Source organism: Colossoma macropomum, unplaced genomic scaffold (genome assembly GCF_904425465.1).
Source record: "Colossoma macropomum unplaced genomic scaffold, Colossoma_macropomum, whole genome shotgun sequence".
Lineage (NCBI taxonomy): Eukaryota > Metazoa > Chordata > Actinopteri > Characiformes > Serrasalmidae > Colossoma > Colossoma macropomum.
The window spans coordinates 27,118,737-27,695,452 of NW_023494787.1; the positions used below are offsets into that span (position 1 = coordinate 27,118,737).

The 576,716-nt window shown below is 39.8% G+C and overlaps 11 protein-coding genes across 15 annotated transcripts; 6 read left to right on the plus strand and 5 right to left on the minus strand.

Annotated features, from left to right (window-relative positions):
- The first annotated feature begins 1,097 nt into the window (after positions 1-1,097).
- mmd2a (monocyte to macrophage differentiation-associated 2a) lies at positions 1,098-19,188 on the plus strand. Its single transcript, XM_036566733.1, has 7 exons — positions 1,098-1,393; positions 10,120-10,201; positions 12,443-12,603; positions 15,326-15,400; positions 15,579-15,680; positions 17,537-17,606; positions 17,899-19,188. Exons 1-7 carry the CDS (start codon positions 1,365-1,367, stop codon positions 18,097-18,099), a joined length of 720 nt encoding a protein of 239 aa, XP_036422626.1. The 5' UTR covers positions 1,098-1,364; the 3' UTR covers positions 18,100-19,188.
- A 157-nt stretch (positions 19,189-19,345) lies between these two features.
- ap5z1 (adaptor related protein complex 5 subunit zeta 1) lies at positions 19,346-31,819 on the minus strand. 2 transcript variants are annotated; one of them, XM_036566730.1, is made up of 18 exons: positions 31,624-31,819; positions 31,033-31,173; positions 29,752-29,938; positions 29,526-29,670; positions 29,279-29,391; positions 28,185-28,353; positions 27,874-27,915; positions 27,225-27,365; positions 27,092-27,129; positions 25,037-25,199; positions 23,876-24,054; positions 23,641-23,783; positions 22,773-22,925; positions 22,015-22,126; positions 21,447-21,544; positions 21,193-21,325; positions 20,876-21,090; positions 19,346-19,807 (listed from the first exon to the last, which is right to left on the minus strand). In XM_036566730.1, the coding sequence occupies exons 1-18, from the start codon at positions 31,662-31,664 to the stop codon at positions 19,537-19,539; spliced, it is 2,484 nt and encodes an 827-aa protein (XP_036422623.1). In that variant the 5' UTR covers positions 31,665-31,819; the 3' UTR covers positions 19,346-19,536. The 2 variants fall into 2 exon arrangements, with proteins under 2 accessions (XP_036422623.1, XP_036422624.1); XM_036566731.1 differs by lacking the exon at positions 27,874-27,915 and having other exon boundaries at positions 19,537-19,807.
- An 11,398-nt stretch (positions 31,820-43,217) lies between these two features.
- Positions 43,218-68,678, minus strand: foxk1 (forkhead box K1). The gene is made up of 9 exons (XM_036566734.1): positions 67,812-68,678; positions 62,200-62,397; positions 52,323-52,479; positions 52,022-52,168; positions 49,835-50,028; positions 49,228-49,394; positions 48,047-48,304; positions 47,722-47,940; positions 43,218-46,612 (listed from the first exon to the last, which is right to left on the minus strand). Exons 1-9 carry the CDS (start codon positions 68,210-68,212, stop codon positions 46,413-46,415), a joined length of 1,941 nt encoding a protein of 646 aa, XP_036422627.1. The 5' UTR covers positions 68,213-68,678; the 3' UTR covers positions 43,218-46,412.
- A 13,111-nt stretch (positions 68,679-81,789) lies between these two features.
- On the minus strand, positions 81,790-90,468 carry LOC118805726 (cytochrome P450 3A27-like). Its single transcript, XM_036566738.1, has 13 exons — positions 90,340-90,468; positions 90,099-90,192; positions 89,953-90,005; positions 89,022-89,121; positions 88,562-88,681; positions 87,056-87,141; positions 85,512-85,660; positions 84,426-84,550; positions 84,236-84,323; positions 83,946-84,106; positions 83,521-83,747; positions 82,283-82,439; positions 81,790-81,873 (listed from the first exon to the last, which is right to left on the minus strand). Exons 1-13 carry the CDS (start codon positions 90,405-90,407, stop codon positions 81,790-81,792), a joined length of 1,512 nt encoding a protein of 503 aa, XP_036422631.1. The 5' UTR covers positions 90,408-90,468.
- Positions 90,387-99,717, plus strand: LOC118805727. 2 transcript variants are annotated; one of them, XM_036566741.1, is made up of 2 exons: positions 90,387-90,545; positions 93,361-99,717. In XM_036566741.1, exon 2 carries the CDS (start codon positions 94,066-94,068, stop codon positions 95,023-95,025), a length of 960 nt encoding a protein of 319 aa, XP_036422634.1. In that variant the 5' UTR covers positions 90,387-90,545; positions 93,361-94,065; the 3' UTR covers positions 95,026-99,717. The 2 variants fall into 2 exon arrangements, with proteins under 2 accessions (XP_036422634.1, XP_036422632.1); XM_036566739.1 differs by lacking the exon at positions 90,387-90,545 and adding an exon at positions 90,698-93,263.
- A 143-nt stretch (positions 99,718-99,860) lies between these two features.
- LOC118805725 (cytochrome P450 3A27-like) lies at positions 99,861-109,088 on the minus strand. The gene is made up of 13 exons (XM_036566737.1): positions 108,938-109,088; positions 108,694-108,787; positions 108,548-108,600; positions 107,632-107,731; positions 107,207-107,326; positions 106,821-106,906; positions 106,406-106,554; positions 105,010-105,134; positions 104,820-104,907; positions 104,530-104,690; positions 103,706-103,932; positions 100,870-101,026; positions 99,861-100,427 (listed from the first exon to the last, which is right to left on the minus strand). Exons 1-13 carry the CDS (start codon positions 109,003-109,005, stop codon positions 100,344-100,346), a joined length of 1,512 nt encoding a protein of 503 aa, XP_036422630.1. The 5' UTR covers positions 109,006-109,088; the 3' UTR covers positions 99,861-100,343.
- A 3,850-nt stretch (positions 109,089-112,938) lies between these two features.
- sdk1a (sidekick cell adhesion molecule 1a) lies at positions 112,939-418,139 on the minus strand. 2 transcript variants are annotated; one of them, XM_036566735.1, is made up of 45 exons: positions 416,361-418,139; positions 307,003-307,162; positions 305,390-305,496; positions 303,490-303,637; positions 260,015-260,148; positions 228,449-228,560; positions 227,901-228,091; positions 225,443-225,526; positions 221,680-221,874; positions 217,555-217,671; positions 216,781-216,948; positions 213,799-213,901; positions 213,351-213,524; positions 210,226-210,362; positions 203,324-203,471; positions 195,118-195,258; positions 191,444-191,625; positions 187,355-187,470; positions 186,114-186,309; positions 185,469-185,567; positions 182,562-182,753; positions 180,220-180,341; positions 174,672-174,781; positions 174,149-174,299; positions 170,209-170,446; positions 168,390-168,505; positions 161,774-161,963; positions 156,230-156,328; positions 151,158-151,352; positions 149,676-149,877; positions 144,310-144,413; positions 144,051-144,121; positions 142,275-142,407; positions 140,202-140,258; positions 139,641-139,742; positions 132,987-133,102; positions 132,300-132,486; positions 126,789-126,926; positions 126,097-126,258; positions 124,585-124,710; positions 123,977-124,141; positions 120,143-120,280; positions 119,733-119,853; positions 117,177-117,306; positions 112,939-115,354 (listed from the first exon to the last, which is right to left on the minus strand). In XM_036566735.1, exons 1-45 carry the CDS (start codon positions 416,674-416,676, stop codon positions 115,082-115,084), a joined length of 6,666 nt encoding a protein of 2,221 aa, XP_036422628.1. In that variant the 5' UTR covers positions 416,677-418,139; the 3' UTR covers positions 112,939-115,081. The 2 variants fall into 2 exon arrangements, with proteins under 2 accessions (XP_036422628.1, XP_036422629.1); XM_036566736.1 differs by having other exon boundaries at positions 119,733-119,847; positions 416,361-418,137.
- A 35,504-nt stretch (positions 418,140-453,643) lies between these two features.
- Positions 453,644-481,452, plus strand: card11 (caspase recruitment domain family, member 11). Of its 2 annotated transcripts, none has more exons than XM_036566742.1 (24): positions 453,644-453,789; positions 467,820-468,033; positions 468,787-468,924; positions 469,094-469,419; positions 469,559-469,738; positions 469,880-470,026; positions 470,680-470,805; positions 470,893-471,093; positions 471,361-471,510; positions 471,597-471,663; positions 471,760-471,836; positions 471,947-472,053; positions 472,148-472,191; positions 472,298-472,427; positions 472,795-472,993; positions 473,112-473,238; positions 473,959-474,199; positions 474,439-474,523; positions 474,677-474,772; positions 474,868-474,988; positions 475,725-475,910; positions 478,643-478,767; positions 479,633-479,748; positions 479,939-481,452. In XM_036566742.1, exons 2-24 carry the CDS (start codon positions 467,832-467,834, stop codon positions 480,141-480,143), a joined length of 3,396 nt encoding a protein of 1,131 aa, XP_036422635.1. In that variant the 5' UTR covers positions 453,644-453,789; positions 467,820-467,831; the 3' UTR covers positions 480,144-481,452. The 2 variants fall into 2 exon arrangements, with proteins under 2 accessions (XP_036422635.1, XP_036422636.1); XM_036566743.1 differs by having other exon boundaries at positions 471,615-471,663.
- A 6,080-nt stretch (positions 481,453-487,532) lies between these two features.
- gna12a (guanine nucleotide binding protein (G protein) alpha 12a) lies at positions 487,533-533,451 on the plus strand. Its single transcript, XM_036566744.1, has 4 exons — positions 487,533-488,329; positions 503,185-503,400; positions 530,081-530,131; positions 531,900-533,451. The coding sequence occupies exons 1-4, from the start codon at positions 488,012-488,014 to the stop codon at positions 532,467-532,469; spliced, it is 1,155 nt and encodes a 384-aa protein (XP_036422637.1). The 5' UTR covers positions 487,533-488,011; the 3' UTR covers positions 532,470-533,451.
- A 7,137-nt stretch (positions 533,452-540,588) lies between these two features.
- On the plus strand, positions 540,589-547,564 carry eif3ba (eukaryotic translation initiation factor 3, subunit Ba). The gene is made up of 20 exons (XM_036566745.1): positions 540,589-540,692; positions 540,853-541,069; positions 542,055-542,247; positions 542,724-542,843; positions 542,948-543,005; positions 543,665-543,793; positions 543,877-544,034; positions 544,284-544,415; positions 544,500-544,566; positions 544,675-544,721; positions 544,855-545,065; positions 545,176-545,248; positions 545,328-545,450; positions 545,563-545,641; positions 545,726-545,864; positions 545,966-546,091; positions 546,187-546,264; positions 546,368-546,476; positions 546,890-547,002; positions 547,103-547,564. The coding sequence occupies exons 2-19, from the start codon at positions 540,967-540,969 to the stop codon at positions 546,988-546,990; spliced, it is 2,046 nt and encodes a 681-aa protein (XP_036422638.1). The 5' UTR covers positions 540,589-540,692; positions 540,853-540,966; the 3' UTR covers positions 546,991-547,002; positions 547,103-547,564.
- Positions 547,565-551,885: 4,321 nt separating this feature from the next.
- Positions 551,886-557,302, plus strand: chst12a (carbohydrate (chondroitin 4) sulfotransferase 12a). Its single transcript, XM_036566746.1, has 2 exons — positions 551,886-551,973; positions 553,439-557,302. The coding sequence occupies exon 2, from the start codon at positions 553,492-553,494 to the stop codon at positions 554,800-554,802; it is 1,311 nt and encodes a 436-aa protein (XP_036422639.1). The 5' UTR covers positions 551,886-551,973; positions 553,439-553,491; the 3' UTR covers positions 554,803-557,302.
- Positions 557,303-576,716: the final 19,414 nt, after the last annotated feature.

A 576,716-nucleotide genomic window follows, 5' to 3' on the forward strand; every position in this document is an offset into this window, starting at 1 on the left:
GGTGTTCTCAGAACAAGACTGACCACTCCTCATCACTGAATGAGTGTGGGATTTTTTGTATTGTCAAAAGCAGAAAATGCAACCAATTTCGAAGACTGAACTTTGGGGTTGTGGACAAATATCCCTGCAGATTAAAAAAATAGAAAGCAAGTCTCCTGAAAAGAATGGAAAAAGAATGGAAGGTAAAGAATGGACACTCTAAATACTAAAACAAAATGTATTATATTTAGTTGTGGGGGCTGCTGTGTAATTATCTGTAAAATATGTGATTTCTGCTTTTGCCCCTAATGCTGAAAACCGAAACACTTAATTAATACTTTATTATGTGAAAATGAAATAAGTGGTCTCTGTCTTTTGCACAATACTGTACGTGCTATTACATATGTACATGAAAAATGCCGAATATATGAGAGGTGGCAAGCGTTTTTAACGAAACATTTGATTTCGCAGAATGCCTTGGTTGAATCTTAGGTCGAATTTTGTTTTGCTATTTTATACTACTGTACTGTGCGTTCACATGTCGATGTTTGGCTTTGGCCAACAGGGGGCGCGTCTGCTTTAATCAGTCCATCATCTGCACCTTTAACAGTTATGTAGATCTAATTATTGTCTGTGCGACATAGAATTGATTTCTAATAAATGTCTGTGAAACACTGACTCCAGAAAGGCTAAAGATCTCTTCTCTCCCAGTTTCTGTGGAGGGAGACGCTGAGTCCTAACTCCAACATCCAAACACAGCAAAGGTTCAACGTTTGAACCGCACAGTGTACAAATGGGACTCATCCTCAGAAGGGTTTGGAATCTCGAGGAAAGCAAGTGATTATAAAAGTGAAAAATAAACACATAAACGAATAGCCAGGTAAACAAATAGCCTTGCCAAACGTAAAACTTTCTCCATCCAGATCAATATCACCTAGATCACTGTGTCCCAGGGCTTTATGCGCTGTGCAGTTTGCTGAAACTTCGCCTTTGGTCAGTTGATAGTGTTTGATGTGAAGTGCCGGCTGTTTGCGCTGCGCTGTGATGATGGAGAGCATGTTTGCTGTGAGGACTTCACTGTTTGACCTGGGGAGGAGGGGGGAGGTAGGTGGTGGGTGCGGAGGGGCGGGAGGCGACTCACTACAGCCTTATCTATCAACCCTGCTCAAGACGGCGCTCGCGAAATGGAGCGGATAGTATCGCTGCCGGGCATTAGCGTTTCTTTACGACCGTGTTCAGGTAGTTTGAGACGAAAGAAAGTCTTCTCGTGTGGCAGCTTTCCGTCCGGCGGCTGGACGGAGTGAACATCCGGAGCTAAGTCGCCTTTTCAGAAACAACCAGCAGACAGACTCGACAGAGAGCTAACATGTTCAAATGTACACAGTATGGATTTTAAGAAGACCAAGTATGGAAGGTAAATTGGATTCTGAGAGCTAAAGGTGTCTTCTTTTTCTTCTTCATTTTCTTTTTTTGTGTTCTTCTTCGTCAGTCACGATAGTGGCTATAACCCGTCTTGTGTGAATTGTAGTGTCTTGAGTGAAGTTAGCATCACTTTTACTCAGTGGTGTCTGCTCGCCGCTGTAGGTTATTTATGAACACCTCATGTCGTCAGGTAATAAAACTGTTTCCAGAAGCTCTAACTAAGGACACAGAGTGTTGTCTGCAGTCCTAACCGCTTATTCCTCAATTATAACATCACGACGACAGGTTTATTGCTTGTTGATGATGTTTCAGTCCGTTTCCAGGAGGGGACTCCACTACAGTACTCCATAAAAAAGTCATTCAGTGAAAAATGTGAAGAATCTGCTCTGTAGAACTGAGGGCCATATATCAGAGTGGACAAAAGCAGAGAAACAAGAAAGAAATCAGGTTTCCAGATAGCTCAGATACACATGGGATTGTCTTCTGTCAGAATAAATGCTCCTTTTTTGAAAAGACTAGTTCTCTTAACTTGAAGACATTTTGTGATACTGTATGAGACAATGGAATAGTAATATTACTGTAAATAGCCTATGTATGATTCAGTGGGTTGAAGAATACTGATCTCTAATAGGCTAGTAAAACTGAATAATCTGGCTGGTTGTGAGTGGATTTATTTTGCTTGAGATCCAGTCCCTGTAGAGGATGTTGACAGGATGGGGGAAGCTTCCTTCAGGACAAGCAACACTTTATTTTTATTGCCAAAGGCAATTTTCCCTTCTTGGTCTGACAATGGGTTGAGAAAGTTGTCATTTCTTTCAGTAGTGGCCTCGATGTGATCTTTCAGAGGCACTTTTCAGGTGTGTTAACGTTTAAAACTTTGTTGATTGTTCCACTTTCTCCAGTTTCTTTTCCTCTGTGCAGGGCTTTAGAGTAGGTGTAATGCACTGATATCTGAAGGATCCATTTTTTATTTTAATTACATTTTTTTTAATGAAAAAATAACTTTTTAATAGTCAGTTGGGGAAAAAGTAACCAAAAAGCCATCCATGTCAGTCTGACATTTAGTGCATCGTATGAAGTTGTGAAACAAATTTAATTTGACCTTCAGCTCAGACCTTTGAATCAGTTTGTTTAGATAAATACCTCAGAGGTCAAGTAACTAAAGTTGTTGAATCCTGCGTTTTCCGTTCAGTAACATCAGATTACCTGAGATTTACTTTCTCATTGTTTACGCTACCTTTAAAAGTCTTTCAGGGGTGGCCATGCAAAGGTCTTTATAGTCCTTCTGTTACTCCCTTTAGACCTTTGACATCATCTGTGTGTATGTATTTGCATGTATGTGTTTTAGTGGCCTATAAAACCTACAGCTGGTTTCAAATACATGGATTAAAAGGGAACTTCACCAACTGTTCAAAATTTTTGCATAATTCAGGTGTAGACAATGTCATTCAGAGTGGTTTGATGTGAAATGGTGCACTGTAGAAACGTATGATGATGGAAACCACGGTCGCTATGTGTACAACATAAACATAGCCATTTCATTTACAATCCAGAACAATGACTAAACCTACGTGTGTGTTGTGATTTTTTATGTAATGTTAACAGTGATAAATTAGTGGGAAATTTTAAAAAATAAGTTGTCTGGGGAGTATTTTTTTCCTTACAACACCAATCAGTGCAGTTCAATCAAATGAATGGATTTAAAAAATATGTTTTAGACCAAAATCTTGTCTCAGAACTATCATAAAACAATATCTCAGGTATCAGGTAACATTTGCAACCATTTCATGTTACAGCTTTCTGTCAGGAAGCTTTTAGAGACATTAAACTCTTTAGACGTCTGGTTCCTATCCCCATTACTGTGAACAAGTCTGACTCAGCAGGCTTCCCTAGAACAGAGCATTTCACATAAACCATTCTGTATGGCTTTGTTTACATCTTAACTATTTAATTTTCCTGAAATGAAGAAAAATGGGTGGAATTAGCCATTAAGTCTCATCTTTGGACTAAATTGTAATGCAGATGGTGATTCACCACTGCAAATCCTTTTCAGTCCAGACTTAGATCTTATCTGGTCGGGGACACTGGCCCCCAGTTCCACTACTCGTGATTTAAGCACAAATGCATATTTTTGTGTTCTAAATATGTATATGGTGCCCAAGATGTACCACTGCACTGTGAGCATATTAGACTCCTCACCTTATTTGTTAACACTGGTTCATTGTGTGTGGTATTGTAGCTCATTAGTAAGCTGGCGAGCGCAGATGTTGCCATTGTGCGCAGCTTAGCACACAGAGTCCTGCTCATGCTGATCAGGATGGCCTGGTCCTCATCATGTCTGATTAAACTAATTAACTAATGTGGCTGGGCCTTCAGGGGCTGAGACTGGGTTCAGTAACAGAACAGGACGGGAGAGTGGAAATGTTTCAGCTGGAGGCCCAGGACTGGGGCATTTCCCGCTTTACATAACTTCAGCTGCCATACTGTGGCATAGTACCACATTGGTAACTGACCCTAAGGTTTGAAAATGTAAAATGTTGCAAATGACAGTTTAATGCATTTGTCCACCCTGTGCAAGAATGGGTAGTTGCAAAGGTTAAAGAAACAAAACTCATATAACAATGTTTAACTACTCAATTATTACATAAGTACAAGTGCAAATGCTTTCAGAAATAACAATGAAGCTGAATTTAGCTCTGAGATTGAGCTCTGTAACTGGGACTTGTGATTGCAGAGGCAGTGATTATGTGTGATTAGGTAACTCAACTGGACTATTCTTGAAAGGAAACTTTTGGCTCAAACCCCAGGCCAGCTCTATTAATCGTCTATGGAGGCACAGTGAGGCACAAACAGCCAGATTGTTCTGCATCACTAGCCACTACTGAGCCAGTTCAGTGCTCACTGTGTATCATATTGACACAGACACAGCCTTGAACCTGACACTGCTCATACTGCTTTCATTTTAATGCATTCTTATACTGAAGCCAAGGCAGATATCAATGCATTACAGATAGATTTTTTAAACATCTGTAACTTGTTGTGGTTAATTTTAGCAACCTTACTTTTTGGCCAGTCCATCAAAGATGTGTGCTGTCCTACAGAGGGTACATGAAAGCACATCTGTGTGGTTTTGTACATATCACTGTCAACTGTTTATACATAACAATAGGCAAGGGCGTATTGTACACTGTGTGAACATTTCATGGCGAATGCACCAATAGAAATGCTCCACAAACTTGTTGTCCTAATATACCTTGCAGGTAGGGCTGGGTACCAAAATTCAATACTTTTGAGGTACCAACAAAATGACTTTAGTACTACCGGGTTTCCAAAATCATATTAGCCTTCATGAGTCAGTGAGCATGCTTATTCCAAAATATTGTTCCAGCAAATGTATGAATCTTCTCACAGTGGTACATCTGTATAATGAGAACTATAATAGTGTATAAGTTAAGTAGAATAGTGGCAAATTAACGGAACAGTCATACACTCTATCCTATATATCACATTTTCTTTTGCATCATATAGCCAGTTCTTAGACTAGCAGTAAAGCTATGCCTTAGGTCTAGTTTTTATATCTCAGGTGTCCTGACATAAATATTCAGATTGGACACCATCATGTACAACCTTCAGTTCCAGAAAAGTTGAGACAGTATGTGAAATGCTAATACAAACAGAAAGCATTGATTAGTAAATTCTGTTTGATCTGTATTAAAAGGAAAACAGTACAAAAACACAATAATGTTTGCGTTACTTTATGATCTTTGTTGTTTTGTTTTGTAAATATGCACTTATTCCAAATATAGTGCTTGCAACTGTACAACTGTACAAATCTTCAAATAACTGTAAATAATTGTTGATTTTATGTTTCCACAGACCCCACACATATGTACATATTCACATATTCATCTCTTTTGGATCCTTTCACACAGGCTCTTCATGTCTACTCTCTTCTCTCATTAATCTATTTCATTTTAATTATCTGTTTATTATTCATTTGATTTGATTTGAGTTTTATTTATTATAATATCTCATTTTCTTTTGAATATTTGTTAATAGTCTGTTTAGACTTGTCTGGTCTGTTTTAATATGTTACATGTCATAGATATGTGCACTCACCAAGACAGATTCCTCTTCTGTGGAAAATACTCAGTGAAATAAAATTATTCAGATTTTGAAGATGTTACAAAACATTTTGACAGGGGCATTGTGTTCCATCACCTTTCCTTTTAACAACAACTACTCATTTAATTCAATTCAATGAAAGATGGATCTGGACTTCAGGCAGACATGTTGAAATAAGCATGGGTGTCCCTGAAAAAGATGTTGTCTAGAAGGCAACAAATCTTCCTTTAAAATGTGTGTGTATCTTTTAGCATTAATGGTGTCTTCACAGATGTGGAAGTTACTCATGCCATGGGCACTAATACACCTGCGTACCACGACAGAAGCCCTGGCTTTTGAACTTTTCACTGGTAACTGTGAAGACAGTCCTTTTCCTCTTTGGCCCAGAGATTACAATATCCATTAGTTCCATAAACAGTCTGAAAGGTTGGCACGTGAGACCACAGTACATGTTTCCATTATGTATCAGTCTATTTCAGAGGAGCTTGAGCCAAGAGAAGTCAGTGGAATTTATGGATATTGTTAATATATGGCTTTTGCTGTGCATAGTGCACCTTTAACTTGCATTTGTGGGTGAAGCAACAATCGTTCTTTATTGACAATTAGTTAAAATATTCCCAAGCGCATGCGATGGCATCTGTCACCAAAGCATGTTTGGTTTTAATGCAGGGCATTCAGTTGTGCTTTTCGGCCTTGCACTTTATGCACAGAGATTTCTCCAAATTCCATGAATCTTTTGATGATATTATGCGCTGAAGAGGATGAAATGCCTAAAATGATTGCAGTTGCTCATTGAAAATTACTGTTCTTTAAACTCAGTGAGGAAAAAAAATCCCAAATGAATTTCTTCCCTTCACACCAAAGAGCAACTGACCCAAACATTTAAAGCAAAGATTTTTTTATATAGAGCATGCCTACAACTATCTTTCTAAAACTGTTCTTTAAACTGTTAGATTATGTGCTGACACTTTTTTTGGCAAAGTGGCGAGCCTTGACCCATCCTTGCTCATAAAAGGATTAGCCTTTCAATAATGCTCCTTTTATATCTGAGCATGATTGCATCGCCTGTTTAAGGTGTGTTTGAACATTTCCCAGTGTTCCTAGACTTAAATTTGATCATTTCACCGTCTTCCTAGGTTGAATTTTTTTGGAATGTGTTCTGTTTTGTCAAAATAATATTTTTACCATATTTTCATTTCATTTGGTAAGGTAAAAGATTAAATATACTATTTTCAAACTCTTTTCATTTAATACAGGTCACATACAGTGATTTACAAATCACCACTCTTTGTTTTTTTGGGGTTTTGGAATTGGGTTTAGTAGATGTAATCTTCTTAATACAGATCGCACAGTGGTCACAAACTCTTGCCAATGCCTAGTATTTACTTTATGAATACATCCATTTTAAAAGGCACAAAATGTTGTCTTCTAGGGTATTTAGTGTTGAGAACGACAGACACAAGCTGATGGTGTGAAAACCGTAACGCAGGAATATGCCCTGTAATTACGCTCTTCAGCCTTCTGCATGAGAAATTCCTCTCTCATGTTTATTCAGTTAGCATGATTAAATTATTCACATTCACTTCACACCACACACCTGGATCAGCGCTGTGTTTTTTAATTGCAATCCACATTCTGGAGCAGATGTTTCTGGGCAGTGATGCTCTTTTTCAGGGTATAATTTAAACACAGGTAAAAAGTGACTGACAGTTGTTACAAAAGCATGTTTCATAATAGCCCCAGATATATGCTAGCTCTTTATATAACCCTGTCTTTGTCTTTGGGAAAGAGATTTGTTGTTTGATTAGATTGCATCAGAGACTAAACAGTCTGGCTTGAGCTACCACCACCAGAAATTCAATTCATTCTCCCAGTTTTCTGAGTGCCTCATTTGAGACTCTTGTTAGTGTGAGTTATTATTTGCTGTAAACCTCATCTGGTCTTGCCCACCTCGTGTCACAATGACAACCCAAGCATAGTAATTAAATCATGCTGATAAAAGGGCGTTTTGACAGAAAATACAAAGAAAATCCCCAAGCTCCTGGTTGGCATGGCAACCATGACATCACTGCTCAATACATCAGTGGCTCGATTTGAGTGGCATGAAAGAGCACGGATTCCAGACAGGATTAGGTCTGCTATTACCGGTCGCTGCGACTGCTAGGCAACCGTGAAGCTTGGAAAAAATTCCTATAACGTGATCAGGATTCGAATAATGTTACGCATCGGCATCATACGGAGACTTGCTTTTGCTCTTGGCATCATGTATTACTGTTTACCTCTATATTTCTCACAGAACACATCTCTATTTGAAATAATGACTAATATTGAAAGGGCTGTACTCTTTAGGGAGAAACAGCGCTTCGCAGTCTCCTTTAATATGCAGTCACTCATGTAATTCAAATGAGACATTAAATCAATGATTCAGGGAGGATACACATGACTCATTAGATGAGACTGGAGGCGATCTGCCCCTGCAGGTCAATAATCACTTATACTTGCACCACCTGAGAACCAGTGGCGCCGCCTCAGCTGCAGCTGCAGCTTTGTCTGGAAATTTCAGGCCCTCCAGGCCTTCCAGAGTTCCCACATTTTTGTCCTTCGGAAAAAGCCTGCTTCGCTGATTCTCGCTGCAGGGCCTGATGCTCGTGCCTCTTTTTGTCAGTCTGATTATGTTCCGAGTTGTGTGTGATGTTCACGACTGTACACAGTCAGAGCACAAAGCTTCCAAAGTGTTTGGCACAGGATTTCTGTTTAGTTTGGCACTGAAATGGTATGGCTGGTTTACAAATGAGATTTGTGATGTTGTAATGTTGGAATGTGTGGGGGCAGATAACTGTACTGCAAGTAGCATCCTTCTCTTGAGCTTAATTATAGAGAATAAGACCTGAGAGACATGTTTTCCTTAAAACACTTATAACATTTGTGTGGGTTTATGTACTAAAAATGCTCATAATTCATTTTTATATGACCGTTTTCCAACCTCTCTTTATCACAAATAAACAGGCTGTTTACTGTTTTTGTTACTGTAATTTTGTATATAATATATAAACACTGTTAAAGTTTGAAAACATACCATTCATACAGTCCACATATGGAAACTATGCTGCAAAAATCAGCCTGTTTTGAGATCATTGTTTTTGTGATGTCACGAGAACAAAGTCTACATATATCCTATAACCTATTCAGTCTACAGCAGTTCAGCTCATATTGAAGTTCTAGGGAGTGGCAGCCAATTAGAACAGACTCATTATCATATATGAGTCTTTAATTCACAGTAACAAAAACAGCCTGTTTAATTCTAAAGGATAAAGAGAGGTTAGAAAATGGTCATTTTAAAATGTATTCTCAATGGAAAAAATACAAGAAAATGTAGGATATAAGCCCTTTAAAAAGTGAGAAATATTCAGTTTTCCTTGGTCAGAGCCCTTTAATCTGAAAGCTATAATACATATCGGGGGGTTTAAATATCTAATCTCACAACAGTCTAATTTCACCATGATTCAATTGGATTTAATAACAAAACACACTTTATAACACTTTATATTTACTTGTGTATCCTTAGCTACAACAAAGAAGTCCACAAATACCCTTGAGCTAAGATGTGAAGTGTCAGTTCTGATATCTAATCAGAACAATATAGAAATAAGACATTTCATTGAAGTGCAAATACTTTTCAAGGAAATGGGTCTTCAGTCAGTGTTTATAGAAAGCGAGAGACTCTTGTTTGTACAGCCAGTGGAAGTTCCTTCCATCGCAGGACAGAGAAGAGTCGTGGTGCTTGTCTTCCATGAGTCTTGAAGGATAGAGGGACTAACCAAGCTGCACTTGAAGCACGGACCCGGAGGAAAAGTGTACTGTTGCTCTTTGGGGGCTCAGAAGACCTAACGCTGAATCTAAAATTCCTGAGGAGAAACAGCATTAGACTGAAAGGAAACATGAGATGCAGGAGAGATAGTGAAGAGATGAGTGTTTAGTTGCAGATAAAGATGAGTAGCAGGAGAGACTTAAGCTAAAGTCTTTGTCAATCCATCTGATCTCGTTGTTTAGGAGAAACTACAGAAATATTAAGGAGAGCTTTTTATATATATATTTTTTTTCCAATGGGGAGGGTTCTGGGTACAGGAAGTTTTAACCGTTGCCATCAGATTTGGAGGAGTTCCATTTCTGGCAAGCATCAGAGTTTTCAATCTATGACTGAAGTTCCTGTTCATGCAGGATTGCCACATTGACAATAAAAAGAGTATACCTAGCTTTTATTTTGGCTTTGAACATTTGAAAATAGCTCAATAATTTACCGTGGCCAAAAGTAAAGGTGCAAAGGGAGGAACACACAAGATACAAGTCAAATCAATTGAAGAAAAATTGTATTTAATAATGTTATAATTTATTATAATATTCCAAAATTGATGCAGTTGAGTCACCATCTTCAGACTGATGTATAATGATGCAACAATGCAGTTTACACCCCTTTTAGATTATTCAGTTAGCATACTGGCAAATCTTAAATGATGAATAGTATAAAATATAACATGATCATGAGCTCAACCGCTGTGAGATGAGTACAAATGCATTTGTTCTTTGTTGTTTCAGATTCATGAACAACCGTGTCCCATCCAGCAAAAGATATCAGCCAACTGAGTACGAGCATGCAGCTAACTGTGCCACTCATGGAGTAAGTAGCCAGTGCTCTTATCATCTGCTTTGCATGTAGGTGGGTTTGCTGATGGTGGTGGTAGTGGAGGGAATTGCGCAGGCACAGAGAAAAGGTCATAGAGATCAAGTCTGCCACAGGATTAGTGGATATACTGAAGCCCTGAAGTGCTATCTGTCAAATCTGCTGTGATCATCTGATTATAAAATACTCACATTACAGAATCTAGTAGAAATGTCTGACGATGAAGATACAAATTCACTCTCAGGAACAGGTCAAATTCAGAGATTATTTCCTCTTGACTCTGCTGGAGCTTGGTGAGTTGTTTTTATGGGCATGTTTCTGTGATCTTGGTGCAGTGCTGCCGTTTGGAGAGCATCCTACTCTCTAATCCTCCCCGCGCGTTACTGTCGCACATCTGGCATGGCTGGCGCACAGAGCTCACCGACCACACAGCAAATCCTCTCTGACCTCTTTTATCAACATGCCAAGCTTCTGAGTTTATGTATGACAAATGTTCACTTCTGTTGCTGGTGTTATAGTCGAGGGAGTGATTCAGATACGCTCTCTTTAGAAGTTTGAAATTTGGAATGAGGAAATGGTGCTTTGTTCACCTTGCAGTGTAGATGTCTGTGGAGATTATGAGTCAGATATTTAATTAACTTGTTTCAAATGTAGCCTAGTTAGTTTCTGTCAAAACAAATAGGAAATGAAGTGTACCTCTAGACTCAAGAACATGCAAAGCAACAGACTCAATATTAAAAATATAACACTTTTGAATTTTACATTAAAATGATGTAATGAAAATAAGCTACAGCAACAAAGCACTGACAGATCATCCATATATACACTCTGCCAACTGCACATTTTTTCGATATACACATCAAGAAATTGGAGTAAATGTGTTAAAATGAAGTACTTAGAGCATCCACTAGCACTGTGACCGATGTGCTTTGCATCAGTCATCATAGTGCAAAAACGTCCAGCATCTGTATTACTACAAAAGGCTCAGTCACAGCACATAGAGCAACTTCTTGCAAAAGACTCAAAGGAGCGTTCACACGGACGTGCAATCAGAATTGAACTGACAGTCACGATAAATGTGGCCAGCTCAGCTTAGACATCAGACTGCAGCTTCCCGTAGCATAGAATTTGCACACTTCATTTTGAAAGCACTTCACACATTTACACATTTAGCACTGAAATAATGCAGTGATTAGACAAAATTGCGAGCTCTTGCAAAGACTGTACGGATTGGTTGAATTTGAATTCTTGCGATCACAGTTGTTGAGAGTCCCATTTTCTCTAGAGCTTTTAATACATTTTTGTTTGCTGGGGTGTATTGTTCAGTAAATTTAAATTTCAGTACACTGTTTTGAACATTTCACTTTTTGATACTGTATTGAAATTGTTACACCCTTAAGTTGTAGTTTTACCAAATATGCTAAGATGGTAAATTTGCTAATAATTGATTGACAAGTTTTTTATGCTACATGATGTCACAGTATTTATTTTTTCTGACATCTGATAAGTCAGAACAGACAAAGTAGTGCTACATTTTAAAAATACTGTTAAAAACTATGAATCCAATTACTTAGATTCAGCATTTCACACACTGTGCTGCAGTAAATCCAATTAAACATGACAAATTATGCATGTTATTTTTTTCCAGTTGTGCAAATTTGCACTTGCAAAGTGATTTTTAAGTACTGATATTGATATATTGATAGGCTCAGAAAAGCATATTGTGACATATTATAAAGAAATTCATCACAACAGTGATTAGTATATTTAACAGAATAGTACTAGGTTTATTGGTTTTATAAAAACTTTCTTTGCAAAACATTTATGGTCGAATGCAAAGTTGTGGGCACCCCGGTCAAATTATGTTTTGTTGATTAAAATAAGTGAACGTCCTCTATAGAGAACACACTTCTGTACATTTTAATGTACAATTACTGTTTATTTGCTGAGTTTAAGATACTGGGAAAAAAAAACAAAAATGTGACCTGTGTAAAAGTATTGTTACATAATATTGTTATGTTTTATTTTTTTCCAATGCAAATGGCATGTTTAAGATTGTTCTTTGTAGTGGATGTGCCCATGGGTGTTCAGACTACACCAGCACCAGTGGATGGAACCTTTTTGTTTTCCCTGTTGTGAAATGAGGAACACAGTTTGTAAATTATATTCAAATGATATTGGGCTTTGTGGTATTCCTTTTACAATCCATGAAACCTGATGAACATTTTTTTGTTTTAGCTCTGGATCATTCCCAGCATCCTAGGCAGCTCACTGTTATACTTCCTGTCTGATGACCAATGGGAGAGCATCACAGCGTGGCTATACGGCACTGGACTGTCTGGCTTGTTCATCATGTCCACAATGTTCCATACCGTGAGCTGGAAGAAGAGTCACCTGCAGTGAGTTTTTGCATAATATACAGCTGTGAATGCTGGAACACTTCATAAACAAACTTATTTTGGACAATAGATCTCAACTAGCATCAGCTTTCAGTTCCTGAGAATGTGCAAACAGAGGGGCCATGGCCTGTTTGTGCATACCTAGGGGGATCTACGAATGATTGTGCGTCCACACACAGACATTCTCACAAACACATGTTCATTATAAACTGCCTTCAGACATGAAGGTGCAATGAACTAACTAAAAGCTCTCTTGTGTTTTATTTTACTGGATGTTCTTTATTTAGAGCCACATCCTGGAATTTATTTGTTCTTGACATTAAATGTGTGATTTATCTACTGTATTTGGATGATAACACGTTTGTAGATGTGATATTTGCCACATTAAGTAGCTGGTCCACCACTTTGTTCCAAAAACCCTAATTGGGACCTAACAATTAATATTTTGACATGGTAGGATGACTGAACAGTCTATACATTTCTCCTTGTACTCATGTTCAGTCATACAGTCTTTCTAGGAATATGAGTACAGGTGCCAATCGGCATTTCCACCGAGCGTGTTTGACCACTTCGCAAATGTGTGTACTGAAAACAAAGAAGTCATATGACACTGGTGAGGAGATAGCTGTAAGGGTATTTATTTTAGGCTGTGTTTAAATGTCAAGGTAACAGTGTCGCAGTAAACAGAAGAAAACTTGAATTTTAATGTACCCTTGCTTTGAGAAATAGCATGGCACAATTTTCTCATAGTAGTGGTTTCACTCTGTGGTTGAACAGTTCATTGTTTCTCATGCATCATACTAGAATGACTGCTGTGACACACAGCCTACTGTATATGCACCGGTGCTATGAAATACAATACGGAAAAATACCTATACACGTATCTGGGCCTCCAGCTCCAGAGAAAGTCTGCTACACAGTAAAGCACATGCTAAAAAAAGTTGTCCCAACCTAGTTAAAAAGAGTCAGCAAGTGCAAAAATCATGCAATACAAGTTATTCATTTTTCAGGCGAGATTTCTGAGGAGATTAGGGATAAGATAATCCACTTGCATAAGGAAGGAAATTAAGAACGTCCAAGGAAAATAGGCTAAACTGGAGTTCCAAAAAGATTAAAAGCTGTAGAGAAAGTGAGACCCCTAACAACTGTGCAAGACCGGGTAGACCACCGAAACTGTCACCATCTGATAAACAGGACTTGAGAAAATGACAGGAGAAAATCAAGCTCCATTTTTGCTTCAGATCTTAAAAAAATCCACAGGTGTTTCTGACCATCCTGCCACTGTGAGAAGGCAACTCAACACTATGAGTCTGAAAGGATGTGTAGCTGACAAGAAGCTGTTACTGACAAAAGGAAATAGACCAATGAAGAATAACATTTGCAAATCAAACAAAGAAGCTGCTGCTGTTCTCAGAACAATTGACTGGCCAGCCCAGAGTCCAGACCTCAACATCCCTGTATTTGGGATTACTCGGTTTGTGAGAAGCAGGAAATGCAACGAATGCGACCGAACTTTGGAGGTGTGGAAAAATATCTGTAGATTTTTATTGAAAAACTGAAGCCTTTCAAAGGAAAAGCAAGTCTCCCGAAATGGATAAATGCTGTAATAAAGGCAAAGGGTTGATACACTGAATACTGAAAATTCTTATATTATATTTAGTTGTTGAATTTTCTGTTAAACATGTGTTTTCCGATTTTCTATTAACACTAAAAAAATTAATAACTTGAACATAATGGCTGTTTTGGCTGGAAATCAAATAAATGAAGAGTGAATTCTTGGACAGTAGTGTATAAGTTAATAAAAAAAGTTTAAAGTTTTTTTAATATATAAAATAAACATATTCATGTCTCTTTAAAAATACAAGGATATTCACATAAACTCAAGCTGTTTTTATGTACTTGAGTTTGTTGATTATTATACGTTCTCCCAACTTATATATATCAAAACTGGAGTTATTTTTAAGTTGTTGCTACAGGGCTCCTTAAAATCTGACTCGTCACAGTTTGCATACTTTCTCATCCATTATGCGGTTTACAGCCTTCATTTGAACGCCCACAGCAGGCAGGCAATGGGGTTGAAGTAGTTAATGCCCTCCTCCAGACATAAACCAGTGCTATTTTGTTTAGGGTGTGCTGTGCCACCACGATACCACCCTTCACTATATTTCAGTGTTCCTTGATTTTATGCTTTTTACAATGATTTATTTGTTATGGAGAGACACATTAGCTGGGAAAGCCGTGGGAAGTTTGTAGGACTTCACTTGTCAAGTTGCATCAGAGCAGCCACCCGAGACGGTTCCTTTGACTCTCCATTTACGATGCAGATTGACTGACTCACATGGGCCTGTCAGGTCTTGTTGGGCTTCTCAGATATATTCCTCATGCAGATCAGATCTGTCTCTTGCATGCGAGAAAATAACCGTCTGCTGCACCATGCCGTTGTTTGACTTGTCTGCTTGCCAAGAGAAACGGACAGAAATCCAGAGAAGTGAGTGCTGGTCTGGTTTTCACTTTATGGGGTGCAATGTTTTTGGATACAGCCCAGCCCTTTTTTTTGTATTGTGTGGTTTGTACTACTGTTCAGTCTGTGGCTTAAAACCAGAGCCAGAGATTTTGATCATTTCATTAGACCAGCAGCACAGATGCGAAAAACTGGTGAAGGCTGTGCTCCTGCCAGCAAGGCCATAACTGAAATCCTCCCTTTATGCTTTTCCTTTGGCAGGAGGGTTGAACAGCGCTTCCACATGTGCGACCGGATGGTGATTTATTTCTTCATAGCTGCCTCTTACGCCCCCTGGTGAGTACAAGTGGTATCAGTGCCTCAGTAGGCTTGTTTTCAGCTTCTCAGAGCAACCTGTTGTTACATCAAGGCATTATGATGGGTCCTTTGATCACTGGGATGGCCAAAGGAAGAAAGGCATTCTGCATGTGAGTGTTTGTTGTGAGGTTGTAATTGATGTCTGTGCTGTGTGCAGGTTGAACCTGAGGGAGCTGGGCCCCTGGGCGGCCCACATGCGCTGGCTGGTGTGGATCATGGCCTGTGTGGGCTCTGCTTATGTCTTCTTTTTCCATGAAAAGTATGTTGTTTCCTATATAAAGGCACGGACACAGTAGTGATATAGGTCTATGCAAAAGTTTAAACATCCCCATCAAGTTACATGTTTTGTTGATTTTCAAAGTGAAAATAAGTTAACATATCCTCTACAGTGAACAGACTTGAAAATGGCATTTTTCTGCACATTTTAGTGCACAATTTCTGTTTATTTGCTAAGTTTAACGTATTGGAAATAAATAAAACATAAAATATTATGTATGATTACTTTTGCACAGACTACATGTTGTTTAATTGTTTTCCTAATATGACAAATTCAGCAAATAAACAGTAACTGTACGTTAAATGTGCAAAAGTCTGTTCCTTGTAGAGGATGCGTTAACTTTTTTTCACTTAGAAAATCCAAAAAGAATTTAATTTAACCAGGGACCTTTTGCATACGACTGTATCTGATCAAATCTTCATCAACAGAATAAACCCAGTACTATACCCTTAAAGAGACAATTGCACAAACAGTGCACTTGTACTGACAAGAAAAAGGAAAACACAAGAGAAACTTGTCCTCTACACATACAGCATTTTTCAGCAAATGTTAGGGCACAATTTTTATAAATAAATTTTATAATTTTATAAATTTTTAATATTTATTTGCTGAATTTATCGTAATGGAAATAAATAAAACATAAAATATTATGTGCCATTATTTTGCACAGTCTAAATTTTGTTTTACCATTGAGAAAGGTTTGGTTTAAAACGGTTAATTGTAGAGAAACGTACTTAATTTCTTTACAGTGGTTGTGATTACAGTGTTTACAATATAAATATAATAATAATAATAAATATAATTTTTTTGACTATCCAACAAAACCACCAGTGAGGCTACACGTGTCTTCAGATATTATTTTGGGGACTATTTTACCCTACAGTGTCTTGCATGTACCTCTTCACCATTAATGTATTTGAAAAAATAAACATTTTAGGCCCAAACTTCTCAAAGCTAATGTAAAACAGCATCTCAATCCTCAAGACATGTATCCATAATTATTTTATAATCATATTTCATGTAAGCTCTGTGAGGGAGCTTTTACAGGCATCAAAAGCTTTGAATGTCTGGTTCCCACGACCACCACTGTGAACAGTTCTGAGTTAGTTTCTCTAGTATGAAGCATTCCACATCAAACCACTCGGAATGACTGAATTAATGATGGAATTATGCAGAAATTTTGAAAAATCAGTGGAATTTTATTTTTATTTATTTTTTATTAATTTTATTTAGTAATCCACATTGGTGATGTTTGTTTTGATATTCCTAAAGGTGGCCAGATGTAAAAATACATGTAGCTCAGAAGATGCACATAGTGGTCTCTCCATTATTTCCACCTAATATGCTGCCATAGCTTTTACACTTTATTTTAATTTGATGCACATATTTTGGCACCAAAGCTGTTCCAGCCTATTAGATACAGCCAGCAGGCAAACTAATAAAGTAATAATCTTTCATTTTATTCTGTAATTAGAATGCCAATTTATTTATGTAGAACAAAGTTCTACATTTGCCCTAATTAAGTTGTTTGGGTTTGACATTAAGAACTCCAGTACAGCCATCTCTAACTGATCTCAGCTGTTCAACTGAAATATTGATAATAGAAATCTAAAAGGGGGATGGGAATGTGAGATTTCTTTTTTTTCTGACCCTGAGGGATGACCCTCCTGTGAATGCTCTGTATGTGTAGTAGGTGTATTTATTAAGTGACCACTGAGTATTACGGGTTTTGCACTGGACTTTAGAGTCCTATTGTCTTTTGTTTCTCTAGTAAATTAGCCGTGGCTTTGCATGAAAACCTTTGTGCAGATACAATCTAAATCCAACATGTTTCCTAGGAACAAGATCCTGGACCTGCTTTGCTACACTGTCATGGGAGCCATTCCTGCACTTGTACTCCTGTCAATGGTAAGAGAGAAGGCATTTCTGTATGTATTGGCCATGATGTTCATACTGTAGCAGTCCATTTACACAACTAAGCAGTTGTCTAAAAAAACGTTTTGATAACCTGCACAGTGCATACAGTACTGTTACGTACTCTATTGTATCTAATAAAGGGAACGTACAAACGTTTATTAGCTTTTGTATCACAAAAAGGAGTAGTCAAAAATGCTGAAATGACTAATAATGAAAGCAAAAACCAGTGAGCATTATGGAAATGATGTAGGATGATGCTTTCTATTCTTTTCTATGCTGTCAGCCTAACAGAGAGGGCGTGCTGGAGCTGTCGATGGGTGGAGTGTTCTACTGCTTGGGAGTGGTCTTCTTCAAGAGCGATGGCCTCATCCCTTTCGCTCATGCCATCTGGCACGTCTTTGTGGCTGTAGGAGCTGGCATACACTACTACGCCATCTGGAGGTACCTGTATGCAACAGGGAGCCACATGAAGACGTCCAGGTGACGGACTGAGGCCCTGGGGAACAGCGCTAGCTCATCCTCATATCGGGTCTCATATAGTATATTTAGATTTAGGTTGTTGACAACCAGCCAGTAATTTAATTTACAAAAATATAATTATATCTGATCACAAGTTGCCTTTGCAGTTTTTAACAGAATTGTGGTGTTTTGACAGTAGCTATTTTTGTATAGAGGAATTTGCTGCAAAATGTAATTTGAAAATTGAAAAAAAAAGTTTCACAACTCAGTTTATTAATATATATTTTGATTTTTCCTACAAATTTTTCAAGAGTTCAGTGTTTACAGAAAGTGTAGTAAGTGACTGAGGACAAATTTTTGTGACTGATTTCATTCCATTCTTCATAGCATTTACTTAAGTAACTGTTATTGAATCAGTTCATGAAGTCGGATTAGAATTTTAACTATGCATTTAAGTACTTTAATTTATTGAAATCTTGTAAGCAACTTATGTTGAAGAATTTCATCTTTCTTTTGCACTACATGCTGTATGAAATTGTGTTGTTAAATTACTTGCCAACTCTGAATATTTTTGAAATTTGAATTTTGAATATTATGTGAAAAAATGTGCATTCTGAAGAACAAACCCAATCTTGCAGTTCAGTGACCAATCTACAAGGATGCTTCTCAAAACTTCATAATTACAAACATCTCAAAACCTTAAAATTAGTGCTTGGTGTTGAGCTGATTACTGTTGTGCTTGTCACTTTGTCACTTTTTCAGTGTCCTAACTGCTAATATGAAAGATATAGAGGACCAAACTGCAGCTCCCTTTACACTCTTATAGGTCAGGACTATGTTATAGTTTGAAATAAAGTGTGAGACGAATGTTCGGCATCCCAAAAACTTTGGCACTTTAAAGCTCAATCATTTACAGAACATTTCTGATACCCTCTATGAATGATCTTGTCCAATTTCCTGAATGATACTATTTGAATGACTATAACATTTGAATGACTTATCATACAGATGGTGTTTGTAAAGATTGTGGTCCTGAATGTTAAGAAAAAGTCTATTTGTTTTATCCATCGTATCACCACATTGGGACAATAAGTAAACATTGCACTGTGTCAAAGGTGCTTCAATTGATTTTCCTTTCATGTTGGACTTTCGGCTGTTGCACAGCTTAACTTGCCGTCTCGTGTAAATGCATTGCATTGAGTTAATTTTGACAGCATTAGTTCCTCATCAAATCAAGGGCCGTGTTAAATCAATACAGACACACTCTCTCGTCCTGCATTGTGAATGTTTAATGAATGATTGGAGGTTTCATGATCGCTCTCCCAAAATCTCAGTAAATTACTTTGATTGAGCTTCATTGTGTTTATAATTGCAATTGAGTGCACAGTGCACATGATCAACACGTCTACTGTGCACGCTTCCTTTGTCCAGCTCCCGTTAGCTCTCTGTGCTGGGCCGTGATCTATGCAGGCAGGAAGTTGGAGTGGTTGTGCAGGAGGCCACTGATGGCTCTCATGCGCTGGGGCAGGCCAGCGTTAGTGTCTCTGTGCCAGCGGGGGCTGTCTCCATGGGTCGACGGGGCCAGTACAAATTGGGCCACATTGGGCAGCTTGAGCAGGTTGATGAGCTCATGGGCTCGTGTGATGATCTCCTCAGTGTCCTCCTCACTAAAGCACACAGCTACAGGCCCACTGCGCGCAAACGAACGCATCTTAGACAGCAAGAGTGATGCCCTGAGAGACAGAGAGAGAATTGTGTTGCAGTACAGAATGAGATGATTTGAGCTATACTGCCCAAAGTTTTTAAATTTTCAATGGAATATTTGATATTCATGGTCACTTTTTAATTAACTTAACAAATTACCTTAACAAATTAAGTACTAAATGAAATAAAGGGTGTTTGTTAGCATAAAAAAACTTTTTACTAATTCTTTGTGTATATACAGATTCAAGTTTATTAAAGTGTTGATGAGCAAGTTTTGCTTTAAAGTTTAGACGGTTCTCTTTTGCAAAGTATTGTAAATGGTGGTTTAAATGCCTGCACAGTCTGAGTGCTGATGAGTGTGGTCATCACAAAAAGGCATCAAACGTCTGGGGAATGGCATTATTTCCGAAATAGTACAGTCACAAATATACACGACATTGTTTTCCTCAAAATAAACATAGCTAGTATTTAATAAGTTCATAAGTTCCAAAACAAGGTATTAGCAAACTTTTGATGGCCAGAGCAGTGGTGCAAAGAAGTTTGTGAACCTTTAGAATTCTATTTGTTTCTGCATAAATGTGACTATAAAACAGACAAACAACCCAATAAAACAGACTCAAACATAATCTGTTTAATTCACTTACTGAACAAAGTGATTCAACATTAAATGTATTTGTTGGAAGACGTGAACCTATGCTTTCAGTAACTGGTGACACCAATGACACTTTCTGAGGTTCTCAGAGATCTCCTTTGACCAAGGCACCCACAAATATATATGGTGAAGACCAGACTTTGATGCTGAAGAGGATGATGTAAATGGGTCCTAATGGGTCTATGCACCTCCTGACTCTTAATTATCTTCTATGCTAAACTCAATCCTACATATATTTTTTTCTAACACAGACATTTAACCTTGTATCAGTGTGTTCAATAGATTAATGAAAAGGTTTGTTTCATTGGTTATTTTTACTACTAAGATGATGTCAAAAGACATGCAGAAATTCTCAGAAATTTAAAAGGTTCACAAACTTTCCAGCCCCACTGTCAGCGCAGATGACATACATGAGTAATACTGAAAAAGGGCTAAACAGTCCTACCGAGGGATGAGGTCCTGACTGCGGGAGGCCAGCTTGGCCAGTGCGGTCATCAGCACAGTGAGGAGGCGTGGAGAGTAGCATGGGGGGCTGGAAGACTGACGCACCTGTGTGATCTCAAACAGCACTGCTTCCAGCCCCTCAAAAAAAGAGGTGATCAGCTCCACAGTACAGCGAGAGTCATAGGACACTGACAGATACTCTCCTATTACCCACACCTGCACATTTGCACACATAGACATCCTATTACCACCTCAAGGCAAGCAATATAGAATGCTTAAATAGACAGAATGAATGAACAGGGCTTGATTTTCACTCACCGCATGTGTGTAGAAGTTCTCTTTACTGTAGATGCTGGTAGTTGTGCTGACAAAGTCCAGCAGCTCCTTGTACTGATCCACAATCAGCGGAGGGTGCAGTTTGCACAGGGTCTGCAGGTGTGTGCTGAACACTCTACAACAAATATTCAGCAGTCAGAGAACTACAAAAAAACTCACTATGACAAGATAAATCCAGAAAATCCATCCACGATGGGGCCAAAGCCTCATATTATTTGAACCATGAACTGACTAACCTCTGCACTTCAGTGCTGAAGTTCTTTATATTGAAAAGGAGGCTGCTTCTCTCCAGCAGGACCAGCAGCAACTGATTTATCAGCTTCTCATCGGCCGTCTAAGCACATAAACAAGAAGACGAAAGAACAACTCTAGGTGGGCGATATGATGAAAATCATCATTTCAATATCATCATTATGACAAATTACCTGACTTAGCTTGACTTAGTAAGGGGTCACTACCTTGGTAGCACAGTGAATGTTGTGCCCATGCTTAAAACAATGTGCGCTTTTCAAAAGAAAGCCAAGCCATGGCATAACATCCTCTCAATGCCAAACTCTGACAGTATAATGTTTGCTATGCACATCTTAGCCAGGACATATAGATTTTCTCATTTTCCATCGGCTTTCCATAACTGAAAAGCAGTCAATAAAAAATTCTGCTTTGTCAAGTTTTTTGAGAACCACTAAATATCAGAGGAGTAAAGCATTACAAGATGCAGATCACAGGCACAAATAAAATAGTGGTAGTGTTGAACTGGCCTGCTTGTGAAAGGTTGGTTCTTATGAGGTTTGTGGTGTTTGTTACCTGAGTGACTGTGTTGAAGTAGACGTGCAGTAGCACAGGAACGATCTGGGCACAGCGCACGACCCGTGGACTCTCCACCATGCCCTCCAAAGCTTCATGAAGTGTGCTCAACCTGTATAGCAGCACAGAGCAAATGGAGAAGAGCACAAATAAGAAAGCAGCAACAGTCAGAGGTTAGAAGTCAGAGGGCAGCAGAAAGCAGCCACAGAACTACACTAAATGCTATATGAGTAACATTTCTTGACACCATTGGCTCATTTGAGTGACAACATTGTACAAGTATTTAAACAGCATACAAGCAAGCAATTACAGGTGTAAAAATCTTGATTAAATATTTTAAATATATTGATTCTTTAGGAACCCATTTACCATATCATGAAATCGAAAAACATGACCATATAAGATTATTTTGATAAGATTCAGAATTATTTTAAAAAAATGCACAGAGGCAAGTTTAATTCTTGGTGTTGCCATGGCCAAGTGTGTTGAATGCTGTTCAACTATTTACACAGTGGTGGGAAACAGACAACAAAAAAATACATTAAGACTTTTTCTTATTAAGAAAACACAAAAGAGAACTTCATTTTGTCCTAAAAATGAATGCATATTTTATTGAATCTTATTAAAGCTGATTCTAGCACTCCAAAATCTATGTAGTTGAATAACCACTTTCAGACTGATGCATCACTATGTATACTATGTATTTTAATAACCCTATAGGCAGTGAATATCTTAAATAAGTGATCAGTAGGAATTACCTATCAATGGTGTCCCCAGTCCCTGCTTCAGGTCTGAGGATGTACAGAAACAGTCCTCTGTAAGAGGGCTGGCGGAAGGCATCTAGGGAAGCAGTGATCTTGGAACCCTGCTGGTCCCACACAGCACGATCTTGAGCTGGGTAACATGATGACCTGCAACGGGATTCCACACATGCTTATTTAAACAGCTAGAATGCAGTGATATTTCGATGCAAAACTGTGGAGGTGTGATAATGCATCATGAAGAATGGACATTTCATTGATTTTACCCTCTATAGTAACTACACTGTTTGAACACTTAAGTATGCAAATGATCAAATTCACAGGGCTGAATGATCAACTAATGACCTGAACGAGGTGCATCTGGTCGCAGAGTGAAAGCTAAACTGCACAGTGAGGCATTCTCCTAAGGGGGTATTTCATAAAGCAGGATTTCTCAGCTGGATAACCTAAACCAAAAGTTTCCAATATGAACGTCCCTTATTTCTTGTCTTATTGTACAAGCTTGATTTTTGGCTTATCAGGCTAACTGAGAAATTCTGTTCTGTGAAATAGAGCTTCAATAGTGTAAACCAGGGGTGCGCAGCTCTGGTTCTGGGCCAGTGTCCAGCACAGTTTGATAATCTTCCTGCTCAAACACACCTGATTCAGATCCCCTGTTAATTGCCAGATGGGTTTGAGTAGGGAAACTCCCAAATTGTGCTGGACACCATCCCTCCAGGACCGCAGTCTAACCCCTAGTATAAACCGGCTGTGCATTTTCAAGTCACATCATGAGGCACAAAAAAAGAAGACATAAGATCACAAGCATCACACCAAATCACTCTTTTATTTTTAGTGTGTTTGATTATCTATGCATGCAGCTTACCTGTGCTGTAGGTCCAGGGCAGCAGCCAGGCAGGGCAGATCCAGCAGCGAGTGGAGTAGCTCGATCGCTGTCTCAGGCGCCAACAGAGAGGGCAGCAGCTCCACATACTCAGAGATCAGACCTGGGCTGTTCCACGCCAAGAACTAAAGGACAGAATGGAGGGAAAGTGTTGCACAACACTCTACCCACTGTTAAAGTTTTGGATCAGCTGTGTTTATTGGAGAAGAGAGCTCACCTTGAGCAGGTTGGGGAAGCTATGCCTGTAGATCGCCACTTTCTCCTGCAGGACGCTCACATTGTGGAGACAGAAGTGCACAAACTCAAAGGCCAGCATTGGTTCATTGAAGAGCTCCGCGGGGAACCGGGTAAACACTTGGTGGAAAACAGCCTCGGAATCCACAGCAGCAGTTTCACCTGAAAACACACACATTCTCTCAGTTACACACAATAGTCGAGTTGTAAAAAACACTTTCAGGGTGGGTGGTGGGTTCAACAGACAACTGAAAAACACCCTTTACAAACATGCTGTCTTATAGTGCCATTAGCCTGCCATTTTGTATTTCTTTACGTAGGACAAAGAATAGTTTGTTATATAAAATAATGTCTTCCATTTGTATAATCATGTATTCGTTTTATCAGAACTGTCTTATGTGTATTTTAGGATACACACAAAATGTTTCAGCCTTGGATTTTGAATTACACCACTTTTATTCAGAGCTATTTTTTTGGTTTCTGACAAAATGCTTCTACCCTCAACACTGTAAGACATGCTGTGTTTTTAGTGTTCCTTACAGTGGGCAGGCTTGCCAGGTCCAGCAAACACCTCCAGGCCAAAGTTTGCTTAAAATCCACCAGACAGTCGCTGAAATTCATCATTTTCTTCTGCAACAGCAAATTAGGCCAGTTTGGCAGGAAAACGCAAACTTGGCAAGGCGATGGCACTACATGGCACACGCTGCGCTTCACAGCATAACCAATGCAAAGTGAAAGCATGTGATTCTACGTCCACCTCTTCTGTAGGTGCGCAGGCTCTGCCCTGATCAGAACTTGTTTCTTTGACATGAAGAACTGGAGTAGTGTATAAATCTCACAGATGGATGGAAAGAAATTATAAAGATCTTAAAACAATAAAGATCTTAAAACAATAAAGATCTCAAGAGACCCAAACAGGATGGAAAAGGGGGCATAGTTTTTGTCATTTTTTTTGACTGCAGGGATGGCATCCCATCGTTTTCCCCCAAAACCAAGTCCTGGTTACATATAATACATAAACAAACTTACTGTGTGAAGTCTCTAGATCCACATTCAAACATAATCAAACTGTAATTTTTTGTGCTGATACTGTCAAATCCCTAGTTTTCAGAAAAAAAGCTCTTTCAGACTGCAGGACACTCACTGTGGTTGAGGTAGAACTGAGCTATGGGCAGCAGTGCTCGGGCAAAGGCCAGGTCCGCACTCAGCCTGCCGTACAGTGCTTTGATACAGGGGAAGGCACGATACACGTAGGAGGCATCCTCACTACAGATGATGTCCATTATGGCCACTGACTCCACAAGGCACTGGACAAAGGACAACATCATTCATCAAACAAACATAATACACATTACATCTGTTCTAATGAAAAACAAGAGCATTCATAGTTCAGCATGATATTAGGGGGATGATGATGCTTAATTATTAATAAATAAATACATAAATAGATAAATTTAGATAAAAAATCTTTTGAAGAAGACTTGGTTTATATGATCTTCCAACTCCCAAAGAATTCAAGAGGGAAAGGAAAAAGCAAGGGAAAAAATAATGTTATAAATAATAAATAAATATTATTTTCCCTTCTGTGTAACCCCAGCAAGAATTTGAGCTAGCTTATCACTTATGTATTAACCCCTGACAGCAGTTCTTGTGTGCACCCTTTGCAAATTTAAAAGAAACAGAATTAACACTTTTTTAAATTTTGTTCTTACCATATTGGGAATGTTATATTGGGGTTGGAACACTGAAATGGAGAGCTTCATTTTGTTATTTCTGTTTCTGAGCATTGATTGTCAGGGTTTCTAGAAAACTGATCAAAAAATACTTTAATCAAATATAGAAAGTCTGTAAACAATGTTAACCAGTGAATGTACACTATATGGACAAAAATATTGGGGCACCTACACATTACATCTACAGGAGCTTTTAAGACATCCCACTCTAAATCCATAGGCATTAATATGGAGTTGGTTCCCTTTTTGCAACTATAACAGCTTCCACTCTTCTGGGAAGCTTTCTACAAGAATTTTTGTTAGATGTGGTTGAGGTCAGGGCTCCATGAGGGCCAGTCAAGTTCTTCCACATCAAACTCACCCAGCCATGTCTTTATAGTCCTTGCTTTGTGCACTGGGGCACAGTCATGCCAAACGAAAAAGTGTCCCCAAACTGTTCCCACTGTTCCAGGGGTTCTGGGCCAACCCCTGAAAAACAACCCAATAGCATTATCCCTCCTCCATTGAACTTTACATTTGGCACAAGGCAGTCAGGTAACGTAACATTCTCCTGGCATTCGCCAAATCCAGACTCGTCCATCAGACTGCCAGATACAGAAGCGTGATTTGTCACTCCACAGAAGTTTCCATTGCTCCAGTCCAGTGGCGGTGTGCTTTATACTACTCCATCCAACGCTTCGCATTGCGCTTGAGGATATAAGGCCTGCATGCAGCTGCTTGGCCATGGAAACCAATGCCATTAAGCTTCTGGCACACAATTTTTGTACTGATGTTAATGCCGTGCTTTAGAAAGAAAGTCTGTAAACAGTTATTGAATCAGCAGAGTGTTGGCGACTTTCATGCACTATGCGCCTCAGCACTTGGTGACCCCGCTCTGTAACTTTACGTGGAGTTTCTTTGGTTCCTAAACACTTATTTTTCAATAACAGCACTCACAGTTGATCGTGGAATATCTAGGAGGGAAGACATTTCACAAACTGACTTGTTGCAACGGTGGTGTCCTATTACATGCTCAAACTCAGTGAGCTCTTTAGAATGACCCTTTCTTTCACAAAAGTTTGTAAAGGCAGACTGCATGGCTAGGTGCTTGATTTTTAACACCTGTGGCAATGGGACTGAATGAAACACCTGAATTCAATGATTAAGAGGTGTGTCCCAATACTTCTGTCCACATAGAGTATATTAACAAAAATCTGACTGGATGTCATTCCATCATGCTATGATTTTTCCCCTGCTACTTCTTAATAGTTTATTTTTGCAGATGTTAAATGTAAATATGACACTACTGTTTTGCTGGTGCATTTTGTATAGTCCAGCCTGTTCGCCAAGAAAAACTAATAACGTGCTGTGAGGCATCATAATACTACATTTGTTCTGTATCATCCTGTACCATTAGTTTCATGTAACCAGACTGTGGAAGAAGTTGTGATTGAAAAGCAAAAACAAGGTGCTTTGATCTGGCTTACTGCTTTCTGTAGCTCTGCATCAGTTCTCTTCAGAGCCTCTGTAATGAAACATTAAATGATTATCAAAGTGATTGCACAAATTTGATTCAAAACTATAAAATTATCTTTATTAGAGATGTGTTGGGTAACTCACTCCGGTCACTTTGCTCAATCAGGCGGTGGCAGTACTCAAAAGCTTTCTCTCTGAGCCGCTCCTTTGGGGGAAGGAGTCGGCTAGACGAGGAGGTGGCTGATACCATGGACATCACTGAGCTGTCCACTTCAGAGCGGTCATCTGCACCAACAGTACAATCCAGTACATCAACTTTCATCACAAACATCATGCTTAACACAAAATGGGAGTATTCACGCTTCTTAGCTAGACACAGAATTGCAAGTGAAGAATTAAAAAGTCAAATCTGACATGCCTTGCGATCAAGCAACTAGTTCTAAAAACAACTGGTGGAAGTGCAGCCCTTAGTTATTCGCTGATTGTGGTGCTTGGTTATTAATTTATTGGAAGAAAAACAAGGGTTAATCGCACAGCACAGACAAGGTCTCAATGTGAGTAGAATATGGATGCCCAATCCAGCAACTGGAGATTACCCAGCAGAGTTTAGCTGCAACCATAATCTAACACACCTCGCTCTAACAGTAAGATGCTCCTAAAGCTAGCTTGATCAGGTGTATTAGTTTTAGAATTGGAACTAAACTCTCCAGGAACAGGGCTGGGCAGGCCAAGAGTAGAAAGAAAGGAGTTCCGGCTGTGGTTTTAAGTCGGGCGAACCAAACCTGCGGCTTACCTTGGTGTGAAGTTTGAATGACCTGTGTTCTTTTTAGCTGAGCTAGCAAAAGTGAAAACCCAATCCTCAGTTATTTTGCACGCCATAAATGGCACTGACAGTGTGCAGTGTGGGGTGCTGTCAACAACACATCTATCAAATTCAGTCAAATCTACATGATGTAACAGGAATTGCTCTCAAACATTATGAAGGTTGAAAAGAAGTTCAACTAAATTCTTGATGGTCTAAAATTCACAACTGAAACTAAAGCAACAGAATATCACAACTCAACTTTCTAGCTTAGCCAAATGACCCTTTCTTATTCTTGTTACCTGATTCTGCAGTGGAGGTTCCTTCTGTGTCATAAGTGAGCAGCCAGTTCTTGATCATGGAAAAGGTGTACATGTTCATCCACTGGTCTTCAGTATAGCTCTGGCCCACACAGAGAACAGTGAAGAAGTCTCCGGCCACTGCACCGTCCACTTCAGTCATTGGGGCTGGCTGGTGAGAAAACAAATCATCGGTTTAGAAGGCAAACTGTAATGCAAAAAATGTTTTACTTTATCTATTTCCATTAAGTCCTGCTTTGTTTTGCAAGTTTGAACTTCCTAGGTCAAATAATACATTTGTTTGATTTGTCAAGTGAAAATGAGTTAACTCGTCCTTTACAGGGAACAAATTAAATATGGCATTTTTCTGCACATTTAACTGAACAATAATAAAACAACAGTTTACATTATTAACAAAAAAAGCCCTAAAATATAGATTGTGTCATAACCTTTACACAGGCCACGTTATTTATTTTCCACTATGTTAAACAAAACAGTAATTGTACATTAAAATTTGCAAACGTGTTTTCTCTGTAGAGAATGTGTTAACTTATTTTTACTTAGAAAAACAACAACACATTTATTCTGACCAAATTTTGTATATGACTGCATTGGTCTACATAACTTTTGGGGCTTGTGACTATTTGATGAAATGAATACAAATTTGTTCCAGAATGATCAGACTCTGCTCATTCTAAATGTAACCTACATAATTTAGGTCTGTTTTCATAGCAGGAATAGTTTACTGAAAAATCTACTAAATTTTCCCTTTTCTCCAAACATACAACAAACGGCAGAGACACGTTTGGTATCAAAAGTTTGCTTCACTGGAACTGCAAGGCTTCTGTACCTTCTGTACCTAACAAGTAACATAAGTCCATTTCTCAAAACATTTTAGATTGTATAGACTATTCTTTCATATAAGTAGCATTTTATCATATAAGCAGCTGCTTTGGTTGATTAACTACATTTGGAGTAAAGCAAACATTTCGTACCTTTAATTTTCAATGAACAATTCCTTTAATTTTGCCATTTAGTTTGATAGTTTGAAGATTTGCTTTTTATTAATGAATATACCAGGCGTATTTGTGCTGTACCTGACGTATTCTAGGACTGGTGAAAAATCCCCCAGAGGACATGGAGGCTCCCTGATGGACACTGGCATACCGCAACCAATCAGTCAACTTCCGACTGACCAAATTCACCTGATCTAGATTCAAACACATTCATATTTACACCTGAATTTCTGCAGAAACTCACATTAAAAACATATGGCAAATGATTACAATGAGGAAGATTGACTTGGTGATGCACATCTGCCAACATCTGTCAGTACAAACTCACCTTCACTGAGGATCTGTGGGGAGAAGCTGAAAATTTTGGAGAGAATGGGGAGCATATGTTTAGGAACCTGCACCTCAGATTGTCTTGACTCCAGACTCTTCAGCAAATGCTGACAGAGAGGAAGCAGATCCTCTTTGCTCCCAGCCTGACCAACAAGAACCACAGCTCAAGCAGGGTGACCATAAACACACAGAAAATGTATGAAGGGTGGTACCAGTGACAGTACCTGGGAGAGCACCACACTGGCCATATAGCTGAGTGCTCTGCTATCCTGGCTGAGCTCTGTGGAGAGGACGTGCAAACTGAGGGGCAGGCTTTCTCTCAGGATGGCAGAGGACAGAATCTGAAACTGCTCTGGACATGATGGAGAGCGGAGCAGGGTCTGGAGTTTCTTAATGAGGTCTGGCGGAAGCCTAGTGGTGAACGGAGAATAAGTCAACAGATATGTCAAACAAATGGAGACTAAGTGCAGACTCACACGTCAAACAAGTAGTCACTACTACTGCATTTACAACACTAAAACATTCCAAACAGGACAGGAAATCTGCACTCTTACATCAGAATCTTTAGGATTTGTTTCACAAGATCTTACAAAAATCTGAAAGATTATTGTGAAGATTATTTAATTATGTGGCAAAATAACCTCAACAGTGTGATCCGGGAGGATGGACATTGAATTCCTTTTGATTTTTGGAAGGCTGAAACAAGTTATTCATTTATTAACACGTTTCTCCTCTGAATGCAGGTGAAAAACTGCTCCCAATATATTAAAAAATATGTTTCAAAATCTGCATAATTTAACTGCAGTGATGTAAACAAAGTCAGCCAGAGTGGACTGATGTGAAATGATGCATTATTAAAAAACTTACTGACTCTTGTGTCTAAGTTTCTATATGAAATCTCGATCAAATTTTCTTTAGGTACTACTTTGTCTTAGAACACCCTGCATGTAATGCACCATGTTCGGATTTAAAAAAAAAAGTGACAAAACTTTTTCTCAAATATAACATAAAATAATGTCCCAGGCATCTGGCAACACATCTGTAATCATTTCACGCAATAAGTTTTTGTGAGGGAACTTTTGGAGGCATTCAGTGCTTCAGACGTCTGGTTCATATCAACACCACTGTGAGCAATTCTGGCTCTCTAAAACAGAGCACTTCATATCAAACTCTGAATGACTGTTTATATCTTAACAATTCGATCATGCAGGAATTTCGAAATATCAGTGAAATTTCCCTTTAACTGAGAGTCTGATCTGGTCAGCCAGGGCTCCAGAGTTGAGTACACCTCAGTGCATTCCTCCGAACAATGCTGGCTTTCTTTTACACAAAGAGACAGTTTTCCAGACCTAGACTGCGCCTAATCGTGGACTAAAACGTATTTCCAAAGTTGATTTACTTTTAGTGCTGCAATTTAGTCCAAGACCAGGCTTAGTCTGGGAGCCGGATGAAAATGTTCAAGCCCATGTTAAGCCTTGGTTACAAAGCACCTTTTATAAACTTACGTTTTGGCATATTTTGTGGCAGAAACGATCAAATGAAGCCTCTGCAGAGAATCGACCACCTCCACTGCAACTTCTTTATTGGACGGAAGATGTTTAGATATACGGCCATAAAACCTCTGCAGCTCTTCTTCCTGTATTTCTCTGAAAGGTATGATAACTGCATAGTCATTGAGTCTGCACAAGGATGCAACAGTATCTAATCAAAGAAATGGACAGCTAAAACCTGTCAAATAACGATCTTCTCCACTTTGGAAGGTGACACTTATTTAGAGATGTGACACAGCTGGGCTGTTACCCGCACTCACTTCTAACCAGATCACATGTCATGCTATTCTAAACACAGAAGAGGAAACATGTACGCGGTCTTACTATGAATTAACATATATGCCTTTTCATGTGCTTATGCCTTCAATCCTGTTCAGCTAGACGGTCTGGCAGAGCTGAAGAAAGAGACATGACTTGCTGGCATGTCGTTAATTAAAAACGACAGTTTTGAGAAAGAGTATCGCAGTTAAGCGATGAAGTGATTCTGAACGCCGAATAAAAGCTCACACAGCTGATTCGCGCTAGCAAACTCGCTAAACTTCTTACCTTGCCTGTTTTACCAGGCTCTCTGTTCCCGGAGCGTACATACTGAAGTACGTATCCTAACTAAATGTAAACACACGAGAGACGCCTAATGTCTGAATATCTGTATTACTCAAAGTTTCCCCGTTACAAACAGCTTCTTCTGCTCTGTTTACATGCTAAGTCCTGACTGAACCACATGACCACAGTTGTTCCCGTCGCGCTGCTTAGTCACGTGGACTGTACTGCTCCGCTCATTGGTGGCTTCATATAGACCGCTGTAGTCGTGTCAGAGCCGGTTTCTCTGGTCGTGTCGTCATTTTGTAGTCCGCTCCATGCTCTCATACCCGTATTAGGAACGCCGGGTCTAAGCTCCATTTGTCCATGGCCAGAATAAATAGGGTTTTCGAAAAATCGCCTCTATCGCCCCCTGTGTTAAATAAAAATGTTCAGAACCCGATACGTTTTGTCCTGTGAACATTCGTCTCTCGAATAACACTGGATCCTCTGAATTACGAGGTCGTTAAAGAGCCGTAATGCTAATATTGCTACATGTAAGCTAAAGCTACTGCGCACTGCATTCACGTCATTAGACTGGCAGCCTCCTTAATCAGGCTTTATCAGAGTACGTTTCCATGTACAGACTGAGGGCAGATGAAAATGAGTCACAACAAAATAGGTTTCCGTGCAGTTCTCTGTTCTTCATCTGATGCTCACTGAAACACGATAGATCTTTCCTTTTAGCTTGATTTGAAAGGATTTACAAACGCACCTGCACTCAGGCTAATTCAGTACAGACTCAGCTCAATATCACTGCTCACCCCTGATAAACTGATTTAGGCTCTCAGAATATCCTATTATTTTAATGCTGGTAACATTTTTCTGAGGACATTTTCTCAGGACATTCGCCAGCTTTTTGGAGATTGTCGTCGCTGCAGAACCAGAAGTCCAGGGGGTACGGCTGAATCTGATCCAACTCCTCCTACGTCGTGTTTTAATTTGTCTGACTCCACCCCGCCCCGCTATACTTGCCCGTCAGATTGAAGTAAAACGTAATCAAGTGCATGTTAAAGTACATAACACACATTTTCTCTCTCTTATGAAATTCCAGGATGTAGTTGATAAAACATAGTTATGTGGATTATTTTGACCTGTCATAAGTGGATTCTAGTGTTTAAAAACGTTCAGTGTTTTCAACTAGAACTCGTCTATCATAAGTGCACTTGAGATGTAGGCCTACAGAACGGACTTGTACCGGAATGTGAAAAAAGCTTTTCGAGTTTTGACAAATGAGTGTGAACGTGGTGAATCATGAGCGATTATAAAGGCTGTGTTGTGGCCTTCAGGACGGAGCAACATCGAGAAAAAAAAAACAAAAACACCAGCAACACCTGCGGGTTTCCCACAGATAAAAATGCGACAGGATAGACCAATGAAATAAATTGAAGTCTAAAAACGTTAGCGACACATACTAATTTACAGACCAGTAGAAATGTGATGATTTTAGATCAATGAAAAGAAGACGTGAGCGGAGTTGGATCTGGTCCGGCTCCATCCCTTTGGACTTGTGGTTCTGCAGCGAGTGATAGTTTTTGTTCGACTTTTCCCGTTCCACCTTAAATGGCGCAGCAGTCACGTTCTGACCAAATATGAGCAAATATGAAGAAGCAGCCGGCGAAAAAGAAGCTGACTTCAGCTTCATGGAGGGTTGAAAGGCATGATATGAGGAGGTTTATCTATTTCCGCTTAACAGCTAATCTTAACTTGTTTTTGCTGTTTCACAGAACCAACAGGTCAGTATTTTGTCTCGTTTGCTAATGTTTGTGATAGCTAGTCACAGCTGCTGTACTGTTTAAGGTGGAACGGGAACATTCAACCAAGAAGCTGCGAAAAAAGCTTAAATTTAGCCTGGTAGTTTTAACACGGGTAGTGTTTTTGATAAGGAGTTTTCGCATATCAGAATATCCCACCCATAAGTTTTATTTACGGGTATGCCTGTAATCATGCGCTACGGCACATTTTGATAGCACAGCTCGTCACAGCACCGGCACAGCCCGCCTTAGTTTCTTGTAGCTTAGGCTAACCATACACTAGAAGACTTTCAGAAGACTTTGTAAAGACTTTTGAAAGACTAAAGTCTGACACCCTCTCACACCTAAAGACAGTGTCACGGTTTTTAGTCTCAGACTATGATGTTGCAAAGACAAGAAACCTTGCAGTGTCACTATTTACAAGACTGCAACTAGATTTTTGAGATTATTCCCCATCATGCACCTGGTGGAAATTTACAAGCAGATAAACACTTGGGGAAGATACGTTGGCTCAGCACGGCTCAGAGCAGTTCACTGTAGAGCTGTATACTCTGGCAGATCATCACCCAGAATCTTTTTAGTTAACCTGTAAAATGTGCAGATACTCTTTAAATTTGATATAAAGATTTACATATCAACACAACATACAGCGATCCAGCACTGTTGATTGGATATTATGAACTAAACCATAAAAACAAATTGTAACAGAAAGCAAGGGAAAAAAATCGATGATTCTTGAATAATGCCGTTCTTAAAGTCCTCTGCACATTTCCTTACATCACTGTTACGCTTAGTGAACTTGAAATATTAAAGCAGTCAGTTTACATTTTGAATAAATATGATTTTTGTATTAATGTGGAGCAGATTTGCCTTTTTAACAGAGATTTCAGGGAGGCACACGTACATTTTCACTATCTCTCTCTCTCTTTCTACCGCGCCGCACGCACGCGCTCGCCCGTAAGCTCTCACGCGCGCCCCTGGCGCGTCACTATTTGCATGAGCCAAGACTTAAAACTTACGACAATATTGAACACGGTTGATTTTGTCGTAGCGTCAAGACGAGAAAAAGACTGACTTAAGACCGCCATCTTGACCACCTTACACTAACCGATCGAGATGACGCGAGCGCGACGCGACTCTAACAAGACTCTCATGATTTTATTCCGACATTGGTTGTTTGTCTGCGACAGTGAAATCGCTTGAAAAGTCGTTTGGTGTAAGGCCAGCATTAGTGACATCAAATTGATGCCCAGTAGCTTTGGCTCGCATGTAGCAATATTAGCATTACGGCTCTTTAACGACCTCGTAATTCGGAGGATCCAGTGTTATTCGGGAGAAAAATGTACACAGGACAAAACGTATCGGGTTCTGAACATTTTTATTTAACACAGGGGGCGATAGAGGTGATTGTTCGAAAGCCTTATTCATTCTGGCCATAGAGAAATGGGGCTTAGACCCGGAGTTCCTGATATGGGCATAACGAGGACTACAGAGTGACGCACGACTACAGTGGTCTATACACACTTGAATGTAACGTTCATAGCTAGCTAGTTTGTCTAATATAATATAATTGTCTAAAAATATAAATATATAAGAATATAACTTTGTAAGAATATAATTTTGTCACTGCTCAATGCAGCACCTTTTCCATCACTGTTTTTTCAATAGATTTGCTTTTAACCAATCGCACCATAGTTACCGCCCTCTTCTGGAGGAACTGTAAAATCAGCCGAAAAAATGATGGACAGAAAACTCCAGTTGGTGATTGGGTAAAGAAAAGTGATTGACATCGAAAGTGTTGTATTTGATTGTTTGGACTGGAAAATGATTGACAGGTGCCCCGCCCACTTATGCCCCGGTCTGAGGAGAATCGCGGCTGATTGCCTTATTCGGTCATTATGTAATCAATGACTCATGCGGCGTGTCCAACTATGACGTCATAATGGGAAAGCCGGGGTATTTAAATGTTCACTCTGCACATTCCAGAGCATTTCGCATTTGACTCTTCATCAGAGCGGACCGTTATCACTGTTTACAGCTCGTTCTTTAAAACGCATTTTTTTCACAACAGATTTTTCTTCTTTTAAAAAAAGAATCAAACAGAAATTGAACTTGCACACCTGAAAGCAAGTTTTTTGTTTCCCCAGAATTCTTTTTCTTGATTCTCCTGAGGAAAAAAAGGTACAGTAATGGAGAAGAACTACCAGAAGAGCAGCTATGCACACCTGCTGTATAGAGAAGTTTCTCATGGGCCAATAACAGTGATACCGCATGCTCATGATGGCCCTCCGGTTGTGTATGCACCTGCTGGTGGACAGGACAGCGGTTCTTTTTTCCCCGACATTTGGGAGAAGGAACAGAAAACCGTGAAGAACCCTCCAAAGAAGCCAGGGTCCACCAAGTTTCCACCACTGCCTGTAAAGAGTGGAGCTGGAAACTCGTTTGTTTGTCAAGGCATCGGCATCAACGCTGGTCCTCCTGCGAAATGCCATGTGTTGCAAACGGCAGGTGAAACGCTCGCTGGTGAGGCTGTTAGGAAGCCCCAGCTATCAAGAAGCTCCATGAAGTCCATCTTCATCCAGGCTGCAGCTCCTGTGCCCAGACCACAAGTGAGCTCACTGGACTTTTCAATACAGGGTGCGACCGTTCCACTGAAGCCACGTTCCATTCCTGCTGAAGATGAAGATATGAAGATCCCCCCGGCTCCTCCTCCATCACCCGTCCTTCAGCCGAGCCCTCCTCCTCAGCCGTGTCCCCACCGCGCCAGACAGCGGGCTGCACCAGCCAGCAGACCAAGAGTGCAGATTGGTCAGCTGCGGACCTTCAGACCGATGCCATACACCTGGTCCAAGTGGTGCAGCTAAGCTCCTCCACTGTGCAGCAGAGTGACAAGAGCCCCAAAATTCTCAGGGGACACTCAGCTGACCCCATCTGCTGACTTTGCGAAAGCATTTAAGAAGGCTGAGCTGGAAGGTGAAAATCAGCAGGAGAACCAGCACAAACAAAACATACCAGCAGGAGAACACGAGGCTCAAACTTTGAAAAGAGGTGCAGAATGAATGAAGACCAAAAGCAGGAAGAGATACAACTCCTTCACTGAGGATGATGATGGTTCTTACAGGCCTGATGTTGCTCCCTCACGGAATGAGCAGGAAGTCATCTGCTTCCTGTGTGTGTCCCATCTCCTCAAGCTTGTCTGAGGAAGAGGAGGAGGACCAAGAAGAGTGAGAGTTGAAGTAGCAGATTTGAGACTGTAAGGATGGAGATCATCTTCTAGAATGGACTTCAAGACAACAAGCACCAAAGTACAGGACACCACCGACCACCCTGATGCCCAAGACAGACACTTTCCCCTTTCCTTTACAATAAAATAAAACGTTCAGTTTTCTCTTCTGAAGCAGGACAGTTTAATCTCATGTAGTCTGTTATAGTGGACATTAGACTTTGATTGTCTGAATATCATAACGTCCTCTTAAGTAGCTTCTCACAAAATGTGTAGGTTCTTTAAAAAGTACCAGAATTCAAATGTAGTAAATTCCATCAGTATTACCCTGTGTATGAAATGTTTGATATAATAAAGACTCACCAAGTGTAAACAGTGTTTCTGTAGAAAATACCATTATACCATTTTACATTCTATTTTAATAAATAAATAAACATATAACAACAGAACAGGAAACAAAAATGTAGTTCTGGCTTTAAAATTGCCTCATTGGAAAATTGGAATAAAAAAGTGTAACATAAATTAAGTTTATTTAAAAACAAACATTTGTACAATATTTTTATAATCCCTGCTTGGAAGACCAGCATAGATCAGCTTAGACAAGTTTAGACCAGCGTGGAATTCATGCTGGTCTTAGTTCTTTTTTTCAGCAAGGATAGCTGTTTAATAGATAACAGATTCGTATGATTCTTATTTGTCCCTGCAGACCTTCAAGTTTCTGCTCAGGAAACAGGCAATGGGAGGATTTAGAATATGGAAAGTGATCTCTGTCAGGTTCAAACAGACAGTGGTCACTGTGCCCTTCAGTCTGTAAAGGTAATGTGTCATTGCATTAGTCCTTTATACAGAAGTAAATCATCAGGGGTGTGATGCCTTGACGAATATTAAAGTGTGTCCATTTTCTTTAAGTGTCATAGTTGGTCCTGGTGCTGTGCTGGACAGTCATGCTGTAGTCCATGTTTCATGAAGTCTCTTTTTCTATAAAGGACAGTGCTGCAAAAGCCACATCAGTGCTGGGCCTCTAGAAGGAGAGAAGAAAGACAAAAAGAAATAAAACTATCATTTGTATACAGGTATGCGAACAAGTAATCACATCAGAAACACAGGGTGGAAAAGAACTACAAAGTACACTCAGCAAAAAGGGTTCGAGATAGTACTACAAAAAGGTTCTTTAGCTTGTAAGAATAGTGGAACATTTATATAGCATCTATATAGAACCCTGTTTTGCTTCGTCGAAATTTATTTTGCTCTTTTTTAAATTTGATAGAAAATCCTTGTAAAAATTAAATGTTACTGCATAAACTCCTTCATAAAATAACTGATGACCATATTATACTTGCAAATAATTGTATTTATTGAGTTAATTCATATAAACAGTTCAGCCTTACTATCTAAAACCTTACTATCACATACAGAAAATGAATCAGCGTGTTCAACTGTGAGAACTCCTTCATCCTTAACAGCACCACAAGTAAATATTTCAACAACATACCCATTTAAGTAATACCAGCTGATACAAAACAAAGTTTTACTCACAGAGAGAACTGAATACTTGTTTCAGTGTGAATGGAAGGAATCCCTCCTCCTTCATTTTAAATACAAATGCTTCATGGTACATAAGGGTTTTTGTAAGACCCCTAGGGTTCTCCACCCCAAAGACAAAGTAGGTCCTGAACAGCACACCGAGGGCAAGAGAGATGTCTGTGCACTCTTTCACTATGATCTCCTTGTCCATGGTAACTTTCACCGAACTGTACTGCGAGGGCACGCCCTCCTTACAACCACTTAAAATACTCTGTGGTGTGAACATCTCCAATGTGGCAGACTAGACAGAAGCAGAAAATGATTTTCAGTGTCACAATAAATAAATTAATTAATAAATCAGAATGTTAGATGTTTGAGTTTTTAAAGATACTTACTTCCTCAACTGTGAAGAGAAGTGAGGCATCCTTACTGAAAAGAGACTGAAGGCACAGGATGGTTGTCGCTAATTGTAGACCTATATTCAATGAAAGTTATTTTAAAATCTTCAACCAAAAATACCATTCTGTAGATTGTACTGAAGGGTATCAGGCTGATATCAGTAGAAAATGCTAAATCGGATACTGAAGGGAAAAAAAGTCAATCTGAGCCATCCTATAACAAATCTAGCCTGAAATAGCACACACTCACACTGTGATGTCATTAGCTGTGTGTTTATTTCTGTGGGGTAACAGAATGTTTGAGTAGTTTAAGCTTGACAGCCAACTTTTACTTTATAAAGAAAAAATATTGTGTCAGTATCAGCTGGTACTCAGTACTTCAGTACTGATACCTGTGTCTGAAATGAAAAAATATCATGCCATACAGTTAACAGACTAGCCTGTCAGCATCCACACTGCTCTTGCTTTTCTTACACTGTCACTGCAAAACCAAGAAAAAATACTTCAGGAAAGAAGAAGTCATTATAAAAGAAGTAAAATAAATCCAGTGTAATTCCCTGAGCAGGAGATGGACTGTGTGTGTCGCTCCATCATCACCTGACCTCCTCTTACAGCTAGCGTTGCCAACTTCCAGAAATTGAAATAAGGAACTGGGGGCGGGGGTGGTGGGTGGACTCAGGATCTCAGACTACGCCTCAGTGGCAGACTTACTGCATCTACAGATATAACATTCAAATTCCCCGGTGGGGAGCTTAACCAATAACCAGGCATGTATCTATAGGCCCATGTATTATCATGAGAAAACACATAATCCTGAATTTGATCGGTTTTGTATATTTGAGCAAAAGGAACACGTCTGATCATTATTAAAGAATTTTATTTGGGCTGTGCAAAACAACAGTTTTAATATTATTTATGGTATGTATTATTATGAGGAATAAAATAGTAAATATTAGTTGCTACTCAGTTGTTACTGTTTACATTATATGAGCCTTAATTATGATGCACTTTCACTTTTATAGTAAAAATAATCACAGTGTATCTATCAGTGTTGGGGAGTAGTGAACTACTGACACAGGACAAAACGTATCGGGTTGTAAACATTTTCATTTAACACTGGGCGATAGAGGCGATTTTTCGAAAGCCCTATTCATTCTGGCCATAGAGAAAAGGAGCTTAGACCCGGAGTTCCTAATATGGGCATAGCGAGGACTACAGAGTGACGCACGACTACAGTGGTCTATTAACATATCGGCGCCAAACTGGCAGTGAACATATGGAAAATGCGTTTTTTCTGTTTAGATTTAGAATAGAAGGCCACAGTTCTCAAGTCATCACCAGAGAATGTGTAATGAGGAAAAAAACACTGGCTCTGTCCTCACCTCTGCATACTAACAGAGCCGGTTGATGGGGGACTCTGCCGACTTCCTATTTCTCCCGTTATATCAGAAACATGTATTGAACACCAGAGGGCACTCGCGAGCGAGTCTTTAAATGAATGAAGTGAATGGAGCTAAACAGCTAAAAACGAGTTAAACAGTTTCTAAGTTCTTGTTCAGGACCTTCCTTTAATTTTAAAAAGTAGAAAGATGTATTTCACTAAAAAGCAATGACAACTTACCTGTATGCTTCCTTTTTTCTACAGCTAACAGGTTTTGGGCAGTAGGACATTAGCATTACTGCTACTGAGTGCTGAATGGTTAGCATTACTGCTACTGAGTGCTGATTGGTTAGCAAGTGCTGCTGCTGATTGGCTAAGTGAAGCAGTTTGTGCTTACTGACGTCACAAGTGTACATGAGGCAACTTTATATAAGTCACATACCTCAAAAGTGCTCAAAAATATAACAGCTGTGTTAAAATGTTTTATGCTGTTCTGTGTTCAGGAAATAAATGAATTCTTATATCTAAAAATGTTTAAGCATTTACAAACTATTATTTTGCGCAAATGCTCTGTATAAACCCATTCATTTTGGACCGGCTCGGGAGCGCCCTCTAATGATTTACAAGCCCGGAAGACACTGCTGAGCAGTATTTCTCCTCTCTAGTCATGTCGTCATTTTGTAGTCGGCACCATGCTCTTATGCACATATTAGGAACTCTGGGTCTAAGCTCGATTTCTTTATGGCCAGAACAAATGGGGTTTTCGAAAAGTCACCTCCATCGCACCCTGTGGTAACTAAGAATGTTCAGGACCTGATACGCTTTGTCCTGTGAACATTTTTCTCCCGAATATCCGAATATCTCTCTACATGGCTCTGCTACTCCCTAAGTAAGAATGCACATGACGTGTAGATGCATGCTACATTCTAAATACAAATGTTTACTACATATTACAGATACATTTACAGATATTACATACATTTTATAGATGCATATTACCAGAGGTGGGTACTAGTTACATTTACTCAGATGTTCTCATGTAAAATTTTGATTGTACCTTTGAGAACATTTTCAATAAATCCCGAAAAAAGAGAAAAGAAATAAGGGAACAAAATGTTAGGCCGAAAAACATTCTGCTGTTTTATAGCCTCTCATCTGTAGTTGAATAACAACAAGCTGTAGCAGAGGTTCTTAACATTCAGACCTTAAATCTAGTTTCCAGTCTGGGATTTTGCAATCGCTGATATAACTTTTGATGTTAACTATCTTTACCACAATAATATTTGAACCAATAACAGACCCCTGTTATAGTTCTGGTCCTATAACTAGCTGGAATACAGTACAGTTTAGTGTAGAGCTGCACAAACTTCTTGTCTTGGGAAGCCAAGGTGCATGTTTGTGGTGGGCCGAGACCCAAAAAGACAGAACAATATACAAATGAAAAAGATTAACACTACACCATTTTTGTAACTAAAATCAGAATTATATATGGTATAAACTTTGCTTGTTATCTCATTCGGTTAGGGATGGGGTTACGGTAACGTTTTGGTGGGCCAGACTTGGTGCAGCCCTGGTTTAGTTATTTCCCTGATTAATCACATCTGCTAAACTTGTACCTTTAGGTACAAATAAACACTGTGTGCCTACTTACCAAGGCTTTCATAATTCATGTTTTTTCTGTGCTGGCATGTGTTTTCAGGTTGCAAAGAACATTTAGGACCTCATGGAGGACAAACTGTTTTTCTCATTTAGTCAGATGCACAATGCTTTCAAGAACACTCAAGAGAGCTGATCATCATGAAATCTGGATAGGATCTTCATAGCATGCCACGTTTTCAGTGCGTGACAGCTCTGAACTAAGGTAGGCCAGTTCAGCACCTGGACTCTTTAACTAAGGAGCCATGCTGTTGTATTACGTGCAGAATGTGGTTTGACATTGTCTTGCTGAAGTAAGCAAGGCCTTCCCTGAAAAACACATTATCTAGATGGCAGCATATGTTGCTCCATGGTAGAGCTATAACTTGCATTTGTGGATGCAGCAATGAACTGTGTTCCATGCAGAGCCCATGCAGTGATTTCCACTACAGAATCATGTCTGGTTTATGCAGTGCTGTCTGTAGGCCTGAAGATCACAGCCAGCCAATATCATTTTTCTGCCTTGTCCCTTGCACAGAGATTTCTACCGATTCTCTGAATCTTTTAATGATATTATGTGCTGTAGATGATGAAACCCCCGAGTTTGTTGCAGTTTTATGAAACTCAGTGTTGAACCCCTCCACATCGTTACTTCTGAAGGACTCAGTCTCTCTGGGATGCTTTTTTTTATACCTAATCATGTTACTGATTAACCTAATTAGTTGTGAGATGTTTCACCAGGTGTTTTTTTTAGCATTACTCAACTTTAGCAGTCTTTTGTTGCCCCATCCCAACTTTTTTAAAATGTACTTCTAGCATCAAATTCAAAATGGGCATATATTTTTCAAAAAACAAAATTTCTCAGTTTCAACATTTAATATGTTGTCTTTGTTTTATTTTCAATTGAATATAGAATTTAAATGATTTGCACATCATTGCATTTTGTTTTTATTTACATTTTGCACAGCGTCCCAACTTTTTTGGACATAGGGCTGTGGAAGGAAATGGAGATTTGACAGCCTGAAATGACAAACTGCTTCACATCTGATTCATGAAAGTGTCGTGATTTGATTAACAATGTTTAAACTGATCTACCCATCATGTTACTGCATGGTTTCCTCTGTGTAGTAATTATTATGAGTGATATTTTGATTTTGTATCATTATTATTGATATTAGGTATGTTGATGTTATTGACCTGTTCAAATCAAGCATTTTTCAGATTGTATGCTCAAATGTACACATTTTTTAACCAATGATGAATCTAACCATGGCAATAAAACATGCCAAAGAAGAAACAGATCAATAGGGTTCAATTTGACGGGGGATGGGGGCTCCCAGATGTCCCATAAACGTTTAGTTTTCTCTCTCTTAACATTATGAATTTAGGACGTTTGGTATCAGCTCACTCTGAAAAATATGAGGTAAAAAGGAACGGGGTGTAACGCTGGCTGAGGTAACAGATCGTTATCATTTGTTGAGTTTACTGTCGTTCTGTGAGCCCCAAAAATTAAGTTGTCATAAAAGCAAAGGTCATATTTAGTCATACTTAGTTTTGACCGTTAAACACAGTTTTACTCAATCCTAATGAGAAATCTACAAATGTGTTTGTGTTCTGGTCTAGAGAAATGATGACTGAACAGGATGCAGTTGACAGCTCAAACCTTTTTAATAGGCTGTCGTCACATTTTCAGCATGTTCTAGAGCTTTCCACAAGGCAGTGAGAGGACAGATGGAGCTGCACATGTGCACAGAGAAACATTACATTAAAACAGTTTTAATGTAATCAAGATGAGAGGCAAATCCAAACTAAACTACAGAATGAGACAAAATACCAGGCAATACAATACAGACAAGTAGGACTGCAAGAGTTAAACGTTTCAAATGAAATTACATGAATGAAAAAAAACAAAAAAAAACCAGACAAAAATAGGTAAAAAAGAAAGGAGACGATGCCCTTTTCAAAACTGCTTTTCAGCCAATGTATATTCTTTCAGTTTCAGCCAATCATGAGGAATCTCTGCAACTTGTAGGCTGGCATTTTGTGCAGCAGCAGAATATGTAGAACAGCGATAGAACAAAAGGCCCTTTATGATCACACTGATTAAATATACAATGCAAGTTTATCATCCTCTCTGCTAGTAAACAGAGAACTGATGGTGACATGGGCATGCCCTTGTTTCAGCTTTTCCTGTTTAGGTCTTTAAATGCATTTCAGAAATAAGAAAGAAACAAAACATCCTATGCTCCTTCACCACTTCTCATGGGGTTGTGCGAAAATGTCAGACAATTATTAATGAACACATGACAGTCTTTATAACAAAGGTTTATAAAGACTACGCTTCTGAGCAAGGACTAACACAGGCTGCTTTGTACACAGTGGGCAGAGATCAAACCCAGAGCAAGAACTAATAACAGAAGTGAAAGAAAACGTGCATCAGTTCATTAGACTTGATTTTAAATTATAAATGTTTAGTGTATAAACACTTGCATAAGCTAATATGCAAAAACACCAAAAAGCACACAAATCGAATACATCAGATTAGTTGACAAAAATACTTTATATTTATCTTATAACTCGCTGATTGAGACACTTATAGATTGTTAAAAAATGTATGCAAAATATTTTTAGGCAGTGAAAAGTTCATTCAATGGGTTTAAAGAGAAATGCAACTTAACTCTACAAACCAAGTGCTTGTTTTTTTTTTATTCATATCATTTCTCTTTCACTTTCATGAGAGGTTTAAAAACCTAAAAATCCCCCCTCTCCCACCTCGAATACTTAAATTACAGCTGTTAATGCTTAGCCATTGTAATCAAATGGCTGAATTTAACATTGAGGTAAATTAATAACTAAACTTAAAATGGAGTTTCAGTGGTTTAAGCGTGTGATCTATCTCTAATTACGTCATTTTAACTACAGCGTGTAACATTTCAGAATACATTATAAGCTAAAAAGAGGAGGAAAAATATTACATTAGAAATTTGATTTCTTGACTATTTTCTTCTCACTCTTTCTTCGCTATGTGGGACGTTATATGTATTTTTTTTATATTTATCTGTTAAATTTGCCCCTTTTAGACAGGTTTATGCAGCCTGATTAAATACATATGGCAGCATGATTTATTACTGATTAAATTATTTTCTTCATCACAATACATGGATCCAGAGCCGACCGAAGTATGGCTCTATTTTTAGTTTAAACCTGATAGAAAGTACAGTGTAAAATTGTCTTTCTAAACCTGAAGAGGGAAAAAACCTTCAGTGTTCCAACTTCCAAGTAGCAAGTAGTAGAGCATGAAGCTTTACTACAAACCTCCAAGGCACTAATGAAGAGGATATGCATTTGGTCTTTTACGTTGTTCTATCTCTGTTAATATTACAAGCAACCTGAAGTGCTTCTTCGCATCCATAAAGTGGTAAACGAAAAACCACCTGGTTAGTGATTGTCTTGAAAACTACCTTCAAGGATTCAAACACTATATATTTGCTCTGTTGTGTTAATAAAAATATAAAGTTTGATTAATACTTTGCAAATGTTACCAAAATAATTTTTTTTTTGTGGAAAGAACAACTGCAAAGTCTTGAGAACTTTTAGAAAAGGTTTAACATTCATTTAGTACGTCCCACCATCATCACAGGTGGCCGACAGTGGAAATCTAGCCTCTCTGATGGTGAATATTAAAAGGTTACATTCCTGGGTCTTAGAAATAAACAGATTTGGTTGTCAGTAGCCCCTCTTAATAGTTAAATAATCCAGCATATACAATTTGCTTGCGGCTTAATCATCACTGAATAATGCAAATCTGATTAGGTTCTGCAAATCTCAGCCATACATGAACTTCTGGCTAAGCGCACAGAGGATGGATAGGCGTGTGTCTGCGCTACATTAAATACAGAATTTCACTTCAAAAAATATGGTTATTCCTTTTTTTCTTTTTTTTTTTATAAACAGAACATTCAAAGTTAACGACAGCACATTCTAATTTCTTAACAGGTGTTTAGGTCAAAAAGGGAGCCACGAACCATAACAAATGAACAAAAATACATACATTCATCAAGTTCGTTTTAAATTTGCACTATACACAGACCAATCCAAAAAGTGACACGAGCTAGACATTCCTCTTTATAACATCTACGTAAGCAAGGTAATAGCCCTCCATAGAAAAATACTTTATACTACCATGTTAAAGAGCTCCCGCTAGACAAAATGGGGCCTTTAAGTTCATGTACTAAGTTTTCTTTTTTATGTGATTTTAGTTATAACAATCTAATTTCTGTAGAGATGGTGTCAAGTTGACAAAGAACGATAAATAAATCCTCACTAAGTGACACTGAAACCCAGGATAACTCCCAGCTTCCAATGAGCTTAAAACATAATGCTTCAATTCTGAGAGACCTGTGCTCCCAAATAGAAATAGCTGCTTTGTTATTGGTCCCACCCCAACTCAAAGTAAGTACTAGCTCAACTGTACCTTGTGAGGAACTACATGGCAGCACATGCGCACGCTTGCTCTCCAATATCTCTGAGGGACCTTTCCAATCCTCTTTAAAGAAACGCACAAAATTAAAACCATGTCAGCATTTGCTTTTAAGGCTTAATAGGATAATGCATTTTTAGCTCATATCAGAACACACTGTTGATCCTCTTGCGAGAGATACGATTACATTACCCGTGATGGACTTGTTCTCTCACAAAAAAAAGTTCTTTGTAAAAGGAAAAAAAAGAAGAAAACAGACAGAACAATAACCTTTTCCCCTCAATAACCTTGGCACCTTGGGCTAACACTATTGTGGGGGTTCACTTTAAGGTTCTTCTCTTTCGTTTGCTCCTCCACTCACTCAGTCGCTGGTTTCCTGGTTCATTGCAACAATGACAGGCTGGGGGACTGAAGCCACACTGTCCTCCTCCATCTTGGGCCTTTTGGCCTCAGGCTCCCGTGGGCCAGGTTCCTCCATCTCCACGCTTGGGGGTCTGTTCACCAGGACTGGAGGAGAGGTAGAGGCCTGGGCAGCCAAGATCTGAAGAGGGTTGGTGAGAGCTGATGGAAACACAAAGGAAGAGAACGGGAAGGGACACAGTTGAAATGGGACTTTTTAAAATTTACTACTTATACACTTTTTTCCAGGAACTTTGAGACAGGCCCCAACACTGAAGTGGATGCAGAAGAAAAGAGTTATATAGTGTGAGCTGAAGCTTAATCCTTGTCCAACAAAAAAACAAAACCAAACTGCAGTTTGGGCAGCCAACTGTAAATGCTTTATGCTTATCTTGCATTTAACTTACATTCTACTGCTTCTCTATGACCTCTATTACCTAAGCCAAACCATGGTACTCTTCCTAACCGTAATGAGAATCAACTGACTTTCAACATGTATTAATATTATTAATAAACTGAACATCTACAGATAATCCATTAGGGTATATGCAAATAATTCATTTTGAGTTTTGCCACAAAACTGTTTTCAATCTAGTAAGAAAACACAAAACTGAGAATGTCAAACTTTACTGTCTGAGGCTGTGGTGTCTAGGTCCTCTTAGTCTTATGCCTTTTTGTACGAGGTCATTTCACCCAAGTCTGTTTCGCCTGATGTCCAGCTGTACGAGATCTGAGACATGACGGTTTCTTTCCCCAAGACTCAAAACCATTGTGTCTGATGTCTGAATCGCGGTGCTGTGGTCCTAGGATGTCCTATAGTGTATAGCATACCAGAGGCCACTTTTTGTACCGGCCTGACATAACAGCATACGGCGGCCCAGCATGCTCAAGCAGCACAGTCGCATTTCAAGAACCACTTCATCTCCGCTAGTTACAACAGCTGTGTTACCAATGTAAGATATCAATTCACCCAACATGTTTAAAAGTTAAATTGTGTTTATGAGTGTAAATACAAGGGTCTTGCTATGGGTTGCAAGAAATAAATTAACAATGTTTTTGGTGGTTTTTGTCATCACTGCGGGCTGCAGTAAACTCAGTGACTTTGAGTGGTTTGAGGCAAGTGTGTGATGATTTAGGCATGCAGTTTGCTTGATGATAATTGGTGGTTAGCTACAGGACAAAGCTAAAACAGGAAATTATAGACACCACGTATGTGATCTGATCCACTAAATTTGATGTAAAGAATAAAAATTGTGTATAAATGTATGTACCATAAGCATTGGGTGAGACACTGGCCGTGGGGAGAGCATGCTTGCCGTTCTGAGTGATGGGCTGAACCGGGAGTTGGTGCTGGCCCAATGGCAAGGAGCCCTGCTGCAGAACGTAACTTTGCTGCCCTCTAGTGGCTGAGCTTAGGTGGCTTCCCACAGCCTGGATGACTCGGCTGCCTGCAGGGATGGATGTAGGAGCCCCCATCTCTTCCACAGTGCCTTAAAAAGAGAGAGAGGAATAACTATACAGTCTCACATTTAAGCAGTGTAAATAAATCCAACTCCCACTCAAGTTGAAACTGGTTAGAACTGCTGAAACCGGTACCTCTGAGGTCTCCGGAGCCTTCTCCAGCCATTGCGGCGGCAGTGCTGGCCAGGACGTAGCCATTGGGGGAGCTGGTGGAGGTGGTAACCACACGCACCATGGTGACTGCCGGGGCCTGCTGCACTACATGGACGGCCTGAGCCATGGGCTGCTGGGAGCTGATGATGGAGGCGGGCATGTAGGCCACAGGTTTGGGCAACCCTGCTGAAGGCTGAGGAGGCACAGCCATGATCACGGGCTGGGCACTCACTGGGGAGCCTGGGGTCCATACAGAGACACAAGAACTTTCACAACTGAGGACACTCAGCGAATACACAGCAGTGAATTTATTTGTGCTGAGAACGGGTATGGACATTTGACAATTGTTCCTCTTTGAATATCCACATTGTTAAATGAATAATACTCTAAATCCCAATTAGAAATCGGTTTATACTGTACTTTAATTAAAATAAAAAATAATTTATTGCATGCAGCTAGTACAAGAGGTGATCTGTATCTGACTGTTTGGTTGATTTAGTGTTTTTTTTATATTTTAGCCAAATGTCATTTAACACACTAAGAGTCAACCTACAGAATGATTACTCTAAATTGGATAACTGGCATCGTAGAAATTTGTCATCTTTTTGTTAGAAATATTTCTGTATGTTACATACAGCTTCACTTGACATTTTATTTAACATGAGTAGCAAAGACAGTTGTTTTTGTCCCAAAATCCCCTGTAGTTCTACATTGTGCTTTCAGCAAAACAATCTTACAATAAACCACAACCCATTTTTTAATTACAAACCACAGACTTATTCGCATACCTGATTAAGTAAACAAGCAATAAGATGAGTTCTGTATACTCTGCATATTCATATAATCATGCAGCTCCCTAGTTGAGATGCTCTGCATGCATCTTAAACAGTGTACAAAAATCCATCTACAAGTCAGATTCTTGCATAGCCAATCATTATTAGTGTTAAGCCTACAAACATAAACACACTTTAAACCATCACCGGTTGCTGTAGGAAACTATTCAAACACAATTGTGTGGCCATACTGTAAAAAGCAGATTTCTAAAGGAGCCAAATACATTGATAATCTATGAAACTTTTTTATACATCTCTTTTTTGAATGTGAATGATAATGTGGTTTCCCTGTATATTTAATCAGCAGTGAAAAGGCTACGCGAGACTCACCCGGGGCGCTCTGAGAGTATCTGTACTCGGGCACAGAGGCCAGCTTAGAGCCAAACTCATGCTCATGGGACACGGGCGAGCCCTCTCGAGACAGGCACTCAGGGGTCTGCAGGCCGCTCGAGTGAGGCGAGAGGAGGCCTGAGTGAGTGGGCGAGGCTGGTGCGCTCCTGAAAACAGCAAAACAGAATCAAATCGGACACATTCCCTTACTGCTCTGACGCACAGCCCGCTACGCCTCTGAAAGCTTTTACTGAGACTAAAACAACCACCACAGCCTGCTTCACCAAGCCTGACATCAAACACACACATTTGCACTCACATTTCAGCAGAAGGCCAGCAGACAGCAGATTAGAAACTGCTGCACAACATGACACCTTAAAAAAGCCTTAAACAGATCGCTTGGGAATGACCAGCTTACACTGATGGGACTTACTTTGTTCTGCCAAGCAAAAAAGACCAGCAGCAAGAGAAGAAAAAGAAGAGGGAAAACAGAATGAACTGAGCAGTCGCTCCTTCACAAAGGCTGTGTGTGTGTGTGTGTATGTGTGTGTACTAAGAGAGCAGGGCAGAGAGGTGTGTATGGCCACACTGGGGCGAGGTGCCTCACCTGGAGGAGAGCGGGCCGAAGGGCGTGCGGAAGCAGGACACACCCCTTTGGCGGCGCTTGCGGAAGGCCTGCTCCACCAGTTTGGCCTCGGATGACGGATCCACTCTCCAGAACGAGCCTTTACCCGGCTCCTCCTGCGAGCGTGGCACTTTGATGAAGTAGCGGTTCAGGGACAGATTGTGTCTGATGGAGTTCTGCAATCACCACAGAGTGGGACAGGTCAATCAACACAGGCCAATGATCAGTAAAGTGATGAAGTATTCAGTATTATAGTTTCATCATGATTTTCTAAGTGAAAATAAGTTAACACATCCTCTACAGGTAACAGACTATGTAAAGAGTCACTCAAAGCACTCTGTGTTAGTGTTTTCTATTTCCCACTCCTTGCTCTCACTGACAAAGAAAGTGTGGAAAATAAGCACTGACTCGCAGGATGGAGCAGTATTTGAACTATTTCGGAGTAAGAGAGAGCACCAACGCTCAACTTTCTGAAAAGCCGCTCCACACTCTGGGCATAATCCCACTGCTCTGCTACCACTACACACCACTCACATACTCTGACATGGAACAAAGGTAAACATGGCATTTTTCTACAAATTTTAATGTACAATTTCTATTTATTTGCTGTGTTTAACATATAGGAAAATAAACATAAAATAGAAAATGTTCTATAACTTTTGCATAGGCCACATTTATTTTTTCCAATATGTTAAATTCAGCAAATAAACAGTAATTGTGCATTAAAATGTGCAGAAGTGTATTCTCTGTAGAGGATGTGTTATTTACTTATTTTCACTTAAAAATGCAACCAACCTCCTTTTCTACCTACATCTAACATGCTGCATCTGATCCAGCCAGAAGTTTATTAGCAGTATCAAGTGTGGCAGATTGTGTAATATAAATATAACATAAGTAATATACACAACTATTAAAAAACGTTTAGAATAACTATCGTTATTTTATATATAAAATAATAACAACCTACATTTTAGATTTAAATATTATAACCTAACACCCTGTTTACATCTGTTCACTTCATGTGACTGGTATCGTGATTGTTTCCTGCTAAGATTTTAGCCACATGCATTTACATTTGGTAGTCCAATGCATCTTCGGTTAGTTGGACTGAAATATGATTGCTGTGTGGGACGGAATATGCAAATCCACTTCTTACACAGCAACCAATTACCAATTAAATTATCCATTCAGCATCTTCCTGTGCTAAGCTAACGATTGTTTCTGCCTCGAAATTTGTAAGTTTGCATGCTGTCATGCATTTCTTCAAACTTAGGGGAACCTTGCACACTCGGATCACATGCTCAGTGACAAATTGCATGGGGAGGAGTTTTGGTTGTACTAGGAGGGGTTTGGGTTGTCGAAAGTGTCTTGGAGAGATGGATGTGTGTAGATTGCTATAACATGGCTCAAACGCGTTTCAGACCACCTCCTGAAGTGGTTTGAGTGACTGGATTTGTATCTGTTTTAAATGAGTCTTTGAAGTGCATTTACACTTGCATTTTTATGTGGCTTGGCCTTATCCAGATATAGTCTTGTTGCTCAAGACGCATTAAGTTATAGTATATAGTGTAAATGGGGGGTAAATGGGGTATAAAAGGTATTTTATTCAATATTTGTAAAGTATTTTGGGAATAAGAGATTAATAAATGATAAACAATACACAAATAATATAATGAAAAAGTAATAACAACACAGAGACATACACCAATACAGGAATTGTGGGATGATACCTATACCTAATATTTTTCATACATCTGCTGACAACGACGGCGATTAAAAACTTAGAAAATGGGAATAAATCTACTTGGATTAGCATTACAGAGAAATATACCATTCATTGATTACAAATAAAGTAAAATGAGCAAAATGCAGACATTTTAGCCCAGCAACGTCTAAACATTCTGCTTTTGTGAGTAAAATAAACACATCATGAAACACCAGTTTAAAATATCATCCAAATCTAAACATCTGTTTGATGCAGATATACTTTTCTAAGCAAGTATCCACTGATGATCCTGATAAAACTGTCAGGAATTTTTTTAACAGTACATAACAAAAGAGGGAAGAGAACATAGGAATGAAGAATTACACCAAAAGCAGAAGTGATCAACAGCGGTAAAACTAGTAGAGAGAGAGAGAGAGATAAAGAGAGAGAGATCTAAAACTGACCTGCCAGCCCTTATCCGCAGTCCTGTAGTAGGGGTAATGCTTAGTGATGTGGGCATAGATGCCACTTAGTGTCAGCTGTCGGTCTGGAGCAGATGATATGGCCTGCACAATCAGCTGTGCGTATGAGTATGGGGGCTTAGACTCATCCTACAAGACAAACAAGCAGGTCCACTGAACCAAACCGAACCATATTTACATTAAGATATATTGTTAATATAATTCCAACAGCATAAATGACTTAAGATCTCAAGAGAGTGAATCTGAAGTGAGCATATCTGGAGTGAGCGAATTAGACCCTCACCTTGGGGCTGTCTCCCCCCGACGGTTCAGTGCGCTGCTCTGACACGGCCTTGGCGGCGTACTCAGCGGCCAGCTGCAGGTCTGAGGTAATGTTGCGTCCGTAGCGGTATCCCGAGGAACCTGCACCCCGAGGACTTGCTGGACAGGAGTTGGGCACACTGGGGGGGAGGTGGCAGAGTGTAAGAACCTTTAACAGGTATGCAGTGATAAGACTGCAGACCAATGCTGATGCTGATACTTCCATGTCTACGTACTGTTACTGTCAAAACAAGATCTTGCAGATTTGAAATGGTTAATTTATATAAGAAAGAAAAAATCTTAACTGTCATGTAGGCTGAAGGAATAGTTCAGCAAAAATTTAATTTACAAAGTTTTCCCCTTACCCCAGATGTAGTCGATCATTTAGCTTCTTTAGTTTAGCGCGGGAGCTATGAACTTAACATTGTTAACAACCAGTAGTACCCAATAGCCACCCAAATCTTTTTTTAAAAATATTGCCAAAAATTCCATCAATCTGCTCAAACAGCAACTAGGTCTTCCTTAAGGTCATGCAGACTTAGCAGTCTTGAACTTTTGAACTACAGATGTGTTTATAAATAGAAACAACAGAAATTGTACATGTATTCTAGCATTCATACGCCTGTGTAACACGTATGCACAAAAAGGGGAGGCAGACAACAACGGAAAAGATTTGGGTGACTACTGACTCCACTGTCAGAGCTTGATTTAATGGGGCACCTGAGGGGGATGCCACTTCCACAGTCCAAAAAAAACACAACAAAAAACCCTTGTAAAACGACCATCCCCCCCTTTTCATCGGCTTTGGAACAATGTGATTTCACTTAAGATATTTATTATCGATATTTTCATCCCATGCAGAGATGAGATTTATGCACATTTGTTTTGCACTGGTTAGGCTGTGGAGTTTGGGTACAGCTTGCACGCCTTCTGTCAGGGTTGCCAGGTTGCCATTTCTCCCACCAATGTGAGTTAGTTTAAAACTGCTGCTGCAGGACAAAACGATAGTCTCAGCTTCAGACAGGTGACTTAAGGAAACTTTTAGGAAACACTAGGGAAGGTAAAAAATAAAATAAAAATACGGCATTGCCAGCTGCATGCACAGAACAAGACTTGTTAACCAACCTGGTGACATTACTGCCAGAGGTACTGCTAACTTTGTTCAGTTAAATCCATCATCCTCCCTGAAATTTGTTTACAACTCGACCACTGTCCAGAGCTACAGCCCTGTTTCCAAAAAGGCTGGGACACTGTACAAAATTTAAACCGATACAGAAAGCAATGATGTGCAAATCAATTAAACCCAATATTTAATTGTACAAGGACAACATATCAAATGTTGAAACTGAGATAAATATATGCCCATTTTGAATTTTATGTCAGAAACATGTTTCAAAAAAGTTGGGACATGGGCATGTTTACCACTGTGTTGCATCACTTCTCCTTTTAACAACACTCTGGCTGCTGAGTGGTGCAACTGTCTAAGCGTTGGCCCTCTCATCAGGAGATTGCAAGTTGGATCCCCGGTGATGCTACACTGTTAGAAATAAAGGTTCTGTGCTGGTACATTTTTTTGTTCATCATGGTACAAACAATGTAAATGTTCCCTCAAAGGTATAACAGTGGTTTTAAGGTCCAGTTTTGCACCTTAAATAAGTTTTTCCAGGTGAAAAGTACGTATTTGTACCTTTACATAACAGTGTTTTAAAACAGAACAATAAAATAAGTCTGGAGACGAGACGGGGTGTGTGGAGTCAATACAACTTAGAAAATACCATTTCAATGGATTATGGTACAATTACTTTCCCTGCTAAAGGTACTGAGATGTACCCTTGAGGGTACTACCCCAGTGACAAGAGGGGTACTGCCCCAGTGACAGTTTCAGACCTTTATTTCTGAGAGTGTACAGCCATCCGTGGCCAGGAGTCCAAGAGAGCACAACAGGCCTAGCTATCTCTGGGTGAGTAGGATGGCCCTCCTTCTCCCCCATAACTCGGCGCAATGCTAGCCAGCACAGGCGTCTGTTAGCTGACGTAACAGACTTGGCGGTTAGTGTTCCCCTTCAAGCACGTTCAGCTGTCCAATGATGATGCATTAGCAGCAGTTCAAAAAGATGTGGTGGCTGGCTTCACGACTTGGAGGAAACTTGTGTTTGCCTTCGCCCTCCTAGAGCAGGTGGGACTGGGGGAGTCCTAACTAGTGGGTGGAACTGGGGAAATGTTCTTGCTTGATACAGGATTTCAGCTGCTCAACAGTTCTGGGTCTCCTTGGTCATATTTTTTGCTTCATAATGTGCCAAATGTTTTCAGTGGTGACAGGTTTAGATTGCAGGTAGGCCAGTTTAGCACCCAGTAGGGGTGGGAATCTCTAGGCACCTCATGATTCGATTACAATTCAGAGGGCTGCGATGCGATTATAAAACGATTATCAATGCATCTTGATGCATCTTTTTTCTATACAGGATTTCTTTTTTCTCACTGTGTGACAACTTGGTACTTTTAAAGCAAAGTATTTATAATAGTCCATAATGAATTTACTTCCAATATCTTTTAGTAATAAACCAAACAGAAGCGATGTGGCAAGTCAGCTGGACGGTTCTTATTCACCACGCTTGTTTGGAGCACATGAGACGCAAGCTGCCACTCATCCGCGATAAAATGCACAGTTATGGTGAAATAAGATCTTGTGGCAAATGTCCACACAGCAGATTACAGCCATTCTATGTGTTTTCTTTAGTGATTTCATAACTTAGGTCTTGGTGTTGTTGTAGAGAATGGGGGTCGCTGTGTGAGTAAAATATGTTTGAGACGGGACGCTGAATCTCGTCTCGAAAGTGTGCAACATAGCGCGAAAGCCCTGGTTCTCAATGATGAGAATGGATGCAAGTCCTTGGCAATAAAAGATGTGATAGAGTTCACTTCGTCCTTTCCGAGTTGGGTGGAAGCTTTGACATCGCCTGCTCCATGGTCTTCTGGTTGGCAGCAAGAACAACCAGACAGAAAACGGGTGGAAATGTAATGGTTTTACCCTTCAGCTCCTCCTTTGCAGTAAAATAAAGCTCTGCTGATCGTTCAAACATAGTTTTAACAATAAATGATCTTAAACGCTGGAGTTAATTTAGCCTATAACTATAGTTCACCTAGACAGTAGCTAACAAAAAGGCAAAAAGAAAGATTTGAGACGAACATAGATCATCTGGAGACAAACAGACATTTATAATCACTCCAGCTGGTTTCCTGATATGTTTAATCTGCGACGAAAAACTGTTAAACACTAAAAAAAACGTGAAGCCGAAGTCAGTTTCTCATTCACCTGACTCTTATGACTCTTATTAACATTTGGGTTGCGACCCCTGCACTAGCTTTTAATGTAGTGTGCATGCCACAAACTGTCTGGCCGCTGCACTTCTGCACTTTGCAGCGCTGCCTGAGGGCAGGAAAATCACGGCCAGCTAGTATTGGTTTTTGCCCTTGTCCTTTGCACGCAGAGATTTCTCCAGATTCTCTGAGTTATTTAATGATATTATGTACCGTAGATGAGGAGTTCTTTGCTATTTTATGTTGAGAAACGTTATTCATGAATTATTGCACTATTTACCCGTGCAGTCTTTCATAGGGTGGTGAGCCCCTCCTCATATTTATTTTTGAAAGGCTCGGCCTCTCTGGAATGCTCTTTTTATACCCAATCATGTTACTGACATGTTGCCAATTAATTAGCTGTGAGATGTTCCGCCAGGTGATTTTTTTTTTTTTTGCATTACACAACTTTACTAGTCTTTCGTCACCCCGTCCCAACTTTTTTGAAACGTGTTGCTGGCATCAATTTCAAAATGGGCATATATTTTTCAAAAAACAATAAAACTTCCCATTTCATTTTTGATATGTTGTTGATATGTTGTCTTTCTACTATTTTGAATTAAATCTAGGGTTTAAATGATTTGCACATCATTGCATTCTGATTAACTTTTTTTGGAAAAGAGGTTGTAAATTGAGGAAACAAATTTGGAATACATCTGGGGTAAGTGGACAATTATGTGCATTTTATTTTGTAACCATTCTTTAATGTAACAAAATTTTATTCCAAGTAATTTTGGGCCACTTCTATTAGTCCATTTATCATCAAATGTTTGCACAATGCAAACAGAAGATACTGTTTTCAAATAGTGTTTAAAAAATAACAAATTAAAAAATACAGTTTTGATATATAAAACGTATGCTCATATAAGTGGGAATGGTACTTCAGATATACTACATTTATCAGTATGAATCACAGCACATAAGATCAAACAAATGAATTATCTTGGCTGTGAAAGTAATTCTGCATGAAATATGCCTCCAATTCAACAAAAGGTTAAAAAAATGAGCTCTTTGCACTTCTTTGCCAAGCCTGCTTGCTCATCTCAAACATGAGCTAATGCACCATCCAACTGGCACCAAATATTGGCCAAAGGCTATAAACAACCCAAAACTAATTAGATGTTAAGCAGTTATATCCAGTTCCAGGCATTCCAGGCATATTTTCCATTCAGACATCCCACAGATCTTTTGTTGCATCAGTGAAAACATTATTTTATCTGCAAGAACATTCTAGATGGTTAGTAATTTCTGTCTTTTTAATTATTGGCATTCATGGAAAAAAAGTGCTCAAATGGCCAGTAGATGTCTCTGCAGCCATTAAAATTGTAGGATTTTATAAGCCAACTGGTAACAGGGAGCCCTGGAACATTCTCCAAGTGCTTGAGATCATCATTTTCATTTCAGCTCAGGAGAACAGTGGGATCTGGACACATTCTGCCAGATACTATCTTCAGACTGCTGTTCACTGTCAACAGTTTAGCGATTTCTCCATAACGCAGGCGTACCCTTGTGTTGTGAACGAAACGGTAGACTCCACTCTTAGAAATGGAGGGGTTCCAGCTCAAGCCATTTGCCGTATACCAAGGGATGTCGGTTATGTCCCTGCCCTTCCTCTTACCACTGCTATTGGATCTGTGAGCAAATCATTTAACTCTTAACTCACTCTAGAGATTCTGTAACAGTTCCCACCAGTGTGTGCTTTTAATGTATGCTCTTAATCCACTTCCTCTGGTAGAAAAAAGCCCCTCCTCCATTATTTTATGGCTGGCATCCTGAGAGCAGCAGACTGTAATGGAGTGCAGGGTCAGAGTTGTTGTGCTGCTGCCTCTATTGTTGGCTGTGGGTGGAGAGCAGAGCTCCATGGGGAAGGCCATTGTCTGGAGGAAGGCACAGCCAGCATGGGGGGTTGAAGTCCAGACCTGAGGCAGCACTTTCATAACAACTGGCCCTGATTGTAATAAGCTCTTACAAAGACTCCAGACAAAATAAACACCCTTTTACTGATGAAAAATGTTACAGTAGATTAACACTAAAGTCTGATCTAAATTGCCAATATCTACAGTAACAGTCAAAAGTTTGGACACACTAGATAGAATGTATTTCCTTTGAAGGCAACTCATTTTAACGCACAGTCATTGATGGATTTAACATGAGGGCTATGTGTTGGCAAGAACTTGGTAATACAAGACGCATCATGTTACAGGGGTTACGATTCAATATAGTGCAATATACTGCGATACTGTAAGCAAGGCAATATACTGCGATTTTTTAAACTCTAATTTTAAGAAAACTGTCAAAGTATAAAAACACACTACTATGTGCATAAAACCGGAGTAAAAAAAAAGGCTAATGGTTGAAGACAAACTACAACACTGCTTTCTAGCGGTCAGGGGTTTAAACACAACACAAAATGAACTACTGTCTGCCATGAATCTTTGCAAGTAATTGTAATTACTATTAATTGTATATTTTATGTTTTGTTTTTTTACATGCTTTTATTTATGCTACACACAGCAAATAAATAGAAGCTCTGCACTAAAATGTGCAGAAAAAATACATATTTAAGTTTGCTCTCTGCAGAGGATGTGTTAACTTATTTTCACTTAGAAAATTAACAAAACATAATTTCACATAATAAAGACAAAGAGAAGTATATATATATATATATATATATATATATATATATATATATATATATATGCACATTTTAAAATGCTCTCCCAACATTTTTAAATGTAAACATTTTGCTTTAGAAATAAATTCTTTCATATGCACAGTCAACTTAACTATTAATATTTTTTAGAAACTATTTTTTCAAACCATTTCACAATAAGCCTTTAGACTGTATGCCTGTGACAGTTACCATGGTGCCCCCAGTAATTGTAAGAAGCCATTTTCCACCAGTATAAAAAAAAAATTATTCACTTGTTGATTTATTTAATGCAAACCACTAGTATACAGCATGAGTTAACTGAACTGATTTATGCTGAGTGATGAGACTATTCTACACGTTTATTGTACCTAACGCAAGGATGAGATTGTTTCAGAAACACAGCTGTTGAGCTCTGCTGGTTAAACACACTCGGGGGATGGTTTTCAGGGGGCGGGGGTTGGTGCGGATATCATGCCCATACCACAGACCTCAGACCACAGTGTCAGATTTCAGACATCAGACAAAACAGCTTCAGGTCTTGGGGGAAACACAGTCATGTTTCAACTCTTGTACAACTGGACATCAGGCAAAAACAGACAAAAAAGCATCTGGGTAAGCAGCCACAGACACCATGGCTTCAGAAGAAAATGTCTGTGTGACATTTACAGTTAATTACAGTTTCAATTACAGCTTCATGGCCAAATTAAAGATGACCACCACAAATTTTACCAAATTTCACTTTTATCATGTCCTTTATTTGACAAAGATTATGCTCCAACTCAGACACAATCACTGTGGTTGCTCCTGCATCTGCTTCGTGGTTAGGGCCTGTCTCAAAATGGCCGGAAGAAAACCCGGTTTAGCCCTTTACCACACGGTTACCCGATCAGTGGATTATGTTACCAGCATAGGCCTGTTAGGCTACACTTAAGACTACAAAAGCATATATTCACACAGACATGTCCAAAGATTTGACTGGTACCACATACTGCCAAAAGGGGGGAAAACACTATTAAAGTAAACCAACAGCAAAGAAATACACAAAGTCTTGACTCTGAGTCATTTGAGGAAGTCCCCCATATGACCTCTGTGTGTGAGAATCATACAGCCATTCACAGCACATGCACCTCACTGAATGGAGCTCTGGGACTTTTCATAGTAGAATCACTCTTATTGCAATATTATTAATACTGCATGCAGGCTACTATACAAGGTAATATGAGGTAAGGTTCAATAACTGCAGAGTTCCAAAAGGTCATTTCAACTAATGATTTACAGAGGAGACCATTTTAATGGTTTAATGATTAACTCATTCAATAGAACAAAATCACAGAGTAATTTGCTCCAAATATTTGGTTCTGACTATAGATACTGTGAAGTGCCAAATACGTCATGCATGAAATTTAACTGCTTAAAAACAACATCTACTGGTAGAATGAGCCCCAAATTAATAAAAAGAAGGCAAATGTGTACAAAAGGAGGGATCATAAGTCATTGAATTTACTGTAAATGGGAGTTGTTCAAAGCCAGCTTGTACTATTCATGAGATGACTTGCACATGTCCACGAGTGTGGAATTTGAAGCCTTCAGCACATCTGCTGTTTGTCCAACAGGCAGAAGGTCCAGGAAGTGTTCCTACACTCCCTACTGTCCGTGAAAAACTCTAACCCTACTAGCACGTCTCGAGCAGGAAAAACACTGAAAAGCACATGCTCAGCAGTGGAAAACTAGTTAGACAGGCTGAATAAAAGCAAAGCTTCGCTCTGGCCCGAGGGGGGTGGAAGAGGATTCAGGAAGGATAGTGAGCATGCATGCTGTTTGTTTTGGGTGTAGAAGCTGGCCAAGAAGGGGAGGGTAGGGGCAGGCTAGTAGGAGCCCTCAGAAAAAGGAAACTATCCGTGGCTCAAAACACCAAACCACAACACTTTCCATCCCACCAATCAGAGAGCTCAGAGCTCAGCGCACGCCATATATGGCACGCATGCACACATGGGCCGCTCACATTCACAGCCACACGCGGTGCAGGGCCGCAGAGGGGCCGCCGGGGGCAGACTTCCCTTCTGCACACTCTCATGGGTAAACTAAACACTGCAAACACGTGGAGAAACAACAGTACATTTATTGCAGAGTCACTTCCTTCACCATGTGGAGCCGAACAACTAAAAAAAAAGCCCTTAAAGTCACAATCTGCAATCTGTTTGCGTCAAAAATGAATGATCCCCAAAAGAGAGCACATTTTAAATACAAATGCCTTACTTTGAAAATACATCTATGATAGGGATGCACTACTATGGGAATAGTGGGCCGAAGCTGATATCCAGTGTTTTTTATGCACAAATCTGCCAATGCCGATGCAGGCACACAAACATTAATAAAATGCAGAAATTGGGAATACATCTAACTGGGGTAGCATTAAAGAGAAATGTAACACATAGGAGGCCTCCCAAAAAAAATAAACCGATGGTCACCCAGCTATATTTTGTTCCATTTTAACAACATCCAATTTCCATTTTATTCTGTTTCAAGTCCAAAAAGTAACTATTTTTTATTGTTATGAACAAACAAGGGCACGCTGTGCCACTGAAGCAAAAGCTTCACTCTTCATCCCTGTGGTCATTTCCACAACTTGAATCGTCACTTGAGACTTCAATTGAGACAAGTCTATGAGGTACTTAGCATCTCAAAACAAAAAAATATGGAAAGTTCAACATATACTTATTGATGTCTTACTTGAATACTCAAATACATTAACAAAAGCTATATTCGGAGTTTGGATATCCCACCGTTCAAAGAAATTCCCCCACTTCCCCACGGTGTCCCCCCCCAGATTTTTTTTCCTGTGGGAAACTCTGAGATTTATTTGTAGAGAATTATCAAAGCAGTAAAATTAATTAAGTTTAGCACAGTAGTTTAACATCAGCTAAGCATTCTGTTCTTCTCGTGTATAATAAATAAGGCATCATATATTGGTCTAAAATAGTGGTCAAATCTAAACATCTGTCTGAATGCTGGTAATGTGTTTATTATTATTTGCCAATATTGATATGCATCCAATATCATTGTGCATTTCTCATCCATTTTGTCTTATTAGGGACCAACACTGGGCCTCATTCACCAATGTCTTTCTAAATGTTTGCTTAAATTTGTTTTTGAAAAAGGTCTTAAGAAAAAGTCTGTCAGATTTATGACGTGTTTTTAAACTGCAGAATTGTTTGAACCTTAGCGCTCAAGAGTGTGTAGATTCTGTTCTTACCCAAGAACAAACCCCAAATAAGAAAACACTGGTGAATGTCAGAATCTTCATGAAAACTGCATAAGTGGGTTTTAAGGTTGGTGAATGAGGCCCAATGTGTACAAAAAGGACAAAAATGAACAAAGTGCGAGAATAATTGTTTATGTTTGAGACTACAAAGATCACAAATGCATTTACATTACATTAGTCAGTCAGATGAGCCATATTTACAATAAATGCAATTTAATAATTGACGTCTTTATCTGAGATGTACCATTCTGAGATAACATACACTAACAGATCAGCTGATAAATATGAGACTACCGCAATCACATCATCATGTACATAAATATTAAAAATGCTATGTTATATGGAAACAAATTAAGTGCACACTGAATGGTGCAATATCTGTCTTTATGAATGCAAAAATGAATAAAAATCATGAATTTGCACTGCCCTTATGCTCTGGCAATTGGCCACTACACTGTACATATGCAGTGTAAGGAGTGGATTAGACTTCACGTTCAGAAAACATTAGCGACCACAAGTCTATTCCGCTTTATAAGTAAACCAAAACATGGCAAGTCTAACCCTGGTTAATTCTCAAGTTCAGTCATACCTGATGGTTCCTGTTGGTGAAGGCAGGGGGCTCATCATATTTCTGAAGTCGTTCTCAGGAATGTTGATTTTCAGTGGGGAAATCTGTGGGTAGAGGGGTCTCACGGGGGAAATGGGAGCCTCCTCCTTCAGTGTCTCCTTGAGGTACAGCGCAGTAAACTGAATCTTTATCGCCGTACTGGGAAAACGAAACGTGCACCTGGCAAGAGAAACAATGAAATGTCATTAAACTCACAATTATTTCTAGTTACAAAGACAAAGACTATAGTCTAGTTACACAGTCAAGAAAAATGGAGTAATGTGCTTTCTTTGTCTGTGTAACTAGAAATAATTTTGATCACATACATAACCTCACGAATAACCAAATCTAAAAATTCCTACATGTTTTGATCCTCTCACATCTTTTATGGTGGTTTACAACATGCACAATATGCCACAATGGGTCAGTTTCCCTATCCTAGATTAGGCCTACGCCTAGACTATAAAGGTTTTTCAATTGTGAATCACAATTGGCATTGCAATTTATTCCAAGACTAGACTTAATCCATGCATGAGAAACCAGCTTAACACATGTAGACTCATAGCTATTAAGACAAAACTCAAAGAGCTAGCATAAAGAACATACAGCATTAACAGTGACTGAACTCCCTGCATAACTAAAGGACCATTTTAAAAAGGACTAAAACTTTTGTGCTTCCCAAAGTTGTTTATATAAAACTACCTATAATAAAGCATCAAGATGACTGTCTTTCTCTCACAAAATCAAGCTTTTATTAAAATTTAGATTCCACCAATTTCTCCACCAGTTAGCTCTCCAATATGACATGACGCTAGCAAGGTGAAGGCTAGCACATGCTTCCTCTGTGACATTATGTGCCACCACAACTTTTCACTAACACATCACTGAACAGCTCAACACGCTTGGAGGATATGCTACATAACTAGCAGACATTCGCACTGGCTAGTATTGCGCTGTGATGGAGCAGAGGGTGGGCCATCCACCCAGAGAGAGGAAGGCCCCTTACGCTCTCTTGGAATCGCAACCACGGACTGCTGTAGCATCGCTGCGGATTGTCTCGCAGAGACAGGGTCAACACTTTGATGGGTGCGCCACTCAGGCGCTCTCAAGATCAAGCATTTGTATTAGTTACTGCATGTTGTTGCAGTGGTCATATCTTGTCATGGAATACAGAAAGAACAAATATCATGCTATGTATCCATGTTTTTTGTCACATCACAGGTCACATGCAGCCCTTCAGAAAGTTCTACTACTCTCTGAACAACCTTCTCAGCTATCACTGACTTAAGCTTTACGTAGTGTTAATAATCCATATAGTGTTAATAGTCCACCTCAAGAAACTCTGCGGAGGCTCTAAGAAAGGTAAATCAATACATGGCATTGATTTGTGACTGGACAAGAGTGTGCATACTTCCTAAACATCTGAGAAAGACTGCACTTACCCTAAATACCACTCTACAGAAAACAGCACTGATCCTATGGACACCACACTGGCTATGTTTCATATTCCTTCATACCCACCAAGAGACAAACCAAATGACAGATTTCTGGTTTCTGACAAAAACAATGCAATGCATAAAATGACTGTACACATGATCCTCTGGCTTTCATAGACCGACACACACCCAAACTTTCCCTAAACAATTTTACTCTGTGGTTTACTTCACATGATTTTTAAAAAATGGCTAAAGGCTTCTCACGCACATGCAGAGTGTTCAGAACATGGCAGTGACTGCTGATAATCTGAATTAGATGTTGTGAAGGCATAAGTACATAGTTGATGTCCAGCACTGCTTTTAAAAGGATTTAGCTCAAGCAAAGCACATTCTTGCAAACGTACACGTTTTGACAAGTTTACTAAAAGCTGTTCTGAGCTAGTGTTGCACATTTAATCAAAGGTGTACATACACACACACACATATACTTTATATATATATATATATATATATATATATATATATATATATATATATATTACTACTTTTTTGTGATTTAAAGCTAACACTACGTTGTTGTCTACAGGTGAATTAAATTGTGCATGCTAATTTGACTCAGATGGGCGAAAAAGGACGGTCATTAGCCTTAATAAATAATAAAGGTGAAGAGTTTTAAAAGACAAAAACAGAGATATAGCATTTTGTAGTTATGATACGGGACTTCATACTTATAGAATTAACATTCTGTATTTATATTTTCTTTACACTTTACCGTGTGGCTATATTGTTCTTCTTTGGCTCACTTAATTTTTAAATGATCTAGTTATGCATTTGATTTGTTTAATATGTGAAGAGTTTTGTATTGATGTAAAGAAGAAATCAAATTAGAAATTCAGGGACATTAATTAATTTGTAACAATTTGAAAATTTTTCAGTGTTTAATCCAACAAGCAATGTGTTCAGATCATAAGGGTATAACTTTTTCCTTAGCATTGTTTGGTATTAACCACTGTAATGATATCAGTATCAAAGTATACAGATTTATCATATCCTGACAGCCCTGTCTGGAACTGCATAGAGAGTACCCCCACCCCCAACATCCCCCTCACCAACAAAACTGAGCAGGAAAAGTAATAAATCTGCACCACTACCAATGGCTTATTTAGAAAACTGCTGGACCAGGAAGCCACATTTAATGCTGCAGTGTGCACAGTACAGTTGTTTTGAAGGGCCTGTTGGCATGCACCCAACACGGGTCGAGTCTGTCAGACCATGTTTTCATAGCCGTCTGTTGGAACAGCCATTGCAACCTCCATGACAACAAGCTCCATGATCTGTTCCCTGCACTGATAAAGCAGACGGAACATGCCAAAAGCTATTAAAGGCATCCGTCAGAGAGTATTTCAGTCCAACACTGATTCTATTTAAGTTTGTGTTCAATCAGAACATCTGGTTAGCCTGCGGAAACTGCAAGAGTAATTTAGATCATCAACGCATTACAATAATTAAAAAAATACTATTCCATAAATTTATGAAGACTGCTGTGTCATTGTACAGTCCAAAAATGGAAGACTTACAATGTATAACCACCACCACAACATTTCTACTGAAAATAAGTCAGAACACTATATGTATATTTGTGTTATACAGGTTTTAAATACAACACCGTGATAATATCATAAACTAGTAATGGGTTAGACAGTTACCTTAAATTTTCATTTTCTTTTAAAACTGAATTTACATTCATCGTTTGTAACGTATTTTCTTTATGTCTTACAAAACATTTGAATTACATATTTGCACCACATTTCTGCCAATCAATATTGTGGTACATTCATATTAACAACATAGTAAGATTGTTATGATGGTCACAATGTAAGAACTGTCCGTTTTAGACCATGAAAGGTTATCCACTGTTTTGACTGTTACTTGTCTGCCATCAGAAATGCCTATCAGCTGTAAAATACAGACTGGAAGACCACCTCTTTTACAGTGGTGCACCGGTACATTTACCACAGGTATTAATCTCTGCTTCAACTGTTGTTCAGTACATTTCACACCACACAGAATCAAGCACGTGTTGAATGACACCTCCAGCTGTGTTGTGAAATTCTAAATCTAAATCAAGACAAACACTTCTTCACCTCATTACGTGCATCTTTCTTGAAGTCAAACATGTCATAGTGTGATGAAGCCTCTTATTATAATTCAGATCCTGAGTAGAGCTGACTCTGATCTGATAAGTATATCAGCAGGAAAATGCTGGAACGGAAACTGAATTACAAAAAAGAGTAATAAAACTCAATCCTGTAGCAAATCTACCCTGAAATAGCAGGAGGCACACTGTATGATGCCATGTGTTTTAGCTGTGTATTTCCTCCTGTGGCACGATCACCTACTTCTAGATGATCATCTTAAGTGAAGGGCTTTAGTGAAAAATAGCTCATTTTAAAGTTCAGCAGTTTGTTACGAAGAAATATCCAGTTGCTTCCATATCAGCAGATACTTAAGGATTCAGTATCAGTATAATGCAATCTCTAATGCTAAAATCTTTTCTGATAGGATGAAATTCTGACTTTAAATGCTAACACTGTTATCCCAATGATTCATTAATGCTTCTGAGGCTTTTTTTTTTAAGATTACTTCAAAGTGTAATCTGGTTATGGCTGCCATTTATCCAGTAAAAGGCAGTTACTCTGATTTTTCTCAAATATGGAAAATACTCAATTATAACTGTTATCCTAGGATTAAACAACTCTGCTGCAGGTGAAATGCTAGCAATGTTATGGCACAGACTAATTAATACATTCCAGGTGATTTTCCTCACTTACACTACTGGAAAAGACTTGAGTAATATGGTCTAGTGTGCTTTTTATTTTTTTGTTTTTCTTATTTTATTTTAGACATTTAAGCACTTTAATTTCCAACTGGTGTTTTTTTTTTCTCTTTATTCACGTAAAGTACACTGAACTGGCCTTGTGTATGAAATGTGCTTTATAATTAAACTTGCCCTGCCTTGATTCTGTATCGGAAGACTTCTTAGTGACACTGATCTATTGTAAGAAACACAGTTTTCAAAAGATTATACCTAGTGTTCACTGCAGTTTTGCAAATCAGTGCCTAATTGTAATGCTCTTAAAAAACAGATGTTGTGTCTTTGGCTTTGAAAAACAGCTTTTGCACCAAAGGGTCACAACCACATGCAAATCGAGCTTCTTTCTCTGGGTCTAGTATGTGCTGGTTACAGGTGTAGCATGTGTACGTTACTGCTGCCATTGTTCCTTTATTTGGTTTGTTTTCTAAAGCCCATAAGGTGGTTAGGCCACTCCAGAAAGGTGTCATGTCTAGGGCTTGTGGGGCTTGTCTAACCACACCATGCTGAGGTGGATCTCTGCTGCAGGCTCCAATCAGAGCACTACACACCCCTCACAGCCTTGTTGACAAAGTACGCGGCGTTTACGCTTAGTAATCATGTTTTTTGTTTTGGGCGCATATCGACCTCTGGTGTACGCTTATCTGCATACGCGCTACGATCTTTATTTAGCGTTTCACAACATGCTAAAGCTGCAACAGTTAAGAAAATAACATCTTAAGCAAATCGGCTTTTAATCCGGCCCATCCGAGGCTTAACTAGCTAACGTAGCTGGCCATCTTTAAGCCTGCTTTGAAAAGGCATTAGGAAGGCAACGGCTGGGCCCCAATCTTTTGAGTCTGCCCTTTAATTTGAGTCATGATAACCCAGTTTTACTCTACAGTTAAACGTTTAGCCTTTAAACGTACACAAGAATTAAACTTATGTTTGTACAGTAACTACCCCTAGTTAGAGTAAATTACAGCCCTGAAGGGATCAAGGGTTTGCTGGGCGTATTGGAACAGAAACTCTTGTCAGGCGAGCAGAGGGACGACTTTAAATACTACTTTAAGGCAAACACGACAGGAATAAGAGAGTTGGTGTCAACTTCTCAAGATAAGCCATCTTAGAGTGCACAAATATGACGTAAAATTTAACCACATCTAACCCGGAGAGTTGTCACGTCACATTTGTGGACGTTACGGTCTCGCTGCCTTGTACACTAGACAGCAGGACAGCTAGCCAACTCGCTAGCTAGCTAACTAATTTAGCAGCCGACACGTTTTCGTAACGGTAACTTAACTCACTCTCTCGGTAACTGAATCGGAGGAGCGCCTCTCCTCTGGAAAACACCGTCCACAAACACGCCGTTCTTGCCGAGACAGCGCAAGTAGAAGTTGGGCTCTTCGAAGGTTATCTGGAGGTGCCGTCTCGATATGAAGCTGGAGTGGCCCATGTTGACGTCTACCGAGCCGTGCGAGGAGTTGCGGCCCACAGTCACGGTCCTCTGGCGCATGACGAACTCGAAGTCCCGGCCTTCCAGGCGGGCGAGGGCCTGCGGCGGAGGACTCAGCGCCACGGCCGCGACCCCGGGCGCGCTCGACGGCAGCGTGTAGGCCGGGGGAACCGCGACTCTGACCGGGCTACACGGCGCAGACTTCAGGGCTAACAGGGCTCTGGCCCCGGTGTCGTCCCCAAAATCGGCCATCTTTCTTGCAAACTTCAACGGGAATTTTTCAACGCGGTGGCAGAGCGCTGGCAGGCTTCGCTCTGTTGCTGTTGGTGCTAGTCACAACATGGAGATGGTGAGCGCCAATACGCGGCCTGGATCAGCGCTGGAGCTCGCCGGGCCGCACGGAGGACTGCAAAGTCACCAACTGGATCTCGAAGATTCTAATCGACCCAATAAAAATACCATGGTATCCAGCTAAGTCTCCGTCCACATAACCTTAGCTGTCTCAGGCTGATTTTGCTCTTTAAGCGGAGCTCGTTAAGTTCCCCCTACAGCCCGACTTTGACTGCTGTGGTAAACAAACGGTTAACGGTGTTGCAGTTCCTGGAACAGGACGACACGTGCGTTACATGTGGCAACGAAAATATAACTAATAGATGTTACATTAGCATAATGTGGCTACAGGTGCAACTTTACGTTTGTCACATGTAACATTAAGTACTTTTTGTTCAAAAATAAATGCTATTTGAAAACTCGCATTTACTTATAGCGTGTTCAAAAGTGACGTCACGTCCCACTGACCATTCCCCGCTTTCTCTGTTTATAAACAGAGAAAGAACAAGAAAGGCCCAAAACACGGTGGTGGAGTTTCACCGCGGATTACGTGGTTTCAGTTAAACTCAAACCTGGAAGTTCCCACTCAGTCCGCAGTCAGTAGTGAGCTGAGTAACAACATTGTGTCTTATAGTTTCGTTACTTCCTGCAGACCAACCACATCAGAAGTAAATGGTGGGCGTATGATACTGTATCGTTACATATTGTGGACTGTGTACATCGCTTTGAGAATTCAGGAACTCAAACATTAAACACTTTTCATTTTTAGGTTCCTGATGTGTTCTGTACAATAATTCGCGAATTGTATATTTTGTATTGTATGAATATAAATGATCTGTTTGTTTTTCTTTGAACAGCAATAAAAAGTGATATCATCCTTTCAATGTTTGTTCATTGTGATACAAAAATACAGAATCAGCAATTTGTGTATAGTATGAATGTATTGTGCAGATTGCCCAAAGTCAAATTGTAGTAGCTAGTAATTTCTAGTCAGGCGGAACTCTCAGTCAGTTTCCATACAGAAATCTGACGAATGACAATATGTGGATTTCAAATTTATCGCATGTATTAGCACATATATATATATATATATATATATATATATATATATATATATATATATATATATATATATATATAAATAACAAAAATGTTACATAATGCTATACCTATTATTTAAAGGTTTTATGCATATTTTTTCATCCACATAGTGAAAATTTGTATAATAGCTGCGTAACTAAACTCTAAACCATGCATATTGCAATAAAAACATTATAACATTAAAACATGAAAAAAGGAAATGTTGTTTCCTCGCACATTTAAATGATTTAACATTGATTAAACATAAAGCAAACAGATAGTAAAAATGATAACTGTACAGGGATGTTTGTCCAATATTTGATATTTACATATATGTATATACATATACTTTAAAATATATGCCTGACCTTTTATGATATATGTGCATATATGGTCATATATCAGATTTCCAAATGGGTGAACTCTTTTGCACTAAGAGGGCACTCTCAAGACAGTCCAAAATGTATGAACCCTATGAAACTTTTGTGCAAAAATGTAATTTGTAAACAGTCAAAGTTCTTTTTTAATACTATTTTTTCTCAACACAGAATACTATGAATTTTTCAACACCAATGTCAGATTTTTAATGCTTTACAACTACATTTATGTGACTTGTTGTTTTTTTGGTATTGACAGAATCAGTGAGTGTGAACTGCTCAGTGACTGTATTACCATATGTGATGCAGAGTTTTGGACTTCATGTGCAGGAGAAAGTCTATGGGACTATAGGGCTTTCTGACTAGCATTTATATAGTCTGCAATGTAGATTTCTTGCTGATTTCCAGAGAGGCCACTTGGGATGCAGACTTCAGCAGTTTGTTTCACAAATTACCCTGAACTGACAGTTAAACAGAGGTGACAGCAAAAATAAACAGCTCTTCCAATGTAAGAAATTTACATGTACAGTTTTATGTAGGAATAAGCAAAGTGCTTATTTTCAGACATTTATTGATCGATTGTTTGCTTAATTACTTAATTAATTAAAGTCTCCTCTCATTAGAGCATTTTATACTCTTGTAGCTCTTTGGCCTGGCATTGGACACTTCAATGAATGCAGTCCTGTAGTTTAATCTTGTTTTCTGAATGGCTGTTTCAAACTGAAGTCTTACTGGTTGCCATATGCTGTGTTCTGATTGGCTAATTGAATGCTGTGTTCAGATGGGCTAGTTGAATGCTATGATCTGATTAGCAGGATTGATATAACAATGGCATTGCACTCAGACAAACCCATTATCTAAATAGCAAGCACTGAACAAAGCCAGGCAGTGATCAGTCTGCCCAGGGCTGAGTTAAGTTGAACAAGCCTATTGGACTTGTTCGAGTTAAACCGGGCTTTGCCTTGGTGGTCAGCAAGAGTAGTCAGACGAGGAGTTGAAAAACCAGCTGTCAGGCCAAATGGTTTTACCGGCTGCAACCCACAGTAGCTATGGTTGATTTCACAGCATTTGAGTATCAGATGTTTCTTTGAAGAAGTCTTTTCTAGATTGGTAATGCGCTCTTCTACACATCAATTGGGATCTTACAAATCTCCTCTTTTGTCTTTGGTTTGAGGAATGAGTAACACTTCACTCTTTCCACCAAAACCTTGGAAATCTGGGCAAGTTTTTAGATTTACAAATATGCTGTGGCATACTGTAAAGTTTTTTTCAGAGATATCCCGAGCATAGTTGCTAGGCTATGAAAAGCCAGCTAAGTGATCCAGTTTGCTACAGCACCACCCTGAGGCAGATCAGTGCTGCATTTCTAGTTAGTTAAGAATATTAACACAGAGTTTTCTGTTCATAGTAAAGCAGGTTAAACCTGCTGATCATTCACTGAAATTGTGTTTGAGCGGCCTTTTTTTTATAATGGATAACAGTAAAAAGTTCATGTTCAGGTACCCCCCAGGACCCCCTGTATTTTGCACCTTGATGGCCTCTGTTATAGTGATGCACCAGTGATGGTGATGTAGTAGGACAAAAAATCTAACTGGTAGCTCTGTACCAAGCCAGGCCTGATTGATCTGTGCAGATATGTGTTTAATCAAACCCAACTCAAGTTTCACTGTAGATAAACAGAAAGAGATTAGTACACTTTCATTGATTTTTTTTTTTATTTAGTGCATCTTTCTACTTTCCCCAAAACAAAGCAGAATCAAAATTAAAATACCTGCATGAAAGACTAGAAACTGATTCATTGAGGACACATCATGTGCCCTCTAGCCTTTTTGCTATATAGGAATACATAGGAAGTGGGCAGGATCTCCACAAACTGCTCTTAGCATCACCAGTCTGGACAAGTCTGTGTTTGTTTACATAATTTTCTTGGCTTGTATTCATGTGATTTGAGGGATTTGCAGTTATGGACTAACACATCTATAAAAAAGGAGAAACATAATGTAGAAACCCATCTTACTGTTTGAATCCCCTTTGGTCAGAAAACTCATTTTGGTGGAAATTGTTTTAAAACTGGTGAACAGAATTTTCCTGCACAGTTGAAAATCCTTTCCTCAGTCTGGTTTAGGTTTTCCTTATGGACATTTGTATTGTTTTGCCTCCAGCATCATGTCTTCCCAACACAGGGGCTGGGCTGGCCTTGAGAGACAGGATAAAGCTGGCAATAGAATCCAAACAAACACCAGGCAAGAGATAGTGGGCAAACAGATAACATGAGCTCCATGATTTGTCTGAATTCTTTAGACATTAACAGTAACTTAATGAAAAAATGGTCACATTTTCATGTCTACAATATCATATATGATGCATGTTCAAAGTCAAAGCAAAATCAAAGTTAAAGGCATAATTTTATAACTCTGCTCTACTGGAAAGGCTTTAGGTGTTGGAATATTGCTGTGAGGATTTGATTGCATTCAGTCCCCTGCAGAAAAAGGACTATACAAAACCGTAAGGATTAAAACCTAATGGTTTTGCTTTCTAATTGGAATTGGCTTAATGGTTTCCAGTTTAGACCACTAGTTCCCTGTAAAATACCTTTAGAACCCATTGGAAAACCACCAAATACATTTAGATTCAGCCATTGGTCACCTGTTAAACCATTAAGATCCTTAACATTGTGATATTAACTCATTATAAAAGCCAAAACACACTACAAAACCATTGGGAACCAACAGAAACACATAATTGCTTCAATGGGTTTATTCAGTAGGGCCACAAGAGCATAAGTGACATCAGCTACTGATGTTCTGGATTACAAACGTCACTTCGACTCATCCCAAAGGTGTTGGATGGAGCTTCATCACTCCAGAGAACACATTTCCACTGCTCCACAGCCCAATGCTATGGGGCTTTATACCCCTCTAGCTGGTTCTTGGCACTGAGCATGATGACTTTAGGCTTGTGTGCAGCTGCTGCAGAGCACCCCATTCTATTGGCATGTTTTTCTATTGCTGTGCAATGGCTGCACCTTAATATACTAATTAGAGGGGAGGTCTGGATACCTTTGAACAAACAGTGTGCTAATTGACATCAGAACAATAATCATTCTTTAGGAGTGATAAATCAAGTTACGCATTCACATCATTTCTGTAATGTATCCAGCTTTTAGTAAATTAATTATTATTATAGACACACAATTGTTATTATAGACACACTATGATTGTTACTCAGACTGAAGCTCCCTTTGCCATACACCTACAGTATTCATTAAGCTGTTTTTTTTTAAGTTGTTGTTATAAGAGGCTCAGTGAGTTCAGAGTTCATTTATATGGCACAAACAGGGATTGCTCTGTTCAAAGCCAAAACAGTCAATAAAAACTCAGTAATCAGGTGATGGTCATTCTGCTGTTATTTACATGTTGATGTCACTTGTATAAATAACATATAGGCATATTCTACACGTATACTGTGTTGTGCGGAAATCAGAGGCCACCTTTCTGTTTATATAGACTTCACTCACAGCCTTCAAGGTCAAGTTACTCATTTTTCAGTGTCAGAAAAAGCAAGAAACATACTGAACAGGAAATTACACAGCAGCTCCAACACTAAGTGTGCTGTGAATCTATAAGTATTTAATTTGTGCACTTAATGTCACTTTAACTCTACCCAAATACACCTTATGTGCCTTACAAATATCTTTCTCATGTGCATCTAAAACGCCTAAAGGAGATATTTCTGAGATGAGATATAATGCAATCCACTTGCAGACACTGTCAGAAAAAAGGTACTTCACAGGTACATTTCATGTTCATGAAGGTACAAACAATGTAAATGCACCCTCAAAGGTACAACAAAGGTTTTAAGGTCCATCTGTGTACCTAAAATAAGTTTGTATGTATTTATACCTTTTCATAACCTGGTGTTTCAATATGGAACAAGCTGAAGACAAGACAGGGTGTATGGACTCACACACACACACACACACACACACACACACACACACACACACACACACACACACACACCCACACATTTTCTAAGCCGCTTATCCTTCTGGAGCCTATCCCAGAGGTCAATGGGCAGAAGGCAGGAAACACCCTGGACAGGCCGCCAGTCCATTGCAGGGCAGTGTGTACAATTAAAAAATATAACCGCAATGGAATACAGTACAGTTATGTTTCCTTACTAAAGGTACTGAAGACGGTGATTAAAATTAATGATTAAAATGTAAAAAGAAAAACGAACTCCAAACAAGACCTGGTAGACCAACAAAACCGTCACCATCAGACAAACAGCACTTAAAGCTTTCTTCTTTGAGAGAGAGGAGAAAATAAAGCTTCGTTCTCACTTCAGATCTGAACAAACCTACAAGTGTTTCTTCCACTGTAAGAAGACAACTTAGAGCTATGAGTCTGAAAGGATGTGTAGCTGACAAGAAGCTGATACTGAGAAAAATTTGCACTTGAACATCAAAACCGGACATCTGACATGAGTGAAGTAAAGTTTATAGACTGATGAGTCTATATTTGAAATTGGGACCATCCAGACTGTAAGAAGCAAAAAAATGCAACCAACCTTTAAGACTGAACTTTGGAGATGTGGAAAAATATCTCTGCAGATTTCCTTAAAAAACTGAAAGCAAGTCACACATAAAGAATGGAAGCTGTAATAAAGGTAAAGGGTGAACACACTAAATACTGAAAAAATATATTTTATTCAATTGTTGAGACCTTTCTGTAATTTTTATTAAATATGTGTTCTGTTTTTCCCCTGACACTGAAAAATGAATGACTTGTACTTATTTCATTAAATAAATGTAAGGGTGGTCTCTGACATTTACACAGTACTGTAAAAATTGCACTTAACGTTTTTCTAAATGGTTTACAAAGCTTCTGTGATAGTCACTACCATTAATAAACTATGATTTTATGGTTATGATACTTGATGAGCTAGATCATCTTGATGATTTGATCTGACAAATCACAAAACTCAGCACAAAACAAAAAAAAGATGATTTGAAAAGTTCAGTATGTTTGCAACACAGAGCTTCAGATCTAAACATGCTTTGCATGTAAAGGTGAGAATATGCTTTTCACAGTGCTTGAGACAGAAGGCCAAGCAGAGAAGAAAGATACATATTTATAGTCCCTCTTATTAGCACATGATCATACAGATTGCATGAAAACATTTCTTAAGCAGTGTGAACACTGTGCTCAGAATGCTCAACTCACACAATGACTGATCAGAGCAATCACAACATACATTGGCATGTGATCTGTAGGAGCTTATTTGAGAAAGTGCTGCTAACAAAACTATGAAATGCTTGACTGTGAAGCAGCAGACATGCTATATATCAAAAGGAATGCCTGAACTTTTGCAAAGTTTTTCAGTGTTATGACAGCCCCTGTTGGTCTGTTTGAGTAATGCAGATTTCACGCCCAGATACAGTATGTTGACATTTCATAGTTCCAGGAAATGCTGGGTGAATCATCTATAGATTTTAAGCTGGAAAACTGGTTTGTAAGGACACCAATATGACCTTATGGGTTTATGTCTACTCTCTAAGTGTAACAACCACGTACTCTGAGTAACATTAACGGAACATTCTATGTTACATGATCTTGACAAAAGTTCCTACAATGTTAGTATTTTATGATGTTGTCTGAACCCTTTGTTAATAGAGGTTGATGAGGTGTACTTATTCCAGCTCACAAATGTTTTCACTATGGTATCATTTTAACAAACACCTGCCCACACATGATGGAAAACAAATCAAAAGGCCAGACTGTTCTACACTGATCAATGGAGTCTGGAGTCTCTAAAGATCAGCTAGCTCTGAGACCCTCCCTGATACCATGTTTCACTCGGAAATACATCAAATGTATCAGAATAATAATTAATCATTATATTAAAACATGACATCTATTTTGACAACTCTACATTGTAGATAATACAGAAGAATAGATGTTTCTATTGGTAGAAGAAGCTGAAACAGGTGCTCTCAGACAGTCCTAACAAAAAAGAGATGAATTTGCATCTTCAACTCTTACAGTGGGCCATGTTTTAATTTGCCTCTATAAAGCTTTGAAGGAGTCCATAAATACGGAAGTATTTTAAAGGCCATACGTCTAGTCCATAACTCTGCAGACAGCTTATATAGCAGGTCATTCCTAGACTAGAAATTAAATGTTAAGATCAGATTCCCAGAGAGGCCTCAAGGTGTTTTGAAGAGAATACTAATAGGAGTCTGCTATGACCCCAGCTATTCAGCTAATGGGCTTCCAGTATGGAGGTGTGAGTAGGCCAACATCATGCTAGAGCTTGTCAAAAGTCTTGATGTTGCTACCATCAGATAATTATGAAAATAGCTTTACTAGTTTTTAAGGTACATGTAAACATGGGAAGCTGTTTTGGCAAAAACGTCAATCTCAGCCAGTGTGAATTCAGTAGAGGATTAAAAAATAATTTTATCCTTGATGGATTTGCTTAAAGGAACAGTTAGAAGAATTTCAGACAGAAAAAAGTGATGTTAAACAAACAAAGTCATTCAGAGTGGTTTAGTGTGAAATGCTCTGTTCTAGAGCAACCACACTAGTGGGGATAGAAACCAGACGTCTAAAGTGTTTAATGCTTCTAGAAGCTAGATCACAGAAAGTAATGAAATGACATGATTATAAATATGAACAGAGCAGGGTTTGGGGGTTGCAAGATAAAGTAGCATTCAAACATTTTTTTTTCATATTGATCACTATTTTAACATTGTCAACATTGCATTACATCACATAATATTACATAAGAAAGTCTATCAGAAGTCATGTGTAGGCTCGCTGGCTATTTTGTATAGCAACTAATATATACAGTACTCTGCAAACATTTTAGGTACATGAGAAAAGCGATTTATCTGTGAAGTAAGGGTTTGTTTGCCCAGAAAAACTCTAATATGAGAATAAATACAAATAACATTCATACAAATGGTAGTGGGTTGATGTATATCAGTTTGTTTGTTTAACAAACAGGCCACTGACATGTTTGGGGCAGTCATGGGCTGGAGGTTAAGGAACCAGCTTTGCGACCAGAAGGTCACCAGTTTGATCCCTGAGCCGACAGTATGTGACTGAGGTGCTCGTGAGCAAGGCACCCAAGCCCCCCCAACTGCTCCCCGGGTGCTGCAGATAGGGCTGCCCACCGTGTGTGCCCACTGCCCCCTAGTGCATGTCTTCACTAGTTTGTATGTGGTGTTTCACTGCACGGATGGGGTCGATTGCAGAGGTGAAATTTCCCCATTGTGGGACTAATAATGGTCTCTTAATTAGTTAACCATTTCCAAACCTCTCCTCATGGCTGCCCAATATTATTTGTAGGTATCATCCAATATACAGTTAATCGGTGCTTCATTATGTTAAATCAGGGGTGCTGATAGAAATGAATAAGACTATGGGATGATTAAGTTCGTATTAATTCTAATGATGTAACTGTGCAAGCTGTCTTTATACTGTGCAAAAGCCTTAGGCAAATATATATATATATATATATATATATATATATATATATATATATAGAGAGAGAGAGAGAGAGAGAGAGAGAGAGAGAGAAAGAGAGAGAGATATGAAAACCCATTTTATGAAGCTCCCTAGGCACAGTTATTATGCTAGTGTTGCTTCCAGATGCAGTTTGGAACTCTGTAGTGAGAGATGCAAAAGAAGACAGGTGATTTTTATGCCTTACATGCTTCAACACTTGGCAGCCCTATTCAGTGTCTACTGCTTCAAGACTGAGCTGTTGTTGGCTCTAGATGCTTCCATTTTACAATAATAGCACTTACAGTTGACCAGGGTAGATCTAGCAAGGCAGAAATGTCATAAATGGACTTGTGGCAAAGTGGCATCATGTTGACAGTGCCATGAAAGTCACTCTTCATTACGACCCATTCTACTGTCAGTGTTTGTCTATCTTCATGACTCAACTCAAAAATGCTAGCCTGTACATCACACATGCACACATACAATCCATCTTTTTAAATATACACAAAGTTTACTTAATTGCAAAAAATATGTGTTTCGGTGACAAATTTCTATGTTACACACTGATTTCAGGACTTTAAAAGAAGTCAAAAGGAACTTTAAAAACATGGAAAAATAAAAATTGTAAGTATTATTTTCACAAGTTGAATTTTAGGGGTTAGGGTTTGGGACAGCCATCTCCCAATAGATATAAATGATGATTTTGTATACATTTTTTGCTGTGGGGCATCAGTTTGACCAATTCGGTAAATGGTTAATTTACTGTGTATTACTTTTAATTAACATGTTCCAAAATATCAACAGATAGATGTTATTTGCTATTATAGCAAGTTTTCAGTACCATCAGTGCAGCCTACACCATGTTGTTATGTGAAGAGAGATGGGTACAAGCGGGACAATGAAGTGACAAACTACAGTGTGGAGAGGAGGTTCTATGTGGTTTTCTGAGCGCTGAGGAGGAAAAAAGCAGAAAAAGCTTATTTATTTCAGTCAGAACAGAGTGCTGCACAGGCTCAGCAGACCGTACATAATGCTGGCGTTAATGTTAGTACAGATAACCCTGACTGTCACACCCGTTACAGCTTACAACAGATGATCACGATGTTCATGATGGCACCACTTCTGACACTCCTGATAGCAGTGACCATAACGACAAGGATGACCACCAAATCGATTGATCTCCCTAATCAGCATGACTCACTATCAGATGACCTGGCTCTGTGGACAAAAAGACAAACATACAAACTCACTTCTAAAAAAAAGTAGAGGCAATAGGAAAAAGTATAGAAAAAATCAGACAGCAATGATTTGCAAATCTTTTTGACCTGTAGTCATTTGAAAACAGTACAAGATATTTAATGTTACCATGCTTCAGCCCACTCCAGGGTCTTTGTTGTTGTATATTTTGCTTCATAACACCCTATGCGTTTTCGAAAGGAGACAGATCTGGACTGCAAACAGGTAAGTCTAGCACCTGCACTCTCTTACTACAAAGCTGTTGTAATACAAGGAGGATGTGGCTTGCCATTGTCTTGCTAAAACAAGCAGGGACATCACTGAAAAAGACGTCATCTGGATGGCAGCCAGATACTGTAACAGATGCTGGCTTCTTTGCCTTGCATTGGCAACAATCTGGATGGTCCTTTTGTTCTTTGGCCCAGAGAACATGACGTCCATTATTTCCAAAAGAAATAGAATGGTGAACTTGTCAGACCACAGCACACGTTTTCAATTTGCGTCAGTCCAACTCGGATAAGCTTTGGCCCAGAAAGGTGGGCAGCATTTCTGGATGATGTTCATATATGGCTTCTGCTTTGCACAGCATTGTCTTAACTTGTATTTGTAGATGCAGCGACCGACTGTGTTTACTCACAAGGGTCTTTCAACTAAACTGTAAAAGACAGTTTAAAAATCAATGCTTTCTGTTTTCATTTGGATTTTACTTATTTGTCTCAACTCTATTGGAAATGTGTTTGCAGACAGTAAGAGGGCAGGGCAGACAGGAGCACGCTGGTTCAGAAAAAAAAAATAGTGTACAGACATGAATCTTTGACTTGTGTCTTAATTTGAGCTCTGTGACCCCTGCTCACACCCCATGTGACACGGGCTTCCGGTAAGAGTTTTTTTTCTCTGAAGTAACTAAAAACAGACCTGAAGTCAACTGTTTCACAGGAAAGGCTGTGTGCACTAGAATTTCTCACAACTGAGCATGAAATCAGGAAGTCAACTGATGGATAGTCTTTGATAACAAGCTTTGCTGGAGTCAAGGCTCACAGGGTCAAGTTTTAGCCAATTAGTCCACACTATGCCTGTTAGGAGGAGGTTGGGTTACAGTGTGTTGAAAGTGTCTGCGCTCCTTGTATGTCGTGTCCTCCTGTGATACCCCTTCCCGTGTTTTGTGTTGGGGTAGCACAGGGCTGGGCAGGTCTCCTGCTGCTGTTCATAATAAAAGAGCACTTGCCTGAATGTGCAATGTTATCTGTATCTTCTATGCTGAGGCTATAATACAGTTCATACTCAAATGTTTTAAGATTGTACAGAACACACAACCCACAGACGTGCCACTGGTATCTTTCTTTCTTGGACGTGTTTAGAGTGTAAAGCCAAAATTGAGCTGACACTACTCTGAAACCGTGGGGAGCAGACCCCAAAAGTCAAACTTTTCATTTCTTTTTCAAACTCTGAAACACATCCTTTCACTCTTATAAATTCTGCAAATGTGGAAGTGTGCTTAAATGCATTTTGACTTCAGTCTCTTTTTTTTATGTTATTAGGTATGAGGCAGGACCCTGCATAGCACTCTGTATAAAAGCTCTTCTACATTAGCACTCAAGAGCCATTAAAACTCTATGAAACCATTCTGATGGCAGCAGTGTCAAGACTTCGACATAATTGCGGCCCACCGACACCTCAATAAAGAAAGCACAGGTAACGTCAGAAACACCCATTAGCTGTACATAGCTGGGGTCACAACAGACACCTCAAAGTCTCTCTGGGAACCTGATCTTAATGTTTAATTTCCAGTCTAGGAATGACCTGCTATATAAGCTGTCTGCTGAGTTACTGACCAGACTTATGGCCTTTAAAACACTCTGAGATCGCTGGGCTCTTCCAAAGCTTTATAGAACCAAATTAGAAGACAGTCCAGCAAGGGTTTTGGGTGTAAATTAATCTTTTAGTTGGGAGGATAGTCTGCCAGCACCCAACTCAGCTGTACAAAATGTGAGCTGTTCTTCTTCACTAGGGGGCTCATCCCACAGTAACGTTAGCTAAGGGTGGGGTTTGCTTTCAAAAGTATGGGATCAGATAAGGTGTCCTCAATGGGTCACAGGTATTTTGTGTTGCAGAGTTGCCTCTTTTCTATGGATATTCTATTCACTGATCAGCTTGACAAACATCCAGATTCAATTCAAATTTAATTTCAATTAAGCCCTTAAAATCTCAGGCTTATTACATAGTAAGACTTATTATTCAGTAACAACAGGGACTTCAATGCCAAGTAGGTGAGCTATTCTTAGGTTCTAGAAGTGTGTAATGGGCCCATCTTTGGGGCCACCGGTGGTCCCTGGCCATTTAAGTGGTTAATCTGCATGGTGCTTTTTCCAATCAAGATGGTCACAAAGCACTACGTAGGGATTGGATCAGAACCCATATTAGGGAACTGAGTGGTAGAAACATAAAGAGAATGTGAAGAGCTGGAGTTGTTAGAGAGGAGCTGGAAAAGTATGTTCATGTTAATAAAGAATATGGGATCATGGGATCAGTTTCTGTTCCTCCTTGGAAATGCTGTGACAGCGAGAACAGATCAATCACGTAAACATTTAGAATGAGAACTGCTAAACTTACAACTCTGCAAAACTGCCTTCATTAAATTGTACATCTGGTGCTCATAGTCCCAATGGATGATTTTTCACATTTCCTCTTTTCTCTTACCTGTAATATGTTGTTTTTATTCTACTGATATTTTTATGCAGTACAAAAAAATTATACATTTTAAAAACAAATATTCAAACTACACACAGCAATGATCAAGAATCAGTAATGTAATTTCAAGTTTCAAATTTCATTGTCAAAAGGACAGTTATTTCTTCCAGACTCTTGAAATGAAAGATCTGAAAAAGTGTTCAACCCTAAACAACAGATGTTTCACTCCACTGTTTACACACAGTACAAACATGAGCTTTTCAGTCGAGCCAGAGATGAGTCTGAAATTATTATTAAAAATATATTTCTCCTCTCACATTTTAAAATCCCTGACTGTGGTTTTACAGAGGCAGAATAAACAATGCTGACTACAGTAACAATAAGCTTTGGTCCATATACTGCAGTTTTAACCATAATATATGCTGAGTATCATTTACAAAATGTCACTAAAAAGAGAGTTAAGCTGAAAGCTGAGAGAGTATTAATGCAACAAATAGGTAAATGTTCCCATTATATAAAATCAATAAATATTGATCAGAATATTGATTAGAATCATGATTTATGAAAAAATATCTTGCTGGCTGTTCTGTCTGTAATTGAACTATTCCTCTTTGTGAGATCTTGGTACAAACTTTAGGGTCACAGGAACTGTTGGCTGAAAGAGGCCATTGAGCTGAATGGGAATCTGAAAAAAAAAAAATAAAAAAGGTCAAGAAAAAGTCATTCAGAATAGTGTTCAGCCAAAAGGTGAAAAAAACGCTAACACAATATGCCCTGAAGATAGTGCTGGAAATCATTTACTGTGTATCTACACTGAATGCCTAAGAAAAGCATTAAAGCAATATTTTTACTTTTTTAATTTTCAGTGTCCTCCAGAAGAGCCCATTTAAATCATCACACATTTGACTTGCATATGTGATTATTTAGACATGCCGTTTGCATGATGCCAATCTGTGACGAAAAGCTTCCATTATTTGTTAGCTATATTGGCCTTAGAATCAAACTTCAGTCACCAAGCATGTCTACATTTTGGATTACTGTGTAAATGAGATTTTCTTGCCAAACTATTGCTTTCAAGGAAAGAGCGCTCTTACCTGTGTCTCTCTGCATGTCTCTATGCTGAAGTTCTGCAGCAGCTTCACCACCACCAGTTTCATGATCATCAAAGCAAACCTCATTCCTACGCAGTTGCGAGGCCCGAGGCCAAATGGCATGAAAATGTACTGGTTGATGTCATTCTCTGAACTAAACCTTCAGTAATCAGAAGAAATCAGAGAGACACCCTTGTTAGCAGCACAGCTTCACCTCATAAAAATAAAAGCATGAAATATGAGCTGTCACATATTCTAGTGGTTTTAGTTTTGTTATAGCGAAGCAGCAAACCACTATATACATGATGTTAAAAACAGTGTTGGGGTACAGTATCCATTACAAGTTACTGATTACACAGCCACCATGAAATCAGTTAATGCGTCCTAACGGGTCTTAGCATCAAAGGTGGGTAGAAACATTTACTCTGCTACATGTTCTAGGTAAAGCAAAAAAAAGAGATGGATTAAATAATAATAGTTTTAATTCTGTTCAAGCATATTTGTGAGAAACTGCTTTGCGATTGGTCACAGTGTTGACTTTGGAGCTTTAGCATTTTATTTTAGATCAAGAGTGTATTAAGTAGAAAAGAACTGAGTCTAACAAACTTCAGTTCCTATGCAGACAGATGATGGATTTAATAAGATGTTCCACTACGGCTGGGCAATATGACAATATATATCGGTGTCATGATAAATTATGTCACAACACAATACAATATGCTTTTCTGTAAATATTGTGCATATCATCAGTTCTTTTAGAACACTGACCAACTGCATGTTTCATTATAAAGAAAGCAAAATCAGTCCTGTTTAACTGGATTAAGTACAACACACTAGGCCAAATATTGAATTAAAAACATTGTATTCACAGTTTTTATAATATTTTTTTTAAATGTAGCATTATCAGTTCTCACAGCACTTTTTCTGTTTATCGTTTTTCTTTGAAACTGATCAGATGTCTGAAAAAATAAATATTGTGACATAGCATGTATCTTAAAGAAATTATATAATGTCTTGACATATCGCAATAATATTCAATTGCAATTCTGTTATTTTGCATAATTTTTTAGAAAAGCACTTTTACTTCTGTTATTATTTCACCAAAGTAACAATGCTTTTACTTGAGTGTGGGTTTAGTCTACTCGCTACACCTCTGCTTAGCATACACTTCTCTAGGTCATTCTACAGAAAGATACCAGCTGGAGCAGAAGGGCAGTATGACGGGGATGCAGTGACATTACCTCTCAGGCCTGAACTCTTCAGGAGATTCCCACAGCTGTGGATCTCTGTACAGAACATAAGTTGGGATTGTAACAAGAATGTCTTTAGGTATCGTGATCCCATTGAGCTCTATGGTCTTCTTGCACATTCTCTCCAAACGTGGGGCAGTAGGGAGGAGACGCATCGACTCATTGATGACCATGTCCATATACTCCAACTTCATCAGCGCATCGTAGGTCACTGGAGCCTGACAATATGGAAATGGGATTCTATTAAACTGCCCTCAAAGAGTTGATGTGTTCTCTTAATTTGACTTGGCAAATCAACAAGATGATTAATTTCACTCAAGCTTTTACATAAGATTATGCAAAAAAAAAAAACATATATCAAATTTTAATAGCATTCTTGTTGAGTTTATGTGGATTTTGTAAAGTCTTGTGCTCACATTATGAGGAAAGGCTTCATCAATCTCTTCGACCAGTTTGCTCAGGCAGTCTGGATTAGTTGCGAGATTATACAGTAGAAAAGTGAGGGTGGTGCTGGTGGTCTCATATCCTGCCAGGACAAAAATGAAGGACTGGGAAAGAATCTCATGGTCAGTCAACCCTGGGAAAGAAAACACAAAGCCACACTTCTCACTGAAAGAGCACCAAACTCGAAAAGAACAAAGACTTCAGGTGAAGCATTCAATTTCCACAGTGTTTGCTATTGTTCTTACACAGGGAGTTTGCTTACCTTTGACTGGTTGCTCACTCGAGGCTTTCTCAGCTTGCTCATCCAAAATCTGGTTCTGAATCATCAGGTGCAGAAAGTCCACTCGTTTCTAAAAGGAGAGAGTCTGACTGTAACATACATATTTGCAATACAGGTAAATACAGTGGCTCTTTGCTAAGAGGTACACATTCAGTAGTTATTTCACACATACATTATTACTTGTGTTATGCTGGTCTTTTATCTTCTTCAGGGAACTGTAGAAAAAGTCCATACTTGATTTTGAAAACAGAGTAATTCCCAATTTCCCTAAAAGTGAAGCAGTGAAGGGAAACAGAGCTGCAATACAAAAGGACATGAATCAATAAATTATTTCAGACATTTTCTCCCTGTCAGTCTGTGTCACTATTCACCAGTAGGATATCATGAGTCAGTTTTTCACCGTTAATGTTAGCTAATTTTCCTCACTAATAAGAGACTTGCAATGCACTTTGGTACACGTTCAGCTGATGTTGTTATTTTTAGTTTTCACATTAAATTACGAGTGCACTGTGGGAGACTGTAGTGCTCTCAGAATCACTCTGGAATTCCTTTTTATGACACTACAGGGCAGATTTACTAAGAGAGGCACTAATTACCATCAGTGTCTAGTAGTTTAACACACGACCAGCGCAATATAAACTCAATTAGCTCTCATACTTTTTGTATAAAAGCCTATATAACACTTTTTTATTCCCTCCCCATTGTTTCCAGTTCAAACTTTTACTCATTCGGTTGCAATAATGACTTCTTTTTTCAATATTTTGACTTTGTTTGTTAGAATAATGAATAATGCAAAAAAAGAATTATTACTAAAAAAGAATTATTATTAAAGTATGTGATTATGTCAATATCACAGATAATTATTTTGAGAAAATAAGACATTCATTTTTCAGAGTTTCAATATATGCTTTGAACAGTTGTTTGGAAAATTTTCAACAAAAATAAATGTGAAAAACACTCTTTTCTCTGAGCACAAACGTAGCGTCATTGCACCTGTTTAATAAATCACAACAGCCATTTTTAAATACCAAAATGGAGTTCACGACGATAAAAACGTTAGTATACCAGCCCTAAAAGAAAAATGGCCAACATACTCAAAAGTGCCCTAAAACACAAATAGGGATCCACTCTCATATTCATAGATTAGTCACTGTCACTGTCATAGACTAGTTACAGACTTCGACTGTGACAGAATTCCCAACAGTACTGAATTATTTTAACTAAATATAATAAGCTAATAACAGTGAATAGTACATACTCAGTATCAGGAAAATGGGGCTGAAAAAGTTGAAGCTAAACATCTTCTTGATGTGGGCAACGAAAGGATCATTCGGGTTGTTTATAGAATCGATTTCCACACTAAAGGAGGCGCTGGCAACAACATCCATAGAGTAGGGAGCGAGGACACTGCAGAAACAGATATTTAATATTATCTCAATGGATATGGAATAATAATACGGCATTTATAGCAAGTGTGTGGTTGAACAGTGCAAACTGAATTAAATTAGATCATTAGAGTGTGATGGCACTTTAACTTTTAAGTAAGTGAAATTGTTTGCAATTTTTCAGCTTCCTATTTTTAGCCTGCTACACTGTATTGCCAAAAGTATTCGCTCATCTGCCTTCACACGCATATGATCTTGAGTGACATCCCGTTCTTAATCCACAGGGTTTAATATGATGTTGGCCCACCCTTTGCAGCTATAACAGCTTCAACTCTTCTGGGTTCCACTCTAATTCATCCCAAAAGTGTTCTATCAGGTGGAGGTCAGGACTGTGTGCAGGCCAGTCAAGTTCTTCCACACCAAACTCGCTCATCCATGTCTTTATGGACCTTGCTTGTGCACTGGTGCGCAGTCATACTGGAACAGGAAAGGGCCGTCCCCAAACTGTTCCCACAAAGTTGGGAGCATGAAATTGTCCAAAATCTCTTGGTCTGCTGAAGCATTAAGAGTTCCTTTCACTGGAACTAAGGGGCCGAGCCCAACTCCAGAAAAACAACCCCACACCATAATCCCCCCTCCACCAAACTTTACACTTGGCACAATGCAGTCAGACAAGTACCCTTCTCCTGGCAACCACCAAACCCAGACTCGTCCATCGGATTGCCAGACGGAGAAGTGTGATTCGTCACTCCAGAGAACACGTCTCCACTGCTCTAGAGTCCAGTGGCGGTGCTTTACACCACTGCATTCGATGCTTTGCATTGCGCTTGGTGATGTAAGGCTGGGATGCAGCTGCTCGGCCATGGAAACCCATTCCATGAAGCTCTCTCCACTGTTCTTGAGCTAATCTGAAGGCCACATGAAGCTTGGAGGTCTGTAGCGTTCGACTCTGAAGAAAGTTGGCGACCACTGCGCACTATGCGCCTCAGCATCCGCTGACCCTGCTCTGTCATTTTACGTGGTCTACCACTTCGTGGCTGAGTTGCTGTCGTTCCCAATCGCTTCCACTTTGTTATAATACCACTGACAGTTGATATTTAGTAGCGAGGAAATTTCATGACTGGACTTGTTGCACAGGTGGCATCCTATCACGGTACCAGGCTAGAATTCACTGAGCTCCTGAGAGCGACCCATTCTTTCACAAATGTTTGTAGAAGCAGTCTGCATGCCTAGCTGCTTGGTTTTATACACCTGTGGCCATGAAAGTGATTGGAACACCTGAATTCATTAATTTGGATAGGTGAGTGAATACTTTTGGCAGTATAGTGTATTTAATGAATGCTTGTTAACACAATTCTGAATAAGTACCGATTTGTGAAGTATTATAAAGCCTTCTGCAGTGTTTTTACACACATACTCTTTAATTTTAATTCCATCTTCTGGGTTCTTCTTCTTCAAGTTCTCAATGAAGCAATCTCCATACTTGTCAGCTATTGGAAAAATCTGTAATATTTAAAAAAAAAAAATTCAACAAGGAAACAATAATGGTTACACAACTAATCAACAAGAATGACTGACTAGAAAAGCTCCATGTCATTGTAATGCAAGATTCAAAATATTCAAGATTTAAGTTTTAACAGGTTACTGATTTGTGATCTGTAGAATTCTGCAGAATTTTCAAATGAGGATGATTAGACACCTAATTTAATAATTGTTTACAACCCATTTCCAAAAGTTGGGATCCTGTGCAAAATGTAAATAAAAACAGAATGCAATGATATGCAAATCATTTGAACCCTATATTTAATTGAAAATAGTACAAAGACAATGTATCAAATATTCAAACTTTCAATGTAGCACTGCATTAAAACAGACACAATTCTGTAGTGGAAATCACTGCATGGGCTCAAGAGCACTTCTGAAAACCACTGTCTGTGAACACAGTTCATCACTGCATCCACAAATGCAAGTTAAAACTCTACCATGCAAAGAAAAAACCATATATAAACAGGATCCAAAAACACCGCCACCTTTTCTGGGCCTCAGCTCATTTAAGATGGACTGAGGTGAAATGGAAAAATGTCCTGTGGTCCGATAAATTAAAATTTGAAAATCTTTTCAGAAATTATGGACTCCAGAGGGGGATTATCCAGATTGTTATCAGCGCACAGTTCAAAAGCCAGCATCCATGATGGTATAGGGGTGAATTTTTGAACATGGCATGGGCGACTTGCACATCTGTAAATGCACCATTAATGCTGAACAATATATAGGAAAGGCCACTACATACTGCATGTATTACAGCATGGCTCAGTAGTAAAAGATTCTGGGTGCTAATGTGTCCTACCTGCAGTCCAGACCTGTCACCTTTTGAAAAATATTGCCACATTATCAAGTAAAAAATACAACAAAAGAGACCCCGAACTGTTGACCAGCTGAAATCCTGTATCAAGCAAGTATAAAGAAAACATTTCACCTTAAAACCTACAGCAACTGGTCTCTACAGTTCCCAAACACTTACAGAGTGTTGTTAAAAGAAGTGATGTAGCACAGGGGGTAACCATGCCACTACCCCAACTTCTTAGAAATGTGTTGTTGACATCAAATTCAAAATAGGCATATATTTTTTCAAAAAAACAATACAATTTCTCAGTTTATATAGGGTTTAACACCTTAAAATCACAGACTTATTACATACTAAGGCTTATTATTCAGTAACTACAGGGACTTCAATACAAACTGGCAGAGCTATTCTTAGATAATAGAAGTGTGTAATACAATTTTGGGCCCATTGGGCCATTCAAGGGGTTAAATGATTGGCACATTATTGCATTCTGTTTCTGCATCCCAACTTTTTTTGGGAATGGTGTTGTAATATTCTAACTGGGATAGATTGTTTTGGTTATTAAATTAGGGTCTGCACCTCCTTCAGTCGTCCACTCGTGAACAATGGTGAGAGCGAACCACGGATTCGCTTCCATTTCTCATCTTTTACAACACTTATTCCATCAGCAAAGGCGCCGGCCAAATCCAGGTTTGTTTCCTGAACACATAAAAAATTGAACAACATCTTGTTTAACACCTTAAAATCCCATATTACATACTAAGGCTTGCTATTCAGTAACTACATGGGCAACAATGCAAATTGGTTAGTTACAGAGTTATTTCTAGGTTATAGAAGTGTGTAGTTATTTCTAGGTTATAGAAGTGTGTAGTAAAGCCTTGGACCTGCTGCCGGGTCCTGGCCATCTAAAAGGTTAATCCTAATTACATTTAGGCATATTTGACCAATGCATCCTAATTGTGGTGGAAGTATTTATGAAGGAATTAACATGTGGGTTTCAGGTACATGAAGATTCATGTGACCAAGAACATTGACTTACCCTTCTGTTAGTGAAGACAGAATAACACTCTTTCACCAAAATGGATTTGATCATTTCAATGTCTAAGACCATTAGAATTGGTAACCTTCCATCATATATCCTTAGTAAAAAAAGAAATGTACATTTAAGCATGATGGCTTTAAACAGCTGTTGTTGCTGAAATACTACATGGTGAAGCTTTTTGCAACAAAACCTGAAATTAAATATTTGCCTAATTTACCTGCAAATATCTGTCTGCCACAGAATGTATAAAATATCTGAGAATGCCTGGTTGATCTTTTATTCTTACAAAGTATTTTCATGATATTTAGTATAACTACAGTACTGTGCAAAAATCGTAGGGACCTAAGCAAATGTTTTAATGGTTTAAGCAAACTGTTTTATTGTTTAAGTAAATTAAGCAAATTACCCCTATTTGTGTGAGCAGTGGGCAGTTTTTGCCTGTAAATACACTATATGACATTAGAATGAATACAAATAAGCATGAATACAGTAAAAACTAAAGACCTGAAAAAGTAGTAGATATCTTTGGTAGGTTTGGTATCAGATTTCTCCTCAAAGACATCAGCCATTGCATGATTTTGCTCAGTTCCGTCAGCGGCACACTTCATTTAAGTTAATGAAGCACTGATTAGCCAAATCAGGTATTGGATGATAACTATAAATAATACCGGACTTTACTTGAGGGGAGGTTTGGAAGTGGTTAAACAAACACATTAACGTACATAAAATCACTACTTGTTAAAATTATTTGTATTTATTCTAATTTTTTTGTTTCTTTCTGAACAAATAAATGCTTCCTGTTCAATAATTTTTTAACATAACTTTTTGGGCGCCTAAGCTTTTTGCACAGTACTGTATGTGTATTCATTTCATATCCAAAATGCTTTTAAAAACTGCAGTCAAAGACTGTGACCTGAATCTTACTCACCCCCAAATCTTTCCATATTTCTTGTAACACTCAGTGTCAAATTTGTAGAAACCCTAAAATGGATTTCAAACACATGTGCATCAGTGACAAAAGCATTACTCAGTATCTACGTCTATGTGCTCTGTTACGTCTGTGGAGTTACACACCTTTCTGTAAGCTAGAAAAGTTCCAAAGAAAGGCCAAGGCCTTGGTCCTGGGACCCCCAGCTTTTTAAACAATCCATACGGCCACACACCATAACTGCAGATAAAATAACAGTCCATACTGAACACTGCTTACCGACATGGAACCACAACATATTTCAAAAACCCCACGGTGGCAGCAGACAGGTGGAACCTGGTCCACATGTAGCTCCTGTTAAACTTTAACAAGAGTGGACATACTTACATAAACAGAAGAGTGACCACCAGTACGACTAGACTCCATGTCACAGACAGAGATGACAGAATGCTCATTTTCTTCTTGCTCAACACAACGAATGCTCAGGAACTGTCCAGTTGTCCAGTTTCACTGTGGCTCCGTGCTAAAGAAAACTCTGCTCATGGTTTTTATTGAGGTCTAAGTAAGGTTCAAGTTCAGGGCAGAAGAAGTAGGTGAGTAACATGACTAAATAAGGTAAGGAAGAAAGGTTCTTATCCCTTATTTGGCCCGAGGACCATCTAGATAACCTTATTAAGCATATACCTGGCCTTTCAAGGTGTCAACTTGCTGCAGTGACATCACTAAAGGCTACAACAGATCTGCTTTTCCTTATTGTAAAAAAACTGACCTACATATGTAACAGGACTGATTAAACAAAGTAAGCTAGGTCCTAAGTTAGTCCTGTGTAAACACATTACATAATACGGTTTTATGACTGGCTATTCATAAGGTGTTGTGCTTGCCATACTACAGCTTTTCTTCATTCATTTATCATTATATTTCTTTATATTTATGAATATAATACATTATATTTATGTGCTTTTGATTGTGACATACAGATTTATTAATAACAAGTTATGAATGAAGCTTTAAAAAGCACTACAGTAATACCATAACAAACAGTAAGATTTCTATATATGCCATATAACACTGTTATTATAATTTATAATACGTTCACCACTGTCTTAAAGTCACACACACAATCCGCGCAGTGACCGCTGGGATAGCATCCAGCTTATCCTTTCTAAGGATAAGCGCCTTAGAAAATGTGTGTGTATGTGTGTGTGTGTGTGTGTGTGTGTCTTAATGTGTGTATCTTAATTTACTATAAGATTCCTGTAGTATTGATATTTCTTTTTCTCAAGAGAAAAAATAATTAGCAGTCAAAAACTGTCACGACGTCATGAAGCTCCTGTGTTTACAGTCTATGTGTGGAATATATATGGATATTATATATTATTTCTTCACCTCTGGTAAAACTCGAAGTGCTTCGTTCTCTGTGTAACTGGCGACTCTTTGCACCTTGTTCACTTCAGAAGAAGACCGAGTTTCCTCAAATGTCGAACGAAGTTTGTTTTTATTTTCTGTTTTTACAGTTTAACATTAAAAATGACGTTTTTCCCCTCACGGCAACAGCAGCAGCAGCAGCAGTCACGAAACCATAAGCACTTAACATCACGTTTCGTAGCCACGCCCACGAATACGTTTAACCAATCAGCGACAGCCTCCGACAGGACTGGTTCACCGAGATCAAGAACAGCTGAAAAATGAGATTTCTCAGTTATCCAGATAAGTGAAGCCCGAATGAGACGCCAGTCTAATAAGAGAAAAAGGGGAACTCCACCAGTCTTTTAAAATTTCCACAGTGGTGATGATAGGAACCAGACGTCTGAAGAGTTCAAAGTCTCTAAAAGCTCCCTCACAGAAAATTATTACACAAAATGGTTATGAATACTCTGGTGTCTGAGACATTGTTTTACAATAGTTTTGTGATAAAGTTTTGGCCTAAAAAGTCTTAATACATTTATTTGAATCCATTTAAGGTGGGATACATGCAGTTCGTTGTAAAGCAGAATAGTCCCCAAACAAAACATATTTTTTCAGATTTTCCACTATTCTACCATTGTAAACATTACATATAAAACTCAGAAGACACGTAGGTTCACTGGTGGTTTTGGATAGTAAATAAAATGGCTATATTTGTGTTGTAGACATGGTGACCCCTGGTTCCTATCACCACCCTTGTAAAGAAATCAGAGTCTGCAAGTTTCTCTACAATGAACCATTTCACATCAAACCACTCTGAATGAATCTGTTTACATCTTAAATTATACAAAATTTGAAAAATCGGTGGAATTCCCCTTTACGTTCTCCAGCTGTTCTAAGACGTCCTGCTTTGTGAAGCAGAGGTGGGTAAATCTATTTTCAAATAAAATGATTACTTCTGTGAAAATAATGACTCAAAAGGATTACAAAAAAAACAACAACCTGAGTAGACATACATAAGTAGCAGGCCCAAAACGTTACAATTCAGTAACTTGTACTTCCTAGTACAGTGCTGTAAAAAGTATTTACCCCAGTTTCTTCTATTTTTGCTAATTTGTCAGATTTAAATGTTTCAGATCATCCAACTCATTTCAATATAAGATAAAGACAACACAGGTAAACACAAAATGCAGCTTTTAAATTAGCATTCTATTTATTGAAGATAAAGATTTATTTAAAACCTTTATCACTCATATGAAAAAGTAATTGTCCCCTAATCCGAATAACTGATTGCGCCTCCCTTGGCAGTAACAACTGCAGTCAAATGTTTGCGATAACTTGTCTTTTACATCACTGCAGAGCAATTCTGGCCCACTCTTCTTTACAGAATTGTTTAATTCCAGCTACATTGGAGGGTTTTCAAGCATGAACTGCCCGTTTAAGGTCTTGCCACAGCATCTCAATGGGATTCAAGTTAGGACTTTAAATCGGCCACTCCAAAACCTTAATTTTGTTTCTTTTGAGCCATTCAGAGTTCTTTAAAATGTTCTTCTGGGTTGTTTTGTGACCTCCTGGAAGAGTCGTTAATGCGCTCTTGAGGAATTTTTTTTAGGCCAGCCACTCCTGGCATTTCGATCTATGAGATTTGCAAATCATTGCATTCTGTTTGTATTTACATTTATTTACATTTTACAGTGTCCCAATTTTTTTCGCACTGGGGTTGTATAAAGTGCACCTATATGGTAAGTGGAGCTAATAAAATGGACAATGAGAGTAGAAACAAGGAGGTGGTTTTAATGAAGTGGCTATTCAGTATATGTTTCTATTGGTAGAAGAAGCAGACGTAGCTGCTATCAGACAGCCCTACCAAAAAAAGAGATGAATTTGCATCTTCAACTCTCACAGTGGGTCAGGTTTTAATTTGTCTCTAACTATGAGTTAAACCAGTTCTTTGTGCAGTTTGACAATGGCTCCTCTCCTTTGTGTCTGTCTCCTACACAGATTAACACACCTACACAATCATGCCATGGGCCATCCACAGCCTCACCTTCCTCCACCACAGCCATTCACACCTGTGACCATCAGCAACCAATGTCTGCAATGGATGCCTCTCACCCACCATCCACAGCTGGAATGTCCAGTGATGATACATTCACCGCTAATCAGGTGAAGATTGAACTTGAAAAACTCAAGCAGAGCAAAGCAGCGGGACCTGATCGCACTGAACCTAGTGTGCGAAACTGTGTGCGGAGCAGCTGTGTGGAGTTCTTCAGCACTTCAGCATCTTCAATCTGAGCTGCAGCCTGAAGAGAGTCCCAATTATGTGGAAAACATCTTGTGTGGGTGTCCCCAAGAAAAGGCAACCGACAGCACTGAATGATTATCGACCGGTGGCACTGACATCCCACTTAATGAAGACACTTGAAAAGCTGATGCTAGCTCATCTGAGACCTCTGGTCAGAACAGCTCTCGACCCTCTGCAGTTTGCATACCAGGATGCCATTGGAGTGGATGATGCAGTTATCTACCTGCTGGACAGAACATACTCTCACCTGGACACATCAGGCAGCACTGTGAGGATCACGTTCTTCGATTTCTCCAGTGCATTCAACACCATACAGTCCGTGCTGTTAGGGGAGAAGCTACGGCTGATGCAGGTGGATGAATCTGTCATCTCAATGGACTATCTGACTGGACGACCCCAGTATGTGGGACTGCAGGGCTGTGTCTCAGACATGGCTGTGTGCAGTGTTGGGGCACCCCAGGGGGGCTGTGTTAGCTCCATTCCTGTTCAACCTGTACACCTCTGACTTCAGGTACATCACAGAGTCATGTCATCTGCAGAAATTCTCGGATGACATGGCCATTGTGGGGTGCATGAGAAATGGACAGGAGGAGGAATACAGGAAGCTGGTGAAGGCCTTTGTTGACTGGTGTAAGCTGAACCAACTGCAGCTAAACATCAGTAAGACTAAGGAGATGGTGCTGGACTTTAGGAAGTCCAAACCTGCCTTGTCACCAGTCACCACTGATGGAGTTGATGTGGAGGGGGTTGGGACCTACAGATATCTAGGTGTGCACTTGGACAATAAGCTGGACTGGAGCTGTAACACTCTCACAGTGTACAAGAGAGGCCAAAGCCGTCTCTACTTCCTGAGGAGACTGAGGACTTTTGGTGTGTGCACTAAGCTCCTATGGACATTCTACCAGTCTGTTACAGCGAGTGCTTTATTCTATGCTGTTGTGTGCTGGGGCAGTAGCATTAACAAAAGTGCTCTGAACAAAAGAAACAAACTTATTAGGAAGGCTGGCTCTGTTGTAGGAGTCAAGCTGGACTCTTTGGAGGTTGTGGCAGAACAGAGGATGCTCAACAAGCTGTTAGCCATATTGGATAACACCTCACACCCTCTGCATGCTACACTGGATAAACAGAGAAGCACATTCAGAGGCAGACTATTACAGCTGCGCTGTGTTAAAGAGCGCCGTGTGAGATCTTTCTTACGCACTGCTATACGGCTCTACAACGTGTCTTCTTACTGCAGAGATAGTACTGACATCCTGCAGTCTGAACCACATCACTGTATCTCCTCGCCAATTAATACACACTGTGCAATATATTATAACTGCTACTGTAATGATACTTTCACTATGCACTTTACACTGTAATATTGATGCAACTCCAAGTTAGTTATGTCTATACTCACTGTGCTTTTAGTTTACCTCATACCACTTAGTGCCTGCTTTCATGTAAATACAACAAATCTGTCTCATACGCCATGTAAATATGCAAATAGATATACTTTTATTTTATTTCTCTTGTACTTTAACTTACGTCTAGTTTATTTCAATTTTTTTATTTTCTGCGTAGTATATCTATCTATCTATGTATCTCTCTGTCTGTCTATCTATCTATCTAAACCTTTGAAGAAGTCCATAAATACGGAAGTAAAGGTTTTAAAGGCCATATGTCTAGTCCACAACTCTGCAGACAGCTTATATAGCACTTCATTCCTAGATTGGAAATTAAATGTTAAGATCAGGTTCCCAGAGAGAGAATTATGAAAATGGTTAATGGTTTGTTAAGGTACATGTAAACATGGGAAGCTATTTTGGCAAAAACGTCGATGTCAGCCAGTGTGAATTCAGTAATAGATTATAATTACATCACATGTATAAATACATTATAATTACATCACAGTTGACACTCAAATATTTTATGAATGAACAGAACATGCAGCCCATTGACCTGCCACTAATCTTTCTTTCTTGGATGTGTTTTAGAGCTTAAAGCCAAAATTGAGCTGACACTGCTCTGAAACAAACTGCTCTGGGAGCAGACCCCAAAAGCACCTCTCAAACTTTTCATTTCTTTTTCAAACTCTAAAACACATCCTGCCACTCTTATAAATTCTGCAGATTTGTAAGGATGCTTAAATGTATTTTGAATTCAGTCTCTTTTTTTGAATGTTATAAAGTATGAGGCAGGACTCTGCATAGCACTCTGTATAAAAGCTCTTCTTCACTGGGACATGATGAAATCTCTTTGATGGCCACAGTGTCAAGACTATAACATAATTGTGGCCATTCAACACCCAGGGGTGTCACTAGAGGTTTATGGCTAGGGAGGCTAAGCCTGTACTAGGGGGCTCTGGGGGCATGGTCCTTCAGGAGAAGTGGGGTCAAGTGGCATGGTCCCCCAGGAGAATTTTTTTAATAGCCCCAAAATGTCTGGTCAACATGACTTTTAATGTAGCAATAGCCAGAAAAAAACAGCCATTTGGTCGAATTAGCACACAGTAGATCTGTCTCTTGAATTTTCTAGTTATTATGACTTAAACACTATATCCATCCACTTACAGCAGGGACAGATCACGCAAAGGTACTGAAGTCAAGCAATGCGATCTACTCTTTCTTAGATAAGCTAAATAAGCAAGGCCCTAAATATATTATTCCAATACACAGATTATAGATCAGTTCAGTTTCAATGTAATCAGCTTTAGACATGTTTAACAAGCTATAGGCATGCTTAATAAGCTGGGTGACTAATTTCATACTCATAGTAACAAATATTTTCTCAGATAAGTTCAATTAAATATAGTATTCATTTTAACCAAAAGCTTAAACCACTCTCCGATGCTTTCTTCTTGACAACTAACCTGCTCCCTCAGCTCTGTCAGTCTCCATCAGCATCTTCCTCTCTCATTTCCTGTGTTTAGTAATACATTTTTTATTAATCTCAGATTAATAAAAGCAATCTGTTTTTGTTTCTAAACTGTTAAAAGTCCTCTCATCTGACTGACTTTTGATGAAGCTGCCACCTCAAAATTTCATAGCCCTTAATTGAGGAATTAAGGGCTAAGAAAGTGTTTTATGATCAACACTGTGTGACATTTTCACTGACATTAATTTACTTACTGTAAACCCTAATATATGGCAAATACTGGTGTCACAGTTTCCTACTAACTACCAAGCTAGCTACCAAGCAACTGAGTAAAAACCCAACAGCTATACTCACCATAATTTGCTACAAATCCATACTGTAGTTGGGCATCTTTGTATATTTTATTTAATATACTCTGTATATTAAAGCAATAAGCCACGAGAGGCCGTTTATTACTGCGATTTTAAGGGTAAGGGTGTTCTTAGAGCTGAACTAAAACTCCCTTCCCTGTGGCCAACATAAAATATGATAAAATACACAAATTTTCAGAAAATAATTTGTTATTTTTAAAATAACTGACATATTCAAGTATTCCACCAAGAAATGTAGCTAGTTCCTTTATAGTATGATATCGTTGCTAAGCAACCATGGGCCACTGAATGAAGAGAAGAAAGTTCGGTCACCCATCGCTGTATACCGCGGTCATTTCATGAATTTTTTTAACTTTTTAATCATATAACAATGAACATACGATAACACAGCACTGTTTAATGCAACAACTTTCACTTTATAAGTACCTTTTGGTCAGCAAATTACCACTGAGTCTTATTTAGCATCTACCCAGCGGCACCCTCTTCTCATGCTTGGCTATCTATTCCCTACATAATGGACCATTAATTTAAATTTAAACACTGGATCCTGCACCCCAACAGTGTAAAATATATCTAAGAAACAGTCATTTGCGACTCTGCCCCATTCATACTCAATAAATGATGCACTATTTGGCTGTAGAGGCTAGAATTTCTTTCATAGGTAGCACACTATTTAGGGAGTACAGAGCCGTTTGGGATCCGGTCTGGGTTTGATGCTACTTCTGACTGAAACATGAACATTTAAAGCATACAATCCATTCAAGTGACATTTTTAGACTTTTATACTGCTGTTTTACAGTTAATCACATGGTAAGCACTTTAATTCAACCATGTCATATTAATGATGGAGTTGTTTAGGCTGTCAGTTACCTTTTAGCCTGTTAGCTAGCTGACCAGCCTAGTTCTAGTTAAGTGCATAAGTTGCCAGCCCCTCAGTTTAAACAAAAAACAGCTTCAAAGATTATTCCATTAACAACACAAGGGTTTTTTTCATGCCGTTGCATAGTAATATACAATTCAGTTGGTGTGATGCGGTCATAGGTGTGCGTATATCGTGGATTTTACAACAGCTTCAAACGGCGGCTCAGCCAATCAGATTTTAGGACCAGTGTCCTACCCATCGAGTGGTCCTACTGAGCATGCGCATATCATTACTATAGTGTGGTAACTTAATGTTTCAAAGGTTTTATTGTGTTTTAAATGTTAATCCAGGACACACTATCAAAATTATTCTACCCATATATTATTCTACCCTAATCCTATCAAATTATTCTACCTATAGATTTCAGGGCTGGTATTACTGAATATTAAGTTACCCTTTATTAATCCCACAACAAGGAAATTTCAAACACCCACAATACACACTAGTGAATGCACACACTAGGGGGCAGCAAGCACACTGGCCCAGAGTGGTGGGCACCTTATACACAGTGTCCGGGGTGCAGTTGGGGATAAGTGCCTTGCTCAACGGCACTTCAGTTATGTCTTGTCAGGTCAGGGGATCGAACTGGCGACTTTATGGTCACAAGGCTCGGTTCGACAAGGTAGCACAACTGGTCAGAACATTGGAACGATCTGTTTTATAATACAAATTTAATAATGTCTACAGTTTACTCAACTTCAGCAGTTGCTGGCAGAGTGAGTAAAAGCAGAGACCCTCCCCCAGGTCTGATATGACTGGCGTACAACTAACAAGGTCTGATATGATTGGACGAGCTGCATCCCACTTTTCACGTTATGTTAAATCTCTGGCAGCACAAGCAGAGGCAGCGCCTCCTCCAGGTCGCGCCCTGCTATCATAGTATATTGTGAGACGGTTGAATAATAAATTTGTACTAATAATGTACTTTTACTTGGGAAGGAGGCTTTATAACATTTAAATAACATTCAATCTAAAACTGGCCTAGTGATGCCAATGTCAACACCTCAGTAAAGGAAGCACAGGTGATGTCAGAAACACCCATTTGCTGTATATCGTTGGGGTCACAGCAGACTTCTATTAGTATTCTCTTCTCAAGTTGTTAAAACACCTCAAGGTCTCTCTGGGAACCTGATCTTAATGTTTAATTTCCACTCTAGGAATGACCTGCTATATAAGCTCTCTGGTGAGTTACTCACCAGACTCATGGCCTGTAAAATACTCTGGGATTTGTGGGCTCATTCAAAGCTTTATAGAACCAAATTAAAAGATAGTCCAGTGAGGGTTTTGGATGCAAATTAACACAGTAATGTTAACTAAGGGTGGGGTTTCATGTACAAGAATGGACATCAGATGAGGGGTCCTCAATAGGTTGCTGGTATTTTGTGTTGCAGAGAATACCTCTTTCCTATGGATTCACTGATGAGCCTGAAATACATTCAGATTCAATTCAAATTTATTTTCAATTAAGTCCTTAAAATCTCAGGCTTTTCACATACTAAGGCTTATTATTATTAACTACTGGTTCTTCAATGCAAACTGGCTGAGCTATTCTTAGGTTATGGAAGTATGTAACAAAACTTTGGGCCCACTGATGGGCCACTGGGGTTAATCTGCATTGTGCTTTTTTTCAACCAAGATGGTCACAAAGCACTATGTAGGGATTGGATCGGAACCCATATTAGGGAACTGAGTGGTAGAAACATAAAGAGAATGTGAAGAGCTGGAGTTGTTAGAGAGGAGCTGGAAAAGTATGTTCATGTTAATAAAGAATATGGGATCATGGGATCAGTTTCTGTTCCTCCTTGGAAATGCTGTGACAGCGAGAACAGATCAATCATGTAAACATTTTGAATGAGGACTGCTAAACTTACAACCCTACAAAACTGCCTTCATTAAATTGTACATCTGGTGCTCATAGTCCCAATGGATGATTTTTTACATTCCATCTTTTCTCTTCCCTTTAATATTTTGTTTTTATTCTACTGACATTTTTATGCAGTACAAAAAAAATTAAATTTTAAAAACAAATATTCAAACTACACACAGCAATGATCAAGAATCAGTAATGTAATTTCAAGTTTCAAATTTCATTGTCAAAAGGACAGTTATTTCTGCCAGACTCTTGAAATGAAAGATCTGAAAAAGTGTTCAACCCTAAACAACAGATGTTTCACTCCACTGTTTACACACAGTACAAACATGAGCTTTTCAGTCGAGCCAGAGATGAGTCTGAAATTATTATTAAAAATATATTTCTCCTCTCACATTTTAAAATCCCTGACTGTGGTTTTACAGAGGCAGAATAAACAATGCTGACTACAGCAACAATAAGCTTTGGTCCATATACTGCAGTTTTAACCATAATATATGCTGAGTATCATTTACAAAATGTCACTAAAAAGAGAGTTAAGCTGAAAGAGTATTAATGCAACAAATAGGTAAATGTTCCCATTATATAAAATCACTAAATATTGATCAAAATCATGATTTCTAATAATATTTCTTGTTGGCGGTTCTGTCTGTGATTGAACTATTCCTCTTTGTGAGATCTTGGTACAAACTTTAGAGTCACAGGAACTGTCGGCTGAAAGAGGCTATTGAGCTGAATGGGAATCTGAAAAAAAAACAAGAAAGGTCAAGAAAAAGTCATTCAGAATAGTGTTCAGCCAAAAGGTGAAAAAAACTCAGATATATCAAACACAGCTAATATGCCCTGAAAATGATGCTGGAAATCATTTACTGTGTATCTACACTGAATGCCTAAGAAAAGCATTAAAGCAATATTTTTTTCATTTTCAATGTCCTCCAGCTAGCACCATGCAAGAGCCCATTTAAATCATCACACATTTGACTCATATCACGCAATGTGATTATTGTCATGTGATTATTTAGACATGCCGTTTGTATGATGCCAATCTGTGACGAAAAGCTTCCATTACTTGTTAGCTATATTAGCCACGGAAGCAAACGGGTACCAAGCATGTCTACATTTCGGATTACTGTGTAAATGAGATTTTCTTGCCAAACTATTGCTTTCAAGGAAAGAGCGCTCTTACCTGTGTCTCTCTGCATGTCTCTATGCTGAAGTTCTGCAGCAGCTTCACCACCACCAGTTTCATGATCATCAAAGCAAACCTCATTCCTACGCAGTTGCGAGGCCCGAGGCCAAATGGCATGAAAATGTACTGGTTGATGTCATTCTCTGAACTAAACCTTCAGTAATCAGAAGAAATCAGAGAGACACCCTTGTTAGCAGCACAGCTTCACCTCATAAAATAAAAGCATGAAATATGAGATGTCACATATTCTAGTTTTAGTTTTTTATTATAGCAAAGAAGCAAACCACTATATACATGGTGTTAAAAACAGTGTTGGGGTACAGTGACTAGATACTGATTACTTCTTTCAAAAAAAACTCGCATGTACCAACAGTACAAGGGAAAACCCAACAGTCCTTTTCAGTGATTCATCAGAAAGAATCAGTTGATTACAGTAAACCATTTTCAAGACATCTCAGTATTCCTGCTTTTGAAAAAGACACAGCCAGTTATGAAGATTAAAATTATGAATGGCTGATTCTGTTTGAAAGTAGAAACAGTTCAAAAATACCCATCTTGAAGTAAACTTAGCTCACAGTGCTGTTCCTGACTGAATATCAAGTCTGGCATGTAATTTATTTTGTTCTCTTAAAGACATATGAGTAACACAAGTATATCAGCTCTTATGAAGTCAGTGACTGTAACGAGATTACAACAATTTAATGGGTAATGTGTTACTTCATAACAGGTAAGAGTAAACACATGACTGGAACGTGCTATTCTGTACCATTTTACACCCAAAACTGGTTACAAAACTAATCAACCAAAAAGACTAAGAAGATGCATCCAGTCCTCATCCTTACATTCCACTTCTGACCCTTTGCTAAAGCTAATCAAAAGCCACCATAAAATCAGTTAATGCGTCCTAACAGGTCTTAGCATCAGAGGTAGGTAGAAACATTTACTCTGGTACATGAACTAGGTAAAGCAAAAAAAAGACAGATTTGTTCATTCCTAAGTATTTCAAATAATAATACTTTTACTTCTATTCAAGCATATTTGTGAGAAAAGGAATCTAGTTTGTCATTAATGTTTAGATACTAATTCCAATTTGTGTTTAATTTCATTATGTTGTGTTATGTTCATTATGTAACAGCATCTGCACTGCTTTGCAATTGGTCACACTGTTGACTTTGGAGCTTTAGCATTTTATTTAAGATCAAGAATGTATTAAATAGAGATATTAAACGGAGTCTAACAAACTTCAGTTCCTATGCAGACAGATGCTGGATTTACTAAGTTGTTTCACTAGGGCTGAGCAATATGACAATATACATTGTTATATACAACCCCATTTCCAAAATAGTTGGGACACTGTGCAAAATGTAATTAAAAACAAAATGCAATGATAAGCAAATCATTTAAACCCTATGTTTCATTGAAAATAGTACAAAGACAACATATCAAAAGTTGAAACTGAGAAATTCTATTGTTTTTTGAAAAATATTTTCCCATTTTGAAACTGATGCCAACAACACATTCCAAAAAAGTTTGGATGGGGGCAACAAAAGGCCGGTAATGTTGTGTAATGCTAAAAACACCCGGAGGTTGAGTGGCAACAGGACAATAACATGATTGGAGAAAACTCTGTATGCAGTGGACAAGGCCAAAAACCAGTATTTGCTGTCCATGACTTTGGGCCCTCAGGCGGTACTGCATTAAAAACAGACAGGATTCTGTAGTGGAAATCACTGCATGGGCTCAGGAACATTTCTGAAAAACACTGTCTGTGAACACAGTTTGTCGCTGCATCCACAAATGCAAGTTAAAACTCTAAAACACAAAGAAGTAACCATATATAAAAAGGATCCAGGAATGCTGCCACCTTCTCTGGGCCGGAGCTCATTTAAAATGGACTGAGGGGAAGTGGAAAAGTGTCCTGTGGTCTGACAAATTGACATTTTAAATTCTTTTTGAAATCATGGACACTGCGTACAATGTCAACCCACATTCTGCATGTATTACAACAGCATTGTTCCGTATTAAAAGAATCAGAGCACTAAACTGGCCTGCCTGCAGTCCAGACCGGTCACTCACTGATAACATTTGGTGCATTGAAAAAAATGACAAAGGAGACGCCGAACTATTGAGCAGCTGAAATGCTATATCAACAAGAAAGAGAAAAATTTCTCTTTCAAAACTACAGCAATTGGTCTCCTCAGTTCCCAAACACTTATAGTATTGTTGAAAGAAGAGATAATGAAACACAGTGGTAAACATGTCCCCATTTCAAACTTTTTTGGAACGTGTTGTTGGCATCAAATTCAAAATGGGCACATATTTTTCAAGTCACAATACAATACAGTATGCTTTTTTCTGTAAATACTGTGCAAATCATCAGTACTTTAAAACACTGAAAAGTGCATGTTTCATTATAAAGGAAGCAAAATTAGTCCTATTTAACTGGATTAAGTACAACACAGTAGGCCAAATACTGAATAAAAACCACTGTGTTCACAGTTTTTGATAGTATTTTTTAAATGTAGCATTACTGGTTCTTTTTCTCTGTTTATCTTTTTTCTCTGAAACCGATCAGATGTCTGAAAAAATAAATATTGACATACTGTGAATCTTTAAGAAATTTAATAAGTTATTTAACATTTAAATTGTTTTTTAGAAAAGCACTTTTCCTTCTGTTTGAGTCATTATTTGACCAAAGTAACAATACTTTTACTTGAGTGTGGATTAAGTCTACTCGCTACACCTCTGCTTAGCATACACTTCTCTAGGTCATTCTACAGAAAGATACCAGCTGGAGCAGAAGGGCAGTATGACAGGGATGCAGTGACATTACCTCTCAGGCCTGAACTCTTCAGGAGATTCCCACAGCTGTGGATCTCTGTACAGAACATAAGTCGGGATTGTAACAAGAGTGTCTTTAGGTATCGTGATCCCATTGAGCTCTATGGTCTTCTTACACACTCTCTCCAGACGTGGGGCAGTAGGGAGGAGACGCATCGACTCATTGATGACCATGTCCATGTACTCCAACTTCATCAGCGCATCGTAGGTCACTGGAGCCTGACAATATGGAAATGGGATTCTATTAAACTGCTCAAAGCTCACTGCTGAATATTTTTATTATTTGCTATTTCTATGGTTCTATTTCCTTCCATTTCTTCTCTTCATTCAATATAGATGCAGTCTTATGCAAAAGTTTGAACACCCCCTGTCAAACTACATGTTTTGTTGAGTATTGTTAAGTGAAAATAATTTAGCATATTCTAAGGGAACAAACTTAAATACGACTTTTCTTGCAAATGTAGTGCACAATTTCTTTGTATTTCTATTTCTTTCTATTTATGAGTTTAACGTAATGGAAAAAATAAAAGATAAAATATGAACAGCAGTATTACTTTGGCACAGGCTACATTTTATGTTTTTTTCCCCCAATATGTTAAATTCAGAAAAAAACAGTAGTTGTGCATTAAAATTGGGAGAAGTTTGTTTCCTGTAGAGGATGTGTTCACTTAATTTGACTTAGTAAATCAGCAAGAGGATTAATCTGACCATGGGTGCCCACACTTTTGCATACGATTATACAAATAATCCTTACTTCAAAGGTTTTAACAGCGTTCTTGTTGAGTTTATGTGGATTTTGTAAAGTCTTGTGCTCACATTATGAGGAAAGGCTTCATCAATCTCTTCGACCAGTTTGCTCAGGCAGTCTGGATTAGTTGCGAGATTATACAGTAGAAAAGTGAGGGTGGTGCTGGTGGTCTCATATCCTGCCAGGACAAAAATGAAGGACTGGGAAAGAATCTCATGGTCAGTCAACCCTAGGAAAGAAAACACAAAGCCACACTTCTCACTGAAAGAGCACCAAACTCAAAAAGAACAAAGACTTCAGGTGAAGCATTCAATTTCCACAGTGTTTGCTATTGTTCTTACACAGGGAGTTTGCTTACCTTTGACTGGTTGCTCACTCGAGGCTTTCTCAGCTTGCTCATCCAAAATCTGGTTCTGGATCATCAGGTGCAGAAAGTCCACTCGTTTCTAAAAGGAGAGAGTCTGACTGTAACATACATATTTGCAATACAGGTAAATACAGTGGCTCTTTGCTAAGAGGTACACATTCAGTAGTTATTTCACACATACATTATTACTTGTGTTATGCTGGTCTTTTATCTTCTTCAGGGAACTGTAGAAAAAGTCCATACTTGATTTTGAAAACAGAGTAATTCCCAATTTCCCTAAAAGTGAAGCAGTGAAGGGAAACAGAGCTGCAACAAAAAAGACAAAATTAATTAATAGCAGGAAAAACACATGAATCAATTAATGAATTCAGACATTTTCTCCTCATCAGCCTGTGTCACTACTCACCAGTAGGATAAACAAACCAACATGAGTTTGCGAGGCTGAAGTCACCAGCTAATGTTCCTCTGTATGTTTATTAGTAACGAGAGACTTGCAATGCACTTTGGTACATGTTGTTATCTTCAGTTTTCACTAGAAATTACGAGTGCACTGTGGGAGACTGTACTGCTCTCAGAATCACTCTAGAATTCCCTTTTATGATTTAGACACTAAGGGGCAGATTTACTAGGAGAGACACTAATTACCGTCAGTGTCTAGTAGTTTAACACATGACCAGCGCAACAGAAACTTGTTTAGCTCACATACTTTTTGTATGAAAGCCTGTTTCTACCAGACAGGAGAAAAAATCTTTTTATTCCCTCTAAAAACTTTGATTGGTTAGATTTCAATAATGACTTATATTCTCAATATTTTTACTTACATATAAATATATGAATAATGACTAACTTGAAAAAAATGTTATTACTCACTGAGAAAGTAATGAGATTTTTTCAACAAAAAAACAAGAAAACAATACACTAATTTCCCAGAAATTTGAGAAAATAAATGATTATTTTGACTTGCCTTATTGCTTCTGCCATGCACACATAAACCACAGCGCACAGAAGCCACAGGACACAAGAATAATGAGTCGGGAGTACGAACTAGCTTTAGTAAAGCAGAGTTTCAATAAGTGCTTTTAACAACTGTGAAACTGTCAGATCATTATTTAGGTAAAATGTGCTCTTTGATAATGTTGTACAAAATACCAAAAATATTAGGAAAAACTTTATTTAAAAAAACCTTTCAAATATTTTTCTTAAACTGTTTGGTTCATTTCTTATTTCCTTCATCAAATCAAGGATAATGTGGCATGCACGGCAAGCGTTGACAAGTGTTTTTTCTTCCTATCAAAATAAATGTGTTCGAAAAACTCTCTCTTTTCTCTGAGCACAAACACAGTAGCATTGGACCTGATTAGTAAATCGCAGACATTGTTTAAACACCAAAATGGCCAACATACTTACACATGACCAAAAATGCCCTAAAACACAAATAGGGATCCACTCTCATATTCATAGATTAGTCACTGTCACTGTCATAGACTAGTTACAGACTTCGACTGTGACAGAATTCCCAACAGTACTGAATTATTTTAACTAAATACAATAAGCTGATAACAGTGAATAGTACATACTCAGTATCAGGAAAATGGGGCTGAAAAAGTTGAAGCTAAACATCTTCTTGATGTGGGCAACAAAAGGATCATTCTGGTTGTTTATAGAATCGATTTCCACACTAAAGGAGGCGCTGGCAACAACATCCATAGAGTAGGGAGCGAGGACACTGCAGAAACAGATATTTAATATTATCTCAATGGATATGGAATAATAATGTGGAGTTTGTAGCAAGTGTGTGGTTGAACAGTGCAAACTGAATTAAATTAGATCATCACAGTGTGATGGCAATTTAACTTTTAAGTGAAATTGTGTGCAATTTTTCAGCTTCCTGTTTTTAGCCTGCTATTTACTGAATGCTTGTTAACACAATTCTGAATAAGTACCGATTTGTGAAATATTATAAAGCCTTCTGCAGTGTTTTTACACACATACTCTTTAATTTTAATTCCATCTTCTGGGTTCTTCTTCTTCAAGTTCTCAATGAAGCAATCTCCATACTTGTCAGCTATTGGAAAAATCTGTAATATATCAAAAAGCTTGATATTGCAATTCAAGATTCAAGAGACTCAAGATTCAATTCATCCTTTTCCAAGTAACAATTTTAACAGGTTACTGTTCTGTAGAGTTCTGTGGGATTTTCACATCAGGATGATCAGCAAATTACACGTGATTGGACACCTGATTTAATCAGATTTCATCAAATGCATTTTTGATGGGAGAGTGGTGTGATGCTGATCATATAAGCTGAGATTTTGTGCAAGTTTAACTAGTAAGCGTATGTTATTCAAAACAGGATAACTTGAAATTAGGCTCTGTACCTCCTTCAGTCGTCCACTTGTGAAGAATGGTGAGAGCGAACCACGGATTCGCTTCCATTTCTCATCTTTTACGACAGTTATCCCATCAGAAAAGGGGCCGACCAAATCCAGGTTTGTTTCCTGAACACATAAAAAATCTAACAACATCTTGTTTAACACCTTAAAATCCCATATTATATACTAAGGCTTGCTATTCAGCAGCTACATGGGCTACAATGCAAATTGGCTGAGTTATTTCTAGGTTATAGAAGTGTGTAGTGAAGCCTTGGACCTGCTGCCGGGTCCTGGCCATTTAAAAGCTTAATCCTAATTACACTTAAGCATATTTGACATGGAAAAAACCCAATGCACCCTAATTGTGGTGGAAGTATTTATGAAGGAATTAACATGTGGGTTTCAGGTATGTGAAGCTTCATGCGACTTACCCTTCTGTTAGTGAAGACAGAATAACAGTCTTTCACCATAATGGATTTGATCATTTCAATGTCTAAGACCATTAGAATTGGTAACCTTCCATCATAGATCCTTAGTAAAAAAAAGAAATGTGCATACGATCATATTAGAGCAGGGCAGTACTCCATTAAAGTCTTGCAGAGCCTCACAAAACAAGCAGAGTTAAGATCTAAGTGTCTTAAACTGCTGAAACAGGTCTGCAGTTGTTGCTGAAACCGCCACATGGTAAAGCTTTTGCATAAAAACTTTTAATAAAATATCTGCCTAATTTGCCTGCAAATATCTGTCTGTCTGAATGTCTGAAATATCTAAGAATGCCTGGCTGATCTTTCATTCTTACAACGTATTTTCATGATATTTAGTATAGCTACAGTACTGTGTAAAAGTCTTAGGCACCTAAGGCACCACAGGGCGCTGTGCCTGTAAAAACACTATATGACATTAGAATGAATACAAATAAACATAAATACAGTCAAAAGTAACAAGACAGGTTTGGTATCAGATTTCTCCTCAATGACTTCAGCCATTGCATGGATTTGTTCAGTTCCACCAGCGGCTTCATTTAAGTTAATGAAGCACTGATTAGCCAAATCAGGTATTGGATGATAACTATAAATAATACCAGGCTTTACTTGAGGAGAGTTTGGAAATGGTTAAACAAACACATTAACGTACATAAAATCACTACTTCTTGTGTAAACATTATTTGTATTTATTCTAATTTTTTTGTTTCTTTCTGAACAAATAAATGCTTCCTGTTCAATATTTTTTTAACATAACTTTTTTGGGAGCCTAAGCTTTTTGCACAGTACTGTATGTGTATTCATTTCATATCCAAAATGCTTTTTAAAAACTGCAGTCAAAGACTGTGACCTGAATCTTACTCACCCCCAAATCTTTCCATATTTCTTGTAACACTCAGTGTCAAATTTGTAGAAACCCTAAAATGGATTTCAAACACATGTGCATCAGTGACAAAAGCATTACTCAGTATCTACGTCTATGTGCTCTGTTACATCTGTGGAGTTACACACCTTTCTGTAAGCTAGAAAAGTTCCAAAGAAAGGCCAAGGCCTTGGTCCTGGGACCCCCAGCTTTTTAAACAATCCATACGGCCACACACCATAACTGCAGATAAAAAAAACACAGTCCATACTGAACACTGCTTACCGACATGGAACCACAACATATTTCAAAAACCCCATGGTGGCAGCAGACAGGTGGAACCTGGTCCACATGTAGCTCCTGTTAAACTTTTACAAGAGTGGACATACTTACATAAACAGAAGAGTGACCACCAGTACGACTAGACTCCATGTCACAGACAGAGATGACAGAATGCTCATTTTCTTCTCGCTCAACACAACAAACGCTCAGGAACTGTCCAGCCGATAGTTGAGTTTCGCTGTGGCTCTGAGCTAAAGAAAATCCTGCTGAGAGATGGTTTTTATTGAGGTCTAAGTAGGGTTCAAGTTCAGGGCAGAGGAAGTAGGTGAGTAACATGCCTAAATAAGGAAGACGGGTTTTATCTCATATTTGGCCGAAGGATCATCTAGATAACTTAATTAAGCATATACCTGGTCTTTCAGAGTGTTGAGTTGACCTGTTGCAGTAACATTTCTTAAGGCTATATCAGATCTGTTTTTACATATGTAACAGGACTGATTAAACAAAGTCAGCTAGTCTTAGTCCTGTGTAAACACGTTGCATAATACTGTTTTATGACTAGCTTATCATAAGGTGATATATTTTTTGCATTATTACAGCTTATCTTCACATTATATTTCTTATTTATGTGCTTTTGATTGTGACAAAGAGATTTATTAATAGCAAGTTATGAATGAAGCTTTAAAAAGAACTACAGTAATACCATAACAAACAGTAAGATTTCTGTAGTGCCGTATAATACTGTTATTATAATTTATAAGACGTTCATCACCGTCTTAAAGTGACACACACAATCCGCCCAATGACCGCAGGGACAGACTCCAGCTCCCCCCGTGTATTTATATGTATACATATCTGTAATACTTGTATAGTATCCAAAATATATTAATCTTTTGCCTGAATTTACTATATTTCTGTGGTATTGATATTTCTTTTTCACAGTGAGAATAATTTGCAGCCAAAAACTGTCACGACGTCATGAAACTCCTGTGTCTATGTGTGGAATATGAACAGAGAATCGCTTTACTTTTCTTCACCTCTGGTAAAACTCGCAGTGCTTCGTTCTCTGTGTAACTGGCGACTCTCCGCACCTTGTTCACTTCAGCAGACCGAGGTTCCTCAAATGAAGTCGAGTGAAGTTCGTTTTTTTCCCCTGTTTTTACGGTTTAACGTAAAAAAGACTGCGGCAGCAGTCACGAGACCATAAGCCCTGAACGTCACGTTTCATAGCCACGCCACTTCTGGCTTAAAGGGGAACTCCACCAGTCCTTTGAAAGTTCCACATAATTAAATGGGTAAGATTTCAACAAAGTAATTCAGAGTGGTTTGATGTGAAATGCTCCGTTCTAGAGAAACCTGTCAGAATTGTTCACAGTGGTGATGATAGGAACCAGAGGTCTGCAAGTTATTACATAAAATGGTTATGAACTGCCTGGTGTCTGACACTGTTTTATGATAGTTTTGTGGTAAAGGTTTGGCCTGAAACGTCTTAATCAATTTATTTTTATCCATTCATGGCGTTGTAAGGCAGAATAGTCCCCGAATAAACATATTTTTTTAGATTTTCCACTATTCTACCGTCGCAAACATTACATATAAAAACTCAGAAGACACGTAATGTCACTGGTGGTTTTGGATAGTAAATAAAATGGCTATACTTGCATAGATAGATGTGTAGATTATAGTTGCGTAGACACAGCAACCCCTGGTTCCTATCACCACCACTGTAAAGAAATCAGAGTCTGCAAGTTTCTCTACAATGAACCATTTCACATCAAACCACTCTGAATGAATCTGTTTACATCTCGAATTATTCAAAATCTGAAAAATCGGTGGAATTCCCCTTTTTGTTCTCCAGCTGTTCTAAGACGTCCTGCTTTGTGAAGCAGAGGTGGGTAAATCTATTCTCAAATAAAATGATTACTTCTGTGAAAATAATGACTCAAATGGATTCCAGTACTCCTTATACTACAATCTTAGAAGCAACTTATGAATTCCTAATATATCCAGCATCAACAGAAACCAGTCTCAAAGCAGTACGGATGCTTTAATGTAAAACGTACAGTGATATTAAACACAACTTCATGTTAATGACTAAACAGTAGAAGCTAGATTGCATTCCTCACAAGTATACTTCAGTCCAATTCCTTAAATTGTTGTAGGAGCACATGTAAGTGAGCAAATGTGACTGGTTTTATTTAACTGGTCATTACCTTGTAAGCGAATTAAAAGTCACATCAGTGTGGCCTCTTCCTATTTACGCTGTTATATCAAAACAGGCCTACAAAACGAGCCCGCGAGCGAGTTCTCAATGAATAGGGTTGAATGGAGTTAAAAAACTAAAAGTTAAAATAGTTTCTAATCACTTGCCCAGAACTTTCTTTTAATTTTAGAAAGTAGAAGCTTATATTTAACTAAAAAAAGCAAAGAAAACGTACCTGTGTCTATGTACTTTGTTTCTACAGCAAACGGGTTTTGGGCAGCAGGACGCTAGCATTACTGCTACTGAGTGCCGATTGGTTGGTGGGCAGAGCAGCTCATTGGCTGTTCGCGCTCACTGAAGTCATGAACGTACATGAGGCGCCGTTTTAAACTCCTAAAAGTCGAGTTCAAAAGCTCATATATAACATATATAATATATATAACAGCGAATACATTTAAATGTGACGTAAAAATGTTTTATGCGGTTCTGTGTTCAGGAAATGAATGTATTCTTTTATATTAAAAATGTTTAAGCATTTATAAACTATGATTTTGCTGAAATGCTCCATATCAACCCATTTTGGAATCGCTGAGCAGCGCCCTCTAGCGTTTGAGAAACCCAGAAGACATTACAGAGTGGTAATCCTCCTCTTTACAAGTTATCTTGTCACATCCGCTTCTGGGTGATTAGAGAAAAGAGGACAAGGCTGCCACCCGATTGGGCAGAGTTACCCAAACAGCTCACAGTCAGCGCCCGCCTGAACTGCACAGCCTGAACCAGAAGCGAAGAGAGGAGCTCGAACTCCGCATTAACTCTGTCAGCCAACACAAAACCAGCTGAGCCTCTGCTGTCTGTTATTTTTAGCACTCGTCCTTTCACGTAAGATGACTCTTTATCATCTTTAATGTATAAACCAAAGTCTCAGATTCTTGGCAACATGAATTCTGAATGTTCTCTTTATGTAAGAAATGAAAAAGTTCTTTCACCTTCCTGAGAGAATCTCAGACAGAGGGGACAACCGAGCGCGCTTCCTTGTTTTTCAGCTGTTTTTTTTTTACATCTTTTACATCACTCTGAGGGTGTACAGCGCCACATACTGGACACTGTGTTTGGATCTCAGTGGGAGTCGTTTTGCTTCATGTTCCGTATTCATCTTACAGAGAGCTTCTGTACTAAATATGGACAGCTGTTTTCGCTATTATTGACATTTTGATATATATTCAATAAGAGCAAATAAAATCAATACTATTAAAATTTAGCATGTAAAATCGAAATCTAATATGGTGACAATGTAATTGGACTGCTTTAAATAAAAAAATTCAAATAATTTCTTCCTAGAGACAGTTTTACATGCTGACATTTTGTATTTACATGTAAAAATAAAATGTTCTATTTGTACATGTAATCAATTTAAACAAAGTTGTCAAATTTGAATTTTTACTTGAGAAAATAGTGTTTACCATGTTTCATTTGTAAAATATAATTCATTCTACTAAAAATGGTTCCTCCTATTAAATAAATTGGGAGAGCAAAAATCCTACAATCCTAACAAAATATGTTACAATTGTATATTTGATACCAAATTTCTATATTTTCTTAAGTATTTATCATATTTTACTTGTTCTAATTGAATTTCTTATATCAAAAATTTCTGGATTAAAAGCCAAAATGTCATCCCAAAATTCCAGCCCTGTAATCCATCACTTTCAACCATAGGACAGACATGGGCCGCGATCCTGTCAGCTGTAGTCTCATAGAAGGCAGATGCAAGCACTCAAAGTAAGAGCCCAAAATATTACACTCATGTAGAGTGGATTGGAGATGTGTATGATTGTGCATTTGATCTAGAGAACGTCTATGGCATGGTGTATGTAGTGTCTGTGGATGGCAACAAAACAGTAGTTTGTCATTTACGTGAACAGCAAACATTTAATTTCTCTAAAAAAGTGGGAAATAGTCTTTACTTCATGAATGTCCATGACATTACACTCGTGCTGGGACAGATATGGCAGGCATAAACCATAAACATTTCCTTTTCCTTTACAGTTAATTCTTCTGTCCACCACTGTGATTGGCAATTTCAAGAACTGAAGAAAAATACACTGAAATGAACTGACGAATGACGCAGCATCACTCTGTAATAACATTACAGTAAAAAAAGAAAGAAATCATGAACACAAACAAATCCTAAATCACATTTACACCATTCAAGCATATAAAATGGAAAAAAGGCAAAGATTCAGTCGCTCTGTGATGAGTGAATCTGAAAAAAAGAAAAAGAACAGAAAATGATGTCCTTATGGCTTAAGAGTGCTGGAATAACAGGGTTCTCACTCCATCTCTATCACATCCAAGGACTTTTTGAGAATCATTCAGCTCCCATTCCAAGAAAAAAAAATCAGAAAGAAATGGTTATCCTTGTAACGTGAGACACAAAATGAAAGATTACAGAAATCTGAAAAAGTCTGAAAATGTATTTTTACCAAATGTACCAAATGTCCTTGCTGATGGAGTTTGGATATGGAACAGCTTCCTGAAAGTGGTGACTAAAATTCTTTTGTCTTGTGCTGAAATTTCACAGTGTCAAAAACATGAATTTTCTTAAAATTCTTTCTTTAAATGAAATAATCACTCCCACATCCAGAACTGTGGGAACCCTAGAAATCGGGTGCACACCTCCGGTCCTGGAGGGCCGCTGTCCAGCACATTTTGGTGGCTCCCCTACTCAAAGATGAGCTGAATCAGGTGTGTTTGAGCAGGAAGATGACCGAACTGTGCTGAACACCGGCCCTCCAGGACCGGAGTTGTGCACCCCTGCTATAAATAATGTGCCAAAGGCCATCAAGTTTCACCTCTCACACAATGCTTCAACTATTTCCCAACTCCAGTCCCTGCACTGCACTGTTTATGTGTCCCTCCTATCACACCATTTCTGTGGCTACTTCTTAGTCCTTCATGAGCGGAATATGGAGATTTAGAACAGGGAAAACATGAAAGTATGCAGTGAAGGGAACGACTGGTATTGGGAAAAATGCTCTTCATTCATCCAGCATAAAGAGACCTGCTTTCCAGATACAGATGTAAAGTAGCCTTGGAGTAAGTTTTAAAGGCAACTGGGATTTCTCTGAAAATATGCTTTGGTCCAGGACTAGGCTTTGACCTGCACCTGGAAAACTGGACTCAGCTCTTAAGCCTGGTAACCAAACAGTAGAATTTTAATGGCAAAGGTCCACGTGAGGATAATGTGACACTCAAAGAATCACTGCACGACGGATGCTCCGTCTCGCCGCCCCTGTGAGGAATACGAGTAGACGCTGTCTGCTCACTGCTAAATGACTCCACTGCTGACTTGCTGCTTGAGGCAGTAACAGTACTCCTTCATCATTTCCATTACAATTTCATGACTGCTCCGCTTTCCGCTCGCGAGTGGAACATGTATATATAGAGACACTGAAGGTGAGTGACGGATTATTCAGACTTGACATTAGAGTATATAATAATTACAGAGCGCGTGTTCCATGTAAAATCCTCCTGGCGGTTGGTCATAAAGGGAACAGTGTCAGGAATGCTTTCATGGTCATTTGGACTGTGAGAGTGTGCCACCATGTAGAGTCAAGTGTGGGAATGTAGTGCTGATCATCACTTCTGTAGATTGAGAACAGGACTTCCCTGTTGTACCCTGCTTTATCCCCATCTGATAAAACAAAATGGCTTTCAATCGTCTTTCGCAGCCAAGGCTGTGCCTGTGAAAACACGTACAAGTAACATTCACTGCAAACTGTGTGATTATCTCCAGGTCTGTGATTAGTGATTTTCCATGTTGCCGACTCTTGTTTCTCGCTAATCGCCACGCTCGTTGATCGGCACGAGAGTACATTCAAGTTAAATCGAAATGGGTCGGTCAAATACGTCTCTTGTAGTGCTCATGGTGAAAGTACTGCTGAAATGTCCTGAATACCCCCCACCCTAAGTCTTGTGCCTTTCCCCAAGCCCACCGTTGCCTGAACAAAGGGCCTGCAGAGGGGTCCCGCTCCTCCGAGCCCCGCAGGGCGTCACACGAAGGACGAGAAGCCTGTGACGGGAGTCCGTGAGCCAGTGGCTGGCTGGCCAGCAGGCGTGTACACACCCCCAACGCTGTGCTGGGTCACCACTGTCTGATAGTAGCCCTCGCCCTCCCTGCTGGCGCACTCCTCGTAGGCGCAGGCCAGCGTCTGCTTCAGGCCCTTCTGCTGCCGCTTCCACGAGTTGAAGTAGGACGGGTCACTCATGTAGTGGTTCACAAACGAATGCTTGATCTGTTCCTCCTCGCAGTCGCTGTCTGTGGCCTGGAATAAATCACAAGAGCAGAAACATGTTATAATCGCACATAACAAAATTCTCAACCAGTGTGATATGGTCTAGAGCAGGGGTGTTCAATTAGTTTCAGAGGTCCAGTTACATCAAATTTATAACAGTTATTTGTACATACTTAACAATTAATGATTAGTGCATGCAACTAATAAAATCAAACAAAATACATCAAATACAACTGGATAGACTGTGTTATTTTGAACATATTTTTAAAATTTAAAATTGTGGCTCTTGTTTGTAAAAACAAACAGAAAAAAAACATTCTTTACAACAGTAAAACAGCTTTAAAGAATATCTGTTCACAGAAGAAAAACATCCTGTCTTTTCATAAGGTAAAATAAATAAAATTAATAAAATAACAAATTCTGTTAGACAACAATAAAGACTATTCTTAATGAGCATTTCACACTTTTGTGCTGTCAGGGATGGACAAGCACTCTGGTGGACCTTTCATGTTGAGCTTTGATTTGATGTGATTTGTTCTCAGAAATGAATTCTGTAGATAAATAAAAAGTAGTAGACAAAATAAAATGTCTAAAAAAATATGTAAAATTATTAATTTTCTGATCTGATACTGTTCTGTTGATCTCAATGACACTGAAGTAAATAAGTAAATAAAGTAAAAAATAAAGTAAATAAACTGCAGCACAGGAATGCTCCAGAAGCTGCACTCGTTCATGTTAATGTATAACGCTGAAACAGGATCATTTTTTTACATACATTAACTGGCTTTGCTAGAGAAGTTAGTTGATGAGCCCTGGTCTATAGGTTACTTTGCTCATTCAATGCAGGAAACTGGGGTTGGATTGCCCACCCAGACGAAACATCTTGTTATATGAATAAGGGTCCTCTGGCAAGAGTCTTAAAGCTACTATCACCTAGAATCTCAAAAAGCTGTCACTGGAGTGGTAGTCACTCAAGGGTACGTTTTCATTACCTTTAATTAGGGAACTCTTGAAGTGAAGGCAGTGTACCTTTAAAACTTACTTAAGGTACACAATTAGACCCTAAGGACCACTGCTGTACCTTTCGGAGTATATTCAAATTGTACCTGTACAGTACAGTGTACTGCGGCTGGCAAATGCTATAAATGTAATAATCTATAATCTATTAATTTAACCTAACGTGACATTTTGAACATTTACAGTGGTCTGCCATGAGTGTTTGTTGGGTATTTCCAGTGAACACAGCCTTTTTTAATGAGCCTTCATTGCAATTGTTTATAAACCTACATCATTTTTTAACCATTTGTGACTGATTCTCTGAAAAACCTAGGAAATAAAACATGTATCATCAGATTTTGCATATTTTATCATCAGAGTTTCCTATCTAAAGCTTCAGTCTTAAGGGCCATGACACCTTGGTATAGCAAATCCTGTTTATCAAAGTTTTTGGTGCCCCCTTTTTTTTAATTTAAAATATATGCTGCATATACTTTATAAAAAGTATCCAGATACTGCAGATACTGCAGGCCACAGTCATCACATGTCATGGGCACCAATACACCTGCTTGCATGTTCTTGTGGAGCGCTGCCTTGAGTCACATTGCTTAACAGTTTTCACAACAAGCATTTTTAGGCTGCTGTGTATCTGAATGTTTACTATACTGAACAACGCTGAAGTCCTTTATTGCAGGTTTAACAATTTTGTGACCCTATTTTTATCAGTGCTTATCACACAGTGCTGCCTTGTGTTGGGCATACGCATGCGCAGAAGGAGGCAGACTGTCTGTTTGAAGGTGTGTGTGTGTGTGTGTGTGTGTGTGTGTGTGTGTGAGAGTTTGAGCCAGGACTCTACCTCAGACTCGGATAATTCTGCAGGCCTCTCTGTAAGCGCTGTGGACTCCGTGGAGACTGCACCATTGTAGTTGTTGCAGATATCTTCATCTGAGTATCGCAGACCTGCAGGGTTGGGCCGAGGGGGCGACCTGCCATAGGAGAGAGATGGGACAGTAGAAGGTGGGATGACATAGTGCATATCACCTCCTTAGAGAACCAGCAATGGAAAGGCATCACTCCAAAGAACCCTTTTTGACACCTTTATTTATATAAGACTGATACATAAGATAAAAAATATAAAGTTGGTGTGAACAAAGTTTACGCCAGTGGTTCCCAAGCCTGATCCTGGAGTAGGGGAGAACAGGGCACACACGGGGTGAAATATAACATAGATGTATATTTTAAAAGTTTAAAAGTCTCATGTAGAACAAGCATCTGTTCATCTTGTTTTAGATCCATAAAATTAATATAATTAATATAAATAATTTTACAAGTAGTGTTTTTTAATGACTGATTTGAGCATGTCAAAGAATACACTTCCATATAATTGTAATGACTCTCTCACTGGCAGTACCACTGTAAAGCATGTAAATAATTCAAGTGAGTTATAACCAGGCTAAAGTACAGCCTCCAGACAGCAGGTTTAGTTTTAACACAGGTTTACAACTAAGCCTCCCCAAATAAACAATGAGAGAAGCCCATGTTCCCCTTATACAAATTTAAGAGAGTCAATTTGTTAGAAGTTTTTACTCACAGATTTATCAAAAACAGACTACAGGTATCATGTAAACAAAGCCTCGGCCTATAAAGAGTCCTATGGGCTCGTTGGCTAGTCCCTTTTTTTACTCAGTCTCTCTCTGGCGTGTGGTGTGTACTTCAGAGTTCTCTCTTCTCTCTCCATGCATTAGACAAACGGTCTTTAAAGTGTCCCTGCTCTGCCCCTGATTTGCCACAGCTGTCTTGAATCAGGGACAGGAGCAGCGTGTGTGAGTGTGGGGAAGTGGTTATGGTGGCGTTACCTCTCCACTGCCACTATTTACATATGTGTGTGTGTGTGTACTAATCATAATTACTATGATGAATATTAGGTTGGAAAGCTCACCTGGTAAGACCTTTATTTACTGGTTTTACATAGACTTACCAGACATTTTAACAACTGTCAATCTGCCTCCTAAGTCTGTACATTTAACACTGCTTATGGGGTAAAGTTGTAATATTTGCACTCACTTTTTCTTTTGGCTGAATTGTTTATAAAAGACAGGTGCTGAAAACAATGTTTACATGTATGATGTATGACAGTAATATTAATCTTGCTCAAATACTTTTAAAATTTGTAGCAGTATGATTTTAATTTGGGGAGAGAACTTCTCTCTCTGTGGAAAAGGAATCTTAGTTAAAGTTTAATTCAGTCCTTAATTAAGGTCACGGTTCAACCTGGGGACAAGGATCTCAACCCTGAAGAGATAAAACATCCTCACACTGTATGGTTTACAAATAACTGGCTTGTTTAGTAATTGGTATAAATGAACACAACAAATAAAGCATTCAATAATAAGTCTAATCAGCGGGTGGGCATATATGAATCAAAAGACATGAAATTAGTCGAAGGATACTCTAGTTATTTAGGAGCAGATGGTAGAGGGGTCTCTGGTAAGAACTGGAACAGACTGTTAGCTTAAAGAGCACAGCTGAAGGCTTTATATGAATTAAATTTAAAAATTTCTAAAACCATGATTAAATGGAGAAAAGAATTAATATTTGACCAAATTGATTACAGCTTTAAGAAGAGAAAGACAAAGGAAGATGTCGCTTTAACCAGACATTATCCATTTTGGCATGATTCAATGCATCACGTAAGACAAATTAACAAGACAGCAAAATGAAATCTCCATGATAAAACCATATAGAGTTAGAATTGTATCACAGTCTTTAATGAAAAGGTTGAGTTCTGGTGGGTGGTAGGGGTAGGAGTACCCATGATGCTGAAAAACAGATTTCCACAAAGTTCATGAAATTCAGATCGTTTAAACAGATTACAGTCTGGCTTACTGGGGTGCAGGCTCCTGAAACACCTCAGTTTATGGCTTGAAATAAGAAAGAAGAAGAGGTCCGGAAGCTCAGCCATAAGTGTCCGAGTCCTATCCAGTGGGATCCAGATTTAACAACTTTGGAAATAGATGTCCATTACCTCTGGGGAATCTGGCTGTTATCAATCCTTTGAACTTTGGTGAGCAAACCAGGCTGCCTTTGGAGGACAACCAGGTTGGCTGTAAATTATTCAGCCAAAAAATATACAGGACTAGGGTACTCCAGGACCAGATTTGGAAAACAGCAATTTACACCAATATAATTTCATAACTGTTGCTATGGGTAAGTGATAAAGATATGGACCTGGAATAATGAACCAGAAAGAACAGTAGGAGATTTAAAAATAAAAAATAAAATGAAAGATTAAAAATAAAAAAATGCCAACTGATCACTGTTGATTCATTGAGAAGGTAAAGTTTAATCCATTTTTAAAAAATTGACTATATAGTCAACAAATTGTGACATGAGATGGGCATTGGGTTCTCACCTGGTGCCGTTTTTCCTCAGGAAGGAGCTCTTGACGTGGATGGGTCTGCTGTTCAACTCCAAAGCTGTGAAGCCTCCATTGTCCAGTGTGACAGATTCCTCCACCGTGGAGACAGCTGCACCTGTAGCGGTTGGCAAATCATCATCACGGCAACAACAGCACCTGGATCAACACCTAACGTACAGCTAATGCTAATGCAAAGACACCTTAAAAGGGTCATTCAATTAGAACAACTCTCGAGGCAAACAGGACAGCAGATCAACAAGCAGCAGCTGGAGCATGAGAACAGATTGTGAGTGTGTAAGTGGATGGGTTTTCAGCTGGCTCTGTAAGCTGTGCAGTGCTTGTATGTGGTGAGATTGGTGGATGGATAGGAGGTTGATGACCGAATGATGTGGTTTTGAACACACCTGTGCCACAGCTCTTATACTTCTTGTTCTGTCCATGCAAGACGAGCCCAAAAATCACCACCAGCAGCAAAATCAGTCCACACAGTGCTAGGACGATCAGGAACCACCACTCCTCATAAAAGGGGGTCTCCAGTTGGGCTGTGCAAGGGGACAGGAGACACAATACAGAACAACTCTTTAAGAACAACACAAAAAAGCAGCTATTTATGCCATTTAATCTACTTTTAATGGTTAATAATGTGACTTCACTGCATTTCATTACATGTATTTCATACAGAAAGAACATGACAGAAATAAAGAAAATTCTTCACAGTTCAGTCACTTTTTACTGTTACACAGTGCTTCCAACAATAAATGGCAGCCTTGTGTGATTGTTATACAATGATAGAGCACACAAAGAAAGCTCCAGCCCCACATGCTGATACATTTTTTACCTCCAATGTGGACATGCAATGTGTAAAGTGCCGTTATCTGTTATCAAATTCAAAGCCTAATAAACTAAAATATCACAACTGTAGTGTTGGAAATTTAGAATATGCATTTACAACACAATTGCTCCACTTGTTTTAATGGGCTACATGTAATCATAATAAATACTGAATAACACCATGCTTTTGTTATCACTGGCGATATCTGTAAAATGTAAAGATTAAAACTGGGACATGTAACTCATTTGAAACAGAAATTACGTTTAGTTCTTGCAACCCAGCAGCAATAACCCCTAGGCTAGAGGTCCTTGTTTTCATTCACCTGGTGTACGAAGCACATGTTACATGGCCTTTTTTGGTGCTGTTAGCAGACCTGCTGTCGAGAGTCATCAAGTGAGTGAGTGGGTAGAGGAAGCTGTGAGGTAAACAACCATGACATCATCTGCAATATCTAACCAGAAACTATTGATAACAGGGCACTCCCAAAACACAGCGATGGCAGTAAACTTCAACAGACGGTTTCACATTTCATTTCCTGGTGAAATTAGTTGTGGGAATTGCCGTCCATATTTGGAGGTGCAGTAAAATAAAATGGGCTGTCGTGTGAATCTTATCTCCTCTTGTGCACTCTCGAGTGTGAGCAGAGGATAGAGTGGCCTAGATGTGCCAGTGATCTAAAGACATGTCTTCTGACAGGGCTTGACTGACTGGTGTGACAACAAAGTTGAGAAGGAATGACACAGGCTCAGAGGTAGATGAAGTAATGCCTGTGGTGTGAAAGTTTGAGTCTGGACACATGACTCGTACGTACGGCCTCCTGCCCTGGGACAAACAAAATCTGAGGGACTCTTCTGATGCAAGAGTTTCTCAACAAAAAACATGCACTGTTTAAGGCTGCGCAATATATTGTTTGCTATTACAATATTGCCTTTTTCAATATTTGCCAGGATGTCACCAGAAGCTTGCAAAATTTAAATAATTATAAAAAATTACATTTTTTTTTTGTGTGCTGTGAGCATCCTGACCAGTTCTCACACATCTCAGATGGTGTTTGGATAAATCAAATCTTTCATGTCTTCAAACAAATGTAAATTATTTTAGACAAAATAATGCAGGGCAGTTTTTATCTGTGTCATATTAATGAGTCACCCCTGTGGTTTTAGTATACAGTACTATGCAAATGTCAGAGACCACCCATCATTTACTGAATTTCCAGTCAAAACATCTGTTAAGGTAATTTTTAAAAGATATTTTTCAGGAGATTAGATATAAGATGGTCTATTTGCATAATGAAAGGGTAAGTAAAATGAACATAAGCGAAAAAACAGGAGTTTCCAAAACTGACCACCAAAACTGTCCCCAGTAGATAAAAAGTACTTAAAGCGTTCATCTTTGAGAGAGTGGAAAAAAAAGAAGCGCCACTCTTGCTTTAGATCTGAAGAATTGATGGGTGTTTCTGTCCATCCTTCCACTGTGAGAAGACAACTCAACACTTTGAGTCTGAAAGGATGTGTAGCTGTCAAAAAACCATAACTGAGAAAAAGAAATAGATGAAAAAAAAGGACAAATCAACCAACTCAGAAAAATGGAATGGCCCCCACAGAGATCAGAACTCAACATTACTTGTTTTTTATACTTGGATTGTGAGAGGCAGAAAATGCAACCAAATTCTAAGATTGAACTTTAGAGGTGTGAGAAAAAAATCTCTGCAGAAAAACTGGAAAACTAATGTCCCAAAAAGAATGGAAGCTGTAATGAAGGCAAAGGGTGGAAACACTAAATACTGAAAAAGTTGATATTATATTTAGTTGTTGAGAGTTCTGTGTAATTTTTAGTTAAATAGGTTTTCTAATTTTTCCTGATACTGAAAAATGAATAACTTAATGGCTGTTCTGAGTGGAAGTTAAATAAATGAAGGGTGGTCTCTGACTTTTGCACAGTAGTGTATTTTAGGTCATATGACAACAGGAATATGTAGCAGTATGATAGCAATATATTATTCTGTCCCTATTGTACAGCCCTATCACAACAGCTATGCAACTTGATACCCATACTGTTTAGCTTGCTTGTTGAGTGATCAACATAAGTCACTTTTGAATTTGCAATGCATGCTTTTTCTGTGAATTTTGCAGAGTACAATATCTCCCCAGGTGGTTTTTGCAACCACGGCCAAGGGAAATGAATGGCCATTTGAAAAGCACTCAAAAAGACTGTCCTTGCCAAACATAAGGCCACCAATGTTCTGACAAGTGTCTTTGAATGTCATTATATTATGTGGCACAAACTATTAGTGGTGTATGCCGGTGCTAGTTCATTGCTACTGGTTCAAAGCTTGATTTAACAGCTTTTTAGTTACTTTTTACACTCAGACCGGTGGTTTAGGGGTACAATTAAGTGTGGCGTTGGACTCTAGCACTGCAAACTGCAAGTTTTCAGTAATGTCATTGCAATTTCTGGCTACAAAAAGCAGAACTCATTACGTAATAAGGATAATAGTTCTCTTTATCTGGTTAATACAGTGTGAAGCTAGATAATCATGGCCGTCCATTAGATCATAAAGACAGAACTGAGCAGTTAGCACTCTCCTCCACACATGGTGAGCTGACCTATGACACTGCGTGGGTGGCAGCTTGAAAAGTGACTGGCACCATCCCAGATTAGAAGATATTGTGGGATAGAAGTATTTTACAGTGGAGTGAGAATTGGCCAGAATAAATATCTGGAGAAAACTGGGGGCAAGAAAATGAAAATAAATACAAAAAATAGTAACTTTGAAGCAGCACTTTAAAGCAGTACTAATACAAAGCTTTATTTCTCAAATATGTTTTAGTTCGTTTATATGTGTAAACCTTGAAGGTATGTTATTCTAGTGAATTTGGAGAACATGTTTTTGCTTATGTTGTTGAATCTTATACTACCTTTGCTGTTTTTATAAATTAAATTTCCGAGTTATGTGATCATATTCTGATGAGCTACACCAACCTTAAGAATTATTTTCAGACTTGTTCAAACTTGTGCCCCTTCTATGGGTTTGTGTACAGCAGTAGCTTTTTTGGCTTGCATGTCATATATGACTTCACGCTGTCACACTACAGGTTGCACAGTTACATAGCTTGCCTTCTAACCCGGAGATCAGGTTTTATCAGTACTGATAAAGAACTGCTTAAACAAGGTCATGCAAATGCACAACTATAGGGTGCAGTCTTATCAAAACAAATGTCATCGGCACTAAATAAGTCTAAAGATTAACTTACACTAATTGCAGCGAGTCACGCTCCTATGCCTCATATTACTCTCCAGCTTACATGTAGCTCCTTTCCAAAATCCATAGATATCACTTTCATCCTGACCTCTTTTTCCCCCTTTTAAGAATCTAAATGTCAGAGAATGAGGCAAGTGTAGTTACCTGACATGGCAGCAGAGGGCGCACTTGGCTCACCGTAGCCATAATCATTGACGGCCAGCACTCTGAACTGGTAGCTGACTCCCTGGCGAAGGCGGTCCAGGCTGATGGCATGGGAGGTGCTGGAGGGGGGCAGGTGCCTCACGAAAGTGTCCCACAATCCCTCATCTGCAGTGGGAGACAAGTTCATGGGGAAAAGAGAAATGTCACAATGCTCTCTGACATCTGCACACGCTCTCTGGGAAAGCCACTCAGTGATGCTGTAAGAGCCCAGCAGGCAATCGCAATGGAAATCACTAGCAGGTCTTTAATAACAGCATGCCTTTCTGTAAAGCGCACACACACGCCATGCACGTAACCTAAAAGTTAAACTGCCTTGGGAACTGGGAACTGCCTTGAGTACTCGTTCTGTGATGAACTAATAAGACCTCAGTAGGTTACGATGACTATTTTTCCGTTACATCCCTCAGGCAAAATTGACATGTTGTTGCCATTCGGATCCATGTCACATTGCTGTGTTCTGAATTTGACACTTGATTAAATATGGAGATGAATTCACAGGGACTGAGGCATAGCCTGCTGCTTTGCGTATTTGCATAACAGTTTCATACCTGAGGGGCGGGCCTCGATGACATAGCCAGTCACACGGCCTGCTCCCTTGTCCCCTGGTTTCCAGTGGATGGTGAGGGTGGAGCCGGACTTTGTGATTGATGTTTCAAGGGGGGATCCTGGAGATCCTGCACAAAAAAGGAACGTATACGCTAAAAAGGAGCGATAGCAATATCTAACCAATGAGCAACTGTTTGATCCTAGAGTGCTAACACAGTTTGATTGGTTTCTTTCTCAAAAAGTAGGTAAATCTGGTGAATAACTGCTGAGTTGAAATGAGCAATGAAACCCCCCCCAAACTATGCAGGACTAAGGCCTTCGAGGGCCAAAGGTAAGTACCCTGGGTTTAAGTGGGTTATAAGTGATATATATATATATATATATATATATATATATATATAATATGTACACACACACACACATCATATACATTGAGAGGTAAACAATATAATTTTGACTCAGACTGGTGATAGTGGCGGAACAAGGAAATACTGTCTTCAATACAAATATAGCCATTTTATTTACTATCCAAAAGGATCCACAGGCCTTCTAAATTTAATATGTAATGTTGATAACGTTTTTGGTGTACTACTTTGCCTTACAATAACCTCCATGTTTCACTCTGATACACTACATGTATCAATTTATTTAAAATTGTCAAAACTATTATAAAATAGTATGCATCAGAAATAAGACAGCATATTCATAACTATTTTCTGCAATATCTTTCTCGGGGTATCTTTTGGAGGCTTTAAACACTTCAGATGTCTCATTTCTATCACCATCACTGTGAACAATTCTGACTTCGCAAGTTTCTCTAGGATTGAGCTTTTCAATTAAACCTCTCTGAATGACTTTATTTACATCTGAACGACTTGCTTAGGTAAAAAAAACAAAAAAAACAAAAACACAATATACTCCCTTTAAACTCTTAGAAGCCCCTAGACTATTCAGTTATTAATCTTGAGTTATTTCTAAAAACTACTGAATTCTCTGGCTGCTGTTAATATGTTAGTTATGTAGTCATGAAACTAAAGAGCTGAAAAGTGGGCCCACGTACAGGCCTTCAGGATTTAAAGGGTTAAACATGACATTGCTAAGGCAGAATGCAAAATGTAAACAGCTCTATCAGGGCCATGGGAGCGGTTCTTTTGCTTTAACATGTTGATGCATTGTTTAAACCTGACTTAATTTGCCCCTAAACCAAATTAGCGGTTTGAAAAGCTTCCAGTACACAGGAATTACTGCTTGACAGCAAAGCTTGGCAGTACACAAGAAGTACTGAATGCATGGCACTGGTATATACATAAAGACAACCAGAGCATGAAATGCAGCATGAGTGAACACTGACCAGTATGCCCACACTTCTGCCACCTATTTATTCTCGTTTAACAAGACGATTTTTTTCAGCCCTGCCACTCCAATGCCACATGTGGCAATGCACACCATGTTAGGCTGCAGCAGAGTCCAGGCATCAGATGATTTATTTGTTTGTTTGCATGTGGCTCACCCACCTTGCACAGGACCTGCTGTGATGTTGGCCTCGGCCTCCGGGCCGTAGCTGATGGTCTTGGCTTGCACGCGGAAGCGGTAGGTCACTCCTTTTGTAAGATCACGCACCTTCAACCAGCGCTGCCAGCTGCCCTGAATGTCCACTGTCACTACTTTACTTACGCCTACACACACACACATAGATACATGGATGAATGCACAAAGCACTTGCCCAAATGTATTTACACACGAGCCACACGAGGCGTATCTCTCTGGGTGGTAGTCAGTCTCGAGCTCCACAAAGCCGCTTATTTATTGATGAAATTAAAACAATGCTGTGAATGTTGACACAGAGAAAACGATTAACTCCCGTAATTTTCAGCTCCGGGGCAGAGCGAAAGAAAACATCACATGGCAGCACTGGAAAAGTGGCTGAGAAATGAGTTTTCCCACATAAATTATCATTGACTCATAACCAGCAACTTGTTTAAGAACCACTGAGAAGCCCCTGAGGGTTTCTTGGCACTTGATTGGCAATTCAGAGATGTATACAACTGCTGGGATTCAGCTATGAGTCACGCTATTTGTGGCTTAGTCCTGCTGTACTGCAAATTTACACCAAAATTGCTAAAGGCAGCAAAAGGACCTAATAGCAAAAGTGTACTGCTTGAAAAGCTTCTCTATCAGTGTACACGGAGTGGTGTGTAATGCATACCGTGAATGGGTGCAGTGGGCTCGTATACCACCCTGTAGCCTTCCACTACTCCATTTGGAGACACAGGGAATCCCCATGAGACATTGAGAGTGGTGCTGGTGACTTCAGAGAAACTGATAAAGCTAGGAGCACTGGGGGCTGAGAAACAGACAGACAGAAAGAGAAAGAAAGAGAGAGAGAGACAAAGAGAGAAAAGGTAAAACATCAATGACAATGTTTATATGCACACTCAAAATTGGCAGCGTGTATACTGCTCTGTATACTGTGTAACTGCACAACCTCACATTGTGCTAAATGAAGCTTCATCAGTGTCAGCCTCTAAAGACAGAAACCTTTATATTCATAGCTTCCAAACTGTATAAATTCATTGATAACTGTACAGTACATTTCTAATGTTAGAACTATTAGCAATGTTTCTTTACTGATATTCCTCAGGTAATCATGCAAATTACTTACTACAGAAACAGAAATGTTATTTTCACTTTATTTATTTAGTTTAACAGCTCTCACACACAGTTAAATACAGTTAAATATATATATATATATATATATATATATATATATATATATATATATATATATATATATATACAAACAAAGGCAGTCACAGAGAGAGAAGAAAGAGAGAATTAGGCAGTGTTCTGCATTGAGCTGATAGAACAAAAAGTCTAATGCACCTTCCATGTGACGAGGGACACAGCAACTAAACTTTCATCCCTTTTAACGACAAGTTGATTATTACAGCATAGAACTTTTTTTAAATTCTGGCGAGTGATGCTCTGATGACTTGGCTCATTTCTCTCATTTGGCGATATCTGTTTTGTTTTGTCTGTGTACAGCTTCTGTTTTTCACTACAACATTTCACTTAAATGAGTACACCACCACCCACAATCTGAGCACAGCACTTAGTAAGTGCAATAAAACAAAAAAAGGTGAAAAACAAATCTAGGCCTGACTAAATTATTGATATTAGTTGTCCAAAGAGCATGGGCAAAACTTTAACAGATTAGATTTCCTTTATCCCAGCCTTACATGACTGTAGACCTCCAAGAACAGTGGGGAAAAAACATATTTTATACGGACAAACCATATGCATTGACACCTATGGCTTATGTATGGTGTGGTGATTTTTTGTGAAATTAAGTCAAAGTGATAAGAATTCTGAGGACCACATCACATCTCACTGCAAGTGTTTAAACCCAGCATGAGTACTTGATCATTTGGTGATTCCACCAGCAGGTGCAAACAAAACTCAACAAAAAATGAATTTCTGAAGTTTTTTTTCGCACTTATTTTTTTCCTCTGGTATATCCACTGGCTATTAAACTATGTTCAAACATGCATCAGTTTAACAGGTAGTGTTGCAGTACTCAAGTCCGGACTGGTCTCAAGACCATATAAATCTTGTCTCGGTCTCAACATTTGGACTTGGCCTTGTCTCGGTGCAAGGTGGACTCGAAACTTATTCTCAATATCGGCCAGGTGTGATGCCTCCGTCTGAGGTGACTGAAAACTGAACTTTTTGGTTACATTTTATTTGGACAGTACACTTTAGATGCTGTGTTGATACTTCAATTACCTTTCATTTACATTACAAACCTGACTCTAATCCTAAACCTAACCTCAACTCAAAGCCTAAACCCTACCCTGGTCTTAACCTTAACCCTGGTCCAAATCCTAACCCTAATCTTACCACTGCTTAGAATCAACAGTTTGTTAACAATTTGAACATCAGTAGATAATCTACAGGGCGCTACAGTGTACTATCCAAATGAAGGGAGAAAACTTTTTCTATCATTACTGAATACCTTCAGTACTTTCAATACCAGCAGTACCTTCAAACAAAATAAAAGTCCTTTCTCTACATGTTTAAATAAAACCTGTTTGCTGCTGGCTGAGGATCTGATTCTTTCCATGATTGCTTAACTAGGAAATATTTGTTTGTTGATGTTAATCGGTACAAAATCAAAACATTCCCCAAAGTCAAACAGGAATGTTATTATTGTGTTTTAATGTAATAATAATAATGTTGTTTGGCTTGTATTCAGTTGACTTTAGGTGGTGATTCAGAATAAGCTTTAGAGAAGAAGGGACAGAGAATGACCTCACCATCATTTGCTTCCAAAAGTTATGATGCAAAGTTGGACTAAGACTATAATCTAATAATAATTTAAAATATTATATATATTTTACACTCATTGTCCATTTTATCAGCTCCACTTACTATATAGGTGCACTTTGTAGTTCTACAATTACGGCCTGTAGTCCATCTGTTTCTCTGCATACTTTGTTAGCCCCCTTTTACCCTGTTCTTCAGTGGTCAGGACCCCCTTGGACCCTTACAGAGCAGGTACTATTTGGGTGGTGGATCATTCTCAGCACTGCAGTAACACTGATGTGGTGATGGCTACAGTCTGTAATTGTAGAACTACAAAGTGCACCTATATAGTAAGTGAAGCTGATAAAATGGATAATGAGCGTAGAAACAAAGAAACAAAGAGGTGGTCATAATGTTATGCCTGATCGGTGTATATTGAAGCATAATGAATGTATAATGAACTACAAATGAATTTTTACATACTGAAAAGAAAAGTATCTGGTCTGGGCCCTGTCTCGGTCTTGCCACTCCTGCTCTCCGTCTCAACTCAAACTTGACTACTACAAAGTCTTAGTCTTGACTCAGACTCAATGTGTCCAGGTCTCGGTCTTGACTCAGACTGGCCTCTAATGGTCTTGACTACAATGCTGCTTATAGACCTTCCAGTTTATAGCTTTTCTACCTTTTGTAAGTAGGTCTTATTTTGTACGCTCAGTTGTTTTGTTGTGCTATTTGGCACCTTGAACACTTATCTGCTGTGAAGCATTCATCCAGTCATTGTGCATAATGCAGCTTTTTAAAAGGAACGAGTAACACGACTGGCTGAGAAAATTCAAATTAATCACTTTATTACTTCCCGCAACTCCCTCATGCATAGTGTGCATGCACCTGCACAAAACAAATCATTAAAAAAAAAAGGTAAATGCCTTTTCAACATGCCCTCAAGTCTTTGTGACACGCAGCAGTAGTTGCGTAGGCTGTTGTGCACTGCCTCAGGAAAATAAGGCCCCATTTGTGCAGAGAATAACAACAAAAAAGAGGAGAACTTAAACAGATACATCATGTTGAAACAACAACAGAAGTGACCATAGGTTTGCCCTCTGTACAATTACTTTACAATGTTTGCTGCCTCTATGCAAATCTGCTCTCTTCTGCATGTGCTGCGTGTTGCTTTGGGAAATGTCAAAGAGAGAACGAGGGGCTGTGTTTTCTCGGCTTGCGCAAATGAGGTCACATCAAAGAGCATTTGAATAATTTTTGAATTGTTTTTGCAGATGACTCACAGGTAGAGAACACCTTCTTGCCATTGCAACGAGCTAGAGCCTCAGGTCAAACGATTCCCCTGCTAGTAAATGATTCAAACTGACAGTGTTCTTAGAGCGCACAATTTAATGTGCAACACATGAATTGCTAATATGAGTGATACTGATACAATGGCAATTTAAAGTGGAATAGTTTATGATCTGGAAATAAAAAACAATCAGGTGCAGACCAGGGTTTCATGAATGAGAAAGGACATGTGAACAGACAGGCTCTTGAACCTGCTCTGAGGTCTTATTTATGGTTTAATCCTTTAAGGTTGACATAAAAATTTAGCTATTTTTGTTAGTGACATAATTTCTATGTGCTGTTGTATTTATTTAATATGTAAGGCTGGCTTTACATTTACATTAGTTGCAATATAATTTCTCTGCCCTTAGGAGTTACATGAAGCCATTCAAAACCAATCAAAGATGCACATAATACATTAATTAATCCACAAGTTATTCAAATTAGTAGCTCATCTGTTTTGATACACCATATCTTTATCGCTATAAAGTGATCTGTAAGGTATAATTTCACATTTGCAGCATTTTTAGCATATTTGTATGTTTTTTTTGGTGGTCATTGCCATTTTTTCACACATATGTATATAAAACATAAAATCTCAAGTATATAGTACAGAACTGTGTAAAATTAGAAGCAATCAAGAGAAGGGAAAATTAATCTACGTACGTAGATCATGAAAACGGCAGGCTAGAAGAATAAATGCTGGCACAAGCAGCTGTTTAAACAGCTGTTACCTGGCTAACGTTAGTTAACGCAGCTGGTTACAGAAACATTAGCTTTAAGAAACTCAGGTTTGTTGTCACTGTTCAAAAAACTGTCAAAATAAAAAACTACAACTTGAGTCAGTCGGGAGGGTCTCCTTTTCAACAGCCCAATAAACCATCTTCTGTTTCATTTTCTTGCTCACTGATCCAGTGACACCAATGTTAATTTGGTTGTTTCATGAAACTTGTTCCACAAAGTTCAAATGCATGCAACTGTTGCAGCTAAGTTTCAAATGAATTGCAAGATACTTTACACTATGCAACTCAAGTGCAATTTAGTTTAATATAGATTTCAAGCAACTCAAGAATGTGATCTAACAAAGCCATTTAATCACAATCAACAATGATTAAACATGCTAGTTTGGACCTCGCCTCCTACATATGGTTGTAGCATGAGAAGAGAATGTTTGATTGTAGGAGGGGAGAGAACTCTGAGAACTGGATGGAGTTCTGGGTGGCTTCTGCTTCGACCCTGAAGGCTGGATCCCTCTTTTTCTTTTTCATGAACAGAGATACTGAGCAAGGACTGAGGAACAGTAAACGAAAGATAAGAGATGGATAATTTATAGGACGTTAGATTAAAAGGAGAAGCAGCTTCAGGCATGGTCCTCCTACCAAGCTTTAGTTATTTAATGACTCCCTTAAGTCTCAGCCATTCTGAATTGCTTGCATGCTGGCTCAGAAAAAGAAACTGTACATCCAACAATAAAGGAAGCCTTGTGCATCTTTTATACAGAGATAGAAAATACAGTAGAACATAGAAAGCTCTGATTCTACATGCTGACACAATTCGCTGCATCCAACATGGACATGCATGCACCGTAACTTGTCTGGCAGCAGAGTCAAATGATTTAAGTGAGCCAAATTGTCAGAATGGATGGACGATGAGACGCTCAGTAGGGGTAATCCATGCAGAAAATGGGCTGGACTGAACTGAGGTGCAATCAGATTGTCTTCACATTACAAGCCTTATTGCTCAATTCTGATGTTTTCTCAGATCTAGTCTTTCAGCTTTGACACTGCCCTGAAAAGACCCACACACTGCTGCTGATAAGCTGCTCACATTGGCAACATTGTTATGCATGCTGGTGATGTGAACCAAACAAACAAAAAACATTAATTCTGATCTGACTGTTACCATCACACATGGCCTAGCATCAGATCTAGAACCATATATGAAAGTGGTTCCATTCTGATTTGAAAAAATCAAATTTTTGTTTTACTACAGCTCTGAAATCATCAAATGGGTTGCAGACTAAAAACAAATGTTTTTTTGTGTTACTTCAACCCTATGTTGCCAAACTGAAGCACAGACTGACCTGCCTGAAGAGTGCGCCCCCTCCTGGGCTCACTGAGTGGACCGTCCCCTGCTGCATTAAAAGCAGATAGCTTGACCATGTAGTAAGTGTAGCTGGTCAGGTTCTTCAGCCGCATGCTCGCCTCAGGCAGAAAAAGTATCTTTACCTTCTCTGTCTCATTCTGGTTGTCCAATTCCCAATAGTAAATCTATAGGCAGAGTAACAGGAGGGAGAAATTAAAATGTCAGTGTGCATGCCTCTGCAAACGATTCAGATCTGTGCTGTGGTTATATTCCAACCATGCACATTCCTTCCCATGCTTGAATGGTGCTTCCTAACAGGTGTATGATGCTGCAGAAGGTAGACACTCAGTGGAACTGGTAGGAAACCAGAAAAACAATTCTGCTACATTAATGCATGGTTTCTCTTACAACTTATGCATCCGTGTCATGCATATTTCAACAGAGGTTCACTTAACCCCGACCCGTGATAATTATTTCATGACCCAGATGTCCTGATCTTTTAAACATACTGTCTAACATCATTATCTATTACAGTACATTATAATGGTGAAGACTGAAAACATTTATTCTGGTTATGCATCCCCAGGGAGGCGGAGATGGGCACAGAAGCGAGACAGCGAGTGAGAGATAGAGAAAGGGAGAAAGTGAGCTTGAGAAGAAGAGAAGAAGGAGAAGAAGTCATGACCTTATAGCCTTGGATGATGCCATTCTGAGTCTCCACAGGGGGTGGCTCCCACTGCACCTCCAACTGGGTGGATGAAATCGTGTTGACCTGGATATTCTGAGGCGCAACTGAGGGAGCTGAGAAAACACAATACTAAATACAGTGCTATAAGGAGTATTACAAAAATCAGAATACTATAAATGGCAGCATTACAACACAGTACCATAAGGCACACAGTGCTATGATTTTTTTCAACAAGGGAATTCCACAATCACTCAAAGCTGGTAAGCCATTTTTTCTAGTATATAAATTTGTCTTACAATTTCCGCCCACTGTTCTGTATAGAAGGTGGTTCAATCTCAATTTTGCGTTATTGCTTATTTTGCTGAGTATCAGTAGCATCCTTCAGTAGTATTAAATATTTGTCATTATCCATAACATGGTCATTTATATCTCTAAGACTGTGAGGGCATTTTCAAAAGCTTCAGCTTGCGTTTCTTGAAGTAGTGTGTCGTGGATTTTATGGTATGTTTTGGATCACTGTCCTGCTGTAGAAACCAGCCTTGTTTCAGCTTCAGTTTCTTGACGAGGTTCCAGAATTTTCTGATATTTAGTAGAAACTATTCTTCCATCTACCCATGAAATGTTTCCCATGCCAAAGGCTAACATACAACTTCAAAGCATAACAAATCCACCCCCTTATTAATAAGATTGGCAAGGTGTTCATTACATCAAATGCTGCCCCTGTTGTTCTCCAAACATACCTATGGTGACTGTGGCGGGTTCTATTTGCACTTCATCAGTCCACCGGACTTGGTTCCAAGATGCTTTTGGCTCATCTACATTTTGTTTTGCATACTTCAGACATTGATTTTTGTGATGAGGTCACAGGTAAGGTTTCCTTCTGATGACTTTTGCATGCAGGTTATATTTGTGCAAGCACAGTAGAACAATGCACCACCACAACCTTCCTGCAGTTCCTTTGCTGTCATATGAGGGTTTTGCTTTGCCTTTCTGGCCAGCATTCGAGCAGTTCTAACTGAGAGTTTTGTTGTCTTCCAGGTCTTGTCTTTACTTTGCCACAGTTCTCCTTAACTTAAAAGCCCAGTGATATCTTTTATGACCTTCCCTTGCTTTGTAGAAATCAAACAGCTGCGTACCTGAGCCCATGGTTGCTGAGTGTTAATACAAGGTTTGAAAAGGCAGAGAATTTATTACACTCTGGAACTGTCATTAGCTGACAAGTCTTAACCTGCCAAACAGTCCTAATGAGTCAATTAAGGCCTAATGAGTTAATTAAGTTCTGAGACTATACCACTGGAAGGGTGCCCAGCTGACTTTTGCACAAGCCACAATTACTTTTTTTAAGTTAATCAAATATAAAACAACTCTGCAATAAAATTTACAGAAAATGTTCATTTTTAAAAATTGTTTGCTTCAGGGTTTGTGTTTACTTCTTTTACTTTAAAAATCAATAAAATATGTAATATGGTCAGGGATGCCCAAACATTTGCAAAGAACTGTATATAAGACAACCCTCAAAGGAACACAGTTCTATAGGGACCCAGTGCTAAAATAGACACTCTAAGTATTATAAGTGACACAGTACTGTAAGATGCACTGTACTATAAGAGACACAGTACTTTAAGAGCCTCGTACTATAACAGACACAGTACTACAAGGGACACAGTACCATAAGAGACAGAGCGCTATACAGGACACAGTAGCAAAACCACACTGCCTGCAATCACAGCTTCAACACAAACCCACAGCGCTTACAGATACTGACACTTTCACTTTACCAGAACACTCACATACACAAACCAAATGCCAAGCCAACTCCAACTGCACACCAGTATGACTAATGTCTCTGTTTCTTCTTCGCAAGGGCAGAGGGATATGAGACTAAAGAGCTTTCCAACACAGATCACAGCGGTAGATAGAGCTAAGAGCCACACTAAACGTTGAACGTTTCGAACTAGAAAAATATTTAATCAGGGAAGCTGTTAAAACCAGAGACGACTCATGAAGCATGACAGCATGTTCGGTTCAATTTCGTGTACAAAAGCCCTGCTTATGTGTGGCAGAGCTTGTGGAATAATTTATGAGTGGGAACGAAGAGCAGTGGCGGTGGAGTTCAGGAGGGAGCCGACTCTGAGATGCTCCATCAAGCGAGTCGTTAAAACAGTGCTAATAGGCTGCTGCTATCTTCTCCACCCCAGCTCCAGAGAGGCATGGCAGGCAGCACAATGTTTAAAGGAAAAGTTTGGTGAAAACTCAATTTTTCCCAGTTTTCCTCTGAATGCAGCTGATCAGCCAAGACATGTTTGGTGTGTGTTTGCACTGGAGCTCCAAGCCTAATTTGGCTAACAAACAACATAAGTTTTTATCCTACAAGATAGCATCACTAAAACTGCAGGCTTAAACCATTACACATTTGATTCAAACTACGCTTAAGTGTTGAAGGGGCTGGTGATTTATTTTGTTAATTTATTTTTTTTTGTTATACTGACCACCAAATAAAGAAGATACGGAGCCCCGGAGGGGACGGAGGTAAAAAAAAATAATTAATTCGAGCGAACGTTTTACAGTTCGTACACAGGTTTTCTTTTATTCGTGGTCACGATTTCTTAAATCGTTCTCTCGTTTTCTGTTAAACGTGCGCATGTTTTCTTTACTTTGTGGGTACGTTTTTGTTTATTCGTGATCACGATTTTCTAATTTGTTCTCTCGTTTTCTTTTAATCTTTGTCATGTTTCATTTTTAACGGAACGCACGTTGTTTATTTTTTTATTCGTGTGCAAAATCAATGTAGTAGATACAGGTCGTGTTATTTGTCCGGTGCAGAAGTAACTAACAGCTCCCTGAGACTGTGTGACGGGTTTTGATGAGTTAGATTGATGAGATAATGGACAGAGATGCTCATCAGGTCTGATTTTGATTTGGGGTGTTATGAGGAAACTTGCAGCTCCTCTTCACAGAAAACGGCCCACAGATTCATCAGCGCAGCTGCAGTTTGGTGGTGAAATGAAGGAAGACAACAAACTACAACCACAACCTTCACTAAACTGCACTTTCTAATGATCATATTTAACAGAGATATAGAAGCAGCGCGGCCACTTAGCACTGTTTCTGCTCCCGCGACAAATCATGATCACGGATTAAAAAACGTACCCACGAAGTAAAGAAAACGTGAGCACCATTAAAAGAAAACGAGGGAACGATTTAAGAAATCGTGACCACGAATAAGAGAAAACGTGCGTACGAACTGCAAAACGTTCATTCAAATTAATTATTTTTTTTACCTCCGTCCCCTCCGGGGCTCCGTAAAAAGATGTTGATCATTTCGATTGTTTACATTTTTGCCCATTTGTGTTTCTTTGATTTAATGTTAGTTGGGCAGGACTATGTTGGAAGATGTTGACAAATAGTACTGACCAAGCACCAGTGAGCGAGCTAGATAGCCAGCAAGCATTTATAAAGCAAGCCTTAGCTCTGGTAAAACAATAATAAAAAATGTTCATGCACTGCTACCTTCTAAAAAGATCGGTTCTCCTTCTCTCCCTTTCCTGTCTCTGGATGTCTGAGCTGCTGGGCAGCTATGCAGTTCTTTCTGCATAGTGTGTTGCTTAATCTAACTTAGCTAACAAGTGCTCATGTTGCCTGCTTATGGTGTTTAGCTGATTAGCCTAATTCCAGCTGTGTTAGCTAGGAATTAACACTTACAACCACAGTTAACATAATCACTACAGGTGAACGTAACTTTATCTCCCTAGTTCAATACCTTACACAGATCCAAAGCCTGACTTCTGCCAGAAAACAAAAGCTTAAACAACAAAAAGTAGCCTGCTGTTGTGGTGTCGTTTACATTGCCATACCTACACCACTGTTAATCACTGCGCAGTCTGAAACTCCCACTCAGTGCTAAAATTATTTACTCCATATAGTTTGAGGCAAGTGTGTGATGATCTAGACATGCAGATTGAAAAATGCTAAGATGTTGGGTATAAGCTTGCATCACTTGTAAACTACATTAGCCTTGTAGCTCCAGTACAAAAACAATACAGAAGTAAACTCTGGACACTAAACATGTATTGGCTGACTAGACGTGAAGTAAAGGGTAAATTGTGTAAATTTAATTTGTTGATGAACTATTTATTTAAAGGGCAAAGCACCATTCATCAGGCCTCAGCCTCTCCTCCCTGCATGCCCATGACTCCCACCTCCCTCCCTGCTCGTCCTCGAATGGCACCAAACCTGACGTTAATCAGCGGGAAATTCATTTGTTTGTTTGCCGCTCCCCCTCCTGCTGCTGCAAGTAATCTCTCCGCCTGGCCCCCCTCTAATGGTGCTGTTAATAACCTGATGCTGATAACCCTGTGCAGCTCTGCCAGCTGCTTGAGTTCTTTATGACAGATTCATATTTACTGCTTCATTAAGCCTCTTACGAGAAACAGCCAAAAGCACCCCAAAGAGGCACGGAGTGGAGAGATGGCCTCACCATTCGCCACCACTGCTCTTAAAGGAATAGTTTGGTGAAAAATCAAATTCACACAATTTTCCCCTTACCTCAAATGTAGCTGATCAGCCAAGTTGTGTTTGGTGTCTGAACGTATCAGCTTATTTACTTTTGCACTGGAGCTACGAGGCTACTTATGATTTAATGATAGCTTATAACAACTAACATCATGAAAACTGCATCACATACTTACCTCAAACCATGTCAAATTGTAAGCAATCTCAAACAGACTTAGAAGCTATCTGGAATGTTTCCATTTTTTGTCTCTTAGCCTAATGGTCAGGATTAAATCAAACAGCAAAATGACAGCTCGCATTTGTAACACTAAGGTGCTGTTCGATACTCGTGAGCGAATTCGAGAACCATGATGCTAATCTATCTGTGGAATTTTTTTTTCTCCCTTCCACTCTTATGGGAGGAATTCAATTGATCATATAGGGGATGCTATAGATCTACAGATAGCTCTGTGTCAGCCTGAGTCGGCGCTGAACAGCGAAGTCTGTGTATGGCATCATACAAGGCAGCGCAGCAATTAGGGCCCGGTTTTCCAATGGTGGAGCTTGGACGTCATCGTCACGTCCTGTCTTGCGGTTTGGCAGCTCATTAGATGCTGAAGCCCGCTCAGGTTCGGCTGTTTGCCAGGGCAATGGGATATTACTCAGCCAGTAATTGCGCCGAACGTTGACTGTTTTTAGCATCGAGGCGACTTGTGCTGAATTTGAAGAGCACTCTAAAATCCAGCAGTTCATTACTTTCAGCTGAAACACAGAGGCAATGGGCAGGCATAAAATTCTATACTTAGACACAGAAGCGGTCAGTGTGGAGGTCATTAGCCTGTAAGAGGAGGAATCTTTTGAAAATAAAAAGTAGACTCTGTCTGTGTCTATTTGTGTGCGTGTGTACACGTTTAGGTGAGTGTAGAAACAATACACTGGAACTGTCAGCCACACAGCAAGCAAGTCTTTTTTCTGCATGGCAAAATCTCTATTTCAGCAAGGTCAAGCCTACAGGAATGTGATGTAACGTCAGAGAAAAGTGGAAACTGTACAAATAGCCTCTTGCCAGCACCCTTTTTAACGCGCTGCTCAAACCTATCTCACAGGCCACTCCGTGGGCGGTAAATTCCAGCCCCTCGCACCATTTCTTCACCTGTTCCTCAGAACCTAGGCATCACTCAGTTTCTTAGAGGACTCCAGTGTTTTATAGAGGACACTGCACCGGTAGGAGAGCTCAGTGCCTGGCTGGTGATTATCATGACTAAAATGTCCACTGACAGCTGTCAGTCAGATGAGTGAGTGATCACCCATTCCCAATGCTCTCCGGCCCCCTCTGCAGGCCCAGCCTGGGTAGGACCACTGTCAAACGTGTAATCCACACCCCGCTTCACCCTGAGCCCCTGTGTCACCTGCCCTCATGCCTGACCGCTGCCGGGACACAATTCATATCTGTCAGGCTGCTTTAGTAACAGTCAGACCAGCCAGACCACAGAGTTCCAGCATGGTGCTCCACTTCAAACCTGCCATCCAGCGGGACTAATCGAGACCAACTTCGAGAAGACAGCGGGTTGGAGCTGTTTCACCATAAATTGGCTCCCTGGCCAAACAGGATCTTTTGTGTGATGACGTTAGCAGAGCAGCGCTTGGCTGGATGAAGGCATGGCCGCTAATAGGCCTCTGCCAGCATGTTCCACAACTGAATCAGAAGCACCAGAACTTTCATGATCTATAGCACTGATGAAGAATAATGAAATAGAACCAAAAGAAAGACATGCAGTGACTAAAGATGATATTATATACACTGCACCACCGCAATACAATATTATGTTGGTATAATAAAAGAATAGCTAGGCATTAAACCTCTCTTAATTTATTTCGATATAAATGATTCATTTAAATTAAACAATAAAGCTGCAATAAAACTCACCCTTCTTAGCTACTTTAGCCTTGTTGGCCAATGCAAAACCAAAGAAGCAAACATTTGACATCAAACATGGCTTGGCTGATGGACTACATCTAAAGTAAGGGGAAAGTGTGTATGTTTGATTTTTCACTGAACTATTCCTTTAAGCAGCTTTAAGGAAAAGTTAATTTCATAGCGAGTGAGGGTTGGCTTATATTCACACAGTTATAAATAGGTTAGGTTAAGCCAATGATTACCTGCTTCCCCTACAAACACCTCCACAGGCGCGCTGGCAGGGCTCTCGCCAATGATGTTGTAAGCCGTCATCACGATTTCATAGCGCCTGTACTTCTGCAGCTCTGTGAAACACAATTGGAGGAGGGAAAGATGTACAATGGTACTTAAATGAATGGATCTGAGTTTAAAGATAACAGATAAAAGGCATTTCTCCAGTAACGTAGTGTAAAAAAGTGCTGCTCAGATAAGGATCAGCTGGTGAACTGATGTTATAGTAGAGAAAGAATCTATTCTAGGATTGTTACTGGAATAGTACGAGTTGTTTTCTGTGTTGTACTGATGAGGCAAGCCCTCACAGCAGAGTGAGATAGCTCTGTTTGGTGTGAGGAATAGGATTCTGTCTCTGCATAACTGAAGTGCAGATTGTTCCTTGTCAGAACAGACAGACTAGAGGAAGCACCTTGTCCTCTGAACACGGACAGAATTGGGCATTATACTCTTAGCCACAGGGAATGTGAATATTTTACTTGGACTTCAAAGGCATAGTGCCTAATTTAGACAGACGACTGAATGAAACTTACGCGTGAGTTCGAATTCCGTTATCGAAGGATTGCTCACTGTCTTCACAGTGCTTTTGGCTGGTGGAGGGAGAGAAAAAGAGATAGAGAGAGATAGATGAGAGGCACATTACTAAAGGATGAAGCAAGATGGAAATACACAAATCAAAGAGCTATTTCATCATGGCTGTAAATTTTTGGTTTTCAGCTCAAGTTGCACATCATCACATATTTCTTCACAGGATTGATCTCACAATGCTCATCTCTCTCCATCCACACAGACTGGAATGAAACCCCAAGAGCAACACCAAAGAGCCTGAGTGATTAATGATTCAGCAGTCAATATAGAGCACTATATAACAAGCTTGGGTACTAGAACACTAATAAGACTTCTGAAATGCACTGCTTTAACTACGACTCAGAGAACCTATTTCAGTTTTTTCTTAAAAAATGTTGAAATAAAGAGCTGCATTTCATGTAAAGTATGACAACTCCTGAAGGATTTGTTTTTTTCTCATCCCTGTGTTGTGTGTGTACCATGTTTGGCAATACAACAATATCAGATATGAATAAAAAATGCATTAGCACTTCAAAAGCCACACGAGCGCACACTTCAGTGGAACGCTCCTGAAAGTGACGGAGGGCCTTATCGGGTTTTGGAGCACCTGCTGACTTTTGAACATGAGCTGTTAAGATTGAACAAATAGGGTGAAGCTGTAGTAATTTGCTTATGGATCTTTGTGTGAGCGCCTGAGCAATGCTGAGAGTTAGCGGCACTTAGGAAGGTGCAGGGTCTTAGCCTGGAGGATGAGGGGAGAAGAGAAGAGAAGAGAAGAGAAGAGAAGAGAAGAGAAGAGAGGATAGGAAGAGATACTTTACTTCTCCCCTGGCTGGTGAAAAGAAGAGAAAAAATATTAAATACGCTTTCGTGCTTGGCTGCTCCAGGGTTGTGCATTTAAATGCTGTCAACAGTGCCGAGTCCAATTTGGCAAAGGAGATTTATTGGCTGGATGGGGCCTAGAGCGAGGAGTGCGATGGCATGCTCAGTGCCAAAGACTCTAGTTCAAACTCATGATTCTGCGACTCAGGAACCTAATGAATTCACCTCTGTGCAGCCATCCGCCAGAAAATTATTCTCTAGCCACCAGGTGCACAGGCATGGATGATGGGCACCCGTTCAGATAACGTTCAAGCTGACTGTCCTGCCTTTTGACCATGAACTAACCGACACATTTCACGGGAAGCTTCAGCTGTTTCAGTTGCCGTCTCAGTGCTTATAATCCAGCCATGTCTCAAATAGCCACAGACATAACTGCAATTCTTTTTTTTATTATATTTATTTTCGTAGCATTTGAAAATGCCATCTACTCCTTTGCATTATGTAAACACATCATGATTACTGAATCCATAGAAATGTTAAAAAAAGCCAACTTTAAGTAAAAAATAAATAAGGGCCCTTTTTGGAAAACGGAACTTTCATCATTTTATTATATGAAATGAAAGAGTATGATGCACTGTACCATTTTTAAAAAACTGTTAATTCTACAGTCCATATGGTACATAAATGGGAAAACAGCCCATTTTGGCAGAGATCAGTTACGTATTTCAGCCTTAAGAGGTACAGTAACAAATACAGCCTGTTTACAGGATAAAGAGAAGTTGGAAAACAGTCATGTTAAACTGAATTTGGACTGGTTTTGGAATACAAACCCAGACAAACGTCATGAGTGAACCTCAGGGAAGAAAATAAATTACAAGAAAATGTAGGATACGGGCCCTAAGTTAACTTTAGCTAAATAACATAAAGAGTTAAGAATATTTCCATTTACAGTTACAGCTAAAATTAAATGCTCACTCTTTCTTGTTTAAAATGCAATAAATGAACATGAATATATGCAATAAAATGATGATCTAATTATTTTTAGCAGTAACTGATTAAAAACCGATAAAAAAGCATATAATGAGAACTTTTGTAAAGAAATGCACTTAGAAAAAAAACAAAAGAAAAAGAAAATATACACTCAAGCTCAAGGTTTAGATTTTTCTGCTTGAAAGGACAGCATGTGTATGTGGAGCGACACTTGCTAGTCCCCCTACCTGTCAGATCTCCGCGCGCTGAAGAGCTGTTGATGGCCTTCTTGGACTCCTGTGGAGTGCTGTCATACTGTAGCTCACGGTAATATAGCCGGTAGCCCACCAGCACCCCGTTCACACTCTCCTCCTTGGGCGGCTGCAACAGTGCAGATTAAATTAAAGGTCACATTCCCCTGGCTGGCCTTGCGCTCCCTATTAAAGATCCAGGCCAAGGGAAAAAAAACAGAAGACTGACAAGAGGGAAGGGAGAGTTTCTCCATGCGTTGGCCTCAAGACCAAGCAGACGGCAGAAATGAAAGATGGGGATTTCATTTCAGGGCCACCCGGTCAGCAAGTTGTTAACAAAGACCGGCACTGAAAGTAATCAACCGGGCGAGGCCCCCACGCCCGCTGATAAAGCAGCCAGCTGGAGAAATGATCCGGCCCTCGTAGGTCAGTGGAGAAAGGTTTTGCTGCTAATTAACATCCCTTTGGGGTGCGACGACTGCAGGCGTGCCTGGGTATTAATTATCCTGGCCCTGCCGGAGTCTTCGGTGAACACCGTAAAAACGTGTTATCAGTACTTCATGTCGCTGAGATATGCTAAGTCGTGGGACGAATACCAAGCGAGCTGTGACAAGCCACTCAGCACGTTCTACTAAAGAGGGCTGTTCATCAATGAGAGCCAGATAATTAAACAGATAATAGTTGTAACGCATGCATTTAACAGGCAATTATTTTCACTACATTGGTCCGTCCCTACAGACTGAAACGGTCCGTTTGCAGTGCGGTAACTAAGGACAGATCTTTGTATAACTGGGCTATAAAGCGTTAATGGTGATTATTTAAATCAAAATCCTTTCTATTTGTGCATTGAGATATTTTCCATAAAGTTACTACATCGTTTTGTTCCTCAGTAGCCATAAACTGCATAGCCCTGAACTTTAGCTACTGCTATTTTAACAATTATTATTATTATTATTATTATTATTACAAGTAATGCAGAGCAATGATATCTGGAAAATTTGTGGACTGTGTGTAGCTACCAAAACAGGAAACAATACCCAACATTAGCAAATGCACATTTCAACCAGAAAGGGAAAGTTTGTGAACACTAAGTTTGCTTGATAAAGCCAGCTAACACACTTCAAAAGTTAAAGCAACTTGGATAACTTAATTGAGTTTATATGGCAATTCCATTTAGTTGTTATGGTGTTGCTATGAGGTTGCTATAGTAATCCAGCTTCTTGTTAGGGTGTTGCTTGATGATGTTAGGTGGTTACTAAGGTGTTGCTAGGCTGTTGCTATGCTATCCCAGGTGGTTGCTAATGTGTTGCTAGCACACTTGTATGATGGTGACACAACAGAAGTGTAGAAAGTGTGTACTGACTGGTGCAATAAGAGGTTGCGGTATAAGCATTATAGATCATGTAAGTGGAATAACTCAGCTTCAGGATGTTGAGCATTCCCTCATTTTTTCAAATTTCTGACAAAAGTAAAATCAGTTAAAAAAGCACAAGCTGGTATAGAATCTACCATCCAGCAAAGTTCTGTGGTTCTAGCATGAAAGCTGTAGGAGTAGTGATGTTGCAAAGTTGTCTGGCTGTAGTCTAGTAATAAGAAGAAAATGAAGAATGTTAAGTTGGCCTTTTCAAACCAACTTAATTATCCATAATTATTAATAATGATGTGACATGGAAAAATTGTAATAACTTCTGGCCATATCACCCAGCCTGTACACTTGACGATGCATGAAGCTTACCAGGGCAGCTGATTATAAGAAAGAGAGCAGTACCATACCTGCCACTGCACCAGCACAGAGGTAGTTGTCGAGGGCTTCACAGACTGAATAACAGGAGCTTCATCAGGAACTGGAAGAAAATAGCACACAAAAAACTCACAAACCCTTCTTTCGTCCATTTCTGTAGATCAAAACACTCCAAAATCACGGGAGAGAAAAGGCAGGGTTTTCAAGCTCTTCCGAAGCACTTTTATTTGAATCAATACTGGATCAGCTAGCACCAGAGGGCACGTGTGCAACACCTCCATCTTTACTCACCATCTTGTAAAGTCGTAATTGCATCGGTCTCTTGGCTGTACTTGCTGTCTCCAATGTCATTAGTGGCCATCATTCTCAGCTTGTATGAAGTGTAGGGTTTCAGCCTGAGGGATAGCACATCTCATGAGTTATCTCGCATCGAACAGAGCCGTTTCCCATTGTCAACAATGTGGCATGCGTGTGCTACTATCTATAAATGTCACCCAGACAATGCTGGGACATCTAAGGGCACTGTTGGCAATTACAGTACAATTGAAGTACCTGTTATGAAGGAGACAAAGTCAAAAAACTCTGTATCTGTGCAATCATATCCAGGCACAGACAGACCTAGGAGAAAATGCTCCAACCAAAATGATTTGCTTTGACTCAAAATCTGTTCAGCTCTCATTTAGTTCAAACATTAAGTTCAGCTCATTAAGCATAACATTTAACTACTTTAACTTCACTGAATCAGTTCAAAGTAAAGGTACAATCAGTGGGCTTGAGACATGTAATTTAGCAGTTTCTGAACATGTCATCTAGCTTTTGAAAGGTCAGATACAGGTTGACTCTAAAATAAAGCTTTTCTCATGCGGACCAATCTGTTAGCAAGTGAGTTTGCACGAAGCTTCTGTCGAGCTGGAAAGGAAATGTTCCTCACAAAGCCTTTCAGTGTGCAACTCTTCTGGGTCTGCAGCTACCAAAGACACAAATCAGGCTTAAATAATCTATTTGACGCTAGTCGGACTGTTTAAAAGGCGATAAAGAACTGACGGGTTAGAAAGTCCTAAACAGAGGGAGGGGAGTCATCATGATCAAAATGAGATGGGCCTCTGAATGCATATAAAATACCACTTGACTGGCCATATAATCACAGTAGCGGCTCAAACGTAATTCAAATGCAAGGCGGTCCAGCCTCACAGACCCGTCCCTGCTTTCTAAATGGGAGGGTGAACGTTGTAAATTGCTACAGAGTGAACAAGCCTGCTGAGCTTTTAATAACACTCCCATCATATAATTCTTACTGTACGCAGTTAGCCTGGGAAAGGCTGAGATAGAGACATGAAAGAATATAAAGTAATGAAGTTATGAAGGGGAATGGAATCAGCTGAGCCTGCATTTCAGCTGGCTCTCTGGGTAGACACAGGTGTGCACAAACTTGTGTGTATGTGTTGTAGAGGAGAGTGGAAGAATGGGGGAAGAATGGAGATGGGGAGAAAGTCACAGGTACTAGCTCCACCCTACTCCACCTACCCATCACACATTGATGAAAGAGAAAGGAGTAGGCCTACTTTGCATATTACAGCAACTTCAAATACAAAAGTAGCATATTTCCTACACCATAAAATAATTATTTCAAAACAGTAGTCTAAAATAAAAAACCATATTATGCACATACTAAATTTATTTGTATCAATTAACAACAAGAACAACGACAACAACAATAGCAGCAGCAGCAGCAACAACAACAACAACAATAATAACAATAACACTAGTGGCTAGTTAAACTAAGTGGTTACTGAGGTCTTGTTAGACCATTGCTATGGTATTGCTGGTGGTTGCTAAGGAGTTGCCAGATCATTACTATATTATCCAAAGTAGTTGCTAAGGTGTTGCTAGAACATTGCTATGGCATCCCAGGTGGTTGCTAATGTGCGTCTATATATGTGTTATTTTCTCAACATTCCACCACTCGTTTATTATAGGAAAAAAAAGATTAAATGATCAGTCCCAGAAGCACAAGTGCACTATTTCCATATAGGCTCTGTGATCCTGTTAAATTTTGTAGTTCCAGCTCGAAAACTATAACTCGTGAAAACAGTACCAAAAAAAGTCCTTTACAATAAAATTGTAATACAACCTCATTTCCAAAAAAGTTGGGACACTGCACGGGAAAAAATAAAAACAGAATGCAATGATGTGCAAATCATTTCAAATCTATATGTAACTGAAAATAGCACAAAGACAATATATCAAATGTTGAAACTGAGAATTGTTATTGTTTTAAAAAATATAAGCCCATTTTAAATTTGATGCCAGCAAAATGTTTAAAAAGTTAGGATGGGGGCATGTTTACTACTGTGTTGCATCAGCTCTTCTTTTAACAACAAGACAGACTGTAAGGGCTTGGAAACTGAGGAGACCAGCTGTAGTTCTGAAAGAGAAATAGCTTCCCTTCTTGCATGATACAGGATTTCAGCCACGCACCTCCATACCATCAAAGACGCTGGCTTTTGAACTGCGCTGCTAACAAGCCGGATGGTCCCTTTCCTCCTTGGCATCCATGATTTCCAACAAAATGTAAAATTTTGATTTGTCAGACCACGTGACACTTTTCCATTTCGCCTCAGTCCATCTTAAATGAGCTTGGTCCCAGAGAAGTTTCTGGGGAGCTTCTGGATTCCGTATATATGTGGTTTCTTCAGTGCATGGTAGAGTTTTAACTTGCATTTGTGGACGCAGCCTTTTACAGAGAGTTGAACCCCTCATCTCTACTTCTGAAAGGCTCAGCCTCTCTGGGATGCTCTTTTTATACCCAATCATATTACTGATCTGTCACAATTAACTTAATTAGTTGCATTCCATAACTTTACAAGGCTTTAACTGACCCTTTTCCAACTCTTCTGAAACATGTTGCTGGCATGAAATTAAAAATGGGCATATATTTTTCAAAAAACAATACATTTCTCCGTTTCAACATTTGATGTGTTGTCACTATCTTCAATTAAATATAGGGTTCAAAGGATTTGCACATCATTGCATTCTGTTTTTATTTTGACCAGTGTGCCAATGTTTTTGGAAACATGGCTGTAAAATATAACACAGTAAAATGACACAGAAGGTAAAGTAAAAAATAAATACAATTGGTGTTCATTATAAATTTAAATAAAATAGTTAAATTAAAACTGTTTTAAAACTTCTTAAACTTGTATACTGAACTTGACTGCCTAACGGTGAAAGGCATCAAGTTCCACAGTTTTAAAAGGCCTGTCCACTTTTTAGACCTAAAATCATGGGTTAGAACACACAGTAACCCAGGTGCTAGTTCATTTAGCTTTACAAACAAGCAAAAGAACTTTCAAATCTGTGATATTTTAACCCTAAAAGCCAATGCAAATATGTGGTATTTTTTGAAAATGAAAATCTGCTGTTCTTCTTTAACAACATGATTTCTCAGTGTTGTTGTTGGATTTATTTATGTAAAGAATGTAATCTAACAAAGCCAAAAAATTACATTTCTATTAAATTAGTCACAAACTAAATTTTTTAATAAGCATGAACAGCAACAGCCACACATAAGTGGCATTTTATCCTAACTTCAATGAACCCAGTCAGTAATAAGTGCTTACCGATCTGAATTGCAGTCTGAATAAGGTTGCACTCTTGCTTCGAAAAAAATCACACCGCATCCAACAATGAAGGAAGCCTTATGCATCTTTTATAGAGTGATAGAAACACAGTAGCACTAACGATAATTATCACGATATAACTTTTCCCTTCCTACCTATACACCATTCTCACACTTACACGTTTTAGCGAAAGCCCTGGTGGCGTTTTCAACTGCAAGGAAAGCGACACTACTCTGCTGTCGCCAGGAGAGGGCGCACTTCCGAGTTGCTCGACTTGGTTAGAGAGGGAGGAGGCCACGAGTAAAAAAGGGTCGCCAAATATACTTTAGCAACATCTGAAACGTGGAGTTATACATTCCCTGTTTGAGTGGAGCGACCGGCGATCTGTTCTCCTGTGACCGAGTGTGAGTGACGAGATCAGTGACGTAACTGTACTGCCCTGCGGTGAACTCACCTCTTTCCGTGCCTCCTAACAACTTTAGCGGTGTTAAATCACGTCTGCAGCACCGTGTTACAGCGCCAAACCGTCATATTTTAGTATTAGTGCATTCTCGAGCAACGAAAGTGAAAGAAAGAAGTGGGTTAATGTGAGTTACAGCCCTGATTTAAACGAAAGCAAACTGAGGAAGCTGTGAGGCATTGGGAAGTGAGAGAGCGCTATCTTTCCAGGCTAGCTGTTTTTAGCTGCTGGCTAATTGAAGCGGCGCTCCGGCACAACACGGTGAATTGATGATACGGTAGATCAAACATGACACAAAAGCACCGCTTTCAGTTTAAACATACCTAAAAGGAGGACTCTGTTTGTCTGGTGCGAGAGATTCACACTGCAGATAATCTTTTTACACAGCGAACGTCAGATATTTTGCGGTTCACCCCTTAAACTACTACGATAGCATAGAGAAATCCAGTCTTCGCTAGCTGCTGTCTGAATACTGTGATATGCTCTGACATGGATGTGGTAGGAGTGACAGCAGTGACCTACCGAACCGAGTTGACGTTGTTGAGAACTGTTGTTGGCCACTTGTTTAGCATTTGTAACTGGATAGCCGAGCGCTCGTCACCAGACAGCTAAAAATAAACTGTTTTCTTTCTTAAATTATGACTGTTACAAAAATTGCAGCTGTGCTTTTCCAGCTGATAAAAACAGCTCAGAAACTTTCTCCCACTCTCCCAAGACAGATTAGTGAAATGTTCCACTGTTTGCCGAGTGTTTGTCATAATCCGACCATAAGTGATAGTTTAAAACCACAGTTAACCACCCAGGAGCAAAATCAGCCTTCAAACGTGAAAGAAATCATGATTTGACATTTATCGCGATATGTATCGATATCGAACGATATGAATTTTGTTTATCGTGATAATGTTTTTGGCCATATCGCCCAGCTCTAAGTAGCACACAGAAAGGTATGATTCTACATGCTGATATGTTTCAATGTGTCCAACAGGAACATCTCTGCACTGTAGCCGGTGTAACACCGGAGTTTAATGGGCCAACGCCAAATTTTCAGAACGGAGTGCCAGTAGACACACAGTTTAATAGGGTTAAAGCAAGTGGCAGCCTAAGCATATCTAGCCTAAATTATATTGCCTTTACTCATTTTAATGGACTTGAAGTGCGCACTGTGTGGCTGCATTATCTATGAATGTAAAAATATTAAATCAGACTTGATAGATACTGAATATTAAACGATGCAGCTCGGGAACAGGGTTAAAACACCTGATCTGAACATGATTCATTTATAACTCTTTATTTTTTTTTCTTTGTGGAGTCTCTATTTATTTTCACCTGTTTTCTGTTTGTTTGGCTGTTCTTTTTGGTCTGAGATCTGGAGACTTATGGAACGTTCTACTATCTATCTCTCCTCTTCTGCTATTTTCAATCTGGCTGCTGAGTTTCTTGCTTTGTCCATTAATGACTCTGAGTTCTGGAGAAGCCTGATAAACATGACTCCAAATTTATACATCCTGGCTCATGCATTACAGAGGGGAACAGAGAGAGAGAGAGAGAGAGAGAAAGGGAGTGATATAGTAGCTCACCTTTCCACTATGCAGGAGGTGCTGTTGTGGCTGATGGTGGAGGAGTGGGTCACCCAGGCTCCGTCAGGCAGCTGGCGGATCTGAAGGGTGAAGTAGCGGACGGGGGAGGAGCCGTCTCCACCTGGCAACCAGCTCAGCCTCAGCTGACGAGACTGCACCTGATCCTGAGGCACACTGAGCCGCAGCGGTGGCTGAGGACGCTCTGAAAGTTCAGAAATTCTAATATTTTTTTACTAAACTTTATAAAATTTATCTTTTTATGTCATGCAATGATCTTAAACTCTTCACGAACGTTCTGGCAAATACAAGCATTAATATTCATAATGACAATAAAGCAACGTTGAATTAAATTGAACTGAATTGAGAGAGAGGGAGAGAGAGAGAGAGGGGTAGCAGTAAAGAGAGAAGGAGAGAGTAAGAGAGAAGGAGGGAAAGGTAGTGGTAGAGGGAGAGAGAGAGGCAAAGTTAGAGGAAGAGAGAGAGAGACAGAGAAAACTAGAGGTAGAAAGAGAGAAAAAGGCAGATAGAGAAAGGTAGAAATGGAAAGAGAGAGAGAGAGAAGAGAGAGAGAGGCAAAGGTGGACAGAGGTAGAGAGAAGTAGAGAGATAGATAGAGATAGAGACCGACAGAGAACTATAGACAAGAGACTGAGGAAGAGATAGGCTGATAAAGAGATAGAGAGACAGACAAAAAGCTAGACAGAGAAAGGTAGAGAGAAGTCGAGATAGAAATAGAGAGCAAGAGAAAGACAGACAAGCTGAGAGACAGAGAGAGAAACAGACAGAGAGGTAGAGCGAGAGAAAGGAAAAGGTAAATGGAAAGGTAGAGAGAGAGAGATGAGCAGCAGTGCAGAGGTCAGGCCAGTCTCGCTGACTAGTCTTAATCACACTGCATCAGTCAGCGGCCTGGCCGTGCCCCTGCTGCCCTGCCTCGCCTGTGTAGCGCTCCAGCGCACCCATCCCATCGATTTTAATGCTCCCAATCGATGCATGCAGCTATAATTGTTTATTTAAAGGTGGGCATCATCGATCGCTATTAAAGATGCAGATCATGCGAAAGAAAAGCCATCGAGTGGACCCTGCATCACTGATGGCCTTGCAATGTTTTTTTTCTTTTAAAGGTGTAATCAATTGGTTTCAGAAGGATCAGGGTTTGTAATGACTTTGCATGTTTAATCCCACCTTTCCTTCAGAAGATCTCTGAGTAAGAAAGGTCGATGGGCTTTTTTCCCCAGCTAGATTAAATCTGGGCATTAATCAGGTTAAAAATTTTAACAACAAGATCTGTGAACGATAATGCCTTTTTTAAAATCAGCCTATTGACAGAGAAAACAAATAATCTTTGTTTGAAGGGTTAAAGGACAGTATTTCCAGGGGTTATACAAGCATTGTGACCCTTTCAAGGAAGAAAATAAAAATCTCTAAAGATTGATGGCCAGTGTTTACTCTGTGTGGGTGCGTGAGAGAGAGATAGAAGATCACCTCTGATCTCAGTAGTAATGACCACAGCCTGTGCAGCGGTGCCCCAGCCCTGTTGGGTCTTGGCTGAAATGCGGAATATGTAGGCAGACTCGGGGACCAGACTGGAGGCGGTGAACTGCTTTGTGTCTGGGCCCACCTCCACCGTGGTGAACTGGTTCGGATCTCCAGAATCCAGCCTGTAAGCGACCTGGTATCCTGAAACGACAACGGTCGAGTTGATTTTCCCAACACTTCTTAACTCCTGCCTCGCTCAGAATAAACGGTGCCACGGACCACATCAAATAACTGAGAAAACAATTCCGCCGACGCTCAAAACAACCCAGTCGGAAACTCAGAGAACTCAAAGAACAAATGCAGAGGAGGGAAAACAATTTTCTCAGTGAAAAAAAAACAAAAACCCCACAACTGTTTGAAGGCAAAACCTACTTCAGAAACACCCGCAACAGTCAGAAGTTTTGGATGATGAATGACTTTCAAAAGGTCTTCACTGTACTGGAAAATTTGCTAGCACCACCACTAACTTCAAATGAACCCACCTTAAACAGCCTTTCCTACTGCGTATCTGGAGAGAAAAAAGAGCATGATCTACACACACAGTTCACAAACTCTGTGCATATGATGTGCAGCTGAAAAATATTTGCTGTTCTTTGAAGTCTTACAGCACAATCTGATATACTTTTGAAAAAAAATGTGTTTACCTCTGCATTCATCTTGTACTCCATTGCTATTTAGTCCCTGAAACTTCAAGGGCATGTATGTCAGGCCACACTTTCACTACACACCACTTTCTTCTACCTAAAGTAGCCATTAAGTACATATTATTTATTTTTTCAGCTTTTTGCTGTAATTACTTTTTATTTTAATATTAACTTGGAGTCTTTTTGGGAAACTTATTTTTTAAAGAAACCTGCAGTGATGTTTTCCATGCATGTTGTAAACACTTCAAAAGTTCTTAGAAGTTAGTTGCTTTTTCTCTTTTTGTGCTTTTTCACAATCGAAGTACAATCTCAATTCCACATCTCAGATGTTCTGGTGCAAGTTTGTTTATTTCCTTTTCTCAGTAATGGTATAATGAATATATGTTTCCTGCTTTTTTCTGACAGTGAAAAATAAATAACTTGTAAATACAGGCAGTTTTTGACAGGAAATTGAATAAACAAAAGGGTAGTATCAAAAATGGTAACTTAACTTTCAATGCAAGTTAATTTAACCTGATTTTTTTTTTCAAGTAATTTTGGCCCATTCCTATTGGCCCATTCATCATGAATAAAAAAAATCGAAAAGAACAACCGGCATTTTTAAATTCTGTTAAAAAATAAAAAAACAGCAAAAATGGAGATACAAGATTTTGTTTAGACAGCAACAATATATCAGTTTTATAATAGATACAAAATAATTTACAGTTGCTGCTATATAACTTAGAATTTAGGGGGTTGACTCTTAGAGGAGAGAGTTACCAATGTTATGCATTACATAATTATTTATATATAATTACCTACTTACATCATTAGATACATAGCTGAATTGTGAATCACATTTACAACAGATGTATATTCTGTATCATCAGGATTGAGTTCCAGTTCTGCTGTTTGTTTAGACGTCAGAAAATGACAAACGTGGCAAAAATGTTAAGGATGGTTTTCTTTCTGCAAAAGGAGACAACAATAACTTTTCATAAATTTTTATCAGATCATAATATGTCCTGTTCTACTTATAAACACAAATGAGGTATAAAAAGTATAAAAGTTACTCAAATGAAAGTTTCTACTAGAATTCTCTCTGCTTGTTTCAGTGAAGCAAGAGTGAAAAAATGATTATTAACCAAATGTAAAAGTAAGTGTTTCAGTGTGTAAACACCTTAGGGGACTCAAAAGGGTCTTTAATAATATCTCAAACGGAAAGTGTTTCTGGCAGCTGCGATCGCTAAATGTGAGGTTTGATCCTGGCTTCCCCACTGAGAGGTGCAGAAGAGAGGCATGGTGAGCTGCATCAGAGTGCTATTTTATCTGTGGAGCTTCAGTAGGAGCAGGATGTGTTGCAAGTGAGCACTGACATTACAGGGATCGGAATGTGTGGGCTGAGTCCGACCGAAGTGGAGAACATTATTCCATCTATCTTGCTGCATGTTTGCTCTGTGCGCTGGCCCTTTCTATGTACTGTAATAAAGTAGGCCATCCCACATTGTGGAACAGGCAGCACTGTCCAAATGGCATTTTATCCTAATGTCCACTCCAGCCATGAGGGGCTGTGAAAAATAACATCCTCCCACCATTACTGTACACACGCATGTGCACATGCTCACATACACACACACTTTCACTGCTTTTATGTCAGGCTTTGTTTTTCTCAGAGATGTGAGGAGTGCTGTGGGCAGGAAATGCTAGAAAACAGTCTGAGCTCTGCAGGCCTGGGCCATTCGGCCTTGCACTGACCCTTGCCATGTTTGCTGGGGCTTTGCGGGGTGGACAGGGTCTGTGCTGCAGGGGCAACAGCCCGTGTGATTGTCTGGGTCATCACCTCTGTACCCCAGCAGCTCCATTCTGCTCATTCATTGGTCAGCGATTACTGGTCCAGCCGTGGCCAACTACATTGTGCTGCTACGGCTAGAGCATTGCGGCAAAAGGTTACAGCGGTTTCACTAAATCTCCAATCTCCAGTGCGTTCATGAAAGCTATGCCACAACCTCATCAACACAGGGGAAGGTCAACCCATGCTTACTCTGTCACCCATGGCGAATTAGAGACTGAAGAAATGTCACTCGCTCCTTTCAGAGATCTCTCCAAAGAACTTTCAAAAACTTACTGTAGAGCAACTGAGGTAATGAGACGAAATGAAATACGAGCACAAACAAATAAACAGCACAGTACTGCCCGAAAAAGCAAGAGAAGGTAATTAACTGGGGTTCACAGCTAAGGCCGCGTCTGATTCCACATCTATTCAGCTCAGAGGCTGAATGTGATCTTGCTGTAGCCCTAATGTGATCCCGCATGAAAACCGCAGATGAGCATTCTCAGGCCCTGCAGTGTGCTCAGCGCTGGCTGAGAGCAGGGCAGGCTGGGGGCAGATTTAAGCAGGATTATTCTAAAAGCGAATTCGAAAGCAAACTCCCAAGTGCTGTCCGCCGACTCCAGCAGCCGGCTTGCAGATTTCTACCGAGAGGCAGGAAAAGAGCACGTTTTTTGATGCCTTTCAAAAACCAGATTACATTTGAGGCTGGCTATGAATAAAACAAGCTTACAAGGTTTCGAGCTAAACGGCCATGCTGTGCAGTGTTTCTAAGAAAAACAAACAAACAAACAACGGGGCGAATCATGAGCCAATCACATTTTTTCACTGCACGCCAACAAAGTCCTGCTTTTGGGCCCCGTGATTTTGAGCAGCATCGGAGGACTTAAACCACTCTTATTTCTGTTCAGAACATTTGTTCCACGGACGAAACTCCAATCCTGACAGAAATAAAATGACTCACAAGGCCTTGCGTAAATCTCTCTTTCCCTTTCTATGTTAGGACCACGTCATTCCATTGCAGTCAGGTCTGGTGTATTCTTGCTTGGTGTGATCTGCAGCTGTGGTGTGATTTGGCAGCTGTCTATTCTGAGCTTCATTCACTACAAGGTGTTAGTCAGCCTAATCTCATTAAAGCACAGCATTTTTCCTCCTTTCACTCTCTTTCTCCTTAGCCAAACAGATGTCTCAGTGTGACTTGGCTGTGTGTCACAGAGTGGAGGGAGTAAAAACTTCAGTCCAGACGGAACTTGACCAGAGATCAAAAACCTAGAAGGCCTGATTGTTCATGTGAGGTGAAGTATAAAGAGCTCAGGTTTATAATCGTGGAAAGATGGATGACGGAACATCAAGTTATTTTAGATAGACACTGTGAAGAAAACTCAAATCTCAGAGCAGTATTACATTGTTTGTTTTCATTTTTAAAGGTTACAAATAAAATGTAATGCACATAATTTATCTGTTCTCTCAAATACAGTTGATCAGCCAAATTTGGTGTCTCAAGATTGCTTAGTATAGCAAAGTATATTAAAGTATATAGCTAAAACCATCTTTTTGTGTGAATTTTGTCTATATGTTTTTCCGAATTTTGTCTGTACGTTTATGCTTATCAATAACAGCATGTCAGTATTATAAACCACATATGCAAGTCTATTTGAGACATAACACCAGCACACCCAGACCATTTAAGGGGTTAAATAAAACATATTATTTAACTCCTTAAATGGTCTGGACCCACCAGCTGGTTTAAAGTTTTACTGCACCCATATGTAATCTAAGAAGCCAGTTTGCATCATAGTCCATGTAATTACTGAATAAGAAGAATGTAATAACTTGGGACTGTAAGGGGTTAAAGGGGCATTCCGGGCTTAAACTAGCATTAATTATGTTCTTGTCAAGGAATGTTCTGTCACTCAGTCTCATCAGTTTGATAGTGTACACAATTTTGTATTATTCTTTGTTTTCTGCCATTACTGTTAGCAGTACTGTTAGCTATCTGGTTTCATTTTGCATTAGCCAGCTATCGAACAGCCTGCCCTCAAGTATCCACCCAAACTGCTTGTAGTTCTCCAAAAGTTTCTTCCACCTTCAAGATCATCAGATGGGTTTTTTTCTAGTGTTTTCTAGTGTTTAAACCAAAAAATCCCTCTGCAGACACTGTAGAGACTGTGGCGCTGCTGTAGAATGTGAGATGCCATGTCTACAGCAGATGTAGAAATAGTGACATTTTCATTTTGGCCAAAGTGTATCTTTGTTTATTAACACTTGCCATTCATTAACTAGTAGTTAGGAGAGGAAACATAGTCGGGAAAATAAGGAATTGTGGGGTGAAGATTTCAAAGATTTACCTTAATGCAGTTTGAGGCAAGTATTTGATGATCAGACATGCAATTTGCATAACACTAATTGCCAGGATATACGTTTCCAATACTTGTTACCTACATTACCCTCATAGTACCGGTGCAAAATTAAACATGCTAATTTTGGACACCAGCTGATCAACTACATTTGGAGTAAGCGGAAAATACAACCGATTCCTTAAACACCCAGAGTCAGTACTCTCTTACCCATGATGATGCCGTTTGGATCCACCGGGGGCTGCCAGACCACTCTGACCTCCATCAGACGCACCTCTGGGAACACAAGCCTCATGGGCGGTCCTGGAACTTAAGGCAAAGTGTAGAGGAGAAGCGGTTAGATGTCAGGACCATATGACTGTAACAATCATACTAATTAGGATAAGACATTCAGTGGCCTTTGATCACTGGCCTAAGGACTTAAGAAACAGAAGTCGAGACAATAATGCCCAGGACAGTCATCTGAGACTTCACTTGCAACTATAATGGGCAAAAAAACCCATCAGTAAACTCCAACACTCAGCTAGCACCCGTTAATCCTGCTTAGAAGAGGCGAACTAAACAAATAACACATAAAAAACACAAATTAAAAGGGTCTTGACGTGACAAAAAGACACAAAAGAGAAGAGGCTGCTGTGACAGCTTTTAAATAACTGCGCTCCAATAAATCCACCTCCAACTTCTGTGAGAAGATAAATGAGTCTTCTGCTCTTTGTCTCTTTGAAAGCTTTTTATCAGCGTGTGTGTTTGTATGCAGATAGAGCTGCAATATGCTTGCCTAAAGAAGTCAGACAAAGTGCGAGGGTTCTGGGAGATCAGTGGAGGGGTGGTTTCTCCAACGCTACGAAAGCCCAAAAGAAAAGGGAAAAAACTAAACCGACAGAGAGATGGATGTGGTATCATTTCCTAACTCTGCTTGATATTCCAAGGCTAACGCTTGGGCCACTCTAATAGAATACTGAACCTGAACAAATGTGTGCAGGTTTTTCCAGGTGCTGGAGGAGCTAACAGTTAGTGTGCCGAAGCTTAAAGGGGCCATATACTACACTTTTCCTGTATTTAATTTTCCCCCGAGGTACACTTATAATGTTTTTGTGGTTGTATGTACCAAAAACAGTTGTATTACATTTTCACTCTCTTTTTTAAACAGACTGTTTCTGTAATTGCGCTTTTAAGATGTAAATTGGCTGCCCTGTACTGTGAAAAAGTAGTCCAGGCTGAAGCACTTCTATCATGGGAAAATGATGCCCTGTGGTAAACAAAAATGTTGCAAACTTGTTTTTTCCTGTGTACATTTCCCCCTAAATTTCACTGATACTGATGAAGATATGATGATAATATTAGATAATCCACCTGCATCCTCAGAAGACATTTACTTCACCAAGTTTTGATTGAGTTCTACTTGAATACTTTTTCACTGCACTTGCAAATCAAAAACGATACATTTAAAATGGGCTGTTCTTGCAACTTAGTCTCCATATATAGACTATATGGACTATGTGGTGAATGGCATGTTTTGAGACAATGGTCACATCCTCTTTTATTTAAAAATGTTGGTAAATTTTGTTTTTTCCATAATACGGACCTTTTAAAGACGTAGGCTGCTAGTACAACTAAAAAGGGGCTGAAAGTTGTTGATTAAGGAGAATATTTCCTTCCTCTGTTGGTGTGTCTCTCCTCTAAGCACACACACACACATATGCACACAAACACACACACACACTCTTTTCTGGTTCCCAAGAGTCTCCTGACAGGCCTATACATCCACAAGCAGGACACAAACAGGCTAACATGAAGAGAATCCAATAATACTGTGGAACACTTACACTCACACACACAGACAGGTACTCATGGCTCCTTGGGCAAACACAGACTACTGCTACCGCCCCTGGGATCTTGGTCCCATTCTCCAATGCAAAACCCAACAGTATATCAAATGCAATCAAAGCTGGGGCTGCTTCTGGGCTATTTGCTTATTTTCTCACCAAGCTGCAACGGTTGGTTAGGCAGACTTTGTACTTCATTTCCTGGCTGTTATGGCACTTATAAATCTATCACATATGACATAGATTTGATTTGTATTGCTTTTCTGCAGTTATGGTATGAGGGGCTACAGGGACATGCGCCCACACATGCTAAGACGAGAACCTGAAATGGCAAAGTGGAGCTTTTCCCAAGATGCCGCTTTCTCTCAACACCACGTATTACATGCATTCATCATTCTGCTATCAGCTTCGCAGTGCACTGCTGGGGGTTCGAGAGATTATGCTTAGACGAGTGAGGCTTTTGTTGCTTATTATGCACAAAATCACAGAAAGTAAATTTCTCTTTAATTAATCTGTAATTAGAAAATCGGCTATGTAATTATTTCATTAAGGACGCCACTAATAAAATCACTTTTTGGCCCTGTCTTTAGATGCTGTGAACCCGTTAATGACCTTCTTTTAATCTGATCAACAGACTGAGAACGGATGAGTGTCCAGTATGCTGTCAAGTTTTGCTGAGACAGCTTAAGAAACTCAATAACAGGACGTTTAAGATAGCAGGCCAGATCCAGAGAAGTCGTTTAGCTTCACCCGTAGCATTTGGTGCTTGTGCTCGCAGTGATAAAGGCCAGGCATGCAACATCTTCAACTCCTCCAATCGCAGGCCGGCATGTGCTTGCAACTTCGTTGAGCATGGTATGGGGGTCTTAATGAGCCCTGTTCTAGAGAGGAATTTAAAAGGCAAACACAGAGATAATTGGTGCTAAGGTTGAGCAAGCACGGACGGCAGAGCCTCGCTTTTTAGGCCCTGTCGTCTCCATCATAAAAGAGACGCTGCCGTCCAGAGGGGGCTCCGTTTGCCGTGCTGCTTAAAAGAGACCTGTTATCTCTTATTCAGAGAGCTGCATGGTTCCACATGGCCGCCAGCCTACCGACTCCATTAACGTGACTCGGTGGCCGGCCGGATTAAAAGCTAGTCCTGCGTATATATCTCACAGCCCTGGCTTGTCTAAAAGGCTCTTGTGAGCCGAAGAATGCTATTCTCCGGGGCTCTTTTAGGTCAGGCACTAGAAAAGACCCCAGCCTTTGGCTTTAAGTGCAGGGGTGGTGCTAAGGAGTGACCAGTGTCTGCTGTACTCTAATGTAGTGTATGTGGGTGGTATCATAATTGTAACTGAGTTTCAACTGGCTTTGTCGGTTTATTTCTGACTTACTTTAAATTATATAGTGCCTTTCTCACACCCAAGGACACTTCACGACTGAGTATCAATATACAACACTGTGCAAAAGTCAGAAATCACCTTGGCTTTAGTCAAGTTCCAGTTAAAACAGCCATTAAGTACAAGTTATTCATTTTTATGGAGATATTTCTGAGGTGATTAGACAGAAAACTTGCATAAGGAAGGGAAAAGTCAAAGAAAAAAAAACTGAAGTTCAAAAAATGATTAAAAGAGGTAGACAAAATGGCACTCCTAAGACCTGGTAGACCACCAAAAATGTCACCATCAGATATATTAAGTACTTAAAGCTTTCATCTTTGATAAAGAGGAGAAAGTCAAGCTCCAGTTTTGCTTCAGATCTGAAAATATCCATGCCTGTTTCTGCCCATCCTTCCACTGTGAGAAGACAACTCAACATTATGAGTGTGAAAGGATGTGTAGCTGTCAAGAAGTTGTTACTGACAAAAGGAAACTGCCAAAAAGAAGAAATTCGCCAACCAAACAATAAACTGCTGGCATCAGACATAATTTAACGTGTTTGGGACTCGGATCATGCTCAGCAGAAAATGTGACTAACTTCTATGACTGAACTGTGGAGGTGTGGAAAAATATCCATGCAGATTTCTCTGAAAAACTGAAAGCACACACACACACACACACACATATGCATCTTCTATGCCGCTTATCCTTCTGGGTAAAACTGAAAGCAAAGTCAGACTAAATTGAACAACTTGATTTTATATTTAGTTGCTAATGTTTGTGTGTAATGTCTTGTTAAACACATACATACATCATCTAAACCGCTTATCCTTCTGGGTCGCGGTGGGGTGCTGGAGCCTATCCCAGCTGTCATTGGGCAGAAGGCAGGATACACCCTGGACAGGTCGCCAGTCCATCACAGGGCAGACAGACAGACAGACAGACATACACAGTCACACACACTAACATCTAGGGGCAATTCAGCATGTCCAATTGGCCTAACTGCACGTTTTTGGACTGTGGGAAGAAACCGGAGTCTCCGGAGGAAACCCACGGAGACACGGGGAGAACAGGCAAACTCCACACAGAAATGACCCTGGTCGCCCGGCTGGGAATCGAACCCAGGCCGTTCATGCTGTGAGGCGACAGCGCTACCCACTGCGCCACCGTGCCGCCCCTTGTTAAACACATGCTTTCCATTTATCTGAAAAATTAATAACCTAATGACCATTTTGACTGGATATTAAATAAATGAAAAGGCAGTCTTTGACTTTTGCATGATACTGTAAATAAATGCACACATTAACCCTCCCCAAACAAAGAAAGACATTTCAATTGATATATAAAGGAACGCGAGCAGACGGTTTATTACATGGATTTCAGAGTCTAGTAAGTACAAGTGCTTGATTTAAATTTGCGTGTAGCTTAATGAATGCAGTTGCCATTTAATGAGAGATAAATCAGATAAACAGTTAACAAACTGTAATTGCATTTGGTTAAGAGCAGTCTGACAAACATCTTAGCACATCTGCTATTTCCTTGGTGAAGGAGGGCAACCTTGAGAATGATTTTCTTCATGCCACATCTGAAAAAATACAGCCCCTCCACACAACTCCAAGAGTCCCCAGTGCATATGTAGGCCTGCCTGCGCTGTGTATTAGTTTTCGGCAGTGATCTGTTTGTGAAATCCTGTCAGGGTGAATGACCATTATTTCTAATAGATGGCAAAACAGCAGACCTCCCTAGAAAGCTTTCACTGCTAAGATTTATGCTGGCACTTGAGAGTTTGCTTCATATTCCAGTCCATAACATAAACATTCAAAGACTATCCCTGCTAAAATCGACAGCAGTTGTTGCATCATTGATTTTTTATTTAGCAGATTGGTTTGTATGACGGCATAACCAAATTTGGCCCTAAAAGGCCATTTCAGAGAGCTATTCTGAGGATCAGATAGCAGTGAAAAGCAGTGAATGAATGCATATAAATTCTGAAAATGCAAAGCGTCATGTCATGGAAGAAAGAAACTACTTGTTATTGCAGTTTGTGCCCGTGCTGCACATAAAAACATGGAGGCATATAACTGACCTTGGCACTAAGAGACAAGGCTGTTCTGAGGTAATTTTTTTTTAATCTCTACCACTCTATTAAAGATGCCACTGCATCAATCTGTCCACTTCTAGTACTGTCGTACAAGATGCCCATTACTTATGACATCCAATAAAACCTGAGAGTGCTTGGTCAAATCTTAGCTGATGAGTCATAATGCTCAGCTCCTGCTCAAATAATCAAAAACATGTCAAAGCTACTTTTACTCTCCACAATGACCACTGGACGCCCTCCAAAAAAACAGAATCTGGCACAAAGAGGTACTCCTCTAAGTCAGGGGTGTCTAAATTCGGTCCTTGAAGACAAGAGACCAGCATATTTGGGTGATTTCCCTGATTGATCATACCTATAAATACAGTTTAAGGAGAAAAACCATCTTACTGTGCTGGCCTGCAAACATCAAGACTGGAGCTGTCTCAGTTATGCCCTATTAAAATGCAGTATTAACGTGATTATAGCACACCGTCATCCTTGGTCCTCTCCAGCACAGGGGGGCTGCTGAGCTGGCCATCTCCTATGCGCGTGAAGGCCAGCACCTGGATCTCATACTGCACGTATTTGCGCAGGTTCCTCAGCAGTGCTGACTGTGTCAGGTTCCCCTTTACCAGCTGCACCTGCGGCTCTGCACCAGATCCCTTCTCTCTGTAAAGCACCTGAGAAAACACAGAGGAAGGGCATTAGACTCAGTTTCAGCATATTTAGCACAGCAATTCCCAACCCAGGTCTTAAAGTTTCCCTGTCCATAACTGTGGGAAATAGGGTGTGGTATTGCTGTCCAAAACATGTATCCCCATATTTTCCAATTTCTATTTTTCTGCATCATTTAAACAGCTGTTCTTTACATGGTGTGAAAAATTCATGATGAATGGACCAACAGAAATGTTTGTTCTTGATCTTAAGCCAGAACATTAGCTGCTCTGACAATCAGCAGCAGGAAGTTTCTTAAAATGGCGAACGAATCCCTTAGTAGTCTCTTAGTGCACAATGAAATAAAAAAAAACTCTGTAGCCAAGTCTGAAGCCAGAAAGTTGATCAGCTCATCTAACTTCTGAGTACCTAGGCAAGAACATCAAATCCACGCCACTGCCGCTCCACAGACTGATGTGCGTTCTAGGTGTATTGTGTAATGATGCTTTTGCTATACATTATCAATAGGCAGACTACCTGTTACCACTAATGGTATCTATCAATGTATATATGGATACTATGTATTATAATTCAGCGCCACTCACTGTGCATAACAGAGTGCACTGTTTCAAACTGCTTTCAATGCGAGGAACAATGTTGCTGTTTTTGGGGCATACAATGCCTTATTTTTGCATCCTTGGTGGACTTTTTTTGTGCTGTGTGCAAAGTTGAAAAGATTTTAACTCAAAATAGTCACGTAGTCCATGATATTTGTGTTTTTCTTCTGTGCTGACCAATCAGATGAGTGTGAAGGCGGGCCAGTGGACAGTATGTAAACACTGAGAGAAAAGACTAGTGGTTGCAGTCACCACTTAGGCTAAGCTCTTTGATTTTATAGCTCCAAATTATCAAGATGTACCCATATGACAGCTAGCGAGCTATGCCAGACATAACTTAACTAGCTTTGAGGGAGCTAAACCACAGCTGATTGACACTTAATAACACTACTGATGCTTTGCAACAGAGAAAAGTGCAGCCAGAAGTGTTAAAAAACAGTGTAAACTCCCAAGGAAGAGTGATCGCCTGCTTATTAATTATGAGTGTAGTTAAAGTTGAGGTGGGCAACTGACTTTATATTATATTTATCTTTATTTTATATTTATCTTGATACATTTTGTTATTGTGATTAATAAAATGCTTTCTGAGCATATCATTGATATCGTCTTTAGCTAAAGAACACTGACCAGCTGCATGTGTCATGTGTCAGCTGCATGTGCGTACACATGCACTCAATAATCCGGTCCAAAAATCCAATAATAATGGTCATGTAAACACCATACTCCAATCTAGAAATAGAGCTGAATTTTAGCTCAGTAATCAGGTTTCTTAGCGCATGTAAACTCATACTCCGTTTTTTATCGGATTTCTCAGTCTGCGCATGCGTGAGAACAGACGGAGGATGTTGCGAGATGGCAGCAAAACACTGTTGGAGCAGCGCTAAAACCAAAGACAAAATACAGGATTTGAATATTCTTCATCTTCTAGATGATGTAAGTTCATATTTTCAAAAAAAGCAGTGGTATTAAGTTTGAGTTTTACATTATGTTTACGTCACGTCTTCTTCTGTGAGTCTATTGGCTGGTTGCAAAACAGAAATCCGATTATTGTCTGACTCGTGTAGACCCAGAGTTTCCCATTATCTCATTACTCAAGTGCATTAAACGTGTTGATTGGATTACTGACAAACTGATTTTCTGCAGTTATCGGATTATTGAGTGCATGTAAAGGCACTCATTGTTTTTGATGCCAGTTTTATGTGGCACTACTAGTGTATTGTGTTTGTATCCAAATATTACGATACGTCATGAACTGTGATAAGGTTTTTAAGTATTGTGATATGATATTTTTTACCACATTAAATATATATAACACGTGATCTTAGATCTGCAGCTTCTGGCTTCTTCTGGTTATTATTCTTCTAAACTGTGGAACTTAATTCCACCTTTTATTAGACAGTCAAGCTCAGTGCTCACTTTTAAGAAACATTTGAAAACGTATCTCTTTAACTTAGTGTTTAATTAAAACTCTATGTCTTTTTGGTATTTATCTTCTTAATTTGACCTATGTCACAGTCTTACATGATTTTAAATTAATACTTGTAGTTTCTTTCATTACTGTTAAGCTTTATCACCTGTCTGTAAAGCACTCTGAGCTGTCATCAGCATGAGAAATGCTCTATAAATAAAGATAATGGGCCTCATTCACCAACTGTTTTTTAAGAATTTCTTCTTAAAATCCACTTACACAGTTTTTACAAGGATTGTGACATTACTATTATCATTATAGTGCCCAACCCAAGTTTTTTGTTTGTATTTATATTCTTTCAAAGTGTAGAAAAGCAAAACATGGTTGTATTATTTTATTAGATACTGCTATTTCACCATCAAAATGGCATTTCTCTCCAGTTAAGCTTCAAAATCATCATCAACCCTTTCAAAAACAACCCCTAAAAAGTGGCTTTTTTTGCCTTTTAATTTACTCTTCTCTTTTGATAACGTGAATGCTGTGGCCACATTTATTTATTGTGATATGTAAAGAACCTTTTCCAATAAAGCCAAAAATTCACAGATTTTTTTTGCAGATATCACCTTGAGCAAACAAAAACCTGAATAGGAATACACTTCACATTTCAGTCACCTCTGATTAAAGTCTGTGTAAGGGAAATTCAAAGAGAGCTGTTTATAAACACATTATACATGTTAGAAAATAAATGCTGAAAACATGTGAAAAGACTGAACTATGTAGTAGTGAATTGTGGAGTTAGACCATTAAACCATTTTTCATCACTTTTGTGTTCAGGATTTTTTGGGTGGGTCTAAAGTCACGGCTCAATGACATAATGGAGCCATGCTTAGTTCGACCCCTCTCAGAATTTTCCTGTTCCACCTTAAAGCAGTCACATTTGGAGAAGATGAAGCTGAAGTCTTGAGAGAGGCTGCACCTTTCCCACGATTGGCTGTGGTTTCAGCGCCTTCAGTAGACACTCTCCCAGTGTTCAAGAGCAGAAAATACTGCTATTTTTTCATGATTTTTACATAATTGGTGATTTTTTAATCACTCAAATTTAGCTGTGTGGTTAATAACACATTTTAAAGAAATCAATAATAAGCTCTTCCTGTTTTAAATATGCATATATGTTAGCTCAGAAACTACTGCAGTGCATCCCACAATAAAGGCAACATGTGCGTGTTTTCTATATTGACAGAAAACACTGTAGCATACTGAAAGCTCCAATTCCACATGCTGAAACTTTTTCATATGCTCATTGTGTATATGTACAGTAGGGTCTAAAAGTCTGAGACCACACTGAAAATCCGGGATTGTTTTCATTTAATCCTGGAAATTATTAAAACAATTATTAAAACAAAGAGAAGTTATAACAACTAAAAGGAATAAGATTCAGCACTGTTTCTGGTCACTATTCCAATTTAAGCAAATTTGTATCACTGATCATATTGAGGCCTTTGAACAAAAAGATATTTTTCCTTCTATTGAAGCTCATGTTCAGACGATTCTGAACAGGTGGATTTGAAAAGCAAAACATGGTTGTATTATCTACTCATCAGAGGCTTTTGTCACTAGCGATCAGAGTCCATGCCAGCACAAGTACAAGCTTTTATTAAAGCAAAAGCAGGACAAATTCATGAAAATATTTCAAAGATTCTGCTTTGCAGGCAGATCGTTCTGCTGATAATATAATTTGTTGCATTAAATTAGAAAAGAATGCAAATAAAGGCATTTTCAGTAGTGGTTTCAGACTTTTGGTCTCCACTGTACGTGTCCTGACAACACTTGACTACAAGGGGAGTCTCTAAATGTATTACTGACATTTTCTTAGCTAAGTAAGAGTTAACAAGCCCTTACTGACATGAAACCTATGGACACTCATGACTGAGCATTTCTGTGTACCTCTGTAAGCCAGATTGCAGACATTTTGGCGTATGTTATATTATCATCATCTCCTGTTGTGGCTCCAGTGATTCCATCTTTCCACCATCTTTTACTATCAGGTCTGAAGTATTCTTCCCACATCCTTCCCTGTTTGAATCCTCGTATCTCTCTCTGTTGGTGACCTTTGCATATGTCGATGAAATTAGTTTAAAAGGTAAGCTTTTTATTTTTTTGTCCATTGTATTTCTCATTTTAATGTAAAGAATGGAAAATGAAAAAAGCTGAGAATTCATTATTTAAATGTATGATGTACATGAAACAATCCATGTTTGTTTTAAGGGGCTGAAATGAAAAAAAGAAAAGAAATATTTTTTCGTTTTTGATTTCAAAATGGATGTGTTTTGAAAGGAAGATACATGGATTCACCAGGGCTAGGGACCACTGATGTATCAGACCGCTCATCATACGAATCTGACACAGACATTTGAAACGGGCTTGATATCATATTTAGAAAACACAAGGTTAATCTTTCCTCAGCTCAGCAATATGGCAGAACTGGATGAGGTACCTCTGGGTCCTCTTTTTTCAGCAGGGTGGGTTTCCGATAAAGCCTGCCACCTGTCTTAATTACTGTTGATTTTAGACCAGAGGAGCTGCTCTGAACATATGAGTTCACAACTCCTCATCCTACCACAAATATTTGCCCTTCCATAAGCACTAGACTTTCAATTAATGCATTTGCCATCCAGTTAATTACCAAGAGCGAAGAAAAGAGACAATGGTACATTAGACATTAATAGTTAATGGGAAAGTCTCAGAAAAAGTGGATAATCTTACAATCAATCTTGATATACAGTTCCATAATGGTTATTTCAGTTATGAAATGCTATAGTTCCTGTCTTTATTTGCAATAATGATTTGTTCAAAACTAATCTGAGGTCATTAGCCACGTTTATATGCAGCCTAATAATCCATTAATAATCCGACTAATAGCTCAATCGGAATAGAATACGTCCATGTATACACTTCAATCGGAATAGACTAGTCCGATTGAGGCCATTCGGAATACAATTTCTATCCGATTGAAAGAGGTGGGTAATACTGTAAATAATCCATTAAATAGAAGGATAATAGCCATGTAAACGCCTGTATCTGATTATATTTCCAATCAGAATGTGTAAGTATGTTCTGCGCATGTGCGTTCGCATCATAGCAAAAGCAGAGAACTCATAAACCGGCTCTGGCAAAAGTTTATAACGTTCAACATGGCGGGAGCAGAAACTGGTCTGCAGAGGAGACGAAGTTTATGCTTTGAGCTTTAAAAGACGGCGGTGGGACGGACATCCTGCTTATGTGTCTCAGAACACGATGTCTTCCTCTCGGACTTCTTTAATAACGACATGTGAGGTACATTTTTCTGAGTCTGACATCTTTGTAAAGTAATTAAAAACATAAGCACGCCAACTGAAAACTCATCTCACTCTGACTGGACTCCTGTGATGTTCGCTGTCATGGTAAAGTTTACTCTAAGTGGTACTCCACGCATGCACGTCATTTTGGATCGGATTACTTGTGCGCATGTAAACAAAGATTTTCTATCAGATTGTTTAATAGAGTGTGCATATAACACCTCAGTCTGTAACCATCTCATCTGTAATCGGAATGTATTTAATTGGATTGGCAAAAATCTTTGCATGTAAACATGACCATTGAGACTTGTACATCTTTAACACTGCAAAGCAAAGAAAACTTAGTAAACACTTTAGTATAGGGGGCATAATAATGCCCCTGTAATGCTCTTATTAAGCCTTATCAAGCCAACAGCTGGTAATTAAATGGCACTTTTATTTGCGTATTACACATCACTGTTTGTCATCTGATTGTCTGGCGAAGCATTAGTTGGTCGTCTTCATATTAAACAAGGATGTGCAAAGGATTATGATGTATAATATACAAAGGAAGGTGCTTAATAATTTAGTAATGAGCAGATAATTCTCAGCTTGATAAGGCTTAATAGGAACATTACAAGGACATTATAATGCCTCCCTATACTTAAATGTTACTGAAAATTTACATTCTAAGAAGTTGCTTCATCCACTGTGAACCAGCTGTTTTTGTTTTATTCCATTTTAAATTAATCAATAAAATATGAGGGCATTTTTCAACGCAGCCAGCAAAATTAGATACCTCCGTCAGCTTGAATAGAAAAATATATTTTAAGAGGAACCTGCAGGGGTTACAAACAGTAGGAACATGCTGAACTGCTATGAATAAGAAAGCACAATGCCATCTCCTCTTAGCGAAAGCATCTAGTCTTGCATGACATTTCATCATATGGAGTGTGGTCCAAGGGCCTATGAGGGCTTGATCACGCATGAAAGCAAAGCCTTTACTCTGTTAAGAAACATTTATTCAGCGGAGTGGAGGGCTTGTATTTTCCAACTAGTTTTACTTTGCTCTACGAGTATCCCTCCCTGTAAATGCCTTGACTGCAGCACTACCTTATATCCCAGGATGTTGCCGTTCTGCTCAGGCTCTGGCACAGGTCCCCAGGTCACCAGAATACGCGTGGAGCTCATGGCCTCAGCCGTCACGTTCTCTGGAGCTCCTGAGGGCACTGCTCAAAGACAAGGCCAAACAAGGCCAAACGGCAATCAGATTTTCACCTAAATCACAGACTAAAAGTCTAGAAGCAACACAGAAGAATCAGAATCAGAGCCTTTTTTCTGTTGATGTTACGACATATGTATGTATAAAACGGAATAGTGGATATACGTATAGATAACAGAGAGAAATTTGTTTATTAACACTGAATGAAAATGGCTAGACTACATGTCTGCAGCAGTAGCATACAAGTGATTCTTAATTTATTTTGCTGCTGGTGATAATCCTGCAGACTTATTGCAGCTCTAATCATATCCACCTCATTCTCACATTCAGATGCTACTTAAATTTTGATTTAGGTACTGAGTCGGGTGCATAAAATTAAAAGTTTGTGAACAGATTAATAACTAAATAATTAAGTAACTAGACAAAAGGAAACATAGTGTTTTGGGTTGGTTGTTGGCAAATACGAACCTCAATTCCAAAAAATTGAGACAGGCAAGATAAGACAATTAATCTTTTACCTTATCAACTTCGTTTTTTTGTAAACATACATTCATTCCAAAAGTGATGCCTGTAACACTTTCCAAAAAAGTTGGGGCAGAGGCAATTTAAATAGATGTAATCATGCTTGGGTATAAAAGGAGCATCTAGAAAAAGCCTAAAGCTTTGCAAGCAAGGATGGGTCAAGATGCGCCATTTTGCTAAAAAATGCATCAGTGAATTAATTTAAAACAATTAAAGAACAATTTTCAACAAGCATCTGCAATGATATTATATATTTCATCCTCTATATTGCATAATATCATCAAAAAACTCTGTCCCAACCTTTTTGGAATTGAGGTTTAAACAATTAAATTAACACTTAACTGTGAAACAAAACAAAAAAAATACTGCTTTCATTCTTTTGGCCTGCAGTGTATGTCAGGTCTTAACACACAGCTCCAGATGTTGTGCAACTATTTAGGCTGGATTAGATGCCTCCCCAGTGTCAGCAATGGAGGAGTGGGAGGGGAAGCAAGAGGCTAAAGTAAACAGCATTAGCATTAGTGTGTGCTTTGAGCAGACACAGTTGGGTACAGGGAGGGTGTTAGAGCATACACCTCTGAAAGACTGAAAAACACATACTGGTAGCCAGGCTTCATCGGGCAAATGCCCAGCTCACCCTGGGCCCCTCTGCACCATTAATGCACAGCACCCCCATTAGAGATCAGCCCCTCCAGACGCACCTCATTTTCTGATTACAGTTGGCCAGACACGGCCTTCCAAATGGCTTTATTAAAAGGCTGATTCTCACCGGTTCTGCTCGGCTTTGCAGGAGCTGGGAGGCCACAGGGCTCACTTATGGGTGTCTCGCAGGGAGGAGGATAAAAGATAAGTGGCAAAACCAGGCCGCGAGGCAAGGCAATCAGCGCTTAGCTTATCAGCACCGGAGGCATGTAGTCAGAGCTGCGGTGAGAATTAGCCAAGAAACGCTGCACTGAGAGCGGGAAGGAGGCCACTGCGATGAACGCACAAAGAGAGTGAAATTGAATCGGAGAACCACCTGTTTACATTTCGAAATGTGATTAACAAGAGAATGGAAATTTCCAGATGCGTGCTCTGGGAAAGGGGGCTTTATTTCAAAAGGCATCTGCTGGAGATGCACTGACTGGAACAATGTTGTTTTGTTTATTTCAGGTGACACGGCGGCTGTGTATCTGTGTGTCTCCTCACCTGACTCACGTGTGCGGCCTCTCACCGGCTCGCTCCAGGGCCCGGGGCCGATGGAGTTGAAGGCTTGGATCTGCAGCAGGTACTCAGTCCACTCCTCCAGCCCCTCCAGTGTGATCTCTCGCTCCAGCCTGTCATTCACCACCCGCGTGCTGAAATCACCTTGCTGATCCGCACGCCACAAACGCACTCTATAACCCACACTCTCCGGATTACCATTATACTCCGTCTCTGGCAGAGGCTGAGAGAAAGAGAGTGAGGGAAATACGGGGAAATTAAAAAAAAGAATAAGAAATGAGAAAAGGGGAAAAAGAGGGTGAGAGAAAGAAAATGAGAGAAAGTGAGAGATGGAGAGAGAAAGAGAGATGGGAAGAGAGATAGATGGAGTGAGAAAGAGAGATATGAAGAGAGAAAGAAAGGTAAAAAGAAACAGAGAGAGAGAGAGAACCAAAAGAGAGAAGGAGATTGCCAGATCAAGAACGATAGAAAGAAAGAAAAGGACAGAGAGAGAGAGAGTAAAGAAAAAGAGAGGGAAAAAGAGTGAGAGTGAAAGAGAAAAAGAGTGAGAGAGAGAGAAAGGGGAAAAAGAAGAGAGGAAAAGACAATGATAAGAGAGAGAGAGAAAAAGACAGAGAGGGAAAGAGAGAATGGAAAGAAGAAACAAAGAGAGGGAAAGAGAAAGAAGCAGAGAAGAGAAAGAGATTGACAGAGCAAAAGGGAGAAAGAAAGAATGAGTAAGAGGGCTCACACTCGCTTTTTCACACACTGGAGCGGCTGCATTGTGCCTGGCCTTGCCCGGTGCTGCGATGGGCAGCCTATTAAATTGACATGCCCCAATAAAAGAATAACTCATGCTTGATTATGCTTCATCATCCTTATGCGTCTTCAAATCGACTTAACAATTTTGGTAGCGCTCCAAAAAAATTAGGGTAATGTCACAGACTGGCCAAACCATCAGCGCTTGTTCACTTTTAATCTGAACAGTAAAGAGCTTCAATTCAAGAAGCTCAATTTGGGCCCAGGCTCCCACATATCAGTATTCTTTATTTCACAGGGAAATCAATAGATGTCTAGAAGCAGCCTGCATTCAGTAGAACACATTTAATACAGGATAATGACCCTATCTACAAGAGCTATGTGAAAGAGGTGGGATGTCCTTACCTCAGTTCTTTCACTGTTATTTTCTTACATGGATCACTTCTCCGAAAGACACAGTAAAAAGAAATGAATAGGCCTGAATAATGCAGCTGAACTCACCTACTCGGGCACTCAGTGCCACTGTATTTAGCTCAGCTCAATTCTCTCTCCCCAGACCAGACTTTGTAATAATATATCGCTTCAGCGCTTTCCATGGAAACCGGCAGAGCTACAAATGTCAGGGTGGTATGAACTACACAAGGTAATGTTTTACAGTCCCAATATGAGTGGGCTTTTGTACTGAGATGATTTGCAGAGAAAATGTCTCAAAAGTTTTTACAATTTTTGCCCTTCTGAAAACAACAGAAGGGTAAATGTTCACCAGGGAGACTGTGCCTCTTTTGGGCCATGCTATGCCAGGATACTTTTAAATAATCTGTGTGCATTTGTGTGTATGTGTGTCCAATAACCCCAAAACAGCCGAAGAAGGTCAGGCAGGTTATGTACAGTACCAGTCAAAAGTTTAGCCTAGCCTACTCTTGAAATGGTTTCCTTGTATTTTCCACATTTTGTAATAATAATAAAGACATTAAAACTCTAAAAGCTCACCTGGGATGCTTTTCTAACAGGCTTGGAAAAGGTCCACATGTGCTGAGCACTTGTTAGCTGCTGAAAACTGCATTTTGAAACATTTTGAAAAAAATTTACAATTTTAATTCTGGAAATTAATTCACACATAGGCATCAACTTTTTTATTTATGTTTGCCCTACAAACAAATTTCAAATCTACACATTAAGATGTTTTAAAGAGCCCATATCATGGAAAAAAACTTTTTTTTTTCTGTTTTTTGAGATAAAAGCATTTGATGTAATATGTAAAAATCATCTGTTACATATATCCATCTATTAAGTCAACAGCACTTTAACCCTGTCAACTCAAGTTACAAGTAATGTTTCAGCCCAGACTGCTTAGTGAATGAAGATCATTATAGGACAGCCAATAAGAACAGGGTTATTTACATATTTCAGTCTTAAAGGCACAGTAGCAAAACAGCTTGTTTAATTCTAAAGGATAAAGAGAGGTTGGATCACTGGAGTATGGGCCCTTTAGGACGATGAGAAACTAGTAATGCCAGAGTTAAAGCTACACTATGTAAGAACTGGGGATTTAGCGACCTCTCTGGTGGAGCCCTTCCCTGAACAGATGAATGTGATGATTGTGAGTGTATTGAAAGAGTATTTAAAGAGAACTTAGTCAAAACCCGGTGAAGGATATGTCCTCCGAGCATGTGAGTAAATAATCTACTTTTGTCATCATATCTTCATCAGTATAATGTTGATCTTGCATTTGAGACATAAACATCATTCCGGATCTTCTTTTTGAGTCTGGGCGTGTGACGTTAATACGTAACGACGCGTGACGTGGTCATTAAAATGCCTGTTAAATCTGATCCGACACCTCTGACTTTTAAATGACTCTTTCAGTTTTTACAGGGAGACTCGCAGCAGAGCACACACACAATATCTTTTAGCATGTTTTTTCTCTTGACTCAGAAATGCTACTTCTTTAAATTTTAATAAAAAAACGTACACAGTGCGGCTTGTTGTTATTAAAGACCAGCCTGAAGGCCAGCCGCTCGCATGCTGTATGCTGCATGTTGTATGACTCTGCAACTGTAGCCTTCTTGTTCAAATACAGCTTTTGTTCCATTGATGGCTCTGTTGATAAAAGTTATTTCCAGCTACTGCCATGGTGAATTTGTTAATCAATATTTAAAGTAAGCAAAACACATGACTGATGCCAGTACTACTTGATCAGTGCTATCAGTAATGTTAGGACTGGAGGAGAGGAAGCCTATTTGACTATTTTTGGACAGAGCTTATAGGAGAAATCTGGATAAATGAACAAGCAGAAAACAGCAAAGTGGAAACCTATGGTTCCCTTCCAAAGAAGACACAATGCAGCAGTATAAGAGTGATGGGACTACAATTAGGCTGCATTGAGATGGCTGAGCATATTCTTCTGAAAATGCAATTATATACTACAGCAGGTTGTGGATTTCACTGGCTCCACTTCTTTCACGGCAGAATGCATTTTTTCCACCATGCACTGCAGACTTTTCTGTCGTGGATTGAGTTGGCCAAAAATGTTCAGCTCCAGCATAAGAAAAGCTCTGCTCATCATGCGTCACATTTCACAAGGTAACCATTTAAAAAAGAGGGAGGGTAAAATTTAACCGGAGAGTGAAATAATGCGATCAACTGCGCTGAACCATTTTAATTGCTTGACAGCCCTGACAAACATTCAATCGGGTGTGTCCAAACTTTTGACTGGTACTATACACTGTAAAAATCCAGTAGCACACACAATCAGACCAGTTCTTGTTGATTTAGCAAAGCTCTAAATGGTGAATGACACTTGAAGTCCAGTAATCACTTTAATTACAAAATGAACAAACAGAAGTGTGGCTTAAATAATCAAACTTAAAGGGCTCATTTCATGGAAAATAAGAGAGTTGATGTAGTACATAAACATCATCAATGTTTCAAAACGTACCATTCACTCCCTACTACATTCAGTCCATACATGAAAATGAAGCTGCAAAAACAGCATGTTTTGAATTCACTAGTTTTGTGAGGTCACAAAAATGAACATGTTTACATATCTTCCTGTTCCTGTTTAGTCTATTCATGCTGAAGGTATAAGTAGTGTTTCCCAGAGACACAAAAGCTAGCATGAAAACGGTCTGCTGATGGAGAACACAGTATAGATTAACACAGAGAATAGACAGAGAGGAGCTCATACCACCCATCGCAGCCACACACTGGTCTCACTGGCTGTTCGTACAGTCACGCTGCCAGGGGCCATATCTGGAGGGGCCTGCAGGGTCTGGATCACCCGCGATGGCTCACTGGCCGTGCTGGAGCCCACTATGTTTACTTGGCGCATGCGGAACCTGCAACAACCCACAAATACATTCGCTTTGGTACCATCGCACAGTGCTGCTGTGGAGAATAGACCACCTGAGCACACGGACTTGCAAGGTGGAAGTGAAACAGCTGTACAGGCAGCAAAGTGGCCCCATGCTTTACAATGCACATTCTAATTGCTGCAATTAGCATAAAATCTTAATTTATCAGAGAGTCAAACAAATGGAGGGACTGCAATGACATCCATAAGGTCTGACACAAATTGCAGAGAGGAGAAAAAACACAGAGGCAGAGCAGTTCATCAAACCCCTCCTGGTAAATGAGAGAAAAACACCACTGAGGGGAAAAGAACAGGTCTGATGAGGAGCAGCTCTTCTCTGTGGTGTGTATGTACTGACCTGTAGTGAGTGAAGGGGGTGAGGTTGGGCACCTCCAGTACTTGAGCTTCTGGATCATTCTCCTTCTCGTACAGCACCTTCCACTCATCTTCTTCTCCAGTATTGCCCACCTGCACATCAGAAACTCTTAAAGACTTCATGCTGACCACCGCAGGAAAAAAATGAGGCAAACTACACAATCTATACCTTATTCACTGATCAGCCATAACATTAAAACCATCTCCTTCTTTCTACGCTCATTGTCCATTTTATCAGCTCCTCTTACCAAATAGGTGCACTCTGTAGTTCTACAACTAAAGAATGTAGTCCATCTGCTTCTCTGCAACTAGCCGCCTTTTACCCTGCCCTTCAATGGTTAGTACCACAACGAGACCACCACAGAAGAGTTACTATTTGTGTGGTGGATTATTCTCAGCACTCGGTGACACTGACTTGGTGGTGGCAAATTAGTGTGTGTTAGTGGATCAGACACAGCAGTGCTGCTGGAGTTTTTAAACACTGTGTCCAACCACTGTCCATTTTATTCGACTCACCTTGTTGGTCCACCTTGTAGATGTAAGTCAGAGACAATAGCTTATCTGTTGCTGAACAGTTTGTGTTGGTCATCCTCTAGTTCTTCGTCAGTGGTCACAGGAGTCTGTCCACAGGACACTGTTAGCTGGATATTTTTGGTTGGTGGACTATTCTCAGTAACACTAAGGTGTTTAAAAACTTCAGCAGCACTGCTGTGTTTGATCCACTCGTACCAGCACAACACACACTAGCACACCACCATCATGTCATCATGGCTGATAGGTGTATATAGTGTAGTATAAAGCTAGTTAAAAGAGTATAATGCAGCACAGCTTGAGGATACTGATTATAGAGGATCGACTGTGTGGTTTCTTACTCTGTATCTCACTCTCCTAGGGACAAAATTCTGGCTTTGAGATGGCTGCTATTACTGTTTAACTATGGTATGTATGGTACTACGCAAAAGTAACACAACACCCTTGTTTTATTTTGTTTCTAGTCAAAACAGCTATTAAGTAAAAGTTATTCATTTATCAGTGTCAGGAAAAATGCATAAGTCTCAACAACTAAATGCAATGTTTTTTGCCTTTATACTTTATCACAGCTTCCATTCTTTTTGTGAGACTTGGTTTCAGTTTTTCAAAGAAATCTGCAAAGATATTTTGCACACCTTCAAAGTTCAGTCTTAAAAGTTGGCTGCATTTATTGCTTCTTATGATCCAAGCAATCCCAAACACATTCAGTGATGTTGAGGTCTGGGTTCTGGGGTGGTCAGTCCACTGCTCTGAGAACACCAGCAGCTTTTTTGTTTGATTCACAAATGTTATTTTTTTTGTCTATTTTCTTTTCTTGTCGCCTTGACAGCTACACATCCTTGCAGACTCATAGTGTTGAGGTGTCTTCTCACAGTGAAAGGATGGACAGAAACACCTGTGGATTTTTTCAGATATGAAGCTTGATTTTCTCCTGTCTCTCAAAGATAAAAGCTTTAAGTGCTGTTTTCATTTGTTTTCCTTTAACTTTCCCCTTCCGTATGCAAACAAATTATTTTAAATTGAATGGCCAATATCTTGGCTGTGTTGTGCAGTAAATGAAGGTGGACTGACCTTTGCACAGTACTGTACTTTGTGTATTTTTATAGATAAATATCATCATACAGTGTCAGAAACTACATAGGTAAGTCTATTGGAGATCACTTAAGAATTTAGACTGAAGCAAGGGTGAGATCATATAGGTATGCAGTTTATACAAGGCTAATTGGTATTGACATGCTTTCATTATTTGTAGTTAATTATAATTCATTAATTTACACCCTAGCATATATTAGATTTTTAGCCAAATTAGTCATTAGACTAGCTAAATTCCTGATTTCCTTTCTAAATTCCTAAAAGTTGACAGGGTGCGCTGGGCTTGTTTGGGGTTCAGAGCTTCGTCCTCTGCCTGAATAAAATCTGTCTCTCTAACGGCATGGCCTGAGCACTCTCCTGAGGGCACTCCACACAGTTTGCAGTAAGTGTGTGATGATTTAGGAATGTAGTTTCCACAATGCTAAATGCTATTTGGAGGTGTATAAGCTTTAACCTCACAGCTCCAGTGAAGAACTAAAGAAGCAAACTTCTGACCCCTAACACGCTTTAGCTGATCAACTACATTTTGAGTAAGTGGAAAACTGTGTAAATCAGACTATTCACTGAACAGTTCCTTTAAAAGTATTTAGAAATATTAGCAAGGCCAAAAGCAGGGCAGGTTAAAGTGCTCTTTAAGCTGCACACCCCAGATACGGTGCACGTTTCAGGACCAACGTGCAGGCCAGGTCTGAACCAATCAAATCTCAGAGAGCTCAGGGAGATTTACGATGACCAATGGGGTGTACTGGATGTGGTAAGCATTTATGCCAACGTGATCGATGTGCGACGCGTGGCACCTTATGCTGGTGACTGCTGCTGTATTTCATAGCTTGTGTGTATGCACCAGCTCACAACCCCCCCAACACACACAGTGACGGATTTCTGCAGCTGTAGATAGCCCTGCCTCAATCAACTTAGCAATTCAAGTGCCTCTAGATGAAAAGCCGAGCTTTCCCTCAGCAAGTTCGTGGCCGACTCTGGTCTAGAAGGTTAAGTCAATTACAAATTACAAGTTGGTGGCATGATTCAATCTCTCGTCAACTTTTGAAGAAGTCACCTGCAGTACGAGTGGGATGCGCATCCGCTAAGATATTTTTCAAAGGTGCAGAGGACGCTGTCAGAGTTAATGGAAATTTTCAGAGATTTCTGCAGAAATGCAGAGGAGCAAAGTGATGCATACTAGACCTGAACTTGCTGAATGATCGACTCAGCGTTGACAAAGCCCTATGATAACAGCTAGCTTCACTAAACACTTTTTAACTTTGTTTTTACCTTTGCTCATAAGAAAGCACTAAGATATTGCTCATAATACAGTTGTATGCAAAAGATTGAACACCCCTAGTCAAATCACACATTTCTAAATGCGTCAATAAGTTTACACTCTACAGATTCAACACTTAAATCTGGCATTTTTCTGCAAATTGTTGTGCACAATTTTGATTTTTTTGTTGAGTTTCACAATTTTTTTTATAAAATATACTATAACTTTTGCACAGGCCACATTTATCTCATATATTAAACTCAGTAAATAAATAGTAATAGTGCATTAAAATGTGTAGAAGTGTGTTCTCTGTAGAGGATGTATACTTCTTTTTTATTTAAAAAAGACATATAATTTGACCAGAGGTCTCTACACCCTTGCATACGATTGTATATGTTATACTGATGCATTACATCAAAACTGCACATGGGAAGTGGTGACATCATCTCAATCAATCTTAATCAAAATCTTTAAAAGGATGCAAGTTTTTTCATTAATGTTATAATACATAATCATACAACAGCCAGGCACAGACAGGTTTGCACAAGCCAGTGAATTTTCTTGCCAATGAATCTTGTGACCAAAACTTGCTGTATACACATTGTATTTAAAATTAATAAGCATGCTTTGGTACCTTGGCATAACGACAGCTTATTTAACACCTCATTAAGTTGGCTTGACAAAGTTTTTCATTTCATTAATATTTTTTTGGTAGCGTTTTCATGGCTTGCAGTTTTCAAGCTAGAACCATGAAACTTTGCAGGATCGCAGGGCCTATATGGAAATAGTGCACTATTAACTATTCACTATGTACTTTTGGGACCAATCGCCAGTATGGCTCTTGGGGAGCGCTTGTTCACTTTTTTGCCCTTAGGAAATGAATGACAGAATGTTCACCGTAGTGACTATAACCGCCTCAAATTATGTCACTAAGGCAAATCTCTCACCCTCATAAATATTACATGCAGACTCACGTACATACTAGTACATGAGTATTATGAGTAGTATATGAGGACAAAAATTTTGGGACACACATTTTACTCACTGAATTCAGGTGTTTCATTCAGTCCCATTGCCACAAGTATATAAAATGAAGCACCTAGCCATGCAGTCTGCCTTTACAAACATTTGTGAAAGAATGGGTCGTTCTAAAGAGCTCACTGATTTTGAGTGTGGTACTGTAACAGGATGCCACTGTTGCAACAAGTCAGTTGACAAAATTTCTTCCTTTCTAGATATTCCACGATCAGCTGTGAGTGGTATTATTGAAAAGTGAAAGTGTTCAGGAACCACAGCAACTCAGCCACAAAGTGGTAGACCATGTAAAGTTACAGAGCGGGGTTGCCGAGTGCTGAGGCACATAGTGCCTAAAAGTCACCAACACCAACGCTGAATCAGTAACTGCAGAGTTCCAAACCTCCTGTGGCATTAACATTAGCACAAACACTGTGTGCCAGGAGCTTCATTACATGGGTTTACATGGCTGAACAGCTGCCTGCAAGGCTTACAACACCAAGCACAATGCAAGGCATCAGATGGAGTTGTGTAAAGCAGGCTGCCACTGGACTCTGGAGCAGTGGAAACGTATTCTGTGGAGTGATGAATCACACTTCTCTAGCTGGCAGTCTAATGGACGAGTTTGGGTTTGATGAATGCCAGGAGAACGTTACCTGCCTGACTGCATTGTGCCAACTGTAAAGTTTGGTGGAGGAGGGACAATGATATGGGGTTGTTTTTCAGGGGTTAGCCTAGAACACTTAGTTCCAGTGAAGAGAAATGTTAATGTTTCAGCAGACCAAGACATTTTGGACAACTGTTCCAGCATGACTGTGCCCAGTGCACAAAAAGTCCTGACTTCAACCTCATCGAACACCTTTGATATGAATCAGAAGAGAGGTTGGGAGCCAGGCCCTCTCGTCCAACATCAGTGTCTGACTTCACAAATGCTCTTCTGGATGAATGGGCAAAAAAGACACATTTCAAAATCTTGTAGAAAGCTTCCCAGACAAGTGGAAGCTGTTGTAGTTGCAAACTCCATATTAATGCCTATGTATTTAGAATGGGGTGTCCTAAAAGCTCCTATAGGTGTAATGTGTAGGTGCTCCAATACTTTTGTCCATAACGTGTACACACACACACATATTAGCAACCACCTGAGATAGCAGAGCAATGGCCTAGCAACATCTTAGCAACCACCTGAGACAATATAACAACACCTTAGCAACCGGCAGGGATTTCTCAGAAACAGCTTTATGAAGACAACTTAAAGTTCATTCATGAACTTTCTCCTTCTACATTTAAGATCTTATTTCATAAAGTAATATTGGCAATTTTCAGCCAGCTGAACAGCATCTATGACGCAAGGTGTACCAGCTTGGCAGGAGGACCACAATTGTCACCACACTATTACATAAGCAGTGGTTACAATTAACAAATTCTGATCATTTCTAATTTGACACAATTACTGTCCAACCAAACAGGTTTGTTAAAAAGGAAAAATGATACAAAACAAATCTTCAAGGCAAGTGGCCAAACGCCCATGTCAACAACATTTTCAGATTACACTATATGTGCAGTTTTAGATGTAGCTGATGGTGGTCAGTGTACTATACTAAGAATGTGAAAGAAGGAAAGTGTGTTTTCTCACCTGTCCCTCCACAATCCACTTAGAAATGGATGTTTTCCCATCATCTCCTGCCCGGAACTTCAAAGTCGCTGATCGTGGGCTGATTTTGGAGATAACCAGGTTTGAAGGGGGTCCAGGAAGTTCTGGATTTAGAAAAAGACACTATTAGACTGCTCACTTTTCAAACGGTTCTCGCACATCACAGGAACTGGTTGGAAGGAGGCATCAGTGACTTCTGAACTGCCTAACTCATTGAATCATTTAATCGTTTCTGTGAACAGCTTCAAATGAAGCGAAGGATGTACAAATCCAGGATGCACTCAGCACTCTGAAAAAAAAAAAGAAAACCATTCCCTTTGAAGTTCAGCGATAGAAATCCTTTTTTTAATTTTGGGAAACTTTGATGAAATTACACTGGAATTAAATCAAATAACAGACTATAGCCTTGCATCTGTCTAAAATCCCCACTGAGCTTTGTAGCTGTCTGTTCCTCTAATGTCTCACAATATGTAATTTATCAGCAGGCATTATGGCTCTGGCTTGGCATTCAGCCACTTTAACATTCATCTCTTTTTTTCTGAGAGAAATTCTGCCTCTGAGCTAGTTTAAATGAATATTTCTCCTTCGCAGCCATATTTGATTTATGGCTGAGCATGTGCAACAACTTGCCAGCTTCCGAGTGGAAAAGGCCAACTTAAAAGATCATCGCTCATTTTCATAACCACAAGCTAAGGACGACTAGCCCTGGGATGAGTAACGCAAGCTCTGTAGTGCGTTCTCGTGAACAAATGGCTGCTTAGTGTATCGTAAGAGGAGTGCATGAATGAATCATTGATTGCATGCACACCACAGTGCACGATTCTTGCTTCTGTGTATGTGAGCAGTGGCTTCAGATTCCAAGTGAGGTGCTGTGCGATTGGTGGAATTGTGTCAACAGAGCTAAATGAGTTTTATAGAGTAGAAAATGTGGCAAATTTAATTTGGCAAACATGTTTATGCAAACATCCAATTTCAGAAATGTTCTTATTCTTATTTAATTTAAAATCAGCAATGAAAAAGGCCAGTCTCAACGCTGTTGAGGCTTCCCAGTGGAAAGAACACATTCAGAGTTTCTAAATGCTACACAGCATTTGCAGTGAGGAAAATAAGTAGAGAAATGCATCTAGGTTAGGATGCAGGTTGGCATGGGTGATCCCATTACAATATTCAGTATTTTCCATGTTTTTCAATATTCAATAATTGACTGTAATCATTGAATACACTGTCTATTGCTCAGCTGAATTTTTTGAACCCTGAAGAGAACAAAAGGCTTGTTCTGCTGTAACATACACAATCTTGTTTCCAAAAAGGTTGGGACGCTGTTCAAAGTATGTATATAAAACAAAATGCAATGATGTGCAAATCATTTAAACCCTACATTTAATTGAAAAATAGTACAAAGACAACATACCAAATGTTAAAACCGAGAATTTTTTTTGAAAAATACAAAAAGCCCATTTTAAATTTCATGCCAGTGACTTGTTTTAAAACAGTTGGGACAGGGGCAACGAAAGACTGGTAAAGTTGCGTAATGCTAAAATCAAAACACCTGGTGGAACATCACCACAACTAATTACGTTAATTGGCAACAAGTCAGTAACATGATAGGGTGTAAAAAGAGCATCAGAGGCTGAGCCTTTCAGAAGTAAAGATGAGGAGGGGTTCACCACTCTGTGAAAGACTGCACGATCAAATAGTGCAATAATTCAAGAATTATGTTTCAAACATAAAATAGGAAAGAACTCAGGGGTTTTATATATAATATGATTAAAAGATTTAGAGAATCCGTAGAAATCTCTGTATGCAAGAGACAAGGCAGAAAACCAACACTGGATGGCCGTGATCTTCAAGCCCTCAGGTTGCTCTGCATTATATGCCATTATCCAATCATGAAAACCACTGTGTGGCTCATTACTTTTTTTGCAGGTAGACAGAGAAAATATATAGCGTCAATGCGACATTTGTTAGCTCTGTTAGCTCATTAGCTCATCTGAAGAGGCAGCCTCTGTTACTTACCCAACACGAAAACCTACTGATGTCCCCTGGCTGTTTGAATAATAAAACATCTTCCTCTGTGTGCTACTATTTTTTTTACCTTAAAAGTTAAAGTACAGTCCTACATTATTTTTGGCCATTTTTTGTGGTTTTGTATTCCCTCCCTGGGGTTGACTGTCTGTATGATTATGAACTCTTACAGATACTCAATATCAAAATTAGTTGAATGCACATCCCTCTAATCATCATTTTATTGCCCAGGCCTGGATGTACATGTTGTTGGGCGGGGTGGATGAAATTTTGTTGTAGCTGTGGGAAGAACTTCTCACCTGGGGGCACTCCAGAGGAGATTGTGGATGACGTGACCGTCCCTATGCCTGCGCCAGTCATGGCAGCCACCTCCAGGATGTACGTGGTGAGGGAGGTGAGGCCAGTAACCTTGTACTCCAGCGTGCTGTTGGGCATAGTGCGCGCCACCCGCGACTGGTTCTTTCCCTGTGCCTCCCAGGACAGCAGGTAACCTGGGAAAAAGACCCACAGCTAAAAGAAGGACTTATGCATTTGGGCTGCTAACCACCTAATGCCTAATGGCTGATGACTAGAGGGAATAAGCTCATTTTGGAATCCTCAATCTGACTGCGTGAAACCATGAAACCTGCTCTCGTAAGCCCAAAGCAGAGAGGCTGATGTATTTTTCGGCTGGAAATAAACAATCCCTCACACTCCATACTGGGTGAGATGGGGGACCTGGTAGAGTGAGTGGTCCAGACCTTGGACCCTGCCCCCTAACCTGAATCTAACTGAGACTAATAGCCAGCAGAGGTCCTGTGTAATTTGCTGTTTATTGGAAGTATTTTCCACCACAGTCAGCACTGTTTCCAATCACTGAATGTCCTCTTCCATTGAGGCACTCATAAATCAAGCTTTGCACTGAGAGACCCTGCTCGAAAACAAGCATACCTAACATTCAAAGGGCACCAACGCTGGGTGTACTGATATAGACAAGAGCCATTCGCTCTAATGCACTTCTAATCTCATCCGTCTCCATGCCCTTAATCTACATTCAATGCCATTTGTTCACTGGGGCTGTTTAATCTATGTCCAGTATCACTGCACTGCTTACACATTCGTCTTCATCTCTTTGCTTCTCTATAGAGTCTTCATGAGTGGAACTCCTTCCTTTTGCTGGACCCACAACATTGCAATAGTCTTGAAGATACCACAGACATGTTTAAAACCCTGCAGAAGTCTTAAACCCAAACGAACTGAGCGTCATGTGAGTGATCCAAACTGAGAATTTGGCAATGGCCCCTTAGACTCATTTAAATCTGCCGCCAGATGAGCTACAGCACGGACATGTTGAACACTGGTTGCAAACACTGGTTGTGGTGAAATGTGTTAGCATGTGAAATCTGAGCTTTCTTTGTGTTACCGTGTTGCCTATCACTGTATAAAAGATGCACAAGACTTCATTTATTTCTGGATTCACTGTGATTTTTTCAGAGTGAGCGTGCGCTCATTCAGAGTGCAAAAAAAGCAACTGAAGCGTTCTTTCCTATTCATGTGTTTGTTTGCTTGGTTAAAAAAATGCAGTTTACAACAAACTAAATAAAAATCTGTTCTTCAGCTTTGTTGGATCAAATAAACCAGAAATATTTAATAACAGCATTGAAAATTAACATTATAAACAGAATTAAATAACGCAGATTAAACAGTAGAAATAGTCATTTTTTTGGAATAGCCTTATGGCACTGAACAATTTGAGCATTTAGTTTTGGTAATATAAAAGCTGCAAGCACTTTAGACTTTTTCGTCTTTAGCACTGGGATAAAAATGACACAAAATGACTCTAAAAGTATTATTTTAAATAGGTGTAACAAATTATCATTCCAACTGTGAAAAAAACAAGCAGCATGTAAAAGTTTTGTATTTTAATGTCCACACTATGAACAAACAGATACTAGATTTTCTTCATAACGATTCAGCTTTACCACAACGGGGAACTATTAATACTTAAGAAGTCTTTTTTTGGCACTCTGAGTATAAGGAAACCCACACCAGCAGTATTGCATATATGACTTAATGTATGTTTTTTTATGAGTTAATTCTACATGATAAAAAAAGACCCAATTTTTGTGCATTTTGTAAATTATGAGGCCCTTCATGTATAAATATCTGGATTAGTTCTCTAATGTTCATATTACCTAATGGGCTACGACTACCATACACTCATAATCTTAACCTGCATTGCAGTTTATATGACTTTGCTTGAGCAGTTGGAAAATGTTGACCAATATAGCACAAACCACACAGTTAGAACAGCACATAAATAACTGATAATGAATAAATGACTACAGCTTCCATGGCCACTTGGACTTAAAAACATGCACACACAACAGTCTTTTTTGGGCTCACACTGAATTAGCACCTCATATCACATGTGACAATATTGCCGCATTGTACGTCTCTGCCTTAATGGGTTAAGACACAACAGACATCTCTGCAGAATAAGACTTCTTCCATTTTCCCCCTATGTTTTTCAAATTGATTCAGTCCTGGTCGTAACTATAATGATTGTGGCACAAGATGCATAAACACACACACACACACACATACACACACACACACACACTCATTCACAACATCATTCTTTTCAGAACAGAGCTACAGGGAGCGCGAATTGTTTCTGGCAACCGAGCCGCGAACAACAATGCTGTAATTGCCTTTGTGCAAAAAACCAATGAAGTGTTAAATAGAAGTATATCCATTAATGAAGCTTTAAAAACACCAGCATACTGTGGTAATGAAAACGAAACACCTCTGAAAAGACTTACCTGTGCTGTCTATTGTGATGTTCGGCTAAATTTAAACAGGGGAGGACAAATTTGATTTCATTTAAGAACAAAGAGAAATGCAACGAGCAATGAATCACTTTGACAGACAAATGTGTTTTGCAAGTGCGGGGAGAAAAAAAAGAGGTTCTGGCCCGTGAGTTTTAAAAAGCACCAAAGGAATAGTATGGCAATCTATTTTCCTGGACGCTTACTGTGCAGCGTTGCTAACATTTGAAATTATGATGAAACTTTGCAAACGATTTTTGACAGAAGGGATGATGAGAGGCTGTAGTAGTGAGTAAGATGAGGTTGGGCTTTTAAACATCAGCTTCCCAGGAGTGTTGTAGAGGAAGCAAAGAGCTTGTATCTGACATGAGAGCACAACAAGTAGGATAAACTCACCTGTGATGATTCCATTTTTCTCTACAGGTTCCTCCCAGCTAACTCGCAGAGACGTGTCTAGGATCTCAGTAAAGCTCAGATGCCCTACAGGGCCTGGAACTGAGGTGTAAACAGACAGACACAAACAAACACAATGACAAACGCCACACGGTTTATCCTGCTTAATGCCGCGTTCCGACGCGTTGTGCTGCACCACAGCGTCTCTATAGCAACAACTGTTGATGAGCTAATCGAATTACCCTCACTTGTACAATTATGAATGTATTTATGCATACCCTAAAATGTCGAAGCATGTTGACATTATAATTCTGGGACAATGCTTTTAATTAAAGTCACTTTTATAAGCTGCTGATAATTAGTATTCCACACAATGCCCCTCAGAGCCACAAAACAGCAACGCAGTGTCACTGTGGTGATGTAAAAGCCAAGACCCAGTGTTAAGTTACACATATCACAGTGACACAGCATATTAATTAAATGAAAAACAACAGATTTTGGTCTTTAGGTAATTAACGAACAAGTCCCAGCATATGCACTCCGCCTGAAACCTCATCGTCTCAGAGGTCTCCACTGCGGCAAAGATAACGTATCCGATGAAATAATGCTTTTATCAGAGGACGGCCAGTGTGGAAGGTCAGTACTCACTGTCCTCATGCGTCTGCACAAGTTTGGGCGTGCTTCGGGGCCCGTTCCCTGGTGTAGTGAAGCACAGCACTGAGGTCAGGTACCAGGTGAACTTCTTCAGGCCGCTGACGTAGCCCAGGTGACGGGTGCCGTGGTAATCTGGAGTGATGGTCACCACCGTGGTGTCCTCGGGAGAGTGCTCAGGCCATGCCATTAGCTGAGAGAGAGAGAGAGATGTCATTCGGTCATTCAGGCAGAGGACGAAGCCTGAACTCCAAACAAGCCCAGCACAGCCTGCCAACTTTCAGGAACAGAGAGAAGAGCTACTCAGCTTCCAACTGGAACAACTGTCTAAGCATGGCTGAACAATTTGGAGAAAATATCTAATTGTAATTTTTCTGATTGGGATTTAAATTGTGATTATTTTCTGTAAATTAACGTCCAGGCCTTTTCTGGCTAGAGGCTTGAACACTTAATGCTGGTTATGGTATTGAATCATGAATACAGCACACAGGTGCTTCTGATTGGTCTAACTTATCTACAGGTAGTGCATAAGCTTTATGATATTGGGTTAAATTATCCCACGTTATAATAAAAATTGCAGCTCTTGCGATTCAAAAACCATACTCCCTGCAATTTAAATACAAAAACAATTCATTTTTTAGCCATACGTCTAAGCACTGGCCCTGTCATTAGGAGAATGTGAGTTTGATCCTTGCAATGCCACAGCCACCCGTAGCCAGGAGATTAAGACAGCATAACTGGCCTTGCTCTCTTCTCTGAGAGGTAGTTAGCATTCTCCTCCAAACATGGTGAGCTGTCTAATGTGATTACGTTAGGGGCAGTTAGAAAGATGGATGGATGGCTTCATGTGACTTGGAAAAAGCATGTGATGGGTGAAGACCTAACTAATGAGTGGCAATTGGACATGACTAGGAAACTGAGGAAAACTGAGGAAAAATCCAAAAAAATAAAATTAAAGAAAAAACAGAAGAGCTAATCCAATGTGAGAATTCAGCAAAACTTTAAATATATACTGGACTGCAGCTCTGAGACTAATGTATGCTAATGGAAGCTTATAAGCACCAGTTAGCAATGTGCAAACTGCAGGCCTTACACTTGCCTCAAAACCCACTGAGTTGTTAAGTAAGCATATCACGTCACATAGACTTGCTTATGTGGTGTCTAACACTGTAAACAACATTGCACAGCTTGAACTCAGAACAGAGCATTTTCCTTGATGGTACACCCAAATGTATTACCTTGTAACCTTGATTGATGCCATTGATGAATTGCTGAGGTGGTGGATTCCATGTGAATTTGATGGTGGTCGAATTGACAGCTACAGCCTCCACACCCTGTGGGGGAGCTGTGGGAACTAAAAGAAACGAAAACATTTTTTTCACTTTTTGTCTTTCCCTGTTTGGCCATATGTGTGGTGTAGTAAGTGTACCGTGTATTACAAGAGAGTCAGAGAGAATGGTAGCTAGATAGAGGCTAGCACTGCAATCATCTGCTTACCACTGTGTCTTAGGCTGGATCTCAAACGGCTCCCAACACCCTATATAGTGCACTATGTAAGTTGTGAAATTTTGGCATCTACACCCAAATAGTGCACTCTATGTCCAGCAGAGAATTGTGCACACTCGGCTCAATCGCAAATGTTAGACATAGTACGCAGTTTGGCTGCAGGAGCTATTACTTTAAGACCTATGTAGGGAGTAGGAAAACATCTGAGATTCAGCCTTAGTCCTAACTTTCAGGTGAATTCTGTAAACTTTGCTACTTGATTGTGTAACTGCTTGATTGCATGGCACAGCACTTTGTCACAAAGGAAAGAAGGATCCAGCTCACAGTGAGAGCTCAGCTAACTGCAGTGGCCTCCACTCACTTGAACACTGGTGCTTGACAACAGGTTCACAAGAGTCCTAAACGCTATGAGAACATGCAGCTTTCAGGGTGAAATATGCATCAATTCATACTCATGTTTTACAAGTCAAGAAAAGGCAAGTAAAATGTCGCTCAACGTCAATCATGTTCCCTTGCCATTGGACCCATGTGTGAACACGACTCATATCCCACACTGATGAAAGAGCACACAATACCTAGCTACCCATTTTGCCGTGGCCTACAGCATCATTTTTTCTAAATCAAAACCATAACCTTTGCTGGCGGAGACTTTTCAGCGCTGAAACGATAATGGATCAGAATGACCCGCTCTCTTTTCATGTCCGTAGTCCTGTAGAGGTCTAATAATTGGTTTGGTGAAAATATGGTTGCAAAAAGCACTTCAAAAGGTCCGTAAAGTCCTGTCTCGTCCTCACTGTCACAAAAAAAACTCTTTTCGAGAGTAAAAGCTGATGTCCTAGATACACTAGCCATTGTCTAATGACTACCTATTTCTGACGTCACTGGAAGCTCTCAGCGTATACAGCCTTGCTGCCGACAGACCTAGACTTGGGGGGACCTGCTCTGTAGTATATGAGGCTTAATGCACATTAAGTCTCGCTAGCAGCCATACTCCCTCGCTCACTGACCTATCAGCACTGCCATAATCCCTCACTGTCGAGTGGCACTAAAGGAAAAGGTGCCCTTACTTGATGGCTACTTAGAGAAATGCACTGTTGACTTCTCATTTGCTGTGATGGAAAAGTGTGCACGTTGTCGCAGCTTGTTTATATGAATATGAATAATCGCAGTTGCATCCTGTTGTATTAGTTGGTTTGACCTTTTTCTGAAGCTGTAAGCTGAAGAAAAAGGCACAATAAGCTAAAAGCAGATGAAACCCTATGAGTTTGATATCCAGTGACCTTGCGAAAGCCCAGGGATAGCCAGATGGACAGGCGTGCAGCAGCCGAAAGAAATGAGCCACTTCATTTAAACAAAAAACCTGAGGGAGACTTTACAAGCCAGCCATCCTTATTTTCAGAGGAGCCAGACTGCTCTTTCAACACCTGTTGTGTAGTCTGAATTTTAAATCGGAGAAGCCGCTGCCTGTATGGTACGTATGGCCACTGCTTCTGCTCGTTTGACTGAATTTCAAGCAGTATATACCCAGAGACTATATCACTGGATACATAAGAAATCAGTTAGTAATACAGAAAGCATATTCATGAATGCCCAGAGAGGGGCAGAATGCTTCTGAGAATAGTACTTCACTTTGTCAGGCAAGCTTTGACTTATTATGAATGGAAAGCCTCTTGCTCAAATGTCGACCAATTAAGAGTGACTATTTATATATGTTTATGTATTCGAAATGCAAGGCGTATGCTGCACTCCTCTGTTCTCCTCCACTATCAGATCTCTCACAATTAATATGGATAACCTCATAAGAAACCAGCTCAACAAGGTGTTTATTAACCAAATCAAGAATGGCATAAAACCAATGCCTCTGCATGCTGCTAAGCTAACCTCCATTTTGATACTTAAACTTAAACGTGTTGAGACAAGAAACTAAGATGGTCTGACTAATGACAGTAACATTCGGCTACATCAGTGGCTCCCAACCTTTGCCTGGCAAATTCTAGGCTTCTTCCTGCTCCAATACGCTTAACCCAACTAAACAGCTCATTAACAAGCCGTTTCTAAATACAACTGGGTGTGTTTTTAATCACTATTTCTTATTTTCATTATCATTAAATAGTGTGAAGTCTTACATTTTGACTCTTTGCTGAAGGCCTATTAAATCTGTTTTTAATTTTTTTTCGTTCAAAAAGGCCCACAAGGAAGGATGGAAATTTAAGAATACAAACTATTTTAATGATAACGAAAATGAGAAACAGTAATTAAAAACACCCGTTTGATGAGTATGGCGCCATTTCATGGTTTCTACGAGGGACATTAGTCAAGTGCTTTACAAGTTCTTTTCACACAGAGTATCAAGGGGAGATGCAACACCCTAGATACCACTTCATCCCACCTGATATGCACAATACAGTAAAACAACAGAAGTGAAAAGTCCCAGCTGTAATGCCAACGGCATCTGTAGCCACAGTTTTGGGTCAAAAAACAGTGCCAAAGTGCAAAGTATAACTAAAGAATTCATCATCTTTGAAGACCAACTCTACATACTATACAAGCTACATACTGTCATGAATTTACTAAGTTTATTTTATGCAAACTGTTTTTTATTTAATGCTTTTGGTTTCAGAGTTTGACCTGAATTTTGGTTTCGGTCAAAAATTTTCAAGTCTACAGTCCCAAAGTCCACACTTGTGATGCTCACCCTAATGTGATGTATTTCCAAATTTATCAAAAGTGCACAAGTACTTGCTTAGACCGCATGTTTGTGGATATGTATCATATCTTTATGAGTTCTCACCATGTTAGAGTTCTTTCCCAATATTTCCTAAACAGCATGTTACAACATCACAAACATGTTGAACTGTGGGATATATACTTAGCCAAGTACTGCTTTGATGTCTTATTGGGGAAAGGGTGCATTTAGTGTGGTCTTGTGCAATGTTTTTTCACATTTGAGAAATGGAACACACTTACTGGAAAGCATATAAACATACGCGGAAGTACATAAACCGCAGCTGTAAACTTTGGAACAGGCTGTAAAATGTACAGGACAGGGGCACTTCAGGCAGGGGCGTCATACAGCTAGGGAAATGGAGGAACTGACTACCCAGGGTCTCAAAAGGCCTAGGCTAAAATATTTCTTTAGTGTACAGTTTTACATTTCTATGCAATTACTGTCATAACTAAACAGGTTGGGACTGGACTTAGCATTCAAAAAAATGTTTGATTTAACTATTTTGTTTTTAACATTTTCAGGAGAAAAGAGTGGAAACTTTGTGGAATATGCCTAACTCCAGAACAAGCAGTGGAAACCGGTGAGACACATGAAAAAATCCCTTTCAAATGTTTCTAATATGACAGATGATGGGTCTGTGTGTAGAGTCAATACATTTGCCCCTTTCCAGACAATCATCTAAATGACCAATCATCTATCGGAATACCCGGGCAATGGATTTTTCCCAGTCTCCCTCAATGGATTTTTTCCAGTCTCCTCGTTGAGGTGTAATTTATAGCAGCGGCCAAAACAAAAAGCTCTAGGGATAATTGATGTAATTGTTCTGAAGAGGATTAACTTCAGAGCGGGTCTGTAGCTGGCTGTACTCAGCCACGGGGGGGGGGCCCATATGAATAGAGCTTCTGCTCAGGGCCGACCTGGCCCCAACAGGAGAGCCTCGTGTAATCACGCAGCGTTTTAGTCTGCTCTGGCTGGCACGTCTCCCTCTGACCTGCCCTTCCCCTCCCCGTCTCTCCATCTGCCATTTTACCTGAAGAAAGTTGAGTGGGGAAAAAAAAGAGAGTAGTGAGTGATGAAGGCTGAAGGGTCTCACCTCCCTGCAGCGTGTACTCAATGACGGGCTGGCTGAAGACGCCCAGGCCGGCTCCCGTGTACGCAGCCACCTGGATCTCATACTGTGTCCAGATGATGAGCTCCGTGATCAGGCAGTAGTTGATCTCAGGGCTTGTGATGTTCTGCTGCTGGTAGTCGCCAGGGAGCCCTGCCAGCCGATACCTGCAGCCACAGGAAGAATCGATAGCTGAACTGTTAGCCACAATGATTTCCTTCCAGGTCAGTGCTCCATTAGAAGCCATTTCGCAAAGTGTAATTAGGCAGCCCTTTCCCGCTCCCTTTTTTCCACTAGAGGAATCCTATTCAGAGCATTACACCACACTTGGCACCCTGTCATTAACGAGCGATGATATGTACATCGCCCTGTTGCAGAGGGGGAAAACAGCTGGTCAAATGTTGGGAAACGGAAAAAAGCATGGGTGCAGAAGGGTGTATGGTGTTTTCTAGAAGGGTCTTGAGGACTATCCATTTAAAATGTTATGAATGAAGCTAACAGTGACTGAAAGCAAGTGGTCACCAATTTTCATTATGCAAAGGATATTGTGTTATTTGATGTTTACTACCTCCCATTCATTTTCAGCCACATTAGCATGTTTCGCTCAATTCCTTTAATTAATTTTTCATTGTCATTCCACTCATACACAAGCATTAGAGGGGTATCCGGCTTCTTTTAATGTTCAAATTCCTGATGAGGCCTAATAAAAAGATGGTTGAAAAAAAGGAGGTTCCTCCTGCCACAGTGCAACAAGACAACAATACAACTGCCCTCAATCTATTTTACTACTGTGCAAAAGTCAAAGATCCTTACATTTATTTAATCTTTTAAGGCATTCATTTTTCAGCATACGGAAAGAGCACAACACGTATGTTTGACAGAAATTACAACAACTAAATACAATCTAAATTTTTTTTAGTATGTAGTTTGTCCACTCAAAGGCTTATTATAACTTCCATTCTTTTCAGGAAACTTGCTTTCAGTTTTTTGAAGAAATCTGCAGAAATATTTTTCCACACCTCCAAATTTCAGTCTTAGAAGTTACATCTTCTCAAGTAATAAAACCTTTCAGATCTGAAGCAAGAGTGGACCTTGCTTTTCTGTACTGTACTATTTATCTGATGGTGACAGGTTTGGTGATCTACTAGGTCTTGCACAATTGTTGGGAGCCCCATTTTTTCATTTAACTCCAGTTTCAGAAACTCGTCCCATTGTCCTTTGACTTTCCCCTTTCTTATGTAAGGGGATCATCTTATATCTTCTTTAGCCATTTTAGATGCATAAGAAAAAAAAATTGTAAGGCAGTTAAAGTGTGTTAAGGTGGTTGCTTGTTTGAAAGGGAACATAATGCCAATGACACTTTTGAGAATAGCTTCTGTTGGGAGAACATAGCTGTAACTCATTGGTTTTAAGATTGGAAAGATAGAAGAGTTAAAAAGGCACTAGAATGCACAAAGGTAAAGCGTGGACAAATTAAATACTGACAGATTTGGAATTAGACTTTGGTATTACACTTAGCAAACACAGAGTTTTGAGGCATATATACTAAACCTAAGTATATTTTTTCTGACACCGAAAAACAAACAACTTGCACATAATGGCCACTCTGGCAGTAAACTGAAAAAATGAAAGTGTGGTCCCTGACTGTACGTGTGACAAACAAAGCAATTAACCGACGAGTACAATGGGGTAGTAAGGCAGTGTGCTGCTGTATTATGGTGCTGTACAGACAGAACTACTAATAAACATCACTGCAAAACTGTGCTTGCTGCACTGGAGCATTATTTCTGTATGTGCTCTGGCAGAACAGGGAGGTGAGATGAGAGTGTGTGTGCATTGGCAGCTTGAGCAGATGGGCTCTCTGTCAGATGCTCTGTCTCTTTCCTTGGCTCTGCAAGGCCCACTGGGGTAAAGAGTGCGGCTCTCCTCCTGCCTGCTGCTCTCCTGCTGCTGTAGCGAGTGTCCCAGCCATCATACTCACAGCAGCTGTGTCTCCGTCTCACCGTCCCCCAGACTCTGCTCAGCTGCACACCGCAGCCCGCGACAGCACAGCACAGCGGCACTCAGTCTCACCTCAGCTCCAGGGTAAACGTACACCCTGTTTCCAGGAGCCACAGGCCCGCGCCTTAAACACAGTATTCCAGACAGATACAGCCTTTCACAGATAGCTGCAACGTCGAAAATCACAGCCCTGAACCAAGCGAACATAGTGTTTTGAAGCTTGGTTATGAGCTTCCAGGCTCCAGATTATGTCTTTAGGGAGACAAAACTGAAGTCTCTCAAATCAGAAGGAGACACTTCTCTGTAATAGTGTGGAGATTTACAGCTGCCTGACAAATGTCAGATGCAGAAAGGAAACAATCATCGCCGCACTTAGAATGTGAGTTGATTTATTGTTTGAATATGCATCTTATGAAGTAAATCGCTGCTGTCCAAAAAAAATCTCTTGTTTTTCTGATTTTTTCAACATCATTTGAGCACAGCAAATACTACATTGTGTGATTATTTCATGATGAATGGACCACATCTGCTTACATTAAAAGTAAAGAACTTTTTTGTCCTCTCCTGTAAAGTTACCAATTCAGAGATACTTGTTATATAAAAACTTTTGTGAGAAGATCATTTCGAGGGCACAAATTGGTTAGACCCTGGTCTTATTCCTATGATATTTACTTTCGTAAGCTATAGAATACCAAGTCAGCATTGTGCTTGCCTTGTTCATTCTACTTTGTCTTTGGAATTGGTTTATGACACATAACAAAAACAAAAAATATGCAAAAGACACAAAAAGAATGAAAGAATGAAAAGTTCTTGAGGCCTCACTCACCTAGCTGTGATGTCTACAATCAAAGCCCCTCCAACCTAAACACAGTATTTTGGAGAGTTACAGGAGGGCTGACACAGCCCTTTTGTGGCTTACTGAGGTCCCTTTAGACATGATCACTAGACAAAAAAGGTACTAAGAAGATGACTACACTGAATCCAAGCAGCAGTTGCTGTGAATGATCTGAAATTTTCCTCATATTAGAGCGGACAGCAATGGTACTGGAGTGGTTAAGTGCAGAGGTGTAGCCTACATGATATGCAATAATACACTGTATAACCACTAGGAAACCAGCAGGGTTGTACTGTACAGAGCATTTATTTTATATCCAGACAAAATACCCATTACATTTTTCATTAAACTCAAATGTGGAGTAAGGTTTTATGGAGTGATGTAATGTGTAGATGTGATTACTTGGATTGCGAGAAGCAGCAAATGCAACCAACTTTTAAGACTGAACTTTGGAGGTGCGGAAAAATGTCCCTGCAGATTTGTTTAAAGAATTGAAAGCAAGTCTCCATAATGTCTGTTTTGACTGGAAATTAAACAAATGAAGGGTTGTTTCTGACTTTTGCACAGTACAGTGAACTTGTGAAGTGACTACTACATAGTAACTAGTAACTATAAGTAACTAGTATATAGGACTAGTATATAAGATTCTTACACATTTATCTGCCACAGTCCTGGTTTTGCTTTACTGAAAACATTGATTCCAAACTTTTGGACAGCGACTCCAAACTTTTGAATGGTAGTGTACACTTGCTTACATCAGGTAGTCACAGGACATCTTCCACTTCATATTAGAGTACACCAGCAGTTGTGTGGTGTGTCCTACCTGAGAACGTAACCTCTGAGTACACCATTGAGCTGGGGCTCAGGTGGGGGCTGCCACTGCACCATTATGGACTGATTGGTGCGTCCGCTGGCCACTATGTTCTTAGGTGGAGCGCTGGGCGGCTCCTCACGGAGCATCAGCCTACAGGGATGACAAGAGAACAGAGAACAACATAAGTAACAGCAGTAGCTTCAGAGTGAACTGCTCAAACGTTCTCCACACAAACACACACACACACACACAAATGCAAGTGCGGTGTTATATAATTGATTCGCTGCTCGATATTTTCTGTCTGAATCCGAGTTAGCTCACTCGCTCCAGGGCATAACAGCAATATTCCTGGTGAGTTGAGAAAGCGTAACCCTCTGGTCAGAAGTCCATTTCCCAGTCTCTCTGCGACACATCCGCCCACTTCATCAAAAGCACTCAAAGCCCCCTCCGCTTCCTGGAAGAACTCCCTCCGCTGGAAGCACCCTGGGGCCCCCGACCCACAGGGTCAGTGTTTAAGCAGCAGCTTTTTTGTTTTTGTGGAGTTTGGCCTGGATCTGCCGACTATTTTAGGGAGTTATCAGTACAGACCTGCCTTCTGTTCTTCATTTCTTCTTTGTTCTAGCCACATACAGCATTAGTATTTGCAAACAAAAAATAATCAGGCCGGGCCTTCGATCCATTTGTAATCATAGCTGGGCCTGTTTATGCTGGGGCGAGGGCCACTTTATTGCTTTCAGGGGCCTGTGGAGCTCACTTCCCCTCACATTATAGGCTCTGCTGCACACCAAGGCAAGTTAAAAGCTGTGGCCTTTTTTGTGTAGGAAAATGCCCCATAATGACATTCGCCCCAGCTCGCGCTGAGAGCAAACCACGACCTTAAGTATAAGCTTCAGAGCCTTAATTGCAGTCTATTAACAGGTTTCCATCCGTTTTCTTTGTTGACTCGAAGCCAGTGAATGGTTCCAGAAGTGCAGCGAAAACTCTCATGAGCTAAACTGCAAACAAACTTCATTATATTGAAATCAGCATCAAAGTTGCAGTCAAAGTTCTCAGGCCACTGCACTGATCATGCCACCCAAATATGGGCTTTTTTTAATTAATGGAATTTAAAAATGAATCAGAGCTGTATGCTTCATAATGGCCACGGGTTCATTCTGCCCTATGCATTTCATGCTAATGGACAGTTAAATCTGCATTAAATTTTAATGGGATCATTGGGTTATTTCAGATTTATAGTCAGTGTCTTCTTAAAACTCCCACCACTTGTTATTTCTCCCCCAGAAGTCCATTTCATAATTAATGCCCTCAATAACCAATATCACGGAGCCTCTTACAGACACTTGCTCAGTAAATCTGCCTAATCGTGGCCATAAGGAAGAGCTGCTCGGCTAGCTCTCAAAATGGTGTCTCCCTGCCCTGGCCTGTCCTTCACGCAGTATTTACACATTTGTTTTACATACTCGCAGTGCACTACTGGCCATTAAACATCTGCCTCTCCACATCACCCATGCAAAGAAGCAGCCGTTAATTTGTGTACGCCGGTGCTCCACATATAGGTACGAGTGGGGTGGGGGCTAATGGAATGGCATAACAAAGGCTGGCAGTGTATGACACACAGTAAGTTAATCATCTCCAGTTTGCAAAGCCCACTGGTTATTAATGGACGAGCCCCCAGGAATATTCATGGCAATTTTTGCCTGGCGACCCTCATTGAGGACAAAAACCTGGCGGATGGGTAAACAAGAGCAGTGAGTGCAGGCTCATTATGGCAGAGCTGTACTGGTGCGTTTTTATGGGCTTGTCAGGCGATTACGGTTGCCTCTGCTTAATAAGGCCGGAAAGGACAGATGTGACAGCATGCAGGAAGACATATGCATGCAGGGGGAAGAGTGATGGGCTCCTTCAAGACGCCACTCTCAGCTGCTCAAACTCTGCTCTAACTCTGCTCTGCAGCTAGCTGTCTTCAGGAAAGCGCCTGACATCGGCTGACCTGCTGTATTACACACTTTGAGGATGAAAAAAAAATATATTAAATGGGCCCTTATCATGGAAAACTGAACGTTAAAGTTTCAAAAAGTAACACTGAACTCTGCAGTCCATACAGTCTGCAAACTGCAAAAACAGCCAGTTTTGAATTCGGAATCAACCAACGCCTATTCAGCCTACAGCAGTCTAGCCCAGCCCATACCTATTGAAGTTATAAGGAATATTTTATCCTGCACCGATTTTTAAGTGAAACACAACACAGAGCAGTCAGTCAGAACAGAGCTTATGTACAGTACTGTCCAAAAGACATAGGGACCTTAGCACACTGTTTAAAACCATGTATCTTGGCAGAAAGTGTGTAAAAAGATCACATTTCATTAGAACACATGCAACTTAAATACAGTAAAAAGCAATATAGATTTTTTTTTGTTTAATTTGTAAAAAGTAGTCAATATTTTGTAAGCTGGTTTGAAGAACATACTTTGATTCCAGATTTCTCCTGGACACTTCTAGCCATCATATTAGTTTATTAAATTCCATCAGTGGCATACCTGTTTGGACCATAACTACAGATAATACTGGGCATCCATTAGGAGAGGTTTGTACCTGGTTTAAGGAACATACTGACAGACTTAAAATCACTACTTATTGTAGTGACATTATTTGTATTTATTGTAATATTACTGTGTTTTCTAAACAATTTATTCCTTACTGCCCAGATAAATTTTCTCAGGTGTCTTAAACATTTGCACAGTATTGTATATGTATCACTCTTAAAGATATAGCTAGAAAAACAGCCTTTTAAACTCTAATAGATTAAATGAGGTTAGAAAGTGGTCATGTAAAAATGAATTATTACCATTTTTGGTACACTGAAAAAATGTGGCAACTGGTCAGACAAAAATGAAATATATCACATCAACACAGTCGCTTTTTTAGAATTTGATTGTTATGTAAATTCAAAACACAATTTTTATCAGTGTATATAAACACACAGAAACACTGTAAGTGGACCTCAGAGGAAAAAAGCAAATACGTGCCCTTTAAATGTTCACTCCTTCTGGCTCAGCACCGCATATTCAACCTAAAGAACAAGTTTCCTAATGGGGTATTGTTGTTTTCTTTTGTTGTTGCCTTTTAATCAACAAAATTGTGGCACCGTGCACGCTGGGAACTCAGTTAAGCTCCGGCAGAGCTCCAAACACAGCCTCTTTTGCAAAAGTGAGCGACCACACACATACTTAGCAGCAGTTCCCCAGCTAAAAGAAGTTTAATTCGACAAGATGAACAAACAGAAGCCAAAACGCAACACTTCACATATTAATCACACACCTGTTCTCTAATGGAGCAAAAAACACAAACAAAACAAAAAAAAAACAGCAGTGTTCAACTCTTGTGCAGATCCCTGCCACAGCAATTAATGCTGCATGAAAGTCAAAGGGGCAGGCATGAAAATTCACATCCAGCACACTAAACCTGCTTCACTTTACACTATTAAATGTTTTAAGATGGATTGTTTGATAAAAGTTAAGCACTAATTGAGGTCATGCAAGTTAAGAAGTTACTGCAGTTCTTTAATAGTTAATATATCTTCTCATTAGTTTATGCCCCAGTATTAATCTGCCTGACATTAATATTTCACAAGGATAAACTAACAAAATATGTATTCATGGTGTAAGCCTAGGAATGAAGTTAAGTCTATTAGCTGAATTTTACAAGCCACTTTCTACCGAGTGGCAGACCCTATATTGTTAGTTTGGCAATGAGGTGTTCACATAAAGTAAAAATAATCACCAGGAGAGAACAGATGGGAGAGGCTGTGGTCTTATGTCCTCAAGCAAACTGAAGTGATTTGTCCGTGCCTAGCTGAGAGCAGTGATACTACTACAGGCTGTTACACCTCGAATCAACATGTGTTTTCTGTGATTGGATCACACTTAGCAGCATGAAAAGCCAGGTGTAAACATACCCAGGACATATTGTGAATGGATTATGATCGTATCACTCAAACCACATTCGGAGGTGGTCAGAAATGGATACACAAGGGTAAATGGAAGCCATTTTCTATATTCGCATATAATTATGTAAGCAGAATCACATCTGCTGAGTTCTGATTAACAAGTGAGTGGATAAACAAGGAAACGTCAGATTTCAGGAGAATATGCAGAGCTGGCGTCATCCCAAAAGTGTCATCCTGCACTCCAGGCTGGTTTCAGTCAAATGTTAGAGATGGAAAACTGCAGTGGTGGACGAAACTGTCCAAGCAAAGCTTGTTGATTCTTATTGTAATGAGAGAAGAAGTCAAAGGAGGTAAAATGGAAATGATGTATGTATTGATGTGCTCATCTGGTCAAACGTGGGATGAACTGTTGTGAAAAGTGTAAAAGGAATCTGGCAAAAGTTTATCCAGATATGATCCGAACACAGAAACACCTGTTAATGCAAGATGTTAACAGCTTCATGGAGAACTTAAAGCTTTTGTTGACTTTTATCCATTTTTACAGGTAACAGCAGTGGCGACAATCTGAGCTAGGGCTTCAGTCTGGACCATAAATGTCAAAAATGAAGAAAAAAACAGGTCTCTAGAATGCTAATTCCTGCTTGAGCCCCTATGGTATTCTGATAGTATGTCAGCTTTAAGGTAACAGTGATTCACCTGAATGTTCTTTTGGCTATCCTAGACATTCAAACATTAACATTAATTCAAACAGCTATTACATTTTTTAGCTGAAACTTATAACATATTAACATATATTTTACCTTGTATCTCGCTGTTGCTGAAAGAAAACCTCATATCTCCAAAATGGTAACTTTACAGGAAAAGTAAAAAAAACTACTTTACTTTTAATGTAAGTCAAAGGAATCAGACTTTTTTCGAAGTCATTTTGGCTGTTACTTTTGATCCATTCAACATGAAATTTATTATATCAAAAACTGAAAAACGACAAAAATGGAGACATGAGGTTTTCTTCAGACAGCAGTGATATAGTATTTTACAGTTATTATTTGACTGAAGAGCTCTGGAATTGAGCTGCTGCTGTTTTCCATTTCTAACATCTGACTGAAATGCAATGACTGGCAGTAAGTGATGTATGTAGACTTCTAGAGAGCATAAAGATAAAGATGATGTTTTTTTCTCACAACATTGCTCCAACTCGCTGAAAATCAAAATGTGATTTAAAAAAATCAAGTATGTGATATTTTGCATGATTAATCATAATCATATTATATGCTAATCATATTGCTACATTATTTGAAATCTACACTGTGACCTTTTAACCATGTTAGCTATATTAACCTCGTAGATCCAGAGTGAAACTACAGAGGCAAACTTTGGACACCAAACAGTCTTCGCTGATCAGATTACATTTAGAAAAAGGAAAAAATATGTAAATTTCAGTCACCTTTAAACAACTTTAAATATTTGCATAAACTAAATGGAATGTTTCTTTCCACAGTATGTGCTACAGCACAGTTGACTGTACCATTCCTAAGGAATTTTCAACCAAAGTCTTCTTCTTGTTTCGTTTTGCTCTGCCCGATTAGCTCGTGGCAGAACAGAGCATGTTAAACTCACTATTTATATCTGGGCACGAGGCTTTGGATCCAAATGAACAGAAGGGACTAATTTCAATGTGAGAAGATGCTACTGAGTGCATGAGATAATAACACTTCCCTTCTCCCCTCCCTGAACAGAGGTGCCATGTTTTAGCATGTCTGGCGCTGATAAGGGCTGGTGGGGCTGGGGGGCGCGAAGCGTCTGCCACCCACAGCTGCAGGCTACGTGAAGGAGCCCTGCTTGGGGTGCTGATTACAGCAGGAGGTGTGAGTGCAGGCCTGCCACTTTAGTGCCCGTACGGCCCAGCTTCACTCCACATGCTGTGATGTATGCTGGCAGAGCCAAGCTCAACACACACCCACAGAGCTGCGGGGCCATGGCGCGGCTGACAGGGGAAATCACGGTTAAACAATGACCTCAAGGAGCAGAGTGGACCACCGTGCAGCTGTATGAGTGGGATGTATTTGTGTATATGACAGCAAAATGGCAAAGGTAGCTACTTCTTCATACTGGTGATTATCCATATGCCGGCAGTATAGTTCAAATAAAAAAACAAAATCAAACTCTAACACACTGTCATAAAAATGCTTAAAAAGAGCTTGTGTGTACACCTATCTGGCACTCAGCACTGCTACAGGCCTTCTCTCTGCAGTGACACAAGCATCTATGGCTACGTTCAGCCTGCAGGAAAAAGTGGCCCAGATCTGATTTACTGCCTAAATCTGATTTTGTTGTTTGGTTGTTCACATTATCTTTTTTATGTGGCCTGTATCTGCTGTCAGTCTAAACAGATCATGCTTCTGAACTGACCTGCATGCACAAAAGAACACTGGTTGATGCGGCATGGTCATCCAACAAACACAGCTGCCCCCTACCTTTCCTTAAGATTACAAGACTCCTTTTATGCGTGATCTACTACTTTAAACTTGGACAACAAACAGCAGACACTAAACCAGTCCATGGAGAACAACATTTACAAATGAGAGTAAAAATGGTGAATTTCTGTTCTTGTTTTAATTTTGGAAGCTGCTGAAACAGACAAGAACCTCAGTTTCTTTTGTCTACCTGAGAAAAGCAAGCAAAGAGATGCATATTGGAGAAAGAAACCTGATTTGTGTGAAGCTCCTTCGACTCTTTTGCTTCTCTCTTTTTTCAAACTATCCTTGACGTAAAGCTGATACTGAACAGCTATTAGCTTGATTTCTCTTCCTGGAAAGCGTTGTGCTTACTTGTGAAGCATTACCATTACCATCACCATTGTGTGTACAGTCTTGTTTTGCAGAAAGAATAACACTTTTTTCATTTTATGATGAAACAAACACAGCTTCTAATCTGCCAATACATAACATCAACTTAAATTATATAGTGTAAATCAAATGTTTAAAAAAATAACTCGTGAGGATATAAATAAATATGCATTGCTGCTGTGGATTGAAGGTGTTGATCTGCACAATGGAGAAAAGCGATCTCATCACAACAGCACGCTGACATCGTAAGGCATATCAGTGTGTGAAATCTGAGCTTTCAGCGCCTCACTGTGTGGTCTAGTGCTACTGAAAAAAGACAAGGTGCTGTTCAGTCTGCTGCTGGTATTATTGGACGCAGTCTTTTCAAGCACAGGTCTTTATCATCATTTAGATCATAGAAGTCTGAACTGAAGTGTCAAAGTCAATACGCACAACGTAGCTTATCTGTTTACTCTTAGTGCAAAAGTCAGAGACCCCTCATTTCATTTCCAGCCAAAACAGCCATTAAGTATAAGTTATTAATTTTTTAGGATCAGAAAAACCACCAGAAACATTTTTTAACAGAAAACCACCCAAAATCCTCAAACACAAAGTAAAATATCACATCTATCAGTATTTAATTTGCTCACACTGTACTCTTTTTGTGCACCTACTGCCACTTCAACTCTTCTATCTTTCCAGTGGTCAAATTTCCATCTCATGTGCATCTAAAATGGCTAAAGGCGATATATCTGAGGAGATTAGATATAACATATTTCTGAGGAGATTAGATATAACATTACTCACTGGCATAGGGAAGTCAAAGGAAAATAAAAAAAACAAAAGAGAACTGGAGAAATACATATATATTGAAAGATATAGAGGAAATGGGACTAACAACCATGCAAGATGTTGTAGACCACCAAAACTGTCACCATCAGATAAACAGTACTTTTAATCTTGTTTTAGATTTCAAAAAAACAGCAGGTGTTTCTGTCCATCTTTGTGTAGCTGTCATGAACACCAAAACTGGACATCTGAGTTATGGAGTAAGGTTTAATGGACTGATGAGTCTAAATTTGTAATTGGGGTTATTTGGATCATGAGAAGCAGACAATCCAACCAACTTCTAAGACTGATCTTTGGTGGTGTGAAAAAAATGTCCTTGCAGATTTCTTTGGAAACCAAAAGCAAGTCTCCCAAAAATAGCTGTAATAAAGGCAAACGGTGTACACCCTAAATACTGAACAAATAGGAATTATACTTAGTTGCTGAAGCGTCTGTGTAATTTTCTGGTTATGTTTTCTGTTTTCTTCCTGATGCTGAAAAATGAGAATGGCCATTCTGACTGAAAATTAAATAAATGAAAGGGTGGTCTCTGACTTTTGCACAGTACTGCAGCTTAAAAGCATAGAGAAAGCCATCTGTTTACAAAGCGCCTTACCTGTTGGTTTCAGTGCTGTACTGTCCTTTGCCCACCTGGTTGACAGCACACACCCTGAACTGGTAGGTGCGGGCTGGAGTTAGGCCAGTCACCACCACAGCGGTCAGCGTCGGGTCCACATTCGGCAAATACACCCGCCATGGAGAATCTACAATGGCATCATACATAACAGTGTAAACATACATGGAAGCTTCATGACTCACTGACTTGATAGTGGCAATTTAACTGCATTGATTGTGGAATGTAAAATCAGTCGTAATCAGTAATATTTGATAAAGTATTCACTCTCTTTTTGGCCAAGATAAAATATTTGGGATATTTTTAAATGTAAAACATCTCAGTGAATTGTTAATAATGTCTGTATTCCACTACTGCGTAAGAAGGTCCTCCAGTCATATTTGTTCAGAGTGCTTCATTTTGAAGTGCTCATAATTAATCAAGATCTATTCAATTGTGGTGAAATCTAAAATTTGATGTGATTTTTTAAAGAACTGTAATTATTGGTGGAAATGATTTGCTTTTATACTGAGTTATTGTATATATATTGCATCTCCTCTCTACCCCTCTTCTGACATTAGCAGACTAAGTTAGCTAGCCAGGTATCATTCTATTCTGGTCATACTAACTTTGAGAGTGTATTAGATATTCCTATCAAAATTATGTCACTGACTGAATTATCACCAACAAACATATGAATCTTCAAAATGTATTATAGCAGATATTTACATGATAACAAGGTCTGAGAAAACTAGAAACTGAACAACCATTTTTATTATCAACTGTGGAGTTTTCTGACTTCACAATATCTGTCAAATGAAATGAGCGCTGACTGACTGCTGCAAAATGCACTTGTTTAGAGACTGGGTGGGGACCGTTGAGAGGGACCAAGTAACTTTCTATTGGTTGAAAGGCTTGTAGGCTTGTACCCAACACAAAAAAATATACTTTGACTCATGCGCAGTGTAAAACAACTATACACGGTTTTCCTAAACATTTAAATAGATTTTGAAACCTGATTTCCACCACTGTCCATAAACATATAAAATTACAAGCTTATTTACAGGCGCACAGACATTCCACAATATTCACATTCATAATGAGTGTAGTTAGTGTAGCTGTAGTTAGTGTAGCTGTCAGAGTCACTCAGTACAGGTCTCTAACAAACCCCACTAATCACACTTCATGTTCAAGCTGGGATTCCCCAGTCGAATGCAAGCCGGCAGCTATAAATACTTAATGATCAGATCACACAACATCAGGCTCTTTAGAGAAATTACTCTAAAATTATACAAAAGATTGTGCTGTGGTGATCAGCATGAGGTTTGGATCAAAGGATATTAAAACAGTGGGAGTGAGGGAGATACTTTGTTGGAGGACACAAAACCGATGCTGAAATATTAATAAAATTAAGGCTTTTACAGATGATGCTTTCACTGTGCAGACTTGTAAAGTGGGAAAGTTTGCCAGTGAGGACAAATCAGAGATGAAGGAATGGCAAAAAAATGGAGAGAAAGCACTCAGTGACATAGGCGTTTCTGATAGGACTTCCCAGGGCCATTCTAGCCATGCACCAGTAATCTGCACCCTCACCAGAGCCCATTCCTCACTGTCCACTTGCACCCAGAGCAGATCAATCTGCCATTTTCTGCCATGGTGCTAGTGGTGTTAGTGGTGCTGGTGTGGAGAGGGGTCGTGTCTCTGCGCTTCCTTACACCTCTGTTCTTTCAATACAACAGCAGACAGTACTGCAATTTAAGCCAGATTAACTCTGAGCATTCACTATAGCAGTGGCTGTTTTCACTGCTCTAACACACCCCACTTCAACTCAGGACAGAATGGGTGACCACACAGCCCTTTACCATGTGCATGCAAGTGTGTGTGAGTGTGTGTGTGTGTGTGTGTGTGTATATATATATATATATATATATATATATATATATATATATATATATATATATATATATATATATATCCCTCCTTAATGCCCAGTCATATACATATATAAATACAAATATATAGTTTTGTTGTCCTGTCTAGTATTTATTTATTCATTGTCTGGTGCATTTATTGAATATTCTGCACTTGATTCACAGTGTTGTGTATCTGTATGCACTGTCATGTATCTGTATACTCTATGTAGTCCTGTGTAATGTGCTGCTGTTGTGTGTTGCACCATGGGGCCTGAAGAATTTGTTCCAATGTATAAAAATTATATTGAGGAATGACAATAAAGACCACCTGACACTTGACCTGAACTCCTTAAACTGCAGGCGTATATTCAGTTATTCATCTTAATGCCAGTGGCGCACCGTAACTACAGAGCTAGGCCTTCAGTTTGGACCATGAATGCCAAAACATGGTTAAAAACAAGTGAAACATAATACTAATTTCTGCTAGCACCCTGCTGCTATGAGATTCTAGAAGTATGTTAGAGCTAGCACGTTAAGGCGATCTACATGGACGCATTTTAGCTGTTCTAGGTTAAACATGACCATTTGAAGCTTGTAAAAGATATTCACCTAAATTTTACCTTGTATGTTGGTTTGAGTGAAGAGTCCTGGTATAGAGCTGCCACCACTGTTTACCATTTCTAACATCTAACTGAAACCTGCTAGACTATAGTCAGAGTCACATCTATAATGTTTTATTCTTACAAAATTGATCCCATTCATTACAAATCAAGAAGCTATTGGATGATTCCACTGTCACTTTCTTTATATATTAGTGGTTAAACTGACAAGTTAGCCTGCAGTTTGGCTCCTGAAGTTTTAACTAACGGGAGAGCCTGCTTGGTTGCGTCTACCAAGATACCACGGAGAAAGAAAAATCTGATTGGACAACTTTTTTTCAAGAATTGAACCCCCTTAACAATAATATAAGAGTCATGCATACAAATAAGAGTTATATACGAGTTTAAATACAACAATCATTATGATCTTAAATATGATATTAAATGAAAATGAACTAAAAATAACAGATATGTAATTTTTTAATTTGAAAGAAATCATTAGGGCTTCTCTGTAGGACTAAAAGGCCCTGAGGGTCCCCCTCTGCTAGAGACATATTAGTCAGTAATTTCTATGACTTATTCAGTAACTATTAGAAATTATTCAGTAACTACTATAAATTTTTCACTAACGACTATGAAACTAATATGTGAGTTATGAATAAGTGAAGAATTAAAGTGTGGGTCTTCATATGGAGCCTTAGAATTTGAGGGTCTAAATTAGCTGTAGGGCTGCCCCTATAATTAGTTATTCTGTCCATTATTTGATTCACTCACTAATCAAATATCATTATGCCTTCTACGCTTCCTGGTCATTTTGCCCCTTTTATAGCACCACCATCATTCAAAGTTCAATCTGTGCAAGTTAGTTCTTATTTTATGGTGTGACTAAACAATAGCAGCCATATTGTGGTCACTTTCTCTCTTTCTCTGACCACATGCATTATATCAACATTATAGAGAATTATAGAGTGTTCTTGTTTTTAAATAAATAATCAATTGATGCATTGATCAATATCATCGATGACTAATCAATTGCTGTAGCCCTGATTAGCTGATTAGTTGGATCAGGTGTGTTAGAGAATGAAAAACACTAAAATGTGCAGAGCAGTGGAACTCCAGCAGCAGCACTGGGAAACACTTTGTCATATATGAGTGAAGTAGGTGTTCAGGTAGGATGTAGGCAAGAGCTACTAGAATTCTATTAAATCAAAAGGTAAAAACAAATCAACAAAAAAACAAAAGCAGACAAACATGGCAAGATAAAAGCAGATTTGACACTAGACCAGGCAAAGAGAAACATGAGGGCTACTTATACTAAAAACAAGACTTAAAACACTTGGGATCAGGGTTGCCAGATTGCTTCTGTAATTTCCAGCCAAAAAATGCTCAAAATCTGCCAAAAAAAGGCATTTAAAAAGTGCCCAAAAAGTACATTATTAAATCAGCCTAAGGTCATTTTAACCATAATATGAATTAATACAGCTTGCACAAACTCATCAATGTTCTGACAGTATTAACATATTTTAATGTGTTGTATATGATAGGACCCATGATCCCATGCAATCAGAAAGGCAAATGAATAGCAACAATACTGCAAGCGTAACTATTTTTTGCAAGCAAGCATAACTATTCTATACAGATTTTTAAAACTTGTTTACCTTTATCAGCCATGCTGAACAGTTCATGGGCCATTCCAATTTCCTGCTATTACAAAATAATGTATACTCAGTAATGTCACATGAACTGGATAATTGATTTCATATTAGGCCGGAATGCACGTCCATTATATCAGCAATAAACTGAGTAGTTAACCACTGATGTTGATTGCGAATGATACAGATAGGTGGGGTAACGTCCTCCTCTCAATAGGAGAGCCAAAATTTATGTCAATCAAAGTTTTGATAACTGATTGGATTTGGAGAGAAGTAAGGCCTACTCAATTTTCAGCTGCATTCTTATGTAATGTAGTTTATTAATTTTATATACTTCTTTAAACCCTGTAAAAAGATGACAAACCAGCACATTGTAACTAGCAAAGATACTTTCTCTGAGTAGACAACAAAGCACTTTGGATAAGAGCGTCTGCTAAATGCTGTAAATGTAAATGTAAACATGTACCCCACCGCCAAGTCCAACCAAAATCTGCCCAATCTGGCATCTGGCCTGGAGAGAGTGGAGCTAGGACAGGAAAACTGTGACACACTAGACTGTATCAAAGGGCCTGTTTACACCTTGCATTAACATGCGTTTTCAATAATCGGTTCAGGTTCGGATATCTACTGACCGTATAAAAAGCCACCCCAAGGACGCATTGTGAGCAGATTATAATGGATCATTCAAACTGTATTCAGAGTTGGTCAGAGACGAATCTTGACCGCTTTTAACACAGGTGTAAACAGAATATGTTTTTGTTATTCAAGTACAATTATATGAGCGGAAAAGCACCTGCCGAGTGCTGACTAACAAGTGAGGGGATAAACAACGACACAACAGATGGAGGATACACAAGGCTGAATTTAGCCCCAAACCAAGAGCCTTCATGCACTCTGAGCTGACATAAGTGTCCAAGCCAGCTTGTCGATTCGTATTGTACTGAGGACAAGAGTGAACAAAAGTAAAATGGAAATAATGTATGTGTTGGTGCACTTTTTACATGGGAAAGTAAAATCAGATTTCATCTGGTCAGACATTTTTGTGAAAAGTATAAATTAAATCTGGCCAAAGTTTATCCAGATATGATCTTGACATGAAACACATGTTAAGGCAAAGTGCTGACAGGGTTAAAGTGAAGGCTGCAGGTGAAGCAGGAGAGCCCTTGTTAGCACTGGTATACAAAAGCTCCTTTTCAGTGTTTGCTCACGAGACAGCCTTCAATAAAAAAAGCCAACTGGCTTGCTGGTAAAGCCACAAGAGGCAAAGCCCCACTTGTTGGAGATATGCACATGAACAGTTGCCAGAACAACCTAAAAAACATGTTTTTTGCGCAGCTTGAGCCAAATGCTACAAACTACTTATGCAAATTTGATCAGATTTTACCAGTGATTTCTAATAGGGATGGAAAGATTGACCGGCTAAAATATGAGAGCCGATTAATGACACAAAATATGTGTGCCAAATTTTGTTACATGCACTGAAATGAAACATTTTGTCTGCAGCTTACAATATCTGACACCAAGTCAATATTATTTTAAGTTCATTTGTGAGGGAAGCACAGTAAACACCGTTTTAACGTTTAACATCATTAACTAGAGAATGCATCATCCAGCCAAGTACTCTCAGTATCAGACGCTAGCAGAATTAATGAAGAAGGATGACGCAACACAGACAATAAGCTATCTTAATTTAGGAATTATATCTTATCTTACAGCAGCTTATCTTAAATTAAGAAATCCTAAACTACTCAGTCAGACATAGCTGCCCCCCAGTTTCAGTTTCTATTTCCCAAAGCCTTTAGATGGCGTGCAAGTGGGCTACCGTTATTCCTTCTTATAAAGAGCCACACATTCAACTCTGTCTCCTTACGATTCACCATCATCACTGCAGTATATTATTTGGCAGGTTTTCATGAATGCAAGCAATGAGAGAGAACAGGGAAGAATGTCTGCAGAGTCCAAGATAAAAAAGAAATACACCACTCACAATTGAAACTACCGTTTTGCTATTTGAATAATGTAATGCCATTAATGTACTTATAGTGAACTTGTTATACTGCCTGTCACAGTTGCATTAAAAATGAGAACACTGTCTTTTCACAACAAAATGGCTAACAAAAACGGAAAGATAAGACAGAAGTTAGGACCCTTCTGAGGTTGTTAGGATGCTCCTGTAAAACTATTTTCTATCTGGAGTTAGGATAAGAGTATGACCTTAAGAACTCTTATAATATGATAGCTGAATTTGTAAAGATGGCCACCAAGCGGACAGACTTTCCTTTAAGCATCTCAGCACATGCAGCTCTTTCTGACATTTTTCAAAAGGTTTTGAACTGCATGTGAAGAACTGTGGGTGTCTGAAGGTCTTGAAGATACGCCAGTTCCTTCGATCTCTCAGGAAAGAAGGATTCATTTGTCGACCACATTCAAAGAACCCTCCAATGCGGGCAGCTTTTTAGTGACGTAACATCTGAGAAACGCCGCCTTCCTCAGCTGCACCCTTAGCTTTGAAACATGGCTACTGGTCTACAGAACCTTTCCCCCGCTGTGAGCTGCTATTCAGGTCAATTACAGCCTGAATGTTAAGCTGAAAAGGCAGTGTGCTGCGCTCCATGCCAGCCCAGCAGGAGGCTTGATCATCAGGCTCATGCCAACCCAGTGAGCCACTGAACACACAAGAAGCCTCAGACATGGAGCCACACTCAGAGCAAGGCTGGTTGGCACAGAGCAGGCATGCTTACTGTTCTCTGAGAGCTCCACCACGTAGTGCAGCAGAGGGCTGTTGCCATCGAAAGGCCTCATCCAGGACAGGTCCACGCTGCGGCTGTCCGTGGCGTTCAGGCTAGCCTGCAGGTTCCGCGGGAAGTGAGGCAGCTCTCTGGAGAGAGAGGAGAACAGACAAGATGAGCAATCTAAAGTTAACACACATGCACACACACACATCACAAAATAAACAGACATAAAATACATCCAAGGTGTTTGGAGAACGCTCCCACCATGAGGGCAGCCTCGGCTCAACAGGTCTGTTTGAGATTCGCCGTAACGCTCCGCATGCTGCGTCCCTCCGGACCTACCAGCCTCACATCTCCTCTACGCTCTGTGCACTGCCCTTCCCCTCACTCTGGCATTCAAAGGAAGCAGCCTGATTCCAAATTCAGCTCCAATCCCACTGCCTGTCGGAGGCAGACATTTATTTGTGTTCGTCTTGATTCCTTTTCTGATTTTTATTTTTTTTTTCATTTTTTTTATTTTATTGATTGCTTTATTAATCATTTCTGAGGAGGATTGAATTCCTGCTGAGGCCACATATCAAGCACCAATGGTTTGCTCACGGAAAGTTTGTTTTCTTCTCTAAATTAAACCCAGTGAGAGAATCAGTGAAGCTCCAGATTTCATCACTTCTTTGTGTTCTTTCTAACTAGACAGGCAACCTCTGACAATCTCACAGGTAGAAGAGAAATGATACGCAGGCTTTCATCTAGCACTCTTTCTGCATAATCTCTGATGTTCGGCGGTGAAAATTCCTTTAAAAAAAGCAAAAAAACTTTGCACTAGACAAGGAGAGAGGAGCAGACATGTTCTCTAAAAAAGTGACACTCCAATAACTGGCCAATTTATACATATTATCTTCCACTAAAAGAATGCGCTATGTAGCCGTTGGAGTTATTCTTTTGATTTTCCACAAAACTGTACTGGAAAAAACACGAAAGTAGTGCCTCCAGACTTTAGGTGAGTAGCACTGCCTCAATCAATGTCTGTGCTCCCACGGTTAAGTAACTTATTGCCAATGTAAGTACTTCTGACTAAAAGCCATTTCTTTCTAATGACTTGGGCAGCAGAGCCCAGGGAAGCAGCGTCTGAGAGAGAATGGCTGGGGAAGAAGTGTCGTCTGACAGAACGCCTGATTCCACACAACCGTCTGCCAGCACAAACCATTTCGACAGTATAATAAGGACTGAGCAGAGCCACAAAAAAATAATGAGTCTTAATCCCACACAATGCTAGCCTTCTGAAATCTGCATAAAGCACACCTGATGCCTTTTTGGGCATGAGAGCTTTATTATGTAGACTACTTTTTATTCAAGTTTGTGGGTGAATTTTCTGAGGTTTCTAGCAATAAAGGTGGAATTTATGGCAAAGCAAACCAGTTTTATTCAGCATTTTAGAGATCAGTGGGCAAATATGCATCAGACCCCGGGCTTCACATCCCTCTGGTTGACGGCCTGCACAGAGACTAGGCAAAGGGGCAAGAGGTCAACAGCTTTTTAAGAGACATACAATTTTGCCTGGCGAAAAAAAAACAAAGCACAATGAACCACAGAAACCTCACACAACATCAGACACAACACCGCAAACTGGAAAGAAAAACTAAAAGGCAAAAAGGAAACACAGCCCTTTCCCTGCTGCTTTCTGAACCTTTTGATTATGCAAATGCCACTTTGAAAGTTGCAATTAACAGACCTCTACAGTATGAAATTTTGAGGAAAAGCAGTTGGAAACCAGATGGAAAGGTTACAGCGGAAAAAAGGTTGCAACAAAAAGGTCAGTCCACGAGCTCCTGCTGGGAGCGCTATCCTGCATCTGTGTACGCAGTGCTGGACCCGGACGTGTTGGAGGGAGAAATATGGCATGCGGTGTAATAAGCAAGCAGCTGCTGTTAAATGGGCTTTCCTTTTACCTCCCTCGGCTGACAGAGAGAGTGCAGCAGAGCAAATAAGCGTGCTGAGAGAGCCTACCAGACTGCCGACCCCCTGGAGAGCACCTACAGGGCGGCAGGGGGTCGAAGCCTTGTGTCCAGACTGCATTGGAGCATGGAAGGCAGCGTCACGACCCCTGGCCCACAGAGAGCCCTCGGCCAGCTTTCAAAAATATGAGGCTACTGCTAAGAATAAAAAAGCTCCTTACAAGCTCAGAGGTGTCGCTGAAAAGAAACATCTGACTGACAAGCAGAAAGTGTGGTGGCTTCACCTGTTAATCATTGCTGTCTAGCTAAGTTAACATCATAGCTTTGGTTGCATTACAAAACACTACAGCTACCAAATAAAAATTATTTGAAATAAAAAAAACACACTCTAAAATGTTATTTTGGAAAGAATGGCAATGTGCAAGACCACCTTTCATTTATTTAAATTCCCATCGATAGTATCAAGTTATTGATTTTTCAGCATCAGGAAAAAAAGGAGAAAATATAGGCTGAAGCGTACCCTGTCTATTCTTCAGTAGCAATTACAAATTTAGACTCATAGGTTCATAAAACTTTAGTGCACATCTCAGATGACCAGTTTCAGTGTTCTAGTGCATTTTCTCTTCCTTTTTGTCTATTTCTTTTTCTCAGTAAGGGTTTACTGACAGCTATTATAGACATCCGTAGTGTTGAGTTGTCTTGGATGGACAGAATCACCTGTGGATTTTTGTTTTTCTGAAGCAAGAGTGGAGCCTGATTTTGCCCTATTCCTCCAAGATGAAAGCTTTAAGTACTGTTCATCTCATGGGGACAGTTTTAGTGGCTACCAGGTCTTGCACAGTTGTTAGGAGTTCTGTTTTTTCTATATATTTTAATCTTTTTTTAAGTCCAATTTTGGGAACTTCTGTTTTGTCACCTAATTATACAGAAAAAACATACATAAATGTCCATTTTGACTGAAAATTAAATCAATGGAAGGTCTCATATTTCCAGATTACTTTGTGTGCCACAATTTTTCACTGGGATAAAAGGGACTTTTACCAACATCTTACAAAGCTTATCTAACCTTACAACAGCAGCTATGAAACAATGCATTAATGGACGAAGCATATGAGGACAGGTCAGTTGGAAAACGGTAAGTGGCATGTTGCTGGAAGGAGGAAGGTGTTGGCTTTAGCTTACATGACTTCGAGGCGTGCACTCTTGGAGTCATTGCCAGCCAGGGAGAGTACTTCGCAGGTGTAGTCACCGATATCACCTGACCACGTCTGAGTGATGTGCAGAGAGCCGTCCTGTAGGGTGATCCGCCCACCTTTGGACTGACCAACAACCTCTCCATCCTTCTTCCACAGAAACCTGCACAGAGTACAGGGAGGAGGGGAAAAAGAGAAAGAGAGAGAGAAAACAGGAGCTGGGAAAGCAGAAGTGCTTCATTATGCTGATTTCCTGCATATTAGCGCTGAATTAGCTTTATAGCATAACGGATTGCACTTTGAATCTACTTAACGGCACATGGGCTGGCACTTCCAATTAACATTACAATCAAAACGGATGGGGCAGCCCTGGCCTCAGGCGGAGGGGTCTGCCCACACATACACACACACATGCAGGGCCATGCATCATCACCCACCTCACAGCCACACGTGGGTCGTGCGTGGCGCTGCACTCCAAAATGGCTGTGGTCCCCTTGATGACACGGCGGTCTGTGGGAGGGTGGGAAATGTAGGTGCGACCTTGGAGAAGACAAAAGCACTTGCTTAGATACTGGACACGCACTTCACTATACTCACCAGACCGACCCTTCTCATAGGGATCTACTTTCTAGCAACTTTTAGTCCCAACTCTTCTCTAATACGCTGTCCCTCATCCCTCACCCAGTGCTATTCCACCTGATCCAGCCATTAAAGGTCTTCTGAAGATGTTAATCAGATGGATCAGACATGGTACGTTATGGTTGGAACCATATTCTCCAGTATGGTAGAACTCCAGGAGCAGGTTTAGTCACAACTGTAACACAGCAAATACAGAAACGCTGTGGCTTCCTGCAGATGAGTCAGTCTCCTTTCATACGCTGGAATGTTATTGCTCTTTTCACACTTGCTCATGGCTGTTTCATCCACACCTCTCAATGCCACATGCAATCCTGTTCTTCTAGCACAGAAAAGACATGGTGAGAAGCTGCTTTGTGTAGAGATGTAGCAGTGCTTCTCGCCACGGTCCTCAGGGCCCACTAGCTGGTCGACATTTTGCTCTAACCTAACACACAATACACCTGTACCCAGGGGTGAAATTGGGTTGGAATGATCCGTTCCAGCACCCGTTAGGTGTCCTGCAAAGGGAAAAAAAACGTACCATCTCTGTTCTCCTGAGCTTTCTGTTTTTACCTGTAGTGTAAGTGAACTGAACCATTAACCACATTCACATAAACAAAGACACACAAGCTGCATTCCAAAAGCTAGGCTGTGGTCCAGGTGGACTGCATTTCTGGACCACTACGTTATCCAGTTCTATTCCAATCAGAAAGCTATTTTAAACACAGCCAAGAAATGCAGCTGACATTTGGACAATTTTTGAGGACATCCTTTATGGCCATTTGATCATGCAACAAAGCAGCCTTGGTAGATTGTTCCATTTTGCATTATACAACACAATGAGGAGCTTTCACAGGACAGTCCTACCAAGAACCCACCTTTCTTGGCGGCAGCCTAGCCTTTGGAACATATCTAGCTACAGTATCACTGATGCGAAGCACTGCTCTGATGAAGCATCAAAAGGTATTCGACTGCTAATGGCGCCCCTGAGGGAAAGTTTTCCGCCTGTTAAACCCAAGTGGCAACCACGTTGAATTAACCATTCTGGTAAGGTGGATCCGCCTAAACAAACCTTTAGTAAACTGCAGTAATGTTGTCTTTAACACAGTCCTTATAATAGCAGGGAATATCTAAATGGAGCAAGCCAGCTAGCTGGTTTGGTACGTTTCTGGTGTAGGCTAACAGATCAAATGTTTGCACATTTTAATGACCAATTAAACACAACTGTTTATTTGCTGAAATGAACTGTGATGCTCCAATAACCGGTCAGACGCTTGTGGACGGAAGTAAAAGTGTGAGCTTTAATAACAACAGAGCGAGCCAGAAACGTAATTCTAAAAACAGGGCAGGCTCAAAACCGAGAGAGACAGTTCATAATTCATGGGGCAAGGCACAGAGCGGTGAAAAAAACAAGTCAGGGTCAAAAACCAAAACAGTCCAAAGTCCAAAATCAGCAAACAGCACTAAAAGAGGAAATCCAAAAACAAGGTTAAAAACAAGACAGGTAGGTAAAACAAACAAATAAATAACGATTGGTTTGCTCTGAAATCAACGGCAATACTTCACAAAGACAAGGTGTGACGAACAGGTATTTATACAGAGACACGAAATGAGGAACAGGTGTAAACAGACAGTACTCAGATGACATGGAGCAAATAAGTGGATTGTGATTGGTGGAAGCAGTAGATGTGGGCATCATGTTATCTCCCGTTGGATCCTGGGAGATGTAGTTCAGGGACTCGACAGAGCCAGCTGGTGAGATGGAGTGAGGTGTACTACAGGGTGTGTTGACGGCAAGCGTGACATGAACATATCGCAGAAAAAATAAAAAACACAGAAATGTCCTGTGCAAAAGTTATGGCACATTTCAGGTTAGGCCTCCCTTTCATGCTTACAGTTCTTCTAGAACGCTGCAGCGCATCTTTTAACAGGAACACACAAGAGCATATTTCCCCCGTACTGGCCTCTCTTCATTGGCTCCCTGTACGTTTTATGATTGATTTTAAGATTCTGTTGTTTGCTTATAAATCGTTAAATGGGCTAGCTCCAACCTATATTTCTGACCTATTACTACCATACGTTCCATCAAGGTCACTTAGATCTACTGACCGGTTCTATTTGACTGTCTCTAAATCAAGACTGAAGCACAAGGGAGATCATGCCTTTTCAGTTATAGCCCCCAAACTCTGGAATGAGTTACCTCTGCATGTTACGCTCAGCCCTACACTGTCTGTTTTTAAATCCCGTCTCGAAACACAGTTTATTCTTTGGCTTTTGATTACATGGGACTTTGATCAACAACTGCTATTTTTAAATGTGCTCTATAAATAAATTTGACATTGATATTTTAGATTTTTATTTTAACTCAGCAAATAAATAGAAGTTGAGTAAAATGAGAAAAAATGCAATATTTACGTGTTCCCTGTAAAGGATGTGTACTTATTTTCACTTAGAAAATCAACAAAATGTGCAATTTGACCAGAAGTGTTCAGACCTTTGCACATGACTCTTTATATAGTGTCTTTGAAATAGATGTTAGTCCAGATCTCTAATGAGCAGTGGTGGCAAGGAAAAACTTCCTTAGAGCATGAGGAAGAAACACTGAGAGGAGCAAGGACTCAAAAGGGGAAACCATAATTTTCTGGAAACCATAATTCCAATCATTATATCAGAATAATGTTTAAAGAAATGAGATTAAACAGAGGCACTCTGAAAAAGCAGGATAGAGATCTGTGATACAACCAGTGACTAATGCTGGAAATTTATCAAAGGTTGTCAGAAATAGAAACAGAGGATCTTACTCCAGACAGTGAGGCTGGCGCTGGCATTGATGGCACCCTCAGAGTTAGCGGCGTAGCAGGTGTACGTCCCCGTGTCCTGCAGCACCACAGGCTTCACTTGCAGCCCCCCAGACTCCAACAGCGTGAATCGTGGAATCTGCACCGAGCCGCTGGCCAAGATCTGTGCATCTACATACGCGCACACACTCAGTAACTCAAATAATGCAGCGACACAATGCATTAACAGGGCATCATGGGTAGTTGTTCAGCTATGGATGATTTTTTATTACAAGCTTAAAGTTTCCCCCGGAGGGAAATCCTCCTGAAGCGCGCTTCAGTTCAGCCTGTCTCGTTAGGAGAGCTCCATTGTACGTAATTGGTAAGACTATGGAAATGACTTCATGAATAAAGCCAAAACAGTGCTGGGATATAAAGGCAGATTTGTGGTGCTGTTGCATGAAATTATCTTTTTTATGTTGCCAATCAGCTGCAACAAAGACATTTTAATAGCGTTCTGTGAGGCGAACAAAAAAAACCTCAAGATGTTTTGTTTGTGTTTGACAATTTATGCTCCTGCCGAAGAATCCGAGTGCTAAGGAGGCCCTACAGCCAATGTGACAAAATATGACTCTTGTAAAAATCTGACAAGCACTGGGGGGGGAGAAATACAGCCATGTTTGTTTTCACATTCATACTGGGCATTAAACTGGCCTGACAGGATTTGTTAATGCAGTTGACTCAAGCCAGAGCCCAAGAGTAATAAGCTATATGGGGGCTGAGCCTGCTGATTATTACCTCTCTTCCAGGTGATGGCTGGTTTAGGGGCACCGGAGACCTGGCAGGTGAAGGAGGCTGCAGAGCCATCCGTCACTGTGATGTTAGCTGGAGGCGCAGTGAAGGTTGGAGCCAAACCTGCACAGACCACAAACACAGCTCTAAGCAAAGACATAGCCACACAACACAAAACTGCACAGATCACAAACACAGCTCTAATCAAACACACAACATTTCTCACTCTGCTTAATACAAATCGACACAGACCACATACACAGCTCTAATCAAACACGTAGTAACATTCCTCACTGTGCTTAACACAATCCAGCGCAAACCACAAACACAGCTCTAACCAAACATGCAGCAGCATTTCTCACTGTACTTGACACAAATTTGCACTGACCACAAACACAGCTCTAATCAAACACACAGCAACATTCCGCTCTGCTTAAAACAAACCTGTGCAGACCACAAACACAGCAACATTTCACACTGTGCTTAACACAAACAAAAAGAGGCTTTTTTTTACTTGTGCCACATAACATTTTGTTGTTTTGGTTCACATCCTTACAGTTTACAAGCAAAACATTCAAGTAAAGAGATTAAACAGTTAAAATCTCTTTAAAAACTCATTTTCTCTAATAGAAAACAGCAAAAAAAAGGTTACATTTCAGTTATGAGGAACATATATGCAGACAGACTGCAGTAATGAGTAATGAAAAAATAACTTCCACAAACCTTTTGCTGTAGCATAAAGAGCTCCAACTGATCTACTACATGATATTAATATTGTTTATCTGCATTATGCTTATGACACTCAGATATGTAATATTTAGGCAGTTCTGGGAGAACAGCTCCTGGATTCCATGCACACAAACACCTATGTACACAAATACACAAACCTGCATGCACACATACATGCAAACGTGTGCTTGTACATAAATACGAACAAACACACCTGAATAGACGCACACAAACAAGCGCATGCACATACACATGTGCACAAATCATTACAAGAAGCCAAACAGCAGGAAATTGAATTAAAGCCTCATTCTATTCCTGCTTTCATCGCTTTGTTATTTCGGGCCTGCAGAAATGTGTGCGCTTTTCCACTGTTTCAGTGAATTTGTGTTTCAAATCAGAAGCAGTAAACAACCGAAATGAATCCAATTAGGCTATTCTGATTGGGCACACATAATGGAAGCATTGTGGAGTCGGTAGGTCATTTTGTAATAAGCGGAGATGTGTAAATGAATAGGTATATCCATTTGGGACGCCGCGGCATGTCCCTGATTGAAGGCAAAACAACATTGTTTGGATTCAGAGTTGAATTCTTGCCACATCAATTTGGAGTCAAGATGGGAAAATAAACCCCATTACAGCTCAATTTGCACAGTGGCTAAAAGGTTAGTTTCCCCTCGACCTTTTATGTGCATCTTCATGAAGATCGATGAGGTAAATGCTCATAAAAAATAAATAAATAATTCAAAAGGCATATTTAGAGACAAAAACTTTGCTTAAAAAGCCTCTGATTTCACTGAGCACATATTTTTGTGCCCATATAGGCACAGTGGGCCCAGCATTAGTTCTTAGTGAATGTGGACATTGCATTTCTGATACAATATTACACACCTATTCAAACCTCCCGGAAAAAGCTTTACTGAGAACGGCTGTGTTTTTTTTTTTATGGTTCTGCCGACATAGTAGACCAGTGGTGGGGAGACTGCATAGTGAGTGATTACAGTGCATGCTGATATTCACTCCCTCTTCTTGTCCTTGATCACTTTAGCATGAAACAGATCTATACAGCAACAATACACTCAGGAGGAGGGCTGAAATGGTGTTGATTGAGCTGCTAGTCAATGGGGGGGCTGGATATACACACTCGATACAGCGTGACAGAGGCGACAAACGGACATCAATACTAGATCTTCTGCTCTCCAGAGATATCTCGCTGCCTTTTTCACCGTCTTTTCATATTTGCAGAGTTCCAATTGTGTGCTTAACAACAATTCTAACAGGCTTTTCAGTGTACAAAATGTAGTATTCATAAGTGGCAATGCACCTAAAAAAAACCTTAAAAATGTAAAATAAAAACTGAAGAAATTCACATACATACTTAGAATCAGTCAATTGTTGTCTATAGTGTTGCAGAACACTCTTATCCCACACTGCAATGCAAAGCAGAAAAACACGGATGGAGAATTTAGACAACGGTCACTGAGCTTTCCTCTACGGTGTCTTTGCCGCCTCAAATAAGTACCACAAAACCCCAGTTCAGGGTTGTATGTGAAAATTTTGAGCATGTAGCACTGGTGCTATAAAGGTTGCAAGTGCTGCAGTACAAATGACATTTTATTAAAACTACATAAAAAGCTTCAAGTGCTTCAGTGGAACAAACAGAAACCGTGAAAAAACAGAGGCAGCATGTAAAAATCTATAGATAATTCGTTTTCAACTCCTGAGTGCAGTGAAGTCTTTTGGAATTACTTATTTTTTCAGCAGGCAAACTATAAAATCCCAAATTACTGCTGGCTCTAGGTATGTTCTCTAATGCTTGTACTACATAGTGAATTACAATTACCATAAACACTATACGAGTTTAGCTCTATACAAGCTATACGTGTCACCGTTCACAGCACTACACGTGCATGTTTCACTTGGCCCATGGGAGGGAAATGTTTGATATTGTGCAGTTAGAAGAGCTCAGGAATAACCTTCTATGAATAACAAGTTGAGTACAAATTCAATGACGGATTTCAACTTGACACAATATTACTGAATGGAGACTCACATTCCTGTGAATGGAACACTCGCACACTAAGACCTATTGCATGAGTGCAACTGTGGTATTTTCTATATTCACACAGGTTTACTTTCCCTTAGCACATGTGACAATACTATCACACTATTCAGCCCTGCAGTTAAAACTGAAAATGAAAAGCAAAAATACACAATTAAGTCCATGACAAAACATTTTTGATTACACTTCTGACCTGCACCCTCCATAGGTTGACATGGAACATGTTAGCACAGCGACTCTCAAACCAGTGCCCCCCGACGATTCGTATTTTGGCTCAGTCCTGACTCTTAACACATACAAAGCAAAAATATCCACCATCTGGGGGCCCCTGAGGACCAATTTGAGAACCACTGCTTTAGCATAGCAACATCACTTCACCACCTTCTATTAGTTCAAAACATTTATCAACTAACCTGCCACATCTTACTCTATCAAGACTTTTACCCAATTTAGTCATGGCCAATTCTCTCCCGCTACCAAGTTGATAATACACTGTGCTAAGAGATGGGGAAATGAGGGGCCACCCCACTCACCTGGAGAAAGCAAGGCCAATTATTTTCTCTTGGATTCCGGGCCACGGATGGCTGTGACATCACCAGGCATCGAACTTGCGATCTCCCTACGCTCAGACGGTTGCACAACTCAGGAGCTTTTACACTGTTAAGATTAATCATGTTCAGCCCACAGCTGGGACAGAGCAATTGTTTTACCTCATGAAATAGTATTAGCACTCCCAAAACATCCACACAAGAGACCACTCCGGTCATATGGATCAGATTCCTCAAATGAAGTAATCTAGGATTATAAAGACAGGTGGCGAACTGATCCTGGATCAGGACTCTTAAACAGAGACTGACAAGATATACAGGCTTTGGCCTGAGTGCATTTCTCCTCTTTTCCTCCAGTCGATTCAGTAATCAGAGGAAATTGGATTGCCTAAAGGTCACTGCTTGAAGTTAAAAATCATTATCATAATCCACCCAGCGTGTTTGAGCAGGGATGGTGTAATTATCAGTGTGATGAGAGCATTCCTCCCAGATGCCTTTATGGCCTCACGCGGCAGGGGCAAGAGGCAGCGAACATTATAAGGTAATCAACACCAGACAGGCCTTTTCCATGGGGAAACGCTTCTGCTTCTTATCTGGCGAGTGAGTGGCTGTGGATCGGCAGAAACGTATCTGTGACTGAGTGAGGCTAAGGTGGCGGGAGCGCGCTCTCTGCAGCCCGTCACACTTAATGCCCTTTATTATACCTCCATTCTCTCTGTGAGCCAGTAATTACGCTCAGGCGTTTTCCCTGCCGCTCGGAATACAGATTTCTCACTGCTCCTGTTTGCAACTCACTTGTGACGTCCAGGTAGGTGTGCACCTGCATCTCTCCAGCTGTGTTCCTGGCAAAGCATTGGAAGATTCCGGCATCATTAGGCTGCAGCTTCCTGACCTGCAGACCCATGCTGGAGATGACCTTGTAGCGCGGGTTGTTGAGCTTGCTGAGGGGCACTGCATCTTTATACCACTCCAGCTTGGGCATGGGCACGCCTGGGGGGTTAAAAACAAAGCAGGAGGAGAGGTCAACAGAGCAGACGGCTTTATGAAATGCATAATACATATGAGAGGAGGGAGGGAGGGTGAGAAGAACACCAAGGATGTCGGGGAAAAAGTGCTTTACCATTCCTCATACAGTAAATGACATACAGGACAAAATGTGGAAGCCAAATCGATGAAGTTGACAGGACCTCAACCAATACAACAGGTTATTTGACATCTGGTTTAGTCAAACACATGTTTGTATTTTTTCAAAATATTCCACTGGTTTGTAGTGATGTACTGTTACTCTTATTCTATATTCTATGGGAAAAGACTTCACTGTACAGATAACAGTCCCTTAGTTTTTAATTATTTATGTACTCCAACTACCTTTCATGTCATGCTAATAACATGTCTCCTAACCTATTTATGAACAAAGTCAGTGTTCGTTTTGATTCTGTGCTTCACTGGGCCCAATTTCAGATTGCAAACTCTGCTAGTTAACATCTCTGAAGAACATCAGGCTGTTTTCATGCCCAGTTCACTTTCTAAAGTCCACATGAGATTTTGGGTTTTTTGTAGATCTGCTTCTTTTTAATTTGGTTTGGCTGGTTTGACACTACTACGGCTGAAGTGGACCAAATTACACATGAGGGTGTTCATTTATTCATTGGAAATTGTGCTCCATTACTTTTACATTTGCCACAATAAAAACAGAAAACAGCGATGCTTAATGTCTATGTTAGTTACAATCAAAGCAATAATAATACAGGTTTAACAAGTTGAATTTAACCTAGCAGGCTGCTGATGAGTCACCAAAATAATAAAATCCATGAGCCAAAATCAAATCTATTTTTTTAACTATTTTTATTGCTCTGTTGTTATTAACAGCAGCTCGTGCTGCAGGAATGATATGAGCATTATTGAAGAGTAAAATGTTGAAACAAGCAGATTAGGCAGGCAGTACAGTGCTGATGTGCATACTTTGCCCCAGTACAGTGAGGAGTGGTGAGTAAAAGCCCGCTCACCCTTGTGGTTTTGACAGCCCTGGACAAAATCACACTTTACACACGATACACTAAACTATACTGTGTATACTACATATAAATTGAAGGAATATATTAATACACAGGGCTGAACAATTTGGGGAAAATATTTTATTGCACTTTTTCTGACCAATATCGCAATTGTGATTCAAATATGATTATTATTTAGAAATTAAACTCAAGTCTTTTTGTCACCAAATTTAAGGCTTGAACGCCGAATGTAGTGTGCCAATTTGCCCGCTTCACAAGCTTTGTGTCATTAGGTTAAATTTCCCCAATCGCTGAGACAGCACTGAATAAGGTAAGATATATCTTGCCATTTGAAAATTTAATTCTTTCATATTGTCATTTCATAAAAAAATAATAAAAATGAACTGTTCAGCTATTTCTACACATAGTACATACACTCTTTTCTTTAAATGCTTGATTCTACATCTGCTGGCAGTTTTCCACACCACTAGGCTTCCCAAGTCAAGGCCTGTGGACTTCAACCTGTCGCCATTGTTAGACTATTCTAGTGCCTACCCCATTGAAGCCGCTTAATGGATGGCAGCAGTACACTGATTACTCAATTAGTCAACTCAGGTACATTGGGCGCTGGAACAGAACTAAAATGGCTAAGGGTCCTTGAGGGATGAGTTAGAACATTCTGCCATGTACTTTCTAAAATAAAAAAAGAGCGTCAAGTGGAAATGAGATGATCAGAGATAAGCTGCAGATAGCTTCCACTCGCACATATGCTGACAGCTTCGAAAGATGCACTCTCCAGGGACGCTTTAAGCAAGAACTAAAAGGCCTGACAGAGAAAATGATTACTCGTAGTGGCTCCAGTGTACTTCAAGAGGAAGCTACTGCATTGTATTATTCAAAATCATTTAGCTCTGCTTTGCTCTTAGTTAATGGATATAAGAAAAAACACTCCATAGTAAATGAGGCCAGCTTTTCTATGGAGGTTCTCCAAGACCTATCATGCATGAAGGAAGGACTGAGAAGTTCCAGGTATCCTTTACAAGCTGGTCGCTTGATCCTCAGGGATTTTATGGCTTCTCCTCCGGCTCTTAAGTCTGAAAACTTCTCCAAACAGAAGATTCTTTGAGAACTCTGTGCACCAAAGTGTGAATGGTCCCAGGAGCGAGGCACAGAGAAAGTAATGGATTGATTTCACTTTCCACTGTAGGGGGCTGGGACTGGCTGAGTTTGTTGTTTTTATTTCTCTCAGTCCATCTAACGCTGAGCGGATAATTTTCTCTTCTCTTGCCTCCTCTTCTGAAATTGCACCACCGCCACACCTGGATGCAACACTGACAAATATCATAAGTATGGTTCTAACTATTGGGCTGACCTTCCATTTCAGGGCTATTAGAAAACTTGCAGGGGAAAGCATTGGAGAATATTTCTGGCAGGAAGCCAATACCATTTTCACTGTCCATTTTTCCCGCCAACATAATGATAACCGTACTGGCCCTTTCCCATCAACCACTCATCTCTCGCGGCTAATCACGACCCCGCTACTCTTCCGAAATGCCACCATTGCTCTTATGGGCAACCGACACTGACGTTCACCGAGCCTTAATGATTTTATAAATCACTCCTAACAATTTTCAGATTCGCTCGTCGATATGCTGTCTGATACAGGTAACTAAAGGCCAGAACATGCAGTGCTGAACTTACTGCAGAATGCTGGAAGCAGTTTAATAAGACCAGGGAAATATACATCTGTGAAAATGCATTTGCAAGATGTAGCTGAGCTGAAGCTACATAAAGACAGCAAAAGAAACAATGCCATAGTAGAACCTTGAAGAATGTTTTAAATGTAAATCAGATGTATAAGTTTTTTAAGAATATACCATGAGACTCAAGTTCTATGTGAGCCACTTGGCTAACACATAGACCATGCACGCACACCACCGGCCACGAAACGATAAGGCAGCCGGAAGTCATTTATTTTGAATGAGAGCCAGCAACACTCAAGCAAATAGAGATGTGACTGCTAGTGATGTGAAGTGAGCGATCTGAAGCTTGAGAAACACAACAAAGGTCAAGAGTGTGATGTGGCTCTACACAGCCAGATAGCATAAAGTATCACCAGTAAAAGAAATAACCACAGACTTGTATGAATGCACAGCAGAGACTTAAAGTGACCTTTATAAGTTCATAAAATGGTTTATTTATTTGTATTCAATGACTCACATTACTGAAACCTGAGTTTGTGTTGAAGCAGATAATATAAATTCTTTTGTATCACTACTTTACAGTTAAAAAAAACACTATGTTCAGGGAAATACTTTAAGGCTTAGTTTTAAAAAGGGTTGAAGAACAACTTTAGTAAATCACGTACAAACATGAAGAACCTTTTCAAAGTTTGAAGAACCTCCTCATAAAGTGAAGGGTCTACATCAACTTAATGTCTTTCTTACAAACAGGAACCAATCAGGAACCTTCATTTTCATGTCTTGATGAAAAGCATGCATGACCATTACGGAATTTATTCAAGTTTCTGGAGACTGCATTAGATATGCGTATGAAGTGCTGACCTCGAGCTTGGCAAGGGATATCCACGCTTTTCTCCACCTCTCCCATCATCTTCCTCCTGGGCTCGGCTGTGAAATATGGAGCCTCTGCCAAAACAGAAATAAGCAGTCAACACGAGCACAAGCTGTGCACTTAAAGCTACGCATAACAGACATGGAATAATGAACGCACACCCATTGTTCGCGCCACGATGTGGAGGCACTTCAGTTTGCAGTGGTCTAGCGTATGTGTCTCGCGTGTGGGAGGAAAGCCGCTAAGGGTGTGAAAGTAGCAATGAGTAGACAGGTGGAAGGCGGCATGCTTGTCTTTCAGATGAACGCGTTCCAGCCACTGCTCTGAGCCTTGTCACTGGCATAAAAACAGATGGCTACTGAGACTGGGCTTTCAAATATTCTATAGGCATCGCGTATCTGTCATTAATCAACAGCTACGACTCTGTAGCTATGGAAATCAACACTTTATTCCCTTTGCTTTTTTTCTCTTTGCCAGCTCTGTGAGAAGCTCCATTTTAAGCATCTTAATGGACTGCAGCCTCTAAAGACAGGTGCTATTATGAAGCTTTAAGCTTAAGGGACAGGACTGCTGAATGCATTCCTGGCATGAATAGCATACACTGTCACTCGCTCCACTGGCAAAGCGCTGAAGTGGACCTTTTACATATATAAGCAGATGAATAAATGCATATTTACGGATCTCACATCTAATACAGACAAACCACCACTGAGCTGTTGACTTATGAGAGATGTCACTGCGACAGGCCACATTCATCATTGCTCGCTGCCTCAACGCACAGTTCACTTCTTTATATGCATGATGATACTCACAACTCCCAGGGTCACTTATAGATAGATGCTAATGAAGAGTGCCACCTATTTTCATACAAAACTGGATACATAACTCACAAAACATTTTCAACAATACAAGTAGTGGCCCTGCACTACACTGCTTTAAAGCATTAAAAGCCTCAGTCAGTAAGTCAACAAACAGAGCTATAGCTGTCACCAACTAGCTCTGAAAGCATTGTTAATGTACATAAAGCACATGTTGTGTGACTTAACAGGGAGAGATACTTTATGCTATTGTTTAAAAGCTCTTAACATGGCAATTCAGGAAACAGGCCTGCCAACTGCAACAGCTACCTATTTGGAAATTCCTCAGGCTAACTGCATTGTGGCTTTCGTTAGTGCCACCATGTCACTTTATTAGTAAGAATGTTTAGTAAACATATATAAAAAGGAGTATTTGAGCAAGATTAACACTTTTTATACAAGTAAGCCTCATCTGTTTAGACAAAGGTAGCAAGAGTGCAAACATTAAAACTTATTCCATAATTTAGGTTAATGTTCTCTCATTGTTTACTTTAGGAAGCCTCGTTGTAACACTGTGTTTCAACTAACTTTGCTGTGTTGAGGCTGTGCTAATGTCTGGCTAGTATTCACTGTTAGTTATTTACATGCTTCAAAATGGTGCTATAATACAGCCTCCAAAAAGGCAAATAAAATAATACAGCTGTGAATTGTGTTACTTATTCACACAAGTAACATCAAGGCCCAATCCCATTTCTTATTTTTACCCCTACCCCTTGTTTCACCTTGCCCCTTGGAACTGAGTAACAAGTTGTAGCGGTATAAATCTTCCCCTACGAAATGGAACAACCCTCAAATAAAAAAGAACATTACTTCATTAAGAGGCTACTAGCGGTGCTCTGTAGGCGACCCTGCCAGTCTGCAGTGACAGCAGAGGAGGGTAAAGTTTAGCAACCTTGAACAGGGTAAGGGCTAAGTGATAGGAATGAGGGATCAAATGGGATTGGGCCCAAGAATAACTGTCCAATTGCTGTCAAAATTCCCAGATGAGGTTGGGAAAATGAGAAGATAACTGAAAGCATGTTCTACCTCAACCTGTTTAACTTCTGCACCTTAATGCACAATTACTGTTTATTTGCTGAATTTGACATATTGGGAAAAATAATTCATAAAACGCCAATATGTTAAACTCAGCAAATAACCAGAAATTGCGCACTAAAATCTGCAGAAAAAAAGTCATATTTAAGTTTGTTCCCTGTAGAGAATGTGATGTTTTTTTTGTTTAGAAAATCAACAAAACATGTCATTTGACCAGGTTGTTCAAACTTTTACATATGACTGTACATTTTACCCCATGTTAGACTGTGTCCCGCTCTCCCCTGTAAGACTGTGTACTTTCCAGGACGATGGTAATGTGCAGTATTACTAGGTGATGTTCTTGAAGAAATGTGTAACTGATGGTAATAATGTCTGTGCTGCTCTTGCGTTGAGAACAGGAGGGATAAAAAGCTCTTAGCGCTGCTAATACTCTGTGTAATTTTGGTTTTCATGCACAGTAACACAGTGAAAGCGCTGCTCCTCCCCATAGTGCTTGGGGACGTGTCCATGCACACATTCACTGTGGGCAGTGGGGTGTGTCGGTGCAGCAGGTTACCTATAATGGAGAGAAAGGCTCTGGCCTCTGCAGGTTTGACGCTGCTGTCCAGCAGGGATGCCTCACACACGTACAGGCCAACATCAGCCGAGGTGGGGTTGATGATGGTCAACCTGCGGCCAAAAGAGCCAACGCCACTCGCCACCTCCACTCCATTCCTCCTCCACACCAAATTCAACTTCTCCACAGGCCTGGAGAGAGAGAGAGAGAGAGAGAGAGAGAGATGAAACAAGGAGACTGAACAGCAATTCTTGATCAAAGTCATTAGAATCTGATCCACCACAAATGGACATAAGGGTCCACATCTCACCTTTCTTATGCACAGCGTGGACCTGCGACATGAAAGCATGTGTACTTGCCTATCATGAAGGTCAAAGTTCTTCCCTTTAAGTGGCCTTAAAAAAGCAGATGCATAAGCAGTCCCTCTGATTGCCTCGTGCGCCATATAATGGGCCAGGAATGACTGCTTATGAATGTGTAAAGCTCACCTAAAGCAAATGGACTGGTGAGGCGCGGAGGCCAGCACATTCCCCTAATGTTCTACTCACCGTGCATTAGCCACACACTCCAGCGTGGCCTCGCTCACCCCGGCCACCACTGTGGTATTTCTGGGGGGGATCACAATCACTGGAGCCACCGGGTCTGCCGGGGCGTCCAAATCTAGCGGTGGGGAGAGAGAAGAGGCAGAGAGCGTGGTGAGAAAGATGGAAAGAGAAGAGCACTTTGAATCACACATCTGTGAAACACAACAGCTTTCTACATTTGGGATGTGTGCATATATGAGCACTTATATTGAAATGGTCTCTGAATATTGGTGGTGCGTCGGCTACGTAAGCAGTGCTTTGGATCTTAGGAATTATCTTTTTCTCGGTCTGTCAACTCAATTTAAAACTACACTAAAGAAGTGAACACAGAAATATCAACTTCATGCAATTTCCACCTAAATAAAGTCAATTAGACATCAAGTCAGACAAGTCATCAAGTCTGGTGTCTGAAGCTTGCTTTGCTGTAGCTATCGTATGTATCCCACAGATCAGAACTGTGCAAAGTGCAGGCCTAAATCTTCATACTTGCCTCAGACTACACTGAGTTTAAACAATCTCAAACTGACTTGATGTTTTCTGACACTGTACAAAATTGTACAATCAGGGCTGTGATGACCACAAAATTTTAGCTGTCGATTAATTGTCATACAAATCATTGCGATTAACAAATTAATTGTCTTTTCTTTGTCATTTTAAAGTACTAGTCAAAAGTGGTCAAACTGGCTTATTAGCCATTTTGCTTCCTAGATGTCTCCTACGAAGACACTAACATTGAGTGTGTTTACATGCACTTAATAATCCATAACTGCAGAATATCAGATTTTGTCAGTAATCCAATCAATGTGTTTAAATGCACTTGAGTAATTAGATAATGTGAAACTCTGGGTCTACATGAGTCAGGCAGCAATCGGATTTCTGCTGTGCTGCCAGCCGATAAACTCACAGAAGAAGGGGTGACGTAAACGTAATGTAAACTCAAAAATATTGCACCACTTTACCTGAAAATATGAATGTACATCATCCAGAAAATAAAGAATATTTAAATCCTTCATTTCGTCAAGCATGTAGCTGGTTTCAGCATTGCTTCAAAAGTGTTTTGCAGCCGTCTCGTGATACCGCTGCTTGCTCATTTCTGATACTGCGGTCTGTTTTTGCATATGCGCAGACTGAGAAATCCAAAAGAAATCCAAAAGAGTAAGAGTTTACATGCACTGAGAAATCTGAATACTGAGCTAAAATCCAGCTCTCTGGAGTGTTTACATGACCATTTGAATAATCAGATAACTACAGAAATCGGATTATTGAGCGCATGTAAATTCAGTCATTGGTTGTACTGTTGAACCGTTACACTACACTGTGGATGTGTGCACACACTCTCACACAAAACATGCTAAAAACATTCAAATTAGCTACACAGCTAACAAATAGACAAACATTACTTGCGCTGCCCTCCAAACATGTTAGAGCAACAAGATAGAAGAACTTTGTTTTCATTAGTACCATGACATCTCAATCAATGTATTTACTACTTTCTTTTATTCACTTTTATTTGTCTCAACCCACCATTGCCTAACTTTATTGTGAAATTTAATGTGGAAAAATAACTGTGGTCACCTTAAGTAATTGCGATTAGGCAATTATGTAATAACCGTGACATGCCTATGTACAACAGTTGGAGTTCAGCAGTAGTAGCAGCTATCTGAAAGCCTGAATTCTGTCTGCACGTTTGTCCATTTTTAAAAAGAACAGTTTGTCTTATAGAAACAACATAAGCAAGACTATTTAACAACCGTACATTCGATTTTTCTCTGAAGTATCACACAACCTTAGGAAATGAGCTCTACGTTGGAGGGCAGAAGATGGGAAAAATGGTCTCCACTGCCAAGCCTCTACTCCACCGCTGCCTAAACTGCTCCGGATCATGCCCAGGCCAACCAGCGTGACTCTTTGTTTTTGACTGTTTCATATCAGCCCCGCTCGGATGAGAATGCTTTGAATAATTGATCTCCTGGCACTGGTCCTACACCATGGTTCAAAGGGCCGTGGTACCTCTCCCTTCCTGATTTGACTTTTGTACTGAATCGCTCTTCCATGAAAATGTGCTTTTTACATTTTTAAAATGAGCCAAGCCTATCTGTATTCTAATTGTGAAAAATTAAAGAGTGACTATTAAATCAGCTTCATTCTTGCAGCTGGGAAATTAGAGAATAGCTAAAATATTGAAATCATATGGAAATGAGGGCTTCTGTTACAGGGTTGAACGCAGAAATCTAGCCTTTGATGTTGACTTTGACTAAATGCATGATGGAGGTAACTGAACTGAAAGTTTTCCCACTTTCCGAACTTTTGGTCTTTTTTTTTCACGAGGCTCAAACGGACTTTTCAGTGCATTAACGCCAGGATCCCAATGCCTAAAGGATATGGACATTCAACCTTGCACAAAAAATAATCATAACACATTTTTTTCACAGTTGGTTGAATAAAACAACACTGAATTATGTTAAAAAGAAGATAAAACGCTTCTTTCTCAAAAGTGGATACTGATGAGATAGGCTGCAGGTTGTGTTAGGATCTATTCATGTCCTCTTTAAGCCATAAGGCATGAGAGGCCATGCTATGGTGAATCCAATCACAGTTAAAAGGTGTTGACAGGTAGGAAATGAGGCGCAAGGCTGGAACCTTTTAAACCGGGGCTATATTTAAAATAGAGCTCAGTCTGAGTGCCTGATAGCTTTTATAAGAGAATTATAACATGGCAGATAGTTTCTTTTTAATGTTGACACATTTTAATGAATATGTATAGTTGGGAGTACATTTATTCAGTAGCTCAGAAAAGGGTTGAGGAATTGAAGTACTCTTGGCACGCAGCACAGGCATCACCAAAGAACTTTCCCAGGTTGCTGACAGGTTCCATCAATGCAATAATGACTAACAGTTCATTTGTAATTACTTTGTACATTGTTGCATATTGCTTAGTATGTTTGCTGTTACTTAGAATGTGGTCATTAAACAGGGGCTGAAAGTGGACAATGCAGTTCCAGCAATGTGTTCAGTAAAGCGGCAAATGTGTGAATGACACGACATCATTCGAATATTCAGTGGACATGAGGTCCGACTTATATACAGTGTAGCGTGACATGACAAGTAATAATTAATATTCCTAACTCATAAAGCGGATGGTGTCCTAAAACCTGGAGAAACTGCTAACACATGTAGAGATCACAGTAGTGTGGAAATTTTACCCACTTGATTTGTATTTCAGCATGCATGAGCCTATACTGTATGTCTTTGAGCCTGTGAGCACTGAATTCGGGAGAAGGGGCAACTGCTAAAGGCATAGCATGTGACAGAATATAAAATAATGTGTGGGATATTCCAGTCATGAACTCTTCAGTTTTGTTTATGCTGTGAATCAGCTACAGTCATAAAATCATAAAGATGTCATTTGTATGGCATTACATAGTAATATTTAATGCAGAAACAGCAGTGTTGTATAATCACTTTTGAATTACAGAATTTTAAACAATTCCACTTGTAACAAGCGTACAAGTAACACACTCTTTGTTCAATATGCACTTTTACCATGACTCCTGGAAAAGTTTTAATTTGAAGCCTAGTTCGCAATATTATTGAAACAGCCTGTTAGCCTATCAGCTACCTGCTACCGGTCTTGTCTATTGAGTGCAGTGTAAATTGGTTAAAGAGCCTGTAACCGCAACCAATGCTGTTCAACTGGCAGTTTTTCATTTGGTTGCATTTTATATACACAGATTTCAGCAACAACATTCTTTTTCACACCATGAATTGGTGTGGAGAAATACTTTGGGCAGCTTTCACTAAACTCTGGGCGGAAAAAAGACTAAAAAAGTACAGCATCAAATAAGCTCTGAAAAAATGCTTTACAGCAGTCAAATGCAGATCAAATTTACTAATTACTGCATGAAATGTAGTATGTAGACCCTTAAGCCTTAACAGAATTGCACCTAATATACACCGATCAGGCATAACATTATGACCACCTCCTTGCTTCTATGCTCATTGTCCATTTTATCAGCTCCACTTACTATATAGGTGCACTTTGTAGTTCTACAATTACAGCCTGTAGTCCATCTGTTTCTCTGCATACTTTGTTAGCCCCCTTTTACCGTGTTCTTCAGTGGTCAGGACCCCAATGGACCCTCACAGAGCAGGTACAATTTGGATAGTGGATCATTCTCAGCACTGCAGTAACACTGACGTGGTGGTGGTGTGTTAGTGTGTGTTGCACTGCTCTGAGTGGATCAGACACAGCAGCGCTGCTGGAGTTTTTAAATACCTCAGTGTCACTGCTGGACTGAGAACAGTCCACCAACCAAAAATATCCAGCCAACAGCGTCCTGTGGGCAGCGCCCTGTGGCCACTGATGAAGGACTATAGGATGACCAACACAAACTGTGCAGCAGCAGATGAGCTATCGTGTCTGACTTTACATCTACAAGGTGGACTGACAAGGCAAGAGTGTCTAACAGAGAGGACAGTGAGTGGACACAGTGTTTAAAAACTCCAGCAGCACTGCTGTGTCTGATCCACTCGTACCAGCACAACACATGCTAACACACCACCACCACGTCAGTGTTACTGCAGTGCTGAGAATGATCCACTATCCAAATTGTACCTGCTCTGTGAGGGTCCATTGGGGTCCTGACCACTGAAGAACACGGTAAAAGGGGGCTAACAAAGTATGCAGAGAAACAGATGGACTACAGGCTGTAATTGTAGAACTACAAAGTGCACCTATATAGTAAGTGGAGCTGATAAAATGGACAATGAGCATAGAAACAAGGATCATAATGTTATGCCTGATCGGTGTATATAACTTGGCACTAAAGTTCATCTCTAAAAAATGAAGGTCTAAGCTTGCCCAAAGTTTCGCTGTTCTTTCAGCACCACTGAGCACACTATGCACTGCGGCTTATCACCAGGTACAAGACGCAATATAACACAAGCCTGTCTAAGTCAGTGAGAATGAAAGACAACAACTATATACGTCAAATGGAACTTAAAGTGGTGCCTTATCTTCATAATGGGTAATGATATCCGTTTCCATGTCTCATCGTCTACTTTCACTATGGATGGTATCATTTTCCTCTAGTGGGAAAAAGGCAGTAGTCTATGTCTTACTGAGTGGAGGCCCTAGGTACTGCGACCTCAAATCAGCTCAGCGCTGAAAAACCTTACTATTACCATTCTGTGTTAGGGAGCCGTGGCATTTCTTCAAGTTCCAAGCTGTTATTAGCTTTTGGCTTCCTCTACCTTCACTTAAAACACAGGATTACTGGCCAGGATTAAAGAACATTTCACAGCGCAGAAACTATTATGAGCTCAATCTAAGCCACTGGGAAAAGAAGATTTGTTTTTTTTTAATTTATTTGCACATTTATTTATTTATTTACTTTGATTTTTTTTTTTCATCCTTAAGTCTTCTGAGGACTAGGATGGCTATGACTGAACACAACATCTAATGCACAAAGGCCTCCCGCTCTCTCCATGTGCGAACAGAGCAGCTCTTCACACTACATGTAGATATTATTAGAAGCCTCGTATGTGCTCTTAGAGCGATGAGTGGGAGCGCTGTATCCTGTTACGATGTGTGCGAGGCGAGAAGAGCATTATGGGGGGCTGAGGTGGGGGGGGGTAGTTGGGGGGGTCGGGGAGGGGTTCTCTCATGGAAGTGGCAGCTTGGAGTTTCTTGCCTCACCTCAGCGCCTCTGTTTTTATTGCCTATGCTTTCAAAAGGCAGTGGAAGCCCTTTGGGATCTGTTCAACAGCACTATCTCACAAGCCTTGTGATCTCTGCCAATGTCAGGAGGCATCACACGCAGCTTCCTTTAGTGCTCTCCCAAAAAGCACCATCATCTTCTGGGACTCCGTCCCACACCACTCAAAGGGCTTCTCAACTATTCTGTTTTGCCATTTATCTTCATAAGTTGTATCAGTTTATGAATATTGAGTTATGTTATCTCTCTCTCCGAGCTTGTCCGAGTTCTTGGCTGAGCCTCGTTCTGACATAATTGCATTAAGTGCGTTCGCGGCCTGACGAAACCCTCGGCTGCATACTTGGCACGGGTTCCACGGCGGGTCAGCCTTCTGCACTGTTAGTAATGACTTGATCTCTCTGGGACCGTCCTTATCACCTTCTGTGCTGGTCCGCATGGGAACGGCGCTTTACCCTGGGTGTGGAGAGGGAAAAAAATATGCAAGGCTATCTACCCTAATCCCTCAGTCTGTTTCTAACGAACAATCAATATGGAGAAAACTCACTGCCAATAGAGCCAGATTAGTCACACATTCATTATTCAAGCGTATAAAAAGCTTACGAAAAAAAAAAACCCAAAAAAAAAAACAAGCACATGGCGGGGTGGAGGTACCCATGCAGAAAGCGAAACCAGTCAAGTGTCTTTTTTAATCGAGTTTTTCTGAACTTCTGTGACGGCATCAGCATGCCCATCACGGCCATGGTACACTGCAGAACACAACCGTTTTTGGTGTTTTTCCTTCCGATACTGAGGATTTTCATGACCAGAATAACTATGCCTGTAACACTGAATCCTAAGCTGACATCTCACAGTTATTTTGGAGCATGGACTGAGAGCAGGAGAAATGTACTTTTGTTGACTGTGATTTCAAGTTTGGTAGCTAAAAATATCTTACCATGAGATCCTCGATTCTTCTTGCTTACTGTCCGGCAGCAGAGGCAAAAAGAGACAAATACCAGCCAACACAGTCAGAATGCATGATCGTGAAATGTTATGACAGGTATGCAGACAAACAACCAAGGCAAAATATTATCAACTGAACAATATAAAAGTACAGTTGAGTGTAAAATTTTTAACATCTCCAGTCAAATTACACATTTTATTGATTTTCTAAGTAAAAATAAGTTCATCTTTCAGTGTCAAAAAGGGCAAAATATAGACACATTTTGTTCGTCAAAGAACAAACAATGTAAATATGTCCTCAAAGGTATCACATTGTTTTTAAGCTCCAATTGTGTACCTTAAATACATTTTTCCCAGAGGAAAGGTGCATATTTATAAATTGTTCATAACTTAACGTTTAAAAATAGAAAAATAGGGTATATTACAGGGTATATTAAGGCAGTGTAACTTAAATATATAAGTGCAACAAAATATGGCACAATCATGCTCCCTAACTAAAGGTACTGAAGATGCACTCTTAACACTTTAGTACCTTTGTTTCTTAAAGTGTCTACAGTGAACAAACCTAAATACGGCAATTTTCTTTAAAAAAAAAAACATAAAATATAAAATCTGCCACAACCAAAAGCCATTTCTTTGTTCACAATGTGTTGAATTCAGCAAACAAAAAAACAGTAATTGTGCATTAAGTGTGTAGAAGTGTGTTCTCTATGTACTCATCTTCACTTAGAAAATCAACAAAACGTCATTTAGGGGCACCCTAACTTTTGCATATGACTGTATACATCAAGTTGATATGAACAACCCAGGAGGCATTTATGTGGCCCAGCGGCAACCTGTGTCATCATCTTTCCCGCAAGGCTGGCGTCTGGAAAGAAATAACCTATCAGATTTGGATCTGTTGCTAATTAAAGCTGGGTTGGCTTGCAGTGGCACACGCTGGCTCAACACCCTCCGAAGGCTGGCTGGAATTTGGGAGGCAGTAAATTGAAACAGAAGGGCTTTAAATTGCAGAGCTGTCCTTGTTTTTTTGCCCCCTTAAATCTGTCGCGCCCTTAATTTAGACAGTGCCTAATGAATTCACGTGGAGCGTGAAAAGGTGATCCGATAACACTTTTAAATGAAAAAACGAAACGAGCAACAGAACAGCTGCCAGATTGCTTTGAAAAAAAAAGAAAAACAAACAAACAAAAAAAAAAACCTGAAAAAAAAACAGAACAAAAGAAAGGCAGGCGCTAAAGCTATCAAATATTCAGTACTTCAGAGAGTGAGGAACTTCAAGGCACATGTAGAGGTTACATCAGAGGCTACTGTGACACACGCATGGCCAGATAAACCCTGCATCTTGCACCACGCAAAGCAGAGAAGAAAGAATGTGGTGGGGTGTTGATTTGCAGATAATGTCTTGCAGACAAATATTTGCCTGTTGTTGCTCTGAGAGTTTGGGACAGAAGCTAACAATGTGTGGAACTCGCTGGGGAGGGTGCTCAGGGATCCAGCTTAATGCCATGGACACTGAGCCAGTCAGTTCTCTGCTAAGACCAGTGATTTGTAACATGGCTTTAACCACTCGGCCACTGAGCAAGTGACAAATGGGAGCTGGAGGACTGCTGGCCATCTTGTGCTGGAAGGTCTGTGGAATGAACCAGCATGCTGCCGTCCCTGCCTGACAGGAGGCTTAATGCATAAGATTTGTTTCACGTTTTATGTTGTGCCAGGATGTTTTTGGCTACCCTCGCATTATAAGCCTTATTGCTCAATTGCCTTTACAGTTCACATGTATGTGTAAGTGACTCATAGCTGTCGTTAGTGTGAATGTATGCACACATTTAAGCATCCATCACCCCCGTCGTTTGATGGTGCAGACAAGCTGCTGACGCTGGATGATGGTGATATATTCATGTGCAGTGAACACTACTGTGCAATAGTCAGAGACCACCCTTCATTATTTGTTTCCAGTCTGATATTTCTGAGGGAAAAAACAAGGGGTTTCAAAAACTGGAGTTCAAGAACAGATCAAAAGATCTAGAGAAAACAACCATCCAAACTTTCATCTTTGAGCAATAGGAGAAAATCAACTCTCGTTTAGATCTGAGAAACCTTAGGTGTTTCTGTCCATCCTTCCACTGTGAGAAAACAATGCTATGGGTCTGAAAGGACGTGTAGCTGTCTAAAAGCCGATACTAAAAAAAAGGAGGAATATTTGCAGACCTCAACATAAGTGAATGTGATTTGGATCACTTGGATCATAAAAAGCAGAAAATGCAACAAACTTCAAAGGCTGACCTTTGAAGGCTGAGTTGTTGCTAAAATTTTCTGGATTGTTATCTGAGATAACAAGTTAATTATCTTGTTATATCAAGATAACAACTTTGTTATCTCGAGATGATTAACTCGTCCAGAAAATCCAGAAAATTATAATTACCTCTCTGGACTTATGTAGAACTTTGGAGGTGTGGGAAAAGATCCCTGCAGATTTATTTGAAAAAGTCTCCCAACAAGATTGAAAAATCATGAAGGCACACAAGAGTGGACACACCAAATACTGAAAAAACATACTATTCTTAGTGTTGTAGGCTTTTTATCTGTTAAATATAGGTTATCTGTTTTTTTTTTTTTACTTTCGCTGAAAAATGAATAACTTGTGCTTAATCACCAGCTTGCCTGAAAATTAAATAAATTAAATAAAAAAAGACGTTTGGTCCCTGATGTTTGCACAGTACTGTCTGATAAAAACACAAATCAACATTTCAATGCAGTCACACTGCCTTGTATAGGATATGTATCTAATCTACGACCAACTATGAAACTGGCTCAAATGTGATGTGAATAGAACGCAGAAAGAAAAAAAAAGATCTGTGTAACCTTCCAGGCAAAAATCCTAATTCTTCCACTTGAACCCTGTAAGTAGGAGCACCACTGCAAATGTATTCTTTGTCATGCAACAGATTTGACCCAGCTAGGCCTGATCCACGAGTACACTCTTTTAATAATATTTATGTCCCGAATGACACTGATGCCAATCTGGTGACAGCTGGTGAGATTCTTGATTGTGAACTGTGTCTTCCCATTGTGCTGGGCTCAAGTCTGGCATGTGCTGGCTTAGTAAATAGAGACAGCCAACGTGGCACTGAGGCTGTCACCGGTGTACAGGGGGCAGTGTCCCTGCAGGCTTGTTCTGCCTGTGTTCTGTCACTTGTTTTGCCAGGTGAGGGGGGCTGGCAGAGGTGCTCCAGTGGGCCGGGTGGCCTTTCTCTTGTCTGCAGGCCCCCTAGGGGCAGAGGTTGGCTCTCAGCTCCTGTTTAGAGACATGCCACATAAATGCATGTGAACAGGGTCTATGTCCCAGACTCCCTTGCATGTCTGTTTTTGGGGGGGGCAGCAGGGCCTAATCCATATTCATCGTCTGTTTGTCCGCCTCCACACTACAATCGGTTGGGACGGCGCTGTCGGGGGTTCTCTCTCGTTCTTCCCTCATCCTTTCCCTCTTGGTCCCCGGGGGAATGCACAGTCAGGCGGGCCGACAGCAGACTGACTCAATCCGTTCTGTGCCACACGTCAACACGGCTCGAGTTTTGCAGGATTAAAGAAGAGTGATCTGTGTTCCACCTGCAGCTATCCTCTGTGTCCTCCTCTGCCCGCCACCACCCTACACAATGCCACCTCTAAAAAGCGCCCTGCGCCACATCAGCCTTTGATTGCACCAGCCTATTGCTGGCACTGTCAGTGTCTGTCACGCATGCCAACAGTCGCACAAATCCCGTCTTTAATTGGAGCTGATGCATTGCTGATGTGTTGTTTACTTAAAAAAGCGCTCTATAATGCTCTGTAATGTTAATACCTAGAACCCGGGGTTATTCAGATTGATTAAAATAATGTATTATACGGTAGGATAGCACAACTGACAGAAATGCCACTGCTATACCAATAAGAGGCCTTGGGAAAGACTCTTAATGCTACATTCATCTAGTGCTTAAGCTGTTCTGGGACATGCATTTGTGAGATCGGGCTGGCGTAAGTGCATCCTATTTTTCTCCATTTTAATTCTGAACTCAAAAGCTACTTGCCTTATGGAAAGTCTTCAGCCTGCTGGACATGAGTGAGTGAGGTACTTTTCAGGGACACCACAAAGGACAGAAAGTCCTGATTGATTCAGGAGGCCCAGAGTTACCATGAGCCCTTGACCATTTGACACATTATGCTACTGATTCCTTTTTAACCCTTTAAATTGTCAGGCCCCACCGTTGGGCCCATAGATTTATTATACACTTCTGTAAAATAGGAACAGCTCAGCAAGTTTGCATTGAAGTCTCTGTAGTTGCTGAAAAATAAGGCTTAGTCTGTAATAAGCCAGGGATTTTAAGGGGTTAACTAATCATGTCTTGCTTTGTAAATTAAGCAAGAGGGCCAAAATTTCTGGCCTCCTCCTTGGTGCTTCACATCTAAAAAGTTGAGTACCCAGTGAAGGGCCAGATGGGCTGTTAGTGGTGGGGAGCTGTTCGCTTCGTTATGAACTTGCACTTTCTGAAAATGTGCTCGAGTAGCATGTGCAGGGCATGGAATAATCAGGCCGAGTGATGCATCGGCTCGCTTTGAAATTCACGTCTTAGCCGTGCAAGCTGCATTGTTCCAGCAAAACGAGAGGCAAAGCTTCAAAGCAATGCCTAGCAGAATCCTGCGCTCTCAGAAAATCAGTGATGAAAACCTTTGCCTCTCTCTCTATCTAACTACTGGCAAGACCATTTGATGATGGCTATGGATGACTGCATTAAATCCTTGAATGCCTTAAGACCTCATCTTTCACATTTCTAGTCAGAAGCTTCTCTAAAAACACAGTAGGGTGCACTCATTCCAACGAGCCATGTGAAATGTCTCGTGGAGAAATGGCCATTCCGCGTTCACAACAATGCAAAAAAAATCAAACACTGCTACAGTGAAATAAGCACAGATGAGGGGAGAAAAAAGTCTTCTTTTTCTTGGATCAAGCGAGACATGAAAAAACACTCTACTGGCTGGCCTATCAAAAGAAACTGTCAATCAACAGGTATCTTCTTGCCACTCAATATAAATATACAGCACACAGCAGTTCTTGACTGCTGCACACAATCCTGTGATTAAATTAATCATAGAGATATTCTTACTCTGAATCTGTCACTTCTCAGCCACATTCTCTCTTTTCACTCTCCAAGAATACACATTTTCAGGTGCAAAAAGCTCTGGTGTTTTGTTTCCAGCTTTCATCAAGTGCAGTCAGAGAGTTGACACTGCGTTAGCACAGCACTGGAGAGTAATGGACGATGCACAGAAAGCCGGTTCACCCTCCTAGGTTGCCCATGGCATAACAGGCCTCTTCTCACTCATAGTTAACTGAAACAGAGGTGGAAATTCTATTAAAAGCACAGATTCTAAGCTGATGCTGCATTTTGTGTTTGCTTGTAGATATCTGATTTAATTAGATCAAGTTACTATTGAGCATATAGTCTTGCTTTGCATTTTTGCCAAGTTTTTGTCATTTCTTGATGTCGACAGAAATGGAAAATGTCAGAAGTGCAGACTGAAAGTGCAGAATTGATATTGATGTAAATGTAAATGTAAAAACTTACTATGTAATTAAGTATGTATTACATAATTATATTAAATTGGGTCTGAAAATGACAGTGATAAGTGCTTTTCTCCGAGTTGGAGGAGTTGGGACTCTCTCTCTCTGGCTTGGCTAACAGGACCGTGGCTGTTTGGCATTCTCCCCTCACTGCTCCTGCTCATCGATTGACAACTGCACTCTTTTGTCATGCAGGAGGCCACGCGCTGGCTGCAATGATGCACGCCATCAGCAGCGTTTCTCCGCCTGGCCGCTCCGTTCCCATTCTCCCCGCCCCTAACCCTCCCCTGGTCACCACTATTGATCGTCCTTCTCTCATGCAGACGGGTCGCAGTTCATCAACGCCCGACCTCATTTTCTGTGCTCATATGGAGGAATAGAAAGAGCCAAGCGAATTTCAGAAAAATAGGCCAAGTGAAGACTGAGGACCAACAGCAAAACTTTTCAATGCCCGATGCCAATCACTCCGACAAGCAGCCACGGGGATGGCCCCTAAACATTAAACAGATGTGGCATTTCACCTGGAGAAGAAGTACTGTCACTGCAGCTTGGATTCACTTCTTCTGCCAGCTAGAGTCACACACACACACACACACACACACACCAAAGGTGCTGGTCATAGCATTCTGCTGTGCCTCTGCCATAATTCACTTCATTAAAGCACTCAGCTGGGGACAAAGACAACTCACCTGCTGTAAATATGTGTCTAATTGGATAGTAAAATAATTTGCCATCACCGCACACATTAATAGTAACAGGTGAATAGACTCTTCTTCCAATTAATGATCAAATTATGTGGATGCAGTGAGAGGAAACATAGCCAGAATAGGCTACATAGGGTGAGGATCAGCAGCTCTAGAGCAAGTCCCCTTGGCCTGTTGGAGAAATGAGGAGTACAGCTCCCACTCTGATGAGAGGATAATTATAGTGAAGGCGCTCTTTTGGACTTTAAATATTTGGAATTGGCACCTGGCCCTGTCAAATTAAGACGGGGTTTGTCCATTTATCTGGAGAGGGGATCTGTAATTCCAAATTAGAGTCACAACACTGGAGAAATAATGAGGACACCAACTGCTGTTCCCACAAACATAATTACTGCACACACTTTCTTTTCTTTTCCTTCCTTTCTTTTTTTTGAACAAGTGAGTAAAGGGTTCACATTGGCAAAGCCGTCTGAAACCGTTCTGGAAAAAGCCCACCCAGCGTTTGTCCTGCGAGTGGCCAGTGAAAATGACTTTTCTCTCTGACTTCAGACAAAATGACAGCATGCACAGCTGTAGCCTCCAAAACTTTTTTTCCCCCCAACTCATTAGCATCTATTTCTCTCTCTCTCTCTGCACAAGTGTGAGTGAAGGAGTGTTTGTACTTCATTCATTTGCCTTTATCCATTTGATCTAATGCAGGGCTTCGACGAATGACAGTTGGTTCTATTCCACTTGCAGGAGAAACACTCTTCAAGCTCAAAGCGGAGCCCATGTGCAATTGTATTCATCCTAAATGGACTGAAATTGCTTTTAAAGAGTTACACAAGCCCATCTTTTGAACTGGGGCCAAACCAGGAGGTGCACCTATTCACAAATCAGTTTGCTACAAAAGAAGGCATTGAAATCATTCATCAGCGACCAATTCTTTTCCTTTCGGCTCCTTCAACGATTTTTCCGACACTTCAAGCGTATTATGTCTCACCGGGACCGAGTGTGGCATAACAGATAAGGTCGCCTCTGCCCTCTTAAACCCGCATATCAAATGAAGTGGTGAAGCTCTCTCTCGCTGGATCTCAAAGCCGGCAGCGTTTGGGACGAGAGGCGTCCCAATCCCCCCCTGCACCCCGCAGCTGGAGGAGGCCGGAGGGGGCCGGCGCCTCCTAAACCGAGCTGCTGCAGGCAATCTTGCAGGCTTAAATGTTACACTCTTTCTACAGCAATCTCCAGTGTCAGAGTTTTTCCTCCCGCGCACTCCTCACCAGGGACATCATTACAGAGTTCCATCTCCCCGCAAAATTACACGCCCCGTGCAGGAGTGGACCGAGCTGGAAATTAAACCGCACAGATACTGGGGGGTGGGTGGGGGGTGGCCGTGGTTGAGGAGGATTAATGCAGTATGGATCTCTTCTGGCCCCAATCCTTCTGCTTTTCACCTGTAGAATCTCCTACAGCTGTCCAGCGGAAAAATGGCACCATCTCAGAGGAAGTGCTGATATTTCAATACAGTAAAATACAGCACAATACAGTGAATGAAGGGTGTACGCTCTTCATTTCCAGAGGTACAAGGTTGATGCATTCAGTAGTACCAAAGACGTCTGTTAATTACATAGCTGAGAGAAAAGCTCTGCCACAGAAAACATTACAAGAAATGCTTCCAGACACAACTTAGGACACACAGACACAGACACTTGACACTTGTTTTTATACAATGTCAGGACGTGGGTTCATATTCCCAACATTCTTGGGTAAATACTGGGCAGATGGAATACCAAAAAATTAGATGTAGATATACTGAAATTATTCATAATTTCATCTTTCCTGTTTGTTATCATACACGTTTGTAATTATATTGTGTTTATTTCATTGATGCACCCCCTACCCTACCCTAACCTCCGTTATGTTGCACTAGGGGAAGGGATCATCCATTGAAGTTGGCACACATCAGTTCAAGTTCAATATTTCCTAGTATCCTACACTGTTTCAGCATTAGCTCTATTGCCAGGAGATTGTGGATGCCACAGCCATTCCTGGACAGGAGTCTCGCCGGGTCACTTAGTCAAACATCATGCAGGGGCACTGCCATCTCATCCGGTTCCTTGTGCAAGCTGTCTACGATGCCCTACCAAGCCCAGCAAACCTTCATCATCTGGGGCAAGAGCGAGACACCTTCCTGCCCCTATGCTCTGGTAGAGGAACCCTAGAGCATCTCCTCAGCAGCTGCCCAAAGGCCCTGGGAGAAGGCCACTATCGTTGGCGCCATGACCAGGTGCATTAGCCCTATTGCCAGGAGATTTTGGATGCCACAGCCATTCCTGGACAGGAGTCTAAGAAAGCATAATTAAAGACCACATGACTAGGTGTCCAGACACTGCATAAAAACAAGTGTATGTATCAGTCCAAGGCAGCCCCTTTCCCCTAACACTCAGCCAACATGGGTGTCTATTACCTGACATAACAAAACTGGTAAGTAATGGTCTCCTCCAAGCATGTTGAGCTGTTCAACAGCAGCAGTTTAAAAAAAGATGTAGTGGTTGGCTTAACATTACTTGGCAAGCTTTCAGCTTCTCAGGTTGGCAGTACTGTGTCATAGAATAGTGGAGACAAAATTGGGAACAAAAAATGTGTAAATCCGCACCACCACCACCACCCAAAAGCTATTTTTCCTGGTGGTGAAATGGGGGTACCAGTGTGCTTTTTAGACAGATTTTTAGACAGAAATAGAGTTACTTGTTGCATATTTGATTATAACACAAGTAACACAACAAGTGTTCTAAAATCAAAACTGTACACTGAAATGTGGTTAGAATGCTGTATGCTGTCTCCCTTCTGAAGTGCTGCTCATGAAGTAACATGAAGTTATTTTAGGTTGATGCAAAAACATGTACATGTTAACTACCCAACATTAGTCAATTATACTTATTTGTCATTGTACCTACAGCTGAGCACACACGTGTTTAATGTTATTGGGTAAAATAACATAACAAGATCCACTGCTATCATTGTGGAAGTGTTTAGGTGCAAAAAGTGAAAATAATACCACTAGCTAGCAAGCTAACTCTTTTACTGATCTAGGTTAAGCCCCTAGTACGCTATATGAATGTTAACCATTCCTCTACTTTGTTCTAACCTGTTATCAACTGGCGAGAGATGTGTGGAATGCAGAAACAGGAAAAATACAGTTTCTGTTCAGAAAGAACCAAAATGAAAATATATTTTGTTTGTAATCCCAGCTGCTGACTCACGAATCTACTCTTCTGCGTGGCGAGACTCAGCGCCTTGCTCCTGATTAAATGCTGCAGAAAATAAGAGTGAGGCATTTTCACTGATCTACCTCTCAAGTGGCAGTTTTGTTTTAAGGGAGGTTGAAAAAAAAATTACAGGGAAAACAATTTTGTTAAACTCATGCTCACATAGTTATTTTACTGGAAGTCAATTTTTTATTCATTTAAATAGAAAAGTGGGGGAGTAAAAACTTATATTTGCTCGCCCATAATAAAAGTGAGTTTGCACGTGCTCCACTTGCTCCATTGTTCAGGCACTTATGCTGCTTTGCCTCACGTGGTATTCAAGCTCGTCTACAAAAGGGACTTTAGGCATCAACGACTTTTAAGACAGCTAGAGCACACAAAAAAACCCTTCATTAAAGCCATAGCAGCGGGAATCAGTCACCAAGCAACAAACAGAGCAATTCAAAGTATACTGCAATCAATTTTGGTTAGTTTCTGTAATTTAAGTGCTTTTAAACTAAAAGGAAAATCAAGAGGATAACCAAGTGCACTACCGCCATATCTTATAACATTATGAGCAGATAATATAGCAGAAAAAAGGGGGAAATTATTTATAAGTATGTCTTATTTCCATTTAATAAGCAGTGCATTTTGTTGTAGACATAAGAGTGGACAAATAACCTTCAAAACCACATCAAAATTTGGGCAGTTTCCCAATGTGCTTAGAGCTTTCCACTGCTATTGCTTTTGTTAGTTTGCAGGTTGACTGTGGGTTGATGTATATATAGCCATGAGCACTGTCCAGTGCAATCTGCTAAATGTGGCTAATGTAACATAGTTCCATGATAAAAGGATTCATGGCATTACAGTTGATGGAAATAAATTTTATCACTCCATTCTTGTGTATCGTCCATCTTTCATTTTCTTGTTTATCCTCTCAGTCACTAGTCAGCACTCGGTAGACACATTTCTGCTCACGAATTCATATACAAACATCGAAAACACATTCCTTTTACACCTGCGGTCAAAATACGTCTCTGACCACCTCTGAATGTGCTTTGAGTTTTCCAATTAATACGATCACAATGCGCCCCAGGAATGTTTACATCTGGCTGTTCATGCAGTCAAGTGAATTCTGAACCTGATCTGATCACCGAAAACGCATGTTAATGCAAGGTGTAAACAGACACACTAAGCAGGGCTACAGGAACAAGTTCTGCTCTCATGCATACAATTAAAAAATAGTCCTCAAGTTGAATGAAAAACCCAAATATCGATTTAAATATCGCTTGTTTAACAGATATTAAATTAACTTTTTAACCGAAAGCACTGGTCAAACATTGATGTATTTGTTGGTCAGCGGTTAAGCCCTTAATACTGAACATCCCTAGTGTTAACGCATTATATGTATACCTATACGTAGCAAGCATTTTTAAATCTAATTATGAACTAAACCTCAGTAACGGGTTTGCCCTTTTAATTTTAAGAAACAAAACAAACAAAATGAAATGTAAAAATTAAATAAGTAAAATAAGTAACAAAAAAAATTGTGATAGTACAAGCATTTTGTTGGTCATGGTACTGTAGGTTAGTCTCATTTTCCTAAAAAGTCAGGACATTTTTGTCCAAAAATCTTTGAAAACACACACACACACACACACACACACACGTTGATGTTACAGTATTTATGAGTACTTCTTTGACTACGGTACTATTTAGGTGAGTACTGCAGGTTTTCTTGTGAGGACCCGCAATATTCTCACTTCTATAAAACTCTCTTGCTCTTCTCTTGCTCTCCCATGATCATGAAGACATTTGTCATTTGTTCCTCAAAGTGCTTAAAACAAACACACACACACACACACACACACACACACAGAGAGAGAGAGAGAGGGAGAGAGAGAGAGAGAGAGAGAGAGAGAGAGAGAGAGAGAGAGACTCATGGGCATGTTCCAGTAGCCCTTTATTGTCTAGCTTTCATCCTCTAGCCCCTAATTTGCCTGAGCCTGTGGTAATGAAAGTCAGGCAGTAGAATTTAGAGTTTGTATGGCTTTTGTCTTCAGTATGATTCTGTGTTTCCTCACAGGCTGGGGGGTGGGAGGCGGTTAGGGCAGGATACATGTCCACTGACTCTGCAAAAGGTTAACGATCCAGCAGCCAGAGGGCTGCTCCCCAGGGAGGTGAAGGGATTAGTAATTGAGTACAGCACTGTTGAGTAAAGGAAAAGTCTCTCTCTTTTTCCCTCCCTTTCTATATCTCTCTCTTCTACTTCTCTGTCACTGTTTCTCTCCTTTTGTCTCATCCATCCCCCACCCCTCTCTCTCTGACTCTCTCTCTACACACACATACAATGGCAGGGTCTCGCTGGACTTCCTGCCTAAATGCTGACTACACGGCCCCTGTCCCGACGGGTAGCAGCCGGAGGTAAAAAACACACTGGCGTGCGCCCGACCGACTCGGTAGTAAGAGGGGGAAAAAGAATGGGCCTCGGCACTTTTTACAACCACACAGGAAAATGAGAGTCAGGGAAAAAAAAGCCTCAGGTTTGCTCTTCAAAGACTTCCCCAGCTCCCTGCAGGGAAATTAAAAAACAGAGCCCACTGTTTGTCAAAAAACGCTCCTGCACTTTCAGAACTATCTATTAAAGATGGCTTTTAAACTAAACTGGCTGTGTAGTGTCTCAGATGAAGGCAGTTATAGGTACAATGACTCTAAGCTTTTTGTTTTCTTTTCCTTCCCCCCTTCTTTTCTTTTCCTGCTTTTCCACATTCTTTCCAGCTACCATGGCAGGATGGTCGTCATCTGCCAAACGGCTCAGGAATGTCTTTTAGATGTGTCGCTGGAAGCCCTCATTTCAATGGCATTAACAGACTGCCCCCTAAAAGCTCTATTTCCACAAATGGTGCTGATGAGGCTGTGGAGTCATGTCCTATACTAATATTACACCATCCTAAATGTCCAACCATTAACAAATGGGCACAAAATAGCCCACCTCCATCGGCTATTAGCATATTTGAGCTGTCTCGAAGTGCCAACTCATCCCACAAATCCATTCCCGAACTCATCAGTGGCTGGAGATATCTCCCCGCCACGGACCGCTATTGTACCGCTGGCCTTGGGACAGAATTCAAAGGCAAATACCAATAATATTACAGTAAGTGCTCTGTTATAGTCATCACATTAACAGCCATTGTTCAGATAGCATTGCAAAATGGCTTTCAGCAATTCGCTGGCAAGGTAATTCAGATAGGCAGATAGCATGAGGGATGGCAGGTGTCACACTCAGAATACAAAGTGGGTCCACCAATGACAGGAGGAGTGGACTGGATCCCCAGAGCATTCAAAAGCAGAGAGAAATGTGTGCTTGTGGGTGTGCATCCATGTGTGTGCTTTGCACTGTTAATAGTGACGGTGTGAAATTCCGAATAAAGAAAAAACAACAACCCGGATCCATGGGGTCTGCACAATTATTTCGGAATACAAATGTGTTGAAAGAAATTGGCAAACATAAGAAGGCAAACCATTGTTGATTTGACTCTATGTACCAGCTCTGCTCCGTTACCCTGACACTAATGACACAGCTCATTATAATTACAGATAAGAGCCGCTTCCTCGGTGCAACTGCAAACTGGATTCGACACGAAGGGGACTTCTAATGCTTACCTACGCCTCTGTCTTGGCACTACACCTCGTATTCACAAAACAATCCCCTCCTAAACATAAGCTGGATTCATCAGAGCTCATCTGCCCATACCACAAAGTCATTCTTTTTTGAATACATTTCCATAAAGAGGCAAAGAGGGAGGGATAAAAATCTTATTGCTAAGCAAATGTGTTATTGTGCTCTCTAGAAATGAAAACTTTAGCACTGCTCCCAGGGCCCCCTGCTTGCGCTTCATCACACAATGCACCGTGGGACCTTGGCCTTTCTTTAACATCACATCCACTGACATTCTCCATCTGGAATGACGTGTTTTTGCATGTGCTGATGCTTCACTTCAATATGTTTGCTAGCCATGAAACAGACGCTGCCGAGGACGCTGACTCTTTGAGCGTCTGCTGCGATCCAATGAAAGCTGCGAGAAACCCCTGCTCTCTGTAAGATTCATGCAAAAAAGATGGCTGTTTATTTTTACATCACAATCTTGTGGCCGTGTTTTTGTTTTGTTTTTGGTTTTTTTTTTAGATACACAAGCCCGTCATGAATACGCTGATTTCTATGCAGGCTTTGTAGTGGTAACATCGAAACAAAAACGCCAGCTTTTCTATAAACAGTCTCAACCACTGTACCACCATGACCTACTTCCACCGACAGCAGCGCTCCAGCAAACGTGATTGACAAGCCGAACGAGTCAGTTGAAGAAACTTGTGCGACTTCCACCAACTCCATTTGCCTTGACCATAGGATTGTTGATAGGGACACAAACCGACACACAGGAATTTTAAAAGCCTCACAGATTCACACCATTTTTTTATCATATTTAGAGGAATTTGCACCTGCCCTTCTACACTAAAAATACACTATGGCTGACTTGCACACAACTGCTTGGTAATTGATAGCATATATTCACAAACCTCATATAAAAATAATGATGCGGCTACCGCAGGTGCGCAAGCTACATTACTGAACATTTAATCATGTTTACCCTTGTTTATATGGTCCGGAAAACCATGCAGTGTCACTGAAGTAGGAAAAGATTATTATTCCACGGACCAGCCAAGGGGCGCTGGTCTGCGAGTCATATGCAAATGGAGGGCCTTTGGTCTTGGGTCAAGAGCACCGTGGCAGCCCTGGCTGCTCTGCTGCATTTGTCTGTTCTTGAATTTATGGCCTCGTTCAGAAAATGTAATTGCACTGAAGTCATGCATGTCTAAATGACTCCTGCTGGCTGGTAAAATTTCCTTCACATTACACAGTCGTTACAGTGAACTACAGTAGGCACAGAAAGTGATAAGAAGTTTCTGGCGCTTAATGAATTAAAGAGACAAGTAAGCAATTAAGTAGGTCAGCTGTACTGTAACTTGCTTACTCTACCGTAAACTTAAAGGCAGTGAAAGGCTGCTACGCTGTATGCAATATCAGCCACTAAGCTTTGGCATTGTCTCGCCTCTCTAAAGCAAAGACTGGGGGCTATAAGTAAAATGACTGAAGTTAGTATGACAGAGAAACTAGCAGCAAGTCTGTATTAACCTTCTGAAATCTGATTTTGATATAATATTTAAATTATGTAATTATTTAATTGTTCAGGACACACTCGAGTGAAAACCTTTATAAATAGATTTCTGTTTCATATTGAATTGACATAATAATGCTGATGATAAGGTAATAATTACAATTACAGGACTAATTTAATTTTAAACATTCTTCTAAATAAAATGAAACAATACAAGTTGTTTTTTGTGAATATGAAAATATAATGATTCATGGTTTCCTAAAGCTAAATTCCAAGGCGGCTTCATATAAACAATAGAAAACGCCTCAATTTTTAATATGTAAAGCACATAGACGTCAGAATTTGGAACTCCCATCTAGTAGTCTGGAGTTTCTACAGCAGGAGGCGCTATTAGCAAACAAATCATTTCAGTGTTTGTCATTTAGAAAAGAAACAGCCCTGCAGGATCTAACGAGCATGCGTGTTTGCAGTAACAACTTTCAAAACAAGAGGTAAAAAGTTTATCATCAAAAGACATTGAGTTGACAATTTTCAGTGGCCACAATTTCTGAAAATTAAGTAGTAGTTATGTAATTTATTAAATTTACATTCAATTTATATTCTGTATTGAGAGTATTAAGTCTCCACTTATTACTTGATTTTTTTTTGTTTATCAATTACAAGAAATGACCAAATATGGCAAAAATTATACATATTACGATAACTTTTAATCACATTCAAAACTCAATAAAACACCTCCTACTCATGAACACAAACAGAGGTGTTAATTGAAAGGATTTAATATCCACACTTCTGACAGAATTTATCCCCATGTTTCAAAGTGCTACGAGTGAGAAATAATTAACCAAATGTAAAAACAGGCATTTCAAAGCGTACACAGCATGGGGTACTTTGGAGGGTTAATCAGTTGTGCTGATCATGAATAGCAAAAAAGGTTTTAAATGTATCTAGACCAGTGGTTTCCAAACCTGGGGTCTTGGGGTACCTCTGCATATTTTGGTGTTATCCCTGCTCTAACACACCTGATCCAGACAATCAGCTCATTAACAAGCCCTTATTCAGTTGAAATAGGTGTGTTAGAGCAGGGAATACACTAAAACACGCAGGGCAGAGGTCCTCCAGGAGAAGCTGGGAACCACTGGTCTTGATCAGCCGTTTCTGCATTAATGTGGTCCTGTCCAAGACTACACGTTACTGCTGACACATCAACTTCCTCCATTACCTCATGCAAACCATTAAAATAATGACAACACTGGAGAAATCGATAAAAGCTGCAAAGTGGGGCCAACATTCAAGATAAGGCTGTCGTGATTAGGTGGCTGTAATTGAGAGCGCTATCGCCTTCGAAAGTCGAGAGAACCGCTCAACCTATAAACATCTACTATCTTGAGAGCTGATGGACAGCTTATTATTTGTCTGTCAAGTGCGCCATGAAGATGGAGGCCCAGAGAGTCTCCCACACACTAATGAGAAGAAAAGCGGGGCGCCTGCAGCAGCCCGGCTGCTTCAGCTCTACGAATCAGCCGCCCGTCGCGTCCTATCAATCTCCGCTCAAATTACAGGTGACAAGTTATCAAATCTGCGATATTACAAACTAAACACACATCTCCCAGGGGACCTATTTGTTTAAGATATAGGCAATTAAACAAGGTGCGGCCTGTCAGGGCTGGAGACTCCGCTCCGTGCCTCCAGAGCTAATTTCATCCTCTTAATGGAAACCTAACAGGGAAACGAAAGCAAGGAGAAAAACTCTGCTGGAACGCAGGCAACGGCAGCAATAAACAGCGAAAAAGGGAAGGAGGTAGCAGGGCAGGAGTCCATGCTTCAGGAGTCGACGCTTTAATCATCTCGGGTCCCTCGGGTCAGCTTACAGTGCAGGAAAGCGGCTTTTGTTTGAATGTAATCTGCCGGCAGGAAGCGCATAATAAAAATTTATGGAGGTGTTCATTAAATCTTAACACCATGGTCCTCCGAATATTCCACGCATGGCTCTCGTCTTCCTCTGATGGCCCAGATGTTCACATCTGGAACCCCAGTCCTGTCTGTTAGGGATACCCCAATCTGCATCCAACCCCAAAATGAGCACCAATGTAAAATATCTTCCTTGATCTGAAATTTGCATGTTTATAGATAATAAAGCCACACTGAAGTTACACATTTTATTAAAGTTAGTAAAATTATAAGGTAAAATATGGTATTTTGCCAATCATTTTAAAATGCTACAATAAAGTCACTTTGTTTTAGGTATGTGCATATTGTTTTTCTGGACTCCTTTATTGAAATCATTTTACAGCACTGTGAATATACCACTTTTGTAAGTTGCTGTAACAAGCGTGAAGAAGGCCTACTCCTTCTTCTTGGTTTTAAAAGTGAGGTTTCTCCTACTGCTAAGTATGTAATAGCTGAGCACTTCAATTTTACATGCAGCAGTTTCTACAAGTGGTTAGTCAGCAATTTTCATTGTCCACTTCACAGTTGATGATAACAGTTAGTTCTGACCTTGCAATGTAACTGAGAGGCATTCAATGAGTGCCAATTTCTCCCGATAATGACCTTACAAACAACTATCTTTATCCACCTGATTTTCCTGTAATGTAGCAACAGAAACCAGACGTTAAAAAAGAAATAGCCACAACTTTATTATAGGTAACAAGACTGTTAAAAAAGAACTAAAAGCGACTCAAGTGAGCGACAACAAAAACTAAACGTTCCCATTGTAACCAACAGAGCTTTTCACACCCAGACGCCATGAGTGGCCCCATTTATACGTTTGATGTTTTGTGTTGTGCTGATGTTTCACTTTAAATGCTGTAGTTAAACCTTTAATCAAAACATGGTTTAATTAGCTGAAAGTGGATGCAGAGAAAGTTAGAGAAACCTAGATCTCCTAAGCTGTTAGCTGATAAGTTTGTAGTTAGTTTACGTTTTGTTTTAACATTTGTCTTGACAGTGTGGACGTCTTAATAGTTTTGCATTGCAGTGTATCATTTATTACATATATTGGTAGTTTTATGTGATAATTGTCCCAAAATCTAATAATAAAATCAATACCAAAAGTGTACGATTATTGCTGATCTGCACGCCTTCAAGTGCTAATACTTCACAGTACAGCACTCACAATAATGTCACCTATGATAGCAGCATAGAGCCATGAAACAGCCTTAACAGCTGCTCTGACTGACTTGATCTCACATGGTACGCTGTTACAGCTCCATCTAGCGCAATGTCTCAAATAACTCCGATAATGACCTTTAGAATCGGATCGGCACATCCCTAAAGTCGGTGGTTCGTCTGGAGCCTTTACCTCAGCACTCTGGCCTGACTGCTCTGCAGGCCTTCAGAAGTAGTTTCTTCCATGGTGTGGCCAGTACGAGTCTATGCTAGTCTCACTATCACACGCTGCATAGGAATCATGCTGGAGCTCCACTTGCACACAATAGCTGCAGGTGGAACTGTTTATCATATATCACTGGGTGGGCTTGACAAAATACGTCCTGGTGAAAAAAAAATGAGAGAGAAAAAAAGTAGAGCAAAGAAATATTTCTGCACCAAGGTGGCATTAAGGGAAAACAAAGTAAACGAAGGGCTCCTTCAGGGCCACAGGTGATCTATTAGTTTAAATCAATACAAGCGCACACATGCCAGTCCTGTTAGAGGTCTGTTTTTCTTTTTACGCTGCTCGCAGCCGAGGGTCATTTGAAAAGCAAGAGAAATCACATTAAAATGTTATGGGATCGGGGCGGGGGACCTGGCACGACATCTGGAAGAGCCGGGCCATGAATATTTCATGCCTACACATCCAGCCTAAACAATGTGTCTTTGTTTCCGTGATTTAAATCTCACATGTAATTTCTAATCAGACAAGCAAGCAAACTCTATCGACCGATCCTGTTGGCGACTGATTTGTCGATTCAGGGGAGAGATAAAGGCTGGATTATGCTTTTCTGTGGTGAGGCTTGATGTATTGTGTAAAGAGCACACTGGTGTTGTATCTCCTCCAGCAGTTTTCAAAATCAAAACCCACTTTTAAAAATCAAAACCCACAAAAGGTGCTCAGGGATGAAACACTGCAATGGCTGCTCTGCTGTTCTCAAAATGAAAATCACTACAAATGATACAATTTCATAAAATACAGCTCCCCCCAAGCCACATTCTGATTGTTTCTAATAAATAAAAACACTGTGCTGTTTATCTCTGTAAATGAGACCTCTTCAACTCCTCCGGTCTAGATAGCTAAATGATCCATGTGTGGCATTGAAAGCAAATCTTAAAATGCTGGTATGACTGACGCTCAGTGTCATTCAACTCCAGTGGGTTAGCAAACAATAGGAGCATCTCGGCACAAGTGCCAACTCTGTTTTAAAATGGTGGATGATTATTTCAGCCGGGAGAAATGAAACAGAACCAAGCACACGGTTGCCTCCAAATGAGATCATTAGTAACGGCAAATAATGACTGAGCTGGTTAGTCGAAGCCTATTTCCTTTCAAATAAATCAAGCTCCGCTGAATGCTAAAACCCGCTGAAAATGCCAGCAAGAGCGACAGACAAGCCGCGATCAGACAAATGGTCCGAATCAGAGGAGCCACGTCCACACATTTACTTCACAATATGCTCTAATAAAGCCCTAAATAAAAAAATAAAGAAGGGAGCATGATAATCTCTGGCATGTTTCTTCATTTTTCGATTCCAACTCGCAGGCGAGCCTGATGGAAAACAACATCGACGTCTTGCGATGGCACAACGACATGCTTCGAAGTGCCGTCAATTAAGTGGTCTGGATCAAACGGCGGGCGGCGGTGTTCTTTACCTGGGCTGACCTTTTTTTTCCAGCCCAGAGGGGCGTGATAATGGAGGTGGAACAGCGCAAGGCCTGTAGCAGACAGCTCCAAATGAGATCCATGTCACCCATGACAAAAGCTTCTCCGCTGGCGGACAATAATTCACTCACAATCACATGGACGATCACCTTCAAGAAACGGTAAAAGGGTGGGGGGGTAACTGGAAACAAAAGGACCACTTATAAGCACATCCAGTTTCGAATGCCCTGGCTTTCATGTGTTTCTGAACATAATATGAGTCAGAAAAGAACAGAGTGAGCTTTTAACTAATTGGTTTTGTTTTCCCAAACATTTGAGGCAGAACGACAATAACTCCCACCGTGCTAGGGGCTACTTTAATAAACAGTCCAATAGAGCCCACAGGACAAACAATCTAAGGAAGGTAAACGCAAGGTCAAAATTCTTCAAAGAGAAATCGTTTTTCCTCCCAAATCGTTCGGCACACTTGAGCACAGGCTCCGAGGTGAATGGTGGGTGATTTTTTGAAAAGGGCTGTCGAGTCACGAGGGCAAGGCTGACATTTAAATGCAACTTTCTGAACATTAGCTACAGTGGTGGCTTTCATGTGCCAGTGTCTTACATTGTGACTAATGGGGATTTCATGAAGGATGTTCCAAACTGGATCCGCGCACTTTATTTTGCCAGCTGCTTTAGTTGGTGTTTACGCTGGAAATGAGTGTGGGGAGGGTGTCGTGTGGTAAAGCCACAGCACACACACACACACACACACACACACCTGCTCAGTGTGCTCCACTGCTGCGCTGAGTGCAATTGCTCCTCAGCCATCAGGGGAATACCCACCTCAGTGGGGGAATTAATTAAATCGGGTAAATTTCAACTGTACAAAAACACTGGCACCTCTGGTACACGCACACATGTGCGCACACAAGCACACATGCACCAATGAGCAAAAACATTATGACCACTCACAGAGCCTGTTTACACCTTAGATTCATGTGCGTTTCGTGCCCGGATCATATCTGATAAACTTTAGCCGGAATGAGACTTTTCACTAAAATGTGTCCCCAATGTGAGCAGATGAAAGCCAACGGTACTTTTCCCCCTATAAACCACTCACAATGCTCTCTAGGTGTGTTTTACATCTGCCTTTTCACAAGGTCAAATGAGATCTGACCACCAAAAACACATGTTAATGCAAGGTGTAAACAGGTTCACAGATGAAACGAATAACATTATCTTGCACAATGCCACATATCTAGGTCTGAGATACTCTAGACTGTAAGTGAACATTTGGCTGGTGTTTGTGTTTTGTAATTTATAATGTTCACTATATAGAAATATAAACTAATTTGTAAATCAAACTACAACCCCATTTCCAAAAATGTTGGGACATTGTGCAGAATGTAAATAAAAATAGAATGCAATGATCTGCAAATCATGTAAACCATAATTTTTAAAGGAAAATACTACAAAGACAACATATCAAATGTTGAAACTGAGAAATTTTATTGTTTTTTGAAAAAACATGCCCGTTTTGAATTTGATGCCAACAACACGTTCCAAAAAATGTTGGGATGGGGCCATGTTTACCACTGTGCTGCATCACCTCTTCTTTTAACAGCACTCTGTAAGTGTTTGGGAGCTGAGGAGACACTGCTGTAGTTTTTTCAGTTCGGGGTCTCCTTTGTCATATTTTTCATTTCATAATGTGCCAAATGTTTTCAGTGGTGACAGGTCTGGACTGCAGGCAGGCCAGTTTAGCACCTGGACTCTTTTATTATAGAGCCATGCTGTTGTAATACATGCAGAATGTGGTTTTACATTGTCTTGCTGAAATAATCAAAGCCTTCCCTGAAGAAGACGTCGTCTGGATGGCAGCATATGTTGCCGAAACATGTATATATCGTTCAGCATTAATGGTGCCTTCACAGATGTGCCAGTCATCCAGCCATGTTCACTAATGCACCTCTATAGCACAATGAATACTGGCTTTTGAACAGTGAACTGATAACAAGCTGAGTGGTCTTTAGCCCGGAGGACACAGCGTCCTTGATTTCCAAAAATAATTTAAAATTTTAATTTGTCGGACCACAGGACACTTTTCCACTTCCCCTCAGTCCATTTTAAATTAGCTCAGGCCCAGAGAAGGTGGTAGCATTTCTGGATCCTGTTTATGTACAGTTTCTTCTTTGCATTTTAGAGATTTAACTTGCATTTGTGGATGCAGTGACAAATTATTTTCACAGACAGTGGTTTTCAGAAGTGTTTCTGAGCCCATGCAGTGATTTCCACTACAGAATCATGTCTGTTTTAAATGCAGTGGCTCCTGAATGCTCAAAGACCACGGCCAGCAAATACTGTTTTTTGGCCTTGTCCCTTGCATGCAGAGATTCTCCAGATTCTCTGAATCTTTTAAAGATATCATGTACCATAGATGATGAAGAGCAGTAGTTCTTTGCCATTTTATGTTGAGAAATGTTATTTTTGAATTGTTGCATTATTCGATCGTGCAGTCTCTCACTGGTGAAGCCTCCTCATCTTTACTTCTGAAAGACTCAGTCTCTCTGGGATGCTTTTTTACACCCAATCATGTTACTGACCTGTTGCCAATGAACCACCAGAGGTTTTTTTTAGCACTGCACAACTCTACCAGCCTTTTGCTGCCCCTGTCCCAACTTTTTTGGAACGTGATGTTGGCATCAAATTCAAAATGGGCAAATATTTTCAAAAAACTATTTATAAAATTTCTCAGTTTCAACATTTAATATGTTGTCTTTCTACTATTTTCAATGAGATATAGGGTTTAAATGATTTGCACACCATTGCATTTTGTTTTTATTCACATTTTGCACAGCGTCCAAAGTTTTTTGGAACTGGGGTTGCAAATAAACGAAAATTATCAAACTGGTTTAAACCTCACAAAAAACATGTCAGAAAAGAAATAAAAAGGATGTGTTTTGACAAAGTAAAAGGTTTCACTTCATACATGCTTTATATTGTTTGTGATAAAAAGGTCTATATACATGCCTCCCCACTCTGAAAACAGCTGAAATCTGGTAATATACCTGTACATAAACACACAAGCACATATACATATGCACCTGCACGCATACACCATTAACACAAATATACACACATAAAAGGACTGCCAGCACATGCATAAGCAAAACTAATTAAGATAAATATGATAACAGCAAATCTTCACTCTGCTCAACAACTCAACATGCATTACTCAATGTGATAGTTGGAAATCAGATGAAGGCAGAAGGAAAAAAGAGAATCTATAGCCTGGTTCAACTTAAAAGGCTCTTACTTAAGCACTAAATACGATTCCTTCATCTGGATATATTAAAACACGTAATACAATTTGAACATCTCCCCTGCAAAGCTAGAAGCACATCTCTGTGCTCGTCTCTCTCTATTACAAATCCTTTGCCTTAAGCTCATTAAATCTTCAGGCCGAAATGAAAACATTAGGTTCAATTCATTTTGCTTAGGAAAAAAAAAGAAAATGCTGCCTGTTGCTAGCCTATGTCTGATACTGGTTACCATACACCATCCTGCGCTCTGCTGAAACTCTTACCGACTGAGAAAACACACACACACTTCACTGGGCATGCCTCCTGCCCTGAGCCTGCCAGCCTGCAACAGCTGTATGCACATGAGAGAGAGAGAGAGAGAGAGAGAGAGAGAGATATGGGCCCTTGTGTATGGGGACACGCGCATTAGCATCCTCTAAACAGGCCCAGACGCACACCAACACCTGCCAAAGCCAAAACAAGGATAAAAGTGCCAGCGAGCAGATCCAACTGTGTCATTGGAACAAACAGTCTCGCTACACTCTGTCGTTCTCTGGATGTTCGCCCTCTTTACAGCGCATGTGGCCCACTGAGAATAACACCATGTTGACATTACCTGATGCTCATTTTCTGCTCAGGTTCAATCTTTCAGCCTTTAAAGTTAACATTTGTGTTTTTAAGGACTCATATTTGTCATTAATGTGAACAGTACGAGTGTATTGTCCACTGTAGGATTGCTTTTTTTTTACAACTCAGTGTCACTGCTTGGCCGAGAATAGCTCACCAACCTAAAATAACCAGCCGATAGTAGTTCTGTGGTCAGAAACTGAGCACCAATGAAGGACTAGAGGATGACTAACACAAACTGTGCATCAACAGACAAGCTGTTGCCTCTAACTTTACATCTACAAGGTGGACTAACTAGATATGTGTATCTCAAAGTGGCAAGTAACTGGACACTACAAACCATAGCAACATCCCACAACAATCTCAGTGTTACTGCTGTGCTGGGAATGGTCATCTAAATAATATCTGGCCAGTGGTGGTCATATGGTGGTCCCATTCCAGTGATGAGCATTAATAAGAATAATTGCACACCTACAAAGTGCACCTAAATGGTCTGTGCACTTAACAAATTGGCAAGTGAGTGTGATTGTTTTCAGTCTAGGACTCTCATTCCCATTACCGATATTTTTAAGTACTGAATCTCTTTACTTGAATGTTTCCTTACAAATATAAGTAGCTTTAAAATATTTAGTCCAACAACAGTATACAAATTGTGAAAAGTTGTGAAAAAAAAACATCCATTACAAATATAAATTCAAACCTTTTTGTGTTGTGGTAAAGAGAATTTGTTCACGTAAATTGGAAAATGTTACTAAAAACCAGTTTAAAATCAGGAAAAAAAGAAAGGAAAGGAAATGAAAACTCTTTTAACATTTTAATTATTTTAGGTTGGTTTCCAGTATTTATGTGTCATTTGTCAGTGAGAATAACTTACTGTAGTACTAAGTTATTCTTACTCTAAGTTACTGTAAAAAGATTTTATTCTAAGCAATTCTGGAGCTTTTCTATTGGTCCATTCATGCAATTTCAGGAAAGTTCATGAAAGATTCACACAAATGCTCAAATGCTGTAAAAAATAAAAAGCAAATAAAACTGAGATACTTGTTTTTGGACAGTGACAAAATGAAAGTGGCTCCAGTCTAATCTGAAAAGATCAGATGTTTGTGTTTACAGATCTCTGAAACAATCTGTGTGATCTGTGTCGCAAAAACTTTTGCCATTTCAACCACGTAATGGGAATCCAGCCACATCTGCATGTCTCCGCTGCTGTGCTCTTTCACTCATGAGTGGCTCCCTTAACGCAGGACCTGCGGCCTAGGCAGCTAGAAATGGAGAAGCAAAAGGGTGGATATAGAACTGAGGTGATAATAAGAGAGGTCACAGACGTACTGCAGGCCATTATTCCCTCTCCTGGTCGATAGCAATGTCTGCACCGCCTAGCTGGCCACATGCTGCTGACTGCCGGGGGAATAGCAATGATACAGTACACTCTCTACTTACCTGCCACATTCAGGTAAATGGATGGGCTCGTCTTGTTTTCGCCGTTCTTCTCGTTGACGGCCTGGACGTAGTACCTCCCGGCGTCAGCGGCAGCCGTGGCCAGCACCACCAGCTGGTTCTCCAGGGTTATGGCCCTGCGCAGAGCAACAAAGGAGAAATAAACAGGGGTCTTGTTAAACCACTATGGACAATTAGGCTGCTGCCCTGACAAATTTCGCATGTGCCATGTATTGACAGCGTTTCAATTAGCGGCCTACTGATGTGTATTGAGCTCCATTAAAGTATCATTGCTGCAGGCTTGCTGGGTGCAGGACTTGACTGAGAGGCATCCAGCATGGAGGAATTCACGGGCTCTGCACGTTCACAATGTACCTGATCCTTCATTCTGACATAAGCACAGAATCAATGAGCTGCAAGGGTCATTACTGGCAGAAATAGTGTGCTTTGAGGGTATAAACCCACAGGATAGAGTCTCGCTCTTTGAGGCACTCACTGAAACATGGACAAGGCAACCTTGAGGTAAAATAGTGAAACAGACTTAACGCCACTATAAAATCAAAGGGTACAGGCTTTGGGATCTGGGCTAGATAGTTGTGAGATGATGAGAGTATTACTCACAGTGATCTAAGTTTAGTCTACAGAGTGTAGGCAGCAGTTCAGCCTTTTTCAAAGTGCTTACACGCGCCGAATATTTCAGCGGATTCTCCAGCATTCAAACTCAGCCATCTGGTGCTGGGAAACTAATGACTCCTGCTCATCAGGTCTGTACCTGGCCTCGTATCTCAGGTCTTTTTCTGACTCTTTTCAAGGTGAAATTACCATCTCAAACCAAGTTTGCGCTACAGAGCGCAGGCAACTTTGATACCCCACCACTCCACGCAGGCTGAATGGAAGCGTTTCGCCTTTGTTTCAGCAGATGAAAGCGAGCGAGGCGCACATATCTCTTTTACTTTTTCTCACCCCCACCGCACAGTCCTTCTCCATGCCTCTTTTTTTGATTAATTGATGACATCCTCAATTACACATCAATGCAGCTTCAGAGTGCTCTCTCTGCCAAAGCGCGATCGACACAGAGGCGGCACTTGGGAGGCAGAACACGACTTGGGGGATGCTTTGAAACTTATGATTAGTTTCTGGAGCTAGTGTGGGACCTGTAGCTCGCTCATGTCTACATGCTGGAACAAGGACTGCAGTCATTACCCATTTTCGAGATGGATCTTCCATAAAAGACAGTCAAGTCGTCAAGATTTTTTCAAACAGACAAGAAGATGAGAAAGAAAACAGCCCAAGCAAGAACAACAGGATTTTCTGTGCTGGTGAAGCAAACAATGTCAAGTGGGTAATTAGAGTGTGCTTCAGGTCTGCTTAGCGCTCATCTTTTTTTTTCCTCTGATGTATTTTGATTGAGTTTAATGTAAAAAGATCCATTAAAAGCCCTGTGCTGGAGCTGGTAGAGAGCATCAAATGGAGAGTGGTCACCAAGGTTTATGAGGAGGTCTGGATGCTAATTATAATGATAATTATAAAAATCGTACAAAAATCCCAATACTGATAATACAATATTGATAATTTGAATATTTTATTCCTTTTGTTCCTTGACTAACCTTGTACAGTTGTTCTTTAATATATTAGGTGGTAGTGTGTGCCCTGTACTCGCTAGACAGTCCAGCCATTGATTTGTAGCATCATGACAGTTAGTAGAATTAACTAGCTAGTTATTTTCATTGATTAAATTATGGAGTCATGCAATTTTCATCAAAATATAGCTTTTTATTTATATTTGTAATTTAATTTTTTTATATTCTAACTGTGGACCGTGGCCCACCATAGGGCCGGGGTGGTACTGCTGGTGGTGCCATTGTCCATTAGTTTTTTTTAACCTCAAAAATTTGTTACAATTTTGACATTTATCCAGGTGTAATTTTAAATATAAGAAATACTGCTGACTATTTGCAAAATAAAACTTATTCATATTCAGATCACTGATCTGGCAAATTGCTAGGTAGTTATGTGCACATAGTCAATTTAAGACATTTCACTTTTCAACTCCATGGAATTCATCCATAAAGGTTAAATGGTTACAAAGATATTTCAAAAGGAAAGACTCCAAGGCTTTGCCATCTACAGGCAGCGGTCGCTGTATCTCAGACTGAGAAAACTAAGAAAACAAAGCATAAACTGAAATGAAGAAAGTACTGCAGTGAGTACCAAGCGCTAGTCTCAATGTGCATGAGAACTGAAAACAAGCAACTACCACTCTGTATTGAACGCTCTTGTCAAGTGAAGCTTTGAAGCCCAACAATGTATGGCATCATGTGGAAACTAAACACAACGAATACTATTCAATTAGACCAAACTATTTTTGGGTTTTGATGCCCAACAATGTATGGCATCACCTGGAAATTAAACATAGTGAATATGTATGTAAACCCATCAAAGTGAGCAAGAACTCCGTTTGCAGCTTTTCAGCCTGACACCAAGCGCTCGGTAGCTACCAAACATCATCAGCTATTTCATTAGATGAGCCAGAAAAATAAACCTCAGAAGCTTTAGTTGTCGTCTGTATGGGCTACGAGTTGTAAAAGGTTGAGAATTCCTGATTTACACTATTCACACTTAAAATTGGGAGTAAGCACACATAATATAATAACAATCATATAACATAAAAACAGATATTGAATAATATAGAAAAATCATCACCTCGCTGCCCACACCCTAACACCTGCCCTTGGGCCCCTACTGGCCTCTGCACCTAGGAAACACAAACATCCCTCTTGCAGATGCCAGCGGCAGACCTAAAAGGTCAGAGCGACCTGTCTTGTTGGAGTCTTAATTAATAAATATGCACAAGCCTGAAAATGGCTCGGGAAGTGCCACACAGACCCTCAAATTGATGGCTACATAAACCGTTTGCCTTCATGATGATTTAAGGGTGTGTGGTACAATCTGTAAGCCTGCCAAGGGAGGTTTGTAAAAAAAAAAATAAAAAATAAAAAAAAGGATGGGAGGGTAGCATTTACCTGGCTTCTTCTCTTTTTGTAGTGAGAGGAATCGATCGAGTGGCGTATAAAGTGATTTTATGATTAGTCTAGCTAGTTTGGATTCCATTACAATTCTCCAGATGAATGGCCCCTGCCAGGGGCTCGGTAAACAAAGCGCAGTAGGAGAGATAATGGGCAGCCTTGTTTTGTATCCCCAAGGGCCACGCGCCTCTTTGATATCAGCCCACAACTTATTACACATGCAGCTTGGGAGCCACGTGAAATGTTAATCCACTTAGGAAAGGTGCTGGAGAGCCCAGGTAATCTAAATATTCAAAGAACATGGCCGCTTCAATTTGTAAAAAGACCGTCCCCTCCACCAGCCCACATCACCAGCTCCCAGCTGCCGCCTTCTTCGCGGCCGCCTCCAGTATGAACAAGAAGCTCTAACGATCCTAGGACTCAGGAATAAAAATGTACAGAGGAATTTGCTGTGATAGGTCCTTTATTATAATATCCTACATTGTTGAGGACTATTTTTCTTGGAAGGGTGAAGTGCATTGCCATCATTTCAAAGCAATTTCTCCTCCTTCTCTCACCCGCTCTCTGGAGGAGTATTATTTATACAGTTTACCTGATGTTTCGGGAGAGCTTATTTGTATGCAGTTCATTATGGTGAGCAGAGCTGTTTGCAGACATCATGCATTATGAAGCCCCTCTGTAATGTTCTGCAAACGTGAGCGCTGCTGTGAGGTCCGCAGCATAATTCTCCTGGGCATCGGACAACCGCCGGAGAGATATTACATTAATCAACATGGCGGGTACCTGCTTTCAGAAAGCTGGTTCAGATAATATTTGTTTTCATTTACTACCATAAATTGTGCTCTCAAAATAGGCTTACCGGTCTGAGATGTATGACAAAGTAATTAAAATGTCAGGAACTCATATTGTGCTCCCGCTTCTGCTAAGAACCCAGCTGTGTGGATTTGTCTGTCGTTACATTTTGATTTATGATGCTTTTAGGCTTGGGGAAAGACTCTTGCCAGCCACATCTGAGCAGGGAGAAACTATGCCGAGACCTTAGGAGGAGAGATAAGAGTCTAGGCTGAGCCGTACCACCCAGGAACCTGTCAGAAGGATGGCGGCAGTCTTTACTATGGGTCTTCTGCTGATGGTGGGGCTGAACAACAGATCAAAGTATGGGGTGGAGAAGGAGACAGACACTTCTCCATTCAGAAGGAAATGACTCGAGTCTGCAGTACAAAGTGAAAGCGGCTGTGTTTGGGTCTGTGTGTGCGTGAGAGAGAGAGAGAGAGAGAGTGAGAGAGAGAGAGAGAGAGAAAGGCAGAGACTGAGAGCTCTAAGGAAAAAAGTCCCGAGGGACGGCCATGGGAAGTGACACCAGCCCTGCACCTCCCATTTAGCCTCAGGGTCAAACCATTAAATGGTCAAAGTGGACGAAATAATTTCCACGCCGACTTCCTATGTGGAGGCCCAGGTGTCTGCAGACTCAAACACACATGCACACAGGTGCTCCAAGCAACCCCACTGCCTCTCTCAAAGCCGCTGATCCAAAAGCACAGACCATCTTTAATGTTCTCCAAGGTCTTCACCCCAGATCGAATGAGAAAAAACTCTTAAGCATCCCTGTCCCTTCCACTCACTCTACTTGCTTCCACAATCAGCCTGTCTCCGGTTTCCTCTTGAAGCACCTATGGCCTCCATTACATGCAGCTTTGTAACCTTTGTGTTTCGTTTCCATCCCTGGAGATCCCAGACCCTCTTTAGCAGCTTTAAAAATGAAATTCAAAACAATTTTTCATCAGCTTGATATCTCATGACATCTCCAAAGTCTTTGACAACTGCTTAAAAACATGTTTTTGACTTGAACCAACATTTCAAAAGTCCTCTATAGAATGTTATACATACAATACTGTGCAAAAGGCACTGAAGCACACTGTTCAAAACCCTTCATCTTGGCAATATGTACATTTTTGCATGTTAAAACGAGTTCATTTGAAGAATAAAGTTTTCTTGGCTTCCAGCCATTTCAATTTTTTAATTTCCATCACCAGCACACTTAAATGTAATCCTACTTTCTTTCTTTTTGATTTTGGTGTTAAAGTTAACATATCAACAAGATATTAATACAATGAATGATTAACAGCACACATTCAAACTCTGTTTATGCATTTTCTTAGTCTCACCCTTCTAAAAACCTGTAATTTCGCCCTGAAGCCCAGATGCTCATGCGCTGTATGTTGCTATGACTGACTCCATGACTGTAGCCCTGTCACTAAAATGCAGCTTTTAAATCGAAAGTTCCATTACTGGCTCTTGATAAACAACAAAGATATTTCCCACTACTGCCATAGTGAATTTGTTTATCACTGAAGTACACTGAATCTGAAGTATGATTTACAAGAAAAACACACCGCTGATGCTGGTAATAGCAGTAATTCTGTAGAATGTACTGGACAGAGCTTGTGTGAGAACAATGGATAAAATAACTAGTAGCAAACTGACAGAAACAACTGCAAAATGGAAAGCTATAGCTCTCCTTGAAACAAGATCTAAGACAAAAATATGAGTGCAAGATATGCAAACACTGTTGCTCTCACTGGATATTACTGATGAAAAATGGGAAGCTGCATTTAACCCATGGAAAAATCACATAATTTTTATGTTAAGTGTTAAGTTATTGAAAGTAACAATACACTCTGATGAAGCTTATTTTGTCTGCTCTTGCAGCACATCAGTATAACAAATGTACTGCTTTTTACATCATCTTAATTGATTGGTATTCTTAATTTCTACAAATGTTTAACATCAACTCTTCTTTATACTGTCTGAACATCATGATGAATGGACCAACAGAAATGCCATAAAATGGTTTGAAATAAAATGTTGTTCAATAAACACACATCAAGCACATTTTTCCTTCTCACGTAAAGGAGGTTTTACTGTGATACTAACAATATATGTGTTTGTGTCTAGTCCATATGACTTATAAACCATGAGATATTCCATTATTTGCTGTAATATCACATTCACCTTGGATATCATGGATATTTTCTGGAATACAAAAAACCTACTTTGTGGCAGAAAGGAAGGTTAAAACCTTCAATTGTTTTCTGTCTACTGGGTTTAAAGTAGGTCAAAAGAAAGAAAAACGGTGAACGGAAAATGAAGTTCTATTTTGAGAGCATTATTATTGTTTTTATACATGGCATTGGAACCTCTGGAACCCACATACAGTGAGGTAGCAAAGGCAATGTCAACAAAACTTTAAGGTTAACAGAAAGTGCTGTAAAAGCCGAGGTTAATGCCTATAAGAGTGTCCAAGCGGGTGACTGGCTTGAAAAGCCTCTGCCCTCCAGTGTGTGCACCAATGCATAGGAAAGAGACTATAATGGCATGCAGAGTCAGGCACAGAGTCAGGTTCCTCCACACACACAGAGAAGAGGAGGTGCCAGGCCACTGACAGCCACTCACTGTGCTCCTCTCCCCTCCTCTCCAGGCCAGGGCCGGCTCGCTCTCCAGCATCGCAATGTGCTGCAACGCTCTCCAACTCTCACACCAACAGCAGGGTGTCGAGCCAGAGCGGAGATGATCAATGGCACGAATGCAGTGTCAGCCCAAAGTCTCCCAATCCAACCCACACCCAGGCCACTGCTGAGAAGCCTTTCAGAGCCAGCTCTCTTAATATCCATTAAGAGCAGCAGTCTGCTACAGCCGCTCTGTGATGAATGTGCTCGGGATTTTGTGGCCGGCAATGTACAAGCACAGATAACCCTGACGCCTGGCCCCTCCTGAGGCGCACAGAAGTAATACACTAAATAATCTATATGTATACAGGGGCAGATACGTGCACGGGCGCCTACAAGATCACATGTGCTGGCTACAGACGGCCAGGCTGGGTCCATTAACTCCCACAGACAGACAAAACATCTAGACTGTTCCAAAGCAAAAGGTACAAGTTTCCTTAGGATACCTCAGCCTAGTTAGCATTTTCGTTGTCAAGGGACAGGGACTACAGGTTGTTTTGTGGAGAAGAAAGAAGAGCTCACTTCTTGTTGCTTGATGTTCCAAAAGAGAGACAATTCAGGCTGCAAGCCTCTGCGATGCTTTTTTTGGTAATCCACGAGAGAGCCTACCCAATACTTTGGTTCCTTTAACCACGTTTCGTATTAAACACACTTGCGAATCACAGCACAAAATTATCTTCTTTCTTTCTTTGTCTCTCTTGCTGCAATGCAGATCTTGAATAAAGCACCACAGCCGTACATGTCTATATTCAATAGCCTTGTGAAACTTTGCATTCTCATTATTCAGTGAACTGATCTGTGCATGCTCTGTTCACTAACATGTTCTCTTGTAAGGTATTGGACAAGCTTTATAGAACCTTAGCAAAGCCTCATTCTACCCTAAAGAGAAAGTGTAATACATAAAGTTTTGTCAAAACACTTAAATTTAGATTTTGTTATTTTTACTAAGAGTCCTATACAAACGTTTTGGTGCCCCTGGTCAAATTACAAGTGAAAATGTGTACATGTCCTCTACACAGAACACATTTTAATGCACAAATACTGATTATTTGCTGAATTTAACTTTTTAAACTTTTTCCTCTACTCTGTAGTGGATGTGATGACTTATTTTCACTTTGAAAATCAACAAAATGTGTAATTTAAGCAGGGGCGCTTAAACGTTTGCATACAACTGGATACACAGATGTGGCAGGTCACACTGTTGGGATAGATCACGTTAGATAAGATTGAGATTAGTTTTTTGTCATGTAATCAAGCTAATGATAGCACAGTGGTAATTGGTGAGTTGAGTGCTACAGAGTCTCATTATGTTGAATGTAGTTTTTGCCAGCATTCTATAAAGCTTGTCCAACCTCACAATACTTGTTAAGAATGAACACATTTGTGGGTGGACTATAGATAGGTCAATGGAATTGAACTTACTGACTAACTTACAGTATGTTCAGGTCACAGAGATTATTTCACCTTCTCATCTTCAGTTTCTCAGTAAAGGTCTAGAGTTCTCCCTTGGGTTCAGTACTGTCTCTGATATAAGACACTCAGACAATCAAATATATAAGAGTGAGGATGGAAACTGAGGTGAAGTTGAGGAGGGCGTGAGAAGTGAAAAGACTTTTAGACTTTTTTTTCATTTAAAAAATTCAAGATTGCATTAATGTTACAGGGTAAAGCTCTCATTGAAACTGTATCCTCTTCCACTGAACTTTAGGGTGAAAAAAGCCTTCCTTAAAATACCGTTCGACAAAGTGAATGGGTGTACTTCGCCATATACAACTTTCAAGTCACATCAAAAGGGTCTTTTCTTCGCCTCTTCCTGCTCCAAATAAAGGACCATGCAAGGCTGGAGTTTGAGCTATCTCCACAAAGATGACTTTTAAAAAAGTATGCGTGTGTTTCTTCCTCCCCCGTGAAAAGCGAAATAAACAGGCTGCATCTGCATCACAACCAGCCGCCTCTTTTCATTAGCTGCAGCGCGTAGCTCCGGGCTGGTAGGGGGGGAGACTGGAAAACACTTCAGAGCCCAGCGCAACAATGGGAGTTAAACAAACAGAGCTCTGCCCTCATGGGTCCAACTTCTCTCTCGCTTTCTTCATTTTAGAAGACTTCCTCTTAAGAAGCAGGGATGGAGTGGCCGCTGGGGTCTGACTCCAGGATTAAAGTGATTGTTACCTCAGTGCAGTGATAGCAACAAAATATAGTCACAGCCACAATCAGCATAACTCTTACAAATCTAGTTATTACTCTCCTTTGGCTACACTACTCAACTACTATATAGTAACCTTACATAATTAATTAGGTAGTGAGTTACACAATGAGTTACATTTACATTCAATGTATATTGTTTTATTTTCTTTTTTAATTTCTTCAGTTTAGTTATTGCCAATTCTACCCACTGGCTAGGTCTCCTTATCACACAACCAAGCTGGGAGGGTGAAGGCCTGCACATGCTTTCTCCAAGACATTTGAAGCGCCACCGCATCTTTTTTAAAAAACTGATGCTACCATAACGTCACTGGACAGTTTAGCATGTTTGGAAGAGATCGATAATGGTCAATTCTGTTATGTCAGCTAACAGATGCCCACACTGACTAGCATTAACAATCGTGATGGGGTGCAAATCATCAAGAGAGAACAAGACCAATTGTGTTCTCATGGACTTCAATACTGACGGATGGCTGTGGCATCACTGGGGACTGAACTCAATTTACATTCTGTATTGGTAGATTCAAGTCTACACTTTTTAGTTTGTTTTGATGTGAAGAAAGGACAAAACCATGGCCTGAAAGGCAAGGGTTGTGTTTCATTAAATTTTGCATCCAATTGTCATCAAAGTCAACAACTATTCATCAAATTGAAATCATAATAAAACAACACCTCTTCTACTTGAATGCACAAATGTTTAGAATCTGCTGAGAGAATCTATCTGCTTGTTTTAGTGATCTTTGGCTAAGAAATAATCAATATCAAATTAGACCAAGCTTGTGTTAATACTGTTGATGTTAAATTGTACAGTAATGGTGATTGTTGACATAATGGTTAGCGTTCTTGTCATTTTTTTGTTTTTTTCTTTTCATAAAGTCACTGGCTAATGCCCGTAGGGGGCAACCACTTCTCATGTAACGCCTCCCACCACCTTTCATTTACGTATTAAGCCATTTCCCAGCACTGTAAGACTTGAAGGACACTGTACCAGTCTGGAATTGGCAATAGGGGGTGGACGTTGGGGAAAATTGTACAAGTTCACTTGGAGAGCAGACATGGCGTATTTTTTTTTTTCTGAAAGAAACGACAGCCTGTCTGCCAATCCATCCAACAGTAATGCTAGACTGTCAGTCAGAAAGCACTAAGCAGCAAATTGGGATATACGCCAACACGACTGAAATGGGAAAAAGTTTCACCAGATGTTCTGCAGGGTTGCAGAGTGCTTCTTCCTCTGGGCAAAAATTTAGAAATGTTTTTTACCACTGTAAACACGCGGTGCTAGTGACAGTTATGACTTGAAGCGCTGGAGATGCTTCAGCCAGTCATGGCTGCAGTCAGAGTGACAGCACAACAAAGGCAGACCAGCATCTTTGTTGTGTCGAGGCTTGCGTATGGCAGCGGCTGCTCACTTGAGACATCTCACATCAGAAATGTGAAGGCTATGCTGTTGTGATGCTTTACATCAGAAGAAAAGACATTGCACACTATTCTCTTTGATGAGTGCGGTTTTGGAGTGCTCGGCCTTTGGACTGCACATGCCACTTTTACTTCTCTGGCTGCTGGCTGAGCCCTGGCCATGTCGACTGGTTCGCTTGGTGTATTCCAACCATTCCTCTTCATCTCTGAAGCTGAATATTCAAGTAATGAGCAAGATCTAAACCTTTTGCCACTGCCTTGTCATATGTGCCAGAGTAGGTCGTTAGTGAAGATTTTTCTTAAGAAATTTCATTTTGCTTTTGTAGACCAGCTTAATGATACACATACATCACACGTCGCATGTAACTAGTTTGTTGTTTGTCATGCAGCTGGCCACAAGGTGTATAGTGACATAAGAAGATTAAGGTTATTAAGATTAACCTCCAGTATTATCCAGGTCATGGAAAAGAAAACCATTTTCACCACCTCTTGGACTACTTTTACTCATGATGCAATATCACAAGTATTGTGTAACAGTACATTTTCTTTATACTTCTCCTAATTCAAGAAAAAAGCATCCTTATACCTGTATAGAAGAGGTCCACACATTTACCATAAATGACATTTTAGGCAAAGAAAAAAACACTGGGTGCTGTCTTTGAGTAAGTCTTCATACCTTTCCACAGTTAAACTAATTAAGAGGGAATGTGGGAGGAAAAAACAATAAAATCAAATGCTCATTAGTGATAAATTAAAGATACTCTTCCACTTTCTACATAATCATGATATGTTCTCTTGTCTCCAACAAAGAAACAGGTGTTCATCTGTAATATAATATATTTTTGTAAAACCTCATTTTCCCAGAGTCACCCAATGCACATTGTTCTCGTTGAGGGAATTAATGGGGTTGCCAGGCAACCAGGTTGCTGGCAGGTCCCAGCCTGCTCCTTAAGTAACCCAGCCGCCTGTGTGTGAGTCCGGATGGAGCTCGCCCGTCTGCTCTGGGGGCTTCAAGTGCTATCTGACATTTCAAAGACTTTCCCTGCAATTCATTATGGAACACTTCCAAGGCCTGATTAAAATGATTTGCTCCATAATAATTTAACCTTCTGATTTTCCATCTGTGAGCCTTGACAAGAGTGTGGGAAAAAAAAAGAAGAAGAAGAAGAAGAAGAAGAAGAAGAGGAAGAAGATGAAAAAGAAGAATAAAAAGAAGCAGAAGATGAAGAAGAAGAAAAATCTATAATTTGAAATGTGCATCAGAGAAAAAAGTAAAGGCAAAATATAACCCCCCAATCTTGCAGTATTCCCAGCTTCCCTCTTAAATTAAATTGGAAAATAATTTCTTTACACTACCTGACATTGCAGAAATGAGGCTACATACTCGCATGGTAGTTAATTAGGCTCCTGGTATCATGTGTAATGACGGATAATATAAACGGTATGCTCTCGGAGAGCAGAGAATTCATTTTCATGAATGTTAATGAATTTCTGGAATGCATCTTAAACGCTTCTGCATCAAACTGTTAGTGATTCACTGTCACCTGAGTTAAAAGTGTTCAAAAGTGCACTTTAAAAGGTGAAGGAAACCAAGATGAGTACTGAAATACTCTAATATTAGAAAACTGAAATAGTTAATACTTTAGTGACTTCAGTCTGAAGTTTGAAATATAGCAGCAAGCAACTTTTCAAAAGTACAAACCCTGAAGAACATGGAGCTTAACTCTATTTACAGCAATACAAATGACCGGAGATAACTTGATATTCCAAGCAACTTCAAACACAGTTACTCCACTGAGACCTCTTGTTATTGGTGGAATCCATCTTGAAGCCACTTGAAATGTGTCCTTATTCCTCAAATGTATCCTTGTTTCAAAGAGAGGAATAATCCACTCAAGATGAGAGAGGCACAGCTACTCTCTTCCCTCAAAGAACAGATCTCTCACAAGACTCACATTCAGGCACGTCAGCACAAATGCGCTCTTTACTTTGGGTAATTACTGTTCCCCTGTGGTAATTATGCCACCTCAACTGGACCACCCCTCAAAGACTCCTCTTAATGCGTGCAGTGCCAAAAAGGCCATTCCTCTAAAGAGCAGGAGAGAGCCTCTCCTTCAGTCTCGTCCGCTTTCTGGGGCCGATTACTTTCCTTAATGCCAGTGAAGTAGGTGTTGTGCAAAGCTGGGAGCCTAGTGGTACTCTGAGGCTCTGGTTTTTGGGTAAAAATGGCGGCTCTGTTCACCAGCCAGTCGTGGGCACTTTTCTCTGGTATTTGGAGCACATTTGTCACGGATGGTGGACTGAGCAGGGATCAGATCAATGCTCTGACACTACCCTCTAACAATCTGTCTCTCCCATTGAAACCCATTAAAAACCACAGTACAACCGTCTGCAGTCCATGTGGCCATAGCACAGTGGCATTCTGGCTTCTGGTGTAAAATGACACACTTGCTTCTGTAGAGGCCAGATCTGGCCGAGGACTCACTGTAGCCAAGCAATTCTAAGCATACCGAAAGATGGATAAATGTATTTTTCACACAAACCATATACCAAAAAGGCCTTAAAAGAATCACTTTTGTTTCCCTAAAAACCTCTTAAGAATCATTTCAGAAGGGAATTATGCAATGCATAAAGAACCTTTTTAAAGTTTGAAGAACCTCCACATAATGTAAAGGTTCTATGCCAATTAAATAAAGTTTCCTAGAACCATACATTCGGTCCAACAGCCATTTAGGTACATTTATTTTTTAAGAGTGCACTAACTTTTAGTGAAGTGTTATCAAATCTCTCTGTAAAGAAAGCCGTACTAGACATTTGCAGTTCATGCCATCCTGTGAAATAGGTGTGACCGAGGCTTGTCCAGAAAAATTTTCAATTTTGATGCAGTTATCAAGCTTATTTTCAGTGTTGCTATACAAAACCTTGACCCTTCCAGGGTAAACACAGCCAAAAGAGTAGCGCTTTTGGTCGAGGATGCAACAGGAAACCAAAGTTGTACATAATTTATTTGCAATTAAAATGAACGTAAATTCACACAAACGCTACAGTGACTGGAGATGAGGAGTACTGTGGAGAAGATCAGCGGTGCCCAATTCAGGTCCTGGAGATCTACCACCCCGCAGAGTTTAGCTCCAACCCTAATTTAATACACCTGATACATGTACTGAAGGCCTTCAGCGGCATCTGAATATGAGGCCAGGTGTGTTGGATCTGAACTTTCCAGGTTGGTACATCTCCAGGACCAGGACTGGAAACACCTGATACAGACAGACAGTGTTTTTTTCTGGTCACAGTGAGCTAAACTGGTCTGCAAAAACTTCCAAACAAAGTTAAAAAAAAAATTCAACAGTCAAAAGTAAGATCACATTCAAGATTCAATTGAACTTTTTGATATGCTGTTTTGTAAATCTCATATCCTAAAAAAGAGAAAAAAGTCACATTCTCTTCTTTAGCTAGTGCCTATTTTCAGCAGCTGATTGATTCCGCACTACAAAAGGTAGCAAACTGGAAAAAAAACGTACAAGAAGTACAATTTGGTTGATGTTGCTGTGCTTCAAGGAGATTCAATTTGATTTATGGTATAAAAACAGCCACAAAAAGGACTTTGATAGATATGTCATAAACAGGAAACCTTGCAGCATACAAAAGCCTTAACAGGGGAAGCAGGGAACGGAATGTTCAAATTACATGCATATAATGACATTTTTAGAGCCATAATGCTGTTCTAATGTCCATGTTTAGCCAAGCAACAGCAGAAGATGAATCGTTCCTACAGATCCACATCATGTATTGTATAATTCAATTTGCTGTTGTCAAGAAATGCGAAATGAAATTCATGTCAAATGAGATGATCACATTACAAAAGAGACAAAGTGCTGTCGTACAGGGGGCTGACACAACATCATGTAACAGAGCCCTTTTACTGGAGCTGGACTAACTGTGCTGATCTGGAGATTTCTAGTAGAGAAACAAGTTGACTATCTTTTGTACACAAAGGAACAACATCTTACTGCATCCTTTTTTGTGGATAGGCACATCTCTCATAGGTGCAGAAACAGCTCCTGTTGCAATATGCTAGACGAGGTGGCGTTTCTATGCAACACACCTCCGTCTGCCTGGAGATGTAGATCAATAACTTGATGTCGAATTGTGGGCAGAGTTGGTGACTTTGCAAAAATATCACACCTAAACCAAAGAGCCTTGGCAAACGCTTGAACTCTGTCTCAAAGCTGCTCAGGACTGCATGCAATCTTATACAGAGTGGAACTGAGCGAGGGGAGTGTGCGTATGAAAAAACATGAGAAACATAACCCAATCAGCGCTGCCTAATAACCACTGAGAGTTGTGGCTCTGTTGATTAATGGCATTAGGCGAGGCAAACGCATGTATTGTATTAAGTGTAAATTGGCCTTTGGAGGCAAGGAGGCCTTGGAGGAAAGCACTAGTTCATTTACATATTCATTTATTTTACACCAGTTCATTTTAATACAAAAACCACGGGCTCATCTCAAAATCTTTGATTAATAAAAAAAATGAAATTACAACGTAAAGTGGATTTACAGACACCCATATTTTTGCACTGATGTAAAAATTCACATCTCCCACTGAATGACTCAATAATATTCGAAATATGGAAAGGAAACCCACAGGGGCTTTGATACTCCATGCCAGAATATTTCAGCTGAGATTGAAGTGTTTAAGCTCCAATCGTCAAACCTGTACCAGGTGTCCGATGTTCCTGTTAAAAGCTCCACGTTCCTCAGCTTCATTAGAGAGTATGCTACTACATAAACACAACATAACACAAAAGCCCCTGTCAGGATCATAATTAATTCATGGGGAGGCTGTTTTTGCTCCCTTTGTAAACACCCAGAGATGTTTAGCGGCCATGGATGCTCTTGCGGGCCTTAAACTGGGATGAATATGCACGGCGGTGGCGCACCGGTTTGCTGAGGAGAGGGAAGCTTGCGCAATTAATGAGGAGAAGTGGAAGGGGCCGGTGGAGAGAGCGAGTGCGAGAACATTGCCTCCTCCTTCTGCCTCCAAACACCATTAAGGAGTTTGTGCTTCGCCAAGCCAAGCCGTGCACAGCCAGCGCTGCTGCCAATAAGGGCGCAGTTTACCGCAGCCAGGATGCTCATGGCATCCATCTGATGCCTCGGCAGTTACCAGACGCACACGGAATTATCATGAACTGGAGAGTCGCATTTTAGCAGCGAGTGACTTCAAACTAGAGAGAGAGAAAAAGATTTCTCTCTGCAGTCTAGCTGTGGGCCCAAAGCCCAGAAAACACAGAGAGGGAAAAAAAGCCCTTTGACCCACGGATCTAAACACTGTTAAACCAGTCTGTCAATCTCAATCATGGAGGGAAAACAGTGTGGACACAATTTCTATTGACTAGTTAAGAATGCGGATTAGAAAGATCATAGCAGCTGGATAAAGAGCTCTGGGCAGAGATCTGATGGTAGCAGTATTTCATGCCTAGGGGCTTGGGAAAACATACTGACGTAAGGGAAACGGTGACCTTTGCGGGGGGACCTGGCCGTGCCAAAGCACTTTGCTCCATATCAGCATGGGCGACAGGGCAGCGCTCCAGAACCTGCTACAGGGCCCATTAGCAGCCAAAATATGCAGGAGGCATTCAGGGGCATTAACAGCTGACACCGGAGTGGCATGGCATCGGTGTGGTCTCTGAACAGAAGGCCGCTTTAAAAAGCAGGCGCTCAAGTTGGACGCGATTTAGATGCCTACACTTTCCCAAACCGGCCACCGGCTTCCAGGTTCGTAAATAAACAAACAGCCAAGCCATCCAAGCGAAATATCACAGCATTCAAATTGCCACCCTCACCCCCTACACCCCCTGTCCCTAATTTGCCCAAAATATCTGCAACTTTAGATCTCTGAAATTAAAGGTTTGATATCCATCTGACTGACAAGCAATGGATGATTATTTTTCAAATATTCACTGGGTTTAGTTTATGCCCTACACCACTGAATAAACAGACTATTCTGAGAAATGTAATTACTGTGGGTCATTATCTGTAGAGGCATTGTCTCTCTGATGCCCATGTCTGCTCCATCTCTTTTATGGATGTTGTTTTTCATATCTGCGCTATACACTGGAAGACAGAAACAAGAGAACTTCGGCTCTTCGCAATCGGCCTTTTAGAATGACGAACAGTAATTATAAGTAATTACTGGTGCCTTCAATTAAGTGAATAAAGCATGGAATTAAATCTAGTTGTTTAATTAGTGTAATTTACTCAAGCAGCTTCTCTAACTTCTCTCAAGTATTTCTTACTGATGGGGAAGGTAAAGTGTCGATGTGCAGCACGTCCAAAAATCACACCGTATTTACATTATTTTTTATTCTAAAGCATGACAGAAATCAAAGCTGAGAGAATCCAGTTCACTGCTGAAATCTGAAAATGCACCACAATATCAAGAGGCTAAATGATGCACTGTTCATGACTTGAAGATGATATGTGATCTATACATTTGACCTCTCTAATAGGTCAGCTCAGGGGTACAGATGTTAGCATATTAGTGCAAATATGCTCAAATTACAACATATTCAAACACATAGGGGAGTAACTATATAATGGCATTTTTCCACCAGGCAGTATAAACGGATAGCCTGGGTAACAATTTAATTGCACAGGCTGCAGTAGATACGTTGTAGATGCTTATCTTGCATTTGTTTTACATTTAACTAAATATCTATTCAATTCACCTTAATTTTCTCCAACCCTGACACTGTTAAAAATCAACCACGTTTGAAAAGATGGTATGATAATAATTTAAATATCTACACATAATCAACAGGGGGCTATCTGCATAAAGTTAGACCCAAATCTGAACCCAGAACCATCCATACCCTGGTCATGCACTGTTTTCCGTCCGATGACAGAACAGTGGAAGTACATAGAATTTAGCTTGAGTGGTCATTTAATTTCTAACTCAAATCCAGCATTAACAGTAAACAACAGTAGCATTAATGGCAGAGCTTAAAGTTCTGATTTACCTTATACTCTGTGTCTGTTTTTGTGAAGAGTCACAGGCAGCAATTCTCGCTAGCTAGTGTTTTTTAAATACCGGTCATGGCAACTTCCAGTTACACTGCAAGACAATTCTGTGATGATTGCTTTTGACCAATCAATGGTTTGCACCATTACTAGCCCCGCCCGTTTTTTCCTGCTTGGCACACTTGGCAGCCTTGCAAGACAGGTAACCAAATTTAGCACAAGTACTCAGACAGTGTCTGGTGGAAAAATGTCAATATTTTCAGGTTTGATGCAAGTCTGAGATCAATGTTCGATTACATTTTTGATATTTTATGTGCAAAATTGTACAGAACCCTAGGTATATACTGCAAAGACTAATTTGGCTTAGATAAATAAAAGTTCTCAAATAAAACTTTTTCAACATCTGCCATATCAACCCTAGAATTTATAAGCAACTTCAGGAAAAAAAGCCCAATGATATGACGGTGAGTGCATGCACAGCGTAACATCCACATTTACATTTACAGCATTAGGCAGACGCTCTTATCCAGAGCAACTTACAAAAAGTGCTTTGTCTACCTAAAGAAAGTATCTTTGCTAGTTACAAACAGGTTAGAGAGAAAGTTAGTCCTACAGAAAAAGGAACAGAATTAAACACAGCACAATGCAATACATTTCAATAAGTGCAGTACAATACATTACAATAAATACTTAACTCAGTGCTCACTTAAGTTCTGTATAAAGAGATGTGTCTTCAGTCTGCGTTTGAAGACCACAAGAGACTCTGCTGTTCGGACAGCCAGTGGGAGTTCGTTCCACCACCTGGGTGCTAGTACAGAGAAAAATCTTGATGCTTGTCTTCCACACATCTTGAAGGATGGTGGGTCAAGCCAAGCTGTACTTGAAGCTCGAAGGGCACAAGTCCTCCCCGCCCCCTTCCCACCCATTTTACTCTGATATGATGCACACAGACGATTTCCATGGAAGACAGCAAATGAGAGATTCCCAAAGAGATCAAGGGCTGTATCAGCGACAAAAGTTTTAAATTTAGAAATACTGTTTTGAATTTTTTTTATTATTATTATTATTATTTTGTTTTTTTTTTTACCATGACACCCTTAGAAAGAGACAAGGCTATTCATGAGCAATATGTGACAGAACGAAACTACAATTGCAAAATGTAGTATACAAAATTTCCCTATATTAGTGTTCTGCATAGTGCTCTTGATTGTCTTATATAGGAAACAGTGAGCAGTGAGTCAGTTTAAGCACAGGCAAGGAACCTGCAAAAGTGGCTGATGTTGAAAACTAGACCAGTCATCACAGTTGGAGGTTGATGACCTCAGCCTATGACTGCACTCATGAGTGGAGCTGGAATCTCCCCGCTGGTCCAGCTACGATCAATTTGAGCTTTCAGGTATTTAATGGTTCCTGCAGAGGGGAGAAGGGCAGTGATGGTTCTGGTGTAAAAGCTCCCCGCATTAGCCTTTCAACACTGGGCCAAGACGAAACTGTCTGGGGCTGGGCTAGGAGGCGGGAGAGGAGGAGGGGGAGGAGCGCCTCCTGGCCTGCTATAATGTGATTCCTGTAGCGTCTCCCTCCATCTGTAATTAATTCTCAATTAAAGTGAGCAGCGTAGCGCCCTGACACCAGAGACAGGCTGGGGAGGGGGGCTTCGGAGTCTCATTAGTAGATTTACATTGATCTGATACAGCTGCTCAATAACAAAGAAGGAAGACATCCTCAACTCTATTTTTCACCGCAGAAAAAAAAAACTCGGAAGCCAATGTCGCAGAAGACATCTAGCTCGGAGCATGGGCAAACAGCCACAGATGGGCACCAGTGCTTTTTAATGCAGATGAATGGGAGAGCTCACTAGGTACCAGGATGATTAAATCGGTTTTAGAATGTCACTTTAAGGTGAAAGGTACTCAGTAGTTGTGCATTTGTACTGAATTACAACAGGCTTGTCACTTCATGATTGCTGTTCCTCGCAGCGGCTTTCATTCACCGGAACCCTAAGATACACATCACCTTTTGTTTTCCCCTGTATAATTTGTCACAAAAAGCGCCTTTCATGCGAACAGTGCAGAATGCCGACAAATCTCACCTGTCCATTATGCAAAACAACTGTGAAATATTGCAAATTGCATTTGCTGTCTGCCTTGTAGCTTGCTAATGGGTGACTGCAGCTAGCGTAACAATGAAAGTAATGCAGCTATACGAAAACAAATAAAAATTCACACAGACAGTGGATTTTCCAAACACTGCAACGGGGTAAAATTAACCCAAGGCTATATCCATCAGGATAACTGCTTAGCATATGAACTTGCAACTAGAGAACACCTTCATGTTCCTAATTAGCTTGTAATGTGCTTTGTGACAAACACCCACTCATAGAAGCTTATAGGCTTTATTGTACACAGCTATTAAATGCTGCATTTATGAGAGTGAGGCATTAAATGCAAGACCAACAATCCAGACCTCCAAGCACAAAACCATTTCGATAATGCACCTGTAGGCTCAGACCGGAGTGCTCCACTAGTTATTACAGTAGTTTGGACATTTCTAACAATCTTTCTTTCTTGTGCTTTTAGTGAACGTGGCTCTAATTGATGCAGCTTTTACATCATCTATAAGGCATTAATATGTTGTTGTGTGGAAGGGCTAAAATGTTCTGACTGCACTTGCACACTAACCCACTATGTGATTGAGACAAAACTGATGTGGAAGTAAATGGCTATACTAACCCTTCAAATCCTTTACCTCAGAAATATGATCCCTATCAACACGCAGCCTCTTTATTAAGCAGAATCACTCATCCACTTCCTTTTGTGATACAATTCAGCTGAAGGTGAACTTTTTTTAAACTCATGATTAAACTCATTTTCTTGGGAAATCTCCATTGGGACATTTCACTTTACATAGGCACATAAATTATAAAGCACTCTGTACATAGACAGCAGTCCTGTCCTTCTATAACTTTGTCCATCCAAGTTGCTAAATAACGACTGCTGTACATGTTTGTGAATATTTGGCGACCTAGAGGAAGCAACACTATATGGCCAAAAGTATGTGGACAGCCTTCCTAATTATTATGTTCAGCTGTTTCAATCTCACAGAGCCACCAAGTGCTAAAGCATATAGCCTGTACAAATCGCCTATTCTCTGTTGCATCACTCCCTACAAAGAACTGTGCGTACGGAGCTTCATGAAACAGGTTTAATGGCCAAGCAGCTGCACATAGGTCTAAGACCACTATGCTCTCTGGAGTGAAGAATCATGCTTTACTATCGTGCCAAATAACGGTTCAATCTGGATTTGGCGGATGCCAGAAGAACACCACCTATCCAAATGCACAGTGCCAACAGTAAAGTTTGGTAGAGGAGGGATAATGGTCTGGGGCTGTTTTCAGGGTTTGTGCTTGGCCCCTCAGTTCCAGTGAGGGGTAATGTTAATGCTACAGCATACAAAAACATTTAGACAATAATATGCTTCCAACTTTGCTCCAACAGTTTGGGTAAGGCCCTTTCCTGTTCCAGCTTGACTGTGCCCCTGTACACAAAGCGAGGTCCACAAAGACATGGTTCGATTAGTTTAGAATGGACTCCAGTGGCTTTGACCCCATTGATCATCTTTGGGATTAATTGGAACACTGATTGTGCACCAGGCCTTCTTGTCCAACATTAATGCCTGACCTCACAAATGCTTTTTTGACTAAATGGGCAGACATTCCCAGAGACACGTTCTAAAATCTTGTGGAAAGCTTTCCTATAAGATCGGAGGCTATTAGAGCCGCAAGGGAGGGGGACTCCTTATTAATGTCCTTGGTTTTAAAATGGGATGTCCAAGAAGCTCATATAAGTGTAATGGCCAGGTGTCTACATTCTTTTGACCATATAGTGTATATTAACTGTTTTGTATCAATTACACATATTGTAGAGATTAAATATCATCTTTGCCCCAACCAAAACAGCCGAGCATTAGCTGTTTTAGTTCATGGTCACTGATGGACACAAACAAGGAAGGAACAAGCACTTTATTGTAGACATGGGAGTATCCAACTATACCAATTCAAACCCAAAAATGTTTGAATGTGGTCTTATTTTTGCTCATCACCATTCTCATGCTTACTGGCCAATCATTATCATCTCTATTATTTCTCATTACATTTTCATATGGCAGCCCGCAGACATTTTCAGTAATTTTACTTTTCCAGAATACAGTTTCTACATGATCAAAAGAGGATTTTGTAATGGAATATTATGATAATGGCATTTGAGTCCACATTTGGTAACAAAGTCGCTGGCTGGCAACACCTTCATTCATGCAACGGCTTAAAGCTGACAAGTATAGGTAAGTTCAGGTATTTGTTCAAACAGTCAGAAACTCAAGGATGGATATTTTGACTTCAGCACCCATTTCAGATATACTGCATTAAGAATGCTTATCAAAAAATGCACTGCCTCTGCATATTTCTTTATCCTAATTTAATTTAATCCTCCATACAGGCAATTGCACAGAAAACATGACCTAGTTTGGCACACTTTAAAGTCCCTCACTGTGGCTACTCTTCTTTACCAGTAAGAAACTTTCCCTAAGCTTCGCTGAAACTTTCATTTTAGCTGTGAAATGTTTCAAACCGGCATGTTCTAAATGTCCTATTGCATAAACAGGTGATCGTTCAATTCTGTGCTCAACAGATTCCGTGCTCAAAAGAAAAGTACCTCTGCTCTGCAATAATATGTTGGCTTGGCAAAAAACATTCATCATGGGATGACCTACTCTTTGTGGAACTTGGGCTCTGTATGGTGTAATTAAGTCCATCCCAACAAACAATTTCCCCTGCATCACTATGGAAAACAGTGTTTACCTAAATCATTGTAATCTTTGCACATTATCCTTTCCAAACATGTAATTAAAGGTTTCTATTGTGACAGTAGCAATGTTTTCCCCCTTCGTAATTCAAAATCACCAAAAGTAAGAGCTTTTCGGAAGCTACTGCCAAAGGAGGCGGTTAAAGAAAAAGAATCCATAGAGACAATTCTCAAGACCACATTGCTCTTAAGATCCTCCACTCTGGTCAAGCAGCAAACCCAGAGAATATCATCAGGTTAACCAAGGCAGAGTAGGGCAGCTAAAAAACAGTGGTCCTTGGTGGTTCCTGACTAACTGGAGACATCAGTGGCACGATTAGGGTGGTGGAAGAAAGTCATTGTTGGCCTGGAGGAGCTACCAAAGTGCTTTGCAGGGAGATTTTGCAAAGGTATCAGGTACAACAAGCCAATATAAAGACAGGAATGCATTGAGCTCCCACTTAAAAATGTGCCAGTTCAGAGTGTGAAGCACAGCCAAAGCCAGCTCTAGACACACACACACACACTTTTATACACTTGCTTTCCATTAATAATGATACTTTGATTCTGAGACAAGTACATTTAAGTAAGTGTAATTAAAGATGGGTATTTAGCTTATTATGTGCTAAATAAAGCATCAGACTTATTTGCATGGGAAAACTTAATATCTTATTTGCCAAAAAGTGGGAAAATTTAATCATTCTGACTTTGGAACTTTCACTGACAATTACAGTTTTAAGCACCTGAGAAAATTAGATTTAAAAAGTTATTTATCTGGTCAGTAAGCATTTATTTGCTCAGAAAAAAACACTATTATAAAAAAAAATGAAACATTAATACAAGAAGCAGTAATTTCATGTATGTCAATGTGTTTGTTTAACCATATTTCCATACCTCTAATTGAAAAAGGCCAGAATTATCTGCAGTTATTATCCAGTACTTGTTTTGACTAATCAATACTTCATTATATTAAATCAGGTGTGAATTTAACAAATCCATTTGATGGCTGGAGGCTTTAAGGGGACATCTGAAACCACTGTTTTTCAAAATAGCTCACAAGATCATATCAGCTAATTTTTTACTATTTTACTATATGTTAATTTACACTTATTCTAATGTTGATTTCAATTCTAATGTTTTACTGGTAAATATTCAATAGTGGTTTTTCTGTTCTTTTCACTGCAATAACATAATAGACAACATTACAGCTGATTACATCACATTACACAATCAATTAGATAATGGTGGGAATGTAGTGTTAGCAAGGTGTCTAAAGTCAGAGCAGCAGTGTGCTCAGAGCTGGGCATAAACACTAGTCTCCCGTGTATAGAGCAACTGACTACCATTCAGCTATAAGTAATTCAGCAATTACAAAGCACATACATGTGCATAGTTACAATATAACTGCTGACCTGTAACAATGTTTTGAGCATGATGCTTACAATAATTGTTAGTTTTGATTTAGAAATGTAATGACTATGATTAAACCAATTATTCAGACTTATTCAACTTTAGAGTTTTAATCTGTTTTACACTCACTGTATTTCTTATGCTGCTTATGGTATGAACTTGTTTTAAATGCACAAAAAGTTAAAAATCCATACTGGTCCAGCCCTAATGATAGATATTAGCACCTCACAATAAGATCATTAATCTGACCCATACAAATGAACACAAATTAACTGGTCTAATGATCAGTTAATCTTTTTGAAAGAGTGTTCTCTGAAATCACTATCTGGTCACAGCTGGACCTAGCTGAGTATTTGGCTCTGCCTTACTGCAATAACTACCCGATAAAGCAAACGGGACAAACAGTCTGGATAGCCTCCATTCAGAATCTACAATTTATCATATTTTTTAAAGTCGACCTCAAGCTAAAGCCTTAAGCAATAAACGTAATCCTCCATGCTTCTCTCACCATATAAAGAAAACCTAGAGGGCAAGGACACATTCATTAGGCATTGCAGGTGGGCAATCCAAACGAAGCCAGCATTCTCTCCCTCTGGAAAGAGAAAGAAGGAGCTGATTAAAAGGTTCAGGTTCAGAACTCAGCATTGCACGACTGGCCTCCAGCCACTGAGCTGACTTCAGGTGCACAAAGCAAAGAGCTGCCATCTATCTCTCCAGGCTGAGCTCTGCGGGGCTCGGCTATTGCACCTGCTCCTGCACGGCTGCTGCAGTACGATAGTGTGGACACGCATACAACGCCCAAACACACCAGGACCTTCCATAACACTTCCTCTAAATCAATTATAAAATTGATTACCTGAAAGTCTGCTCTCAGCTAGCATGCGGTTCGGTAAGTATTGATACTTAGAAGGCGTCCGATATGAAGCTTAGCTGGAATTTCAAAAGGTCTGGGGTCAGAAACAGTGTGCACGTGTGGAATTCCAAAGCAGCAGTTTGTGTTTCTTAGGCAGGAAAACAATGCCTTAACACCAGCACTAAAAGTCTTAGAAGTTTGTTTAACCATTATTGACCTTTAATTATATTTGTCTTAAGAAGTGCTTTGCAATTCCACAGATTAGTTATTCATGAGCTGAAATGCATGCATTATTCACTGGTCTATTTGCATGACAAATGGACCTCACAATTAATTGCGATGCTTAATAGTTAATGGAGAATCTGTTGAAGTTGAGCGATCTGTTGCTAAAAACGGCACTCTCGCAAAAAACCTATCATTCCTGAATGGAGAATGGAGCTTGGGTTTTCCGATTAGATGTCTTCAGAGTAGACAGAGAGAGTCCCTGACTGGAATACTCACATCAGCACTAAACAAAGCGAGGGGAGAGAATTCCATATGCTGATAAAATCATGCACCAAGGATTCTGCAACAAGGGCAAAAATGATGGGCATATAAAAAAAAAAAAATCAAGGGGCCACTGTAATGCATTCTCAATGAACAAATCACTGCTGGGCTGCAAAGCCTTACATTTCTGAATGGAACCTTTATAGGTGCACGGTAATGCAATGTTAAAAGAGAATTACACCAATTTTTTCAATATTTCCGCATAATGAAGTGGTTAGGATGTAAACAAAGTCATTCAGAGTGGTTTCTCAGAACTGCTCACAGTAGTGGTGATAAGAACCAGATATCCAAGCTGTTTAATTCCTCTAAAAGCTACCTCAAAGAAAGGGGTATTGGGTCACTCTGTAAATACAATTTGTACCTTACTACTATTTTACTCTCCAAGATAAATTTATCATTTATTCATTTGTATCCATTAGAAAAATGATAACAATCAGCAACAACAACCAGGTTTGCTACCTGAAACTCAAAATGATCACAATGAGTAATTGAACACTTAAGCAAAACAAGTAAAAGTACTGAAACAATAGGGGGACAAGCATTAGTGTCTCTTTACTTTATGTAGGTTAGTATTTAACATTTTATTTCAGTCAGATATTTGTTGCATTTCCTTTCATTTTGACGACAGCTTGAAGTCTTCTAGGCCTGGAGTGCATAAGTTTGCACAACTAACGCTCAAACAGGCTTCTTGGATGTTCTCTGTTGGATGGTCAGAGCATGGCATGTTTTCAACACATCCTGTTTTTTCCCACCACTTTAGTTATTCATCAGTTTCATCTTTGGTGTATGGTGGGAGTGCATGTAAATGAGCACAGTAGTTTAACAACTTGAAAAAAAGACTGATTTGCAGTTAACTAACCAAAACTGTGATCAACATCATCTGTAATACCCATAAAAGAAAATAAAATATAAAATAACACTAGTCTAGGAGTGGATGTACTTATTTTGCATGAACATTGGTATAAACAAATGCTGCAACTACGCCATGTTCCATTTAAAGACGCTGTGCTTTTTGTATACTACTGGCACCATCCAAAAAACAAACAGTAAAAAGTGTGGTGCAGAAGCATTTCATACACTGTGACAATACAGCATTTAAGTATGCTATTTTAGGAAATTACATCATTCTCCCATCTTCAAAAACTAAGATGTTTTGTTTATTTCGCATTTTCTTCTTTCTAGTCATTGAAATTTTAACATTATAAAGTTGCTCTCACTGCTCGATCTCAAACTCCGCCTACAAGAACAGCCATTTGCTCTTAAGCCACCGAAAGCTATTGTTTTATTGGCTCCCTACTGAAACAGCTGCATGAATCAGGGCATGTTTCATGTGAATGATATGTAAATGAGGTACTCATAGGCGGGGGCTTGATTTCACATTCTGATGCTGATTGACCATTTGTGCTTAAATCTCTGCTTGTTTCCATGTCGAATAAATGTTTCATGGATCACATGAATATGATGAATAAGAGCCATTATTATTGTGGTCATATTAATTAAACTTTCAATATTCAAGTTTTTCTCTATCTTTCAGAATGTTAATGAAATTTGGAGCCAAGTGTGTTGGATGGTACAATGAAGATTGCTAGTTTCAACGTGTATGCATTTGGATTAGTGTCCCAGCATTTGTTTTACAGTAAAATGGGGTGTAGTTAAACGTTTTCTAGCTTGCTATTGCTCAGCTGGACTCAATATATAATACTCCAAGCACCCAAAGTCATGTACTTTTGTACTTCTGTACTATGTACTTTTGAATATGAAAAGGCATAATTTTCACATTACATCAACAAAAAAAACGTTCTAAAAAAGACAAACAATGACCAAGTGTCCCAAAACTACTTTTGATCACTCAGAAGACACATGTGGATTCACTGGTGGTTTTGGACAGTAAATAAAGTGACTATAATGGCATTGTAGACATTAGGTGCCCTGGTTCCCATCACCACCAATGTGAAGAAATCAGTAAGTTTCTCCACAATGAACCATTTTACATCAAACCACTCTGAATGACTTTGTTTACATCAAAGACTGAATAGCAGATTGAATTTTTTAAAAAATCAGTCATAGTCAATAGTCAATCAACCAGGCTGCCTGTGGCCAGTCGAGAGCCATCTCTTTATTTTTTGTGGGGGGAATTATGCTCTCAACAGGTGACAAGTTGCACTGACGAGCTTTTCGTCAGGAGAGAAGTCAGCACTTCATAATAGGCTGACATTTCCCCACTCCACTTCAAGGCTAAATTAATCTGCCTCGCCCACAATGGGCTGCTGATGCTGCTGCGTGTGCTGTCTGCAGCTTCCCCTCCGACACGTTGGGCTTTCCACACACTCCTTACAACAGACTTGGAGTGTTTCAATATGTCACACATGAAATCTCTAGCTTGATCTTCCTTTTCAGAGCAGATTGCTTTCTGTCTGCCCACACACTTCTGTCGGCCGCCATCACCGAAACGGCCACGCGCGTCTCCACACATGAAATGGGGGACGGGGAGAGAGTGCAGCGCATAAAAGGCTTGACTGACAGAGCCTCTCGCGCGCAGAAAGCCAGGATAAGGGATAAACACGCTGAAGATAGATATCTTCCATCTCTCTTTTTTTGCCCCCTACCCTTCTTTTATTTGTGACTCTTTCCAACAAACACAATGGAGATTCACACACGCACACAGCCAACCAGTTCAATCCAGATCCATTTTTTGCTCCCGAACACAGCCAGTCAACTGGGTACAATCTTTGGTGACACCTGTAATGCTTGTTGAAAGAACGGGGGAGGAGGCGTCGGAGAGAGGTGGGTGGTACCCTCTTCCAAAGGAAATTCTCCCTCATTCATAGATTATCCTAAGGCTTAAGCTGAATCAACACAAGGGTCAATTTTCAAGTCAAGCACATTTGTTAAGTTTTGTATCAAGTGGTGGTGTGATGGCAAGGTGATCTTTAATCATAGCATACACAATAATATTTCTTATTTCAATAGGGTGGTCTTCACTGTGACAGCCCCTTAGACGAAAAAAGCTCCCTACCAATCCCACAAAAAAGATGAAAAAATGCCAGAGAAGAACCACTTTTAGTTTCTCTAAAAAACAGTCAATAAATGTTTTTTATAAGCACCATTTTTGAGATGAGATGAGCATGTGGATAGAACCTATGTATATATAAGATTCTATACCAATTGCACCATTCATGACTTGACCACAAATGCTTCGGTTTTTTGGGCAAGGTTTACAGACAGCTGAGAAAGTCCCTTTCAACCTCAAGAGAAACTGTAGCAAACAACTAAGTTTTTGTCAGACCGTTGTTAATTTCGAATAACATTTATTTTGTATATGTGTAGAAGGTCACACTGTTGGAATAGATCAGACGCATGTTTTTTGTGTAATTAAGCTGTAGTGCGGTGGCAAATTTGTCAATGTTGTTTCTAGGAATACGCAAGGTTATTTGAGTACACTGTGTTAATATTCAAAAACTGAAATCAGTACTTGTTACGTTCCATCACAAGCAGAAACTATACAAGCTACAGATTTTTCTCTAAAATGTGGGAGTGTGTAGGCCTTTGTATATTATACTTTGCTACGTGCCTTAAAGTGAGTCAGGACTGAGAATTTAGAGATCGCACGGCTTTATCTGATCACTACTCTATCTGATGTTGGCTAGAAAGCAACAAAAATATAGACTCTTCTCTGAGACACTGATGGCTAGTGCTGCAAGATAACCCATTTTTATACTGAAATCACAACTTAAAAGAGAGCAATTTACTAACCACAAGAGCTGCAATTTTAACCTAATAACACAGAGCTCATGAAACACCTATAGGTAAATTAATCCAATCAGAAACAACGCCCACAACCCAAACTAGCTGGCCTTCTGGAATACTATGTCCAGTTTTCAAGCATCAAGCCACAAAATACTGACAAATATTGCAAAATATTGGAAAATTCTGATACAACAACCTACCAATTTCCCTTTGGCCATTAATGAATAATAAAACATGTTTTCCAAATGTATTCCTCCCCATGCTGCTAATTTTTTGTCCAACAGAAGCCTAAACTTACAGCCCTGCATTCATTTTAAACTGGAGACTCTTGACTCAAAGCGTGCGCCAATTCCTCATTAGGTTCAATGAAATTTTTTTGCAAGCATTCTGAAAATGCTTGTCCGACCTGGAAACAGTTGCATTCGGAAACATTTATTTTTAAGAAAGTACTGTAAATGCGTGGTGTAAAAGATGCAAGGTAAATTTGTAATTGGAGTCATAATCTCAATAACAAAGCTAATGGCTCATTGTCTATTCGCAAATTATTGAGATAACAACAGGCTGGAACATAATACGAGTCCTTTTCCACCACACCCAGAAGGCTGTGCACAATCCAAACTTTTCTTTATCTCAGTCCACCGAACTAGTTTCCTGCCAGGGTTGACTTTGGAATGCTGTGGCGGGTGTGAGGGAAGCAGAGCGAGAGAGATCAGGACGGGCTATTCATCCGCGCTTTAGATTACTTTTTCTCATATCTCTCCATTCCATTTTCCCAGCTTGTGTTTTTGTTGCTTATTGGGAGTGAAGTTGCAGCATGCCTCTAGTCCAGAGACGTCTCTCTATCATCCATGCAGCTGTACAGTACAGAAGTCAAGATGTGACATCCCATGCAATGACAAACTTGCTGCATTATTCTGCTGGCAGAAGAGCGAAAGCAAGACAGTGGGGGTGGGGGTGGGGGGTCAATATGTGCATGTGTGTGTGTGCAGGAGGGTGGGGAGGGGTTGGGTTCAGTGTGTGTGTGGTGATGGATTCCTCTCAGCTCCTTTCATGGTTGATTGTCACCCCATGGCAACCTGCTGCTCCTGCCACTGAAGCTTGCAGTAAAAAAAAAAAAGGAAAAAGGAAAAACAAAACTCAGCTCCTTTTAAGACGCTGTGCACCCGTGAGAGCTTTTAATCAAAAGCAACTTTAAATCGGCCTCTGAGAGCATTTTCATTGTTGAGGGTAGGACCGTGCCTTGAAGGAAGGGAGACGCGGGTGCTTTTGTGCTAACTATAATCCTGTCTGGAATCTCTGGGCTCCTTTACTTCTGCAGTGACAACACAATCATTTATTTAAGGAGGAGGTGTACGTGGGGTGAAGAGGGGGACTGGACGAAGACGGATGTAAGTCGAGGCCTTGAGGGAAAAGCAGGCTCACGCTGTGGATTCCTCGGCTGACTGATGATGCTTCTCAATAATTAACTTCATAAAGGAAGCCCTCCCAGCAAGCAGGTGCATTTGGACCAGGCCACACAGACCGCCGCTTTTGGATTAAATCAGCCTACAGAATTCGTCACCAAACTCTACCCGTGCCAGGCTGCACTGTTTTCGAAATGAGGCAGCAGCTCAGAGGGAAATCAACAAAGGGCAAAGGCTACAACTTCTTGTGTGGAATAGCTGTATTTATCTAACAAGCAGATGATATCTGTAAAGCATTTAAAAACATATGGATTTTGTATAATTGTCCAACAGCAGGTCTAAATGCAAATCCCAAGCAAGGCTACTGAATTTAAAGCCATGAATTTAAAGCGTTTTCCAACTTACATTTTTCCCTTAAGCAACATGTAGTCAATCAACCATGTTTGGTGTTCTGTTACATGCTGTTATTTAAGTATCTGTATGACTTAATGAACATATATATGTGGAAGAAAAAAGTTTAAAAAGAAATAGGCACTTTGGCTGTGGACTTACTTTTTTTCAGGGGATAGCACAGTTAGTATGAGAAGCACAAGAACTTAGTAGCACAAAGAGGAATACATTTGAAAAAAAAATCTTTATAATTCAAAAGTTTCTGAGGGAAATCAGGAGGTTTTGGTGTCAGATGAGTGATGCACACTGCCTCTTCAGATGAGCTAACAAGCTAACATTAACACGAAGGCAAACGTTGGATGTGCCATCTTCTTCGTGAGGCATTTTCTCCTCAGTAGACAATATGCTAACATGTTAGTTTGTCAGAGAAATATCTTTTCATTGTTTCTGGACCCAGATAACATCTATTTGTTAGTCTAGTTAGCAAAAAAGCCATGCGAAAGCCCTGCATTCTCCCTTCGGCAATGTACTCATGTTAAAGCACTTGTGTTTTGCAGTAGCAAAGTATACACATATTTACTTGCAAATACAAGCAAAACTATCACATTTTATACTTAAGCACTTTAAATGGCCAACCAAGTACTTGAGTCCTGTGCATATGCCCACTATCTATAAAAATGCCTATGCTGCACAGAAATTTGTCCATTTTAATACATAATGGTTAAGTCATATTTTATTAATCTGATTACAGGGAAATTGGTCATTTTGCTGCCTAACTAAGCCCAGTCTGGGAAGCACAGTGTCTTCAGCAGAGCAGTCCTGGAATTTCAATGCATGGCCTTACATTTGCAAGTTCACCTCTCTTACCATCAATCCCCATGTATGTCCACAGTGCCACAAATCACATAAGCAAGTCTGTTTGAGATTACTTAACAACTCAACATGATTTGAGGCAAGTAGGTGAAGACTTAGGCATGCAGTTGGCATTATTCTAATTAGTCAGTGCTAAAACTCTTCACTACTTGTTAGCTACATCAGCCACAAAACTACAAAAAACAAACTTTTGAGCCCAAACTTTTGAGACTGACTACATTTGAGATAAGGCCAACGTTGTGCAAATTAGATTTTTCATTTGACTATTGCTTTAATAAGCACTCAATATTCAGTTCTTGTTAGCAAAGGAGATTCACTTAGGATGAACTGTACTCACAAAATGGTCCCCCCAAATCACATCTGACAGCTTCAGTGTTTTATGCAGCCTGGTCTGCAGTGTTGGAGCGACTACTGACATCCAGCAGTTTCTCATCTGGATAGCTCTATTCTTACTGAGCTTTATTTAGGGTCTGTTCTCTCTCTCATATACACACAGCTCTCTCTCTAAACCTCTATGGAGCCATACGTTCTTGGTTCAGGGCTTCCTGGCTGGAGGGTCTGATAAGCCTCTTTACAAAAAGAGACCGTGATTCACTAGGGGAAACTAGCAACGCTCACAGGCACATGACAACCGTACTATCGTTGTCAATCATGGCATTTATGGCTCCACACATGAACGTGGCAACGTTAGCTGCCGCATTTAACAGGGAAGTAATCCGTTCCCTGTGAGGGGCTTCACTTACTGTGTTTGACTGATGTTGCCTCTCATTCCCTTCTGGTAGTTGTTGAAAAAGAGGGGGCTACTGTAGAAGCCATTTTCTGTGCTGAATACACTGGGCGGTTGAACGGCCCATAATGGGTAGAGACATCAAAGATATCTAATAATGAATGATGAAAAATTCAGCAAGGTAGAGGAGGATACAAGGACAAAGCAATGAGAGGTAGACCCAATATCTCTTTCCCCCAACCAGCTACTTTGATCTGCAATGGGAACAGAAAAGCACTTCACACTGTTGGGGTAATTATCACCATCATGAAAATTTCATGCACGCTAAAGGGGAAGCCAAGGTGGAACAAGGAGAGCGACTTTCAAAGCCCGGCACTTCCTTAGCACAACCTACATTGGCATTCACCTCTGGACCTTTCTTGGCTTTTAACAGTTCTCTGCGTACATGCATACAACTGAGAAGAGGACAGTGAGAAAAAAAAAAGAGCAGAAGGAGGCTGTAAGCACACCGCAGTGGGTTTTGAAAAAGAGCCGTGCTTCATGTGGACTGCAGCACAATGATTCCTCAGCATGGAGGACTGATTGGAATCAGCCGGAGCCATGCAGGCTGGCCCTGCTGACGATCCGCACCGCCACTTATTTCACGCTACATTAACAGACCAAAAGGCCACTTTCCTTTCCAGGGCCCAGACGAAACTGGTGAATGGAAGAAGAAAGGAAAAGTTTGCAAAATCATCGTAGAACATTTTCCTCTTCTGTCTTTAAACTTCATGGAGATTTGGTTTGGTTAAGATGCAAGCGTTCTCCTTGATGTCATTAGCAGCTCTTCAATTACTCATTTCGTCTAACGGCATGACTTGATGAATATGCTGAAAGAGACACTGAGGCAGGGTTTAATCACTACATCTAAAGTCGGAACACAAATATCTGCATCACCAGAGCAGCAGACACTTGGAATTAAAACACAGGGAGCAGCAACAGAATGAGATCTGCTGCCTCGAGCACGTTTTACTGATGCGTCTGCTGACCACAGCTTCCATCTCAATGAGCTACATTATCTTACCAGCAGACAGCATAATTCTACAAAAGGGAGGCAGGGTACATTTTAGCAATAAAGCTGAATAAAATACATGAACAGTTCCTTCCCCCAAGTCCTGTCCAATGCTTTATAGAGAGGCAGTTATAGATGCCAGGAGATGAACCTTTAATGCTAATGAGACAAACGGCTATGGGCCTCAGTTCCTTTTTAGTTGAAATAATGAACTGTATATCGGAATAGCATTTTAAAGATGCTAAAAATGAGGAGGACGCTGCAGGATCCAACTCATAAAGTAACAATCTGAAGAGTTAAAAGCATAAAGGAAATGCATTTTAATATTGCCAGTATCAACAAAACAACATGCAAACACACTTTAAATAGTTAGTACACATATCATTTTAAGATGAAGACGGAGAAACAAGAGATCTCCACAGATCAAATATCAACCTGGTCAAAATCAATTAGGATTACATAATTTAGTAGTGGGCCAAACTTTTATATCACCAAATAAATACATTTCTGGTCATTTCAGTATATATATATATATATATATTCAGTATATATATATTCAGTATATATATATATGTCGCCTCACAGCAAGAAGAGCCTGGGTTCGATTCCCCGGCCGGGCGACCAGGGTCCTTTCTGTGTGGAGTTTGCATGTTCTCCCCGTGTCTGCGTGGGTTTTCTCCAGGTACTCCGGTTTCCTCCCACAGTCCAAAGACATGCAGTCAGGCTAACTGGATATGCTAAATTGCCCCTAGGTGTGAATGTGTGTGTGAATGTATATGTCTGTCTGTCTGTCCTGTGATGGACAGGCGACCTGTCCAGGGTGTATCCTGCCTTCCATCCAATGACTGCTGGGATAGGCTCCAGCTCCCTCCAGCTCCTTTTTTTTTGGGTGCTTAAGTAAACATATTTTTGTAGATTAACAGTGGGCTCATTATTCTGGGATGTCCCTTCAAAGTCCCATCAAAAATAAGTTCAAGCTACTTTTAAAACCTTTAGTAAAAGTCCCCATATACTCTTAAAAAAGACAAAAACACAATGATTACAGTGGTGGGCATCAAATATTAGCTTAAGTTTCTTTTAAAAGTTTAGGAAAAGTTCCCATACACTCTTAAATTGTTTTTTTTTTTTATTCAAACTCATTAGCACATAGTTGTTCAATTTGTACAATAAAAATCAATTTTTTTAAACATCTCTTGAAACAAGGAGGATCTGGGGATTTCGAGTTTAAGAAATTTAACTTTTTCGCTGCAATCAAAGCACCCATTAGGGCTTGTTTCTCAGTAGAGGGTAGAGTGGTTGCCACTTCAGAGCAACCAAAAATTGCTAAGTTGTGTTTAGGCTGGATATCTTTTATACACTTTTGACAGTCACTGGAATTTGCTACACCAGAAATCTTGTAGCACAGGACAAAACCAGAATAGATGTGACAGGGATTCCTCTTGCACCTATCACACTGTGGAGATATAGATTAACACAGTTTACATGACCTGGTTTTGGAGTTGTAGAGCTTGCGTGGAACTTTAAACTGAATAGGTCTATATCTAGAATGTACAGAACATCCATGAACTCCTGATAAGCTCTCCTCCAGACAATGTTATCGGACAAGGTATCATTTAGTTCAGTGTTCCATGCTTTTTTTAAGATGGTTGGAGTTAGCAGACTGAGTAAAGTCAGAAACAAAACAAGAAACCAAATGTCTACAGCCAGGATTAGAAATAAAGAGATCATAAAGTATATTACTGTTTGGTTTAGGAATATTTGCCGGAGCATAATGCATAACTTACAAATAGCGAAAGAAATGTGATTGAGGCAGGTTGAATTTATTCTAAAGTTGAGCAAAAGAGGCAAACTTGCCTATATAGAAATCGCTGATGCAATATAACCCCTTTTCCTTCCATGAAAGAAAGACTCCATTGATCTGTGATGGTGTAAATAAATGGTCACTTGATGCTGGTCTGTTTATAGAGATGTCTGGTAATTTTAAATCCCCAGTGAATTCCTTAAAACAAAACTGTTACCAAACAACTTTTGGGGATTTTACTTTGGAAGACTTGGAGGGAAGATTTTGTTATTGACAGAGCTTATATAATGAAGCTATGTCAATAACAAAATCACTTCAAAACAAGTTTCCCATTGCCAATGAGTGAGGACTCTGCGTTTGCTGCCGAATAATTGTGCCTGAACACTGGTAGGTCCAAACAAATGACATGACAGTACTTTCTGATTGTTTATAGATTGCTAGAGGCATGTAGAGGAGATTCTAAAAAAGATGTAAGAACCTTGGGAGTGTGACCATCTTGATGGCACTGATATGACCAATAATTGATAAGCAAAGAAGCCTCCAGATCTAAATATTTATCTTCAGCTTATCAATCATATCTAGAGAGTATAGTTTAAACAGGGGTTTATGATGTCTTGATATTTTAAGACCAAGATACGTGAAGTGGCTGTCAACTAGTTTAAATGGAAGAGAATTTAGAAAATTGGTATTCCTGAAATTTTACCAAATATATCAGCACTGCTCAATACAAACAATGTTGGGCATGAATATACCATTTTTTTACCCATGTAATAAAAGGGTCACCAACGCCTCAAACATGTATGGCCATTCAATCTGGTCAAATGCTTTTTGGGCATCTAAAGCGATAATAGCTGCTGTGGTGTTCTACTGCTCTATGTAAAGGATGTTTAAAAGCTGGCAAAAAAAGGTTCTTGGAAAAAGTATTTAACATAGCTGAAATACACCTTCCCAACCTTATGCTGCTTCACCAGGTGGGAAGGCCTGTATAGCAGTAAAAATATCAGATTTGGAAAATGCTAAATCAAGCTCATATCTGGAGGCTTCACTTAATTTTTGGAGGACTAAATTGCTAAAGGAGGAATTACAGTCCATGGGCCATATTACAGAAACTTCTTAACTCTGAAATCTCAGCTGTTTAGTCACCATGACAACTTCAGTTAGGACTGAATTTAATCACCATGACAACTTCAGCTAGGACTGAATTTAGGACAGAAGCTATTACAGAACAACAGGTCTTGCGCTCATAATCTTATCCTAACTCCAGATAACAAAACACTATTACAGAAACATCCTAACTAGACAAAATTTCATAAATACTGTCCTAACTGTAAGACAACCCCAGAGATGTCTTAACTTCTGTTTAACTATCCATTTCTATCGTCGTTTTAAGCAGTGACAGGCAGCAGTTTACTATATATAGCATACTGACGCTACATTTATGTACACTGAAAACAGTGCTTTGACTTGTGAGGTTATTTCAAAAATCCCAGACACTACAGACACGATCTCCACCGTCCCCTCTTATTACCTTGGTATGCTACTGTTGATGAAAACTCCTCAGATAAAACATTACAGTGATGGTGGTGAATAATGAAGAGACAGAGCTGAACGCGTGTCTGTTTATTTTGAGAAACAACGTTAGCGCGGTCGGCTAAAGTGTTTGGGAGACTGAAACTGTGGAGCGGGGCTGGATTACAGAAACATCCTATCTTAAAGTCTCAAGTTAAAAATCAAAGTCGACTATCCCCTGTCGTGTCTGTTACCTAGCAACCGACCATACGTGCACAGCTGAAACGTAAACATGTAATCAAAGTGATCAAGCTAGTTAGCCAGGCAGCTAGCTAACTTTACTGATGTACAAAAAAAGGCCAAACAAAACTAAAGCACAATAAACTGAAAGTTACTAATGTTGTGAGAGCGCTTTGTGCTGTTTTTCAGAGCGTCGCCGCTCCACAATTTCTGTTTCATTTCCCAAACACTTTAGCCAAGCGTGCTAACGTTATTCCTCCTACTAAACAGACACACATTCAGCTCTGTCTCCTCATTATTTACCACCATGGCTGTAATATTTTATCAGCAACATTAACACAGCGGAGATGCAGTGTCTGCAGCATCTGGGGCTTTTGAAACACTGTTAGAAAAAAAAAACTCAGAAGTCAAAGCACAGTTTTCAGTGTAGATAAATGTAGCGTCATTATGGTAGTTATGGTGAACTATGCCGCCTGTCACTGCACAAAACTGTAGAAACAGACGGGTTAAAACAGAAGTTAAGACAGCTCTGGGGTTGTCAAAGTTAGGACACAATTCAGGAAATTTTGACTAATTAGGATGTTTCTGTATTACTGTTCTGTTATCTGGAGTTAGGATAAGATTATGAACATAAGAACTGTTGTTCTGTAATAGCTTCTGTCCTAAATTCAGCCCTAACTAAAGTAGTCATGGTGACTAAGCAGATAAGATCAGATTTCAGACTTAAGAAGTTTCTGTAATACGGCCCCAGGTCTTTAACTCTGACTTAAGTAAAGTGTGGAGTTTCAGTGGGGCCTTTTTTCTGGAGAACCCAAATAATTTGGCATGACCTCTCATAACAATTTTAAATATTTTTCATAGGGAAGAGTCTGAAACCTCTCTATTGTCATTGGTCTCTAGGAACTTATCAATCCTTGCAATCAAACAATCTTTAAATGTCAAGTCTTTTAGTAGTAATGGTTTGAAACTCCAGCAGTAATATTGTTTAGAACAAATGCCTTTAAGTTGAAGTGCGACCAACACCCTCTCTACCATGTGCTTGAGATAAATGAACACATGTATTAAAGCAACAGCCAACACTACAACCCTTTAAGCCACGAATAATGTCTTACTCACAACATTTCGGCTCACTGCCTACAAACTTCACGGCTTCTCCAGGGCTTGTGAAGACCTTCTGCCAAGGACACGGGTATTGGGGTGCTGAGGGTGCTGCAGCATGACTTAATTTCAGGGCTGCAACTATTAAAAACAATAAAACTAATAATAATACAAAGATCTGAACTTTTTACTAATTTGAGCTTACTAAAGACTCAGGCATGCTTGTTTTTAGAGTGAGGTTTACATTTTTAATGCTGTATTTTAATTACAGCAAAATGAATCGTTTCCCTTGACAACAGCTGGCTGCTTTGGGGGCGTGTCGCTAAAACACGAAGGTTGAGGCTCGAAGGGAGAAAGTACGGAGAATAGAGATAGAAGCCAGTTGTGAATCCCACAGCAGCCTAATACTCTTTTTAGACTTAAAAAAAATCATCTAACGTAATAATAATGATTTATCAACTGTATCTCCGGCTCAGTGTGCGTTCCAGCGTAAAATGGGCCACATATCAAAAATCTGATTGGTTGCCACTTAGTTAATTTGCATAAAGTTCATCCAGAATGAGAGAGCTGAATGAGGATGTGCATCACCAGTCTGATGTGTCAATTATATGTATATATAGTCGTCTCTCGCCTCATTAAAGTGTAGTATGACACATTCCGTTTGATGTAAATATTAAAGATTCAAAAGAAAAAAGGCAAATAATTTAGGACGATGTCATCGCTCATGTCATGTATTTGCTGCTTAAAATTTCCGAACCCCAAATTTAAAACACCGTCCTGCATCCCTGCTTTCTGCTGCCCGCTGTGCTGAATGTGAAGCTTTGCAGGGAAGAGAAGTGCGTGTGCCACCTTCGGCTGTCTCAGCGCACGCATACACCCCGGCTGTGGTGTAATCTGGAAAAATGTACACCTTGGGGCCCTTGTATTCCAGGTTACGCTCTCATCAGAGTCAATGGACTCTGGAAATGTGCTTCAGTCAAAAGCTTTGGAATTAAGGCAGTGACGAATCCAGTTGGTCTTCCCCTTCTGGAATGCCAACTATTTTGATGCTGTTGCAGTGAGACCGGCCTTCTAAGCCCTTAACTTTGCATTTTAGTCAGAGTCGCTTTAAGTGAACCAATTTGAGCTTCATGGTCGTGTTTCTGTCTCTGAATGGTTTCGATTTTCTCTACAAGAACTTCTTGAGATGCTTGCAGAGACTGAAAAGACTGGTCAAACCTGTCAAACCTTTCATCGATAGTTTGTATGGTCTTACTGGAGATCTTCTTCATCACCTGAGTGTGGGTCATCACTTCGGCTAGCATTTTTAGCGGATGCTAGATTCTCAGGTTCTGCGCTCTTTGACACTTTCTTATTTTTTGGTGGCATTTTTATCTACAAGTTCTGAAGCATTAGGTCCATTGTTGTTAGTTTTGTGTTGTTACTTTTGAAGTGTTTAGCACGGAGGAACTGCAAGAAGCACGTCTACTCCATGTGTTGGCTCTCTAGCACCCCCGTTCCTTCACTTTGTAATAAAAAAACAAAATAAATCTAAAATATTTTTCTTGTGCAAAATAGTGCCTTCTAACACCATGTGTTAGTCTGGCAAAAACAGTGCTAAATATTGAGCAATGTCTGAATTTTTACAAAGCTCAAGTTAGCTTCTTATTCACCAGCTCAAATTTACCATTCCACTTTAAATGAAGTAGTAGTATTCTGGCACCTGTACAAGTACCTGAGTGTAACTGGTGCACCATTTAAGGTAGAATGGAAAATATAAATAAGAAGCCGAGTCGTTTGTCTCATACACGCGTCCCATACATTTATGTCTCCAAATATCAAACACTGCTGGAATTTGAAAAATAATAGTCATTCACTCTTCAGTACCAGCTGGTGCACAGCTTGTTTGGCACACAAGGCCGCGAGACTACGGCCTCATCTGATACAGCTAACAGAGTCAGGTGTCTCCTTAGATGGTACAATAGGAAACAATGTGTATAAGTTAGGATCAGCCCCTCCCCAAAAAAAGCCATTCATTTGTCACATTGAAAACAAAGTGAATTACTTAAGATGCAACATACTACATAGTGGGAGGTAATCGAGGGATTGCTGCATTTCCATTTCAGCTGTGAGTAAAATGCCAAAACAGGCCAAATGGGTTGACATTAGCATGGTCTGCACTGCTTGTATGTCTTGTTATCTGCATTTATTTGTGGCATACTGGTATAACGACTATGACTAAACTTATACCAGAAGAATTTTAGTCGGTGTACTGCCCACTACTAACATCCTTAGTACTGTTATTACTCATATGGAGCTGCAGACTACTGAAGCTAATGAATCCATTCTCTTTTAATAATTCAATCTCGGCTATGTAAGCAGAGCACTATATATGTGCATCATATTCCTCTGAAGTGCTTACACAGATAAGCCATAGAGAAATCTTCTGTACACTGGGAACAGAAACCATTATCAAAACTCGCCTTTAATAGATTTAATGGCAAGGCATCACACTGCCAGACGAGGTCATTTCTAAATGAGCACCCCAGCATCAATTCCTCATGCCCTGCTATTCTGCAGAGGACATTTGTCTCCTTTGCAGTGCGGCAGGATTCGATTCCAAGACGTAAATATCTTATGAGACTCATAAAGAGATTTGCGTTGCCGCATGTTGCACCGCGTGGATATTGATTCAGGGCTGCGAATCCTCCCACACAGATAAACTTTGATCCTGCAAGGCCAGTTAATTTAATCACCATGTGAGTCAATTGCTTATGAAGTACGCCCCTATTTTCCAAAACCCTTTCCTGGGGATTCTGCCCAGCTACAAGTAGTGCCAGTTTAAATGGCTAAGCTGATTGCACTGCTTCTGCCGCTGCCACAGAACAATTAAGAACATGACATCACGTCCAGGAACATGCTAATGGGCTTGGCCAGGGATATGATTTCCTTATACTACTCGGCTGCCCATTCTCCGCGAGGTGTGCACAGGGTCAGGCGTGGGCCTGGGTCCCTGGAGGCCTGCTGAGTCCAGCTGGGGGGCAGACGGCTGCCGTTTTCTGGGACCGCTGCCAAGGTCCCACAGGTAAAAAAGTCACAAGCATGTGAATGCATTAGCATTAGCGCTACCTCTTTCCGCTTTCCGCAGAGCTGTGAACACGCAGCTGCTAACGTTGGCTGGCAGTGGCATATTCATTTGCTGGAGCACGGAGTCTGCTTTTCGTCCTGATGCAATATTGTGTCAAAGCACTGGCAGGAGAGCTCTGGTCCAATTATGGAGCTGGCGAGACGCCAGGACACTGTAAGCATATCTATAGGGCTGGGCTGTGGCTTACTGAAGCACCGTTCCTCATCCTCCTCCTCTGTGCTGGACTAAAGAGATCCCCAGTCTACCTCAGGATAAAATACACATTCACACCAGGGCGACTCTGTGTCCTGCTTCAAGGCAGCTGTCTGTGAAGGAAAGTTTGACTGAGGTGAGCGCAACTCTCTCCCTATAATCAGTGTGAACTTCAAGCAGAAAGCCCAGTGCGGGAAGCCTGCAGAGGAATGAAACGAATGCGGATCATTACCAGCCCAAGTGCATTTCCAAATTTACCATCGTGATTCTAATCACTTTTCAATTATGCCCTCCGATGGAATCAAATGCCTTTTTTCCCGAACAGGGCCACCTTTGTAGAGCTGGAATGAAGGAGGTGAGTCATTAGGTATGGCTGGATAGTGCGCAGGACTGTGATTTGGGGCACTGCTGGAATGAGGCAGAATGAGAAAGACACTTGAGCAATAACGGGGGAGCGGATCAAGCGTGCCTGTCTCTGCCTGGGCAGGCTGCTAATTAGAAAAAGGCAATGAAGAACTACCATAGTTAGATTAAAGAACGGCCGGGAACAGGCATTAATTGCACTTCTCCTTCTCTGACAAGAAGGGCAAACACACATACACACACGTCCAAAGCCCCTGTCTTCTGTTTGTGTCACTGGCTGACGTTCCTTTTTCCTTTCAAAGGTTTCTTCTAGTCTTTTCTACCAGAGGACCCCTACTAAGGAAAATGAGAGGGGGTTCCTCACACAGCCAATGAAGTAGCTGTGCCTTTAAGAACTTTCTCAATGAACAGATGCTCAGCTCTGTGGTGCGTCTTAAGCATTAAATGCATACCTCGGGTCGCTAACAACTCGGAACCTCTTCCTCCCTCTAATTTGTCAATTTTTTTCAGATAAGTGTAAACCAAAACATCAGAATATAACCAATTATATTTTAAGTTATTATTTTGTTATTGTCAGTAAGTTGATAATTTTATGCTACAATGGTCTGTTGTGGTACAGTTATTGTGGATTAATTTGTTTTAGGGTGTAAAAACAAGAAGGCGGTGATTCACCTGCAACAATTTTGAAATTTAAATTACCATAACAGGCAACACAGTGTGCATTTTTATTTTCTATATTTCACAACCATGTAAATAGTTGTTCTAGTCACATCGTATTTTTTAAAATCATTTTGAAATGTACCAAAATATTAAATATCACTGTGAATTTAAAGATTTCTTGATGCACTGAATCTGTCAAAATCGTTAATTTTAGCCGACAAACAATTGTCATATATATATAATTGCGATTAACAATGTAATTATCTTTTCTTGTTTATTGTTTGCAACTATTAAAGTACAAGGCTAAAGTGACCAATATGCCACCTTATTTGCTATGTTTACTCAGTACCCAACACTGGTTGTACTTTTGAATCAATGCTGCACCCACACTGTTATGTGCACACTCTCATACAACAGCTACAGTTTCAGAGAATCATACGTAGAGTCAAGTAAAGCCACATTTACTTCACAAGACTGAAAATATGAGCAAAAAACACTCCTTCTGCCAGCATACATGCTAAAAACGTTAGAATTGGCTAACAAACATTACTCAGCACTGCCCTATAAATATGATAGAGCACCAAGTTATAAGTTATGTCAAATTATGTCTCATTAAGTGCATTTACTACTCTCTTTTATTTACATTTATTTGCCCCCTTTTTTAGCTGCAGCATAATATGACTGAAATTTAAAGACTGTGGAAAATGACTGCAGTCAGCAAACATCTCACATAATTGTGATTAGGCAATTATGTAAAAATTGTGACAGGCCTAACTGAATCATTATCTAAACAATCGTGACTGAATCTAATTGTTCTCAGCAGGGCTGTTTTCAAAATATCACGTATCGATACAGTGATGGCTGACCTTTAAACAGCACTTCAGTGTGCAGGTGAAACGGATCCTCCGGACACTGCTGCGATGTGTGTCATCTGTGGCACGTTAGTGAACATTTTGTCGTTCACTGATAATTTTACAAGCACGGACTTTCTCACATATGCGTATGTGCCAAACTACTGACTGCAGCCTTTCTGGCTTCTGCGTTTGTGATTAAAAGTGCAGAAAGTTCACTCCTCTGCTTCTCTGTGCTCTGACCAGCACCCCAGAGTAAACCACTCCTATAATTTAGTTTTTACAGGCAATTTTTATGTATTCCTCTTGCGTTATTTAAATTAGGTGTAAATGCTAATAAAAATGTCATTATCATTCTCCCCAATATCCTTTATTTATTCATTATTACTGTATTTTTTAAAACAAATTTTAAGGTGTCTGTCACTGTATCGTATTGTGACACTTGGATCATTATAGGCACTGTATCATGAAGTTGTTGACAATATTCAGTCCTAGTTCTCAGGTCAGTGATGTACACCACTAGCATTATATGTAAGTGTTAGTTCTCTAATAACCTGAACGATGGAGAAACAAATGACTGGAGAAACATCTAAAAGTATATGAGCTGGGCGGCGCAGCTCCACTTACACTCTGCTGCTGGGGATGATCTTATAACCGTCCCTGTACCACGTCACCTGTGGCCGGGGGAAACAGGAGACCGCTGGTGAGTTGAGGATGGTGGCCCGGCCCTGGGTGACTGTTTTCCGCTGGTCAGCCTCCACAAAGTCCCCCATATCTGTGGGCAGACAATCAACACTGTAGTCAAACACATGAAAACGAGCATGGAAGAAGACTGTACTCAAAACAGAAGAACTCCCCTAATGCTTTTGAAGACCACCCGGGCTTTTCTTTACATATTGGCGCATAAGCATCAACCACAGAGGTGTTCAATCAAACAAAGGCAGGTATTCATGGCACACTGCACTACAAGATTGCATCACAGTGCAGAATGAAAAGGAAAAAAAAAACTTGGCAGCACTGTGCCTTGAATTCTTTGACTTAATTCCGGGGGAAAAGCAATGCATTTTGCACATCATTTCAAAGTGTTTAAAACGGTTCATTTCAGAGATGGAAATGCAAACAGGAAGCAGTGGGGGAGACGGAGACGGAGAGACTTGCTGAGCCTTGCTGAGATAATGGCAGAGAAAGAACAGGATTGGCTGATGAAAATGCATGAAAGGATGAGTTTTTCTAATGTCAACAGATCTGAGGCACTACGGCTTGGCCATGTAGAATGATGTCTCTTGTACTATCTCAGGGTATATATAACAGTGGTGTACTGTGACTGTTGGAGCTAGGCCTTCAGTTTGGGCGATAAAGGTCACATTTCTGTGAAAAATGAGGAAAAAAACACCATGATAATGCTAATGCCTGCTAGTACCCCATGGGATTCTAGCAGATGTCAGTGCTAAGCTCATGGTGATTCACTCGAACATTTTTTGGCCATTCTAGATTAAACATGGACATCTGAAGCTTGTAAATGACAATGTTTTATTTAAGGCTTGTAACAGACATTAACTTATATGTAGATGTTTTACACTGATTCCTTCAGTAAAGAGCTCTGACATAGAGCTGCCACTGTTTTCCATTTGTAACATGTGACTGAAATGCACTGGTAGGACCACCCTGACTCATGATCAGTGACACCTTTAGGACTTCCAGAAAGGCCTACAGCAGGGCTGCCGAAAGTGTGGCCCTGGAGTCAAAATTAACCCACAAGGACCTTTGACATGGCCTGCCAGAAAGGTATCCTACCCCACCCCTCATCAAATAAAAAATATTTTCGTACTATGTATATGTAACTTATTAGATTGTTATTTTTCTTCAAAAATGGCATTTTTGAAGTATTTTAGTAACAAATTGTAGACTAATGTTATAAAATACATTCTATATTTTAATATTGTTTTGACAAGACACAAAGTGGCCTAGAGTGACCTTTTTATTATAAAATTGGTCCCAATCATTGTAAATCAAAATGATGATTCCACTGTCACTTTAATTATGTTACTGGTTAATCTGACATGTTATGCCTTTGGTTCAGCTCCTCCTAATGGGAGAGTATGCATGGCTGAATCTACCTAGATACCACAGAGAAACAAAAAAAAATTGGATAGTTTCTCTACTGGGCAGTTCATGAATTTAACCCTTTTATTTTCAACCGAAGCTCAACTATAAAGTAAGAGTTTAAATACAACAAGTTTTTAAATATAACAAGAATGATGATTCTATCAAACAAAAATGAACCAAAAACTACTTTTTTTTCACAAAAACTATTAGGCCTTCTCTGAAGGCTTAGAAGTCCTTGAGGGGTCCCCCCTGTAAGACCCCAAGCGCTGTTAACACACCTGGTTCAACTCATCAGATAATTATAAAGCCCTTCATGAGCTGAATCAAGTGTATAAGCATGGACAACACGGAAACATGCAGCACATGGAGTCCCTGGGATAGGAAGTGAGAACCACTCCACTGTTCAGTCGCACACACTCACATGCCACTTGTATTTCTGCTCTTCTTTGCAGCAGAGCACCCATTCTGTTCCTCACCACGCACTGGTATGTACCCATGTCTGAGCGCTGCAGGGATGGAACAATGTACCTGAGAGTGAGAGAGAGAGGGAGAGAGAGGGAACGAATGAAAAAGAGAGAACATATAACTAACTTTTGCAGGTAAATTTCATCATACCCATCACCTCATGACTTTCTTTTTACATAAGCACAGTGCTATGCCAATTTGATATTTGTCAGTGCATTTAGACACTTGCAGGGGATTTCGATTCTAAGTGCGTTCTCACTTAGAGGGACCGGGTTAAAAGGTTTACCCTTGCAGTCGAGGCCAGGCCTTTTTGCCAACCTGCGCATTAGAGCAAGCGAATCATTAAAATGCCATTAGACTCCCACCCAGCTCTCGCCCGCGATGACAAATATCAGCCCTGTGCCAAATGGCCACTTCCCCTGATATTAGCGCCCGTGGAAACAATGCATTAAAACGTGCCGGTATTTCCAAATGCGGCTAATGTGCTGCGTCTCCCTCCTCACCCGGATCCGCTCATGCCTTCCAAAACGCTGCTGTTGAATTGTCTCTGAGGGAGTCTCCTTCTCCAGGGAGAGTCAATAGGAACCCCAGTGCTGCTCAAAAAGTGCTGCTCCAGTGCCGATGATGGAGGATAATTGGAAAAGCAATACCAATTAGACAAGTGAAGTCTACAGACGGACAAACTCTCCCTTTTCCATAAAAAATATGCGGCGCAGGGTAAAAGAAGTGAAGCAATGCAAATCGACACTAAGCAGGAATCAAATGCACTGCACTCACAGGTAAAAAAGCATTCGAATGCGTCATCCAACCATGAAAAGCCGTCTCCAGCCACAAGCTATTACATAAAGACAAAGGAAGTACACTGGGCCTGATACTTCATCAGTTTTACCCATCTGTATGGCTAAGAAAGTGCTTAGAGCTAGCGCAGCTCACGAGCTGACTTTAAAGAGCACAGCTGAGACTGCATTATTCTCCAGAAATGGAAATACGATGGAGAGCAAGTAGTGGAATTAAAAACTGTATGAATGATTAAACATGCAATTGCATAAACTCAAGTAATCAGTGCAGGAAAAGTTAATTAAATTTTCATTTTAATTTCCTGCGCTTTCATTTTTTTCCTCAATCAAAGGACATTAAATAACTGGCCGAAACATGTGAAGCTTTTTGACACTTTACAAAGTGTGATCCTGAAATGGGAGCGTGAAAAAAGTTATGAATTTTTTATCCAAAAGCAGATAAATTGGGCAATAAACTGAAAATAAAAATAAGTGAACCAGTGTCGTCAGTGATCCATGTGATATGTTGTAAAAACACAACATATCACATGGACCACTAACGACACTGGCGTAAGACACCACATAATAATCACAGCAGCCACCCACAGCAGCATGTATTTTTGATTATAGCGAATACGTGTAACACAAGTCACTGTGTAAGGAGGCTGCATGGAGTTGGAAGGCAATGAATTAGTTCCCCATGTTAAATGTGACCTGTTTCCCCCCCCTTAAGGCAGTTGTCTAAGTGAGACCTCTCCTGCGGTGAAGGCTGGAGATGAAGGCAGGTTCTCACTTGTACTCCGGGGAAAAGGCAGTGATATCTGTGCTGTTGAACATCCATTTGAACTCTAGAGGCCAGCTGCCCTCTGCCAGACAGGTCATGACCAGACGGTTTCCCTCCAGGTGGATTTCCGGAGGCCCCGGTTCCGTTTTGAAGTAAGGGGCCACGTCACCTGCAGAGAGAGATGAAAGAGAAGGGCGTGATTAGGAAGCCGAAGCAGCATCTGTACCCCTCTTAATGTTCCAAGACCCTAGCGGAGCCACTCTCCAACACACCCTCCCAATTGAAGCCAATATTCCGGATCATCAGTTCAACGGCTTTTCCAATTTGCACTGACCACCAACACGCTGCGAGGGAGGGGGAATGAGACCTGCTGTGTCTACATACTGTGTAATCCATGCATAATCAGAGAGCATCTGTCCAAAAAGGGCCTGGCGCTTCCTGTGGTGTGCCTCACTTGAGTTCAGAGGCTCAATCATAAAAAGGTCATCAAAAAAGGCACCAGTTCTCAGGCACGAATGCAGCGAGGAACCGCACCTTACTGAGCTACAGACAACCGACAGCAACCTTCAATCTCCCGGCCAAGGTTTCCTTCTCCCTCTTCTTACAACACAGGCACAAAGCTTTGACTTTAAAAAGAGACCTCTTAGTGCCACAACAGTGGGGCAGCGTGTAACAGACTTCAATCGAAAAGCAAAAAAAACCCCACATCCTTGCAGTGCCGCCCTCAAATCTCAGACAAATCAATTTGTGCTGTATACTAGTTCCTTCTCACCGCATACAAATGATGCTGAAATAAGTATGGGGTCTGTTTTTATTGTGCCATCAGGAATCAGAGGCCACCATGCAGGACACATCCGAAGGCAACAACCGAGGACGGTTTTCAGTCACTAGATAAAAACGTTTTTCCACAAATTGGCAGGTCCCCCCAGGTCCTGAACAAAGCCCAGCACCACTTTTAATTTTGGAGCTAGAAATACGTTTCTGCAACATTTAAGAGATCGCCAGCTGATCTTATTACATCCCACACCTGTGGAGATGAAAGACATTTTTCTCCTTTTACTCTGGCCAAGTTCGTTATGGGGTTCCCTGGCTGCTGAACCGCAATATTTCAGCTGATCAGGTCAAATGTCAAGAGAGCATGACAATGAAAGAGGTTATGAGACGTAATTCTTCATAAAAGGGAGCGTATTCAATCTTGTAAACATCAGATCCACTTTACTTTGACAGTCTGTCCTGGCTTATCTACAAATGCTCAATTGTTAACAAACTCTCAAGTGGAACTCATTTGAACAACAGTGTTAGGATTTAGGACTTAGGTTTTAGGATTTAGGGTTAGGATTAGGATTAGGGATCACTGGTTAAAGTTAACCCTATCATTCCTAGCATCTAACCAGCAATACAGTCAGAGGCTTTGTCCCTTTTAACTCGTAAAAATCTGCCCCAGACTAATTGCAATGTGGGTATAGTTAAATGCATCAGCAATTGAAATTAGAGCTTTTGCTGTGCTACTATGTTTTTTATCACTATATAAAAGGTGCACAACATTGTCTTCATCGATGGATGTAAGATTTCTGAACATGTTTGTGTGCACTTTCAGAACAGAATATCATGCCAAAAAAGCCTTGATTGGACAATTTTCCACTGGGTGTTTCATGATTGTTTCAAACCAAAGCTTAGCAATGAAACACGAATAATACTAAAATCTTGCCTAGTTTAATACAACTAACATGATAATTCTATTAAATAAAAATAAACTAAAAATACAGATGTGTAGTTTTTATTTCACTGAAATCATTAGGCCTCCCCTGAAGATCTAGAAGGTCCTAAGGATTTCCTACTGTCTTATTCATATGTTTGCTTGTGCAAGATGTTAGTTTGTAAAACGAATACAAAAAAAATTGGTGAATTTTTGGCTGTTAGATCTTGTTATTCACATATTAAAGTAAATGCAGCAACAGGATTGAGAAATCTTGTGATTAAAAAAGAAGAGTAGATTAAAAGGTATAAATAGCCACTTTGTTGGTTTGAGATTAAAGGATTAAGGTTTGGTTTAGAGTGAGTGTTTAGGGCTAGAAAAAGTTAAATTCAACTGAACAGATGTCAACAGCTACAAATCATTTACAGTGGACCATCAAAATAAAGTGTTCTCGTTCTTAGTGATAGAAGACATCTCATTGAAAATGTTGTTTTTCTTGGCTGCATAAAGGGTTTGCTGATGTGAGATCCATAATCTAAGTAATTAGGACAAACACACGCTGTTGGACATGCTGAACTCTGCGTAAGACACAGAAACAAAACATGTTTATCATAAATAATCTGTGTGAGATTTATTCCCCACTGTGCATCCACTGAGTCACTCAGACATCCCTCTTTCTCTCTCTCTCCCCACCTCCCTTCCACCAACCACTGGTGTCCATTCTCCCTCTCGCCCTCCCTCCTCTCCTTTCTTTCTGTCTACTTCTCTCTCTTTACCGTCTCAACAGAAGAGAGAAGTCATGCCTGAAGACATTTTCAGAGAGCTGCTCACCTTCCTGGAGCCTCAAAGCTGCTGAATGGAGAGGGCAGAGTGAGGGTTAAGTGTGTGCCTATGGCATCTCCACTGCACCTCACACCAACACCAATACATAGTTGCCCCATTGAGATCCCACTCATTGTTCTTCGTGCTGACTTGGGCAATTATCCTGATTCTTCCAGCTTTCTCTTTTACAAGGCACACCTATGGGTCCGTCCCCTTTTTAGTAACGCACAAAAAGTCAAGATCTTAACGACCGAACACATGCCTGAATGCAAGTCGAGTCAAAAACACTTCTGCTTATGGAGGTCTTTTGAATCTAAAGCTAAAGGTTGCACTCTGTAATCAGCCCTCACATCAGTTACTAGAGCTCCGGCATAAAACCTGACAAATGCGGGAGCCTTGCGGTGGCCTGTAAATACAGAAATAGACCCAGGAAGCGGCACAACCAAATGGAATCAGCATGACCAGGGGCAAAGAACACCTTGTTTTAATGTACTGCGCTACTGCTGTCAGTATCAATGCATTTTTCATCAAGCACATTTCCTCTCTTCGCTGGCAGCCCTTGCCTGACAGCTTGACTCAAGTTTTCTCGCATTGTGATTCTTATTGTTCTTTGATGCTGTGAAGATGAGAGGAACAATGCATTTTTCAGTTAATATCAGTCTCTCTTACTTTCACTCTTTCAGAACAATGCGTCTCACAATCATCTAGAAGTGGGCAATGTGACAGTGTGTTACCATTACTGCGATAGATTACATTAAAATATGCTTTTCTGAGTATATGGCGAATCTGGTTAGTACTTCTACAATGTTGAACAACTGCATGCATCTTATAAAACAGACAGATTTTTATAGGACCTGTAAACAACAACAACCAGTATATAGCAACCATAAACCAAATAGGAACAGGTTGCTGACTGGATGTCAGCCCATCGTGCCAGGATCTTGTCTCAATAATTCATTTCACTAGGAGTTTTGAGATTATATCCTGTTCTTTATTAATAGGGAATCCATTGAATGTTTCTAAATTCCTAAAAATAAATTATTAGGATGTAAACAAAGTAAGAGTGGTCTGTTGTGAAATGCTCTCTTCTGGAGAAACTTACCGAGTCAGAATCGGTCACAGTGGTGGTGATAGGAACCAGATGTTTTTAATGCCTCTAAAAGTTATATCAAAGAAAGTCTTCACACAAAATGGTTATGAATACACTGTCTGATGTCTGAGACATTGTATACCGATACTTTTGAGGTACGGTTTTGGCCTAAAATATATGTTCTAAACTCCAAAAACTACAAGATATGTGTAGTTTCACTGGTCATTTTGCATAGTAAATAAAGTGGCTATATACTTTATTTTGCGACCTCTGGTTCCAATCACCTCCACTGTAAAGAAACTGAGTCAGTACGTTTCTCTACAATGAACCATTTCAAATCAAGCCACTCTGAATGACCTTGTTTACATCTCAACTATTAAATTTAAGAATTTTTTAAAACCTGTGGAATTCCCCTTAACAAAGTTTTCAAACACTGAATTAAAAACATCTTTGTACCCACAGTCTTTCATAGCCTTTGTGGAACTACTGTTTTTCTGGTGCACACTGCCCATTCCAACTTCTGAAAAACTAAATGTCGTGATGCCTATTGTGTACGCTGAAAATGTCTTCAAGTATCGTGATGTCATTCCTTTGCCCATCCCTTTTATCATCTTATTCCCACTGCTGCATTCCGAAAGAACCAAATGCACTTGTAGCTATGTCGAAGAATGCTCTTGCGAAGTGCTCAGGGTAATTCTCATGTAAGTCCAGGAGTGTAACCTGCTGCAGATCAAATGAAACCTTGTAGCCGCACTTGTCAATCTACTACAGGAAATGAATGTATTTATTCCAATGACCACTCCATGTACAGATAATTCCATCAGGCCTGCTAAAAAGAGCCACAAAGCCCCCTATTGTCTAAAGATAAGTGCCTTTGGTGTGCTGACTGAAATGGAGAGGGAGGAATACACAATGATGGCACAATGCACTTGAGACACTTTGCCTTTGATGCGCAGTGGGAATGGGTGCTATTTTGAATGCCAACAAGCCCCCTGAAAATTCTCATTCATATCTGATTAAATCAAGCACACATAAATATTAAGGGGGGTGGAGGGACAGAAGGGAAAGCAGGGAAAAAAAGGGCTGCATCCTCCGTGAGGAAATGAAATGTTTGCAAGAGCACATGGGCGACCAAGATAGTGTCTTCTGAAACCTTTCTTAATATTCAAACCTGAATAGTAAAGATAAATCACAGCCACATTTCTCATGACTAATATTGTTCTCACTGCATATTTCTTGACGCTTGTCACAGTCTGGGGACTAGGTGCTCATGGTCATACTCTCTTTCAGCAGACTGTGTCTGGAGAGCAAACCCACCTAGTCTGGATTTGCTAGTTAGCCACTGAGCATGAAGGCGGCGCCTCTCCTCCACACCTCTCCTGCTTAACCACGTGTGCTCAGTGGAGCCTTCACTTTCCATTTGCTTGTGTGCTGCAGCCGGCGAGGCAGAGCCATTCTCTCATCTGCATGCTGCTTCTCCGACGGGCCGTCCCACTGCAAGCCCACCGCAGGAATGCATAAGCAGAGCCGGGCACGGAAATTCAATTTGTTGGGATTATTATCAAAGATGAAATGTTCCGACAGGAGACAGGCTGAGCTCAGGCTGGATGGAGAGGGGCCGTATCCCGGCCCGCTCTGATGACTTTGGCCCCCCTTCTTCCGCTCCTTTTTCATTAGCTCCTTTTTTCCCCCAGCGTTTCACTTTACTTCCCATTAAACAGGAGGCTAAATGCGAAAGCTGATGGACGGGCGTCACAAACGGCTGTGGCAAGGCACTACAGTGGGATTCACAGATTGCTCGGGTTAGAAAATATGACCAATTTAGCATTAAGCTTCTCAAAATTCCCTCATGGTCGCTGCCAAAAGTGTCGGCTGCGATTTCCATTTATGATGAGTCACGTTTATCAGGACGCTTCACATATACCCTTTCCTGCTTCCAAATCACAAAAGCCAACATTAGTTGCAGACCCTGTCTAATCATGAGCCCTCTGCCATCATTCACAGCAGCAGATAAGGTGCAAGCAGGCTCCAGATACTGGCTACCTTGCAGTCCAAATATGGGTCTGGTTTTGACTCTTAACTCAATTACCTCTAAAGGGGCTCCTGGGAGAACTAGCCTGCTTTTTATCTGTCAGTCTGGCAAAGTATAGCCCACACACTGACAGTCGGAGTGGGCAAAACTAGTGCATTACCATCTGTTTGATGAGCTGACTATAAATCAAAGAGGCAGCCAGCACTTTGAACCTAAGTGTATGGTGTTTGACAAGTTATGATACCTCATCAGCACATGAAGAGAATACATTTACGCCAGGCAAAAATTCAGCCCTGCGCCAACGAAAAAGTCCAGCAAAACATGTCAGGATCTTTATGCTAGACTGGCTACAGCGGATTTCAAATGTGCTCGCAAAAGCAAATGTTTAATTTACCGATGTGGAAGTGTGAACGTAAATGTTCTTGAAAAAAATCACAAAATATAGCACATCCCCAGAGAAAGCCTAAATGTCCATGGGCAACTGTCCGAAACAATCCTTTTACTTTGTGACGTCCATTAAAATTCAATCTCCAGAAAAGCTCTAAAAAGTCTGCTCCCGTTTAGATCAATGACTAATTGTGATTCGTTCCTGGACCAACAAACAAAAGGGCCCCCATTCATTAAGAATACCAATTAGAAGCCTTATCTCAAAGAGAAGAAACTTTGGGGCAGTTTAATGTGAAGAATCACTCTACGTTGGGCTGCTGTGAGACGCATGCGGAGCAGGTTTAATGGCGGACAGCGATCACTCCCCCTCTCCATAGCCCTCTGACACACCAGACAAGGGGCAATCAGGCCTGTCTGCACTTTCCTCAAGCTGCCCCAGCTCCCACTTAAAAACCTGCCGCAGATGGACAGACCCAGAACTGAGGTGTGTCCAGTGAGTGAGGTCTGCCCTGCTGAAGGGCACATCGAGGAGGGTTTTTCAAAGCCGTACATTACTGGGGGAGAGGGGGAGAGTGGAGCAGCAATGACTCAGTGAGGAGAAGGAGATGAATCATATGAAGTGCGCAGCACATGAACCACTGCACAGCACCTCCCCTACCAATTAATACATCTGAAAATAGGCTCTGGCTGTGCTGGAGATGTCACTGCGGCTTTGCCAACGAAGTGTTTTGATATTTGGGTGTTTATATCTCAAGCTAATTGGAGAAGGTAGAAAAAAGAAGGGCTGAGTGACAAGTTGTTCTCATCTGGTGAATATATAAGCTTTTGCATCAGGCAGAATATCAAAAGCTAGAAATGGAGATCACCTAATTAAATAACACCACAGATATTGCTGTTCCTGTTTGGACATTTGTTATATTTTCTTCCAATCAGTGGAAATCAACTAGAGATGGCACAATGCCACTTTTTCAACAGTGATAATAACACATAGAATATCAGCTGATATCGATACTGATTCAGTTTATATATATATATATATACTAAATTCAAAAGTGACCTTTTTAATTGAAACATTTCACAGTGGCCATCTAAAAGTACCGTCCTCAAACTGCAGAAAGAAATATAGTACTGTACAAAATCACCCTTCATTTATTCAATTATAAATCAAAATAGACATTAAGTCCAGATTAATTCTTTTTCAGCATGAACAAAAAACACAAACAGTAATGGCTTTTTCACAGCTAAACTTCCTTTCAGATACTTTCAGTTGTTTTGTCTCATATTTAAGCAAGATAGACAGAAACACTTCTGGATTTTTTCAGATGTGAAGCAAGAGTGGAGCTTGATTTTTTCTCTCAAGATGATTTTAAGTGTTGTCTTTTAAATCTTTTAATTTTACTGTCCTTTAACAATTTTTCCAGGTTTGGAAAAGTGGATTATCTCATATCTAACTTCCTCAGAAATACACTATACTCAAGTATGTGGACACCCCTCCTAATTATTGAGTTCAGGAGTTTCAGCCACACTCATTGCTAACAGGGGTGTAAAATAAAGCACATAGCCATGCAATCTCCATTGACAAACACTGTCACTAGAACGAGTCGTACTCAAGAGTTCAGTGACTTTAAACTTAGCACTTTCACAGGATTCAACATTTGCCACAAGTCAGTTTGTAAAATGTCTGCCCTGTTAGCCAAATGTAAGAGCTATAATTGCGAAAAGCATCTAGGAGGAATGACAGCTCAGCCAAAAAGCAACAGACCACTCAAATTCACTGAGTGGAGCTTGATTTTCTTTATTTCGAGCTTCATGAAATGGGTTTCCATGGCCAAGTAGCTGCACACAAGCAGCTATGCACAATGCCAAGTTTCAGCTGAAGTGGTATAAACTATGCCACTGGACTCTGGATCAATGGAAGTGTGTTCTCTAGAACGATGAATCACACATCACTATCTGACAGGCTGCTGGATGAATCTGGGATTGGCAGATGCCAGGAGAACGCTGCCTACTGGAATGCATAATTGCCATCAGTAAAGTTTGGTGGAGGAGGGATAATGGTCTGGGGTTGTTTTTCAGGGTAGGCTAGTGAAGGGTAACAATAACGCTACAACACACAAAGACATTTTAGACAATTACAAGCTTCCAACTTTGTGGCAACAGTTTGGGAAAGGCCCTTTCCTCTTCCAGCATGACTGAGCATATCTACTGAAAATGGACTTAAAATTGCATAAATGGAGGGTGGTCTTTTGCATGTTGTATGATTTGAACAGCAGATGTGCAACTGGGTGTATAAGACTATTTAAAGTACAGGAATTGTACTTCTTGTATAATGTACACTGATATCAATTTTTAATTATAGATTTGCAAATATGGAACGCATACATTACCTCAGGCAGAATGACCTGCAAAAGGAGGTTACTGCTAACTTGTTATTGCTAACCAATGCTTTCATTATCAATCAATGTAAAGGATTTCAATTCACCCATTGTCAACAATCACTCCTGCTTAAGATATGCACGCAATCACTGAACGACCTACTTGAAGAATTTGTAAGAGAGACTCCGATTTCAGCTTAGTGTTCTCGAATGCCATCATTCAAGCACTGCGGCTGTGGTGATCATCAAAACAGCCAATTTCTCCCTCTGTGTCTCTCCACATATATGCAACTCAGAAATCATCACTGTTCAACACTTTCAGCCCTGCTATTAATAATGCAGGCACCCGTAACATGACTCTGCTCATTACACATAGCCCACTCATGGCCTCTTCAACCCAGCACAGCGGGTGAAACACTCAGGCCTCACCGTGGCCTGCTCCGCCTGCGGCAGTGGACTCAATGCCAAAAGCCATAATGCTGCAGTGCTCCAGCCATCACTGCTGCTCTATAGTACAGTAACATTATACAGATTGAATAGAATGCCAGATTATGTGTTAGGCATTCTGCTGTGCAATATGAAATGTGTTGGTCAAGCTTATTAACAAGCAGTAAGTGTTGGTTTCTTGTAATTGAAATAAATGATCTCAATTGTAAATCTGAATGTTATGAATTTATTGGATGCTGTGGTGATTAACCTGTTAAGGCTGGTTTTACCCAGTGAAACGTTCATGCTATTAGTTGCATGAGTTGCCTGCAACATAGTGTAACTTAACAGATTCACAAAGCAATTTAAAACCAAAATTGGCAGCTTGTATTTTGTGATACACCATATTGTTCTCACTAAAAGGTCATATGTGAGGTTTAATTTACATTTTTGCAGCATTTTTACCTTTGTATGTTTTTCCAGCTGGCATTGCTGCTCTTTTATTTATGTATGTACATATACATGGATATACTGAGTCCTAAAATAATCTATGCTCTGTGTAAAACTAAGGGCCTTCAAGACGACAAAATTAATCTAGTTATGTAAATCATGATAACAGCAAGCTAAAGAGGAATAAACGGCAGCCGTTTGAACAGCTGTTACCATTGTTTGGCTAGTTAATGCAGCAGGTTACGGAAACGTTAGCTTGAGAAACTCACATTTGTTATCATGGCTCAGGTAACTGACAAAATGAAAGCTTAATTCAAGCTTAATTCAAAGGGGTCTTCTTGTCAACCACTTAATAAACCATCTTTTGTTTTATTTTCTCGTTTGCAAGTATGTCCCTCAACGTGACCATGTGATGTATTATCGCTGTTTTGAGTGAGTGTCAAGTGGATGAGTTTCAAGTGAGTTTTAGTATGCTTTACATCATGCAACTCAAATGCAATCTGGTTTCATATACTAAAGCTGCATGAAAGTTTTACATGTAAAGCCAGCTTAAGACCGAACCTGTGCTCGGTTCTGTTCCCAGTATCCTGTCTTTTAACTGCATCTGATTGTGAATATTCCCTGTGAAAGCTTTGTCTGCCCTCCAGATCACTAGATGGATGGTGAGAGCCAATCAGAGAAGTGAATATATCATCAGGGAAATCCAGTCAGTGCACTGTACATTATTCTTTTGCATTTTACACTTTATTTTTGTCAGTAAACATTTGAGTTCAATAACGAGCATAGCTGAAAAGCTGAATCAGAGGACACTGATCACTTGATAGTGTAATATACCTCCAAGCTGCAGCCAAAAATATAAAGATATGCCCAGGTAGCCACTTTTAAAACAAAGACAAAAACACTTCTTGCTCAGTACAGACAACAGTGGAGATGATGAACTGATAATGTTTGCTGTCTTCAGAAAAAATAAAGCTGATCTGTACAAAATGGTACCCAATAGTAATTCATAATAAAAACTCACTGGCATGAACCCCAGAACAGCGCTAAGACACAAGGGGTCCTAAATTACCAATGATTGCAGAAATTTGTTGCGCTCAGAGTTTAATGCCTCATGGATCATTTGAACGCTGTATGGTCATTGGTTATGTGATGCAACGGCTGCATCCATTACCTAGAAATGCCTTGCAAGAGTCTATGTCACTTTCCAGGGCTCTCTTAGCCTATTTTGTCCTTTAAAAGAATCATTAGAGGCTGGTAAAATGGAATTAAGCTCCCATCAATCACTTACTATGAGGACACAACTCGGCTGAAATCACTCAAGCTATTATGCTGCTGATCATATGCAGTAATGCACAGCTGCAGAAGGTGAAGGTTATTCAGATATGGATGTGCTGCATCTTCCCAAAAGCCTCAGAAAGCTATAAAAGCATGTCACTCACAGGATGCGTCCGAAAGTGTCTTGCATTTGACAGGGGGTAACCAAGCTGATACACGTTCTTGCGTTTCTACGGCAACATGGCGTTCATGTGCGGCACGCTGGCTGAGTTTAAAGGTGCTCACCCACCTCCTCCTTCTCAGTTTATGTTCCCTGAAGGTGATGGTAAGGGCAGCTCTTCTATTTGCTCTCCTACTGGGGGTAAACAGACTCATAATACTTGCTCAATGTCTTCTTATGTTCTGTGATGTCACAGGACACACATGTAACACATATCACCACCTCGTCGGCATCTGTGAGTCTACAAGTCCAGCAAGGAATTGCCAATGCTCCGAGCTACAGGCTCGAGTGGACCAGTAATAGAGTGATAAGCCATGGCTGTGGCCCCCTGGAGATGTGTGCTTATGCTGACTGGCTTTGGCTAATATCCTGCTGAGTATTTGGGTAATGAATGGTATATGAAACTGCCCTGGGTAAAGCCATCTCCTCAGACAATGGATGGCAGAAGGAAAATTCGGGCAGAATTTTAAGCATTAGAGCAGTCTATCCCGTTAAGCTGCAGCGGCAGAAGCAGGGAGATTTTCCAGCCATCTCTTAGGGGAAAAAATGTTTCAGAAGACTCTTTCAGGTTACCGACAGAGAAAACTGTGCCTGGAAGGGGGGCAGCGGTAGAGGGGACGGGGGGTGGGGGGCAGTAGAACAGAGCAGGGAGCATTAAAGAAAGAAGAAGCAGCCCAAGTCTGCACCTCTGACACTGAGGGAGCTTGCCGGAGTGAGTGGACAAGCTCCTGTAAGGTAATGAGCATCCTTGGACTCGCGGCTCTGTTGGAGTGGGAGAAAGAGAGCCAAGAGTGCATTCTGCTGCTGTTGCTGCTGTAAAAAACGGACTGGTGCAACTCTTTTTCTACCTACCAGTGAACAAGCCCTTGAGACTCTGAGCAGGAGAGAATACACCTGTGTAGAGGCTATTGCCTCCAGAAGCTATGTACTGTGGTTCTTCCATTAGACCTCAGGAGTGAGAGAGCAAAAAATGTGAAATGGAAACATCTACCTCCATGCAGTGTGTCAGAAAAAAATAGATTTAACCCTATTAATCTGTTCCTATACTCCATGCTGCACAGCTGTGCAAACGCATTAGTGCAAATGAATGGCTGTCCTTAAGGAGACAACAGCAAAATTGTACAATGCTTTAGTGGGTTACTTACAAAGTGATACAAATGGCATTCAGGTAGTTTTAATAAGTGTGATCTGGGGTCATATGGAGTCCCAGAAAGTGTATCTACCAGCCTGTTTGTGTGTGATAAGCTGTCAGTTCTTCCAGGTTTTTCAGGATGCTAAAGTAAACATCCCTGGACAACTCTCATTCCACTATGTGACCTTTGGTTTCTTAGACAGGGTCACAACTTTCTTGAAACACAATAAAACTTTGGACTGTGTGCAAAGAACTTCAAAGAGAGAGAAAATAAGTTCCCCTGCTGGGTTCAAACAAGTTCTCAGGTAAATACTGACAAAAACCATTGTCTGTATGGCTGGTGTGTTGTATTATATACGTAACTTAACTTATTTTGATGCTTGAATCGTCATAAATATCGCATCATAAAGTTGCTGCCAATACCCAGACCTCTGCTGGGTCTAGGTTCATGCATGGCCGTACGTAAATTTTGAGTAGGTAGCACCAGTGCTATAAAAGTTGCAAGTGTTGTAGCACAAATTAAAATACAGATAAAAAAAGTAAAAAAAAAAAATCAGTCAGATAAAAAAAATGACATAACGACATAAAAGATAAATAATATAACTTCTAAAAAGCAACGTGTACATGACTTTAATTCTATTTTTTTTTTAAATGTACAGATCATTTATCTGCTCTACAATCATTCAAATTCCTCATAAGGGGATGCTGTGAGCACTCAAGCAGTATTTCTGTGCATCACTGAGAATGAAGAAACCTACACTAGCAGGATCTCATGGAATGCATGTCTGCTTGCAGTCACAAATTTCAGGAAGCAAAATAGTGTATTACATAATTACAGCTTAAATATATTGAATATGTGATTTTTAATTTAACCAGTTAATTCTAAAAAATGAAAATAGGCTAAAGATAGCAAATCCAGTAGGCAGATTCTGAACTGAAAGACTGACTCTTTTTTCAGCAGACAAACAGTAAAATTTTAAATTGTTACTAGCTTCACATAAGACATTACAGACCCAACCCAAATAACTTTTGGGCACTTTGAATTTCTTGAGGCTCTACATTTGGAGTCGTTTCATAGTGATGAAATTACCTGATGGATTACACCTACCATAAATGCTAGAACTTGCAACCTGTAATGCAGTTTGCATGCTTTAGGAGTGGGGAATTATTGAATGGTACAAATTTTTTTAATGGAAGTACAAACGCTTTTAGATGCTTAAGTAAATCTATTTTTGTACCATAACAGTGGTTTATTATTCTGGGATGCCCCTTCACTTTTTAATAAAAAACAACCATTTAACAATCAAAGTAAATCTGAAATATTTTACTACTGTGGAAAATAGTAAAAACAAAACTGGTATTTGTCAATACTGCTTTCTGGCAAAAACAGCACTAAATTTTGAGTCATGTCTGAATTTCTGCAGAGGTGAAGTTGGCTTTTTACTTGAATTTTCAATTCCATCTTAAATGGAGAAGCAGTTACACTTAAGATGCCTCTACAGGTGCTTGAATGTAACTGCAGCACCATTGAAGTTGGAACTGCAAATTCAAATAAAAAGCTAGTTTTAGCTTCATCAAATTTCTCAAGTCATTTATCTTTTAACTGTATGTGCATCCTACATACGGGAGTCTTTGACCATCAGACACTGTTGGAAAATCGTACTGTCATTCACACTATCCGTACGAGCTGGTCTACAGCTTGTTGCGCTGACAAGGAGACAGAGTCAGGCAGCTCCACATCCAGACCTCTTGTTTTTGGTGTCCATGTTATGCTAAGGCAACCCTCAAAAGACAATACACAAAACCACAAAAGGCACTTTCTTTATGTCCACTGCTTCAAAAATGAAGTGGACTACATTAGATGCAACAGACTACAGAGCAGAAGTGGTCGAGAGACTGAAACACTACTGGCTTCATCTGAAACACTACTGACTTAGCCCAACCCAACAAAAAGGGAATAACCCATTACCACAAAATGTTAGTATCCACACTTGCACATGCTTTAGATTAACAAATCACACTGGCATCATCTTTGAACAAAAGTTGCGTGACATATATTTATGTTTTGAAGAGAACATTTATACAAAACACCTTTGTATACTCTTGTGTATAAAAAAAGAAAAGAAAAAGTGAAGCAAAAAAGATTTAATCCCCAAGACACAAACTGTTCCTTTGTTTCCAAAGAGTTGTTTGGCTAATTTATGCCCAATAACACATTCTTTCCTGTTTGTATGGTAGATGCCTTGAGAACTACTAATGGAGCTTGTGTTTATAACAGACACATTCTACAGAGCTAATCTACCAGCACTAAGAAGTCCTTGTCCCGTTTGAAGCCCAAAATGTGAATAAAACTGCTCCACAGTGTTTCAGTATAGAGAGAGGCGGTCATGGGTAAAATAGGCTAAGGACCACTGGTTTAAGAAGATAACTAGATATGACAGAAATAGATGGAAACACATTTTAATTGTAAGTCTGATCATACAACTTATTGTCAAACTGTGACAGCGTGACAACCCTATACAAAACATGTGGAAGTCTTGTTGTGTGACCTTACGTACTGCTTCCTCGCAGAGAAGGTGAGTGTTTATACGACTCCTCCGGGAGAAGAAGTGATTCAGCAGTAAAAATAAGTAGTGGCTTCAAGCTGATACGGATTATACTTGACTCTTATGGCCCAGAGTGTTCTGGCTTTAATGCTGACTTATAACAACAGGAGGTCATAACCGTAGCCAGACTGAGAGATCAATAGCTTGCGTTAGCAACTGTGTGAACATGTCCTTCAGACCGCTGGACACAAAGAGCCATGCCAAGATGACAAACAGCATGGACATCATGTTGTTCCTCCAAATTTTAGGCCAAAGGCAGACACTATATAGGCCATTCTTTCTTCCTCTGAACAAATAAAACTACTGTGTTTTTCTCCACAGTGTTGGTCATTGCCAATTTCCACTCAATATCTAGGTTTCCTCCTACCTCTTGATGGCTCCCAACCTGGGAAACTGAGAGCTAACATGTCCTTCCCTGTGAAACATATGCAACCAGGTACTCAACTTTTCTGTATCTGACGTAACAGATGCCAACATCCAGGTTTAAACTGACAGGAAGAGAAGACCAAGCTATCCAGTTGTCCGCTCCTGGGCACAGACGTCTGTGGCAGTGCCAGGAATTAAACTGGTATGAAAGTGATTGAACACATTTCTGAGCTGATTGCATCACTCTAACCACTAAAGCAAATGTAGCTGGAATAGTATTTGAGATGTTGATAATGGCACCATTCATTATGTGGATATTGCAGCCTAAAAGCACAGTTTAATACGTTCTGTCCTGTAGCACTTTATCTCTCAGCCTTAACGGTTTCATAGGATTCAACAATTTTTATAGTTTTTCTGTTTTCATTCATCAGTGTTCTCTCACAACAACATCCAGCATGTATTAAGCAAATACATCAATACGACCATTGTAAATCTCTGTGGTGCTTAACCCACCCTGACTGGTAGCCTAAACACTGATTGGCAAATAAATCCAACAAAGTGTAGAATTATTTATCTAGGTCGTTAAATAAGATTTCTTCTTTATCAAAGACTTCAATTGATGAATGCATGCAGAGTACAGTACACCTGGATGTGGACAATCTGAAGAAGTAAATACTGAAGCCAGAGTGATTGTCTGGTGTGCTGGACAACCCCCTAGCCCTGCAGATGAGAGACCAGAGTTCAATATTACGCCCGCAAACTTTGCAAAATGTGAACTAGTGGCATTGGAAAAGATGTTAATATGCCACAAAAAACAGTGTAGAAGAGATTTACCCACCACCAAAAATCACCAGTAAAGCAATTAGAGTAGAGACTATGGTAGAGACTACTGCAGCACGTTTGTAGGCTGCAAGTAATCACTATCTTTCATAAAATATGTTAAAAGTGAGGCCAATTGAGTGGTTGGGTCAAAACATATTACAAAAACAGATTTTAAAAATAAGGATTGCTTAACTCATAGATGTGTTGTTTTCTCTTGCCTTACATTATTTTAACCCCTTTACTCTGTTTAAACATGCTTTGACACTTTGTGTCTTATGGTTTGACTTGGAAGTGGCAGCACACTTCATCTCGTCACCCACTTATTTGACAGGGTTATTAAAGGTCTCCTTTAATTCATTATTTAGATTTAACCCATCAACAACTGCAGCTCACCTTGTGGGTCAAACTGCTCTTTGGAATGGTGTGAGAGAAAAGGTTATCTGTCTATGCCTGTATAGGACAAACCAGACGTAGATGTTTTTTTGACCTTCCAGTACAACACTGTCATTCACTGAATGTTCTCTGGTTACCCCATGGTACACCAGGCAATTATTTGAAAGTTATGAACTTGCAGGGAGAAAAACAAATAAGAATGACAAAGCATGCATGAAAAGAATCAACTTGACTTTTTATTTCCCACTCAGAAAAGGGAGCGATAAGGATCTCTGGCTGGACAACTGCTGTTTTCTTTTCAAGAGACAAAAAGCCCCCTAGTAACAGGACAGAATGCGAATGGAGGGAGGAGAGATATGGATTGCTTTTAAGAGCCAAAAGAAATGGAGCTGGGTCCAACCATGGGGACTCCAAAAATTCTCTGGGTACAAAAAGACTTTAAATATATATTGAAATAAAAATTTGTTGCAGGTATAGGAGGAAAAAAAAATCAAGATCTTTGGGTGGCTGCATTTTTGTTTCAAAACATTTGTTCTGAGAGGTGGTGGACACAGCGGTCTCAAGGGAAAAATCAGATTTCACAGTGTAAAGTGGTACTCAGGAGTCATGGAGCCTGGGCTTTGATTACAATCCCACCAGACACTAGAGAATTTACCACAGAACTGTGCAACTCTTAGATCGCTTAGACCCCACATGTACATGCTATTTAATGCACAGGCTTAACCAGGAGTCCTGAGTAATTCTGGGGCTCTGATTGGATGTTTTTCTGTTTGTTTTATTCTAATTGCATTTATTTACTTACCTTCCACCCACACACACGCATATGCTAATCGTTATCTTTTTACAGATGTCATCCACAGCAGTGACTGCTAATTGGCTAGATTTATTCAAAAGACAGTTTATTCAAAACTGTAATGCTGACTGGTGGCTGTATCAAATGGATTTGACTTAAAAGTTAAAGCAATGTATGTAACAAAACATAAGAGAGTGGAGTTCTCTAAATTCTGTAAAAGAAAAGTAAGTTTAAGAGCAGACTTTAATGAAAAGGATTCCCAAAATAATGGGGTCTTTAGTTCACTACCATCTGAGCCATCAACTTCAGCTACCATAGCAGACGGCTCCTCTAGCCAAGATGCCATTTTAGCATTAGACTGACTACTGACCTCCTGTGCAAGTCATGTGAATTGACAGAGTGCAAATATAACACACAGGAAACTCCTCTCAAATTCAGAATATAACTAAATTTTACATTCTAGCCGACTGTACTCATAGTTTTAATGGGATAAAACCTTTTTGATCACTTTGGTATCCGTTTTTTAACTCTTCACAAACTCATAGTTTTCAAGCTAAAAGGGACAAGGTGAAAAAGTAACAAATCAATAATGTTAGCTAAAGTGAAAAAAGACAATTAGGTCATCAGACTGATTTTCTGTGTAGATTTTAAACCACGTCCCCTACTACGGCTTTTTGTGGCCTAGTTCTAAATTTAATATAATGCAGTATTACAGACGAGAGTGGCGCTCAGTAAGCAGTATGTTCATTAATGGTTTCTGAGTGTTATATGTAACATTAGACATTGGTTCTGTTGATTGGTTGCCATCTGTCTACCTCTTGTCATGCTTATTAAAGCCTGTGTTATTTTGTCCACAGCATTTGGAAGGAAACTCAGGAGTTTGTGTAGCGTTATATTTATTTTATTTTAACTAGACCATTAGAGGCCCTGACCTCCAGCAGATCCAGGGCCCATTATCAGGATATTCTCCTTTGCATATGCAGCACCTCTCATTGAGATTCTTACTGCAGAAATAATGGTTAAATAGTTTAAAAGAGCTAAACAAGCATACTAATACATAACACTATGAACACATATTAGCTGGAAAAAGACAGCGGTCTTGTAAATAACATTGAGCTTCAGAAGAAGTGGGAATAAATGGAGTCATCAGGGGCAGAGTTCAGCCTTGAGCTATAAACTGGGCAGGACAGCGGCCTTTGTCTGAGTCCCCAGCGCGGTTCTCGAAGCCTGTAAATCCAGTGCAAACAGCAGCGCGCAGATAGCTGGCGCGGTGCAGCACCTGTCTCAGCGCTGACGAACAGCATTAAAGTCAGGCTCTAAATCATTCAGGATGGTGAGGTACGTATCTTAGCCCTGCTGCTACAGAACCCTTCGCCAGCACAGCTGACAAGTGTGGAGGGCCACCTCAGCCGTGGTTACTTCAGCCGCTCACTTTCCACATGTTCAATCTTTCATGCATGGAGCGCATAATCCAAAGTGTTCTTATGCATAACCAATCAGTTCAAGTGTATCTCTTGGAGCAAAAACCGAATTCGACTGTGTGGGTAAAAGACAAGCCTGGTAACTGGGTACAGGCAAGCACTAAGGTAGTCTCAGTGAAATACAGTGGGAGGAAAAGACCGTTGCCCGTTTGGTAATTGATCTGTGGTGTTTGTCCTTGTGCTCTGCTCTCCATGCAGGGAGTTGAAAACGGGAGCTGTCAGAAAAGGAGAAGGAAGCAGAGTTGGGGGCCCGGTGGGATTCTCATTTTCCTGATAGGCATAAGCACAGCTGTCTCACCCTGGAGACGAGCTGCAACGGCACAACAGAGCAAGCTGCCAGCAGCCCAGTGGGTTATGGATGCTGTTTCAGAGCTCTGCACAATTTACACTTCTCACCCTGCCGGAGGTGACTTCAAACCAGAGTGGCACGAAAAACAATGTTAATGCTTTTAATTCTGCTAAAACAACGGACCGGCGCCGGCTACGGAGAGCGTGCGCATTTGTTCACACTTGGCTAATTAATTACCTAGGCTCTCTGCAGTACGTTGCGGAGAAGGGGAAGAAAACACAGCTCCTAATTGTCCTCCATGGATGTTGGAGGGCTGGCTATGTATGACTGAATACATCACGATCAGACAGGGAAAAGTGGGAACAAAAGAGCCTCTATTACACAGGCCTATTTCAGCCCCCCATTCTCTTCACCCAACACAGGATAACGCTTCCCTCCTCTGCCACGAGCGCAAATAGCTATAATTGTGGCATAATTATTGACACAAAGCAGCAAAAGCTCAGAGCCAGCACCAAGTCAAGTGTTGGAACAAGAATTAGAGGAGGGAGAGGAGGATTTATTTTTAATGGCCTTTGAATGATAGGATTACCCAATAATAAAGCGATCGTTCTTTGACCACTGGTTCGAAATTCCCATTAGCTCTCCATGACATAAAGCAAAAAGCTCTTTAAAACCAACCTTGTCAATAAAACCAAACCATCCAGTGAACAAGGAAAGAGGCCAAAAATAAATACATGGGGCTGGAAAACATCAAGGGCTAACTGGCTCGATGTTGTACATGCACACGCGATGAAGAGGTGGATATATCAAAGCATTAACAGGGCTCCTAAGCAAGGCTTAATGTTTTAAACTGTCAAAAGGAGAAGAGGATTTGCATCAAGGGTAAGAAGAACAGACTCAAAATGGATGAAAACAAACAGCTGAAAAGGGGACTGGATGAGCATTCAAACAACTCTTTTGCAGCAGTGAAATTAAACACAGAAACTAAGGGGTCATTATCCGTGTCTCCTTAATGATCCAGCTAATTTCACAGGGTCTTTTGTTGCAGCACTCCATCGCTGCCGTTGGAGTGCTCCCTTAAGTGATGCTGCCTCCAACCCCTAGCACTAAAACACTGCACCTCACCGACTCTTTCAGGGCCTTTGGGAAAAAAAGCAGAATTACTCATGCTGGCATGACAGAATTACTGACTCAATTCAATCAATGGCTGCCTGCCTTACCTTCAGAGAAGAGTTATTGCTGCACTTCTTGGACCCAGGACGCTTGGGTTTGTCACAGTTCCCAGGAAAACACCACAGATCACAGAATGTGCCGAATCCTTTTTTTTTTTTCTTGTGATGACCTGCCCTGTCGCTTTCAGCCTTTTAGCTTGGCGTCACAACAAGACATGCCACCTGCATACCGCAAGGCATTACACACGAAGCGTTTCAGAAAGCAAGGAAGTAATGAGATGGCACAATAATGGAGGAGGGGAATAAGCTGTGGGCTGTACATTAAACAGGACATGCATTAGGGTTAAGGCAGCTCCAACATCAAGCCCAGATTCAAAGGCAAAAACTCTTGACTTGAGGATTTTTTTCCACACTCACCCCAATTAATTCTGCAGATTAGTGCATACTGCCAAAGGCTAATGTTTTCACTCTCTTCCTTATGGTTTTCAGCTACCACTCTCTTCTTTATCATCCTTCTCTCAAATGACTATGAAAAAATATATTCAAATCACCAATCCTGCAGTCGTGTACGGTCAAGGGTCAAGATATAATTTTTCTTTTTTTTTCATCAACCCAGTTAGGATAAACAAAAAGCATGAATGCATTTCTACTAGCAGTCATTGTAACTATTCATCACTTCTAGGCTCTGAAGCCCCGGGGGAGAGTTTCCTAGCCTCTTACCTCTTACTGAAATGAAGCTGCTCTGTTCCCAGACGGCTCTACATAACTGCAGACTCTTAATCCACTGCACTGCAGTGAAACAGCTTGTGTAAACACTGTATACAATTTACATGCACTTGCCCTTAAGCTCTGTAGGCCTGCGTTTGCATGTCCTCTATGCTGAACTGTCACATTAGTGTACCTTTGTTGAATAATTACAACATGGCATTGTCGTCCGTAATATGAAGCTTGCTGAATGAACCCAAAAGCACCTGACCTGAGGCAGCATTACTGTAGGGGGTTGGATCACATTGTTGGCAGCTACAGTGGGCTTTGGAGGACGCAATGTGTTTGGCCAGGTCTGGCCTAATTTGACGCTGTGCAGTACTGCATGGCACATTGGGTGTTTAGATCACTGTGTGATCTAAATGCTGCTTTGCTGTAGTCGGTGGTTCTTGCCGTCACCCTCACAGCAGCTGTGCTGATGCATGAAACTCCACATGGGTTTGGAGGCTGACTCATACCATGTAACATGCTTAACATTTACATCCCAATGTCGTTCTCTGAGAAAAAAAACAGGCCACTGACCTCCACTGACCTCCCAAGCGATAGAGACCAGCAGGAGGGAAGCCATTACCAGCTGAGCTACAGGGACATTACAAAACATAATGAGAGCGAGTGGTTTTAGCGGAAACCCTTCATCCAGTCCTTGACCCTGTGTAGCCAGCAGTGGACCAGGGGTAGGGACAGGTGTGTGAAGAGGAGCAGTTGGCTGCTCTGTGTCTATGTGAAACCATCCGCTCCAACCGTGAAGGCCAGCCTCATGCGCCAGGTCGGTCAGCTCACTGGGAGAGGCGCTATGACTGGGTAATCAAACGCTGCTAACCTTGAGCCCTGCAATTTGGGACTTAATGACCAATAATCTGGTGCCCAAGGTGGCAGCGGGCCTGCCATTACCCACTGGACACAAAGCACTGCTCTGCCACCAATCATAAGCCACAGCACTTTTTCTTACCAGTCACATCACCAAATAAATAAAAACCTGCATTTTATATATTATAAAGAATTTACTTACTGAATGTTTCATCTCCATGTCAGCAATTAAGTGCAACAGAACAGGCTAAAGCTGCAGCAGACAAGGAGGAATAGTTAACTAAGAATCTCTTCCTACACCAAGAGCTTATATGTGGATGTATTTTTTTTTTTGGCCTCTCAATCTCTTGCCTGAGCTCCGTTTAGCCACATTTGGTGTGGGAAGATATTTTTAGTTAATATCTCTCAAAACATTCTTCTTTGACCAGATTTAAATGACCTTACTCCACTGAGACCAGTCAGTTGTGATGCTCTGACTGCAGTCTGTAAAAAAAAGTAAAAATGGGCTTCATATTCTGCTCAGACAGAGCTGTCATCTTTCATGACAATTCCAGGCTGGCAGTGATGGAGTTGCATGTGAAATGAGGCCAAGGCTCAGGACAATGCTCTCACCTTGGGGAGAATTTCATCTGGGGGGGAAGTATTGAATTATTGTCAGTAATGGAGGTACTGGGGGAGTGTCAGCATCACGTGTGTTTCAGACCAAAATCTGCTCCCAGAAGGCAAGAGGAAGCAAGCACATCGGTAAGCTCAAGCGATACTGGACTGGGGTGGTGTGAGGTGGGTTGAGTTTAATGTAAAACAATTTGTAAAGAAATGATTAAGAAAGCTCTTTCGCATAATTGAAGGGAAACTGAACAAATCACTTAAATACTGACAGTCTGGTCTTTCATTCGAAGTGATCTTCATTTCCTGATGATTTATAGCATTAATGTATGTCACTTTTAGCAAGTTAAACCAATAAGTTGAGACACTGTTTTATTATATTGATCAGATGCATTTAGCAGAAAGGAAACAATAGCTGTCCTTACACATGGTGCAGTTGTACTTTAAGACAAGTTGGTAAATTTCATCCATTACATTAAAACTTTTGCTTTCATATTACAGAAGAGAGTGTAAATAACATAGGAGCACTGTAGCCAACCAAATAGATGAATCCAGGGTGTTTAAATATTGTGCCTAATGCTGTAAGACAGAAAAGGTCTTCCCCTTGCACACCTGTAACCTCTACAGCCACAATGTTTGAATGTTCATTTCCATCATATAATACACTTTGACCTTGTGTTGGTGAAGGTAATCCAAACCAAATCTCATACTAAGCAAAGGCCATAATGCTAAAGCAATTGCGAAACTCCTTCCTCGTCAAGATCACCCAAGGCCAATGCTGCCCAGTCCTTAATTGTGGTTTTCATTTTTCAATTTAAGCTACAGTAAGCTTTTTTTTCTATTGCTGATTGGCATGCTGTTCGCGTTTGATTCAAACGTTGCCTGAATCGTAATTGATGTTGCTGTCTACTGAAAAAGACACCACTGGTCTGATGAACACTAAGCATTTGAGACTACTGTGTGGGAAAAATGCATAAAAAGATATAAAACAAATTAATTATATAAACAAGAAATGCCACACTGATAGGAAGATATACTCTCCAGTACCATATCTATTCAGTCTTAAAACTTTATATAAATTTATCTAGAACAATTTCAGACTGGGCCATATCTTTCTCTCAAACTTACAGGCATTTATCTCTCATGCCTCACAAATGGAACATAAATAGCCTCGTATAGAATCAATGGCACCAGAAAGCCCTTTTTCTATATACAACTTTGAATTAGGACTATAGAGTAAAGAAACTGTTTCTGCATGAAGGAATTCTTCATTCCTGCTTCTGCCTGGCTCTAACAGAAACTTCCTCCCTCTCTAATTTACACTCACATGCAACCTCCTTCAATGACAACTATAGAGTCTGCAAGCAAATATCTCTACTGCTGAGCTTTTACCTACACCCAGTAGTTTGACCAATGCCTCTGCTGTGCAGTTTTACCTGTTATTTTACAATATTTGCTTTTTTAAATAGCTCAAACACAATGCCACTAGTAAGAAACTGTGCAGTCTTAATGGAAGCAGACTTTGCAGGGTATTTTTGGAATCTTGTAGGTCTTTTTCTCTATCTAACCTGATCAAAGGCTTTGAACGTTGAGGAGAAGACTGCAGCTTCATTCCCGTACAGTGAAATTCTAGAGCCAGAGATCTGGCGTCATACTAAATGGAAGTGCTGGCTGTTTGTCATTAGCGTGAAGAGATAAACGTGATTGTGGCAAAAAACACACACAAGCCCTGTAGGTCTTAATAAGGAATCACAGCAAGAGTGCCTTGGGCTAAACGCTATTTCTGTGGCACATCAAAGCCTTCCCCCAGGGACCATTCGCGCAAATAACCCGAGGCTTCTTTTTCCCAAAAGCGGCCTCTGAAATAACGGAACAGCAGTCCATGTATCAGATAATGTGTTGAATCATAGATATATCAGTATGGAATTTATATATCAATCCATACTAATCATGCAAATGAAGAGAGAAGCTGTGATATCTTGCCTGCAGGATAGTCACATGAGGGGACAGTACCAGCAGCGGAACTGTTTTAATTCTAACGCTCTTCCCTCCGAGGACAAGGAGACAGCAGTGAGAAAAAAAACTAGGACTCAGAATAATGGTGCCACATCTGACAGTAAATGCACACAACCATTCACCATGCAGTCCTTTTATTATACACATGGTTCTTCTGCACACACATACACACTCCCCTCTGTCAAGAAGTAGATATTGTGGGCTCAGTTCAGTACAAACTGCAATATAAAAGCTAAAAAAAACTGAGCATATATGCAGACAAGACGTTTCCAGAGAGGTGTACTGCATGATACAATTAAGCAAATAACTTAACATGCTCTTTAGCATGTACAACAATGCTGAGCAGGCCCAGTTAACCTTGCTTTTGGTTGAACATGGCAAGAGGAGAAGATCTAAGTGTCTTCGAAAGGGGGTTCTTTGTTAAAGCACGGATGGCAGGTGCTTCAGTCACAAAGACTACTCAACTGGCTAGTGTTTCAAAAAGAACATGTAACGTAAATTTAGATTTACAGGAAAAACATCAGTAAATGAAGGGAATTGTGGTCGGAAGCAGACATTCAATGACTGTGATGCTCGTTAATTAGTGTGCTATGTAAGGAAAAATGGAAGAGCAATGGTTCCTCAGGTAACTGAGAATGTCAATGCAGGATGTGTCAGCAAGAACAGTCTGGTTTGGTGCACTTGTCCCCTTTTGAAGGAAGAGTCACTGCAAATCAGTACAAAGCTATTCTGACCTGATCACCTTTATCCTAAAATGAGACATTTCTATGAAAATGATGTAGATCACATGAAGTCTGCAGATTGTCCAGGCAGGAGATTTTGGACTGAAATATTAGACAGCGCTCTCTGTCACCATCATCAAAACACTAGCTGATAGAATATATTTTGAAAGACTGGAGTTCCCTCCCTTCAGTACCATTCCAGTGGCTGAAGCTGTTTTGGTGGCATGTGGTGGTCCTTATGTGTTGTGCTGGTATGAATGGATCAGACACAGCAGTGCTGCTGGAGTTTATAAACGCTGTGTCCACTCTATCAGACACATCTACGTTGTTGGTCCACCTTGTAGACATAATATCAAAGATTATTCATCAGTGGCACTGATTGATATATATATATATATATATATATATATATATATATATATATATATATATATATATACATACATCATCTAAACCACTTATCCTTCTGGGTCACGGTGGAGTGCTGGAGCCTATCCCAGCTGTCATTGGGCAGAAGGCAGGATACACACTGGATATATATATATAGTGGGAAGTGACGGGTTGGTTTTGGGGGTTGTGTGTGTACACGTCTTGCTATCCTTGTGAGGACTACATGGCGTTTTTGCTCAAGTGAGGACATTTTGCTGGTCCTCACTCTAGCATAGTGTTGTTTTCACCACAAATTTTCTTTTAAAAAACTAAAAGATCAGAAAAAAACTGCTCACACATATAAAAGGTACCGCAACAGTGCACAGTTCTTCTTAAGTCCTATATCATGCACTGACATGATTACCTACTGTAAAATTTACTGGCAGCTTAGTGCGTCATGCACTTGCATCAGGGCCTGCTACACTCTTAAGATAGATGCACTGAAAACAAAACATTCGGTTCTTAAGTAGACACACTGATGTGTTCACTTAAGGGCAACCCATTTTGTGTTACTTTATGAATGTCGAACCTGACGCAAATGTCTACAGCTTTTGCTGTTTACTTTTACGGAGATTTGTGGGATTTCTGGGAAAGAGAAACTTTCTATAAATGATACTGTTCATATCAAAAGAGCAATAAAATGGCATAATTTAAGAAAACAGAAAACTATCCAAAATATCTACTGTAAAACTATAGCAGTTGTTGGTTTAGAACATATAAGACAAAATGATCCAGCCGATAGATTCCCTGATACGTTTTGTCTGCACTGCCCTTTGGTTCAAATGGCCTGAAAAATCCACAGGTCAATACAGGGCCGTGTGTATATTTTCTTTTAATCAGGAGTTGAAATGTTGTGCCACGCACAATAAACAATTTCAATCACCCACAACAGTGAACCCATTCAGAAGATTAGATTATGATTGGTTGGTCCCCAAGCTGTGCCTGTTGACAGAAATGTGGTCCTTTGCAATAACTCATGGTCATGCGAGGGGGGAAACAATCTGTCTAAGGAAGGGCCTGAGTTACACCTGCAATATGCTCCGGCTCTCAGCCGGCCATGACAAATATGAGGCAAAGCTATCCTCTGCTGCAGCGGCCAGGCCCCAGAGTAAGTATGAGACAAACAAACCATATCCACTTGTTTTATCTGGTGAGAGAATGTGAAGGCACTGAAGCCACACATACAGTAGCGCCCATCTGCTGAACAAGTCACTGCATGTAACAATGGCTGCAGGGACATGATCGAAACCATTTTCGCTGTTTCAGTTGCTCCAAGACGTTGTGTGATGTGAAAACATTTGTATTCTGTTTGTGAAAGCAAACCCCTTTATGAGCGAGTGTTTGGTGTAGGCCTACAACAAAACACATCAGCTGCTTTCTGTTGATTGATGTCAACATTGCTTGTTAAATAACAAAAAAACAAGAATTTCTCTAATTGCTGCAAATCAGTAAAAAGCAATAAAACCCTTTTTTCTTTTTGTGTTAACTGTCTGCTGGTGTTAATCCGGCCGCATGAAACTGTAAGGGATTTAGGGATTCAAGTGCTCAGGGACATTTTTCTATTCTGCACATTTGAACTGGTTACTCTACAGGGAAAAAGCTGCATTTGTAAATTGGGCACAGACAGAGACCGAGACAAGGAGGCTCACTTAGGTTAGAGTATGAAAAGAAGGCAATTTTGTAATCGGCTATAGCAGTCCTGCTTCTCCACCTCAGTCAATGCTGAACGAATTGTGCTCCCACAATGCGTAAGCACAATCCAGTCTGAGGTGATAGCACGCTCATGTTCAATATGTAAGCCAACAACGGCACTAATATCTGTCTAATAAACTGATCCTGTGATAAATAGCCCATATGAATTCCATTACAGCACAAGAGGAATGGGCCGAATATCAGGCAGGATCTTTCCTTATTGAGATTGAAGAAGGGTAATAATCTTGCCGGGGACGATTCCTCTCATTATTCCATTCAGCTAAAATGGCGAGCCGGATATGTGCACTGTCAGGTATTAAACATGACCTGCAATTTCGGGAGCCACAGACATGGGACTGCACAGAATAATGGAATGAATGGATAAGATTTTTATTGCCGACAGCTCAAAATAAGCTGTTATGGATATGTTTGAAAAGCAATTTGCCTTCATCATAGGAATCCCCCACCATAATCACATTCAGACAGGGAGAGAAAGTGATAGGCTGGATTAGTCACACTTCTGTCAGTTAAAGACTGATTACTTGATTGATCTGGCCTATAAACCCCAATCATGTATTTCATTCTTTGATAAAGGTGAGAAAAGACAAAACGACAGCACCCTACAATTACCATTATCGCACTGCGGTTGCCATGCCAGCCAACCATAAGGACTGGCTGGCAGCTTTTTGTTGTAAATGTGCAAATGCCTGTGCATGGCATGGCTCAAATACTGCTGAAGTGCATAATTACTCCTGTCATCTTTGTGTTTTGGGCGCCTTTAATACAAAAAAGTTTTTTTTATTACCGTCCTGTGAATATTAAGCCTTGGCTGAACTCATCATCTACTGTCAGTCAAGTTCCTGAATATTTTCAGGACAGTCATGTAGAAACAGGCCAGAGCAGTGTTAAGTGGGGATATAAAAATGGTTCTTCTCTTTCCTTAAGCTATACTTCTCTGATTTGCAGAAAAAGCAGGGTTCATGTTTTCACCCATGGGTGTAACAGATTCCCAGACTAACACAACAATATAGTCTAATTACCAATCTCAAAAATAGCAACCCTCTTATTGCTATGAAGCTTCATGAATGTCAGTTTGTGCAGATGAAAGACACCAGACACTTTTCACCTTGTAAACAGAGAACTTGAATTTTTGGTAAACATTAATTTTCCCATGGTTTCCATGGTATTTTTTTTTTCTTTTCAAACTAGCCATTTTTGCATCATTGCACAGGCCTATGTGACTTCTTTCTCCAAAGGAATCGCTATTAATTATTTATATGAGAATAAACTCCACAGAAATTACACCAGTGTCAGCTAAGCATGCCTACTTCCTTCATTTTATTCTTAGCAGCCAATAAACCATTTGCTGTCGTTCCTAGGCATCTATCAACGCTGCCTTGATCCATGTAAATGAAGACACAACACGGGCAGCAAGGTCACACCGACATCAGCCTGCAGTCAGAAAAACAGAGCTTGAGACCTGCTGCTTTCTTTTTAAAAAAGCAGTCCACTCTTCCTGCCTGTGACAAGACAGCGATGGCAGACAGCTTGAAGAAACCTTTGAGGGGTCATACCTCTCGGCTCTCCTTCACGAGAGGGTGTCCATTTGAATATGATCAGAGGGGCGTTCGAATCTCCTGCTGAAAATGAGAGTGCCTCGGTGTCAGGCCGGGCGGAAGAAGCCACCTGTGTGACGGATGATCCGAGCTGTCACCTCCGCATGACTGACATTAAGGGCCAGCAGGCTGCCAGGCTCACATCTGCCAAGCCCAGGCCCAGGGTTTATCGAGCTGGAGCGGTGTCCTTAGAGAAGGCATTAAAGGAGCACTTGTGCTGTTTGATAATCAGGGAGGACAAGAGGTGAGCAGGGCGGACCCTGACAGGTTGAGAAGTATGCTAATAAACTGAGAAATGCATCAATCTTATCGAGAGGAGGCAAGCCATTTGAGAGCCGCATGTTGGCAATCACCGCAAATGTGCCAAGGGCTTCATTCATCATGGGAAGAATGGGAATGCAATGTTTACCCTGGAAATGATCGTAATATAACAATGGCTTTCCTGTACAATAAGAAGACTCGAGGGCCTTCCACAAGGTCATGGCAAAATGCTGGGGAGACTGCTATGGGTCATAAACCAAAACATCTCTGCTTGATAACCTGTAATAGAATGTTCATGAATGTATACAGAAGCAACTGCGGGTCAAGTACATCAGGGTGTTTAATACGGGCCTAGCACTGGAAGGTAAGAATCTGACCGTTCGAATAAATTAATCCAAATCCTTCAATGCAAGCCACGCATTACGTGTATTTAATTTTCTCTGGGCATTGCAAGGTGAAATAGGAATCAGCCTCAGGTCAGTTCCATATTCCGCCGGTCAATTCCTTCATCAGCAGCTTATCCATGCCGCCCATTATTTTGGCTCCAGCTCTGCGGCATGTAAGTGTCTGGTTAGTGCTATGTCAGCCCCTGCTGGCTTTCTGTCAGAGCACACCGAAGCTCTTAATTGAATACTGTATTACCACTGTTCTCCCCATGGGGTGCCCCCCACGACACCAGAGTTAGAAGGAGGCAGACTGCATGACCCTTCTCTCCAGCCTCATTAATTACTACATCAGATCCCTGCCTTTCACTCCCGCACTGAAGTGTTCTCTTGGCAGCTTGTGGAAAAATTGCAGAGAGGGAAACATCACAGAGAACACAGCTTAATCCTCAGCAGAGCTTTTTACCACACTTGCCCAAAGACAGGCAAAGCAATGATATGAACATACCGGAAGAAGACAGGGAATAGTGTTGACTTAAGCCGTTTCCTGACAGCTTTTTCCTCTTCGCTTCTTCTCCAAGCGAAGAGGACGCGTTTTTCTCTGACGTCTTTCCCATACGAAAAGCAAGAGGAGCTCACAGGAAGGAGCTCTTGGAAAGACAGCATGACTGGAGCAAAGTGACCCTGTTTACCTCAAACATCTCAAACATACATGTATGGGGACAGACGACCTCATCATGCACATCCTGCCCGTTTCAAGGCCAACTACTAATCAGCAGTGCACAGATTTAGGCAAGATGGTACAACGCTAATACAAATCATAAAAGCTCGTCGATCACTCAAGGGGGAAATTGCAGAGCAAACTTAATGGATTTTTATTCTTGGAATGGCACTGCCTGACATGCTGTCACTGATGAGAAATAAGAATGACATACAATGGCCAGTTGGACAGGACATGATTGCCTGCGCTGATGAGAGACATCCTTCATTAAAAACTGCTAACATATTCCACCTTAGTGAAACAATTACAAGCACAGAAACCTGCCTGCCCTGCATATATATTTTATTTGTACCTGGATTGTTTTTCTTGTTGTTTGTGCAGACATCTCTTAATTTAATTAGCTTTGACTCAGCTGAGAGACATATGCTCATCTATTTGAGTGTGGCAGGGCTTCAGATATACATGCCAGGGGAACAGACTGCACATTTGAATATGTGCTGCCACTCTCAGTGCTGAGAGAAGCCCCCCACAGGAGCGAGGAGGTGAGCAAAGAACCAAGGGATCAGGCCGCTGAGCATGGCAGGAGACTCTAATGAGCACCATGGTACCGCTATGAAAGAAAAAAAATATTAGCTTACATGCGTCTGATAACCCACGCCGAGATACCTCTGCGCCATGCCACGAGGGGAAAAAACGCTTCCATCATCAAAGAGCTTTCAGAAACAGCCATAAACAGCCTAAGAATGCATTCTGATCTCGGTACCATGGTTAGCTGCTGCATGCCCATGGCTCACGACAAGATCTGAAGGTCTGCGCTAAGGGGGACGTTGTCCGAAGTCCAGCAGTTGCACGGAGTGCTCTCGGAGTCTGTTTAAATTAAGCAGAAGGTACATGAGTGGAGTTCTTCTCCTCCAAGCAGTCCTTCTCCACACTGAGAAATCCTTTATTCTAATCGGCAGCAGCTGCAGCCACCTGATGTGAGGTCTCGGTGCACTTCTCACCGAGTCTTCAGCGCTCCCCAACCTGACAAGCCCAGGTGAAAGCTGACAAAAGTTGTGTGACTGTTTCCCCAACATCAAAAGTGTGGAAATGTGCCAGTGGAAGTGCTGGAAGGCTGTGAGAGACAGCCAGTGAAACAAACACCAGGCACTGCTCTTATCCCAAAAATAGAGCTGCCACTCGCTGACACCACAGATACCTCTAATGAGGGTTAGCCCATGAATATTTAATACTTTCGGCTCTTTTTTGTCAATTTGAGCTCAAAAGGGCTCTCACAAGTAACAATAGAAGAGGGGGACTTTTAAAAAGGACCTTTTTTCAGGGAAAAGAGACCCCTGTCCTTTCAGTCTATAAAAGAGGTAACAACTGGCTCACCTAGTGCCCACTGAATTATCCACTTACAGACGCCAGCTGTTTTCCATATCTGACAGATTATAAAAGAGAATATTCTTCTAACAATGCATTTGATTCAGGAATAATGTAGACAGCTCATGATTCACTGATGACAACCCTTCACATATGTTCAGTGTTACTTAGTACGGATGATTTACATGTTAAAAGTACAAATGCTACTCTTCAGAGGTTCTGCCCCTCTGTTCTGTCATTTAGCACATCATATTGTCACTATGAGTCTACAGTAAAAAAAAAAGTTCCAAGGTGCAAAGAACCTACACTGGATTCATTCTGTCTTAACCAATTAACCCAAAAGCAATTCTACTGGAATTAACTGTTTTTTACGGTGGCCCGCAGAGGCTTATCAAAACAACATTTCTGAGGCAAACAAAAGCTGAGATCACAGTAGCATTAAGGCAGAATGCAAACACAAATACAAAAGAGAGAACGCAAATACATTACCAGAAATTAAGCATTTAAAAAACGCATTTGCAGAAAAGACAAAAACTCACAGCACTGAAACATTATGACTCAAATTTAAATGCTTTACTGACGATTCCACGGCTGACTGATCTTTGAATATGTACACATCCTACATATGGAAACCGTTGACCTCTAGTGACCGGGAGCATTTCCAGTGTGAGCGACCCTCAAATGCAGCATTTAAAAAATGTTTTTTGTTTCAGTTAATGCTGTTGTGTCCTGGCTTAATGTTTCAGTGCTGTTTTTTTCAACCTTGTCTACAAATGCAGCGGTTTTAAATACTTTATTTCTGGTAATGTATTTGCCTTTGGTCTGTCGTATTTGCGTTCTCTATTTTGAATTTGTGTTTTCTATTTTGTATTTGCGTTCTCTCTTTTGTATCTGCATTCTCTCATATCTCTATTTTATATCTGCGTACTTACTTTTGTATTTGCATTCTCCCTTTTGTACTTGTATTTGCATTCTCCCTTAATGCCGTTGTATTCTCAGCATTTGTTTGCTTCGTAAATGTTGCTGTGATATGACTCAGCAGGCCACCGTAGTTTGTTTTTTAAGAGCTAAAACAGTGTTCTGCGTGATTGTAGTACACTATGTGCACTATAAAATTGTTCTGTGACGACACAATATAACATATAAAATAAGTCATCTCAAAGGAAAAAATGTGTTTATTATTAATAGTGGTGTTAAAGTTAACATATTACTTACATGATAAAGCAATAAATTATTAACCCGTTACATGGCCAGGGCCCACTGGCAGGTCCAAAGTTTTATTACACACTTCTATAACCTAAAAATAGCTCAGTTTGCATTGAAGTCTCTGTAGTTACTGCATAACAAGCCTGGGATTTTAAGGAGTTAATGTTATGAGTTTACTTCATTAATTATTAAATTTTCTTAGTTTGACCTTTCAAGCCATCTGTAGTTCCACCGTGAAGCACAGCTCCTCATGTGCTGTATGTTGCTATGACTGACTCCGTGACTGTCCCTCTCATTCAAATATGTGATAACCATTTCATGTTATCACCACCACTGTGAACAGTTCTGACTCGACATGTTTCTTTAGAATGGAGCACTTCACATAAAACCACACTTTATGTACATCTTAACCTTTTAATTATGCAGTCATTTTGAAAAATCTGTGGAATTGTGTACCTTGTAGACAACAGGTGTTGCAGCACAGAAACAAAAAAGAGTGTATTCCAAAAACTCTCAATTAACATGGATGTAAATGATACTTTTGAACACATCTTTCTGATTTTATACGGCAGCACTGAGTTTTGATCTCAGACTGTTCTGATAATCACTGTCTGCACACACTGCACAATCAGCAGTTATGTTGACTTACTAATTACTTGGTGAATTTCAATCAAGATCACCAAAGGAAAAAAGCACATTAAAGGGGACAAGCACTCAGATCTATCCGCTCTGTAATATTTTCAAACCCACTGTTAATTTGTAATTGGTGTCAAAACTGCAGCAGGGGAACAGTAAGCAGTTTCTCTCTCTGTATTTTTATTACAATTAAAGCACTGAAGAATTCTGTTCCAATTATTGTTTGAAATCATGTGCAAATAAAGGCCAAGTACAAGAATGCCATTTGTGTAGGGTTAGCTTTTTTGTAAATCTGATAAAGAATCTTTGTTGAAGCAATAATGGCATCATTAAGAGCTGCCCCACACATTAGAAATACCTCCTGTAGCCTTGATGATTCTGAGAGCAGAGTAGTAAACCATGGCTGTGTAAGTGCACAGATGCTGCAAGATCTTCAGGCATGGACCACCTGATGCTTCTGAAATTGTGCCTCCACAAGCGGAGGTGCCAAGGCCCTGATTTCAGCTCGGCAGGCAGGTGTGCTCGTGTGCATGTGAGCTGCCTCAATTCCGGAGCCTGCCCAGTGGAAGGACACGGCAAAATGAATCACGGGATTGATGCTGGGGCCGGTGCAACGGGAAAAGTAATTTCTGTTGGTGCTAAGATGATGAAAAGTCCAAAAAAGAGTTTATAACAGGAAGTTTGCGCATGACACATCATCGATTCCGTGATTCAGTGCGCAGAATTACTCCAGCGCAGCTCAGTAAGCTTTACAAATGACAGGGACTCCTGGGATACATATAACCCACAACAAAGACCAAGGGGAGAGGGGAATGGGCCTGGCCGCCAAAAAAGGAATGGATCATTTTGTCATCCTGTTGGGCCATAAGCTTGAAGCAGGTTTCGTAATGAAGGAGTTCACTAGTGCTACAGACACTGTATCTCCCTGCGCTCACTTGCAGCACTCGTGGGCTTAAGGGAGAGAGGAAATTGCTGAAGCTAGGCTTTACTGGACTCGCACTTGAGTCCCGGAAGCACTTAAAAAAAGTTGTGTTTACGGGCTGAGCGAGTATTGCCCAGAATGGCTTTGTTTGGCGCTAGACTCTCAGCAGATGTTCCTGTGATGCCAGTCGAGGTGGCAGAGGCTCGATCACTTTGCCGCCACTGGCTGACATACAGAAGTTTGTCACGCGGGAGGCTCGTTTGGGTGACTGGTGGTTTGTACTCGCTTCCTCTGAGTCATTACAGCAGCTAACCGTATGCTAATTGTAAAGCGCACTCGCCGTGTTAATCATTAAACAGTTAAGCTGTGCTTGGCATGGCGTGAGAGCAGGTGTTGCAGTGGGGAAAGATTACCTGCTCCCTTTGCTCAAGCACGACTCCGCCACGCTGAGAAGGAATGAGCAGTTAAGCAGCTGAAGAGAGACAGAGAGAGAGAGAGAGAGAGAGAGAGAGAGAGAAATAAAGAGCAGGATTGCTCACTGTAGCCATTACTTTTTGTGTCGCTTCTGACTGACAGAGTACGTGACAATGCAGGGAGGTCACGGATTAAAGCACCGTAAAGTGAATTCAGCAGAGATACAGGCCAGTAACAGAGCCATCTCCCTACAGACCAGGTTAATGGGCCGCTCATGAATATGCACGAAGGGAAAATCCCTGCACAGGATGGAAAGTAGACCTCTCCGAACTCTCTCTCGAGACACACAGGGGCAGAACGAGAGAGAGTGAGATTTTAAAAGAAAAACAGGGCTTTTGTTTGGTACCAACCAACAGCTAACCCTTTCACCTGTAATCAAAATCCTACAGTTGCTGGTCAATCCTCTTTTACCCATTAAGTGAAGAATGTTTCCTTTTCACATTTATGAAAGAGTGTACATTAGAGTGCTCGAGAACTAGAAGGGTGAATAAAAAAAGTTGGTAGCCAAGGGCTCAATGCATTGACTACTGAGGTACATACATGAAGGATTGTATCCCATTTTCCACAAGCGTTCTTTCCCTCCCACACTCCCTGCATAAATACATGCATTTCTGCTTTGCTGCTGCAATACGACTGTGAGTGGCTCAATAATGTCCTGGTGAAGGAGGAGAACACTCAGGCCGATCCCTTCATATCGGCCCTAGCACTCTGTCACACCTTGTTAGGCTCTTATGACATGAGAAAGCTGCTGGGATTCCAGGGAAATATAACAAATCTTTCAGCGGGGCCGCCGAGATGCTACGCCAGTTTTCGGCGAGGTGCCCTCCCCTCCTTCATCCCCTCCTCCTCGCATTCGGCCGCTGTCCTCCGACTCTGCTGCAGTTTCATCTCCAGAGAGAGGCTCCAGAAAGAAACACAAGCAAGGTAAATCTATTTGATGGAATTGGTAATTGTGTGGCGCAGGTCGCTGTGCTGCTAAGAGGCAGAATGGATGGGCACCGTCAGCTTCTCTCTGTCATGCTGTCAGTTGCACAAAGCCCCAAGGGAACGGGCCTCCTGCCGCCTCATTTCCATAGCGCAACACCGCCAGCCAATCACGCAGGTAGGGCTGCAAACGGGGAAAAAAAGGTGTGTGGGCACGGTGGCAGGTATGTATGCACACCAAAGCCAGCCAACGCTCCCAGGTGGAATTAGGCAAGCAGAGCAAAGCTTGCCCAAGCTAAGTGAAAAACCTGTTACCGAGCCGCAGCTCTACGGCTGGCTATGGATTTCTAAATTATCCCTGCCTGTGAGCATCAACCGCATGGAGAAAAAGGAAATGTCATAAGCCCTCCCTCTCTACCTTTAAAAAATAAAGAAATAATGAAAAAACGCAGCACCCAGTACTGGGTCTGTATTGAAACCTGTGTGAGCAATGCAAAGCTGAGAGCGGAGCTGACAGATCCACGATATAAAATAGCACCTCTTTTGCAGCACTGTGAGAGCCAGAACCTATGGAACGTGAGGAGTCCATTTAGCCGGCAAAAAGGCAACTGAAGACAAGGCATAATCGTTAAAATGAAGCCGTCTGGTCTTAACTGCTTGCATCCAGTGCATTTTTTTTTGCATTGTGTACTCTGTAGAGAGCGAGCTCAAATGAGTCAGACCCTGCTCTGCTCCCCAAAATAACTCACATCAGACAAAAGCAAGGTGAAGTCCACTGAATAACAGCTCCAGGCTTCAGATGGTTCCATCCCTCCAGGCTAGGGTCTAGATTCAGTGAGTCTTTCTTACATAATACAGTGCCGAAATCAGTCAAAACCAATCAGGATCTTTTATACTAGGGTTCTTCGTGTGATTGGCAGGTACATTTCCAGCTGTTATACTCTACAAACACCCAGTCTACGTTTTCAAAGCCACTGAACCAATTCCCCGGCCATCTTGTGCAAACCTTGTGCCCTCTCTCGATGCAATTTAATCTCAATGTTAAAAATGGATTGCTGCCAGGGAAATCAAACAGCCTGCTTGAAACATTTATAGCAGAAAACAGTCCCTATTTGAATTGCCTACTCAACCTTACAGCACACCTTCAGCAGGTCATGACTCACTAGAAACATATTTCATTTGCAGGAAACATATTATGTGACACAGTACTTATTTCTGATGAATCGACATTTTGATACACAAAGGAAAAATCCAATAAGACGCGAAATAGCTACTTGAGAATATAGCTGATATGCTCTACAATGTCCTCTCTTACTCTAATTTTTGTATTTCCGTTTTCAGTGCACTCTCCTGCAACGTAAGAGTGGTCTGATTCGCTGGAGGTGATAGATTTATGTTGTCTGAAAAGATGTGTCTCACCAGAAGGCCAGTGATCATTAATCATCCACTATTCTGCCCTAATGGCTTAAGTGGGGGCACAGTACGGGTCAGGATCCAAATAAGCAGCAGAGTCACAGTCAGAGCAGATTGAGAACAGCTTAAGAGGAGTTGAGATTGTGCCCTAGGTGATTAATAACGAAATAAAATTGGATCAGGACCTGACGAAGAAGCCATTTGTTCCCTCAAGTTGGAACAATTCTATCTTCTCTGAATGCAAAGGTCACGTTACAGGAAAGCCAAGACGCTGTTAACACCCCAACAACACCTCTACTAAAGGTAGAGCAGTCAATCATACTGAGGGAAATGGATGTAAAAAGTGGAATGCATATTCAGTGTATTCCAATTTCATCATATTTCATTTTCAAAACACATGAAACACAGATTAAATTAAGACAGGCATTTTAGGCATCAAGACAATATGAACAGCTACTAAATGTTACAATCTGTTTCTAAGCAGTTGTCCTTTTAGCAAAGAAAAGAGAGCAGTGAAAAAGAATCTTCATTAAGCACACTACATAATGTATGATTCAGAACAGGTCAGGCTTACCTGGAGTAGCATACAGGCACACAGCAGGCAGCAGAAAGACATGTAGGGAAAGAGAAAAACAGAAAAAAGACACATATGACTATCATTACGGAACATGCAATTAGTTTATGTCTACAACTATGGGCGATTTAATGCACAGGCGTACCGAGGCGTACCAATTAATTTAGGGCCTGTGGTTGACAATTTTTCTGTTTATTATTTTTTGTAATAAATAAGGTTTATTTTTATTCTTTACCCTTTATGTAAAAATGATTATGTTTTTACATCTAATACTGTGCAGAAGTTTTTGGGACCTGAGAAAATTACATTTTAAAAGCTATTTGTCTGGGCAGTAAGTGGTTATTTGCTCAGAAAACATTAATCTTAGAATGAATACTGATAACATTGATACAACAAGTAGTGCTTTTATGTATGCATTGTTTTTGTTTAACCATTTCCAATCTTCTTCTTGAGGAAGCCCATTTTCCTTTGAAGTTCTTATCTTATAGTGGCTTGGCTAATCAGTATTTTATAATGTTAAAACAAGCATGCTGGTGACAAATCCATATGATGTCTGGGGGCATTGAAAAGAAATCTGGAAGCAAACCAGTTCTTCTAAGTAGCTCACAAAATATCAACTACTTTTTTGAAAACAAGAAATTCTTGCAACTTTTTAATTTCTCATGTACTTATCCACATTTACATTTTATCTAATTGCATATGGAGTTTTTCCCCACAAAAGCACACATATTGCCAAGATAAATGGTTTTAAATACTGTGCTTACGTGCCTAATGTTTGCACAGTGTGTCATTAACATCCACGACAACAGATTGGCTGGATTTATTTAAAACATCAGCTCTGATCTGATGCTGTGTCCAATGCATTTGACTTCAAAGTTACAGCAAGCTGTTTGTATAAGAGCGGAGTTCAAAAGGAGAAAGAAATACGAGAGCAGACTTTGTTGAAAAAGATTCCCAAAAAAAAAAAAAAAAGATTTTTAGTTCACTGAACTTAGTCTTCAACATCAGCTTGCCTGCTAGTTTGCTCCTATAGCCAAAATGCAATGGTAGCATTAGTCTGACTTCTATTTCCCTCCATGACCGATGTGGATTGAGAGTGACCTCTGAACAAACTGGACATTATTAAAGACTTTTTTAGAAGAGAGAACAGTAAACTACTCTACAGTGTTTACCTCTACAGCAGAAACTCTTGTCCAGAGCGACTTACAACACAACCATTTTACAGAGGTAGGTGAAGGCAGTGTTAGGAGTCTTGCCCAAAGACTGTTATTGGTGTAACATAGGGTGCTTGCCCAGGCAGAGAATCGAACCTCACTCTACAGCATGGAAGACAGAGTTGCCACCCAATACACTACACTACACCAACCACAACACTAGGCCGACCTTGTGTGTTATTTAATGATTCAGTCATAGAGGACAACTGGGTTGACCTGGGTTGTCTTGGAGATATTAACGGTTTTACCAAATAAACTCCTCCACACACTGGTACTACAGAGCTGCCATAGCACATAGGACATTTTACATTCTAGCGTACTGCATACTTAGTGTTGACAGACTAAAGGTTTTTTTAAAAACATCATTTGAGTACTTATCATGTTTGGTATCAGCTAACTAACTCACAAAAGCTGTTTTCTAACTAAAAGTTACAAGCTAAAATGTTACCATGTGACTAGGCTAGTAACATTAGCTGAGGTGAAAAAAGAGATTAGCACTTCAGACTGCCCTCCTATAGTGCTATAGCTTTTTGTGGTCCAGTTCTGGATTCAGTTCTGGAAGTCAAAGACGAAGAGTAAGATGATAAGTGGGGCTAAGAGAGCTACTGAGCATGTCACTGGGGGCGTATACACCTTAATTAACAATACAACCTTTTATTTTTTTTTTTTGACACTGTGTGTCCGGTGTGGGGTAACATCAGTCATTGTTAGCCATGTTCCTACTTCATTCCACGCTTACTAAAAATGTATGTAATTTGTCCACATCAGTCAGGAGGAAATCTGTTTGTGTTGTGTTGCTTCATACCCATGTTATGGACTTTAACTAGACCCATAGGACCCACAACCAACAGTAGCCCCAGGGCCCACAGGCAGGTTAAAGTACTTCTGTCTACATCTGCTAAGAATTTCACATTTCTGTATGAAGGCCTACATCTTGATCACACCTGGCATATAGACACTTCAAAGTTCATCAATCCAGTGCAAAAATCCAAACAGAGAGATTTCTCTCAGGAACCCTTCATAACGCCCTGTGAACAAAGCCATTAAAAGGCCTCGCATGGACAGTTAGCCTTTATGTTTGAGTGAGGCTGATAGGCAATCAATTGTAAAAGTGTGATGTGAAAGATCAGCTGCGTCCACATCTGCGTGCTTCAGCTGATAATGCAACACAATGGAGTAATGCTTAGAAGGCAGGCAGATGAGCTAGAAAACAATGTAATGAACTTAGTGTGAACTCTCTCTGGCCTGCCTGTCAGTGCGCACCCACAGCCCCCTCACAAATACGCACTCACGCACACATACACACACGCTGTGGTCCAAAGCCACACATGCTGTGCTGCTTCACGTCTGAACTAGAGAAGCAAGTGCACCCCCGTATGTGCACAGCTGTCTGTGTGTATGTTCCACAGCTTCGCCTGACTCCGCAGGAGGAATAAAAACAGCCCTATTTGATTCCACACCGAGCATCTAGAAAAACTAGAACATTTTATCCGTGGCCCAGCCAGCCAGTGACATCGCTCAGCAGAACGTCCTGCAGTGAAGCTGGTTGTATCACCGGCACGTCTATGACAAAACTGTGAGCATTTCATAGAGCTGGTTCATCACATGGCGTCTTTTTATATCCCACTTTGTTATTTGGCTGACGTGCGGTCCATAAAACACAGTGGGTGTATTGATTCTTTCTTTCAATGCAATCCCCAGGCTTTGGCTTCTCAAGCAAGGCAAATATTTTGGGCCGATCTCGCCAAGTCTGATCTCGGCTTTTTTTTTTTTTCCTCGCTGAACACCAACAATATGAAACGAACATGAAACGCTCAACCGTTCCAGGCTTGTTTCTGCGTTTCCACTGACCCTGTTATCGTCCTCTGTAGAGATCACTTCGGAAAATATTGGAGGATGGTCTTTATGTAAGTCTGCTGCTGATGCGGAATCAGGGAAGTCAGAGGTCAGAGGAATGCTGGGAATATTATTATGCTCTGTTTGTTCCTCTTGTCAGCCTTCAAATGCTTTTGTATTTGGGAGAAAAGCCAGCAAAGAGGTGATCCAGGAGAATGTTCCTGCTAAATCTTGCTCTCAGATACAGTCTCTGACAACTTTGCATTTCTCAGAGAAAACTGAACAGCGGTGACTGAGGACGCCCACATTTTCTGGAACACTCTGTAAATGTAACATTGCAAGGTGCAGATTTTTATGGAACACACCATACCAGCTAGTAATATCTACTAGAAATAAATGACATGACCCTGTTACAGGGCAACATTATTTACAGTAGAGTAATAAACTTGTCAGTGCGGTTGACGCAACGTTATCGTGGATTTGTGGTCCGAGAGAGTAATCTAAGGAAACACACTCAGAGACAGCGTTCCCTGAAGAGAGCTGGGAGCGTGTGGCAGATGGTGGGGAACATCCCCTCTTATCAGGTGGCGTCTGGGACAAGGTCGCAGCCTGTGGTGCCAGATCGATTAAGAGACGGTGTCGTAACTGCCCGCCTAGACGTATACTGCAGGCGGACTAGAGGATCTTCAGGGACTCTAGTGTCCCAGAGTTCCATCTGAAGAGGAGCTGCTCCATCTGCCTCATATCCACTGAGGATTCTCATTCTCACCCCTTAGTGCAGCACACTATTATGCCTCATATCACTTTCCAGCCAATTCCCATCTCCTTCATCCCCATTCGGACGAACAAAAATGTAGTGAATATGAATAAAACTGACTGAATAATGTGCAACTGACCTATCCATGGATAAGCTTTACAGAATGTTGGCAGAAATCCTAATGAGAAAGAACACGACTGAGTTTTTGTCAAAATATCATATATCATCTATAAATTTGGAATGTGTTATTAGTTTCAAATGATATTTATTTTTGTACGCGCATGAAAGGTCATGCTGTTAAGATAGCTCAGATGTACTCTGTATTTTTTCCAACCTAATTTCAGTTAATTACAACATATTCCAGCTTGGTGGCATAGCATGTTAAACCAGAAACTCAACGTTACATAGCAATTCTAAAGCAAGAACACTGTGTTGAACGTGTTTTCCCATGTGCTGAATGTTTTGTCTTACGTCAAACAGGTTTTTTTGCCAACATTCTGCAAAGTTTGGCCAACTTGGCAATGGGAGAACACATTAGTGGGCAGGGTATGGACAGATCAATAGGAGTCCTAAAATCTGAGACCACATTGAAAATCTGGGATTTTTTTCCATTTATACCTGGAAAAACTACAACAGTTTTAGAATTTTAAAAAATGTAGAACATTTTTTTGTGCAAAGAAATATTCAAGATTTGTAGGTCACTATTCAAATTTAAGCACATTTTTGACATTGACCATTTTAAAGCCTTTGTACAAAAAGGTCAGATTTTTTTAGCCTTATCTCCTCCACTGAAACACATATTCAGATGACTATTTGGCAGATCCATTCTACTCATCAAAGACTTTTGTACAAACTTGAGTCCATGGCAGTTCGAGTGTACACTGTCATGAAAGCAAAAAGGGGACAAATAGTGAAATTCTGAAAATCGTGTAAATACCTGTGTATCATTAAAGATTCTACTCTTCACTCAAAATGTTGTGCTGATTTATAATTTGTATTAAGAAATGTGTTTTAAATTACAAAATAATGCAAAACAGAAGCAATTTCCAGTAGTGGTCTCAGACTATAGGTACGGAACTGACTAACTCAGTCAGTGATGGTGTGGCTAAAATCATGGACCCTCATAAAAAGATTTTCAAACACAAAAGCACTGAGAACCTGCCAATGATGTAATCTAAGCATACTGATTGGCTATTCAAAGCACTAACATAAAGAGAACTGGCGTAGCTGCACTATTACAAGCCTGGTTAATCCGGCCACAATGCACCAGAGCGCAGCAATTCCTTTTTCTACTCCCACACTTTGTTCATCTGGTGCTCAAAGCACTACAAAGAGGACTGGGATTTTACTGAAGTGAATAAACCATTCAAATGAGCGGATATCTACAGCACTAATCAACTCCTCATGTCCTGACTCACTGCAAAGAAGCAGAAGAGACTGTAGTATCAGTGTACGGACTGATACAAATGATTGCGCGTTGTGAGTTTGTGAAGTATATTAAAATATTGCAGAAATGTAGGTGCAGGAACCACACGCAAGGCTAAAGATAAGAGCCTGCTCTGGACATCTCAGTGGCTTTTTCATTCTGCTCTCTTGCGCACTCTCTCTCTCTCTCTTTTTCTCTTGCTCTCTCATTTGCCCTTCCACGCTTTCTTTCTCTTGCTCTCTCATTCTCTAACTCCCTTTCTTTCTGTCGCTCACACATCCTCGTTCTATTTCTCTCTCGCTTTTTGAAAAAAAAGACAATCTGCCCGGTTTGGTTGTGACTTTGATCTACTGGTTTTCTCTAAGATTCAATTTTACTATTCCCTTGTCTCCCGTTCCCTGCACGGATAAATAGTTCAAGCTAATTCAGAGAACTGCCTTTCAGTGCAACTTCAGAACTCTTTCCCTTTCCTGCAGGCATAAGCAGCTTTTTTTTTTTTTTTCTTACACAAGCAGTGCACACACACATGACATATCTGCATCTACATATTCATTTCAACTCCTCACACCTGAAGTCATTTGGCTTTCCAATTCTTCTACATTAATTGAATAACAGCATGGGCGACAGATAACTTTTTAATTATAACTAATTCTTGTCTCACCTCAATGTTGTGAACGTTTAATTGGAACAAGGCCACGTCTAACTGCGATCGAAAGGTTGACTTCAAATGAAATCATTTGCCTTGGGTTGGTAATATAATGTCCTTAAGGTTCAACCAGAGTTCTCTGTAGTTGGAAGAGCTACATCAACAAAGCTATGATAACAATAAGGGTTTCTTTTTAACATTCTGAGCTTTGGCAGGTTCAAATGCCTGCACCGAAGATATAACACTGAAATTCTGTGGGTTCAAATATTCCATCCATCTTGTGAATCTAGTGAAAATAGCAATCCTTCTTTCCTTTGCAGAACTTTCGTGAAACTACGTGCAGAAAGCATTCCAGAAGCAGAAAATGATTGTATTCCGAGTCCTCTCAAGAACGCCTCAATTAAAGGAACATTTCATAGATTTTTCAAAACGTCTGCATAATTAAGTAGTTCAGATGTAATAAAACAGAAAGCATAGTCAGAATTATTCACAGTGGCGGTGACAGGAACCAGACATCTGAAGCATTTAAGGCCTCTAAAAGAGAGCTATTACATGAAATGGTTAGGAGAACACTGCCTGGTGCCTGAGAATTTTTTTTTGTTTCAGATTTTCCACTACTTTACTATTATCAACACTACACATAAAAACTCAAAAGTACGTGTAGGTTCAGCAGTCATTTTGTATAGCAAATAAAATGGTTCTATTTGTGTTGTAGACATTGTGACCTGAGCTTTTACCACTGTTGTAAAACCTGGCAAATTTCATACCCGCATGCTCTGAATGACTTTTGATCTGTTTTTTGTTTTTTTTAGAAAAATCAGTGGAATTCCCCTTTAATAGCTTTTCTAAGAAAGTAAAACACTGGGATTCCAGCCAATACACTAATGTGCACAACTTAATAAATTTCTCCAAGGGTAACACCTTAGAAATTTGTGTTAGCCACATACTGGTGGAGGTGACTTCAGGCTTGGAAAAGAATAGCAAATACAGCTTTAGCCAAGTAAATGAGGATAAATGAGTGAATGGCATGTTTTCCAAGCATGATTAGATGTATAACTGGAGAAATTTCACATTCTCAGACAATTATTTCATTTAGAATGAAATGAATGCCTTTCTAATAGGACTGTGTGTCACAAGACCAAAGTACAGAGCACTGTAGAACTGTCGTTTTTACATTTGACATATTACATATGACAAACTGGTTGAAATTACCAGGACATCTTTCGGACAGTTGACTCTAGAAATAAATCTGAAATTGCTGAAGGACAGTTCAAGGTCCTTCTCTCATGTCTAGGGTTAGGGGGCATCAATCTAAAAGTTTGAGTCTTAACAATAAGCAATATACACCGCAATACGTGATTTGGAGTTTATACATAATAATGGACCTTTCTACCAAATTTTAGTCTAAACTGCAGTCTCACTAAAAAACCAATGGAAAAACAATTAGGTATTCAGGCCTCAGATGTTTGCAAGGATTATGTTATCTATTTTAACTCAAGGCATTAACTGAATCATTACAGAATCAGATATAGAATCATTTCCTTTCTACTGAGATGTGGCTATCCCAACCCTTAAATTTCAACTTGGGGATAATAATACTTTTTTTCCCTTTTTTAATCTTTTGATTTCATTTAAAGTGAAGTTAAAAGCTTTAGATTTATCATGTGTTGAATTTTTAAATAAAAAACAAATCTAAAAATTCTGTCCCATGTTCATGTCAGGAAGTGAGACTGCATCTCTGCCCCTCACGGCCACATGGTGAGCAGTCAAATCCAATTGTTTTGAAGTAATTGCATCCCTGAAAATCAGTGTGTGACCTTAAGAACTGACAGTAATGTAAAGTAGAATTTTTATGTTTTAATGAAAAATATTATGATTGTATGTGTGTACAACTGTTCAATGCTCTGTTTGCTAGTCATGTACTGGCTAGCATTTTTCAGTTGTGCTCAAAATCAGTCACTACCGAAACATTTGGTAAAGTTTAGAAGGCGTTATGACTGTTTTAGTAGTCACAAAATGGAATGTTTAGTCATTTGTTTTAATAAAATAAACATAATTAAGGTAAAGAGTCATTTAAAGAAAAAGGATTTTAGTCTAAAGTCAGTTAAATTAGTTAAAAAATTAGTGTTTTTAACTCTGACTTTGAGTTAATTTGGTAGAATAATCCATATGAAACAGAAAGCAGATAACTACTGCATCTTATCAATGCCATAAAAAAATAGTGTTTAAGTAATACTAGGATTTAAGTCTTGCATTGTGTTATCTATGATTTAAGTATTGCATTGTGTTATCTATGATTTAAGACTTAATATGTAGATGAATAAATGATTCATTATTTGTCAGAGCTTGATTAGATGTGTCATCACCCATAACTGGGTGAAGATATGACTTCACACTGAGTGAACTGACATCATACTGACAGCAAAGCAAAAGTGATATAGTTATAGAACCTGATATTATCAATAGTTTTTGAATGAGCAAAATATATAAAGACCCCAAGAAAGTTGTTAGATACAGCTAAGGGTCAAAGAAATCAAATCTTCTCTGTCTCAGGGGAAATAAAAGGATTGTCAAAGCTTTAAATTTATCTGGACATGCAGTTAAATGTCAAATTCATGTCCTAAATGTTTCTCTTTTTATGCCTTTACATCAAGCAAAACTGAATTTTGCTTGTTTATTCAATCAAACGAGTTGGACGTAGTGCATAAATATTGTTACAGTTGTTGTTAAAGAATAGAACATTCACTCCTCCCTCCATACACTCCCTATATGGACAATAAGCTGCAAAAACAGCCAGTTCTGAATCCACTGTTTTTGTGATGTCACGAAAACCAACACGCTGCATACATACACCTAATCTACAGCGGTTTAGCCTGTATGTTAGCCTGGACTGCTTTTTTAATTGAGGCACAACACAGGGCAGCCAATCAGAATGTAAGTTGTTTCCATATGTCTGCCTTAAAGGCACAGCCTGTTTAATTCTAAGGGATAAAGAAAGGTTGGAAAATAGCCATATAAAAATGAATTGTGTCTATTTTTGGTGCATAAAGGCACACAAATGTTAGAAGAACACATCCAGAAGAACCAAAAAACACAAGACCAATGTGCCTTTAATCATCAGAAAATAAGTTATTACTTTCAATTTCTGAAGTGTTATTACATCATTATATAATTAATTACATAAATTGTGCAATTAATCAGACTTACATTTGTTTTTTAAGCAGTACAACAGCTTTTAGTCTGCACTTCCAATGTTTCTCAGCATCAAGGAATGACAAAAACAGTAAAAAAGATGTTTTTTTTCTTTCTGCAAAACAAGACTAATTACAGAAATAACTTTTCATTAATTTCAAATCATACTTAAAAACACAAATGTAGTGTTGACTAAAAGTTTAAAGTCCACATTTCTGATAGAATTTTACTGGTTGTTTCAATCAGCTATGAATGACTAATATCAGTTTACATCATACTTTTGTTATTACTGATGATAACTGTGATCTGTGAGGGTTAAAGCTGATAATGAGTGACTCTGATCTGTGACAATCGAAATCGGCTGATGATGCAAACAAGCAGCTTGAAAAACATTTCACAGGTGTCAACTGATAATATTCACAATGTCGCTAACAGTACATGCACTATTAGGAGGCTACACTGAGCACATCACCTGGGAGATACACGAGTCCACCAGCACTCTAAATTGATGCTGGCTGAATTTACCCCTAATCCTCAGTGAATCGCAGATAATTATATCTCTTTAAAGCCAGCAACCATACTCAATTAGGCTGTGGTGATTGAAGCAATCTTAATTGCTATAGAAAACAGCACATTATCAGAGGTGAGTAATTAACCTTACTCCTGCGCAGCCGCTTAAGTACTGCGTAAAAGTTGGCTGCTCTATACCAGTTATGCCCATCACCTGTCAGTCAGCCCATGCACACAGACAGCCTCATCAGCCTTGAATTAGCACAGCCTTGTCTGCTTAAGTACCTGCACACCAGCACAGAGACGTTTTGATTCGCTTATTGACACATGCCGCACAAACCTAAGGGCAATTTCAGCAGAGATAAAGCCCCCTCTCTAGGTCTTACACAGATATGCTAGAAGTCCTGCATTCTTAAAAATAAAGGTGCCAAAAAGGGCTGAGTCTGATTTCAATTAATCAATTAATCTGTAAAAAAAAAGTGAATTTATGGGTTTGTGAATAATTAACATATTAAATATGTAATGTTATACACAATAGACAATTTCAAAACGAAAATACAAGCATTATTTGTATTTTTGCACAAACATCTATGTCTCAAACATAAAACATGTGCCCATCTTCTAAATCATATGTGCCAAAAACAGAAGGACTTCAAGGGCACAGCAACAGATTTTCTGCACTGCTCATTAAAATATGACTTTAATCACATTTTCAGTGTGAAAGGTGCAAAAACAATAACAGCAAATTATTTTTCCCACTAAAGATAAACTAAGCTAAATTAATAAGCATTTGTGTGGTTGGTAACATGCTTCATGCAAGCCTGTGTCGAGTCTGAAGTTCTGGGATAGAACTGTGGAGGTGGAAGTCAAGTCTTTAATCGGCAGTTTTAACTAAGTCTCTTTTATAGCTGCAGGTATTGCACTGTACAAAAGTAAATCCCTACTAAAACAACACTGCTTTAAATATCAAGGCTTTTAATATAGAAAACCTTCAGTCTGAAGGACAGAACTGAAGTGCTACATAAATGTGGAGTTTAAAGGGCAAAACAATGATTGAAATGGTTTGGTCTGTAGATTGTATAGCTATAACTAAGCATATACCCAAGCCAAGAACTATCCAAGAGCCTTTATTTTCTAGAGTGTGTACCTACTGCTGGATGGCAGCGAGAACCGCATTCTTCTTTTCCTTTGAGCAGAGAAGTAAGGAGCACATGAAGGGAGATATACAGGATATAGAGATAATGTCATTTATCCCAGAGGCCCATGCAAGAGCATCATCAACAGCCAGATATAAATGTTTTTACACGGAAGTAACAGTCACTGCCTAAAAACTCAACGCCAAAATCAAACAAGCAGATTCTCAGCTGCAAGCGCCAAACAGGTGCACACTGCTATTTCAGTCGTCTGGGCGATAATGAGAGAAGAGATCAATAGCTTCTACAAAGGTGACGTCTCAGAGAGACTCATGCACATGCAAAACGTTGTTGGAAAGTTTGCTGCACTGGGAAAGATCTTTACTGTTTGAAGGTGAAATGAGGTGTGATAACGAGAGGAATTCCAGACAGCTTCTATCTGCACTCTTTTTGAACTGCACATCCATAGCTTGACTGTTTAAACACGTAGCTCCACTCTTTTTTCTCAGACAAGCAAGTTTGTTCCATTGGGCTAAAGTGATGGTTTAGGAAAGAGAAAAGAAAATCTTTTTACTTCAGGGTTTGGAGGGCAGCAGTGAATGACAAGTGACCAAATCTGTGTTTTTTTAATTCTATACACAGCTGCTGTTGGGTTAGCCTAGAAAACGCCAAAAAATAACTACAAATCTACACAAACAGTATTAATCAACCCTATTTAAAAGGCTGATGTGTATCTAAATCCCAGTTCTTATGTTTGGAATCAATGTTTTCAATAATAGAAACCCATTACTGTGCAAATTCATAAATTTCAAATATGTTTCCTGACATAGGTTGTATGGATTGTGCTCAGAAATCAGACTGAAGTCGGATTTCCAGAAAGGAAACATCTACCAAATTCATATGTTTTCTAGTAGGATGTCGTGCCAAATGTGTATATAAAGCACAAAAATAGAGAAATTGGTTAAATTGATCACTGAACTAATACAGTTTTTATTTCTATCCTAATTGCTTAGTTGAATGTCAAATTAAGTCACAACTAAATGTCTGAATGTCACAACTAAATCAAGGTCCATGACCGCATGCTTATTAACAGTAAAGAGAATACACACACACTATATATATATATATATATATATATATATATATATATGTATATATATACATATATGCATATATATATAATAGAGATACGAGGTTTTCATATATATATATATATATATATATATATATATATATATATATATATATATATATTATATATATATATATAAACATATATATATACACATATATATCGGAAGAAAACCTTGTATCTCCATTTTTGTCTGTTGCCCTTTACATTGTCTGTAAATTTCATGAAAAATGGACCAACAGAAACAGCCCAAAATGACTTGGTAGAATGTCTGGTTCCACTGACTTACATTAAAAGTGAAGTATGTTTTTCCTTTTCCTGTAAAGTTATCGTTTTGGAGATACAAAGTTTTCTTCATACACAGTGATATACACACATATGTAAGGTTGAAGGAACGATGCTGCCCGTTGTTTTCAGCTACATGATTAAGTTTTGTTCAATTTTACAGTTTACAGTCAGTGATACTGTGTTTTAAACCACATTGCCAAAAAGTGGATCTTGATGTGGTTTGAGCAGGTTGAGCAAAGTTCTGGGGATGTATTTACATTTAGGTGACTACTGACTTCTAGTGTTTGTTAGTAAAGTTAGCCTTGTATCTCCAACACTGAACTAAAGAAGCAAAATTTGGATGCCAAACATGTCTTGGCGGATTGACTACATTTCAGGTAATTGGAAAAAAACGAAAATGACCCTGATCTTCCTGAATATTTTGGTGTTTTCCTCACTCTAACACCCTTGAACCAGTTAATCAACTTATTAACAAGCCCTTCCTGACTTGAAATCGGTCTATTACACCAGGAAAACACAAAAATGTGCAGAGCAGAGGGCACTCCAGGACATGGTCTAGATTAGCACCTTTATTCTCTGCATCAACCATCTGCAGAAAGCTTTGCAGCTCCTTCACAGTTCCATGTATGTTGGCAAGACCAGTTTCTGAACCTGTCTAAAAAACTTCCCAGAGTCTTGTTCTGCTTTGGTTCAACAGCCCCAGCAAGAACAGCTTTTCTTTTGCAGCTTCTCCTTGTGGTGTGCTCAGTTCATTTCCTGTAGAATATTCCCACAAGTTCATCGCCTGCACTGAACTTGATAAATGCCTTTTATTATCACTTTATATGATGAGATGTAGGCAAGACTGCCAAATACAGGACTAGTTATTTTGATCATTTGCAAGTCTGCAGTATCTTCTTGTGTACAAGCTTGAGATAGCCTGCTGCTCTCCAGACACCACTTCTGTACATTCCTGTGGTGGAGCCAAGGCTTTGTATACTGTCTCATGGACAAGGATGTCCAGGCAGGTATGAATCAAATGCCATGTTTTCCTATTGACTGCCAGGACCTTAAGACCTATGGACCCATGAGTTGCTCTTGCTCAAGTATCTGTGCAATCACCTCCTGGCGAGAACTCTGCCTATTGGATGCTTCTGTGATTATTTTCACGGTGAGGACAGTCATGTAGTCCTTGTGCAGTTGGCATTTCTTTTCCCTTTCCTCTCTGTAATTATGAAAGGCTGACCACCTTTTGACACACAGCTACTGCTTGGCCAACACGAGGGTCTTTCACATATTTCACATGTTCTCTGTTTAACAGAAGGCAGTAAATAGAACACACTCACACAGAAAAACACACAAATACATCCCAACTAACACATTCCTTAAAATATTCTTCAGTCATTTCAACACCTCAAAGTCTTGGCACTTGTTAAGCAACACTTTGCCACAGTACGTAATTTGAGCCCAGTGAACATTTATTACACATTCTCTCTTTACCAGGAAACATCAGTTTCTTCTCTTTGATGTTCCTATTATGAGAAGGTCTTGTAGTTTATTTGAATGTCATTATGGAGAATGAATACTGTTTATATCAATAATAATATGTGATGATGCACACAATTATCATTTATATGCCATTCAGGAAGAAATTTAAAAGGTCATTGTGCAGAGGCTCGTGGCCTACATGATAAACACTGGTCTTGTCTATGTTATCATCTAGCTGTGCTTTGCAGACCTAACAATGCCGAGATGGATATGATGTCCAAAACAGTCATCTTCCTCAGTCAATGAGGTCCATAGCTCTAAACACATTAGCTGTGTAATGCACAATAGGCACTTTTCCCTTAGTTTCCAACTCTCAAGTGCCTCTCTGAGTCCTAAGGCTACTCAGCAACTCACCAGTATGACCATCAGAGAACTATAAAACATGCAAATATTTATTAGCTTCCAGTACCTGTTAATACAGTGCAAGGTCACTGATGTGCAGCTAGACCACAGATCTGCTGTGCAAATGAAGTGGCCTTCAGGAGTGGCATCTAAGGATGTACCAATCATGATTTATTTATGGCTGATTCAGATTTCTTTAACAGCCAAATTGACAGATGGCCTTGAGCTGATGATTGATATTATTGAATATTGATGTAATTTTAAAAAGTGGTGATGTTATGCAAGTTAAAGTTCTTTCATTCTCTTTCACATGCCATGTGATTTGTTTCTCATTGTTATGTATTTAATTCAACATTCCTGTCATATAGTGATTCTAATCTATGCTTAGTTCAGAAACGTATACAACAGAAAACACATTACTTAATTATACAAACTAAATAACTACACACCTACATGCTCTGAATACCAAATAGAAATATTATCATGTAGATTTCTAGTCTGGTAAAGATTGTGAGATGGACAATATCATGATTTCCAACCAAGTAAACATGGAGAACCACTTTATGTTAACAGTATTATATGCTGCCTGTATAATTGAAGGCACATTAGTAGCTGGCCCACATGGTAATTATAAAGTAATTATTTACCAACAGAGAAAATGCAAGCTACAGAGTTCGTAACTGAATTTGGATCAGACGATAATTGGTTGTCTAAATTTACATTTTCATCTAGGCTTATTGGCTGAGGCTGAGTTTTTGGGATGCTTTTTTTAAAATATAACCCCAAGCTCACACTGTGCAAGCTAAATGAACATAAGAAACATACTAACACATTTCCAATACTTTCTTTGAGCCTAAATTGCAACATAAATAACAATATTTGCTATTTAATGTGGCAAACTCAAAATTTAAACGAAAAATCAGAGGATTATTTAAATCACATGAACTAAATAAAGTGTTACATCAAAAGTAAACGGCGACTGTCCATTTAGCAACATGAGCACATAAACATGCCACAACATTTTGGTACAGGCATAGCAGCAGCAGCAGCATTCAAACACAGTAAAAGTGTTTGATATTAGCTGATTCTTGTGCATACCTAGTAGCATCCACTGGTGAATAACTTAACGGCATACAATTGGCTCAGTTTTTGATTGTTGGCTCATATTAAAAAGTGCAACTCACTTTTTTGAAGGCCTCCCTATATTTGCTAGCATGGCTGTTCAAAGCTTGCTTGTGCTGGCTCATTTTGGCAGAACACACTGCTTGTCCACTTTACAAATTACACTGATTTGGTCTGCATTGTTTTTCTTTTTGACTAACCAAGACCATATTATGGATGTTGCGGTTTGTTCTGTATTCTTTCTCCTCATTGGCAGTGCAACTTGCCTTGCCTTCCATTGCTAATCCACTGCTAATGCGCACTGAGTAACTGCATTTTATTTGTGAGCTGTGCTTTGCTCATAAAGAACCCATACACAAGTAGTAGTGCATAAACTTCATACATAAACTTTAGAGATTTAATTATCAAATGAACCTTTGTTCTAGTGTTTTGTGTCGCACAGTTTTAATGACTTGTATGCTTTGTATAGCCTTTGTAACAGCTACAAGGCTGTTGTTTTGCCATCTCTGACAACATGTGAAAAACCAACATGGTACTGACTGGGGAAACTGAAATAGTGGAGAACAGAAGAAGAGGTGACACAACAGGACAAAAAACGTCCAGGATGACATGCATTACTGTTAACCCAGATTAAAACCAATCTCTGTGCTGTTTTTAATAAAATCTGTCAAAAGAAAAAAATACATGAAGGGTGAATATATGAAAACAGACATGGCCAGAATACTGGCATCCTTGCAGTTTATCCAGATAGTGCACCAGTTGAAATTAAAATGGTTTGTTATTCACATGTGCATTTGCTTTGTGTGCACCAGAACACAGAAAAGGTGAGGAAAAAAGCAGAATCTGATCTTATTCCACACAGAGCTCAGAATGATCAAGAGATCATTTCAAGCAGGCAAACCTTTTTCATTTGTAGTTGAACACACCTTTGACAAGTTACAGGTGTAGGGAATATAGAAATCATAGTTTTAACCAGTTTAAATAGAGAAAGGTTGGATCAACTTGTGCTGTGTCTGTGTGTACCACACTGAGCAAAAAAAAAGAAACAAGAAAGAATTATCTGAGGATTTGAGAAAAAAAATAGTAAAAAAAGCATGAGCAATATCATCTCCAGAGATCTTAATGTTCCTGTGTCTAGTAGAAAGTACTGTAATATTAGTAGGGCATTAAAAAATTGTGGAAAGCTTCTTTTGACAGTTTCAACTGTTTTTGGAGTAAATCATATTATTTGGAAGATGCAAGAAACACTGCAAGGATGGTGATATTTATGGTCATGACCATATATGAAAATATGAAGAAACACCCAAATAGGTATATACAGGGTGAGAAAGGGCTGGGCAATATGACAATTCTTATTTCTATCTTGACAGATTATGTCACAACATGCTTTTCTTAGCATATTGCGGATATTATCAGTGCCATAAAACACATTTCCAACTGCATATCTGACTGCAAATGAAGCATAATTAGTCCTGTTTAACTGGCTTAAGTGAGGCACAATATGTGAAATGTTGAATAGAAATACTTATATTCAAAGTTTTTATACTATTTTTAAATGTGGTACTATGTATTTTTCTTGTAATTTATTTTTCTGAGGCTTTAGACAATAGAAAAATAAAGATAGTGACATATCGTGTGTTGCGAAAACATCTTGAAGTATTGTAATACCACACTTCTGCCATATCTTCTGGCTCCAGGGTGAGTTCAACAAAAATGGGCCATCAGGTAAAGTGGGACGAATGTGTCAATCAAATGTAACTATGATGAGTAACTACCACAAGCATGCTTGTCAGAGTTCAGAGTTTGTTTTCATTGGCCAGACCACAAATTAAAAAAAAAAACTCCTGGTGCATCTGCCTAAAAGTGTTTCCACTTTTGCTTCGTTCTGCACTCAGCATAGGATGAAACTATTGGTCTTAAGAAACTAGTATCAGGGTAGCTCTGCAAACATGTTCAGCCATGCACTGTTACAGTCTAAATGTGTCTTGTATTCCTCTACTGATGCCTCGTACAGCGTGCCAAGTCCATCTCACCAGTGGCACTAAATCACAAACACACACACACTGTTCCCTCTGCTGTGCTATTTTGTTTGCTCACAAGTGGAACCAGGACATTAAAGTAATTAACGCCACCATGGAAGTGAGAGTGTGAGTGTTCAGGCACATCCTGTCATGATGAGGTGTCACTGCTCTGTCTCAAAAAAAGGCCAAGCAACATTTGATTTCAGGACTTCCTTCGTCCTTACATAAAACCTGCACAAATCAATATATGCCATCCAGCCTAAACCCTTACAGCATGCTCCGCTTGCGCATTCGAATGCCAGTGTAATCTACCAAACCACATGGAGCATTCTCAGATAAACTTAGGGGAAAGGGTATGGTTTTCATTGAACACAAGCCTCTCTGGATTCCCTGCCACTCTGATAACAGAGCATATTCAATCTCAGGATTAGCACAGAGCGCTGAAATGAAAACAATGTTCTTTTCAAAACTGCCTTGAATCCACAAAAACCACACACGCATCATTTTTTGCATAAAATGCTGGTCAGTAAAAAAAATCATCTACTGTTCCTTTTATTTTGCAAAGCACAACACGGCATTATTAGATCATATCTTCATTCTGAGGGTGAACCTGGTACAGATATATGTGTGCATTCGTGCATTGGTTTGCAGTCAGCAAGAGCACCTGAAGAATGCAGGATTTGGGAGTGCTCTATGAGGAGTCGCAGGTGTTCCAGTGGCAACCTAGTTCTCCCCACCAGCGCCTTTTAGCCAGAAAAATACTCTCTCTTTGAAGAGACTGATGAAAAGCAGATGAGAGATTTAACCTCTAGCTGCACACTCCTGAGCCTTTTGATGTCTATCAAGCAATGTTTATTCACCTGGCATTCATGCTAGCTACGAAAATCTCATTTTAGGGAACAGAGGGCAAGCCCACCAAGCATCGCCAGGAACAGATAAAAGTGGATACAAGATGTACTGAAGAAATGGCTTCCTGCGTTTTCCAGGACAAATTATCTCCAGTGAGGGAGCCTACACAGACATGGAGACATCATGCTAGATGACAGGGAAAGCATTCACACTTCATTACAGGATTTTTTTTCTAACCAAATGCTCTCCCCAATTTATTTGTGGCTAATTCCAACCATTAGCTAGGACTCCTCTATCACAAGATGCTACCAAGCTAGGAGGGTGAAGGCAATCCAGTTGCTTTCTCCAAGACATATGAAGCATCACTGTATCTTTTCAAACTGCAGCTCTTTAGAAACCACCTCAAAACATGTACATAAATATTTGAGCCTCTTAAGCATCACACAGATAGATTGATGATGGAGAAGATGCGGAAATGGTGGACAACTTTTGACTAGTTGGATCAATCATTAATAACAAAGGATCCAAACACGACACAGATTGGCACCTGGCAGAAGAAGAACAAGAGACCTTCAAATGCAATGATTTGATCAATATTGTCCAAGCAAAAGTCTTCTCAGTAGTTCTCTATGGATATGAAAGCTAGCCAATAAACAAGTGAGACAGGAAAAATACTGATGCCTTTGAACTTTGATGTTAGCCAAGACTTTGGAGAGTACCTTGGACGGCAAATGGATCTTCGACCAAATCAAGCCAAACTGAAGCTATTTTATACTGGACATATTATCAGAAGAACCAAATACCTTTACTGGAACAGCTGAAAGTAAAAGAGGAAGAGGATGACTAGCTACAAGATGGACGGATACAGAGGAATCATGGACCAGCTATTCAGAAGCCTATAGACCCGAACAGAAAACAGGATACTCTGGAGGAATACTATCCTTATCGTCGCAAGGAGTCAAAATCAACTTTGCGGCACTTAATAATAAAGAGAAGAAGAAAAAGAAGAAGCGAAATTCTAATTACTGCAATTTGTCTATATATGTGTTTCTAATTAGCGATATTTATCATTTTTCTGCTTTTTTTTTTAATTAGGAAAATGGAGTTTGCATTACCTTTACTGAATCTCTTTACTTTCCTTCAGTGTAAAAATCGTCTCGTCAATTCAACCTAAAAAAACTTAATGTGGTAACAAGCAAATTATCTAGTTTTATTCAACCTAAAAATACTTCTAATGAAGGATTATTTCAATCAAAGTAATTTTTCAATAAAAATAGTTCAGTTGTAATTAAGTAAGTTTTGACATTGAACTGACAAGCCGTTTTATTAGACTTACAATGTTCAATGAAAATAGTGAAAAAAAATATAAAATCCACGTAATGAGAAGAGAGAAGCAAAGACAGAAAACAGCAAACAGGTGGCTGGACATTTTCAGTCGCGCACAGCCTTGAATGTACATACACAGAGGCAGCCCACTCCAGCTGTAGCCTTTGTTTACTTTTCCTTCAGTGATAGAAAGCTGGGCAACATCAGCCAAGATTATTAACAGAACACACCATAAAGAAAATGCAGGGAATTCTAACAGGAAAACAAACCTAGCATTTGACTGGCATAGTGAGCACCTAGGTGCCGCAGAGACTACTCCAATATACCTCCAATAAAAAAAGCAAAAGTGATGGCTCTGACAGCTCCAAAAGAAAGTCCTCTCATTTGCAGCCAAATTTGCAAGTCTTCTATAGTCAGCACAGAGTGTTAATTGGAAGAGACAGGACACTCCAGTGGAAAAGGACAGTGGTACTGAATAACGCCCCCACCCCAACCCAACCACAACAAAAACAACATCAACAACTTGTAACGAATGCAAATCACATCACAAGCTTGGATCAGAGATCTGGAAATGAAGACTGCGACTCTGCTGCCGCTATGCTGCAATACCATGAATCAGAATGACTCTTTGCTCTTGTAATATCGACGCTCCTCAGCAGCATCGTCTAATCAAGACTTTTAAACTGTACACACTAACTGTTCACTTGGTTAGGCTCTAAATCGTTCATCAATTCTGTCGATGCTGCAAATGCTCCTTATAACAAACATCATTACAGGTTCAAATAAGCAAAAGATGGGAGCTCTCAGAGTGTGAAAAACGCCTCTTGCCTGGAACTCATGAGGAAAAAAAAGCTAATTGCACATTTGAAACAAAACAAAAGCCTAATACACACATTCAATGCACGTCAATACTTGACCAAATGGCTCATTTGACATTAATTAATTTAAATCTCATCTGACGTTTAGAAACTATGCAAAATCATTTTCCAGTGTGGCTGAATAGGGACTTCCATTTACAATGCACTCTGAATTAAAAGGCCAATATAGATATGAACAAAACCATTATTTAAAGTTGAAGCTATTAATGTCGTTAGACTTTCTTTGAAATCAGTACATCAGAGCAGTATGGGAACACTGATACACTGAATATATTAACGGAATAGAATGCATGGAGACTTTAGGAATACATAAGATGTTAATTAAAATTAGTAAGTAAAAGACTGACTAAACCTGGCTTGCAAGATAGCGAAAGCATTGCTTTATTTAACCTTCATTAAAGCTCAATCAGGTAACACCTAGGCCAGTTTTTAGTACTGTGAAAACAGAGGACATGCAATGTCTTTTTTCACTGTACTGTTTATCTCTATGCTACCAATCCCTGAGTCCTATAATAGAGTATGGAAGCCAGAGAGTCTACATTTGAGCTGGAGTTATTAAGATTCATACTGTAATAATTCACATAGATGTTTGTAGCTACAGTTCAAGATGTAGCTTACTCTGGTTTTAGACCAGGGATAACACCATTCTATGCTACATAGGAAAATAAATAGATCAATTATTTTGCTTTGAGTCAATAATGTTTAGGGAAGTCATGAAATGTGGCATATTTATAGCCTGTGCCAGGGGTGTCATACTCAAACAATAAAAGGGCCATATTAAAAAATCTCAACAAATCCGTAGGCCAGAGGCTTTGTTTTTATTTCATTTTTACTGAAGATTTTGCTATGACCCAAACTGACCATTGTTTATTCAAAATATGCCAAATGTAGGCACTTGTAGTACACACATACATGCACATATACGAACAATAGGCTAGAGATAACTGTTAAACCTCCTTAAATGTCCCCTTTTGCCTATTTTGCCTATTTGCTTGAACTAGACACCTGGCATCTTTTCTTTTTGTGGTGTAATAGACTGTCTCATAGACTGTTGATGGAGGGACATTTGACACATAGGGCCTGTGCAGTTTTCATAGTTTACATGATGTTAAATCTCAAAGATATGAGGACACTTAGGTATCTCTTTTGGGCTCATGGCTCTCAAGACAGAAACCACATGGGATGGTCAGGGTATCTTGTGAGATAAACAGTGAGATTTTACAAAGACAGGACATGAAATTACAATCAACAACTCACAAAGTTACTGCAGGTTTTCAGGCTCTGAGTCTTCTGTGAAGCTTACCTCTTCAGTGGTACCTCTACTGAGGTGGCAGAGAGTAGTTGGCACTGTTGCCATTATCGCCATCTACTGTTCTGGGGTGATATTTCTAGTAGAACCAGTAATGATGTTTATGGTTGTGAAGATACCATCAGAGCCTCTCTACAGACAGCCTGCCCACATGCAGCAGTCCACAATGAATGGAAAGGAACAGATCGCTAAAACCGTTAATTATATATCTTTCTGGTCAATAACAGAGTAACTTGTTTATGTTTCTGGAAAATACAAAGATATAGTACAATGTTCATTAAAACATACTGATATGTTATTGTTTTTTTGGTTTAACAATAGGTTTTTGTGGGGTAAAATGTTAGCACTGCAACTGAGTGAAACACAATGGCTTTAATACTTTCTCTTTGTCATGTTTTTTTTGTACAATACATAAAGGTTAACTTATGCTAATTGTATTACACCTTCATAAGCATTTCAAGAGTTTAGCATTCAAAAGCTGAGAAGCAATTAAAGAAACCAATTAAAGCACAAAGAGTGTGATAAAATGATGCACCCTGAGAACATGGAAATATGATTGAAGAAACAAGAACATTTGCTGTTTTTGGTTTGTAACCTTTTTACTTGTATTTTAATTTGTAAACTTTGGCTGTGGTTCAAATTGACATCACAACGCTAGTATGAATAAGGCATTCAGGCTTGATGAAATGCTACAGTGTTGAAATATTCATGTTCTTTAATGTGGAGAAATTGAATAAATCTGTCCAGATGGGCTCTGTGATTACTATATATGTTTTCTTCAAATAAAGCATCAAATAGCTTTAATGTGGTGAATAAATAATTTTAATTGATGATGTACTATGCAGTTAGATATTTAAAGATTTAAATATTCTTTGCTAATTAATTAATTAATACAATTACAGTATGATATGTGAAGTCATTTTAATGCCTACATGAATGCAAAAATAAAGGTCTAAAGCTGGGAACTGAGCTAGTTTGTTGCTGCCTTACCATGCTGTTATTCAAAAATCATGTTGCTATAACCTGATGTCTGCACACTGCCACAGTCCATGTGGAATTTAATTTTAATTTAATCATGTAACCATAAACAATATGATGTCATTTCCCAGACTCGGGAATGAGGCAGGTCCCAGAATGGAGATAGACTGAGAGATGAGATTTTCAGCCAGATGCTGATGAGGTTTGTGATAGAGGTTCAGTTAGGTTGATGACTTTCAGAACCAATTTTGGTGCACTTTCCAGGAATAGCTGCTCTTTTAGGGTGGAAGGGGTTTTCAATTTCTTTGAACAACCAAAAACCAAGCATACTTCTAGCATCTGGCCATCATGGCAAGTTCTGAAGCAGATCCACCTGGTTCTCCTACAAAGTCACAGATCCTTTGAGCAGGGCTCAGGCCAAACCCTTTACCTTCCGTTTCCATCGGACTTAGTGAAATCATCAATCGTGCAGCTGTATGTTGACCGCGGCAGGACAATGAGTGGGGAAGCAGGCCGCTTCGGATCCGGGTCCTGGATTAAGACCAAGGTTGGTGGTGGGGGGACTTAAGGCTGCCGGGGAAGGTGGATGATTCACCTGCTTGCCTTTCAGCTCCACTGGCTCAGAAATTGAAATCCAGCAGCGCAGATGGATCTTAAATTGGAAGTAGCTTTACAGATGGAAAAGATGAAAACCTAGTTTGGAGTGTCCTGTAACCTCTAGACAAGAGAGAGAATCAAATTAACCTCTGCAGCAGGTCTGCAGCGGGAGCTTTACCTGCTCATCAAGCAGTCCCTCATGATGAGTTGGTGTCCTGTGAAGTTGTGTAATGAGAAATTAACCTGGTTTTAATGGCCCTGAATCTCCCAGTCCGAACAAGTCGCCCAAAGAATGGATTGTGACTGAACGGACTCTAGGCCAGGTGATACACTAGCGCAGGTGATAAGGGTCTATTAGGACTCTTGAATGGGCTGAAGAATAGCGACTCTCCATTTAAAGTGGCATTCCAGTGTATGTCTCATTTCAGCTGCAATGCTTTTCTGATTTCAAGATATGCAGATGTCTGAGGAACCATCAAATCATAGGTTTTCATCCTAAATATATAGCTTCCTTTTAGGCATGTGCCGACGTAAAAATTTTATATCACAACATGTACCTACTTTCTACCATGGTTTCTGATATTGTATCTATATTGTATACAATATCACAATATTGTATCTTTTGAAAAAGATACAAGCTTAAAGCTAAATAATTATAATTCAATGTTATTTTTCAAATAATAGTGCTGCATATACATGTATGATTGTATACATGTATGGTTATACATGTATAATAAGTACAATGAAATAATCAATAAAATTAAAAAAATAAACAAAGATCTACTTATTGATGCTTACTATGGGCACAAATATCATATTTGTCTGTCTCATGTGATGTCACTGTGTGCCCTTTTCACAATTATAATGACTCTCAGATTCAAAATATATTCTGTGTGCTATACATTTTACTGCAAGAACAGCAATCAGAAAACAGAAATGAACAGTTTTACTGTTTTCCTGTGTGAGCTAACTGACATGACAGTATTTAGTGTTTAAGCAGTAATATCAATAATGTTAACGTTTGCTGTGCAAAAGCCACCAAGGCAAGGCATGGCAAGTTTAATTATATAGTACCTCTCATACACTGCGGTCATTCAAAATGCTTTACAAATGAGAAAATAATATGAATTAACATATAAAAAGTAACATGAAGTAAACAAGAACAGAAATTAAAACATGATTAAAACAAAAGAGAAGAAATTAATCATTAAATTAAAAATATAATTGGGATAATAAAGTGCTGTTACAGGAGAGAAGTGCAGCAGAGCTACCAGTTTTTAAACTGAGCTGAAAGCCTGCTCAAATAGGAACGTTTTCAGACCGGATTTAAAATATTCAAGCTAACTAACCACTAAATTAACCGCACCAGTTTTTTATTTTATTCGTAGATATCACATTTACATTACATTGAGATTTTTAGCAAACACTCTTATCCATAAACATTTTAAATGGTACATTCTTTAAAAAGATGGTTCTTCAAGGGTTCTTTAATAAAGACAATGGTTCTATATAGACCCATTAACACTCAAAGAACCTTCTGCATGCTTACATGGTTCTTTGCATCATGAAATCTTCAGATTGATAAAGAATATGTTGTATATGGTTCTATATAGAACCTTTTTGATAAACATTCTATACAGCAGCAAAAAGGTTCTTCTCCTGTCACAAAGAGTGTAGGTGAGTGTAGCGTGAGAAGTATTTTTATTGGTATAACCGTGTTCATGTCTAAACAGGCCGCCCACAGTGTCCACTGCAATGGTTAAGTTTTTTAATCAGTAACTATATATGAATCAAGATTAATTATTTTTGTTCATGTAGTTTCAGTACTGGTGTTCACTTTTCTTTTAATTCTTCACCATTGCCCCCATTGAGGTGCAGCACGAAAAAAGTCATGTGACTGAAACAGATGAATAGGCCTATTTGCAGTTAGGACTGGAGTTGAAAACCCCTGTCACAGATCAATGCAACCCTTTCTGAGAGCCATGAAATGCTTCGACATGAATCAAAGAATGGAGCATACCAGTCATTTCTCAAATTATATGATCAGAAACGTGTGTCAGTCACACATATCATGATATAACAGTGCTTAATGTGGAAATCTGTACTTTAATTTCTAATAGAGCACCAGTGACTTTTCCCATGTTAAATTAGCATCAAGCTAATGGTTTAATACTACACAGCCCCAGCCTGCAAACTGACATTTGAAGCTTTTAACAGACATTCAGGTAACATATTTTTATTGCAGTTGTACAGTGAATCTCTCAGTAAACACTTCAACTTAAAGCCTAAGTCTTAGTATTTCTGGATTAGCCTGTTAACAGTCTTGCCGTGTTCTTATGTAGGATATATTTACTACTGTGGTTTTAGAGCTCTTACTTCATATGCACAGAATTTGAGACTGGAAACATACATGTATTTGTGAGATTTTTTCCCCTTCTAACCAGGGTTGGACATGAGTTTCCACCTTTTTTGATGGAGAAAAAGTTATGCAGCTGTATCAATGTTTACCTGCACTCTGAACTGCTTAGGGATGGTCTTATCACATGATCAGACTGTGACACTGTAGTGGGAGCTTTTTTGCGCTTCTAAAAACTAGTGGTGGGTGAGTGAGAAGCTTAATTTTAAACGTGGCCAACCGGTTTATAATGCCATTATTTTGTTGCAGTTGCACACACACACACACACACACACACACACACACACACATACACACACACATATTTTCAAAGCCGCTTATCCTTATGGGTCACGGGGGCAGCTGGAGCCTATCCCAGCAGTCACTGGGTGGAGGCAGGAAACACCCTGGATAGTTACTAGTTTTTAAAATTAAATTTAAAATCAACAATTTGAATCTTATATTACATTAGCCAGCTACAATCATTTGTCATGTTACTTTTTAATATGCATGTGTCTCTGTGTTAGGAAGTCTAAATTCTAACAGTGCTATTCCCATGTGCCAGCAAAACCTCCACCTATACCGAACTTAAATTCGTTTGACACAAGTTGATACACAAATGTGTATCATATCAATATTATATATCAAAGCTTTAAAAAAGTGGGTAAACTACATTTATAATGTTTAATCGTTACTATATCCTTTTATCTATGGTTCTTGCTCTTAGTTGCAGCCAAAGAGTCTGTTCTGTCTACTGTGGCAACAGGAGTCGACTCCAGAAAACCCAGATTCGTGCATCACTACTAAAAAAACTGCAGCTTGTTTGAACAAATTGCGGCGACGGTATTTGAAAGGGTGCATGATAACGTTACAGTTAATATCACACCAAATTACAGTATACCAGCGCTTGCCTACTTCCATTACAGTTAACCTACCAATTGTCTCATCCAAGAAGCACTAAATATCAGATCCCTGAATATTACAAAGCACAGAGCAGGTGCAGCTAGGAATACATGAATACATTTGAACAGATTCCAAGTGATTATTTTTGCATGCATGCAGCACCCCAGTGCAAATGGGGAAATATTTATTTCAACCTGATTCGTGGAGCTACTTCTCAATCAAGCCTTCAGGTACTTTGGCCGACATGGCCAAGTACCGCCTTCCTCAGAAGACATAAAGCCTGCAGCTTCAGTTCTGTGAGCGCATAATTTAGCTGTTTCAGAGCTCTCCATGTCTCTGTCTACCAAGCCTGAAAGTCAGGCATATTTTCTTAGTCTGCAAATCCCATCTGTTTGTTAGAGCTGTGCTGAACCGAGTGACTACGAGCAGGAAAAGAAAATCGTTTGAGTGATGCATCTGGCAGGCAGTAGGCACCAAATACGGTGTAATAACATGAAAAGCTTTAAATGATATTAACACGGACTGTGCGACTCGCAGCACATGAATTTACAACATTTCTGTCTTGTAACATCTTTGCAGAGGCTGAGCCCGGTAGATCCTGTCTCCGCGTGATAATTGCAAACCATTCCCTTAACTACCATAACGGCCACCTTAGGCACATCATTAGGCTCTTCTAGTGTTTTATATTACTCCAGCATTATTCTCTTCTGGAGGCAGTAACATCCTCAATAGGTCGTGTCTGACAGAGACAATTACGGTGACAGGGCTGCCGTAGTTTTGGCTCATGGAAAGATTCAGTCTTATAAATGGCAAAACAGTTCATTTAGATCAAGAAACAATAGCAAGATTTGAGAAAAACAAACGTTTGACATTGAGCATTTCAGCAAATGTCAAATAAAAAAAGAAATGCAAAACACAGAAGTCCACAATGTCTCTTCAAGGAATAGGCCCAGTTTCAACAAAACACCATAACCATTTCCTTTTTAACGTCCAGCACAATACTGAAGTTTTTCCACATATTGCAACTGCGATATACTCGGCAATATACTACAAACATGTGCACTGTAAGTTGTTTTCACTTAAAAAAGTTAAGTGTCCGGGCTGCCTTATAAAATCTTTAATTAGCTGAATCTGAATTAGTAAACTAACAGATCAAGAATGTGTGTTTAACTGGGACACAATTTAACTGCCACCCCCCACCCTCAAATTTTCATGCATTTTGTCCTAATTTTAACAAATTCCAAAGCGTAAATATTTCAAATTGCTAAGAATAAGAAAGGCACACAGTGTCACTGATGCAAAGTATCACTCCTTTTCCCTGTGGTCATTTCTACAACCAAAATTTTCACCTTAGTCCATGAAAAAACATAAAAAAATATAGAAAGTTCATACATTCATTATTTGATCACCTAAAAAAGTAAACAAGTGATATACTCGGATACACATGAATTCAAATAACCGGTTTGTTTCAGGCCTGCCGAAAACACTGATATAGCAGCCTTCTGCGACATCAGTACTGCAATCATGATTAACAAACTATACACCGCACAGCCTTCCTTTTAAAACACGCAATGTTTTTTCAGGCTGATAAACATCGGCTTTTCACAGTAAGGCTCATGGTTTGTGGCTCCACGCTGTCCATGTGAATAGGCTCTATCTAAGGCCTCGACTGCGCCATGCAGCAATAACACAATTAGTCCAGCTCAGCACTGTCACAACACATTCCGCTTCTGCATAATGCAAATGCTGGTGGAGGCAGTCTGGGTGCTGCAGTGAGGGAGTGTGCTGCTATGTGGGCTCCTCTGTCTGGGTTGGGAGATAGTGGAGGGTGGTGGAGTAGGTGGATGGGGGGGGTGTGCGGTGATGGCCGGAGCTGTGCCAGCAGCTGGAGACTTTAATCATGAAATGAAAGTCAAGCTGTTCTTGATCAATCAAACTGTATTATGTCCAGAAAGTGGGTGACCTTGGGTTTAACTCAGCAATAACAGCAATTAGTAGCAATATGTCTGACCAAAGTTCAACAAGTCCCCTTATGTGCCAAGACTACTGTTCAAGTTAGAGCTTACTGAAAAATTATTAGCTTTAAAAACAAACCATGCCACAGTCAGAACCTTCCATACAGCAGCAAAATGATTACTGTTCTAGAGTTAATGCAACTGAGAGAACGGATCGTGTTGCCTTGCAGCTTGAAATAGAACAATTATCATAATGTGCGAGTCAGATACGAGCATGTGTCAAATCTATTTGCGGCACTTCACGACTGAGGATGAAATAATTTAATGACAGGTGAACTTAATTAACTAATTAATCAAACAAACAAGAGACGTCTGTCCATACACAATGTCTTTTTTTAAACCTCACTACAGGGATGTTTTGTTCACCGCATAAAAGAGCATTACTGTTTTATACTTAAAGCGGAGGCGGTTCTTCTGGCTCTCTCAGGTAGTAGCTTTATGTGCTAGCCTCAGCAGCTCAACTCAGACAGGAAGGCAATAAACTCCCTGTGCAGCCTAATCTAGAGTGCTGCTTTATTCGATTCCGTATCTGATTTAAATACACCGGAATATGACTTGATTGTGAAGGAGAGCAAAAACATTCTATCCGTCAACCTTGACACAATGTCTCTTCTGGAAACTGGAAGCCATCCCACCAGACAATTAATCTGATTTGAAATGTATGGCACAGCCCCAGACGTTTATGTGAATGGTTATCGATTTACTGCAGCCTACACTTCCATATTCCTCCCATGGAGGCTGAATATGCATGTTAGTTAATAACTCTCAATCGGCTTGCGCGCCATATTGGATGCATGTGTGTACGTCTCTCTCTTTCTCTCTCTCTCTTTCTGTGTGTGTGTGTGTTGTGTGTTTGTACGTGTGATTAGGACAGCTGAGAGCGTTTCGGTTTCATTTCAGGGTCTAGAAAGTGGCATTTTAAATCTGTTTAACCCCTTAACGTCCTTCAACACCCACGCTGTAAGGCTTATTATCTATTAGCTACATAGAAAACAATACAATTAATTTACTTCAAAGTAATGGAAATGATCAATTATTAAAAGCCAATTTTTCCTCACTTTTTCATATAAAAATACTTTAATGCAGTATATGAACACATTTACACTTTCTAATGTAGTATATAGTTCATATAAGAGAACTAAGCTGAAAAATCAACCTGCTTTGAATTAACTGTTTTTGTGATCTCCACCTATTAAGCCTCCCACAGTTCAGCCCCGCCCATTCACAAAGTCATAAGAAGTATATCAAAAGTCCAGCAACAAAAACAGCCTGTTGAATTCTATGATATACAATACTGTACTGCATTTCTACAGTTGACTGTTTTAATCGTAAGGTTTCTTCTTGCATCCATGTATTCCGGATGTGCAGTTCATTTGCACTCTAATGTGAGTGAGTTTTAACTTAAAAACATTAAATACCTGGCTAAATTAAAAACGAGTTTAATTAAACTTATAATAACAAAATATAAATTGACAAAGCACAAGACAGATTTTTATTCTGTTATCTTACTATTAGAGGTTCAATTAACTCAAAAATTTAAGGGACCTTGTTTTAATTTGGCTACATGGATGTTTTTTTTTTAGCATGAACTGCCCGTTTAAGGTCTTTCCACAGCATCTCAAGGGGATTCAAGTCCGAACTTTGACTCTGCCAATCCAAAACCTTAGTTTTGTTTCTTCTGAGCCATTCAGAGGTGGACTTGCTTGTGCGCTTCAGATCATTGTCCTGCTGCATAACCCAACTGCGCTTGAGCTTGAGGTCACAAACAGATGGACGGACATTTTCCTTCAGGATTTTTTGATAGAAAACAGAATCCATGGTCAAGTCGTCCAGGTCCTGCAGAAGCAATTGTAGAATGGTGTACACTGACCTTAACTGAGGCAAGTGAAGCCTGAGGTTCTTGTTTGTCTGGGTTCTTTTGTGACCTTCTGGATGAGTCATTGATGCGCTCTTGGTGAAATTTTGGTAGGCTGGCCACTCACTGCTGTTCTGAATTTTCTTCGTTTGTGGATAATGGCTCTCACTGTGGTTCGTTGGAGTCCCAGAGCCTCAGCAATGGCTTTGTAACTGTTTCCAGACTGGCAGATTTCAGTGACTTTGTTTTGCATTTCTTTGAGACTTTGTATTTGAATTTCTTTAGAACATGCCATCATGTGCGGCTTTCTGAGACCTTCTAGCCTGCTTCACATTGCCAGTCAGGTTCTATTTAAGTGATGTTTAGATTCAACAGGTCTGACTGTAATCATGCCTGGCTGTGGCTAGTGAAATCGATCCCAACAGTCAATTGAATTTGGTTAACTGGTTGATTTAGCAGCTAAGGCAGCAATGACTTTTTCACATTGGACCAGGTAGAGCAGAACAGCATTTTTCCTTCAATAAATGAAATCATCATTTAAAACAGCATTTTGTGTTTACTTGCTATCTTTGTCTAATATTAAAAGTAGTCTGATGATCTGAAACATTCAAGTGTGACAGAAATGCAAAATATAAGAAATTGGGAAGGGGCAAATACTTTTTTACGTCACTATAGTGTATATAGTACAACAAGTGAAAACATGGCTTATCTATCTAGATAACTTCCTGCAGCAAATGCTTGAATGTTCATGTGTACTGTTTAGGGATGTGCATTATGAACAACACTGATAATTTGAGTATTAGCAAGTGTTAATGAACGGAAATCCAGTTAAACGGCCAAAATAAATGTGGTGCTGGAGGCTTATTCTTTATGTGACAGCACTGATGTTAAGAAGCTACAAAAATCAGCAGCACAAACATTTTGGAGAACCTGAGGAAAAGATGTAGTTCTTGTTTTGGATGAGTAACAGAGGCTTAACAACGTGTCCTTGGCAACACTCACATTAACATCTTAAAATCACAGACTTATTACGTACTAAGGCTTATTATTCAGTAACTACAAGGACGTCAATGCGATCAGGCTATTCTTAGGTTTTGGAAGCATGTAATAAAATCTTGGGTCTTCCGACAGGCCCTGGCCTTTTAAGGGGTTAAGGCACTCATTCTGGAGTGGCACAGCGTAATACGAATACTGACTGGCAAAAATTAAGCAAAACTGTAACATTTTACAGTCCTGTTAAAACACAGAAGCAGCATATCATTAAAATGTTAGTCTATATATTTTCTCCATCTTCCTGTGTTGAAAATAAATATCCAAGTAGTTGATATAAATCATTTTCCAACTAGTGATTTCAGTATTTGAATACTGACACCTCAAAGAGTTAATAGAATATTCGAGTACTAGTGCTGTTACATAGTTAAGAGAACAATCACAGCCTCTTCTTACAACAGCGTAGAACTGTTTATCAATCACACCACGAACTGAACATTACATCACAGCTTCTACATGCACTTACGGCAGTCATTAAGATGAAAATGACCAAACATTATAATATTACAGGATGAACTGAGACACAAAACACCATCAGGGTTGGAATACCAAAAAGATATAAAGTGTATTACAATGTATTGTTGGAATAGGAATATTATGCCCTGTGACTAACAAAATCACAAGGAAGCTGGAAAGCTCCAACCTCACTACCTCAATATTTGGAGACAGGCTGCTCAAGACTGCATAGACTTTTCCAATATGCTTTACAAATAACATCTAATCACTGTAATATCCAACATTTAACTCCTTTGACAATAAGACTGGGTATTTGCTGCATTAAAGGAATATAACAGATTACTGTAGCATTTCTGCAGTATATTTTCCGTTAATACTTTACAGTGTAGGGTCTGAGCCCTTCCAGTTGTAGAAGTCTTGAATATTAAGTGGTTAATAACAATGTGACTGAAGCATGACGTGACATGACATGAAATAATTCTTAATGCACTATTAATATATCAAATCAACAACTACATTAAAAACTGAAACACAACTAAAACACTAATAAGTGTCATGTGTCATGTCATGTGTGTACACAAAAACAAAACAGCAGTCATCATAATCAGCAAAGACATTTCAGCCATTTCATCTCCTGAAGTTGTTCGGCTCTTGATATGCTTCACTTTGATCTGAGAGCTGACACTGATTCGCTCAGGGTAAAACTGAATCATCCCTTCAATGTCACATGCATTTCCAAGAGGTTTGACAAAGTAAGCAATCAATCTGCTCTTTGGTACTGACAGAGCACCACCCTGATCCTCCCCACCACTTTCAACCCCTCTCAAACTCTCGACAGTGGAATAAACTGCTGTCATGCCACAGCTTGTGCTGGAGCGAACAGTGAATATGACAAAGGTCTCTGGCGACCAACCGTCCTAATTCACACATAAGGAGCTTGTGAACTTTAAATCCTGCGGTTAATAACTAGGATCGCGCTTTCATTTCCTCTAAATGACTTTGCCCTGGACAGTTGTGATGATGACCTGTCGACAAACGCTAACACTATGGGAAGAAATGACACATAGGCCTTTAACTACCCATCCAAGAGACCAGTGTTAGAGTGCACAGCACATTTATCAAACACAGTCTTTTCCCTGCAGCTATAGCGAGACCCGGCCAGGCCCTGAGTTGACAGCAGCAGCTCTGAAGTGCAGAATTGCATAGGGCAAAAGTCAGAGGGGCACTTTTTCACACTGAGGAGGCAACTGGCCACTGCACCTCCCAAGGCCCTGAATTCAAACTCTATAAACCACAGCCATTAGGCAAGCATGAGGCAGCAGCCATTCATCTTTGGTTAACATAGAAATGTTACAATAATATTTCTATGACAACTACAAATAGTAACCTGTAACCAGAGGGTTGCAGGCTGAGTTCTAAGTAGTCTCAGAGCCCTAATAAGAACTTTATGGAAGTAGGCACCCTGTCAAATATTAAAAGTGTCATATCAATTTATTTAAGTCCAGAAATAGCTACATATATTTATGAAAACCTGTTGCTTATACATTTCTGTACAGTTTTATTTTGTTAAAAAAACAATATCCCTCAGAAACAAGACAATCTCATGATATTACATATATTAGTGTTTACACAATACAACTAAACATAAAACTACATTATTCCTATAAAATAGATAGTCTAATAACATTACTCACAACAAGGAGCCAGAAATTGTAGTGTCTTACATAAAAGATGTAAAAGTAACATTCAAATCTGTACACTCTATTTTCATTTTCTTTTATGTCACATTTTTTTAACTGATTAACATCCTGACGCTAACCACACTGGACAGAACACTAGTTGGTTGTCTCTGGAAGAAACAGTGTGCAATGCATCCCTCATCAACAACATAATAGAAAATAATACATTACCTCTCAAAAAAGAGCCTTATAGGTTATTTTGTATCCTGAAGTTGCTGTAGTTTTTATATCAGACATAACTGTCTTTATTGAGGAGGAAGTTTCACAGAAAAGTAGAAATACTGCATTATATTTTGCAAAAGTAATTTTGAAAAATTACTTACACATTACATTTCAAAGAATAAACCTTTCATGATTTGACATAAAAAATTAACCTGTTGTGATAATTTATTAAAATGAAACCAGTTAATTGTTTATTCTCAGTGCTGTTTTAATGCAATTAATGTTAATATTTAATCTGCAGTTAATATTTCAATTGTTTTTTTTTTAGCCTGTAAATATTTCAGATTTAGAATCTAACATGAACTAAATCTAAAAAGCTTTGATATTTGGCTTAGATTCAGGACTTAAATAAAGGCTTTTGATTGAATTTTAAGGACTAATGATACTTCATATTAAATTCATAATAATACTTTTCATAAATTATCAACATTTCACAAATACTTCAACATGTTATTTATTTGCTCATTTGGACAAATGTCAGTATTTATTCATACAGAAAGAACCTTTATTTATATGGTAATTAATTTAATAATGTTTATGTATTTAATATTGGTCTCAAACAGCAGTTCCTTTTTTTCAGCAGTGTTAGGCAAAGACTTTAATTTCAGAGTAAATACTGTGGTCACAACAAAGTCAGACAGTGGTGTGACTTTTATTTGGAAGTGCTGGACTTCATGCAGCTCCTCGTGGGAGTGGATATTGTTAACGGATCAATAACTAAGACACATCTCTGTTTTTGTGCAAACTCCGCCCTGCACATGATAATGGACAGCTAAGTCTGAACTCTGAATACTGATGGGCACAATTTCCGTATTATTGTTCCCCTATATGTGCGTAACTCAACCCTGAATCCTGAACCTGAGTGAAACTTGAACTTGTGTTATTGTGCTGGCAAATATTCATTCAGCACCTGTTTGAGCCCTGTACCTCCGCCTAGCCACTGTTAAGCAAAGCCTCCAACAACACACCTTTGGGACACTACAGCCAATTTATGCCTGGTTTAAGGAGGCAGAGAAAGTTCCAAACCTGTCTGCCAAATGTATAATCAGCTAGGCTTCCCTCCCACAGTTTGTGTGGTCCTCCCTCAAATGCATATGTATGAAGAGAAATGAATTTGCATTTTTCCATGGTCACATTAGCTAAACTAACAGTTTCATGCATAAAATATATGTCTTTTTGTTCAGAATGCATCTGAAACCTGGCACCCAAGGCACACCTGAGGCTTGGTACTTCAGAATCAGTCCTGGTCTCACCATTTTGGAAGTGCCCAATAAATGCACCTCACAAACATGAGACTTGTGGTTTTGTTTCATATTTAATGACGCTTGCTACTAAAGGTCATTGAAACAGAGGTCATTTTCAAGTTGCAGATGTAATTAATTCACTAACAGAACAGCTTCATCACCAGAGCAATATTCTGCATGGATTAATCTATATCATTATCATTTACAATCAGCCAAGCATTGGGAGTCCTTTATAATTTCTACTGGGATGTTTCTCAGTCATACACCACACCTGGAAGACAGAAGAAATATGCTTTTCCTAAGAACTTTGAATAGCGCAAACACAGATAAATGGTACAAACACCGCCTGGGATCAAAATCCAGTTAGAAACCATTTAAAATAGTGTATGTCACAAGAGAGAAAAGCCTCATCTGACGATTTAGAAGGAAAGGCTTTTTGTGAAATGGCTCAGAGAGCACAAATATATTGGATTTTAATACCAAAAGATCTTAGCAGAGCTCTTTACACACGCACGCACACACACACCCACATAGACACACACACACCCACACCCATCAGGACTTCAAAGAATGAATTGATTAGTTCAGCCATCTCCAGTCGGATTGTCTCCTTGCATACAGAGATGGGGCGACATGAAAAGCTACATCCAATGCAACAACTGCATTGCCTGTGATTTGTCAGACACATGGTCTAAGACTGTGAACACGCACAGCCCACATTAAACAGTGGAGAAGGTGAACGGTGTGAAATCAAGATCAAAACGTCCAAAAATACTCGCGTTTCCCTCTGAGGCAGTGGGACAGACCTGATTAGAGTGCCATGCCACTCCTCTGGGGTATTTGGGTAGAGACGCAGATTAGGAAGATTACAAGGAATGAACGCCTACCTTGATTTTCAAATTAATCACTTGTGAATGAAAATTACCTCATTTGCCATTATTTCCATTCAAGTGGTTAGTGTTTTTTCTTTCTTTCTTTTAATCAGCCAATTTTACATTTGTGTTGAGATAACAGGCCCAACGATGCAAAGTCTTTATCGCCAATAAAGAGAAATTATTGTTCTATTTGCGCCAGGAACTGCCACCGGTAATGGATGCAGCCAAGAAGATTGTATTAATTTCTGATGCCGTTAATGACTACGGCTTAATCATTTCGATAATTATATGAAAATTACATGAGGCACTTCAAAATCAAAGACACCCAAGCAACAACAGCTCCTGAGGGACATAAGAGTTCGGAGTCCATCTGTTAGGCCTAAGAAGTGAAAAGCCTAGAATGCATAATCTACCTGCCTGTGGTCATGTTATGTGTGCTAACAGCCGTGATTCAATCAGCTGTAATTGCTCTCATTAGAGTGAGAACAATACTCTTAATAGACGCTGCTGCCAACGTTCAAGAGATTAGCATCTAGTTGTTCGTCCCTCACTACCAAAGCCCCACCTTTCATAGCTATGTACAGAGTCTTAACTTATTCACTGTGTATTTTCAATGCTGAAAGTTCTTCACGTATAAGATTTTTTTTTATTTTTTGAAGCTGATGTTTCCACAGGTCAATCTGACAACATCACAATTAACCTGTACAATCACTTTTCTATGCCTCCACCATTTCACAAAAACAAACTGATTTATTTTGCTTGCACAGGTTTCTTTTTTCAAGATCTGTCAATGTACGCACCATCTGGCGGCCAGTGCCTATCTCAGGCTTTGACTGTCTTACTGCGTGAATCTGTTTGCCCAAAGCCAAGAAGCAATGGTGCCATGCCAACGCTGCAACCCTGCTAACCTTTCCCAGGTGTGGAAAACAGAGATTTAACAGATGCATGCACACAAGGCACCCACTTACAAAAGCACTGCCATTGACTCCAGTCGTTTTTTATGCCTTTGAAACACCATTAGCCTTTATCAGTGCCTCACTCAATGTTTTGTATTCATGTCTTGGTATCACACTGCCTGACGACAACCAGGATGAAAGAGCCTGATGACACTTTTTGCAGGACAACACACATGGAACTGCACATCAGCACTATTACCCTCACGATATGCACTGTGCCCACAATTTGTTGGACACACACATACAATACTGTTCAAAAGCCGTAGGCACCAAAGCACATTGTTAAAAGCGATATTTATCTTTGGTTCCACATTTCTACTGGATGGCCCACAAACATCACATGGATTTGCAACATCGGCACACTTTTAACATAATTAAGCACTTCTTAGCCAAATCAGGTGCTGGATGCTAACTACAGCAGATACAGTCAAATCTTATAATATATACATATGTACATTAATACTATATATATATATATATATATATATATATATATATATATATATATATATAGTATATACAGCAGTAAATAAGAAACTGCAACCTTGTGAAATAAATGAACAAGGTTAATACCTTGTTTGTTCATTCTCTTCTTGTTACTTCCTTTCTTGAGTGTCTTGCTATTTCTTTGCTGCTGTAGCACTGTGAATTTCCCCCATTGTGGGACTAATAAAAGATTATCTTAAGGGAAAACTTGTTTTTGTACAAAGGCATGTGTTTTTGCTTATATATATAGTATAGTTATAAATATGTATACACATATCTTTATACATACACACACACATATAGTTTGATAAGATACCTTACGGTTCAAACTCACCCATGTAGCACAAGACAGATATGTATTGAGCTTTCTACTGGGACGTGAGGGTCGCTGCCACAGCCAATCACAGGATAGGTCACCTGGCCAGCCACCACAAAGCTCTAAGGCAGCCATTCCATTTTACAGCAGTGCAATTAAAAATGAATGAGAACTCACCTCCGCATTTCATTAGCCAAGACGTAAATTTACGATAAATCGAAATACCTACGGATAAATAACGAGCAATCCAATACCCGCTACAATGGGAAGGCTTTGTTTATGGGCCTCAGTAAGAATATCTGTATTCACTCAGAAGAGAGCCAGGAAAAGCAGCAATATATATCACTGACATTTAGAGCGTGGGTGAGGAGCGGCGAAGGTAACTTCACATCTGAAGTTCTGACGACGAGGTCATTTGTATTCACGGGGCAGCGGAGGCATAAGCCAAGCATTATGAGACTTTTGTGGCCCAGAATATTTGTGCAGATTTGATACCTCAGATTAAAAAGCCAAAAGCAACTTCTGAAAAGACGATTCTGACAGTAGTCTGACCAGCATGTTAAATGTTTCAGTGTGAGTTCCGACTTCACAGTGATCTGGGGAGCTTGAAGCCATGCTTCACAGCGTACAGCAATTAGAGGAGCTGTGCCTCTTAGGGGATAATGGTAAAAAATTCATGCAACATCCTGCTCCAACATGACTTACACTGCTATTCTTCTCCAATAAACTTTACACCATATCTTGTTTCAAAACACTGGCAGATCCAAGAGAATATTAATGTCATATTACAGCTATGTTTTTTTCAAAAATTTATCAAAGATAAACAAATTCATACAATTAGAGTCACAGGAATGGGCTCTTTATCAAAAATTAGAGTGTGAAAAACAGGGGGTCTTAAATCTCCACATGTGAAAGCCTTCCTAAAATGGGGGCGATTAAGTCTGATTTTTCCAGAGGGTCTAAAATGTTCCACCCAGTTGAGGGAGCAGAGTTTTTTAAGGACTCTGTGCATAAGGTTACTGTAGGTGTCCCCAGGGAAATCAAGGCTATTGAATCAGTTTCAAATAGTTTAAGTCATCCATGTCTAAGGCACCAGGACAAAGAAAGGAGCTTATCCATGGTCCAAACTACCTCATGCCAATCAGGATAAATGCATTTAAACTGTGTGAGACAGAAAAGTCCAGATACTGCTCTCTTTTTCCTTTATGATACATGTTCCATGGTACATTCTTAAAGGGGCATTTTTCTTGCTTTTTTCCCTTGAGGCCCTCTTATAATATTTGTGTGGTTTCATGAACCAAAAACAGTCATAATTTGTTTTATATTATTATTTCCCAACATCTTTTCTTCCATGCAAATAGACAATCTGTTCTTACTTTGCCTTTAAGCCAAATATATGTAAGTGAGCTCTGTTCTGATTGGCTCCCCTGTATTGTACATCATTCAAAAAAGCAGTCCAGGCTGAATTACTCCTTACAACTTCAGCACAAATGGGCAGAGCTAAACCACTGTAGGCTGAATAGGTGGACATATGTAAATGAGTCTGTTCTGACTGGCTCCCCTGTATTGTACATAATTCAAAAAGCAGCCCAGGCTAAAACACTTCATACAACTTCAGCACAAATTGGCAGAGCTAGAGCACTGTAGGTTCAATATGTAAATGGTGGATATATGTAAATAATTCTGTTCTGATTGGCTACCCTGTATTGTGCATCATTCAAAAAGCAGTTCATGCTCAAACACTCCATACAACATCAGCATAAATGGGTAGAGCTAAACCACTGTAGGCCGAATAGATGGATATATGCAAATGAGTCTGCTCTGATTGGCTACACTGTATTGTGCATCATTCAAAAAGCAGTCCAGGCTGAAACACTCCTTACAACTTCAGCACAAATGGACAGAGCTAGAGCACTGTTGGCTGAATAGGTGGACATATGTAAATTAGTCTGTTCTGATTGGCTACACTGTATTGTGCATCATTCAAAAAGCAGTCCAGGCTGAAAGACTCCTTACAACTTCAGCACAAATGAGCAGAGCTAGAGCACTGTCGGCTGAATAGGTGGACATATGTAAATGAGTCTGTTTTGATTGGCTACCCTGTATTGTGCATCATTCAGAAAGCAGTTCATGCTCAAACACTTCATACAACTTCAGCATAAATGGGCGGAGCCAAACCACTGTAGGCTGAATAGACGGATATATGTAAATGAGTCTGTTCTGATTGGCTACGCTGTATTCCAGTCCAGGCTAAAACACTCATTACAACGTAAGAGTGAACAGGCAGAGCTAAACCGTTTTAGGCTGCATAGGTGAATATGTAAATGGGTTGGTTAATCACAGAAACAATGAACTTAAAACAACCTGTTTTTGCAGCTTAGTGTAAATAAATGACTTTCTGGACTGAGGAGTGAAGTGTATGTTCTGAAACTTTAACAACGTTCGCATACTACATCAAACACTTTTCATAAAAGTGAGAAAAATTCAGTTTTCCACAACATGGACCGATGTCATAGAAGAACCGCTATCTGTTCCCTGTGAAGAAGAGAGTGTGAGGAACCTTTTTAAAGTTTAAAGAATGTCTACATAACACAAAGATTCTATATCCATTAAACCTTTGCCCCAGCACTGTATATCTCAGCCAAGAACCATTTGGTCAGATAACTTAGATTACCTTTATTTTTAAGATAGGGGGAATGGATCAAAAAATCAAGCCTAATTTCTGAAACCAACAGAAATAAGAGAGTCATGAAGTAACTATGACAACACTGCGACCTGTGGGACAGGCCTGCCAATCCTCAGACATCGATTTGCATTCTGTTAAAACAGAATTTCTCTGCAATGCAAATTTTGGCTCCACGAAAATTCACTTTATGATGCTGATGACTCTCCACACCTTTTCTCTGCCCTTAATATGATAGTCTGCTTCAGTTCAAAGCTCTTTGTGGATTTCTATTAAAATTCTGTTTAGCTTCACTATAATTGCTGCAACAGTATAGAAGGTCTGGTATAGCTATGTCTTAGTTGAGGAACATTTTGGTAGCTGTTCATTACGAGGGTTTAATCCGACATGCTTCCTTTATGTGAAAGAGCTAATTACAAGCACTCAATAGTCTAAGCACTGCTTTAAGATCTCTACCTTAATGACGGTGCAAGTGCAGTAGCGCAAATATCAAACAGCAATGCATAAGAACAGTGCAGGCACTAGCATGGTTCATTTGGTCTGAGAGCGCATTAGCTTCCAATGAACTGCATATCACTGAACATACAAAATAACACCATTGCTGATGAACACACACTGAAGAAAATGGCGTTTTGAATTTACATGATTCAAATCCGTCAGCTGCACGTGCATAACACTATTGCTGTGTTTCAGGGTGGAGGAGAGTGAGGCACAATCCAACACATTTTATTTTACATTGAATAATTTTAAAATTATTCAAGCGAAATTAATACTTTTTTTTATACAAGCAACTTACACTTTTCTGCTAAAAATGAAAACACTAACTTTGTTTCCAGCACCTACCATTTATGAACAACTCAGCTGAAAGTGGCCTGAGTGCAAACTACTTATCCCATAGGCGGGGTTGATGTAACAGACTGGTTGCTGGTTGTGACAGTCACTTAAAAGTCTTGTAAATCGATGCAAAGCACAATTAATTAAATACAGTTCTGTTCTGTTTGAACCAGACACGCTTTTCATCCTAAATGCACAAAAATAAAGTTGCATGTGAAAGTTTGGGTGCACCTGCTGCAGGTTTTGTTTATTTTTGAAGAGAAAATAAGTAGAGATCCTCTACAGAGAGCACACTTCTGCACGTTTTAATGTGAAATTACTGTTTATTTGCTGAATTTAACAAATTAGAAAAAAATAAAACAGAATATGTGGGCTGTGCAAATGTTGTGGCATTTTACACTTTATTTTTTCCAATATTTTAAACTTAGCAAGCACAAATTGTGCATTCAATTTAGCAGAAAAATGCTACACATAAGTTTTGCATATTTATGTGTCATTTGATTGAGGTTGTTCACTTTTGCATTCAACTGTATATTCCTCATAATAAATGATTAGTGAAAAGAGAAATCTCTGCAGATTTCAGCACAATACAGACAATATATGAAGTATACTTTATTGAAGTTTATAACATTTATAGTATGCTTTGATGAGCCTGTGAATAAAAACTGTGTTGAATTTATATGGGAGGAGTATGGACTCTCATTATTTATTTTAGGAGGCAACTAATCCTGCCATGTTTAGGCTGTACTTTAGTCTAGTGAGTTGTACACGCTTCGAAATGGTGCTGTTACAGGCACCAAGAGGGAGAGTAACTTAAAATAAAAGTTTAACTATATAAAACATTCATGTTGAATTCCCCCCATTAGCTTGTGCCCCACTCCCCCCTACTTCTTTTTGTCAAATTGTGTTGACAAATGTTATTCATATGCAACCAATAGATACATTTGAAGCTTGAAACTGCCACTGTATTACAGCTTTATTTAACTGTTAGTAACGATCAATTTAGTGTGTGTAAAGCATGTCTAAAGTAACCATACTGCTGTGTGCACTGCATGTAAATACTACTGGCATCAGTGCATTCATTCTTTGTATGGGACCCAAATGCAATCTCAAAAGTGACCAAAAATGTCACTGTACTGTTTCTTCCTTGTTGGCATCATTCCTTCCACAGCCTTGCAGAAAATGGCCCAGTGCCACCAAGCACCAAAAAACTGGCTCCAGTATTTCAGTGTTGGACAAAAAATATCGTACACGGTGAATGTGCATGAACTGGCACGAAAACAGAGCCCTAGGTGTGGGCTTAAGTGTGTTCAAAACATGAAGGCACGCAGAGCAAGAATCACCCATAACCGAGACACAGTGTTTCACATGCCTAAAGCTCCGGCTCTTGCATTACAGAATACATGAAACTCCAGCAGTAGTAATAAGCCTCAGTGCATCAGCAGCACAGCTGAACTTTTGCTCTCCTCCACCCCACTGTTCATCTTCTGACACAAAATGATGCTTACAAACTTGCTCTGAAAACTGCTTGTAGTTGGCTCTTACAAAAAAGAAACACTGTCTTGAAATATCTATTCAATCTGCTGCTGTTCGTCGACATCATACGCACTTCAGCCTTGTTATTTTCACTGATTTCACTTTGTCAGCTCATAATGGTGGCATAAATGGTGCCAATGCCTTCCTTAAAACGATATGCAAAATGTCACGGTGAAATTAATAATAACATTCATGTCTCTGTGTGAATACTGCTATTACACAGCTGGAAAGCAAAAGAAGTGAAAAAATCTCCCCCCGCACTTATGGTGCACATCAGTTTATCACTGACATCATTTCTCGAATGTCTGAGGAAGTGTTCTTCTACCCACAATGACAAAAGGCTTCACGCGCTTTGACATTTCTGATTTGTAGACATTTCAGCCGTGTCAGAAATAAGGCCATTCAAAGTTTCACAGACGGCAGACAATTTAAAAGTCATTACCTTTCAAGCTTGGGGTCCAACAGCAAATATCAAGGTCACAAATTTCAATCACTGCCTACAAGGATCTTGCTTTAAGGGGCCTACATCTTAGATGGATATAAGGAGAAAACACGAAGCGGTCACCTATTCAGTGAGATGATGACTCCTGCAAAGTCCTGCTGGGTGACTGGAAAAGTCAAATTGCCCAATTCAAACTAAAATCTGCTCAAATAATGCATGCAGCCACTTTTCAGACAAAACCACAACAGCCTCATGCCCACCCTCCTCCCTCCACCGAACCCACAGAAAAAAAGTAATATGAAATTCCAAACTCCCTTCTATAATACAAATGTTTTGTTGTATGAATGAAAAGGCTTCATTTTTCTATTTAAAGGATGATAAGTCCATGGGTGACCTTTAGAAGCCATTAAAAATGGAATTTCCCACCTCATTTAATCTATCATTAGCTGAATGGAATTTTCTAAAAAAAGGGGGGGCAAGCAATACAACATCTTCCGAACTCTCTGAAAACATTCTATCAAGACAAGCCAGGTGTTCAAAGCGCTCAGCCACAATCGCCATATACAATAGCCTAATAATAACAGCCAATAAGACTAGCTATTCTCATTATGGACTTTCTTATGCTATCTACGGGCACAGTGAACGTGTGACACTGTTATTTAGCCCCTTGTCCTTGTCCACTAAGGCCTCCTAGCAACGCATGTAATGCAACACCAAGTCGGTTGGTGCCAGGTGCACGCCCCACCTTTGGATGCAAGCGGTTGAATGGTGACCCAGTCTCTGACTGAATACCAATGTTAGGGCACATAAAAGGGCTATTCAGCGAGCGTCAACACATCCCCCCCATCATTAGACAGCTTTGATCTGCTGTACATAACCGCACAGCTCCACTTCAGTGTCACCAGCACGTCACCACTTCACAGAGCAGTCCGAGAAGCTCTGGATCAGACACTGGTTAAAAATTCAAAGAGCCTCAGTTTGAAATACGACTCCACTGTCGCGCAGGTGTGTGTGTGTGTGCGCAGAGCTTTACTGGGAGGAAAGGTTAAGGTGTGTGACTCTCGGGGTTTAAGGTTCAGGCCGAGGACGCGTTTGGAGGAGCTCCTGAGGAGAACGCCTGAGGAAACATCCACACACAGGCAGGGGGTCTTTACTAGATGAACTGAGTGTTATCAGCCATGACCACATGGTGTGGAAGTTCAGCACACTCTCCCAAATGCATATTCCTTATAGACAGCTCTAATTTAATATTGGCAAAATCGGCCTGCCTTCCTGTGAAAACTGCCATTCAAATAACAAATAGGTCATTTCTTGAAATGATTTTTCTTGAACGCCAAAACTGAAAGTGGACTTATTCCACTAAATAAATAAAAATAACAAATTTCCACATGCACTTTTGATATAGCAGTAGTGCAGTAAATCAACCAAAATAGACTGGAAAAGAATTTCTGCATTTTTTAAATATTTACTGGCATCTCCCTTCATTTTCAATAGGCCTAAAAAGCTTTGTGGAACGCCACGTTCTAGTTATTGTAATATGTTCAATAATGTTCAAGTCAGACTTTATAATTCGGATCTGGAAAATGTGCTGGTTTAATGAGCTGACAACGTTGGACTATTTTTACTTTAGCAGACTGTCATTGGAAGCGATATGAATGTGACACGGGCCCTCAAAGCACTGGTAATGTGACTGCTCACACAGTAGAACATCTATATTAACTACTTCGATTGGTTAAAACAGAATCATAGGCAAAACTGTTCAGATCTATTTCATGTATGCAACAATTTGTACAACTTATTAAGTGTCGAAGCAATCATTATTTTGTTGTGCAAGCCATTGTATCATCAAATGGACACAGGGCCAGATTAGTATCATCATACAGAATATTTTAAGAAATACAGTGAATACACTACACATATAAACACACAAAGTTTTAAAGTCACTATAAATTTTTTTTCAAGAAGTACAATTGTTATTCACTAGGAGTTCATTTCTAGTCAGTTTGTTTATATCAGAATAATTCATGTATGACAATGTTTTACAGTCTATACTGGGCCAAAGAATACTTTCTATAGAAATGTATAAGAATAGTGCATACTAGTATATATCCTTAAACCAGCACTAAATACTGGTTGATCTGTCATAAGAAATCCTAAATACATCTGCTCTTAATTATTAGGGCTTGAACAATGTTATAAGAAATGAACTGTTTGAACTGTCTGAAAACATTCTGGAGGAAGAGCTCTGGATTATTTTCTCATAATAAAACAGCAAATAAGAAACACCACACTTGAGTTTCATGTCTTTTATTATCCCCTATTGAGAGGTGCAATACCATATTTTAATAAAACCACCCACACTAATATCACAGTGTGCAGAAAAACTTTGTTTTTCTTTGTGTGGAAATTCTGTGATAAAAGTCTAAAGTGACTAAACACTAGAACACCCATGCTGCTAAATCAGTGGCTGCATCTGAATGTAGGGGTGATTCAAAAAGATTCATCTAATTTCAAAATGATTTTCACTTGTAAATCATTATAGGACAATGCAGTAAATTGTAAATGGTTTAAGTGAGCATAAAGTTTATTATGTAATTTTACAAGTGCTCAATCTGACCTCCTCCAGCTGTACGGACAACATCAACGTCATAGTCACATTCATCCCATACTCGATTGAGCACGTCGGGTGTCACTGCACTCACGGCACTTTTGATGCGATTTCGGCGATCATCCAGTGTTGGAACCAACAACGAACGCTCTGAGCTGTTGGAGGTTCACTGCTGACGAAAATCACGTTGCACAGTTATGACTGATTCACTCTTATTGAAGTGGAGAACGCAAAGCAGTTTCTGCTCAGGGGTCGCCATCTCCTCACAGACTGAAGGGAGCCATCTTCCGGTGACAGTCAGAAACCCTACGATCCCCTCTTTCAATTGGTATGTGATTGGTTCCTAGGCACCTCACAGTCGTAAAAACATGATGCTCCTACTGTGAATCTTTCTGAATCACGCTGCAATACATCTTTACATCTGAAAATAGATTGAGAGATTTTTTTTTTTTTGGCAAATGGAACACGTTAGCCTACCAGTTATCCTAATGTCTGTATCTCATCCAAGCTGGTTGGCACATGAGTTTATACAATGATGTGGGAACTGCTGTGATTGTTATTCCTAGGCAATTTTCTCTTCATTATATAATACTAGAGATGGGACCAATGCAGTACCGGGTACAAATAGCTGTCAGTATCAGTAGAAATAGTTGGATTGGATATTGGAGGAAAAAAAGAATAAATCTGATCCAATTCTGTAACAAATCAAGCCTGAAAGTATACACTCACACTGTGTGATGTGATGTGATGTTGCTAATTGTGTATTTCTTCCTAAAGGGGGTAGTAGAGTGAGCAGTTTCAGCATGATAGCTATTAAAAGTGGAGGTTAGTTTTTGTTTAGGAAAAAACACTGCATTGTATGATACTGAGAGTTTCAATAAAAACAGTAGTATAATGCCATCTCTATATAAAACAATCAAGACTTTTACTCTGACAGTACTATTCAGACCTATTTCCAGGCAACCTTAAAGCGCAAAGCAGGTCACAGTGACTCCAGCATTTAAATGGACTAAAAGTCTGGCTTGGTCAGACAAGCCTATCTCAACAGATCAGATCTCCATTCCACTTTTAAACTGGCATGACGCCGTGCCTGCTCCATTTTTGGTAGCAAAAAAAAGCTCCACGTTGTTTGGAGCTTTCTACAATTACTGCCTTATTCAAAGCTAGGCAGTTTATTGTGACTAGGTGGAAATTTTCAGGTTGGACCACACCTCTGATGTTCATGCTCAAGCACTGCTACTATTCTTTGGGTATTTGGATTTGAACCACCTAATAGTAAGTTAAGTCAGGTAGGCAATCCAGCGTTTCCGTTTTATAATTCACAATGAATGCTCACACCTGTCTGGTTAATAATCTATAAACAACATGACTGGCTTTGATGTTGTCAGCCTGCCTTCTATCCTGATCAGAGCAATGCCTAGCAACTTCACAGTGCTTTCAAAATAACCTGAGAATGTAAACTTCTTATTCTAACATTTAACCTGAAATGCAGTGCACACATGCTATAGGCAGTTTGAGATTAAATATAATGTTCAACAGCTAATTAAAGGTGCAGATACATGATATTTTTTACAGCCTCAAATTGCCCCATTGGAAATCAGTAGAGAGGCTAAACCAAACTGTCTCCAGCCAAGCTATGCACTCCAAAATGATTTGGACTGACCTACTGCAAAACAACAATATAATAATTTAAATACACAGACTGTTTGGTGAACTGACACTGTTACGAAATTATCTTAAATCTGGTCAATATATCTAATATTTCTCATCTTATTATAAGATTATTTAACTTATTTCAAGACATTTTTTTTACTTGTTTTAGGTGATATTATTAGGTGAAATTACCTCTATACGATATTGACTGATAATTTTGCTTGTAAGAAATGTGTTTGAAACAAGCATTATTAGCTACCAATTTAGTGAGATAATTTGACTCATTAAAATCACTTAAAACAAGTACAAAATATCTAGAAATAATTTAAATATCTTATAAGAAGCTTACAACAATCTTAAAATAAAAAACATTACATATAACAACAAGATTTAAGACAATTTCACTTGACAAGATACCATTTTTTGCAATGTTAAAAGTGATGTGGCCATTATAGAAGTGTCAAACTGGCCAACTTACTCTAACAGGTAGCACTGGTTGAATAATTAATGCCACACTGAGAGGCTATTGTATAATGTATATAATGCTATAAAGAAGAATTATCAAAGTTTCATAAAAGACCTTTTAGGCCCGAAAGTTTTGCCTTTTGGCAAAACTGATGGAGATTTTAAGTAAGTCAGACTTGGCATCTTTGGTTCGACTGAAGCACATCCTGGTGTGAATGCTCTGTTAGTGCTGTTCGTTAGAACAAGTGAGAGTGCTGCTATCCAAACCTTGGTGTGCGCCAAATAAGCGGGCTGAGATCCCCTGAGGAGGTAGATCTCGGTTCACTTTAAAACAAACACTGGTGCAGTTCGTTTGAAATATGAATGCACTAAAGAGGTCTATAAGGACCAAACGCAGAATGAACCAGCATATTTTCTCTGCAGACCTTCTTCTGTACATAAAACAGACAAACATATGACTCTGCTGTGAAATGTGTATGCATGTTATCATCTCTTCTTGACCTCTAAATTGGTAATTAAAGAACAAATATGTTTATGTTTTGAAACCAAAGCATGTTCAGAGCCTTTATAAAATACTCTTTGTGCACACATCTTACAGCACACATTAAATATATTACTTATTAATACATTTTCAACATTTTATAAAAACAGCAAGCCACTCAAGGCCATGTGTTAGTTATGACTCTACTACACTTCGCATGGTAGGAAAACTATGGTAATGCATGGCCCCTCATGACTTACTGCTTTAGAATATCACAAGACATACATAAAACAAAACACAGATAACCCACAAGCTTATTTAGGCCAGAGGACAGTGTAGTTCAAATGGATATTATCCAAATTTGCTGTCAAATGTACATCTCAAATTTTCTTACTTTTTATCTATGTAACTTTTGTTGACATCTTTTGTTTTCATCTCAAAAAGAATGTTAAGCAAACTAGAACTACAGTGTAACAATGTCTCATTTTCTGCTTTTTTCTGGACCAGAGGATCCAAACTACAAATATAATGTCCTAAATCGCCACTGACATATGTATTACAGAAAAAAAATCATGTGAATGTGTTATTTTTCTCCAGTACGCCTTTTTGAAGAGTGCATTTAGCTTACATATGGCCACCAGCTGCCACTGGCACTCTTACTTTAAGCACAGAATTCACAAATTAACTACTGCTGCAAGTGCGGTTAGTAGCAATCATAGCAGTAACCACGGTGCTCAGAAGTACAGCCTCCATGTTAAATATAAAAAACACAAAAAAAAGGGAATCCCTGTAAGTCTACAGAGCCCATGAGCCCTTACCATATGATCACATCTTTGACTTATCCCACACACCTGGGAACGGCTTAATCATTCAAACTCGAAAAAAGAATTCAACATGCTACAACAATGTATCCAATGGAGCAACACGTTCAATGCTGTGGCATAATCTATGGAGCAAGTCTCGCTTTTAATAGCGTAATTTAATTAGGTTGAAGCCAATTGCACCACATGGAGTTGTAAATTAATCATACGTCCCCGAGGTTATGTGTACAGACAGAGAAGTAACACAAGGCAAATACGCTTCCACATATGTGCAGAGCATTCATATCACAGTGAGTGACCCTGACCCTACAGCATTCATATCTTTCAGCTCTGATTGAAACACAGCTTACAGGTGACTTGCAACTGCGAGGACAAGTTAATGAGAATTAAGATCCATGTGAGTGAGAACAATGGGGGGGACTTATCTTAATCCTGATGCTCCCTGGAGCAGGTCAGATAGGGCAGTGAGTGGAGAGGAATTAAAAACAGATGCCCCGCTGCTCCGAGGAACACCAATCTGCGGTGAGCCGAGCACACAGCGTACATTCAAAGGCACACCGGTGGCAGATAACAGAGTGCACTGCATCAGAAACTAATTTAGAGACAAAAACACCAGCGCTTAATGTTCCAGCACTAATGATTCTTCTGTCTGAGGAGAGATGCATACCCGTCCTATCCACTCGTCTTATAAATCCTAAGCCGTATCTCTGTCAGTTCTGCCCCGGCCCTTTTCCCAGCCCAGCCCAAAAGGGAGCTGGCTCAAAGACGGGAGGGTTATTATCTACAGCTGTTCTATCAAAGGGATCTGTCTCTCCGGAAAGGAGAGGAGTACGGCACTCTTAAGACAAAGTGCACATAGATATTGAAAGTGTCTGGTCTTTAGATTCCTTCCTTACCTCTCTATTTAACTGCTGGCCTTTTGGAACCGTATTACTGCATGGACAGTGGTGTGCAAGCCCTGAACATAAAGCGCGTCTCTCAGGGAGATGTATTACAATATAAATGGAAAACTAATTGTGTCGGCTCTGCTCCTTGCCACGCAGACACATAAAGATTTGGGAGTCACGAGGAAAAAAGAGCCTGAAAAGAGTGGATTGAGCAGTGCTTCGGATTGAGGAGTGCATCGATGCTTCAGTCAGATGAAACACTTTTCCAACAGCGCAAAGGATTTTTCAGGTTATTTTTCAGCCTGCTCTGATTACGTATCCGCAGATGGATACTTTCCGAAAGTTACAGTTAGCAGCTGATCTTCAGCCATTCCGTTTTCAAATGCTTCTGTCTCAAATGGGACAAAGGGAGAAACGCATTGATCCCTCCAGAAGCTTCTGCACACCAAATACCTAAACAAAAGGGCACAGGCATTAGGCTGGCTTCTGAAAAGAGAGGTGGAGAAATGCAGCGCACATTTTCCTTCAATAGAAAAAAATCTCGGGAGAGGGAGAGGCAGAATGGAAAGTAAAAAAAAAAAAGCAAAGCTCTGGATAGATGGCTTGCGTTGCGTTCCGGGGTGCCGCTGACAAGCAGAAAGTCGACAAACAGATGAAATGAAATGACGTTTTTACTGCCATCTGGGTTTGCACTGATTGGCAGAAACACTGCCAAACAGCAGCGTGCTGGTAAAGCTCTCAGGCAGAATAGGAAAAAGGCTGAAAGACATATTTTAACTGACAACACGGAAATTTTTACAGAAAAAGGATGCAGCGGAGGGGGTGGAGCCATGGAGTGCACCTCAAGCCATGCCCACCCAAATACAAAAGGTCAACTTCTTCATTTTGAAATAATTACAGAATATCTGCTCTTCAAAAAATACAGTAAGCAGTGGTTTTAGCTGGATCAAACCAGCCTCATAAGGTTCTGTGTTGCTGGGTACTGATGCAACAAATCTACTCGACCTGTCATCGTCATGCTGGTGAATGGTACCATGGACTTTGAGCTCATTACACTGAATCTGTCACCTGTCTATCTGACTTACCTAAGTGCTTGTGGTAGTACAGAGCACACCATTTGTTCTGTAGACGCTTTATACAGAGACTATATTTAATGTAACAACCATACCTGATTATAGGCTCTTATTGTAGCATGTAATGTCATTCAAATTATTTATTCATAATAGCTCATGACAGCTCTTAAATAAAAAGCACAATTTTTGTGCCAGTTGAAGTGTTTTTATATGTATAAGAGCTATGCTTTGCTGCTTCCAGTTCAGTGACTTTAATAAACACTCTGTCTACCTTGCCCACCCACAGAGACCGCAAACATGCCAACATTTAAGAGCCTGCATCATTCAGAGACGTTTTTCCGGATCTGGTCTTGGTCTAAGTTACGCTGTAAGTGGCACCATTCAAAAGGTAGCTGGGTTAAGCCTAATATTAGAGCCTTACAATATATTGTTTGTCAAACATGACAATTGGTCACTTCAATACTGATATGGCAGATAGCTGCAATATGCCAATTGGCCCTCTAACAAAGGTTTTTTACTGTGTGCTATGAGCATTCAACCAACCTCAGACCAGCTTCATTAAGTTTTAAAGGAGTGTGATCTGTAATTTATTTAACTAAAACTAAGCATACAACTTCAGCTGAATTAACTATTGCACTAGCTAACGTACTTGCTATCTAAACTATATACCAACCAACCATCAAGTTGTTTTGCCTCTTTCCTCTAAACACTGCATTTACTGCCTATATTGCTTTGATTTTTAATTCACTTAAAATGAGGCTTTACTTAAAATGAGCATCTACAAGTCAGCTATCATGATCAAACCACTCAAAACTACCCCACAGGACGAAATACAAAGCTAACAACATCACATTACACCCTGTGTGCTATTTGAGGCTAGATTTGTTATAGGACTGGATCTGATTCATTCTTTTATTTCCTTACCAATACCAATACCTGGCACCAGATCAGTGCCACCTTTAATTGCAAGGTCATGTGGCAGCTGTGTTAGGTAGCAATTTAATCCCAGCACAGTAATTTGTCCTATCATGCCATCCTAGCTAACACGTTTTAATCTAAGGCTGGACATTTTAAATAGTTTTAAATGCATGGTAACATGTTGCATCCTATAAAGTAACTTTACACTGAGGAATATAATACATATAACAGAGCTAGAGCACATAATACAGTTTCTCATTAGTGCTTTATTTTCTGGTTTAGTACTGTTAGTAACTGGGTCCAGCCCACCCACAAACAAAAATCATGGCTCCGCCTCTGTGCTCTAGGAAACAGATTAAAATAACCCTAATTAGAACAGAACCTGCTCATTAACCCCACAAACAACACTTCCACTGGTGAAATGATATCCTTAACTTCCAAACAACGGTACTGCCTAGAGAAGCAAAAGCATTACCTGGCCTACTGAGGAAGAGAAGTATTTCAAATACAAGCCAGTCTTCTAGCCATTTTCTTATAGTGAATCAAGTAAACTGAAAGACACTGTTTAATACCTTCTTTCTTCATGCACTGTGTTCAACCTACCACCATTTCCACAAAATACAAATTGCAGACTGCATATCCAGCATAACTCATGAAAGCAGGGACAAAGGCATTGTCCTTCATCGTGTTTGCTGATGTACATACATTTCAACATGTCTCTGAGTAGGGGTGCGGGAAAAAATAGATTCTTAGATGCATCGCGATGCAGACATAAATTCTAACTGAGGCACCGAATGTAAATGAGGCACCATTTAAGGTGGAACAGGAGAATTCGAAAGAGAAGCTGACTTCAGCTTCGCCACTTTTTAGTGTGTGACAGTCTCTCGTTGCAGATTTAACGTACTAGGAGACCAACTGCAGTGCTTATAAATGCGAATAACGCATCGCTGTTATGTGACCTGCAGTCTGCACGCCGGTTCTCAGTCGTTGCGAAACAGGGCTTTCGTGCTATGTTGCACACGTCCCGTAGATATTTTACTGACACAGTAATCCACCCTGTCTCTGCAACGAGACCAAAACCGAAGTTATAAAATCACTAAAGAAAACAGGTAGAATAGCTGTAACATGTGCTGCGTGGACATCCATCACCACTGGATCTTATTTCCCCGTAACTGCGCATTCAGTGAATGAGAGCCTTCTAGTTCACTTGCCACATCACTTCCATTTGTTTTATTAAAAAAGATATTGGAAGTAAATTCATTATGGATCATTACAAATACTTTGATTTAAAAGTACCAAGTCACTTTAAATAACAATAACACAGAGTCACTTCGTCACTTTAAAATGTATATTTTCTCTATATTCTGTATATATTTTGTGTATATTTTGTGTATATTTAATATATTTCAGTCGGTTTTTCTTGTATTTTTATTTTTACTTATTTACTTTCTGTAGAGTGATTAGCTGAGCCTCACCACAAGCATTTCAATGCATAAATGTCCTGACATGTTGTGCAAATGACAAATAAACTTGAAACTTGAACTCAAAACTTGAGCTCACACAGTGAGAAAATATAAATGCTATGTAGAAAAAAAAGATGCATCAAGATGCATCGATAATCGTTTTATAATCGCATCGCAGCCCTCTGAATCGTAATCGAATCAAATCGTGAGGTGCCTAGAGAGTCCCACCCCTATCTCTGAGTAATACTGGATGATATGCCTTACGTTTCATTTCTTTCATTGTACTGACCTCAAAAATGTGTTAGAACAGTTTGTTGCATTATATGTATCTCGTTTGACAGAAATTGCCTGTCTCAGTTAATGATTAGAGATCAAGTATAAAAGAAGAGGGCACCATACTACAGAGCAAATCTTCAACTTTCACAGCTTTCATCTAGCACTGTTCCAACGATAAGCAGTGGTGATCTACGCTCCAGCATTCCTTATTGACCGAGCTCATCTGCCAGATTTGTATTATCGGCAGTGCAGCTGTATTGACAAGGAGCGGTACGTTATGGGCTCCCTTGTCAAATCTCAAAATGTAGAATTAGCTATTAACACAAGACAAATAGGCTTTTTGTGCACAATCACCAAAGAACATCTTTCGTATTGATATCTTGTGTCCATGGAGACATGTGAGCTGTACTTAGATTAAATGGTTGTCCTTTTACGCACCTAGCTCCATTCTCCATTTAACATCACCTGCTAATTCTACAGCCTCAATAGCCCTCCGTAGACTGACTGATGCTTGAAATGGTCATAAATGTCAAATCATTCTAAGCTATACATGATCTGGACTGCATTTGAGTACTTCTAATCACGGTCAGCCAGGAATGCGGTAACATTTATGAGGCTTTAAACCTTGAGGAAATTACATTCAAATACATAGACTTCAGCACTTCAACGAGCACATATTTGGCAGCATAAAATCTTCACAACTGTATAAAGATTGCCCCCTTAGAGCCCTCAAACGGAAGCCTGCACATTCTTTCACATGCAAACGCATAGACTGAAAGCTTTGGCGATATTTGTATTTCAGCCTGGTTTATTCACTGCTGTGCGATAATGAAGGCGAGTATGCAAGTGACACAGGTTAGCCACAGCAAACTGAGGCTTCTTTATAGACTCACTATGAAGAGTGTCTTTTGCTGCAGATATTTTGAGTGCCTGAGCTAACAAACCAATCACAGTGCCAATGTAAGTGATGGCACTCAAGAAGGTCTTTAACATGTCTGAACCTGCAGCCTTGCGAGGCCATTATCTGCTTGTCCCGACTCTTATTTCCTGATTTAAACTCATTCATTTATCTAATTACATAATCATTTGGCTTGTTTCCAGAAGCCCTTTTGCTTTCAAGCTAGGCACCATTAGTGATAATACACACAAGCAACACAAGTAATGAACTGTAAGATTGCTCCTTGTTGCTAAAAATGGATAACACTGGGGTCTGAGTCATTTAAGACATGATGTCACAAAGAATTAATAGCAGCCTTAACAACATGTGTCTTGTAACGACAGCACATGCTAGGTAAAAATGCAATTTCAATGTATACTATGAAGTAGGGGTGGGAAATATGGCAACATTTATCATTATTGTGATAAATTTCATCATATAACAATATGCTTTTCATCAGTACTAGGCTTGGGAGATCATGTTCAATATAGGCCTACTCTCGCATGATAGCTGCTCAAAGCCTTTGGCGGTTGACGATCGTGAGGGGAGGTGGGGTTGACAAACAAATGAGAGCCACAAAACCTGGTCAAGAAGCTACTCTTTTCTGCGGCTCTTTTTACTAATTTCATTTCAGCACAGCAGGTTATGTGGTAACAACACACAGAAGCCTGCTTAAACAAGATAAAATACACACTAGAGTTTCTGCTCTGAAACTTGTTAGTTAACTTTATTCTTGCTATAGTTATAGGTAGATCTTGGTGTGGCTTAGTAGTTTTTGCTATAGGTTTAACATTTTGTGTTTGCAGACTATAAATTGCTCCTTATTAAAATATTTAAATGGCTAAGGTTTACTACATAAACTGAATGTAGCGCAGCACAGTATATACATGTCAAATTAAAACTTTTGCATTCAGAGTTTTTGATAGTATTTCTGTGGTAGAAATGTGGCACTACTGGTCATCATACGTTTGTTCCAACTTCAAGATTCATATAGTTTATCGTGAAAATGTCGAAGTGTTGTGACATTATATGCTATTTCATCCACCCCTAGCATGAACCACTCATACAGCCCAAACAACATGATCCTTTCATGAAATGATCACAAAAGTACTAAAGTCAACTATGTTGTTATTTCACTTAAGCAAGTAGGCGAAATGCAACTGGTGGCTTTCACTACTGACGCTGATATACGCTTGAGTAAAAACATATATATCCCATTTTGCCACAATATATCACATCTCTCTGTTGTATCCAAATGCAAATGGGAGCACTTATACCAGTTTGGTGGTGTAACGCGTCTTGGCATTTGACATACTACTACCCGGAAATAGAGCATACATTCTACTGTAATCTAATCTAATACCAGAGAAATCTAACTGCCTTTGGAAGTCCTGATGAGAAAAGATAGCACATAAAATATTGAATGTGGCTACCCATATAAAAATGAACCGCAGCCAGCCAGACAGTAGAGATTCCATTTAAGCCAGGCATGCTTGGGTGGAATCAGCTAACAAACATTCACAAAGGGATTTATTTTTATTTTAATGCTCTTCCCACAGCTGTTCAGCATCTGCAGTGAGCCCACTGGACATCTTTTTTCATGAACCAGACACTCGCACAAACATAATTAGTTGCTGCACTCTCAAATATTATTAAGCGCCTGACAATCAGTCATTTTAATTGGAGGCATCAAGTACAAACGATATTGATGATGGAACTGCATATTTTGAGAGAGTCTGCATCTTGAAAGAAACCAACTTAGAGGTCAGGGTAATCAGAGAGATTTCATTTTCACATGGTGAGTAATGTGAAAACTGTTGTGCCACAACATAAGCACAGTGTAATAGGTTGTGCCCCTGGAATATGCACATTATAATGAGAAAATAACCATACAAGCTCCCTGCCACCTTTGGTGCCAGTGAATAGATATGCGGTGTGCAGTGCGCTAATGAGGACCCAGCGCGCTGCTCGGCTGAATGGAAAGCACAAAGACGCTGCTTGCAAACCCAAACACCTGCAGTCTACTCTTCAAGGCCCTCGACGCTCCGGAGGACATTGGCTTGACAACAGATGAGCACGGATGGATGGACAAACACCTTGCAGAGCTTAATGACCATGCCCCCCCCACCCCCACCAGAATGAAGCATCATTACTCAATGTGAGAACGCTCAGGGATATAACCACAAATACACAGCCACAGCTGCAAAAAACTTCAGCTTTGACCAATGGAAAAACACAGCACCTGTACAAAGGGTATATTTAAAATACGGACATGATAACAGCACAAATAATGAATCATAGCTACCACCTCCGAATGGCACTTCAGTCACCGGTGCTTTTCTGCAATATGTTTGCAATCCCTGCCGTCTCCTCCCAGACGCGGTGGTCTCGCAGTTGTGCGCCTTTTCCCTATCCATTTGCTAGGCGAGTCATGATATCAATTGCTATGCGGCGAGTTTCTTACTCAGCATGTTTGCATTTATCCCACCTGAATGATCAACTCAAAAGTGAACTGAGCAGGAAAAAAACATACTGAAATCCCCAGGAAGTAAATTTTCTGGTATTGCTAAAATCTAAAAAGTATCTCTCAAGCAAGAATAACACAACGGAACAACGACCAGATACCTATGCATCCACATTAAAGCAGAAGTGGTGAGATACAGACATATTCATATTTTACACCGATGAAATATTGAATGGATTAATTCAGTGTTTTCTAAACTAGTCTGTGCCCACTTCCAACCCACACTGTCTGGAAACTCCTCGTGAGCTCAGGTGTGCTGGGAACTCAGAAACAAGAATAATGTAGACCATCTGGGATCCCCACGGACTGGGTTGGGAAAACATTGGATTAATTCATATCAGAACACATTGAACAGTGAAGCTTTATTAAAAGCCTGACACACTTGGTAAGAGAAACATGAAAGTGCTAAAGCCCGTGTCAGATTAAGCCGGGGTCCTCTAGAAGCTCTTTTCACTTAATGCATCTGTTTCCATTATAGAGATGAGGAAGAGAGGGGAATGTAATAAACAGGTTTCTGTGGCAGCAGATTAATTACACCATTCAGAAGGCCTGCAGACTTCGACATAGTGCACTTGAGCCGGCCAAAGGCAAGGTTGTAGACATCTCTTCAATTAGATTCTACTTTTAGACTCAGTGCCCATAGGACAAACAAGCAATGTCACTGCAGTAGAATCCAAAGTGTTGGAGTCTTACTTCAGGCCATGCGATTCCACGAAGTACGAGTGCAAGTATTTGATCAATTAATCACAGGGAACATTCACGGGCAACTGCTACTGTAAACACCAAGGCTTTTGAGAAACTGAACTCTGCCACTAGAAAGCAAGGCAACCCATCCACACAAGTTGTAACTAATCTATGCAGTGTCATCTTTGATATCTTAGCGCCGTTAAGTCCATGCTCTTGCGCCAGGACTGCTATACTAATTATGAGTGGCGATAATGACAGTCCTGGAACCAAATTAGCCTCAAATAGATTGGCAATAAAAGATGCCGACTCCTATTTGCTAAAACCTTCTGCGATGCCTGGAGTTTGTTAGGAAAAACGACAACATTGATGTTCCTGACAAGCACAGATGATGTAATGGCCATCTTTACGTGGGCCGGTCACAGTTGGCTGTCTGTAAAGGGTACTGCGTCCCTGGAACAGCTCAACTCTGGCCAGGATTTCACAGAGCAAAGACAATACCCAAAGCAAACATTTCGGAGGAGACACTGCCCTTTTGCTGTGTTTCTCCACCTGTCCTTTGAACACATAAAACTCACTCGAGAGCTCACCAACCTTTTCAGCCTGACATGAGGGGTAGGGCAAAGGAAAATTACATTAAACAGAACACATATGGCCCAGTCCCATAATAGAGAGTGCTCAGCAGTGGTTACTCAGCAGTTGTGTTTACTGAAATAGAGAGACACCGCAGGGAAAAATAAGTCTTGAACAAGGCAAAGCTTTGAGAGGTTTTTTCACTCAAGAGGTGGAAAGATATTACCCTACCTGTGGCTATACTTTTTTCAGTTCTCAAGGCGCATGGAGAGCGGAGTGATAAATATGGTAAGCCTCTTAAAATTGAGACTGTCAAGTTTTTCACTCATCCAATATATCTGGGACGCATTTTCTCTATTCCGCCAATGGTACTCTATTTGATCCATCAAGGGCCAAGGTGTCTGCAGCTATTTGTTGTAACTTTGTATGATGCAGCCTGAGCCGTAACTAAAAAGGGAACCTAATTAGAGAAACCAGGCGCCGGGGTTCAGAACTGGACCTTGATGGATCAAACCAAGTACCCAGACCTTGAGCAAAGGCCGGACTCCAGAGCCTACGCTTTCCTCATTTGAGCTGGTAAAGGAAAATAGCCAGAAGGTTAGTAAGCCATAAAACAGCAATTTGTTAATCCATAAAACACCTATTTCTGAGCAATATAAACTGGAATATTCTTTCAGGAGTCTGCCAGCTTTGAAGTACCACTCTGTCGTTCTCTCACTGCCCCTCATTTCGCTGGCTGAAATGCTTCTGTGCTATTTTTTCCTTTTCTTCTCGACCCCTGCTCCGAACACACAACCAACGGCCTCCCCACACATACACACCTTAATTGTAACACTTCCTCTCTGTAATGTGTTGATGTCGCCATTTCATTCAGACGTGTCATTTTTTTTTTTTACCAAATAGCACTCACATATCAAGACCACGGGGCGAAAACACATAATAACCCTCACGCTCAAGCTACACAAACCTTTGCCCCTGGATATTATTACTTTTAGCGAAGTGCTGCCAATCCAAACCTCGACCTCAGCCGAAAAGCTGGCTACCACTGCTGTGATGGCCAGGTCTTCGGAATTATGTCAGGTTTTCCAGGCCCAAATTCAAAACAACGCCCAAAAAAGAAAATAACTAGTCTCTCTGTGTCAGAAACCTCCTAGCCAAACCTAGAAGGCATAGATCATAGAGCACAGATGTCATCACTTTGGGCTGAAAATCACAGCTCTGCCAGTTCATCAGACATGTTCACATTTGCAGGACCCCTCAAGTGTCCCAACACCCTAGTGGGATGGGTTCAGTTAGCGACTGGTTCCCCCACGAGGGTCACACCTAGTGGGTTAGTGGACGGTGAGTGCAGACTGAGATAAAATACGGCCCTGATGTCCCTCAGCACTCTACCTCTGGTACCTCTACCTTGGTGAGAAAAGCGCACCATCTCACTCCCTCTCTCGCTCTCTGTCTTCTCCTCTCCAAGTTTGTCGCCTCATCGTGTGCCTGCCAGCTCCTGCTCTCAGCCACACTATTTATAGGTTATCAGATGTGTCACCTCTCACATTCTACATGTCCTCTCCTTTTCATCACTCGGCTCTCTCAGGGCCCTGAACACACCGCCCTCTGCCATCAGCAAGACTACAACAGGCGGCACCATATAACAGTTCTCTGCATATGCTGATCAAGTCCTGAAGGTTCTTTTGAAGGAGAAGTTTGGAAAACTCCATGGAGACTCAAGTCATGTTCTATTGTCAATATTAGATAATGACCTTTGTCATTTACGCTACTTTACAGATGAGCTAGAGCCAACATATATGGCCTATATAACAGGTTATTACTAATAATAACAGAGTGATGGAATCACGGTACTTTAGAATAGTTGCTCACTGTGACCACTCTACTTTTTTGGACCACATACATTTGTATTAGCTTGGATATAGAAGAAGATCTCTGTGCTTATTGCCCGAGCTTCATGCTCTCCTATCTGAGCTGACAACGGGACAGCTCTGCTCCTCAATTAAACCTTGACATGAGGGCTGCCTGTCAATGATAAACTCCTCCATGCTCAATCACGAGGGGAAGCCACCTCCATGCTCTCATACAGTAAAAAAAAGGACCAAATCACTCGAGACAGAGGCGAAAACAGTTTCAAGAACAGCTTCTTGTTCCCGTTTGTTACGCATCATCAAAAGAGCCAGATACAAAACGGCCACAGAGGCGTTTGTTTCTAATTATACCGTTCATGAATTCACATTGCACTACTGTACAGCTGGAGCCGTTATGCTCAAGGCCATCTTCCGCAGCCCTGTAAAGAATCTGACTCGCAGCCTTTCAAAGAGCTGCGCCAGCTTCATCGTCTGAACTACAGGTTAAATCAACCCACATACGCACACACAGACCAAAAAAAGAGGACAAAACGCAACACACACACCAGCTTCAGATGGAGAATGAGGGTGGCAGTGAACCATGGAGCACCTGAAGGAGCGATCAAACACAATCTCATCACCCTAAGATGCATTGCTCCTGACAACAACGATACCATTAAGGCTGCATAATGGGGGAATGGCTTTCCTTTGGCCTCATCATTCCAGCTAGGCGCACCCACCCCATCTCAGGAGCGTAAGAAAGGATCAGACAGTAAAGTTCAGAGATGCTGTGGGTTCTGCGTAGCTCTTGCGCTGTGTTCAGCCCTCTCAGGCCAGCTCCAGTCCAGCCCTGCACCTGTCTCCACCTCCGCCCAGTCCATGCCGCCTGCTGTCCCATTTGTCATTAATTACATTACTTAACTATAATCAGTTTGTCTGTTGCGTTTAATTGACCTTGTAATTTTAGGTGAACACTAGCGCCAAGCCGTTTACCTCAAAACAAACGCGAGGCAAACACATTAGGCGTGATGTACTTTTTTTTCCTACGCTGCATATTAGCCTGTCTGTCATTAGAGGAATTTTCATTTTGCTGATTACACCACAACTCCAATCAGTCGCACACCCATCCAGTGCTTTAGCTGAAGCGGAAACAAAATGCGAAGGCTGGGCGGCCGTCCTTTTCAGGTTTATTTGATGCAAATGTCAGTTTGATTTCTTTTCTTTTTCAAATGCAGGCATTGAAATCCTTCCACTTGAAGGATTGCTTTAAGCAAAGCTGGTCTATCTGATTTTTTTTTCTGTTTTTTGTCCGTGTTTAGTCATTTCTGCTTTCATTGTGCTGATGATTATAAAATCAACATGGTTTGTGCAGGGAAAAGTGCTACTTCTCTGAGACAAGAGCAGGAATATCACTCGGTCAAATTGGCTTGGAGGAAGGGAAAGAGAGTGCAGCTGCTTGTTTCATTTGTTTGATAATGTCTCACAATAAGCACTCCGGCATGCATACCGAACCACATGTTGTTCCTACACAAAGTGCACATACACTCTGGCTTTGTTTGAATTGCACAAAATTATAGTAATCAGCCCAATCATATTCTGCTGGTAGCTTATAGCCCAAAAAGCCCAAGCAGTAGAATACAATGCTTGGTGACTATCCCAGAGGACCAATCACCACATGGATGCGAGCCGGATGAATAGATCTAATGCATGAGTTCAGCAAATGAACACAGTACGTCTGCACCGTCTTATGTCTTCTGCTATGACAACAGCCACGAGATAATTCATTTGATCATATCAGACTATTTGGGGTCATAATCACTAATAGAAACATCAATTAATGGGACCTCCATGATGTTTATTAAGCCACGTTAACATTTTAATGACATGGATATGACAGCCAACACCAAAATACATAGCTCACATTACCTAGGCAGTGAGGCGTGTAGTGGAGCAGTCGTTTGCTATTTTTGCACATTAAGAGAATGCAATTACATCTTCCAATAAGCATGATTAAGCTGATCATCGTAGCCCTGCCAATAAGTGCTAATATATGGATGGGACTTGGAATTAAAAAACAGCTGAGTGAGCAATATTTCATCATCCTCTGCCATTTCAATCAATGCCGTTAAAGCTCCTCAATGAAAAATCTTTCACCGAAATACCACCTCATGCATTAATCTGTTGGCATTTATGAAAAAGAAAGACTAGGTTTGAGAGATGCGCTTGATATAATATTTGGGCCCCAAATTTTTGCACCATTTCAGATGTCACAGTCGCAGTTATTGCCAGTGATGACAAAAGCTGGTTGCAATTCTATACTTCTATTCCTCACTCAAAACACCATGAAACAAACTAATTCTGTTCAAAAATGTTGGACTTTTCAATCAAGTTTAGGGATTTTGGGACACTTTAAAGTGCTTTCCCTGATTTAATTTGATGTCATTCAAAGCTATTGTCATTCAAAGCTAGCGCCATCATGTGTTGTTTATTTTAGAGTTTGTGAGGGATTTGGAAGTGTCGGTAAGCAAAAATTAAAAGAGTGTTACAAAAGGGAAAACGAATTTCCTATGCTTTTTGAAATAAAGGAGTTTTAAAGTAATATATAAACACTGTCAAAGTTGACAAGTTTCAAAACAGACTATTCATTTCTCTGTCCATACAATCCATACATGCAAACCATGCTGCAAAAACAGCCAGTTTGAATTTGTTTTGAGGATGTCACAAGAAAACTGTTCACCTATCCAACCTACAGCAGTTTAACCCTGCCCTTTTATACTGAAATTCTAGGGAGTGTTTCAGCTGAGTGCTTTCTGAATGAGGCACAATACAGGACTGCCAATCAGCCAATCAGAGCAGTGGCAATTTATCTTTACTTATCTGTCAGTCTTAAAGACAGAGTAACAAAAACAGCCTGTTTGATTCTAAGGGATAAAGAGAGAGTGGGAACATGGTCATATAAAAATGAATTATGACCTATTTGGTACATAAAACCACACAAATGTTGTAAGTGGATCTCAAGGGAAAAGATAAATGCTACAAAAATGTACGATATGGGCCCTAAAACTTCTACCACATTTGTGTTTGTATGCAGAAGAGGAGATATTTTCTTCTGATTTAAATTCAATGAAAAGTTATTGTCTTGCTTTGCGAAAAGAAATAAACATCCTTCACATCTTTCCCATGGTTCTGTCATTTCTTGACAGCAAAGCAAATTGAAAACAAGTCAGAAATGCAGACTTAAACAAGTCAATACAGAATGCAAATCAAATGTAAATGTACCTAACTACGTGATTAATAACGTAATATACACTTATATTTAAATAGTACAGCAGCATAACAGGATTAACTCTAGATTTCAAAAGGTTAAACAGGAGTTTATCACCAGTATGTCAACAAAACAGATAAAGGAGCATGTACATTTCCCTTCTTCTTCTGTGTTTAAGTTGCATGGCGGCAGGCTCTCAATCAGGGAGCTCATTTAAATGTGAATGATCAAATGAAAATGTGGTCCCTCTCAGACTCAAAATGGCATCGTGATGTTATGGGGTTCAGGGTGGGTCATTATACCTGGCACGCCGGTCACAAATCAGCCACCTGCCGCAACTCTGCCCGCCGGCCACCGCAGCTGCTGGGCATGCTCACGCCTCCTCAACCCCACCACATCAGGCCCACTTTTCATGCAGCTCCAACGAGCAGAGCAGCGTAGGACGACTTTTATGAGGGGAGAGATCATTACTGAAGTCATCACCCTTCAACTGCAGCCGCTGTGCATACACGTGATGTAAGCAGTGGCATTTCACGGATCGCATGCCTGGCAAAATATCTGTTTTCATTCCAAACTGTATAACAAAAGGCGGGCCAAGTGAAAGCCAGGAATTTACAGTCTCGAGGGGATGACTAACTCTGCCATTGTTTGACACTGTTTCACTTTACTGGTGGTGGAATAATGATGTTGGCTTTTTCAGCTTACAGTTCATAGGTTTAATCTTTTCCATCATAATTCTGGATCTACTTAAGCTCTTATGTAAAGACGTCTCCCTGTTCCACTTCAGGTTGCTATATTTGGAATTTTGATACTTATGGTTTTTCCATAGCCTTCAAAGTGGCTAAAAATCCCCTTGACTCTTATGGCAGAGAGCCAAAGTATTTGAAGTAGAGCGGTCTCACCACAGCTGCTGAAACTGTCATAATGCAACCTATTAAAATTATTACTACACTGCATCTAACCATTTAATGGGCCCATTGAAACAGTTCTATTCACGCCGACACTCTGCAGTTATCAGACTACAGTATATTTATCTGCCCCACATTTAACTGTTATCTGCCTATAGGCTTCAGTTCGGGCCTGAATTGCTTTACCTCCCAGATAAAGAAACCAAACACAATACGCACACACTCTTTACACATGCGCTCACAAGCTCAGCTGCTCATGAATCAAAGCCACCTGCGACAGATAAAATGTGGAAAAGAAAGGACGGCAAAACTTGCCTTGATTGTACACTTTAAAACCCGAATACAAACGCCCAACTTTACTAATGTTCTGCAGAGTTTTGGAGAACAGGAAACGAGGCCAATTTTTGGAGTACGGTATTGATGTCTTTCGAGCATCAGATAGATACCCACTCCACGGAGGGAACCATTACTGCAAAGGATAAAGAGAATGGAGTGCACTCATTCAAAGTACTAATTTCCTCAAGAGAGCCGGAGAGAAAAAATGCAGCCGAGCCTTTAAGAAAAGCCTGTGCACGCCACTTTTTTTCACACAACACTGTTGAGTTTCCTGCCACTATACCGTACCATTTCTTCCACCCAAAGGAATGTCTCTCTTTTGATAACATCGCACTGTAAAGCTGAGAGCTCGAGTGGTTTCAGGCTCGCGTTGGCACAGATCATTTGTGCAAATCTATGCCAAATCTATGCACGTTGGGATTCTAGGCACGGCGCGTGTTTGCATAGAGGCAATGTGGAGATGTAAATGACGTCGTCATTTTGCCGGCTACAGATGACAGATTGCTTCTAGAGTCCTGGGGTCATATTTTAAAGAGGGGAGTAAAGATTACAGTGCCACTGATCCAGAAGTGCAGGAATATGCTGAATGTGTAAAATATTTATTCCACTCCGAGCCTCAGCACTTGGCAGGGTGTCGAGTATTTATGGCCTTTCTTTTCAAATAGGAATGTGAAAGCCTGAGCCCATAAGAGCCCCCCCTTGAAATTCCACCATTCAAGCAATTAAATCAGCTTTTAATGTGATTCCTCTGCAAAAAACGACTTTTGATTCCATCTCTTCCACCTCAGCACTGGAAAGCTTCAACAGGTGTTTCCTCCCTCTGCTAGTTTCCACACCAACCTCCTGACCTATTAGTCAACAGAGAAACTCCAACAGATAACCAGCACGGTCATGTGAAACCAAACACTGGCTCTCACGCTAAGCTTAACATGGGTCCACATTCAACAAAAACACTTCATTCGCTCAGTTATCAGTGACACTGTGCAGATTAGGCTGTGGGAAAAACAAGAGAACCACTCCCACTTACCTCCACATTAAGGGACAGAAAATATTTGTTTATGATAATATCAGCACACAGTGGCTGGATAAAACTGTGGACAACAGGAGAAGAAAACGTAGAGGCTGGAAATGTGAGCGATTTGGCCTTTGTGATCAATAACTGCGTAGGCGAGCATGCAATATGGAACGCTAGCATAAAATTGCTTCTGTGATTTATTTTCCTGTCTTCTACTCTGGGAGAGTAAAAATCTCTACATGGTGGGCAATATTACACAGCACATGCCAAACTTTTGTCACATAAAACCATATGAATCATTGTCCTATTTTTGAACTTTTAACCCAAGAGGCAAATGAGCATTTATGGATCAGTCTGCTTTAGAGAAGTGTTTCCCACTTCTAGGCACCCTGCACTGCAATGTTAAGGGGGGTTTCCTACTCTTACACACCTGTTTCATCTCACAAGCTAATCACTGGGCTTTTCATGAGCTGAATCCGATGTGCCTGGAGAGGGAACGCATGAAATTATGTAGCGCTGTAGTCCCCCGGGATGGAATGGGGAAACATTTCTTTATAAGGTGTCTTTTCCCTGAGCTGCCACTAAAGCCTTTCAAACGATTCTTCATACGGAATTGTTTTTAACCGTTTGAACAAACACATGACGTGATATATGTAACTGGTGCTCAGCTTATTTTCCTGAGGAGATATTTCCAAAGTCTTTAGATGTAAGGCTGTCCACCTGGTGGCTATCTTGGTAACTATACAAACAGACAGTTATTTCCAGCAATAAAAACCAGGCTCCTATCTACTTGAATGGGCAAACATCTACAAACCCAAAACTGATTAACATTTCATTTGAAATCAGTGATAAAGATATACAAAAATAATTTGTGGTAATTGTCTTAAATACCTTACAAACAATTGGACTGGCTTCTGATCGCATGTGCATATCTCAAGAACAACTTTACCAACAAAGCAACTGATTCTTCTGGTGGGACTTACAACTGCCAGGCCGATTGTATTCCATTCAATCAGTGAACTGTCTCCTCTGCCTCCGACATTATCTCTGGTATGTCTGATAACTTTCCTCATTTCTCATCTACTGGTGGACTACTGTGGACTGAGGTAACCTACAATCAAGGAGATAATCTAGACATAGTGTTCAATTGGGAGAAGGTTGGGCTTTTGTAGCCACACGTCAAAAGAGAAATTGGAACAAAATACCAGGCTATTTAGATCTTAAAGTTAATTGTTGACAAAGTTTTCACCCTGATAACAGGCTGAACTACAGAGGACCTCAAGCCTCCTTTCAACAACGTGCAAGCAGTCTGTGGGGATTATTTACACAAAGCCCTGGTTCATTAGTTTTAAATGAACCCATGGCACAACACATGTTCCAGCTCATATTTGAGGAGAAGCATGTTCAGTCTATGCAGTCACTCAGCAAGGTTATACAATAAGGTTAGCGCTGCCTTCTCTTGACTGTGCTGCATTTCATGTGATATGAAAAGATGTGGCAGCAGACCCTACATGCCTTGAAAGAAGTGAGTCCAGCCTAGAGCTAAGTGACAATCATTTTTTATCTTGATATGATTTAATATTCTTTTATTATTTATTAACGCTGTCTCTTTAAATGTATTATATTCAACAGTTTTACTGCAGCTCTTGAGTAAATCTCAAATAGATTGTCAGCAAACACAAGCAGTAAAGATGACACCTTAGGCACTCAACTCATGAGTTATTCACTCAATTAACATTTATTTACTGTACTATGATGTTTCGAGTAATGAATGTGATTAATGGAATTTCCTTTTTCCTATTCATTTTCTTTACAATTCATATCACTATGAAGGTATTTTGATACAATATTTATTCATTTTTTTCAGTATTATACAGCTCTAGTGCAGCCTTTACTTGTCGTGATAGATAATGACAACTGATAGAGAGATAAGGACTGGTAACTGGACAGGGTCACTACTAAGGCATACTGTAACATCTACATTACATTCAAACTAGTCAACTATGTTTATTACTTTTGCACAACTTATATAGACTTCAAAGCCTTTTTAAAATGAAGTACAAAAATGTGTCAGATGTTAGCCTGCTTAGCATGAGCCAGGTGACAGGGCAAATTATAACTCTGCACATTTAGCCATTCTTCTGCTGTTTGCCATGAAGACTGGTGAAAGCTTTGAAAGAACACTTTAAGGTTGATCACATTATTGATTTTTATTTTCAACCTTTTTAAAACCCCATTGACTGCCACTTGCTCATTTACAATCATACAGTCTGTTATGAAGATGTGACAGTTCACTAGCTGTTAATGGCAATGTGGCTTGCCCTTTATTTAGTTCCAAGAGGTGCTCATTTTTCATTATGATATGAAACTTGTAACATTTGATGTCAAAATGAAGTCTTTGCTTGTACTTCCCATGACAGACAAGATGACAGCTAGAGGCTGCACCCTATTATCTACCCATCTGTAAAGAGGAAATTAAGCTTTCAAGAGGTAGCGTGTTTGTATTATCTTGCCAGTGCTCTGGGGTTACTGCAAAACTGGACTCACAGGAAAGCGTTTTTACTTGAACTGCTTAACAAATCAGTATGGTCATATGAGCATACCTTTTTCTGTGTTAATCTAAAAATATGACCTGCACTAGACCTCCGAGGCTAACACAAGAGTCATTTCTGGTCCCAGCAATTAATTCAGACCACAATCAACTGAAAATGCAATCAAAGTTTTGTGAAACAAAATCAAGAAAAGTAAAATAACTACTTGCATGCTGCCCTCACCCTAGGGAAAATAATTCATAATTTCATTAACCTTCTCTGAAATAACACAACTGATGATTAACCTCATTTTAAGACATGCAGAAAAGACAAGGGAGGGAAAACAGAATCTCATATTAACCAGCTTAGGCATGGTTCCTTGTTCTGAAGAGTCATACTCATCGTTTTAATTTAGCAGATAGGAAGCCATATTTCAGCGCTGACATGAATTATGTGACATCCTTCACTTCGATTAGACTGCAACACAGGGCCTGCGAAATTCAATAGTTGCACATGCATTCTATGTCCACACAAATCAATCAGTTACGGTTATAAAGCCTCCTGTTTGAACGCCCGACTACAAATCAATGGCCGAAAGAATGACAATCAAGAAATTACATGTGGTTGTGCTGTTGAATTCGCCTAGCGCTCCTAACAATCACAACACAAATGTTCAAATCCCCCAATGCGGGCTAAGGCAAATGCTTCCGATACACAAGAGCCTACTGAAAAAAGAAAGATAGAGAGGGAAAAAAGAAACCAGAAGCGCCTGCAGTAAACTGATTGGGCAGATGGTGTGGCAATTAAATGCAAAGGTTTACAGTCAGAAATGAGCAATGTGGCTTTGTCTGCTGGCACAACCAACAGATGATGTACAGGCAATAGCATTTAAACATGGACGAGACTACACTTACCTGAGCAATAGGGACAAACATTATTAGTCATTACTATTACAGGCACAGACGCTGCTAGTAGAGAAGCACAGCTGTGATTTGTGCAACTCCATGACTGCTGTGGTCTGTCTGTATAAGAGGTTCGAACACTACTAGCGTTGTGTCCTGATGAAACTCTAGGATTCTGGAAGGAAATCAGTTTCTCCAAACGACTAAATTTATCCCCATTTGTCACATCCTGGCACTAAGGCCAGCCCATGCCCTCTTGGCACACAAACTGCATGATCTCAGCTTTAACTCACGACCTGGACGCTACCATATTCCAACAGAAACAACAAGGTAAAGCTGAAGATCTAAGGAAGGGTGCTTTGTATAACACTGAGCTTTTTATTCCCACATTGAATGAAATGGAAAGGTTAAGACGTTAACTCTATCCCAGTATGCAAGCTCTGATAATGCTGCTGGCTCCTCAAATCAGATCAATACCAGCTAGCCCATTCCCAGAACTGTGCTGGGAGCTCTCCAAATATGAAGAGACCTTGACACAGGAGTAGGGAATCAGCTGACACTGCTTGCACTTAACTTTGTTGAACTTTTAGAAATTGTAGTATAGAAACTAAAAAGTAATGCAGTATAGAGTCTTGTATGGCATTAATTCCACTCAGAGTTCAGTGTAAAAATGCAGTCCTGAACCTATTTAGACTGACTTGCTTTTAGCCTATACATACTTTTCAAAGAGATTTCAAGGTCTTTTCCTCAGTGTTCAAAGTTAATCAGTAATCACTGTTGAAACAGATGTAGACTTTGAAGTATTGAAAGCATTAACTCACACAAAAGACAGGTTATTATTTCAGCACCCTCTCAATCGCTTGTTAAGAATTTACGACAAAAATATGAACATGAAGCTCTACAGCAACTATGGACTGTAGAACTAGAGTAACTGTAGTAAACAAATAAGGCTGGTGATGTTATCTACTACTATCTGTGAGTCATAAAACTACCCACACGTATACAGCATCTGTGTTTGTTTTCGACCCAACTTTCACATGGCAGCAAGAGCAACAGTGGAAAATCCCATTCCAAAAAGTTTTTTCATATTTTAGTAACTACCGGGCTACGTTTCAAAGTTCATAGTAATACCCAAAGCTATTAACTGGACCCTGAACGTCTGGTTTCATCCTAAGTACCCTTATTTCTTTGAAGCTCAAGCTCTTGGCAGTACTGGCTTGCTTCAAAACATGGACCTTTTTAAAGCTCATATTTGTCACTGATGTTAGCAACATCATTAAAGCTGGGTAATCGCCAGCCTTCAAAGTCTTTAAAAGCTGCAGACAACTGCAGTCATTCTTGCTACCACATAAAAACAGCTTAAGAAACTACCAATGATGCAGTAAAAACACCATTTAGTCATAAGCGCTTATACCTGAATGAATAAACATATTCTACAATGACCCATTGATTTTTTTTTTTTTTTTCATAATGAGGCAACAGTTTATCAATCCTGCCAAGGCTTTGCATCATGTACAGTTAAACCATGGTAAACTGCACCTATAATTACAGTCTATGTTAAGCGTGACATCTCCAAGCTCTTGCCCACATATGTTTAGAGCTTAAAACGAAGGCTGCCTGTTTGTGAGTCTTATTGAAACCCTCCTTAAAAAGGATAATCACTGACACTAATTTTCTCTTGTCTTCAGAAATGCAAATGACACATCTCCAGTGACAAAAATACATATATGGTGGGTGGAGATAGCTGGAGGCTGGATGTGCCTTTCTACTCATGCAAATTCAAGTAGCTTATTTTTGATCATTTATCCCTTTGATTACCAGGCGAAAATGACTCTAATCTGTGCAATATTGGGGGAATTATAAGAATCCCATTTAATGAGCCATGCTGTTTTGATTATTTTCAATAAAATCACTTGACAGAGGAATAAAAGAGCCTGCCATCAATAATTATGCACGGCTGCTCATTTCTACACATGGCTTATTTTGCAGATTATCATATCATGGCTTTCTCTGTCAAATAAATCCAGTAAACATGGTCCTGATGCAAACTTTGGAGGGAGTCCAAGTGGGAGGCTTTGGAATACAGCATGTGAACGGACCTTTGCTACTTAGGAAAGGTATCCATTTTCCAGTGACAACAGAGAATTAGGGTTTAACGACTGGACAAGTCAGCAAATAAATGCCTCCACTTTAATTAAGTACAGCGATGTATGTTGGAACAATGGTCTAATATCTGAGAGGAAACTTTTCCCTCCTCTCCTCCCAACTGCCAAACTTTCCACACAGCAAAACCCCCGGTGACGAATTAACACCTACAGCTTTCACTCAGGTCCAGCTGGACACAAATAAACAACGAATTCAAGACTGAGGGGGTGGGGGCACATTACTGAATTCAGATGCCAATAACAGAGCGGACGTGGAAAGCAGACGCTGCCATCTGTGACCAGGAGAGCCATAAGTAGTGCTCTGCCAGTCTGACCTAATGACTCTGTCTTTTTGTTAACGCGCAAAGCTCTGAGGCCCCAGACAGCCAGTTCTCACCGCCATTATTATTGAAATCAAGCAAGAGGGTCAAACCCGACAACACTGTCATTCAGCTTTTGCTCATTTGTCACAGGGTCCAGAAGGGAGGCGCCGATTTCACTTTCCTTCTCCCTCCTTTCTCACAACGCCTCATTAAGGCGATTTTGAGCAGCCGGTGAACAGGCGCGTCCCTTTTTAAAGAAAAACAAACACTGATTTTCTCACCTTGTATCACAGCTGTGGACACGTGGACGTGGAGACATAAGAACGCCCACCAACTCCAAGCACAGAAGGCAAACTTTCTCTCTCCATTCCCGACGCTGTTTCTCACAGGGGAACTTCTTAAACCCATTTTCTCGACCCCATAAGAAGACGCGGTAAAGCTCTGGCGACGCTCTGTCCCCGCTCCGGCTTCCCGCGTTTGCCCCCGGCCGCCGTCCTCCACACGCTGCCCCTCGTTAACGCCCGGGCACTCTGAGCTGAACCCGCTCCCCTCGCTGCTTTCTCCTGACGCTAGAGGACTTTGCTTCTTTCCCATCATGAAGTCTGAGCTGTGCTAGGGGCTCTGTTCTCCTCCGACTGACTCACTCCATGTGCTCGGCTGTCGTGCTGGCAGCAGCAAAACTACTGCTCGGGTGAACTTGCTCCAGACTGGCTGGTGCTGCTGCCACACACAGCAGACAACAACAAACGCGGCGGTCTGCTCGGTTCGGTAGTTCTTCGTACCGGTGCCCGGATTTCGTCTACTTATCGAGAATGTTTTTTCTCCTAGAATTAGGCTAATTCAAAGGTCCATTCGTCGCCGTAGCCTCACAGGTTCTTCTTCTTTACTCCTAGCTAGTTACCTGTGAATGTGAATTTGATCCTAACGGTCGCCTCGCGCGACTCTGTTTCAAAAACAGGGCGACTGTAGTCGTTTAGTCTGGGGATAAAAATCTAGCGAGGCTTCTGGTTATTCTGTCCCAGGCTTCTCATTCCCTCTTGAAGGAGAATTTCGTCATTCCAGATCTCGGTACTCTACTTTTCCCCCTTTTTTCCGCCAGTGGAAAAGTTGCACAGTCCGTTTTATCCGCCAGTGCCTACGCAAGTGCCCCTAAATCCAGTCCTGAAAGAAAATCATTATTCACAATATCGTTATTCCTCAGACGCGTCCCCCCAGCTCCGGTCTGCCTCTGCAGTTTCTCTTCACCGCGGGGGTCGAGCAGAGTTTCTGGCCTCTTTCAACACGTTGCAGGACACCCCGCCTCTGAAACAACACGAGCTGTTGCCTTACCTATCTATCGCGTTACGCAGGTTTCCGACTCTCACTCGCTGCTTCTCCTCCGGCTGGAAAGCGAGCAGAGGCTGATCGCGCCGGGACCATTTGCTAAATCCAGGGTAAAGATCGCGAGACCGTCGCCTCATATGAACCACCGAGCAGACTTTCCTCTCGAACTGGAGTTTATCAGGTTTTCCATAGAAGCTTCCACTTTATAAAGAAGAACCTACGCAGCGCAGACTCACTTCGGAAACATGTGGGGTTTAAGCTCGTACGCTAAACTGTGCGAGCAACAAGCGGGCGCTGATCCGGGGAGAAAGCCCGGCGACCCCACAAAACTAAGCGAGCGCCGTGGTCGCGCGCTTAAACTCGAATCCAGCAGGTTCTTTGGTGTTGTTATTTTTTACCCACCTGTTATCCGACAAACCCCGCCTCCTGCGCGGTGATTGGCTGGTACCTCCTCGCATTCGGTGCTAGGATTGGCTGTACTTAAGGCGAGTGTAAACTACTAGCCAATCCCAGAGCAAGAGGTGAGGTTTGGGTCTGAATACGGGTGGGGAGGGAACTGAGCAGACCCGCAGCGTTACCAACTTACTAACAGACGTGCGTTACTCCTCCACCCAGCGTCAAGCTAATTGGTCAGTCGGGCGTAACGCGCAGCAGCGGCGACGCAGGCGAGTTCAGGCGTAAACAACACAACTGCCTCTGTTGGGGGTGAGAAAAAATGTGATTTTTATCATTTTCCAAATGTTGTAGATACAGTCGTATGCAAAAGTTTTGGCGCCCCTGGTCAAATGACATGTTCTGTTGATTTTCTAAGTGAAAATAAATGAACACATCTTCTACAGAGAACAAGCTTCTGCACATTTGAATGCACGATTACTGTTTATTTGCTGATTTTAACATAATGGGAAAAATAAACTATAATATTATGGCACATGTGGAACATGTTGAAAATAAATAGAAATTGTGCACTAAATTTGCAGAAAATGCCACATTTCATAAGGAATTCCACCAAAAATTCTGCACAATTCTGTCTTTGAGGTGTACAGTCATGTAGGGTTATGTGACGTGAGAGTGCACTGAAGAGAAATATCAACTCAAATCAATAGTTGGTACAATAGTAGTGATAGGAACCAGGGGTCACAGTGTCTACAATGCAAATATAGCCAGTTTAGAATGCTATTCATTCTTCTTTTTTTGAGTACCATTTGCCTTTCAGCATCCTGCATGCTCCTTTCCACCATTAATGGAGTGTAAAAATATGTTTTAGGCCAAAAGCTTATCTCAGATCTTTCGTAAAACAGTGTCTGAAGCATCAGGAAGTGTATTCCTAACCATTTCACGTAATAACTTTCTGTGAGGGAGCTTTTAGATGCATTAAGTGGGTTCAGACGTCTGGTTCCTATCATCATCACTGTGGACAAATCTGTAAGTTTCTCCGGAACGGAACACTACACATCAAAACACTCTGGATGTCTTTGTTTACATGTTAGCGATTTAATTAGGCAGAACTGTTGAAATATCAGTAGAATTCTCCTTTAAGTTTGTTCCCTGTAGAGCATGTGTTCATTTATTTTCACTTAGAAAATCAGCAAAACATGGAATTTGCCCAGGGGCATTCAAGTGTTTGCATATGACTATGTCTATAACAGAGAGAATACACCCTTTAAAGTAGTCCTTCAAGAGTTATTTGGCAAAGGCAAAGGTTATATATGACAACTCACAGAAACATTCATAATGCATAAATGGGTTTAGGCAAGGTTAAATGATTCTTCTCTATGATGGAAAACTTTTAAATAAAGTTTCTTTCAATAACCTTTAAAAATTGTTCACCAAAAAGGTTTACACCTTTTTGTCAAGAGTGTCAAACCAGTGCTGACTTTTTTTGAGACATCAGTTATTAACAAGCAGATGTCATCGTGTACAGCTAGAGAGGAAGAACTCCAGTATTAATTACAGTTTCATTTTTGTGATAACGTAAGGCTCTTTTTACACAGAAATGCATTTCAGTGTCTAGGGCCTGAATTCAATTTCTTGTTAATTAAATGTTTCTTTATCCTGACCAACAGAAAGGATGCTGTGCATTAATCCCTAATATATATTCTATAAGATGAATAATTCAATGCAATGCATATATTCACTTTTTCTTATGATGTTCTGTAAAAGATTGTTTCCCTGTTTTAAATTTAAAAGGTTTGTTCAACCAAATGCCCAAAACAAATCATTTTTATCATTAATATATAATATCTTTTACCTCAGGCTATTCCACCACAGTGTAACATGAGAAGAATATAATTCTTAAAACATAGTTTTAAGTGTAAAAGGAAAAATTAGCATTGAAGTAATACTGCAGATACTTTTCTTTAGTTTAGATGGGAAAAAAAAGACTTTTTTAAGCAGCTTTGTATTTGTAGAAGTGTCATAAGAATGCAAATGTGTTAGTGTGTGTATATGTTGTTTATTACACGATTACATCTACTGTAACCTACCGCCTATTTGAACATATCACTCAGATTAACAATCCTAGGGCCCATGTCATGAAAAACTGATTGCTTTTTTGAGTTTTATGTTTGAACAGTCCAAAACCTTTCATTCACTCACCAGTCCATAAACTCCACATATGAAATGAAACTGCAAAAACAGCCCATTTTAAATTCAGTGTTTTTGTGATGTCATGAAAATCAATGCATTTACATTCATATATAATGAGCATATAGCTGTTTATCCATGCCTATTCATACTGAAGTTCAGACTTCTTTTTGAATGAAGCACAAGGCAGCCAATCAGAACATAGCTAATTTACATAATTTAGGTAATTTACATATTTGCATACACAGTCATGTTTATAGCCTTAATCTACTTGTAACCTAGCTATGTTAAATGTCTTTTATTCATGTCAAAGTAATTGTTCACTTTACTTTCTGGGTGCTGAAGTGTCCAAACAGTGTGGTAAAAAGGTTTAGATGAAAAACCTTTTAGTAAGCTTCATTGTACAAGTACAATGTCCAAAGGTAGACAGACACCCTTTCTTATTAGTGAATTCAGCTACTTTAAATGGAAATTCCACCTTTTAATTAAACAACCTGCATAATCAAATCATTAAGATGTAAAAAAAAGTCATTCCAAGTGTTCTGATGCCAGACAAACTTGCCAAGTAAGAATCTGTCAGAGTGCATTCGAGATGTTCAAAGTGCATAATTGCTCTAACAGCTGGCTCACAGGAAGTTATTACATGAAATGGTTATGAATATGCTGCTTGATGCCTGAGATACTGTTTTATGAGAGGTAAGGTTTTGACCTAAAACATTTTTCAAAATCCATGCATGCAGGGCATGTACCCAAAGAAAACATTTATTTTCTGGATTTACCATTATTTTTATCAATATTCCATATAAAATCTCAGAAAACATATAGGTTCACTGGTCGTTTAGGATAGCAAATGAGATGCCTATAATACAACCTATTGTCACCACCACTGCAAAGAATTCAGTAAGTTTCTATGCAATGCACCATTGGATGACATTGCTTACATCTCAACAATTGAATTTTGCTGGAATTTTTGTAAAATTTCCCTTTAAGATGCACCCACTTCTGACACAGACATTCAGTTACACACAAACAGCTTGTATAATCTCTAAAGAAATGCATCACAGATAGAATGGGACACTCTGGAGCAATCGCACATGAGCCTTATTTCCCCATATCCAGTGCCAAGCATCGGCTAGAGGGGTATAAAGCCCTCCAGCACTGGGCTTGAGCAGTAAAACTGCGTTCTCTGGAGTGCTCCATCCAATTGCTTTAGGATGAGTTGGAGTGCCATTTGTGATCCAGAATATCAGTAGTAGACCTCACTAATGCTCTTGTGGCTGAATGCAATCAAATCCTCACAGTAATGTTCCAAGATCTAGTGTAAAACCTTCTCAGAAGAGTAGAGGCTGTTACTGCAGCAGAGGGGGACAAACTCTATCCTATTAGGATTGATTTCAGAAAAAAACAGACTTTTGGTCTTTCTCTGTCATTCCCCAAAGAACGTTCACTAAACAAACTCCAGCAGTTTATGCTGATGAAACTCAGTAGGCTAAACAGAGCTCCAGCTGTTTACCTGAGTCTGCAATATCTGCTGAGGAATGACACGTGAAGATCTATTTGATCAGGCTGCGGACTGTGTCTGGGTAATTCATCAGCTTGCTGTACAGAGGAGTGTGATTTATCTGACTCAGATATTCTGCATAATCAAAGTGGCTCATGATGGATGGCGGACAGCAGACATGATTACTGTGTGATAATGGCGGTACCTAACTTGAAGAGCGTTAGTTGCCTTATGTTCTCCCATGAGGCTATAAATGATAACGCAAGCATACTTTCCACCACCCAGGCCTTACAATCCAGTGCTTTTAACCCCTTAAATGGCCAAGGCCTGCTGGCGGGCTCAAAGCTTTATTACACATATCTATAACCTAAGAATAGCTCAACAAGTTTGCATTGAGGTCCCTGTAGTTACTGAATAATAAGCCTTAGTATGTAACAAGCCACCCCACCACGACCCAGAAGGATAAGCGGTTTAGATGATGGATGGATGGATGGATGTAACAAGCCTGAGATCTGAAGTGGCTAAAAGCCTGTCTGCATCAGTGCAGTGGCTAAAGTTGAAAGGGAGCCCTTATAACCTGTTTATTCCACACTACCTTTCTATACGAATACGGCTTAAGCCTGACTGTCAGGCCTAAATGCGCCAAGTAAATCATTTTCCAGTGTGTTCCTGGCCATGTAATGCTCTTAAAACCTAATGTTTTGGTGTTTACCGATATCCCTGCATTAGCATGCCTTTGCAGCATTGAGGTTTTGCAGAGGAGGCTTATTGAGTCCATGCCCGGTGCTGCTCTCCATAGCCCTTAAGCCTGTCACAGGCCATCCCTGCTGACCGTGTCCACGGATGTATCTCTATGAGCAGTGTTGCGTCTGGAGGCCGGCGAGGCTACCTCACTCTGACAGCAGCCAATAAATCATTTTTTCCTCCCCTTATCTGAAGTGGCGTGCCGATGACACAGCGAGGGAATCGCAATCAGATGAAAAGCAGACATCAACCATGTAGATCTTTGTTGTCACCACGCAGGGGGGGATATACGGGAAATGAGATAATGCCAGTTGGGTTCAGAAGTCACGCCCCACACTCTAAACCCTTGCCTCGTCCAGCCAGCAATGAATCCTTCAGACAGAGAGCTGTGGAAGTGCCTGTAGCCTCCTTTAGGATGATAAACGATTTGTGGTAGTTTGTAAATGGCTTGAAAAATGAATTCAAATGAAAAGGGAGCACCACTCTACTTAAGAGTGCCAACTGTTGAATGCGAATCAACACATGGATGCACTTGATCATGATGGAGAGGCAGCAGAGAAGGACTGAATAGTGTTCATCTTCATTTTCTCAGGAAAAAAAGGGAGGGAGGGTGAGAAAGGATTTTCCAACAACGCTTTCTAAGCAAATGCTATGCAATATCCTGCAGCAGATGTTTTGTACTGTTTATTCAGCCATCTCATATTATTATTCCCCAAGCTGGAATGACAGCCCATTTTGAATTCACTTTTTTGTGATGTCACAAAAACCAATACATTTTCATATATCCGCCAATTCAGCCTGCATCGATTTCAACTAACCTAAGTTAAAAAAATATAAGAAAGATGGGGGACATACATTCTTAAAAATATGGTTCTCTAAGGGCTCTTTAATAAAGAAAATGTAGAACCATGAACAGTCAAGGAACCCTTTGCATGATTAAAAGGGTTCTTTGCGCCATGAAAGGGTTCCTAACGCTTGTGTGGTGTTCATGTTTTTTCTTACTTGGTGAGTCGGGTGGACCCGCCGCATTATTGTTTTTTTAACCAATACAGCCATACACAGCACTTTATAAAAAAATACCAGATGTTTAAAATATCACAGATGGCCAGCGTAGGGTTCTCATTTAGCAGCTGTAGTCAGTCAGCAGACTGTTCATGTTGTCCACCCTCACTCACACACACATATACAAACACATACACACACACACATATACTAACAGCAGGCCATGTAGGAGGAGAACAGAGTGAAGGGACACAGCACCTCCACACTTTCATTCCCCACAAATTCACCTCAACACCACATGTGTAATATAAATGTGTAGGGGGTGAACAGTGTGAAGTCACTGAAAATGTTATTTTATTTCTTCACAGAAACTGAGCAAAGAATCTGGGGTTGGAATAATAGTAAATTGCATCATTTATTCTTTTGGTAAACACTGAAAATGGGTCCCAAAGACCACACAAGGGTTAAGAATGTGCAGTAGATGGTTCCATATAGAACATTTTTGAAAAGGGTTCTATACAGCATCCAAAAGGGTTCTTCTATTGTTACGATGTCAAACGTGTAAAAAGGCTCTATATAGAACCATCTACAGTACATTTTCCATCAATCTGAAGAACGCTTTCATGATGCAAGGAACCCTTGAATCATGCAGAGGGTTCTTTGAGTGTTCATGGTCTTATGTAAAACCATTTTCTTTACTAAAGAATCCTTGAAGAACCGTCTTTTTTAAGAGTCTAGTCTTTAGTGTAACAAGATTTTAGTGATTGGACCATTCCTATCAGTCCATTCATCATGAAATATTCCAAAAATATAAACGGCAGAAAAATCTGCAGTTTCGAGGTTGTGATTTGACAGCGATGGTATGTTACTGGACTTTTCTAAGGACGGTTATGTGTATGCTTGTGTATGTAAGCGTGCATTCACATATACATAGCATTTCCATTCCTGTTTGAAAAGCAGAAGCTCTCTATCTGCATTCTGCATTCATCTGGAGCTCTGATAAACAGCCCCTATTACTCATTAGAGGGCTTGACTGCCTGTCTCCTTGCCAACACTCAGTGCGGTTCATAAAAAAAGGAAAGAAAACCAAGCAGATGCAGAGGATCCGTCATCCAGGCAGAGCAGGAAGCCACTGCTGAGAGCTACAGCCCAATCTGGACTCAGTACAACAGAACCATCAGCGCCAGCATGCACGGCTTATGCACTCTGCTTAGCGTATTATTTGGGCTGTGTGGGTGAATCTGAGACACCTGTCTCTAAATGACATTCTGAAAGTTTTCTACGTTTCAACAAAACCTAATTGACATCTCACAAGCACTGAAGACTAAACAAGTGGGTGTCGGGTCTGTCTTATCAACCAGACTGAACATGTGGGTGTGAACACGGCAGATTGTCGAATATGCTACATGAGCAGGGGGTCATATAGGTATTTTACCAGCTATGTGCAAACTAATGAGGCTTACCGAAGACTCATCATTATCTGCCGGTACTTTATTCATTACTTCAGACTTGGGAAATGAATTATTTGAAGAAAAACATGGCCATAATGTATATAACAACCTAAAAACAACCTCCATGATAACTGCATTATATAAGTTTGATATAATTATGGTAAACTAATTTGTGCTAAGTGTGTTTTCCCTACAGGCTGCAAGGTTTGATCAAATGCATCTGGATGTACTTGGATGAAGCATAGCCCCACAGTGCCCTCTTTGGCACATTAGAGAAACTGCATCAAAGGACCAACCCTTTGCTCCCTGCAGGAAGTGCATGTACGGTGCGCTAGGGTGCCACAGTGAAGCATCTGCTCTGCTGGACCGTACTTTGATCCTGAATAAAAAATGTGTTTTTTTTTAATGGTTAACTCCTCTCAGATGGCTTATTGTGGTTATAGAGACTGATATTTGTGTCAAATGTGCACAGTTCACATTCTTCCATTGAAAATTCATGCTTTTTCAGTATATTAGAAAACAGCAATACATTCGTTCATCAAGGTACAAACAATGTTAATGTACCCTCAAAGGTACAAGAGTGGTTTTAGGGTCCAATTGTGTACCTTAAGTTGTTCCAGTGAAAAAGTACATATTTCTACCTTTTCATAGCCTGATGTTTTAAAACAGAACAATACAATAAAAGTTTGGAGATGAGACGGGGTGTGTGGAGTCAGTACAACTTAGAAAATATAATTTCAATGGATTATGGTACAATTATGATTCCTGAGGTACTGAGATGTACCCTTGAGGGTACCACCCTAGTGACAGTCTCGTAACTTTTTTCTGAGCGTGTAGCATCTTAGTTTTGTACATCACAAATGAGCTTGAATGTATCGTAATGTGTCTCCAATTTTATTAATTTTAAGATTTTTTCATCATTTGAGCACAAAGGCTGCCCTTTACAATGTGTGAACACTTCGTGATAAATAGACTAACAGAAATGCTCCCAAAACTGCTTGGAATAAAATCTCTTTGCATGAACGTACATTAAAAGTAAATAATGTTTCTGCCCTCTCGTGTAAAGTTGCCATTTTGAAGATACTTCTGTTTTTTTTTTGGATACTGACAATATGCTAATGAGATGATGCAGTCTCTCGTGGCTTTCGGTAGAGCCTGGCACAGAGGATTGTAAGAGACAACAAGGGTACTTGCTTACAGCTACAGAACAGGCCTGCGCTAATGTTGCATACTTGTTCGGAATGTTTGGACTGTGCAATGAACTCAAATAAAAACAGAAAGCAGTGATTTATAACTGTACTTTGACCTGTATTTGAATAAAAACAGTACAAAGACAAGCTATAATTGTGCATATTCAAAGTGCATTTTCATGCATTAACGAGTATTGAAATTTAGGAATGCTTCTATGTCATTTATAGTAGTTTTTGGGGCACAACAATAATACAGAACAATATTTATTTTATTATTTAACATAGATTTGTTTTGTTTTTTAATTTGTGACTTTACTTGTACTTTAGACAACATGGCAAGTAAGACAACACTGAGTTAAAATATGTTTGTTTATTAATTCAACTTTTCATTGAGCTGCATTACACTTGGCAAGCAAATTAGCTAATTAGAAAAAAAACATAGCCTGTGCATCAAACAAGTATATAACTCCTTTTTAAACACAGTGCCAACACAGTGTTTTGCCCTGTCTGTCTACACATTGTCGACGTGTCCAAAATGCAGTCTTGGAGATGGGCCGCAGGGATTACGCAACCTAGGATGGGCTTTAGATCTACAGGTAGTTGTGGACCCATGCTGAGCTCCCAGTGGCTCACGGCCCTCGCCTGCCTAGGGCTGCCTGTGTGAAATTCCTGCTGGAGCTCTTTAGGGGAAAAAGTGCAATCAGAAACGTTTCTGGCTTTCTGTTCTTGGCAGCACATTCCATTACAGCAAAGAGTGAAAGAGACCTGTCTTCAGATATTGGGATATCAGAAATAGAGTATTGCTATGTTCATTCAAGAGTTCATTCACTATTTAGTAATATGTAGTGTTTGCTGTATAATGAACTGATGGAGGAATGCTCATCAAACAACCCAAAGTTTTTAGAAGATTTTTTATATTTTATTTTATTTAAGTTTTTTATTTCACTAATAGGGAGCAATTCCGAATGTAGCATATTAAAGTACACACCAGCACTCAGCACTTGTTTCTCCCAGGCATTTTGAAGAGTGAAAAGTTGACATTTTTTTATTGAGTTTTTCACTCATAAACTGAGCCAAGGGATTTGTTTGACTTGCAAACTGTATATATGTGGACAATAACTGCAATTGCATTTATGGTGAGAATACAAAGACTGTATATGCTGACTCTAACTGCTTGAGACAGCATAATGAAAAGTTTCTACAATGATTTATTTTGTGAGTGTGTATTTCATTGTACAGTGTTTTCACTCTACTTAATGTTTCTCTATTCTACTTTCTTATATTCACATCTTATAATGATGACAGAACAGATGGTACACATATTTGATTGCATTGTAACATACAGTAACGTGCAAAATGAGAGACCATCCCTGATTTATTTCATTTCCAGTGAAAAATTACATTGAATTAAGTGCAATTATTAATTGTTTATCATGAAGAAAAAAAAGAAGATACAAACCTCAAATATAACTCTAATATAACTAAACATAATATTAGTTTTACAGTATTTAGTGTGTGCAACTTTGCCTTTTTTTACAGCTTCTATTCTTTTTGGGAGACTTGCTGCTAGAAAAAGAAACCTTCATGGATGTTTTTACACCTCCAAACTTCAGTCTTAGAAAAACTAATAACTTTTACATAAAAGAAGTTTTGTAAGTGTTACTTTGCAGTGCAGGCAACAGCTTGAATGTTGAAAGACAGTGATTGGTCAAAGGTGAGCAATGGTTGCTCTCTTCGTTCTCTGTCTGACACAGGGGGCATGAGGGGGGTGGGTCGATGCTTTTGACGTCTGTCATAACAGACTGTTTTACTTTTTTTTCCTGAAGTCTGTTTATGATATGTGCGTGGATTTCTGCACAGAAAACAGTCATAATTCATTTTTCATTACCTTTAAACTGGCTGCTTCTGTTACCGGGCCTTTAAGATATACAGAAATGACCTGTGTTCTAATCAGCTGTCCTGTATTGCAGCTTATTAAAAAAGCAGCCCAGGATGAAATACTCCTTATAACTTCAGCATGAATGGACAGGGCTAAACTGCTGCTATCTGAATAGGCAGATAAATGTAGATGCATTGGTTTTCTTACCATCACAAAACCACTTAATTCAAAATCAGCTCTTTTGTAGCTTAGTTTTCATGAATCGACTGAGTCTGTAAGAACTGGGCAATGAATGGCTTGTTTCGAAAGTCTGTTTATCCCATCAAACTCAAACAAATCCATGTGCGGCAGCTGAAACACATGCAGGGAAGTTGGTTGTTCACCAGTTGTCCCTCTGGTATGCACGCACGCTTGCACTCCGGGTGAAGCGGGTGCCCATGAGCGACCCTCTTCGTCGTCTCCGCGGGGACGTTCAGAAGTCACCCTGACGATTTCATTTACCTCTGATCAAATTTATCAGACGCACGTTTCACTTGGCTGTCCCGGGGATTAGAACTTATCAGGCGAGGCCCTCCTAAGCGTAATTAAGTCAGGGGGAGAATGCCTGAGAATAATGTTCGTCCTGAAATCTTGACTAGCAGCCACATGTCCCTGACTGTCACTCTTACCCCGTCTGTCTTTGCAGTGTCCACGCCTCAGTCCCCTTAGCCCTGGAGAGCTCCGGCCACTGTGTAAATCAAAGCAGACTTAGGATTGGCTTTTAAAATGGAAATCAGCTTTTGATGGCTAAGATTCGGGCTGTAATATGAGCGTGCTGCTCTTGTTTATGACGTGAAAGGGCCAGGTTTTATGGTCACTGAGTGCGTCAGAGGGCTGATATAAAAGGGTCACATCTGGCAGGTGGATGCATAACTGTCATCTGGAATTCGCACGCAAGAAATGAGGATGAGCTGCTGTCACCCTTTCTGGGTGGAGACACTGATGTAAAAATCAACGATTCTACTTCGCTGTGACAGCAGTCTCTTTCCGAAGGGTTTCGGCAAGCAGGGAAGTGTCTCGAGTGTCATTGCGTACGGCTTCTCTCCGACTGCTCCAGTCAATCAAGGGTGCAGGCATCAGCTTTAACTGAGCAAAATCTCCCAGACTGTTTACGTGGAATTAATTACCGGACACTGAGCTGAGCCGTATGTAATTAAACCTCACCTGGAGGTGGAACAGATTCAAGCGTTTAGGGGGAACTTATGGATAAACATGTTTATGACAGGCTCAGGCCCGAGCACTGTCTCACTTTATGGGTCAAGGTTTTTTCACAAAATCAATGCAATTTAAAAAGTTTACTCCCTCGACTTATGAGAAATAAAGCAAGAAGCAAACAGGCATCTAATTAGTCACGTCTAATCATAACATATTCACTTTGATTCTAATGTGCAAATGCAGATACAGCATGCGTAATTACATTCCAGGGAAGAAGATGATCCACTGTTTGGCTGTTTAAACAGTTTCGCGTGCCAGGAATGAGGTTGTTTTCTCCTAAGTCTTCTTCTTTTATTTATTTATTTTTTCTCTCTCAGAGAAATCTGAAAAATGCACTCCCATTTGGTTACACTCTAGGCTGTGAGAGAACGAGGAAGAGACAAAGTGACAGAGCTCACCTTGTGGTGCTGAAAGTCTTGCTGATGCAGGTCAGAGGATGCCTTCAGAAATGGGGAGAAATGAACCGCGGGAACCCCTGCAGAGTTCAGTGTGTGCTGCTGATAGCTTTGTTACGGTAGAGATATCACTTCCCAAGGTGAAATTAAAGGTCTAGTCACAGCGCTGCGGATCAGTGTTTTGCGCTACAACCACTGAATTTTGTATAAGCTCTGAGGTCTGGACCATGCTTTGCTTTGTCTATGGGCAGTTATTTTATTTTTTTCATATTTCCACCTGAAAGCCAACTCTCAGTTCAAGCAGCCCACAGGCTACATTTAACATTTTTTCCTCTGTTGTTTACACGCAAAACCAGGACCTTCAGGCAGTATCACTGAAATCCTCTGAATCACGTTCCAGCCCTTGCACCAAATTTGCAAAAAAAAAAAGTAAAAAACTACTGGCATGTTTTCCGCTGCAGACATTTGGCAAAAACACAATAGCCAGTTCTCTGCATCTGGCACGGCCTGCATTGTGTGCAAATTAAAAGCAGCACGGTTCACCAACTCAGCCATGATTACATGAATTGAACTGCATAATTTGCATAAGCGTCCTATTTGTTACGAGACCCTTGCAAAAAGGCCCCGTGTTTAGCGCATTGTTTGGACAACAATGGAAGTAAGCTTGGTGAAGGCAGGCAGAGTGGAGGAGGCCGCAGAGGAAGAGAAAGACCAAGAATAAGAACCATGAACTATGAAAACAGATGGAGACTTTGATTTGCCATGTGCTCAGCCTTAAATTGATTAGAAAAGACAGGCATTGCTTCTTGGATACATCAGCAGCCTGAAAATAGGTATGAACTTTAAACATTGAAACAAAGTTTTGTAGTGTCGTATTTTTGCATGTATCCATAGACAGAGATGACAGTGCATTTAGTCAGCTGTACATTGTGATAGGTATAAATGCCATCGAACCTTACTGTTTTTTCTGTAACAAAGGCATAATTGCTTTCTCAACAGCTTACAAAGAAAAGAGTTCTAATCCATGTAAAACTCTAAAGGCAAATGATAAATCACTCAGTATTGCACTGCTAGAGAAGTTCATAAATTTCATCGAATGAGGTTACACTTTATGCTTGACCCATACAGTGGGGGGTCTGGTAACTCTGTTAGGCTGTTTGGGGGGGATTTTGGTGGCATGGTTTGGGATCACATGCCCCCTAATAGCATTTTTGCACCAAGCAGTATGGTATTTTCTGTACCTTGGCTGATTACCTCGAGTAGGCAGAGTTCGCTTTAGCTGATGTGGTCACATGACTTCTAATGCAAATCCAGCATTAACAATAAACACAAATAACAGCAGCAACAATAGAGGAGCTTCAAGTTCTGATTTAGCTTTTACTCTTTTACTCAAGAGTCACAGACAACAATTCTGGCTAGCTATTGTCTTTTTGATGGTCATGGCCTTGTCAGGTCCTGATCTGGTCATGGTCAGGTCTCCATTAGCGTCACGTGGTGGATTCTGTGACGTGCATTTGACCAATCAGTGGTCTGCATTAATTCCAGCTCCACCCACACTTTCAGCTCAGGCAATCTGTAACATGTAGCACTTCTGCAGCGCAAAATAAGACGTAGTAGCACACAGAGGAGTACATTTTAAAATGTTTTATTATTCAAAAACAAACTGACATTTTTAAGATATGATATTATGAATATTTTAGAACTGATAATATGAGTGTGGGCCAATTGAATTCAGGTTTCTAGAAACCAGGCTTAAATTAATCAAACCCAGAGGGGAAGCCTCAGGGAATGTTTCAGAGAAGGCCTAGTGATTTCTGAAAGCTAAAAAATACTTGTCTGTAATTTTTAGTTCATTTTTATTTAACAGAATCATGCTTGCATTTAAACTCTGCAATGATTACAGTACTGCTTGTCTTAATGCAAAGTTTTAGATGGAAATAAAAGAAATAAAAGAGTTAATATCTTGAAACATCTGGCATAAAATTGGCCAATCGAGAATTGTTTTTCTCAGTGGTCTCTAGGTAGACATAGCTAAGTGAGCTCTCTTATTGGTTAGGACTGTAAGAGCTGAAGAGAAGTCCTAACGCGCCAGAATGTAACTGCTGTACCATTTAAGATGGAACGAAACATTTGAACAAGAAGCTAACTTCAGCCTTGTGAGGTAAGTGTTCATGCAAATTGCTGTTAGCTTAGTGCTAACAAACTACTTGGATTTTGTAAAGATGCTAGCATTAGCATTGAGGTGTGTCTTTTCCTCATGTTTCAATTGAGTTTTGACATTTATGACCCAAATTTAACCCCTCTAATAGTCATGGCTCACCACTGATCAAACCAGGAAAATCTTTTAGCCACTGGACATTAAAGCATTTGGTTTTCATGTCTAATAAGGAGGTCTGAGTGATGGAAGCTACTCCTTCAGATTAGCTAATGCTAAAGCTAATGTTAAGGCTACACCAGAGCTAGTCGGTATAGCATTATGCTGAGGACTTGTTTTGTACACAAGGACTTTTAGCAAACCTTACAAATGAAGAGTACAGTAATTTATCTTTATACGGAATGTTTTAATTGCAAATATGAGTGATTTACAGTCCTGTTTAATCTGATTTACCAAGCACTAATTTACCAAGCTAATTGTTGAGTTATGAAGAGCTAATTTAGTTAGCTGATTTTAAAATTGCTACATGAATTTTTTTCTTACAGTATATGAATTAATATAGTAACCCAATTAAAACTTAGAGGCCGTATCTGTCTAGTTTTGCATTATGGAAAAATTAGCACCTAGAAAATACTGTGATTGGATGAGAGACATGCCATTATTTTCCAAGAGAATATCTTTTGGAAGAATGGTGTTCCATCCCTTCAGTGCAGTTCTAGAGACTTGGAGAAACTATGACAGGGTACACTGAAGCTGTTTTGGTAGCTTTTGCAGGTCCAACAACTTTCTAAGATACGTTGTGTTGTGTTTTTCCTTTAATTCGTCTGTGCATTCCTCTACATTGCAGTACCTTGTTCTCATTATAGTTATATTGCATTATTTTCAGATGTATCCATTAGTAAAAACTGAAAACACTGAAAATAACTTCTTTCAGTTTTGACCCAAATGATGCATGTTCTTTATTGGATGATTTATTAAAGCACATCTGTATTCCACATGGAGGTTTTGAAGAAAATACTTGTGTAAAATTGATTTTGTTTGCAAGTAAAATGATTGAATGCAACCTTTTTTCCCAGAATGTGCTACAGTTATAGGCTTGGCAAGTGTGTTTTTGAGCAGTCTGACAAATATGTTTAAATTACTGGGCAAAACTGCAAATTGGTTTTAGAGCAGTGCTCACATTAGCATGAAATCACTAAGGCCTGTTCATTTGATCCAGCATGCGGCTCATTTTCATACACAATTGTATTCTGAACAGTAAGTACATGTTTTTATTGTTCATTTTTAAAATGGATCTGTACGGTTTGAGCCACCTGTTGAACACTTAGAGTCAAGAGTTTGGAGATGGCACAAGACATATTTGAGGAATATGTGTGTCAATAGTTGGAAAATGTTTAATATACAGTACTGTGCAAAAGTCAGGGACCTCCCTTCATTTACTTAATTTCCAATCAAAACGACCATTAAGTAGAAGTTATTCATTTTTCCTTATGCAAGTGGATTATTTTACATCTAATCTCCTCAGAAATATGTCATACAAAATAAATAACTTGTACTTAATAGACATTTTTACCATTTTCCAAACTGGTGTTCAAAAAATGATTCAAAGATGTAGAGAAAATGGAGCTCACAACATTCATACAAGACCTGCAAGTCCATCAAATCTATCACCATTAGAAAAACAGCACTTAAAGCTTTTATCTTTGAGAGAGAGGAGAAAATCAAGCTCCACTCTTGCTTCAGATCTAAAAAAATCCACAGATGTGTCTGTCCATCCCTCCACTGTGAGAAGTCAACATAACATTATGAGTCTGAAAGGATGTGTAGCTGAGAAAAGAAAACAGACAAAAAAGAAGAAAATTTGTAAATCAAACAAAGAAGCTGCTGGTGTTCTCAGAACAATGGACTGACCACCCCAAAGTCCATACCTCAACGCCACTGAATGCGTTTGATGATAGTTGTGGGAATCGTGGAAGGCAGAAAATTCAACCAACTCTAAGACTGAACTTTGGAGGTGTGAAAAATATCCCAGCAGATTTCTTTAAAAACTGAAAGCAAGTCTTCTGACTGGAAGCTGTAATAAAGGCAAAGTGTGAACACGCTAAATACTAATATTATATTATTCTCAAGCTTTGGTATAATCTGCTGTTAAATGTATGCTTTTTTCTTGATGCTGAAAAAGGTATAACTTCTGCTTAATGGCTGTTTTACCGGTACTGTGCATTTTAAAATTCATAATGAGAATATGTCCCAAGGATTTGATTATTATTCTGTAGCAGCCTATGCAAATGCAGCAGTTGCTCTTCCAGTGTTTACAAATTTTACCTTTAGCTTAATTTCTGATTCAACATGATCTAAGGAAAAACAGCTTAGATGTAGCAATTGCTAACTATTAGGCCAGTATCTATTGTGCTGTTCAAACCTGCAGCTGGGTGTTTACCGCTAAACAGCTTTTTTAGCTCTTGAATTAGCCTGATTGAATGCCAGTGTTGCCAGAAAGCCGATTCGTCTTCATTTTCTTTGTTATCGTTGAGCAAAGATATGATTGCACGAACAATCAATGCAAGGCTATGCTATTATTCAAGCAATAGTTTTGCTGTAAGGCGATCTGCTGCTATTCACCAGTCAGAAGTTCTCGTATAATGCTGTGGAGGTAAAGTTCCAGGGGTCAAAGCTATTAGTTACCAGCCCTATGTCTGATTTTCTTTGGCCTCTTTTGACTCTGTGTTTTGTATAGGTGTTCAGCATCTTGTTAAATCTGAAAGATGAAAGCACTTAGCCTAGTTTCTGCTGCACAGTAGGCCTGGATTATTTGTCTCCGGTCTTTCAAAGGAGCACTCTTTCCCCCCCCCGATGGAACCTGGTGTGAGTCACGTTCGATCACAAAAGCAAAACACTAAGCTTTCTGTGCTGCATTTCAGCAGGTCCAATTTGTTCGAGTCTGTTATAGCCTTGCTGCTCCAGCCACTGAGTCATGCTCAGGCTGCTAAGCCTCTGAGACCCATCCACATGCAGGTCAGAAACAAGATGCTTTATTTTAAATATAATGGAGTGCTATTAAGACTGTTCTTTTCTTTTTAACACATTTGACGTCAAAGTACAATTGCTTCATTCATTTGAGGCTCAGAAGCTTTCGACTAATGTCGGTACTTCAGCACCATCTTGCAGGTACATATTTAATTAAAATTTGACCCCTAATTATTAACGCTTGTTGGCTTTCGTTGCGGATGTCTTTACTAGCTCTGTCTCTCAGCTTAAGCTTCCCACAAGATCTTACTTTCACCTATGCTTAAGCTGTGGTTACCATATTTGCCCTATTGAAGCACTACCCTCATATGAATTTCAATGACGGCCCGGCTAAGGCTTTGTCTAGACCCGAAAAAGTAAAAAAAAAACGGAAACACATAAAAGACTCATCTTTATTCAGTTTAGTCAAGGATAAAGCTGATGTTAAGCTGCATATCCCCTTCTGGCATTATTAGATAAATCAATTGCACTTAACTAATTTGATAAGAGTGAATTGGGCCATCCTTTGTGTTTCCCAGCGCTGCTATGAGTAGATTATTGTAATGAAGGATGAGGACAGGTTCGCCATTTAAGTACCTCAGATTATATTACAAGAGTGAAGGACATGACCTTCTCTCACTGTGGTCTCGTGAACTAAATGTCAATGGACATTTAAGAGTGGCCACTTTGACTAAGTGGCATTCACTCGGAGTAGATATGACTCTTTACAATGAACGACTCTTCTAATGAACTTTCATTTATGGACTTTGAGCACATATTAGAGGCAATTAATTATTGAAGCGATGTCAGGCTTCACTATTAATCCAAGAGCTGCGATATTTTGGAGTTTTATGAAGCTGATAGGCTGAAGAATGCAACACATTTCAAATTACGGTTAGCACATTGAGGAGTTATATGGGTTATAGCATGGTTAGACCAAGGTTACCGTTTACCGTTTGGAGCCTCACTGAAGCGCTAACATGCTGAGCAATTCAAATGCAATTGAATCAGTGGTCCAGCCCTATGCGGTTAAGCCGCAGTTCCATGCTCAGTCTTTGTTTTGAGCACACAGCCCTCATTTCTTTCACACATGCCAGGGTAGCAGTTTATGCACAGGAGGACAAACACAGGCTCTCCACCGCAGTCAATAACAACACCATTTGTTGCTGTTTTTCGAGTTCATTGCTCATTTTGGCTCAGTGGTTGGTCATGGAAATGGATGCAGAGTCCAGAGTACCATTATGAACAGAAGCTGATGGATGTGACTGCTGTATTCCGAATGATCAAAAAAAAAAAAATGAAATGGAAAGAAAATTGAAATAGAAGAGAAATAGAGTATGTGTGTGGGGGGAATTGATTTTAGCGACTTAATCGAGTCTTTCCGGAGGGTAAGTGACTTTTTAGGGCCTGTGATCTTGATTAGGAGCAGTGCTATATTGTGTCTCTCAGTGGGACTGCTTGCTTAATCAGACATCCAGACTTCACGAGCCAAACATGGAGTAATCCATTCATAAACCCTTGCCTTGATTATATCAATAGGTAAGTCATTTCGGACACCGGGGGTTTGGGAATAAAAGACGGCCAGTGTAACAGGGGCCGCTGTTTAACCACAGCACTTTGAAAATGAATGTAGTGATGCAGGCTTTTATTATTTGTCCCTCTACAATAGCTGATGCTCACTCATTAGCCCTCCTCTGACATTACTGGCATATTTCTCTCTTTGGTAGACAGGCATATTTTTCTTTTCAGATCATTTAATTGCAATAATCCTGGCATAGTGAGCCTCCCGTGTTCCAATCCTCAGAATCCTGGGACCTCACCTCCTTAACATTCTTTGACGTCCATATTCTAAGGCTTATTATTAGACTGAGCTATTATTAAGTCAGTATTGGTGAGTATTAGTGCTAGCAGGTCTGTGAATATTGCCTTGCCAGCTGATGAGTTCTTGGTTTGTGGAGCCCCTCAAGGTTCTTCGCTAGATGAATAAGGTACAGTTCTACGCAAAAGTCAGAGACCACCCTTCATTTATTTGAATTGTAGTCAAAATGGCCATTTAGTACAAGTTCATGCATTTTAAGCATCAGGAAAAAAGCAGAAAACATACTGCTGCTGTCAGAACAAAACCTTGTATCTCCATTTTTGTTGTTTTGTACTTTTTCACAGAATTTGAAAATGCTGATCTTTACAATGAGCCAAAATTTCATGATGAACAGACCAACAGAAATACTCCAAAAGTGCTTGGAAAAAAATTTTGTTCCATTAACCTCCATTCAAAGTAAAGAATGTTTTTTCCTTCAACTGTAAAGTAAACATTTTGGAGAGTTGGTTGCTATATACAAACCAAGTAATTTCAAATACATCCAATGGCTGGTAGTTAGTCCATTGTTCTGAGAACGGCATCAGCTTCTTTGTTTGATTGCAAATCTTCTTCTTTTGGGTCTATTTGTCAGCAATGGCTTCTCCCCGTTTTGTACTATAATACTTTATACTAACGCTGTTTGCTATCCAGTGTTGACCAGAGGAGGATGGGTTCCCCTTTTGAGTCTTGGTTCCTCTCAGGGTTTCTTCCTCTTGCTCTTAGGGAGTTTTTCCTTGCCACTGTTGCCGTTGGCGATGCTCATGGGGGCTTGGACCCGGATTTTTCTCTAAAGCTTCTTTGTGACAACACCTGTTGTAAAAAGCGCTTTATAAATAAACTTTGACTTGACTTGGCTTCTTGAAGTTATACATCTATTCAGAGCCATAGTGTTGAGTTGGCTTCCCTAATTGTTATAACTTCAGTTTTGGAAAGTCCTGTTTTTCCCTTGTTTTGCTTTCACTTTTCCCTGCCATATTCAAGTGGATTTTAGTCTCCCCAGAAATATTTCCTCAATAATGAATTACTTGTACGTAATGGCCATTTTGACTGGAAAAAAAAATACAACCCCATTTCCAAAAAAGTTGGGATGCTGTGAAAAATGTAAGTACAAACAGAATGCAATGATGTGCAAATCATTTAAATTCTATATTTCATTGAAAAGGCTTCAAAGACAACATATCAAATGTTGAAACCGAGAAATTGTATTGTTTTTTTTTAAAATATATGCCCATTTTGAATTTGATGCCAACAGCACATTCCAAAAAAGTTGGGAAGGGGCAACAAAAGGCTGGTAAAGTTGTGCAATGCTAAAAACACGTCTGGTGATTAATTGGCAACAGGTCAATAACATGATTGGGCATAAGAAAGCATCCCAGAGAGGCTGAGTTGCTGGCTGTGATCTTTGAGTCCTCAGACGGCACTGCATTAAAAACAGACATGATTCTGTAGTGGAAATCACTGCATGGGCTCAGAAACACTTCTGAAAACCACTGTCTGTGAAAACAGTTTGGCACTGCATCCATAAATGCTAATTAAAACTCTTAAATGCAAAGAAGAAAGCATATATAAACAGGATCCAGGAACGGTGCCACCTTCTCTGAGCCCAAGCTCATTTAAAATGGACTGAGGTGAAGTGGAAAAGTGTTCTGTGGTCCAACGAATCAACATTTGAATTTCTTTTTGGAAATCATGGACATGTCTTTCTGCTTAGACCAGTAATTTCCAGCCTCTTAGCTGATGTGATGCCCTGTCCTGCTCTACAGCATAAGCCATGAACACTTGGACTCTTGCTGTCAGGGGGTGCTCTGTGCACTCAAAGGGGTGCCTCCCCAACAGGGACGATTACCAAACCCAAGAGCCCTGGCCACTAGGGGGCTCTTGATCAGCAAAGATTTATAAATGTTTGGTTAGTATGATATATGTTTCTGTAAGATACACACAAACCATGCAAACTATGACAACATTGGCAAGTTCATATAACACAAGCCACTGAAAGTACAGTCTAGACACTGAAATACTTTTTTTTTTTCAAAAGTTAAAATGCCATTGATGTGTAGGTCTAACTTTGTAATGAACAATTGAATGACATGTTTGGTAAGGTCCTAACCATTTTTGACAGGAACCTAGACAAGCATACTGTGTTTGGCTGGTGTAACTACTTATTAAGACAAATAATGGACAAACACAAGCCCACACATAGTGAGGCGTTGAAAAAAAGATGAAAAAGCAATGAGAAGCTGTTTTACAGAAGCTGGTACAGTAAGTGCAAACAACGAAGAAACAACAAAATAGAGAGAATGTACAGGAAAAGTGAAAAAAGCCCTGAAAGAGCTTGTCCACGGAGCTTTCCTTAAATTGAACTTAATAGAAATCATACAGACAAAAACAATCACAAAAAACACAAACACATAGTTATGCGTTTCACTTTTAGGATAGTTAGAGTGAGAGTAGATGAGCTTTAACCTATTTTTGAAGGTGATGAGACAAGTACAGATTTTTAAGTAAGGTGGGAGACAAATCCAAATTGAAGACCCTCATTGAAAGAGTCTAAGCTGTCCAAGTGACATCCTAAAGAAAGCTGTATGGAGGTTATTAGAAGATCTTGTGGAGTAATGATGAACTGAAAATTGTATTAAAAATATGTTTTTAAAGCAGTCAGGAAGATGATTGTGTGTGAAAGTGTTTGAAGATTTTGGAAAAGTGGACAAGAGTTTAATAGCTGATGTTACTTCTGAAATAGAGTTAAGGATAAATCAATGTGTAGTATTTTTGTGGCAGTATCCACTTGGTTCTTCTAATGATACCAATATATTTTGCTATTTTATTCAAATTAGGGAAATATGTTCTTTCCAGCACCTTTCCACAAGTAACATTAGCACTGCTAACTAAGCTGCTAATGAAATAACAAAACACAGCATGGAGGCTGATTGTATGTGTGCATGTGTGTTAGGGATGTGGGGGTGGAAGCTGAGGAGGCTCATTCCCAGGAGCCTGAGATTTATTAATCCATCCATGAGCCTCTAGGAGTAATGCTACTGGATATATATATATATATATATATATATATATATATATATATATGTGTGTGTGTGTGTGTGTGTGTGTATGCATAATATATATATATGTATATATATATATATGTATATATATATATTCATATGTAATGTAACATAAATATATATCATAAACAGTCTGAAGCAATGCCTCTGAGCAGTGTAACTCCAATATTTTCTCCAGTTCCCAGTTCTGATCTAGTTCAACAGTTGTATAGACAACGTCACAATACGTAAGAACATCTAATAATAGCACATTCCTCAACCAGATACCACAGAACAATATCTGCTGAAGGCGGCTTTCAGCTGAAATACTCCTTTGCTCATTTTAACAGGAAATCTGTCACCAAGGCCACAAATAAACAAGAACTACACACCCACAAAGTCAGAAGTGCCTTATAGCAGGCATAACATTATGACCACCTCCTTGTTTCTACACTCATTGTCCATTTTATCAGCTCCACGTACTATACAGGTGCACTTTGTTGTTCTACAATTACAGACTGTAGTCCTTCTATTCTTCAGTGGTCAGGACCCCCATGGACCCTCACAAAGCAGGTATTATTTGGGTGTTGGATCATTCTCAGCACTGCAGTAACACTGACGTGGTGGTGGCATGTTAGTGTGTGTTGTGCTGATACGAGTGGATCAGACACAGCAGTGCAGCTGGAGTTTTTAAACACTGTGTCCACTCACTGTCCACTCTATTAGACACTCCTACCTTGTCAGTCCACCTTGTAGATGAAGAACAGGGTAAAAGGGGGCTAACAAAGTATGCAGAGAAACAGATGGACTACAGTCTGTAATTGTAGAACTACAAAGTGCACCTATATAGTAAGTGAAGCTGATAAAATGGACAATGAGTGTAGAAACAAGGAGGTGGTCATAATGTTATGCCTGATATATATACAAGCATTGAAAGTCATATACAAAGCACTGTAGTCAATGCAGAATTTAACAGGAAGCCAGTGTAAACTGAACAAGACCAAATTATCAGTGCAGACAAGGTGGTCTGCCCTGATACTACATAATACAGGTATTAATCACGCACTGTTCCTGGACACACACTTAAAACTTGTAAAGATCAATTGGCAGAGCTTAAAAACATCTTTAGCCCATTGTCTCAGGCTGTTGTCCCAATGAACCTTCAGTCAGCAGTACTGAAACAACAGCAGTGAAAAGCTTGAATGACTACTGTGAATGTCACATTACCCTGTAATCATTACAGGCTTTGAGAGACTAGTGCTGGCTAGTCTAAGTGAACATTACCCCACCCATGCACCAATATCACAGACTGTCAGGCTCACCAGCTACTCCTCCTCCACTCTAATCTTTAACATTAATATAGTACAAGGCTCTGTGCTAAGCTCACTATTATACTCGCTCTTTACCTACAGCTGTGCATCTGTCCATAACTCTGACACCATCATTATGTTTGCAGGCGGCACCACTATTATGTGGCTGCCTTTGAATAATGACGAGTCTGCCTAGAGAGGGGAAGTGCAGAGCCAGGCATAATAGCACACTCCAAACAACCTGATCCTCAACACCAGGAAAACAAAAGGATTCATAGACTTCAGGAAATCCAGTAGAACAAGTCTAGAAGGTAAAGTCTAAATCAGTGAAGATGAAGAAGACCAAGTCTCCAGTTTCAAAATCCTTGGTGACCACAGCACTGAGAACCAGTCAGGGTCTCTCAAAACCTTCCTGCTGAAGAAAGCATAAGAGCATTTATACTTCCTAAAACAATAAAAGAGAACCCATCTGAAACAGCAGTTACTGGTCGACTTCTACCAGTGCAATCTAAATTAGTGCACAGCAGTGTTTTACTCTACTGCAGTCCATGAAGTCTGACAGCAAATAGTCAAGGCTATTAAACACATTATTAGTTCTGAACGGTCAGGGACATTTACATCAGCCACTGTCTCCAGAGGCCCCCAACATTACCAAAGATCAGTTGCTATCCAACCAAACTTCTTTGTCACTGTTAACCTTAGGTGACCAGATTTCTGAGAGGAAAATCGAGGACATTTCCATATTTGAAAACGGAGGACATTTCCGAGGTCAATCCATAATTACAATATCCAATGTTTTTATCTGTTGTATTGTAATAAACTACGGTGAAGGCCGACTTAAAATTGGGTACTAACTAGGTAACTTTGTAAACTGTGTCAGAAAATCATACAGTAGCCTACAATGGTGAGTGAGACTATGGTAAACTATGGAACACTCAATAAGGAAAACGGTCAGCATGCATGTCAATAAATTATAATAGTCCTTTGTCTAGTCTAGTCTTTCTTAGGACTTTCTGATGTGTTTTTAACTCACTGTTAAAAAACGGGGACATTTCTGGGGACAGCTCCATCCTGTGACAGGCCACTATGAACGGGGACTGTCCACAGAAAATAGGGGCGTCTGGTCACCCTATGATAACCACACCCAGGCACTGCTTGCATTTGGGCCCCACTTTGCCCTCACCCACTTTGACTCACCATTTGGATGGACATCACACCTATGTTATACAAGTGGCCACTCGTGGCAGAAGTGGTGAAGGTAACAGGTAATTGAAGCAGATAATTAGAATGGAATGCACTCGCCTTTGGCAGGTTAGCATCAGTGAGCTAATCAACTAGCCATGCAAACTTTGCAATGGCAAAATTTTTTAAGACGTTTGAGCATAACACATGTAATTTGTTTTGCCTGGCTACAAAGTTGGAGTAGAACCATGGTCTAATGCCTTTCTTTTTGTGCTTGTTAGCTGTATAGCCTTTAGCATGCTAATGAGCCAATCTGCAGAGGAAAGTGATGAAGTTGTATCAGCAGTCATGAATAACAGATGGAGTAGTTTGTAACTGGAAGAGTTCAGCTGGAAATGGGGTGCACATGACAGGTGACTGGCATCTGATTCTTGAGAATGGAACAAGCACATGTGCAAAACACACACACACACACACACACACACACGCACACACACTTCAAATATAGAAAATGCAGAAGTAGGTTGCAAAACTTCAACCTGAGTTCACAGTAGGGGCAGAAGTTGACAGCAGGTGAAGGATCAGGTCTACATGACTCTAATGAGGATTAACAGAGTCTCTAGTATACGTCACCCAAGGTGTAGAAGTCTGTGTCTTAGTAACTTAGAGTTAGACAGCATATTGACCATATTTCTTGATTGGATGGTTGCCCACACAGGTATTGTGCTGTTTAAATGACAATTTAAAAATGCTGCAAGTTAAAGAACTTAAATTTCATTGCTGTATGCAAAGCTCTTCACAACTAAACAACATCCTGCTTATTTTAGATTGGAGATTGATATTTACTGTTTTATTCATTATCATTATTGTTTTATTATTATTTATGGTTTTAAAATGCTAAGTATATTATAGCTTGTCCCCTGTTATTTTCAGGGTTGGAAAGGGAAATGCATCAGGTTGCAATGATTTCTGGGCAAGTTCTGCTGCTGAAGTTGACACTGGTGTTTGCCTGATCCCTCGCCCCTCTGAGGGCTCATCTAACACACTTCATTTGAGCTAATAAAGTAACAGAAAAGCCCTTAAGATGGTGCTGAGGATATTCCCCTGCGGGGAAATGATGAGTCCAAGTGGCTGAGGGATGTTAACTCTCTGGGGTCTGAGAGCGCACCTGCGCATCAAAATTTATGTTTCTATACAGCGCAGAAATACGGTTCAAACATTTCTTGAATCTGTAGAGTCTGGCTTTCAATTCCATCTTATCACCAGATTATACATGACTTACAGAGTTATAAGGCTATGAAGAAGGTCTGAGATACACATCATCTGCCTTTCACTGTGTGTAATTGGTGGATTTGTGTGTCTGTCTAAACGTTGTGTGAAACTGACCAATGGACACTCAGGAAATCACTGAGGACCCATCATGTCAGACACCATTTATTCTTTATTCGGTTGGCATCAGAGACACATGTGAAATGGTGGGCTAACAGTTTACAGCTGCTGAAGTTGCTGTTTTGGAAAGTAGCGCCGAAGATAAAAGAGCATTGTTACAGTCTGTTAATTGGTTTAGTTATTTGCCTTGACTGATGCAAAAATACATTGGCCAGTGATTATCTTAACAGCATATTACTCCAGTGTGGACATAAAACAAATTTAAGTCAAAACCATTTCAAGTTTCAAGTAAAAACACTGATTTCCCAGTTCAGGGAAAGGATTTTATGACATACAGTGATTAAATTAATCTATGTGTCACAGCAATCCTTTTGAATTTGAGGTCCAGTATTTTTCTGATCAGGCATCTGACAAACAGGGTCTATTTTTGTTATTAATATCATAACACAGCAGTGATGTGAAAATTAGACTAATTTTAAAATTTGCCACTATTATCATTATTCTGATGTGCTTTATGTCTCTTTTTCAGGATGAGGCAAAGCAGTGTGGAGGACTTTTTCCACAATACAGCCCATATTTTTCTCTCTGAGGTTCAAACAGTATAAACTTTTTTGTTCGTCAATGGTCCAATGTCATCTCTCTCTCAGCCTCTCTCTCACTCTCTGTCTCTGTTCATTTGTCAATAAATATTGACTGAAATTTCCCTTGCAGTCCTGGTTGTGATTTCAGTTAAACTATTTTCCTGTTTTAAGATGTATGCTCTGAGATTAGGGACCAGTTTTAAGTTAGGCCTACCTATTTCAAGATGAGCCAACCTATTGTCTGTAACATCATAATTATAATCCACTAGTCATTTCCACTTAAATTAGTCATTTATTTTCTTGTTCCCTGCCTTTCCTTTTTTAGTGTGCTAAAATCAAGAGTGCACGCAAATTAGTTAAGAATTCTTTGCTAATATTTGGTGTATTTCACTTATTACTGTGCTGTAGCAAGTCTCAAGATCTCAAGTGATTTGATCTAAAAACCAGCATTTTCTACGTCTTTCAAACCTTTGAACACTCATCAGAGCCTACTTATTTCTAGACTGGAACCTACTTATGTTAAGATGTCTTGTCAAGTAAAATTCTATTCCTGCATGGACAGATAATTAGCATTAATTCACTTTCTCCTCAAATTCAGTGTTTATTTCTTGTATTTTAGCTGTTTTTGCAGTGTAAAACCCATTGAATGATCCAGGCCTGATGGCAGCAATGATTTTTTTTATTGCTTTGCCTGACTACAATATAAAACACGCTTTCCTGTTGCAGCCTGTACTTCCTCTTTCACACTTACACACACACACACACACCACATGTTGAGGGCAGAGCTCTGAAGCTCCCTCAACATGTGCGTATAATTCAATATTCATGCAGACCAAGTCCAAGGAAAAAAGAACATAATATGTGGGAGGTTACAATCTCTCAACACTTGTTCATATTTTATGGGTTTTATAGAAAATGATAAAATATAATCACTGCCATATGGCAACATGATGCCACAATGCATACTGCTAATGCTGCTAATGGACACACCAGACGCTGCTATTTTCATATCATGTTTTTACATTACATTCACGTTGATGGTTTGATGAACATAATATGTTCATGCCTCTATAATATATTTCATGTTGCATTCTAATTTCTTAAAACGTTTATACATATTTGGCAATTATGCACATATTTCTCACGCCTGGGTGATGAATGTAGCCATGGCAGTATTTTCATTCACTCCCATATTTCCAATTGCAGGTCAATCGTTGCATGCTGTTGCCATATGGCAACAAAATTTTAAGTACCCACTCCATTTTTTTTTAGATTTCCATTAATTATGCCATTTCTGCTAAGAGTAATCATAAAAAAATGTTCACATGCATTTCAGAATTCATGCAGTAAAGGGTTAGTGTAGATTCAATATGTGGCAACACAAAATGCCAATGCTTTTTCCAAACCTATCTGAATACCCATTCAGCAGAATGTGATTTTAAACCTCTCTGACTTACTAGACACTCCACCTTCCCCTAAAGCAACATCCCTCGGATGAAAACACAGTACACACCTGCTGTATTCCCTGTTCTGTTGATTTAAACATTAACTTACTTGCAACAGACTGTGTCCTACATTCTATTGCAGTAGACATTATGCCCTACATTCGTACATGACATCGCAGTTTTCCTGATGAGAAGGTCTATATTCACTACTCACTCAGCTCCACATCTACTCTGATGCATGACTCCTCATCACCTCTGCCTTTCTACACAGTGGGCACATTTTATTTTTTCATTTATTATTACTTTAATGTACCTTTCCTTGTGTATATATGAGCAACCTCAATCTCTTGACATAGTGTGTTCAGCACAGTTTTTTATTCTGCAGAACTTTCCAATTTATATCTGTGTAACTTTCTCAATACTTCTTACTATTTCAATTTCTCTTGGTGCATCTGTAGAGAAGAGCCTCATAACTCAATTTCCTTTTTCTTGTACAGTGAATATAAAAGGAACTGAACTGTGGTCGGAAATCCGTTTTTTCCTTGTGACAATGAATTTGGTCTGTTTCTGCAAACCCCGTGTTTGTTATCAGGTCTGTTTTGATATGAATTTTGGATTGTGGACTATTGTAATACAGTATTATTGCAGGTTTGTGTGCTGTACTCTTGTTACATAGCGCTCCTCAGCTTTGCAGCTGCTTGTTTATTTTTAACAGGATTGATCTTTTTTTTAATATCTATTAATATCGTTTCCAGTGCATTGTTCCTGTTTCATTTCTTCTTCTCTTTTTGATGTTTATGTTTATGTACAAAAAAACTGTCATAATTTATTTTTACATGACTGTGTGCAACATCTCTCTGTCTCTGTAAAAAAGAATCAGGCTGGTTATGTTACTGTGCCTTAAAGAGTGATGTATGTAAATGATAACTGTTCTAATTGGCTGTTCTGCATTGTGTTTGGTTGAAAAAAGCAGTCTGTGCTGAAGCTTTATAGCTTCACTGTGAATGGGTGGGGCTAAACTACTGTTATATGGCTGTTTTGACAGGAAAAGGATACAGAGTTGTATACAACATTTGGCATGTCACTAAGTAAGAAGAAGGTAGATAGATAGATAGATAGATAGATAGATAGATAGATAGATAGATAACATTATTGATCCCGAAGGGAAATTGCAGTGTTACAGTAGCAAGACGTATAATTGCACAAAAACTTACATACATTATGCAGAAATAAAAAATAAACATAAGTTAAAGTTTGAGATAGTATAAGTATGAATAAAAGTATATCTATTTACATATTATATATTACAGATTTGTTGTATTTACATAAGAGCAGGTATTACACTAAGTGGCAAAGAGTGTTGTAATATAAACATACGTGTGTGTATATATATATATATATATATATATATATATATATATATATATATATATATATACTGATTGTATATAATTATTTATATATAATTACCGTATTTGTAAGTTAAATGAGTGTAGCACATTTTTGCATTTTAATGTATTCATTCACTTCAACAAAATCAACAAAACATGTCATCTGACTTGGTGGTCAAACTTTTGCTTATGATTGTATGTAAATGCACCAGTTTTAATGACTGCACAAAAACAATAAATTCAAATGAGCCATTTTTGTATCTTTGCTTCAGTATATGGACCATATAGACCGGATAGTGAATGATACATTTTGAAACTAACAAAGATATGCTACATCAAACTCTTTGACTGAATGGCTTATTTACAGCAGCATAAATGCATACTGTGAACACAAAGAGAGGCCCCTTTGGTGAGGAAGTGTTATGTTGCACAAGTTGTGGAGATGCAGTGGATAAAGGGGAGAGCGCTGTTGCAAGCTTTCTGCCTGTGTTTGTGGAGCCACTGCCCTGCCTTGTCCAATTAGAGACGGGAGGACGCTGGTCCAATCTGAAATTGAAATGAGCTTTGGCTGCAGGGCTAGCTGGGCTGATGCTAGCGCCAAAAGAGAGAGCCGACGGACAGTTGCTTGCTGGAGGATGACTTTGCTTGTTTGTGCCATGCTACATTCATGGAAATGTCTCTCTTTTCTTTCTTTCTCTCTCTCTTTCTCTCTCGCGGTGCCACATCAGGCTAACGAGGCCAGGAGCAGCCGTGGTGCATGGCAAGCTGGCGGACTTCCAGAAGCCTCCCCTGTCTCTCCTACCTCTGATTTCTCAAGGACTTTTACAGCAGCTGGTGTTCCAGCAGACGCAGCCTTCCAGCACATGTCATTCACCATGGTGCCATGCTGAAGACCTGCGAGGCATTGGCATTTCCCTGCACACAAGGAGCAGTTTGCCCTTCTTGTGCTATTTGTTTCTCTCACTCACTCTCTCTATATTTGTATCTGTCTCTCACCTAGACTTTCTGTTAATGCCTGACATCTTGCCCTTTACAGTCCCTGTCTGGTATGGTGCTCTAAAATTTAAAATCAAGTAGTACAACATTAAATGACATTAAACCACTTTATTCTAGATACTACGGCTGAAATGATCAACGGGTTTTATTTGATTACTAGATCAAACCTAAAACTTTGCTTTTTCTGCCATTTAATGTTAATGTACTCCTGTCCTTTAACAGTGTGCTTTCTCTATGCTGTTTGTATGTACATTGTTGTTCAAAGGTCAGAGACCACTCTTCATTTATTTAATTTCCAGTGAAAACAGGTATTGAGTGCAAGTTGTTAATTTTTCAGGAGATATTCCTGAGGAGATTAGATATAAAATAATCCTCTTGGATAAGGAAAATAAGTGAAAAAAAACAGTAGTTTCCAAAACTGGAGGTCAAAAAATTATTAAAAGATAGAAGAATGGTACTCCTTACAACCATGCAAGACCTGGTAGACCACCAGAACTGCCCCCATCAGATAAACAGCACTTAAAGCTTTCATCTTTGAGAAAGAGGAGAAAGTCAAGCTCCACTGTTGCTTCAGATCTGAAAAAATCCACAGGTGTTTCTGTCCATCCTTCCTCTGTGAGAAGACAACTCAACACTATGAGTCTGAAAGGATGTGTAGTTGTCAAGAAGAAGGCAAATTGTAAATCAATGGAGCTGTTGGTGTTCTCAAATCAATGGACTGACCACCCAAGTGTCCAGACCCCAACATGACTGAATGGGTTTGGAATCACTTTGAATTGTGAGAAACAGAAAATACAACCAAGTCTCCTGAAAAGAATGGACATTGTAATAAAGGGTGGACACACTAAATGCTGAAAAAAATCAAGCTGTATATTATTTGTAGAAGATTCTGTTTAATTTCCTTTTAAATATACATTGTCTGCTTTTTTTGTGACACTAGAACATGAACAAACTTGAACTTAATGGTCAGTTTCACTGGAAGATAAATAAATGAAAATGGTCTCTGACTTTTGCACAGTACTGTTTGTCATAAGTAAAGATGATCTAGCAGCCAAACATTGATAGATTTTATGTTGTTTGTGTCACAAATTCCCTTTTAAAATGAGCCAATGCATGAATAGGAATGTACTTCACACTTCAGTCACCTTTTATCTTTCATTGTTCTGATGAAAGAAATCAATAATGAGCCCTCAGTGATCTGAGTTCTGTTCAGAATGTGTGCCCACCCTCGCTCAGAAACTATTGATGTACATCCAGCAATAATGGCAGCATTGTGCTTCTTTTCTAAAGTGGAAGGAAAGTAGCACACAATTCCACACGCTGATACATTTCAGTATACCCTGCACAGACATTCACGCAGCTACACTCGGGGCAGGTTTTAATGAGTGAAAGGGCACATTGTCACAGTCTCTAAATGCATTGTGTTAGGCTTGATAGGGTTAAAAAGATTTGATTAAAATTTACCTTATCAATGGACCCCCAGTGGTTAGTTGGCAATTTGCATGATTATTATGCATATTTTAAATTATTCCACTGAATGGACCATTGTCTTTGTTACAGTAAGAAACAGAGCCTGATGGACACACTCATTTATATACAGCACTGTGCAAATTCAGACGCTGCCCTTCATTTATTTAATTTCCAGTTATTCATTTTTCAGGAGATGTTTCTGTGAAGGTTAGATACAAGATAATCCACTTGCATAAGGAAGAGGAAAGTCAAGGTTTCTGAAACTAGAGTTGAAAGAATTATTTAAAGATGTAGAGAAAACTGGACTCAAGCTCCACTGTTGCTTCAGATCTACAGGTGCTTCTGTCCATCCTTCCACTGTGAGAAGACAACTCAACACTATGAGTCCGAAAGGATGTGTCAATATGCTGTTACTGAGCAAAGTAAACAGACAAAAAAAAACAGTCAAAGAAGCTGCTGGTGTTCTCAGAACAACAGACTGACCACCCCAAAGTCCAGACCTCACCATCACTGAATGTGTTTGGGATTACTTGGATCATGAAAAGCAGAACATGCAACCAACTTCTAAGACCAACCAACTTTTTGCCAGTAAAAGCAATATATAGCATTAGGATAAAAACAAGCAAACATAAATACAGTAAAAAGAATTTCTTGTTTTCAAAAGCAGTTGAGATGCTGTGAGCTAGTTAAGAACACAAGTTTGGTTCCAGATTTCCTCTCAGTGCCTTCAGCCATCACAGAGATTTGTCCAATTGCACCCCAGCACACCTAATTTAAATTAATGAAGGACTGATTAGCCAAACCAGGTACAAATAACACTGGGCTGCCATGTGGAGAGTGAGCTGAATACATTACCTTACATAAACATACATTAACATACATAAAAATCACAACTTCTTGTAGTGATATTAGTATTAGTGTTTTTCTGAGTAAATAAAGTTTGCTGCCTAATTAAATAGCTTTTTAAAATTTTATCAGGGTTCTACAACTTTAGCACAGCACAGTATGTTTTACAACCTTTTTCCTTACGCTGAAAAATGTGAAACAGTTTGTACTTAAAGGTCGTTTTGGCTGGAAATGAAATAAATGAAGGGTGGTCTCTGACTTGCACAGTACTGTATTTAGTGAATTTTCTTAGTCTTCTTAAAGGCTTCTAATTAAGTATTTTGCAAAAGGCTGTGTTTTGTTTGTCATTATTAAGTACATTTTTACTTTTTTTTTTACTTGAAAAAAATGGTTTAATAACATGTAGAAGGCTCACTGATTGATTAACCCCTTAAAATCGCAGGCTTATTACATTCTAAGGCTTATTATTCAGTAACTATATGGACTTAAATGCAAGCTGGCTGAGCTATTCTTAAGTTATAGAAGTGTGTAATAAAAATTTGGGCCTGCTTGTGGGCCCTGGCCACTTAAAGGGTTAATCGAAAACTGAGTGGTTGTTAATATAATTGATAGTGACAACCATACCAGACACGTTTACAGCCAGTAGAACAGGATATCTTTAGGAAAGAGAAATCCATTCTTCTAGACAGCTGCAGACTAACATTAATTATTTGCACACCATGAAGCAAGAAGCACATGTAGTTCAATGAATGATTTAGCTCATCTCATTGTGGAACGCACAGAAAAGCTGCGTATGAACTGGGCCTGATCTACAGCAGGGATAGAACAAAACACTGTCAGTTCTTCTTCCTGTTCTACACGGGTAATGGAGTTTACATGGTGAAGAAGAGCTCCAGATCATAAACTAAACCATGACTCAACCACGCCCCACATTATATTCATCCACTGGAGGGCACTCTCTTTAGCTCTGGTTAGCAGTCTGACTTCCTGTTGGAAGATATGTGTCATTGCATAGCTCTGGTTAGTCATATTCTGGTATGTTGAAAACCGTAGGTGATATGAGGAAAAGATCTTGGTGTGTAAACGTGTGGTTGCCACATCCGTGCCCTCAATTGTCAGCGATGACCCTCTGTTAGCAGCTGTATTCACACAGAACACTGCACCTGGCATCTATGAGTGCGTTATTAAAAAAGATGGTTCTCTAATGGCTGTTTAGTAATGGCAATGGTTCTATTTAGAACTATAAGTACTAGATAGCACCATAGCTTAAATGTTTTTTTTTTTTTGTGTGATGAAATGGTTCTTCAGATTGATGGAAAATATGTTGTATATGGCTCTATATAGAAGCTTTTTGAAAATGTTTCTATATAGCACCAAAAAGTGTTTTTTTACTGTTATGATGTCAAACTTGTAACAGTTTGAGAACCCAATTTTGTGCTATACAGAACCATTTTCAAAAAGGTTCTAGGTAGAACCATATACAACACATTCTCCGTCAATCTAAAGAGCCATTTCACCATGCAAAGAACCATTTAAGCATAAAATGGTTCCATATAGATCTAATGGTTCTAAATAGAAATACCATAAACCATTGCCTTTACTAAAGAACCCTTGAAGAGCCATCTTTTTAAGTGTGTAGTCTCAATTGAGATTAGACTGTTCATTTATATCACTAAGATTAAACATATACAAAGTTAGGAATTGGAAATATTACATTTTGGAAAGGTTCAGGTTCAGAAACTTTATGTAACCACAGGACACAATGTCTAGTAGTACCAAGTCAAGGTTTGGACAACTTTCAACCTGCCAAGAACCTTTTTATTATGGGGATGTTCTTTGAACTTTAAAAATGTTCTTCACACTGGACTTCTGAGATGGTTCTTTAAAGAACTATACATTGAAAGGTTCTCTCGGGAACCAGAAATGGTTCTTCTTTGGCATCACTGTAAAAAAAAACCCTTTCCATTTGGCACCTTTACTTTTAAAAGTCTTGAAACATATTCAATTATACCACAAGTGCAGCCACCTTGACTTACTACTACTAGGCAATTCAATTACTGGAATGACTGAAACCTGCAGAGCACACAATGGCTTTCATCTTCTAGCACCACTCCTGCCCCACTAGAAAAAAAACCTTTGTAATAGGATCCTATGTGTGACTGTTGAAATAAACAAATAGATATTGAATTTAGATTTGCATATGGGGGATGTTTGCAGCATCATTGCAGATGACTTGATTAAAGAAAAAACAAGATGAAGCGACAACAACAGAGATATTTCTGTATCTGTATGCTGTTATTAACTCAATATTTAAATAATATTTATGCATTATTTACAAAATAAATGTTACAAAACAATACTCTCATTTAAACTCTTATTACAAATCAGTTCTCATCTTGGCCGGGTCAGCAGAAAGCTTCTCTTCTTGAAGTGATTACTGAGGTTCAGTTTAGTTAAACATCTCAAGCAAACTTGCAGACACTTTTGTATGATAATAAGACAATTTACAACCATGATTGCAAAATTACTCTTGATTGTGAGTAAACACAAATAGTTGTTTACCCATTTTCATGTCATAAGAGTGTGCTCTGCAATCAAAGTGCCTGGAAAGGACTTGGTAAATATGGAATTAGTGCAGCAATACAATGTTTCCTCAAATTATGCTAACAAGACCTTTGTTGGGCTATTTATAACACACCAGAGCGTATCATCTGAAAATGTTCTGCAAATAATTAAAGGGCTCTAAGCATACCCTTTTTAAAATAGCACAGTTCTGACACTCACTCAGCCATCTCTCAAATCTCTGATACTCCAACATCAAACTCAGAGTAACATGGCTTTACAAGCTAACATCCATCCAGACACCAATAAGGAAATAAACAGGCACTAGAGAATGGAAAAGTTGTGGCCCTACTGACCTTTGAAAGCTTGTGTGCAAATGATTTGTATTTCTATCCATTGCAGTGCATATTCCATTCCATGTGCATGGAAGGACTGGGCATGTTTTTTTACTCCTTTTTCCATGATAACGAGTTATTTTCATTTGTTTTCTCGAGATCTTGTGATGTTAGTGCCATTATTATGGAAAAATGTTGTTTTCTTGAGATCTTGAGTTAGACATATTGGTTTATTGAGATAACTCTCGTTATGTGGTAAAAATGGCATAAATATCTCAAGAGCTTGAGAAATCAATCGTTGCGTCATGATGATATAAATAACTTGAGATGTCTAGAAAACAAATGAAAACTCACAGAAAAACACAGTAAAAAAACAAAAACAAAGCCATGGCCCTTTAGGGCCTCCGTAGGTGTGATTTAAAACGTAATTTATGGCAATGTAGTGGAATATAAGTATAATAAAAAAAAGATTAATAAAAAAGTAATCTACTTATAATGTGCAAGTGTAATAATGATATAGTGACGTATACAGGTGATGATATCTGAAATATAAAGGTGAAATAGTGCAGTGTGATTTTAACACATTGGCCCGGTGTAGTCTGTGTGGTTGCAGTGAGTAGGCTGCAGGGCTGCACACTTCTGTAACCCCGCCCACTTTTTTGACTGCCTGCCAGGCTTGTGTTTCTTTCTGTCAGGTGGAACTTTAAGAACTGCGGCCGACCTGCTCCGCGCTCCCATGCCGAGATTTTAACGCTTATTCCACCTTTGTTTCATCCTCCGGAATGTTTGTACGGTGCTGAACCCCGAGAAGTGATCTTCTACAGGTAAATGAAGTGCTTTCTAATCGGAAGTCAAAGTCAGTTATTAATAAATTCGTCTGTGGTGAAGTCAAACCCCGCGAAAGGCTCCGAGCTCGAGATGCATATCGAAAGATTCGAAGAGGTGAAACCTTTAACTTAGCCTAGCAAGAGGCGACGAGGCTCTTCAGACAGATTAAAAGTGAGAAAGTGCGTTAAAGTCTGTTTTTAAGGCTGAACTTTGGGGTTACCTGGCTGAAGTACGTACTGTGTCCTTTTTTGGGTCGAGGCGACAGAAGGCGACTTCAAGTTCAAGAAAGGTGTGAAACTGCGGTGTTCCTAACTGACTCTTTAGCTGAAGTAACTTTGCTCAGAGACCCGATAAAATTCACTGTATTTTTATGAGCGCAGGCCCCAAAATGTTCTCCGTTTTTGCACACAGATGTGTGTGTTAGCTGGTGTGAAGGTGTGAAAAGCTCGGGTGTCTGCATGCTCCGCTGCACATTGTTAGGTTTTCTCAGTGTCTGTATTATATGACTGCCCTACAAAGCTCCACCACTGCTTGCACGCAGTGGCATCCCTGTTTATACAAACTGGAAGACAATGAGGCTTTAAAAAGAGGGCATTGATACCAAACCCAAACTCTGGGTCAGGTGAATTCAGCTTTTGTTGTCAGATTTCGTCCTGTAAGCCTCTACGTGAAATGGCTCCTGCCTCAGTGGATTCCTTGACCGGAAAACCTGAGCCTGTCCTCAACAGTGGGAAGCTGGCTGCAGCTTCGGGTTTTGTGGATTACTTTACTCAAGGGTGCAGTGCAGGTGCATAGGAGAGGAATTTCATGCCTGCTAGCCTGCTGTGGTTATAAGTTTGTGGTGCTTAACATATACCTTTCACACTTGAAAGATGGTTCTTTAAAGGTTCTTTACTAAAAGCAATGGTTCTGTTTAGAACCATGAGTTCTATGTAGAACCCTTTTGAAAATGACTCTGTATACCACCAAAAAGTGTTCTTCTATTGTTACAAGGTTGGCATTTGTACCAATAGAAGAACGCTTTTTGGTTGTATACAGAATCACTTTCAAAAAGGTTCTACACAGAAGCACGTACAACACATTCTCCATCTGTCTGAAGAACTATTTAACCATGAAATGGTTCTGTATAGAACTCATGGTTTTAAATAGAACCATTGCCTTTACTAAAGAACCCTTGAAGAACCATCTTTTTTAAGTGTGTATTTTATGAATAAAAGGGACTCTAGTTTTCTTATCGGGGTTCTGGGGGTTCTAGATTCAGCTCATGTAAGTACAAACAGTCCAGAATGATCTCCAGGCAACCAGTTCTTTACAGAACCCTTGTGAAAGGCTCCTGCATGACCTGCAGACACTGATAGCCATGCTTCTCAGTACCAAATTAGATTTGTTCAACAAGTTTGCCATTGTGAATGATAATTAGCATAGGGGAAAAATGATTTAGTGTCCTGAATGGTTCTTGACACCTTTTTCTAGAACCTTTGTGAGAGGCTTTTTAAAAATGGTTTAGTCTGATCATAATGTGTGCATAATAGCAGATCAAATGAAATAGGTTCAGAGAAAACCTCTCGAAAAGATGTGTCCCTGCATGATACTGGTTTTAACTTGTAAGTCCGAATTTGATATTGCAGTAAGTCATAGTCCTGCATCAGAGTCACATATCTGTTTGAAAGTGTCCAGACAGTTTCCCCTCCAAACCACCTCAAAGCTGAAAATAAAAGATTTATGTCCACTTCCTAGTATTTCTATGTAAAACATCTCAAGGCTGTGGAGGACTGTAGTGGTTTCATTAACATGCACACACTTCCTGAGAACTGTAGTGGTTTCATTAATATTCGCTGTACCTGCTATCACACATTTTGAAACGCTTATTTCCAGATGATGCTGTCTGATTTGTTGTGTTTAAATGAGTGACAATCATAATGTCACATCTAACCCAGGACAGCAACCTGAAATAAGAGAGGAACAGAGATAACTGAGAAGTATATATGCTAGTTATCTCTTCTATCTCTTCTTCTTTTCTAGACGAGTTCTCATGAAACTTAATGCTAAAACAGTTATGAAGAACTTGAAGTTAGTTAGTTGTCATTGATTTTATGTATTTTGTTATAACCTATACTATGATTAACAATAATGTATAACATTAATTTAAATTAAGAATCCTTATCCTTCTCCTTAAAGGTTAACATTTTGGAGATGAGCTTTTGTTATTATGTGATTAAAAAGGAACAAACAATAATTTTATAGCATAGATTGAAATGTTATAAACTAGACACTAAACAACCAAACCAATTGTTTACTCACTGTTTAAAAGATTTTGGTAACACCTAGAAATGACGAGTAAAGGGTGAAAAAGTAAACAGGTCTCATTCACCATCTGAAGAAGAAGTTTCTTCTTCAGATCAACTTAAGAAGTCACAAAGATTCTGACATTCACCAGTGTTTTGTTATTTGGGATTTGTTCTTAGGTAAGAACAGAATCCACTCACACAAAGGTGCAAACAGTTCTGCAGTTTAAGAACACGTCATGAATCTGACATAGACTTTTTCTTAGGCCCTTTCTCAAGATCACATTTAAGAACAAACTTAGAAGATATTGGTGAATGTAGCCCAGTGTTATCAGTTTATAAACTGTAATTATCAGAATAACAATGAATAGCTATTCGAAAAATTTGGTCACCACTTTTCAAAAATGAGGCATTCAGGACGTTGAGTTTATAATATACATATATGCAGCTTTCTTATGCAGCTTTTCTCATTATTATGGAATCATCTGCTGTCATCTGAACTTTCATTATTTTTGCAGCTTCCTACAAATGATTTGAAGCCTACAGAACATTAGCATCACATTACAATAGTTTTATTCATGTATCTGCAACAAAACTGGTTTTATATTAATGGAAAGTGAGTCCAAACTTTTGACCAGTAGTGTGTGTATTATGTGTTATATATTCGTAATAGAGTACTAATATCTCTTATTGGGTTGACTACTTTTTGTGTAATAATGAGAGATGCACAATGATATCCGAATCATATCGGTATCAGCAGATAATTGCATGAAAGATCATATGTTTTTAGATTTGACTGATACTTCAAATGGATGCTTGATGATGCATTTATTGTACTCTGGAAGAGCAGAATGTTTAGGCGACACTGGGCTACTGTGCTAAAATGTCTACATTTCAATTGTTTTACCTCATTGTAACCCTATATAGAAATAGGTGTTACATTACACGTCTCTGTAATGGTAATCCAGGTGGATGTGGATGTCATTTCTGCATTTTCTAAACGTTTATGTATTGGCATTGGCAAATACACTATTTGGACAAAAGTATTCGGACACCTACACGTCTACAGTTTTTATGACATCCCATTCTAAATCCATAGGCATTAATATGGAGTTGGTCCCCACTTTGTAGCTATAACAGCTTCTACTCTCCTGGGAAGCTTTCTACAAGATTTTGGAGTGTGTCTGTGGAAAGGCAGACTGCATGGCTAGGTGCTTGATTTTATAGACCTGTGGCAATGAAACAGAATGCAACACCTGAATTTAATGATTAAGAGGTGTGTCCCAATACTTTTGTCCACATAGTGTACGTAAAAAAAAAACAAACTGGATATTGGTGTCAGCCCACAATTCTCATATTGGTGCATCCATGGTAATAATCATGTTTGCTTCTTTGATTGCCTTTAAACTAATTGCTTGTCAATTGGGTATCAAGGAGAAAGATGTGGTCTTGATAGAGGAAACCTTGGCTGTTTCAGAAGTGAATGGAAACCTTTAGAACTGAGGAAGAGACATTGCCCTGACATGGTCATCTCTAGAAATGATATGCGTTGTCAGTGGACTGTATGTGTATTCCTGCTTCTTTACCTTGAAAATATGAGACCGGTAATACATTTACTAATAAATCGGTGAAATTTTCTCACTTGCGCTTCTAATATCCCCACCTTGACAGAACAGTGCCCTGGTTAGGTCATCATGTTTACTGCGAGTGCACTCACAGGAATAACCAGTGGCAGTACTGAGGCACCTACACCCACACAGACACCCACACACACAGCCTATACACACATGGAGTGCACTTCAGCCAGGCTGTCTGTATGTGAGAGCACAGTGGGTTAATGGAAATGTCATTTGAATAGCCAGTAGTGTGTCAGACAAGGATCCTCTGTGAATACAAAACAGTTGTCCAATTCTGCATGCTTTTGGACCTCAACTTTGTTTAACAAATTGAACAGCATGTCATGCACCTCCTCAGAAACTCAAGGAAGAGCTCCAGAGCACATCGGAGCACAAATTTAATTTGAAACTTGCCTGTTAGAAGAACACTCTATGACCATTATCACTGCCACCATCTAGGTTTGAGTTGCTATTTTGGCAGGGGACAGATTGTGCAACCGCTTAGGAATTTAGTTCACAATATCAGCTCCATGGACTGTGGTTCTTCTCTTTTTTTATTGTTGTTCCTTGCTTTTTCTGCTGCCAACTTACCAAGAGATAAACAGTCTTTCTTGCAAGCACCCAAAGGGAACTTGTGCTGTTACAATAATTGGCACCTTTCAGGAACTCTCAATGTCTTATATTGAAAGCTTATGGGTCAAGAACTCAGTTACTCTCATGGTGGCTTTTTCAGACTATTTTATGAGATATCAGAGAATAACATAGAAACATTGTGTGCTTGCTAGTGAATTTTCAGTAACACCAGAGATTTCAGGCTCAAGTCCTGGAGGGCTGCAGCACTGCACAGTGTAGTGTTTTTCAAGCTCTATCACACAATTCAAATTATTACATTTTCTAACTACAGATGCTAAACTATGCAATACATACATGCATACATACATACATGTATGGAAAATATTGTGCAGAATAGAATGCCTGTTAATAACACAGTGCTGTGTTCTCTGCTGTCTAGCAAAAGAATATGTATATTGATATTTTGCTGTTTCTATCTGTTTTCTTTGTAGTTTTTCTAATAGAAAAGGACATGAACAGATAAGACGATTCATGTGGAAAAGAAGAACTAGTATAGACAGAGATGCTGCACTATCTTTATTTTAAATGTTGCGAGGAGAGTGGGCAGCGTGGATTAATATGCAGCATCATTCATAGATTAATAGATAGAAATACCCCAGTAAAACTGAAATTAATATAAACGGCAGGTAGTGTGAGAAATGTTCAGTTTGCCTTCAGGCCTTAACTGTTACTGCTGAGGTGGAGACATAAGAATTAACAATAGAAATGTTTATATATATATATATATATATATTATAGCTATATCCTTTTTGCTTTTACATGAATAGACGCATACCTTTATGTGTCTGCAGTCACTCTTGACAATGGTGGAACTGTTTATATTGAAAATTTTGGGGTCAGTTTCCCAGTGATTGCATCTCTTCAGGAATTTGCTGGCTCACCTGAAAACAATGGGTTTGTTGTGTATCACTTCGACTGAGTTATGTATTTCTGTCAGCACTCTGACCCTTTCCTTTATTAAAATTCTTAGTTGTAATCAGAGCTGTCCTAACATTATGTTGAAAATGCCTTTTGTGATCAAAATCAGTTATTTACATGTCTATCAGTGAAAGTCAATATAGAACAGTGAACAAACTCTCCCACTGCAGTCACAGTCATTTGAAGTTTTATCATCTCAGGTTCTTTTTTTGCAATGCATTTTTTTTAAATCTGAGCTTTAGCTTACTTTAATTAGCCAAACTGAAAAAAAAATTACTTGAAGATCAGCTCAGATATGTCTGTGATCTCTGTCACTCGTATTTAAAATCCTTTTTTTCTTAATGACTTGCCCATGGCATTGCAGGCTAGAGAGAAAATAACTGTTGGTACAAAAATATTACCCCCTTGAACTCATCTTAAAAATTGCACCTGCCTTGACTGTAGAGGAGGGCTGTTGAGGAGGACATGTGTCCATGGATCCAATCTATGTTCCAAAAGGCCTTGGAAACATCTTAAGTGTTACATAAGTGCTTAAACTTAAACTTAGGGTCTAAAACTCATTTTACAATCATATATATTTTTCTTCACTTTCTTTTTAAACATTTGCATGATGAGATTCTAAGACACACACTTAAGGTCAAAATTCACTTGTGTAAATTTTTTTGGGTTAAAATTGAAAGAAGCGGTATTACAGCGTTAGGAGAAAAAAAGCTAAATGATGGTGTCTGTGCGCTGCTGTTTCTTGTAAATCTTGAAATAGCAATTTCATTTGTCTTTACATATTAACGTGCCCTGCACAGTATTTTCCCTCTTTACTCAGAATATTACATTAGCAGGAAGTATGTGGTTATCTTCGTACTTCTGCTTCAGTCCAACATTTATTGGGCACTGCAGAGTGCATAAAATTACCTCTACGTTAATTTTTTTTTGCATACTGCCCCCTAACCACAGTTTAGGAATTACACTTTACATGTGATCTTAGATATCACAGATACACTAACACTAATTGACTATAGTGAAACATAAGCTACCTTATATTGCATATTCATAAACTACGAAATCAACTGACCCTCCCACACTTCATATGGTCTGCATTGCTCTACTTGAATAATGTTATAGCTGTTTTGTCATTCATTTACAAATGCTTAGTGTGGAGGCAAGAGGCAGAATGTAACATGAGTAACGAGACCAAACCAAAATGGCTCAGATTACTTTCTGGGGTTGAAGTGTCATCAGAGACGTTGGTGACACCAAGTACAGAGTTTGTAGCAAGCATATAAGTTTAATTCTGACTCATTTGAAAATTGGCCCCAACACAGCTCTAGATCTGCCAGCTGATTCAAGCTGAAAAGAACAGTTTCCTGACTCTTACTCAATGTGGATTGCAGAATGGTAAATCTTTATCTTCAAATAACAGTAACAGCAACGAGAATGTAGCAAAATGTGCAGGCTAAAGTTAGATAAGTTTGTTATCTAATTTACCTTGCGTGCTAAATTTACATCAACGTTAGCTAACTGCTAACAAATATTTTGCATAAGATGCAAGACGGCTACACACCTATTGTTATAACGTTATAGTATATGATACACTGACATTTTTGAATTTGCCAACCATCATTGACTTTCCCATGTTTAGCTACTGCCGTATGTAACTTAGTTAAAGTCTGTCAGCTAGACCTGGTTTAAAGCTAACTGGCTAATGTTAGCTAACAGCTGAGTCTTGGTCAACAGAGGAATTCACACGTTATTAAAAATGTGTAATTTAATTCCTGGATAAATCAATGTAAAGCTGATGAATATGTAAGAAATACAAGTACTTACATTCTTAAAATATAAAGCTAACTTCAGTTTTGTGTTAACAATATAGTTAAAATGCAAAACCTTTGATTAGCTGGCTAACAAACAAACCTAAGGTGTAGGCACCTTGGTATGGTGCAGGCTGGGAATTGGATAACTTGTATGAGCCTGAAGAGGGAGATTCTGAGCAAAAACCTGGCCTTCAACAGGTTTCGAGTTCTCTGTGAATACTCTTTCAATGCACTCATCACCAGACTGATCAGTTGCATGCAGTTACACAATTGCAATTTTCCACCAGAGAGGTCTCCAAATCCCCAAAACTACTCCTACTGGTCTTGGATCCAGGGTGCTGTTGTTCACTTAGAGAGTAGAGAGTTTGGTTTAAAAGGGTTATCATGCAAATTATGCTGTGAAACAGCTTGCGTTATGTATGCATGGATGCAAAACATATTCTATATAGACTGTGCAGAAAATGTCTCCAATCTGAACAGATCTTTTCAGTTATAGTGGCTGGATCTGCAATTGCCTTATAAATTCTGAATGGTTCCTAAGTGGGTTTGTTGCTCTTTGAAAGGGTAATTAGGACAGGCATAAATGGAGCTAAATTACACATAGCTAGACCATCGCTACTCTATTGAATTATATATAGCCAAATACATTCCATAAAGAAACCATTTCCAGGATGCATCATTGGCATTCCAAATTTCTTCAAAGGAAAGGAATTTGATTAGAGCTTTTTGGACCAGCATACTGAACAAGTCAATTATCATAAACGCGGTGTATTCCCATATGGACTATGTAGTCTAAATCAACGTAGTCTGCTGTCACGGACAGTTCTGTGAGCAAATGCTGGACTGAAAACGCTGACAGGCTGACTAATTACACACTTTTTAGCATTTGATGTTTGTTGCTTTTAGCAGTCATCCGTTAAAAAGCCAGTTGACCGAAGGAAGACTTTTTTCCCTCATCTAATCCTGTTTTTTTGCAGGCCTTTATCCCTGTAAATCACCCACCTCACTCGATTGCAGAATTATTTAGGTCTAGAGTGACACACAATGACTAATTGCACCATTGGAGACTTTTAGTTTGTTTGACACTATTTTTAGCCCTTATCTCTGTATCTGCACTTTCCTGAGGCAGATGAGAAGGTTCTCAGCATCGCTGACTCTGAGAGCTGAAACACTAGCTGTAGTAAAGGGCTTGGTCGGGGGGCCCACTGAACTGCTTCACGCTGTGTTTCACTTTCACACAAAACAGCTCACCGCAGTTCCTCTGAACTGGTAGGTTGGAGGAGCAGAGCTGCAGCCCATTGGCTGGGGACGCACTGTTGGTTGGTGGTTGTTCTAAAATCAGACAGGGTGGCGGGAGCGCGTGGTGAGGACTTCCGCTCTCTGAGTCTGATGCTACTCTCCAACATGAGTGCGAAACAGTTTCAGGCCTAGTCCCAGGGGGAGAGACAAAGAGGAAACTGTAGTGAAACAGGATCAAACCTGTAGGTGTGACTCCCTCATATTGCGAAGAGAAGGAGGGAGAAAGATAGACAGGAAACTGTTTTTACTGTATACTCCACCTTTCAGTCAAGTTTAAACCAAATGAGGCTTCGTTAGGACGTTTTTGTGTAGAGTGTTGGTGAAATTGCATGTCTGTGTTTTTGTGCCTGTGAGCAAAAAGCAGTGGAAATTATGACAGTTTGGCTCTACCTAAGAGACCGCTTCAAACTGATTGGTTTTTAGAGATTGAAATCTTTTGTCATTTTAATAATTATAGGTCTGCTTTGTTGTCAGTTTCTGGAGATGCTGTTCAGCCGCTGCTTCTCAGTCTTGAAATATCTTATTGATGTTGCAGGCTACTTCTGCTGTGCAGTTCTTCAAATATACACAGAGCGGGGGGAGATTTCACCTCCGTTTAGCTGCCCTGAGCTTCTCACTTGAAGAGGCGAGACTAAACATCTGTTACCGAGATGAGGAAGTGAAGAAACTCTATTAGTCATTCACTCCAAAATAAGCTCGGAGGAAACTTGGTTAGGGTTGTATTGTAAGTTGGGGGTGTGGACAAAGCCGAAATGTTTGTGTGCCTGTCCACATATGAGTGTGAGAGAGTTGCATGTGAGTACACACCGCGGATGAGTTGGCTGAGTCACGTCCCGTCCAACATAGAAGACCTCGTGGAGATCACCGACGGAATGGCATCTCACTTACTCAGTTGAGAGCCGAGTGTCTGAGGGGAAAACCCCTGCTGATTGTTTCCAATCATCCCCCAAACCAGAATAGAGAGGAGCTGAATCCACCCTCTTCTGTGCTGAATAATTAAAGTGGGTATGCCATCTCTAAATCCCCAGATTTTGATGCTCACTGATTTACTCTGATGCTTCCCTTTAACTTCCTCTTAGTCCTAAGGGTTACCTCTGCAGGAGGATCTGGGGATCTTAGCTCTCAGATCAGTAGGAGGCATTGCAAGTGGTTTGACACCATGTATGCAGACTCATCTTCTTAGCATGCTGGGACTGTGATGGGGATGACCCTCTGCACAGAATTCTGTTTCGGCCAAGTACGCTCTCAAAAACAAAGGTGCCAAAAAGGTTTCTTTAGAACAATGCCATAGAACGATAACGCTGACTCCTTAAAAAAACGTTTCAGTGGATGGTGCCTAAAAATCTATTTTAATGGATGCACCCACATGGGAACTGTGGGCTGAAGCCAATATCTAATATCTTTTATGTGCATATCTGCCGATGTCAATACATACAAAATTATAAAATGTAGACATTAGGACTAAATCCACCTGGATTACCATTATGACAAAATATGTCATTCTGGAGTGAATGTAACCCTACATTTCTGTGTAGGATAAATATCAGTCAAGTATAAACATCTGTCTGATGCTGAAGCTGAGACATGAGCTAACTTGTTAACAGAAATGGGCATTTTAACCATTTTTGCCATTCAGAAAATTCTGAAAAAAAGAAATTCTGTTTGACTGTTTGAATAGCCCAATACATTTTTAATGTTGAAAAATGTAACGTCGATGACTCAACGTTTGTTTACTGAATGGAATTACCAAAACAGTTGATCTGTACTTGATTATTTGGTTGACTTTATGGATTTATTTTTGTGTTTTAAATAGGGCTGCACAATTGTATTTGAATCATGATCACCATTATTGGCTTCCACTGTTGTGATTGTGATTACAGAGGGTATATCAGTATTGGTCAGTTTTGGGTCAGTACACAGAGAAAATGCTGGATTGGAAGGAAAAAAGGATTAAATCTGTTCAAATCCTGTAACAAATCTGTCCTGAAATAGCACATACTCACACTGTGGGATGTAATGTTATTAGCTGTGTGTTTTTCTTCTTGTGGGGTAGATATGTGATTGAGGAGTTGAATCATCATAGCCTACTTTTAAATCATAGTATCCTATTTTTAGATGCTCATGTGAAGTGCTTCAGTTAAAAATAGCTAATTTTAGAAAAAATATCACAACGGTATTGGTTTCAGCTGATGCCCAAGGTTTCAATACAGTATTGGTATTAGAAAGGAAAAAGTGGTGTTGGGCCATCTCTGACTGTGATACTGGTGAACTTAGCTAAGTTAAGCCAATAGACTAAGATTAGATATTGTTCATTAAATCATGTCATGTCGGTAGGCTTGTGTTTGCCAAAAAAAAACTGTAAGCGTGATGTAATTACCTTCTCTGTGTGGTTGCGTACCGTCTTGCTTTCTGTTTGCATACTCTGGTGACATTTTATTTATAGGGAGTCTAATTTTGTTTATGTGCATTTAAAAAATACACTAAATGAATGTGGTGAAGGACCAGACTTATTTTGATTTGAAAATTTCTTTATCGGAAGGAATAAACCTATTTTGTCCCTAAATTGGATGAATAGTTATTATTTAAAAATTGTGATTCATTTTAGCCATATTTTTGCATCCCTTGGTTTAAGCATCTTTGTGTTTAAAATATTTCCATATTTAATATGAGAGGCAGTATCAGCTGTTTGTTTCTGACATTCTTTTTAGTTCTACATCACATGCTCAGTCAAGAATTCATTAAAAAGCTACAATATAATGTGTGATTAATTGCCGTTTTTGCAAACTTACAGTTGCATGCAAATGTTTGAAAACTCCTGGTCAAATTAATTTTTTTTTGATTGTCAAAGATGCCATTACTCTGGACATTTTAATGCACAATTTCTGTTTACTTGCTGAGTTTAACATATTGAAAAAAATTAAACCCAGTATGTTAAATTTGGCAAATTTACTCTAATTGCCCAATAAAATGTGCAGAATCTGTACATGATGTGTTAACATGTGTCAACAAAACATGCAATATAACAGCGCACAACGTACACCTTACAACTAATGCCTTATTCAAATAATCAGTTAAATACATGAATGAGTTTGGATATCTATATATTTGCACATCCCTACTCTGTAAAGGGCAGTGAATAGAAAAATGAGGTCGATTAGGGCCCATATGATTGGATCTTTCAATGCAGTCTGGTGTAAGGAGGGGGAAAAAAGGGAAAGGCTAAATGTCTCCTCAACTTTCGCCTGATTCATCGTCTTTATCAAGATTTATGGCAGCGAGTGAGGCAATGATGAGAGAAAACATGCAAAAAGTCTGTGTGGGCATATGGATGCTATCAGATAAGCTTTCATTTGCAAATCCACGCAGAGCAGCAGGGAGACAATGCAGGGCTTATGTAACTACAGGTGACCAGGCTGCACCTCAGGGCTGCTTACCGCCCAGAACACATATGCAAAAGGGACGCAACCTATAGTGAATCATACCGATACATTATAGCAGTGCACATTAGTGACTGCATAAGCCACCCGTATATGTATTTAATTACTGCATGAGGCGCGTTATGAGCAAAGAGACATTATATTGAAACATGGCTCCTGGTGTTGCTGGTGGATGAATGAACTCATCAGGTGCATGGCTCCCTCTGTGCAGGTAATGCATAAATGGATTGCCTCTGACAGAGAATGCCATCAGCCCCAGAACCTCTGCTCCAACTGCAGCATTAAATGACGGTTTGATGGATGTCTGAGCAAATGTGTGGAATTTGAGCATTTTCCTCCCACGGCAGATGAGTAATGAGCCTTGTGATTATAATGTAGTGATAGGCTTCCACAAGATATCTTCAGATTCACTGTGCTTATATACAGTAGAAGCTCCCTCAGTACATTCTTATTGACACTGTTTTTGCTCAGTAACTTTCTCAGCATGAAGCGTCACTGATCACATATAGTGCATGATGTTACTCAGCTTTCTTGCTCACTTTATAAAAGACTGGGTCTTGCGTATTGAGCACTTTACAATGAACTTCTACTAGCACTGCAAGCTGATTGATGTGAAGATCACCACAGCTGTATTATTACTGCCACCATCCACAAGTCACTCTGACATCTATCTCAACATTCATTGTGAAACATTTTCCATGAAGACATAGTGGCTGATAAAGGTTAACTACCGGTGTGTGTTGGAGCGTGTATTACCTGTAGCCTGTGGCTATTCAAATGACCGTCCACCCAGTCCAGAACTGCTGTAAGAACACTTTGTATCTGTCACTCACAGAGCTTTGGTGTGTTCAGGAGGGTATGGTGGGGACACAGGGCCACCCTTTCCCTCGACACCCTGTTTGCATTTTTATGGCCCTTTACTGAGACAGACTGTTTGCACCATCTGATGGGACCTGCTGCGTTTCATTTGTGCTCAAATACAGAACGCATTTTGTATAAAAAAAAAAAAAGCAAAAAGGCTGTTGCTTAAAACACTAGAGCTGTTTACATTCAATCAAATTTTAATGTTAGATCATTTAAGTATATATTGGTGAGGATGCATTGTTTGCAGTTTATTCGCATTCTTTTCATTTGCATATTCCAGCCCCCCCAAGGTCTTTTCAGAAATATACATAAACATAAGCAAAACAAGTTCATGTAATCTTTTAATTAAGTATTTCCATTCTTTACAGCAGTCATTGATATGTACCGTTACAGAAAACTTTGTCTTGCCATGGCATGTGCTAACAGAACTGTCACAACTTGAAGCTTCAATCCTTTTTTTGAAGGATCTAATACAGTTTTTCCTAATTCTCCTCTGGGTGACCCAGCACTGCAGTTTCAGGTATCCCTTGACCCAACAGCTCATCAACTGATTATCAAGCACTCCATGAGCTGGATCAAATGTGTTGGGGCAGGGAATAACGAAATTGCGCTGTGCCGTGGGTCGCCAGGAGCAGGATTAAGAAATGCTGATCTAATGGATTTTTAAAATATATGAACATGTGCCCTTTTAGCATAAATCAACATCATGACATTTAAAAACATTGCCCAAAGTGCTTCTCTCCTCTGGGTATAATATGAAATAGGCTTTTAAACATCACAGAAAGTACCATAGTGATGTAATTTGAAGATGTACCTGGAGGGCTGGTGTCCTTCTGTCTCTGAGGCCTCAGAAACTAAAGCCAGCAGTATACTTCAAATGAAAACAACATTTTGAAGCAAAACAACATCTTTTTGGCCAAACAGCACGGTGGTTTGAGTTTGTTTGGTGCAGTATCTGCTCCTTGCTGAACAGAACTAATCACCAAGCCTTTTGCTGCCACTAACTGTGATTGGTCCACTTCATGAAACAGGCTTTTAGCGATGCTGAGACATACGTCAAGTTCTTTTTAAGTATGCTTAAGAAAACGTGTTTGGCAGTTGTTCAGTTATGTTCTTTTATTGTTTGAAGTATGCAGCCAGCTTAAGAATATCTATTTTAAACACAGACCTCATCAGACATGGAGAACGGAGGGTCTGAAAACATCCTGGATGATGAGGAGGCCCTGTGGGGCAATGTGGAGAAGAACCGGTACATTCTGTGCCGCTATATTAACCCCTGCAAGCTGACTTCTTATCTGAGGCAGTGCAAGGTCATCGACGAACAGGATGAGGATGAGGTGCTGCACTCCTTACTGCTTGAGACAAAGCCCAACCGAGCAGGTATTGTGTGTGCATGTGTGGATGTGGGTGCATATGTGTTTTTGCATGTGTGACTGTTTCTGCTTGTGTTGTGTTTCAGTTCAGTACAGATGTGTGACTTTTGTTTCACATCCTCCTGTTTGTCCAGTATATCTCTTTGTATGCGGGTGCGATGTACGTGTGCAGACCCCCCTAACACTTCGCATTTGCTCAGCGCACCCATTCTAAGATGCAGTGACAGAAAGACTAAACACTATGGAATATGAAAATGCAAATTCTGTGCAGAAAACATTTACATGCAAATCGCACCATCAATCAGTTACTCAGTCACCACATCTCTCACTGTGTTGTTCCAGTTGTATAATATGATGATGAATGGAGGCTTTTAATCCCATGAGTTGCTGCTGCAACTGTTTTTTTCTTTGCCCGTGGACTCTTTTTTGAACCTCTGTATCATTTTTCAACTTATGTATGGCCATGAGCAAATTGGAAGATTTTAACCAAGGAGTTTTTTAAGATGGTACTGTGTTGTTTGTCACAAAGAAGCACACCACAACAGTTGTTTAGCTCTGATTCCATTTGCACAGCTCCCTAATGACTTTACTTGGTTCCGCCAGGGACAGAGTTTTGTACATACTTGCATATTTTCCATAGTCTTTTCGTGCTGGGACTTAGAGCTGAATGTGCTCTAAATTCCACTGTTTTATAGCAAATCCAAATCCAGAAATTTCCTGCTTAACAGCCAGTGAAATCACCAAGAAGTGTTTATTTCAGGTCGACTGTTGGACATCCTTCACACCAAAGGCGAGAGAGGCTATGTGGTATTTCTGGAGAGCCTGGAGTTATACTACCCTGACCTGTACAAAATGGTCACAGGGAAGGAGCCCACTCGCAGGTGCTCTTCTATAGTGGGTGAGTCACTTCAAAGTGAAGATCCATTCATATGAATAGCTATTTACAATGTCTTTTAACCGTTTCTTTGGCACATAATGCTAACACAGCAAACAGTGGATGAATAACTAGTAGGGAGCTCGCAACATGGAATTTACGTACGTCACGTCTTTTTTTTGTCCATCCGTAGTGGAAGAGGGCCACGAGGGTCTGACTCAGTTCCTGATGAATGAGGTGATGAAGTTGCAGCAGCAGGCCAAAGCCAAAGATGTTCAGCGTGTAGATATCATGGCCAAGAACCGGACGCTGGAAGATGAGCAAAAGAAGCTTCGGCTGGCCAATCAGGAGCTACGCACCTTCCAGGAGCGCTACAACAAGATGAAGGAGGAGCGCAACAATTGTAATGATGAACTCATTAAGGTGAAGGACGAAAACTACCAGCTGGCCATGCGTTATGCCCAGCTCAGTGAGGAGAAAAACATGGCAGTCATGAGGAGCCGAGACCTACAGCTGGAGGTCAGAGGGCATAAACCGGTCACACATAAATTCAAAATATCTCTTCAATTGATGTCTCTGTATTCTATTTCTGTAAGATTAACCCTTCAGTATTTTAGAGCACAGCTGATGTTGCCTGTTTTTTACCATTTGCTCTCAGATTGACCAGCTGAAGCACAAGCTGAATAAGGTAGAGGAAGAGTGTAAAATGGAGAGGAGGCAGTCTCTGAAACTGAAGAACGATATCGAGAACCGGCCACGCAAAGAGCAGATCTATGAGCTGGAGCGAGAAAATGAAGTTTTGAAGATCAAACTTCAGGAGCTGCAGTCTATCTTACAGGTAAACTTTACATGGAAAGGAAGAAGAACAGCAGTTTAATGGAAACAAAAATGAAAGTTTGTGTAAATAGTTTTTTAGACTTTCTTGTAATAGAAATCTGCCACTGAAATTTTTCCTTTTGTTATTTTTATTTGTGTGTAGCCTGGACCACTGACTGACTCAGACAAGGCCCTGCGGGACATTTTGGAACATGACCGTCAGGAGGCCCTAGAGGATCGTCAGGAGTTGGTCAACAGACTTTACAACCTGCATGAAGAAGTGCGGCAGACTGAGGAACTCAGAGATAAGGTTAGGGCTAGCTTCTTGATCTGCCTGCGTTCAGTTTATTTCTGTACATTCCTTCTTAATTTAGGTCAGTTCAGCAACAAGATTTTGTATGGTTTGTGGCTTCTCCTGTTGCTGTTGTGTCATATCCTGTGAATTTTTATATGACTTCTTGACAGCATCCTGAATGGTATGTGGTCTTGTCCTCACTATGAGTTAGACAAATCACACATAGAATTTCTAAGTAGGCTGGGCTGAAAATTTAGAATTAGGCAAAGCCTCTTCCTCTTGTCACATTGGAGCAAGAAGTGATAGAGTCTCATGAAGACAGGCTGTTTTAGAAGGCTTTTCCTGCAATGTGCTACATCTGTAATTAACGATGGTTTTGAGCTGGCATGTGAAAAGTGTCAAAATTCGGGTGAAGAGAGGAACTTCTTTTAGATTGAAATAGCACTGAGCTCTTCTCACATTTTCTCTCCTTGACTGGGAGTCTGAAAAAAGATAAAAGTCTAAGTTTAAAGTGTGAAGCCACTTGAGACCTGGCAGTTCTTCTCTGAAGGTGGAAGACGTCAGGGCTGCAGTGCTATGATGTGCTCTGCATTATTTTAATCTCATTTGTGCAGACCTCCTCTGTTCCCCGGGTCACTGAGATTAGAAATGTTTGCTCTCATCCACAGTACCTTGAGGAGAAGGAGGACCTTGAACTGAAGTGTTCTACTCTGGTGAAGGATTGTGAGATGTATAAGAATCGTATGAACACCATCATGGTCCAGCTGGAGGAGGTGGAACGTGAGCGAGACCAGGTTGAACACAGTTGTTTTGATAATTCCATTTAGAACCATTTGAATAATGACATTAAGAAGTATGACATTTATTATTGTGTCTCATAGGCGTTTAAGTCAAGGGACGAAGCCCAGAATCAGGTGTCTCAGTGTCTGATTGACAAAGACAAGTACCGTAAGCAGATACGGGAGCTGGAGGAGAAGACTGATGAGCTGCACATCGAGATAATGCGTAAAGAAGCTAAAATAGTCACCTTGGAGTCCAAACTGAGGCGTCTGTCCAAAGAACATGGCTTTGATATGAGCCAGGTGTGGGAAGTATATTTGTTTTTGCATTGTAATACTGTTTAAATGACTTTATACAGAGGGTCTTACTGTCTCTGCTTTATATAGGGTAATCTAAAATTAACGAAGCTATCACATAAAGCCAAATTATAATGCTAGGCAGACAAGATTATCCATAATTGTGATTGTAATGTACCTTCTATAATACAGCTACAACAGACATTTGTGAACATTAACCCCAAAGTCCTTCTTATAAGAGCATGACAAAAGACAGTACTTTTGCCTTCTTAGAGTTTGCCTCGAGATGTTCCTCAGACCATCATATTTCAGCACTTTGAGCACCAAGACACCAAGACGGAGGGGCCATCTGAGGACTCCGGGGAGGAGATTTCAGAAGACATGTTCCTTCCCCGGTTTAAACGCAGACCCAACATTAAAGGGGTAAGCCTTACTAAAATATGACTTTCACTGATTCTGTCCTTTTTTTCAAGCTCTGTGTAGACCAGGATTTTGTGTTTTTGACACAGTTCCCATACCCCCCCCAGATAAGAGCGAAATCACCAATCTCTCCACCCAAGTCTTTGGATTTCCAAGGTAGCGTTGTCTTTTATCTTCAGCAGTCTTGTATATCAAAGTGAGAGAAGCACAGACCACACTGACTTCCTTTGACTTCCTTTCTCTTTTTTATAGCTGCGCCACATACCAATGGGGACCTGTCAGATGTCGTGAGTGCTGACACCGCCACTGTGACAAACTCACCCTTTGGCGTAGGTTTCTGTGATTTACACAGGGAAATGTTCAGCAAAGCTCTTGTTGAGGGTTGTCTTTATTTAAATGGTGATTTTCCTATCTGTTCTTTTTTCTTGTTTGTTTGCAGCCCCGTTACCGGAATGACAGCATCATGTCCACAGCTGCCGAGCCTCCGGAGAAGGCTTCCATTCTCAGGAGGACTAAAGAAGGAGACCATGAATTTCTGCCCAGATGGTACTGCTTTCTGAGCTGAAGTGGGAATTATAACAGAGCTGAAGAATGTTGTGAATGTACAATCAAACAAATCTGTCTTGCCTCTCCATTTCAGCCTTGATTCGTCAGACTCTGATAGCGGAGACAACATGGACTTGGGTAATCAGAAATGTTGTTGTGGATCATTGTAAATCACTATGAATCACTGTACTTATTCAGATTATTCACTTTACTGACTCCCAATCTCCTTCCCACCATGGCACAGATGATACAGACACAGTCTCCTTTGGCCCTCCATCCATCCACTCCTCCTCCTCATCCCATCAGTCTGAGGGCATGGACTCCTATGACTTGGAGCAAGTCAACAACATTTTCAGGAAATTTTCACTGGAGAGGTACTTCTGTATGACTCTGCAAATCCTTTTCCATCCTTCCCTTGTTTCCTGATCACATACACATGTCTAGTGGTTAGTATCTGTACTCAAGATTCTGTTTATTGCTTTATCTTCTGCTGGATGCTGATTTTTTTTTTTCTTGGTGCATGGTAAAAAATGATTTAATGTTGATTTGATGCACAGGTAACCTGGTTAAAATTTGTATTTTATTGAACTCCAAACAAAAAGGAACAGATACAGAATGTAAAACAGATTCTTTTTTTTTATTAATTTACTAGTTGATGTTCAGTGAATTAACAAATATTTGTTTTACTGTCCTTGTATGTCATTTCTTATGTGTGTGTCCTCTTTCTTGTTCTGTTTCAAGACCATTCCGTCCCTCACTCACCTCCTGTGCACGCTCCAGTACGTTGCGCCCAGTGCAAGACCTCTCTCTCCCTGGAGACTCTCTCCTGTCAGACATTACTCTTGTCGGGGGCAATGACAGCGGTATATTTGTGTCCTCTGTCCATCCTGGATCCAGTGCAGAGAAGGCTGGCCTGAGAGTGGGACACCACCTTTTAATGGTAATTCAGTGTCCTGTGTTAGCCATGACATGCTCAGAGAACTATAGCCCCAGTCATTTTTGCGTTTCCCTTTTATTTTTTTATGCTATTCTGAACGCTTTTGTTTTCTTTTGCCTAGCTAAAGGGCTGTATCCGAGGGGAGACCCAGAGTGTGCCTCTGGATACATGCACTCAGGAGGAGGCTCACTGGACATTGCAGAGATGCACTGGGCAGGTTCAGCTGCATTACAGATGTAACTATGAGGGTGAGTCTGGCTACCTGATGTGCATGTTTACTTCTCAGAGCATTAGAGTGGGTGGTGGTCGTTCAACTCTTGGACATCTAGTGTTGTTGTTTTATTATACTGTTTAAATGTAATTACTTAATTACATAATATGTCATGTAATGAATTACATATGTTTGGTTCAAATTAAAAAATGCCAATAACGTTACAAAAGTATACAAGATAGATTTCTATTTTGAGAAGAAAGATTATAAGTGCCGCAATAACTTCATCAAATTTAAATCATAATAAAATACCTTACAAACATAAATGTGGTATCAGTTGAAAGTTTAGAATCTGCATGTTTGTTAGTTTTCTTAATGTTAGATACCTGCAAATTGGAAGCCTTAAAACTTTTAAAATAGATTCCAGCTCTATCTGCATCTGTCTATACTCTGTTGACAGGCTATAAAGACAAGGTGCATTGTGATATGCCCTCCTGTTGACTGTGTGTCTCTGTGTTGTCCTGCTCTTTAAAACTGTGTAAATGTCTGCTGAGAGTAATGGACTTCAGTACAGCACTGTGTTCACTGTGTTAGATTTCATCTGGCAGCACAGCGCTCCCAGGGCTGCTCATACCAGACTGTGTCCTGCTAAACACGTGATTAGAACTTCAATGGCAGGAACAGCAGTGATGCTGTGACTTCTGCTTTCAGGTACTGTTTATGGTGTCTGTGGGGTGACCTTTTCTTTTGTGTTCAGGCTACAGGCGGCTGCAGAAGGACATAGATGAGGGCAGAGTGGTGTCTGGTGACTCGTTTTACATCCGGGTCAACCTGAATGTTTCGGGCCACGTGGACAGCTGCTCCTTGAATGTGCGCTGTGATGAGGTGCTCCACGTGTTAGACACCAGGCACCAGGGCAAGTGTGAATGGCTGTGTGCGCGTGTAGACACCTTTACTGACAAAGACCTGGAGAAGGGCACCATACCCAGCTACAGCAGGTCAGGCTCTTGAAATGGCTTCTTCCTTAAGGATTAAAAGTAAAAAATGAAACAAAGCTTTATGCTCATGGTTTTGGGGGAATAAAAGGTTGTATTTTTCTCCTAGTATTGATTGTTGCTTAAAGAAGTCTTTGTTTTGTGTCTCTTGAAGAGCATTAGCCACTGGGAATGTGTATGTTTGTGTCTACTGACTATGACTGGAGGCTACAGTGTGAACTGATGGTCATCCCTCTCCCCAGGGCCCAGCAACTCCTCCTAGTGAAGATCCAGAAGTTGATGTGTCGTGGAGGCCGAGAAGAGGCTGAGAATCTGCGGGGATTGCGGGTTAGTTCACCCTGGGCCCAGCAACGGTTCCAGACTAAAGCTTTGCTTACTTGCATTTTCTGCAAAGGCAGCACGACAACAAAGTGCAGCTAAGCATGAATCACACAATAGACAGTCTGACTGAGGTTCACCTTCTTTCATTTACGTTCTCAGACCACTTTGCAACCTGAGGAATCCACTCCATTACAAGATCCTAAGTCTAGCCCACGCCTCTCCAGAGCCAGCATCTTCATCTGCCAGATCCTCCAGGTAAGTGCCCCTCTGGCCAGACAAATAGAGACAGAAAGGCTAGGAAAGACTACAGGCTGTGGATTGCTGAGATTAAGAGATTTTTTTGGTGTCAGTTTGTCAGCAGGGCTGACAACAAGTACAAGAGGATGGACAGCAATGATCGCGTCCGCATCGTCAATGGAGGCAATCCGTCATCTCTTCCCAGAGCTGGCTTTGAAACCATAAAGCCTGAGGGTAAGCATGATGACTCTTGTCTGGTTCACTTTATTCTCACCTACGTCTGCATGCTCATATAATAGCTTTCTAATGTATAGACTGCACTGGATTCACTTTTGCACTTCTGCTAACATGAAACTTTGGGTTTTGAGCTTCAGTTGATGGTTACAGTTTGGCTAAATGAATAAAGCTCTTAAAATGCTAACTTGGGCAACATTTTAATGTGTACTTCTAATGAAACAACCTTGAGCTATGTCCTTAAATATTTGAGTGTCATAATAATTATGCAGCTGAACACTGATCATATAATTTAGTAGATCAATTTTGAGCTCTATATGGTGCAGCATTTTTTTTGCTTTTTTAATTAGAAAAAAGTGTTTGTGTTACTTTTAACTGTTGGATCCTTCTACTTAATGTTTTCCTATCTGTTTGCTGTGGTAATAGAGATAATACAGATTGTGAAAAGAAAACTTTTGAAAAAAAAATGATTTCCATTTTTTTAATCTTGGAATCTTACTCTGTTACAGTTATGAGAATTCTAATGAGAATGAGTTTTCCAGTATTTATTATGTTCATGAGATTAACCCTAATGAAGCCTGGGAGTTAGTTAGCCTTATGCTAATCAGACAAGTCTAAGTGGTTCTTTCTAGCTTTTCTTCATTGTTTGTCATGTCAACATTTTTATGCTTAAGCATTCCACTGCCTCCCTCACAGGTATTAAAATTAATAGTTTTTGTCTTTGATAATGCATCAGATTCTTCAGACTCAGAAAATGACCTGAACAAGAGTGACCTGAACCTGATTCCGTACAGTCCGGTAACTCAACACCACTGCCCACGTAAACGTCCTGTGCTCTTTTCCCCTAACATTTTGGCCAAGACCATTGTCCAGAAATTCCTCAACTCTGGGGGTGCCATGGAGTTCAACATTTGTAAACCAGGTAAGCAACAGTAATGCCTGAAACTGCTGTGGGAGACATGATAATGGTACAAAATGTATTGATTCACAATGTAATTACTATAGAAATGTTAACGTCTCAGGGTGAATAAGAATAATAGATGACATTGTTAGAAATAGGTCACAGATGTAGTATTAGGCGCTCATTAGCCCTGTTTTATTTGCTCTTCCATGAGTTCTGTATTGTTGGCCTAGGTTTGAAATTGGGCAGAGGATAGCCAACTTGTCCAATCAGAATTAACACAAGCATGTTGCTAAAGGTCAGAATCATTATTTAAAATAATCACGACATTTAGCAACAAGCAAAACCTTCTCGAACCTCTTAACTTCGTACATCCATACATTATGGATTAGCATTTTTCATATCATCTTCATGCTCAGTCATTCATTAATGCCTAGATTAACACTTGACCACCAGCCAAAGTTGGTTTTCAGACTTCAGCCGAAGAGTTAGGATCACGTAAGGCCCTGTCTTTGTCAAGCAAGGCGCAATGAGCTACACCACATCGTCTGCATGTAGCTAACATATGACATGCGCATTTTTAAAGGCGCATGCGTAATATGCTCTGAAGAGTTTAATCTATACTAAATGTAATGATGTATTACAAAAATAGCACAAAGAGCAAATTCAAACATACTAAAACAAGATGTTTGGTTTTGAAGGCTGGTTTTCTAGATAGTATGACATTGCACGTTTGAGTGTAGGTTAACAGCTCTGCAAAAAAGCAGCTAGTGGAGAAAGCAGTGGAGGAAAAAGATAAAAAAGGCGTGAAAAAATTTCATGAGCTGTATGGAACTAAACAAAATGTTGAGGGTGTAAAATTTTAGGGGTGATAGGCTGTAAGTGGGTCTAAGAACTTAAGATCCTCTCTTCCATGTTAGATTACGTCCAACCAAGAGGCACCTTTTATTGGTGAGGCTGGTGGATTCACCAAATTAGCCGATAGTTGTGCTGAGGTAGCCTAAAAATTTTGATGCACATGTGTCATTAGGGGGCGCTGTAACTGCTACATAACTGTTTCTGAGCATCTGTACATCCAGTCAAGCTGAAATTTGGCAGGTAGCATCTATTAGACAAAATATAAGAGAATTTGAGGACAATAAGATAAATTAAAAATTTAAGGCCGCCCTCAGCTAATCAGCTTTTAGCAGGCATTTGACAGACTAAACATTGATCAATCATCATGAAACTGTATGGTCACATAACTGTTTTCATATAATGTAGTACAGTGTGTCAAACAAATTTCCAATTACAAGTTTATTAAAAAATGCATAGTTTTTTTTTTGCAAACTTTAACTGTTTGAAAACTTTACTTTTTGAGCTAGTCTTTGGGGTTTGATCCTAACTTTTCGAAATTGGTCTAGAAATACTCTGTGGCCTCTCTAGGTAAATAATTATCCAAAAATGTTGACTGTTTTCCTCAACATATTCTCGCTCTATCAGTTAATTATTGTGGCAGTTGCATTGCAGGTTTAAATTGCTATAACTCATCAGTCAGTGGTCCAATCATTGATGTTGAGACTCTGATGAGGTGTACAAAATTTGGTCCAGATTGGTGTGTAGGGGGTGCTTTAGCGCTCAAACACACTTAAAATCATTAAAAATGTTATGTTATTAAAAATGCTACAATGTTATTACAGAGTCTACAGATAAACAGTTGGTGCCATGTGATTCAGTTCACTGACTAGATTAACTTTGTAGATACATGTTGTGCCATAAATTGGACTCCTTGTCTGGTATTTTGACTTATTCATTCAAAGAAAAAAACTAGGTGAACATTATTATTGAAGGTCCCTGATCAATAATCATAACATATAAACATGGAGAACCAAACCACTTTGCAAATACAACTCTGACAGAAATTTTACCATTAATCATGTATTTGTGACATCTATGTTGACAATCTTTTGCATGTTCAACAAAGCTCAGTAGCTCCTTACATATGATATGAAGCATGTATCATGTTTAAAGACCACTGCTCAACAATTATGGCAAATGAAGGCCTTTAATAAACTCTGACTTTCTTGAATTTTTCATCCTCTCTCTGTAAATAAAGCCAAACTGCATTAGGCCTTGTTAGGCCTAGTTGGATACAACTGCATAAGGGCTCATTGTGCTGATTCATGCTTGAACCTGCTCGTTGTATTTATATTATTTTATTTTTTTTACATTATTTTTCATTAATGCCCTATACATTGTGTATGTGATGAATGAAACAATGGAAATGCTGCAATAAAATCTCAATACAATAACCTACAATAACGTTTAAAAATGTAAAACTTCTATTTTCCTATAAAGATCGGATATATAGTTTGACAGCTGCAATATATTGTCCTTCAGAATTATTGGCAGAATTAGATAAGTGCTTATAAAGGTCAAATATGAATGGAGCAGCAGTGACACAATTTATATGGTGGTTTTGAATTTGAAGTTTTTTCCCTTGAATAATTTTATCTCACTGAAAGGTTAGGTTTTGCTCATATTTTCAGCATGAGATGAAACTGATAGACCACGCCTTCTTATCTTTACTAAGAGTGCCAATAATTCTGGTAAAAAGAAACCATTCGTCACAAGGAATAGTATAGTTATCCAGCAAAAAAGAACACTTATCAGTTATTAATGGGTGTCAAGAAGGTCATTATCATTTTTATGTCTTTTATATTTAACTGTTTATATTTGAACCTGTTTGTCTGTGTTGTTTATCAATATTTTAGACATCCTGACAAAAGAGGAATTCCTCATGAAACAGAAGATCGAGCCCATCATCTTCTCTAAAGAAAAGCAAGCAAACACATACGAGTGTGTCACCTCTGAAAACATCGAAGCCGTTGCCTTTAAGGTACAGAGAGAACTCTTTCCAAATCAGTTTCATGACAGTTCAGTGATGTTTTCACTTTTTATGTGCTGTCATTTCCTTGCTTTTTTCTTTTTTAAAAGCATATTGTCAGATTTCTCGGCTCCGGCAGGGCTCTCAGCAGTGATGTGTCTCATTTAGAAGTGGCACGTCGCTATGAGAGCTGTACCCTTTTTCCCTCGGACTGCTCGCTGACACAGTGCTCTCGGGTGACAATTACTCTCCCTCACTGACGCCTCATTCAAAGAGATCCACTCTGATCCTCTGCTCCTGTGAATGAGACCTGCTCTTTAGTCAGAGGAGTGGCAAGGAAATGTAGACCCTAAGTAAGAAATTGCTTTCTGCGACTGTGAAGGGAGTTCTCCGCAGGGAATCTGTCTCCAGCGCAGCCATAGAAAGAAAGTGCACCAGGCACCCTCGGAGCCAGCATGCTCTTTGGGGTTTTGTCAGGTGGTCAGAGGCTTTGTTTTCATGCCTCACTAGCTAATGTGTTCACAAGATGTGTAAATATTTCCACTGAGAATCACGCCCCTGTGGGAGCTGTGCAAAAACCAGAACAGAAGCACCAAGCGCGAGTGCAGACTCCGCATTGTGGGGAAAAAAGGGGTGCAACTGAAACAGAACCGACATGGAGCTCACTGGAAGAATTAACGAAGCAGCCAGACAAATATTCACTATGGGTTGAACACAGTGAAATTAAACATATGAGAAGGCGTTGCCATTCTTGTTTTTCCCCTTGAAATATATGCATTTTTCTCATTAAGACTTTATTTATAATTGGAATCCAGATCAAAATGCAACTCAGATGTGTTGTCCGATTTTGGTGAACGCGTTCTGTGTTCTGTTGCAGAATAAACACTGTCTCCTGGAAGCTGATCTGAGCTGTGTGAAAGACTTGCTGAGGAGAGAAATCTACCCCATCATTATATTCATCAAAATCTGCGAGAGGAACATCAAGAAATTAAAGTGAGCAGGCTGCCAAGTCCCCACCCTTAATCAGATTTGCACTCATCAAATACATCTCAATTTCACTTCTCAAGTTCGCTTGCTTTCCATGCTTTAGTACATAATCATGCCATTCACACTTGTTTTAGTAGATGTCTCATTTAGGCTTATTGAAATACAGTATGTGTTATAATTGTGTGATATTCTGCAGGAGGCTGCCGCTGAAGGTGGAATCGGAGGAGGATTTCCTGAAGATGTGCCGTGCTAAGGAGAAAGAGCTGGAGGCTCTGCCATGCCTTTATGCCACCGTGGAACCCGACTCATGGAGTGGAGTGGAGGATCTTATCAGGGTCATTAAGGACAAGATCATTGAGGAGCAGAAGAAAACGGTCTGGGTGGAGCAGGACATGCTGTAGGTGACCTGATGTAGCCGAGAGGACAGATGCACCATGCTTTTAGCACTCCTGTTGGCATGTCTCACACTGAAACTGACAGTGTTTCCACCACAGCTGGAACGTATGTACATGCCACTGCTATGACAACAGGAAGTGACACTGAGGTTATGAGGTATGTGGTAAAAATGTGGTCCAGGAATGTTGTCCCATTGTGGCAGTAGTCACAAGCAGAAGTGGAAGCCTTCACATCTGGAGCCTTTTTATCTGTTGTCCTCTAGAAGTGCTGCCACTGTCAATAAAACAGTAGTTTGCCCACATTGAATCTGTAATACCCAATAAGCCACAGTCCATTGCACTTTGTTGGGTTCCATCCATTGTGTTCCCTCTGTGAATCCTCACTGCAGTTATCATACATCATTCTGAGCGACCACAAACAAGATTAATGTTGATAATTGTAAATTGAATTTGATGCCCTTATTATTGCATTTTTTAAAATATGGAGCAGAACGCTTGATAAAGCAGATTTATTTTTACTGTATATTTGCGCTCCCAGTATATTTATTTTTTTGCCAGCCTGCAGTACACTATTTACAAAAAGGATGTATTGTTTCTTTAGCTGTAGCATGTACAGCTGATATGTAGGCGGATGACTTCTCAATGCTGATTGCACCTACTACAAATATGTGTGCTAGTATATTGAATAGTAAAGTTGGAAGCATACGGCATTAAGTTGACTGTATGATTGTGTGAGTGAATAGTATATTGAATAGTATATGTGAGACTTCTGGGGCTAGAACTCTCTTAAAACAGTCTGCCAGAAGTCAGCAGCAAAATGGGAACTGTCACCAAGAAGTATATTTGGCTCTGAAAGCAAAATGGTTTCTCAGATATGAAAATAAGTGGTCTTGCGTCAGCTCTCACTTTCTGAAGAATATATATATAAATACTTTTTTTAGGTTAGGTTATGTAGGATGATATATGTGTATATAACTTATGAAGTGTACATTGTTAGAGATTGGCATTCATCTCTGTATATTTTCATTACCAGAAGCTTTTATTACTGCCTATTTTGTTGACATAACTGAATGTATACCTGTGTGCTCAAACTATATTTATTGTAAGCAAGTTATTTTCCAGTACAGTCAAGTACAATCAAATGATTTGAAATAGGTTTAATACTAAAAAAAAACTGCAGATTGATTGCACAGAACTGCAAACCTTGACCGGTCTGTCAGAAAAACATGAGAAGAGTAAGACATTGTTTGAAGATACACATGAATGTACTTTATATCAGTGATGACAACATGCTGTTTCACATTAAATGCCCTTCGAAAGAACAGTGCTGTTTCCTGTAATTTTGCTGCGACAATTCGTGACTTTTGTCTCTGAGTGAGTGATGCATTCTGAACAAATCTAGTGCTTCTTTCAACATGTACTCAGCTTACGCTAGGCCAGGCCAACTCTTTTGCTGATGAGACAACTCGCACTTTCGTTCTGCTGAAAATAAAACTGAAATAGTGCGCAGTGACTTTGATATAGAAGAGGAATCCTGAAGAGAGAGTGTCACGAGCCGAGCAGTGGAAATTTCAGTTGGTTGGTGACAGCCATAGACAGGTTAGAGTCTTCTGTGGTGGCGGCGGTTCCTCTCAGAGTAGCGTCACTGCAGACGACAGCTCTTACGGTAAACCCAAACTTTCCACTGCAAATGGAAATATCAGTCTGCAAGCTCCTGGATCTCCTGATTTACAGAAACACAAACACATATACTACACACATCTCCTGGATTTCCACTAAAGGTGATTCAGTGATGAGCGTGGTGGAGATTGTGCCAAGTACCCCCCACCAAACCCCCCCACCCCCACCTGAAGCCGAGTGAGAACGTAAACAAATCGGCCCTTGTAGCTTCTCGGCTTTTTTGCATTTTGCATAGTGGAAAGTCCTGTTTACTTTTCTGGTAAATACACAGCGCGATTATGTCCTGTTGCTCTGATCAGACCATACAAGGGAAAGGGAGACAGTTGTCAACCGTTAGCACGCGCAGTGTGACCTGTGCAGACACATTTGTAGAGAATAGTGAGAATAACTGTGGTTGATGGGACTGTTCATGCTACTCGAATAGCATGCCACATGTTTATAGCAGAATTAAATCAGAGTAGACCCACTCTCTCTGGAGATGTACTTAATTGCACTTCCAACCGAGATCTAAAACACCTGATCAGGATCTTCTGAAAAGACTGATCGGTTCAATTATTTGTTGCGGATTAAAGTTGCAACTAAATCTTTCAGGTCAATTTTTCAAGAGTGGGTTGGTGACCAATAAAGGATCTGCATGGGCACGTTATAAACCGTAAAGCAAACAGACACTGATATGCACATGCATAATCTGGAAGCAAGTATAATATAGGCTTAGTAGAGGCTGATAGAGATCCTGTAATGTCCAAAACATTGTCCAATCTCTTTGGTGCAGAAAGCTTTGCACTATTGGTAATGCTATTCTATAAACAATATACAGTATTCATGTGCACAGTTGAACACCTGTGTCAGCAATGGATGCTGAATTCATTGTCTGGACATATATAGTACTGTGCCGAAGTCAGAGACAACCCTTTCAACAGATTAATGAAAGAATATGGGGCATCACCAGATAAACAGTACTTAAAGCTTTCATCTTTGAGGGACAGAAGAAAAAGGTTCACTCTTGCTTCAGATATGAAAAATATCCACTGGTGTCCATCCTTCCACTGTGAGAATACGACACAATGAAATAGGTCTGAGAGGATGTGAAGCTTTTAAGAAACTGTGACTGAGAAAAAGAAAATAGACAAAAAAAGGACATCAAGAACACCAAAACCAGACATCTGAGATATGGAGTGAGGTTTTATGCACTGAGGAGTCTAAATTTGTACTTGGTAATACTTGGATGGTGAATAGCAAAAAAATGCAACCGACTTCTAACACTGAACTTTGGAGGTGTAGAAAAATATCACTGCAGATTTCTTTCCCTAAAAGAATAGAAGATGTGATTTAAAAAATGGTAGGCACACAAAATACTAAAAATGTTGTGATGCTGTGCAATTTTCTGTTAAACATGCTTTTCTGCTTCTTTTCTGACTGTTAAAAATGAATAACTTGTACTTAATGGCCATTTGGAAATTGAATCAATGAAAGGGTGGTCTCTCACTTGCGCAGTGCTGTAGTGTACTTTGAGCCCAACAGACAACCCATTGGCTGGTCTTATGGATTGTGGTTCGCTCTTTGCTTTTCTCACAGCCAGTCTTTGGGGTTTCGCGGCGCCACGGCAGATGGCCCACCGGTCTGTCGAATGCGACAGCGCCTGAATCTGTCAGTCAAGTCTATGAAAAGAGTAGGAGCTGATATGTCATATTAGAGTGAGTGAGTGAGTGAGTGCGTGAGTGTGTGTGTGAATGTGACAGACATCAGGATTTCTGCATCAGAATAGCAGTCGCCATCTGTGCCTCCTATGCAACACTCTGATGTTTCTGAGCAACCCTCCCGTCTCGCCCACAACATCGCAGGCAATCGGAGCCAACTCATCTGGAGGCTCCTGTTTTCACAGGCAGAGGCAACCTGCTTTCATGTAATTGTTTACCAAATCGGGGTTAAACTCGTTTTTCGCACTCAGATGCGAAGCACGGTGTCCCTTGTTACTGTCTATGATGAAAACACATTTTCGAGATCATCGCTTTGATTAGAAAAGTGGAAACTTTGCAAGTCAGCTGCACCTTTGGAATGGAATGTGTTCAGCGGAGTGGAGGCAGCGAGAAACAGTCTTCATCTTCGTCTACTTCACATCTCCCAGTCTGTTCGCTCTGATGAAAGAGTCATTAAAAACATGAGGATCTTCGCTTTCCTTGGAGTTGCTCAGGCATAGGGGAAAAAAATTAATAGATATCAGTCGATGTGTTTGGTCTGCTTTATCAGGGAGTGGTTTTATTCATTTCTCTTCGTGTTTCTACCCTCCCCTCTCGCTCTTTCTCTCTGTATCGCTCCTTTTGCTCTCTTTTTCTCATTCATAAGTGTACTTGTCTTGATATTAGTGTGATCACAGCCAGAACAGAATGAGCAACGTTTGATGACTTTTCTTCAGAGATAACTAAGCACTCTGGGTCGTGTACATGAATCTCCAGCTCTTACAATGATTTGTCATGTTCATAAAGGGATGCCTTTTTTCTGTCAGAAGCCTAGTGCGCTGGGCTCAAAATGTGATGGGGATTGAATTATTTATTTGGTGTATTTATTGTTGGTACAGAGTAATTTGATGTTTTTAACGAGAGTCCGTGTTTTTCAGCTATGGTCCAGGGAGACCGCATGCCTGCTGGGTTTTGTTCAGTCTTATCTCTCTTAATTAGGCTGGACAAAGCTTTGAATTGCATATTGATGTTTTTTTTTGAATGCTTCCTTTTTACATCCCTTGCCAAAGAAATGTTTCTGCATCTGAAAACATGCCTACGTTGCTTAGGTCTGTAAGTAATTAGGCCAAAAGGGGTGGCAAAGTGTGTAATAATCAAATTCATTAACTGTGAAAATATTTAGCTTACTTATCATCTATAATCTTTATTTATTACGGCCAGATTTGCAATAAGAGAGCTGTTTGTTCTGTACCTGAAACAAGGGAAAACATTCTGGATAATCAACTCATCTGTACTATTTTCAAACTTGTTTGGTCACAACCTTCTCATATTATGGAGGCAGAAAAAACTCTGGTTTAAAGTGATTAAACCCAGTGGCTTTGTGATCAGAATGAGGTGAGCCTATGAGTGGTCAGTCCAAGTTGTGTACGAGTTGTTTGGAAACAAAGAATTATCCTCTTCTCAGTTCTCTGGTCTCTTATCAGCCTAAAGTGCACAGGGATTGGCAGCATTGTTCAGATTGCTGCTTTTGTGCCATCCAGCCGCAGGATGCAGTAAGCTCTCCCTCTCCACAAGAGCAATTTTGCACTCGGCCAACAAGAAGAATGGCTGTTTGTGTTTTGGGTTTTTGATTTGGTGATCAAAATGTGTAATCATGGCTGCGCTGCTCTCTGGAAGCCACTTCATTCTCATTCGCGGCTGCGTGCTGATTTCATCTTTCTCCCCCCAAAACCTGCGCCAATTAACCTCCTGCTTGAAAATCAACTTGAAAGCTTTTCCATTAAATGCTTTCCTTACACACATCAACTCAATAAATAGCTTCAAAACGCAGCATCAGGCCTCGAGTAATCAGAAAGTGTTTGTCTTCTCACTTATAAATGCTACCTAATCATTTATTTGGTAGGCAAATGTGGGAGAAAAAGTGACATTATTTATATGCTAATGTGGATTTGAAAGACCTCTGTCACAGGTGGGGTCAGTGGTACTGTCTTGTACTTGTGTGAATTTAAACGACTTATTGGCAGATTTTTGTGCTGGAAATAAACAGAATTTTGTGTATTAAATGAAAATCTGTAATGTTAATGATAACTCGCATTCATTGGAAATATGACAGAGATAGTACAGGCCTACTAAACAGAAAGTCAAAAACCCAGCGGTGCTATTCCACTTTTACCACAGGAGCTGATGTATTGACAGAGCTTCATAATCATTTCATTTGCTCTGGTTTAAGATATTGAGCAAAACCATTTTTGTTGGTTATTTGAATAGATCTGAGTTTAAGAACAAATGGCCTCGTCATAAAAAATCAATATGAAGAGAATGAGATTTGAGAAAAGGCTGCACAGTAACACGAGCATAGTCTAACACTGCCCTCTGTTGAAAGAGCAGCTCAATGAAGTCTACTGACTCATTACTGGAGTACCAAACTAAACATCTCCCTCTTCTGGATTTGTGTTGTTTTCCTACTACTCTTTCAAAGAGAAATGTATAAAAAGCTGCATAACATTTAATAAAAAAATATAAAAATGTATGCTGTGATAAAAATGAGAAAAATATAGAACAACAATTTCAAATTCTTACCGCAGTTAAACTGCCTGTGGTTTTCATTGAGGAAAACAGCTGTCAGATCTCAGCACATGGAAAGTGAAAGGAATAACACCTCAATAAATCTGATTTACACTGTTTTCCTCTCACTCTGAATGTAGTCGATTGACTACGATGTGAAATTTGTTTAGCTTTGCATTGGAGCTACGAGGCTAATGTAGCAAACATGAAAGCCTGTACTACACAAATTAGAATCGGGCAAAATCGATGCCTAAATCTCACACTTGCCTCAAACCATGTGGAATTATTAAGTCATCTCAAACAGACTTGCTTATGAGGTGTTTGACACTGTATCACATACTACAATTGGACAAATGTGTGTTGCATGGCAGTAGCAACAGCCATCTTGAATCCTGAGTTCTGTCTGCACTTTTGTCTAAACATGTCTCAGCTCATTACTTTTGGAGTAACAAAAAGTGTATAATTTTGCTTCTCAATTATATCGCTTGAGGTCTAGAGCCTGAAGTCTAAAGTGTGAAGCCGGAAGCTCAAATTTCCTCAGACAAAATACTGGTAAGTGTTTTTATTTGGCAATAAATTAATATTTATTTAGTAAATTGAATCTTTGATGCTGAAAAGTGAAAAAAAAATGATTGTAGAAAATAAATAGGATAGGAACGATATTTCCTTCCGACCTGTTTTTCATCAGAGACACTAGACTAGACTAGACACTAAACTTAAAGGAGGAGACCAGTCACTCCTTTAAGAAAAAGAAAATCCCGCCCATTAAGAAAAAGAGCCAATTGGCTCAGCTTGCTGGTTATGCCTTGAGTGGGAAAACCCCCCTTGTTGTGGAGATATGCTCAAGTGCAGAACAACCACAAAAAACACACACATTTGTGCATTATTGAGCCAAATATATAGACTGTTTATGAGTTTTTGTCAGATTTTACCAGTGATTTCAAAAATGTTTTTGAAACAGTAATTTGGTTTTTAAGTATTTTGTTCTCTCCTCATTCAAACAGAGAGGAATCTGGTCTTGTATGCCTGAAAATAACTGCTCGGTGGCTCTGCAAAGATGGCCGCCGTGTGAACAGACTTTGCTATAAGTACTTTCATGTCAACAGCCGGAGTGAATGCTCTACAACGGAGTTATCTTACCCCACTTAACAGTTTATTTAATATTTATGTGAAGACTTTTTAAGAGATTTTTTTCGTTCACTTTTACTGGTTTTCACTGTAGAAATCACAAATAATTCCCGTTTTTTTGTGCGCGTGCAATCTTTTAAAACTATCGGTATCGAGATATTAGCCTTGTGATCGCCCATCCGTAGTGTGGAGTATAAAGCCTGAAGCCGGCAGTCTTCGTGCCCTCTGTCGCCCCCTGTGGGTCCGCAGATAAATGAACCGCTCCCCTGCCCACACAGGGAGGGAGGGGGCTCCTCCAACAAACTTTTGAGTGCTGGAGAAAACAGAAAAGCGCTCTCACGCCCAGAGAGCTCAACTTTTTCCAAGTCAGCTCGCGCCGAGACTCAAAAAAGGAGAAGAAAAGTAACTTTTACCTGAAGTAATCCTGCCTGGGGGTCTCCACTTTTTTCTGTGAGTAACGGGTCTTGTTTGGAAGTCATGCAAAGCGTTCTGAACACTTTTCGATCGCGTGAGGAACTTCAATGAAGACTTTTGCTCATTATTTCCTCTCAGGAATGGTTATTTTTTCGTTCTCATGGGCTAACATGCCTCTCCGAGTCTCTCTGTTTTCATAGCTGAGCTGTGGCTGTGCTGTGCTGAGCGGGCTGTGGCTGTTCGCTCGGTGGTCTTCGCTGCTTCACGGATGCTCATTGAACCCACAGGTCGCCGCCTCGGTCCGGTCTATGCAGCCGCGGGAACAAAAGAGAGCGAGAAGTCAGCCGCGACTTTCATGAAGGCGAGCTGGTAGCGCGACTCGGTCGTTTTTCTGCACGACTTTTGGACGCGATGGCCGGCGTGGTGCGCAGCCTCAGCCGCTGTCTGCTGCCCGCCGAGGCCCCCCAGGAGAGGAGCAGCGGGAAGGAGGGCGCGCGGGCTCGTGATGCCAACCAGGAGCGCGAGGCCAAGCGCCGGAGTCGCGAGATCGATGCCATGCTGGCGCGCGAGAGGCGCTCGGTCCGCCGCCTCGTCAAGATCCTCCTGCTGGGAGCGGGAGAGAGCGGCAAGTCCACTTTCCTCAAACAGATGAGGATTATTCACGGCAGGGAGTTCGACCAGAAAGCTCTGCTGGACTTCAGAGACACCATCTTCGAGAATATCATCAAGGTGAGGGTTTTAAGTCTGGAAAACAGAGCTGAGAACCTCACTGCAGCTCGTCTTGTATGACTCAGTTTAGGCAGCAACTTTCTCCGTTGTCGTTCAGTTTCTTTCCCCAACTCTCTGTTTCTACAGTTCTCTGTTTTTCTTTCGTCTCATTCTTTCCCTTCTTTATCTCTCTTGCTCTTTGTTTCTTTATTTCACTTCATTTTAGAGGTTAAGGAACAGCGCTCCCCATTATCTATCAGTTTCTTTGTTTTTTTCTTATCTTTTTTTCTTTCTCCGTCCCTCTTTCTTTTTGTTTCTTTCATTTTAGAGGAAATTTTAAGCAGCAACTTTCTCCATTCTCTCTCTCTCTCTCTCTCTCTCTCTCTCTCTCTCTGGCTGCGTCCAGAACTGCATAGTACACACTTAAAAAAGATGGTTCTGCAAGGGTTCTTTAGTAAAGGCAATTGTTCTATTTAGAGCCATGAGTTCTACATAGAACAGTTTCATGCTTAAATGGTTCCTCAGATTGATGGAGCATGTTTTGTATACGGTTCTGTATAGTAAACGGTTCTGTATAGCACCAAAAAAGGTTCTACTATTGTATCAACGTCAAACTTGTAACAGAAGAACCCAGCACATTCTCCATCAATCTGAAGAACCATTTCACCATGTGAACAACCATTTAAGCATTAAGTGGTTCTTTATAGAACTTATGGTTCTAAATCAATATGTTGCCTTTACTAAAGAACTACTGACATAACATAAGTAACGTAAGTAGAATGTCAAAAGGTGTAGTACAGTAATGTTCAGTTGTGGATGCAGCCTATCTCTCACTCTGTTTTCCTCCCCCTCTCCTTGGCTCTTTGTTTCTTTCATTCACTTCATTTTAACTCCAGAGTATTCCAAACTAATATCACAACTTCCTGAATGGACACTCAGTTTGTCCCCCTTTTTGTCTTTCTCTTTCTTGCTCTGTCACTCTAATACATCACTTGAATTCTGACCACAGTTCTCCAGCTCTGTGTGCTACAGATATCCCCCCTTGCTTTACCTGGGTGGCAAGTGTGATGACAAAGTGCCCAACCAGTTCTATTAGGTGGTCAGGTGGGCTGGTTGAAGTCCCATACTGCATTTGGATTCAACATCCAAGTGAGAATCCTTCTGCAGTAGACGGTTCTGTGGCCTGACAGCATCAGTGTCACAAGTTCACTGTGGATATCCACTGTTTAAAGTCTCTTGTTATGGTCTGTTTATGTTCAAACATGGCTGCATATCTCCTGTACCGTGTATCAAGTTCCGGAGTCTCTGAGAGTTTTCAGTAGTGGACTGTGCTAGGGGTGGGAAATAGGATTATGATATGATATTGTTAATACAGTAAATTACAGGCATTAGCATGTGGGACCGAAAGATTAATAGTTTTTATAACAAAATTACAATTTGAGGAAGTGCAGTTTTCAAAGAGAGCATTTTTAAATTATAGCCTTCATTATCAACAGCATTGTCTTAACATTGTTTTTGATGGGAAAATTTAGATTAGTAATACAAATCTTTTGTTGCAAACTGCCATTAGATGAGTCGGACCAATAAGCAACCAAAAACCCATGTGATGTTTACCTGACAACACAATCATTCCTAGCATTCAGGCCTTAAGCCTGGTAAGAAAAAACACAATTTGATATTTTTCTCAGAACGTTCAGCTGTATTAGCATGTGAAATGTGATAGTTCTAACTTAACAGACCTCAGAAAAATACACACTGTGATATATATTTTGTGTCGAGAAAATCTCAAAAATTGTGATGTCATATTTTTGCCATATTGCCCAATCCTAGGCTTCACTTGTCATGCGTTAAGCTAAATTGTGAAAGGCTATACTTTTATTGCTGGATAAAGCCATGTATTAAGCCTTAATAGACTGTATCTTGTGTGTATACAGCAGGTATTATCATCTATTAAGGTTCTGAAAGTCCAGCAATCAATAACAAATTCCAAGGACACAAGTGTAGTGTCTCTCTTTGTCTACAAGTCTCACTTGAGTGAAGGGAGCTGATTAAAGGATGATGGGTCAGGTAGATGCAGTCAGGCATGTGATGGATGCACGTTTTCACCCATTTATCAGGCTAATCTCTGTGCTCAAGTGCGCCACGTTAGTCACAGCGAAGCTTGTTTTAGTTGTCTGCCTCTCCCACGAGCTGATTGACAGTGTAAGCCACGGTATTGTTGCCGGGTCATTTCCCTGCGAGCGGCTTCTGCTTTAGATGCTTTTGTGCTTAACAACAGAGGCTGACTCACCGGCTCTAATTAACAGGAATGGGGGAGAAAAAGTGTGTGTGTGAAGGGGAGGAGGGCGAGAGGAACGATAGCGATACAGTGGTTTTCACATTTGTTGCCATCTCCCCCTTTTGAATGGAGGGAGCAAAAGGAACATCTTGCCACTTGTCATAACAAATCTCTGAAACAGGCCTTATCACAATCATGAAATATTTGCTCTTGATTAGTTGCTGTATAAATAGTTGTGGTTAAGAATTCAATTTTTTGTTCATTGTAGGTAATTATCAAGGTAAAAGCCTAAAGTGGCCAAACTGGCTGAATAGCTGTTGTACGTTTTAGCTGTCAGTAATTAGGAAGCTACCAACTGACATCAGACACGGCGCAAGCTCAAATAAATAAACATTAGTCAGCATTGCCTTCTGAATGCATTGTAGTACCAGTCAGAAGTTTTGTGGTTTTCACAATGACGGTTCTCAATAAATGCGCTTTTTGCTTTTGTTTACATGCATTTACCTCAAACCAACTGATACGCACCTAGTAAACTTTCTGTTTGTTGCAACACAAACAGATCATTGTAAAAGCTGACAACTGGGGAAAATTCTTGCAATCAGCTTAAATAATTGCAATCAGGCTTATATAATATAATTATAATCAGATACATAATATTGTGGTTAATTTATAGGAGAAGCAAAAAACATTCTTAACTTTAATGTGCGTCAGTGTCGCAAGATTTTATTCCTAGTAATTTTGGATTATTTGTGTTGGTCCATTCATCATGAAATGTTCACACAACATAAAAAGCAGCTACTGTTTTCAAATAGTGTAAATTAGATTTAAAAAATTGAGAATTTTTTTATGAAATTTTGCTACAATCAAGAAAATCTGCAACTGTAATCAATATCAATCAATAAAATTTTAAATCAATAAAAAGATGAGCTTTTAATGCTTGTTGGATTTTGTTCACCATCCTTTTTCTCGCTCCTCACTCCTTTCTCTCCCTCTCTCCTACAGCAGCTCTTCCCTTGTCACTTGGATGAGTGTGTTTATGTGTGTTTTTGTATATGTCTCCTGGTGTCTCGGTGGTAGTAGCTGATAGTACAGCAGATGTTCTCTCTTACCTGTCATGGTGTGGGAGAGCGTATGATCCAGAAGAGAGTGATGATCTGACATCCATTTCATGTTCTCTGCCATGTCTGCATTCGGAGTACTTGTCTCTACAGATACATTCAGATCTTTGCTTTTTACACCTGGGGGTGGGAAGCCACTGAAATGTGTTCTGAGTCAGATTTTGTTTTGCTGTCCATTTTATATATGTTGGAAAATGGTACACAAGATGCAATATAGAGGCCAAAGTGCAAAACACACCAACAACTAAAGAAAAATCGACACAGCAAATCTGAAATCACAACATTGACAGTTCTTAAACTGGAACAGGCACATGTTACTGATCACATGCCATGTGCATAAAATCTGTTCAGTCTTTAAAAAGGCAGAATACTGTAATGTTTTTGAAATTGCTGATGACAGTTAACTGAGTTACCACGCTAACAGCAAAAAAAAACTGCTAAATGTTCCAGAATAAAATTCCATCAAAGCATCAAAACTAGTGTTGTAGTACAACCCCATTTCCATGTCCCAAGGTGGGACGCTGTGAAAAATGTAGATAAAACAAAATGCAATGATGTGCAAATCATTTAAAGGGTGCATTAGTGCACATGGCATGGGCAATGTGCACATCTAAAGGCACCTTTAATGCTGAATGATATATACATGTTTTGGCAACATATGCTGCCATCCAGATGACGTCTTTTTAAGGGAAGTTCTTGTTTATTTCAGCAAGACAATGTCAAACCACATACTGCATGTATTACAACAGGATGACTCTATATTAAAAGAGTCCAGGTGCTAAACTGGCCTGTTTGCAGTCCAGACCTGTCACCACTGAAAACATTTGGCACATTATGAAATAAAAATGCATCAAAGGAGACCTCGAACTGTTGAGCAGCTGAAATTCTATGTTAAGCAAAAACGGGAAAACATTTGACTTTCAGAACTACAGCAGTTGGTCTCCTCAGTTCCCAAATGCTAACAGAGTGTTGTTAAAAGAAGAGATGATGAAACACAGTGGTATACATGCCCTTCTTTTTTGGAACGTGTTGCTGGCATCAAATTCAAAATGGGCATAAACTTTTCAAAAAACAATAAAATTTCTCAATTTCAACATTTGATTTATTGTCTTTGTACTATTTTCAATGATTTTGCACAGCGTCCCAACTTTTTTGGAAATGGGGTTGTAGATCCACTATTTTATGTAAATCTAGGAAGTAGTAAGAAGTCATTCGCTCTGTAGTTTGTTTTGTATTGTAGTCATTGTTACACTAATGTCCTCTCTTGCTTATACACAGTGCTGGGCCAATGATCGGTAGTCCATTGTGACCAAAGTAACTCCAGAACTGACCCCTTTTTGTAGATGGTCAACACCTGGGTAGGACTTAAGCTCAGATAGGAATCTACTGTGGTCTATTTATACACATTCAATCAGTAGTTTGTTTCAATAACCATTATACCTTTTGGAGCTTTGATTGTTGCCCAGTATAGTATTTGTGACTTAGCAAATTGATATGCAGTTTATGTTCATGTTACATTTGTAACTGTTTTGTAATAGTGTATGCAGGCATTTGCAAATTGAGCTCTGGAAATACAGTTTTGCTGTAGCTAGAGACTGAATGAGCACTGAATGAATGTGGCAGATATGAGGCCTGCACAAAAAGCCTCCTATATTGTGGTGTATGTTTTAGGATGTCATCCCACAATCTGTCAGGTTTTACATCAGACACAACAGCTTTGGGTTTCAGGAAAAACACTGTTATTTCCCATACAATTTGACATCAGACAAAACAGCCTCAGACAGAAAAGCATCAGGCTAAGCTAAGCAGACATTTGTGACATTTATAATTCCATTCTTTCTTACTACATTAGTTACAGTTTAGGCCAAATTAAAGGAGACAATACAGTATAACCACAAACTGAATGTTGCTATTATTATGTTCTGTTTGACAAAGATTAAGCTTTAACTCACACTCTCTTATCAGCTATCACTATTGCTTTGATGTCTACTTCAGTGTAAGGGATTGTTTTCAAAATTAGCAGAAAGTCCCAGTTTTTTCACATAGTTACCTGATTAAGAGGATTCTGTTATGGGCACAGGCCAACAATAGCTTTTTTTCAGTGTTATCTCACTGTTACAAGTACATGAAGATCTTTGCTACTCACTGCTCACAATTTGTGGTGGGAAACTGTTGAAGTGTGTTTTGATGGTCAGTGTTTTTGGCTCATATTTCCTCTTAACAAAGTTCCTACAGAAACATTTTATGTGCTTCTTAATGTCTGTGTTTACACATAACAAGTATGTGGTGTTTACCATGGACCCACCTTTTCTGAATCGAGAGCCGTTAATGTTTTTGGACTTTATATGACAACAAAGAATATCCTCTGATATAACTGCTTGCTGTCACATTTCTGACATCTCATAGGCTTTTGGTCTCTGCTGTGGTGGATCATGCTACTGATTCCGTCAGTGGGAAAGTTGCCTTGTTTTTGTTATTTTACCCACACTTTGGTCAGAAAACAGTCCAAATCAGAGGTTTGGCTGCGCAGAAGGGTTTTACTTTATAAGGAAGAAAGAGGAAAAAGTCATTTTTTGTCAGGATGTACACACAGCCTTCAGTTTTCCATTTTCCACTTGCTTTATGTGTATTTTTTTTTTTTACCTTGAACTTTATATCCAGAAACGTTAATGTTTCTAATAATGCATTAGTGCTTGTGGGGCCCAATTACCATTATTCAAATGAGATCATGCTAACAAGTTCCCACTAGCATACTTTTATTGTTAGCTCTGATATATTTTGAGGTAAAAAAAAAAACTTTTCTTTAATCCAGCACCTGCCAAAGTGTCAGTAAGCCAAAGTGTCAAATCATATTACAGCCCACCGATTCGATTCCTACAGTTCCAGAGATGTCTCTCTTGTTAGCATTTACGTGACTAAGACAGACTGTCTGAAACTGACCCCTCAGTGGAGTGTGACTGTACTTGGGCCTCCAGGTCGAGCAGAGCTGAAAGCTTCACTTTGTTGGACCGAGGCTGATTGTGATCAGATCCCCTCTGCCAGCCCCCTGTGGAAGATCCGGGGAGCGTCGAGCTGGAACTGAGCACTCTTTGTGGATGTGATCTTGAAAGATGGTTCCATTGCTCCTCAGCCTGGCACAGACAAAGGAAGCGCTGAGGTCACCCCAGTTTATTTTCAGAGTGGCCCCTTCGTGATAGGTGAGCGATGATAGCACAATAAAGTGGTTTGGAATGGGGGGTCAAACGTAAAGGAAGATGTCTATTTCTGTATAAATGTACTGTACATTAGCAGTTCTTCCTTTGCTCCCATGTACCCGACTCAGGTCATGAAGGGCTCGATGAGTCAAACGAGTTGTGTTCAAACAAACACAGAAATTTGTAGTGCAATGTACTTGGACTGTGCTGCACATTGCATGCATAAAACATAGCATTGGAGCCACAGTAGTGCAGTTATTATTAATAAGTACCATCAGGTTGACTGGGACTCCTGGCAGTCATATAAACAGTGTTTCTCCAGAGCATCATGTCTTCTCTTTTGTTCTTTAGGCTGTTTAATGGCTTGTTGTAATTCTCCTTCACCTTCAGGTTTGATTATATATATATATATATATATATATATATATATATATATATATATATATATATATATATATATATATATTAGGTTTGATTATATATATTATATATATATATATTATAAGTATGACATGGTCAAATTCTTGGTCTGCACTACTTTGACCAGTTTATTTATATTGGTTCACGTTAATACACTGATTCATCAAAAAAGCCACAGAAACACGGTATAAAACTGTTATTTGGCAAGATGTGTTTGGTGTAGCATAGTGGGTAACATTGCTGCCCTCCCTTCAGCACACTGGGGTTCATTTCCTTGCCTAAGCAAGCATGCCCCGCTATACCCATGAGATTTTTCTGTTTTAATCAGTTGGACTTTAATCAGTCTTTTCTGCTGACCGTACTGTTGGCCCCATCCTGACGGGATGACTGACAGGTTAGGAAGACTGTGAAAATGAAAATGCAGTTTGGTCGAATCCATTTTTAAAGCCATTTTGACACAGGATGAGCACAATAAGTGAGAATATGTAATTGCAAAGTGCATTATTAGAGAGTGAAAATGCACAAAAGATAAGTTATATTTGAATTATCATTTTGACACATTTATTGCATAACCACATTAAGCATAAATATGCAGTTCTAGAAGTACATTTTAATTTAAATAAAGCTGCTAAAAAAGCATCTAAATCTTTGTGTAAATGGAATGTCAATACTGTTATAGCAAATGGTAAATCAAAATTGCAGTATTAAATTTGAATTTTCATTTTGAGCTCAACATTGTATAAAGTGTGGGAAATTTAGATGCAAACATACAAGTACATTGCCATTTACATATTACATTTTCATTTTTTGGTTTTGATACTGATATTCTTCCATAGCCTGCCCCCTATATAATATATGTAATACCCCTAACATATTGAAATTTTTCATCATTCTGGATTAGAGTGTCTACAAAATGCTGTAAATGTAAGATTGCCACAGTAATTGGGGTGAATGATTTGGGTGAAAATATCTACCTGTGGTTTTTTTCCGGTATTGTGATTGTGGTTTCAATTTCAATTATCCTCTATGAATTGAGGTACAGTCCTTTTTTTGGGAGCTTTTTCTGGCTGGAGACCTGAATGCAGAATATAGCCAGTTAGTTAGAACAGACTGTCAGTTAGTTGTTGTGAAGTCACAGAGTGCTTGGTTGCTTCTGACTGGTCTAAATCATCTACAGACGGTTCTCAAGCTCTGTTTTTGGGTGAAATTTCCTCACTTAAAATTTGTTAAGACAACATTGTTGATAATGTAGGCTAGATTGAAAATTGCAGCTCTTGGTATTTGAACATTCCACTCAAATGATTTCAGTATTAAAATGGTTGATCTCTCAGCCCTGCACAGTAAATAAATGCAATTTTTTATTGCTGCGTTCTGCAGTATTGTTACTGGAAAGGACAAAATTGTGATAATGATATTATTAGACAACATATCATTCATCTCTAGTGTATAAATATTATATATTGTATATGTGCATGGGAAAATGCATTTTATCATGTACAGTGTACACAGTGACAATCTGTGACTAAACAATAGAAAACCGAATGTATATCTTGGCACTGACTACATGGTCCCCTCACTTCCCTAAAAGGCTAAATGACTCAAAATAGTGGTCCTGTGGTCCTGTCTATTTCTGTGCAGAGGTGATCTGCACTGTGCCATCACCTCACTGTGTAAACAGCTAATAGCTGTCACAAAATGCTTCTGAAGGACCCTGCTTATGAGAAAGAGGTTGCTGAAATTGAGCTAAACAAGGTCTTCCTTGCGAAGGTAAACACTCTGTATACGATTAATGGGCTGGAACAGAGAAGGCCCTTTTTGAGTTGTAAGAAGTTACGGTAAGCTATGAGAGTTTCTGAGCCTGAGTGAAAGGAGGGGGTCTGTGGCCTTGTTTACCAGTGCCCTAGTCAAGGTCAGTCTGGGATGGCTCCACACTGATAGTCTCAGTGGGCTATCAGTGCTAGAATTTTCATCCACAGAGCAAGAGGAAATGTCTCTCCCCAGTACACACACACACAGGATGCTCCAAATGCTGCTATTTAATGGTCTCATCGTCCCTTCGCAGACTGTGTTTTATCACCCAACACCTACCCCCTCCTGAGGACTATTCATGATGACAATGTGATGCTATGAGCCAAAATGCCAAGTATATAAACCCACTGTAATGTGTTGGGGCAGTACAAAAACTAATACCATATGGAGTTCCAGTAGAAAGGGGCCTGGGCATTGACACTTTTTCATTTTATTATTAATATTTTATATGAGATGTGCATATTTGATATTTGAATTTGTAAGACATTATTCAGAAAGTGTTCAAATAATACCCTGCTTAAAAAAATAAACTAAAAAACAAACAAACAAAAAACTATAACTATAAGCTATAAATAGTTTCTTTTTTGGTATTAAAAAAAATATTTTGTGACCCCTTTGCCAACCAGCCCCTCCTCCAGCCCCCCCTCCCCACACACAAGTATACACATTAAAGAAAGAATAATAAAATAGTAATTCTACTCACTTACTGAGTCTGCAATCCTTAGCTAGCACTTCGCCACAAATCTTTAGCTTTGTGCCAAAAAATGCTTCAAGTTAAGCTGTCAATCACGATAGAAATTCATAATCAATGTTAGTCTTCCATGGCCTGTAGGTGAAGCCTTTAAGAGAGCTGGTATGCACTCATTAAAAATATTTTCTCTGTGTTTGATAAGGTATATGTCTTGTAGCACCACTCTTGTGACCCTCTTGAGATGGCATCAAGATGCCCAGGTTAAGAACTCTTGGACTAAATGATATTGAAAGCATTATTCTAGCAGATGTAAAGCAGTAGAAAGTGAGCTTGATGTTTGTCTCTGCTTCTCTGTGATGCTTATATTGCTTTGTAATATCTGCTGCCCATTGCTAAACACCCTCTGGTGGCATGGAGTTTCTCATTCAGTGTGTTGTAACCTTTACCCTGCTGCAGTAGCCTTTCTTTGCTTCCTTTTTTGGGCTAAACAGATAAGAATCTCCAATCCAGGCTCTTCATTTCCCTCTGGTGAAGTGTAGAGTTCAGACATCTCGCTAGCCTTCACCCTCCTAGCGCTGGTAGTACAGTGTGATTGGGGGAATCCTAAGTATTGGGTGGAATTGGATATGACTAAATTGGGTAGAAAATTGGGGGGGGAAATCCAAAAAAAGAGGATAAATTAACATATCAACAATTCTAATGTACTTTTAATTTTTTTAAACTTTATTGACTATTCATATATTTGAATAATCTGATCCCTAATTATTTATGTGCATTAATTCCTTCATAAGTTACTGTTTTTTTGTCCACAGTATGCTGAGAAGTATATTTGTGTCTTTCTGGTGAGAGCAGGGTTATCAGTGGTGTCATTCGAAGGCATGGTTGGCTAGCATAATGGATAACATTAGTGGTGGGCATTATAACAATTATTTTGTTTTTCTGATAAATTGTCACAATGTTTTTCTGAGCTCATCATGGATATCTACAGTAACTTAAATAACACTGACCAAGCGCATGTTTACTAAGACAACAAAATTAGACCTATTGGATTGGATTTAGTGGAGCATGGTATGTGAAATTTTGAATTAAATAGTTTTTTTTTGCTTTTCTTTGTCTTATTTGTTTCAATAAAAAGAGTGGGATCAACAATATTTAAGAGTTTAGAGGCATTCGCAGTAAAAAGTATATCACAATACTTAGCAAATCTCTGAAGTTCACACTAGAATCATATCAAGACTCAAATATCATGATAATATTGTATCGTGCTGCCTCTAGTGATTCCCATCCTTAGTATTGTGTTTACATGTCTAAATGGAGTTTTCCTTCTGGATCCATCTTTTATACCGGGTTTGGAAAGATGGCAGAATTGCAAATGTAAAATAATAAAATGCTGAGAAAAAAGTGTTTAGCCTGCAGCTGTTTTACTGAGTCTGATAAAAAACAGACCTGCAGCGTAATTATGGTTTGAGTAAAGCCTCCATGCCTATTGGTTGTTTTCTAGATAGCCTTATCTTTAGTTCAACTACATTACAAAGGCAAAGGTCCAGTCTCTCTCTTCTTCTCTCTTTCTTTCTCTCTCTACCAAAACCACCTGGGATGTGGGACATTATCTCACCATTACGTTTGAGATTGTAGAAATGACCCTGCAAACCAATAAAATGCCCTCTACTGTGATAAACATTGCTACATCACTCTATCTAGGAATGCGGTTTAGGGAGCTTCATTAACTTTTTGCCTCATAAAGTCTTAAAATATTGTTTGTGTCATGTCGGGAAACGTGGCCCTATCAGTAATCACCTATCTGGACGAGACCCTTCTGTAGCCCTGTAGGAAGTTCTTTTATTGGAAGCTTCTAAAGAGTGGCCTGACGCTCACTTATATCTGTATGGCGATTAGATCTAACCTCAGTTTGGCCCCTTCACACTTCTCCTTGTTTTGTATTCCTCTGAGATAATCTGTGTTCATATCACAAAGCTCCCCTTCATCTCCATGCTCTCCTGTGCAAGGGTGGATGACTGGCAGAGCTACATTTCCTCTGTTTACTACAAGCCTGAGAAAATATTTATGGCATTCAGCTGGGGCTCGGAATGTCTTGTTTTTGAAAGGCTCTGAGGTGGATGAGTGTGGGTGAGTAGACAGAGTGTAACCTCAATTTTCAGGCATCTCTTGCCTGGAGAAACATGACTACAGCTATGGAATTAGAGCATTAGTTCCACTTGGGTATGCTACATATAGAAACCAATGATAGCTATGTGTTACTATAAATGTGTTTTTTTCTATATATCGTATATTTTTGTGCATCAAAAACCACAGAGTTTTGAGAAGCTGGGCTGCCTTCTGTCTTTGTGCACAGTGTTCCAAATGTCTTGTACCAAATAAAGATGCCGTTGCGGAACTGATAATGGCTGGAATTCTTCGAGTGGGTGACCAAGAAGCCACACTATAGTGACCATCCTATCCCAGGCTGAAGAGGGCTGCATTCGGCCTCAGATTGCGAGAGACTAGAGGGGGAGGGTACAGGAAGTGGTTCACGGGTGACCACTGGGAGCAGCGTATTTCAAGCCCATCTTCCTGTGTGATAAATCTGAGAGTTCCTTGGCCCTGGGGCCAGAGGAGCCATCCACGTAGGCGGCTTATTCATGGGTGAGGAGTCGTTGATTTAAGCTGTGGTTGCTCAGTGGCTGGGAGGCGAAGAGCAGCTGCTGGGCCTCACCACTAATCTGCTTACTCTGCGGAATCGCACTGCAGTCCAAATTGTTGCTACCGACATGCGTGCTCTGCCTAATTCCTATCAGACGAGTGTTTGCAGCCTTTCCCCTCTGCCTTGGCTCGTTCGAGAACTATGAGAGAAGTTGCGTCAGCCATCATTAGATATGGCGCTCATCTTTTGCTGTCTGCTGTCCTTTAGCAGATGGGGAATTCCCCCTTTGCTGAAGACCAACAAAGACTCTTTGATGCACGATGTCACAGTGTCTGGTGGGGCCTTTTACAGTTCCAACGAAATGAAAAGATGTAGTTGTTAGCATTATAGTGGAGTTTTTCAAAAACAACAGTCTGAAAGTCAATTCGAAGGATGCCATTTAAAACAAGCGGTGAAGGCTTGTTTTGCTGAGGGTTCTCAGGAACACTAGGAGCTCCACTTGTGGTGAGATGAGGGTTTTGGTGGTTTTTGGAGCTATTTTTGGGCACGTGCCATGACTCGGGGAGAGATTGGAAGCCCCTTAGCTGACCTCTTCACTGTGATAAAACAGCCTTCTCCTTCTCCCTCTCCCTCTCTCTCTCTCTCTCTCTCTCTCTCTCTTTTTTTGACCAGAGAGTCAGTGGAGGCAGCCCATGAGGAGAGGGGACGTGCCTTTTCCCAGATAGCACCTCAGGGCTCTCAGGGCTGACCAAATAAAGCCAGAGAGAGACTTTGAGAATGTTTCCTGAAGGAAGAAGCTGTAACTTGGTTGACAGTACCGTGTCTAAGCTTATCATTAAGAGTATTTAAAAGCGTCAGCAGTCAGGCTTTAGGCATGAACAACTGTTTACTTTAGTGGTAAACTGCTGAGTGACCAAGACACTGGGGGGCTTGGAAAGACATCCAGACTGACGGGCCCTGCACCACATTCATTTCCTGTAGCTGTCTCCTGGTTTATGTGTTTTACAGTGTGTCCGCCTCATGTTATTAGACAGATCCCTCACACATGTGGATGGAATAAAAGGCTTTGTAGACATCATGCCCTGCCCCACTAACCCACGATGACTCCAGTGTGGCACAGGACAAGTCCTGCCAAATTTGCTGAAGCAGATCCCTCTTTTAACCCTTATAACTTCTTACTGTTGTTTTGCAAAAGAAGTCTGTATTTAATGCATAATTCTATAGTAATAAATTATATTTACAATTGATTTTCATTCTGTGAAGACTGGTATGAGTCTGCATGTCCAACTTTTTTCTGTTTGTTTTGACATCAAAAAATGACAAGCATGGCAAAAAATGTAAAGGCTCTTTTTTACATTTTAAAATGTATCCTCTTTTAACTACAAACACTAATGTGAAATCATTTGAAAGCTCAGAATCTACACTTTTGACAGAATTGAAGACGTCCTTTTGTTATCACTGGCCATAACTGCAGCTTCTTAAAAGCACTTCTCCTTTTCTCAGACACAAGCTGACATAGTGTTTTAAGCTCTAATTACCATCATGACTATCTGAGAAAAGCTGCTCAAAAAATGTAACCAAATAAAAGAAAGGAATAAGAAAGAAATCAAGTCTTCCTTGTGGGACTTTTAATCCCAGGATGTTATTCTACTTCAGCGCATAAGAGAGAGTCAGTTTTGCTGTAAGGAAGAATTCGCCTTTGTGGATGGTGCTGCAATTCTAATTAAGAACAGTTGATGGCCTAATGTTACATTTTGAGGAGGTCTCCTGATGTTTCTGGGGTTCCAGACTCCAACCCACTGTTTTTCAAAGGAGGACCTCTTTAGGGCAGCTTGTGCTCCGTGTTGTGTTTGGAAGGGATTGAGGGAGCTAATCTATGACTTTTTAGCTTTGGTGAATTCACTTTCCTCCAGGGAGTTCTCTGGAGGCTCTTCTTTTTGGCTCTGTACAAGCTTTTTTTATCTTCTTTTTACTGTACAGGCAGGATGACCTGGTGATATATGAGTTGTGACTGAGCTACAGTTATTGACCTTGTACAGATACATTTTTTAAATAATGAATGGTTGAAACTTTGCTTCGCAGTGTCTGCTTTTTGGCCATGATATTAGAAATACTGTTTTGTTCTTGTTTTGTTTGTTTGTTTATGTTTTGTAGTTATTTGTTTGATTTTGGGCTCCAGCTAATGATTATTTGTATAGTCGATTAACCTATTGACTGTTATTAGATTTATTAGCTAATCGAACTAAATCTAAGTGCTTTATTCTTCTGTGGTGTAACAAAACAATAGAAACCATATTTTCTTGTAATGTATTGTAGTGTATTGTAATGACCACATATACAAACATTATAGTGCGCTTTTTAAACATGTCATCAACAGTGATGCACCAACACTTTATCCATAATCAAGATCACTGACTAATTGTTTTAGGCTTAAATTGATGGATTAAGATTTTTTGTTCTGGATCGAAGGTTTCAGATTTTTAAGGGATTGGCTCTGGTTCCCGCTCCAGAAGTAGTGACATCACATAAGTTTCTGGAAATGAACCCTGCGCTCCAAAGTTCATTCACATTCACTCAGCCTGAGGAAAAAGGCTAATTACAGTTTTTAGAGCAAAGGCCAAGACTGCTGTGTAAAAGGTGCGTCTGGGGGCAAGCAGACATGACTAATCTATGACTAATGCATTTAGTACTCTCCCTAGCTCACGTCCTTCTCTGTCTCTTTCAGGGCATGCGGGTGTTGGTGGACGCCCGGGACAAGCTGGGTGTCCCATGGCAGAACTCAGAGAACGAGAAGCATGGCATGTTTGTGATGTCGTTCGAGAACAAGGCGGGCTTGCCAGTAGAGCCCTGCACCTTCCAGCTGTATGTGCCCGCCCTGCAGGCACTGTGGGGTGACTCGGGCATCCAGCAAGCGTACGGGCGCAGGAGCGAGTTCCAGCTGGTGAGTGGACTTTATCTATTGGCCCAGAACACAACAAAGAGGATGATAGAAAATCAAATCACGATATTTCCCACAACGCAGACAATAAAGATGTAACAACATAACATGTTGAGCAAGCAAACAAATGGATAAAAAAATATGATTGTGTCAAATAGTGTATAGTATAATAGTGTCAAATAGAAGGATTCTTCTTCTTAGGTATCTACTGCGGCCTTAATATAAATAGCTGTAAATGTTTAATATGCAAGATAAAGTTCTTGTTGAGTGTATAAGAATTAGTTAAGCTGTTCGAGTTCATATTTGTATTGGGTGTAGGACTATTTGTGGTTCATCATTTTTGGCCTCATCACGGCATCCGATGTGTGGTAAAATCCATATAGTGGAACAACATCACACCAGTATTCTCTTTACCTTTGTATGCCTCCCACCACTACCAGGATGCCACATGCGCTGGGTTTGACTGGGCCTGCCCTGACTATTACACACAAGAGTCTCTTACACTTTCATTTTTAGTCTGATCATGACTGAAGGAGAATCTTTTGTAAAAGTTGGCTTATAAATCATGAATACATGCCTGAAGGTGTTTCAGTAAGTGTCTGCACAGATAGCCTATTCAGTGAATAGAAAAATAAAGCATTTAAAGCTGCTCTCTGATTTAAGGACAGCGTGTTGACACATGGCAGGCACTTGATTCATTGCGAAGCTAAAAGAAGGGGTTAGAGATATGTGACCACTCCAGATTCAAAAAAAGAGCTTCCTATGCAGCTCAGCAGAAACATGATGAAATATGCTTAGAAGCTATAATTTGTTTCATTCTTTAAATACACATCATCAACAGTGCAGTGCATTAGTTCAAAAAGAGAAAATTTTTTCTTGATCTCAGGGCATCTATGAGGAATTCTTTTCGATGGTATATGTTGATGTTCTTTAAAGCTAGAGGCAATGATAGAGGCAAGTGTTAACTAACAAATGCTGCAAAGAAACTGCAGCATGTCGATTTTTGCACAAATGAGAGCGTTTTAGCAGTGGAGCCTTATAGACCCTCAAGGAAGGCTTAATGATTTTTTGGGAACTAAAAATAGACATTAGTTCTTTTTTTTGAGTAGAATCATCATGCTTGTGTTATTTAGATTCTGTAAGTATTGTAGTAATACTCTTATTTCATTATTAAGTTTTGGTTGGAAATAAAAGGGTTAAAACTGGAAACGTCTAATGGAAAATTGTCTAATCAGTTTTTTCCCTATGGTGTCTAAGTAGATTGTGCCTTCAACTGAACAGACATGTTAGAATAACCTCCAGAATAATTGTGACATACCAGTGGAATAAACCAATGACGTTTTGATGTGCATTAGTTAGGACTCATTTTAGGAGAAAAAATGCCTCTCAAAGATACATCGATCCTGAATATCAGCAGTAGCCTAACCAAATTTCAGTCAGTTGTTAGAAATGAAAAAAGTGGTGGCAGCTCTATGCTCTTGAGTTCTTTACTGAAAGAGTCACTGTAAAACTGTTATATACAAGGTAAAATATAAGCAGGCTTCAAGTAAAACATATACAATGTCTTTTACAATGTCCCTGCTTGATTTAGAACTACCAAAAAATGTTCATGTGCATAAGCATTAGCTTTATGTGAACATACCAGTAGAAATCCTACAGGGGTGCTAACAGAAATTAACGTTATCAGTTTTTTTGTCCTCGTTCTGACATTTATGGGCCAAACTGAAGGCCTGGATCTAATAGTCATGGTTTGACTTTTAATAGAAGTAATAAAGCTGGGCGATATGGTGAAAATGATATATTACGTTGCAATCAAATATGCAGTATGTAAGTAGGTGTTTTTAAGTGTGGAGTGATTCATCACAAAAATGATACATATTATCATATTGCCCAGCCCTAAGAAGCAGTTTGATGCTAAAAAGGGCAGTGAAAGGTAAGAAAGCAATAAATACACAATGATTGAAGGAAAGTTAGATGAACTGTTAAAACCATGCAGATGCACATCAAGTCCGTAATTAAATCTGCAGAGTGCAAAAAGCAGTAAGAAGCCTGATTTATTTATGTGATCCATAACTCACAGTGCACACAGCGATCTGACTTTGATGAGTTCAGGGCCTTCTCAATCTTTAATTTGCTCAGTCTGGGCACTGGAGAGGAGGAAGTGGCACACACGTATCTGCCACAATACTTCTAGATCATTCTGAATTATTCACCATTGCAAAACTAGGTCAGTGGAGCAGAACAGAGGGCAATGAGGATAAACCACAGATATGCTAGGACCACTTTCCCTGAGCCTGTGGGCTAACTTTAAGCATTGTGCCTGTTTAATGCAGTTTAACTGTAACTGGTTCTACTGTGTTGTCTTAGTTAAAGATATAATAAAATGACTATATCAGTCATGGGGATGCAGGGCGTGTCATGGCAGCACATGGATGACCAGAGGATGACCTCATCTTTGGTCATATGCATATCAAAGCCTTCCAGTGGTGAGAAAGAATCAGCAGATACAGATACAAACTACTGGAAGTGTTTGTTTGTGTAGGGAGTTCTATAGGGCTCCTCTACTCATTTCATGTGTTCATTCTCAATATGTTCCTCATCATCATCGTCATCATCATCATCACCACATTTGCTCATTCAGACCTACTAAACACAAATTAAATATGACAGCCTTTGCTGCTCGAGAACATTTTCATCAGATAAGACAATTTGTGTTTAATCTGCCTTGGACAGAATTGAATTAGGGACTGGTGTTAGCTGATGAGCCTCTCGCTTCAGACGCTTCGACAGAGTCTTCTCAGAGTGACATGCGGAACTGCTGTATCATTTAATTTGCAGGCAGTATAGGAGAGTATGAAAATTTGATTTACTAGCCCATTAAGGCCACATTAGCTTTTTGTCAAACTTTAAATCAAGCTTGAAAAGAGAAGGGTGTAGGACTTCATAAACTATCATTCTTCAACTAATAAAACTGCCAGGAGATTTATTGGTAGTAAGGTTTGTGTTCAATTCATATTACACCCCCCCACCCCCACCCCCACCCCCAGGGAACAAAGCATGCTTTTACCTTACGGCTCTTTGTGTTTGTATACAGTGGTCAACGCCTTGCATTAAGAGTTATTACGAACATAATGTGAATTAGTAATAAACCTATGACATCTTTGGCATTGAGATCAGCTCTGCATCTTGCATTAATGCGCAAAGCCCTTAAAAGACTTGCTGTGCAGCTGGGAGGGGGTGGGTCAGAGGCTGCCTGCTCTGGCTCTTTTGTCCCCTCTGCTGTGTGAGGGAGTTCTTGTTATTGGAGCAGTCCGGGGCACAGTGAGTGGGAGGATGTTACAGCGGTCAGTCAGCCTGTCGAACTGCAGAGCTCACATCCCTTTCATCGGATAGAGCCAAGGCCTTCAGTTTTGTTCTTCTTGTTTCCTGCTCCGCTCTTTCTGAACAAGGCTGTGCTTGTGTGGACACCATGGTCGGACAGATTTATCTGTCGGGCGATAATATCATCTGATATTAAATGGGTTCATGGATTTATCCACAGATATTCTGCCAATTATAATTGACTATTGGCAGGTGAAACCTACCAACCGTATCAGTCAGTAAAGTACCGTTTAAATAGTTCATTGACTATGTTGTGCTGTGAATGTTTTTTTGAGATCAATATATAAGTGTGTTTTCATTGCGTATAGAAAAATGAGGTGCAAATATTGACTTAGATGCTGCTCCTAACCCTAACCCACATGCTGAGGGAGCATCTTAATCAATTTTCAGGGCACCTTACTCCAATAACATGTTTCAGCAGGGCAGGTAATGTGGTAATGCCACTAAGAGGCCTGTTTACACTGAAGAAAACAAACATGCTCACATTGTTGCTCAAAATCTTACAAGCTCACGTTGTTCTTTATATGGTTTTGTAGTTTTTGCTGTAATTTTAAAACATCATTCTATAAACTGCTTTTTGTTAAGAGTATACATTTATTCTTGCCAAAATAACAGTATGGTTAAAACTTTTCTTATAGGCTATTGTTTTTATTAGGCTAGGCTATATTAAATTGTCTGTTTGTGTTTAACAGTGTTGGTGAACTAAGGCTTCACAATCATTTAACCCTCTGTTCATATTTTGTGTGGAAAGGCGTCTGTTTAGCAACTGGCGTTGCTGAAGATTCCACTTGTTTGAATGAATTGTTGGAAGTTGTTGTCAGTTCAACTCTGAATTAGACAAAAGTATTGTTTTTAATCGATTGTTATGAAAATGAGTTAATGAGTTTGATGCATTGATAAAATAATCTATGGCTTAATTGATTACTGAAAAACTGAGTCCTGTTTTTGAATTGAAGTTATACTGGCTAATATTAATGACTATTGGAATTTTTTAACTCTTTAAAATTCTGCTAGTCTCAAATTTTACACGTTGTCCAGGTCCTAGTGGACATTTTTTTTTGACATGTGTCTCTCTGCCGTGCCATTACTAAATACCTCAGATTCCATCTTCCTGTCAGGCATACCTCTGCTTTATCCTGTTGTTACAGAAAGCTGGACACTTGCTCAGTGGTTGGAAGCTTTTAAAATTTTCTGGCAGTGAAAAACTAACAGTGTCTCAAAAGTCGCAGGTACCACAGGCTGTGGCTGGGAGTCCAATAGAGCATAATTTGCTATGCTGTTGACGTTGGGTGGGTAAGATGGATTAGTCTTTCTCTGTAAATTCCGAGCAAAATTGACAAATTGTTGGGGAGCATTGTGCGATGGGACAGACCTAGTTAGTGGGTGGGAATTGGCTGGCTTATTTTGGGATAAAAACTGGGTAAACATTTGGAAAAAAATCAAAATTGCAAATCCAAAAAAACTGTTGCTACAACGTTATTCTCCAGCAGTGCTCAAAACAGGCCTGCCAGCTGGGGGAAGCTGTAGATGTTCTGAATGAGGGAAAACAGCTCCTCTCTTGCTCTTCATGAGGGACTTGGCCTTGCCTCCAGTGTCTCCTTTGCTTCAGGGTCCGGCGAGGATTTCTCCAGGCTGAAGGAGGGTCCATGGCAGACACAGAATTCAGCTGTAGTCTATCAGAGAATCCCCATTGGAAAAAGCACTGGCACAGGCTATGAGAACTGCCTTTCTGCGTAGACATAACCCAGCCTAAGCTAAGATCTATGATTTGCAATGCCATTAAATAAAGGTTTACTGATAAGGCACACTTCTAATGAGTAGCATGTGTTAAAAGTTGGTTGACGTATGGCTTAGAACTTAGAGGTACTGTTGTGAGCAGGACGTGGATGCATGATTTATGAATATCTATTTGATTTCTAATTAAGGCTGCATGGCTCATATTGCTGTAGTTGTTTAGGATTTAATGTCTCCCCTTTCGTATTTATGAAGGAAATTCAAAGGCTAGACACAAGTTTAAGTATTAAAACAGCTTTAGAACAATTGAGGACTGTCATTAAGATGTGAATGATCCTTCCAAAGAGGCCTCATTCATTCTCCGTTAACCAGCCAAGATCATTAGGCTTGGCTTTTGCAGGAAAGGCATTCTAGTCATATTGTGATTGGACGTGAATGCTGCTTAGCTTGAAGGCTTGAGGGAGTTTGTGGACAGGAAGTCTGTAATGCTGCTTTGTTGAAAGTTGACATGGCCACCCCCAGAAAACCACACTGGCCCACAGCCAGTGCAGACTAGCGAACAACTCAGTTTTTGCTTTTGTAGACACAAAACCCAGTCAGACTGAGTCAGAGACGGTATGAATTTCAACAGCACAAGGTAATATCAAGACTTTTTACAGCAAGTATGGGCTTCTTGGTGGAACCACTTTAGAAATCCTTGACAATTATTATCACATCAGTGACATAATAATGATGACTTCAACCACTGAGGTGAAAATCTGGACAATCGATACAAACATTTATCTAATGGATAATTGGAAGTGTACAAGCTTCCAGGGAATATTTGCAATCATGTGGAAAACTGGATCTTGACTGGAGCTGCTTGTTCTTTTAATTGAAACCTGACCTACTCTCTGAAAGGAAATCCTTTCATGTTAACATCTAGTGTCAAACTAATTCCCCCTAGGATATTAGGCCTGTGCTGTTAGATGTAAAACTGACATGAGAGACTTTTGTACAGTATTATGTAATAGAACAGTAATGTAGTACTATTAATGCAGTGTTCTTCTGACATACACCACACATAAAAAGTCAAAAGTGATGTAAAGGTAGGAGACTGTTGAGGATTGAGTTTCCCCCCACCGGCAGCTACGTGCCTCTGGGCCTCCTTTCGAGACTTGACATTTATGGTCATGTATGTCAAGATTTCCCGGCTTTCATGACTAATAATCTATTTAAATACTTCCTGGCAGCATGAACCTGCATCACTGTTCTGAGGCCAGTTTGGATGGATGAAGAAACAGAGGAAATAGCCTATTTCTTCTAGCAGACTGTCTGCTAGTTCATTTGTCCTTACTTCAACACAGAAGGATCACTTCTTTCCTTCCCTACAGTATTTCTCTGTTTGGCAGCTAGCTGTATTTATTTAATTAGTCATATGCCACTTGAAGCTGTACTTCAGTTGCTTCATAGGATTAAGAGTCATAAATACAGAGATTTCAGCTAGAACTTGGTTCGTCATTGTGTGTAGGTGTCTTACAAGTGCTATGCTGTGTATATCAGTTTGCTAGTCCCATTAGCGTAGGAGATCATCTGCGTCTCGTCATGTTGTAACACAGGTTTTAAGAGGACAAGACATGTTTGTGGAATTTCAGCCTCTTTCCTGCTAAATGTGGTTTCTTAAGCACTGGCCCAGTTGTGTTTCAACAGTAAAGAACCATCTTGGCCAAGGCAGGAACACACTTTGGGTCTTCGCCAGTGAAAGCATCCGTGAAAGGGGGGAGATATATACAGACCCAGAGAGAGACCAAGAGAGTAAGAAAGAGGAGGAATGGCTATTCTTTTTTCAGAGTGAGCAAAGAGAGTGTAGGGGCTTAGCTGAAATAGAGAGACTCTCCAAAGTGACAATCCAAAGAGGCTTAGCCTCTCACCGCACCGTGCCTGTCAGCGGTGGATTGTATTGTCAGAGGCCCACCCCACCATTCGTCTAAATAGAGCGTTCAGCTTACGCAAACATTCCATCAGAAGGGCCGCTAACACAGGTACAGGCAGAGGCAAGATGGAGACATTCTTGAAGTTTTACACTGTGAGAAATCAAATTCCTCAAAGTGTTTTTTCTCAACGTGTGATCCAAGATAGATACCCCCACTGCCCCGATGCTGGGCGTCGTCCAGCATTCCAGCGAGGAGATCGATGGCTTGGAGATGCGTCTGAAATTCCTCACAACTGAGGATGAGCAGAGGGCTTGTACGCTTCCCATTATCCGTTAGATAAATGCTTGTTTCGATGTCCAACCTTATAACAAATTGCCTTGACTTCTCCCATCTCCTTCTATGCCAAGATATCACACTGCCTCTTCAAGCCTAAGAAGCTTTTTTTTACCTGTAGGGTAGCAGCCTTTGATGCATCCGTGTGCCAACGCTAAGGACTAGGCCTCATCTGTCTTTCTCTTCCTCTGTTTCTCTCTTCCTTTCTCTTTCTTTCATTTGAATTATTCTTGTATCTAACTCATTTTAAGCAACGTTTAGGTTCCATTTACTGGTTACTCTAAAAATCTGATTGGCCTTCTTGGGTGCCATCCTAAAGTTTCTTTCACATAAATGGCTGATTAAAATTCAGCACAAAACATTACATGCGGCAAAGGGAAGCAAAAATAAATTTTGTAAAACTGCAACTTGGTTGTAGTTGTATTTAAAAAATCTCCCAAGTTGAACTGTGATGCACAAACTAAAATATATGCATTTCTTCATAGTTTACATTATCACAATATGTGAAATTTACTAAATATCTTCCTTGTAATATTTCTTAAAGCTGCCCAGTAGTGTTCTTGAATGTAGCTAAAAGAGAGTGGATGTGTATAGATATAAATATAGAATGAGTGTATTGAATATGTTTAAATGTCATAGTTGAAGTAATTACCTCCAGTGTTTTCGCTTCTCTGCTGCATGTGGATAAAAGACTTCTGTTGAATTACCCATGTGTCTAAAGTGAATGGTAGAATTCATTTTCACAATAAAAAGTTTTATTTCTGGTAGAACAGTGGTATTCTAACCACAAACCTTAAGGCCTTGGATAAGCTACACCCCCCTGTCTTTACTTAGAATGAGGGCTGATGACAAAGTAACCAATCAGGTCCCTTGGCTTGTTTAAATTTAGAACAGCAGCTATTACAGAATAACAGTTCTTAAATTCATAATCTTATCCTAACACCAGATACAGTCCAAAACTTGTGAGAGTGATGTTTTTTCCTAATTCTGTGGTTATACACATCCCAGACACTGCAGACACATTTTCCTCTGTTCCCTCTTATTATCTGTATGTGATAATGTTGGTAAAAACACGCCAAATAAAATATTGCAGCAATTGCAGTGATAATGAGGAGACCAAGTTGAATGCGTGGCTGTTTAGGAATAATGTTAGTGCGGCTTGCACACTGACTAAAGCTTTTGGGAAATGGAAACTGAAACTGGGGGAGTTGCCCAGTTAAACATCAGTGGGATTCTTCTAGCTCATCGCAAATTGGGTTTGTCCTGGCATTTAGCTTAGCTGTCTCGCTAACTAACTTAAAAAATTCACGTTATTGTTTACCTCATTGTTGTATGTTTATGTTTCAACTACTAAAGTATCATCAGTTGCTTGGTAACAGACATAACAACTGAATATCAACCTCAGTTGAAGTGTTTAGGATTTCCTTACTTGAGAACAGATTATGTAAGATAAGATATAATTCCTACATTAAGGTAAGATTTGGTTTTGTATTGTAAATTTGAGAAAAAAATCTTGTCAGATTTTAATTTAGGTCTAAAAAAGAAGTTTCTATAATACTGCCTCAGTACTGCATTTGGATTTGAAGACGTTCTCAGTAGACCATTTTACTGACCCTCAGTCCTTTACCCAGCAGAAGGTGGAGCCTGATCGAAATGTTTGAAGTTGTTAGGTGGACAGTCCAAAGTAAATAAAGGGAATGCGTCCAAAGGAAGGGTGTATTTGTGTGCAGAGCTGGCTGGGAGCAGTGGCCCGCAGTAGAAACTCAATGCTCCTTCAAGGAACAGACTGATAAGCGGCAGGGCTCGCATTCCAGAGGAGCTGCAGCTCAGCCCTCCTGGGACCCACCTTTTCGTAGCCCCGCAGCCAGCTCAAACATAGCCCCCAGAGACCACTCTTCAACCACAATCCCACTCTAACGAGACAGTGCCGCTCCTTCCAGGGTACGTTTGCTTTCACGGTTGTCATGTTTTCAGTGAACATCTCTATTCCTTCACAGGTGGTTGGCACTGTGCGCTATATCATCTTGTTTTCCAAGTCTTGGTTGTGCAACTTTGCGCACTGCTGGCTCTGCTGCCACACTTGTGTCAATACGCTTGCCGTATTGAACTTTGTTTGGATTCCCCTCTGCAGGATGTGGCGGCGTTACTGGCCACTGGAGCGGAGCGTGCTGAGTCAATAACAGCTTGGTTTTAACACACTCTGTAATTAAAGGAAATCCATCTCCGAGCATATGTGTGAATGTGTGTGTGCGATAAGCAGTAGTCTGGGAGTCTTAAGCCATGAGAAGACATTGCTCTCCAGTTCTCCGCTTTTCTCTCGTGACTGAGGCTATAGTAAATAATGGACCATTGTTGCCCCACTAACTCCCAGGCAGCACAAGGCCAAGGGAAAACACTCCACCCCGGAAGACGACCAGACGTATTCACCCAGCCGAGCCAGCCTCTATTGAGCAGGGGCAATCACAGGCCACTGCAGCGTGTGTGAAACAGAAAGGAGAAAGCAGTCCAGACCCAGGGTCATGCAGAGGTCACGGGGAATCACAGTTAATTACCAAACTTAATCATGGGTTGATTTGTCCAGAGGCTTTTTAGGCACCATTTGTTTAATTAGTTTGGCTAAGATGAGAACAAGATTGTCGTTTTAATGTCAAGCGAAGGGATGTAATTAATGGATATTGAACTTTTAATTTCTTGGATTCTGACTCTCTCTGAGCGGTTTGCTGAGTCAGCAGATGAGACAGCAAATTATTGGCGGTAAACTTTAATGTTTCTTCCAACTCAAGGTATCAGATGTCTGGCTCATGTCCTTAATTAACCTCAGTTGTTTATCTGTTATTTTGCATACCCTTTTCTAATTCCTTTGAAGCAGTTACGGGACATCACAGTGCTTCCTGAATTGGGCTGGACAGGATGCTAATGCAAGCAATCTTGTACATTTTGCTATATTTGGACCATGGTTATGTAACATACTGTTTTTCCAAATGAAGTGTTGCCATAAATAAGAGAGTGGGTACTGATGGCAATCTTACTGCCAAGGGGTGCACCTCAGACTGGCTTTGCAATTCTGTCCTCTTGGGATGTGCAGAAGCTGATTAGCTCTGCTTTTTTCAGTAGCAAGATGAAGCCTCTCTTTCCTGCCTAGTACTTTTTTTAACACCACCCGTGTGGTCTCTGTTGTTTCCTTTTCTCAAAGACAGATACTTGGTTGAAGTCTGTATTTTTCAGTTTACACAATTTTCCACTTTCCCCAATGTAGTCAATCAGCCAAGACACGTTTGGTAACCACTTTTATTTTAGTTTAGTGCTGGAGCTACAAGTCTAACATTGCTAACAAACTAGAAGTAGAACTAGAAGTTAGTAGTCATCCGAATCTTTTCCTGAAAGCAGCACTATGTATGATTGTTCTGTTAAAAGTGAAAGAAATAGCATTACATCTTAAATTATTGTGTTTGTGCACTGCTGCAAGTCACACGTAAGGCCTGAAATAATAATTTAAAGATCAGAGGTGTCTGTTGGATTTCATGGAAATTTTCTGGACCGTGTCATACATTTTTACATAATAATGTCACGCACACACAAGCAAAAAAGATATTTTTAGATATTTAGTTTTTAAATGCAAAATCAACATTATACTGAAGAAGATATGATTACATTTACAACCTCAGAAGACACATTCTTCACCAATTTTTGACCGAGTTCTCTTAAAATACTATTTCAACGTCAGCTTCATCTGCTGGTGGGGGTCCGAATCCCAACCAGCAATGTAGTTGCACATTTTCACCAGACAGGTCTCTAAATCCCCTTATCTTATATACAGCAGCTTTAAACAGTTTTATACTTTCAACTTGCTCAAACTGCATCTAGGTCTTCTTTAATATGACTTGCTGTGAATCATAAAAAAAACAAACCTTCACTGTGTAAGCAGAAAATTGTGTAAATTTGATAATTGTCCAAAACATTCCTCAAATTATTTGATTTGCCTGCTTAAAACTGTATTCAGACTCAGTTTACTGTACTTTATTTTAGGCATGAATGATGCCATGTACGTCACATCACTATTAACTTTTGCCTTAATTATCAGTATCAGTTTGATTAGCCTATGATGTAAATAATAGGGCTTTGTTATGGCTGTGCAGAGAAACACACTGTTCTACCACTAGTTAACTTTGGAATGATTTGAAAAGACTACATAATATTTATTTTAATTCAGATGATCACCATCAGTGATTGTAAACGTGGAATTATATATTATTCCCATGAGCCTAAAATGTCCATATTGGTGACTTCCTACTTCTTATGGCCTTTATTCTGTTGAATGTTGTATGTTGGCTTTATATCCTACGCCAGCACTTTCTCCCCCATTCTAGACGAGCAGTGGAAGTGACGGGGCAGAATGGCATGTGACTATGAGAGGTGTCACCAGAGCTTTCAGCCCTGCTTCACTCCCAGCTCTGTCGGGTGTCATTTACTATCTGCAGACAGCCTCTGTCATGAGCTATAAATCCACACTCGTTTTGGAGCGTTCCTCCACTCTCCTATCTGTCTGTCTGCTCCTATCTAGGTCATTATAGTACGACTTAGCCTAACTACTCCTGAGCCATTGCTGAAACTCGATATGGTCCTGACAGTCGCTCATATAGCCCTGACATTCTCTGACTAAAGATTATAGGCTTGAGCAATCTGTCAAGGTTATTTCTCACTGCTGTGTCTGCAGCTGAGCTGAATTCTAACCAGTGTGTTGAGGCCTTATCCGTACACTAGTTACTTTTCAAAGCAGTCCAGATTAGATGTGAAAAGACTTTTGATAAGCCATTCTGACTTTTGATTTTGATTATGGATGGGTAATATCACAATACATTATCATAATAGTGATAAATGATGTAATGCTACACTTTTCTGAGTACATTATGGGTATCTAAGGTTAGAACAGCAGGTATCAAAAACATATTAGACCAGCTATAGAGAGCCTGTAAACATAAGCTAGTGTATAGTAACTTCATAAACTGCTTAGTAACAAGTAACTGATTTGTTTGAAGGATCGTCATGCCATTGTCTTATTTTAGTAATTGATTAATAATTACATTCATTGTACTTATAGTTTTTAAAATGTGGCACTGCTTGTTTGTTGGTTTGCAAACCTCATGAACTAAATATTGGTCTTGTCAAAATGTTTCATGTTATTATATTTTTATCACATCGTCCACTCTTAGTATAGCACCAGAGCCAGTATAGCTATGGACACATTATGAAGGTTTTTTTGCTATCTTGTGGCTTTGGACTCCTCAGATAACAACTCATTCCACATGGCCAAGACATTTGGTCAGCTTTGCACCAGACTGTAAAAAGAACCATGACTTGCTTTCTTTTTCGATGTGTATTAGGACCGCACAACGTACTATCCTTAATCAGTATCATGACAGTGGTCTTCACAATGTGTGTACGATATGTGAACAGACCTCTAAATAATCACTGAATGTTTTATTGTGCACTGTAAGCACCCTGACCCATCACAGATGTTCTTTTGGTGTTTGGATGAACCAACAAATGTCAGTTATTTTGATCAAAAAAGAATGTGGGCCAGTCTTTAACCATGTCATATAATTGATTATATGATTATATATTGGAAGTAGGAGAGAGCAGTATTATGCTTTTTACTATTATTGTGATAAATGATGTCACATTACATCACAATATGTGTTTCTGAGCATATTGTGGGTATCGTAAGTACTTCAAGAACACTGACCAACTGCATGTATCACTTAAAATAGAGCATAATTAGTCCCAGTATGTGGAATGTTGAATAAAAATGATTGCATTCATAGTTTTTGGTAGTGTTTGTTTTTATGTGGCACCACTGTTTTTTTGGCTTTTTGCTTTATGAAACCTCAGAAAAACAAAATATTGTGGTATATGTCATGTATCAAGAAAATGTCTTGTGTATCGTAATGTTATATATTTGCCACATCACCCATACCTAATTGGATGGTGATTGCAATATGGATTTTTGCCCATATCATGCAGCCTAAACAGAACATTAAGTAACTTAAGTTCCCCTTCCGTGAGGCATGGAGGCATTGTTTTACAAATATAGCAATATTATAGCAAAAACTAAAATATCACAATGTGATTTTTCCCCAGTATCGTTCAGCTCTAGTGTGTTTGTGTGTGCTTTTCACAGGACGATGTGAGGCAAAATAGAAGTTTAGCGTTCACGGTATTTCAGAGAGGATTTTTAAGAGTGATGGGCTCTGGGAGGCTTTTTAAAGTTAACCTTATGATTCCTGTCTCTGCCTTGGTTGGAGCACGAGACCCCCACTCCGCCGCTCCTTTCATGTCCACGAGAAAGCGGCTAGGGATAAAGCGTGAGGATTAGCTGTTGATATTAAGTTATAAGCCCTTGTGAAATAGATGGCAAGTGGGTTGTTTTCTCAAGCTCTGCCCCCGGGGAACGGCCGAAGAGGAAAATCTGAGTTTTTGCTGTTGTCAAAAAATATCACCTGTCTTCGTTGTTTTTGGTTGTTTCGCTCATTTGCTCTTTTTTGTCTCTTGCCCACTCGCCCATTTTAGTTCCAGGCATCAGCCATTTGTTTCCAGGCCTGTCTACAGTTAATGTCCATCAGGGGCCTCCGTCAGGCAGGAGGATAAGATTGAGATGGGGGAGTCTGGAAGAGGCAGGCTGAAGGAGAGAGAGAAGTGGGACAGGACATCTTCAGTGCTCTAAGGGGACAGACAGTCTGAGTCAGGAAACGTCCCTGTTTCCTGTCATGAATACACGCTCCACAGACTTGTTTGTAAGTGAGGCGACAACATAGCCGGGGGGAGTGGAAAGGTTGCGGTTAGTGTGTAACTCGTTGTGTGCTTTGTTGACCAACAGTAGATGCTGACATGTGTCACTGACATTCCATGAATGTGAGTTATCAGGTTGTCTGGTGTGTACGTCTCCTCCAGCACAGTTTGCTCAGTGTATGACACACCGTAGTCAATGGCACGGTCACGCATTCGGCTAACAGGGTAGAATAGAGCCATTGGAATGACAATATGAGAGTTATTTCTCATATTGTTTTCTGTGATATATTTTCCCCTGTTTGCGGCTGCTAAAGAGTCAAGAGTTAAAAGGGCACTCCAGTCATAATTAAAAATGCAACCATTACCACATTTGTTGTAAAAATGCCTACTCTCCTCCTACGGTGGTGCCACAGTAGTCTCTGGAGTGAGATTTTCTGGTTTAAAGGCTAAAACCCCCTTCTGATTATGTATCTTGAAGGTGGGAGGAACTTTTGAAAAACTACAAGGGATTGGCAGCAAGGGCAGACTGTGTTGTTGCTAAAGCTGAAGGAAGCCAGATAGCTAATGCTACTGCTTGGAAGCCAAATATCACATCTGTATTTGTTAGCCTGAGAAACATTGCATTTCTTTATTCCCATGGGGGGATTCCCAAACGATATATGACGTATATATACACAATACATGCTGGGTGTTGTGGTGAGAGAACACTAATGGACAAAAATACAAAAAGGGTACAAAATCATGAATTCTGTCAAACACATGAGACTGAGAGATGCTCTGATGCTGAGCTACACAATACTACATACATAACAAAATTCAAATTAACCCAGTCAAGTGTCTCGCTGGCAATCCATTCTGAGAATCTGGAGATGTGGCCTTAAACATGTTTAACTCTGCTGGCAGAGGAGTTATGCCGCCAGCATGTCCATGTTATGCCACATGCATGTCCATGTATCAGTTATTTCTATCTAAACAATGCGCTAGGCTTCCTTTGTTGTTGGATGCAAACGACTGTGTGGGTTCAAACTGGCATTCTTGTTGTTTTGTTTAGTCTGAGTCATGATAAAACATGACTGCTATATAACATATTCCTATTTATGTGTTTTCTTGTTAAAAAAAAGTTAGTTTGTGAAACAAAGTGAAACAAATCTTATGTAGTGCAGCTTTAACCTTTAGCTAAAATTGGTTCTACTTCTGCATCACTCCAAAGAACACTTGCACTTTTTATCTGTAAGAGGGCTCGCCCAATGTTCCTTCAGGGCCTCATGTGACATACAGGACAAGCTCAGTGTTTACTGGACCACACAGTATTGACCAAGACTTAGACTACACATGCACTTAGACTACACATGCACTTAGACTACACATGCACTTAAACAAGACAGGGCTGTACAATACCCTAAATTACAATACACAAGTACACAACAGTGATAAACTAGGCTCTTTGGAGAGAAACCAGTAATCTGGAACAGAGAGGCCTTCCAAAGAATCTCTCAGTGTCTCCAAATGTTTGGCTCCCTGAATGACTTGTAGTGCTGAGGTAGAGGGTTTTCTCTGGCCTCTTGACGGGTTGGGTCCAGATGGGGCCTTCATGACTGATCTGTCACAGGAGAACACAGACAAGTGGACGGAAGGACAGGCACATCTGTGGACTCGGAGTATGGCTAGACCATCTGACCTGCACCTGTCTGACCTGCAGCATCCCTGAGGAGTACATCCAGACTTTCCCTCCTCACCGGCTTACGCGTCGCCAATAGAGGAGGAGAAAGTCATCTGGGAACACAGCTGTAGAAGTGTGGAAATCTACCAGCCAAGCTGAATATCTGAGAGGTCACGCGATGGATCTGAGCACTTAGCATTATCCAAAGAGTGCATTATTGTGTGACCTGTATGTTGAAAACATGGACCAGGCTATATAGCGATCGTGGAGACGAATGTTGACTTCTGTTGTTGGTGACCTGCTGGACTAATTTATATTAGTTGTTCATAAATTAGGAGTTAAAAAAATATTAATGTAAATATTTACTATGACGTTCTTCACAAAAGATTTGCATAGCATTAAAACCTGAACGAACTCAACCCTGAGCTATACCCGTGGTTTTGTGATTTGACTTGACCAGCCCCTACTTTGCTTAATTGCTAAGCGCAGAAAAACTACAAGGGTTTTGCTGGGATAAAGTGCCATTTTACTGCTGAATGATTACAATATTAATAGTGTTCATTATCAGTATATTTTTGTGATATAGCCAGTCATACCTGGCAGAAAACAGCATCCACCCTCCCCTCAACTGTTAACATTAGCCAAGCTGCACTCTGCTCCTCTCACTACTGTTGCTACTAGCAGAAATGCTTAACATCCTTCGGGAAAGCTTAACAAGCAAGGAAAAGATCCTCTGTGACCTAACCACCAACGCAACACATCTGTCCCATCATCCAGGGTGTGATTGCAACTGTTGAACTTCAACCCTGGATTCTTTCATTCTTTCTGTCAACTCCAGCTATTCCAAACACAGCTATAGACTATAAGATTAGCAGAGAGCGAGAGCGCGTGTGAGAAAGAGAGAGAGAGAGAATGGGTGTGTTATTTATGCAGGCATAGTCCTTCAAATAACAACAAACCTGCTACATTAAAATCACTCATTATAAAACAAACCTGAGCCCAACATGAGCCAATATTGTACATGAAATGAATGTTTATTGGGCCCCAGCAGGCTTGTTTTCTCCACTAACAAATAATGGCTCATTGAATGCCAGTATGACATGAGGAGTGGAATTTTGTTGATTAACCTGGAATTACTTACTAGACAGAGTGCAATTAATGAAAATAAGGACGGTCTTCAGAAGTGTTGTTGCCTTAATTTGCACTGGGGTATAAGGCTAATGTAGTTAACAGGTAATGGGAGCTAGACTTACTTATGTGATTTCTGACACCTTATCTATAAACACGGACAAATATCCGTGTTATACTAACCCTGTTTGCTATCTGATGTCGACCAGAGGAGGATGGGTTCCCCTTTTGAGTCTTGGTTCCTCTCAAGGTTTCTTTCTCTTGCTCTTAGGGAGTTTTTCCTTGCCACTGTCACCATTGGCGACGCTCATGGGGGGCTCGGACCCGGATTTTTCTGTAAAGCTGCTTTGTGACAACACCTGTTGTAAAAAGCGCAATATAAATATATTGTCTTTGACTTGCAGTTAGAAACAGTAGCAGCAGCCATCTTGAAGCCTGAATTCTGTCTGTACTTTTGTCCATTTTTCTAGATAACAGGGTTTCATTCAGAGTCAAAAACCACACAATGAAGTTGATTTGAGATCACTTAATAACTTAACCGATACCGATATTGAGAGCTTAAGGATTTGGCAATACCTATCCAATGTTTCTTTTTTAAAAATACTAAGATTTAAAATAGGCTGTTGAACATCTAAGAGTAGGCTATCATGATCAAACTACTCAAGCACTTTACTACCCTACAGGAAGAAATAAACTACTAACAACATCACATCACAATTTAAGTAATTGTTACAGCATTTTCTACTGATATCACCTGAGACTGGTACCTGGTATCAGATTGTTGCCATCTCTTACGTTATTTGTTAGCTATATTAGCCTCAGAGCTAATGTGCAAAACTAAACACAGACACAGAATATGCTGATATTACCCTGATACCAATACCTGGTATCAGATCAGTGCCATCTTTAATTGCGCACAATGCTAATAAGAGCTAATAATAAGCTATATTAACCTTGTAGCTATTGAGCGTAACTAAAAAAGCAGTTGAATGCCAAACTTGCTGGCCGAGTACATCCGGGGTACAATTGTGTATATTTGATTTTTGGCCACTGTTTTTAACCAACCATTCTTTCTAATACACTCAGGTGCGTAGAGCTCACATGACTTTGTCACAGCTTGTGTGATTGTTTACATATTTCAGATGTTGTGTAAGTCTTTGATATGTTTATAGAACTCCCTGATACTCATCCATTTTCCTTCTACTGGTCTGCTATTGGACTAACATAATATAAGGCTATCTGCAAAGATAAAAGAGCTGGGTTTACAGTTACAGCAAGATCAACACAGTTGGATAGGCCTGCAGCGCTGGGAAGTTGTGGAGTAGGTGCCACAGCTCCATGTGGGGGATTAATAGGACTTCTCCTCTTATGTCCAAGCCAAACAATTAATCTCTCTCCAAGGAGCTGGAAATCGAGTTCTGTTTGTTTTGCGTTCGGATTATTTACATTTACTCAGAAGAGAAGCAGACGTTGTCGCTGCAAAAGAGAAACCGGGCTGCTCTCTGGACCAAACTACAAAAGAAGAGTTTCAGTGGACCAATTGCTGCCATATTTTTATGATAGACTTGATTTTTTGTAAAGACTGTAAAGTCATTTGAAGTTACAGCCAGCAGAGCTATTATTTGTCTTGAGAGATTAGAGACTAGGGAGTGATATCTTAATGGTGTTCTAACGCGTCCTAATGAGGAGGAAAAGCTAAGATTTTCATCAAGAGGCCTGATATGAAAATTATACCAGCACACTGTTGAGGAACTACAGTACTTTGAAAGTCAGAGACCACACTTTTGTATGTTTAATTTCCAGTCAAAACGGCATTATGTCCAAGGAAAAAACATTTAACAGAAAATTACTCAGAAGCCTCAACAACTAAATATAATATTTTTTTCAGCATTTGGTGTGTCCATCCTCTGCCTTTTTTACAGCTACCATTCTTTTCGAGAGGCTTACTTTCAGTTTTTCAAAACAATTTGCAGGGATCTTTTACCACATATTCAAAGTTCACACTTAGAAGTTGGTTGCATTTTCTGCTTCTGGCAATCCAAGTAATCCCAATCACAAATTTAGACGCATCAGTCCATGAAACCATATCTCCACATCAGGTTAACATTCAGATGTGTCCAAACTTTTGATTGAGGCTGTGCATCTATAACATGCATCTATAATCAACAACTCAAATGTGGTCCAAGTCGGTTTCTGAGAAACAACTGGCACTGTGTCCGTTTGAACTGAAATTGAGCGAATTAGGATTTACTGTTGAGATTTACTATTGTTCCAGTAATGGTGTCCCCCTGCTTAGTTTTATTTTTGGAGCTCTGAATATGTTTTGTTTCGAAGGCTCCCCCCCCGACCACGGCCTCTGTGATTATGGTCTGTATCTGAGCTGAGGGGGTCATGGGGGAGGACTTTTAATTGGATCGTGTTTCAGTGGTCCCTCCATGTGCTGTTTATTTGGAGGAGGTCAGAATGAGCTATAGCGATATGGATCACTGCAGGGGAGGGAGGGGTTACAGCTTCCTCCTCCTTTTTTATAATCAAGCGCCTTTCTTGGCTGCGCTTGATCATCTTTCCCTTTCGCTCACTTCAGGAATACCCATGGGCTTGGCTTGTGTACTCTAGGCTAATGCAGCCAACTGTGGGCCGCTAGTCCGCGGCCATGTTCTTTCCCACACTCACTGCAGGCCTGTCAGGCCTTAGCTAGTCCAGTGGGATGGGGAGGCAGTGAGCTGTTTCATATACTGCACTCTCTCTCACCCGAAGCAAAGGAAGAGGAGGAGGAGAATCATAAGGGATTGGAACTTGGCTCCCTTGACAGCGCTTTTCAGTGACGCTAACACTTAGCGTCATGCCTGCTAAAGACTGGGGCTGTAGTGATTCCAAAAATTGATTTAGGTTTGTCATCCTTGTGTTTATTTGGAGGAGCATAGAACAAGTTCCGAACTGAAGCAGAGGAGGACTTGGGTTGATTCACAATTTGGTTTCTGTGTTTAATGCTCACTCACTTCTCAACAGTTGAGCTTTTATTGAAGTCCTGAGGAACATAGTGTAAAATATTAAATAATCTTTGCATGATAGTAAACTTGAGTGTTATAATAAACATTTAGCAATGTCTGAACAAAAAGTACATGATAGAAATGTGGTAACACTACTCAAAAAGCAGCTGAACTTGCTGATAAGATTGTTTTGGTGTAGATGTGGATTGACATCTTTCTGTACAAGACTGTCAGCCTACTACTTAAGCAGAACAAAGGCATGAGTGGAGATATATAAGAGAAACAAGTCGCTGTTGTCGGGAAAAAAAACATCTCCATTTTTGTCATTTTTTAGTTGGACATAATTTGAAAATGCCTGTTACCCTTTACCCTGTGTGTAAAATTCATGATAAATGGACCATAAGAAACGGCTCAAAATGACTTGAAATGTTTGGTTCCATTGACTTACATTAAAAGTAAAGTAGGTTTTTTCCTTCTCCTGCAAAGTTACCATTTTGGAAATACGAGGTTTTCTTCCGACAACAGCAAAGCGCTACATATGCACTTGCTGTTGCAGACTACCCTGCTGTGTCCATGACTAACAGACTAGCTTTTATGTGGCGATTCTTTAAGAAAGGTCATTTAAGGCTCTTATACTCACTGTTAGATGTAGATCCACAGAATTTATACATACAATTTGCTGGCCTGGCTGGATGAACAAACAAAGAAATGAATGAAGGAACAACAGACATGCACACAAACAGATGAGCCATCTAGGGTCTTGTGACTATTTAGAGCCCAAGTCGCATTTTCCATTGCTGACTTTAAGAAAAACCTGTGTTGTTTCAGATTTGTTTGGTCAGTTTTCCAGTTATTCTGCATATTGACACTGTCCAAAAAAAACCCCCAAAAACATGTATCTCTGTTTTTTTTTATTTTTATTTTCTACTTCATTTGCACATGGCAGCTGTCCTTTAAATTAAGTAAAAATTTCATGATGAACAGTAAGTTGATGTAAAACCCTTTTACATTAACTTACATTCAAACCTAAGAACATTCGTACCTTGTCCTGTAAAGTTACCATTTTAGAGATTCTTTGGACAGTGACAATTTGCTGCTGCTGTTGCCCTTGGAGACAGGGTGGGGTGAAGTGGTTGACACAAGACCTAAGCTGTGTCTGAAACTGTGCACTGTTCACTATATAGTGCATTATTTGGGGTTCCAGTATTTTGTACTGGTGTCTGAAAACAGTGCTGAAGATCCAGTGCACTCAAAAATCCCACAGTGCACCACAATAAATAGTATACAATTGATGTACACTAGCGGATAGGGGATACCCATAATGTGCTGCGCTGTTTGTTTTAAAAATTCATGCAAAACTTCTCTGAGTAGGATTGGAGAGCCCAGCTACAACGGCAGTGTCTTCACAGACCTGTACAGATTAAAGTAAGCTCTTCTCATGTGTGTGGTCTAACTCAGCGGTAATACTGGACTGGTGGCAAGACGTTTATAGTGTTTATGTGACAGAATCTGCTGTGGCTCAGTAATGAGCAAACCTGTATGACATAATGTTAGTGTCCAAAATCGTTAACTTAAACTGTTCCCTTTAATAGTGTTCTGTATAGTGATCCATATTTTAGAATGTACGGTATAGTGATTAGGGGACCATTTCTGACATGGCATTAAAGTTAACGTGAATCAGAAATCAGAAAGCATTTTTCTCTTTGAACGTTGCGTATTTGCAAGTGAAACAGGATATTGGGAAATAAATGTGGGCAGGACATGATTTTATTCTTTGATTGGAGCAGGAAAAGCACATGTTCCAGAACGAACATGGAGTCAGACTCTGATGATCAGCAGAATCCGGCTGTTGAAATAAAAAGCCGAAGAAAAAATAAATAAAAATAACCATATTTTGTCAAAAAATGAATAGCCAAAATAATCTGATGTATATCTTCTGTAGTTTCTGAAACTCGATTCATTAATTGTTGAGAACTTGATTTTAATGTGTATTTTCTTACTTCATAAGATGTAGATGAGGCAAAGCGCCGTTTAGCCTTAGCATTGCTATGCTTTCACTTATCTAACACTTTCATAGCAAAAGCAAGAGAAAAAAGACTTCAGGAAAAAAGAAGTCAGGTTATCAGTAAAATAAACCTGTGTATGAGTGTAAATACTTGACGTGTGAGCAAGAGATGGATTGTATATGTGTGTTCATGTCTCTCCATCATCCCCTTACAGCTTTGCAGCCTCTCAGCCTCTCAGCCTCGCAGCGCGGCAGAAAACTTCAGAAAACAGCACAAGTACTATCAGACATCTGCACTGCTTATATGGACATGGGCTACTAGCGTGAAAACTGAAGTAATTGTTTTACAAACAGTTCAAAAGCCAAAAATGAAAGAGTAAAGCGACAGAAAGGAGGTTGTCTTGATGACAAACGTGTATGTGCTGTCGGGAGTGGAAAAGATGATGGTATTTTCACTCGATGATAGAAGTTGGTGGGAGAAGGAGTGAAAACATTCTATGATATTATTGGTTAGTATAGTTTTTCCTGCCCACTGTAACACAGTGATGCAGCTAAACATCATATGAGGCAGGCAAAAGTCACTACGCTACAATCAAAGATTACAGAGAAACAATAATTTTAATGTGCTTAATGTAACCAAGGACATGAACTAGGTAAAAAAGGCCCCTTTTGATTTCAGGTTGACTTCAAGCAGACAGGAACTAAAGCGCTTTTTGGCCCATTTGTCTTATATAGGCATGCAAAATCTTGGCGACTGTACGTCACGTCAACTGTAATGGCAGACCAGAGGTTTGACAAACCTCTCACAGTTTTTTTACTGCCTTAGTTACATAAGAACACACTTTGAGTTTGTACAGAAGGGCCGTGCATTTGCAATGCTTTGGCCGGATATTATCATTTGCGATCATGTACTTGCGTTGAGTATGTTCCTGGCCGTATAGTTGGATTGTGGGATTGGACAGGTGCATTGAGATGCAATGAGACATGCTCTTTCTCTCTCTCTCTCTCTCTCTCTGAGTCTGTCTGGCTCTATCTCTTTCACTGTTTGTGGACTCAAAGTATGTCCATCAGAACAGTCCATCTGCAGTCCATCCCTGCTGACATTGAAGCTACATTATTTCACTGATGAAGTGAAAACAGCATGAGGTCAAAACTGTGGTCTTGTCTTTTATTTTCAAGGTCGAAATCGAATGCTCATTTGATTGATTTCCAATTCTGAATCAGAATTGTACAGCCTGGCTGAGGACAGGAGTAGATTTGAGATTCGCACTGTGCTCGATGTACTGCAGGGCTTTGACCTTGAGCACTGCTGTCCACTGAGGAGTTTAAGACTTCGACAACATGCCCCGAATTTTTATTATTGCAAGAGAAGAAGAAATGTTTTTATTCTGTGCACATGTTTTAAGGAGGGATTGATAAAAGCCACAGGCACTGCTATCAGATATCTGCTCGATTTCCTGCCTGTGTTGCACTAGGCCCTGATGGTGTGCGTGTGTGTGTGTGTATATGAGGTTGGGGTGTGGGCCTCCAGCTTGTGACGGAGGGGCGGCGCTATCCTGCTAATCCTCTGTTTTCACACACAGCTGTTTCCTGTTGAGAGTGCGGGCCAGCCTAGGGGCCTTTGTGCGACACACACACACATGTACACACTACAGGACACAACTGGCTCTCACAGACAATGCCCAGTGAAATACCAAGGCCACAATGCCTACCACCCAAACAAAAAAACACACGTGTCAGGAAATAAGATTCAACACTAATTTTTGTTAAGCTTCTTGAGCTTCTGTGTTTGCTCAGTTCTGGGTATTCCATTCTGTTATGACCAGTGTTCAAGTGTCTTTTCTGGAAAACCAGAGGAGACTTCAAAGTTGGGCAACAAAAGTAAATTATCAGCAGTAAGTACTCGTTAGGACAGCAGGCGTAATTGATTCTTGGAAAGGGCCAGTGTTGACACAGTGTTCTGCCTGCTATCTCTCCAGGGCTTGGACATCCCCTCAGTCTGCTTTTTCAGTGCGGTGGACTCTTAGCTGGACTTTGACCTAGTGCTTGTATAAACTATAAGAATGAACATGAGAGACCGTAATGCCCCCAACAAGATGTATACCTTTATGATCACAGTGGTATGCTATATAGGATATTTCACTGAGTTTATAAGGATTAGGGCATGACTGATATGAACATTCTGTGGATCATACAGATTTTAGGGGGCTAATAATTTCAGAAACCAATCATTTTGGCCGATATAAATTTAAGATTTTACATCTTAATTTTATACTCTAATAGTTTTGCTATTAGAGAAAGCTGCACTATGTTAGAGTTTAGCATTATTGTCAGGAGAAAAAAATACACTAATATATGGGGTCCATACACTGCTGCGAGTCTCCCTACAAAGCCTGAAATAATCACTTAAAAGTCAGACATGTCGGATTTTGAACATACTTTTACAAGTTAATATCACAATCACAGGTTCAAAAAGAAGGTCCGGCTCGATGTGTAGGTCTTGAATACAAAAGCAACATTATACTGATAAAATATGATGACAACAGTAGATAATTCATACTCTGAAAAAGACACATCTTTCACGTTGTTTTGTTTTGACCGAGTTCTCTTTCAACATGCTTGCAATCATCAGATTCATCTGCTCGGGAAAGGGATCCAAAGCACAAACCATGTTACAAAATGGTTGTGTGCAATTACACATTTCTACCAGAGAGGTCTCCAAATCCCCAAATCTTACATACTGTAGCTTGAAGTAAGAAAAATATTGTAGCAGTGGTGGGAAGAGCTACCCAGAACACTGATCTCTGTGAAATACCTTTAATATTTCTTCATTTTCCTTAGTTGATGTATTTTACTTAGTTTATATATCATCTTTTTGTTAAATTAGCCATATTGGTGTTTTGTTACCAGTTCAGGCTGTATTGCTGTGCTCAGAGGTGGGTGATAACTAATAACTAAACTTTTACTTCTACTCTGTTGTACTAGTGAGTAAAGGAATCTGCTTTTTACTCGGTTACATTTTAGCCATTCTTATTTAAATTATAATTTCTTTTTTGCATTATGTTTTATTGGTGACAACATCTGTACTGACTTTGGAAGTTTAGCCTTTTATTGTAGACCAAAAAAATCCCAAACAAAGAAGAGTTGTGCCTAACAAACTGAAGTTCCTAAGCTGATAGATGCTGGGTGGACTAAGAGGTTCCACTGCAGTTCTAAAAGTTATTCAGTCATTATTTTGCCAAAGTATTAATACTTGAGTATGCATTTAAGCTGCCGTACTTGCCTCTGGCTGTGATATAGTTAAACAGGGGGTTTTTCCCCTATCATTGGGAAGTTTTAAATCCCAGTGATGCTGCAGCCAAAAAGGTCAATAATTATCAGTGATGATTTTATCAATACAAATAAAACCACAATGTTATGTTGGTCAGGCTGTCTTTTGTTTTCGATTGAGATTATGGATCATGTTTGTGGCCAAACTCAGGTACTGTAAGAAGAATGTGATTGAAGGCAGTAACCATTTTAAAATGTGTTGCTTAACCAAATGTAGATGCTAAAGGAGAGTTTCAGAGAACTACTTCTCATTTGTTACACATTGTTTATGTCTCTGTTAACTGTGTCAGTGGAGTGCTTTCCTCTTCAGATGACATTGCACTATACAGTTGGGTCCATTATTTGGACAGTGACAGTTTTTGTCATTTTTACCTCTGTACACCCCCACAATGGATTTGATATGAAGCAGTCAAAATGTGATTGAAGTGTAGAGTTTTATTACATAGTCCCTCCATTTCACAGGCTCAAAAGTATTTGAACAGTTGACTGATAAGTAGTTGCATGGCCAAGTGTGACCTGTTCCCTCGTTATTTCATGACAGATTAAGGAGATAAAACGTCTGGAGTTGATTCCAAGTGTTGAATGTGTATTTGGTAGCTGTTCATGGGAAATCTCAATATACAGTCCAAAGAGGTGTCAATGCAGGTGAAGGGGACCAACGTTAGGCTGAAGAAACAGAATAAATCTATGAGAGAGATAGCAAAAAACTTTAGGAGTGGCCAAATCAACAATTTGGTACATTTTTAAGAAGAAGGAATGCACTAGTGAGCTAATTAACACCCAAAGGCCTAGAAGACCACAGAAGACAACTAAAGTGGATGATCGCAGAATTCTTTCCATGGTGAAGAAACACTTGACTGCTTCATTTCAAATTGATTGAGGTGGTGTACAGAGGCAAAATTGCAAAAATGGTGTCACTGTCCCAATACTTATCGACCTTACTATATATCTGTCTGTTTAGCTTTAGCTCTTTGTATTTGACGTTCTGCTGATGGGCAATATTTTGTAGGAGTATTCAGCCTAATTCTCAGACAAAGATAGGAACATCCTGTTAGTTCCAGACTTTCCATTCCCGAATTAGAACAGCTTTGGAGGGGCCTGATTGTGCCCCCTTTCTGTTTTGCTGAGATATTTAGAAGGGACTTTTTCAAATAAATGACATTGTAAGCTTGATTGTGTTTTTCAGCTTGTTGCTGTGTGTGCTTATCCACTGTTGTCTTGAAGCAAAAGATGTTCATTTGGATGTGGTTTAATTGCAGTAAGAAAATAGCTGTGGGCTTAAATTGGCTTCTGTAACTGAAATTATGAGATGGGACTTGAACTCCTCAGATTCTGAACTGAATTGTTTATTGTTCTCTGTTCTGCTGCACAATTTGAAATGCACTGTATGACAATTCTATTTCTGCGGTTGTTCTTTTTACAGAGTGAATCGGTGAAGTATTTCCTGGACAACTTGGATCGGATTGGGCAATTGGTGAGTCATGATGCCTCAGCACTTCTAAATGGTCCTAGTTGCTTTACGATATCCTGTTAAACTGCGCAATGATGGATGTTTTCCAGTGCACTTCCAAAAAGCACTTTCTCTGGTCAGTTGTTCCCGGACATATCTAAGATTATACAGTCTGTTTTGAGGATTGTAATCAGCAGAGGACCGTTCTGTCTAGCCACTCTGTGCATGTTGTTCTCTGTCCACTGGTTAGGGCCATTTGTGTTGTCCTCTGTATGCTAAAGAAAACATTTATGGACAGGATCAGGAACTGATTCTAGGACAGCACGCTTTACTTTGAGATGATTGATAGATAAATCCGATTGTGCTCAGATGACACCATAATAACACACTATTGGTAGGCAGGGTGGCGGTAACAGTGTGGATATCCTGAGCATGGTGAAGATCTTTGCCCTCTCATGGTGTGCTGTGGAACAGGATTAGTAAGTGTGACGCAGGGGTTGCCAGGAGCCTGGATAAGAAAACATGTAGCTCTAGTCTCAGATGAGCGCTAAAAAGCAAGAGCGCTGGATGTGTTTTGTGTGAGCTGTCTTGGAAACCGAGATCGAGGCCAAAAAAGAGTCATGTGAAAGGCTTTTGGAATGGAAGTGACATGGGAGGCTATCTCTTCTTGCTGTTGTGTTGCAGTGGCAAGGTCTTGTAAAGTTGTGCGGATTTATGTCCTCAGACAGGCCCTCTGGCCCCCAGGAGAGCCTTTCAGTGCTGGTTGAATTTCACACACAGAATTAAAAATATTAGACAGCTTAAACGGAGCACTAGAGGAAAGATTCATGACTAAGGTTACTTAAAGGAATAGTTTCTTGGAAAAATTGTATTAATTTACAACATTTTCACCTTGTAGTTAATCAGTCAAGACATGTTGGTGTCCAAAGTTTGCTTTTGTTTTTCACTGGTGCTATGAGGCTAATGTAGCTAACAGGTTTATACTCTTAACACTTAACCTTTGTGTTCTGTTCACTGCTTAGTAATGGATGTACTATTCACAGGTCATATTGACCCACACCATCTACTTTACCAGGACAGTTACACTACTTATTTTTAAAACAGCTAATATACCTTTTCATTATCTCAGTTATTTGCAATATAAGGGCTATATATGTTGTTGGGTGAGCTTTACATATACAAGAAGTATCAGTGCTATATAATTATTAATACCTCCTTAATTAGATATATAAAATGTGTTTTTAACTGTGTGTTATGTCATCTTATTCTTTTCAAACCTCTTCTTGTTACAAATGTATATGATGCATTTTGGAATAAAATATATATAACGGTGTGTCTTACAGTATTAGGAAGCACATAAGCAAGTCAATTTGAAATTACTTGACTCGGTTTGAGACAACAGTGTGATGAGTTGGCTGACTAACTTCATTTGGGGTAAGAATTCGTATAGATTTGATTTTTTGCCAAGCTATTCTGTTAAGTAGGTAAAAGATCTCAGCCAACACATTCATCCAAAGTGCTCAAACCAAGCCTGGGGCACTGCTCCATGATTTGTTTTATAACGTCTCTCCTGTGATGCTATTGAAAAGACAGCATTTATTGAGCCTGTCTTAACATGAAGCCTATAAATATAATGTGCAGTATTAAATGGCTTCCTATATTGTAGTCAATACTGTTGTAGTATTAATTACTACTTCATTATGATCCTTTTTCCAATAATGTTGTACTATTAATTATTATTTGATTACAGTCCTTCTTCCTAAACCTATGTTACCCTTTATATCTTCACTAGAATTATGTCCCAAGTCGTCAGGACATCCTACTGGCCAGGAAAGCCACCAAGGGCATTGTGGAACACGACTTTATCATCAAAAAGATCCCCTTTAAGATGGTGGACGTGGGTGGCCAGCGGTCACAAAGGCAGAAGTGGTTCCAGTGCTTTGACGGCATCACCTCCATTCTCTTCATGGTCTCGTCCAGCGAGTACGACCAGGTGCTGATGGAGGACCGCCGCACCAACCGCCTGGTGGAGTCCATGAACATCTTTGAAACCATCGTCAACAACAAGCTCTTCTCCAATGTCTCCATCATCCTCTTCCTTAACAAGATGGACCTGCTAGTGGAGAAAGTGGCCAAGGTCAGCATCAATAAGTACTTCTCCGACTTCCGTGGAGACCCACACCGGCTGGAGGATGTGCAGGCCTACCTGGTGCAGTGCTTCAACCGGAAGCGCCGCAACCGCAGCAAGCCCCTATTCCACCACTTTACGACAGCCATCGACACAGAGAACATCCGCTTCGTTTTCCATGCCGTCAAGGACACCATCTTGCAGGAGAACCTCAAAGACATCATGCTGCAGTGACTGAGAAATCTCTGCCAGCCTGATGGAACTCTGCCACTGTAATTTTGCCACTGTGAGAGGAAACTGCCTTCTGGACATCATTTCTAGCCAGTTTCAGCAGGCTAGATGAATAGGTAATAAACAGCGATAATATTGGTTATGTAACTAGTATTACTGCTTTTATGTAAGATAGCACCAACCATGTGGTCAACTGTTTGAAAAAAAGAGACTATTGGGCTATTGTAAGGACTTGTACCACTATGTAAATGATTAGGGTGAGACCACAGAGAATCGAGACAAGTTGTCTGTTTAGTAGAACTGAAATTATGACAGTAGCATGTGAATATGGACATTTGCAATATGAATATTTGAAAAAAACACTGAGATTTGTTTGTATGTATATGTGTATGTATGTGGAGGAAAACGGAGGCGAGCAGCAAGTGAGCAAGTGTAAAAGCTTCAAATTCTGATTCGAGCTTATTGCATTTAGAGATGCTGCAATGGAGTTAGTCATGATGAAGCTGAAATTAATCACGGACGTCCTGACTGCTCCTAATCACGCTTCATCTGTTTTCCTCTGCAATGCTGTACAAAAGGCCTTATTAATTAAAAACAATGGGGACCTTAGTGAAGCCAAGAACATCTGACAGTGTTGTACGTCAGCAAGTAAAAATGGCTCAACCCAAAAATTTCTTCCGTGGCAAACTTTGAGCATCTCTTTATGGATGTACATTCCCATTGCTTTCTCAATCTCACAACATTATCCAAGCACTTCTGATTCTGACCACATCATTTCTTCAACAACTACCCACCGAAAAGCTTTGTAGCTACTCTTCTGCACTAACATTTACATTTGACCCCTAGGTGTTGAAATTTTCCATATTATTTCAATGTAATAGCAGTTTTATATGCAAACTCAAGTGGGTCCTTCAGGAGTGTTATCTCTGAATTTAAGCAAGACGTTATGCAAAATGTGTGTAATTAATTAAACAGGGTTTTTTGTACATAGATGTCATAATCTCTTTTTATGGACATTTCCATAAAACATTTCCAGTATTTTCCAGTGCTTTTGACTTTCACATGTCTCTCTCTGGGTTGCGTCAAGCTACAGGTGTTCTTCATTGATTAATAGGGTCAAATCACTGGTGATACCATTCAGTCAACACTAACTTCAGATGTTTAAGGTGTCTTGAAATGTCATTTCTGCACTGCATGCGTACTTTATGTTTTGGGATAATGATGTGGATGTTACTGCAAAGAGTCTCCTGTGGTTTCAGTGGTTCACTTTGTGTATTCAGTTTATCAGACTGCAGAAAGATACAAGAAGAAGAAAACCTGGAGCCGGCCAGCCAGTCTGATCTCAAAGAGGAGGCGAAGAGTTTCTCCCACAGCTTCGGCTGAGAAAGGAGGCTTCTCTGTGTCCAGGAGCGGCTCAGTGTGTGTGTGTACTTCGGTATGATTTATAGAGTTGTGAAGCTCCCCCACTGGTAGAACACTGTGAACCTCCCAGAGGTATTTGTGAATGCTGAGGGCACTCTGATGTGGGGGGATTGACTTTTTCCCTGGCTGTTTCCTACATCACAGGCAGCCTGTGCTGACTCATGCACTCTCCAGAGATGGAGCAGCTCCTTCAAACGGCCTTTTACACGCAGGTGTCGCTTCGTGGATGTGTTTATTCTGTGGTGTTTTTGTATGGAAAGTTTGAGGTATGTTCTAAAAGTGCACCTAAGCACATCAGACTCTTCCCTAGTTGTACTGAGTGCGAAGTATGTCATCCATTCCCTGCTAACCAAAGAAGAGAACGTGAGCTGCGACACTTTCTCATCAAGATCCCTCAAAAGCAGCAGAAACACGGGATCTGCAGGCTCAGGCCTGATAAACGTTACCCTCTGTCCTCTTCTTCTGAAATCAGCAACAGCCCATCTGACCCTTGTAACCAGGTTAGGCCGCAGGGGCCTTGATACACGCTAGTAAATATGTGGTGTTGTTTTCAGCTGCACCCTAATGCCTCAACCCTGGAAGCGCCTTACGACAGCGTACATGTGAAAGCTGGATGCCTCTTTGGTTCACATGCCGCCTGTCAAGTGGAGCGTCTTCTTCCTCACACTCTAAATCTGCCTTTAAGAAAAAGAAACTGTGCTCGGTTGCGTTTAATGAGCATTTAATGTAACATGTCTAATTTAATAAGCTTTCAGAGGAGTGCAGATGGCAACTAGCAGCTCACAGACAGTCATTTTGTTCCACCGAATGAAAAGTAATAAACCCCTTGAATATAATTCATTAAAAAGGTGGTTGAACAGGTCCTAATGCAAATCAGTGCACCATGCTCTCTGAGAAAATGTAGAGTCTGCAAATGTTCAAACCTAAATTTCAATTTCAGTCTACTGACAATTCTGGAAGCTTGATATCTGTTCTAGTCTGCTCTGATAAAGAATCACTAACAGCTATCACTGGTAATATGATATCTACTTCCTCATTAGCATTATATGATACTGTACTGTTTCTGACCAACTGTGTGACTTTCAAACATCTGTTTCTCTGTTTTTATGACTCTAGTGACTGTAAAAATTGTGAAAATTTCAGATGAACTGTATTACTGATGTTTTGTATATAAGAACTGTATAAATACAATAAACATTGTTAATGTTGAGTGGCATTTTCGACACTCCATACTACAGTTACTCCATACACCGCTATTATGATTTCTATCTATAAATCATTTTATATATAGATAGACACTTTCAATCCTAAATCAGATTTGTCCTGATTTGCCCCTCATGAGAGCTGAGTCCATGCATTTCCTATGGACAACTCAGTACAATTTCAAACAGACGAAAACAAACATGCAAGAGTTAAGAAGCGCAGGAAATCTCGCCCCCCCACCACCACCACCCATCACCCCACGTGGGCCTTATGTTTCTTAAGTGCCATTTTAACTAGACTACTAACATATTCTTACAAAAACACCCCCTGCCTCACTGTTGCCAAGTCTGTGGTTTTTCCACAGAACTACACGACTTTTGATGTGCAGTCATTGGCGGGTTGGAGTTCTTCTGGCCCCTGAATTTCAGCTTTATTCCCAGATTTAACTTTAAAGTGCCTGTATGTTAAATAGTCAAATAAAAAAGAGAATAAGCACATGGTAGCTTCGTCCTTAAATGGCCCATATCTTGGAAAACTGAATTTTCCTCACCTTCCTAATATGGGTTTGATGTAGTATGTAAAAACTGTTAAAGTTTCAGAATGTCCATACAGTGCATGTACGAAAATAAGCTGCAAAACAGCCCTTTTTGCTTTAATTGTTTTTATGATGTTACAAAGAAAGTGCATTTACATGTTTTCTTCTATTTAGCCTACAGTAGTTTAGCTCCGGTCACTCATGATTAAGATATAAGGAATGTTTTTGCTTGGACTGCTTTCTGAATGAGACACAATACAGGACAGACAATCAGAACAGAGCTCGTTTACATATATGAGTCTGAAAGGCACAGTAACAAAACCAGCTTATTTAATTGTAAGAGAAAAAAGAGGTTGGAAAATGGTCATGTAAAATGGTATTTTGGTACGTTAACCAACACAAATATTTATCTTAGTTTATTTTCTATAACCACATTTTCAAAAAAGTTGTGATGCTGTGCAAAATGTGAATAAAAACACAATGCAATGATATGCAAATCATTTATAACATATTTCACTGAAAATAACACAAAGACAAACATATTAAATAATGAAAAACTGAGAGATTTTATTGTTTTTTTTTTTTTAAATATATGCCCATTTTGAATTTGATGGCAGCAACATGCCCCAATAAAGTTGGATCAGGTGCATGTTTACCACTGCGTTCATCACTTCTTTTAACAACACTGTATAAGTGACTGGGAACTGAGGAGACCAACTGCTGTAGTTTTGAAAGTGAAATGTTTTCCCATTCTTGCTTGATATAGGATTTCAGCTGCTCAACAGTTTAGGGTCCCCTTTGTCATATTTTTCATTTTATATTGTGCCAAATGTTTTAAATGGGTGACAGGTCTGGACTGCAGGGAGGCCAGTTTAGCACCTGGACTCTTTTTACTATAGAGCCATGCTGTTGTAATTAATGCAGAATGTAGTTTGACATTGTCTTACTGAAACAAGCAAGCCTTCCCTGAAAAAGACGTGATCTGGATGGCAGCATATGTTGCCAAAACGTGTATATATCATTCAGCATTAATGGGGCCTTCACAGATGTGCAAGTCACCCATGCCATGTGGACTAATGCACACCTGTACCATCATGGATGCTGACTTTTGAAGCTGGGTGGTCTTTAGCCCAGCGGACGCAGTGTCCATGATTTCTGAAAAGAATTTCAGATTTTGATTTGTCGGACCATAGGACACTTTTCCACTTCGCCTCAGTCCATCTTAAATGAGTTCATGCCCAGAGAAGGCAGCTGTGTTTCTGGATCCTGTTTATAAGTGGTTTCTTCTTTGCATGGTAGAGTTTTAACTTGCATTTGTGGATGGAGAGATGAACTGTGTTCACAGACAATGGTTTTCAGAAGTGTTCCTGAACGCATGCAGTGATTTCCTCTACAGAACCATGTCTGTTTTTAATTCAGTGCTGCCTGAGGGCCCAAAAATCACAGCCAGCCAGTATTGTTTTCGTCCTTGTCTCCTGCATACAGAAATTTGTCTGGTTTCTCCGGATCTTTTGATTTTGAAAATTCTATTCTTGAATTGTTGCAGTACAGAGTGCGGAACTCCTCCCCATCTTTACTTCTGAAAGCCTCTATGGGATGTTTCTTTTTATGCCCAACCGGGGCACCGGGTGTTTTTTTTATTAACCATCGGGTGTTTTTTAGCATTAGACAACTTTACCTTCTTTTATTGCTGCTGTTCCAACTTTTTGAAATGTGTTGCTAGCATCAAATTCAAATGGACTTATATTTTTCAAAAAACAATAAAATTTCTCATTTGGTATGTTGTCTTTGTACTATTTGCATATCACTGCATTCTGTTTTTATTTAATTTTGCACAGCGTCCCAACCTTTTTAAAAACGGTGTTGCAAAACAAATGACTGTGCATTTAAAATCTGTTTGAAGAGATTAAAAACCAGTTAGACTTATATACAGTTGTATGCAAGACAATAATCCGGGTGGTCCAAGGGTGGACCAGCAGTAGCATACAGTGAGCAGGGTGCAGACCTCATTGAGGCAGTGGACTGACATACACTTGCTATCTGGGACATGAACCTTGTAAGAATCACACATTGTTTTTCATTTGGAATAGGGCTAAAAGTGCTATAGTTTCCCTACATTACATTGCCTGGCCATTTTCTTTGTCTGTAGTGACACAGCTGCTTTCAAAACCACATATTATACTATACTATACTGTACTATTCTATACTACACTAATGATATACCACAGTAGTGGAGTACTACTATTTGTTATGGTAGTATGCAGCTTTGAAAGCAGCCCACATTTGTATTCTGTCCTCGAAAAAGAGGCCTACAGTGATGCTCACCTAAATAAAACTCCTGTTGTAGCCCTGCAGAAGGAGGGAGATAATGTTTAAGGACACAATTGGCCCTTTCTTCAGGCTGAGCCTGGCTTACTTCCACGAACTAAAACTCATGACTCTTGTTATCCTTACATTTCCTCTAGGCTGCCTTTCGCTGGACTTATAGTGAACTCTGATATTTACTAATCTACGATCAATGTGAGCAGCAGCTGCTGTGGAGTATGTGCCAGAGTTGCCAGACTGTTCAGCTGATGATAATAATTATGTTGTAGTGTGCTCCTTCATTTCGCCATGGGGAGTGGGGGGTCACATTTAAGGAGAATGGAGCCATTTCTTTGCCTGGTAAAGTTCTAGTTTGGAATGTATGTCATATGTTATCAGCGTAACTATTTGGAAACCACCTCTTTCATAAGAGTGAGAAAGTGAAGAGCAACAAAGTCGTTTTTGGAGCGAAGGCGTCCTCTGGTGGAGACATCAAAAATTACCCCGACTGAGAAACCCACTTCTGCTCCAGTTACAGATGCTTCATTAATACAAAAGCAATTTTAAAAGTATGATTTATTGAGAAAGGTTGTTTTTCAGAATATTTTCTTTTTCATATCAAGCTAGTGATCTAGCTTATGTTGCTTGGCTTATAAAACATGTCCTGATGGGCTGCTGGGTGAGGCTCTGTCAGTATTAATATCATGTTAAATTTATGTCATAGAATTGAATATATCATCTTTTCATCTGTTTAGTTGATGTTGGCAGCTCTTTATCAGCTTTTTAAAAAAAGCTTTCATTTCAGGCCAAGTAGGAGCTAAGGAGGACTTTTTGCAAGGCTGAACTTGCTTGATTTGCTCCCTACTCCCTTGTGTGCTGTATAGGTAATGAAACTAAGGACTCTACACTGAAATACCGCAATAAATGTTGGATAATGAGTCTTGCAGCTTATGGCTGAATATAAATGGCTTTATATTAGACACATAATGCACTAATTAGGTGTAAAATCTGTTATTTTGTAGCATCAGTGCAGAAGAAGACCTGGGGTCTGGCATTTTCTCTCCAGGAAAACACTCTTTATTTAAACAGCAGACAGAGAAGAAAACTAGCATACAGGGGAAAATAGGGGGAATAGCTCACCAGCAGCCTAACACAGCACAAAGATGGTAAAACACTATCAGCACGCTAAGTAGCTGAAAAGGACACGATTAAACAGAGCCAAGTTATAGCACATATTGAAAACTAATACACAACATTTGAACCATTAAATTTACCAAAAAGCTAAGAGTCCTGTACATACTCCTCTCTGCTCTTCCATTTGGGCCAAACCTGAAGTCCAGTGGTAGTGCCACACAGCTCCCACCTCAAGGGTCAGCCATCCCAGTGACTCACACAGCCCAAACAAAGTCTCTGAGGCTCACGGGCCTTGTGGCAATAATGCCTCCTGGACTGGTGGGGTCTTTGCTTAGCCGTGTCCTGATCACAGCAATTTCCGAACAGCCTGGCCATTAGAAGCTTTGCTGCAACTGCTTCAGCGTCTCGACCACACCAAAGTGTCCTTCGCCCAGCACAGATTACCAGCAGCTCCCACACCCGGCTCATTGTGCATCCGGAGGCTGTCCCAGCTGGCACAAAGTGCCTCAGCGGTGGGCCCATGTGGGGTTGTGTCTGCCCAGTCTGGTACAAGAGGGGGTAGGCGTAGCGCTTGGTACCCCCTTCCTCCAGGCTATGTCTTCTTTGTCATCCGCCTTTTAATTCGTTGACACCCTGCTTGACTTCTGCCAGCTTGGCAACTGTATCCCACTTCTGACACCAGTGTAGCATTGCAGCAAAAGAAGATGCAGTCTTTTTATTGATCCAGTCTCTTTATTGAAACAGCAGAAAGAGAGGGGAATTAGCACACAGGGAAAAGTGGGGGAAGGTCAGCAGCAGCCAAACCCAGCACGAAGATGGTATAACACTACCAGTTGTTGCATCATAATATCTTGGCCTTTATAGTGCACTACATAGGGAGTAGGGAGCCATTCAGATTCAATGTTAGAGTTAATTTAGAGTTCATTTGTTAATTTCATTTTTGGGGGTGGGGGTGGGTAGAAGAAGCTTTGATTTTGCAACCTTTGTCACAGACACTGTATGTATATATTTATACACAGTTTTTGACATAGTTTGAAAATGCCTGTTGTCATTTACATTGTGTGCAAATTTCACAGCCCAAAAAGTTCCACTGAGATACATTAAAAGTATTTTTTTTCCTTCTCCTGTAAAGTTATCACTTTGGAGATACGGGGTTTTGTTCCGCCAACAGCTATATATAGAGAGAGACGTGAAACCAAAACAGCTATAACTGTTTTATAACTGTTTTACAACTGAATGATCTGTGATGTCCTTACGTCCTTTGGAAAACATATTCTGAAGGAAGAGCAAAGCACTTTTTAAGAAATCACTTGGGGACAGGTCTAAACCTCTTAAACCTACTTTTAGACTTTGTATCTTACTTTTTATTATGAATCAGAAACGGTGTATCAATTATCTACCTTTACTCTTCGCGCACTCAGAGTCCTGTTCAGAAACATCGATCTCCAGAATACTCTTTAATGTAAACTGCGCGCGTATATGACATGGATATCGCGGGACTTGCTCCGCTACGTCACACGTTAGCCGACGTACAGCTCACGGGAAACGAACCTTCACGGGAAATACCAAGTTCACGAAAAAGGGGGAGACGAGTAGCACAAGATTTACACTGCTATAATTTACTGCTAGTAAGTGTATGAATGAGTTGTAAGGTAGTGTATGAAGATAACTTAAATGTCCGTACTGCGTTGCGCAGATTTATTTGAGAGATCAGTTGCTGTTGTCATTTCAGGCCCTCTGTCTTCAGATGGGTTTGGCTCACATGGCCTGTTCCTTTTCTCTGCGCAGGGTGGTTCGCGCCGGCTGCACCGCACATGGTCCTGCGAGGAAAAACGCTGGATTGCGATTATTAACATCAGCGGTACGCGTTAATTGCTCCTTATCGTCCACAACGACTCCTCGATGAGAGATACGGAAGACATGGACGCAGAGGTTGAGTTTGATGAAGGCGAAGAGCCTTCGTTCAGTGATCCGGAGGATTTCGTGGATGACATCAGTGATCAGGGTAGGTGGCTGTAAGAGAGCGGCCGGCTTCACTGAGGCCCGCCATCAGCCGCTAACCTTACGGGCATCACTCTAAAGCCTATTTAGACTGCGCAGCGAGTCTGTCTGTAGTCTGTAGTCTGTTGAACAGATTCGGCTTCAACACTGCTCGGCTTCTGGTTTACAGTAGCACTGCGACTGTAGTAGACAGGTTTCCCGGTCATTTTCATCCAGCGCAACGTTAGTTAGGCCATACGTATGATCCTGTTAACGTTTCCTAACAGCGGTCACACATGCACCGCAAGCTGTGTAATTTGGCCCAGAAAATCATGCTCTGTTGGTGCAGTAGGTTCATTTCCCAGCTTGCTAAGTCCAGTGTCTGAGCCTGCTGCCTTTATAAGCTGTGCATGCTAGCAAGCGAGGACAAAAGCTATCCGGCTAGGTAGCTAGTTATTCATGCTAGCGACTGAGGCGCGCCGAGCAGTAGAATCTGTCTCTCATGGCTAAACAGCTAGCTTAGTTACGCTAAGTTAGCGGGCTAGTAGGAATTGACTAGAGCAAGCAAACACTGCGTAGTCGTGAGCCTAATTTTTACCTTTAGCCTGGCGTTTCTGTTATTGAGGTTTTAAATAAACACGAGAAGTTTGAAGCGGAACGTTACGTTATCAGTAGTAACGTTATCTAGCTGACAATGTAACGGATGGGTTGATGCTTTCGATTTTCAGAAGCTTTTAAGTAAATGTTCACTGCTTTATTTTGTTTCTCTTTGGTTTAAGTCGGTGTTTTCCAATCCTGCTCATAGAGAACTGCATTACGCACCTGTTCTGGCACATTCATTTTAACCTAAGCAAAGGTTTGTTTCCTAAGCAGTTGTGTCAGAAGCTGGAAAGCCAGTTAAAATGTAACTGAAACACTAGCTCAAGTCAAACGTTTCAAGGTAAACTTTAGGCATTTGATTTGTGACTGTGTGTTGAGTGTTTATTTCATGCATTTCTTGCACTCTGCAGAGCTGCTGGGAGATATTCTCAGGGAGAAACCTCAAGAAGCTGATGGCATCGACTCTGTCATTGTCGTTGACAATGTTCCTCAAGTTGGACCAGACCGTTTGGAGAAACTCAAGAACGTCATCCACAAGATCTTCTCAAAATTCGGCAAAATAACCAATGAGTTCTACCCGGAAGCAGATGGCAAGACCAAGGGGTAAGTCCAAATTTGAACAATTTGCTGAAGGTTGGTATTTTGAAGGTGGACGGTATGGCAAGAGTATAATATTGCAATGCATCAAGAAATTTTCATGGTACACGACATGCCATGACGTTTATTTTTCCAGACATTTTATCAGTTGGAATAGAGAAGAAAGAACCATTACATTAAAAAAAAAAACAAACTGAGAATACAGTGAATACTTAACTCAGTATTTGACATACTGTGTTGCACTAAATCCAGTTAAATGGGATTAAATTTGAGCTTTTTATCATGAAACATGCAGTTGGTCAGTGTTCTGACACTATGCACAATATGTTCAGAAAACCGTACTGTATTGTAATGTGACGTAGTTTAACACAATGGCAATATATATTGTCACACACACACACACAGTAGCCCTGGCCAATAATAAATATAGTATAAAGATGTAATGGTATGTGTATTTCTTATGGATGTTCTCCATTGTTTAGGTACATTTTTCTGGAGTACTCTGTTCCAAGTCACGCACATGAAGCTGTGAAGAACGCTGACGGCTACAAGTTGGATAAGCAGCATACGTTCCGTGTCAACCTGTTCACTGACTTCGACAAGTATGTTCACTTAAATTGAGAATTTTTATGGGCTTTTAAAGCCACTTATATAGATGTTAATGCTGAAATGCTTTATTAAATGGTCTCTGGATTTTTTTCTGCAGGTATATGTCAATTAGTGATGAATGGGAGCCTCCTGAGAAACAGCCCTTCAAAGATTTTGTGAGTATCTTTGAGCAAGAAAACAGCTGACTTAGATGACCAGTGACTTGTAGTGAAAGTAGTTTATGCATGATGAACTTAAATATAACCGCTATTAAAGTTCTCAGCACATTTGTGTAATGCATTATTTTTAATCTGTATAGTGCTTGTGATTGTCTTGTAAAATGGTTAAAATTGGTTCTTGGCCTCTTTTAGTACTTAGTACAGTTAAGCTCTGTGTAGTGTTGAGGAGTAGGATACATGTAATAACAGATGATTTTCTTAATGTTAAATGCTGGTACATGTTTATGTTCACATATGAACAATGTTAAAAATGACCTAATAGCATCATTTAGATAAGTTGCTTCATTGATTAGACTGATTGTAACTGTATTTGTCAGCAGTCAGGTTGCTCTAATGGTGTAGTCCTTGGTTGTTCCAGTTTACCTTCTGTACTTGTTGACATGGCAACTACAGTAACAAAGCTGAATCAGCCTGTAAATGTTGGTCCACTACAACCAATAAAAACATCAGTTCACAGCCCACATGTGCAAATGTGTGAACATGAGCAAGCACACAGCTGGTGTCAAATACGTTTATCAGTACATCCTCCAGAAGCTATGTGGTATGTGTCTTGAGTGTGTCCTTATGCATGTTCTGTGTTTCTGATGAATTCACAGGGAAATCTGCGCCACTGGTTGGAGGACCCTGACTGTCGTGATCAGTACAGTGTGATCTACGATTCTGGTGAAAAAACTGGCATATTTTCCAACGATGTCAAGGAGCCCATTGAAGTAGAGGAGAGAGCGGTGAGTCATCTTACTTTTTCTTTGTCTCCTTCTCATGTCTTATACTCTTATATGCCTCGTAACATTTTCTGTTTCTCTGTTAGCGATGGACAGAAACATACGTGCGCTGGTCTCCTAAAGGTACCTACCTGGCCACGTTTCATCAAAGAGGCATTGCGCTTTGGGGTGGCGAGAAATTCAAACAGATTCAGAGGTTCAGCCATCAAGGGGTCCAGCTGATTGACTTTTCCCCATGTGAGAGGTATGTACAAACCTGCATAGCCAAATGAAGATGTTGGGGTGCAATAAGGGGTATGATTGTTCCGCTTGAGAGATAATTGTTGAGGGAGAATTTTTCAAAATTGATTTGGAACAGGTGTCCTTGTAAAATTGTAATTGGTAGTTTCTCTGGTAGTAGGGCTATAAGCATTGTTCAGTGTCATTGGTATTTAAGGCAGGTGCTTTTAGTTCTATGCTGTCTCATAACATTTGTATTTGTAATTTCTTTCAGGTATGTGGTTACATTCAGTCCTCTCATGGACACAAAAGATGACCCTCAGGCCATTATCATCTGGGATGTGTTGACTGGTCAAAAGAAGAGAGGTTTCCATTGTGAGAGTTCTGCCCATTGGCCAATCTTCAAGTAAGTCAAACAAAATTTGATGATTTATTTATTTATTGACTTTTAACAACTTGGGTGCATTATAACTTTCAATTATATTTTAAGGTGGAGTCCAGATGGGAAATTCTTTGCTAGAATGACTCAGGACACTCTCAGCATCTATGAAACACCAGTAAGTTTCTTACAGCAGGCTTTGTGTTTTAGAGACCTGATCATTTACGTTTTGTTTTGCATTTCTCAAATGATTCAACATATATTGACTTTTTTTCCCCTCTTCTAGTCAATGGGTCTTTTGGATAAAAAGAGTTTGAAGATAAATGGAATTAAGTAAGTTCAATAAAATACTTCAACTTTTAGAGTAACATTGCTTTTTCTTCAATATTGAGCATAAGTACCAAACATTTAGATGAAAAACAAGCTATTTGTAATTGCTTGTACTAATTGTTAAATGTGTCTACAGGGATTTCTCCTGGTCTCCTGGTGATAACATCATTGCGTTCTGGGTGCCAGAAGACAAAGATATTCCAGCAAGGGTGACCCTCATGCAGCTTCCATCCAGGAATGAGATCAGAGTGCGTAATCTGTTCAATGTGGTGGACTGCAAGCTTCATTGGCAGAAGAACGGTGACTATCTTTGTGTAAAGGTGGACAGGACTCCTAAAGGAACACAGGTAGTCAGCTCCTCATTGATGTTTAAATAGTTCAAAACTTTGCAGTGTTGACAGGCTTTTGGGTGAAAGGAGGAGATCTTTTGATCTAAACTCCACTTCCTTTGCTTCAGGGAATTGTCACAAACTTTGAAATCTTCAGGATGAGGGAGAAGCAGGTTCCTGTGGATGTGGTGGAGATGAAAGGTGAAAAGAGAGAAAGCTTCTCTGTGTTCCTGGGTCTTTTATCCTTTCTCTGGCCTAATGCTTTATATCCGTTTTACAGAGGGCATCATTGCCTTTGCTTGGGAACCTAACGGTAGCAGGTTTGCCGTGCTGCATGGCGAATCCCCCAGGATCAATGCATCCTTTTATCATGTGAAGAGCAATGGCAAAATCGACTTGATCAGTGAGTAGCTTATGCTTTTATATCACATTTGATTTGAATGTCATTTAGGGGAGCACACCTTCAAAGTATGCTAGAAAACTGAATTTTATTTTAATCTTTCTTTTTTTTTTAGAAATGTTTGACAAACAGCAGGCAAACAGCATCTTCTGGAGCCCTCAGGGCCAGTTCCTTGTCTTGGCAGGGTTGAGGAGGTTTGTCCTGCTAAACTTCTGTTAGTAGATTAAAAATACATTGTCCCCTTCCCCACACACATTCACTCTGTTTATTACTGACAGCATGAATGGCGCTCTGGCATTTGTGGATACCTCTGACTGCACCATGATGAACATTGCTGAGCATTACATGGCTTCAGACGTGGAGTGGGATCCTACAGGCAGATTTGTGGTGACTTCAGTCTCTTGGTGGAGCCACAAGGTCCTTATAAATCTTTATGTATTTGTGTAATCTATTAGGAGAAAAATGTTTCCAGTTTTTCAGTTATCCTCTGACTCCAAATCTAATTATTGTTTGCCCAGGTGGACAATGCCTACTGGCTATGGACGTTCCAGGGCCGTCTGCTGCAGAAGAACAACAAAGACCGCTTCTGCCAGCTTTTGTGGAGGCCCCGACCACCTTCTCTCCTCTCTCAGGAGCAGATAAAGGTGATGCAGAAACTCGCGCAGTTTGGATGTGATTATACATTCAGTGCTTGAACCTGGCAAGCGCTTAGCTGTGCTATTTCTCTGATTTTTACCAGGCCATCAAGAAGGACCTGAAGAAGTACTCCAAGATCTTTGAGCAGAAGGATCGACTCAGCCAGTCCAAGGCTTCAAAGGTAGAGCTTTGAGATTATCGTGTTTTAGGGATTTGTGTTTGTTTATCACGTTGATCTGTCATTTGTATCCAGTGTACTGACTTCAAGTCCATGTGCTTTGCAGGAACTGGTTGACAAGAGGCGCGCAATGATGGAGGATTATCGCAAGTACCGTGAGGATGCCATGAAGATGTACCAGGAGCAGAGACCCCTCCGCCTTGAGCTCAGAGGAGGTAGGTTCATTGAAGATCTTTAGTGCCTGCTGAAGCATTTTTTTTTTTCCTAATTTATGCTCCACAAAAAGTGTAAAGCTCACAAACAGACATGAAAAGAGGAAGGTACGAAGTGCAAACAGGACTATTCGCATGTCGTCGCTTTCATGTAGGTAGGACTTGTAGGCAAGTATGTAGAGCTCATCCTACCCATGTAGCCTTGTACTCATTCATTAAATATAGCAAACCTATCTGGGTTGCAAGGAGATGATGAAACAAGGAAAGGGGACTTGCCTATTTGGACCTAGTGCAGGCTCCAAAGCCTAATTTTCAAACATGAAAAGCAACTGTTTTTACTTTGTGTTCAAATGTGAGTGTTAAAGCATGTTGATCAGTACTTATTGGAGTCACTTTGGTACATGTTTGATTGATAGGTGTGGACACTGACGAACTGGAAAGCAATGTCGATGACTGGGAGGAGGAGACCATTGAGTTTTTCATCAATGAAGAAATCATTCCAATCGGCGATCTGTAGTCCCAATAGCAGGTAATGTCTTAATGTCTCTTCAGTAAAGTTACAGACCTGAGAGCTGTGCCATATCATTTCAGTACATTACTGAGTCCTGTTTCTGTTTTTCCTCCTGCAGAACAGTTTTATTTTTGAGGAGTGTGGTTGCATTGGAGGGAAACAAAATCGGGCATCTCTCTCCAGCGTATTCCTTGTTAACATCCAGCCAAGTGCCTTTTAATACTGGTTGCTGTGGAAGGAGAATTTCGTGCCACTGTTGGCTGGCATTGCTTTTGCCACCTTATCCAGCTCTGGGAGCCACCACCCTGCCGCCGTCACCCTGACCAGCACTTGGCGGGTTTTCCCTCTGGTTATTGCCTTTTGAGTTGAACGTTTACCTCGTCAGAAGGCCATTACCATGACCCCGCATGCCATGAATTGTTTTTACATCACCACATGGACGGAAGACGCTTTGTTTCTAGAGATTTTCCTTAAGATTAACATGTACTCTAGCGTGCACTACAGTGGGCTGTATCCTCCTCCATTCAGATTACCTGATATTAAATGCACAACAAGGTAATAAAGTATAAAAGAAATTTAACCTTCTGTCAGATTTGTTTTCTCAATAAAAGCTGGTGTCTGAAGCTGGGTGCTTCTTTTATGATCTGTTGTTAATGGTCATGTAAATCTTTCAAGACTTGCTTGATCCTTCTTGGCTTAATTCAGGTTTCAGTTCAGTCTGTGAATGTGATTATAAATGCTTGGCATTTTGAAGAAGGATCATTTGCAAGTCTGTTTGTTTTCAGTGGTAGTTAAAAGAGGATTTTTCCTGGATTCTTGTGCATTCCATTTGTAGTCAAACATGCAACACATCTGTGAAGTCAGTAAATGCATTCATAGAATTACTTTAAAATACAGTGGTGTTTTTCCTTCTGAGTCTGTGATCAGAGTCAAATTGGGAAGTGCTCACTTTGGCTTTGTGCCCCATTGCTTTTAATATGGTCTCATTTAGTGAAGTGCTTTAACCACAGCTTGCAAACAGGAATGATTAGGCAGAAATTATGTATCTCTCTGGTGACCATTTTGTTTTCAATAAATTTATGTACTTGAGGGTAGCAAGATTTATTGCAACACTAAAGCTGCGCTAGCGGGTTGTTCTTTGCCTGACAGCTCATCCAAAATCAGAGTAAGGATATCAGTATTAGAAACCATGTTGGACGTTTTACTTATACATAAATGTGGGGATTAAATTATATCTGGACTCTGAATGATACTAACTTCCTTAAACTGAAAGTTATTAGGGCTGCTTAATCTGAGTGTAGTCTTCAGATTAATCAGCTAACAATCTATTAAATGCAAAAAACACGTGAGATGGATAGCCAGGCTACATCAGATCAATACTATATTGCAGCAAGTTAAGCCACTGTGTACAGTTTGAAAAAAATTATTTAAAAAAAATTGACAATGGTTAACAATGGTGTTCCTGAAAATATCTGATTTTGTATTAGCCCTGAAATGCAATATAAATGTCTTCTTCAGTTAACCTGCCAATTTTGCAAAACTCCTGCATAATTAAAAGGCCATTCTTTTGCTGATGTTGCTTACAGAAGCAATTTGGAACTCTTCAGTGAATGATTAAACTGATGATAGGCACTGCGCTTCAGCATTAGCCAGCCCCACTCTGAGTTTGCATGGTCTACCACTTCGAGGTTAAGCTGTTGTTGCTTCTAGGTGCTTCCATTTCACAATAAAGGCTTTTACAGTTGAGAAGGCCTGATCTAGCAGCTCAGAAATTTCACAAATTCACTTGCAACAGAAGTGGCATCCTGTGACAGTGCCACATTTTAAGTCACTGAGCTCATCAGTACGACCCATTTAACTGCCAGTGTTTGTCTATCAAGACTGCAAGACTATGTGCTTAATTTTAACTGTTAGCAATGGGTGTGACTGAAACACCTGAACTCAAAAATTAGGAGGTGTGTCCTAATACTTTTGTCCATGATTGAACTTCTAAAATGCACATTTGGGTGCAGCATCCTATTTAAACGGCTCCCAAGAAAGTTATTTGAACGTTTTTACAGTTTCTTTTTCTAAAATTTTACTTTCCCTTGTATTGGAAATGGGGGTAGTTGGGACACATTAAAAACAAAGCTTGTGGAATTGCCTTAATGACAATTTTACATTGTGGTCCCAAGTGAAATGAAAATCATTGCTAAATTCTTCATAAGACCTAATACTTGCATTTGACCATACTCCCTTGTCAAACCATTCATAACTGAGGAGTGATTTGTGTGTGTAGAATATATCTACTGTTCCAGATCGGAGTGTTATGAGGGGTGGAATTGTGACTGCAAATCATTTTTGAATAAAATGAAACCTTTTGGTGGAATAAAGACAATTCAATTTGTAACTTTCTCAAATCTAAATCAAATTCCAACATAAAAAAAACTGTTCTTTAGGAATGTGAAACCAAAAGCTGTCACAGTCCATAAAAAATATTTGAACTAGTTGGTTTTCATTCTTGCGTTAATACTATCAAAATGAATGGCTTTAAATCCTCCATCCTCAAAGTTCTTCACTATATCAGTCTTTCTAATTAAAGCAGTTTTCTTTTTGCAGACATATATTTAAAGGTAATTTGATTTATAGTCTTAATAGCCCAATTTGGAATAGATATAGAACACATTGAGTAGATTCATCTTGAAATACTCATTTTTGTCGAATATATATGGCCCAATAATGAAATGTCTCTTTGGAATCAAGCACTCAACTGAGCCTCGCATTTGTTCACTTTCCTCAGAAGATATTCAGAAACGCTATAGTTTTCTTATCATCTTTGGATAGTTGAATGTCAAGGTATTTCACAGTTGATTTAATTGGAATGCCATGGACTTCCATTAGAGGAGAGTCATGAATTGGCAGTAGTTCACATTTGTTGAAGATTTAGTCTTAATCCAGAGGTTTTAGAAAAGAGTTCTATCAAGTGCATCACTTTGGGAACTTGCCGACTGTTTCATTAACAAATAGCTGTATAATCAGCCATTTGACTAACTGCAAACTCTGCCAAACACATTTAATTTGTCAAAATCAGAGTTTTTGATAATGAAAAGGAGACATGAGATCAGACAACCTTGATTTATTCCTTGTCTTATTTCAAATCTAGGCTTTGTACCTTTAAGTAAAGAAACAGAGTTATTAGTTCCCTATATTTTAGAAAAGTCTAGAAGTAAAATATAACCATCCTTACTCATGTGATTGTTGAATAACAAATCAAATAACACTGGAATGTTTTCATGAATTGATATGCCTTCATAAAGCTAGATTGTGTTTTAGAAATAACTGAGAATAGACCACTTTTCAGTCTATTTGCGTAGATATGAGTTAACAATTTATAATCAGCATTAAATAAAGTTACTGCCCAAAGGTTGTATTCTGGGGTCTTTCTCTGTTTTTGGAACTTGTTTTCATTGTGAGTGGGAGTGACAGATTATCTTCGGTTAGCTAGCTGTCAGGAAATGTGTTTGGTCTGCGCCTGGCATTTAGTTTAGGTGCGATCTCCGTTAATAAACTATGACACATCAGCAAACTCATCCATGTGTGAATTACTTCCAAGCTTCGTGCACATACAAATGTACAGCATATACAATTCCTAAAACACACTAAGAAGGTACTAATCTAATGTGACTGTATATGGAGTAAGTCATGGCTGGAGTTAGTTAGCTACAAGTTTTAGGTCTAATCTCACGCTGTAACGCCACACTCAGCATTTCTCATGCATTTTTACGTCTCTTCTCAAAACAAACTTCTGATTAATCCGAACGCTCATACCTTTTCCTACTACTGCCAAAGATCAGCCTCTCTGCTACTGCTTAGCTTTCTTTGATGAAAACACTCTGGACCATCAACGGCGGTTAGCTAGTACATTTACAACAGCGGTTAGCTAGTACACTTTACAACGGCGGTTAGCTAGTACACTTTACAACAGCGGTTAGCTAGGGTAGTACACTTTACTAGTACACACTAGTCAGTCACTGCCGTCGGGGTTGTCACGATCATGACATTTTAATTTTGATTAACAATTTAATGGTCTTTTCTTTTTCATTGCTTGCAACTATTAAAACACAAGCATGAAGTGGCCAAACTGACTAATTAGCCATTTTACTTAGTTGTTTGCTGGGTAACACTGGTTGTACTGTCGAATCACACTCTCACAAATATCTACAGTTACACAGAATCACGTGTAAACTAGGCTATATGTTTTCACGGGAAGGAAATCAAGCAAAACACACCCACTCTGCCAGCATACATGCTAAAAACATTAAAATTACCCTGCTGAAACAAACAGCACAGACCAGCAACAGGCTTTCTTAAAGCTAAACAGTAAGCAGTGCTAAAACCAGGCCTTATCCATTTTAAGTTAGCTTTGAATTCAGTGGCTGGTGAATACTTTGTCCCTGCTGCACTTCTGGTGACCGTTAACTCTTTAAACCGGTCTGTATTCTATATTCTCTGTAATGGGACTGTATTCTGCCCTCATTAGACCAGGATGACCGGTTCAGTGGAGAGCATAAAACATCAGTAGTAGCTTTCAGTCTTTGTTCCTCCGAAGGCTTTAATGTGTTCATTTAGTCGCTTAATGTGATTTAACATTATTTTATGGGTAAGTTATTAAGCAAAAATCCAATTATATGATTTAATATTAGATCTTAATTAAATGAAATAATGGTTTTATAATTAATTAATAAATATGGTGTTGAAACAGATTTGAGCACTGAAAATATTTGATTCATATAACATTTCAGATGGAATTTTAGTGGCTGTACACACACATATATACAATAAAATACCTGTTTTCTACAAGCGGAGCTTAAGATAAGAAATCTCGCGATGTCTCGTCTCCTTCATCGCTCGTGCTCTGAATGTGAAAGCGTGCGCGCACATCCTTGCTCAGCGGAGGCCGTGTCTGTTTGGAGAGAGGAGAAGAGAGGAGAGGAGAGGAGAAGTGCTGAGGTGAGCCGAGCCAGTCCTTACTGCCATGTTTACACTCCTGTTTGTACCGTTAAACATGCAGCTACGCTTATAGAAGAATCCTATAGTGAAACGAGCTGCTTGTTGTGCATGTGCGGCTGAACGGAGAGCGGACAGCGCAACTGTTTCGCCCTGTTTTGCTCAGAGGACCGTCCAGCGGAAAAAAAAGAAGTGGTTCTGAAACGTGTTAGCAGCTGCCGAGTATATCATCGGTTCCGCTGTGTGTTTTAAGCGGATAGAGAGGATATGACTGGTTTTGTAGTCCACGTAGTCCGCTGTACGGACACTCAGACGGTGTCGAAACGGTTTAAGGTTAGCGGTAGTTTTCGCGGATAAGCCCGAGCCCGGCTAGCTCTCCCAGCCCTCTCAGCTCAGAGAGAGAGAGAGAGAGAGAGACCGTGTCAAAGAGCCACATTGTGCTTGGCGGAATTAAAGCGGCAGTCTTCCACATGGGGAGTGAATAAATACAGCACAGCAGCAGCCATAGTGCCCAATATTCAGATATTAATTAAACGTTTACTGCACGGCTCAGTCAGACACCGGCTGTGGTCAGGATTCATTTGTGCAATAGAGTAGCTAGAACAGCGGAAATTACCAGAACGATGCGGTTTTTGACGTTTACATGTTCACATCTTTTGAGTTCAGAGAATTTAATCTGTTAATCGTACTGTTCACTCATCTTTCAGTCTTGGCTTTTCAGTGTAGCTTCTCTTAGTCTGCTGTATGAGCCAGTGACCCAGTATTGCTGGGTAAATTTAGAGCACTTCTGTTGTGTGCTGCCCATATACAGTTAACAAACTACAGCATACAGTAGTCCACAGTCATTTCTAGGTTAACATGTCTCTAAACCAGGGCTATTACCCAGTGAGTGAGTGGCCCAGTTGAGTTTTCCTTAGTGTGTTAATAAGGTACAGTCTGTACACAACTAAATATATTATCATACTTTGAAATATAATAAAAAAATAAATCAGTAGTGTTGTAAAATCAGTGTACTAATTCCACGAGTATATAAACATTCATTCTACAACCACAGACTAGCTTTCATAACTGCAAATTCCTCTTTTCCTCTTTACAGTTGCGTATTTGTGCTCTCCTCTGATGAAATGCGCTGAATTATGTTAGTCATGAGATCCTTCCTAGAGTGAACCTTTTCAGCATTCAGCGTCGTTAAAGTAACACCACCATACCATAGGCAGCCGTGTCGGCGCCCACAGTCAAGGGGTTAACTTAGGTTTACTCACAGCTGCCTGTGATTTTGTATGTTTGACTTGAAATTGTTTCTTCACTGTTATGAATTGTGTAAGTAATATACATATTTAGCTTAAAGAGAGGTTTTCATTTTCATCCAGGTTGATATGCCACATGTGTCTTAAAAATATAATATGCTTTGAATCAGACATATTAATGTACTGTATATGAAGTAAACCCTGTTTTCCCTTCTCTGTAGGCTATGATGCTTCCTATTCAGGGTACAGATGGTGGAGTGGAGCTTAGGTGAGAATGGAACACCCTCTATCCAAACCAGACAAAATGGGCAAGTCAAGGCTGTTTCGCATCTTTTTAATTTTGGGCTCTGTCTTCATGATCCTGCTGATAATCATCTACTGGGACGATGTTGGAGCCACTCATTTTTACCTGCACACCACCATCTCTGGTCCTCACTCTTCCCGTCTTCCTCCAGAGGGTCATGCTGCTCCCAAACAGAAATCAGAAGAAGACAAAGATGGCTCTTTCCTGTCTGATATTGATGCTTTTGTCAACCAGTTTTTGGAGGGCACCCCTGATCCGACGGAGCAAGTGAGAGGAGAAACCCCGCCTGGAGAGACACACAACCAGTCTTCAGAAAAACCTGAGGAGAGGTTTGTCCCCAGACGTGAGTGGAAGATCCACCTGACCCCGATAGCGATAGAGAAGAAGCAGAGGCAGGACAGCAGGAAGCAGATGATCCATGATCTGTGCAGCAGCAACAGCAGCTTGGACTTCCCTGGAAAGAACAGGACATTTGATGACATCCCCAACAAGGAGTTGGATCACTTGATTGTAGATGACCGGCATGGCATCATCTACTGCTACGTTCCCAAAGTGGCGTGCACCAACTGGAAGCGCATCATGATCGTGTTGAGTGAGAGCTTGCTGGTGGACGGTGTACCCTACCAGGACCCTCTGGATGTTCCTGCAGAGCTCATCCACAACAGCAGCTTGCACTTCACTTTCAACAAGTTCTGGAAGCGCTACGGAAAGTTCTCCCGTCACCTGATGAAGATCAAGCTGAAAAAGTATACCAAGTTCCTGTTTGTCAGAGACCCCTTTGTGCGACTCATCTCTGCCTATCGCAACAAGTTGGAGCAGGAGAACGAGGACTTCTACAAGAGATTTGCCGTCATCATGCTGAAAAAATATGGCAACTATTCCGACCCACCAGCCTCAGTGGTGGATGCTTTTGCTGCTGGTATTCGACCAACCTTTTCAAACTTTATTCAGTATTTGTTAGATCCTGACACTGAGAAAGCAATGCCCTTTAATGAGCACTGGAGACAGATGTATCGGCTGTGCCACCCTTGCCAGATAAACTATGACTTTGTGGGAAAGCTGGAGACCTTGGACGAGGATGCCGAACATTTGTTACGGATCCTGCGTGTGGACAATGTTGTTGAGTTCCCACCAAGTCATCGCAACAGGACAGTGAGCAGTTGGGAGCAGGATTGGTTTGCCAGCATTCCATATGAATCCCGGAAAGAGCTGTACAAGCTCTATGAAGCTGATTTCAGACTGTTTGGATATTCTAAACCTGAGAAGCTTTTACATGAGTAAAGTTTGGTTTCTGGTTTACCTGTTTACTGTTTTGTGTAATTCAGTTTAACATTTTAGGTTATTGAAGAGGATCTGTAGGATTCTCTTGTTTTGCTCCTTATGCGTCATTTCTATGATGCAGTGAAGTCTGCGTTGATGAGTGCATTGGAAAGGATGTAAACATCTTAGAGATCACTGAAGGACATAGGACAATACTGAAATTACGTACATGTTCTTTCTTCCAAAAACACTCCATTTGGCATGCAGTACTGTATATTCCAATGGGTTGAAGTGGTAGGTTGAAGTAATTATTCTAGGTAATCACAGCAGATAGCATAAATATCTTGCTTTTAATTTTTGGTATTGTTTTTTTTATTGTAATTTGTTCTTGCAGTTTTTACTTATGATTCATATTTGCTGTTAAAATAAGTATGCAGCTTAAACATAAGACTATCGTGATAAGATATGCTAGATTTACTGCACATTTAGGGCAGTGCACATAGAATATTTAGAATATTTTTGTATTTTTTGCTATTAAATGTGAAAGAGGCGCCAAAAGAAGCTAGCTACTATTTTGAAAGAACAGACTTTTAACTTTATATGGCTTCCTTTTCCTTTGCGAAAGGATACACTGCACTCCTATAGCGGTTAAAGAACTTTATGTTTAAGAACAAAACTTTTTGTTTGTTTGAGCTTGTCAGGCTTAATTTATGCAGAGACATCACCTCATTTTTGTCGCGATTTTTGTTTACCCACCTCAGGATGCAAACAGTAACATACTTTTTCGAGACCTCATTTTATTTTAAATGTAACCGGTGCAAATGAATTTGTAGGTGTTTGAAAAAAAGACCTAATAAGTGCTGGTAATCCACACAAGGTATTTCTGTCACTGATGTGCAAAGAAACATTATTACTGCAGAGCTGCTGTTTTTCAGTGTGCGAACGGACATCAAAAGAACGTTTCCTTAAAGCGAGGCGAATATCTGAGGCAGGGGGTTGTCAGATTGCAGCTTGTGTTTGTCCGTGGCATCTCTCTTCATTTTTTTTTTTATCCTTTTCCTTTTTGATCCGAGCATCCGTTCCCCTGGCAGGAAGCTGTTGCCGGATAACTCTTATCATTGGCGTGCCATAGATTCTAGCATGTGTGCCTTGCGGTTCGTTTTTATAAATATGCATCTCTCGAGAGACCTGGCGGTGTGGGCAAAATTAAACGTCTTGTTTGTTCTGGTAAGACGTAGCATTTATAAATAGATTCCTGGGTTGCATATTGTTTTAGAGGATAAATGCAGGCACAGCGGTTCTGTCTGAGTAAGCCTGATTAGGCTTCTGTTCTTAGAGGGAGGTTAAAGCACAAATAATTGTCTGAGGCCCTTAAACATTTTCCAGTTTTGTTTTTTTCTCTGCCTGTTTTACTGTAGCATCAACAAAGTATGTTATGCAGACTTGGGCATGTGCAAATGGGTTTTTTATGATCGTGTAGCTTGAAGTTGATTTCATTTGGAAAGGTATTTTAATCGTGGTGTCGGTGCACTGCGTTTTGCACATTGAATCATTTTGTATTAGATATGTATGTGTGTTTTTTCAGAAACAGGAACATGTTAGTTTTGCTTTTGGCTTGGGAGGCATATGGAGAGCAGTGGAGCACAAGGGTAGAGTGACCCTCCTGTAGGTCAAGGGCTGGAGGGCCCTCAGGGCAAACCATGATCAGCAGCTGGTCCAGGAGGCACTGCACCAGATTGGCCGCGTGCTAGCAGTGCCTTTCCTAGAGATGAGGACAAAAAGTTTACACTCAAAAGATATACAATGTACAGGTATTTTTGTAAGTGCGTCATATTTTGACCTTTGCGAACAAAACAGTTAGATTACAGAAAGAAATAATAAATAGGAAATAATTTAATAGGATCTATGTGTCGTGAAATACTTGTAAGCTTATTTTTTGCCACTGTGCTTGCTGTGCTCTTGAGATTTATCTATACGTTCAGTGCTTTTCCATTGTTTCAGTGCTGTTACGTTGTGCTTGCTAGGACGCTGCATTCCTGCGTTTTACCGAAGGGAACGTTTTATCACTCATCCGTACAGTATGCTGCCTAATGCTGTTGAATATGTTTGTGCAAAATGTCTCACCCTATGTTTTTCTGGTCATCCTGTGCCACAGTATTTGTTAAAAAGATGAGAAATTGCAGGTACATGCTCTTTTAGTGAATGCTGTGAGATCAAGAAAAGAATTCATTTCTACTTTAGATGTTTCTCAGACATATAAGTTTCATGTATGCATGGGTTTCCTAATTTTAAGGGACATCATTATGTTTGTGTTTAGAAAAAAATAAAGAAGGGATGTATTTCTCAGTATCATCAATATCACATCAGCTTGTAGCTGAAAAAATATCCAGTGAGTTCATCTGGATTACAGTTTTGCATTTGGTTGTGTATTTTTTTCCTTTTTATTTATTACAGTTTTAAGAAGCTTTGTTATGCGATCTCAAGAAAAGAAATAAAGCTTAATGCATGGTGCAAACCCTGATAGATTTTTATCTGACATTCATTGAGTTGAGCCAAAGTTCAAGATCTGACCTTCATAAAAAGAGCATAATCAATTATTTGTTGCCGCAAGACCCTTAACATCGTTTTTAAGCTTCCGAATGCGAATCATATCTCCAGCTAGAGGCAATTTCAAAGAGTCTCTCTGGTGTTGCCCTTTTGACAAATGACTGGCCAGTATGTCAGTGCTCTAATGGCTATTCCAGAAAAGCGGTTGATAATAGAGCGCTGTTTTGCAGCAGTGAGTCACTGGTTCCATTCATTAGTGTGTAGAATCTAGTTGGTGTATTTCTTACCAGCCACACTAGATGGCAGTAAAGCACTCTGTATTAATTTAGACATTCAACTCCAAATATTACCCATCACTGAGTTTGGCCTTATCTGCAGCTGCACCGCCACTAATGTAGATCACATTTAAGCATGTGTTGAAATCTTCTCAGAGCCTTTGTGAGCCATATTTGTGTGATATTTGTGAATACATTAAACATGTTGAGAGGTGATACACAAATCACACTCTAAAAAAAGAGCAGCATTTTATTGTGATTATGAAAATGTTACACAAGCACTAGCCTGTGAGAAACAAGCTGCCTGCCCTACACTTTGTTTTTGGAAGGTTCACTTACATGGAGAAATCATGCTAATTATAATAATTACTGTACAGTTAGTATAGTGGACTTAGACTGCACCTGGTACTGTGTCATCTCTGCTAAAAATCATCTTTTGGTTTTCTGAGAAACCTTCAAGAACAGGGCTGCCCAGAAGTGTGACCTGTGGGCCACCCCACCCACCACCCACCCCCTCACCTAATGAGGGAACAAACACATTGTGGCTGTCCAGTAGTAACTTTACAGGAGAGGGAAAAACCTTTTGAACTTTTAATGTAAATAAATGTAAGTATATTTTATTCCAAGTGATTTGGGAGAATTTTTATACGTCAGTTCATGAAATTTTCATGCCATGTAAAGTGCAGCCGCCATTCAAATAATGTAAAAAAATACAAATCAACAAAAATGGAGATACATGTTTTTTTTGGACAATTTCCATATAGAACTTAGTGAATTGCGCTTATTATTGTTGTATTTTTAAAGTATTTTAGTAACAAAATGTGGTATTATGTTATAATACTATATTATTAATATATATTATAAAATACCTATTTAATTTTGAATCCTACCTTCTTTATTTTAATTGTATGTTGTTTTGTCTTCTTGGCCCTCAGCCCACCACAAACATTGGACCCCCAAGACCAAAAGTTTGGGCACCACTCGTCAAGAACCTGCTCCATTTTGCTCATCCTGTTTGGAAAAATTTCTACATTGACACAGTTTTCCCTGTAACCTAAGCATAATCAGTCAGCTTCTCAGATGGTACAGCTAATATTGCTAACAAGTAACAGATGCTTGTACACCAGTGACAAAGACATGGATAGATTTAGTCTTAAAAGATGGCTGCTGCTACTCAGAGGTGATCAGAGGTACTTTTGTGCATTTTTATAGATAGCAATATTTAATACAGTGTCAGAAACCACATATGCGTAGGTAGCTTTGCAGTTTCTACAATAAGATTTTTTAAAGCTTTTTTTTATTAGCCATGTTGCAGTGCAAACCCTGCTGGAAAAAAACACCATAAAACAGCATGGCTGGTCACCAGCAAAACCAGCATATGTTGTGTTTTGGATGCTGGTTAACCAGCATGACCATACTGGGTCCAGCTAAACCAGCACCAGACCAGCGTAAGCCAGCTTCTGGTCTGTGCAGATATTTTCTGAGAAAGCAGCCTTTAGTTTTCCTTTGTGCTTTCTCAGGTGTCATGCAGGCCTGCTGGACTGGACAGCCACTGAGCCTGACTTCTTCTGGCTGCGTAAAAGGTCAGTGCATGAAACACCCTGGTGAGCGGCTGGTGCAGACGGCGGGCTTGGTCCGTCCATGTGGCCCCCGCACGCAGATCACCGGCAGCATTGCTCTATCTCACCCTGTCCTAGTGGTCACTTGAGTCATAGCTCTCCGCTGCCAGATGGGCAGACATTTCCCCAGCCAGTCGTTTCCATGCCACATAATACAGTCAGGTAGAGCACAAAGACTTACAAACCCTTTTAAAATGTCATCCGTACTTAGAATAAGCAGACTAAAAAGCAAACCTGACACTGCTTCATGACTGTTCCGCTTTTTCTCTTCAAGAAGCCTTGCAGCGAAGAAAGGTAAGCACGGATACTGTTCGAGGTTTCTCGCCCACCGCTCTGAAACGAAGAGTCAAGGCTCTGAAGGCATGAAAGGCCCGATTTAGCGATTAACTGCGCTAGTCCAGTTCATCTGGATGCGGTGCTTTTTGAACGGGGGTGCTCTTTCAGCTGTCAGTAAAAGGGGGCTGATTGAATTCGTCACCAAGTTTGATGCGGAATGCTATTTGAAGGATCTGCCTGATGTAAATCGTTTGGGATTGAAGATGTTTGTGTTATTAGTTTGGCATAGGCCACCACAAGCTGCCTATTTCTTTCGCTCTGAGATGAAGGCAAGCCATGATTTCCATCCTGCTTATCAAGTGCTGACAGCAGGAAGATTGGAGGCAAAGCGGATAACTGGAGTAAGAGAAAACCCATTATCCACTGCGTGCCAGTGGCATTCAAATGAGACTTCTGTCTTCAAATGAGATGGCTTTAGATCCACAGGCTATATTAAGTAGATTATTACTTACTTCTTCACGCGTATTATCTACTCAAACATCCTTGAATTCCGAACTTGTCGCTAAAGTCCATATTTGCCTTTTTAAAATGAGCCCACACTTGCTTTACTTCGGGATTGCGCAGCATTGCTTCGGGCACCAGGGCCCAGGTGACTAATTACTGCTGCAAAGGCAATTTGGCACAAGAGACTTGGATCATTTGAACTATTAATGAATATTCATCTTCATATTCTGCTCTCACCTTTGTATGTAGGGATATTTTGCTGGAACAAACAACGTTGCTGACACATAGCCAAGTCTGATTGATTTCTCTCGACAAAAGGACAACCTCATTAAAGACCCTTGTGACCTCAGTGTTGTCGTCTTGAATTAAAGAGAAGACGAGATACCTGTTAAGATTCCAGGCCCCTCTGTGAAATGGCCGAAGGGCTCAGCAGGGAAAAAACCAATTGTGTGAACTGTTTTAATCCACTTGAATGCCAAAAAGATATGCGCCGCTCCTACTTTGGGCTTTGTTAATTGAATCAGGGCTGCCGATGGATCTCATCCACGCCCCCTCCGCCCCCCCAGCACCCTCCAGCACCGCTGGGATTTTTGGAGTGGTCGTTAATGAATGCTGACACGCTCCCCAAGACTATCACTATTCTTTCTTCCCTACTGGTGCGCTCCCTGTGCTTCCTGGTTATCGTCTATTAAAGGCTCTTTAATGAAATATGCTAATGAAATCTCTGATATGGGAAGTGTATTTTTTATGAAATTCAAATTGCATATATCTTCCAGCACTGTGTGTGTGCTGGGTCGTGCAGGAATTTGCTTCAGTCATAAACTGTGCTTTAAGTCCAAAAGATATCCAGACATCTCTAATTATCTTGTAAAATCTCCAAAGAAAAGCACAGCCAATAGTATGGGACGCTTTGGAGCAGCGGCACATGAGTAGTTACCATTCTCAATGCCGGGCGTCAGCTGGAGGTGTATAAAACCCCCCAGCATTGGGCTGTGGAGCAGTGGACCTGTGCTTTCTGGAGTGATGGAGCTCCATCCAGTACCTTTGGGAGGAGCTAGAGTTGAGTTTGAGATCCAGAACTAATTATCCAACATCAGTAGCATCTAGTGTACAGATCTAGTGTAAAGCCTTCTAAGAAGAGTAGAGGCCATAAAGGGGGACAAACTCGGTGGATGGATGGATGGATGGATGGATGGATGAAAGAACTTTTCATGATCCTGAAGGGAAATTGCAATATGACAGTAGTAAGACATATACTCACATATATTAGGCAGAAAGAAAATAGACATAAATTAGAGTAAACTATGAGAGAGTAGGAATAGAATTATAATGTAAATAATGTATTTTCATGAGCGCTGGTATTGCACTAAATGGTATGAGGCAGCTTAAAATACAAGGAGTATGAACACAACTTGAAGTAGCAGCAATATTTGCAGTCTAAGAGCGTAGTGAGAAGTGTCCTCACAGTAGCAGGTTATGATATATTGCACAGTGTTCATTAACAAGAGAGGTGATATAGTGATGTGATTCAGCACAGTTCAGACTGCAGGATGTCAGTACTATTTCTGCAGTAAGGAGACTCGTTGTGGAGCTTTATAGCACAGCGCAGCTGTAACATTCTGCCTCTGAATGTGCTTCTCTGTTTTTTTCAGTGTAGTATGCAAGGGGTGTGAGGTATTTTCCAAGATGGCTTATTGAGAGTCCTATGTTCTGCCACAACCCCCCAGAGTCCAGCTTGACTCAGTCAATAGGAAGTACTCACGGATTCGGCCTTCCTAGTACATAGCGTGAGTGTTGCAGTTCCAATGCAGTTTGTTGTCCAAGTGCACACCCAGATACTTGTTTGTCCCTACCACCTCCACATCTACTCCATTAATGGTGACTGGTGACAAGGCAGGTTTAGACTTCCTAAAGTCCAGCACCATCTCTCCAGCACTAATACCCTTGACTTCTGAGGAAAGTTGGATGAGCAAGTGTCTACAAATTGTTTTTGACATTTAATATGTTTGCCTAGGAGAACAGGCAATAGTCATTAGATCTGAAACATGGGTATCAGTGGTAGGTTGGTTATGACAGGCTCTTCTAGCCTGTCTGAGGCAGAGAGCTGGACTGTTTGAGTATAAATGTCACTAGATGCTTGAAGGCAGACGTTCATGATATCAGATATGAAAGCTGTTGACCCAAAACCTGTTGATATTCAGAGTCATTCTAAGCATTACCTGCATTATATCCTCAAAGAGAATATTTTAGAGCATTTTAATGATTCTCTGTGATTTAAATGCTTCAAAGAGTTGGTATAGACTCGATAAATTATATATGTAAGTTAAAATGGAATACGTGGTCTGCTAGATGTGTAGGAGAAGAATGACCACGAACGTAGAGCACCAGTACAGTTCTCTGTTTTGCAGCACACTAACAGCAGGGTTCTGTGATATGGGCAAACATTAAACCCTCTCTACTGCTTTTGGCCAGATTGAGAGATCAGTGCAACCCACATGGTGTTCTATTATTGAATTAGACCCAGAGCTTAAGGCTGTAAAAAGCCCAGCAGATGTCAGTGTCAGTACAGCGTCTCTTTCACAGAGAGCTAGTGGGAAAGACAAGTTTAAAAGGAATGAACCAGAGCAGTTTTTTTTTTCCTTCAGAACATTTGAATGATCTTAAACAGAGAATGATCTCACACAAAGGTGAGAAGTATTGTACTGACCTGAGTGAGGCATACTATACTAAAGGCACCTCCAGTATTAAGAGTGGCTTCAAGTTGAAGTGTTTACCAAAGGATTTACTGAAACACAGCAAGGTACGTTACAAGCTTCAAATATCAGAGTTCAAACTAGTGGTGCCATCACCAAATGTGTGAAAGTCAATGTGCACCACTGTTAGCTTGAAGCTAACGTAACACTGCATATCCAATAACTGCTAGAGAAATTAGCATTACTGTATTGTAGTGTTGTGATGTTACAAAGTGAAGGTTTCTAGTGGTTAATGTTAGCACCACTGAGGGAACAAATTACAATGATAGCACTTTATTAACCTGCCCCTCACTCTCCATGCCTTTGCTCCACAGTAACTTCATGCTCAGTGTGATGTCAGAGGGGTTTCAGAGGAGGGACCTGATGGGTATTTTGTTTGACGCGATGTAATGTAATCGTTAAAGTGAGAGTGGTGGTTCAGGAAAGCATATTGTAGTAATAACTATGGGCTGGACAGCTTGTTTGGGGCATCTGAGTATTCTGGAGTGAAGCCCAAAGGCCCCACCCTAACAACACCCATGGTGAGAAATAAAATATTGGAAATGCTTTAGCATGAATAAACTTATTTGTCCCACTTTACATTCTGCAATCTGCTTTGGCACAGACAATATCACGTTACTATGTCATTATGTTAACAATTCATAATGCATAATAAGCATGAATACAGTGTAATTCATTTTTATTAATATTTATAGCCATGTTTATATTGCTTCATGAGTGCATTATAACATGTTATGCTTATAGATGCTAATAGACTATAGACATGGTATTCATAGAAACTGTTACTTTGACTTCCTAGGTGTCTGTTGTTCAGTTCCACACAAAATGTAGACGGACACACAAATCCACCAATTACACATGGTGAGAGGCAGATGACGTGTGTCTCAACCCCTCTTCATAGCCTGATAACTTACGGATGTGAGTCATGTATGATCTTGTGATAAGATGGAATCCAAAGGGCCGACTCTACCGACTCAGGAATGAATATTATCTCAAAGACAGAGAAACATATATAGAAACATCAAATATGACATGCGGGCGAGTTTGTGAACCCCAGAGGGCTAAGTGTGTTGGCTGAGTATGTGTTGTTTGTGTTATTTTATGTTTGGGGTGCAGATTGTTTTGGAGGTTGGTCACTCTGAGGGCAAAGCTGGTGGCTAGTGGCGACCTCCCCCGCAGGGTTGCTGTATGTTATGTGCCTGTCTGTCCTGGCATTTAATAAAGAGCACTTCTCGTGGTGGAATCATGGCCTCCCCTTTGTCTCACTCTATAGTATATGCAGTGTAGTGCAATAACTTCATTTGAGTAGGGAAGAACATGGCGCAATCTAACACAGTTTTTTTTGCTAAAGTATTTGAACAAGATGAATCATTTTAATACAAGTAACCCGCACTTCTCTGCTACATATGAAAACATAAACTTTGTTTGCAGCACGTACAGCTTATTGGCAGTTCTGCCGAAAGCAGAGTGAGAGACGAGGCTGTTTGTAACAGTTGCAAAAAAGTCAATGCAAAACACAATTAATTCAAAGCAATTCTATGCTGTTTGAATCAGACAAGCTTTCCAACCCAAACAGAAAAATATTATTATATAAAAAATATTAAAATTGAAATATATTGTATTTAAATGACCAAAGTATGTTTTTGATCAATCTGTGAAGAAAATCTTCCAAAAACTGTGTTGAATTTAGACAGGAGAATATAGAGTTCTCTCATTGTTTATTGTAAGTTTAGCTGTACAAAGGCCTTAAAACTAACCCTGCTGTATGGAGGTTTTATTTAAGTCCAGCTAGGTCTTACTGTGAATTGTTTGAATGCTTTAAAATAGTCCCATAATACAGTCCCCAGGAAAGTAATTAAAATAATATAGTTGTGAATTATGTGACTTATACACACAACCATGTATTCAAAAAACACTTATGATGAAAGAAGTTACTTTCGTGGTACTAAAACAGTCTTCAGGGTAAATCTTTAGCAATATCAGCCTGATTGCTGTCAGAATTCCCAAATGAGGTTGCTATAGGAGGCTGCTGTTTTCCCAGATTCTCTGAATCTTTTAATAATATTATGGACTGTAGTTGTGACTGAGCCTTTTGTGAATGCTCCATTCATACCCAGTCATGATAGCATCACCTGTTACCCACTCACCTGTTTACCTGTGTAAAATTCCAAAACCGGATTTTTGATCCTTACAAAAACATAATATTCAATATTCAATATCTCTCCTTTTTGCTGTTTTTATTTACATCTTACCTACTGTTGCAAGTTTTTTGGAATTGGGTTTGTACATTTACTTGAGTAAAGAATTTGAAATTGTGCTTCCACCTCTTGCCAGAGTTTTTAGTGAATGCACTTTTTTTAGTAAAGATTTTGTTAAAGTAAAGGAGTTTGAATTAATATGTAAACATTGCTGAAGTTTCAAAACATAGCTATTCACTACTCAGTCCACAAAGTCCTCATTTAGAAACTAAGCTGCAAAAACAGGCTGTTTTGAATTCACTGTTTTTGTGATGTCATGAGAACCAATTCATTTACATATATCCACATTTTCAACCTACAGCAGTTTAATACCACCCATTCATACTGAAGCTATAAGGAGTGTTTTTGCTCTGAGTGCTTTTTGAATGAGGAACAATACAGGTCATCCAATCAGAACAGGCTCATTTACATATATCAGTCTTCAGTCTTAGGGCACAGTAACAAAAACAGCTTGTTTCATTGTAAGAGGAAAGACATAAAACAATGCAAAGCTTATAAGTGGACCTGAAGTGACAAAAATAAAATACAAGAAAAATGTAGGATATGGGCAGAACTCGTAGTATGTCAGTACTGTCAAAAACATCCCAAAAAATCCTAACTAATCTGTGAATGCAACAAAAAACCTGAAAGATTTGCTTCTCAAATAATCTATTGGCCAATTCATTATCAAATTTCCACACAAAGGGCAGATTGCGTTAGAAACCATAACAAAAAACTTTGAAAGTTTTCTTGTAACAGTGACAGTGTGTTCTCCGAATCAAGATGCGACTGTCCACCTTGAGCGTCCTCCTGGAAGTCCATTAGTGGTGACTGCCATAGCCCTGGCGCATCGATCTCTAGAACCCAAGCTTGTCATGAATCTCTGTCCATGTCTCCGGCCCTGTATCTGTTCCGGTGAGTGCAGTTTCATAACACCGCCCTTGACCTACATGCTTATGGCTTCAGAGAACGGCCAGCTGGCATTTCCCATCTCTAAGAAATGACCTCGCCTTCTGGGTGCAGATGTGGCCGCACAGCAAGCACCCTCCTGTACCCTGCTGTTTGCCTGAACTGTCACAGCTGAGCCACAGCTCAATTACAGGGTTAATGTGTCAGTGGTGTAAATCTCTGACCTTACAATGTTTCCAATAGAATTTTATAGGAAACAACTCACAATGCATCACAAAATCTTACATCAGATCAGATAACATCAGATTTTGTCAGTAATGCATTCAACACATAATCAGATAATGGGAAAACTCCGCAACTGGCCAATGAACAGAAGAAAACGTAACGTGACGTAAGCGTAACATAAAACTCAAAATTCATGCCGTGGCTTTTTTTTTTTTAAATTGCACCACTTTACCTGAAACTATGAACGTACATCATCTAGAAAATTATATATATATTTAAATCCTTCATTTCGTCAAGCATGTGTTTGGTTTCATTGTCGCTCCAAAAGTGTTTTGCTGGCATCTTGTAGCCACACTGCTTGCTTATTTCCAGGACCGCCATCTGTTTTCGCACATGCTCAGACTGAGAATTCCAAAAGAAATCAGAGTAAGAGTATACATGCACTGAGAAATCTGATTACTGAGCTAAAATCCAGTTCTCTTTATCAGATTTTTAGACCTTATCCCCAATCTAAGAAATTAGAGTATGCTGTTTACATAACCATTTGAATAATCAGATAACTGCAGAAATCCAATTGTGATCAGATTATTGAGTGCATGTAAACGCACTCATGGATGAAGTTGTGTCATGACCTTCAGTCAGGATCAGTTCATTTTACACAGCTAATTCCCATGTAAAGGTACAATCCTCTTCTTTGGTCTCTTCACTGAAGACAAGGCGTCATGCTGAGAAAAGTGGAGATTTTATGCTGTCATCACAGTAGGAGATCAGTGGCTCACAAGACTGGCAATCTCAAAGAGATGTCAACGGTTTGTCTGGTGGGGTCAGTGCTGGCAGTGCCACATCATTCCAACACTGTGAAGTGCTGTCAGGAGGAATAACATCAAAGACTAGAACGTCCTTCATGAGGACTGCCCACTCGGTTTCCTCACACAGATAGAACACCTGAAGTTCACTGGAGGGAAAGCAAACAGTTTTGCCTGTAGTTGATTTCCATCAGGGCACTACAGTCAATTGAAGTTAACAAAGAGGGCCCATGGCTCTGCTGTGGCTGTATTGTATTGATTATTTGATGTACTGTATGAGTTGCTGGGGATGGAGATCCTCTTGCAGTTCATTAGGGTGATACACAGTAAGTGCATCTATCACTGAAACTCCTCTGATCTGATTAAAGAAGAAGAGAATCCTTAGGTCTTTGGAGAAGGCATATAATGTCTGGGTTTTTTTGGTTCATTTTTATTTCATATACTCAAAAGGCATGTGTTTGTTCTACTGGTTTTAAAAAATAGCCTTATTTCATTGTCAAATTTTGTCAAATTTTGTTTAAAAATAAAAAGGTTAGTGTTGACATGGCAAAAACAAAAAGGCCTTAAGCATCTAATTTTATGAGAAAAAATGTATCTCAGGACAATCTTTAGGATTCCATCAGTTGTTAGAAATTAAAAATAGCAGTGGTTGCTCTATACTAGGGTTCTGTACTGAAGGAATCACTGTAAGACTGCAGCGTATTGACATAAAACATATATTAATGTCTGTTTCAAATGTAAAATATATGGCATACCTTTTACAAGATTCAAATGTCCATGTTGAAGTTAGATCTGCCAGAAAATATTCATACGCACCAGCATTAGCTTGACACCAATATAACTTCGCGAATCTCATAGAAACACTAACGAAATTAGCATTATTGTAGTAGTGGTAATTGGATGAACACTGTTGAACACTGCTATGTTTTTAGTTTTGTCAGTCTGACCAGTGGTGTAACTACATGGGGGTAGTGACAGCTTGGCCCTAATTTTTATTGGGCCTCTTGTAGCGATATAATTGCATACCTATGACTCAAAGACCCCATTTCTTCAAACCTCAACGTACCTCACCAGTTAGCTTCCATCAACACTACATAGACAGCCCTGTCTATTTATTTGTCTTTATTAGTCATTTTCAAATGGATCCTTTGCAACCTGCAATATGATATACTCATTATTTATACTTTTAAAATAGTAGTACATTATTAGTACATTATAAAACATTATTGTTAGACACTAGTGGATGGAGTGGCATGCCTTGAGAGCATAGTTTGAGACCTAACAATAGTGAGTACATAGACATTTTTTTTTTTTCAATTGAAAGTCATTTTGAGTTTGGGGAAGGGGGGCATAAGATCCTAGTTACACCACTGTGCCTGATCTTGTTTTTCTCACATTTGGTTTAACAAACTCATGTACTTGTTATACAACATTTTCACAGCTGATGCTAAGAGATGCTCTGGACTTTTTTCCTTGGTTTTTTACCCAGTTTTAACATGTATGTTGGCTTTTTTTCTTGCTTTGTACCAAGTTCTGACATTAATGACCCAAAATGAAGGCCTCGCTCTAGCAGTCATAGTTGACCACTACATTAAAGGTAACACTTCAAGATTCTGAATTACCTTCCTCCATGATAATGATATTTCTACTTGGTAGGGCATTTTGAGATAATTTATGAGATTGAGTTGATGTGTTGTGAAGCAGTAAATCAAAGTGGTAGGTTCACCTGGAGCTGTCTTGGGGCCACTAAAATCATCATGTGATGTGATGCATTACCTGAAAAGAAATCAACTGCATCTGACCATCTTGTGCTTTGGGATATACAGTGGGCAACAGTCTGAGGCCACTAGTGAAAATACTTCTATGTTGCATTCCTTTCTTATTTAATACAACAGTTTTCATTACAAATTGTATTATCAACACAACAATTTGAGTGAAAAGTAGAATCACTGAACTGTTAACATGCATTTCAGAATGTCTTAGTATTCAGTATACTACCCTTTTGCTTTAATGACATCATGCCCTTGAGGTGGTGTGGACTCCACAGTTGATGAGTACATCATATCCAACTGAAAGTCGTCAGAATACAAGCTTCAATGGATAAGCTTCAAAGGGATTTTGTACAAAGGCCTTAACATGGCCACTATCCCAAATTTGCTTAAATAAAAGGTATCCTAGAAATATGAAAGCATCTTGAGTATTTATTCTTTACTTATCATAAGTTTTATTTTCATAGAATATGAAAAAAATGATAAAACATTTATTTCCCAGTTTAACCCCTTAAAATCCCAGGCTTGTTACATACTAAGGTTTATTATTCAGTAACGACAGGGACTTCAATGCAAACTGGTTGAGCTGTTCTTAGGTTATAGAAGTGTGTGATAAGATTTGGGCCTGCCAGTGGCCCCATGGGCATGTAAGGGGTTAAATGACAAAAAACAGTTTTTCAACATGGTCTCAGATTTTGGACCCCACAGTACCCCAGAGGAGATTACTAGAGTAAATGAAACTGCGTGAAATGGTTTCTTTGGTGTTCTCAATACAAAAACCTTATTCAAGACAGAGTGAGATACAGTACTGTGTGTTTTGATTCCTTTTTTTGCCCTTCAAATCATGGACATCTTCTGGTAGTGCTAGAAGACTATTTGTCTTGCAGTCATAGTGCTTACAGGGCCAGAGGATGTCACATGTGCTCTCATGTCTGGGTTCTGTGGGCCGGCTTTTTTCCTTTAATACTTGCAATGTATTACATTTTGCATGGTTATATATTTCATTTTATGCTTTCACTGTTCAGTTTAATGGAAATGGAGTCAAGGTTAAAAGCAAGTCATAGAACCCAGTCTCTAAGTGCATCAAAAGATAGATATTTCTCTTCGTCGACAAGCTGAAGATGTTGGGGTGATGTGATGGATGTTACTGACGTAGGGTTAATGGTAAACGTGCGAGGATTACTTTTTCGTATGGGAGCCGCTCTAAGTAACCACAAGAAATCTTCTGATGTTTGCTTACTGTAAAGCCATTCAGAATGTGGTACTTACTACACACGAGTGAACAAACTAGAGTTTGAACTCTACACTGTGATTCTATAGGCAAAGGTAAACTGGTTTACTTTACTTGCGTCATCCCTAGTCCACTAATAAGTTCTAATTTGACTGTATTGACTAAGAATCGAGCACTGTCCTTCCACATCTGAAACAAAACACTGGGACTTGACCACACCACTGTACTTATTCAATTAGTGTATTTGCATTTATCTTGGCCTGCCATAGCCTCATATAGGAGTTGTTTGGCAATAAAGCAATGTACCATTAATACAATTGTCCACTTGACCAACATTTGTCCATTTTTTCAAGAGCTCTGAATGTCTTATAACCTGTTAGGATGGGGATAAAAATAGTAAAAATGTCTCCCTGAGTAAATACCTCATGGAAATGTTTTAAAGCGAGATACAAAAAATATAGGTTGCATAGACTTGTAGACTAGCTGACTAATAAATCCTCTAGTCGGCACTATGGAGAGCAGTCGACTAGTTGAGCATAGTGAGTGAAATACAGCGGTGGTGAGAACTGCAGTGAATGGGCAGAAGGAGAGAACAGAGATCATTTCTGTTAAACACTAAGCCCAAAGTACTTTATTTGTATGGAAATACTATACAAAATAAAACCAATTCCACTGCAAACTGCATAAGACTGTGCTGAAATACAGGCTTGTAAGCTGACCAGGTAGATTTTGAGAACCGTGATAGAAATGGGTCTATGACTGACATACAAGACATCCAATAACAGACTGTTTAGGGTGAGAGATGCAACAAAAATTAACCTACTGGTCGTAAAAGCACAAAGATATCTTGTTTAATTGCCACCTACACAGTACAAGAATTACATTTTGAAATAAGATATCATTTATGTTTTACATCATACATTTTTACATATTAACATCATATACACACGCTCAAAAAGAAGGTCTGGCTCAATGTTTAGGTCTCAAACACATCAACGTTATTCTGATGAAGACATCAAGACATTTCATCCTCAGAAGATATGTATTGACAAGTTTTGATTGTGTTCTCTTTGAAAATCTTTCAGTGCGCTTGCAATTACGCATTTCCACACCAGAGGTCTCTAAATGCACAAATCTTACATAATGTAGCTTTAAAGAGTCACAATTTAAATTTGCTACATGCAAACCAGCACATTTCTGTGTTGAACATTGGAAACATGAGGCTTATAATATACATTTGCAAAAGAAATTTGGTGTTTAAACTGCTTTAGCTCTAGTGGCCTACAGTTTGAGTAGTTGGCCAAATTAAATGAATAAAAAGTAATATTGTTAAAGTATAGTAGTCAGCCTTACTTTCATGCAATGTCATTTAATGCACTGGAATGTTATCTGCAATGCTGTTTTCAAAATTTGGGATGCTGGATAAAATGTAAATAAAAACAGAATGCAATTATGTGTAAATCATTTGAACCCTATATTTAATTGCAAATAGTATAAAGATAGCAAATGTTGTAACTGAGAAATTTTATTGTTTTTTGAAAAAATATAAGTCTATTTTGAATTTAATGCCAGCAACAAAAACACAAAATTTCAATAATCCCAAACATTTTTGACACAGGGCATGTTTACCCCTCTGTTGCATCACCTCTTCTTTTAATAACACTCTGTAAGTGCTTGGGAACTGAAGAGACCAGTTGCTATAGTTTTGAAAGCTGAACATTTTCTCCTTTCTTGCTTGATATAGGATTTCAGCTGCTCAGCAGTTCAGGGTCTCCTTTGTCATATTTTTTGTTTCATAATGCGCCAAATATTTGTAATAGGTGGCAGGTCTGGACTGCAGGGAGGCCATTTTAGCTCCCTAACTTTTACTATAGAGTCATGCTGTTGTAAAACATGCAGTATGTGGTTTGACATTGTCTTGCTGAAATTAGTAAGGCCTTCCCTGAAAAAGAAAAAGCAGCATATGTTGCTCCACAACCTGTATATATATTGTTCAGAATTAATGGTGTCTTCACAGATGTGCAAGCTGCAGTGTGCACTGATGCATCCCTATACCATCATGGATGCTGACTTTTGAAATGTGTGCTGATAACAAGCTGGATAGTCCACCTCTCCTCTTTAGCCTAGAGGACACGGTGTCCATGATTTCCAAAAAGAATTTCACATTTTGATTTGTCGGACCACTCAGTCCATCTTAAATAAGATCGAGCCCAGAGAAAGCGATGGTGTTTCTGGCTCCTGTTTATATGTGGTTTCTTCTTTGCATGTAAGAGTTTTAACTTATGCTAACTAATGCAATGCTGCCTGAAGACCCAAAGATGATGGTCATCCAGCATTGGTTTTCAGCTTTGTCCCTTGCACACAGAGATTTTTCCAGATTCTCTGAATCTGTAAATGATATTTTGTAGTTTTGAAATTTTTTGCTATTTTACATTGAGAAATGTTATTCTTGAATTGTTGCACAATTTGCCTATGCAGTCTTTCACAGAGTGGTGAACTTTTCTACATCTTTACTTTTGAAATACTCTCTAGGATGCTCTTTTTATACACAACCATGTTACTGACCTGTCAATTAACCTAATAAGAGGTTTTTCACTAATGTTTTTTGCATTACACAACTTGCTGCTGTCCCAACTTTTTTGAAATGTGTTGCTGGCAGCAAATTCAAAATGGACATATATTTTTCAAAAAATCAATAAAATTTCTCAACTACAACATTTGTAACAATTGTTGTCTTTGCACTATTTTCAAATAAATATAGGGTTTTATTATTCTTTTACACCATTGCATTTTGTTTGTATGTACATTTTGCACAGCACCCCAACTTTTTTGGAAATATGGTTGCGTTAACGTGGACAAAAGTACATGACAAAACTCTGCAGTTACTGGTTTTTAGCTATGCAACATACTTTGGTCCATGTTTCTAGATGTCATCTTATTATTTGTCATCTGTGTCATCAATATGATTTCATTACTTGTTGTAGCAGGAATATGCAGGAATATTCATATATTGACTTTTTAACCTCATAATTCCAAGAATCCAATAACATTCAGGGGAAAAATTTACACAGGACACAGAACGACATGGATGAAATGGAGAATGTTTTTTCATCTACAGAGAAGCCACAATTGCCATGTAATCACTTAGTAATGACTATATTTATCTCTCAAAAGTGGTTGAAATTATCTACATTATTAGTCACTTTGCATAGTCAGTGAGTAGTCATTTTATTCCCATTAGTCATTCATGAGCATTTTTTCTGGGGCTGCTTTATGACCCGTCAAATTATAATTCCTTAAATTTTTTGATGCCTGCTGAACTGGATATTGCACAATACTAGTCGGGGGGCATGGTGACACAATTATTTTAGGCTGGAATATAAATGAAGGAAAAAGGAAGCAAAAACAGTGTCTGTGTTATACTGCAGTGTAGTGTCCATCCTTAGGTAATCATTCTTTCATTCTTATGTATTTCAGTGAGTGGCCTGTGATTGCACTGACTTCTTAAGCCTTTGCCAGTCAACAACTGAAGAGGGAGCCATAACATTCAGCCGGTTTGCTGGAGCAGTGTGGCTGTTTTCTCTCTATGATTGCTTCTGTGCGTTCTCTGTGTGAACACTAGCAATGTTCCTAGTGTCATACTCTTTGACCTGCTAAATTACCATCAACTACTATCAGTTTTCCCATCTATTTGCTTTGAAATCACTGGCATGCGTTTCCATAGCAGTAAGGCTCAACAAACCCAGACTGCGCTGAACAAAAGGCCTGAAGATCATGAGTGTGAAATGGTTTTGTAGTGAGGTGAGCCACGATGGATGCTCTCGAAGGTCCCAATTTAATGGGGTAAGATGACATATGAAACCTCACTTTTCCACTTGATGGATATGGACACTGTTTGGAGCCTCTTTCCAAGACTTGGTGAGACACATTTTCTTTTCTGTAACTCCACAAAGTGGCTACTTGGTCAAAGAACTGCAGTCTGTAACACTGTACTCGAACGCGGCTACATAACATTGACATACCTATTGCATTAACATGTTATGTCAGATGTCTTATTCTGGCATGAGTTGTTGTGACAGATTATGTCCAGTAATAAAACAGTGTCATGTTATCATTACTGGGAATTGTCAGGACATTTTGTTTGATGTCATGATGGCTCACTAGAGTATGCTTAGCCAAATTAGCATGTGACTAAAGCTGCCATATATCAAACATTCTGGCATCAATTATCAATAAAGGTAATATGACACTAATATATATCACTGAACATAGTCTGTCATGACATCATATGACTTTTGCCATGATGTGTTCACGGTATTGTTGTGTAGCAGGTTTCAAGTAAAATGTTATCCATATGTCTTTGTAAAGTAGAACTGTAGGGGCAGATTTAGTGATTCTGGGGCTCTTGGCGAAAGACAGGAAGGGGGTCTCCTGGATGCATATTTTTAAAGCAGTTAACAAGTGAAATCATCTGATATTGAAATGACCGATACATCCAATATGTAGTAAAAGTTTTTTATTTACATCAAAGGAATGAATTCAGGCTGTTTTTGCAGCTTAGTTTCCATAAAGTGACACTATGGACTGTATGGACTGGGTATGTTTTGAAATTTTAACAATGCTTACAAAACTCACTTAATCTCTTTTATTTTTAAAAAGCAAAGGGAAACTAGTTTTTATATAATTTAGGCCAGTAACTGATTTCTACACATTTTTTATTTGTTTGAAATAATTTTATTAAGTAATAATAATAATGATGATAAAAATAATAATAACAATAACAACTAATTTTAAACTGTATGTCGGCACTGTCCAAAGAAAACCATGTATCTCCATTTTTCACTCACATCTTCTAGGCCACTTATCTTTCTGGGTCACGGTGGGAGCTGGAGCCTATCCCAGCAGTCATTGGGTGGAAGGTAGAATACATCCTAGACAGGTCGCCAGTCCATCACAGGGCAGACATATACATTCACACACACACAGGCAATTTTAGCATGTCTAATTAGCCTGACTGCATGTCTTTGGACTGTGGGAGGAAAAACACACAGACATGGGGAGAACATACAAACTTCACACAGAAGGGACCCTGGTCACCTGGCTGGGAATCAAACCCAGGCCCTTCTTGCTGTGAGACGACAGCACTACACACTGCGCTGTGGTGCTTCCCATCTCCATTTTTGCCGATTTTTATTTTTCTACATCATTTCAACACACGTTGAAAATTTCATGATGAATGGACCGAAAGAAATTCTCTAAAATCACTTGGAATAAAATCTCTTTACATAAATTTACTTTGAAAGGTAAGATTGTTTTTACCTTCTTCTGTGAAGTTACTATTCTTTGGACAGTGATATATATTTCAGAATAGGTTATTTAACATCAACTAATACACTATATCTAATTAGCATTTATGGTAGCCTTGGATCATGGATCATGCCTATCTTTGCCTAGTGCGAAGACCACCTCTGTCTATCTTTATTGCTGTTAACTCAGACCGGGATTGACCTCAGTAGGTGAATGTTATTTTGCACTTTTCCCCAACTGTTGAGTTCTCTCTACTTTGTGAAAGTAGTCTGTTGTGAGTGTGATATTTTCTGTGCGTTGTGTGCACAGAGCTCTAAAGCTGTAGCTAGGCACGAAGGATGTGCCTCAAAGCACGGTTCAAATTGGCTGCAATTCCATATAGAATTGCAGTCTGAATATTAAAAAGAATCATGGAATACCCTTTGGAAATGAAGGGGATTTTGCATCACATAGTTCTCTGCACTATGGAATGCAGCCTAGATTGGAGAACTGCCAAATAATGGTCTTTTCACTATAACCTTACTGTTCCTTTGGTGAGAGGACAGTGAGATCCAATTAGCTCATAACAAGATAGACAAGATAATGAACACCCAGGGTGTTCGAATGAGACCAGAGGCGTTTCTGACAAAAATTTATCAAAGAATACCTAAATAGGCCATTCTTTGTAAACCACCACAAGCCTTGTTTATTTTGAAGCTATAATGCCCTAATAAGGAACAAGAGCAGTTTAATTTGTACCAGTTTGTTGTTGCAAAGCTCCTAGGTATTGCTTGGCTATGTTTTCTGCCAAATATCTTTAGGGGTGCAAAAATCATTTTTCTGCTCCGTTTCTCACACTAATCCATGGCTTTCAGTCACCATGAAAAGTCTGTAACATTTTAACTGTAATTGATGTGGAATTAGAACTTTCATTAAAGCACATCATCCTTAGGAGTTTTTAACCAGTGGAAGGTTAGGAGAATAGCCTTGAAACGCTTGACTAAATCTCTCATTTGTGTCATGCCAAGATTACGTGCATGAAATCAGCTAACTGGGTAATTGAAAAGAGATAAATAAATTTGTTGTAGTGGTGCTTTCACAGTATGGAAAAGCTGTGCATTGGCTTTGTAATGAGTTTAATCCCTTTACATGTCATCAACAGGAATATATATTGCTCATGCAATTTCATTCTAAATGAGATCACATCTTGATATTCAGATGTTCATTTAATAGCATCTCTGTGGTCAAGGAGCTCCATGTACCTCAAAGAATACTTAGTTCCTGTGAAAGATGCACTCCTGAGTTCAGTCTGTATCCAATTTATTAACAGCACAGCTCAGCTTAATGTGCCAAAATTCTGGCAATTCGCCTCTTAGTTTAGGAAGATTTTCACTCATAACTCCATCGAGGCCCGATTCGCTCCCTATGCTCTGCAATGATAAATGTCATTAGCGCTGATTATAGCCCAATCAAACCCTATTCTCCAGAGTCACCGAGG

Coding starts and splice junctions, on each gene's coding strand:
- mmd2a (XM_036566733.1), top strand. CDS start 1,365: ATGGATTTTAAGAAGACCAAGTATGGAAG. Junction 10,202..12,442: donor CTAACTGTGCCACTCATGGA/GTAAGTAGCCAG, acceptor TTTTTGTTTTAG/CTCTGGATCATTCCCAGCAT. Junction 15,401..15,578: donor GCTGCCTCTTACGCCCCCTG/GTGAGTACAAGT, acceptor TGCTGTGTGCAG/GTTGAACCTGAGGGAGCTGG.
- ap5z1 (XM_036566730.1), bottom strand. CDS start 31,664: ATGTACGCTCCGGGAACAGAGAGCCTGGTAAAACAGGCAAG. Junction 21,545..22,014: donor ACTTCAACACAGTCACTCAG/GTAACAAACACC, acceptor TTATGTGCTTAG/ACGGCCGATGAGAAGCTGAT. Junction 21,091..21,192: donor AGAACTTCTACACACATGCG/GTGAGTGAAAAT, acceptor GCAAATGTGCAG/GTGTGGGTAATAGGAGAGTA.
- foxk1 (XM_036566734.1), bottom strand. CDS start 68,212: ATGGCCGATTTTGGGGACGACACCGGGGCCAGAGCCCTGTTAGCCCTG. Junction 62,398..67,811: donor CCGATTCAGTTACCGAGAGA/GTGAGTTAAGTT, acceptor TTCTCTTGCCAG/GTGCACGTTTCGTTTTCCCA. Junction 49,395..49,834: donor TTCGGCCCGCTCTCCTCCAG/GTGAGGCACCTC, acceptor TGCTGTTTTCAG/GAGCGCACCAGCCTCGCCCA.
- LOC118805726 (XM_036566738.1), bottom strand. CDS start 90,407: ATGAGCATTCTGTCATCTCTGTCTGTGACATGGAGTCTAGTCGTACTG. Junction 85,661..87,055: donor GATGGAATTAAAATTAAAGA/GTATGTGTGTAA, acceptor CTGTTTCTGCAG/TGTCCTCGCTCCCTACTCTA. Junction 81,874..82,282: donor AGACATGCAGAGAGACACAG/GTAAGAGCGCTC, acceptor TTTTTTTTTCAG/ATTCCCATTCAGCTCAATGG.
- LOC118805727 (XM_036566741.1), top strand. CDS start 94,066: ATGTGGGACTGCAGGGCTGTGTCTCAGACATGGCTGTGTGCAGTGTTG.
- LOC118805725 (XM_036566737.1), bottom strand. CDS start 109,005: ATGAGCATTCTGTCATCTCTGTCTGTGACATGGAGTCTAGTCGTACTG. Junction 108,601..108,693: donor CTTTTCTAGCTTACAGAAAG/GTGTGTAACTCC, acceptor AATCCATTTTAG/GGTTTCTACAAATTTGACAC. Junction 106,907..107,206: donor CAAGTGGACGACTGAAGGAG/GTACAGAGCCTA, acceptor GATATATTACAG/ATTTTTCCAATAGCTGACAA.
- sdk1a (XM_036566735.1), bottom strand. CDS start 416,676: ATGATGGGAAAGAAGCAAAGTCCTCTAGCGTCAGGAGAAAGCAGCGAG. Junction 195,259..203,323: donor TACAGCACTGAAACCAACAG/GTAAGGCGCTTT, acceptor TCATCCCTGTAG/GCTGATGCTCCGTGAGGAGC. Junction 144,414..149,675: donor ACCTCCTGCATAGTGGAAAG/GTGAGCTACTAT, acceptor GCTATCCCTCAG/GCTGAAACCCTACACTTCAT.
- card11 (XM_036566742.1), top strand. CDS start 467,832: ATGGAGAACGGAGGGTCTGAAAACATCCTGGATGATGAGGAGGCCCTG. Junction 471,511..471,596: donor GCAGACCCAACATTAAAGGG/GTAAGCCTTACT, acceptor TTTTTGACACAG/TTCCCATACCCCCCCCAGAT. Junction 479,749..479,938: donor AGGAACATCAAGAAATTAAA/GTGAGCAGGCTG, acceptor GATATTCTGCAG/GAGGCTGCCGCTGAAGGTGG.
- gna12a (XM_036566744.1), top strand. CDS start 488,012: ATGGCCGGCGTGGTGCGCAGCCTCAGCCGCTGTCTGCTGCCCGCCGAG. Junction 488,330..503,184: donor TCTTCGAGAATATCATCAAG/GTGAGGGTTTTA, acceptor TGTCTCTTTCAG/GGCATGCGGGTGTTGGTGGA. Junction 530,132..531,899: donor TGGATCGGATTGGGCAATTG/GTGAGTCATGAT, acceptor TATCTTCACTAG/AATTATGTCCCAAGTCGTCA.
- eif3ba (XM_036566745.1), top strand. CDS start 540,967: ATGAGAGATACGGAAGACATGGACGCAGAGGTTGAGTTTGATGAAGGC. Junction 544,567..544,674: donor TCAGCATCTATGAAACACCA/GTAAGTTTCTTA, acceptor CCCCTCTTCTAG/TCAATGGGTCTTTTGGATAA. Junction 545,249..545,327: donor GGATGTGGTGGAGATGAAAG/GTGAAAAGAGAG, acceptor TCCGTTTTACAG/AGGGCATCATTGCCTTTGCT.
- chst12a (XM_036566746.1), top strand. CDS start 553,492: ATGGAACACCCTCTATCCAAACCAGACAAAATGGGCAAGTCAAGGCTG.